General features: G+C 41.3%; 3 protein-coding genes across 14 annotated transcripts in view; 2 read left to right on the top strand and 1 right to left on the bottom strand.

The window, feature by feature from the left end:
- LOC144583658 (uncharacterized) overlaps positions 1-217,497 on the top strand; it is a 230,645-nt gene extending 13,148 nt beyond the window's left edge. Inside the window, exon 2 of the mRNA XM_078377950.1 lies at positions 213,445-217,497. Coding sequence (XP_078234076.1) covers positions 213,748-216,804 — 3,057 coding nt within the window. The 5' untranslated portion in view covers positions 213,445-213,747 and the 3' untranslated portion in view covers positions 216,805-217,497. The remainder of the gene's footprint in view (positions 1-213,444) is intronic.
- CLIC5 (chloride intracellular channel 5) lies at positions 32,311-97,674 on the top strand. 2 transcript variants are annotated; one of them, XM_020801501.3, is made up of 6 exons: positions 32,311-34,231; positions 57,800-57,909; positions 58,203-58,328; positions 59,095-59,201; positions 85,365-85,546; positions 95,104-97,674. In XM_020801501.3, the coding sequence occupies exons 1-6, from the start codon at positions 34,169-34,171 to the stop codon at positions 95,269-95,271; spliced, it is 756 nt and encodes a 251-aa protein (XP_020657160.1). In that variant the 5' UTR covers positions 32,311-34,168; the 3' UTR covers positions 95,272-97,674. The 2 variants fall into 2 exon arrangements, with proteins under 2 accessions (XP_020657160.1, XP_078234169.1); XM_078378043.1 differs by having other exon boundaries at positions 85,365-85,635.
- Positions 217,498-251,957: 34,460 nt separating the features above from the next.
- On the bottom strand, positions 251,958-576,149 carry RUNX2 (RUNX family transcription factor 2). Of its 11 annotated transcripts, none has more exons than XM_073004363.2 (6): positions 574,038-576,149; positions 562,471-562,627; positions 549,389-549,493; positions 479,446-479,619; positions 442,159-442,320; positions 251,958-257,456 (listed from the first exon to the last, which is right to left on the bottom strand). In XM_073004363.2, exons 1-6 carry the CDS (start codon positions 574,389-574,391, stop codon positions 256,744-256,746), a joined length of 1,665 nt encoding a protein of 554 aa, XP_072860464.2. In that variant the 5' UTR covers positions 574,392-576,149; the 3' UTR covers positions 251,958-256,743. The 11 variants fall into 11 exon arrangements, with proteins under 11 accessions (XP_072860464.2, XP_072860470.2, XP_072860474.2 ...); XM_078377962.1 differs by lacking the exon at positions 251,958-257,456 and adding an exon at positions 372,075-372,149; XM_020801514.3 differs by lacking the exon at positions 251,958-257,456 and adding an exon at positions 378,114-383,400.
- Positions 576,150-576,716: the final 567 nt, after the last annotated feature.

The following is a 576,716-nucleotide window of genomic DNA, read 5'->3' as shown; positions in this document are numbered from 1 at the left end:
AAAACTACCAGATAAATAGGTACCACCTCGGTGGGAAGGTAACGGCATTCCATGTCTAGTCGCAATGGCCACGTGACCATGGAAACTGTCTTTGGACAAACCCTGGCTTTACGGTTTGGAAACGGGGATGAGCACTGCGCCCTAGAGTCAGACATGACTGGACTAAATGTCAAGGGGAACCTTCACCTTAAATGCTTTTTCATTCCGCCACTGATTGGCTGTTGAAGAAAAAGCTTTTATTATCTGCTGTTTTTTAAGGCAGTGGCCCCCAACCTTGGGCCTCCAGATGTTCTTGGACTTCAACTCCCAGAAATTCTGGCCAGCAGAGGGGGGGGTGAAGGCTTCTGGGAGTCGTAGTCCAATAACATCTGGAGGCCCAAGGTTGGGACCACTGTTTTAAGGGATGTGTTTTCAAATGGCTTTTTAATTCAATAGATTTGAAATACTATTCCATGTTTAATTGTGTTTAAACATGATGCTCTTTTGTATTTTTTCACCAGTACTGCTTTTAATCTCCTTTCCTTCCATTCTTCCTTGGGCCCCCATTTTTGGAATAAAAGAAAAAATGAATCACATAAATGTTAGCTAAAATTATCTTTGTCACTTATCCCAAGCACGAGCATCCACACACTTCCTGCAAGGTTAATGTGGATGACTATGAGAGAAACACACAAACTCTCTACTTTCTGTTACTGCATATTTAATGTTATATGGTTGTTTCATCTTGTATTAATGATAGATTAAATTGAAGTCATTAAAGCTGTAATGATTTAACTTATCAGCTGACTCAGGGAAGGACACTGGAACAGAAAACAAAGTTTCTTTATGGTTTCAAGAGCTGATTGATGTTTTACTCTACATTTGATTACAACTTTAAATAGCAGTAGTGTAAAATCTGCACGCATAGAGAAATAGTGGAAGTATCCTATCACTAGAAGCAACCACATCAGGCTGTATTAAAGAGTGATTTCTTGTTAAAGGGAGTGCAGTTAGTTAACATAAGGGTGTGGCGTGCATTTGATCAGCTGCTTGATTGCTTGTCACACTTTATCAGTGAAACACAAACAAGGCTTTGGGCTAACTTTATATACTCTGGCGGGCCACTGAATTCCCACTAGCCAAGAAGAAGTATGAAAGTGTTTTCAGGTCAGGTTCATCCTTTCCTCTGCTGAGTTCTGGGTGTTTTTAAATTGTATTGTATTGTATTTATATATCACCCACTTAGTGAATTCACACTACTCTGGGTAGTGTACAAACAAGCAAAGTCCCACAACCCCCACCCACTTCATTCCCATAATAACATAATCAAAATGGCAATATAACCTACTTGAGTGTGGTAATCTACAGAAACCTGAGGGTTAAACATTAAAATTGTAAGCTTGGTTATTCCTCAGTTCTAACTTGGTCACTGATGGCTCCTTTTGATTTGTTCTGCAGTTTGCTCTTCTATCCTACTTTTGGCTGTCTTCTTGATCTACATCCTGGTTTGCATGCTGGTTCTGACCTAAAGTAAACAGTTGAGCCCTGATTACTGGTACAATGCCTGATTGAAAGGAATCAGGAATGCCATGTCTTGATATTGGACGGCCTGTAGGCTGTTCTACAGTAAGCTTGTTTAAAAACATCCTTTCTAGAGGAATGGAGGAAAAACAATACACATTAAATGCTAAAGCAAAAGAAGTAAATAAATAAATAACCAAGTTCTTGTAAAATGTAAGTTCATGTGTCCCTAATAAGAGCACAAGTTCAAATGTTTTGCATTTAAAAAGTCAGCTGCCTGGGCATCAAAAAAGATGTTATGAGTCAAATGCAGGTGGATTATTCTTTTCAAAGTATTTCGAAATGCTCTCTAAAGAGAACAATGAATTAATTAGACTGGCAAACTTTGTGGAAACTTTAGCTTTGTGACATTAAAATTAATGAGGACAGATCTCTAAGAAAAGCAAGATACACCTCACTGGGTCAGCAGGTAGGATATTATTCCTTTAGAGAAAGTAGGGAGTACAATGCCAACAAAACCACAACAAGTAAGAATGTAATAGTTAGCAACTTAAAAGAACATTTCAACACAAATGCATAATGTTCCACAAATATTCAGGTATTCTTATTGTGTGTTAAAGTTCAGAGACACAGATACTGACTTGAAGAAGAAGTCTACTTGGAACAGGATGCAATGGTTTATGGAAAAGCATTGCTTGGTGGTAATGGAGTGAGGCTGATGCTCTGCTAATATTTAGTATTTTTCCAAAGGGTGGGGTGGGCATATATATTAGCATACAGCCTACACTGAATGTTAGATCCTACACATAGAGAATGCAAAAAACTTATATTTTAATTCATATCAGAGTGTTGCACAATTTGAAATTATGGATGTATATGAAATATAGGTAAAATTAAAAACAAATTAAAATGTTAAAATGATAAACTATTGTTGACCAGAAATGGGCTACTTCAATAGTATTATCTTGATCATTTGCTAGATCTTCTTTTGTACATATGGTGGAGCATACATTGCATGCACATAAGTAATTTCTCCACAGTCACAGAAAATTTGTCCAGTATCCAAGTAGCCTCATTTTACCTGATTATTCTTTGATCTTCCTGCATTGCTTCAAACTCTATTAAGTGACTTCCATATGGTCCAGTTAGAGTGTTCTCCTGGTGGGAGACACTCTTCAGCATTCATACATTCAGCAAGGTGTATTGTTTTTGTTCTCCATAGGTTTAGCCTAGCCTCTTCTGGTTTAATATTTAGAGCTTGAGATGTATGCAGAAAACTTTTCCTCTATTTTAACTGCTATCTAGGGGTTGGTGTCCATGAAGTAGATGGGTTTTGTGCTGTATTACCGTATTTCATTATTTGCTAGCACCTCTCAACATACCTCTGGAGGAAGTAATGCCAGCCAAATAATAGACATTTTCAATGTGAGTAAGTTTCAGGCAGCCAGTAATAATCCTGCATGGTTCGTTAACAGCTACATCCACTTGTTTGACATGTGCTGATTCACACCATGAGACACTAGCATATTCTGCTGTAGGGACAAAACTGTTCTAATTGTTTGTGGGTGTGCACCCCTGTCTGACCCAGCCAGTTTCTTAAGTATGTTATTTCTGGTGACAACTTTCTGTCTGGGTTCAATCCAGAGCGACACCCAAATACTTTGTGGTAGGGAAATGTTACAAATCTTGCCTTCTCAGCTAATCTGGAGCTTCCTCTCTGTGTCTCTGTACTTTACGTGGAAGGCTCAGATAAGTGTTTTTAAAGGGATTGGTTTCAGCCGGTTGTTTTTATAATAAAAGGAAATATCTTCTAATACAGAGATTAGATGGTGTATGAAGGCCTAATATGTTTCCCTGTGGACTATCAAGGCAAGATAATCAGCATACCTGAAACTCCTGGAGTATGGGGAGATTGGTTGATCATTTGTATACATGTTAATAAATAATGGTGCCAGGATGCTACCCTGTGGGTGACTGTTCCTTTGATTTCTCCAATAACTATGCCCTACCTTGAAATTCTACAATGAATCTTTGGCTTTGAAGCAGAATGGCAAGCAAGAATGAAGTAGAATTACAGTAAATATCATAATCTTTAGTAAGGAGGTTGAGGTTTTTGCATGTATATATGTGTTCATATGGCAAGGACTAACTGTGATATTTGCATAGGGAAGCATTTTGGCCAATCACAATGTACTTGGCATCAGCCAGATAGATATATAAAGCAAATGTCAGTCAGCAGTCTCTCAGATAGGGCTTATAGGGATGACAGGGCTGGATAGGGCAAATATCTAGTACAATACAGTCTGTCAGATATCTGTTAGATACATTATAGGATGTGAGTTAGTTGCTTATTAAAGAAACTATGTCAAGCTTTAAGAATGATGTGACAAGTTCAATGCCTGATCTAGGATCTTCAATGGAATATCTTACCTCCAATTGACAATCTAGGAGCCAGAGTGAGCAATGTCTAAAATGTATTTCATGGAATGTGTCTGGCTGGTCTAACAAAATTCAAAATCCATTATTTCTACAATTTATGGAAAGCTTTGATATAATCTTTATCCAACAGACATGGTCGTTAACTACGCTGATATTAAATGGGTTCACTTCATATATTCTTACTGCCACTCCCGCCACAACTAGAGGCCACCCAATGAAGGGCTGGCTTGCATGATATCTACCTCAGTGGTCTGTACACTTCTATTGTTACCACCTTTAAGACCTATTGCAATTGCTCTTCTTCTGACTTTTAAAGATTGGGAAACCTTGATTGTGGATGTCTATATTCTCCCCTACTCATCCCATTTCTATTATGAACATTGTTGGTATGACTTGGAAATGTATATATATGATCTTGAAACAAAATTTCCCCAAGCCCAAACAATATTACTTGGAGATTTTAATGCACATTTGGGCAATGGTTATTTTAGATCTATTTATGCTGACCACATTGGTGATTTTTATAATCAGCTAAGAAATACAAAAGACCTTCTCCTGAATAATTCTGGAAAAAAAACTCTGGCAGTTGATCAATAAGTTTAATTTGGCTATATTAAATGGAAATTTTCAAGGTGATGAATGGTGGGAGTTCACATATTTCAGTCAAAATGGAGCCAGTTTAATTGATTACTTAGCCATTAACCCTTCCTTATTAGATAACATTTTATATTTCACAGTAGGTACGCAGTCAGAAAGCGACCATCAGCCTCTTATATTTTATGTGTATACTCCTAAATCCCCATTAAAAAAGTGGGGTAGATAACCCTCTGCCGATAGATCAAGTGCTTGTGTAAGTGGACCTTAGACTGAAGTGGTCACCTACTCTGTGGAAAGAAATGCAACAAATTCTGTATAGTATCTCTATACTTCAACTGAAAGGAGAAATTGGAACAGCCCAAAATATTAAGTGTGCTTTGATAGGATATGGCAAACTAATTGATATTCTGAGACCCCCTCCTGACTAAAAATGTAAAAATTCCATCTAGAAGCTGCCCAACAAATAATACCTAGTTTGATAAAGAGTGTGAAACTATAAAGCATCGATTAAACAGAGCCCTCAGGTTGCATAAACATAATTGGTCTAAGATTTTATCCAGAGCCTTTTTTGACCTACATAATAATTATAAAGAACTCCTTAAAAAGAAAAAAACAAGCCTCAGTTAAAGATTCCTATTAAGAACTTGCCCTGGCCTTGTCTCAGAAATATATAATGAAATTCTGGCAATTCCTGGCATCAGCAGAAGGAAGGCTTCGTCATGACTTTGACTCTTATGCTCCTGCTGAATGCTGGGAAGAGCAGCATATATTTTAAACTTGTCATTGATATAACCCCTACTAGCGAAACTGTTTTACCTTTAATATCATTTCCCTGTGATTTAACTAGTTGGCCACCAGTTACAACTAAAGAAATAATATCGCTGATTTCATGAATCAAGAGCAACAAAGCTCCTGGGGAAAATTACATCCCTCCTGATTTACTTAAATCTTTTCAGGACTGGTGGGCCTCGATTTTAGCCACATTCTTTACCTATATAGATATGGAGAGTAGTATCCTGAAGGAATGGACCTCCTCAATTGTTGTGCCCATTTTCAAGAAAGGAGAGCGAAAGGACCCAGTTAATTATACACCTATACGTTTACTTGATGTCATAGGCAAACTTTATGCATGACATCTTCTCCTTCAACTGGAAGTCTGGGTAATAGAAAATAATCTTCTATCTCCCAAATAGATTGGTTTCAGGGAGGGTCACTCCACGTCGGATCTTTTTGTTTTGTTTTGTTTTGTTAAATCATCTAATTAACAAATATACTATAGTACCCTCTGGACAATTATATGTGGCCTTCATCGACCTCAAAGCTGCTTTTGAATCCATTCCAAGAGGACAACTATGGGAAAAACTTATAAACCTTGGAATAGATCCTAGATTGCTAGCAAGAATTAAGGACCTGCATACTGACTCTTCTCTAAAGGTCAGAGTCGGCGTTTCTGGCCAACTATCCAATACAGTTAAAACATCTAAGGGTGTCTGCCAAGGCTGAGTCCTGACTCCATTGCTCTTTAACTTATATGCCAACAACATATAAGATAGGTTAGGTTAATGGATAGGTTAATGGGAGTACATTTCTTTCCCACAAGAGTAGGTGGAAAGGCTATTTCAATACAGTATTACTTTACGCAGATGATACCCTGTTAATATTTCATACTCAAATAGGACTTAGAAGATTGTTGAAACAATTTAGTAACTATTGTAAGGAAAATTCCCTTAATATCAACTATGAGAAAACCAAAATTATGATTTTCAGCAGAAGACCTCAGGCTCCTAAATGGTCAATGGATGGGAGAATATTAGAACAGGTAACTCATTATAAATATTTGGGCATGATGTTCTGTCAGTCAGGTTCCTGGGTGGCTCAAATTGACTTTGCAAATAGAAATTTGAAAAAAGCTATGTTTGATATACTTAGATTCTATGGAACTAAAGGAGGGCATTTGGTCACACCCATCCGGGAAATTTACAAGCTACTTCCCCAGATCCTCTACGGCGCTGAAATATGGGGAACTGAAACCTAACCTCCTTAGAAGTAATCCAAAATAAATTTGCTTGATTCCTCCTGACAGTCCCCCCTTCAACTCCCTGACTGTTTCTTAGATTAGAACTGGTACAATAATGACATTAGTCATTCAGTCAGAATTTTTAATAGCATCATATGGGGAGATGAATTCTGGATCATGGAAAATTTTTGTACTGCACCTACTTGCTAAACTTCGATTCTCCGAAGAGTATGTGAGACACCTTGGACTACCTGCTGCAAAACATTTACTGAAACAGAGATTGTCCGACCACTGGGTTCAAATTGATTTAGGTTTGTTAGACACCCGAAAAACGTCCCCTTTATATAAGAACATTTTACTCTCGCCTTTAAACCTTCTATCTTATTTTGCTGATTTAATGAGTTTTGATTATAGAAAAGCTTTTACTGAGGCACGTTTTGATATGTTACCACTAGCCAGTTTATTAGGAAGCTATACACAAATTCCATATCACGAGATAGTTTGCTTTTGTGATCAAAAATCAGTGGAGAATTTGGCACATGTAGTGCTCTATTGCCCACTATTAGAGACATGTCACAAAAGACTTCACAACTCTGTTTTACAAAAACATTCTAGTAATTCTGAACAAGAAAAGTTAAGATCCTACTTTCCGACAGAGACAAATTTGTCACTTTCCGAATGGCTCAGTTTGTCTCTACATTAAAATGAAATCTGTATCCCCCACTTCTACCAAATAAGTCAATATTTAAGTAACTGTATTTTTGGGGTTATTTCCCTCGCTATAATTGGTTAATGTCTTCCATCTGCCTTGTCTTCTCCTTAGATGTTAAAATTTTGTGCTATAGTAGAAATCAACATTATTTGATTCCAAATGGCTTTTAATTTTTTATTGTACTATATTGTAATTTATTTAATATTTTACTGTACTATATTGTACTATATTGTAATTTATAATAAAACAATATTATATTGTTTTATCTGATATATGTTGCAGTGGCCTGTGTGCCGTGCAATAAACCTATTTTGCTTGATTAAGGATGATATACAAATATAACTAAGTCACATACTGTACAAGTTTATATAACAAATACCAAATTTCCAAGCACTGTGAGTTTAGTTGTTGTAGGTTTTTCGAGCTGTTTGGCCATGTTCTGGAGGTTTTTCTTCCTAACATTTTGCCAGTCTCTGTGGCCAGCATCTTCAGAGGGCAGGAGTTAGAACTCTGTGTTCTGGTGTAATTTGTGGGATAGTTGAGTACAGTGGACCCTTGACTTACAGACGGCTTGACTTACAGACTTTTTGAGTTACAGACTTCTCTGGCCGCAAAATTTAGGTTTGACTTGCAGACTGAGATTTGACTTACAGACCAGAAAAAAACCAAAATGGAACAAAAACGGCCTGTTACGGGATTAATCGGTTTTCAATGCACTGTAGGTCAATGGAGACTTGACTTACAGACTTTTTGACTTGAGAACCGCCTTCCAATACGGATTAAGTTCTCAAGTCAAGACCCCACTGTATTAGTAGCTGTGGGGTCAGCTTTTTGTCCTTTTCAGGAGACTGGGTGATTATGATGATCAGGGTGTTTTTTGTTATGGGCTATTTTTGTGATGAGGGGGAGTTGATCTGTCACTGTGATTGATTAGTGTCATTAGCTAGTGTTTTATGTGCAGTGGTCACCGATCCTTGTGGCTAGGTAGAGTTCGTTGACCTTTTTGTAGGCTGTATTTTTCAGTTCTGGGAGCCAGGCTTTGTTAAGGTTTAGACTTTCTTCTTTTTTGTTTAAGCTGTGAAAGAACACAACTCCTGTCTGTGAAAATAGTGTATCTTAAAAGATTTTTTGTAGGAGATAATATTCAGCACCTAACTCATTTAACCTGTAAAATTACTGGTTGTTGTTGTTTTGCTTTGTGGCTTGGGATGAGCAAGTTTTACCTGGTTTACTCATGAATAAGTTTACCCAGTTTACTCATGAGTAAGTTTAGCCAGTTTACTCACAAGTATTTAAAAAGGATTTTTAAAAAATATAGAGTAATATTCAGAAGTTGAGTCATTTAAGCTGTGAAAATGCTGCTTTTTTGCTTTGTGGCTGGTGATGAGCTCAAAGTAAATTTTTAAGTAAGTTTACCTGGTTTACTTGCAAGTAAAGAGACAGCAGCAACAGTAGTAAATGACAGCTGCAATGTGAGGGGAGAACATTGGGGTGAAGTTTAGGAATACAGAAGGGAGGTAAAAAGAAACCCTGTCCCCCCAAACTTTCTTGTTCTGTTTGAGTAATTAACCAGTATGACCTGTCTTTAAGAGCTCAGGTCAAATATTGCAAACTAACAACTCACATTAGCTTGTTTTTTCTTCCTGCTGCCCCCCTTCCTAGCAATACATTTTGCTCAGATTTTGCAAACTAATAGCTGTTCCTTTTTTTCTTGAGTCAACCCATTTCATGTTAGATCTTCTTTGTCTACTGGTCCATCCCATTTTCCTAGCAATATTTCCCAGCCTTGATTACTCAGCCCAGAGAAACTAAATTTAAATTGCATTTACCGTACCTTCAAAGCAATCAACATTTTAAAAGAGTGTCTCCATTATGCAAATACAAGCCTGGATTCTTTGCCAGGGAATCATGTTTTATAGGTGTAACATGAGCTAAGATACTGTTCTGCTCGAGGGTTGACATACATATTGTTTAAAATAATATGTATGTGAAACTTGACTTATATTATTCATTTCTACATATGTACACCACTGTTGCTGCAAATTGCACCTTGGAATAACCTGCAGAGGCAGTGGGAAAGGTGATGAGAAGGAAGGGAAGGTGTGCTTGCAAAATTGTTTGTAAAAAGCATGGCTGCTTCTCTTAAGAATGCTTTTTCTGCTCTCTGGGAGGCAGAGAGAAGAGGCAGACTCCAATCAGCAGGCAGCAGTGATGGGTAATGAATAGAGATTGGGACAAATATAAAAAAAATTGTGACTTTCAACAAATATTGCCAATTTGCCACATATTCGTCGCGCCATACTTATCAGTTTATTTGTTGATTCATCATCCCTTTTTTGGGCTTCCATGCCATCGCTGCAGCCTGCTGGTCCCAATCAGGGGCTCTGGGAGACCAGGAAATCCTGGATTGGCATGGCAGACAGCCAGTGGAGCTGCTGAAAGGGCTGTGGGGGTGTACCTTTTTCGAAGGCTTTATAACAGTGGTGTCAAACTGTGGCCCTCCAGATGTTCTTGGCCTTCAACTCCCAGAAATCCCGGCCAGCAGAGGTGGTGGTGAAGGCTTCTGGGAGTTGAAGTCCAAGAACATCTGGAGGGCCACAGTTCGACACCACTGCTTTATAAGCCTTTTCCCTGCAGCCATCTCCCACATCTGCTCTGAGTCTTTGGCTGAGGGCAGTTCAATTGGTGCTGGCTGGCCGAGCTTTCATTTTTGTGGCAGCAAAGTAAACACACTCCTGAAGTTAAAACTGTTTTGCTGCCTTTAAGACGTTGCCATATCTATTGGTCATGTTCTTAAGAGCAGCCAAATTTTGTGCCGACTGGTCCTTCCTCCACTTGCTCTCCTGCTGTCTCCTTGTTAACTGTATAGCCACAAGGCTCTCAGTATACAAAAGGACAGATCAAGCTCTGAAGCATAGAGGGCATGGCGGGAGGGGAAAATGTCAACCACCCAGGTTGTCTCTGAATAAGATTGGTAAACCTGGGCTTTGACAGGATCATTCACCAGGTCAGCCAGATACCTTGAAAAGTCCTCCTGAAACCTTTCTGGGTCAAGAACCCTCAAGGGCAGACCAATTTCACAGGTCCATTCTCCCTGCAGAGAGGGGTTGCAAGGGACAGGTTAAATCTCAACAGGAAGTGATCTGTCCATGACTACAGGCAGGAAATCATGTTCCACACCCTCAGGTCATCTTCAGTCAAGAACACCAGGTCCGAATGTGGCCCACTTCATGACATGCTGGGGTACGTTCAGGCATTGCAGTGTGTCAGCCATAGGTCATCACTGACCACTGCAAAATGATCCCACAGGGACCCTCTGCCCTGTTTGGCAAAACAATGACCCACTGCCTGCCCCTGAGTGTTGCTGGCCTGGGAAGAGTGTGTGTCAGTGGTGCTGGTCTGGGATGAGGGAAGAGATTACTCTGGGAAGAGGAGTGTGGTTGGGTTGTGAACACCCCCTGCTGTTACTGGTTCTGAAGACTGAGAGGTTTCTGGATCCTCTGGAACCAGCAATGCTTCAGATTTGTGCAAGAAAAGGAGTGGCAGTTCTTTGAGCTCCACTAGAAGTTCTGCTTCCACACTCGCCTGTAAGGCCACTGGAAGAGGAATGGTGGTGGTGGTGCCTGGCTTCTTCCCCTTGGATATATTTAAAGGGGGAGTTCTGTAGCATTCACCCTTATTATGCTAAATAAGTCATGCATTATTCATGTTTTATGCTGATGTGGTGGAGAGGCGGAGCTGAGAGAGGGGTTAAAAAGGCGAAGCCTGAGAGGAGAAAGGGGAGAGAAGAGTTCAGTCAGAGTTAGGGAGGGAGAGAGAGAGAGAGTTGGGAGATCTGAGGAGTGATTAGTCTGTGGAGTGAATAGTAACCTGTGAGATTTAAATAGAAGATTGATGCTTGATGAACCTGAAGTAAATACTTATGAATTATTAAAGAAGCATCTGAAATTAATAAACCTGTTTTTTTAAAAAGTGAAAACTGAATGAACCTTCATTTTTCCTAAGTAAAGAACACTGATTTACTGATCAGCTGGTGGCAGCGTGGAAAAAGGTGTTTGGTTTCCCTTCGTGTGCTCTGGGTTTGGAAGACAAACAGGGGCCACGAGGGGCAAATGTCACAACCATGTTTCCCAGAAAATAAGACAGGTTCTTATATTAATTTTTACTCCAATAAATTTATTAGGGCTTATTTTAAGGGAATGTTTTATTTTTTTCATGTACAAGAATCTACATTTATTCAAATACAGTCATGTTATCTTCTTCTGGATGCTGCACAATGGTGGAGGGCGGGGTTTCACTTAACTGGGGGTTATTTTTTGGGGTAGGGCTTTGTGACGGATGCCCCACGTCACGCCTGTCACTCATAGGTGGAGCTCATTTGCATAGTCTATGGGAGGACAGGAGGGGGCGGAGGCAGAGAGTCAGTTAAGGCAGTTAGGGAGTGTGAGTGAGTGAGAAGAGAAGGAGAGAGGCCTGCACAGAGAGAGAGAGAGAGAGAGAGAGAGAGAGAGAGAGAGAGAAAGCCTGAGAATTGTAACTAACAAAGATAAACTGGCTAAAGTGAATAAATAAAACAGGAGGTGATTGAATGTATGGCAGACTATATGATGATTCAATGACTGTGATTCCATGAAATGAATAAAGAACATCTGTGATTCTGAATTACCCTAATACCCTTTAATAAACAAGTTCTGTTGTGGGCAGCCAGTGTCAGACTAAAGTCCTTCACAGCGTAGATAAAGAAATCCATTGGTGGCAGTGAAAGAAAGAGGGAACGTCACCAGCGTGAACCCTTGGTTTGGGAGAAAAAGAAACAGGGGCACGGGTGAACGTAACAGGCTTATATTCCAAGCATCTTGAAAAATCATACTAGGGCTTATTTTCAGGTTAGGTCTTATTTTCAGGAAAACAGGATATTAAGTAATAGACAATGGTTCTGAGTCCTTTATCCAGTTCCTTCAATATTCTTAGATACAATTTATTGGGCCCAGAAGATCTGAACTTCTTCATAGTCATGAGTTATTTATTCCCTGAACATTTGTCTCAAGTTGCAATTCTGTCCTCTCCACTTGTGCTTCACATTTGCCAGAAGGATCACAGATTGTCTTTTGGGGAAAAACTGCTAAAGAAAGAATTTAGCACTTCTGCCTTTTCTTTGTTGTTTATAATCACCTTGCCATCCCCTCTGTGTAGCTGAACTACTACTGTATTTCTTTTCTGTCTTTTGCTACATATATACCTAAACATGCTTTTTTGTTGTTTTTGTTTTGCTAACCTCAGCTCATTTTCAGCTTTTACCTTCCTAACAGCATCCATGCAATTCTTTGCCAACTATCTGTGCTGTTCTTTAGAGACCTGGCCTTCCTTCCACTTCCTATCTGTGCCCCCTTTGTATGTTTTCATGTCCTCTCTGAGCTTTCTGGTCTTTTGTTTCTTCACCTTTTTTTATTTGTTGGAACTGTTTGTAATTGTGCTTTTAGAATTTCCATTTTAAGAAACTTTCACCCATCTTGGACTCTTTTTCTTGTTAGGCTCTTCTGCCATGGGACCTTACTTATCCTTGTTCTGAGTTTATTAAAAACAGCTTTCCTAAAATCCAGCATACACATATGTCTAAACTCTACTTCCTTTGAAATCAAGTACTCAAGTAAAACATGGTCATTTCCCCCCAGAGTTCCCATTTTTGCTACTTTATCTACCAAGGCATCTTTATTGATTAGAAATAAGTCAAGGCTAACTAATTCTTTTCTTTCTTCTCCCACTTTTAAAGGAAAAAATATCAGCAACGTAAGCCAGGAATTTCTTGGAAGGCCCACATTTGGTAGAATTTTCCTCCAAACAGATAACAGCACAATCAGTCCCCCATTACTACTACATTACACCTCTTTGAAATTCTTGCAGTTTGTTTTTCAAAGTTTCATGCACATCTTTTTGTTGTTTGGGCAGTCAGTAGTAGATTCTAACTACAGTGTTCCCTTTTTGTTTGTTTGTTTGTTTGTTTTTGGACCAATTATTTTAATCAGATGCTCCTGATGGGACAACCAAGGTCACTCCTGCTGTATTTTTTGTGCAGAAATTTGTATTTTTTACATATACAGTGGTGCCTCGCATAACGTTTGCATCGTTTAACGTTTTTTTCGCTTAACGTTTATTTTTTCAGAGTCAGATTGTGCTTCGTATAACGTTTTTCCCTATGGGCGATTTTCACATAGCGATTTTGGGACCATGCTTCGCTTAACGTTTTTGGTTTTAGGTCCCCTGCTTCACTTAACGATGTTCATTTTTTCAATTACAAAAGTGTCTTAACATGTTGAAAAACGGTTTTAAATGCTTGGAATCGTTAGTACACCTTCTAAAATGTGTGCATACTTAATTTGGCGTTGATCTGACTTTTCGTTAATTTTTTGTGAATTTTTTCCTCCCCCATAGGAAACAATGGAGCTGTCAGATTTTGACAGCTGTCAAAAGTTGGGGGGAAAAAATTCACCATAAATTAACGAAAAGTCAGATCAAAGCCAAATTAACTTTTGCATCCGTTTTAGAGGGTGCAGAAGCTAATCCAAGCATTTAAAACCATTTTTGACCCTTTTATGACACACTTAAATTTGCAAAAATTGACTTCGCAAAGCCATTGAAATGTATTGAGTCGGCTTCAATACACTCCAATAGAGGAAATATTGTATCGTTTAACAATGTTTCCTATGGGATTTTTCGCTTAAGGACGCCAATCCGTGCCTATTGGAACGGATTAACCGGTTTCCAATGCATTCCTATGGGAAATGGTGTTTCGCATAAAGTTTTTTTCGCATAAGGTTTTTTTTTTGGAACCAATTAAAAACGTTATGCGAGGCACCACTGTAGTTCTACTCCACCTCCCTTTCTATTCTTTCTGTTATCTTTAAACAATTTACAGTGGGGCCTTGACTTACAAATGGCCCTGCCTACAAACATTCCGACTTACGAACAGCTCCACTTGCAAAATCTTGCTTTGACTTCTGAGCAGAGCTTCGACATAAGAACAGAAAAAGGCAGGGGGAAAAGGGGGGAAATTCAAACTATTGGTGGCAAAGAGGCTGCTTCTTTGTGGCTTTTTCACCCCAATGGTTAGAGCAGGGGGGTCAGGGAACTTTTTTATTCCTGTGGGGCAGGAAGAGGAAGGCGAGGCAGGGGCAGCTCCGGATCACTGCCAGGCGCAGGAAGCTGGTGCGCTCCCTGCCTATCGCTGGTGTGGGTCTGTTCATGAGTAAGGGCCCCCAAAGGCCCTGGGCTGGGGCGCACAGGTCGCAGGGGCTCCTCCATGGATGGGGCGTGCAACGGCAGCGCAGGAAGAGGAAGTTCGCTGCTGGGCTCGGGAAGCTGGTGCACTCCCTGCCCATCCCTGGTGCAGGGCTACTCATGAGTAAGGGCCTGCGCCAGCTGTGGCATGTCACTGGCCACCATTTATTTATTTATTTATTTATTTATTTATTTATTTATTTATTTATTTATTTATTTATTTATTTATTTGATGTATATCCCGCTCATCTGGTAAATCTATACCACTCTGAGCGGCTAAAAGGAACATATATACAATTATCATAAAATAAATTAAAAATATCAATTAACAGAAAATGACAAAAATCATAAATAATCGTAAATAATAAATAGATAAAGAAGAGAAAAATAAATTAAGTTAGATTAGGTGCTGGCAGGAGGGAAGGCCTTGACATAGAGCCATGTTTTTAGTTGAGTTTTGAATGTACCCAGCGTAGGGGCCGCGCGAATCTCAGGAGGGAGATTGTTCCAAAGGCGAGGAGCCACCGCCGAGAAGGCCCGGTTTCGAGAGAGAGCCAACCAAGCCACCAACCACGGGGGGGCCCACCCTCAGGACTTCCATCTTGTCCGGGATCAGCCGCAGGCCATTTTCCTGCATCCATTCCAGTACAGTCCCCAGGCAGCGCTGAAGGGACAGGACGGCATCACCTGCAGTTGGTAAAAAGGAGATGTAGAGCTGGGTGTCATCAGCATACTGATGACACAGCGCTCCACACCCCCTGATGACCCCCGCTAGCGGCCTCATATAGATGTTAAATAGCATTGGGGAGATAATCGACCCCTGTGGAACCCCACAGTTGGAGTTCCACGGGGCCGAGACACTCTCTCCAAGCTGAACTCTCTGGGGATGGTCCTCCAAGAAGGAACGGAGCCAGGCTAACGCCAGGCCACCAATTCCCAACTCAGAGAGCCTCCCCAGGAGGATACCGTGGTCGACGGTATCGAAGGCCGCCGAAATATCGAGGAGGACCAGCAGAGACGTTTTGCCCCTGTCGGCCTCCCTCAGCAGGTCATCATACAGGGCGACCAATGCCGTCTCTGTACCGTGACGCGGCCTGAAGCCCGACTGGAATGGATCCAAGGTATCTGTTTCATCCAGGAGTGCCTGAAGCTGGTCTGCCACCACCCTCTCCACCACTTTGCTCATGAAAGAAATATTGGTGACGGGCCTATAGTTGCCAATTTCGTCCGCCGCCAAACTAGGTTTCTTTCGTATGGGCCTAATGAGTGTCTCCTTGAGGGCAGGCGGGAACCTGCCCTCCAGGAAAGACCCATTTATTATTGCTGTGGCCCATTCAGTTGTTTTCGGCCTGGCTGCTTTGATTAGCCAGGCCGGGCAAGGGTCCAAGGAGGAGGTGGTGGCCCGACAGCGGTCAAGCACCCTGGCCACAGAATCAGGCATTACTGGCTGGAAAGAGTCGAGAATAACCGGGCAAGACGGAGCGCTGGACATCTCAGCTCGATTCACTGCGTTCAAAAAAGGAGAGAGCTCCCGGCGGATGGCCTCAAAAATGCCGAGAATTGGTCAGGTGAAAAACTAGGGGGAGGCCCATAACCCGGACCAACTCCGGATAGGTCACGCACTATATGGAAAAGCTCCGCCTGCTGGTTGGACGCTTCGCTTATCCGGTTAGCGAAGAATGATCTACATGCAGCCTTCACCTTATTCAGGTAAAGGTTAGTTGCGACCTTGACAGCTATCCAGTTGTTATCCGTCGGATTCTTCCTCCATCTACGCTCTAGCCTTCTCCTAATTCGCTTCATCGCCCGGAGCTCCAGGTTGAACCAGGGCGCCGGACGAGTTCTGCGCCGGAGAGGGGCGTTTGGGCGCGATCGTGTCGACTGCCCAGGTGGCAGCGGTGGACCAGCTGTCCACCAGGACGTCAACAGGAGCGCTAGCCAGGTCAGCCGTAATCCCTCTCATGGCCTCCTGGAAACCGATCGGATCCAGTAGTCTTCGAGGGCGGACCATGGAAATAGGCCCCTGCTCCCTGCAGGGGGAGAGAGCCACTGTGAGGTTAGATTTTATCAGGTGGTGATCTGACCATGACAAGGGAATAGACACAAGGTCTGTCACCATCAGACCACTCTCGCCCCAATTGGAGGAAAAAACCAGGTCTAGCGTGTGGCCACCCACGTGGGTGGGGCCGTTGACATGTTGGGACATGTTCAAGGAAGCCATGGTTTCCAAGAACTCAAGAGCTGGCCCAGTAACCTCTGCCTCCGCATGCACGTTGAAATCACCCAAGACCAGAAGCCTCGGGGATCCCAACAATGCCGCGGAGACAAAGTCAGCCAGCTCCGGAAGGGAAGTGGCTGGGCTGCAGGGAGCACGGTAGCCCAGCAAAATCCCAATTCCATCCCTGGCCCCTATCGACACGTGGAGTGCCTCTAGACCCGGCCTTACCACTGAGGAGCGCCTGGTAACCTCCAAGTTGGATTTATAGACAATGGCTACTCCCCCTCCCCGTCCTTCCAGTCTACCCTGGTGCTGGACATCATAACCGGGCGGGCAGATGAGAGCCAGGGGGGGCCACCCTCCCCATTGAGCCACGTCTCAGTTATGCATGCCAGGTCTGCATTCTCCTCCAGGATAAGATCTTGAATCACCTGGAGCTTGTTAGATACAGACCTGGCATTCACCGGGAGTGCTGCCTTTTGCTTTTTAGAAACTTCTGGGTGGGTTTTGCAGGGTGGGTTTCAGCTGAGGGGGGTTATGTTTCTCTTCTGTGTTGTTTGTTTTTGGTGTGGGGTTTTTTTTGCAGCCTTTGGGCTTGCTCTGTTTATTTTTGGTTTTTCTTTTCTTTTTTTTTAAAGCCCCAGCACCTTCTGATGGGGCTTTCTGTGTGCTTTTTTTTGGGTATTTCTTTGAAATGATGGAACTGATTAATTTCATAAGTCAAGGCACCACTGTATATCCTTCAATTGCTGCATTCCAGTCATCGGAGTCATTCTATCAAGTATGAGTTATCCCCATGAAGTCATATTATTCCTCTTGAACTAAGATTTCTAGTTTTTCTTTTTTCTTTTCCATACTCCTGGCATTTGTATATAGTAGATAGAGTGATGAGTTCATACATTTTTATGAAGACTCTCAATGGGCCCCAGTGGAGCTGCTTGCTCTGTTCCTCTTATTGTACTTAAGACTTCTTTATGGCCTTTATGGTCCTCCTGGGAAATGTTGTTGTTGTTGTTTAGTCATTAAGTCATGTCCGACTCTTTGTGACCCCAAGGACCAGAGCATGCCAGGACCTCCTGTTTCCCCTGCCTCCCAAAGTTGGGTCAACTTCATGTTGGTAGCTTCAGTGACACGGTCAACCATTTCATCCTCTGTTGTCTCCTTCTCCTCATGCCTTCACACTTTCCCAACATCAGGGTCTTTTCCAGGGAGTTTTCTCCAAGTATTGGAGCCTCAGCTTGAGGATCTATCCTTCCAGTGACCACTCAGGGTGGATTTCCTTCAAAATGGATAGGTTTGTTCGCTTTGCAGTCCTGGGGACTCTCAAGAGTCTCCTCCAGCACCACAATTCAAAAGCATCAATTCTTCGGCGGTCTGCCTTCTTTATGGACCAGCTCTCACTTCCAAACATCTCTACTGGAAAAACCAAAGCTTTGACTATGCAGACTTTTGTTGGCAAGGTGATGTCTCTGCTTTTTAAGATGCTATCAAGGAGGTTTCTCTGGTTTCTCTTCAGATCGTATAAATCTTTCACCTTTTACCTTCATTAAGAGGTTCTCTAATTCCTCCTCACTTTTTGCTATCAGAGTGGTATCATCTGCATATCTGAGGTTGTTGATATTTCTTAATCTTAATTCTGGCTTGGTATTCATCCAGTCCTGCCTTTCGCATGATGTATTCTGGATATAAGTTAAATAACCAGGGAGACAATATACAACCTTCTTGTAATCCTTTCCCAATTTTGAACCAATGAATTGTTCCATATCCAGTTCTAACTGTTGCTTCCTGTCCCACATATAGATTTCTCAGGCGACAGATAAGGGGGTCAGGCACTCCCATTTCTTTAAGAACTTGCCATAGTTTGTTGTGGTCCACACAGTCAAAGGCTTTTGCATAGTCAATGAAGCAGAAGTAGATGTTTTTCTGGAACTCTTTGGTTTTCTCCATAATCCAGCTCATGATAGCTATTTGGTCTCTAGTTCCTCTCCTCCTTTGAAATCCAAGTTGTACTTCTGGGATTTCTCGGTCCACATACTGCTGAAGCCTACCTTGTAGGATTTTTAGCATAACCTTGATAGCATGTGAAATGAGTGCAATTGTACGGTAGTTGGAGCATTCTTTGGCACTGCCCTTCTTTGGGACTGGGATATAGATGTCGCAAACACGGGTTCGAAAACACACGTGTAAGCTTGGACAGAGAGCAATCAGGAGTTTGCACATGCTAAAATGAGCTGAAAGAGTCCAATTCAGCTAGCCATGATACAACACTCCTTCTCACAGGTCTGCCCACATAAGAACACCCTGGTACTCTCAGATATTATTGTGAAAAGGTCAAGTGGGCTTTGTAGTCCTTAGACTTAACTTGCACCACTGACAGGACTCTAAGTAAGCTAGGCCGAGGCAGCACTCTCAGATGACCCTATGGCAAGTGTACTGTTCAGGAAACCAAATGAGTTTTGTAATCTTTATTTTATTAAAGAAAAAGCATGTTACTAGGTATCAAAGCCAAATTAAACCAAAACAAATAAACTAGCATTGTGCTGTTTAGTTACACAGATGTAGTGAGGCAAAGAAAACATGAAAAATATAAAAGAATTCAAAAACCTTATAAAAACCAAAAAGACATTAAAAAGAATAAAAACAGTTCCAGTCTAGGAAATCATTAGTAAAAACAAAATAATCCAAGTTGGTTATAAAAAGGCCATAGTCCTCAGTGATACTATAGAATAAAAACCCCTAAACAAAAGTAAAAATCCATTATATGTCCCATAGTCCTTAGAAAAGAAAAATCCAGTAAATATACTATAGTCCTTACAAAATTACAAGAGCATAGTCCATATGGAGTATTCCAAGAAAAGAAGTCCATAAAGAATATCCCATAGAACAGTCCATAGAAAATAGTCCATGCACAGTCCTTAGGAAAAATCCCATAAGTCCAAAAGTAATCCAGCAAAGCCTAGGAACTAGTCCATGTAGGTAGGCCACCAGTCCCAAATGGCTGAAGAGTAGGTCACAAATAACTGAAAGGTCGGTCTTGGAAAGACAAAGTCCATAGAGAAAAAGTTCCTTTTTCAAGAGTAACTGGCAAGGGCTCATCGCACCTTCCCACGATGTCATCCAATCAGAGTTCGTTACTAGGCAAACAGTCCTGTTACATCACATGACTTCCTTCCTGTCGCGAACACGGGTTCGAAAACACACGTGTAAGCTTGGACAGAGAGCAATCAAGAGTTTGCACATGCTAAAATGAGCTGAAAGAGTCCAAATTCAGCCAGCCATGATACAACACTCCTTCTCGCAAGTCTGCCCACATAAGAACACCCTGGTACTCTCAGATATTATTGTGAAAAGGTCAAGTGGGCTTTGTAGTCCTTAGACTTAACTTGCACCACTGACAGGACTCTAAGTAAGCTAGGCCGAGGCAGCACTCTCAGATGACCCTATGGCAAGTGTACTGTTCAGGAAACCAAATGAGTTTTATAATCTTTATTTTATTAAAGAAAAAGCATGTTACTAAGCCAAATTAAACCAAAACAAATAAGCTAGCATTGTGCTGTTTAGTTACACAGATGTAGTGAGCCAAAGAAAACATGAAAAATAGAAAAATATTCAAAAACCTTATTAAAAATACAAAATGACATTAAAAAGAATCAAAACAGTACCAGTCCAGGAAATCATTAGTAAAAACAACATAATCCATGTTGGTTATAAAAAGGCTATAGTCCTCAGTGATACTATAGAATAAAAATCCCTAAACAAAAGTAAAAATCCATTATATGTCCCATAGTCCTTAGAAAAGAAAAATCCAGTAAATGTACCATAGTCCTTACAAAATTACAAGAGCATAGTCCATATGGAGTATTCCAAGAAAAGAAGTCCATAAAGAATATTCCATAGAACAGTCCATAGAAAATAGTCCATGCACAGTCCTTAGGTAAAATCCCATAAGTCCAAAAGTAATCCAGCAAAGCATAGAAACCAGTCCATGTAGGTAGGCTACCAAACTCTCTCTAAAGACATCAGGGTAAGTCCCAAATGGCTGAAGTGTAGGTCACGAATCACTGAAAGGTCGGTCTTGGAAAGACAATGTCCATAGGTAAAAAGTTCCTTTTTCAAGAGTAACTGGCAAAGGCCTAATGCACCTTCCCACGATGTCATCCAATCAGAGTTCGTTACTAGGCAAACAGTCCTGTTACATCACATGAATTCTTTCTCATACACAGCAGATGTTATTTGGGTTACGGTGGTTTATCAAAGAGTCACAACAATTCCCATCTATCTAATCACACAGAGTCCTTCTCAGGCCTTCAGAATAACATTCTCTCTGCTCGCCTAGAAAACAATTTGTCAGCATAGCACAGATACTATATACAAAGAAACAAAATGGAACCTCTCTGGCTTATTTCTTAATTACAAAACCCATATGCCTTAAAAGATTTTAACTTAAAAACCCATCTCATCACACTTCCCATACGCACCAGATGTTATTTGGGTTTTCTGTGGTTTATCAAAGAGTCACAACAATTCCCATCTATCTAATCACACAGAGTCCTTTCTCAGGCTTTCAGAATAACATTCTCTCTGCTCGCCTAGAAAACAATTTGTCAGCATAGCAAAGATACTTTATACAAAGAAACAAGATGGAACCTCTCTGGCTCATTTCTTAATTACAAAACCCATATGCCTTAAAAAATTTTAACTCAAAAACCCATCTCATCACAATAGACTGATCTTTTCTAATCCTCTGGCCACTGTAGAGTTTTCCAAACTTGCTGGCATATTGAGTGTAGCACCTTAACAGCATAATCGTTTAAGATTTTAAATAGTTCCACTGGAATGCCATCACCTCCACTGGTTTTGTTGTTAGCCATGCTTTCTAAGGCCCACTTGACTTCACTCTCCAGGATGCCTGGCTCAAGGTCAGCAACCACACTATCGGGGTTGTCCAGGACATCCAGATCTTTCTGGTATAGTTCCTCTGTGTACTCTTGCCACCTCTTCTTGATGTCTTCTGCTTCTGTGAGGGCCCTACCATTTTTGTCCTTTATCATGTTCATCTTTGCACAAAATGTTCCTTTAATATCTCCGATTTTCCTGAGCAGATCTCTGGTTTTTCCTTTTCTATTATTTTCCTCTATTTCTTTGCATTGTTCATTTAAGAAGGCCCTATTGTCTCTCCTTGCTATTCTTTGGAAGTCTGCATTCCATTTTCTGTAACTTTCCCTATCTCCCTTGCATTTTGTTTCCCTTCTCTTCTCTGCTGTTTGTAAGGCCTCTTTGGACAGCCACTTTGCTTTCTTGCATTGCCTTTTCTTTGGGATGGTTTCTATTGCTGCCTCCTTTACAGTGTTACGAGCCTCCATCCATAGTTCTTCAGGCACTCTGTCCACCAAATCGAGTTCCTTAAATCTGTTCTTCACTTCCACTGTGTATTCATAAGGGATTTGGTTTAGATTACACCTGACTAGCCCAGTGGTTTTTCCTACTTTCTTCAGTTTAAGCTTGAGTTTTGCTATAAGAAACTGATGATCAGAGCCACAATCAGCTCCAGGTTTTTGCTGACTGTATAGAGCTTCTCCATCTTTCGCTGCAGAGAACATAATCAATCTGATTACGGTATTGCCAGTCTGGTGATGTCCATGTGTAGAGTCGCCTCTTGTGTTCCTGGAAAAGAGTGTTTGTGACGACCAGCTTGTTCTCTTGACAAAACTCTATTAGCCTTTGCCCTGTTTCCTTTTGAACTCCAAGGCCAAACTTACCTGCTTGCTTCTGAGTGCCTGCGGTGGACGCTTCAGAGCAACACCCGGGGAAGCGTCCACCACAGGTGCTCGGAACCCTCGGAACCTTCTCCCCTCAGCTGGGCGGCGCTTGCTTCTGAGCGCCTGCGGTGGACGCTTCCCCGAGGCTTGCTCTGAAGCATCCACCGCAGGCGCTCGGAACCTTTTCCCCCCAGCTGGGCGGCGCTTGCTTCCGAGCGCCTGCGGTGGACGCTTCAGAGCAACCCCCGGGGAAGTGTCCACCACGGGCACTCTGAACGCTCTGAACCTTCTCCCCCCAGCTGGGCGGCGCTTGCTTCCGAGCGCCTGCGGTGGACGCTTCCCCGGGGGTTGCTCTGGAGCGTCCACTGCAGGCGCTCGGAACCTTCTTCCCCCAGCTGGGCGGCGCTTGCTTCCGAGCACCTGCAGTGGACGCTTCAGAGCAATGCCCAGGGAAGCTTCCACCACGGGCGCTCGGAAGCAAGCGCCGTCCAGCTGAGGGGACAAGGTTCCGAGCGCCTGCGGTGGACACTTAAGAGCAACCTCTCCACTATGAACTGTCTGTATTGGGTGTCCCTGCACGGCATTGCCTATAGCTTCTCTGAATTACTCAAGCTCCTTTGCCAAGGCAGCAATCTGTGAAGGGGTCCTGGGAAATAACAGTCTCTAAACTCTCCAGCTCTCCCTCTCAACTGAAGTTCTGAATCATAGGGTAAACAATGGCAGTCCAAAGTCAGAGGAAAAAAAAGGGTTCTGCTTCTTCTTCACATCATTTCTGATATCTCTAGTCCAGAGGATGTGCTAATCTTCGAAGAGCTGCTTGTAAGTCCTCTAGGCCCCAGGGTCTCCCAAAATGAACAACATCATAATCGGTTTACTACTTGGGGCTGTCCCCCCTCCCCATGAAAGTCTTCCCCTGAAGACTTCAGTTATATGACTCCCATACCTGCAGGCTGAAATACCACAGCTAATCCATTCAGTTGAGGAATAAGTGATAATGTCTGGGTTTTGGGTTACACTTTCTTTTCCTTTGCCTTCCCTCAGCTTTTCAGACTAATAGCACAACATAGAAAAATAGTGCCCTCTGGAAACTACATAATAAACAACAGAAAAGAAAAGAGGATTTCAGTATAGAATCTTGCTACTACAGAATTTAGGTAGTTGTGTTTTATTTGTATCTTAAACAATTATGTGCTTGGCTTCACATTTACCTATTCAGAATTAATCTCTGCTGCAAAATACTGCTTAACACATGACAATGAAACCAGAGGGCACTATAAAGAGAAGGAACAATAAAGGTTTCCTGCACTGAATATGATGACTCCATTTCTTTAGCTGCCCTCTTGTTTTATTAATAGGCTTACATGATCACTTTCTATTGTATATTTCCTAAAAAGAAAGCCATAATTACTGTCCTTTGGAAACTATTATAACTGCCATTTTGAAATTTTGTAGAAATGATCTTACTATTCCTCTATATTCTGTAATTCTAAGCCTTTAGTTCTAGACTGGTAAATATTTTATTTATTTATTTATTTATTTATTTATTTATTTATTTATTTATTTATTTATTGATTGATTGATTGATTGATTGATTGATTGATTGATTGATTGATTGATTGATTGATTGATTGATTGATTGATTGATTGATTAATTAATTAATTAATTAATTAATTAATTAATTAATTAACTTATATGCCGCCCACACTACCCAAAGGTCTCTGGGCGGCTTACAGTATCCAACATACAACAAAGATATGCAACAATTAAAATACAATTAAAATATATATAAAATTGCCATCGGACCCACAGCTAATATTATTTCAGTTAAAAGCCTTCTGGAACAGGAAGGTTTTGACCTGGCGCCGAAATGTCATCAGTGTCGGCGCCAGATGAATCTCAGTCGGGAGGGCATTCCATAGTCTGGGGGCAGCTGCCGAAAAGGCCCTTTGTCTACAAGCCGTCCCTCTTACCTCCTTGAGGGACGGCTCTTTCAAAAGGGCCCCCTGGCTAGATCTTAACTGCCAGGTAGGCTCATATGGAAGGAGGCGGTCCTTCAGGTATCCAGGGCCCAAGCCGTTTAGGGCTTTATATGTCAAAACAAGCACTTTGAATTGGGCCCGGGCAGCAACTGGTAGCCAATGTAACTTATACAGAATCGGCTTGATATGTTCCCTGGTGGCCACACCACTCACCAGCCGCGCCGCTCGATTCTGGACCAGTTGCAGTCGCCGGACCGTCTTCAAAGGTAGCCCCACGTAAAGCGCATTGCAGTAATCTATACGGGATGTTACCAGTGCATGTGTAACTGTCATGAGACTCCGCTCGTCCAGGTAGGGCCGTAGCTGGTATAGTTTCCGCAGCTGGAGGAAGGCGCCCCTGGCCACCGAGTCCAGCTGGGCTTCCAGTGTTATGCTAAGCAGGATTGCTGTTATAGTAAACTCTCAGAAGTGTTTCTAGTTGTTGTGAGTTTTTCAGGCTCTTTGGCCGTGTTCTGAAGGTTGTTCTTCCTAATGTTTCTCCAGTCTCTGTGGCCGGCTTCTTCAGAGGACAGGAGTCAGAACTCTGCTCAGAGCACAGGAGTCAGAACTCTGTCTGTGCTCAGAGCCCAGAGCACAGTTCTGACTCCTGTCCTCTGAAAATGCCAGCCACAGAGACTGGTGAAACATTAGGAAGAACAACCTTCAGAACATGGCCAAAGAGGACTTCCGGCTTGACGCCACGACGAGACAGTAGCAGGAGGACAGAGCTCTGTTCCCTGGGCTGAATTCTGACCTGTTTGGGACACCCTATGGTGTTGAAACCACCCCGGAGAGGTGGTGAACTGGGGGGGATGCCTGTTGATCACGGGGAGGATGGCGGTCACCCCTGTTTGATCCAGGAAACTCCCTAATCAGCCAACGGGTAGAAACAAGCAGTTCTCTGCTTGCAAGTTGTCAGCAGCCGGCAAATAAGAGAAGCAACAATCAGCTAGTCAGCATCACTGTTACTATCGGGTGAGATATATTTTTTTACAACTAATTGCTTATGATTACCCCTGGAGAAGACAATTCCTATATACAGAAAAAAGAATCTCCTATCAATCTCATCAATCTTACAGCGGCAGGAAATCTGGAGAGAGGGATAGTTGATGCAAAGAAAATAATTTAAAGATTAATGGGACATTAACTACTCATTTAAATGCATTCAAAATATACTTTAAGAATATTATAATTTGGCATTATAAATCTTAAGAAATTTTCTCATAAATTATAACTAGATAAGTCTGGACTCATGTTTTGACTATCTGAAGTCTTTTGGCATAATCCCCAGAACAGTGACCTTGAGTACTCTACTGTTGTTTAAAACTTGGAAACCTTTTTTTCTATTTCTTTTTGATTTCTTCATGCCTGATTGGAACATAAATTAACCCTAAAGTGGATCTTTTTAAGCTGTACCTTGGAAATTACTATATTGGCCCAAAGTGAACTTATTGGAACCACCTCCAGGGACTTGGAATCACAGTTTTGGCCATGCAGGACTGCGGGAACTAGGCCACCAGGATATGGATACAAACACTGAACTGGATTGTGATATTTGGGGCTTTTGAACATCGGTCCAGGCCTATTTGGCCAAAGTAGATCTTTTGAAACTGCCCCGGGAGCTGAAAGTGCTTATGTTTGATAAGCCGGCGTAAACCTGTGGAAATTAGGCCATCTGGCAGCGGATACAACCATTGCACTGTACTTTGGCACCTTGGGGGTTTAAATTTTGGTTCAGGCCTATTTAGTCAAAGCGGACTCTTGGAACTGACTCTGGAGACTTGGAATATCTGTTTAGCTGGTATCAATTTGCCAGGGATCAATCAGGACACAGATACAATCATTCGAACTGGATTGTGAGTTGGCCTAAGCTCTTGGGCAGCTGGAACAGAATGGCACAACAAGGACAATTTTGGGATGAAACAAAATCTACTCATCAAACAATACTAGAAATAGTGAGATCCCACTACCAAGAGGCAAAATTATTCAATGAACATTTTAAGAATTATAGTCAACAAGCGACAGGGAATAATGAAGAAGGAAACGAGAGTGTGCCAGATGATCTATGCCAATCAAAAGAGGAGCTGGAGGAAATTAATGGGGGAAACCTAAGAGAAACAACATCAATATTGGACCAGAGGAAAGTATTAAGAGAAGTCAAGGGGAGAAAATTAGCAAAGTTAATTTTAAAAAGCCTGGAAGATGTATTGAAGATAGACCAAGTGTATAAAGATCTAGGGGAGATAAATCAGATGCACAAAACAGTTTCAGAGGGCATGAAAGATGACAGAATGCTTAGAGAGACAGAAACACAGAATGAAAAAAGAGAAATAAGAGAGGGAATTTCTTAGAAAGATGGAAAATAAGAAGGGGGCCCTTAAGGTTGAAAAACATATATATATTTGGGAATTATAAAGAGGTATATCCTTAATATTAAAAAGGAGAATTAAATTGAAATAAGGGAACCCTAACCAGGGTAAAGATGTAATATGGGTTTTTTTGTTTTAGGTAAATTAAACTAGATATAAAGCTGGGGCATGGATCTGGAACCATTTTATTAAGAATGTTATTAGGAAATCTTGAGACTATTATATACTATGAAAGTAATATTATGATAGTAGTCATATTATATGCTAAAATATGTATATGAATGGTTTGAATGTTTGAAAGATGTCTGGAATTTGGGGGGACTACTGGGAAGACACTGAGTTGTAAAAAACAAATAATTGTAAAAAACAAATAATTGTAAGCAAACCATGTAACATGATGTTTGACAAGCACAAACCAATGTAGATAGAGTGAAAAACTAACACTGTAAAATGTTTTTTTTTAAAGAACACGGCCAAAGAGCCTGAAATCTCACAACAATCATCAGATCCCAGCCGTGAAAGCCTTTGAGAATACAATTGTTTCTGTTTGGATCCACAAGACAGAGACTCCAAACTCAAGGATTTACAAAATGCATTCCTCAGACTACCATACCCACCCAATATGATTTAGGAACAAATTAATAAAGCAAGAGATATACCCAAAAGCAACCTACTACAGGATAGACCCAGAAGGGAAAATAATCAAACACCACTTAGTTGTTACTTTCAGTCCACAGCTGAGACCACCCACATACATCATAAGTGATCTCCAACCTATCTTCTACAAGAATGCTTTAGTCTCCCAAGCCCTTGGTGGCAGACCCATACTGGCTTATAGACAACCCTCCAACCTCAGACAACTACTGATACACAATGAATTACACACCACTGACACAGAGATGGGAACAAAACACTGCCACAAACCCAGATGCCAGCTCTGTCCCCCCATTTATTCTGGCAACACAATTACTGGACCAAACAATGTCACACACTACATCAAAGGCACTTTTACCTGTTATTTATGCCATTTTTTTTGCCAACAATGCACATCTGCACTCTGCATAGGACAAACGGGACAATCTCTTTGCAATAGACATAATTTAGGCATCAAGAATTAAATTAAAATGATGTGAAAGAGAAACCCATTTCACATCATTTTAATTTATCAGAACATTCAACAGATTATTTGAACGTGGCAATACTAGGGAAAAAAAGAAAATACAAGAAAATACAAGAAAAGAATCCAGAGAGAAACAGCTGGGATAAAATATATGCACATGCTAGGCACACGTATTGGTTCAAAATTGGGAAAGGAGTACAACAAGACTGTATATTGTCCCCCAGCTTATTTAACTTCTATGCAGAATACATCATGTGGAAGGCTGGACTGGAGGAATCCCAAGCTGGAATTAAGATTGCCGGAAGAAATATCAAGAACCTCCGATATGCAGATGATACCACTCTGATGGCAGAAAGTGAGGAGGAATTAAAGAACCTTGTAATGAGGGTGAAAGAGGAGACTGCAAAAAAAAAAAAAAACAAACAAACAAAAAAAACGGCCTGAAACTCAACATAAAAAAACCTAAGATCATGGCCACTGGTCCCATCACCTCCTGGCAAATAGAAGGGGAAGGTATGGAGGCAGTGACACATTTTACTTTCTTGGGCTCCATGATCACTGCAGACGGAGACAGCAACCATGAAATTAAAAGACACCTGCTTCTTGGGAGAAAAGCGATGAAAAACCTTGACAGCATCTTAAAAAGCAGAGACATCACCTTGCCAACAAAAGTCCGAATAGTCAAAGCTATGGTTTTTCCGGTCGTGATGTATGGAAGTGAGAGCTGGACCATAAAGAAAGCAGACCGCCGAAGAATTGATGCCTTTGAATTGTGGTACTGGAGGAGGCTCTTGAGAGTCCCCTGGACTGCAAGGAGAACAAACCTATCAATTCTAAAGGAAATCAAGCCTGAGTGCTCACTGGAAGGGCAGATCCTGAAGCTGAGGCCCCAATACTTTGGCCATCTCATGAGAAGAGAAGACTGCTTGGAAAAGACCTTGATGTTAGGAAAGTGTGATGGCAAGAGGAGAAGGGGACGACAGAGGATGAGATGGCTGGACAGTGTCTGCGAAGTAACCAACAGAACTCCAGGAGGCAGTGGAAGATAGGAGGGCCTGGCGTGCTCTGGTCCATGGGGTCACGAAGAGTCAGATACGACTAAACAACTAAACAACCGATGAGGCACACGTATCAAAGGACTTAATTTAAGCCAAGGCTTTTTGAGGTACTACTATAAATACTACAAATATTGTACTTTACTGCATCTCCCACATGTCTTTCTTCCCTTCTCTAAGGTGCAACAGATTTCACTTTGCTCTTCTGGTAATCCATTGTCTGAGTTAATTCACACACTTTGCAACTGATTACAAAGAAAAGTTTGTGGGGAAAAGTTAATCAACAACTATAAATAGCCTAACTGATTAACATCATTGTTGCTCTACCATTGTTATTTGACTATTATTAATCTATGACAGAGGTTCTCACATTCTTTACAACATAAGCTTCTACTAAGACCTGCATATCAAAGACACTATCATCACAATGTTCAACACCCATTGACTTTCTCACCAACCAACCACAACCTTGATGCCATGTATAAAAATTTGCCATGTTAGATCCCCTTCTCTGATGTCTGATGAAGTGGACTTGCCTATGAAAGCTCACATTTAAAAATATATAAGTTAGTCTTTAATGTGCCACCATGTTGGGTTGTTTCTTTTTTGCTTTTTACTTTTACTTTGCTTTCACCTATAATGCTTACACAGACCAACATGGCTATCCCTTCTGCAACTATGACATTAACATCTGTCTCCTACTGGATTATTATTAATGCATTATCAGAAGAAAATTTGGTCATCATAATATAGATGAGACTGAAGATGTTTCAGTGAAATTATGGTATTATAAAAGGCCATCCCACAAGGCTATCTCGCAATCACTGATGGTCAGCCCATAAGTACAGCACCCATGAGAGCAAGTGGTTATTTTCAAAAGACAAATTAAAAAGTTTTCCAGGAAAAATAGCTGACAAATTTCTAAGGTAAGCTTAAATTGTTTCTGTATGAGTAAAAATGTTTTTGGGTGGCTTAGAACATCATGCTTAAAAATGAAGAGAAGGGGAATTAGAAATCAATATGGAGTATTTTTGCATAGTGTCTCAGTAAATAATGAGCATTTTTCCTAAAATTCAGTGAAATGGCATGCCAACATTTCCATTGTAGGCCTAGTTTGCCATTTGGGATGCCCTTTTCCAACTTACAAATGTGCAGAAATCTCAAGGACTAAAATCGGTTATCAGAAGTTTGTCCCTTTCATTCCAAGATGCTGAATTTTTCCTACCGAGCACAGAAAAACATTTCATTTCATGGTATCTGAAGTATTCAATATTTTATTTTATAGGGATAGATTTGGTAGCTCCTCAGATTAAATGAATACTGAAAGAGGAATTTGGAAACTGCAAACACTTAATTTTCTGGTTGTTGCAAGCAGCCTCCTACTAGCATTTTTAAAAATCTTCTCAGTCAGCAGTACTGTTTAATTAAAATCTTCTATCCAAGATAAACTTGACAGTTTAACATAATACAGCTCCCTGCAAGCATCTTGCCATGTGCATTTCTCTCAATGGGTATATATTTAGAAACAGTATTAGTAGAGTTTTTATAGGACTGTACAATTGTACAAATTGTACAACATACTTTGGATTAAGTCATCTAGGATTTAAATGTGTATGTTGATCATGTGACTGTAAAGCAAAATGTAGCGAAACATCATCTTATGTTTATTACAGCAAATACATGCAGTTTAATTTTTTTTTGGCAGAACTGCACTTTACAGCAATAATAGGTAAGCTTATAATTGGCAATTCAACATTGTTTGTTACCATACAAACTGGAATACATCTTAATTTCAAAACCCTTACACTCCACTTTTCTTCATGGGAACTCCAGGGGAGGTTGCCCAAAAATAATAATAACTAAAAACTTTATTATTAAATGCAGAAACATTAAACATGGGAAAATAAAACCTTTAGTAAAGAATAGAAATGCGAGAAAGTTTTTAAAATATTGGAAAAGATGAAAAGGAGAAAATTTGGTGTCATACAAAATAAAATATTTAGCAATACCAAACCCCCAAAAATGCTTTCTCACAGTTTGAGGAAGATGTTGAATAGCATGTGAGACAAGAGAACAATCTCACGGATGCTGTAAACCTATGAACAGATCATTGATCAGCAGCCCCTCAGTCGGTCTGTTCTCCATTGATCTGTAAAACCATAGCAGAACTAAATGCTTATTTTCCTTCCAAAACAAAGTTATAAATGCCAAGCTACAATGGAAGGATACATCTTATGGTCCATGTCATGGAGCCTATTCAGATCCACCAGCAATCTTTCCCCCATTCATCGTAAGTCTTTGGTTTAATTTCGGAGTTCAGAAGAAGCTGAGATTTAACTCAGAAACTGAATGTGTTGGCTGCAATGTGTTCCTGCACTCTGGGTTTAGTGCGGAATTGCCACACTTCTTTTAATGTATTCGCAAATTCTTTCACAGCATGGGCAGAGTTCCTCTGACCTCTGAAGATGCCGGCCACAGAGACTGGCGAAACGTCAGGAAGAACAACCTTCAGAACACGGCCAAAGAGGCCGAAAAAGCCACAACAACACTTCTTTTATTTGCATTTTACAAGATATTTACATATAAGCAGAACACTTTGCTTTCCTTATTGTCTTAAGTTTTTAAAAATCATTTTTAAAAGTAACACTATTGCAATATTATGGTATTCGAACCTATAATTACAGTGGTGCCCCGTATAGCGAGGTTAATCCGTTCCGGATTAACCTTCGCTATACAAAAACATCGCTGTGCGGGTAAGCAAAGCCTATTGGAACGCATTAAACTTAGTTTAATGCATTCCAATAAGCATGGAAACTGAACCCTCCAGCGATGTTTTCGCTCCGGCGGCCATTTTGGAGCCGCCGATCAGCTGATCGGCGGCTCCAAAATGGCCGCCGGATGACCCGAAATGGCCCCTATCAGTGTTTTCGCGCCCTCCCCTTGCTTATGGAGGTCGCGAAAACACTGATAGGGGCCATTTCGGGTCATCCGGCAGCCATTTTGGAGCCGCCGATCAGCTGATCGGCGGCTCCAAAATGGCCACCGGAGGCCCCAATCGTCGCAAAGTGAGTGCGGCGATTGGGGCTGATCCGTATAGCGATCCCCAAAAAGGGATCGCTATACAGATTCTTCGTTAAACGGTGCGCTCGTTAAGCGAGGCACCACTGTATATGGGTTAAATTCAATTGTTAGTCCCAACTAGAATAGACCCACTGAATTACTGGGTATTGTTCAGTCACACTTATACAAGTCCCACAGGTACAATAGAAATAAAGGGTAACTGTGTGGTCTAAACAAAATAAAATACAAATACAAAAATAAGTGATCTCTTATAGGCCACTAAAAAATTATCATACAATACACAAGCTTTTGTGGAGCAGAACACCACTTCATCAAGTTTGTACCAGAGTGAAGAACTTAAAGTCCAAATGTTTATGGCAATAGGAATTAGCCCCATAAAATTAACATAGAATTGTGCCACTGTAGTGCTGCAGTTCTTTTACAGGGGAAAAAAGGGAGTTACAGTGCTCTCTTTTATATACCATGTTATGTCTGTGATAGTAAGTTGTTACATATTCATAATATTTATATTTACCAATTTCTCTCTCTTACATGCTGCATTTGGGTTGTTTAGGTGCTATCGGAAAGGAAGCAACTGAATATTTTCAGAATGGAGAAACAGAAAATTTCCTAAATATGTGGTGAAGCATAAGGAAGGAAGCATATTTAAATGGGTTACGAGTTATTTTTTCTTTTGGTATCTATTTTTTAGTATCAGTTTGAGAGCAAAGGCCCCAGAGTGGATATTGTACAAATACAGTTGTTATTACGTGCTGAATAAGCTTGAAATGAGACAGACGGTACTCTCAAGACATTTCTGGACTCTGCATGAGTATCTGGGACTGAAAATTTGCAGCTCCAATAAGAGGCAAGCTGAAGGAGGATCTCTTCCTTATCTCTTTTTCATGCAGTAAAAAACTCAGCCCTCTTGTCCTGAATCCACAAATCCTCCAAGCTCCTTCATCCTTACCCACAACATATACCTTGCTGGACGGGTGGCAACTGATAAGGAGATGGAAGAAATGGATGAAGGCCTTCCCCACTTCCCCGAGTATCTGGCTCATTGCACAATAATAGATCAGGCCAGGCTGGAATGACCCCTTGGAAATGTAATTTCTTTTGTTTTAGATAGAAATGATAAACCAAATGATACAGAGTGGCATGGATAGTGTTTTTCCTTCAGATCCTTAGTTATGTGAATATGGGGCAGGAAGAGCAGTTGGCCACCTCCCCACTGTCATGTAAATCACTGGACATTCCCCACTGCCCAGCCAGTGGTGTTTGCCTATTCACACATTCGGCGCGCGCGCGCACACACACACACACACACACACACACACACACACACACACACACACACACACACACACACACACACACACACAGAGTTGCTGTCATATGGAATGCAAGCAATGTTTTTTTTTTATTTTAGCTTTCTAAGCCAGTACAAAACTCATATTTGCATGAATGTAAGCATTAAAATTCTTCTCACCTCACCCTAGTATGTTTTTAACAGGATATGGCTTTTTGAGAATACAATTTTGCAAAAGATCTGGGTACAGAAGAGAGAAAGACAGGATTGATTGAGAAGTTTCCATATCAGGCTATTTTTTCCCCTGAGGTACCAAGAGCGATCTCCTCCCCCTTGAGTTAGCACCACCTCCCTCTCTTGCTCTGGGCTATTTTGGGCTGGCAGTGTTAGCCAGAGCTCTGACAGATGAGCATGCTGAAACTCAACACAGCTCATCCCGGCGGCGGCACTTGTTGCTCTTATAAACTGTTACAAACTAGGATGGTTTCTCCTTCCCTGGTTTTTTTTATTTCCCTTTAAAATAAACATCTTGGTTTTTTAAATTAGAAAATTGCTTTTCATGTGTGTGCCAGTGGAAGTTTGAAAAAGAGCAACATGATGGTTTAGAGGGGGGGAAAGAAAGCATTAGAAGTATCCTTGGCAGAAGGAGGAATAACGGGACCCTGTCATTACTTTGTGCTGTGAGGAGGACAACTCCTTGCTGGTGAAGGTCAAAAATGACAGATTCATCTCCTGCTAATGGAGAAGAGAAGGACCCTGAAATTGAGCTCTTTGTAAAGGTAGGTGAGATGTTGAAATAGCTTAACCTTTGCTAGGCAGCCAGGCTTTTATTTAAAGCAATTCTGCTGCCTGGCAATGCTAATTTAACAGCCGTGCTACTCTTTTGTAGGAATTTCAGTTCTGCACTTTTGTTTTTCAGCTTATAATAGAAATGTGTTCTTTTAATACTCTTGTTTCCTCTCCATTCTGCTGTGTGCTTGACTCTTGACTCTGTGTGTTGTTACTCTTGAGGGCCAGACATGCCACAGAAAAATCCTTGCCTTCCTTTTATGAATTGTGCATTGATGAGAAAGGCACAGCCCAGAGGAAAAAAGAGAGGGAAAAGGGAGGGTCATGCCCCATAAGCCCCTAGCATCACACAGGTCTGCACATGAAAATTTTGAAGCATGCTATAAGGTGGGCCCTTCTCTACCTTTTATTTAACAAAATTGGCAAAGTAATGTAATCAGATAGAATTTTTTCCTCCTTAACTGCAGACTCCAAAAAGGGCAGTTGAATGTGTGAACAGAGTATCGAAAAGGTGGGAAGTGAAACACAGTGAAATATCCTTTTTTAAAGTAGATGTAGTATTTCTTTGGTAGCCTAATCACACATGAAGTCCTCACTTGCTCTTGGATATGCAAGCTGCTAGATGTATATGTACTGTACATATCATTCCAAGCAACCTGGAAGTGTCTGTCAAGAGTTTCTATCTCACTCTTCAGCTAAAATGCCCTCCTACAGGAACACAATCAAAGAACAAATCTTGAAAGATGATGCTGTTAAGGTGCTACATTCAATATGCCAGCAAGTTTGGAAAACCCAACAGTGGCCAGAGGATTGGAAAAGATCAGTCTACATCCCAATCCCAAAGAAAGGCAGTGCCAAAGAATGCTCCAACTACCGCACAATTGGACTCATTTCACACGCTAGCAAGGTTATGCTCAAAATCCTCCAAGGTAGGCTTCAGCAGTATGTGGACCGAGAACTCCCAGAAGTACAAGCTGGATTCCGAAGAGGCAGAGGAACTCGAGACCAAATTGCTAACTTGCGCTGGATTATGGAGAAAGCCAGAGGGTTCCAGAAAAATATCTACTTCTGCTTCATTGACTATGCAAAAGCCTTTGACTGTGTGGACCACAACAAACTATGGCAAGTCCTTAAAGAAATGGGAGTGCCTGACCACCTTATCTATCTACTGAGAAACATATATGTGGGACAGGAAGCAACAGTTAGAACTGGATATGGAACAACTGATTGGTTCAAAATTGGGAAAGGAGTACGACAAGGCTGTATATTGTCCCCCAGCTTATTCAATTTATATGCAGAATACGTCATGCGGAAGGCTGGACTGGAGGAATCCCAAGCCGGAATTAAGATTGCTGGAAGAAATATCAACAACCTCCGATATGCAGATGACACCACTCTGATGGCAGAAAGTGAGGAGGAATTAAAGAACCTTGTAATGAGGGTGAAAGAGGAGAGTGCAAAAAACGGTCTGAAACTCAACATCAAAAAAACTAAGATCATGGCCACTGGTCCCATCACCTCCTGGGAAATAGAAGGGGAAGATATGGAGGCAGTGACAGATTTTATTTTCCTCGGCTCCATGATCACTGCAGATGGAGACAGCAGCCACGAAATTAAAAGACGCCTGCTTCTTGGGAGGAAAGCGATGACAAATCTTGACAGCATCTTAAAAAGCAGAGACATCACCTTGCCAACAAAAGTCCAAATAGTCAAAGCTATGTTTTTTCCGGTCGTGATGTATGGAAGTGAGAGCTGGACCATAAAGAAAGCAGACTGCCGAAGAATTGATGCCTTTGAATTGTGGTGCTGGAGGAGACTCTTGAGAATCCCCTGGACTGCAAGGAGAACAAACCTATCAATTCTAAAGGAAATCAAGCCTGAGTGCTCACTGGAAGGACAGATCCTGAAGCTGAGGCTCCAGTACTTTGGCCATCTAATGAGAAGAAAAGACTCCCTGGAAAAGACCCTGATGTTGGGAAAGTGTGAAGGCAAGAGGAGAAGGGGACGACTGAGGATGAGATGGCTGGACAGTGTCTGCGAAGCAACCAACATGAATTTGACACAACTCCGGGAGGCAGTAGAAGATAGGAGGGCCTGGCGTGCTCTGGTCCATGGGGTCACGAAGAGTCAGACACGACTAAACGACTAAACGACGAAATAACAAATAATAAAATGTTACGTGGGAAAATATGATCATTCATAACATTAGCAAGATGCATAAAATGCATACTATCAATTCATAGTATACATATTCAATCCTTCAAAAACCTCTGGTTTATGAATATGGGATTTCGTGCTTCTGTAGCCATGATTCAAAATGCCAGAAAATGGTGCAATACTGGTGTAAAATATTGTGTCCACATTGCCAGCAGGAAAAAGAGTGCCAAACCTTACATAGCAAAAGGTATCCTGAATATTGACAGCACCAAGAACTGTTGCTTTATCTATAATTTTAACCATTATATCTGAATTTAACTTGTACAGTCATGTGTCATATTATAAATACAAAAGGCACCTTTAGGATCAGAAGGAGACGGACGTCTCACCCTCAGTAAGGAAGGACCAGGAGTACTGGTGGGACTCAACAGCAGACTCAGGGCAATTGTAGTGGGAACCAACTTGCCTCACTGTTTTTGAAGTTGAAAATCAGAGAGAGGCAGCAGCAGCAGGAGTACCATGGCAGATGGTAGACAGGTAGGCAGTGAGTCTTAGGAAATACAAAGTATTGTTTGGGACCATTTGTGGAGGGAGTAGATTGCAGGCCTCAGATGAACAGTGTTGCTGCCAAGGTACTCCGGCACAAGCAACTTGCTCTTACACTTTAAGAGATATCATCAAGCAGCTTTGCTTAGGACAGCGGCAGTGAAGTCACAGCAGCCAGGCAGCTATAGTAAAATCCATGGAGCAGGAGCGAAGCATGATGAAACCCTGGCTGCAGCTCTTGGCCTCTGTCAAGATGGTTAGACAGTAACACTGGAAAAGGTGGACTGAGGGAGGGTATGCGACAATAAGATGTATGTTCCTGATAACACCATAGATCACCAAATGCTTGGGTGAAATTGCATTGAATGAGTCAGGTGATCCTTCCTGCGTCTGTTAGTGCAGTACCTCATCTCTGAACCTTGGGGCTGCATGGTACTCTCAGCACTAAGGGAGTAGGCCTGTGTGGAAAGAGTGTTTTATCTTGATTTAGCTGCCTGCTGCTCTGTCCTTCTGTCTGCCTACCTGTCAGCCTCTGTTGATACACAGTCCCCATCTAGCCATCTCAGTGGAGAATTTCACATTGTTGTACAATTCAGTGCAGCAGGACTTGTACTCTGAACATTTGAGGTGCTCCCAACTAAGATGGCTGTGTCCACCTTCCTGTGATTTAACTGCTCTCATCCACCTCTTAGCCTGCCCACCTATCTGTGCTAAACATTGCTGAGAGCTTAGTACGCTGCCTTTCAGTGCAGTACTTTAACCCACCCTAACAGTTGCTTTTAAACTGATTCTTCTGTAGTGGAGTTCCTGAATAAGAAAGCTTAGGAATGCTCAAAGGACTCTAGGAATATTTCCCCATGACTAGTGGGAGAGCACCAGAACAAAAGAGCATGAATTGGCAAGACTGAGCACTCAACTGACTATACAGTACATGCTTTTAAGTTATTTTGGAGGGAGCAGGAAAGCAAACTTTAAAGGTGTTTGGCAGAAAAGCCACACAGTTTTCCAGAGTTAACTTCGGGTCTACTGTGATTACAAGTGTCATGTGCACTTGTGAGACATACACACATCTCACCACGCCAAGTTGCAGCCATTTTGGTTTCAATGGATGAAGAAAAGACTTGAATTTCTAATCCCAATTCAGATTTGGTGTTCCTATTAGGTCTGGATCTAAAATAAACTCTGAATCAGTTTTGGGGGTGGGGTGGGGTGGGGGTTGCACAGTCATCACTTTTGTTTTCAAATCTATGGAAACAGTGATGAGAAAATGGTTCTGTTTTAAAAAGAGAAGGAACTACTTTCTCTTTCTATGGAGGCCCATTCAGTCATGTGAAGCTTTACGGCTAGCTCAATGGTTTAGATATCTGGCTGTGAAGCCAGAGGTTCAATTCCCCCACTGTGCCTCCTTGACATAGGATGGAATCGATGATCCGTAGGGTCCTTTCCAGCTTTGCAGTTCTGAAATGATGATGATTGATGATACACTTGCTGTCTGAAGTGGTATAGCTGAAATATTGCTTTACCATGTCTGTGAAAAGGTTAGATGTCAAGAATGTGTTTGTTTGTTTGTTCGTTCATTTATTTATTTATTTATTTATTTAATAGATTTCTATACTGCCCATCTAGAACGTGTCTACTCTGGGCAGTTTACATAAAACATATGTTTTGTTGGTGATTATACCCAAACACGAAAGGGGAATATCAAGAGTTGTTCCTAAAATCCATATCTGCCTGGCGTAAAGGGATGGACTTGAGTGTCAGGGAGTATAGCGCAGAGGCAAATTCATTTGTGCCGTTCCTCCCATTAAAGATTCATAAGATGGCTCGCAAGTATAACAAAATATTCTGCCATTTTAAATGACACATAATGGAGCTTGACTATTGGTATCCATGTAATCAACCTTTTATCAAAGTAAAAGCCAGTTTCAAGACATACCACTCCAACCAACAGTTGCAGCATTCCAGTAGATGCTTTTATCAGAGCTCTCCATTCACCATAAATTCTCCTCATGCCTTGTGGCAGAAATGGTATTGCAAGACTATTTCAGTGTGCAAAACTCTTTGGTAGATTTTTCCCCCATTAAAAGGAGTGTTAAAAGAGTTTCTCTGCAGTCTGCAGGACCTGGGAGAGTGATACAATGATTGCTTTCTTGAAAAACAGTGGATGTTGACTTTTTCTGCCAATATGTGCCCACACCTACTCCTGTCCAGTAGAATGATTTCCTGCTGTTACTTTTAAGAAAGACAAACATCAAGGATATGGTGTATATTTTTTTCTGTTTTGTGTGTTTGAATATGGCTGGAATAGCAATTCAGTAGAAGAAGCAAAGACATTTTGCATAAATGAAAATGTCATATTGGTGCATTTACTCTTCCCTAGGAAACACTGACACGTGACATTTTAATGATGTATGAAAACAAAATTGCTGCTATTAAAATGTAAGAAATTGCTGGCCTACTGATCTCTGGCACCAGAGCAAAAGTCAGCAATAATGTTCTTAATCCTTGGTTTCTGAACAGAAACAAGTAGCCCAGAGCAACCTGCCATCCTAAATACAGCCCAGCAAATATGTACAACTGGCAACTCAGTGGGATTTCTTTTTGCTATATGCTTCAAAAGGACAAAAGAGATTGCATGCTTGTGTGTGTAACACATACAGTGGTACCTTGCAAGACGAAAGTAATTCATTCCGCGAGTAGCACCATTTTGTGAAATTTTCGTCTTGTGAAAAGCGGTTTCCCATAGGAATGCATTGCAATGCATTCCTAAGCGAAACCTCGCAAGACGAATGAATTGTTTTCATCTTACGAGGCATCAGTCTTGCAAAAAAAACCCAATCATCTTGCGAAGCACAGCCACAGGAGAAGCCATCTTGTGAGTCACCAACACAATCGCAAAACCGTTTCGTCTTGCGGGTTTTTCGTCCGTCGAGGTGTTCGTCTTGCGAGGCACCACTGTATACTGAACTGTCTTTGCCTTGGAGTATCACACACTGACAGAGCTCTGTGGCAAAGCAGTTAAACTGCATCACTGCAGTCAAGCCTCCGCTCATGACCTGAGTTTGATCCCGACAGGTTCGGGTAGTCAGTACTATTGGTAGCAAACCTGGAGGAATTGATTAGAGAATTAATATCCACAACTGAAAACTTTGGTGCAGTATCAGGACTTAAACTGAATCATGAAAAAAACTAAATTTTTGACAAAAAAGATACAAGAAGAAGCAAAAAAATTAGAATTAGAAACTGTCTTTGAACATAGGTCAAAAATTAAATATTTGGGAGTGTATATTTAAAAACAACAACAACAACAAAAGTACCCTGATGAAAGATAATTATCTTCCAATACCTAAAGAAAAACAGGAAAATTTGGAAATTTGGGGTAAACTGCAACTCTCAATGTTGGGCAAAATTGCTACTATAAAGCTGAACAATTTACCAAAGCTCTTGTTCCTGTTCCAAAAGTTGCCAATACTGTCGAATTATAAATATTTTAAGGAGGTAGACACTGTGTTCTTTAAGTTTATATGGCAAGCTAAAAAACCAATAATAAAACTCAAAGCTCTACCGGGCTTAAAAGAAAGAGAAGGAATGTGCTTACCAAATTGTTTACTGTATTACAAAGTTTGTGCTCTGAACTGGATAGAGAAATGCATTACTTTGGAGGACCAAAGACTTTTAAAATTGGAAGGACATGATTTGAGATTAGGATGGCATGCATGTATATGATATGGCAAGGGCAAAGACCAAACACTTTTTTCTGATCACATTGTAAGGAAAGCGTTATACCAGGTCTGGCAAAAATATCAGGAGCAAATGTATAAAAAATGTCCAATATGAGTAGCGCCTTTGGAAGCTTTTATACAACTTTAATTTCAAAAGAATGGAGATATACGTATAAAGAGCTCTTAACTAACGAGGAACAATAACAAAATATACAGGAGCTGAAGGAAATGGGTCCATCGATGGATTGGTGGGAAATGTTAAAATTAAAATCAAGGTTTTAAAAAGACAAAATAATGGGTTTTTATGAGGGGAAGGTTCAGGTATATTTTAGATAAGTTATGGATTTATACTAGTGATAAGATAACCACAGCTGTGAGTTACCTGCTATCAGCAAACAGCAGCAGGCCTACCCAGATGGAGTGCTGGTGGTAGCAGGTGATTTCAATCAAGCCAATTTAAAGACTGTCCTCGCTAAGTTTTATGAGTACGTAGACTCTGTCCCACTAGAGGGAAAATACCTTGGATCAGGTATATAGTAACATTATGCATAGATATAAGATGAAGCCATTGCTTAGTTTGGGACAGTCAGATCATATATCTCTGTTTTTGATTCAATCATACAGACCTCTTGTTAACAGAATCAGAACATCAACTAGAGAAATACAAATGTGGCCAGTGGGTGCATCTGAGCAACTTCAAGATTGCTTTAGGAGCACTGAATGGGCACTGTTTGAGGAGGACAATGTTGATACTTATGCCTCGACAGTACTGTTTTATATCAAAAACTGTATCGATGTTGTTACTACCACCAGACAAGTACGAATGGTTTCTAATAACAAGCCTTGGCTAAATAGAGAAGTGCACCTTTTACTAAAGGCCAGAAATGCTGCTTTTCATTCTGGTGATGTGCTACAACACGTATAGAGAGGCCAGAGTTAAATTGAAAAAGGGTATTAGGGACGCCAAAGCTATGTACAGTCAGAGGACTGAGCAACATCTTGAGAGCTCTGACACTCGTCAGGTATGGCATGGCCTGTGACAAATATCGGAGCAAAGAAACAAAAACAGTCTGTTTAGCAGCAGTGATTGTTTTGGCTAAGCAGTTAAATCAATTCCTCAGCCGTTTTGAGGTGGAAACAGGAACAACCATTATTCCAGCACCTACTATCTATAGCAGAGGTCGTCAACCCCCAGTCCACGGCCCAGTGCCAGTCCATGGCCTGAGCTGGACTGGGCTACGAAGACAAACCTCCTGCCCCCCCACACATACTCCCCTACCCACAGCTGCTTTGCACACATGCGTGCATGCCAGTGTGAGCACTCCCCCACTGCTTCACACATGCACCTGAGTGCCCAAGCGCCTGCGCAAAGGGGTGGGCAGGCGCGCGGGCAGGCATGCAGGCGCCCATGCACATGTGTGAAGGGGTGGGGAGTGCTCACACTGGTACTAGCGGGCAGGCGCTCTCTCACCTCTTTGTGCATGTGCCCGAGAGCATGCGCTCACCCCTAGGCACCTGCGAGGGGCCCCGCCTTCCTCGGAGGCTCAGCTGGTCCACAGTCCCAAAAAGGTTGGGTTCCGCCAATCTATAGTACATCACTAGACTCTACCATCAACAGACAACCATTACTACTGCAGATTTTAGATGTGAAACACACTTTCCAGAATATTAATGTTCGAAAAGCAGCTGGACCAGATGGAAACATGGGACGAGTTGTTAGGGGCTGCACGGAAAAATTAGCTGGAGTTTTTGTGAATATTTCCAATCTATCCTTGTTGCAGTGTTCTGTCCCCACTTGCCTGAAGACATCTATTATAATGCCAGTCCCCAAGCAGTCAAATGTAGTATCTCTCGATTTTTTATAGACCAGTAGCTTTAACATTTGTTATTATGAAATGTTTTGAGAGATTGGTGCTGGATTACATTAGGGCTAGTCTTCCACCTTCTTTGGACCCATGGCAATTTGCATACAGGAGAAGTAGATCTACTGATGATGCTGTGGTCCATTGTTCTCCATACTGTATTGAGTCACTTAGAACAACAGGGAATTTATGCAAGGTTGTTGTTTGTGGATTATAGCTCTGCTTTTAATACCATTCTAACCAATAGGTTGTTTTTAAAAAGATCAACCTGGGATTACCTCAGAAGATTTGTGTGTAGGTAAAGGACTTTCTGACAGATAGGCCACAGTCAGTAAGGATGGGATCTCACCATTCTTCTACCTTGGTACTAAGTACAGGAGCTCCCCAAGGCTGTGTGCTACATCCCTTCCTCTATTCCCTGTACACACATGATTGTACCCCACTGTATAACATCAACACAATTATTAAATTTGCGGACGATACGACAGTGGTGGAGCTCATAAATAAGACCAAGAGCCTCGTGGCGCAGTGGTTAAAACGCTGTACTGCAGCTAAAACTGTGCTCACGACCTGGGGTTCAAATCCCAGGTAGCCGGCTCAAGGTTGACTCAGCCTTCTATCCTTCCGAGGTCGGTAAAATGAGTACCCAGCTTGCTGGGGGGGGGCAATGTGTAGCCTGTATAATTAAACTGTAAACCGCCCGGAGAGTGCTTGTAGCACTATGGGGCGGTATATAAGTCCAAAAAACAAAAACAAAAAACCAATGAGCCTGCTTATAGAAAGGAAGTACAAGGGCTGATACTCTGGTGTAAAGAAAATAATCTTATAATTAACATCAAAACAACTAAAGAACTCAGAATTGATTTTAGAAGGAAGAGAAATGTACATTTACCACTGTACATAAATGGCGAGGAAGTGGAGAGGGTTGGTAGTTTTAAACTTCGGGGCACTTACATCTCAGAGGACCTCTCATGGACTATAAATGTCAACATGCTAGTGAAGAAGGCACAGAGGAGGCTGTATTTCCTGAGAATGCTCAGGAAGGTAAATTTATCTCAGCATTTACTTCTGTCCTACTATCGTAGCACCATTGAGAGTGTCCTAACCTATGGCATTCTGGCATGGCTTGGGAGTAGCTCTGTAGCGGACAAAAAAGCTCTACAGAGAACCATTAAAATTGCCCAGAATATCATCGGGCTCCAGCTATTAACCCTGAATGACATCTTCACATCCCGCTGTCTGAGGAAGTCACACAACATCCTTAGAGACTTTCCTCATCCTACTCACAATTTTTTGAACTGTTGCCGTCTGGCAGAAGATACAGAGCAATTAAGACTTGGACCACACATTTTCTGAATAGTTTTAATCCCAGAGCTATAATTGCACTTAATAATGAATTTAAAGACCACCAGCAGTGAACAGTTGGACATTATTACTTAGCCTGCGATGTAGATGTTTGTATTCTTAGTGGTGGATTTTTAGTGGGTGGGGAGTGTGTGGGGATTTTTTATGTTTGTTCATGTGGCTCTGGTCTCTTGGTGTCTGTGTGAATTTCATTGTATGTGTGTACTATGTATATACTTGCAATGACAATATATTTGTTGTTTGTATAAGATTATACAAAAATGTATACTTTTTGTTAGAATATAATTTAGAGGATGAAAGGGTGAAAGCAGTGGTGATTAAATTGGACACAAAATTTTGGTTATAATATACATATAAATGATTGGACTTGAATGCGGAATGATAATTATAGATGGATTAAACCAGTAATCTTGAGAGAAAATGTGTTAAAGATGTTTTATGAATGGCATTTCACACCTGTAAAACTGGCAAAAATGACAGCAGAGGTTAGCAACTCATGTTGGAAGTGTTCTCAGCAACCTGGAGATTTTTTCATATGTAGTAGTCATGCGATAGAGTAAAAAGATTTTGGAGACAGATAAAAGATGTTGCATAAGAAATTATACAACAAAAATAACTTTTAAATCAGAAATGGTTTTGCTGAATATAATGCCAGAAATCATTGATTAAAAAAATTAAATATATGTTGCTGCACGTATTTACAACTGCAAGGTTGATCTGGGCCCAAAAACTGAAAAATCAGGAAAATCCAAAAATGGAGGAGCTGTTAAAAAAATTATTAGATATTGAAGAAATTGATAGCTTGTCAGAGGCATTATGTGGGAACCGAAGAATATATGTTAAAGAAAGCTGGAAAATGTTTTATGATTGGACCCAGAAACAAACATAGGTAGAGAATATAATATATGTTATAGATTTTAGTATTCAAACAGCCGTGGAGTCAAGATTATACAAGATATTGTATTCCCTGTGTTTCTGTTCTATTTTGTTTTGTTCTTCCTTCTTCCCCCCTTTTTTGTATTCCTTTGATTGTGGTTTGTTTGTTTGTTATATAATAATAATAATAATAATAATAATAATAATAATAATAATAATAATAATAATAATAATAATAATAATAATAATAATAATAATAATAATAATAATAATAATAATAATAATAATAATAATAATAATAATAATAATAATAATAAGGGGCAGGATAGATCAATCTAAGTAGAAACATGCGTGGATGCCATCAAATCGCATCAAAAATGATCCAAACAGTGATTTATATACTCATCTGAAGAGGCCCTTAGTCTTATTAACATAACAGTTGTACATTTATGGCAGGTTTGTTCTTGACAAACTTGAGATTTGAGCAACTGATAAAATCTTCAAGGAGGAATGAACCAGAGTCAGAAATGGGTAAGAATGGGATAGTTGGCTATAAATCTCATAGTTCTCCATTCTGGGATACATCTTACAGCAATGTAAATGTGGTTCACCTAGGAGAAAACTCTCAGCTAGCAATGGAGCAGGAACAGGAAACCTCTGCAGAGCTAGGCCTAACCAGGCCTCAAAACCTTTCATTTTAGGCCTTTCTCTCAGGTGAGCCACCATTAGGTATCTGTCTGCCAAGTAGTACTCTCAGAATAGAGAATGTTGAGATATGTAGTCCAAAAATCCAATACCTAGGAGCGGGTTCAAACTTTAGAAATACAGTCATGGTTTTTTTTTTAAGTAAATTGAATTCTATGGTTTTATGTATTAAAAAAAGGTAAAGGTTCCCCTTGACAATTTTTTTTTGTCCAGTCGTGTCCGACTCTAGGGGGCGGCGCTCATCCCGCTCTTCAAGCCATAGAGCCAGCGTTTTTTGTCCGAAGACAATCTTTCCGTGGTCACATGGCCAGTGTGATTTAGACACGGAACGCTGTTTACCTTCCCACCGAGGTGGTCCCTATTTATCTACTCGCATTTGCATGTTTTCGAACCGCTAGGTTGGTGGGAGCTGGGACAAGCGACGGGTGCTCATTCTGTTGCGTGGATTCGATCTTACGACTGCCGGATCTTCTGACCCTGCAGCACAGGCTTCTGCGGTTTAGCCCACAGCGCCACCACATAATAAAAATCATCTGGTCCTTAGTAAGTCTGCAAATTAGGTTAATACAACTTCATATGAACAACAACACAACACATTACACCATAGCATGATTTATTTTACAAAAATAATGCCAAAATGCAGAAGCCATGTGTGAAAAACTAAGTACACCTTATGATTCAATAGCTTGTAGAACCACCTTTAGTAGAAATGACTTAAAATAATCATTCTCTGTATGACTTTATCAGTCTATCACATCATTGTGGAGTAATTTTAACCCACTCTTCTTTACAATGTTGCTTCAGTTAATTGAGTTGTGTCAGCATTTGTTTATGCACAGGTCCCTTAAAGACCTCACCACAGCATTCTAGTGGGTTGAGGTCTGGACTTTGACTGGGCCATTGCAACACCTTGATTTTTTTTTCTTTTTCAGTCATTCTGTTGTAGATTTGCTGGTATGCTTGGGATCATATTCGTGTTGCATGACCCAATTTTGGCCAAGATTTAGCTGTCGGACAGATGGCCTCACATTTGCCTCTAGAATATTTTGGTATACAGAGGAGTTCATGGTTGATTCAATGACTGCAAGGTGTCCAGGTCCAAATCATCACCCCTCCACCACTGTGCTTGACACTTGGCATGTGCTGATGTGCTGTGTTTGGGTTTCACCAAACATGGCACTGTGCATTATAGTCAAACATCTCCACTTTGGTCTTGTCTGTCCAAAAACATTGTTTGAGAAGTCTTGTGGTTTGTCCAGATGAAATTTTGCAAACCAAAGTTGTGCTACCATGTTCTTTTTAGAGAAAAGAGATTTTATCCTGGCAGTCCTTCCAAACAAACCATACTTGTTTAGTCTTTTTCCAGTTGTACTGTCATGAACTTTAACAAACTGAGGTCTGTAGAGCCTGAGATGCAACTCTTGGATTTTTGGCAATTTCTCTAAGCATTGCACAGTCTGACCTGTACACTCACTCTTGGGAAGATTGGCAACTGTCTTATTTATTTGTTTTATATACCACCCATCTAGAACGTGTCTAGTCTAGGCGGTTTACATATAATATAAATGGTTTCCCCTTGTGAATCATCTTCCTCACTGTAGAATGATGAACTTTAAATTGTTTGGAAATGGTCTTATAACCCTTCCTAGATTAATGGGCAGCAACAATTGCTTCTCCACAATCACTAATGTTGTGTTTCCTCTTTGGGATTGTGTTGAATGCTCTAGAACACAAACTGCTAAAACTTTGGCTTTTAATAGAGGTGATCACCGTTGCTGATGATCAATTTACTCAAGGGTATTTGGTGAGCAGCACCTGGCTGCTACTTAGCCTCTTAATTCCTATGGAAACAGTAAGGGTGTACTTAGTTTATTACATATGGCTTCTCCATTTTGGCTTTATTGTTGTAAAATAAATCATGCCATGGTGAAATATGCCATGTGTTGTTGTTCCTCTGAGGTTGTATTTACCTGATTTCCAGACCTTCTAAGGACCAGATAATTTTTATTATGTCTTAATACATAAAATCATAGCATTCAAGAGGGTGTACTTCCTTTTTCACATGACTATAAGTAATGAGTTATCTGCAGTGAGTTGCTTTGCTCATGATTACTAACTTCATCATTTTCTACATTTGGAGGGCCAGCTTCTGTAGCAAAGAGCCTTTTCCACTTGAGTAAGCTTCCTATGAAATTGAGACAGTTCTCATCTGCACTCCCCCCACTATGTGTGGTCATTGAAAAGGTCTTCTAACATAAATAACAAAGTCATTTTTGTATCTTTGGGCTGTTGTTAGCCTGCTGGTATCATGACATATGAATTCAATCCAGTAATGTAACTGGCAGCTTTAGGCTATACTCTTCTACTCACTTACTTAGGAGCTGTCCTACTGAATTTAATAAGACTGACTTATGAATGGATGCATATAAAATGGATTGCAAATTAACTGAACTATGAGAGGGTGTGACTACACAACATGTAAAATATGCTTCTGCATCTGTGATCCACAGCTTTTACAATTGATTTTCCAAGGGTGAAATTGCAGTAACTGACTGGACAACAAACAATTTGCATGAGTGAGCAGGGGCAGAAGCAGAGATTTGTATTACAGTATTTGTACTCCAAGAACAGAAACTGCTTTTGACAAGGTGCTAATTGACAATTTCCACCTCTTTTTTAAAAAATATTTTTCAGAAGTCTCTGACTGATACGTTCCAAAGGTGACTTGAAAGCCTTTTTTTTTTTAAAGGAAACTGCCTGGAGACAAGGAGTGCTCACTTGAGGAGAAATAACATCCCTGTGAGTGTCCTTTGACTTTGGATTGTGTAATTACACAGAACAGAAAGCAGAGGAGAGTTGTGCCAACCAATCACAACAAATTTAAATCACTCCTGCCAGCTGAACAAAAAGAAAAAAGATGGTTTCCCGCTGAAAAGAGAAGGTTCTACCGTGGGCTTCTTCTCATTGAGCTTTATTCACTGAGTTTTAATTTGAATTCATTTGTGACTAATCCAATGCAAATGACAAAGTAAATGTCCAGTGTAATCACCCCAAAATTGTTTAACCAAAAGAAGCAACCTTCCCAACGTGCTTATAGGATTGGATGCATGTTTTTAAAAATTCAAAATACTACACATTTGAAATTCAAATTGAAGTTGCCAATGAAAGGCAATGGTCTGATGTTTCAGATGTTTGAAGTGTTGAATGGGTATGAAGACCATTGTAATGCACTCTACGTGGAGCTGCCTTTGTGGCTGATGCGGAAACTTCAGGTGGTCCAGAATGCGGCAGCCAGGCTTCTTAGTGGGGTGAAAATATATCTGCATATCTCCCCCACTCTGGCTGCCTTCCACTTCCGTTTCCGCGTTGACTTTAAAGTGCTTATCATTACTTATAAAGCCCTAAACGGTTTGGGACCTCAATATTTGGCAGATTGTCTTCTTCCACCTAGCCAGTGGTGGGATTCAAATAAATTAACAACAGGTTCTATGCCCGAATGGCAAATAAATAAATAAATAAATAAATAAATAAATAAATGAATGAATGAATGAATGAATGAATGAATGAATAAATAAATAAATAAATAAATAAATAAATAAATAAATAAATAAATAAATAAATAAATAAATAAATGCCCAGGACAGTGGGATCCGATGAGAGTTTCTTCTACAGTGGTCTCCCTACTGCCTATCATCACAATTACTTCTCACATGATTAAGATATCTGGATAAGTGTATCTGTTTGGGCATACCGCTGCTGTTAACCTCACCATGGACATGTGCCAAACACACACACACAAACAAACACACACCTCACAGTGGGTGCTTATGACCAGGTTTGACAGAGAACTGACACATCTCTCCTTCCCTTTACCTCCTATTTCACCCTATAGCTCACCAGTAAAAATTGCTTCCATCCCCTTTCCTGCTCCTGAAATGACTGATAGCCCTGCTTGTTGTTATCTGGTGGCTGCCTTTGCACACCTGTTGAGGAGTTCTTCTCCCCTCCCCCCTGCTTCCTTCTGGCTTGAAAGGTATGGTCTCTTTTCAATCTGTTGCCACTCCACCTCAACTCCACCACCTCAATCGGTCCAGAACACTGCCAAAGAGCCCGAAAAACCCACAACAGCCAATATCAACAAATGCTTGATTAGTATGCTCTCATGTATGTCTTTTCTGGAGAATGCTGCCTTCTCATGATGGTCCCTCCCCCTCGGAGTCCCTCCGGCCCCCACCCCCCCATGTTGACCTGTGGTCAAGATGCGTCTGAATGTCTGGAGAGAAGAGTTTCAATTCCCCTTATCTATTGATATGTTTATGTGTTTTCCTTTCTTGGCCCTGGATATATGGCCTTCAAGAATAGTAAGTCTTACTAGTGTTAAAATACTGATAGCTGTCTTCCTCCTTCTAACAGAGTGGGCCATCTCTGTGTGCCATTTGTCTCCCGAAATTGTCAGTTTTGGGACAGGATGAAGAGTTCTTTGTTATTCTAAATGAGGCTTGGAGGTTTCATCTCTTTGTGGTGTGAGTGACTTTTCTATTGCATACCTTGCTTGCGTGGATCAGTGAGACTGTCACTGGTTCATGCACTGGATATTCTCTGGGATTTAAAAAAACTGTTTCTAGGCAGAGCAACAGTCTTATGTGGTACCTTTAACTTGAAAAAAATCATAGTAAAACGAGGACGGTTGTTTGTTTGACTGAAGTGGTCTCACCCCAAAACTTTTTCTCTCTGTGTCCTGCCCTCATGCCTTGTCAATCACCCCCCCTGCCTCAAGGCAATGGGCTTTCCTCCAGTGACATCAAGGACTCATCCTCCCCCTTCTTTCCGCCAGTGACACCTCTGCTCTTTCCTGGGCTTTATCTCTCTCACCCATATCCCACCTCATACGGCTCAGTGTGGAGTGGGAAGGGAGGCAGTTAATTGTGCCCCCTCCCCCTTGCTCATCGCTGGTCACCTGGCCCCTCCTCCTTCATTCATCTCAGGCCAACAAACGGTTCTAAGAACCAATAGTACATTTAGGAAGCGGTTCTATAGAATAGGTGAGAACCTGCTGAATCCCACCTCTGCACCTAGCTCTACCTGAATCACCCATCATAGCCAGCAGGAACGGCTGAGGGGCCTGACGCCGAGGGAGGCCCGGAAGGAAAAAACAAGAAACCGGGCTTTCTCGGTGGTGGCCCTCGGCTGTGGAACACTCTCCCAACCGAAATTCAGCTGGCACCCTCGCTGGGTGTCTTCAAAAGCCAGCTAAAAACTTGGCTATTCAAGCAGGCCTTCCCTCCAGTCAATTAAGTTTTTTTTTTTTTTTGCCATCTTGATAATGTATTGTTTTGGAATGAATCGTTATAATTGTAACTATATTTTTAAAATGATTTTATACATGTTATATTGATGTGTTTTTATCTATGTAAGCTGCCCCGAGTAGACACTGTCTATAGGAGCGGGGTAAAAATCTAATAAATAACTAAATAAAATAAATATGAAGTACTGTGCTGAGCACTTGTAAAGAAATTAAACTTTATATCATCTTGAAAACTGTAGGTAAAAGTTTTGCTTGTGTATGGAAGCAAGTACAGTAATCCTGCCTGTGATTTTTGTGGTACAGAAGCATTTTCTGTCTTGGCAAATTTGGTGATGTTGGGGTGGGGTGTTCTCTAACTCTACCTGTGTGTATTAAGTACAGTTGCAATTGTTAGAGCTCAGTCACTCACAGATCATTGCTATTGTTCCCGGTGGTTTTCTGGATCTCTGTTCCCTTTGTGATGCTCAACAGCATGTGGCGTTTCTGTTTTTCTTTTTGCTGCTGAATAGGCAAATGACTTCAAACAGATGTGGATGAATATCAGAAGAGGAAAATGATTTCCTGTGACTGTTGTAGTGAGCCATTGTTACAGATTATGCAAGCAGAGTTTGTTCTGTGTTTTAGTTGATGGAGGGTTGTGCTGTAGAAAGTTCTCACAGCTTGTAGGAGGCCCAGGAAAGAGCTATTCAGTATTTATATTATCAATATCCTTTTCAGAGCATCATCCCATGATCATTACACAGTCAGTCTTTTGTTTTTCACGGTATTTCTGGCTTTTCTGTTTTCTGCTGGTTCTTCCTCTACAGTCAACACCAGCTAAGATACATTCGATCCACTGCACCTATGCCAAATCCCATTTGTGGAATAGGGAGGAGGATTGCATTATGCCCCCCCCCCGCAAGTCTCTAAACATTTCTTTATGCCTCACTGGTGGTGTCATTAAAACCTGAAAGACTGAAGGGTTTGGCATACATTTGCTCTTCCATTGTCTTGCCCACATCTTCACCCTACTGGGAGATTTGTGCCAGAATGTATCAGCACAAGGTCATGCCAGAGCCACAGCTCAAGTTGTACTGGGAATAGTGGGGCTTCGGACTTTAAACATAATGACATACAATAAGAGTGGATTCCACCACAATCACTAGGGCTTAATTCCAAGCAAATGTTTAGGACTCAGATGCCACATTGTCTACTTGTTTCACCATAAACGTAGTGCTCCTCTTCAGTATTTACAATAGCTGCAGCATCACTGGGCTTGATCATGCATGTCGAGTCATGGAATTTCCATGAATAATTCATCCTCGTCTCTTGTTACATTTTGTGGCTCTACTTTCAGCACTTGGCTGCTATAAATTTTTGTGGGCTCAATATTGTGCTCAACAGAGATGGAAATGTGGCTGTGGCTCATCAGTCTTCACAAGGCTATAGACATTGCCAGATCACTGCCCCAGATCCAGAGATGTTAAACACTTACTTGGATTCCAGATTTGCATAGGTCTTCTTCTTACAGTTAAACTGCTCAGTTTGAAAGGTGCTTTGTCAGAGAAAAAGTTTCAGCATTATTATCATGAATACTGTATATTGTTTCCAGAACTCTCCTATATTTATTGTTTTATCTCTGTGGGAAATAGTAACCATCTTAGTATGATTTTCATTACCCATGTCTTTTTTATCAGCAGTGTGTGATGTTTATGCCTTCAAGTTACTCCGTGCCTTCAATTTCAACATATGTTAATCTGAACCATTTTGATTCCTAAGTATTGTGTGCAGATGATTACAAAGTCCTGCAGAACACTTCTTGGTTGGTTTGTTTTTTAGAGCAAGTGAGGATATAGAAAAATTTGGCACTGTGCCATTGCTGATGAGAGCACACCCGTGCAATGTTTTGTTCTATTTCTTTTAATAGAAAGCACAATTTGTCTCCATGCTATGATATCCATAAACAGAGTATTCCTTGCCCCTACTTCAAATCCTTGGCTGCCACTAGCAGAAAGTTTCTCTCTTGCTATGGGAGGCTGTGTCTAATTATACTTTGGTGAGCTCCACTGACAGTGAACTACAGGTGACCATTAGACACATCCGTGGCACTACACTGTAGCTTACCATTTCTTTGCTAAACATTTGCTTGCTTGCTTAGCTGGCTCATTTGCTTTGAGGGAGAAAGCTACTGGGCACTTTAACTACAGTATATCTATGACTAGACAGTGAGACTGTCTAGTCATAGATATAGTTAAAATGCCCAGTTGCTTTCTCCCTCAAAGCAAGCTTTATATGATAACTTTGCCATCGGTACATAATTAAATTATCTAGTTTATAGTACAATCCTGTTCCTGAATTGTACTAGTGGGATGAATCTCTTAACAGTGCTGCCAACTTGTTTATAGGGACATGTCCTGTGTCAACATAGCAACAGTGGCTTCTTAAACCCACAGGATTGAGGAGGGAAGCTGTAGTGGAGCAATAATCATAGAATCATGAAGTTGGAAGGGGCCTATAAAGCCATCAAGGTCAACCCCCTGCTCTGCGCAGGAATCTAAATCAAAGCATACCTCACAGATGGTTGTCTGGTTTTTTTTTTTTCTCTTGACTATCTCTTGATATCTTACACTGTTCTGACAAATAACCTAGTGAAAAACCCACAACATGATGGGGAAGTAATGGTCCATCAAGGATGCGGTATGTGAACAATGGAGGAATGGTCATCTTAGCTCAGATTCTTAGGAGGATATGAAAGGGCCATGGGGATCCTGTTTGCCAGAATGAGTTGCTTCTGACTGTTTATAATACATTTGTATTTCAAGGTGGTCTCTTGCTCCCCATGTTGTCCTCACAACAACAATCCTGTGAGGCAGGTCAGTTTGAGAAAGTGTGTCTGGACTCATTGAGTTTCATATCCAAGAGAAAACATGGATGCAGGTCTCTTTAGTTGAATGCTCCAGCCACTACTCATGCTGACTCTCCCTTCTTACCCAAATCAATAAATTACAGCATTTGCTTTGCCATGGGAAGCACTGCGGATTTCTCCTGGCAAACCGTTGTCTTGTTTATCCAGACATTCCCACTGTTGCTGCTTGTACTATTGCAACAGGTTGGTGTTGATGATTTTCCTACATAAGGCATTCTGTGGAAATGGCTAGTACTGTCCTGTTAACCTTTTTTTTTCCTGCTACTAAGATTGAGCTAGAAAACCCTATATGAAAGGTGCCATGAAGCTAAGAAGTAGTTTTCCAGCGCCATCTTGTGGAATCAACTGTCTTAAGTAGGGAATTGAGCTATGGAGGATGCCTGCCTAACCACATAGCTGGTCAGAAGGATACCGAACAAAGGGTCAGATCACAAGTTAAGGCAGATACGTATTCTTGCCTCTTACACTTTCATCTGTCCAGACAAATTAATTTTTCAGTTTTAGAATGCCAAAGACATCAAACATTGAAGCAAAGCCATTGTATCCCCTGATGGAGCCGTTACCAAGAAGAAGAAGAAGAAGAAGAAGAAGAAGAAGAAGAAGAAGAAGAAGAAGAAGAAGAAGAAGAAGAAGAAGATTAATTTGTCAGAGGGAGGCAAGCCCTTGTCTGAAGGGCTCCCTCTGTCAGAAGAAGAGGGAGGCAAGCCCTTTTTCTTCTTCTTCTAAAGGAACCTTCCTTCTGATGACATGTTAAATGCATTCTTGAGTCCGGCCTTTTAGCTACTGAGAGCCAAGAGAATGAGCAACATTTCTGAATAATTTTGCACACGTCTCCAAGTTCTTTGCACTTTGATGGCAGCTCCTTCTGAGCTGCTGCCAAGCTTCTCTCACCCTTTCTTTCACAAAGCAGAAATTTCTTTTGTGCCATTTTATTTTCACAGATATGACTGGTATTAGTTGTCTGTCTCTTCTGATAGTCCTATTTCACAAATATAGCTGCTTATCCGTAAATGTTGGACATTTATCCATGAATAGTAATGTATTATATTTCTGCCAGGTGTCTTGCAGTCATTATAAAACATATTGCATGCCATGTGTCTGAGGATGCAGATTGGAACCCATGAAAGCTCAGACTAAAATAAGCCGGTTACTCTTTTACAACAGTTTTGTCTTCGTTTTTTTGTTTGTATTTCATATACGTGCCCTAAATGAAGTTCAGTCTGTATCAGAAAGGGAGAACACGAGGTTTACAACACAGAATAAGCCGTTCTGTTATGCCTCCTTTAAAAAGCAGATTATTTTTCTTTTTTTTTAATAAGCTCCACAACCTTAATCCCTAGAAACTACACTTCTTAATCTCCCAGATTTCTGCTATGACTAATTTTGCAACAAAGATTAGGTTTGTCATAAAAAGCATGTTTTCCCCCCACTGTAGGGCTGCATGAGGTGTAATGTGCAAATAATGAGCTGAATTTTGTATTGCAGTAGCTGCATTGGTGCAGCTTGCATTTTGTATTTTATTTTGTGTTATTTGAAATGTTACTAATATTTTATTGTTGTTCTGTGCAACGGCATTCTTCTCAGTGTGTCCAGAGAACTTGTGAGACTACTGCTACTTGCTTTTAGTTCTGATTAATATTGGTCGATCATTACAGTAGATGATGCTACTCCAGCTGGCTGGAGATGGTTTTCTCAGTATCATGTACAGAAGACAGTACTGAAATCCCCCAGAAACCCCTACTACTGATCTCTGGGAAGTAAATGTACTTTGTTTCCAGACTGCTATGTTCAGTGGACAGAAATACACAGTTTAAAAAGGTAGAAAGGTCCCAATCATTGGCTCCCATCAGCAAATCCTATTAGCCTGCAAGCTGTGTTAAGAAAGGAGTAGTTAATAATTGTCCAGTGGCTTGCTATGAGTGGTGTCATGGAACCAGGGCTTGCAAGATCCAAGTCTCATGATCTTTTGAGTAGCAGAAACAATGACACAATGTGGTTCCTTGTTCCCTCGGAGTTTAGCTGCAATCCTCAGGGTTGCTGGAAAAGAAAGGATTCCCCCCCCCAAGAACTGGATATTGTTGGCACCCATTCCTGTAGTAGCCTAAAACATCTGAGGGTGATTTGGTCTTGAAGGGTCAACAGGGCTGTAATTAAAGCAGGATAACTGGGCTTTGCCCCTGGGGCACCAAAATAGAGAGGCCACCAAAAATTTAGCAGTACATCTACTGTTGGGTGTTAGGAAAATAAATGGTAATCCTCCCCAACCCTATTAAATTTGCTTCCTCTTCTTCCTCCCTCTTCTTTTTGAAAGTAGGAACTTTTTCTTTCATTGTGCTGCTCCTGTTTTCTTGGTGGGGGTTCATGCTAATATCTGTGGGCTGAGTGGGTGGGAGACGAAGTTATTTGCCCTGGTTGCCAAAATTTTTAGTTATAGCTCTGATAGGCAGTTAAAGCTCTTAACCTTTCCAAAATACTTAATTGTTGATATGTGCTGACCCAGCAGCCTTATGAGGTGAGAATTTCCTTATGGGTGCTGTCCCAGTCAGTCCCTGCAATTCCAGGTTTAGCACCACAGCATTGCATACCAGTAAACAGTCATCTTTCTGCAAGCATAAGTGGTGCAACAAGATTTCAGCCATTATGTATCACAGAATTGTCTCTTCAGCTCCACCAAGGGAAAAATCCATTCTCTGCTTTGCTGTTTAGTGGTTCTGCAAAACATCTTGCCAGTTTTTATAACTGGAGCAAATGAAATAAGAGGTAATGCAGATAAACACACTGGCCAGAGAGGGACTAGGAAGAGGCTGTCGTTAGACTCCAAAGCATGCTAATGTTGCAGTGGAGTGATTGAGTCAGTCTTTCCATGATTGTGACCAAAGGAATCCTATGTTTAAATCTAATCACACACAAAAAAGCAAGCTAATTTGCCTATTTCCAGAGGTGAGAGGAGCTTGTGCTTTGAGAATGAGGTGCTCACACTAGTTAAGAATTTCCCTGTTCCAATCACGGGCTGTCTTTAAAATCCCTTTCTGGCCTCATCTTCAAGGAAACTTCATTACTTGGGCAGCATTATCTCATTCATTTATGTCTGTAATTCCCTACAGTACTGATATGTGCTATTCTGTGTAGTACAATCACTAATATTCACACGTATCAACATAAGCACCACGTACCCCTGACTCACGAACCAAATATTTGTGGCTTGCTCAGAAGTTTGGTTAGGGATCCTACATCCCCTGTGGATTCTGAGAGCTCCAAGAGCAAAACTCCCTTCTTTTATAAAATCACAGCACTACCTTAACTTAAAATTTAATCATTGAAAAGAAGAAGAAGCATGTCCGTATTATCAAAAGCATCTACATTAGTTCCTTACCACAACTGCTTCTATATGGGCACCTTCTAATGCTACTAAGCTTTGCTTTTCTGCTTTGATTTATAAGAGTGATGGAAATTTAGGGCTCTACAATGGGCTCATAATTTGATTCAGCATCCAATTCAGGAATTTGGATTTGCCTTCAATTCAGTTCAGGCTGGTTCACAGTGGATCTGATCTCATTCAGATGGAAACTGAATTACTATTTAGAAATTAAAACAAATGAAGTGTTTTTCCCCCACACATGCATGAAATTTGGGGACTTGATACCTAATTGGGAGGGATCAGACCCACCAGATCTTCTGCAAATAGGTCCTGGGATATTTGTGCTATCATAGCTCAAGGTTCATCTTTATGCAGGACATAACCTTTTGGGTTGTTCATGTAGATTAGTGGTTTCTAACCTTGGGTAACCCAGGTGTCCTTGGAGTGCAATTCCCAGAAACCCCAGCCAGCCCAGCTGGTCGCGAAGGTTTTGGGGAATTGCAGCCCAAGAACACTTGGGTTACCCAAGGTTGTGAACCACTGATGTACTTTAAGTACATAAAAATTTAGAAATACTAGACCCTTCTGAAAGCATTCACCTTGCCGTATTTTAGAAAGGTATGTTTGGAAATAGAATTAATCTGAGACTGAGAAATCATTCTCATTAATTTGACATTCAACATTAGAAGACACTCTGAATTTTCTTATGGCATCATCCTATCTGTCCATTCTGTTATCCATGCTCTCTTTCTTTCAGGCTGGTGTAGATGGAGAAAGCATTGGGAACTGTCCTTTCTCACAGCGTCTCTTCATGATACTTTGGCTCAAAGGAGTTGTATTCAATGTTACCACAGTGGACCTGAAAAGGTAAAGAATAAAATTATTTGATCAGTCATAATGATGTCCATAATTTTGATCTCTCATTGGGAAGAACACAGCTGTACCAAACAGTGATCAAGTACTTCCCTTCAAATTCTGTTGGTAATCTTGGTTTTCTTATGCTGATATGAAAATCTTACTTGGCTGATTAAGATTATTCTGAGTGCAGTAACAGGAGTAAAGGGCTGATTTTTTTAAGTACTACAAAACCAAAAGGGAATGTGCTTAGTAATCACATATATGATTAACGATACCCTGCATTTTTTTTCTTCCTTCTACAGAAAGCCAGCTGATCTACATAACTTAGCTCCTGGGACCCACCCGCCATTCCTGACGTTTAATGGGGAAGTAAAGACAGATATCAATAAAATTGAAGAATTTCTGGAGGAAACCCTTTCGCCTCCCAAGTAACAAATTATAACATTTATAAGATTTTCATAGGATTATGATACAACTTCCAATCAAAATATATAGAAGTAAAGGATATAACTGCCACCCCAGTACCTAGTTTGTGTTATAATTAGATGGTTTGCTTCACAGCTCCATCAAATGGGGTGAAATTTTTAAAGTCTTCCAACTCTTCATTTCTTTTCCTCCCTCTGCCACCCTGACAGACACCTGATCTGGTACTAATTTGATTGTGGGCTTCTGGCCAAAACTCCTTGCTATGGGACTTCCTTTTTCATATGTTTCCAGCTCAAGCATTCCTGTTTCAAACAAAGCCCAAACACGGGACCTCAACCTCTTAGCAGGCTGCCAAGTTGTTTCACCTAGTCAGCTGTTTGATTTGTTTGCCCGTCCATGTGCCCCAGAAGTCGAAGCTCTCAATTAAATGACATAAGAACTGCAACTTAAGCATATATAAACATTATTTGTGTGAATCTGGATGTTTCCATTGTTGATATATATAGTGTAAGAACAGGCAAATATTGTGGGGTGCCTTTCATTTCCATAACAGGCCTGCCAAAGAGTGTCTGTTGTCTGCTGGATTTCTTTTTTAGTGGTCTAATAAAGGCATCACCTGTTCCTGCATTTGTTTTGAAAAATCATTCGTTGATCAACAAGAATGTTTCTCTGCATGACAAACAGTGCCTGCAGTGTAGGTGTGTGTATAGGTGTCTTATAATACAGTACAGAGAATACTCTTGTGAAACAACCTTTTCTTTTTTGCAGGTATCCCAAGCTTGCGGCTAAGCACCGTGAATCAAACACTGCAGGCATCGATATATTCTCTAAATTCTCTGCATACATCAAAAACACAAAGCAGCAGGACAATGCCAGTAAGTTTGACAGTGCCAGTCACTTCTGGCCTCCCTTCTCATTTTCAGTTATTTCTTTCCCTTTCACTGATTACAACTGTCTATTGCCCATGTATCACCTGAAGAAAATATCCAACTCCAGGTGTCAAAACCCTGCCCACAGAGACATATTTCAGACCTTTTGCTTGTGGAATGTCCTCTCCCATTGACAAAATCCTGTCCCTTCTTTTCCCTCCCGAATACTTGTTCAAACTCTGGCAATTTGCTTGCCAGAAGGCAGGAGGAGCAAGAAGTCCCATAAGCAGCAGCCCTGGGCCTCACTTTAGTAAGCACAGGAAATCTCTGTGTGAGTGAAACAAATGATTCAGAAATTGTCACTGGATTAGCACTGGGGGGGGGGGGCGGGAGAGACTTCATGGATGCAGCTCATTTTGGGGAGATGTGAATCCCACGTGGTAAATCTGAGCTGCTTGTAGATTCTTTCCCCCCCCCTTAAACTCATGTCAGGCCCCAGTCTCTCTTCCTGTGCAATAGCTTCTGCCAGCCCTCTATGCAGCAAGTGTATTTCTAAGATCATTCTTCCTGTTCTTAAAGGCTTGATTCCATAGCTCCGTGGAGTTGGATGGGATTTTGGAAGTTTTGATTTCTTTCCCCTAGAAATATTGTGTTTCTCCTATATCAGAACAGGATATGTACAGATATACTTTTAGTGAATCAAAACAGAAGGGATGTTTCTTCACTTTTTAAATTGCATTTTTAATGAATGAAGAGGAGATTAAAGTTAGAGGAAATTTCTTTATAGGTCTGCTTATCTTCTGTGTAGATGATTAAAGCTAAAATTCTATATTCCCCTTCTCAACAGATATACAATAATAGCTTTAATTGATTATAGTTACTAAACATGGGTGGGAGGGAGCTGTAGTGCAGCCTAATGCAGCTGTTTACCTGAAAGACTCAGGGTGTGACTACATGGAAATTTGATCATACAAACTGCAATTTGATTTGCAGCCTTCATTACATCTGGGCATTCACTTCATACATGATGTGATGTGAGACACATTCCAGCCTATAAGCCCCCTTCTTTCCTTCCTTCCTCTGGTCCCACCTCTGCCAAGCCTTTCTTCTCTGGTCACAGCTCCACTGATTGTTTTATGAGGTGTAAATGTGGGAAATGGTAATAATGAGGACCAAAGTGATAAGATGATAGGGTGAACTACCACTAATCTCATATATGTAAGAATGTAATTATTTTTTTAATTGGAGGACTATAGGGGGAGAGGAAAGAAGGTGGAGGCATGTCTCCCTGGGCCTGAACTGCCTACATCACCAAAACTGCCTATTAAAACTACATCACCTGAACTGCTTACATCACTCAATTGCCTACATCACCGAACACCACTTAGAGAATAGCCCCCATCTTTATACAAACATATCACAATTAACCACACAGGAAAAAAGGCCATTCAGATTGCTCTAACTTCAAAAGGTAGAACCATCCCTCCCAGTGGCAGAGAAAAAAAAATCCACTTCTGCAGCAAAAAGGGCTGGACCAATTCAAACCAGCCATTGCATCACACAGTCAGTAAAAACACATCAAACTCACCCATTTTATAAGTGGGGCAAATCCATTGGTAGTTGCACTCTCAGCGAAAAAACAAACAAAACTAAACTAAACTAAAAATACATCCCTGTTATGTCTACTTAAAACAAAGTCCCACTTTAGCCAGGAATGTTTAGTCCCATGTATGTGGATACAGGATTGCAGCGTACGTGTCTTCTAATTGGAAATAAACCTGTACCCACCCACCTGTAAACAAACAGTAGTATTTATTTCTGAGTACATCTGCATTGGTTTGCATTGCATGCAAGAAGAACCCCTGAACATTTTGCTTGGGAGTATGCCTTAGTGAACACTGAAAGTAATGCCTGGGTGCATGTGCAGAGTGCATAAAATGGAACAAAGGAGTGAAAAACACACGCATTTCTTACCCTTACAGTGGAAGGTTAACAGATTTTAAACCTATAGATATGGACAGCTTGAAATGAAATTGTAGTTCTTCTTTGCATCAAGATGATGGTCCTCTTTTCTTCCTCACTGACTCATATATCCCAGAATACCGAATGTGCACTTCTTGTGTGCGATCCACTTGGCAATCAATAAAAGTCAAAGACTGCCTCTCTAGTTTACCTACATTGGTCTTAAGGGAACAGCATTCTCCTTGAGGGCTAGAAACTCAGCTTCTCTGATATATCCACACACTGAGCGAACACCTACATAGTAGGTAGATAGTCATACAGATGGAACTCAGTGCAGCACATGGATAGCCTTCACCCTCCTGCTGGCTTTCTGTTTTCACAGCCTTGTTCGGTTGGGAGTGGGGAACCTCTATTACGTTTGAGTAGAAGAGGATGAGTGACCTACTTTCTGCAACCTGTTACAAAATGCCCATGGTTGCTTAAATAATTCCACCCGTCACACTTTAATTGGGGCAGAGATATCTCACTGTGGTCTTCCTCATGATGTCCAGACCATTATATTGGCCAGACCTCCAGAAATAATCACTCTATTCTACTCCTTGCTGCTCAGACCTGTATCTGATTCTGGCTGCTGAATTTTTGGAAGCCAAACAAACTTCAGCATGTCAAAAGCAGGATAATATAAAACAAAAATGGGGTTTTGGTTCATGGTTTGTCAAGATAGGTGAATCATGAATTTATGAATGTTTTACCAATGAACTGTGAATCAGTTTGTCAGTTTGTTGGTGCTTGGTTTTTTTTTAAGACAGCTAGTGGCTATCTTAAAAAAAAAAGTTGAGCTCTCCGCCCCCACAGCTTGTCCCCTGCCATCCTCCCACTGCCCCCATCGCCTCCTTACCTTGTACTGCTGCTTCCGCCACTGTCTCCATCTTTGCATATGGCAGCAGCGGCTTCTATTCTGGCAGTCTAGTCTTCCCTCTCTGCCAATGTGCCTGAGGAACAGCTGATCCATGGGGGCATAGGCAGAGAGGGAAGCCACTGTCCTGGAAGCCTAGCCTTCCTTCTCTGCCTATGCTCTTGAGAAATAGCTGATCTGCAAAGGTGGCTTATCCCTTGGGGCATAGGTCTTCTAGACTCGGAGCTTAAAATACATGTTGTTTGGATCTCCCTCATATTGTGCTTGGCCACGCCCATGGCACTGCCTACCTCGGTTCCTTTTTTGCTGCCGCTGCAGCAGCACATCAGCTTTGGAGTTTCTGATTCCTCTCAGAATGGCGCAGTCATATAACACCCAACAATACCAGCCACATAACACCTGGCATTGCCCCTACATTTACCAGCAATATAGCCCCCCCCCGGATTGCCAGCGACCACAAGTCTCTAATGTACAGTACTTCCTGCCTTATTCCATCAGCAAGCAGTGAGACAGCATCGGTATCAGTCCACCTGCTGACCTGACCAGAAGACAAGACAGAATCTTTGGCTTCTTCCAGACAGCAATACTGGACAATTACATGACTCAACTAGCCCCATTTTTCCGTACCTGGCAACACATCAGCTTAGACACCTCGGTTCTTACCATGATTGCCACAGGCTATGCCACTGAATTCGATACTAGGATCTTCAAAACTACCAACCCCTCTCCTGTTGGAGGAGGAGATATGCTCCCCACTACAAAAGGAAGCCATCTCAAGAGTTCATCATGCAGATGTTGCCCTTGGGTTCTATTTCCAATACTTTTCAGTCCCAAAGAAAGATGGTGGTCTTTGTCCCATCTTAGATCTCTGCCACCTCAACTCTTACATCTCCCCAAGGCGGTTCTGCATGGTCACCTTGGACAACACTATCCAGTTACTCCAACATGGTGATTGGTTCACTGTCATAGATTTAAAGGACACTTTCTTCCACATAAACATATGTCTGGACCATCACAGATATCTCAGGTTTTCCTTCCAAGGGTCAACATATGAGTTCAAACCCTTCCATTCAGTTCATCAACAGTGTCACAGGTATTTACAAAATGTCTTGCACCTGTAGCTGCATATCTCCGCCTCCAAGCATCACTGTCTTCCCATACTGGGACGACTGGCTTCTGGTATCTTTGTCCTGTACCAAAGCAGAACAAGACATCGAGCACTCTCTGTCCCTTCTATCAGACTTGGGGCTCCAAGTCAGTTTCACTAAATCTACTCTCGAACCATCCCAGCGAGTCACCTATATAGGAGCAGCTCTTGACTCTATTCGAGGCCGTGCCTTTCCACCAAGAGACAGACAGGAGAATTTTCGCTCCCTCCTATGATTTTTCTGCCTTCTTTGTTAAGATCACATCAGATCTTAGAGCCAGTGAACTCTCTACCCTTCTTCTTGATCCACCCTTTCTCCACTTTCACTCGGACAACGTCACACTTTATCCTGACCTCACATTCCTGCCTAAGGTGGTTTCTAATTTTCACCTGAAGCACCCAGTTGTTCCATCTACATTCTTCCCTTCATCTACGTCTGACCTAGAATGATCCTTGCATTCTTTAGATGTAAGATGTTCCACCTCCTTTCGTAAGTCTGAAATGCTTTTCATCAGCTATCATAGTCACTCTAGAGCAGCGATGGAGAACCTATGGCATGCGTGCCACAGCTGGCATGCAGCACCCTTTCTGCAGGCATGTGAGCCATAAGTTGCTGGATCACTACCCCCCCCCCACAGCCAAACCTCAGGAGGTGGCTACAGGTGGCAGTCCAGGATCCAGAACAACTGGCACTGGCGGCAGATCCGGAGTGGGGTCTCGAGGCACCTCTGTGCTTTGGATTCCCCCTTCCACCACCACTTCCATTTCCACCACCACCGCAATCTGCCACCCACTGGTGTTTTTTTTTTCCACTTTGGGCACTCAGTCCCAAAAAGGTTCGCTGCCACTGTTCAAGGGGTTCCTCAGTCACCTCTCAGATGATCTCTAAATGGATTGTATTGTATCCCAGAGCCGTAGCAACATCTACGACATTTCTTAGAGGGGGTGCACTAACTGACATTTGCAAAGCAGCCACTTGGGCTACTCCATCTACCTTTGCTACCCATTATCGGCTGGGTGTCTGTGCCAAGGCTGATGCCTCATTTGACTGTGCTGTTCTAGCCTCTGCATTATTGTGACATCCCACCTCCTGGCAAGTCAACTGGCTAGTTACCCATTTGTCTGCATTCAGAGACCATGAAGAAGAATGAGAGGTTACTTACCTGTAACTCTTAGTTCATTGAGTGGTCCTCTGTGAATCCACACTTCCTGCCCACCCTCCCCTCTGTCCGTCACGTATGCTTATTGCATGCTGGGCAGCGGCGGACTGTTCTCCGGAACTGAGGCACTCCCATGCCACGAGCAGGGCCAAGTGTGACAGGAGAGAGGTCCTAACAACGTATGTTTAAGATTCTGAGGTTCTCTGCACAAGGCCACTAAGACCCATTAGTGTGAATTCACAGATGACCAATTGCAGAAGCAGAGTTGCAGGTAAGTAACTTCTCTTTTTTCTAGGTAGCGAATTCTCAGAAGTAGTTCACCACTCCCTTCTTCTGGAGGGCACTCTGGGACTGTGCAGCTTGGCCAAAGCCTCACAAACTGGCTCTACTCACAGGAGGCACATTGGGGAATCAAATTCCTAACATCTAAATACCCTACACCACTGAGCTATCTAGGGAGCAGTTTGTTCCTCAATGATATTGCAAAACCTCCCTACAGTGGGAGTCAATTCTCAGAACCTGAAATATGACAAGAGGGGTTCAGAGCACGAGATGCATGATATCGGATAGCTTGAATGCACAAAGGCATCTTACTTCCAACAAAACTGTATAGAGTTCAGAATATTTCAGAGGAAGCAAGCCAGCAAGCCAGCAGTAAGCTGTCACTAGAGTAGGCCTACTGAATCAGTGGGGAATTGGTGACTCAGCATCTATATAAGTTCCACTGATTTAATGGGCCTGTTCTAATGTCAACTTACTATTGGATTTTAGCCAGTAATTAAGCATTAAGAATTTACTGGGTATGTTCTAGTCTCCTAAGTTGGCTGCCTCACTCTGCGTAAAAGTAGGGCTGGCCCTGTTACAGCCAACGTCTTTCCTCTGTACTCCATGCTGGTGCCAAACTTATGGACTAGCTGCCCATAGCTAAAATTCTATGGTAATTTATCTAACAGTCCCCTGGATTTTCAGTTTCTTTTGTTTGTCTAGGTTTGTTGCCTTGAGATAAAGAGAATGAAAGGTTTGGAATAGGCTTGCTAAGGCTGTAAGCCCAGAAGCAAACACATTTCTGCAGTAACAAATTTCAACAACTTCTAAGCATCTTGAAAGAAAAAGAATTGGTTCCAGATTCTCAGGAAGTGGCAAGCTGTGTTTGGAGAAAGTGTGCATATTTATTATTTCAGGCCTGTTCAGTTATAGAAAACTTGGTTCCTTCTTCCTCCAGAATCCCCTCAATTATTTTAATAACAGGTTTTCCCGAAAGCACAATCTTTGCTATGTACCATCCTATTATATAGCATGACTCTGTGTTGTGACTTGTTCTGTGAAGTCCTAATACTGTGGTTGATGTAGTGTGAATTTAATATCTTCCTATCTAATATAACAACGAAGAATTTTGAGAAAATAAATGAACAGGCGCTGGATGTCTGCTTCTTAAGTCTGTTCTTAGAATGTTAGTTCCGTGAATTCCTGGTCTGTTTGTTTGTTTGTTTGTTTGTTTATTATTAGCTTGTTTGTTTAATGTACTTATATGCTGTTTTACTCCCAGAATTGGGACTAAGGCATATCTGCACCACAAATTTAAATTTGATTCCCAGGGAACCATATGAATGGTTGTTATATTAAATGCATACGAAAACAATAGGAAAATGATCAGTAGCCGATGCCGAATAGAGTAGAATAGAATAAAAAGGCTGGGATTGTTTGAGGGAAGCGACAGTAATTAGCATAAAATGGTTCAGTACAGAGGTCTCCATTTTACAGTAAAATCTAGGCCTCTCTAAACTCAGAGCCAGGTTCAAAGCCAGGGCTAGGAATCCATGCACATGTGTGCACACGCATGCAGACACACATCTAGGTATAGAACACAGCATGAGCAGGGCCTTTTGTAGTGTTTCAGAGCCCGGCTTGTGGAGCATCCCTCCAACTGAACTTAGGCCTGTGCCAGCACCGGTCTGCTTTTTTCCCCCTAAAACATGCATCTCTTGACTAATAAATAGCTTTCACAGTTTTATTCATGCATTTGCTTTTATTCTTTTTGTGTTCACTTGATCGGAATTTAAATTTTATATTTTCATATTTTAATGAAATCTCTGATGAGAGTGGTTTAGAAGTTTATACAGTTGTGTTCAAAATTATTCAACCCCCACTGAAATTGAATGTTTTGGCCATTTTGACATTGATTTTGATCATTCAGTCATCTTGCTTACATTTACATGAAAGAGGCACTTGTAGGTCAGAGAAATATAACCTTAAGTTTATAATGTCTTTTCTGTGCTCACATCATTATTAGTTTTTATTCAACCCCCAAGTGACATTCAATCTTAGTACTTAGTACAACATCCTTTTACAGTTATAACAGCTTTTAAACGTGAAGCATAGCTTGACACAAGTGTCTTGCAGCGATCTACGGGTATCTTCGCCCATTCTTCATGGGCAAAAGCCTCCAGTTCAGTCAAATTCTTAGGCTTGCGCACTGCAACTGCTTTCTTTAAGTCTCACCAGAGTTTCTCAATCGGATTTAAGTCTGGTGACTGCGATGGCCACTCCAAAATGTTCCAGCCTTTCCTCTGCAACCATGCTCTAGTGGACTTGGAGGTATGCTTGGGATCATTGTCCTGTTGAAAGGTCCAACGTCTCCCAAGCCTCAGGTGTATGACGGACTGCATCACATTTTCATCCAATATCTCCTGGTACTGAAGAGAATTCATGGTACCTTGTACACGCTGAAGCTTCCCTGTACCTGCAGAAGCAAAACAGCCCCAAAGCATTATTGACCCTCCGCCATGCTTCACAGTAGGCAAGGTGTTCTTTTCGTCATATGCCTTGTTCTTCCTCCTCCAAACATAGCGTTGATCCATGGGCCCAAACAGTTCTAATTTTGTTTCATCAGTCCACAGAACACTATCCCACAACTTTTGTGGTTTGCCCACATGACTTTTGGCATACTGCAGTCGACTCTTCTTATTCTTGGGAGACAGCAAGGGGGTGCGCCTGGGGGTTCTGGCATGGAGACCTTCATTACGCAGTGTGCGCCTTATTGTCTGAGCTGAAACTTCTATACCCACATCTGACAAATCTTTTTTCAGTTCCTCAGCAGTCACACGGGGACTTTTCACCACTCTACGCTTTAGGTAGCGCACAGCAGTCGAAGTCAGCATCTTCTTTCTTCCACGACCAGGTAGCATTTCAACAGTGCCCTTTGCCTTGAATTTGCGAATGATGCTTCCTATGGTGTCTCTTGGTATGTTTAACTTCTTTGCAATCTTCTTATAGCCATTGCCCTTCCTGTGAAGACAAATCACCTCTTCTCTTGTCTTCCTGGACCATTCTCTTGACTTCACCATGTTTGTAACCACACCAGTAAATGTCTAGAAGGAGCTGAGTATCACAGTCATTTTAAAGCTGCCTAATTGGTGCTTATTATGCTTGATTGGTGCTCGGTGACATCCACAGGTGTTTTCAATACCTGATCGAAAACACCTGAATGAACCTCTCTTCTTCAGAGTGGTAGTCTTTAAGGGGTTGAATAATTGTGGCAATGAAGAAACCACAAAAGAAACATTTACTACTGTATTACATAAACAATTGATGTTATTTTAGTTGCATTTGGTTCTTTAAAACGTCCTTGTAGGATTTCATTCTGAATACAATTCCAAATGTACACTATAGTCCCTAAACCCCTTTACAGCATTGGGGGTTGAATAATTTTGAACACAACTGTAAATGCTGGACTTTGTAATCCAGCAGCATCTGGAAGACCACCTCTTCCCACTTGTGCACCATGCTCCACTAGAGGAATTGCTTTATTTTAGGACTCATGAATACAGATGTCACACCTGGCCAGCTAGCAATTGCAAACCCACAGTGGAAAGAAAAGAAATTTTTTTAAAAAAAAAGGATGGTGGGGGGGCAACTATGACTCCACTGTGGGTGGAGGGGCAGTGTCCTTGGCCAGTGTGTCCTTTCCTTTCACACCAAAACTACTTGTGCAGATCTTTTAGCGATGTTTGATGTATGCCTAATTTTCCATTCTCACTGAACTAATGCAAAAAATTCCACTTTTTTTAAGGGTCACATTGTAAACCTCAATAAATCAGCAATTTATCTGCTCTTCAAAGATAAATGGATAAATCAAACAATGAAAATACTTTGTACTCATTAGGCATTTATGCAGTTGTTCATTTGCTGCAGAAGCGGATGGGGAGAAGTAACTCGTCATTTGCAGCTGACTAATCCTTCCTAATGGTGTACTTACCTTGGCTTGGAGAATGAGCCTTTTGATTTCATTTCAGGGTGTTCTTTTTTAAAAAAAATTGTTACTGAAATGAATATTTAAAGGGACTCAGTGTGGGTGGCCACATTCATTAAGGTGTTCCACTGAGCTGCTCTTTACTTGAAACTGAGCTAAGAGAGACCACCAACATGATTTCATTCAGTGGAATTTCCAGCCGTCTGACCAGAGGAATCCACTGGTCTGGCTTGGATTCAAATCAAGCACCCCAAAATAAAAGAACATTAATAGTTAATTTACATCTGATTAAATTTGTTCCTCCTCTCCATGTTGCTACATCAAATTTTGTGGTTAAGAAAGTGAAGTGAGAAATGTTTGCCTTCTATATATAGAGAAGTCAGATGCTGGCAAAAGTGTTTGGTGGACATGATTGCCCGCATATTTACATCAGTTTTTCTCTGACTTAGAATCAGATCCCTCCAGGCAGGAAAAGCTTTCAGTGCTTTGTGCCTGAAACATCAAGCATACAGATGAAGTTGTGCTATTTCTCAACTGATAAATTATAAGACAAATTTAGGTTTATTTGCCAAAGGTGGGTTCAGGCAAATTCAAGTCAGTCTCCAGGCAACTTATGGTATAGTAACTGTTAGCCTTTAGTTCTGTTGTCTTTGGTATATTTAAAGGAAGATAAGAGAAGTGGCTCCACTGTGTTTATTGTATGTTTTCTACTTGTTACTTAAGGAAGAACCTGAATTGTGCTTTTCAAAGGACTTCAGGTTCCGATTAATGGATTTCATTTGCAGTCTTTACAAAGCAGAAGTAGTTTCATTTTTCAAAATGAAGGAAGAACTTAAATGCAGTGTTCCTCCTCAAAATATTGGGTTCATATGTTTAACTTAGTTTGTGTTATATTTCTGAGTAGAGCAGAAGAAAAATGTGATGATTTGTCCAAATGGAAAAGATTTCAGTGTAAGATTTGCTTTGTGTCTGGCAGATACAAATCACAAATACTGTAATATGGCAATCTTTATAGGGATCCTGTTAAAAAGTATAGGGGACGAGCTCCGTAGGTTCTTAGCTGAAAATTATGTTTTTGAAAATATTGAATTAAACTGGGAAACAGAAACTACAAATCCCATGATCTTCAACAAAAATAAATGACATCCCTTTGCATGGCCAGGGACATCACGAGGCCACACAAAATCTCTCCTGGATTGAAGTAATGGTTGAAAATAGAGTAATAGAAATAAATCACACCATCTGCTTAATTTGTGTGGTTCGGGCTACTGTTGAAACCATAAAAGCCAAGCTAATACAAATGTGATAGGACAGTCCTCATTTCCCGAGAAGTGGACTTAACAACAAAACTATTATAGAGTAGGACAGCGATATCCACGGGGGATCTGCTCAAAGTCTCAATAGCCCATAGATGCTGGAAAGTACCTATATAGAAACCCTGTATATAGCATAGTCTCAGGTTCCCTCTACTAGCCAGCTCTGGTAATGTACCTTGGAAATGTGCATTTCTGAGAGGTTTTGTTTAATATTTTCAGGCAGCAGATAAGTGAAACTTCTGGTATTGATCCTAAGGATATGGTGGTCTTACTGTATTTAATTCTGTTTTCTGTATCCTATACTTTTTGCAACTACACAAATTATGATACTGTAGGGGGGGTTTCGTCATCAGTGGTGATGGCATTTTCTTTCATACCATAGAACATGTGAAAACATACAGGACATGCAGACTTCATGCTCCCTTTATCCCTGATAAAGAATAACCCTGAATTTGTGATTCTTTCTTATTATACAATTACTTTGTGTGCAAATGTCATTGAGACAGTTAACTAAATGACAGGCATTATTTTACTTTCTATTCTCTCTTTTGTCTCCCCCCCCCCCCCCGTCTAAGCTTTTTTGTCCCAGTCTGTTCCTCAACTCTATGGGAGTTCACAGTCCACTCTCCAAAATAGGTATAGTTCAATAAGTACCTGCCTTAAAGAGAGGGCTAAGGCACTTATAGCGACCTAGTGGTTAGGGTTTAATAAATTCCAAAGACTGCAGTATTAATTACTTCCATATTAGAAAATGGTCCTAACAAATGTTTCCATTCAGCTTTCTAGTTCCTAGTTTTTCTATGCTGCAAGAAGCTTTGTCCCTCCTTATTCTTTCTGGTAGACCTTATCACATAGCAGTTACAGAAGGTCCAGCCTGCTGTTTCCCATCTTTCATGGCGGCATTGAACTTTGCAAAGCAAGCATATGACTCCTTCCCTTTATCAGAGGGAATCTTCGAGTATTAACTTCCCATCCAACCAGTGCCCTTTTTGCTTGTTATAACTGGTTGCCAGGTTTCCTGTGATTTTAGAGCCAAACCTGAGGATGGACCCCAAAACCTGAGTCTGAGGGCCAAAAACTGAGACTTAGCAGTCTCATCTGTATGTCTGTAGAGTGATTTATAGGAGGTGTGTATATGTTTTTAGAAAAACTGGGATGGAGAGATCAGAGTACTAAAAAAGTGTGCAAACAAAAAGGAACAGTCACCCACTCCTAATTTTGTTTCCTTAGCAAAAGCCATATTTGCCCCTTCCTTAAATTGTGCATTTTTCAGGTACAGTGACAGAACCTTTATGACATTTGTGTTAAGTCTCCACGAGCCATGAGGGCTGAGTAAAAATTAAATGAAAATGGTTTTTCTCCAAGTTGAAAAAAAGGAAAAGTTCCATGCATTATCAGTAAGAAATTTGCCTAAAACTCAATACAAAGGCACATTTAAAACAGTGCTGCCAGTTTCGGAAATTCTGTACGCCTCTGAACATATCCTCTATTTTACTTCCTGTGAGGTATTTTAATTTAATATTAAATCTGTAACTCTCACATTGCACCATATGAAAACTATATAAACCAGATACTGTACAAGATGCTGCCTTAAAGCAGGTTAGCTCCTTGTTCCCTCTAGCTCTTTACACTCACTGGCTGTGGTTGTCCCAGGTTTTCAACAGGAATCTTTCCCAACCCCACCTGTCAATACCAGAAACTAACTTTTTGCACACAAACTATGTGCTTTGCTGTCCTTTATCTTTTCCAGACATAATGGCTGAAATCCCGTAGTAAAGTGCAACTAGAGCAGGTCCATTTAATCAGCAGCGATTCAGCGAGTCAACAGCTATGCTGAGCTCCATTGATTCTGTGGAGCTATTCGAGTTGTGATTCTAGACGTCGGCCACCGAGTTACTGGTGTGCCTAGGAAGGACAGAGCAGCATCCCTTTATGTGGCTAGAGGGGATGGGGGGTGGTGGTAGTATTTCCCCTTCCACAAGTAATATTTTTACATGTTGTGGTGGCTATTATGGGAGGTCAGAGTATTACTGTATTCCAGTGTGCCTGTGGTTTACAAGTGGGAAAGGGGGGGTTGCCCTTCTATTTTTCGCGTAAAGCAAGCCTCTTCACAGAGAGTACAGGACTCTTGTCTCTGACTGCAATGCTCTGTTTTAAAAAAAACTTTTTGTGCTCATCTCTCCCTTCTCTAGAAGGGCAGCAGAGAGCTGAGATGAGGCATTGCTGCATAGAAAGCTGCTGCACTTCCATGAGAGCAAGGCAGAGAAGCAAGAGACTATTAAAGCCTTGAAGGACTGTGCCCTAGACAGCCCTGCAGCAGGAGGGAGAGCAGTCCAGGCACTGCTTGCTCTGAGCAGTCTGGAGCCATCAGTTGCATTGGTCGCAGGATCAAATCTGTCTTTCTCCTTTAACAGGACAGATTTTTCGTCCTTCTTATCCAACAAATTCCTTTCTTCATAAAACAGAATAAAATGAATTTTAAGCTTTTCTTTTTAAAAAGTTGTCAACTTCTGTTAGAACTCAAGGGGGCGCTCTAGTCAAGGACAAGCGTTCTAAGCAGCAATTTCATTTCCCCTTGGCTGTTGCCTAATTTAATGTTTAACAAAAAATCTGAAGTTTCTTTCAGTGCCTGCTTTTCAAAGTATCTTCTGTTGCTCTTCAGTCAGTTAAATTACATTGCACACTCTTTTGTAAAAGATACAGCAGCTTAATTTGGGATGCTGTAATGATAATCTTTCATTTATGAATTGCAGTGGCTTTGTGTTTACGGCCTTGATTTATCTCTTACTGCCTTGCTTCTTGGCATGTGGAGTATATACATTGCAAAAGAGGCAAGCAAAGAGCTCAGTTTACTAGTTTCTTGAAATATATAAATAATACTATTAAAGCATTCTTGTCTGGGACACTGTCTGTTGGGAAGGGTGTGCCTGCCAGAATAACAAGGACAAGGTTTGCCCAAGATGCCTTAATCACCATCATGTTCTTCTCTATTCTTGACCCATTTGATGGTCAGGGACTCCTAAATGAATTCTTCCAGACAAACTACAAGCTTTGGGAGGCCCTGTCCCAAAGTCCTCCATGAGGGAACTGCACTTTTAGTAGTTGCCACTGGTGCGTTGCAGCAAGCTTGACAGAACAACTGTGACAGAAAGCTGCAGAAAATAAAAGGCACAGGGCATTTCGCTATGCCTTATTTAGTTACACTTCTCCTTGAATTACATAGGTCCGAGCAGCATGGTTTTGTTTATGCATGGATTTTTTTTCTAATCAATCAATCAATCTTTCAATAAATAAATAAATAAATATTCAATAAATAAATATTCAATAAATACTGTGCTGCTATTCATCTCCAGGAAGTGGACTGAGTAAAGTGGGTCTCTGACTTACCAAGGATCCTGTTCTTGGCAGGGCAGTGGCCCCCAGTCTAATAGCAGCAGCCCGGCTGGCCCCCTCTTCTGGCATAGCATGGCAGCCAGGGAGGGTGCTGGAGCATGCCAGGAGGTTAATCAACCATTTATGCTTTGTAGTTACATATTTGGGGGAATAGGATTTATACATAGATTTGAGCTATATGGGGGTCTAGTGCCCCTAACTTCAGCACTGTTTGAACCACAAGAGACGGAATATCTTTAACTGAACGCTTACTATCTTCAGGAGGGCATGGGTATACAACAACTTCAGCAGGTCCAACAGGACCGTTAAACATTGGTGAACCAGCCCACATCATAGGCAGTCCCGTCTGTATTGTTCTCTCCTTTAGCGTGGTGACATCCCAAATCTCTCCTGATCTGTCGCCTTCCTCAAAGGGGTGCACCTTACCGTGCATATGGTCCCACAGCATGGGTGACGTGCCCAATCTCCTTCACGTGGTGTCTGCCCAGTGGGGATAGGGTCTGGATGCACCACCTTCTTCCAAAGACCCTTCCCTCTCTGGTAGACATACACTGGCCATTCTAGCAGGTCTAACTCCTCCCACCGAACTTCTGTAACAGTTGTTCCACATCCGTGTGTGGGTCTACCCCCTCTCTCACTGTCTCTTTCCTCTCTCTTCAGGAATGAGAACATATGTGGTCCCTATTCCTTTTCTTTTCCCAACTACCTTTTTCTTTCTCCTCTTCTCCTGTTACTATCCATTCCTCCGAACCCCAACTCCTCTCCCTTCCCGCCTTTTTTTTCTAACTCTGTTCACATCAAGAAATCTTCCACTACTGGCTGTTCTTCTCCCGCTTTTTTCTCTCCCACCCCTTCAGCTGCTTGACCTCCTTCTAGAGTTATATCTTGAACTATCACGGGTAAGTTATATAACACAGTGTTGAATCCTTCCACCCAAGACAATTGAGGGGACAGCTCACTTCCAGGTTTGACTGCTTTAATCAGTTCCTCTTCACACATTCTCACAACCCTTCTCCAACAATATGCACGTTTCCCACTTCAGATCTAAGCCCAAAGAATAACTAGTGGAAAGCAGGAGGATGAAGAGCTTCAAGAAGATAGATGGAGAAAAGAAAGAGATCAGCTTCCCTCATCCATGATAGCCTAGCCATAGTAGTCCATGCTCTTGGTTATATTACTCCAGTGCACTCTACTGTATATGGTGCATTGACTTAAACATCACGAAGTGAATGTCCTTGAACTCTCACATCACAAATAAATGATTTACCTCTTTTTTAAAACAAAATAACCCCCTCCCGGTTAGACTGCTGCAATGCATTCTACTCATGGGCACAATATTGCAAGCCGATGTCAGGTTATTTCCTGGAGTTTTGAATCATGGATGCAGAAGCAATATCCCACTTTCATAAACCAGAGGTTTTTGGAAGGATCAAAATTCCTGGTTTATTAAAATGAAAGTTCAAGTATATACACCCTACATATAAATTCCAAGCAGCAACTTCCCTTACATGGAAGTACCAGTGCTGGAGCTCCCTATAAGATGTTCACCTGATCTGTACTATGGTTGTGGGGGAACCACGAACACCTGAGATGTGGCTGCAGTCCCATGGTGCCAAAATACTTTGGAGAGTTCTTTCGGACGTAATGAAATGGTGAAAGAAAGGCGTGAGAGGGTGCAGCATGTACAAGGGGAGAAACATACACAGTCTTTAGCCTCTCTGGTATACTGTTTGCACAGATATTTGTCCAGGTGTGTAAACAACATTCTGTAAGCCGAACCTAAAAAAGGAGGGCAGTCCAAACAATTATTTCTTTGAATGGGGTTTCAGATGAGCATCACATTTGCTCACGGTAGTAGTAGACAGTCTGGTCTTGTTTTTTTGCCACATTTGGGGAGATCTGGTCAACTATTTTTTAAGTGTATTTTTTTTAAAAAAAATAATTCCTTTGTTTCCCAGTTCACATCTTAATTGAAGAGCAACAGGCAGCAAATTCCTAAAATAAATTTAAAATACTAGCCTTCCTTATCTTTAAAAAATATTGTTGTCCCTATACACTTTTTTCTTTGGAGCCAGTTTGTCTTGTGCCACTTGAAATATCTGTTTATTAGGATGGCACTTTTAAACAGCAAGAAGAAACCCCTATTACTTTTGAGCATGCTCAGTAAAAGCTTGCCAGGAAAAAGAGTGGATTCGTAAGCATTCCTTTGCCTTACGTCTGCCAATACATCATCAAATGAATGACGAGAGCAAAGAAGATCTTGGCATTTAAGTCTTTTTCCCTTCAAAGAGCCAGGTTCAATTTGTAAAAGAACTTGAAGTGTCTTCTGAAAAGCCAGCTGGACACCCAGTTTGACAGTTGTGGCAGAAGGGGTGCTTGACAGTGGCAGAGTGGGGTGGGGTGAGGGATTGATTATTCAACTACCTATCTGGAACATGCTTGGCAGAAGGGGAGCAGCAGAGGAAAGAATAAAGAAAGGGGGGATTTTAAAAGGAACCCAGATGAAACAAGAAACACAATATTTTGGAAGGAGGAGAAAGCCGAAGGAAGGGGAGGCAGGAGAATGGAAAGCAAAAGAGCGTGCAAGAAAAGAGAGAAAAGGGGGGGGGGAGAGGGAAGTTTGCATTTCCTTCTCTTTGATTAAGGGAGGTCTTTCCATTTCCCTACCTACTTTATTTATAGCCTTTACATACTCCCCACCCTCATACGCTCCAGATTTGAGGGAACTGTATGGTCTGAGCAGTCCTCAACACTACCCCTGCAAGGCAGACCAACATTTTAACCACTATATTGCAAAAGTTGACAGTTTTCCTGTTTTTTCAAATTCACATACACTGTAAAAAAAAAACCTTTCAGTAATAGCCACATTCCCTCAGTGGGATTAAAACTGGGAAGAAGGGGGCTAAGTGGAGGAGAAAAACAAAAGAAAAATCTTCACTTGCTAAAATACAATCCTGGGAAATGACTGAAGTGCCCCAGTACAAAAGCCAGCCTCTTTCTCACAAAGGTGACAGAACACAGGGGTTTGACTCCCCTATGCAAAAGGGGAGACATGTCCCCAAAACACAGTGGAGCTTACCTTCAAAAGAAGGTACCAACCCTGTGGTTTATCATTCCCACCTTCCCTAGTAGGTTTCCACGGTGAAGCAGAAATTTAAGCTGAGGGCTTTGGAGTCCTAGTCTGTCACTCCATCCATTACACCACAGTGGCCCACAAACCCAGTTTACCAGATTCAATGGGACTGATTTCTGTGTAGAAATGTATAAGATGGAGTGCTCTCTCTCTCTCTCTCTCTCTCTGTGTGTGTATGTGTGTGTGTGTGTGTGTGTGTGTGTGTGTGTGTGTGTGTGTGTGTGTGTTAATTTAGGCATCTACCTAACAATAGTTACTTGGGAAGTAAGCCCCATAGCACATAGTCTACAATTTATATTTATGCTTCCTCCAGTGAGCTCAAAATGGCATACATATCTCTCCCTCCTCCATTTTCTCTTCACAACAACCCTGTGATGTAGGTCAGGTTGTGAATGAGTGACAGAAGGACTGTGTTTCTTCCTCTTCTCTTACCATATTCCACAGATACAGCTGAATATGAAATCACATACATCCACTGTTGGAGGGGTGTGAAAAACAGGACAAATCTAGACAGAGTTTGCCTAGCCTTTTAAGGGCACAAATACCTAAAAGCAGAGATTTCCTTTACTGTCCTCATTCAGTCAATTATGTACTAATGGAAGTAAAGGCCAAGGAACACTTCACTAGAGATGAGCACAAACTGCTGGTTCATATTTTGGCTGAACAGGTATTCTGTGCTTCCCAGCCCTGCCTCCACCCACTCAGAGGCAGCGCCCCTGGCTTCCCTGCCCCACCTCCTCCAGGCACAGCCTCTGAATGGGTGCCTGACAGAGGAGGCAGGGTTGGGAAAGGTTCAGCAAAAAAAAAAAGAAAAAAGAAAAAGAAAAAAAGAACTGGCACAAGCCACTGGTTTGGCTGTTCATGCCCATTTCTATTTAACACACATTCTCTCTGTAGTTCCTCAATTCGCCCCTCTGTTTCTCTTTCTGTAGCACCTCTTTCTCTCCGTGTGTATGTTTCTGTTGTTTTCTCTTACACACACACTCTACTCTTGCCTTCTCTCTCTTTCCATCACTTGTCTCTCCCTCTCCCCACCCCATGGCTACTCTGTCGCTGTGGTAAAGCCCAGAAGGAACCCCATTCATCTCAGTGACACACTTTCCTTTCCTGAAGTACTGGCAAGAACTTCAGGCAATGCCTGTGGACTGTTTATGAACTATTTCAGTAAGTACCAGGAGAGATACGTACGAAAACTCCCCTGTGCAAAATAAATATCTTTAAGGTCCTGTATCTTCTAAACAACAAGATGGATCAAGTTCAAATAAATAAAAGGTTGTAGTGAGGACACAATGGTTGGCATTTGAAAAATAGCCACCAGATTCACTATGTGTTGACAAAAAAAAAAGGGTCACTTCATTCTCAACTAAGGGAGGAGGTAAGAATGGTTTTTAAAGTCAGAAATCAGGTCTTTAAAAGCACCCATCCTACTTTCTCCAAATTTGGCACAGAACAAGTCCAGGCTGTTTTTTGAAATCACTTTTCATTCAAGAACCCATTCAAAAGTTAAGAGTGTTTTATCTGGACTCCCCCTTCCTATCAGAAATAGCTCACAGGATGTTGATCTGTCTGGTCACCCAATATTAGAGATGTGTTCCCATTCACCTCTCATCTGCTGTGTATGTCAGAACTGTTCTATGGCAAGTTTTCTTGCCTATAAAGTGGCATCAGTTGTGTTAACTGACCGTGATTTAACGATAACCATAACACTGAATAATGAATGGCTCTAAGCTAGGGGTGTTCAAGCTGCTAGCAGATAGCAAAAATGATAGGAGCCTTTCAAGCAACTTTGCCTACCCTGGGAAGCTCCTACCAAAATTGTTTGTAAGTTATATAAATATGTTTCTACCCTTTAATGTCATGCCTTGTTGGATTTTGTATGTAACACACAGGTATCCACATTTTTTATTTTATTTTATTTCTCTACTGCTGATAGCAAGAGCCAGAAGCTAAAATCATAAAATATAAGAACATAATAAAAGATAATATAATATAAACACTTGGAACTATGAAAAACAGATATTATTGAAAAAAAATAATATGCTATCAGTGCTCTATTAGGACTAGAAAGAAGTCTCGAAAGGAATAATGCCTTACCTGTTCTCTATAAAAGCAACCCATTCTGCTAGGTGGCGCCAAATGTCTTATGAAGTTGAGATGCCATTATCTTCCTGTCTGCTATCTGACAAGCTTTGTTACTATAAAACAGGTGTGGGCAGCCAGTGAAGGTGCAAGGGCCACACCCAGGTCATGTCACTTAACCCTGGTGGTCTGGCCGTTTTTGTTTCCAAACCAGATGAAACTTTGGGGGGGGGGGAAGAGAATACTGTTTCAGGCCAAAAACAAGTTAGGGGAAGGATAATTGGGGGCATAATCACTTTCTACAGAAGTTTCCATGGTTGGCCATTTCTACTCCCAAAATGATGGACAGCATTGGGCTCCTTGGGGTCTGCAGCGGCGTCTACCTGGGGGCTGAAGTCTGCACCTTTTCCACCCCTGCTAAAGGCACTGGATTTCCACAAGCAGACAGGCCTACCATGAGAAACCTATCCAAGGCACCAGCCTCTGTGACAAGGCCAGCATTTTCTGTGTGTATAACTGTGAATTTTAAAGGGAAATCACAGAGGTGCAAATTTGAAATAAGGTATTAATTGGCCAAATTATCCCAGCTTTCACAGTGTGTCTATGACTGATGAAGCAGTTGTTTTATACTTGTATCTTACGTTTCTTTTCCAAAGTTGTTATTCTTTGCATACCAGAAAATGAGACTAGGCTTCGTACAATATCAACTGCAGTGAATCTGGAAGCGATCAGGGAAGGTGGTTTGGTGATGTTTTTTAAAAGGAAAATAAATCTTAGGTTGTTTGTGTGAGAGCGTGAATATTTATGTACAGTTTCCCCTTTTCATTCATCACACATTTCATCCAGTTCATTTGTGTGTGTTGTGGGATAAATCTTGTGTGGGTGAGAAAGAGCAGTAAAAAGAAAAAGCATTAATCAGGAGGCAAAGGTGGCAGCAGTCACGATTCATTCTGTGCACAGGTCATTGTTTATTAAACATCCCCATGCATGACAATTAAACTACCTGCAGGTTTACAGAGGTTGAGGGGCACCTTCATACTGCAGATTAAAAGGAAATCCAATTGAGCCTCCTCCCTCCCCATAATACTGCATCCTTGCTCTCAGTGGGGTAAATAATCTTTTTCTGTGGATAATGTCTACTTATCATCTACCACCACACAAACTGGCTATGGAAATAATTCTTGAAGGTAGAAGTAATTTTAGAATACAGTGGTGCCTCGCTTGACGATGTTAATTCGTTCCAGCAAAATCACTATAGAGCGAAAATTTCATAAAGCGAAATAAAAAAGCCCATTGAAATGCATTGAAAACCGTTCAATGCATTCCAATCGGCTGAATAACTCACCGTCCAGCGAAGATCCTCCATAGGGGTGGCCATTTTCGGTGCCTGTAAAGCGAGAAATCTGTCCAGAAACGCAGCAGGGAACCATTTTGAGCAGCCGGCGGCCATTTTGAAAACCCATCGATCAGCTGTTTTGATCGTCGTAATGCAAAAAATGGGTTTCCGAAGCAGGAAACCGATTGTCACAAAGTGAAAAAACCCCATTAAAATATCGTTTTGCAATTGCAATTGCGATCGCAAAAACATAGTCGTGAAGCGGATTCATCATTATACGGGGTAACCGTTAAGAGGGGCATGACTGTACAGCCAAAACACTGACTCTCATTTGAATTCTTTAGAAAACTGACTATGTTTTGTTACTTAAATTGGCATGCAACTTCTCAGTTAAATATGTCACAGCCTGTTAAAGATACTGTTTTAGACAAGAACTTTCTGAATTCTGCCAGTCAGCATACTAACTGTGGGATTCAGGGAATTACTGTAGTTGGAGTTTAAAAAATATAACTTTTTCAAACTATGGTGCAATCCATGTATTTTCAGCTGTTCTTGTGAGGGCGTATGGTAGGATGGGAAACTTGGGTGGTTCTGGGGTCTAACCTATCTCACCTTAGGCCCACTGAAGGCTATCAACATTTGCCACTGAAAACCTCATTTAAAATAAGCATGTTTCCTTCTTTTTTTAAAAAAATTCTGATTTGCTGCCAAAACCAAGTCCTCTGAAAGATGCTAAATATGCATTCGTCCAAAAGGATAGAGTTATACTTTAAAACTGGGCAAACCCCACAGTTTGTTTTTAAACTGCCAGTACAATACCACTATAGGGACGTGGTGGTGCTGCGGGTTAAACCGCTGAAGCCTCCGTGCTGCAAGGTCAGAAGACCAGCAGTTGTAAGATTGAATCCATGCAACAGAGTAGCTCCCATCTCTTGTTCCAGCTCCTGCCAACTTAGCAGTTTGAAAGCATGCAAATGCAAGTAAATAAATAGGTACTACCATGGTGGGAAGGTAACGGTGTTCCGTGTCTAGTCGCTCTGGCCACGTGACCACAGAAACTGTCTACAGACAAACGCTGGCTCTACAGCTTGGAGACGGGAATGAGCACCGCACCCTAGAGGTGGACACAACTGGACTAAATGTCAACGGGAACCTTCACCTTTACAATATCACTGTTTTAGCAACAGCACGGTATGCTCCCCAGTGTACTTCAGTGTACTAAGGGGATCACCCTTCAAACTTGGATAGTTCCCCATCCATGCCCTAAAATGTATACAGAGGAGAAGCGAAATCAGTAGTAGTCCCTTACTTACAAGTATAGTTAGAAGATCATCCATTGAGTTCTAGATTACTTCTATATAAATATCCTTAGGATTGTAGCCTTAGTTATAGTTTCACTCACAAATATCCTAAATGCCTCATGGCTTTCAACATTTTATGAACAGTTTTCAAGGAAAAATTAATAGTTTTTTTAGTTTGCCATATAATTTACCTGATTCTGTTGCTCTCACTGACTTTTCCTAGTGTATTCTAACATGAAAATAGCCAGTGGTGTGTATCTACAGTAGGATATGGCATCCAAATAATTTTTTTCCTTCATATCCCCTGTTGTTGTTTAATTGTTAGGTTGTGTCCAACTCTTCATGACCCCTTGGACCAGAGCACGCCAGGCCCTCCTGTCTTCCATTGCCTCCCGTAGTTGGGTCAAATTCATGTTGGTACTTTCGGTGACACTGTCCATCCATCTCGTCCTCTGTCGCCCCCTTCTCCTCTTCCCTTCACACTTTCCCAACATCAGGGTCTTTTCCAGGGAGTCTTCTCTTCTCATGAGATGGCCAGAGTATTGGAGCCTCAGCTTCAGGATCTGTCCTTCCAGTGAGCACTCAGGGTTGATTTCCTTCAAAATGGATAGGTTTGTTCTCCTTGCAGTCCAGGGGACTCTCAAGAGTCTCCTCCAGCACCACAATTCAAAAGCATCAATTCTTTGGCAGTCAGCCTTCTTTATGGTCCAGCTCTCACTTCTGTACATTGCTGCTGGAAAAACCATATCTTTCACGATGTGGACCTTTGGCAAGGTGATGTCTCTGCTTCTTAGGATGCGGTCTAGGCTTGTCATCGCTTTCCTCCCAAGAAGCAGGCGTCTTTTAATTTTGTGGCTGCTGTCCCCATCTGCAGTGATTATGGAGGCCAAGACAGTAAAATCTGTCACTACCTCCATTTCTTCCCCTTCTATTTGCCAGGAGGTGATGGGACCAGTGGCCATGATCTTAGGTTTTTTTATGTTGAGCTTCAGACCATTTTTGCACTCTCCTTTTTCACACTCATTACAAAGTTCTTTAATTCCTCCTCACTTTCTACCATCAAAATTGTGTCATCTGCATATCTCAGGTTGTTGATAATTCTTCCAGCAGTCTTAATTCCGGCTTGGGATTCATCCAGTCCAGCCTGCATATAAGTTATGCCAGGGGACAATACACAGCCTTGTTGTACAGCCTTGTTGTACTCCTTTACTAATTTTGAACCAATCAGTTGTTCCATATCCAGTTCTAACTGTTGCTTCCTGTCCCACATATAGATTTCTCAGGAGACAGATAAGGTGGTGAGGCACTCCCATTTCTTTAAGGACTTACCATAGTTTGCTGTGTTCCACACAGTCAAAGGCTTTTGCGAAGTCAATAAAGCAGAAGTAGATGTTTTTCCGGAATGCTCTGGCTTTCTCCATAATTCAGCACATGTTAGCAATTTGGTCTCTAGGTCCTCTGCCCCTAGAAAGCGAGAAAGGCTTTTGCCTGCTGTGCTGTATGCTGCTGGATAGGGTTCACTTTTTTATAGCCTGTAATGGGGTAGATATAGGTGGCACAAACTGCAATATGAGGGGCTGTACCCTTTTTCCTTCAACTAGGCACTGTTAAAAGTACGTGGGTTATTCTGACTTACATTTCCCACTGTTAGGCTTCACTGGATAACCTAGGTTTCTATGGTGCTATGATATACAGATAAAGTCCTCTCTCAATTTCCTGTATAAGATGAGTAGCTCTAAAACAGTTGTTGGCAGGTTCTGAAGGTCCAGGGGCCAGTCTTTTAGGGGTACTCATATGTTTGAGGGGCCACACATATTTCTGCAAATGAAATAGGAGGTAATTAGAATATTACTTTTAATTAAAAATCAAACACAAAGACCTGATATTAGAAAATTAAGAAAAAAGTCAAAGGTGTTTGATGTTTGTTTATTTGTTTGTTTGTTGTTGTTTTGTTTTGTTTTTTACTGGCAGGCTACTTGTCGCCCATAACCAACATTGTATCCCAAGCCGAAAATGGCCTTTTGGGTGCTACTGTATGACTAGGACTGTATTCAGTACTCATAAGTTTGGTTGCAGCATGGATATGTATGAAGACAGCATGATATTATCAGTCTTACCCTCTGTTCTTTTCCTAATGACTTCTTATATGGATTCTGGTGTTTTTAAAACCTCCAGCAGCAACTTCGAAAAACCAAAATTCCATATGGGCAATCATTATGCTATCCCTATTGAGCTTATCCACCACAATCTTTAACATCCCTTTCTTACTCAGCTATCACTGTCACTGAAGTGTATATCAATTTATATACATAAGTGTATATGTAAATTTGTGGAATTTTGTGCCTTGTAGTTCCATAGATTGAACACCATTTGTATTTCGATGTCCACTCCCCCAGTTGGGAGTGATTCTTTTGGTGCTCATTAGCTTTTGTTTATAAAAAATTGATGTTACTGGCAAACTTGATTGCCTCAATTTTCACCACAACTCTAGAATATTTATGAATATATTAAAATGCTGGGCCCGATATAGCTTCTACTGATGTCAGTGTTTATATCTCCCATTGTAAGGACTGACTAATCATTTCTACTCTGTTCTTTGTATGCATTAACTAATGGCCAAAGTTGCCCATGGGAGGTACAAAAGCTATATACAGTATGTGCTTAGGATGTGAAAGGGACCCCTGATTCAAGCTGGAACCTGATTTGGTGATTTTGATTCAGCCCTCTTTGGAGACTAACTGATTTGGACAGGGTCCAGTCCAATTCATATCGAGGTCAAACAGGAAAATCTGGGTATCTGAATCTTTGTATGCTCCATTGGCTTGCACTGTAAAGCAAAGACAGCCATATATTTCTATTTTCTGAGACATATGAATAAATGTTTGGGGCATGGTAGCACCTTCCGAGGGGATAAACCCTGCCAGATTTCAAACAGATGGGTCCAGGAATTTTTAGGCTTATAAGTTATTAAGGCTTTCATATATGTTAAAGAACCTGTAGGGCTACATTTCTGGGGCAGGACACTGGCTAAGGGGAATGGAATCACTATAAACTACTGGGACCTGACCATACAGTGAGTGCCAGCAACCTTTTAAATTTTCTCTTATACTTTCTACCAGTAATATCTACTACAAAACAAGTTGGTAGGTCACAGAATCATAGCATCATAGAAAAGTGAAGTTGGAAGGGGCTTGCAAGGCCATCAAGTCCAACCCCCTGCTCAATGCAGGAATACAATCAAAGCATATCTGCCAGGTGATTATCCGAGTTTTTCTTGAATGCCTCCAGTGTTGGAGCACTCACCAACTTCCAATGTAACTGGTTCCACTGTCGTGCTGCTCCAATAGTTAGGAAATTTTTCCTGATATTCAACTGAAATCTGGCTTCCTTTAACTTGAGCCCATTGTTGCGTATCCTGCACTCTGGGATGACTGAGAACAGATCTAGCCTCTCCTCTGTATGACAGCCTTTCAAATATTTGAAAAGTGCTATCGTAAGTGCTCAGTCTTCTTTTCTCAAGACTAAACATGCCCAGTTCTTTCAGTCTTTCCTCACAGAGTTTGGTTTCCTATGGTCATCCTTGTCGCCCTCCTCTGAACTTGTTTCAATTTGATAGCATCCTTCTTGAAGTGTGGTGTCCAGAATTGGACACAATATTCAAGGTGAGGCCTAACCAGTGCTGTATAGAGGGGGGCTAGCTCCTATCTCTTACCTATGCCCTACCTCCACAAGTCCCCAGCAGTGGAATGGAACAAGGGGGAGGCAAAGGGCAGCATAATGGCATTCTGAAGTCCATGGAGGCAAGGTAAACACAAAGTATGCCACCCTCAGTCCGTAAGTGATGCCATAAGCAGGCTGCATGTATATTACAGGAATTGCCAAATTTACTGGTCCAAAATTTCTTCACATGGTACAGAGTTCTTCACTAAAGCTGTCCTAATTTTGGTTGTTGTGGGTTTTTTGGGCTCTTTGGCTGTGTTCTGAAGTAGCAGAATGCTACTCCTGTCCTTTGAAGATGCTGGCCACAGAGACTGGCAAAACATTAGGAAGAACAACCTTCAGAACATGGCCAAAGAGCCCGAAAAAACCCACAACAACCATTAGATCCCGGCCGTGAAAGCCTGCGCGAATACACTGTCCTAATTTTCTTCCTCTCTTTATCTGTTTCTTGTTGAAGGTCTGGAGAGAGGTTTAACAAAAGCTCTAAAGAAGCTGGATGACTATCTGAGAAACCCTTTGCCAGAAGAGATTGATGCAGGTAGCACAGAGGAGGAGAAAGTGTCAAAGCGCAGGTTTCTGGATGGGGATGACCTGACCCTTGCTGACTGCAACCTTCTGCCCAAGCTCCATGTTGTCAAGGTGAAAAGATCTCAAAATCATGGAACCCAACCTGATCTGAAGGTGAAAGCCAAATTAATATTTGGCCCAAGGATTGCAATCCAAACTAGGTTTATGGAAAGCTTATGCCAAGTGAAGAAAATTGGTTTAATTCATTCATGTTTTCTGACTGAAGAGGTTTTCACAGCATGAAGACAGGGATGGTCACTGTTTGTTAAGTTTTGGTTAGATGGCTATGGGAGTTGTCCAGAGCAACTCAAACCCCTTTATCTGGGTAGATTATTTTACCCCACTTGCCTTTTTCAAAATGAATTGCTGCTTCTGTTGATTTAATGAAACAACTTGCAGATTTGCAAAAAATGACACTGAAATTCTCATCCATCTCTAGCTTAAGACAAGAATTAAAACTATTTCATGTCCGCTGAAGCTTCAGAAAGCCAGGGAGTCAGAAGGTAAAGCTACTGTCTTAACAGATGTGCCCTGTGATCAGTAACAATGGTGTAGTATCACATACTGCTTGCTTATAACTCCATGGACCTACACCTTTTCTTCCTGTTGACCTTGATTATATAAAGTAAGAACCCAATTGAATAAAACATACTTTTCTCTCAAGTATACCAGGATGAATGTTATACAAACTGATACAAATAAAACATAATAATGCTGGTGAATGTCCATTTTCATAAATGATGTTCACTGAAACAGACTAGACTTACCTGGGCACCCCCAGTGGCTGCCAAGAGGGGCTCATGTGGGTTCGGGGCACCAGGACAGGCATGGTAGTGGCAATGCAGTCTGATGGACTGAAAAAGTGGTGGCTGCCAGAGACTCCTGTACAGGCAGGGAATGGGGTTCCCCTGCTGGCCTGGCATTGTATTCCTTTGTGTGTATTGATTTCCTTTGTAGCTTATAGATCTGGTGTGTATGTGTGCGTGGAGCCCGCTTAAACAGAACAGAACAAGCTTTATTGCTTAAAATCATAGATTGCCACAATATATCAACACAAAAGTGCTCTGATCACTTAGCAATAGCCCAGCAACTGCTGATTATCTTTCTCTAAAATGTTGATGTTAAAATAGTAACTCCTGCACTGGGTAATAGGTTTCAGACTGTAACAGCAATGTTAATTTATCCAGGCCAAATAGGTTTTATTCACCATAAGGCAGGAAGAAGATAATATAAGGCTAGTTATAAATCAGATTACTTTTAATATTAAAAGACTTGGCCAACTGCCTTTATTTCACTTGGTACCAAAGTGCATTTGACAAAATTAATTGGTAGCTCATTTTTATAACTTTGAAGGAATTTGTCTTCCCAACTAGAATTTTTGAAATTGATTTGGAGATTCTATATTTTTTCTAGGTCAATAGCAATTATGATTTGGTAGTTTTCAGAGAGGTAGCCATGTTAGTCTGTTTTAGCAACAACAACAATAGCAAAATGGGGGGTGGTGGAAAGATTAAACATATTGTGGCACTTTTAAAACTAACAAGTTTGTTGCACTGTGAGTTTTTAGGGACTACACTACACTTTTTCAGACATGTGTTTGAGGGCCCCTTGTTAATGCTATCAATTGGGCAATGCTGTTAGTGCCTTGAAGTTGCTAGATACCCAGTATATTAGTTCTTTGGGATATTTATTTATTTCAGAGACTTGTATATGGCCCCGCTTAATGACAAGCACTACTTTGGGCAGCTGAAATAACGAGGAGCATAACCCAACAGAACAAAGGCAACATGAATGGATTCAAATTAAAATGACTATCATTTTAATATCCATCAATCAAAACCTGTCTAAACCTAAATGATGCATAGATCACAGCTCAGGGAGGATATCTTTAAAAGTTTATTTGTAAAGCACAGTCTTTATGGCTTAAATGATTACATGGAATTCTCTGCTTTGTTGGATGAAATATCTCTGTTCAAATATGTTGATGGCCCTGAAACTAGGTCTTTGGGGTGAGGTTAATATAAGGTGAATGTTTTATCATGCATATTGTGTATTCCGTGAACTATCTCATTATATAGTCATCAAACTTATTTCCAAAACAAAGCATGCTGTATTTATTTTTGATATTAATTCATTGATAGGGGTATGTTTGCTGCCATGTTTTTTTCTTTTAAGAATGTCTTATTATTTTCTAAAGGTGAATTCAAGTTTTCAAGATTTGAGTTTGCATCATAAGGCATACCATTTGCCTCTTACAAACAACTGTCCATGCTCTTTGATTTAAAGATTGTTCCATGCATATTTTTGGAATCAAGCTGTTTTACTCTGATTTTTCATTAGATCGCATTAAGATCCACTCCTAGAGGGAACAAGAAATTGTGTCCTTTGCAATTTCTGTGACTAAAATGTAACATTTCACATTCAAGTTGATCAAAATATGAGTCGTTTAGTCGTTTCCGACTCTTTGTGACCCCATGGACGCCAGGCCCTCCTATCTTCCACTGCCTCCCAGAGATGTGTTAAATTCATGTTGGTAGCTTCAGTGACACTGTCCAACCATCTCATCTTCTGTCGTCCCCTTCTCCTCTTGCCTTCACACTTTCCTAACATCAAGGTCTTTTTCAAGGAGTCTTCTCTTCTCATGAGATGGCCAAAGTATTGGAACCTCAGCTTCAGGATCTGTCCTTCCAGTGAGCACTCAGGCTTGATTTCCTTTAGAATGGATACGTTTGTTCTCCTTGCAGTCCAGGGGACTCTCAAGAGCCTCCTCCAGCACCACAATTCAAAAGCATCAATTCTTGGGCAGTCAGCTTTCTTTATGGTCCAGCTCTCACTTCCATACATCACTACAGGGAAAACCATAGCTTTGACTCTGCGGACTTTTGTTGGCAAGGTGATGTCTCTGCTTTTTAGGATGCTGTCAAGGTTTGTCATCATTTTCCTCCCAAGAAGCAGGCGTCTTTTAATTTCGTGGCTCCTGTCACCATCTGCAGTGATCATGGAGCCCAAGAAAGTAAAATCTGTCATTGCCTCCATATCTTCCCCTTCTATTTGCCAGGAGGTGATGGGACCAGTGGCCATGATCTTAGTTTTTTTGATGTTCAGCTTCAGACCGGTTTTTGCACTCTCCTCTTTATCCCTCATTACAAGGTTCCTTAATTCCTCCTCACTTTCTGCCATCAGAGTGGTATCATCTGCATATCGGAGGTTGTTGATAATTCTTCCGGCAATCTTAATTCCGGCTTTGGATTCCTCCAGTCCAGCCTTTCGCATGATGTATTCTGCATGTAAGTTGAATAAGCAGGGGGAGAATATACAGCCTTGTCGTACTCCTTTCCCAATTTTGAACCAAGAAGTTGTTCCATATCCAGTTCTAACTGTTGCTTCCTGTCCCACGTATAGGTTTCTCAGGAGATAGATAAGGTGGTCAGGCACTCCCATTTCTTCAAGGACTTGCCATAGTTTGCTGTGGTCCACACAGTTAAAGGCTTTTGCATAGTCAATGAAGCAGAAGTAGATGTTTTTCTGGAACTCTCTGGCTTTCTCTATAATCCAGCGCATGTTAGCAATTTGGTCTCTAGTTCCTCTGCCCCTTCGGAATCCAGCTTGTACTTCTGGGAGTTCTTGGTCCACATATTGCTGAAGCCTACCTTAGAGGATTTTGAGCATAACCTTGATAGCATGTGAAATGAGTGCAATTGTACGGTAGTTGGAGCATTCTTTGGCATTGCCCTTCTTTGGGATTGGGATGTAGACTGATCTTTTCCAATCCTCTGGCCACTGTTGAGTTTTCCAAACTTGCTGGCATATTGAATGTAGCACATTAACAGCGTCATCTTTTAAGATTTTAAATAGTTCAACTGGAATGCCATCACCTCCACTGGCCTTGTTGTTAGACAAGCTTTCTAAGGCCCACTTGACTTCACTCTCCAGGATGTCTGGCTCCAGGTCAGCAACCACATTATCTGGATTGTCCGGGATATCCAAATCTTTCTGGTATAATTCCTCTGTGTATTCTTGCCACCTGTTCTTGATGTCTTCTGCTTCTGTGAGGTCCCTACCATTTTTGTCTTTTATCATGTCCATCTTTGCACAAAATGTTCCTTTAGCATCTCCAATTTTCCTGAACAGATCTGTTTTTTCCTTTTCTATTATTTTCCTCTGTATCTTTCCACTGTTCATTTAAGAAGGCCCTCTTGTCTCTTCTTGCTATTCTTTGGAAGTCTGCATTCAATTTTCTATAACTTTCCCTATCTCCCTTGCATTTTGTTTCCCTTCTCCTCTCTGCTATTTGTAAGGCCTCGTTGGACAGCCACTTTGCTTTCTTGCATTTCCTTTTCTTTGGGATGGTATTTGTTGCTGCCTCCTGTACAATGTTACGAGCCTCTATCCAAAGTTCTTCAGGCACTCTGTCCATCAAATCTAGTTCCTTAAATCTGTTCTTCACTTCCACTGTGTATTCATAAGGGATGTGGTTTAGATTATATCTGACTAGCCCAGTGGTTTTTCCTACTTTCTTCAGTTTAAGCTTGAATTTTGCTATGAGAAGCTGACAATCAGAGCCACAATCAGCTCCAGGTCTTGTTTTTGCTGACTGTATTGAGCTTCTCCATCTTTGGCTGCAGAAAATATAATGAATCTGATTTCGGTATTGCCCATCTGGTGATTTCCATGTGTAGAGTCACCTCTTGTGTTGCTGGAAGAGAGTGTTTGTGATGACCAGCTTGTTCTCTTGACAAAACTCTATTAGCCTTTGCCCTGCTTCATTCTGAACTCCAAGGCCAAACTTCCCTGTTGTTCCTTTTATCTTTTGACTCCCTACCTTAGCATTCCAATCCCCTAGAATGAGAAGAACATCTTTCGTTGGTGTCAGTTCTAGAAGGTGTTGTAAATCTTCATAAAATTGGCCAATTTCAGTCTCCTCAGCATTGGTGGTTGGTGCATAAACTTGGATTACTGTGATGTTGAAAGTTCTGCCTTGGATTTGTATTGACATCATTCTATCATTTTTGAGATTATATCCCATTACAGCTTTCCCCACTCTTTTGTTGACTATGAGGGCTACTCCATTCCTTCTGTGAGATTCTTGCCCACAATAGTAGATATGATAATCATCTGAATTGAATTTGCCCATTCCTGTCCATTTTAGTTCACTGATGCCCAGGATATCAATGTTTATTCCTGTCATCTCCTGTTTGACCACCTCCAGCTTCCCAAGGTTCATAGATCTTACATTCCAGATTCCTATGCAGTATTTTTCTTTTCAGCATCGGACTTTCCTTTCACTTCCAGGCACGTCCACAGCTGAGTGTCCTTTCAGCTTTGGCCCAACCACTTCATTAGCTCTGGAGCTACTTGTACTTGTCCTCCGCTCTTCCTCAGTAGTATGTTGGACGCCTTTTGACCTGAGGGGCTCATCTTCCAGCGTCATATCTTTTAGCCTTTTGTTTTTGTCCATGGAGTTTTCTTGTCAAAGATACTGGAGTGGCATTGCCAGTTCCTGCTCCAGGTGGATTGCATTTAGTCTCCACTCTGACCTGCCCGTCTTGGGTGTCCCTGCACGGCATAGCCCATAGCTTCTCTGAATTACTCAAGCCCCTTCACCACAAGGCAGCAATCCATGAAGGGGCAGCAATCCGTGAAATATGAGTACTGATGGGCAACTCCCAAATATTTAAAACAATTTGCCTATCATCAGTTGAATAATATGAGTAATCCCTTGTTTTCGTTTTAAAAGACATGCAGTATTTCTCCATACAACTTGTAAGACAGGAGAAAACTTCGCGCAAAATATTATTGAAATCAGATTATTTGAAACTAAATGGTATTTTAATCAGTTCTACAACAAAACTGAAATAATATCAACCGTTGGTCCTGATGGCAATTTTTAGAGCACTGTATTTTTAATTGCTTTATCTTTTTACTGTATTTAAATTGTTGTAAGCCAACTAAATAAATAAATAAATAAATAAATAAATAAATAAATAAATAAATAAATAAATAAATAAATAAATAAATTTGGTGGACATAGACACTTTGAACTCTCGCAGTAGAGAAAGCTGTCTGCTCATCTCTCCAAAAGGACAATTACCGTAGTAAAAAGAAAAGAAAAGAAAAACCTAGGTGGGTGATAAAAGAAACACTTAAAATTACGAAGGATAGATGAGAAGCATATTGACAGAAATAGAATCTTGAATGCAAGTTTTCTGCAACTGTCACAAAGAGAACTATTATAACAACCAGTGCAAAGAAACAGAGGAAGACAACAAAAGGAGGTAAACAAGGAACCTCTTCCAAAAATTAAGTAAATCAAAGAGAACTTCAGTGCTAGATTAGGAATGCTGAATGACCAACAAGAGAACTTCAAGGCAAATTCTAACAAGAATATGTCAGCAAATTTGGAAAACTAAACAATGGCCCACAGACTAGAAATGCTGAATAGAAATTCCAGTCCCTAAGAAAGGAGAAGCCAAGGAGTGCAGTAACTATAGGACCACTGCTTTAATTTCTCATGCAAGCAAAGGGATGTTCAAAGTCCAAAAAAGGCTTTTTACCTTCTATGGAGTAAGAAATGCCTGATATTCAAACTGGTTTCCACAAAGGAAGAGATGGGCACACAAGATCATATTTCACATATCTGCTGGCTACAAAGAACTCAGAAAAAGATCAGTCTGTGCTTTATAGGCTACAGCAGTGGTAGTGAACCTTTTTGGGCTTGTGTGCCCAAGCTGGGGGGAAAAAAACAGTGGTGGTGGAACCGGAAGTGGCAGTGGAAGGGGGAATCCCGGTCATGGAGGTGCCTCAAGTCCCCACTCCGGATCCGCCGCCAGCATCAGCTGCTCCGGATCCTGACCAGCTGCCTGTCTGGACACCAGCACCTTGGTTGCTGTTGCAGCTGCCTGCTCAGGTTTGACTTTGGGGGGGGGGAAGCGATTTGGTGACTTATGGCTCATGTGCTGGCAGAAAGGGCTCTGCGTGCCAGCTGTGGCACACATGCCATAGGTTTGCCATCGCTGGACTACAGCAATGTCTTTGACTGTGCAGATCATGAGAAACTATGGATTGTTCTGAAGAAAATGGATGTGCCTCAGCACTTGATAGAATTGATGCATAACTTGTATTGTGCATGAAGCTACAGTTAGGACAGAATATATAGAGACAGAATGGTTTCCTACAGGAAAAGGTATCTGACAATGGTGCATTTTATCCCCTTATCTGTTCAAACTGTACACAGAACAATGCCAGACTAGATTCAGAAGCATCAATAATCTAAAATATTCAGATTATACCATCTGATTGTCAGAAAGCAGTAATGACTTGAAATGACTTTTAGTGAATGTGAAATAAGAACGTGCCAAAGCAGGACTGTAGTTAAACATTAGAAATGTAAAGATTGTGACTATAAAAGAACTACACAACTTTAATGTTGAAAATGAAGAAATTGAAATAGTTAGAGATTTTGTATACCTTGGTCCAGTCATCTATCTAAATGGAGACTGCAGAAGAAGACTGAGACTAGGAAGGGCAGCAATGAAGGAGTTAGAAAATGTCAAGTGTAAAGACATCAAATGTAAGGGTCGGATGGGTGTGAAAGTTGGACAGTTAAGAAAGCTGACAGGAAAAAATTGATTCATTGGAAAGGTGATGCTGGAGGAGAGCTTTCAAGGTAGTAGCTGATCTGTTAACATTTTAATAAGGAATAGACTCTTGAGGTTTATAATCGCATAGACATCTGCCTGTATAACTCACCTTTGCTAAAGGTGCACTCTAATGGCCCCTTAATGGCCCCTTAAAAGGGGGGTTAAGGGGTTTGTATGTTAACAGTGTTAACAATTCTCCATGTCTTCCTTTTGGGCCATGGGCAAGTATACTTCGGCTATCTATATGTTTTGGATTACATCTCCCATCCTTCTTTATAGCTGCAAGATTGAAAGTCCAAAAATTCTCCAATCGTGCTATAGATTTTATCCTGTATCCATTTCAAGTATTATGGGTGCCCAAACATTTCTGCATTGTATAACTATAACTTTACACAAGGGGGTATCTAATTCTTCCTTGAACAATCAGTTTTTACATTTGTACAGTTGTGAATAATGATATTCTTCCCAGCACTCAGTATGAGTTACCTATTTCTGAGAGGACTTTGCAGTATGGAAGGGAGGCATTTATCAACGTACAGTAGGGGCACCCCCACATCTTCTGAGAGATGCACTTTCTTCCTGGGAGGAGGAATGGAGAGGTTAAGAGCCCACATGCTAGACAAGGCAATTCTGTTTTGCAGAATGACTCTGTTGCTTTGCATATGTTTAGGGAGGAAGCGTTCTTGAAAGCAACCCATACCTTGTCTGTATGATGAGCCTTGTATGTGTGGTGATATGTGCCTGCCTCTCCATGAGCCCTTTGATTCTCTCTTCCCACATCTCCGCCTCACTCACTCTCTTTCCATAAACACATGTAACCCCCCACCATACACACCTCACCATCATGTTGCAGAGAATCTCCCACTCAGGCCCTGGTCACACAAGGGAAATGTTATGCAGGTACCCACCAGTTATGTCAGCATTTTTCCCTGGTCACACGATGCAGAGTCAAGACTGAGACATTTTCCGAGCTAGGGGCATAACTGCAGAACATTTCCCCATCTCCGCGAGTTGTGTTCTTTTGTACCTTTGTTGTACTGGTGCATTCCGTGTTGGGATTGCCTGCGTGCATGACCTGCCCTGCTACTTTTCAGAATTGAAGCCAGGAAGATGGCCACCATTACTGCAGTGTACACATTATTTTTTTAACCAAAAAAAAAAATTGTGGCTGACACATCAATATATTAGTAAAAGTATGTCGCCGGGTGGGGGCCAGGGCCATTACATCACTAGCACGTAATGTTTTTTATTCTATGGAAAGATACATTAAAGTGTTGGTATGCCAATGTCACAGGGAGTGGGTGATCACCAGTACATCTGCGCAGATATCCCAAGTCCATTGTGTGCAATGCATTTTTGCAGGAGCAGCCGGTGCAAGAGTGGGACACTTTCCTAAACGGACACCCCTTCCCAATCAATGTTCCCTCTAACCTCCATCCCCCGTGTGTAAGCCCATCCCCACCCCCCACCCCCACGTAGGGTTCTGTTGCAACCAGAATGAAAGGGGCTGGAAATGGTCACTGAGGGTGAACGGGGGAGGAGGAAAGCTGTGTGGAGGGGGGTGAAGTCAAGCCTGCTCGCACATTTGCACACCTTAGACTAGACTGAGGGAGACTTGTTTCTGATACATTGATGTATCGATAAATCTCTCTCTCTCTCGGGGCTGAATTGCCCCGAAAATAAACTGGTACCATGGTGTAGACGGCCATAATGATTCAAATAGGAGGAAATAAATCAGTACTGCTAAAAGTTCTTGGCATGTTAGTCCTGGAATAGAAACCACGTGACCACAATTCAGTACAACAGAGGAATGGAAAGTATCGGAAGAACCAAAAGACAGTACTGCAATGTTGGCAGGGAGTTTTCACTCCTTTAGTGTTCAGTTGGATAGAGATCCATGTCTCTTTTTTGTTGTTGTGTGTCACAATATCTGTTTATCATAATGTGTGTACAAAGTATTAAAATTACATGTTTTGGTCTTCATTTTAGATTGTATCAAAGAAGTATCGGAACTATGAGTTCCCACTGGAGATGACAGGACTTTGGCGATATCTGAAAAATGCTTATGCTCGGGATGAATTTATCAACACCTGTGCGGCAGACAAAGAAATTGAACTAGCTTATGCAGATGTAGCAAAGCGGCTTAACAAATCCTAATCAAAACCTTCTCAAATATCCTTTTCAATGATGCCTTCAAGTGTGTATGCACACACACAGAAACATATGGGTGTTATATATCATTATATATCATTCTATATCACTGTGTTCTCTGGGTAACATTTTAGAGTGGTTTCTAATAATCTCCCCAAATTGAGAGAATGGCTTCAATTCCCACTGTACTCCTGCAGTTTTCAAAACCTGCTCTGTGGGACTGGAGGATCCTCCTGAGCAGATTTTTTGTTTTGTTTTGGTTTTTTTGAGAAGGGAAAAAAGAAGATAGTGACATAAAGGAGAAACCATTTCTCAAATCTTTACCAGTACACTGGAATAAGTATAGTTTATTCTCAATTTCTGAAACAGTTTTCTTCTATTTCTTCTATTAACAGTAGAACATAAATGTAAAGTGCTTTTTGAGTTTGATTTCTTTAATTTATTCAAGGACTCTTGTGATATGTTTGACAACCCACTGTGAATAGGATTGAGGACCTTAAATCTGGAGGAAACATAGGACTGAGTATAAGAAGGAAATACCCAGTTAGGAGTGCAAATTTAAACCCGACATGATGAGCAAGTGCCTGTCCAAATGCTTTTGGATTCCCATCAGGTCTGAGAGGCAAGCATGCCCAGTGGTCAGAGACGGTTGGTGTTGTATCTAATATGGGAAAGGCCAGAGGTTGCCCATACCTGCAAACTTAGCAGATAAATTTAAAACTCATCTCATTCTCACAGAGCATAATTGCTACTGGGAAAAACTAAGGGGATGGTGCAATTCCACATGCTGGGTCACATTCTTTTGCTAATGTGTAGAAAATTGTGTATGTTCATGTTTGAAGGTGCAAAGTTAAAGACAAAAGGATATTCAGATGCTTTATTGAGGAATTCCCCTAAGTATTGAAAGCGTCCTTATGGTTAACAGAATCCTAAACTTTCCAACATACGTCCCATTCATCAGTATGGAGAAGGGGCTCACAACAGAAGTCAGATGTGTCACATGAACTCCAGGATGAGAGGATGAGTTCATTTTCTATTCCTAAATTGTCCTTCCGCCTTGGGGGGGGGGGAACAGCAGTACAGTATTCTAAAATCAAATCCGCACAACCATCACTAAAGCCCCATTAAGTGGTTGTCTTGCTGTTTACTCCCCAGAGTGGATGCCTTGTCCCTGCCTTTCTTACTATAATGAGTTCCTTGTCCTGAAGGACAAGGGTTTCCAATACTGATTGTTTTGTGTTACACCCAGGCTTTGTGTGAAGAGTTCTGCTTGAAGCCAATGAGTACTTTGTTTGATCAGCAGTTTAAAAAAAACTAATTTTCTTTTTCAGACATGTAGAGGTTTTAGCTCGTATATTCTGGCATTTCACAAGGCAAAATTTTCAGTCTGAATCACAGGGCCATAAGAGGGCTGTGAGTAGGCTGGAACATGTTCTACCTTTTTAATATTTACTCTAAGTCACCAAATGAGTATCTAGTGTAGAACAGCAAAGAAAGAGAAATTGCTATATATTATACCATGCAGCCTATTAAAAAAACAAAAATATATTTTTAAATGGTGTCTATAAAGTGAAAGCAAATCTTACATTTCTGATTAGAATTATATGAATGTCTGTTTCCCAACAAACCAGATGTGACAAACTCAGGGAATTGAAGCATCAGACTAGACAGTAAAGAGAGTCTGTATTCCTTGAGATTACCCATTTCCTTTCTCACAATAGGTTTTTTTCCAGCAGTTAAATTTAGAAATAAGGCCTGTGTATTCCTCTCAGAGACAGATGACAAAATATGGCAGAGTAAATACAAGGCACACAGGTGAGAAAAATAATGTGTTCTGACAAGCACATCTCTTTAGCTACTGGAAAGAGCACCACTTCTAAAAACAGGCTGAAACACCTTTTAGTTTGATCCTTTCCTTAAAGATCATAATCAGCTGTGGGTAGCTGTAAGCAGCAAGTCACGTGCACCTAAGCTAATTTAATTCACAAGACTACAACATGTTTTTCCTTCCTTGGTTGCTGCTTAAAGACCCTGGGGGCTTAAGTGGCACATGAATATGATGGATACATATCATTCCAAAGAGCAAAGTGTTCAGGAATCACAACTGTGTTTTCTGATATGGTATCTTCAGAGCCAGTCTTTTCAAAAGTAGTTTCAGCCGTTGCTTTGAGAGACTCTAGAGTTGTGAAAACAAGATGTTTACCTATTTAAAATATTTTTACCTCAGTTTTCTCCTTTAAAAAATATTTTGCTCTGCACTAAGACTTTTTCACCTGTCAAGAAACTTGTTGATGGATTATGGGTAGCTATAAATTACTCTGCCCTTTTTGATTTTGTTGCATTTTAAAAAGATATATATTTGTTGTTGTTTTTTAAGTGGGAGGTTGGTGTACTGTCAAGTGCCATCCCTGTTTCAGAGTATGTCTCTGGGTAGCCAAGACATTCGTAGAAAAATGAACAGGTAAGCTGGGATGGATAGAGAGTGGCCCTGAGGGACAGGTGTGGGTGATGGGAATTGTGCCATGTATGTTTCAATGTGTGTATGTGTCCATGTGAAAGAGGGAATGAGAGAGAGAGAGAGAGAGAGAGAGAGATGGTTTCTTTATTTTGAAATAGGGTGTTTTGTATGTATATTGCCCAGGGGTGAGTTAATATGTATATATGGTATCGACACATGTTGTCCCCTCTATATATATTTCTTTGAGCATTGTCAGTTTGCTTTCTGTAAAACTAGTGGTGTTTGGTTGTTCCCTCTGGGGACAAATGTGTGATTTGGCATTTGAAAGGCAGATTTCTCCCTCTGCTTGTATTTCTTGTCAAAGTACTTGTCTCTCATCAGCTTGTCATCTGGGAATTAGGCTGGAACAGAAACCAGTGGATTCAAAACAGTGATTTGGGTTTTGGAGTGTGACAAACCCCAGACCTACTGGGATATGCCACAGTTTCACTAAGCTGCCACCAACCATTCCCTATAAGAAGTCACACAGACCAGGGATGGATTTTTAACAAATAAAGGAATAAGGTTTATTTAAATAACACACAGGGAAAATAAACTGATCAAGTGAATAAGATACAGTAACGTGGCTTAGTCTCAATCATACATACACCAGTTTGGTTCACACAGAACACCTTTAAATAAAGCACAGACCCTGAACCTATCAGTTCTGGCTAACCATACAGACACCTGAACCTATCAGGTAGGTACTGACTGACACACAGTAGTACCCTGTCTGACACACAGACTCCCACACCAGCTTCTTCACTCAGCTCTCCTTCTTCAGCTTCTTCTAAACTTCTCCACACAGGATCCCCATATATATACAGTACAGCCCCTCCTCCTGATGTCCCGCCTTCCACTCCCCATAGGATGGAACTTTCCCTCCAACCCATGACAGACAGGTAACATCAGTGCTGTATGTAACACCTCCCCTCTTTATAAGTTGTTTTGCAGGGGGAAAGCTAAAGTGCTTTTCACCAAAAAACAACCTGGATCCAAAACATACAAAAACAGTTATACAATAACATACAATACCATACTTACTCTAGGATAAACATATCAATTAGGCATTTAAACATTTACCATTTACAATACATCAAGTTACCTTTATTCATACAAACCAAGTATGTTTAATAAACAGATACATTTAACCTTTGGTCACCAAAATATACATATAGTCCATGTTTCTTTCGCCGTCTTCATTCTTCGGGTCTTCTTGACAAGGCGTCAGCAACACAGTTCACTGACCCTCTGACCACCTTCACTTCAAAGTCATAGTCTTGCAGGTTTAAAGCCCACCTCATAAGTTTACTATTGTGGGTTTTCATTGTCTTTAACCATTGCAGTGGTGAATGGTCAGTGCACAGAATAAAATGTCTTCCCCAGATGTAAGGCTTGGCCTTCTGGATCGCGTAGACTATGGCCAGGCACTCCTTTTCCACGGTTGCCAAATGTCTCTCACCTTTCTGGAGTTTCCTACTCAGGTAGGACACTGGATGCTGGTCACCATTTTCATCCTCCTGGCAAAGAACTGCTCCTACCCCGCTGTTAGACGCATCGGTGTAGATGATGAACTCCCGGTCGAAGTCTGGAGCACGCAGCACTGGATAGTTGATGAGGGCCTCCTTCAACCTCTGGAACGCCTCCTCACAGTCGCTGGTCCACGGGATGCGGTCATTAGTCTTCTTCCTCGTCAGATCGGTCAGCGGAGCCGCAATCTCGCTAAACCTCGGGATGAACTTTCTGTAGTAGCCCACCAACCCAAGAAATGATTTGACTTTTTTCTTGGTGTTGGGTCTAGGCCAATCACGAACTGCTTCTATCTTGGCCTCTAGGGGTTTGATCACTCCTCCCCCTACCATGTGACCCAAATATTTTATTTCTGGGCTACCCAGCTGACACTTGCTCGCCTTTACTGTTAGCCCTGCTGCACTTAACCTCTGCAGCACTAACTCCAGGTGTTTCAGGTGATCTTCCCAGGTATTGCTGAAGATCCCTATGTCGTCAATGTAGGCCACAGTAAAGTCAATGAGCCCTGCTAAGGTCTGGTCCATCAGCCTTTGGAATGTGGCTGGTGCATTTCTGAGACCAAAGCTCAGGACTCTAAACTCATAGAGACCAAAAGGGCTGCAAAAGGCGGTCTTTTCTTGATCCCTGGGATCAATTCTTAATTGCCAATATCCCTTTACTAGGTCCAATGATGAAATGAACCGACAACCCCCTATGGTTTCAATCAGGTTGTCTAGCCTGGGCATTGGGTAGGCATCAGGAGTGGTTACGCGGTTTAATTTCCTGTAATCTACACAAAACCTAATGCTCCCATCAGGCTTGTCCACCAGGACTATCGGAGAGGACCAAGGACTAGAAGAGGGGACGATTATGTTCTCCCTAAGCATCTCGTCCAGCTCCTTCCGCACCTTGTCCCTATAGGGTCCCGTTACTCGGTATGGGGATACTGCTTGCGGGGGTGCATCCCCTGTGTGGATCCGATGCATCACTCCCTTCACTGTCCCCGGCTTATTGGAAAACACCTTTTGATATTTGATGAGCAGCATTTTTAGTTCTTGCTGCTGGTCTTGGGTGAGTGCAGGACTGATCTTTACCTCCTCTGGGTTGTATTTTACTTCCCCTCTACCCTCCCAGAAGGGTAATTCAGCTTCCTCACTCTCAGCTGCTTTTATTGCAAATAAAACCCTCTGTTCCCCTCTGTAGTAGGGTTTTAGGGCATTCACATGTACCACCCTCCTTGCTTGGTTCTCCTCCTGCTCTATAAGGTAGTTCAGGTCTGACATCTTGGAAATGACCCTATATGGTCCTGCCCATTTGAGCTGCAGTTTGTTCTCTCTGCAGGGCCTAAGCCAAAGCACTTCCTCCCCTGGGTCAAAGTGCCTCTCCCTGGCTTTGTGGTCATACCATGTTTTCTGTCTGACCTTCTGAGCTTGCAGGTTTTCTGCTGCTAGCTCTAGGTTTCTCTTTAGGTCATTCATCAAGGTGTCTATATATGTCACAACGTCTTGTGGGTCATCCTGGGTGATCTGCTCCCAATTTAGTTTGATTAAATCAAGTGGCCCTTTCACCCTTCTCCCAAACAAAAGTTCAAACGGACTGAACCCGGTACTGGCTTGTGGCACTGATCGATAAGCAAACAAAAGGGATTGCAGCTTCTGGTCCCAATTGTTTGGATTCTCTGCCAAGTAAGCCCTAATCATGCGCATCAGAGTCCCATTGAACTTCTCCGTTAACCCATTACTTTCAGGGTGATAGGCAGTGGTTTCCTTGTGTTTAATTCCACAGATTTGCCATAACCGTTTCATGAGCTTCGATGTAAACGATGCGCCCAAATCTGTGATTATTTCTGAGGCGAATCCCATCCTGGACATATACCCCACCAAGGCATCTGCCACTGTGTTAGTTTCAATGTTAGTCAAGGGTATGGCTTCAGGGTACCTCGTGGCATGGTCCACAATGGTGAGAATGAACCTGTTCCCCCTCTTTGTGGCCTTGGGCAAAGGTCCCACAATATCCACCCCTATACATTTGAACGGAGTGTCAATCACAGGCAAAGGGCACAACTTTGCTTTGGTCCTGTCACGGTTATTCCCCTGCCTCTGACACACATCACATTGTTTACAGAACTCCTTGATCTGCTTCCCTATTTCAGGCCAGTAAAAATTCTGTGTGATTCTCTGCTGGGTTTTGTTCACCCCTAAGTGTGCAGCAAACATGTCAGAGTGCCCCCTTTGTAAGATCATGGGGCGATACTTTTCAGGTACCACCAGCTGACTTCTGATCCCATCTCCCCCTTTTGAGATATTCCTCAGGGTCTCTCTATATAAAATTCCCTTTTTCTCTCGAAATCTCACTGGGGTTTCAGGTGTTAGCTGAGCGTCTGTCACCTGTTCAAAACACTTTTGGAGAGTGGCGTCTGCCTTTTGCTCTTGGCCAAATCTGATGTCCGTGGTCAAGGTTTCCACCACAGCCTCGGAACTCCCTTCTGCTTCCGTCTCGGGCTCATCAGTACCCCCCTGAACTGTCCCCGTGGTGGCTTGTGAACGTGTAATCACTAGCACCCGTTTCACATGTTCAGCCAGGTCATTTCCCACGAGCACGGCTGCTGGCAGAGTCGATGAAATCGCTAGCCGCCAAACTCCCCTCCAGCCTTGAAAGTTCACAGGTACCTCAGCTACTGGCAGCGAGATCACCTGTCCCTCAATCCCTGCCACCTTTAAGCTCTCATTCGGGATTATATACTCCCTAGGAATAATATCTGGATGGCACAGGGTCACCTGGGAACAAGTATCCCTTAGCCCCCTATACTGATGGTCAAGTATTCCTACGTCCACCCCTGCGGTTTCAAACAACTGCGAATCTGTTCTCACTAGCAAGCAGCGCTTGACCTCCACAAGAGGACCATTTTCCCCAGCCTGATCAGCAGATGTATCTGTTCCAGATTGAGTAGCCATGGCAACAGGCTCCCTCAGTGACAAGGAGCTTTGCTCTTTCTGGACACAGAACACAGCTTTTGGCTTGGTTCCACTCAAATCATGAGGCACATTTCCTTTTAGCTGCTTTAATTTCTCACACTCTGAGATTAGATGGCCCTTTCCTTGACAGAAATAACATTTTCTGCTGTATTTGGAGTCTTTCTCATCTTGTTTTGGTTTTCCCTCCAAAATCTGAGGTCTTGGTTTCGTGTCTGAGGGCTTCCCTTCACCATGGGCCCCTCCCACTTGCTGGTTTCTCCCTGGTCCCTGAGAGTACTTGCTGTAGGTTTCTTTGGGTTTACCTACAGATTTCCCCTCACCTAAGGGCTTTCTTATTTGGGAAATAAAATCTGCGATCTCTGCCGCTTCGGCCACAGATTTCGGTTTCCTTTCCCTCACCTGGAACTTCAGTTCCCCATGCAGGACTGAATAAAACTGTTCCAGCGCTATCAGGTCTTTGAGCTGCTGGAAGGTCTCTGTCCCCTCCTGCGACAGCCATTTCTCTAGCAACCTCACCAGTTGGGCCCCCACTTGGGTAAAAGTCTGCTCTGGTTTCTTGGTGAGTGACCTGAATCTTTGCCTCAGCTGTTCCGCATTTATTCCATGTCTGGCAAACACCAGTTTCTTAAACTCAGCGAAGTCTTTCATCAGTTCCACTGGCATCTCTGCATAGACTTCTGCCAGGCTGCCACTGATTAAAGATCGCATAATGGTCATCTTCTCAGTTTCCCTTACTGAGAAGTCCACAAACGCTCTTTCCACTAGGGAAAAGAACACCTCAGGGCAATCCCCCTTGTGGTACACAGGGAATTTCTTCAGGTCAGTTTTAGACAATTGGCCCCCCTCAGAATCCCTATTGTTATTATTGTTCTGGTTCATCAATTCCAATTTTCTTAACTCAAACACCATTTTCTCTCTCTCCAATTCCAATTCAAATTGTCTCTGTTTCTCCCTTTCCCTTTGCTCCATTTCAAATTGCCTCTGTTTCTCTTCCCTTTCTATTTCCCTCATCCTCAGTTCATGCTGTTGGGCTATGAGCATTTTTCTGAGTTCTGGGTTCTGTTCTCCCGTGCTGTCATCCTGCACTGAGCCAAATTCCTCCTCAGAACCTTGGTCCACCTGTGGGTCTTTCACTTCACCCATTTCTGCCATTTGGCTTCGAGTCAAGGGCATAATCCCCCCCCAGAACAGGCTGCTTTCAAAAGTCAAGCCTCAAAATAAAGCGACCACTTTTTTCCTTTGCCTCAGGAACAGCCTTCTATAGATTGCTGCTGTTCTTTCAGCACTAACTTGCAACTGTTGCCAGCCAGAGTCCACCCCCCTCTGCTAGGCCTCTCAGCAGACAGGCTAGATCACTGCTACTTCACTCAGCTTTGCCTCAGCTTTTTTCCCGCCAAAACAGGTTGCCTCAGAGCTCCCTAATCTAGTCCCACCAATCTGAGGTTACACGTTCTTCCACTAGCCTACCTCCCCGTGAGGTAAGCCTAGAAGATTACCTACGCGCTCTCAGATTGTCCCTGACTAGACCCCCCCTTGCTCTGGGCACACTTTGCCAAGGCTTTGCTGGACCACTGGACAACTGGACCAGTCGTATCCCACACGCTGGACACCAATCAATGTGACAAACCCCAGACCTACTGGGATATGCCACAGTTTCACTAAGCTGCCACCAACCATTCCCTATAAGAAGTCACACAGACCAGGGATGGATTTTTAACAAATAAAGGAATAAGGTTTATTTAAATAACACACAGGGAAAATAAACTGATCAAGTGAATAAGATACAGTAACGTGGCTTAGTCTCAATCATACATACACCAGTTTGGTTCACACAGAACACCTTTAAATAAAGCACAGACCCTGAACCTATCAGTTCTGGCTAACCATACAGACACCTGAACCTATCAGGTAGGTACTGACTGACACACAGTAGTACCCTGTCTGACACACAGACTCCCACACCAGCTTCTTCACTCAGCTCTCCTTCTTCAGCTTCTTCTAAACTTCTCCACACAGGATCCCCATATATATACAGTACAGCCCCTCCTCCTGATGTCCCGCCTTCCACTCTCCATAGGATGGAACTTTCCCTCCAACCCATAACAGACAGGTAACATCAGTGCTGTATGTAACATGGAGCTCATCCATCACCTCTGCCCTGTACATAAGAGCTTTGGGCAAGGTTTTTATTATCTGTTGTTTGGGAGGAAAGGGGTATCTATGACTGAAAACATCCACTGTGGAAACACCCCATGGCAGCTATTTTGTAAGAGCGCCCACAATAATCTTTGATAGTTGCAAAAGTTACAAAGATGCCCACTGGCTAAAACAGTTGGGAATCCCTGAACTAGGTTTTCTGTGACTATATTTAGCGCTAGCTCACTGTCATTTTGATTGCCAGAGCCAATTCAATATATTTTGCTGCTGGTGGCAGAGTGGCATGTAACATCTTAATCCTCAAATTCATGGGGCAGAGTTCCGAAGGCCAATCATAATATCAAGGCTGAAAGTTCTGCAAGCACCACCACCCCCATCCCTTCTAGCTTAAACCACGAACCTTAATGTTACCCAAATACGGCAATGTCACAATCATACCTCAGCTTGACCATTATTTTTAAAATCCTGCACCATACAGACAATGGGCTGTTTCAGAGAGTCAGCATTCATTATAGAAGTAAAAACGTGGGGTTCTCTAAGTGTGGAATTTTAGAGGAAAGAGAGTAAGGACATGTACACGGGGAATGTATAAAGATTAGTTCTTGGTCCCTGAGAGTAAAAGGTGAAATAAATGAGATTAATGTGATGAGATTATTACAGACAGAAATGTGAAGTATGTTTTAATTTCCATGCCAAAATGAATGTCTCCATCTTATTCAAAAGACTGGGAAACTAAGACAGAGTTTATTAAAGGCCAGTAGTCTCTATAGCTAAAGTGGGATTTAGGTTCTGCTACCCCATACCTCAGGTCCAGAACTAAGTTCTAGACCATATTGTTTTTAGTGTCTATTTTATGCCATCACTGCAGTTAAGGGAGTCACGGCCCCATGTAATTCAAGGGTAGTATGCTGTGTTAAATGTTTAGGGCTTAGTATTTCATCGTGCTTCTGTCTGTACACTAGAACAAGGGTTTTGTTGTATTTGCATTTTCAAAGGAGCTAAAGCTAATCTTGATGGGGAATAAGATTTCTTTAAAATGTCCTGTCTAATTCAGTATGCCTATGGGGATGTGGTGGCACTGCGGGCTAAACCGCGAAGCCTGTGCTGCAGGGTCAGAAGACCAAGCAGTCGTAAGATCGAATCCATGTGACGGAGTGAGCGCCCGTCGCTTGTCCCAGCTCCCGCCAACCTAGCGGTTCGAAAGCATGTAAATGCAAGTAGATAAATAGGGACCACCTCAGTGGGAAGGTAACAGCGTTCTGTGTCTAAGTCGCACTGGCCATGTGACCACGGAAGATTGTCTTCAGACAAAACGCTGGCTCTATGGCTTGGAAATGGGCATGAGCACCGCCCCCTAGAGTAGAACATGATTGGACAAAAATTGTCAAGGGGAACCTTTACCTTTATACAGTTTAGGTAATTCAGAAAAGTCTACACATTTCTATTATTTGTCCAGTATTGGCTCCTGAGGGGTTTCAATCAGAGAACTTCAGCTTTTTGCTGTTTTGCTTCATTTCCATTTTTTTAGGTATAAAAGTATGGGTTAATCCCATACTTAATATTTCTTAGCTACACTGGCAAAGCAAGATTACTGAAAAAGAATATAAATGACAAGACATACAGTATGGATTAACAATAACTTTGTTCATAAATTTTTCACAAGATGTAAAGAAAGATGCAGATCAGAGGAGAAAGTAGCCAACAATATGGATTTAATCACTGATGTTTCAGAAAATGCAGACCAAATGTCTGTAAAAATGTCAGTTGTAGCCAAACATTTCTTAGATATTTGTTTCAAAGACACCAATGCTTTACACAATAATTCATCCCTATCCAGGATCTGTGTTGATCCCTCTTTTAATATTAATTTTAAAAACTCTAAAGGGCACACTTTTTTTCAATTGAATGGAGTGCTGAAATGGCTGATAGTCTAACCAGATCTGCAAAGGCAGGCTGATTCCAAGGAGTTTTAAAGAGGAACTGTGGCAAACACTTTACTCAAAGATTTCCATGGGGTACTTGTGTCAGGCAAAACCAAGAAATAGTCCTGTGGTAGGTGAAAGACTCAAGGGTTTATTGTGGCACAAGCTTTTGTGGGCTGTACTCCATTTCACTAAATTCATTTGATGGGATAGGCCATAGTTTGTCAAATCTGTGTCAGCACAACACACAGTGTAGACACCTTTGTGCTGGGCCAATGAGCCCTGGCACCAGCTGGGCACACACAGGCTTTGAACCCCCCCTCAAAACACAAAACTCAACTCTTCTCCTCTAGTGCTGCTGGATTTATTTCCCTGCTTGGAGACTCAGAGGAGCATAGCAAGGTCCTGAGGCTTCAGCTTAAGTCCTATCAATCCTAATTGTGGGAGTCATTGTCCAAAAATGTAGCTTCTCCAACCTCACTGTAAGGCAGAAGTACATATATGAAGCTCCATTTGCCTTTTAATATCCACAGTTATTCCCATTGTCACACAAACCCCTGGCCTTGTTTAACTAGGACTGTGGTCACAGCAGCAAAATGTTTCCAAATTACTCCTTGTGAATTTTGACTTCCCTTTTTTTGTTTTTTGTTTTGGTTCAGACAATGTACCGCCATTATCGATTCTTTGCTACCCCTCCATGCTATCACCACATTAAATCTTGCTTGCCAGGAGGCTTCTACTTTTGTTGTTGCGGGATTCATGGTGCAACAATTACACTGGTTTCTTGTGTGGATGGATGTACTGATACTTTTTTCTGGCAATCCGCCTTGTGTTGCTTCTGCAAGTGATGTCATTTGCCTGCATGTCCCTTTATTTATTTATTCATTTATTTTTAGCGAGTGGAATGTCAGTGCGTTGGAAAACGTATATCATCATACTTCACTTACTTGCAGATCCTTCCACCAGGTGGTGTTTCTTCCCTTGAGCCCTTTCATGTTTTCCTCTTGGGGCCCTCATGATAGGGCTGCCATGAAAACAAAGCCTCTGACTACAAGGAAATCTTGCCAAAACATCAGTGTAACAACATTTATTTATTTATTTATTTATTTTGGGGGGGGGGGAACATAAACAACCCAGAGGGAAATATTCCAGTACTGAATAGTAGCTGATCATAGCATATCAAATTTAGGGAAATGAGGTAATTCAAAAACACATCAGAATGCATACGCCGGAATATATATCATGTAACTGCTCAGGGAGTAAAAGGAATGAGAAAATAGGGGGACATTTTGTTGGTGTGACCATGGCCTAGGTCAGCTGCCTTAAACCTTTAACAGTAGAAAGTGCTGGAACGAAAATAGCAAGTTGTTGTATGCACGGTTCTCCCTTCCCCACACTTCCTCTAAATCTCCACAAAGATCTTGTTGATGTAGAATATGTTCATCTCCATATCAAAGAAATACTAATTTTTAGTGAAGGTATGCTTGGGATATGACAAGAGTTGGCTTTCGCTAAAAGATTTTAATATTTTTCAGCTACAACCTAAACACAGTGGCCGATATAACATAATACGTTGCAGCTAGAGTAGGGTAATTGAATCAGTGAAATGTATAGAGGAGTTGGCTCAGCACAACTGCCCCGATTCCAATGGGCCTAACTCTAGTGGTGACTTACTACTAGATTTTAGCCACTGAGAGAGTAAACACACTTACTGTACTGATGTAGTAAAACTAGCCTACAACCCTAAAAACAGTGTGACCTACTCTTTTACTACAATCCTGTACACATTTCCTCAGAAGGAAGGCCTTTTGAGCACTTCTGACTTCATGCATCCTACTGCTCAGTAAGTGTGTATATTACAATTGTACAGGCTCACTGTCTTATTCCTCCTTTGCTGAAAAGAATATCAGCTAAAATATAGAGAAATGATCCATGAAATGTTAACATTAAAGCAATGAACGGAACCAAAGTATAGGTTTGCTCCATCTAAAGTCTTAGATAGCGGAAGTACTGCCTTGTTAATCTGTTGGACTTATAAACATTCTACTTTTTGCTATAGAATATTATAGTCAATAATATTTTTTGTGTAGTGATTAAAAAATGTAAATAACATTTTATGATCAAATGTAGCCCAATGATCCAATGTGTTGTTTTTATAGACATAAAGCGAAAACAAGGGAACATGGACTTATTTGGAGTGAATTTACAGTGTTTTCATTCATTTGAATATTTTCCAAAGATCTGGAACATTTTTAGATGTCTGCATGACTTGGACTACAGTCTTTGTAAGGGTCTAAAGAAATATCTGATGAATCTAAATAATTAGGAATCCTTGAAAGACATACTTTAGTTTACTATAATTAAAACCTTATTTGTATTAGTAGCCTGCATTTTAATTCACAGGATTCATATGTGCAGGCATTGCAGATACAAGAAGAAAATTCCCGAAGCTTTTTTTTTTTTAGTTTAAAAGACTTTTTAAAAAATTCTCCACCACAAAGAAAAAAGTTTGTGGATCCTAACATACATTTTAAAGAGGTTTTAAAAATGTATCTTGATAATTATGAAAGCGATTAGGGGTAGAAGCAACCTTTTTAAAGCAGACATTTTGCTCTTCGGACAAAAAATGTCAGTATTCAGTAAATTATTACAAGCTGTGTTTTAATTACAAAACAGTGTAAGAAGCCACAAAGATCTACTGTGTGGATGATTGGTTTCACAGTGTTTGGAAAACTCTGGTAATAATAATAATTCATTATGAAAGTCTTGGGGGAAGACTATTAGAAGTCATACTCTTCAATCAAAGTTGAATCATGTGAAGGAATATTGCTACAGAATATTAATATTGCATAAATAGATTTTCTAGCTTTGGAAAGTATTTTAAACACAGTATTATCTAACTGGCAGTTTGGTGCACATCCATGAAGGGGTGGTAGAACATGGAACTGAGGGAAGTCTATTGAAATTCCACAGCTCTTTTCAGAGGGGTCTGGATTTTTAAAAGATTGTTTAGCAGCCCTATTTTCCTTCTTAATAGGCACTTAAGCACAGGAGTATTTTCTTTATTTGGTACCTGTGGGCACAGCTCTGATGTAGCCTGTTAAGCAGTGCCAAGCAGGTTGCCCCAGGTAAATTTCCATCCCTGCTTATTGCCTACACATGTGAAATGTGTGCTACTGTGGAACACTGTAAAGCATTATTTGAAAACAAAAATGCTGCAGATTGGCTACCAGTGAGTCAGACGCCATGTGCATCCCAGCATAGCCTTTAGATTGGCCTGCCATCAGAAACCACAGGGTGAGAATACCAACTCTGAAGTGATGTTTTTGTCACTAGTCATGTTCTATTTATAACAACAGCACAACTCTGTTTTATAACAACACAATAAAGCACAAGAGTAGGCATTGTTCTGCCTAAAATTGCTTTTCTCATATGGGTACACTTTAAACAGTCACTCATTGGCCTCTTGCCACCTCCCCTCCACACTTACCGATCAAGGAACTATAATGCACACCTTGTTGTGTCAGAATGCACGAAGCCCCTTGCACCTGAGCAGCATCTTTGGCAAGACATACTACTGTCTTCGTCTCTGCCTGTGGTGTTCCAACCTTACGCCTTTAGGACAAAAGCATTGCTTAGTGCTCTCTTCAGATGAAGGAGTGGAGGATCTGTTTTTAGTATGTTGGAGGTAAATTAGCTGCTATTGCACAAGTCTTTCTACAACCTGGTCTCAGAGACTGGCATGTGTTTATAAAACCTAAAAGTGAGTATACTCAGGCGTGGGAATATATTTTTATATTTGGTCTCATATAATTAATGTCTTGGGGAAACAGATTGGTCACAAACTACTTTAAGTTGGGAATTGAAAAAGGTGTCCTGTTTGAACTGGGAAAGAGAACCTTCTGAAACAAAAAGAATTTCTTTCCAGGCCCTGTTTTTAGGCATCAGAATTTTATTTACGTTTTCAGGCAAAGTAGGCTCTGTTCTTAACTGGGCAGTATACTTTAGCTACAGTGATCTGTACATGTTTCTGCTACTGTTTGTAATTATTGTCCTTAGTGATTATACTCCAATCCAAATATTGATATCTTAATCATATTGTATTATAAAAGTGAACAAAAGTAGGGTTTCCAGGTTTTGATTTAGAAGGATGGGAATTGTGAAAAGTCCTGTTTGGTAGCTCCTAGGAAGCACAACGAAAGCCATGAGCGCAGTCTGGACTGCTGTGTTCTTTCTCAGCCTGGAGCTGACTGACAGCAGGCCTGCCCCTTGGCAGTAGCTGAGAGATCCTGCTGCCACCGTAGGATTTGGGGAGGGAGAAGTGGTAAATTTTATGGAGAGCCCAGCAATTCCATGAAATAACAACAAAAATTCTAAAATGCTGTGGGCCCCCTAAAAAACTGTACTGTGTAAAGGAGTACAAGACTACATTATTTCAGGGCTGAATGATGGCAAAGATAATATAGTGGCAAAAGGAAAGTAGATATTGTAGCCTTGAAACTGGCCTCTAAGGTGGGTAGACGTTTGATCTGGAGCAGCTGTTCAACAAAAGAGATTGCTAAACAAGGGCAGGGTGTGAATTTGTTGGCTGAGTTAATTTGTGTGCTGTGATTTAGCTGAAGATGTGCAGAATCTGGTTTTGCCACAGACCTACCTTGATTTCTTTCCCTCCTGAATAACATCAAGGAAGGAGGTTTAGTGAGTGAGATTTTGCTGGTGAGCAATCTGGTCTGGCCCGCAGAGTAAAATCTTAAGGTTTTTAAAGAGCTCTAGAGTTGTCCTTAAAATAAATGCTACAGATTTATGTCCATCAACTATGAGCTTGACAAAGTTGCTGTTTTACATCCACCTTCTGTGAAATAACCTCAGTGGAACTTAACTTCAGAGTAGCCCTGTGCTGAATAGCACTGCAGTGTAATTAATAATAGCGAGTAGAACAATGTATTATTTTTACATTTACAGTGGAACCTCTACTTAAGAACTTAATCCGTTTTGGAATGGTGTTCTTAAGTTGAAACGTTCTTAAGTTGAAGCAAAATTTCCCATAGGAATGGACTGAAAACCAATTAATCCGTTCTGGCTGTTTTTTTTGTTATGTAGAGGTGCGTTCGTACATTGAAGCATTAGTTCCCATAGGAACTAATGCAAAGCTGGTTAATACGTACTCTACCACTAGGGGGAGAATTTTTTTTAACCTAAGATGACCTAAGGTTAAAAAAAGAGCAGGAAAGGTTTTTTTCCTGTTCTTATCTTGGATTTCTGTTCTCAAGTAGAAGCAAAATTTAGCAAATGGAGCTGTTCTTAAGTTGGATTGTTCTTAAGTAGAGACGTTCTTAAGTAGAGACCCCACTGTAATTTAATTCTGAAATATGAAATGAAACCTGTTGTTTTGACTAACTGTGGATAAAAAATGGGGGTTCATTTTGGTATTAATATTTGTATGTGTTAAAAAACACAACTTTCCAAAACTAAGATGTTTATAATATTTTATCCTGTTCTTGATTAGCACCTAATGATTTTAATAAAAAGGCTTTATTTTCTCATATGAACTAAGTGGCTATCTGTCTTCTTTACGCTGTTCCTGGCTTTTTTTTTTATCCAATCAGGTTTAGCTCTTCTATATATGATGTTAATTTTGTGCGTCTTGTCAAAATATTTTTTTAAATGTAAACTAATCTATAAAAGTCATACTGAATTATCTGAAATCTTTAAAATAGACCTTTCTTTTAAAAACACACAAACACATCTCTCATACACACAATTGTCTTTCACACAGTAGGGCATCTAATTGTGCCTTTTTGGATGCTCCAGCAACATAGTTAGCTTAGCTTGTCTTCCAGACTTAAACAGCTGCTTGGAAATCTGAGGGAGAACAAGGATTCATTATAATGGGCTGAAGTATGGTCAGAGATATAGATTACCACTTCCCCATCTAGTTACAGATACAGCATAGCAAAATTATATGCTTTGAGCAGGTGTCTTTCACTTACTCCTATCCACCCTTAAAATGTAAATGGACAAAATATGATAATTCAGTATTAGCAGTGTATTTGAAGCAAGGTTTTTGGGTATCCTCCATCCTTCATATCTGATGCATGCTTTCACTCAGCAGATGCCTTTAATTGTAGCTATTACTGTTTTTTTTTTAAAGGTAGCCAAGGAACTTTGGAGTCCCTTTGGCACAGGATGAATCAAAGGGGCCCAACCACTGTTATGACATTTCTTGGCAGTGAGTGTAGTTCTGAGAAGAACACAGTCTTACCTCCCTTTAGATAAGCACAGATATTTTAAGCAGATGCTTGAGGAAGAGATGGATCTAGTCACAAAAGTGAACTTCTTGCTGAAGTTGTAAGAAGCTCAGTGTACAGTCATTCCCTCAGACATGTTTTCTACACAATGCCTGGTGTTAAAGGGGGAAAATGTCCTTTTTTTCTACTTTACCTTCATATTTCAGACAGTGGATCTTATTAATACCCATCAGGATGCTAAACTGTTGGTGCTTTTCTTGACTCCCATAGAGCTTTTACTAGGGTGGACCAAATGCCCATGGTAATTATTGGCATGCAAGGTCAGCAGCTACACTACAACATTTCCTTGCCTAACAAATGGAAAAAACTCTGCTGGTATTTCAGACATATGCAACGTGTTGTTGCCATCAATGCATATACATGTTTAGCAAGAATCATACATTAATATTGCTTGCTGCCACATATAGACTGTGAAAGAATTGTCTATGGAGGTGGCTTTTTTCTTGTTTCCTTGTGGCAGACTTCAGCCAAACAACTGATTATCAAATGTTATGGTGAATGTAAGGAAAAGTAAATCTCTCACACAAATATATATAACTGTCAATAAACTATTAGAGAGAAGTCAGTATTAATAGTAAACTTCACCTCTAAGAATGTTGCTAACTGAAAACACTCCAAATGAGGATTCTAAATCTTTTTCTAATTTCAGAAGCTTAGCAAGCAAAACATCCATAGGCGTTTAGCCCAGTGGTTCTTAACGTCAGCAATAATGCCCCCCAGGGGGTGATTCCATTTTTCAGGGGGGCGGTAGAACAAAAAGGGGTGGCGTGGGGGGCGGCGGAAAAGGGGACGGTAGGGGGCGCTGGAGCAAGCCAAACCTGTGAAGGCGGCTGCAGCCGTGGTGCTGGCAGTGGATCCGGTGCCGCCACCGCCAGACAATCCAGCTCTTTCTGCTTGCCACGTCTCACCTTCCTCCCTTAGGGGAGCACCGAGTGTGGACTGGGTGGAAGGAAAGGGTCTCTCAGGTCCCCATCCTCACCCGGTGAAGCACTGCCTTGCCCCTGGGCGGGGAGGGAGAGACAAGCCCTGTTTGTCCATCCTGCCTTCCTGCCCACCTTCCCGCCTGTTGCAAGGGAAGTGCGGAGAGAAATGGGTCAGTTTGGGGTGGCGTGGCAGGATTTCTATGGAAAGGGTGGCTCAAGTCATCCTGGGTGGGTGGGAATTTGGCAGCTTTTCTGGCTTTTCTTGTTGTCCTGTTGTGGCTGGCTGGCTGGCTGTCGGGGGGGGGGGGGGAGAGAAAGTTCACCTGGCCAACTATAAATGGCTTTGAGGGACGTCGAACTTGAGATCTTCCCCTGTCTTCTGTGTACACGGGTGTGATGTACTTCTATGTGTAAATACTCTGGGGGAGAGAGCTCTCAAATTGAATTGAGAGCCCTGAGGGCAAAATCCACGGGGCTGTCATGGAGAGACAAGCAAACGCACTGTGGAAAGTCAGCCGCTCCTCTTTCTCCCTGAATCCTGAGGATCCATTCAGTGAAGGCGAAAAGGGCAGCATGTCAGTGGCTTGAGTGTAACAGTTTGCTTCAAGAAGGGGTGGGGTGGGGGCACTCCACAAGGTTTAGACTACAACTCCCACAATCCCCTGCCCTTGGCCCACATTCCCGCCCATTGCAACAGAAGCACGGAAAGAAACAGGTTGGTTTGTGGTGGCGCACCATCTCTTATTAAGCTATTCAGCAGTTCAGTTGTTTATTGTTCTGTTGGGTACTTGGAAAGTTGTTTTTAAGGTAATTTGTTATGGATGTTGTTGTAACCCTCCTCCCCCAAAGTAATTTGTATGAGTAAATGTTGCAAAGAGTGTTAGTTACTCATTACTTTCTGACTACTGTAAAACCCTTAGGACTGTGAAGTGATTGGCATAAAAGTTGAAAATTCTTCTCAAAATCTTCTGTGAAAATGTTACATTAAACAAGTTTCATGTGTAGAAGGTTGCTTTGGTCAACAGACTTTTGCATTATTCTAACAATGCTCCTTGAATTAAAAAAAAAACACAATTTAAAACTGCTACAAGGCAATATACACCCCTAATTTGCTTCTCTATTTCCTTAATACAAAGTCTACTATCTACAGAATTTCTCTCTAACTCTCTAGCTCTGCTTTTTCAAAAAAATTATTTTGAGACCCAAGTGGGTTGCTATCTTGAATTTAGGGTTCAGACAGCAGCAAACTCAATATTCCTTTCAAACAAATACTCTGTTATTCGAAGATTCTCTGATTCTTAAAATTCTGTTAGGACTTGCAGCTGAAGTGACAAAACCAATTGCTAGCATAGTGTCTCTTTGTATTGTACTTTTTAAACGTGCACTCCAGTTTGATACTATACTGTATTTTGGTTTCTCAGTTTTATGGTTTCAATTTTTTTGTGCTCTTTGTGTAAACTTTTTGTGTGTATATGTATATAATTTTTCGCTCTGATTTTTGTTGCTTTCCATCTGTAAAATTTTTCTTTGTGTCTTTTTAACCCTTTTTATAGTGTGCATGAATAAGTATTTTCCTCTAATTTTAATTTAATTTCAGAGTTTTTGCCTTGAAATTTTTACTTCCTGCATTGTGGTTTGTTTTTATGCCCTTTTTATATTTCTTTTTGCATCTTAAAATTCACTTGTAACTAAATCATTAAATGTTCCTGGTTTTTTTCCGGGCATTTCATTTTCTTGCAATTGAATTTTATTTTCAGGGGTCATTGGATTTAAGTGTCTTGAATAAATAAGTAAATAAGTAAGTAAGTAAGTAAGTAAGTAAGTAAGTAAGTAAGTAAGTAAGTAAGTAAATAAATAAATAAATAAATAAATAAATAAATAAGATATTTCCGTGGAGGGCAATGATAACATCCTCAATGGCTCAAGGGGGCGTTTCTTTCAAAAAGGTTAAGAACCACTGGTTTAGCCAATTTATGTTCAAATGAGCCATGCTTGAAAAAAGCTGTTAGCTTAAGCACAGCAAACATTCTGTTGTTCCAGTGTTGTTATTATGATAACTCATGGAGAGGCACAGACAAAAAATCCTGCAGAGGTCTTCCAGGTTCAGTTCCGGGCATCCCCAGGAAAGACCCTTGCCTGAAACCTCATAGAGCCAAGGCCAAACATGTAGAGACATGGTTGGACTTGGTCGGCACTATTCTGTTGCAGTGTAAGGCTTTGTTCACCACTAGGTTTCACCAAGCTAGTGTCTGTGCATGTGCATGTCGAACTGGTGAAAACATTCCTTAAATGTTTCATTTAAATTGAAAGTTCTGTTTGGATTGCTATAAGTCAGTTCCAACTTGATACCAGACAACACACACATATCATGCGAATACTTGGTCAAAATTTTTTCAGTGAAAAGAAGTAACAGGGACAGTGATACCACCAGCAGAGGGGGAAACAGCAAGACACCAGTCCTGGCTGTTGACAGCTGATGGACCACATTATCTTCAGGAACCAGACCTATTTGCCTTGCTTTTGTAAATGCATTTTAGCTTTTAAAAGAGAGTACATAATGTGCAGGTGGCAGAAAACAATAGGCTCTTCTGCAAGGTAGCATATTTGCTGCCTCCCATCAAATCACCAGAAGGAGGGTCTGCGATCCAAGGTATCACCTTCAAAGCTTAGTTACTTTTGATCATCTTTCCCATGCTCTACTCCAAACAGACACAGACACAGACACAGACACAGACACAGACACAGACAGACAGACAGACAGACAGACACACACACACACACACACACACACACACAAGGCAGAGAAGACAATCTCATAATAAGCTACAATGCTATCCTGGCAAAAATGACTCTGAGAACAGCTTTCATATTAAAGTGGAAAGCTTTGCCCTTAGACAGAAAAGTATTTGAATTTGAGGTGTGTGTGTGTGGAGGGGGGGGGAGAATCCATGTTTGAAAAAGGTGCGTGACACAATGAGGACTGTTTGATTTCTAAGATGTGTGAAGTGCTTTTGGAATATGATACAGACGAAGAGCAGGTGAAAGAGTGTATGGTTAAATGGGCAAAAAACTTAACATCCAGATGGAAGAATGTGGAGGGATGGACTGAAATTTACAAGGATAACTCCTTAAATACATTTTCTATAAAATGAGGTATTTGATGATATTTGTTGCTAGAAAGGTTGTCCTCAATGTACAGAGGGATCTCCAATAAATGTTGAAAATGTCAACGTAAAGAGGGTTCATTGTATCATATGTGGTGGACATGTGGAGTGGCTGTAAAGTTCTGGAAGCAAATATACTCAGTAGTGCATGAGATATTGAAAAGTAACTTGCAATTAAAACCAGAACTATTTATTTGAGTTTAGTAGACAACCATGTAGAAAGGAATAAAGCTGTTCTCATTAGATACTTGAAAATAGCTGCAAGACTCCTCTATGCTCAATACTGGAAAATGAATAAAGTACCCTCACTGGAAGATTGGTGCTGGAAATGCTGTCAGCTTTAATTAACAGCAGATCATTAATGAACTTTAAAACAATTTAGAAACCCTTATTGGACATTTTGTCAAATAAGGGAAAAATGAACTGATTGTATGTGGCTTCCGCTTCTAGAGATTTGGTTATTAAGGAAGACACACCTGACTTTGAACTAATTTTGATGCAGCAGATACTGACTTGGAAGTACTCACTATAAATAAGTGAGGGAATATTTTTTAAAGGAATATTTTTTTGAAGGAAGGTAAATTACATAACAAACAATGGGAAGTCCTATAAGATCTTTGTTTTGGAGAATTTGTTAGACCCTTTTTCTCCTATTTGAGCCCCTTCCCCCTAGTGTATCATTTGTATGACAAACTTAATTAAAATTATTTAAAAAAAAGAAAAGGAAGGTTTTGCCCTCCATTATCAGTGCCTAAAAGTAAGACATAGAAGAATACAGATGAGAAGAGAAGGTTATGTGGGGAACTTACAATCGTACATACCAATACACACGCACACACCAGTATACATATGCACCGCTAAAAAAAATAACACTCACTACTTGCTGTCAGTTAAAGTAAAGTAAAAGTCTTAGCTGACAACAAGTAGTGAGTTATTTTTAGTTACCTTTACAATTATGGATTCTTTTTAAGATTCAGACTTCAACATACATAACTTTAAATCACTAACATCCTTCATGGCATGATGATTTGCTAGTTCCATATGTAGCCTTTTGGCCCTCTCAGCTGGCACAGATTCAAACTTTCTTCTGACTTTGCTTTAGGATTTTCTTTCTCAGATGGGGGAAAGAAAGTAAATAAGTAAGTTGACAAAACCTTTCCACTAGGTCATCAAAGGAACTCAGCGGCATGTGTGCACACACGCGCGCACACACATGCACACACACACACATGCACACCACAAAAATTGCACCCTTCCATTGCAATCATGGGTTTGAGTCCATTCAGCAATACTGAAGTCCCAGGTTTAAGATGCACCAGATCACCCAAATGAATTGTGCTGGACCACTGAGGCAGTCCAGGCTGCATCCACCTCCTGGTTTGTCACTTTCATGCTATTTCCCCCCCTCTCTTTTTCTTTTCTTTTCCTTGGCTGACCTCTGTCCTCCATCTGTACCACTTTAACCATCACAGTACATTTGTGTAGAGGCAGGTTTGGCAGCTGTCTTAAATTTGCCTTTCCTTTGTGATTTATCAGGGCTGCTGATGTGCACTCAGATGATTTAATGCTGCAAAAATATCAAGGAATGTGATGCAAGGCAATCTCTGCATTATTAATAACGATAATAATAGAACTCAATGTTCCGTCTTAGAGCTTTTGATGGCCATGCCACTTAATTTTGCATTTTAACAGTGGCATGTGGCCTCTACATGGCACCTGGTTAGAGCTGATGGATTTGAGCAGGCAAAGAAAAGGTTATTTGTCAAGCATTCCACTGTAACTGTGTGCTGTTTGGAAAGCTCCAGGTCAGAGTAGCTCCAGCTGCCTTCCTGTCCATGACACTGAACGAGACTGAACTTTGTCACATTATTAAGCTGTCAGCGAGGCCTGGGTGTTAGTCAGATTTCTTGTGGGAACTCCATGCACATGCTCAGAGTGCTTCAGTGGAATTATATCAACGCTATTGTAAAACATGCAGAAAAGAGTTGTGCCATAATTACTGCCTGAAAATCTGGCGCCACCAGGAAGGCCAATGGAAGTGCTTCGATAATCACCAAGGTAAGGAATCTCCATGGTCTCCATCTCAGGCAATGCAGTGATTGAGTGTGGAAGGGAAACTTCCCCTCCTTCCATGATTTTTAATGGATGTTTGTATATTGAATGCTTTGGAAGTTCATCACCTGTGTTAATAATACTACGGTTGGTTTGCAAGTTCACTATCTGTGCCTGTTTCCGCTGTCACTTGGTCATCATCAGAACAACCCATCATCCCAACAACAGTGTCCATAAATACATTTGTGGCTAAATATTGAACTCCTGTCAAGGAAGTGAACTGGAAATCACAAAAGCTCCCACTGAAATACATCTGTTAGTCATTAAGGTGCCACAGTATGTTTCTTTTCTTTTTTTTCTCATACTCGCTTGGTGACTTCACTGCTTAGGCCAGCCATTCTGAGGGGGGCAACCAAGTCCCCTAGTTATTCATTTCTTACAGGTAATTTGTATTTGTGCAAATATAAAACAATAAGCAAGCCTCTGTTTATGTAATTTTTTATGACTATACTCTGTTTTTCCCTCTAAACAGTTCATAAATTTGTGATCCCTGATTCATCTACTTTGATGAATTATGAATTGGAATAAATTGCCACTTTTTTTGATTCATGGCCATCTCTACTTTAGACATGAACTTAGACGTGTGATGCAATAATTACTAAAAGCCAACACGGATCTGTCAAGAACAAATCTTGTCAGACTAATCTAATCTCATTTCTTGATCAGGTAACCTCCTTGATAGACAGAGGGAATGTTGTGGACACAGCGCTCCTGACAAAGTGCCCCCTGATATCCTGATTAGCAAGTTAATTAGGTGTGGGCTGGATAGAACAGCTGTCAGGTGGATATCCAGTTGGCTACAGAATTGTAATCAGAGGGTGATGATTAATGGCTCCTTCTCCAACTGGGAGGAGGTTACAAGTGGGGTACCCCAGGGCTTAGTCCTAGGTCCAGTGCTCTTCAACATTTTTATTGACCTGGATCAGGGGGTGCAGGGAATGCTAATCAAATTTGCAGATGACACAAAATTGGGAGGAATAGCTAATGCCCTGAAGGACAGAAACAAAAATTCAAAATGATATGGATAGGATGGAGCACTGGGCTGAAAACAACAGAATGAAATTTAACAAGGCATTGCACCTAGGAAAAGGAAACCAATTAAACATACAAGATGGGGAATACCTGGGTCACTAATACTACAAGCGAGAGGAATCTCGGAATTGTCATAGATCACAAGCTGAATATGAACCAACAGTGTGATGTGGCTGCAAAAAAAGGCAAATGCTATTTTAGGTTGCATTCACAGATGTATAGCCTCCAAATTTCATGACGTAATCATTCCCCTCTACTTGACACTGATGGGCCTCAACTGAGTGCTGTGTCGAGTTCTGGACACTGCACTTCAACAAGGATGCCAACGAATTGGAACAAGTTCTGAGGAGGACAACAAGGATGATCAGGGGACTGGAAACCATTCCCTATGAGGAAAGACTGAAAGAAATGGGCCTATTTAGCCTTGAGAAACGAAAACAGAGGGTAGATATGAAAGCACTTTTCAAATACTTGACAGATATTTGAGAGCAGGATCTGTTCTCGATCATCCCAGAGTGCAGGACACACAACAATTGGCTCAGGTTATAGGAAGCCAGATTTCAGTTGAATACTGGAAAAAACATTCTAACTGTTAGAGTAGTACAGCAATGGAATCAAATTACCTTGGGAGATGGTAAGTGCTCCAACCCTGGAGGCATTCAAGAGAAAATTGACAACCACCTGGCAGACATCCTTTGATTTGTATTCCTGCATTGAGCAAGGGGGTTGAACTTGATGGCCCTTTCAACTTCATTATCCTATGCTTCTATGATAAACTCACTGTCTGAAATCCTGTTGCACAGACACATAACTGGTGTAGATAAGTAGATCGAGTTGAGACATCCAGTGCACTGTCTTGCCCAGTGAGATGGTGACGTCACTTGAGGTTGAAAAGGCACTTGATCGCTGTCGTGCCACCTCCTCCTCCCTTGACCCTTGCCCGGCCTGGCTAATCAAAGCAGCCAGGCCTGTGACAACCGAATGGGCCATGGCAATAATTAATGGGTCTCTCCAGGGAGGCAGGGTTCCCCTTGCCCTCAACGAGACACTCATTAGGCCCAGTAGGAAGAAACTGAGCTTGGTGGCAGACAATACTGGCAATTATAGGCCCATCTCCAATGTTTCTTTCCTTAGCAAGGTTGTAGAGAGGTTGGTGGCCGATCAGCTTCAGGCTCTCTTGGATGAAACCAGTGCCCTGGATCCATGGCAGTAAGGCTTCAGGCTGCATCACAGTAAGGAAATGGGATTGGTCACCCTGCTTGATGACCTATTGAGGGAAGCCAATAGGGGCAAAATGTCTTTGTTGGTTCTCCTTGACATCACATCTGCCTTTGATACCATCGACCATGGTATCCTCCTGGGACGGCTTTCTGAGTTGGGGATTGGTGGCCTGGCTCTTGCCTGGCCCCAGTCCTTCTTGGAGGACCATTCCCAGAGAGTTCAGCTTGAAGAGAGTGTATTGGCCCCATGGCTCCTCAATTGCGGGGTGCCACAGGGCTCAATCATCTCTCCAATGCTGTTTAATATCTATATGAGACAGTGGGTGGGGTCATCCGGGTTGGATGTCACGTTCCTGGGGGTTACAATAGTCCAATAAGTCAGTCCTATGTCAGAAATTAAGAGAATGCAGAGCCGATATCCAAATACGAAAGCCAATTCACACAACGTAGTCCAGGGTCAGAGTCCAAAGCCACAACACACAACGTAGTCCAGGGTCAGAGTCCAAAGCCAAAACACACAACATAGTCCAGGGTCAGAGTCCAAAGCCAAGGGTCCAGAGAGCAAGGTTCAAGGTTGTCAGGAGCATGGATGCAAGCCAGAGGTTTGACTTGTTGCTTCCACAGATTTTCAGCTGTCTGAGAGCTGTTTATATAGTAAAACAGTTCTTGATCTGCTGGAAGCCTTTTCATCCTGTCAGAACTCAGGGCTAGTGGGGAGGGGCGGAGCTAGAAACAGCGAGGCAGCAAGAAATCTGGGCTCTCCAGAATTCTGCTGCATGCCGTGAATCCAGGCTCCCCCCAAGAAATTGGGGGTCAGGGAGGGCCAGGAGGAGCCACCCTGAGTTGTAGGAGAGCTGAGATTTGTTTGGGGGGGTGGAAGGGAACCACTCCTCAGGTCATCCTTTCTCCAGATAGAGGATTCCTCCGACGCCATTTTCTAATGTCGTCTTAGCTGTGAAGCTCCGCAGGCAGGAGGGAAGCATGAAGATTTACGAATGACTGCATGAACAGGGACTAATTAATCTCAACATGGCTTCAGTAAGTACAAAATAAACTTAAGTGGCTGATTTTAAAGAAGATAATGTAATCTTGGAAGCAGCAAATAAGCTTTAAACCCAGACATATCGGTAATTTATTACTGTAACATAACAGCTCTGCTCTCACCTGTCCATCACAGCTGGGCAGGGGAACATTAGCCAATGAGAAGACGGAGGGTGGTGCAGAAGGGGGAGGAGCTGGATTATATAAGGGGTGTGTGTGATGTGTGAGGGAGAGAGTTTGGGAGTTTGGGAGATGAGAGAAATTGGTTGAGAGAGTGAGATAGATTTGTGAGAGATAGTCAGTGAGGGAAAAGTCTGTGTGAGGTACATTAAATGAGAAACTTGATTTACAGCTTGATTTACTACCTGTGATTCACTCCTTTTTATTTTGTCAAATCAATAAATAACGTTTTGTTTTAGAAGAAACACTTGTCCTTTGTGATTACTGAATAAAGTTGGTGGCAGCAGTTTGAAGAAGAGTAGTGAGCACTCTGGGAGGCCTGAGTTGACAGAGGCTACAATTACTACGTCATGTCACGCCTGAAAAAGAAACTGGAAACTGATAAAGACACAGACACAGACAGACTTTTTCCTCTTATCCCCTGTCCTCGGATGGATGAAATAACTTTCATAATAGAATATAAGATGTTTAAGGAGGTGAGATGCTGCTAGAGGTGGATTTTAACCTAATGGAAGTTTTATTATGACTGAATCTACAATTGAAACTATCTGGTGAAAGCTGAAGTCTGGGCTAGCATAATAAATCATCAGCTCTACCGAGGATCTGACTTTTATTACTTAAGTACTTTATGGCTCCCGGCTGGAAGAAGTAAACAAGCTGTTTTGGTGGCTATTCTCTTCACGATAGGGAATGTTTCTGTATGTGAGACGTATATTTTGAAACCAGAAAGCATCTTTTGCCCCTCAACTTCTCAACGATGGATTTAACAGAAGACTTGATAGACGCTTTACAGAATATGCAAATTAATATTTTGAACCATCTTACAATCCAGTTCTCTGAACTTCAGACACTGATTTCAGACATAAGGGGGATGGTAGAGCTTTGGGAGATGCCAGACCAGCGCATCGGAATGGAAGCAGCACAAGAGAGAGAGACTTTATTTGTTTCTAGAAAGGAGGGGGAAACCCTCAAAAAGGGGGTTAGAAAAATTAATTTGTATTGTGTGAGAGAGGAGCAGGTGGATGAAAAAGAGATGTGTTCTAATCTGATGGGTGCATATTTAAAACAGGGAAGTGGAAAGGCGAGGCTGAAAGGGAAACAAAATACTGATTACAGACCAGACACTGATTGGCTTAAAAGGCAGAACATGACTGATGGAAAAAATCCACCAAACCAGAGAGAAAATAGTCTAAACGAGTTCTACAGATGGCATTTTAAAACTAGTAAAAAAGATGCAATTTAACTTTAGGTTGATAATGCTATAAGAGATCTGGAATCCTTGGTCTGTGCATAGAGTTAAGATTTATAAACTAAAAAAGAGGGAATGTTACTCGATGAATATAACAATAGAAATTATGGAATTGAGAATTTTTAACTATATAATCTGAAATGTCTATGATGAACACAACATTAGAAGTTGTTGACTGTAAAGCTTTTACTTAGAGAAAGATAATATGAATTATAAGAATGTAACTTTAGATTTATAATGTTATAAGTGATTTGGAATTCCTGGCCCATGCAATGGAGTTAAGATTTATAAAATATAAAAGGGGGAATGTGTCAGAGTATAGAAATTTTATAAGCCTGAACCTGTATATGTGTTTCATTAATGAGCTGCCATTGTGCACAGATGTGAGAGTGCTGAATCACTCTGGACATGATGTAATGACTTGAAACCAGGAGAAGACCAGGTGCAAAGCATGAAGTCATCTGTTTTCTGATTGGACAAAATATGCCATGTACATGTATATAAGTGGACTGTGTCTTTGTATCTTTCTCTTCCTCCACTATCACTTGCTGCCATGCATGCTGCCAGATTGTATAAAGAGTTCCTGCTGTGCTGTTAAGATACCTGCCTCTATATAACTGTAAATACGTGTAAATACAACTGTCTTGCAACACAAGAAGAACTGGTAAAGTATCTTCAATAACTCTGCGTATTCTACTGTAGCCAAAACCCTAACAGAATGTTATTTGATGAATATAACAACAAAAATTATAGATTTAGGGGAACACATATATACATAAAATTGATGTGATTTATATACTGCAAGTAATTTCAACTATGTTTGGAGTCAAATGGAAATTAAGAATTTCCAACTATGCAATCTGAAATGTTTATGATGAATATAACATTAGAAACTGTTAATTCTAAGGCATATATTTAGAGAAAAAAATATATGAATTGTAACATGATTAAATATATACGGTGAGATATATTTAATATCCCCATTTTCTGAAATACTGATGGCATGTGAAATACTTATATGAAATACATGTATATATAGATGTATACTAGAGTTAACATAGTACTGGAGATTATTCAATTATAAGGCACTTACATAGAGATACTAAGCACATATGAATTATAATATGATTAAGTAGCCAATGTCAGATAAATATATTTTGTGGTTTGTTTGTTTTTTGTGTTTGTGTTGTTTTTTTTTTTTGCTGAAATGTGGATTTCTCATGATGGTAAAGCATTGATATTCTGAGATATAATTGGTTAGCCAAGGATGTAAGAGAGATAATCTTTTTTTTAAAAAAAAAAATCAATCGCTAGAATTACTATAACCTTAGGATGGTTTATATTTGAATTAAATTTTTAAGAGCAATAAGGTTGATGCAGTCAGATTTATATAATGGATAATACTGTGTGGAAATGCCTCCACCCTGCCTATATGTGGGGTTCTGTTTTGTTTTTGTTTTTTATTTTGTTTTTTATTGCTTTTGCTTGTTTTGTGTGTTCTTTGTTAGTTTGGTATGTCTATATGTGTGATAAAATAAAAATATTTTTAAAAAAAGAACTCAGGGCTAGTTGATTGGATGTTTCTGTGGGCAGCCTTCAAGTGATCCTCTGACCTTTTTGTCATATGTCTTCCCCTCAGCCTGGCCCTCAGCCTATCTACTGGGGGAGGAGAATCTGGAGGCGATTCACCTGTTTGTATTTCTAATCGCTCAGCATTCTCCTCAGCTACAGTTAACCCCTCAGGTTCCGGATCTTCAGCTGCACTCATGATACCGGGAATGTGGGGCTTCGTGTCATCAGTATGCTGATGACACACTGCTCTACATCTCCTTTTTTCCCCACAGCAGTAGACACTGTTGCGTCCCTTGAGTGCTACCTGGGTGCTATACTGCAATGGATGCAGGAGGATGGACTGAGGCTGAACCTGGACAAGATGGAGGTTTTGAGGGTGGGTGCCCTTCCTCTATCAGTGGTTTGGAAAGTGTGTTCTCATTTGGGGGGTGGCAACTCTCACCACAAAGAGTGTGGTCTGTAGCATCTTTATCTATCTATCTATCTATCTATCTATCTATCTATCTATCTATCTATCTATCTATCTATCTATCTATCTATCTATCTATCTATCTATCTATCTATCTATCTATCTATCTATCTATCTATCTATCTATCTATCTATCTATCTATCTATCTATCTATCTATCTATTTGATTTTTACCCCGCCCCTCTAGACAACGTCTACTCGGGGCGGCTTACATAATTTAAAACACATTAAAACAGCATACAGTATAAGTAATATATATAATACAAAATGGCAAAAGTCAAAAAACAAGAGGAAAAAAAAGGAAAAGAAAAAATTACTTGACTGGGGGGAAGGCCTGTTTGAATAACCAGGTTTTTAGTTGAGTTTTGAAAACACCCAGCGCAGGTGCCAGCCGAATTTCAGTGGGGAATGTGTTCCACAGCCGAGGGGCAACCGCCGAGAAGGCCCGGTTTCTTGTTTTCTCCTTCCAGTCCTTCCTTGGCATCAGTCCCCTCAGCCGCCCCTGCTGGCTTTGTCGGGTGATTCGAGTAGACCTGGGCGGAAGGAGGCGATCTGCCAAATATTGAGGTCCCAAACTGTTTAGGGCTTTATATGTGATCATTAACACTTTGAAGTCGATGCGGAAACGAATAGGTAACCAGTGCAGTGCAGCCAGAGTGGGGGAGATATGCTGATATTTTCTCACCCCACTAATAAGCCTAGCTGCTGCATTCTGGACCATCTGAAGCTTCCGCATCAGCCTCAAAGGCAGCCCCACGTAGAGTGCGTTACAATGGTCTAATCTCGAGATTACGAGCGAATGGACTAGAGTAGTGAGGGCCCCCGATCAAGATATGGCCGCAGCTGGGCAATCTGCCATAGATGAAAATAGGCGGAACGGACCACGGACGCCACCTGGGTTTCCATGGTGAGCTCCGGGTCCAGATGTATCCCCAAGCTGCGAACCTCGGCGCTTACCATGGAATCCCAAGTAGCATCTGTGGTACGCACCACCCATCTACATCTTCGGTGGATTGCCAAGCTACACTCCTATCTTGATGTTGGGACGCTCACCACTCTGGTCCATGTGCTGATAATCTCAAGATTAGACTACTGTAATACACTCTACATTGGGCTGCCCTTGAGATTGATGCGGAAACTACGAAAGGTCCAGAATATGGCTGCCAGATTATTAATTGAGGTGAAAAAATACCATCACATTTCCCCCACTCTGGCGGCCTTACACTGGTTACCCATTCATTTCCGTATAGACTTCAAGGTGTTAATACTTACATATAAAGCCCTAAATGGTTTAGAACCTCAATACCTGTCAGAGCGCCTGTTCTCACCTAATTCTACTCATGTCACTCGATCTAGCCAGGCTGGGTGGCTGAGGGGCTTGACCCCAAGAGAGACCTGGAAGGGGAGATTTAGAAACCAGGCCTTCTTGGCGGTGGCCCCTCGCCTCTGGAACACCTTGCCCCTGGAGATTCGCCTGGCATCCTCGCTGGGAGTTTTTAAGAACAAGCTGAAGACTTGGTTCTTATAGGCCTTCCCCCTTCCATTTCTTAGTTTCCTAAGTCTTACCATCTTGGTCTTTGCTTATCTCTATGTTGTCTGATATTGTTTGTTTTAAATTTTGCTTTATATTTTGAATGTAAGTCGCCCAGAGTAGATTAATTGAATCTAGATGGGTGGGGTAAAAGCCAGAAAAATAAATAAAATAAATAAATAAACTGGTGTAACTTTTTAAAGTGCTAAAAGTTAAGTAATCTCTGTAGACATTATCTGTTGCATGCTGAGTCTCATGACTAGGTATGCAACAGAGAAGGTCTACAGAGATTTCTAACGTTATGGCAGATCACCTCTAAAAATTACACTATTTGCATAACTGCACAGCAGGATCTCAATCACTGTGCTCTAGCAAATGTAAATATATCTTACATATATTTTCAGTTAGTGCCATTTCACTCAACTCAGGGTGCAACAACACAGTGAGAGAAATAACTGTGAAATCACATTATGGAATTCAGGTTTCCCTTGGTGCGTTCGTGTAAACTGGCAATACAGGAAAAAGAGGAAATTGGCTTAATAGCCTTGTTTGCAGCTTGTTAAAATAAGTTGCTGTCCTGTAGTCCTGCAGGAGGCGTGGATACAGGAGAACTATCTTAATAAACTGTACAGAAGAGCTAAGTGGCCCTTCCTTCCTTCCTTCCTTCCTTCCTTCCTTCCTTCCTTCCTTCCTTCCTTCCTTCCTTCCTTCCTTCTTTCTTCCATCTCTGTATCCTAGCACAAGAGCTCTGGCACCAAGCTGTATTTTAAAAAAAAAAGAAAAAAGAAATGACCTTATTTCCAAAGATCCATCCCTCCTTGATCTTTGTCTCCCAGCCTGTGGGGAAAAAAGTAGAAATCCCAATGGTGGAGGGAAAAAATATGGGCTCCAGACTGATTCACATTTGCTTTTACATCATGCTGTCAACTGGGGGGGGGGGGACTAAATCAGCCTGTTTCAGTCATTTCCCGCATTTTTTGCCAATGTGGTCACACACATTCTGGCTTACACAGCTAATATTTCCAGGGAAAACATTTTTTTTGTATATGTGCAGATTGAATTTAGAGATTCAGAATCTGTATGAGTGTTTTCATCAGGAATGGTGTGTTTTTTGGAAAATTTACTGCTGCTGTCCTGTTTCATTTCTATCCTAATCATTAGATAATCAAGCATGCTGACAAGCTTTTTCTTATAGTTGAACTAATTCATTATGTTTATTTTCCACTATTTAAAAAAGACTCAGCAGTCTTGGACTTTTCAGGAGCTAACCATGTTCATATATTTTTTAAGATATGCCTGTGAGATTATTTTTGGCGAACAAAGTGTAACTCTTTTCATTGTATTGTGAACATTTTGGGCTGAGACTGCATTACTTGGAACACCTCAAGTATGATGAGCAAAGTAAAAAAAAAAAAAAACAACTCCAGGAAGATGCTCTGGGAAGCAGACAGTTCACTTCTTCATTGTCTGTTCTGACATACTTTTGGAACACACACTATGAAAAAAGACACATGTAACTAATTGTATATTTGTACATATGATTTTTCCTGTCTGAATGTCGAATTAGATATTTGTTCCCATTGACAGTCCCTCCCCTTCTACGGTTGACAATTTGATGGGAGGAGGGAGCTAAGTATGAGATAGCCCATCCTATAGTAGGTAGTGCAAGGAGAAGGTGACAGCCATGAGTCCCCCAGGGCACCATTGGGTGACTGGGTCCCTTGAATGGGTACTGCAAATAATGAGATTGAGGTACACAAGCAGGGATGCCTTCAGAGGCAGCCTTGGGGTAAAACTAACCTCAATTCATGAGAATTAGGAGAATAATCCAAGGATCCCTCCCCAATTTTTGAAACCCACTGCTTGTATATTACCTCTTTATTAATCCTTCAAGCTGTGTGGTTTAGGGCACAAATAGAGGTGATAGATCAGGTAGCAAATATATACCTGCAACAAAATCTCTAGCTCTTCTTCCTTTTCTCAGTCCAGCTTGAGTATCTGGCAGAAAATCATCTCACACTTAACATCAAAAAAACTAAAGAACTCATAATTGATTTTAGGAGGAAGAGAAATGTACATTTACCACTGTACATAAACGGTGAGGAAGTGGAGAGAGTTGGTAGTTTTAAATTTCTGGGTACTTACATCTCAGAGGACCTCTCATGGACTATAAATGCCAACATGCTAATGAAGAAGGCACAGAAGAGGCTGTATTTCCTGAGAATGCTCGGGAAGTTAAATTTATCACAGCATTTACTTCTGTCCTACTACCGTAGCACCATTGAGAGTGTCCTAACTTATGGCATTCTGGCATGGTTTGGGAGTAGCTCTGTAGCGGACAAAAAAAGCTCTACAGAGAACCATTAAAATTGCCCAGAATATCATCGGGCTCCAGCTACCAACCCTGGATGACATCTTCACATCCCGCTGTCTGAGGAAGTCACACAGCATCCTGAGAGACTCTTCCCATCCTGCTTATAACTTTTTTGAACTGTTACCGTCTGGCAGAAGATATAGAACAATTAAGACTCGGACCACACGTTTTCTAAATAGTTTTTATCCTAGAGCTATAATTGCAATTAATAATGAGCTTAAAGACCACCAGTAGTGAATAATTAGTTGGACTGTGTTACTTGGCCTGAGGTGTAGATGTTTGTATTTTTAGTGGGGGACTTCTAGTGGGTGGGGAGTGTTTGGGGAATGTTATGTGTGTGCATGTGTCTGGTCTCTGGGTGTCTGTGAATTTCGTTGTATGGTATACTGTGTATATACTTACAATGACAATAAATTTTATTATTATTATTATTATTATTATTATTATTATTATTATTATTATTATTATTATTATTATTATTATTATTATTATTATTATTATTATTATTATTATTATTATTATTATTTCTTGCACCATATGTGATAGAAGTCATTGCTGCAAAATCTTGAGTATCACTTTTCTTCCAGGGAGTATTAAGGCAATCATCCTATAGTTAATGCATTCTACAGTGCTTCCTTTGTTTGGGACTCAAATGTATATTAAATGTTTCCAGTCTGTGAGCCATGCTTTTATTTTCCATATTTGTTGACACATTCTTGGTGGATTTTGATAGTCTCTATAGTTTGAAATAATTCCATTGGTATCTCATCTACTCCTGATTATTTACTTCTTCCAATTGTTTTGAGAGTAGCTTTCAGTTTGCTTTCTAAAGTAGTTCTTCATCACAGAAAGCTGTCATTCTTACTCTTCTGTACCATTCTTTGGTATATTTTTCCCCTCTTCCCTTTATCTTATCCTGATCAGATAATAGTTTTCTCTGTTCATCTTTAAATATCCCTAATCTTGGTTTAAAATTCCCTTTGATTTCCTGGGTATTACAAAAAAATCTATTTTGTGCTTATCTCCTTTTTTTTTTTTTTTGTACTTATTAGAAGTCTGAGTGATATTGGCCAAAACCTTGCATGGACAGTTGTATTTGTATTCTGAGCAGATGTTTTCAATCTTTACTTTTGTTTTTTGTCTTTTGTTCATCATATCGTCATCACCATCACCAAAATCATTGTTTCTTCAGCCAGCCACCTAGATCTATCTTTTGACTACAGGAATATTCTTTTTAACTTTTTCCCAGGTTTCAATCTAAAGTTCTTGTTCACTTTGGTTAAATATAGCAATGGTAATCTGTTCTTTAAATTAACTTGAAATTCATCAGAAATTTTATTTAAATTATATTTTGGTACTATGATTCTTTCAGTATTCTTCAGCTTCACTCTAATTTTTTTATAGTAACAGCTCATCATGGTCTCTTCTGGCACAAGGATTCTCTTCTGGGACAGGGATCACAGCTTTTCAATCTCATTTTTCTGATTCTTTGGCTATTTGATTTCTGTATTAGCCCTCTGGCGATATCCACATCTGTTCAGATTTCAGAAGTATGTATTTGCAATAAACAAATTCTTGGCTTCACAGAATTGCACGAGTCATTCTCATTTCTGACTCCTAAACCAAATTCTGTAGCTATGTTTGGTTCTGCCTTGTATCCTACTTTTGCATTCCAATCACATATGATATCAGCATTGCCTGCTTTATTGCGTGATTAATTTTCACCTAGAAGATTACATTAAAATTCTATATTTTCTTCTCAAGCATTTGTGGTTGGAGCTTAAACTTGAATGATTCTAATACTGATAGGTTTTCCAAGTAGCATGACTGATATTGATCAAAATCGTGTTATGTACATTACCCTGGCAGAAAGGTGATGGTGTCACTAGCAAGGGCAATTGCTCATAAAGAGTTTATGCTTCTAATCCTGGAGTCTGTCAAACTTGTTGTGTATCCAAGAGGATAGCCCATAGCTTTGCAGAAATTCAGTTCCAAAGATTGTTCTCCAAGTACAGTGTTGCCTTAACTTACGAACACCCTGACCTATGAACAATTTGACTTACGAACAACTCTGGCCGCAAAATTTGCTCTGACTTGTGACCAGAGCTTTGAATTACGAACAGAAACAGGCAGGGGAAAGGGGCGGGAAATTCAAAAAAACCTAACCATTGGTGGCGAAGAGGCTGCTTCTTTGTAGCTCTTTCGCCCCAACAGTTAGGGAAAGGGAGGCTCAGCCTCCCAGGCTTCTGGTGCCGCTGCCATCATCGCCTTCAGAGACCTCCAGGGCTTCTCCTCTGCCGCCGCTTCTTTGGGAGCTCACCCACCAATGGTGTCTTTGGTAGTGGCGGGGCCCGCACGGCTGCAGAGGAGGCCAGGTGAGCTCCCGGAGGGCTCCCTGCCAATGGTGTCTTCGGTTGCGGCAGGGCCCAGGCAGCTGACCATGGGCCTTGAGAGAAGGCTTTGTGGGGAGGTAAATGTGATGCTTTTTACTGTTTTGGGTGGCTTTTGCAGGGTGGGATTGGGCTGGTGGGGTTATTTTTGGGGTTATTTTTGCATTTTGTTTTGGGTTTTTTTTGCAGCCCCAGGGGCTTGCAGATTTTTATTTTTATTTTGGGGGTGGTGGCATTTTTTTTCTTCGGCAGGAACGGATTAATGGGTTTTCAGTGCATTCCTATGGGAAATGGTGCTTCGATTTACGAACATTTTGACTTAAAAACGCCATTCCAATACGGATTAAGTTCGTAAGTCAAGGCGCCACTGTAGATACAGCAAGTGTTCAAGAGATTAGTACAACTCACAGAAGGAAGGAGTTCCCTTGAATTAAAATTGGTAAGACACTGGGAAACAGAGGAAGTGGGGGGGGGGGAATGAGACATAGTGTCCATTGTACTCATGGCAAACAGTGCTCAGTTTGCATGCCTTGAATGATTTAGGTCTCTGGCTGCAATGCCAGAGATTAGGAGTTCGATTCCCCACGGTGCCTCCTTGATAAGGCCTGGACTCAGTGATCCAAAGCGTCCCTTCCAGCTCTGCAGTTTATCGGCAGGTACCTTTCATGGGATGCAGCTCTTTTCTGCTTGTGGAACAATGTAATGTGCAGTGTATCAACTGACTGAATGTGATGGCAGGCATGGGTATGTTTCCACCTTTGTTAGGCAGATAGTATTTTGGACAGGTTCCTATATGACCCTAGGACACAGGTGTGAATATCCATTGTATAAGTAAACGTCTGGGAGCTTTACATTGCTGCACATATTCCATATAATTTTTTAAACAGTACAAAATGCACTGAGAAGCAGGAGACAAACTACTCCAGGTAACTTATAAACCAGTTTGGATGTTGTTCCTCTCTCTGTGGGAGCATGAGAATGGCTTTGTGGTGTCTAAGGCTGACTTAGTAGAGAGCCCCTGTTATCATCAGAAGTGTGCTACTCAAACAACTCCTAAGAGACCTAGGCAGAAAATCCTAATTAGAGATGCCAAGCAAAATTCACCCACTTCTTGAAGCACTACAGAGGGAAAGCCACAAACTCACAGTGTCCTGTGTCAAATTCTTTAGAGTAAGAGGTTGTGGCTAATCTGGCTCCATTGGTTTTGTAAACTATTCAGTCTCAAGTCACTGGCTACTGTTCTGTGCATCGGATTTTATTATTGTGATATCAATAAACAGCTGCAAAGTCAAATTAGTACTGTTTACTGTCAAATTAATGTGGAAAGTGATATGTTCTGCTTTGTGTTTATAGCTTCTGCACAGCCTTCTCCAGCAGCGAAGTGACTAAATGAGAATGGACAACTTCCAGTGGTTGATGCTCTTACAGATCAAACAGAAGGCAAATGTTGTTTGTCTTACAGAATAAACAGTATCTTTTCAGGTTCATGTGTTCAGAATAACAGCTATTCTATTTCACCAGCTGTTTTTTATTTTGCATCTAAGTGTATGTCTTGTTCTCCAGTTGATTTGCAGGCCATTGTTTCCATTCCGGTGCTGGTGAGGAGAAAAGGAGATGCAATGGACTCTAAGAGGAATGTGTGCATATGGTGTGAGGGGGGAAATTAGTGGTATGCACTCATCAGTCTGTGGTGTGCCTAGCTAATGAAGACATACCCCAGCTTTTCATCGATACTCTCTTTGGGGGGGGGGTGTATGTGTGTGCAGGTCTTCTAAAAGAAATTGCCTGCTGATAGATTCCAAACACATACTTAAGATTGTAAAACACAATTTCTCAATTTTTATGGTTACACTTAGAACGTATTTTGTAATACAGAGGGAAAATTTCCCAACTCATATTTTCCATTTCTTGATAATTAAAGTTCAATTTTAATGTAACAAATGGTCAATATGGTCTGAATTATCACTACAGCAGTTGTGGGCATTCTAGGATGCTTACAAAAGGATTGTCATTGAATATGGCGCATGTCTTCTGAATAGGCATCATCTTCATTGGGCTATTTTGGGCCCTCTCAGTGCTTAAGTATTTGCTCCCACCCCACCCAAGATTTTGGGTTCTCTTATAAACCTCAAAATTACCTCTGGCCAACTGTGAAAAGGTAAGAACTGTGTAAGATCCAGCATACAGAGAAGTGAATCCCCTGTGCTTTTTTTAAAACTCCGTTGTTTTATGTGCCATCAAGTTGGAGCTGACTTATAGTAACCCTAATGGGGTTTAGTGAGGTTAGTGAGATATTTGAGGAGTGATTTTACAAATTCTACACACCCAGTGAGTTTTCATGGCCAGGCCTCCCAAGTCTTAGTCCATCACTCTCTCCACTATACTGTGTGTCGTTATCTCTAAGATCCCCTATTACATGAAGCTCTGCTTTCCAAAAATGTTTTTACTATTATCCATGTATAGAGAGTCCCAAGTAACATGCTAAAAACTCAAATCATTTTTGTTATTTTAACTTTAATCTAAAATTTTGTGAATGCAATCATGATGCTGCCAAAATTGAATCATGACATATTATATCCGTATTGAGTTGTAAATTGCACTTATGGTGCAGCACTATGGTAATTTTAGATATATAAAATACCTCCTCGCAGGAAAGTTTGCTTGTAATTTGCACAGCATGCCTGAGTCATTTGGCAAAGTGTTTAAAATAGTTTGAATTTTTTAAAAATGGTGGAAATTTTTGGAAAATTATTGGCATTGAAAACTTGGGGCTTTCCAGTTGCTATCCTCAAAAATTCAAGTGAAGTGAAGCAAATATTGGTTGGTGGAGAGATAGATGAACAGGACTTATGAGAGCCTTTGATTCTCTTAGGTTGAGTTGTAGTCTTTCTTGAGGCTGTCAGACAAACTCTAAAGCTACATTCCTTTCTCCCAAAGCACAAGGGTGTTGTTGGCCTTCTCATCATAACATCTTTTAAGAACTTTCGTTTGAATGTCTCTAACGTCCGATTGGCAACCAGAACTAGAAATAGATGATCTGCTATGTCACATTAAGTTTGTGTGTTGCTTTAATATTGTCTGAAACAGCACCAGTTTTCCTATCTCTACAAATTCAGCTAAAAATGAAATGCATGATCGCTTTAAGAATGGAAATAAATAAGGTAACTGTTACATTTACCCTGTGGCCCCTGCTTGTTTCACCAAACACAGAGCTCACAAAGGTATCTCAACATGCTCTTTAACACGATGCCACCAGTTGATCTCTTTACCAACCTATATTTCCTATGAAAGACTGAGGTCCATTCAGTACTTAACTTTTAAACAGAAACAGGTTTATTGATTACAACTTGCTTTAGGAATAGTTCTTAAGCACATTCTTAAAGTTACACAGAGCTTCAGTATTTTACTTTAACCTCTTCTATCGTAATACTGGTCCCACTCTGACTAATCACTCCTTAAACACTCTCTCTCTGCCTCAAAACCCAAACTCTTTCTCTCTTCTCTGTCTCTCACTGAACTGACTACACTCTGACTCACCCCTCCCTTTTAGTTTCTCTGGCTCCACCTCCCAACAGCTCTCATTGGTACATGCCAATGCATTGGTACATACAAGGAGAGAAAAGAGGACCTTCTTAAATGAACAATGCAAAGAAATAGAGGAAAATAACAGAAAAGGAAAAACCAGAGATTTGTTCAGGAAAATTGGAGATATTAAAGGAACATTTTGTGCAAAGATGAACATGATAAAGGACAAAAATGGTAGCGATCTTACAGAAGCAGAAGTCATCAAGAAGAGGTGGCAAGAATACAGAGAGCAATTATACCAGAAAGATTTGGATATCCCAGACAACCCAGATAGTGTGTTTGCTGTCTTTGAGCCAGGCATCCTGGAGAGTGAAGTCAAGTAGGCCTTAGAAAGCTTATCTAACAACAAGGCCAGTGGAGGTGATGGCATTCCAGTGGAACTATTTAAAATATTAAAAGATGACGCTGCTAAGGTGCTACATTCAATATGCCAGCAAGTTTGGAAAACTCTACAGTGGCCAGAGGATTGGAAGAGATCAGTCTACATCCCAATCCCAAAGAAGGGCAGTGCCAAAAAATCCTCCAACTACCGTACAATTGCATTCATTTCACATGCTATCAAGGTTATGCTCAAAATCCTACAAGGTAGACAGTATGTGGACCAAGAACTTCCAGAAGTACAAGCTGGATTTCCAAGGGGCAGAGGAACTAGAGACCAAATTGCAAACATGCGCTGGATTATGGAGAAAGCCAGAGAGTTCCAGAGAAACATCTTCTTCAGCTTCATTGACTATGCAAAAGCCTTTGACTGTGTGGACCACAGCAAACTATGGCAAGTCCTTAAAGAAACGGTAGTGCCTGATCACCTTATCTGTCTTCTCAGAAACCTATATGTGGGACAGGAAGCAACAGTTAGAACTGGATATGGAACAACTGCTTGGTTCAAAATTGGGAAAGGAGTACGACAAGGCTGTATATTGTCCCCCTGCTTATTTAACTTATATGCAGAATACACCATGGGAAAGGCCGGACTGGAGGAATCCCAAGCCAGAATTAAGATTGCCGGAAGAAATATCAACAACCTCCGATATGCTGATGATACCACTCTGATGGCAGAAAGTGAGGAGGAATTAAGGAACCTTGTAATTAGTGTGAAAGAGGAGAGTGCAAAAAATGGTCTGAAGCTCAACATCAAAAAAACTAAGATCATGGCCACTGGTCCCATCACCTCCTGGCAAATAGAAGGGGAAGATATGGAGGCAGTGACAGATTTCACTTTCTTGGGCTCCATGATCACTGCAGATGGTGACAGCAGCCATGAAATTAAAAGACACCTGCTTCTTGGGAGGAAAGCGATGACAAACCTCGACAGCATCTTAAAAAGCAGAGACATCGCCTTGCCAACAAAAGTCCAAATAGTCAAAGCTATGGCTTTTCCTGTAGTGATGTACGGAAGTGAGAGCTGGACCATAAAAAAAGCTGACTGGTGAAGAATTGATGCTTTTGCATTGTGGTGCTGAAGGAGAGTCCCCTGGACTGCGAGGAGAACAAACCTATCCATTCTAAAGGAAATCAACCATGAGTGCTCACTGGAAGGACATCTCCTGAAGCTGAGGCTCCAGTACTTTGGCCATCTCATGAGACGAGAAATCTCCCTGGAAAAGACGCTGATGTTAGGAAAGTGTGAAGGCAGGAGGAAAAGGGGACCACAGAGGATGAGATGGTTGGACATTGTCATTGAAGTGACCAACATGAATTTGACCCAACTCTGGGAGGCAGTGGAAGACAGGAGGGCCTGGCATGCTCTGGTCCATGGGGCCACGAAGAGTTGGACACGACTAAACAACAACAACTATAATCTTCTACCTGAGCCAAAGCAGGGTGACTGCTTCATACCTCCCCCCTTAATAAGTTTGTTTTATGAGGAGAAACCTAGCAGTTTGCCCTCATAAACAAGCACTTAAGTACATGCAAATATAACAATAACTTACTAATACTTATGCATACCTTATAATACCATTTTCTCTCTATTATTTTGTTTACCACCTCAAACTTACCACTTTAAACATCCAAGACAATTAATACAGTGAAAACATTTGCATTAATCACATTAATACAAATTACATTGCATCACCTTCACATCAATAAGGCTAGTCACCATTATTTTTACCATCATTCTAGACCTCTCAGTTCATCAGCATCCAAACAAACTTTGCACTTTAATCATATTTCATAACTCTTACATTTAATACACGATCAGAAACTTGGTTTTTCCACCCATTCGTCATTTGGCATTCGAGACAAGGCATCAGCATCCACGCTCTGAGTCCCTTTTATGCTGCCGATTACAAAGTCAAAGTCTTGCAGGTTCTGTGTCCATCTTGCAAGCTTACTGTTAGTGGATTTCATAGTCTGTAGCCACACCAGAGGGGAATGGTCGGTGCAAAGGATGAATTTCTTTCCCCAAATGTAGGTCTTCCGTCTTTGCAGCGCACAAACAATTGATAGGCACACCTTCTTGATGGCAGACCAACGTCTCTCACCAGGTTGGAATCTCCTGTTGATCAGAGTCACTGCGTGTAGACTCCCACTGTCATCTGTTTGGCACAGCACGGCTCCCAGACCCACACTTGACACATCAATGTACACAATGAACTCCCGGTTGGAGTCCGGTGCAACAAAGGCAGATCTTGAAGTCCACACTCTCTTCTGATGATTGACAGTCATGGGGTACTCTGATGTCCACTGGATGTCTTCAGCTCGCCTCTTCCGTGTTAAACTTGTTCTCTTTCTGAATAGTGGCTTAATTTTCTCAGCTGTGGGAAGGTTAGGCAGTTTCTTCCATTCCTCCAGCACAGCTATGACTGTGTTCTTCCTTGAAATCTTTTTGCTTATGCCTTCCTCCTCAACAACAAATTCACCCACAGGTACTTTTGTTGCAAAGTTCTCTCTGTGTAGGGAACCACTATCATGGGTCACCTCCAAATTCACAGGCAGGTTTCTTTTAAGTTCAATCTCAAACACTTGATTTATTTTAGATGCATTGAGATTTTCATCTGGTTATATTTATTTAATCTTTGGCTTGTTAGGTAGGGGTTTGCCTTGCAAGGTTTTAAGTGTTTTTGCAGCTACTGAGCAACTAGACCCCTAGCCCTCCAGTGGTGCAGCAACAAATCCACAGGTTCTGACCCTGCCAACAGCAATTTACTCCCTTCTATGGGTCTCAGCCCCACTACTTCGTCCTCAGGACAGAATGCTCTTTCCTTGGCCTTTTCATCACACCAGCCCCCTTCTTTTCTTGAGCACTCCCCAAGCTTTGCTCTGGTATTACTAAGGACTTTTGCAGACCCATGTGTTGGGTTGAGATCCCTCGCAATGAGCATAGTTTAGCCTTAGTCTTGTCATCCCCACTACCATTCATTTGGCATGTAACTTGCTGACCCATTCATGGCCAGTTAAAGTTCCTTGCAACCTTTTGTTTGGTATGCAATATTCCCATGTGAGCTCCAAAAGCATGACTATGTGCCTTGCTTAAGATCTTGCCTCTATATTTTTCAGATACAATACGTTGTTTGATGATTCCCTCTCCACCCCTCTGAGGGGCTAACAAAACTTCTCTATATAACAAATTGTTTTCTATTATAAATCTCTCTGGGCATCAGGCATTAATGAAATGGGTGGTCCCTTAGCTTTCTCAAAGCACTGCGTAAGGGTGCTATCCTCCTTCTGTTCCTTAACAAAAGACGAATTATTAGGGTTTTCATAAATATAACTTCTGCCAGAAGTTAGGGATTCCATTTTTCCCTCAGGGATTGTTAACTGCTCTCCCTGGGAATGTGTTACTACAAAAGCACTCTGCACATGCTTAGTGAGATCTAATCCAATCAAACAAGCTGCTGGAATTTGATCAGAAATTGCTACATCCCAAATTCCAACCCAGTCTTGATAGTTTATCTTTACTTTAGCCATAGGTAAAATCACTAGCATAGAACTTATTCCCTTGAGGGTAACAGCTTGGTTTGGAAGCATTTATTCTTTAGGAACCATATCAGGGAGACACAGGGTTATGTGGGAACAGTATCTCCAATTCCAACATAAGGTGTCTCATTAATACAAATTTTCTCTCCAGAGTTCTGTAGTAAAATATTATCTACCTTTATAAGAAAGCACTGAACAGCTCTGGCTTGTGGCAGATCAGAATTTTCTGCCGTGCTAGTTGCCATGGAGACAGATCCATTGTTACAGCCTCCTTCAGTGGCTTCCACTGTTTTATACAGTAAACTTTTTGGTCTGACTGTCATCTTTTCCATTCTGCATGAATGTTGAAGTCACCCAAAACCAAGAGCTTCGGGGACCCCAACACCACTGCGGAGACAAAGTCAGCCAGCTCTGGAAGGGAAGTGGCTGGGTCACGGGAAGCACGGTAACCCAGCAAAATCCCAATACCATCTCTGGCCCCAATTGACACATAGAGTGCCTCAAGACCTGACTTTACCACTGAGGAGCACCTAATAACCTCCAAGATGGATTTATAAACAATGGCTACTCCGCCCCCCACCCTCCAGTCTACCCTGGTGCTGGACTGCGTAACCGGCCGGACAGGCCAGCGCTAGGGGGGGACCACATCTCGGTTATGCATGCCAGGTCTGCATCCTCCTCCAGAATAAGATCGTGAATCACCTGGAGCTTATTGGATACAGACCTGGCATTCAACAGCACCAATTTTAGAGTGGAGGGCTGGCTGGTCTGGCTACCTTGATACTTGTGGCTGATCACAGCCCCAGAACAATGGACAGCCTTCAGACATCTGTTCATCATTCTTCTGACACGAGTAGGAGCTATGTCAACGCCATATCTGCCTCTACCCATGACCACCGAAATGTTCATGGGCCCCTCGCTGAAGATGCCGGCCACAGAGACTGGTGAAACGTTAGGAAGAACAACCTTCAGAACACGGCCAAACAGCCCGAAAAACCCACAACAACCAATATTCACCAGCTCATTCATTTAAGTTGTGAAATCACTGGGGTTTTTTGCTTTGTGATTGGGGATGATCTCAAAGCAACTTTTACCCAATTTATTCATGAGTACGTTTACTCAGTTTTAAAAGATATTTTACAAACTGGAGAATAATATTCAGAATCTCAGTCATTAAACTGTGAAAATATTTTGGTTTTCTGTTTTGTGGCTGGGGATGACCTCAAAACAAGTTTTACCCAGATTAACCATGAATACGTTTACCCAGTTTACTCATAAGTAAAGAGACAGTAGTAACAACAGCCAAGAACAGGTGCAGTATGAGGGGAGAACATTGGGGTAAAGGTTAAGGTGTGACAGCAGGGAGGTAAAAACCTGTTTCCTCCAACCTTTCTTGCTCTCTATGAGTTAATGAGCTCCAGAATATCCTATTATTAACAACTCTGCTCAGATCTTGCAAACCGACAACTCATATTAAGTTGTTCTCTCTTTCTGTTCTCCACCATTCCTAGCAATATGTCCTTTTGATGAAGTTCTGCTCTGATCTTGCATACAAACAGCTGAGGCTTCCTTAATTGAGTCAACTCATCTTGTATTAGATATTCCTCTTTGTCTATTGGTCCACTCCATTTTTCAAGCAGTATGGTTTATTCTGATCACTTCTGTACTTCCAGTATATGTGCCTCGTAGGATAGGCTCAGGTTACTCATTTTTGCTCAAGTGAGAGTTCAGGCTTGATTTGATTGAGCACCCACTTTTCAGACTTTCTGGCTGTCTTCAGTATCTACCAACACCACATTTCAAATGAGTTGATTTTTGTCCTCGCCTTCTTTCTGTTACATACAATGATTTTGAGCTTGGTTTCCACTGACATTCTTTGCTAACTCCAACTTCATCCTTTTTTTTAATTTCAAAAAAGAAAGGGACATCTTTTAAAACACATGCATACAACAAATTTGTAGAGGTTTTGGTTCAATATAACTTTTATTCCTCAGCTTGCATAATTGAAAGAAAGGTTTTGGAAATTGGAACATAGCTTTCCAGTCTGCATTTTGCAGAGAGAGCATGGCAACATTAGTTTAACTAAGAGGTTAAAGGGTGTGTATGTTTCTCCATTGTATGTGTTGTATCTACGCATATCTTTGCTTCACCATTTCATTAACTCCAAAATAGCTCTTAAAAATATTTTGGCACAGAGGGACTATCACCACATCCAAGCTGTTCTCCGTTCTTTCTTTTCTCAGTAACCATAGTACATATGCTCTTCCTCTGGATTCTTCTACCACTGGGTAATCTTATATGAGGGAAATTTCTGATTGAATTTGTATGTAGCAAATGTATATTTAAACTCCTGTTTTAAAAAGCCAGGAAACTGAATTCTTCCGAAAACCTCAGGCTTATGAATATGGAACATTGTGCTTCTGTACCCACAATTCGAAAACCAGGAAATGGCCCAATATTGCTGCACAACATCATGCCCACACTACCAGCAGGAAAAAAGATGCCAAGCTTTATATACTAAAGGGCAGCCTGAATGTTGACAATGCCAAGATCATCTACAGGATACCCTCTTGTGTTCACTTCCATTCACACTTGTGGAAGAACAGCCGACATGTGCTTTGTGTTTGGGTGAAAAGTAGTTAACTGCTTTAAAAATGAGCCAGCTTCTGGGATTTTCACTTGCGCGGTTTCACTTTGTCAATGGTGGTGAGCAGAAGAGGGTATCCTATAGACCATCTTGATTGCTGCCACATTTTGCATATGTGTTGGTTCTTCTCTCTGATGCTGCGTAACTACACAAGATATCACTCATGCAACAAAGGAAACAGTGATCAAACAGGGAAATATCTCAAACTCTTGACTGCTTGCAGCACTGTTTGGTATGAACTCTTTCCAGGTGATCACACAGCATATGGCCAAAAGCACTCCAGCCTAAAGCAGATCTTTGCTTGAGCTGTAATTTATTTTTTTGGGGGGGTGGGGTGCAGATTGCAGTGATTCTCTGAGGGATAGAGGGTTGCTTTAAGAGAGACCACTCCCAGCAAAGCAATCCTTTCTGGTTTGATCAGATACAATCCTTTCTTGCCATTTGACCATACCTAGATTCATTATACAATTTGGGGTAAGGGGCCCTTTGTATATTTTTAAGAAGTAGGTATTGCAAGATGAATCCTGATTGAATAGTCTGAAATGGATTATTCTTTCTCAATTTAATTTGCTTCTGTGTGAGGTAGAACATAGCTGCTACCTAGACAGTAAGGAATGTCTAAAATATCTGCCTGCAAGTAATTGCTGGACATCATGGTAATTACTCTTTATTAGTCTGTAATCTGCAGCAAGATAGTATGGGCAGGCTAAGAAGCAGGGCAGAAGTTCCAACCCAGTTTTACAGAAGGCAAGAGGGTTAGCATAGGCTGGAAAAAGCATAACTTGCTTCTGACCACACAAAAGTCACCACAGACACCAAACTAGGGATGAGCAAGAAAATGCTTGGGTGAAGACTCTCAGTGCTGGGGGGAAAATGAGAATTTATGAACTTCATGGATTATTTTCTTTCAAAAAAAAACCACCAATAGATTCCACTACTTAACCCTATGTGTATCATGCTCCACTGTCTTTAAATCGTATAATCGTTTAATAAGGTAAAGCCTTTGAATTATTATGGCACAATTGGTATGGTTTGTTTTTAATTAAAAAAACACACACATGGTTTTGAACCTAGTACCAGTACCAGCTCTCCTGCTGCTCCACAACATTTACCACTGCTGCCAGCATCTCCATCCATACCCTGGCCACTTCTTGGCTGACAATATGAATGTCCCCAAGACAGGGGACCAAAAATAAAATATAAAGAAAAAGGGAAGAAAAGAAAACTTCAAAAACTAAAGCAAAACAATCTCCCTAATGTCTTTGGTTCAAGTACTCTTATGGCCAGTACTCTTATGTATGCCATCAAGGGATGGACGTTGTCAACACCAGGGGATGGACGTTGTCAACACCAGGGTCTTCTAAAAGATCACCTGATAGTTGAACAGAGAGATTCTGGGTGTAAGCGTTCTCCTAAAACAGCTTAGCAGAGTCCGGTTAACCCAGCCAGGCAGTACCTCTTACCCTTTTCCCAAGTCTGTTCTAATGAGCAATTAAAAGAGAAAAAACAAAGATAGAAATCATAAGTTTTGGAGTCTACCAAGACAAACAAAACTCAGATCAAAAAGGACTCAAGTAGCTTCTCTGTGGCCTGTCACTATAATACTTTCAGATTTGCTGTTCAAGAGACCAAACTTAGGATTTTAAGAATTATTGTTTTATTAGAAAAATAAAGAATTTAGAGATATTCAGTTTGTTGCAAAAGTATAGCATCAAGTACATTTCCATAAATCATAGCAGTTAGAATATTAACAAATTCCAGCTACAAAAATAAAATAAAAAACTCTAAAATTAGCTTAGAAGGTAGGCTAGGCACAGCCCCCTTCTCTCTATCCTTTCTCTGAACTACATCCTAGCATAACAGTGAAAACTAGCATTTGGAACTCAAAACTCCATCCTAAAATCAATGCTAAAAATCAAGCTGTCTCTCTGACTCCATTCTCCATTTTTCTTCCCTGCTGGGACCACCCTTCTTCTCCACTCTTCTGTGATGTTAACCAATCAGCGTAAAGGGCTATCTCTTCACACTCCACCTCCATTTCCCACGGGATGTGCAGATGTTGTTGTCCTCTTCTCAGTGTTGTGTCTTGGCTCCTTATCGTCTCTGGCCAAGGCAGCTACATGGAAAATTCCATCCAGCTCGAGAAGTAAAAGCTTCTTGAAGCATCCAGTCATACTACACAGAACCAATATGGATTCCTTCTACAACATGACTACAAATCCCATTCATAAATCACATTTTAGCCTTAATAACCTATACAATGACAGATGTGGTCTGCACAGGGAGGCAGCAATGGGGAATAGAGGCCAGTGATGATAGGGTCTAGCTCAGGCAGCAGGGAGTCTGTGGTGGCAGCAGCCCCAGCGTTCTTCCACCTGAGGCAACTGCCTCAGTCTGCCTGATGGCCAGTCCAGTCCTGTTTGCATCCTTATTTTCGACACACAAAGGTGGGTGGGTGAGAGACCCAGTTCTTTAAAATAAAACCCTATCCCTTGCTATCACAAGATTAAGTGCTAAAGTCACAGTTGCTTTTAATATACTGATAATATTACATTCCTTGGACAGGTGGAGGGGCATCTGTCCAATCAAAACACAGTAAGGTCCTGACCTGTTAGTGGGTAAAGGCTGACATTGCTGTGATGGGGAGAATGGTGATTCTGCCAAATACCCAGATGTTGAAATGAAAATAATTCCACCTGCATCTACATATGTAATTCAATTTAAAAAAAAAACACCACCCTGGTTTATGAACATGAGATATTGTGTTTCTGTATCCACAGTTCGAAACACCAGTAAATGGCCTGATATTGCTGCACAATATCATACCCTTGCTGTTAGTAGGAATAGGGGTGCCAAGCTTTAAAGAACAAAAGATAGCCTGAATGTTGACAACACCAATGACATTAGTCAAAATGGTCTATAGCAGCCATTCTCAACTTAGGCCATATGGTCCCCTGGAGGGGCTGGCCCATTTGAAGAGGGTGTCAAGACTAGGGCTGTGCCGGAACCATGCAACCTCAGTGCTTGCAGGATCGGCCCCATCCCTCTGGGGAAGACTGCTCTAGAGATTGCAGGCCTGGGCCCTTTCCCTGCAGCTGCTGCCCAGCTCCTCAGGAGTGCCACCTGTGGAACCTGAGGACTGGGCTATATGAGAACAGGCTTTCCCTACAGAACTTCAGGGATGTGGTGGCGCTGCAGGCTAAACTGCAGAAGCCTTTGTGTGCTGCAGGGTCAGAAGACCAGCAGTTGTAAGATCAAATCCACACGACGGAGTGAGCTCCCGTCACTTGTCCCAGCTCCTCGCCAACCTAGCAGTTCAAAAGCATGTAAATGCAAATAGATAAATCTCGGTGGAAAGGTAAACAGCGTTCCGTGTATAGCCGCACTGGCCCCGTGTGACCACGGAAACTCTCTACGGATAAACGCTGGCTCTATGGCTTGGAAATGGGGATGAGCACCGCCCCCTAGACTCGAACACGACTGACTAAAATGTCAAGGGGAACCTTTACCTTACAGAACTTTGCCTCAGCAATGAAGGTCTTCAAACGTGCTGTTATTCCTGCCTTGCCTGGCCACCTCCTTGTTCCTTGCCTGCTTGTTCCTGCTGTGTCTGCTTACCCAGTTGTTCCTGCCTTGCCTCTCCTTGTGTCCCTGGACTGCGCTGCCTTAATACTGTTCCTTCTGACTAGACTATCTGGCTATGATTTGCATCATTCTCCCACCCGACTGCTGTTTGGACTCAAAACCTTAGCTGGTTGGTCTCTGCTTGGGCTGTGCGGTTGTTTCTAACTTGTTCCTGTGGTCTTGCTCTGGATTGGGTCCTGGTGCCTTTTCTACTGAACCCTGACAGAGGGCTATAGACTAGAAACTGTTCTTCACACACCATCCTATAAGGTTCATTATATGACTTATACTATTGTAATTTGGCCTACATTTCTTTCATAATGTTTTTATGGCCATTGTGTAAAAAAAAAAAAAAAAAGGTTTGGTAATGGCTGGTCTACAGCACTGGTTCTTAACCTTGGGTTACTCAGGAGTTTTGGACTGCAACTCCCAGAAGCCTTCACCACCAACTGTGCTGGCTGGGGTTTCTGGGAGTTGCAGTTCAAAAACATCCGAGTAACAAAGGTTAAGAACCACTGGTCTACAGGATACCCTCTTCTGCTCACTACCATTCACAAAGTGACTAGAAGCTAGGGAAAATATCAAAAGCTGACTCCTTTTTCCATCGGTTAACCACGTCTTACCCGAGCACAAAGCAATTGTCAGGGCTATTTTTCAACATGTGTGAATGGTATTAAGCACAAGAGGGTATCATGAAGACCATCTTGACTGCTGCCATTGGTGTTGTCAACATTGAGGATACCCTTTGCTATGAGTTTCCATGGAAAAGTTGGGTATAGAACCAATGTCTCCTTAGCTCTAGTCCGTTACACCACACTAGATACCCATGAACTGCTACAGCATTACCTTTTGCAACTTGCTGGGTTCAGCTGTGCTTAATTATGGAATATGTTGCCATTGTCTCTCTCTCTCTCAGCAGATTATTTTGTCTCTATGTGGAAGTTTTTAAATGGGTATACAAATCAAAAATAGGGTGAGGAAAGAAAGAGTGAATAAACACTGAACCTGTTCTTAAATGCAAACAGTTATGTGCACTAGGGTTTCTCCAGTTCTGTAGTGTGTTCCTTCTTCAAGTATCTCTCTTCTTCAGACTTATCACTTCCCACATGAGGAAAGCAACAAGAAAGAGGACAGGCTAGCATGTTCTCCTCATCACATATTGGACTAAGACTGTAAGCAAAGTTGGTTGACATGAATAGCCAGGTATGGGGCATAGGTGGCCCTCCAGACATCAATGAACGTCCACCCTCAATACACCTTGCCTGACCAAAATTACTATGCCTGATGGACATTTGTGTTCAGCAGTGATAACTTACAAGATTTATGTGCAAAACAAAACAAAACAAACACATGGATTTTTCAGTTTCTGATAATGATGGAGAAAAAAGTGCTTTTTTCACTGTCATGCAAAAAAAAAATATCTCTACTTGACCATTTTTTCTGATGAGGTACTGAGGGAGAGGCGAACATTTGTGAATATCCTAATATCCATTCTGTATAACAATCCAAATGAATGTGGCTCTCATATCTCTTTTGGTATCTTCACCCCACCCCCTTAGAGTCCTGATTCCTGCAACGTGCAGAGGAGGAGTGGTACAAAAAGACTAAGAGAAAGTGTTTGTACCTTGAGGATGAATCTTAAGTGAGCTAAATTTACAAAGATGTTGACTGAGTTTACTTCTCACATAGCCTGAAATTAAGGCAGATGCCGTGCCTTGCAGTTTTGTAGTACACAAGAAAGTTTGTAAGCACCATCAACTCTTTTATTAAATGGAATACTTTGTATTCTAGGATTTCCTGTTTTGCACAGAGACAGCTTCAATTATTCAGGTGGTTCTTTGGTGCCTTAAATAGTCAGCCTAGTCCTTGGAGACTACAGACTATGGCTACATCTCCTACTTCCACATTAATTTGAAGCTATTAAATTTAGAGCAAATTTCAATGTTTCCATCATCCCAAATCACACAATGCTCAATTTTATGTATTTATTTTTAAGCAGTAAACCCACTATACAACATTCTGGGGCAGCGGTGTGTATGCGTGCATCATATATTATTGAACTATTTTCATTCATAGTATTTGTTAGCTCTTTGGCCAAATTACAGATACATATATCTTAGAAGCAAGATGCCTCTTAGATATATCTGGTTTACTAATAGAAGAAAATTCTGACAATTTTATTTCTTAAATATTTTATTATTTACACCACATTTTTATTTTCTGTGTTGTGTTCATCTGAGGATGTGTTTGAGTTTTTTGGTCATTACTTTTTGTGAGGTACAAATTTCAGTGAGCCAGTCCTGTTAAGATCCTTCAATCTGAAACTAATTGGAGCCATATTCTGCTATTCGTGCTTACTTCAAACAGGATATAATGATATCAGCCAGAACTGTTTGCTCAGTGTCGGTCTGAATTTAGCTCTGTACTATTTTGTTTTGCTTTAATTTGACATTATTTTCATGTTTATTTTACCTAATAAGTGAATCATTTAACTGCAAAAGGCTCGTTCTGGAAGGTTAAGGATGGAATTTAGGAATGGGTGAAGCCTGGAATAACCACTGACCTGCTCAATTATATTGCAGTATTTTATGAACAGTAATATCACAATGGCAGACTGGCAGCAAACCTATACAGTGGTGCCTCGCAAGACGATTGCTTTGCATGACAACAAATTCGCTTTACGATGAGGTTTTCGGAGTGATCTTGCACTTCGTTTAACGATGTTTCCTATGGACGATTTTCGCTTTACGATGTTAGGGACCTTGCCTCGCAAGATGGTTAAATTTTAGGTCCCTGTTTTTCGCTTTATGATGTTTTTGACAGCTTGGTCTTGCTTCGCTATACGAGTCTTTTAATGGTCTCTGTTTCGTTAGATGGCTGTCTTTGCTTGGGAACTGCATTTCACTTAACGATGTTTCCTATGACAATTTTTGGTTTACGATGACAATCCGTTCCCATTGGAATGGATTATCAGGTTTTCAATGCATTTCAATGGGAAAACGTGTTTTGCAAGACAATGTTTTCACTTAACAGCGATTTTCGTGGAACGAATTAACATCGTCTTGCGAGGCACCACTGTAGTAGTAAACAGACCTGCCATTCTCTTTCTGGTGAAATGTAATGTACTTCTTGAGTTCTTGCATGCCCATTAGGAATAAAGGAAAAAGAAATGCATATTGGAATAAAATGAGGCCGCAGCTTTATTCATCTTCTAAGGCAAGACATAAACTTCTCCACTACAAGCAGCCTGGTGCCTCCGAGAGGGGCTGCAAAGGAACTGTGGGAGGAAGGAACAATATTACAAAGGTGGATGCAATGGCCATAAGCACACAGTTTTTGGAATGAGATAACAGATATTGTATCTGATATTACACCTCAAAAAGTAAAGAAATGTGGGGCTTTACTACTACGTATTGTTTGTATTCATTTGTAAAAACAAAGGTAAGACCGCCACTACTATATTGACCAGTATTTTGGGATTTGCTCTACAGTTAGCAGAGGTGAACTTGAAGTCTTTTCAAATGATCACACGACACAACAGCCAATGCAAATCAGCCCAGCCCTTTTTGCTTCCAATTTGCACGTTTTCCCTCGACCACTGGGGGCTTCTACTTTCTAAAGTTGAAATAATTCAAACAGTGTTTTTCTATGTGTGTTTGTTTATTTTGTTCTACAGAAGAATGGGGGGGCATGAATCTGGGGTGATGTATTAAGCTGGGATGTGATGTTTTTGGACCACAGTAACACTCAGTCCTGTGATCCTTCTCACTGGTCATCCCAACGTGTGTTTTAAAAATGATCAAATTTAGTGTTAGATCATTGTATTAATACATTAGTTTAGCTCCGTAGATCATCTCTGCACAGAAGGAAAAAGATAAGGGGTGCCAGGGATTTCCATGTGGGTATGACCAAAGGACCAAAGGAAGGGAGGCTGTAGGCATGCAACAAATCCAAATGGATTGAGGGCCAGTTGTGGACACTGGCAGCAAAACAATTTGTGATCACCTAAACCAAACACAGTATAACTGTAAAAGAGACCACAAATCAAGCCGGAGGAAAACCGAATTTCTCCTATTCATCTTGCCAGTGACATTTTTCTTTTACTTTTTATTTCTATTTTGCTTTTACCTATAATTCTTGCACAGACTAACACAGCTGCCCGTTCTATGACTACAACTAAGAATCTAATTGCTCTTCTCTGTTAAAGTAGCTTTGGGTCAAAACAGGCCTGTTGCTTGCCCTTATAAGTCATGTTGTCTCTCACTTGTGGTAAATTTATGAATTAATGCCCTCCAAAAGGATCTGCCCTGCTATGATCTTACAGACTATAGACTAAAGGCTCTGGCTTTATTGAACTAATTCAACTCATGCTTTCCTACTGTCTTCAACTTTTCCTAACATTTTTATATTTTCCAGTGAGATCACTGTAGATAAGATTACTGGGGAAATCAAAGGTCATGTATACAGGCAACCTTTAGTCAGCAAAGGAGATTTATCTTTCATATATTGATATTATCTTATGTTTATTTTAAAACTGGCAGTTGTTCTGACAATGAGTCTTGTGGTTCATTTGGATGAGCTAGTAAAAATATATCTTTAGTGGTTCTACATTACTATAATGAATTTACATAATGATGTTTAAAGGGATGCATTGCTATGGAGAGGCTGCCTGTGGCTGTGTGGTGAACTCATCAGCTTTTTTTTAAACTTCAGGGTCTGACAAGCTAGCAAGCAAATAATAATACCCACTTCCTTGTGCTGTGCTAAATTTACTCACTGGACTGTTTGGAGATTGTATTTTCTGCCATGAGTGGCCCAGCAGACAAAGTCTTTTACTGGAAGAATGCTACAGGCATGCCATGAAATTAGAAATGCCAATATTTATACTGGCTCCTTGAGTTTATAAACTCTTCATTTTCCAGTTATAACAAGAATTGTTCATAAGTACTTCTTGGATATTTTAGAAGTTAATTGAATGTTCACTTTAAACTTCAAACATGAATGAGTCTGCAGTAATTGAAAAGTACATGCTCATCTTCCCTAGCCAACAGGAAACAAGAAATTTGTCAGTACCATAGACTGATTCATCACCATTTGACTGTCCAGCTAGCATAGGTCAGGAGAACGTCTGAATCATATTTTGAGTATAGCATTTCCTTCGTATATGACAACCTCTCCCGCCACCATTTTTGCTTGATTGCAGTCCCAGGGGGAATTTAAAATAAGTTTGAGTGAACCTGGCTTGACACTGGCTTGCAGAGAGAAAGGCACTGCAGCTGGGGAGTGGACACAGCCCAGGCCAAAGAACAACCAAAGATGGGCAAGAGGCTGGCAACAAAACCCCATGAATGTATGTGTGCTTAAGAAAGGGGAGGGGAAGTGAGAGAGACCATCAGGAGGTACCAGGTCCTGAACAAAAAGTCCTTGAGTTTATGCAAGTTTATCCTGTGTGCACAGTACACAGATAGCAGCATCAGCAGTAAATGTACTACGAGTACAGCAACTCCATATTGTCACCTGAGCCTATGCAGTTTGCAGACAATTGACTGACTGACTCACACAAACTGGCCGTTGGATCCTCCTAGACAAAGGGCTTCTTGCTCCAGTAGCACTGAAAGCCATTATTCAAATTAACCAAGCAGGTAGGGGCCACATTCCTGAGAGGACATGGCCTAAGTAGGGAAAGGCATAGCCAAAGTAGCGGATTAGTTTTTCAGATGATATATTTATTTAAAATAAACATTACTAAACAGTGATTTATTTATTTATTTATGAAATAATTTGCTTGGTACCAAAAACAAAGAAATCTGCACCATAAATATAGGCATACACATGTAATTAAGAAATGAAAAATGTAAGTTTCAAATTTGTGTATTTTTAAAATTCATACAGTATTGCTCATTTTCTGAAAATTAAAATGGTTCCTTCAGAATAATTCCTTAAATAAAACTGCATGTATTTGTCTAATGCTATTAACAAGAACAGTAATACTAATCAGAACACTGGTATTTGATCTGGAAGATAACTTTGAAAAGTTTTCTGCACTCATTAAATTTGCTGCAAAATTTCATTCAGTTCATTTGGGATGATTAACGCTGATGCAGATTTGATTCAGATGCAATGGATGACTCAATTACAGTCTTTAAAACTAAAATCAAATTCTATGAAGAGTTAACCAAGGCCATGGTGGCCAAACTAGGCCACTCCCCTAGTTCTGTTTGACAAGGATTGCAAGGCTCTAAAACATCACATGAGGGAGAGTTGTTGACCTTATAGAGAGTCTAACTCAAGTGTGACCCTGTTTCAGCTTTCCATTCTGAAACAACAGTTTAAAGACCTTACCAATGTAAAAAGGAACAGTTACATTCAGGAACAATGAAATTGACTGTTACAATCTATATCCCTATAAAATACTAAAAAAATTTCTGGAATAGGGTTAGGCTCGCTTTACAGGCCTGAAGGAGATCCCTCGATGATTCCACCACATGTTTGGATACAGCATTTCTTCTCTCTTTTCTTTGAGCAGAATAGATCTGTAATGTTCTCTACTGATTTTGCTTTTCTTAATCTTCTCAAACGGCCACCAATCCTCATTGAAGTGACTAGAGAACTCATTAGGCAACTAAGAGAGCAAGGCACCAGGCTTTGATGTGATCCCAGCTAACCTGCTAAAAGACAAATTGGACTGGTAGGCCTCAGTGTTGGCCCACCTCTTCACAGCAGTTGATAGAAATGGCATAATGCCCAGAGACTGGGCAAAAGCCATAATTATTCCACTTTTCAAAAAGGATGACCGTAGTTCACCGGACAACTACAGACCGATAAGTTTACTGTCTGTTAGCGTCAAGCTATATGCAAAATACTTATTAAATAAACTTGTGAAGTGTATTAACGATAAGGCCATTCTTGGAAGTGAACAAAACAGATTCAGACAGGGGAAATCTACATTAGATCACTGCACCTTATTGTTGCACTTTGTGAAACAGGTCAATAGAGCTAACTCCAGATTGTTCCAGCCTTCTTGGATTTGAAGGCTGCATTTGATTCAGTGGATAGGATTATCCTCAGGAACAAACTCTTACATTTAAATATAGATGGAAGTCTACTCCTATTAATCAGGAATCTGTATGTGAATACCAGCTGCCACGTTAGGGTAAAACCAAGAGGGGAACTGTCAGAACCCTATTTGTGGGGTTAAACAGGGGTGTATTTCATGGCCTGCTCTATTTCATCTTTTTAAAAATGATTGTCATTCTAGCAGAGGTCAATGGTCACAGTCCTAAACTGGGGTCTCTCTTTGTCTCTCTTCTGCTTTATGCAGATGAGCCAGTTGTTCTATCATGCACTTGTACTGGTTTGAAACATTTGCTGAAGAGATGTGTGGAATACCTAGAAAATAACAACCTCCAACTTAATTACAATAAGATCCTGGTCTTTAGCAGATCAAAGAAAATATTTAATTCGATCATCAATACAAACAACACCGACAAAGTGAAACAATTCAAGTATTTAGGAGTTCTGTTTCAAACTATATCCAACTACCGTACAATTGCACTCATTTCACATGCTAGCAAGGTTATGCTCAAAATCCTACAAGGTAGGCTTCAGCAGGATGTGGACTGAGAACTCCCAGAAGTACAAGCTGGATTCTGAAGGGGCAGAGGAACTAGAGACCAAATTGCTAACTTGCGCTGGATTATAGAGAAAGCCAGAGAGTTCCAGAAAAAAATCTTCATCTTCATTGACTATGCAAAAGCCTTTGACTGTGTCAACCACAGCAAACTATGGCAAGTCCTTAAAGAAACGGGAGTGCCTGATCACCTTATCTGTCTTCTCAGAAACCTATACGTGGGACAGGAAGCAACAGTTAGAACTGGATATGGAACAACTGATTGGTTCAAAATTGGGAAAGGAGTATGACAAGGCTGTATATTGTCCCCCTGCTTATTTAACTTCTATGCAGAATACACCATGGGAAAGGCCGGACTGGAGGAATCCCAAGCCAGAATTAAGATTGCCGGAAGAAATATCAACAACCTCCGATATGCTGATGACACCACTCTGATGGCAGAAAGTGAGGAGGAATTAAGGAACCTTGTAATGAGGGTGAAAGAGGAGAGTGCAAAAAATGGTCTGAAGCTCAACATCAAAAATACTAAGATCATGGCCATTGGTCCCATCACCTCCTGGCAAATAGAAGGGGAAGATATGGAGGCAGTGACAGATTTCACTTTCTTGGGCTCCATGATCACTACAAATGGTGATAGCAGCCCCAAAATTAAAAGACGCTTGCTTCTTGGGAGGAAAGTGATGACAAACCAGCATCTTAAAAAGCAGAGACATCACCTTGGCAACAAAAGTCCGCATAATCAAAGCTATGGTTTTCCCTGTAGTAATGTATGGAAGTGAGAGCTGGACCATAAAGAAAGCTGACCACTGAAGAATTGATGCTTTTGAATTGTGGTGCTGGAGGAGGATTTTGAGAGTCCCCTGGACTGCGAGGAGAACAAACCTATCAATTCTGCAGGAAATCAACCCTGAGTGCTCACTGAAAGGACAGATCCTGAAGCTGAGGCTCCAATACTTTGGCCATCTCATGAGAAGAGAAGACTCCTTGGAAAAGACCTTGATGTTGGGAAAGTGTGGGGCAAGAGGAGAAGGGGAAGACAGAGGATGAGATGGACAGTGTCATCGAGCAACCAACATGAATTTGACTCAACTCCGGGAGGCAGTCGAAGACAGGAGGGCCTGGCATGCTCTGGTCCATGGGGTCACAAAGAGTCGGACATGACTAAATGACTAAACGACGATGATTTCAAACTTGTCTTTCTTGGACTGTGCAGTGGAGGGCTATCAGGAATAATACTGAGATCACACCCCAAGCCATATACATTTTTTTCTACAGCAGAGGTAATTCATATGTCCCAGCACCTCCTGAGGTTTATACAGTAGAGCTAAAATCATCCCCCAAGTCCTATCTATATGGGGTTCTTATCTGGCTGAGTGCACGGGGTCATTCCTTGGAATAGATCCAGGGCTCTTTTCTACCTAAAATTATTGGATTGGCAGGTTGTGTAGCATATCTGGTGCTTTGTTTAGTGACAGGGTTACTCAGGCTGGAGACAGTGGCCTGGTTAAGATTCTTCAGGCATTGACTCAGAATTTTCTATACATCCAATCACAATAGCCTGATTTATCACCTTCTACAAGAAGCAGAGGTCGCTAGGGAGATGCGTATCTTTGAAAGCAATATTAAAGCCATCGGTCTGGACTTGGACATTTTCAATTCACTTAAACTAGAGCATGCATACTATTTTATTAAACACAGACTTTTAGATACTGAACACCAAGACCTGTTGAGCACTGCCAATAATATCTGTTTGCCTCTACATATGCAGCTTCTGGTCAGGTGCAGACATATACCTGATTACTTTTATTTCTTAAAAAGCCCTAAGGTCCAGAGAGCCTTTTCATTAGCCAGAAGCAATGCTATGCCCTCCAAGTTGTTACATGGAATATTTAGAGGAATTCCTGCTGAGGAGAGAGATCGACTAGGTGGGGAGGAATCCCTCCAACATATGAATTTTTTTGCCCCTTCTATAAGGACCTTCACTCTTGTTTCTTGGAGAGGTTTCTCAAGAAGAGGGATGACTGGGCAGATCTGGAGAAAATAAGATAGATTATTTCAGGCGTTAATGCTGATGTATCAGAGAAAGTGGCTTTTAAAAAAATTGATGATCCAAAGGATGCTACCCAAATTTAGTTAACTGAGTCTTATTTGATTGTTGATTTTACATTTGTTTATGTATACTTTGATTAGCTGGGTAGTGTGGGCGGCATATAAAATAAATAAATAAATAAATAAATAAATAAATAAATAAATAAATAAATTTGTTCATTGGCTCTCATTTTACCATTTTGTTTCATTTCATTTTGTTACACCAATAAAGCTATGATGGTGATAAAACTAAAATATCAATTTCTTTTCCTTCAGATCTTTAAAAAGAAAAAAAATCATGTAAAATGACAAATAAAATAACATGGCATCTACAACTGCGACACAGATACCAGAGGAAATTCTGGGGAAGGAATTACATCAGAGAAGTGGGACCGTTTATTTATTTGATTTATATACCACCCATCTGGCAGCCAAGTTTCTGGTGATTATTATGCAAAATCAGAAGCTGATGTCTTGGCCAGGATTTTATATTCAGTTGTCTTATGACGCAAGCAATAAGTGATCATTTTTATCTGCCCTTCAGTGGATTCCTTTCTTCATGTGTGTGTGTGTGTGTTTGTTTGTTTAAAGCAATAACTTTAACCCATTTTTCTTCATCAGAATGGGATGTCACATTATTCCCATGAATGGCCCTTCACTGTAGTATTTTCTTTCACATATAACCAATGCAGTGGGTCCAGGCTGGACGCAGTCTTGGGTTGTTGGGTATGGGATCTATGATGGAACCCTCACCTAGTCTACCCAACAATATCAAGAATCAAGAAGAACATGGTTGGCTGGAAAAAGAACCAATCCAAAGAAGACAACACAAATATTTAAAACAAGAGAGAGAGTGAAAGGGTTAAGAGACGGGGAGGTCAACAGACAGAGAGGAAAGAGGGAGGTGGTTACTTTGTATGTTAAGACAACAGTGTGGGTTTCCAAATGGAATAGTTATATTGTATAAAAGAGAGAAATTGTTATCTTTGGAATCAAAACACATGAAACATCAAGTCTAAGAACTGTGTCATGTAACCATTACACTTTATAACTAAATTACAGTACTTTGTTTCAAAATTAAAACAGGGAAAGAAAAAGGCAATTTAAAAGTGATTAGTTAGGTTGGACTGGTCATAGGGTCTTTAACTCTTTCTCCTTTATCAGTCCCACCAAATCAGCTATTAGCATTGGGACAAAAAGTCTCCAATTAGCTTTAGCCAAGCTGCCAAGCAGAGTGAGGCTGCCCCACCTCAGGAAGCAAGATTCAGGAATGTGTGGGAAGGCTGTATGGATGGCTCCATTCGCTGCTCTTCTTGAACTACCCAGTCAGTGAAGAATGGTGGCTCCTTGTCAGTGGAGTTCTAGCTTTTATTCTAAACTTTAAAGGAGCTATTGAAGGTCCTGAACCTATTTAGGATTCAGCATCTTGAATAACTCCTATAAGGTTCATACTAAAACCTGGAATAAATTCACCACCTTCTTGACACTATGGGACCACCCAGCTGTTATCTTTTGTTAGAAGAGGCTGTTCTATATGTAATATGCAGCCTGTTCCCTAAAAGATGTCGCATCTTCCCTAACTTTGCTGGCCTGCTGTCTAGTGAAGGATGCTGTCCTGTCCTCCAGTGTTGAAAAAAAAGATTCAGCTACAGTACAAGTCTAGGTGGAAGGAGGCGTGCTTCACCTTGGGAAATAAGTAGAGATGGGATGAATATAAAAACGGATCTTTTTTTCAATGAATATAGCCGATTCTTCAAATATTTGTTGATCCATATTCATTAAAATATAAATCTAGACGAATATGCTGGATGAATATTTCCTCAGTTTTATTCGTCACTCCATTAATATTTGTATACAGTGGTGCCTCGCATAGCGAACGCTTCGCTATGCGATGAAACCGCACAACCAGGGGTCCCGGGCCATCGCTGGAGCGTTCGCTCAGCGATGGCCCCTATGGGCTTTTTTCGCTATGCGATGATCGCGCAGACGCGATCAAAGCATAGCGAACAGCTGATCGGCGGTTCCAAAATGGCCGCCGCTAAAACAAAATGGCGACCGCTGTTTTGCCTCGCTAACGAGGCATCCAAAATGGCCGCCGCAATGGAGGAAACTCGCAGAACGGTGAGTTTTAAGTCCATAGGAACGTATTAAATCAATTTTAATACGTTCCTATGGGCTTTTTTATTTCACTTAACGATGGATTCGCTGAGCGAGGGTTAATCCGGAACAGATTAACCTCGCTAAGCGAGGCACCACTGTATATTCGTTACCTTTTGGGGGGTCACTCTGAGCTTGCTCGTGCCAATTAGAAGCTTTGGCGAATCAGGACAGAGATCGTGGCTTGGCATGTCAGGCAGCCAATAGTGCTGCTGAAAGGTGCTTAGAGGCTGTATATAAGCTTTTCCCCTCCAGGCGTTGAGCACTTGTATGTTGGTGTAAGTTAGCAGAGTTTTTGTCTCAGTCCAGGCAGTCCAGCTGAATGACACAAAGGGAGCTTTTTCTGACACCAAGGCTGAAGAGAATGTTGAGAGATCAGAAACACCTGAACCGCCTCCAGATTCTCCTTCCCCAACAGACAAGCTTCGGGTCAGGCTTCAGGAAAGACTTAGGACAAAAAGGTCAGAGGATTGATCAAAGGCTGTCCACAGAAATATCCATTCAACTAGCCCTGAGTATTAACAGGATGGAAAGGTTTCCAGCAGCTCAAGGAGCTGTTTTACTATAAAACAGCTCCTAGCCAGCCAGAATTTCTGTGGAAGCAATGAGTCAAAACCTCTGGCTTGCATCCACGCTTCTTGAACCGTGTTCCTGACTCTGGACTCTGACCCTGGACTACGCTGTGTATTGGATTCTGGACTCTGACCTTGGACTGCATTCTGTGAGTTGGCTTATGGACACTGGCTTTGCATTCTTGGTATTCCTGACCCTGGACTGGTTTGTTGGACTTTGGCTGTTGTAACCCCTGGGAACGTGACAGTATCTAAATATTATTTTCACCTCCAACCAGTGTTTTTGTGTGGGCTTTGCAATATGCCTACTCAGAATATCAACTCCTCTGGCTTTCTCCATTTTGTTAGATATTGTGAACTTCCAATTGCTGATTGGTACACTTCTTGTTCTTCAAACTCTTTGTTTTTATCTTCTGACTTTTGAAAATCTACTGTTACGGTTGTCTGTACACTTTTGCAGTCCTGCATGTTGTATTTTATTAGCATTTCCTCTGTCTTTAATCTCTGATTTAGGACATAACCATTGTCTTTTTTCTGAATTTGAATCCCCAAATAATTCTGTATCTGGACTAGGTTCTTTAGTTTGAACTCTTTTTTTCAATTGTTTTTCAAACAGATCAATTTGAGCTTTTTCTTTTGACATAAAGCATATGTAATCGACATATGCTAGCAAAATATATTGCTCTTTTCTGTTTTCTTGGACTTCCAGGCTACTCTTAAACTTTAGTCTTTTCATTGCTAAATCTAGACACTGGTTCCAATATTGTGCAGACTGTTTAAGCCCATAAATTGCCTTGTTTAACCTGTACACCATTTCTGATTGAGAACTCTCAAACCCAGGTGCCTGAGCCATATGGCTTGGAAATGGGGCTGAGCATTCCGCCCTAGAATCTGACACGACTGGACTAAATGTCAAGGGGACCCTTTACCTTACTGTGGAGAGACTGTCATTCATCAAGGTAAACCTTCCCTTTTTGGGCTTCACCTCACCGAACCCAAAGAGGTCGGGTTCCAATGACAGTCTCTCCCTTAACACACTGCCTGCCTCACTGCACCCGCCTCTCTGTCTGCCCACCCACCTGCCCGCCCGCCCGCCTGCCTGCCTGCCTGCCCACCCTCCAGTCCTCCTGAAAAAAAAATACCTGCTTACTTCCCCGCCGGTCTGTAAACCTGCCCCTTAGAAGTCCAGCTGCGAATTCCAGTCACCTTCTCAGGCCACATTCCAACCAAGTTGTGTCTGCCTGCCTGCCTGCTGGGTCACGTTGGCCCAGCGGGCCAAGCTTAGTCCTAGTATCTTCTTCCTGCCCACTAGGTTAAGCCCCAGTACACCAAGTTTATATTAATGCCTGCCTGCTTGCCTGCTAGGTCACATCGGCCCAGCGGGCCGATGATGGGATGATGTGCCGACAATCTTTGGGTGGGGCAGAGCCCAGCTGACCCTCCTGGCACAGGTTAAACCATATCAGATCAGCAATCTGAACCCAGGCAATTTGGTGATGGGGTGATGTGCAGATAAGCTGTGGGTGGGGCTGGCCCTCCTGGCATGGGTTAAAGTAGGTCAACTCAGCAATCTGAAGCCAGGCAATTTGGTGATCGGAAAGAAAGGCTTTGGGTGGGGCACAGCCCGGCTGGCCCTCTTGGCATGGGTTAAACCAGACCAGCATGCCTGCCTCAGACAAACATCTCATAAATCCCTCACATCTGAACGAGCCAAGAGGGCCAGCCAGGCCTCTTGGCAGTTGGCACACCCAAGCCCAGTCCCGGCATCCCGAATGTGGCAAGAGGGCTGGCCTGTCTCAGCCCCCCAAAGCCTCCGAGGGATATCTTATCATATCCGGGCGGTCTCAGTAGCCAGGTTGCAAGTAATCCCCAGCTTTCCAGTTCTAAATGAGTATCTTTGTCGCCCCATCACCTCTGCCAAAGGGACCTCTCATTCTGCTGAGGGGCCAAATATAACTCCCTCAATGCCATGGGCTTCTGTGCCATGTGGTAAACTCTCCTGGGGGGACCCAATTTGTGGGTGATTAACTCGGAGTTCCGATATCCAATCTTCACCAAAGTTGGCAGGAGTGTTGGGGAAAGACATGGGAAGTTCCTTTGTGATTCTGGATTCTCTAGTACCTGGGAAGAGCTTTCCTTGGGGTCCTCTTTGTGACTATATAACTTGGGGTCCATGATCCAATGTTTACCAAACTTCCAGTAGTTGTGGAAAAGTGTCTGAGGAAGCTTCCCTGCAAATCTGGTGTCTCTAGGTCATCAGGGGCCAGTGTTATAGCCATTTAAAGTGCAGACAAATCGACAGATCGCTCCATCGATTCGTTGAAGAATATTCGTATATTCGTATTCATTGATCCATTAACCTTGACCAATAATGGATTGAAACAAATTGCCATTTTAAAAAAATTATTGTCCCCATCTCTAGAAATAAGATTTCTTGAGTCAGCTCTGGTTTATGTGGAAACCTTTCTCCCATTCTCTCAGAGGGAACACGTTTCCCCCACCAATCCAGATTGGAGGGTGGGGAGCTTTAGTCCCATCCTGGATCATCCAGGGACTATGTGCCTGATATTTTCCAAGGGAAGAATGGCCAATTGTATCACTGAAGAACAATCCATGCTCTCCATATCACACCTAGTTTGGCACATATTACCAGAAACAACAACAACAACAACAACAACAACAACAACAACAACAACAACAACAACAACAACAACAACAACAACAACAACAACAACAACAACAACAACAACAACAACAACAACAACAACAACAACAACAACAACAACAACAACAACAACAACAACAACAACAACAACAACAACAACAACAACAACAACAACAACAACAACAACAACACTTCCTTTAGCATATGAAGTGCTGGTAATAAGGAGGAAAGGCTGTTTTAAAGGTCCCAGGTCCATCTTGTGAGGTCATCAAAGCAAGTTTTGCCACTGTGTGCTCAACCTGATCTCAGCTCCACAGAAGCCAAAGCATTCTTAAGTTATATGGGAATATCAGACTTTCAGGCTGCAGATCTGCATTGCTGCCAACACAACTATGTATTTTGGTAAGCATGATAATGACAGGGTGTCAATATGGAGTGACCATGGTTAAAAGCAACTCCTACTTTTATGAGAATAGAAGACATATGCTTGGGGATCTTTTTATGTGAAATGAAGGGCAAAAATGATGATGCTTTTGCAAGCCACACTGCCTTTGTGTTGTTTTTTTAGTGCCAGGAAAGATTTATTTCTTGTAATCCATTTTATTCATACAGGGCATCCAATTACTACAAAATTATGTTTGGTATAAAAAAATAACTATACTGAAAGATGTATTGCCTTAGCAAGGTTTTATGAGTTGTCAGCTCAAGCATGTGGCCAAATATGCATGCTGCTGCTCAAAATACCCTCAAGATGCTTAACAACCTCATAAGGTCAAGAAAAGATTATAGTCATCACTTCCAGTGAGCCATAACTTGGAGGCAGTGTAAGGCAAGGGGACATTTCCAGCAAAAGCACCATGTGGAAACCAAAATGTAGCAAGAAAGAGGGACTGTGGAAACTCTGTCTCTTAGAAGGAAACATTTGGCTTTTTCTAGAAACACCAGAAAAAAACACTTTTTTAATCAATGTGTCTCTCCTCCCAATATATTCCACAGAGCACATTTCATCACCTGCTCAATCCACGGCTTTTTATTAAGCAAACAATATATAAATGTGTTGTGTGTGTTTTTAATGGGGATTTTCAAGAACGTTAAAAATGTAAAGTGGTTTTACATGCATTGCACAAAGATTATTCTTAACATACCTCAGATATTTTTGAAAATATGGAAACATTTAGCAACTGTAGAATGAGGAGAATTGGCTCCACTGAAAAGTGTAGCAAATGAAACCTACAGAAACTAATGATGTTGCAGTCTCCATGTTTAATCCTTCCCCATAATGCTTGCTATAAAAGGCATTATCTGAAGCTAAGTGGTTAACATAGAGGCACTGGCATTATATAACATGTGCTCGAAAGTATCCATTGATAAGCTTCATTTCTGTGTTCCTCTAATTTTATGGAATTTTTATAAAGCTACACAATGTCATACAAGACCTTAAAGAAGAGGGCATTTGGATGACATTTTCATGCAGTAGACTCAAGAATGTCCTCCTGTCATTTCCGCAAGAGAGTCTTGCTCTCCAACAACCAATATACATTGGGAGTATTTAAAAGTCTGGATGTAGAAAGATAGTGATAGGAGTATTTTATCTCGTATCAAACTGGTATTTTATCTCGTATCAAACAGCATTTGCTGCATTTGTCCACTGCTCCTTAAACAGTTCAGCGACTGGTTTTAGAAGCGGTAGCTGTATTAGTCTGTGCTAGCACATCAGCAAAAACATTCTGGCAAGTGAGCTCCATTAGGGATTAGAGATACTCATCACCATATTGTTCCCGCTATCTATAGCCTGGGATTAATTTTGTCACCTTTTATTGCCACTGTTTACAGAACAATGCTTCCTGGGAGGACAAATGAATATCCACAAGGTTTTTAAAAGTCATTGCCAGGTCAACCAATACAATCTCTATTTGGGACCATGTGTAAATGTATAAATATTTGCTATGTAATGCCACTCTTATGTCTGAGGAAGTGGACTTGTAGACACATTAAAATACAGCATTGGTCTTTAAGGTGCCATGTTTTTGTCTTCTATATTTCTCTCTCTCTTTTTTGCCTAATTCACCAAGTATTTGTTTTTATTCTTTTATTTTCTTTTATTACAGTACATTTACTTTCTGTTCCTCAGAAGGTTCAAAGCAGAGGAACACAGCTTGAAAAAGGCCTGTTCCTTCCTACTCAAGTGAGATAATGTCTGTGTCTAGAACCTCTGGGTATTCCAAAGCAATGATATTCCTCTTGCAACCTCTCTCTCTGCGACAGAAACTAAGCAGGGTATGGATATTACAATTTCGCCTTGCCCAAGAATTCCTTTTTCCAAGTCCTACCCCCAACAAACTCTAATGGGAAATCTGTGTTCATTTTCTCGGAAGGTTTGTGGTTATTTTTTTTCAGGAAGGAATGTAAGATTATTGTCATTCCAGCAAAAAAAAATAAAAAAAAAAAATGGAATCTTTTCTGCACAGGACTCACCAAAAGACAGTAAGCTGGGCAAAACTGGGCAGTTACCTCCAGAGAAACAAAGGTTAAAAAAGAAAAGGGCAGGGGAGAAAATGACCTCATTTGCACTCTCTGAAACAGTGAGGCAGTAGTGTCATTACATCAGAAAGCAAGGCTAGCCAGTATCTGGGCCTCAGCCTCATGCCAATTATCCACTGCTCTGAGAGGCTCTTTATAAAGATTGCAATACCCTCTTGTCTGTTCCAGAGGTCTTTGTACAGCCTCTTCACGTGTTAAGATCTTTGAGCCCATCATTCGTCAAAAGTGCAGATGGTGTTGACCATGAGACCATTCTATCTCAGTAGTGGTACTGAGGAGGTGGAACTTCTATTTGGAGGTTTGTATGGGCCCCATATTACAGGTCTTTCAAAGCATTATTTGTTTATTTTTTTACAGATTTTTCCAGTACATATTTGCTGTAGTTATACTTTCGTAGAGAGGACAGGGTGTGTCTTTTGTCCGTACATTTGTTTGGTTCTTTTGCACATTTCACTATTGTATTTTTCTGTTTTTTAATCATACTTACTAGTGAGCCACTTTGAAGGCCTATGGGCAGAGCAGCGATCTCGAACTATAAGTACCTTAAATAATCTTGAAAATGTTGTTCCTTTGTCCCAAAAGATTTCAGGGGTGGTCAGAGTAAAAAGCATGATGTTTTGTACTGATATAACTGATTGGCTAACTTAAACAACTGAGTTTTATTTCAGGAGCATTTTCTCTTGCACCTTTTATTGTTCCTGAAAGATCCTTGAAATGATAAGAGCTAGAGATGCAACTTTTAGCAATGATGCTACTCATTTCGTGACTTAGAGAACTGGATTGGTTATACCTTGAAAGCAGCTCCCTTAAAGCTTTGTTTGTTTGTTTCTGAAAGAGCTCTGAAATATTAAGTGCTAAAAACACATGATTTCCTAATTATGTCCCAAAATTGGTTCCCCTACAACTCTGTTTGTTTGTCCCAAATTATCTCTTAAGCAGTATGAGCTAAAAATGGAACACTATGAGCCGCCCAGAGTGGTAGAATATTCCAGATGGGTGGGATATAAACAAACAAACAAACAAACAAACAAACAAACAAAATAAATAAATAAATAAATAAATAAATAAATAATACAAATATCTTAGTTTCAAGAGCTGAATTTTTTCTTCAGCTGATACAAAGGGTATGACTAAAAGGGTGGAAATTGGGGGTGGGCAGAGTAAAAGAAGAAATTTGAGGGGAGGAAGAGAGAACTCCTGGGATTTTAACCTGGCCAAAGTGCATGTGTTTGTAAAGAAATAAAATTAAGTGTAAAAATTGTGTGAATCCAGATGTCCTGAAACCATCTGGATAATTCTTTCAAATGTTTAGGTTCATCACTGAGTTGATGGTAACTGAAGCAATTTTAAAATCAAGGAAATATAAATTGGCATCAGCTCTCCTGTACATCTCCTGGCTAACCATTTACTTCAAAAGATAGCTTTTCCAAACTGGATTAAGGGCACCAACCGAACAACAGTCTTGGGAAACAGCACTGTTGGTGTTTACATTTCGAAGTTATATTATATTTTACTAGGGAGTGCTATGACAACATTTACTTCAGTGCAGTTGTTTCCAAATATTTTTGACTTGCAGCTCCCTTGACTTACTGGCCACGGCTCCCCAATATGATACTTTGGGTGAGGGAGGGGCGAAGGGAGGGAGGAGTTCAGCCTGAATAGTACTTCCTACTAAAGATGGGCATGAACCATGCTTTGGCATGGGTCAGCGGATTGGGCCCATATGTGTTGTGTGGGTGCCTTTGATTCCATGTCTCACCTTCTCCTGTGGGCACCCACTCAAAGGACGAAGTGGGGCAGGGAAGACCACAGCACTGCTTCTGACGGAAGGAGGCAGGGCACGTAATTTGGAGTGCCTACCTGTGGGCCCAATCCACTGAACTGCGCCGAACCACTGAACCAGAATTCTGTGGTGGCTCTGAATGGGTTTGGCCGCATCCCGGGGCTGCCAAGGCATACAGTTTGGGAACCACTGACTTCAGTGAATTGAAGGTCATATTTATCCCCAAGGAATCATTTCAAATGGATTCTTGGGAAGTGAACATCATGGTATGAAACTTCAATTAACTGTTTTGTGCTTTCTCATCGGATGCATCTCTGTGAAGAAATAAGCAAACAATAAATAACAACAATAATAACAATAATAATAACAATAATAATCTTACCATTGCAAAGTTGGAAGGGACCCTAAATACCCCACTGTAAAAAAAAAAGAGTTTACTTGTAATTTGTGTCAATGAGTTAATGCTTTTTTAAAGTAATAAAATACCTTTTAGTTTTCCTAGGATTTGTAATTAGCTGTATATATGGCCGTAAATGCATCAAGTATTTGCTAATGTGTGCACTAATGCACTAGGTTGCTTTACAGGAATTAAGTTCCTCTGTTGAAACACACAGAACTTTTAGAAAGATGAAGTTAGGAGGGGAGTTTATTGTACGCAGAAGTTACAACACCATGTTGAAGTCCCTGCTTTTATCTCCTGAGCCTTCTAATTTATAGCAAACACTGCCAGCAAATGACCTTATTAGGAGTATGGTTATCTCTGTTTTTGAATGCACAGGGCCACAATCCCTAATTCACATGGCCTGGAGTTCAGTTGCATACAATACCACTCAGTACATCATTTCATTTTATTAACTTCCTGAGAACATCATCTTGTGCTCAAACTACCAAACCTGGATCATGTGCAGGTGTCCATGTGACATTAGACAATTCATCTCCATCTTTATGTGGGACCAATAAGGGCAGCTTCTGGGGAGAAATGGGTTTAAGAAAGTAATGGTGGCAAACAAGCTGGTGTTAAGGCACCATCACTGAAGTCAAGTCCCTTGCTGCCCTGAGCTCCTTCCAACAGAGCATAGTATTTCCATTAAGTGTATCTAATCCTAGCAGACTAGCATCTGTGTATAAAGTTACCAAGAGGAAGACCACAGCTGGCATGCTAGAATATGGATTTTTTTTTTAAAAAAAATCCTTGTTCTATAGAGAAGCATTCGTACTTTATATTCCTTATAGGCGAAGTCAAAGGGGGCAACAGCAGTCAGGGTTTACCTTCATTCTGGTCAAACCCTTTCTCTTCCCCACCAGCAGACCTTGGGGAGAGCAGAGGCAGGTATCACAGAGGCTTTTAAAAGTCTTCGGCAGGAACATGGGAGTCCATATTCATTTCAGTGCTATTGCCTGTTCCTGCCCTGAAGCTAACACAAAAATCTTTCCAAGGTTTTTACCTCTTAGCTTGTTAAACTGTAAGTAAAGATACACTGGGACCATACAAATCTACACTGTGATAGTTCTCATGTACCACTGTGTTAATTACCTATAAATACCATGTAGCATATCAGTCTGTAGGGGGACCTGTGGTTCCTCACCCTGGCAGCTACCCTCTTGCTCCCATCAATCGTTGGTTGGGCACCCCATCCTGGAGGGGAGGGTTGCTGCTGTCCAGCTGGTTCCTCAGTTTAGTTCTCATCTCTTCATCTCTGCCATTTTCTTTTTCCTGTCCTGGGAAACCCATGGGCAGACATGTTGTTCTTCTCTGCTTTAGTCCTAGCACTGGCATTATGACTGGGAAGCCATCTTCCCTGAGTGCTTTTCTGCCTGGTTCAAAGGCAGTTCAACGGATCACACATGGTCCCAGGAGGCCTCATGTTCTTTTGCAAGCCTTCAGGTCATGGTGGAAGTACAGCTGCATCTTAGTTACTATGGCAACACATAGGTGGATGAACCTGTCGCTATGAGTTCCCACAAGCTTTGAACAAGATTATTCCCATTTTATGTCCCTTTTGCATGATTATTTAAAAGATATGGTTAAAAATACACATGAAAATTCACCTGCAAATCTTTTTGTGTACCCAGTAATTTATGCACATTTGTATTCATTTCTTAACTAAAAGATCTTTGGAAAATGATTATATTACTCATATTATTTGCCCTTCTGTGCTTCCTGTGCCAGCCCACTTTTGGCACAAGCTAGCTTGTTCCCAGCCAGGGTACCTGTAACACATCCTGGACTTGGTGTAACATTGCTGTACTCCCAAATCTCTCCAGTTTTCTTGTACGAAAAAAGAACAAGCAAAAAAAGATAAACCAAATACTACTGTGAGATGCAGGGGGAAGGTGCCTCCTGGTCTTTTATCAGATGCATCCATCGCGAGGTTTATATCTCGTCATCATAGCTTCAGCTGAATCATTTGGTTCCCCTTCCCCTGAAACACCCAGTGTGTGGAAATTATGGACTAGTTTGGCTGCACCTTCATATAGCCGCTCTCTTTGGAGTTAGGGAAGCATTACCACACTTACCTTAATATTATTATGTTAAAGGAATAGAGTGTAGCACAGAACATTATTGGGCCCTGTCTGTGGAAAAACAGCCAAACAATGTTCTAAATTTAAATATTAGAATTCAGCCCATCATCCAAGAGATTCCTCACACACACTGTGATTAAAAACTAAGCGAGATGCTGCCATAGCACCTCACAGTCAAATCCCCTTGTGTATTATTGCTGCCCAAGAGTGCAGCAATAAATACTCTTCAAGAGAGCAAATCAGTATCCCATAAGGCTACTAAAAAACTAGGGTGACCTAAAAGAAAATCTGTAACTTTGAAACTGGACCTTGGATCTGCTCCAAATCTGGCATAGTTGTAGCAGACAATCTGCCCTTGCTTTGTGCCAAATTTGGGGGTGTTTAATCAAATGGTTTTCATGTTATATGTTTTTAAACATAAAACTGTTCAAACGAAGGTGACATTTTCTGTCTGTAGATTTAAAACAGATCGAATACACTGAAAGGACCAAACTTGCTTATCTTGAAAGAGAAAGGTTAGTCCCAGCCACTTGTTTGTATTTATTGCAGCTAAATAACAAAATGCTAGTCCCACAGCTGTATGCATGCCTAGGTGTGCGTTGGTAACAGCCAAATATATGGCCAGCATCTTGGTAATTAGCTGCAATTCATCTCCACAATTTATGCAATGTCACTTACTCTTACACTGGAGTAAAATCTCAACAGAATGCTTGCCTAGGGTTTAAGAACTGCACAATGATTTACAGAAAATGTCTCTCCCATGAAAATGGTTTTCTCACACCATACAGAAAGGTGTAAAACACATGGTATAAACTGCACGGTGACTGTCAAATGTTGGGAGTGAAATGAACAAAGCATGGGGGGGGGGAGACTGTCTTTTCACAAGTAACTTGTGTAATAAGAAACAAAAGTCCTCTTATGTTTCTGCCACCAAACCGTATTCATTCCACTCTAACATGCTTTGTCATATTCAGCTTCATGAAGTAAGAGGAAATTGTAGACATTTATCATGTCTGGGCTCACAGGACTGATTATGGCTCACTGCTTTTATCTTCCAAACAGTCACTAAATCTAATTGCCTTGTTGTAATGGATTAACCTTTCCAGTCCTCGGTAGCATTCATATTATCTTCAAAGAAAATGCTAGAGACTGGGAGGACTTTGCACAATGTTTTCTTTTTATGGCAGTGATTGCTGTTACGGTACAATTCATTCTATTACAGAAAGCAAGTATTTCATTTAACCCAAACTTACTTTCAAGTAAAGGTGTCTCATTCATGGGAGACAGTTGTTTTCTGCCGATCTTTTAAGGCAGCTCTCTCTGTTCAGGAATCACACAGACGCTTAAAGTTTCCCATTCAAGGCAATTACAGCCAGAAAACCAGAATCCTGGTTTGGATGGTAATACAACGGCCCAGTGAGCTTCTAGCTTGTGGTCGGCTCTGGAAGAAGTAAAATCTTGTGTCTTGAGAGGCCAGCTTCCTACAGGTTCAACCAGGGTCGAAGGGAAAAATCGTTGTGACTGAAGCTTCTGAAGGCTTCTACCGATGCGCATTCTGGAATGGGCCACCTGCATGGGAACTATGGAACAGTATAGCACTCCATGTACCACACCTCAAATTTGGGCAGATTCTTTTGCATAATGATCTGGAGGAATCTTGTTTCTGAGGTGAGGTAATATCAAATGGAAGAGATATGTCTGAAAGTTTATGTGTGCATCTGACTCGTTAACATAATTCTTCCGTGTTTTTGTGACTTTGTTACAACCTCTGAGATCCCCCAGCTTGTTTCTGTTGTTGCATATTATTATTATTCTTAAAACATAAACTTAAACTTGTAAGCATCGCTACTCAACTCACATAACTATGGAAATCTCATTAGTGTTGACCTTGGCATTTATTCCAATGAAAAAATTAAATAATAATAAAATCATTCTCTATTTTTTCTTCTATCTGCAAATAGAAAAGTGATATGCGTTGATGTTATTTATAAAAGTTGTGTTAGACTTTCTAATTATTGCCATAATTTTATGGCAATCTTCATTTGGTGCCATGTTTAAAGAGAGGCTATAGCTTTTTTTCCTGCAAATATTTTTGCATTGGGCAAACATGTACAGGAAAAGGCAGGGAAAAAAGGTGCTGAATTCAAACTGCTAACTGCTGGTGGCGAAAAGGCCCTTGTAACTCTTTCGCCCTAGCGGTTAGAGAGTGTGCGATCGAAGGAGGCTTCAGACTGCCTGATAAGATAAGGTGCTGCTTTCTACTTCTTAAAAACTGTTCTGGGTGGGTTTTGCAGCATAGTTTTGGGCTGGGTGGTGGGATTATGTTTCTATGCTGTGATGGGTCTTGCAGGGCTTCTTTACTTTTTGGTTTTTTTCCCCATTTCCCATGGGTCTTGAGGGGTTTGTTTGCTTTGGGGGGGTTCTCCCCATTTCTGATCGTCTTGCAGGGTTTGTTTGCCTTCGGGGTTTTTCCCCCATTTCCGATGGGTCTTGCAGGATTTTTTTTATTTTTGCTCTCTTTTTTTGCATTTCCAAAAGGTCTTGCACGGTTTGTTTGCTTTTTTTTTTTTTTTTTTTGCATTTCCGAAGGGTCTTGCATGGTTCCAATGGGTCTTGCAGTGTGTGTGTGTGTGTGTGTGTGTGTGTGTGTGTGTGTGTGTGTGTGTGTGTGTGTGTGTGTGTGTTGTTTTTTTTTGGTGATTTTTTTCTTCGGCTGGAATGGATTAATTGCATTTCAATGCATTCCAGAGTTCCAGAACCAATTAAGTTCATAAGTCAAGGCACCACTGTACTTTATTATTACTGATTCTGTGGTAGTAATTTGTTATTGACAGGGGGGGCTAAAATCACTAGGTACTGTACAGAAATTTAAAAGATCCCTGTCACCAAGTTCACTTTCTAAGATTAAAGACAAGACAAGTTAGGAAAGAAAGGGGGCGGGGGAAGCAATGTAAATTGCAAGAAGCCAAGGGGAATAGATGTGCCTTAAGGTAGCTCTTGAATGTAATAAATAAAAGAGGAAGGCTGCAGAAGCCCAGCTGAGAGGCTTGGCAGAATAGTAGAGATCTTGGGGAGGGGGACTGCAAGTTGGACATACAACTTTAGGTTTAAATATAATAGTAGTGAAAGAATACCAGGTGAATATTGGCATTCAAACAAATATTAGTTACATAGAATATTGGACATACATTTGTTCAGGATTTTGATTAGATTTGTGGAGATTTGTGGTCAACCCCCCAAAATACAAAAGGGAGAAATGAAACAATTGGGTTACTAATTTCTAATCTATTAATTTCTTATCTGCCCCTCCCTGCCACTGCCATTTGCTAATTTAGCCTTTTAAATGTTGCCTGTTTTCTTTTTTGTTAATAGTTGCTGGGATTGTAGAGGCAGAAGCTTCCCTCTGCCCTCCTGCTCTTCTGTTGAGCCTCCAGCAAAGCCTAAGATTTCTTTTAAAATAAAACACCCAAAACATGATGGGCAGAGAAAAGTAAAATAGGGCCTTCTGTGCATGGGAATATTATGCATTTTAAAGTTATTTTCCTATACATGTTTCTCTTTCAGGATTCGCATTATTCCTTTGGGGGAGTTTTTGTTCATAAATTCTCAATATGAGCACCTGAAAAGATAAAATTAAAGACATCATCTTTGAGATGTCCTCATTTCTTTCAAGTGTGTCCTCAGATGGCTGAGCAGAGCCATTGTCATGTAATTCAGAAGCATTATCTTTATTTCAAGATTGGATGGCACATTGGCTAGTTAGGCTAGGTAAAGTAGATTTACCACACCTGCCTTCTACTGAGCAGTCATAAGACAAAGCATGCTGAATGTAAAACACAGAGTTGTGGACAACTGAACTCTTTGACAAGCAGATATCTTTCACCACTTGGGGGAGCACCTCTGCAACAAAACATACTAAACTTACTGTCTAGTTTAATCTGGAAAGGAGGACAAAGAGTTGTTGAGTGGGAATATCTAGACCATGATTCTAGGATTATTGCTTGAGGCCTTAGCTTCAGTATACTAAGAAAGGAATAGATATTAGCTTTTAAAATCACATAGAACTCAATAGAGCATATTTGGGAGGTGGCTAGAGAAAAGAGAAGCAAAGAGAGGAACAGAGCAAAGAAGAGTGGAGGGCAACGCAGAGGCAAATAAAAGCCTGGGGTAGTATATTACATTGTCTAGATAAAGTATTTTCTAGAGCAGGAGCAGAGGTTCCCTACAGAAATCAATGGAGAAATTCAAGATTTTTTTATGATGTTTGAGTCTATCTGCCTACTGCAAACAAACAAATGGTAGTACTTGGAATAAGTTCCTTCTCTTTAAAACTCAGGAGTTAAGTGACAAGCATGTTTCTTCTCCCAAGAAAAGTTATTATCCCATATTGTAATCAGAAAGTGCTATGGCTGTGAAGGAGTGGGTTGTGACGGCCTTGCAGGATAGTTCACATTAGATCCTGCAAGTTGGAGTCCACAGTGCCATTTGGAGACAGTCAGGAACTGGGCTGACTTAAAAATAAGCCCAGAGTATTTTCTACAGCACCTAAAATTGTGCAGTTACACAAAATAAATCAGATGAGGGATTGGGGGGTAGTTGAACTCAGTTTGAAATCTCATAATAGTCACATGGTTTTGGGTCAATGTATGCATCCTCTTGGGAAAAAATTTAATCCATTTTTAAGCTGTGTTATATATCAGTTGAGGGGGCCAGAGGGGCTTTCAGAATTGTTGTATTTGAGGCTTTGTCCTGTGCCCACTGACTCTGAAGCTGGTTGCCTCTCATGGCAGTTAATCACTGATGCTGTTGTGTTATTTTTAGTTTTTAATTCTTTTAAAGTTTCTTGCAATCTGAAATAGTGCTAGAAGAGAATGACACATAGAAAAAATGAATTAAAACAGCTTTCCCTGCAGCCCAGCATGCATGGAAACAAACAGACACCCAAACATGGAGCCTGGGCAGAAACTGAACCTAGGCTGGCTCACATTGGCTGATTCTTCAGCCAGCCCACTCGGCCCACAGCTTTACCTGCTCCAGCTGCCTCCACCGTCAACAAGGACAGGACATCCCTTGTGTCTTGCTGTCCATTGGCAACAGTGCTGCACAACCCTCCAATGGGATCTGGGTTTCCTCACTCAACTGCTGGGCAAGAACTGCTCCATAGTTTTATAGGGTGTATTGGTCAGCAGTTGGTTGGTGTGCTGCATGCATGTCTATTCTCTGTAGAAGTGGGACTTGCTCCTCATTCCCTTGTGGCACACCAATCAGCTTTTTAGCACGGCCTGCCCAGCGGCTCCGTGATGCGATGCACTGACCAGTTGTTCAGTAAACTTGCTGCCTGCCTGTCAATCAGCTGTCTGGTGGGCTTGGCTGCCTGTTCATCTACTCTCTGCCACAGCCAGCCAACCCACATCTCACCCACTCATACGTCCTTATCAAAAGGATAAGGTGAGGGTGCCAGCAAGCTGTGGACTTGGGAAGGAGGGCGACATCCAGCTGGGGCTGGAACAGAGCAGACTAGATTGGCACCCCTAAGCTCATGAAGCAGGAACACACACACACACACACACACACACACACACACACACACACACACACACACACACACACACACACACACACACACACACACACACACACACACACACACACACACACACAGAGCGGGGGGGGGTAAAGACGGAGAGGGACCATGAAAGGCACATCAGTGAATGGCAAACACCACAGACAAAATTTAAATCAACAGGCTTTCACTCATGGCAAAACAATTCTAAATAAATCAATTTGACGTCTGAGTAAAAATAAATGACTCTCTAGTAGAAGAGTAAAATACTCTGCATCAAATAAAAATAACACAACTCCCTGTCAAAACAATCCACATTTCCATGTGAACCATGTAGTTACCTTAAAAAAAATCAATTTAAAACATGTGAAACCTGTTAAAATACATTTTCCCTAGTGTAACCGTGCTCATAGTCTGTTGAATTCATGCTTTCTCCCAGCAACATTCAATTCTCTATTGTATGCATAAACCCTGATTGGCATACATCCTGGTACTGCTTTTCAAAAACAAAAGAGAGAAAATATTTTGCACATTATGTAATACTAATAACCTGTTCAGAAAGAGCTAATTTTCTGCTACAGTCCACTCATAGCTACAGTAAAAATTTTGGTTTCTGCTGTGATTTTTGTGACCAGTGTCCTGATACTGGCCAACACAGAGAAAATCCACTGATCGCTCAGCTACATTACCCTTGTTTCTTCTGGCATGCGAAATGTTCCTGCATTGCCAGCAGGAAAAAGGTTGCCAAGCTTCACATAGCAGAGGGAAGCCTAAATGTTGACAACACCAATGGCAGCAGTCAAGATGGGCCATGGCCATGGCAGGACCCAGCCACAGAGACAGATCTCCCACCCCCGCACACACTCCCCCACCCCCACCTGCACACATGGCCTGCCACCTGCACCCTTCCACCCATGAGTGTAACCCTCCCTCCACGAGCACACCTCACCTCTTTGCTCATGCGCGCAAGTGCACCCCACCTACCCACAAGCACAGGGGTTGCCCTGCCCCCCCACAGACCCCACCCCCCAACCAGTCCATGAGTCAGAAAATGTTGGGGACCGCTGGTCTACAGGATACCCTCTACTGCTCACCAACATTTACACTTGTTGAAAAATAGTCCTGGCAATTCCTTTGTGTTTTGGGTGAGAAATGGTTAACTGACGAAAAAAGAAGTCAGCTTCTGGGATTTTCCCTTGTGTGGGGGTCACTTTGTGAATGGTAGTGGTGCTGGAGGGACTCCTGTTCAACACCTTATCCTGTGGAGTGTCTCATGGTTCCATGATTCCCCATACTATTTCACATGTACATGAAAAACCTGAAAGAGGCTGTCCACTGTCTTTTCTGGGTAGGCGGGGCTCGTTAGCCTTGGAAGGCAGCCCATCTAGGAGAAGGAAAACTCCGATTTCAAACCTCCACTGCCCTGTGGCTATATCCACTGATGGAAAAGGCTTCAGGAGTAAACCTTGAGGCAAAATCCAGAGCCCCGGAGGCAGTTAGTGTCATTCTGGCAACTCCTGCGACGTCTCTAGAACCAGTTGTATTGGCTCTTGCCTTTCCTTTGGACTACTGTGTTTCAGTGACGTGGAGAGGAGGGATTTGCTGGTTGGGTAACAGCCTATCCTCCATATCATTTTACCCAGGCTTCGCGCTCTGGAGAGGACACTCATACAGAGCACATTACCATAGTCTCTCGAGACTGAAGCATGCCTCACTAACTAACTGTCCAGAAATTTGTGATCTGGTGTGGTGATGCCACCAAACTCAATTTAGATTTTAGGATCTTCCAGGAGGCCCATTTCTCAGTGTCTCAGGCCCCAGGCTGTAATTACCCAGCCTCCCATCACCCCCTGCTAATTTCACCCTTGAATCTACCTTATTCTTTTAGACAGTTGAAATTCTACTTGTAAAAATAACTTTATAGTCATCATGTTTCCTGTTTCATCAATTTAAATACAGGTACTTAGTGTTAAAAGCAACAGTATTCTTGAATGAACATCAAATTAAGGAGTTAAAATTTTTCCTTGACCTTGAACAACTGATTTATCAATTCGGAAGACTGAACAATCACCACTCCTTTTGATGAGATCAGTGCAGAAGGTTGGGAAAATGTTGTGTTTTGCACTTACAGAGTAATGTTATCCACCTTCTAGGAATGTCAGAAAGAATCCAGTGTTGTAAATCTCGATGTATCCACAAGACTGCAGATGGTTACTTTTAAGGAATGGCACATGGCCACTACCATGGCTGTTAGATCAGTGAACAGAATCTCATAAATTCTTGATACTTAGCACTTCTAAGGATGTTTCAAGGCACATGATCACTGCGAAGAAGTTGTAGATGGATAAGCCAAAGAAAGATGAATGGTATCTGCTTATAAGTATTCTCAAGAAACACAAAATTTCAGATTATTTGAAGGTGTTTTATTACAGGCAAACTCTGAGGGACTGGCAGACCTTGGTTCCCACCCCTGGATGTTTGATGGGCTGCAGCATAGTCTCTCAATTTTTCACCCCTCCCAGAAAGTTTGGACAACACATTTGCCATTTAATTGCAACACATGCACTGTGAATAGTGAGAAATAGGTAGTGAAAAGCTGGATACTTCCAGTTTCTAAAGAAAGCTAACTCTGGATTAAATGAGGCCTGTAGGTAAAATTATACTTAAATGGCATATTTCATCCCTTGTAGATGTTATGGTGAATTGGGGGTAACCACACACTGGGGACTGAGAGAAGGGCCTCTTGGAAGATCTTAAAAAGCAGATGGAGTTGGGTGTCATCAGTACACCGGTGGTACCAGACCACAAAATTCTGGACAGCCTCTTTCAGGTTTTTCATGTATATGTGAAATATTATGGAGGAATCATGGAACCCTGAGGCACTCTGCAGGCTAATGGTCAAGGTGTTGAACAGGAGTCCCTCCAGCACCACTACCATTCAAAAAGTGACTCCAAGCAAAGGAGAATCTCAGAAACCTGACTCCTTTTTCAACAGTTAACCACTTCTCACCCAAACACAAAGTTCAAACATACATTGCATTACACTCCTTAGCTTCACTATTCCTATATAATCTCACTCTTTATATTTTCCTTCCATTTGGTGCCACCACCACCCCTTTTGGGGGGCAAGGTTCAAACATTTTTAATTTTACAATTCATGCCACTCCATGTCCCTCCAGTAATACATTGATTCTTCTTTTGGCATACACCCCTTTCCTTTTAGTCAGGACATGTTCTAGAAATGGATTCCATATTTCCCTTAAATCATTATTTTTTAGCATCCCACTTCTGATTTTCATACCAATGATTCATTTCCTTTAAAATATTGTATTAAGCACTCTTCTCATTAAATCAGCCATCCGTCTCCCTTTCAAAAACAAAAACAAAAACACACACCACTTTGATCTTTCTCTATATAAGTCTGATAAAATCATTTTGTCTGTTTGCCAGGATCACAGTAAATATCTCTGCACCTTGATTTAGCAATGAGACTAGTCTATACACTTCCATATCCAAAGGATTTTTTACCAGGTTTTAATATTAACACTACTACAGTTGATTCCATCCAAGACTGAGGGATTTCATCCCCTTTTAGAATGCTATTATACAGTGGTGCCTCGCATAACGAGCGCACCGTTTAATGACGAATTCGCATAGCTATCCATTTTTGGGATCGCTAATGCGATCGCATACCGATGGTTTCTATGGCCGAAAATCGCTTTGCGATGATCGGTAAGCGTTTTGCTTACCGATTTTCGCATAGCGATTTTTAAAATCAGCTGATCGGCGGTTCCAAAATGGCCGCCCGATGCCCAAAATGGCCATGTGCAGCATTTTCGCGCCCTGCCCTCGCTTACCGAGGTCGCGAAAATGGCAGCCAGATGGGAAAACATCGCAGAACTGTGCGTTTTGGGCCCCATTGGAACGCATTAAATGAAGTTTAATGCGTTCCAATGGGTTTTTCGGTTCCTTATAGCGATGTTTCCCCATAGCGACGGTTAATCCGGAACGGATTAACCTCGCTATGTGGGGCACCACTGTATAATATTTTTAATTTGGGTGTTAGGGTCTTTTTTTAAAAAAAAACCTTACAGTATTCTGGGCCTAGTCCATCTGTTCCTGGAGTTTTCCCTGGTTCCAGTTTGTTTATAAACTCCTTTATTTCTTCTTCAGTAATTAATTGCTCCATTCTTTCTCTATCGGCTTCTGATTTTTAAAAAAATTGAAATTAGTCTCTACCTATTTTTTTTATTTTTTTTCCTAATGGGGTGTGTGTGTCTGTGTGTTCTGCTAATATATAATTTAGTATAAAACTCCTGGAAAGGCTCCATCTTGTTTTTCATTTTATTGCACTTCTCCCCTTTCTGATTCCGTGTTACCCCTATACCTCCCTTATTCCTTTTCATTTGTGTAGCTCTTGCAAGCAATTTTGAGTTTTTATTACTAAATTCAAAGTTTTCCCTGTATAGGTTATTATAAGAAGAATTAAGTGGGTATAATATAGGGCTAAAAAGGTAATAATATAGATTTATAATTAATAATACAAGTAGAACAATTTGATTGAAGAAATTCATAAGTTCCTATAGTCTTTCTTTCCTTTGTTCTCTTTATTCAGAAAAGTTTAATTAAAGGAAATGTATTAGTTTGGGAAATGTAACCCAGAAGTTAAAGTATATATGCCTAGAAATATCTATTTATAGGGTGAGAGGGATAGGAGAGGCCTGGCATTCAGTCTGGAACTGTTCCCCTCTCCTCCTGGTTGAATGACTGTGCATCTGGAAGATTGCCAAAGGAAGCAATAGGAGAGAAGGGAATGTAAGTGTGGTGTAGGGAATAGTGGTAGGGGGGATTTTGTTAGTCTGCTTTTTTGGTTCATTTTTCACATGGAAAATTGGACTAGGAGAAAGAAAGGTAATGATTAAACAATTAAAGATTATGACATGGAATGTTAAAGGTCTGGGTTCTAATATTAAGAGAACTCAGTTTCAAAATGTATTACATAAGTGTAATGTGGTTATGATGTTTTTACAAAAGCCACAAAAAGGAATAAATGAACTGAGATGCAAATGGATTTAGTATTATGAAAAATCATTTGGTACATTGAAATCTAAGTGGGTTGCGATTCTAATATCGAAAAAATGTGAGTTTAAAATTGAAAATATAGAAAAGGATAAACAAGGCAGATATCTGATATTACAAGATAAATTAAGAGGAGAAACGCTTACATTAGTAAATGTGTATGCACCAATGTGAGGCAAGGAGTCACCTCAGCCATGATCAGAAGATTGTACTGTCCGACTCTCAAACAAAGACAGGAGAGGAAGAAAGGGAATTAAGGAAATAAGAAATAAAGTGACCTAATCAGGTGGGAAAAGAGGAGGATAAAAGAGTAGAAGGAGAGGGAGAGGCAGAAGCATGTTGGGGGAGAGGGGAGACTGAGGAGAGAAAGCAAAGAGTACAGAGCATGGATAAAGAGGGAAGAACAGAGAAGAGAAAGGCAGAGATGTATAGTGAACCCATAGAGATCCCATGGGGCCAGCCCCTTCAGATCCCAATGGAGAATAGTTCATGGCTCGATAAAGGGGGAACACCAAGAAGGTTCGACTTGCAATCCTCAAAATTGAAGTGGGCAGACAACACGCCAGAGATGCTGGATGCTAAACTGAAGTGGTCTGAAGATGTTACCAGTTATTCCCTATTGTCATATCATGGCGAATTTCCCAGTTTTAATAACGTTAAGACTTATGACTTATTGTTGAATTTGGAAGAAGATAAACAAGACTTAAAAGATGATGAAGACATGTTAAACAATTAACCAGTTTTATTAGAAGAATTTGGTGTAGTGTCTGCTTCTTTGGGCACAGTTATGAAAAAGGAGGCAGAAGACAAGATCACAAGATCATAACAAAATGAGAAGCAGGAGACATTCTTGACTGTGTAGATTAGATAAATTAGAAAACTTAGAAAAAGTTTATGTTATAGTGGTGGGGACTTTAATATGAGAATGGATATAACTGGACAGATCAAAAATAGAAAAATAAGTAATAAGGGGAAATGCCACAATACAGAATAGATTAATTAATAAAACAGATCTTAAGGAGAGAATTGTGGAGGAAATTAAAGGGTGAAAATTCTCCTATTACTCACCAGTACATAAGTCATTTTCAAGAATAGATTATATCTTTGTATCCAAAGAGTTATTATCAAAGATAAATTCCACAGTAATTGATGCAGTACAAATATCTGACCATGCCAGAGTGCATATAGAACTTTGGATAAAATATGATTACAATGACATCTTTAGATGGAAAACTGATTCAAACATTTTCCAACATAATTTTTCCGTTTGTAACAAAACCCCATTTATAAGATTCCCCCCCCAATTTTCTAACCTCCAAATTAAAAAAAAAATAGCTTTGAGGATTTAGCCTGTAGCTCAGAACATTGGACATTTTGTCTCTGTTCAATCTTGAGCCTACAGGGTCCACCTCCAAGGAGGTGTGTTCCAATGGGTTTGTTCAGGGTCAGCTGACGTCAGTTTCATAAGGCTCGTGATTGGAGGAAGCTAAGTTTCCTGACTGGAGGAAACTAAGCCTCATGGCTGAGGGAAGCCTGTTTACAGAGGCAAGGTATGTGCCATTTTGTTCTCTCCTCAGCTATCTCAGCTTACTTCTGTGTAAAAGATGCCCCTCAATTTTTAGGGTAATGATTTTAGGAAAAAGTAGCATCTTATAGATGGAAATACATGGTAATTGATGAGTTTCAAAGGAATTTGGAGGACATGGGTAACAAAAGAGTAGAAATGTTGTTAATGGCAGACAAATTCTATTGATTAATATATATAGAAGCTTTGGTGTTTATGCAAGAGAATATTTTTGTTGAGGCTCAATTAATAGCATTTTTAATAAAAGGATAACTGAGATTAAAATGTGGGGTATTAGTATTAATGACAGAACATATTAGGTTTAGGTTGCATTCGTATAATTTGTTCACTGCAACTGGTTGTAACAATGGAAACGCAGTGAAGGCCTTGCTTGAAATTTCTCAACTAATAGCAAAACCCAGAAAACAGCATACAATAGCTGAAGAACTTATATTACCTGCTGCAATAATGATGGTTTCTGATTTGATCAACAAAAAAGCTGCCAAGAAATTTTCTTTAATACCTTTGTCAAATTCACAGTTAAGAAGTGAATTGACAGTTTGGCAGCCAGTATTCAAGTAACAATTATTTGAAAGAATTCACATATCCCTCTAATATGCACTGCAATTGGATGAAAACACAGCCATAACAAGGAAAGCAATCTTATTCTGCTATGCTACATATGAGCACAAGAGAAATGTTTTCAAAGACATACTGTTCATCTCCTCATTGGTACACACTCAGCTGAAGAAGTATTTAAGAGCTTAAGCAAGTTTATAAAACCTCATGACATGGATTGGTTGAAATGTGTTGGAATTAGCACAGTCAAGGCACAAGCATACTGGACATGTTGCATGGTTTAAGGAAATCATACCATGAGTGACTTGGTATCATTGCCACATACACAGGGAAGCTCTAGTTGCTAAGAAGATACTGGAACAGATCTTAAATTAGTCAAAATGGTTAATTTTATAAAAACAAAGAAATCACTGGATTCAATATTTTTAACAGCTTTGCAAAGATATGATCAGTGAACACCACCAACTTTTGCTACACTGTGAAGTTTGTTGACTATCATGAGGTGAAGTTTTGTCTTGTTTTAGGAGTTGAGGGATGAGATAAGATTATTCCTCATGGAGAAGGAATTTCACCTCAGCAATCATTTTATAGATTTTTCCTAGTTAGTCAAATTAGCAAATTATATTCATGTCATTTTCTAGCTTTCCTTGCTCACAATTTCAGTTTCTCCAGCAAGAATAAAAGAGGAACTGCTGCTGTTGTTGATGATGAATATAATTATGATGATTTGTATGGAATATTTTCAATAAAAATATTATAATAGGGGTGTGTGCATTAATAGATTAACTTGTTTCTCCCTTGTCTCCAAATCTGAAGAACCTTAATGAGAAACTTTAAATAAATACAGTGGTGTCTCGCTTAGTGATGTTAATTCGTTCTGAAAAAATCGTTGCTAAACAAAAACATCGCTAAGCGATATAAAAAAGCCCATAGAAATGCATTAAAACGCGATTAATGCGTTCCTATGGGCTTAAAACTCACAGTTCAGCAAGGATCCTCCATAGCACCACCATTTCTGGTGCCTCTAAAGCGAGGAATCCGTCTCAAAAAACAGTGGGCGGTCATTTTTTTTCCCGGCGGCCATTTTGAAACCACGGTCAGCTGTGCAAAAAGGGTTGCTTTGTGATGATCGCTTCCCTGTGATCATCACAAAGTGAAAATACCCCATAGGGACCATTGCAAAGCGATCGCTTTTGCGATCGCAAAAAATGTGTCGCTAAATGATTTCTTCACTAAACGGAGCGATCGCTAAGCAAGGCACCACTGTAGTTGATGCTCTTTAGGGTTTTAAATCTTGAGTTAAGTCTTGGTGGTCTGCAGCAAAAGAAGATATTTAAAGGGGGACTGCGGTAGAAAAAAGATGAAGAACCACTATTGACTGCTGCCATTGGTACTGTGAACATTCAGGCTGCCCTTAGTTATGCAAATGCTTGGCATCCTTTTTGCTGCTGGCAATGCTGGCATGATATTGTGCAGCAATATTGGGTCATTCCCTGGTTTTCTGAATCATGGATACAGAAGTGCAGTATCCCACATTCACAAACCAGAGGGTTTTTTTCTTTGAAGAATTTGATTTCCTGTCCTTTTAAAATGGGAATTTAAATATACACATGCTTCACACTAATTCAATCATAAATTTCCCTCATATACTGTAGAATTACCCAGCGGTAGAGAATTCCAGAAGATCGTATCGTCTGTACTATGGTTACTGAGAGAAAACAAAAGCGAGAACTGCTTAGATGTGGCTATAGTCACTGTGTGTCAAAATATTTTGAAGGCCTGTTTTGGACTTAATGAAATGGTGAAGCAAAGTGTAAGTAGGTACAAAACATACAATAGACAAGCATACACACCCTTTAAACTCTTGGTTAATCTAATGTTGTCATGCCTGCTCCGCCAAATGCAAACAGAAAAGCTATGTTCCAATTTCATCCCTTTTTTGAGTTAGGCAAGCTGAGATAGAAAAGTTGCATTGAACCAAAACCTCTACATATTTGTTGTGTACGTATATTTCAAAAGATGTCCCTTTGGTTTTTTAAATTAAAAAAGGATGAGGCTGGGGTAAGCAAAGAATGGCACTGGAAACCAAGCTAAAAATCACCCATATTATGTTAAAAAAATAGTGAAGGAAGACAAGGACAAAAATCAAGTTATTCGAAATGTGGTGGTAGAGATACTGAAGACAGCCAAAAAAGTGGGTGCTCAGTCAAGTCAAGTCTGAACTCCCACTTGAACAAAACAATTAACCAGAACCTATCCTATCAGGGACATATAATCACCTGGCAGATGTGCTTTGATGGTATTCCTACAATGAACAGCGGGTTGAACTTGATGGCCTTGTAGGCCCCTTCCAACTTCACTTTTCTATGATTCTATAATAATAGGAATAAAGAAGTGACCAGAATAGACCATATTGCTTGGGGAGGACCAGTAAACAAATAGGAATACAGTGATGCCTCGCAAGATGAAAATAATTCGTTCCGCGAGTTGTTTCATATTGCGAAAATTTAATCTTGTGAAGCACGGTTTCCCATAGGAATACACTGAAATTTAATTAATGTGTTCCTATTCGTCTTGCGAGCACGACCATAGAAAAATTTGTCTTGTCAGTCACCAAAAAAATCGCAAAACGCTTTTGTCTTGCTTTTTTTGTGTGTGAGGCATTCATCTTGCGAGGCATCACTGTATCTAATATGAGAAATATTGAATAAATAAAGGAAGCCACAGCTCTTAGTTTGCAATATCTGAGCAGAACTTAATATCAAAGTCAACATTGCTGGGTATGGGGGCAACAGGAAGAGAGAACACCCTAACGTAAGATGTTGTTGGTGTGCAAGATCTGAGAAGAGCTCTTAATGATAGGACATTTTGGAAGCCAGTAACTCATACAGACCGAGAAAGTGAGGGGGGGGGAGGAGGTTTCTGTCTCCCTTTTCTTCACCCCAATGTTCTCTCCCCACACTGCAGCTGTGAGTGAACCAGGTAAACTTACTCAGGAATAAATTGGGTAAAACGTGTTTTCAGACCATCCCACCAATAAAGCAAAAAACCCACAAAATTTCACAGCTTAAATGAGTGCGCTGCTGAATATTATTCTCTATTTTTAAAAATTTATTTAAAATAATTTCACCAGCTGGAGATATAATTCTTCACATTGCTTTGTCGCTAAACTGATAGTTATGGCTTATTCCAGGAGGCCCAATGTGCTCTCTGGCTCTTGTTTCTACAGGACAGTTTTTCTCATGAGTGAAATGAGGCAATGGGACCTGGGAATACCAGGCTTAAGTACATGTGAATCTATACTATATTCATCAGTAATTTCACACACAGAGACACACACACACACAAGGAGCAGAGACAACTGCTGGGGAGCTCATATTAGGAATGTGAGTAAAACCAAACCGTTCCTGCAATCAGCAAAGCTTTCTTATCTGGAATTGGCTTAACTGTACTCTTCATAATCAGCATCTCAGAATAGTTTATGGATGCTGAGCAGAATCCCTGTGGACAGAAAGAAAGAAAACAACATTTTTATAGCTATATACCAGGAAGGCCTGCAGCACGCACTGTTTGGGTTAAATAAGTTCACTACCCTCTAAGGAACATTTCCCAGTAGTCTACAATACTGTTTTTCTCAGAACTTAAAGGAATTACAGATGCTGCATATATTTATGGTTCAAAAAGTATGTTTCTCTGTACTTTTGTAAAAACAACAAATGCCACCACATCCAATTCCCCATCCATCCATTCAATTCTCTCTCGCTGTCTCTCTCTCTCTCACACACACACACAAAGAGAGAGAGAGCCAGCCAGCCAGCCAGCCAGCCAGCCAGCCAGCCAGCCAGCCAGACACACACACACACACACACACACACACATAAACACACACACTTTTTCTTTCTTCTTTCTCTGCTTTCCTTACCAGAAGAAACCAGGTTTGGCAGCAGACAACACAGGCAATTATTGGCCCCTTGCCAATGTTTCTTTCCTTAGTAAAGTGGTGGAGAGGGTAGTGGCTGACCAGGTCCAGGCTCTTTTGGATGAAACCAATACCCTGGATCCATTCCAGTCGGGCTTCAGGTCGTGGCCACGGTACGGAAACAGCATTGGTCGCCCTGTTTGATGACCTGCTGAGGGAGGCCGACACAGGCCAAATGTCTTTGTTGGTCCTCCTCGATATCTCAGCCGCCTTTATACTGTCGGCCACGGTATTGTCCTGGGCAGGCTCTCTGAGTTGGGAATCGGTGGTCTGGTGCTTTCCTGGCTCCGATCCTTCTTGGAGGACCATCCTCAGAGAGTACAGCTTGAGGAGTGTGTTTCGGCCCTGTGGGATTTCAATTGTGGGGTTCCGCAGGGCTCGATTATCTCCCCAATGCTGTTTAACATCTACATGGGTGGGGCTTTGTACCATTAGTACACTGATGACACCCAGCTCTACATCTCCTTTTCTCTGACCACAGTGGATGCCATTCTGTCCCTTCAGCACTGCCTGTAGGCTGTACTACAATGGATGCAGGAGAATGGACTGAGGCGGGACACAGACAAGACGGAGGTCCTGAGGGTGGGTGGACCCTCCATTGGTGGTTTGGAAACTCCCTGTCTTTTGGAAGAGTGACTCTCACCGCAAAGAGTGAGGTTCACAGCTTGGGGGTCCATCTGGATCTGGCGCTCACCATGGAAATCCAGGTGGCATCAGTGGTCCGCTCTGCCTATTTCCATCTCTGGCGGATTGCCCAGCTGCATCCCTATCTTGATGTTGGGGCACTCACCACTCTGGTCCAAACCCTTGTAGTCTTGAGATTAGACTACTGTAATGCACTCTATGTGGGGCTACCTTTGAGATTGATGCAGAAGCTTCAAATGGTGCAGAATGTGGCGGCCAGACTTCTCAGTGGGAGGAGAAAATATCAGCATATTTCCCACACTCTGGCTGCCTTGCATTGGCTGCCTGTTCGTTTCCGCATTGATTTCAAAGTGTTAATGATGACATATAAAGCCCTAAAGGTTTTAGGACCTTGATATCTAGAGGAACACCTCCTCCCAGCTAGATCTACCCGAACCACTCATTCTAGCCAGGAAGGGCGGCTGAGGGGCCTAGTGCCGAAGGAGGACCGGAGAGAAAGAACAAGAAACCGGGCCTTCTTAGCAGTGGCAGCTCGCCTTTGGAACAGTCTGCCCTCAGACATCTGCCTGGCTCCCTCGCTGGGTGTTTTAAAGAGCAAACTTAAGACCTGGCTCTTTAGGAAGTCTTTCCCTCCTGTCATTACTTTTCCTTATCTTGTGTCACATTACTATTGCTGTTTTTTAGACTTTGGTCTAGATGGGCGGGGTATAAATCTAATAAATAAATAAATAATAAAATAAATCAAGAGAACATGATGAGGAGAACCCCCAAATCATCTACAGTGCTCTTTGTGCATAGTTTTGGACCTGAGTACTTCTCCCCACTCAGTGCAGGGAGGTCTGGAATTGAGGGGCTTGAGCCAACCTGTGCACCCCTATCCTCATGCTTTTTTCCAGATGAGTGATAAGGGTGTACTGTATCTCTCTCATATCACCCCCACATGGGATTCATGCTATGTGGAATTTACCCTACATGGATTATTGAGCTGCAGGGTTGGGGTTGCTACTAGAAGCAGAATACCCTGGAAGCAGACTGCCCTACCAGAATATCTTGCTGCTGATGCCAGGAGGACTGTATGGCTATTTGTGGCAATGATTGTTCTTCTTAGGTCTCCGGCTGAGGAACCAGAGGTTGGGAGCTCACTTCCTAGTTAGCCGCCCAGAGTAGACTGGTCTAGATGTGTGTGTGTGTGTGTGTGTATTATATATGCTTAATACATATATAATACATACAATCTAATGCTAGTGCTGACAAAGTATGTGCCATTTTGTTAGCTTATATGTTAGGAAAAAATGTTGTAGTGCCTGACCATTGGCTGCATGTAGAGAACCATGAACCACTGGTTTGGCTCAGTTTGTTTACCAGCTGAACAGCTGATCCACAGATTGGTGCCCTGCCATCTCTGGTGGTTGCCCCCTTGGTGGCAGCACACTTCCAGGCATTGGGGGGGCAGGATGCTATATCGCAAATCCGCTGTTTGGCGACTGAACTGCCAAACCAGCGGTTTACTCCCATCTCTATTTGGGTGTCCTCATGAGTCAAGACATGGTTTTTGGTCAGGGATGAAAAAATGTGCAAGCATTCATTACTTAGTTAAGATAACCTAATCAAAGAGAGTGAAGAATTTAGCAAATATTCTCCATATTCTTGGTCTGTGCTGGGTATTGTCCCCTCAAAGCACCTCAAGCCAGCCCAAAATGGAGGGAAGTAGTTGTGCATCTGAAAGGAGCAAACTGTAGTGTAACCAAGAGAAAAAACAAAGAGGACAACACCAGGAGCAGGAGTGATGCTATCATCTGCTGGTGCACTGCATTAGGAAATTGGGTTCAGACAAAAGAATGTTGAAAATGAAGAAAATGGCAAAGGAGATGATGACTGCTTCTTTTCTTTTCTTTAACACAGTATGTACTTTACACTGAGTTTGAACAGCAACTGTCTGCAACCTTGCTTGCATTTTTAATCACCATAGAAAGGTACATTTCAACTGACAAGATGTTTTGTCCATGCTGAATGGGTTTTAAGCAGTAAGCACCACTGAGTTCATTGAAGCACAGGTTCTTAGGGTGTGACCATATTGTGATAAAATGTGGGAGAGGGACAGCCTGGTTTACATTTTTTTTCCATTGACTGCATCATAAAAAAGTCAATGTGAATCAGAAAGAAACAAACAACAGAAAGGGAAGAAGGAAACAAGCAGACCTAAGGCACCAAGTGTGGGAAGAAGAGGATTTAAAAAGTTAACAAGTAGCAAACAAAGCTTATTTTCTCTTCTCTCTGTGCTGACTCCTGGGCTGAAACAAATTAACCCAGGGAAATACCAACTTTCCACGTGTGAATTCACAGCAGGTGTATTTGCATTTTTTTTTTTGCTGTGTAGTCATACCCTGTATGCCAGTGCATTTGATTTTTCTCACCTTTAAGCAGCTGGACATTAATATTTCTGATTCATTAGCAATTTCAGCCCTTCCTAATTGCTTCTGATAATACTCCCCTTTCCTCATTTCATGCTAACATTTATAGAATAGAAAGATGCTGTTAGACTATCTGGTTCTGAAGAATGTGGCTGCTTTGATTCATACTACGCAACAGTGGGCCATGTGATGAAAGGAACTGTAATTTCTTCTCATCTCCACAAATTCTCATAGATGACTAGATGCTCTTTAGAATTTTTTTTTTTTAAGTTGGTGTTGCTCAAAGAGAGCAATGTGAATCCAAATGGGGGAAAATTAGATTAAAAAAAATTAAAAGGGGGAGAGATTCTCCTGACTAAAGTCCACCATCTGGGGTCAGCAATTTGAAGACACAAATCATCTGGATATTATACGGAAACTTTCATGAACTGCACAAACAAATATTGATATTGAGAGTTATTGCAGTTGGAACTTTGATGCAGTTACCCTGATGTGTAATTGCACGATGTTTATAAGATCAGATGAATCGGATAGCCATAAGGAATCAATACATTTCTCAGATTTCTAGAGATTTCATGGACAGTTTTACGGGTTTAAATGTAATTTTGCTCTTTAGCATTGATGCTTCAAGCTTTTGTTTCCTTTCCAAAACAGAGATATTTCCCAAATGCTTTCATCATTATTTTCAGCTGCCTTGGGTTTGTTTTTTTTTTAAGGCTTAGACTATGCTTATTATCAAAAAAGCTGCTACTTAGGGAAAGTCTCAAATGCAGACTTTTCACTCAGTTTTCTTTTTCAAAGCAGCTTTCATAATCAGTTTGTTTCCCAACTGTCATAATCAGGAGTAGAACCTTTCGGCCTTTTCTTCATAAATGGCTTTTAAAGAAAGGTGTTTATTCTAGGGCTGGCTTAAAGAACAAGGGCTAATTCCCCACCTCTGCCCACAAGTTCGAAATGGGCTGTTTGATTCTGCTGCACTTCAAAAGGTGAGGGAAGAATCAGTACCCAAAAAAACAAGAGAAACATGGTATACTGAAAGCCTAACAATATAAGCAAAACCCATGTAAATTTACCAAGCCACACTATCCTACAAGAATTTTCTAACATACTCTTATAATCTACTTGTGCATATTATAAAAATAACATTCATGTATACTGTATAAAACTTTATAATATCCAAACCATATTGAGATATATATAGCCACAGAGAAGCCAGGAAAATTTCTCAAGACTAATATATGTTTATGATGAATACAATTTCTATATTGATAAATACATATTAGCTGGGAAAAACAAACATGTAAAGTCCATATAGCATTTAGGCTATTAGGCATAAGTAATTTTAACCTGAAAATCCATACAATTTCCTGCTGTAGGAGATCTCTAGCCCTCGTTTCTTCATTTTTCTTTTCACTTACATATGAGACAAAAAATGGTTTGCCTTATAATCCATTTCTGTAAAGTGACTAACTAATTGCCCTTCACTTGTTTTACTCCTTATGCCTGACTGATGCTATTGTATTCTATTTTTTTACTAGCCTACTGCTACTGCTCATGTATATTTTTAAACAGTCACAGATTATTAAGTAGACCACATTAGGTGTTGGGCACGTTGAAAACACTTTAGACCTAAATTCAAAATTCACCCCTGCGATAATTAATCATAAGCCTTCAAACAGTTGACAGCACACATTACATTTTCCACATTTGTAGTGTCCTATGGGTAAGGTAAGAGGGACGTGGTGGCGCTGCGGGCTAAACTGCAGAAGCCTTTGGGTGCTGCAGGATCAGAAGACCAGCAGTCGTAAGATCGAATCCACACCACAGAGTGAGCTCCCGCCGCTTTGTCCGAGCTCCTCGCCAACCTAGCAGTTCGAAAGCATGCAAATGTGAGTAGATAAATAGGTACCATCTCAGTGGGAAGGTAAAACAGCATTCCCTAGTCATGCTGGCCACGTGGCAACAGAAACTGTCTTCGGACAAGCGCTGCTCTACGTCTTGAAAATGGGATGAGCACCGCCCCCTAGAGTCGGACACAACTAGTACTCTAGTTTCTTTTATTGGTAGAAATGTCAATATGAATTAGAATGTCCCTTATATTCTTTGTTCTCCTGAACCCAAACTTAAGTGTTTCTTTGCATCCTGGAATATCACCTAAGATGTGCCAATTTCTAAAAACAATTCTCCTGAGTTGATTGGCCATGGGTATATAATCCAAAGATCAGACCAATCTATCATGTGGGGTTCTTGTTCTATTTTCCAATAATGTTCTCTTATCCATTGCTTCTGCTCTTTTTCTGGCACTTTAAATCATTTCTTTTGGGTAGCCTCTGTTGTAAAACTCACCTCCTCCTCAGTTGAACATCTTTATCCCCAGGAGCTGACTGAAGGCAAATTTCCATTCAGGAAATACACATCCTCAAGTGTAAGGGATGGAATGACCTGTGACATAAAAATGTGTTACGGTCCTTCTCTTTTCTAAATGGACATACAAACAGGCTATTAGTTGTTGAGCGGAATACTATTGTATCTAGATATAGATAGATAGATAGATATATCTATTGTGTTGCCAGGTGAATTTGATGTTGTGATCTATCATATTTAAGTCGCTCACAAAAGCTATTTAGATTTATCTCTGAATAGAATAAAAAGGTCATCAATATTATGCTAGAAGACTATTATATCATCAAAAAAGGATGATATAATAGAAATCACCTTTATAATAGAAATCATTTTAATTGTATTTTGTTTAAATTTTCTGCCATATACAGACAAGCAATACTCAGGGCAGCAGTGCACCCCATGGCTACTTCTTTGATTTGTAATAAAATAAAATAAATGTTAAATGTTAAATGTTTTGTTTTTATATTGGGAGCAAATATGCCTCCCTCTGCATGGCTTTCTTCCTCCGTGGTGCAGTGATCATTTTCAACCCCTTTGGTTCTGATCCCTGAGTTTGTTGAGGGGGGGAACTCTCTCACACACACAGGGGTGAAATTGTGCATGAGAGAAGTGATCCCCACCCCACTGGGCTAAAAATTGGAGGGTACATTGATTGTGAGGGAAGAATCAGAGCAGCCTTCAAAGTCAAAAAGAATGTTCCTTCTAGCCAGCCAACTAGTCAGCCATTTTGAACTATTAACAAATCATTAATAGCCTTCAGGATGCTAGAAGCCTTGTCATATGAAGAAGGATGAGAGAGTAGGAAAGAGAGCTCTGCTCATCAGTAATGTAAGAAGGATAACTAGCTACCATTGATTTCTACATTTCAGTTGTGAAAATATCAGATCAAATACTATTATACATTAGATAACTTGCATAGGCTGTTGCACATCTAAAGAGAGCTTATTGTGGGCCAGGAGAGAGTGCTCTCCTAAGCTCCAGCACCATAACCCTTGCAGCTATAGTGTTTCCTATTCACATTGGCTAAAATCCTGTTGTGCAGCTCTACATACACCACTAGATGCACAGTGACAATAATGTCATCAGTAGTGGCAAATATACTTTGTTGCATTGTGTGTAAGTCACATGCACACAGAAATCACCTTTAATCAGTAGCTATTTGCTTTAATAACTAGTGATTTGCTGCTGCTGCCACCACCACCAATGATGACATCAACAGTGTTGCACACATGGAGCTGTACAACAGGAATTCAGCATTATCTACCTTTTATTTAATGTACCGAGCAGACATGCAATTTGTTTACTGCACTTTGGAATCTGAAATAGTGAACATAGCAATGACAGGCAGGGAGGACCATGATTCAATAGAGTAGAAATCAGTTCTATGGGCATCATTCAGGGATAGATGAACCTTCAGACAGAACTGAATTGCACATGCGCACACCTCTGTGCTGTTCTGCTACTTATCAAGGGCCAACTTACAATTAGAAGTGGGCAAAACAAGCTTGTCTTACATTAACCCAGAAAATATCCAAGTTCTTCCTTCTCATGGAAGGAAGAAACGGATTATTTTCCTGGCTAATCCATCTTGAAAATAAGATTCTCTCACCTGCAACACCCAGCCCATAGCAAGCTGCCACTCTTAAAATAGCCTTCCCTGCCTGGCAAGTGGTGGCTGAAGCATCACGACACGGAGGCCAATGGCCAAAGGGAAACACAGGAGACATAGCTCTTGGGTGAACTCTACCTCATGCTTGGAGATATTCTCTGTCACCTTGGCCTGTATCTTGGAAAACATTTACCAAGTAATATTTCAACATAATGATGGTGAGTAACGATAAGGATGGTCGTGGCCATAATTGTGGTCATGATGACAATGACAGCTATAATGATTACATTAGTATTGCTTTAAAAGAAGCTTTGAAGGAATCCACAAAGCTGTGAATCAATGCAGCACAATGTCTTGTGTCTCAGATTATGATCCAATTTGTGTGCACCACCACCTACAATGGGACCAATGGCTAGCCACGATGTACCTGTCATTTTTCATTTTGCTTTTAAAAAGTTAAAAAAAAGAGTAACTGCAGCAGTAACTGTACTGCTGCATATTTGAACACTTGGACCCTCTATTGTGGCATGGTCCACCAGCCCTTTCCCTTGATGGCTGAGGCTGTTCAGTGTCACTCAGTGGCATCAGGGATTATGTGGGGCAATGGGCATATCCTTTGATCACCAGGTTTGCTGTTCCCATGTCCCATGGGCACATTTACACTAATAAAAACCACAGTAATGAATCATTAATGCGGATGGGAATCACAAGTGAACACAACAATGCCAAATGCTTAATAAACAGCAACGTGGATCAAACCATTGAAGCGTGTTCCCCTGTTATGGCCTTCCATGATGCTTTGCAGGTAATGACTCAGAGGGTGATTACATCATCAAATATCACAAGATTTTGTCCACTTATAAAATAGTTGAATTTGAAATATGTCTGATGTACGAGGCTGATTCAACTCTTTCCAGCTTTTTTGCTGGCAAAGTGGCTTTTCTTCTCTGCCTCTAGAGGGCCTCCATTTTTTCATTCTGGATGGATTTGATAGGGCTTTTCCCCCTGCAGGCACTGTTGTAAAGATGAGGATGTGTCTCTAGCCTCTCAAGAGAGGGCAACCATGAATGTGTGCACGCAGACACTCACTCACTCACTCACTCACTCACTCACTCACTCACTCACTCACTCACTCACTCACTCACTCACTCACTCTCACCCTCACCCTCACCCTCTCTCTCTCTCTCTCTCTCTCTCTCTCTCTCACACACACACACACACACACACACACACACACACACACACAAACACACACACACACACACATATATAGTACCAGCACTCACCTCTCTCCACAAAGTATTTCCTATCCCAGTCACTTCTCTTTAAAAAAAAAAACACAGCTTCCCACCCAGGTAGGTATGATGACCAGGACAGGGTGGGATGGGGCATGAAAAAGCAAAGCCCTATCAGTATGGTTTGCTGCGAAGCTGTTTTCTCACTGAAAGCTTCTGACAGCTATATTTCTGAAAAACGTTTCTATAGAAAAATAACATAGAAAAGGTACTTCATAGTCACAGAATACAGAACAACAAAATATATCATGATTCACAACTCAGAAAGATTCCATTCAGGTTCACCACTATTAGCCCCCTTAAACTAGTTTATGTCACCAGAGATTAGTAACCCCAAGACAATGTGTGTGTCATAGGAACCAGTGTAGAACAGCCCTTCTGGATTTTACTATTTCAAATTTTCCTGAGATGACACTGTAAACTGAAGAAGCAACCGATCTTGATTCTCAGTTTACACTAATAACTTAGGGTAGGAGAACCAAAAATGACCATTTTAATTTGTTCTTTATTCAGCACCGCTGGATAGCTCAGTGTTCCAGGTCTTTGGTTAGGGAGCCAAAGGTTGCAAGTGCAATTCCTCTCTGTGCCTCATTGACAGGAGCTGCACTTGATAACCCATGGAGTCCCTCCCAGCTCTGTACAGTGGTGCCTCGACTTACGAACGTAATTGGTTCCAGAACTCCGTAACTCAAAATGGTCATAAATCGAAGTACCATTTCCCACAGGAATGCATTGAATGCAATTAATCTGTTCCAGCTGAAGAAAAAAAATCACAAAAAACCCACAAACACTGCAAAACCCATCAGAAACACAATTAATCCATTCCAGCTGAAGGGGGGGAGAAAAGCAAACAAACTGTGCAAGACCCTTCAGAAATGTGAAAAAAGCAAAGCAGAAAGCAAACAAACCATGCAAGACCCATCGGAAATGGGGGGGAAAGCAAAGCAAAAAGCAAACAAATCATGCAAACCCATTGGAAATGCAAAAAAGCAAAGCAGAAAGCAAACAAAGGGTTCAAGACCCTTTGGAAATGCAAAAAAGCAAACAAACCATGCAAGAACCTTCGGAAATGCAAAAAAAGCAAAATAGAAAGCAAACAAACCCGGCAAAACCCATCACAGCACAGAAACATAATCCCACCACCCCGCCCAAAACCACGCTGCAAAACCCACCCAGAACTGTTTTTTATAAAGCAGAAAGCAACACCTTGCCTTACCAGGCAGTCCGAAGCCTCCTCTGATCACACACTCTCTAAACGCTGGAGCAAAAGAGCTACAAAGAAGCAGCCTCTTCGCCACCAGTGGTTAGCAACTTGAATTCCCTGCCTTTTTCTGGTTGTAACTCAAAGCTCCAGCCGCACGTCAAAGCAAAATTGCGCAGCCGGAGCTGGCTGTAACTCGAAATGGTCATATGGTGGGACGTTTGTAAGTTGAGGCACCACTGTAGTTCTAAGGTGATGATGATATGAATCAAATTCAAACAATTGATTCAGTGCAGGTGTGTCAACAGAATTCTCGAGGCAGCTAACAAAACTAGGTAAGCATATCTTACTGTTTCACTATTTTAAGGCTTGATATAGACAACACTCAGATGGAACAGGAGAAAACAGTTAACCATGTGAGTCACACCTGAAGTGAAATAACACATGAAAGCCGATTCTTCTTCACAACAGTACATATCCTGCAGGCTTTTACAGAGATTGCTCCCAACAACTGTCAGTTTAGCAGATCCACACAGCCAGGGCAGAGCTGTGAATTCCTGAGGTCCTGATAAGTTCTGGGCTTGTCAGGATCTCTTGGTTAATAAAAGTATCCCCATGAAGAAGTCCTTGGAGCCTTCTCTCCTACTATCCCAACATGTTTCATTCATTTGAAGTCAGAGCCCTCTGCCAAACAAGCCTGTGTTTGTGGAAGGGAAGCAAAGGGGATGCCTGTCAAAATTACAACCGACTCTCTGTTCTATTTAATTCAGTTTGGTAGAATTTCAGTTTGTCAAATGACAAGATTCTGTATTTTGACAGTTGCCTATTTATGCTAAAGTGGAGGCATAATAAAATCAGCTTGGCGTCTGGCTTGCTCTGTCTGTAGCTTTTACTGAAATATGTGATGCTCCTCTTAAAGACTTGACTGACATTGGCATTTAGGTTCTGCATTTCATTTTTAACAGAACTCAGAGACTGGTAGTCATTCTGAACTGCTCATTTCCAGCTGCATATATGGAGAACGAACATAAACATATATGACAGTCTTCCTCCATTTTCTTCCTGTTTTATGTTTAAAGTTTCATTGAATGGAGAATGAATGCCTGAAAATATGAAAAGCATATTCGGATTTGATATTTAATATTTGTAATTTATATATAAAAGTTGCAGCAACAGCAACATCTCATTGCCTACATTTTGTCAAACCCTAGAATTCCCAGGAATGGAAAAGATGGAGGGTCTATGCCAGTGAAGGTGTGGGTCTAGGGCCAACTCTGTGCTCATCCCAGTGAAGCCTGATTTCAGCATATGTTGCCTGGAAGTGGGGAGATGCCTTGTTGTTGTTGTTCAGTTGTTAAGTCGTGGCCAACTCTTTGTGACCCCATGAAGCAGAGCACGCCAGGCCTTCCTGTCTTCCACCGCCTCCTGGAAGCATGTTGGACGCCTTTCGACCTGAGGGGCCCATCTTCCAGAGTCATATCTTTTAGCCTTTTGTTTCTGGTCATGGGGCTTTCTTGGCAAAGATACTGGAGTGGCTTGCCAGTTCCTACTCCAGGTGGATTGTGTTTAGTCGGAACACTCCACTATGACCTGTCCGTCTTGGGTGTCCCTGCACGGCGTAGCCCATAGCTTCTCTGAATTACTCAAGCCCCTTCGCCACGACAAGGCAGCAATGGGGAGAGACGCCTTACCCAGGTAGAATTACATATGAGCTTGACGTAAACAAATCTCTTTTTGGTTACTATCACATTTTAAAACATAAATTTGTTCCATTCCATTTCTGCATTAAACTCGATTTTTTGAAACCAACGTTTCTCTAGAGACAGTTATTGTCTGTCAAACTAAGATTTAATAATATTTATTATTAATAATAAAAAATAATTAAGCATATTTAAATGTATATTTTGATACTTTTTAACAAATATTTTATAACTTGATACTGTTGACACCATTGTTACTTTCAATACTTCAAGAATGATGCACAGAATGCAGAGAAGGAAAAAAAAGTGGCTAAAGACCACTATTCTCAGTGCTTATGCAAGGAAACAAGTATTTTGTTGTGGAAGTAGAAGTCAGGCATTCCATACGCACATGACTGCATGTGCCATGACAAATGCTTACAATCCCCTTCTTCAGACACTTGGTTGGAGGTTGCAAATATATCTGCCCAGTGTGCCATCATTATGAGTGTAGGAGCAGTGTAAAAAGGGGTGCAAAAATGGCGGTCAAATTTTTTTTTACTAGCAATAAACTTTCAGAATGTTGGTTCAGATAAACATTCAGGCAATGGCTAAATAATATATATATATAGTCTACACATGTGAGCCAAAATTGGGGGTGGGGCCAGGGGGTGGGTTCATATGGAAATGGCAAACTTCCCCTGTTCAGACTATCTCTTCTGTGCCAGCATGTTTGCCCCTACGTATGTGGCCTCCATATGCCAACTTCTGCAGCCTAATTATTGCACACCATTTCTTTGGAGGAGTGAGTTGTAATCCACAAAAAATAATAATAATAAAATAAAATAAAATAAAATAAAATAAAATAAAATAAAATTCAGCCTCCTGACACATTCACACCTCTTTCCCATTTAGAGAAGTGCAATTCTTAATGGTTTTCCTTTTCTTGCTTAATGTTGTTACATGTTGTTACATGTGCAGAAACACAACTACTTCTTTGAAATTTGTTTGTGTTTTATGTACATGGTTTAAATTGTAACAGTATGACTGTGAGTAACTTTCTCCAATTTTTACAGATACAAAGTTGAGAATCAAAGGCAGTCATTTGCTTAGGACAATTACAGGCGTACCTCGGTTTACAAACGCCTCAGTTAACGTAATTTTCGGTTTACGAACTGAAATCTGTTGAAAACAAAAAAAATCCCACATTTTTCCGTTTTGTTTTTTTCAGTTTGTGAAGAAAGTTTTTCCAGAATGCATTGTGCCTGGAGGTTTGTAGTGGCACCCCCATTCCTATGGCAATCCGTGTTTTGGTTTACGAAATTTCTGCATTACGTAACATTCCAGAGAACGCATTCATTTCGTAAACAAAGGTACTACTGTAACCTCAGAACTAAGCTAGTATTTGAATCAAGGCTTCCAGATCTGTATTCATGAGTAAGTGATCTGGCCAAGAGATTAGCAACCAAAATTTCATCATTCTAATTTACCCTGGATTGTGTCTATATGAGGAACGTGGAAAGTGTTATAAAGCTGCATGTGGAAAGAGGATCATCTGAACTAAATGCTACACTTCTGTTGCAGTTGTTCCCGAGCAAGCAAGCATTTTAAGTATTTGGAAGATAAAGGTCAAAAATGTAACCATCTATTCCTAAATCTCAAAGTGGTGAATTTGTTGTGGACTAGGCTCCAGACATTCCTCCAGCACCTCTTCCTTCCCCAAATGATTTTTTCTATACCTGTGTAATTGAAAGCTTGGATAAAGATTTACAGCAAAAAGTACAAAATACAGTAGAAATGCCATAATAAAATAACCTGAGGGCTGAGAGGCATGGTGTGATCCATACTTGATATTGCTGTATGAAAGGCAGAACAAAAAGAAACAATTAAAGAATGCAGGCTGACCTAATTAATTTCCCTCTGCTAGTTCATGATTTTAAAGTTAACATTTAAGTACTATAGAAGCCAGAAGAACAAGGGAAACTGACTTAAGTATCAACAATTTTCTTATCAGTCCCAAAGAAAATTAGACATGAGGATCTGCTCACCATAGTGTAAGGAGCTTGGAATTCTGAGGATTAAATGCACACTGAGTTATAACTAAAAACGTAAGGCTTGCAACCTCCATATTTAATGTACTAAGCTGGCTTTTCAAAGTTGTTTAAAAGCAGCGGCAGCTACTGATAAAAGCCAGACTTTAGATAATGAAATGTCAGAGGGGGAGAAACAACTTAGAATGACAACTTTCTTGAGCTCTATTGTCTCAGAAGGATTCTGTCACTATCTGGGACTCTTTTCTGCCTTGCATTCTTATGTTCATTAGTGAGATGAAAAGGAAGCCCACCTCCCAAACAAAGTCCCCAGCTCTACATGGTGACAGATGTGACGATAATGAGGCTTCTGTTTTGATGGGGGGCCCTTTGCCTCCACACAGAAAGAAGCAGGGCTTGTGCCACACTGGCCAGCATTTAAGCAAGGAAAACGCTGGCCTCTTTGGATCTGCAGGGTCTCAGGGCTGTGTGGGCAACCAGATGCTGGCAGGAAGCTAAGCTTGGGCTGCCTCCTCATTGTGGCAGGAAGTACGGAAAAGAACGAAGGTTGCGCTCTGGGGGGGGGAGGCTGCTTTTGGTGACTGGAGGACTACACTAGGATAATGGGATCTGGGTGCCTGGATGTGGGTCATTCTCTAAGTCCGAATTGGGTCATGAACTGGAGCATGGGTGGAAAAGGACCCTCAATGACCTCTGAAATTTAGGGTAGCTGGGACAAGGCTGTAACTTGCAGAAGAGCCGGGGGCTGACTCTTATAGGCTAGGAGAGGGGGCCAGGAGAGATCCCTGCCCATAGGCCCAGTATTGCCACTACTGGAGGTCCCACTGCAAGCTAGGGGTTTAAACTGAAGTTGTGGCCCTTTTCACCCCATCTCTTGCGTCTCAACTTTTCAGTTAGAATCCCAAGTTCTTTCCTTCCCAATTATGAAGGCATGGGGGTGGGGGGAGAGAGAGATATATCCAAATTCCTTCATAGTTGGGAAGGAAAGAACTTGGGGTTTTTTTTTAAAAAAAAGCAATTGAAATATATATATATGGATATTTCCCTTACTTTTCCTTTCTTATTTTTTCTTGTTCTTTCTTTTCCTTTCCTTTCCTGTCCTATCCTTTCTTACTGTGGTCCATAGCAGAAAAAGCTGGGTCAGATAGCATGAATCTTTTCAATCAATATGAGGCACCAATTCTCTAGTGTCTTCAGTTCTCCCATGTGTGTAATGTATGGATATATGTATCCTACTAATATAATATAATATAATATAATATAATATAATATAATATAATAATATTTATATACACACACAGAAAGAAAAATTCACATTATCTCTGAAATGATGTTTCTTGTGCTTATGCATCTTATTTATTAGGGACCACTCAAGAAAGACATTCACCAAACCCTTAGAAATTCTGTCTACAGAATCAGATGGAATCACCAGGGCTGAACAGGCCAGCAACAACTACAACATTTGCTAAACGTTGATGACATTTCGGTGCCAGGTCAAAAGCTTCCTGTTCCAGAAGGCTTTTAATTGAAATAACATCAACTGTGGGTCCTGATGGCAATTTTAATTGTATTTTAATCATTTTATCTTTTATTGTATTTTAATTGAATTTTACTGGTTGTAAGCTGCCCAGAGACCTTTGGGTAGAGTGGGCGGCATATAAGTTAAACAAACAAACAAACAAACAAACAAACAAACAAACAAACAAACAAACATGGCTGACAACAAAATTAAATATGCTTTGCTCAAGTGTGCTTAAACTTAAGGCAACTTACAGTCATGTGAAAAAGAAAGCACATCCTTTTTTAATTATATGGTTTTATGTATCAGGACATAATAAAAAAATCATCTGGTCCTTAGCAGGTCTGAAAGTTAGGTAAATTATGGTTAAATGAATGAAATGACTGCATAACTACCAAAGAGCACCTCCATAACATTTTCAGCATTGTAGACACGTAGCCCTGGTTCTTCTTTGATAGTTTCCACAGTGATCTTGAGTCCATCCTTGTCAACTTCAGTTAGTAGAGTAAATCTTTACAATATCTGCAATCTGCCCTTCCTATGCTTTCCTGAATGTGTCTCTCCTTCACTGTTCTTGCAGCTAAAAATACCCATCTTTAAAGGGCTGCCTTTGCGTGGGCCCTCATTCTAGATTGGGGGCCTGAAGACATTTAGCATTCAAAATATACAGTCATCTGAAAAAGGAAGTACAACCTCTTTGAATTCTATAGGTTAATGTATCAGGACATAAGAAAAATAATCTTATCCTTAGAAGGTCCAAAAATTAGGTAAATACAACTTCAGATGAACAACAACACATGACATATCCTGCTCTGCCTTAACCTATTACGTTATATTTGTCCACCTTGGTTGTACATCAGGATCATGCTCATGTATATGTCTTGGGGTGTCCATTTTTAAAACAGAAAGTTGGCAAGAGGATAACAAGTTACAATTGCCACTCCTTATGACATGAACCATGTGGATGTCACAAAGCAGAGAGTTCATCTTGCATTTGATGTGTAAATGTATTAATCATGTAACTGATTGATGATTGATTGATTGATTGATTGATTGATTGATTGATTGATTGATTGATTGATTGATTGATTGATTGATTGATTGATTGATTGATTGATGTCCTATTGGTGAGAAGGCCTGAATCTTGTGTGAAAGAAAAAGAGTTCTTTCAAATAGAGCTTAATTGTTGTCCTCCTCACTGCAACCCAATCCAGTTCTTTCTGCTAGGCTTGAGCCTGAAGTATTTGGAGAAAGAAAATATGCACCGTAGGTTCTCCTGAGTGTGACTGAATGTAACTGCCCCCACCCGCATTGCTACTAAGGAAGTGCAACTAGCTTTCAACATCAGCTCAGAAGATTTTTATTTTCATCGGGGAGGGGGTGTTTTCCAGCAAAATCTAGAAATTAGGTACTTATCCCAAAGCCCAGTATGAGTTGGCAGTTATTAATATCTCTATAAATAAATGAGGAGCCTGATGCCAAGAAAGGCCCGGGAGGAGAAGACACGAAGTCGGGCCTTCTCGGCAGTGGCCCCTTGCCTCCAGAACAACCTCCCTCCGGGGATTCACGCAGCCCCCACACTGGGTACCTTGAAATGCTAATTAAAAACATGGATGTATATTCAGGCCTTCCCTCATATCAGTACTTGAACTTTCTTTATTCCTTTTATTTATTTCTTAGTTTATATTGTTTTATAATTTATTATTGGGTGTTTTAAGTAGTAGTCTTGGGTTTTATTATTTCTATGTTATGTTGTAAGCCGCCTAGAGTTGTCATATAGACCAGATGGGCAGGGTATAAATCAAATAATAAATAAATAAATAAATAAATAAATAAATAAATAAATAAATAAATAAATAAATAAATAAATAAATAAAATTTAATGGGGTGATTTGTGTCTTTATCATTTTAAAGTGTTAGGAAAATATTCATTTTCATCAAACAATTAACACAGCACTAACACAGTTATTACACAGAAAAGACAATGTCAGACTTTACTTCTGACATTCTGATCATTTAATGGCATAGATTTTCATTAAATTGTTCCTTGCTGTTAGAAAAATTAACAGTTTTCCATGTTGCCAACTCCTTTTGTTACTAAAAAATAGAGCCACACGATCATATCTTCCAACACCCAATAGGAAGCAGATGGAAAGCATCTTGATTTTGACATTCTTTCAAATGCTTCCAAGCTTTAGCAAGTGTGTCAACATGAGTCAATATGTTGTTTTTAGTGACTGGTTAGTTTGGTTTGAGCATTGATTGAAATGCTGTAAATCTGTTTGGTCATACAACATTGAATTCTCACCTTCCCCCACCCTCAAAATGGTTCTGAGAAAGCTCAGGTGAAATTTTTCAGTCTGCTTTCTGTGTCTTCTCCCAATCTCAAAACTGCAGTGAAAAGGAACGTGGTGATCAAAGTGAATGTGACTGGCAGAGCATGGATCAAGACTAAGAGGCAAGGATCCTAATTTTAGACTGCTTTGATTAAATCCATAAATTGACACTACCCACCACATTTTTCCATATATAAGACAATACTTTTGTCTAAAATCTTTAGACTAAAAACTGAGGGTCGTCTTATACATGGAAGTAAGCTGAGGAGAGAACAAAAGCAAGTGGAGGGGAAAGCAGGGATCAAAGCAACCCTGCAGCACTGTGATCCCTGCTTTCCTCTCCTTTTGCTAAGGGCTTAACAAGTGGAGGGGGAAAACACTGATCAAAGCAATCATGCAGTGCTTTGATCCCTGCTTTCCTCTCCACTTGCTAAGCTTTAGCAAAAGGTGGGGAAAGCAGTGATCAAAGCGATCCTGCAGCGCTTTGTTCCCTGCTTTCCTTTTGCTAAGATTTTCCAAGTGGAGGGGAAAGCAGGGATCAAAGTGCTGCAGGATCACTTTGATCCCTGCTTTCCCCTCCACTTCCTAAGCCCTGTGGGACTTAGCAAAAGGAGGGGGATCAAAGCAATCCCACGGCTGCACAAGGGAGAAAGGAATCAAAGCAATCCTGCAGCTGCAGGATTGCTTTGATCCCTTTCTCCCTCCTTTTGCTATGCCCCACAGGGTTTAGCACAAAGTGAGAAAGTAGGGATCAAAGCAATCCTGCAGCATATTGATCCCTTCCCACTCCACTTGCTAAGCCCAGGTTAGATTTCTTAATTTTGCGTTAGAAAAGTGAGGGGTGTCTTATACATCGGGACATCTTATACATGGAAAATACGGTACATTTTCTGTGTGCAAAAGCTCCATGTATCATTTCCCTTTTCCCTGCTACACACCTACAAGTAATGCTAGTGGGTCAGCACAAATTGTAATAATACAACCAGTTGGTTCTTCCTTGGCCTCCAGGCCCTGAAGCCCATCATACTTGCATGGCAAAATTATGTGAAGTTATGCTCAATGAGTTTAGTGGGGCTGAATTGCTTTTAAGTGGATGGAAGGTGTTTTATGTAATGCAGCACTGTGGCAAATTCAAGTGGCTTTTCTGAAACGTGTATTTCTGATACAGAGACAATGTCACTGTGTTCTGTCAAGGGGACTTCTGCTCACAGGTGATGAAGAACAAAACTGAGGTGAATGGGTGCTGCAGGTGTAGTTGCTTTCCACTCCTCATTGAAGTGCAGGGACTATGCAGGCAGAGTCCTGGTCAGAAGAACAGAAATCATTCAGTCTAATCAGCTTCTAGCACAACAGGAACCCAGGGAAGGTGCTGGATTCAATCTTCTCCTTTCCTTTGTCATCAGATAGTTAATGGGTTCAGTTACTGGTCTCGTTACTTGTGTAACTACAGCTGCTGATCATACTTCCCACTGCACTGCAACAGAGAACCCAGTCATGTTCTCTCATATTTGAAATGGGATCTTTACATCCTGGAAAGGCCAAAAATGCAGCTGGAGGCAAGTTTTGACTGACTGCCTTGATAAACCCTAAAATGCTTTCACTGACATTCTGTTAAGGCAAGCATTCAACTTTAACAACGAGAAGCCAAATGTAATTCTCTTGCTTTTCTTTAAATAATTTATAGGGAGCCAGAGTTAATTAACTTCAAAAGATATAACCCTAGTTTGAAGGCATCTACTATGAAAAGTGTCCATGCAGAATTTCTGCAGAACAAAGATCTGCAAATCACTCCCTTTCCCGGAAATATTCTTAGCAAGTAGGAAGAAATCAGCTTGCAGGAACATAAGATATTCAGGGACATCCATATTGCAGAATTTAGCCATGTTACTTTATGCAGATGTATCTATAGAGATGCTAATTATCATAATACATTGCTCCTTTGCATGATAGCCTTTTCAGGCACACCAAAGAGAAGTTTACTTGGGCAAAAATAGTCAGATGCATCCATACTAGTAAGCATACAAAAAAAAATATGATGTCAACATCTAAACTATGATAAATTCAGCTGAAGGCTGATTTAAAGTCCCTGATAACTGCACAACAAGGGTGAAGGCCATGTCAACTGGAGTTCCTCAGTGCTGGAGCTACCATGAAGAAATTCAGCATCCGTACACCATATTTGTGTCACAGAAATCTTGGCCATAGCTATTGACTACAGCTTACCAGATAAACATTGGTTGAAATCCTGTTGCATTGCTGCAGAATGTTTGATAGCGAATTGCCTGAAGTTAAGAAATTGGCATAAAGTGACACAGCATCAACAATATCTGGAAGTTGAGTCATGGTGACCGGACTTCTTTCTTATTAGGTTGAAATGTTTCGCTACTCATCCAAGTAGCTTACAGTATTTCAGTCTGAGTTGGTAGGAGACCCCCTGGTATGTTTGTTCCACTTCCCCCTGGTCTGAATAAGCTCATTAGATGGGGATGGGTGAGTGAAAATCCCACTTTTGCAGTCCTTCTCCACCCATTCTCATGGGTTGTTAATTGTCATTAACAGTGGTCTTTGCAGTCCTGATCTTTCTGCGGACAGATGAAAGGGCAGCATGATAAATAGGAGATAGATTGTATCTAAGGCCTCCACCCCTGTTGAGTGAGGGATTTTCTATATGTACATGTGTGGCCTCCTTACCACACAAGCATTTGTCAGTTGAGTGCAAAGGCCTATAGAGGTCAATTGATAAAACCACATCCTTTCTCCCATGAGCTCTGTAGAGGCATTCAGACAAATGTGGCTACAGACCCCTATATACACGTGGTGCTTAATATGCAAAAGTGTATAGTGGTGATAGGAATGCACCAACCTTTGTGGGCTAGGCTTGTATATATGCCCCCAACCTTTACAAAATTTGCCCTGTATATGAGGCAATGAGTGTCTGTGTATGCCTGAGCTGAACCTAAAAGCAAAAACAAAGCAGGGGTTTTGGAAAATGTGCACATTCAAACATGCGTGCTAGAAAATGTGTATTTTTTGGAGGAAAACATACAAACATGCTTTTGTCAATGAAGAAAATATGTAATGGAAAATGCATTTTGAAACATGCATCCTTTTGAATTATTTGAAACATACACATCTCTGTGCATCGAAACCAGAAAGGCTTTCAACCCCACCATTTGGACTGTGCTGGCCGTGGATGAGACCGAGCTTGACAGACTTGTCCATTCTGGGTAACAGAAGGGGCCAAAGTTGTCTGGTCACTTGTGCCTTCTTGGGAGTTACTCTCTTCTTCACTCAGTGGCTCAGGCTGAGAAGTTGTATTTTTGCCTCACTCTATTAACCAATGTGTATAAAAACTGGTTCCAATTATCTAGAATGGATTTACAGTTTAAAAGCACACACACTTGAGTGAGGCAAAGGCATATAGTAGGAGATATATTCTGTAATATTAACGTGTGGAATGTCTGTATATGTGTGTGAGAAAATGAGTGATCACATGCAAAGACAGCTTTGCTCGCATAGATAAAATAAAGTTATGAATTGAATTCAGAAAGTACAGCATACAGATAGGAACAGACTGATATTTGAAAGAGTTAAAATGGATGGTATGTGTGGTTTTAATCACAAAAATCTACACTAACATAAAGTGCCTCAAGTTACTATTGTAGAGTAGCTTAGAATAGTTTGAACTGATAAAGAGCCCTTAAATGTGTGTTGGGTTGCCTTTAAATGTTTCTTCCCCTATTATTTTCAAGGTCACTGTGGTTCAGGTAATTGAGACATAATTTCTCAAAAGCAGCAGACACGTTCCCCCATGACCTTGGTTGCAGACTGCTCGGGGTCTTTTTGTGTGTATGACTAAATGAATGGATTTCATTGCTCGGTCATGTGCCAAATTGAACGAATCCCTTGCACAGGTTGTGTTTGGAGCCTCCAATGTGGCCAGACATTGAGGAAACAGAAAATTCATGGCCGCACTCCTTGAGCTGGCACAAAAATAATTGTTCCTGGCTGGAAATGGCAGGATATTAAGATGAGGAGCCTTACATAGGAGCTTAGAATGATGACCCTCAACAGAAGGCTGAGGCAAGAATACCAGGGTCAGATGGAAACAATACAGCCAAGGTGGGAGGAAATAAAGATTAAACTTTTTAATGTTTCTAACCTGGGCATGCATTATGAAGGGGGAAAAACCCAGACACAGAAAAGTCAAGCAGTAAAAATTAATAGATGTAGGCTGTAAAAGTGGTCGAATAAGTTTTCAGCGATAGCCTAGAACAGTTACAATGCATAGGCTCTTGGTGGGCCTTTGTACACGTTTCACAGAGGTTTCAGTTTTGACATTCATTGGAAATACACGTACTGTACTGTATGACTTATACAGCACCATTGGGGGGCATGGAAAGAGCCTCCTGAAGAATGTGAGGATTGTGAACACATTCAGGCATCCTCTGGGCAACAACAGCCACTCTGTCATCTGATCCTCCTGTTCCATTACTGTATATTGCTTCTGCACATGAAAAAAGAAAACAGGACCATCACACTGTAAGGAGCAGCAGCTGTAGTCTCGTCCAGCAGTTCTTAGCTCCACCAACTGCTCTGTCAAAGAACCTGAGTCCAACCGGATTATGAACAGAAAAGACCCTTTTTCCAAGAAGGACGTTCCAAGGGGAACAAGGGATCAGCAGAAACATGGCATCTAAAGTCACTCCTAGTCTTCTTGAATCATCTGTAGCAGAAAAAATCAATAAACAGAACACATCACACTTGCAGGAGGATGTGGGGAGCGAATTCTTGACCATTGTTATGCCAAACCTGCGCCCAATTCTGCATCCTACCAGTGGTCGCTGAGAATCACTAATCAAGCCCAGCAATGACATATACAATGAAGTTTGCCTAATGTTTTACATCCAGTTGTTAAAAGCACATTTTCTAGTGCTCCAGTGATACCTGCTATTGGATTTATCCAAAATACCGTGCAGAAAGATAATCCCTGCAGGACATTAGGGGAATTTAGAATGGAAGCCATCAGGTTGTCACTACAGCTGGCATCACAAACACCATCCTCCCTTTGTTCTTTTTTTGTTATTTTTGATGCTGTTGCTACCACTCAGCCTGCCTTTCAATTTAAGCAAAACAGGAGGAGGGCGACCGAGTGGTCACTGACATGGAGAGCCCACCAGCATGCAGAGGGCCCAAGTTGTGGGTGCCCTGAAATCTGCCCTGAAACCGCCTCTGGGTAGAAGCCATTATTAACCCATTACCCCTTCTAACTTAATGTAGACATTTCAGAAGCATCCATGAGGAGAGACAGGTAGGGCATCAAGATATTTATTACAACCCTAATGGCATCATTGCTATAATTAAATGCAGTGTTGGAATGCAATTTGGGAATGTCTAAAGCTGGGCATTTTAAATCATATTCAAAGCTGAGCAGGAGAATATGACGATATATGACATGGCTGAAATTAAAAGCAAGAAACTCACAACCAGCATTCTGAAGCATCACCTAAAACCAGCCTGTAATGAATCCCCATTGTTACATACAGCTATGACATCACCTGCCCGTCACTGCTGAAGCTGTGTGTCATCTGCCAATGGCATGACGGAGGGTGGGACATAAGGGGTGGAGCTGTTGTATATAAGGGGAGTGAATGGTGTGAGAGATTTAGATAGGGCCAGTTAGGGCTTTGAGATAGGGTTGAGATAGGGAGATAGGGCTTGGAGATACTGTGAGATAAGAACTGTGCTATATAGTGAGGGTCTGTGAGAGTGTGTGTGTGATGGTTATATTATTATAGTGATTGCTTTATTATTTATATTCAAGTGATTTACCATTCCTTTTGTTTGTATACAATAAACCTAAGTTTTATTTTGAAATCATACTTTGGCCTGAAGCTTCATTTGAGGGAATGGTTGGTGGCAGTGGAAACAAAGAGTGATTGAGTGTGACGTAACGGCCCCTTTGTGAGGTATAAGGTGGCTGTTACAATAAAATTGGTGTCCAGCGGCGGGAACAGCAGAGGGAACTAAAGATGTTGATTTCTAAGTATCAATAGGTCTTCTCAAGCAAGCCTGGTTTAGCCAAGGGAGTGATGCATAGAATAGATACTGGAAATGCACCCCCGCAGGCAGTAACCCCATACAGAGTAACCGTGAACAAGGTGCGCAAGGAACTAGATGAGATGCTAAAAGAAAATATTATTGTGCCATCATCTAGCCCTTGGTCAGCTCCAATAGTTTTGGTGGACAAACTGGATGGAAGCATTAGGTTCTGTGTGGATTACAGAAAATTAAATCTAGTAACCAAACCAGATGCTTACCCCATGCCCAGACTTGACAGCCTGATTGAAACCATTGGGGGTTGTCGATACATTTCCTGTTTAGACTTGACTAAAGGGTTCTGGCAAATACGGGTAGACCCTAGAGACCAAGAAAAAACCGCTTTTTGTAGCCCTTTCGGCTTATTTGAGCTTCGTGTCCTCAGTTTTGGCCTTAGGGATTCCCCAGCTACATTCCAAAGGCTGATGGACAAAACTCTGCAAGGGCTCAGTGCATTTACAGTTGCCTGTAAGTGAAAGGAAAGTCCAATGCTGCAAAGAAAAATACTGCATAGGAACCTGGAATGTAAGATCTATGAATCTTGGGAAGCTGGAGGTGGTCAAACAGGAGATGGCAAGAATAAACATCGACATCCTGGGCATCAGTGAACTAAAATGGGCAGGAATGGGCGAATTCAGCTCAGATGATTATCATATCTACTACTGTGGCCAAGAATCCCATAGAAGGAATGGAGTAGCCCTCATAGTCAACAGAAGAGTGGGAAAAGCTGTAATGGGATACAATCTCAAAAATGATAGAATGATGTCAATACGAATCCAAGGCAGACCTTTCAACATCACAATAATCCAAGTTTATGCACCAACCACCATTGCTGAGGAGACTGAAATTGAACAATTTTATGAAGATTTACAACACCTTCTAGAACTGACACCAAAGAAAGATGTTCTTCTCATTCTAGGGGACTGGAATGCTAAAGTAGGGAGCCAAGAGATAAAAGGAACAACAGGGAAGTTTGGCCTTGGAGTTCAGAACGAAGCAGGACAAAGGCTAATAGAGTTTTGTAAAGAGAACAAGCTGGTCATCACAAACACTCTTTTCCAACAACACAAGAGGCGACTCTATACATGGAAATCACCAGATGGGCAATATTGAAATCAGATTGATTATATTCTCTGCAGCCAAAGATGGAGAAGCTCTATACAGTCAGCAAAAAAAGACCTGGAGCTGACTGTGGCTCTGATCATCAGCTCCTCATAGCAAAATTCAATTTTAGACTAAAGAGAGTAGGAAAAACCACTGGGCCACTTAGGTATAATCTAAACCAAATCCCTTATGAATACACAGTGGAAATAAAGAACAGATTTAAGGAACTAGATTTGGTGGACAGAGTGCCTGAAGAACTTTGGATAGAGGCTCGTAACATTGTACAGGAGGCAACAACAAAAACCATCACAAAGAAAAGGAAATGCAAGAAAGCAAAGTGGCTGTCCAATGAGGCCTTAGAAATAGCAGAGAGGAGAAGGGAAGCAAAATGCAAGGGAGACAGGGAAAGTTACAGAAAATTGAATGCAGACTTCCAAAGAATAGCAAAGAGAGACAAGAGGGCCTTCTTAAATGAACAATGCAAAGAAATAGAGGAAAATAACAGAAAAGGAAAAACCGGAGATCTGTTCAGGAAAATTGGAGATATTAGAGGAACATTTTACGCAAGGTTGGACATGATAAAGGACAAAAATGATAGGGACCTAACAGAAGCAGAAGACATCAAGAAGAGGTGGCAAGAATACACAGAGAAATTATATCAGAAAGATTTGGATATCCCGGACTACCCAGACAATGTAGTTGCTGACCTTGAGCCAGACATCCTGGAGAGTGAAGTCAAGTGGGCCTTTGAAAGCCTGGCTAACAACAAGGCCAGTGGAGGTGATGGCATTCCAGTTGAACTACTTAAAATCTTGAAAGATGATGCTGTTAAGCTGCTACATGCAATATGCCAGCAAGTTTGGAAAACCCAACAGTGGCCAGAGGATTGGAAAAGATCAGTCTACATCCCAATCCCAAAGAAAGGCAGTGCCAAAGAATGCTCCAACTACCGCACAATTGCACTCATTTCACACGCTAGCAAGGTTATGCTCAAAATCCTCCAAGGTAGGCTTCAGCAGTATGTGGACCGAGAACTCCCAGAAGTACAAGCTGGATTCCAAAGAGGCAGAGGAACTAGAGACCAAATTGCTAACTTGCGCTGGATTATGGAAAAAGCCAGAGAGCTCCAGAAAAATATCTACTTCTGCTTCATTGACTATGCAAAAGCCTTTGACTGTGTGGACCACAGCAAACTATGGCAAGTCCTTAAACAAATGGGAGTGCCTGACCACCTTATCCATCTCCTGAGAAACCTATATGTGGGACAGGAAGCAACAGTTAGAACTGGATATGGAACAACTGATTGGTTCAAAATTGGGAAAGGAGTATGACAAGGCTGTATATTGTCCCCCAGCTTATTTAATTTATATGCAGAATACATCCTGCGGAAGGCTAGACTGGAGGAATCCCAAACCGGAATTAAGATTGCTGGAAGAAATATCAACAACCTCCGATATGCAGATGATACCACTCTGATGGCACAAAGTGAGGAGGAATTAAAGAACCTTGTAATGAGAGTGAAAGAGGAGAGTGCAAAAATGGTCTGAAACTCAACATCAAAAAAACTAAGATCATGGCCACTGGTCCCATCACCTCCTGGGAAATAGAAGGGGAAGATATGGAGGCAGTGACAGATTTTATTTTCCTGGGCTCCATGATCACTGCAGATGGAGACAGCAGCCCCGAAATTAAAAGACGCCTGCTTCTTGGGAGGAAAGCGATGACAAACCAGCATCTTAAAAAGCAGAGACATCACCTTGCCAACAAAAGTCCCAATAGTCAAAGCTATGGTTTTTTCCTGTCTGATGTATGGAAGTGAGAGCTGGACCATAAAGAAAGCAGACCGCCGAAGAATTGATGCCTTCGAATTATGGTGCTGGAGGAGGCTCTTGAGAATCCCCTGGACTGCAAGGAGAACAAACCTATCAATTCTGCAGGAAATCAACCCTGAGTGCTCACTGGAAGGACAGATCCTGAAGCTGAGCTCCAGTACTTTGGCCATCTGATGAGAAGACTCCTTGGAAAAGACCTTGATGTTAGGAAAGTGTGACGGCAAGAGGAGAAGGGGACGACCGAGGATGAGATGGCTGGACAGTGTCTGCGAAGCAACCAACATGAATTTGACACAACTCAGGGAGGCAGTGGAAGATAGGAGGGCCTGGTGTGCTCTGGTCCATGGGGTCATGAAGAGTCGGACATGACTAAACGACGATGACGACATTGACGATATAGGGATCTTTAGCAACACCTGGCAGGATCACCTGTATCACCTAGAGTTAGTACTGCAGCGATTGAAAGCAGTGGGGTTAACAGTAAAAGCAAGTAAATGTCAGCTGGGTAGCCCCGAGATGAAATATTTGGGTCATATAGTAGGGGGAGGTGTAATCAAACCACTAGAAGGAAAGGTAGAGGCAATACGTAATTGGCCTAGACCCAATACCAAGAAAAAAATTAGATCCTTTCTTGTTTTAGTGGGATACTATAGAAAATTTATCCCCAGGTTCAGCAAAATTGCAGCACCGTTGACCGAGCTGACGAGGAAAAGGAGTGATGACTGCATCCCATGGTCCAGTGACTGCGAGGAGGCGTTCGGGAAGCTGAAGGAGGCGTTAACCAACCACCCTGTGTTGCGTGCTCCAAACTTTGATAGAGAGTTCATCATGTACACCGATGCATCCAACGCCGGGGTAGGAGCCATGCTGTGCCAGTGTGATGACAACGGAGACCAGCATCCTGTGTCCTACCTGAGCAAGAAACTTCAGAAAGGTGAGAAACACCTGTTGACCATAGAGAAAGAATGTTGGGCCATCGTGTATGTAGTCCAGAAGTTGAAGCCTTACATCTGGGGGAGACACTTCATTCTGTTTACAGACCACTCACCTCTGATGTGGTTAAAGACTATGAAGGCCCAAAACAGCAAGCTAATGAGGTGGGCTTTAATTTTACAGGACTATGACTTCGAGGTTAAGGTAGTCAAAGGGACTATGAACTGTGTTGCTGATGCCTTATCCTGAAGACCAGACGACGACAGATGGAAAAAAAATTGGACTCTTGAAATTAATAACTGTGTTTAATAAGTTAGAAAAATATGTGGTTATTGGAATATTGTTCTATATATATATATATATATCTGCAATTGATTATAGAAGTGTAAGTATATTTTGAATCATATAGTTATATAAGAATGTGCCTAATATATTAATGGTAAGTGTTGAAATGTGGGGAAAATGTAATTTTTGATTTTGTTTCCAGTTGTTTTGGGTGAAAAGCACCTTAGCTTTCCCCCACAAAACAACTTTTAAAGGTGGGAGGTATTGTTACATACAGCTATGACATCACCTGCCTGTCACTGCTGAAGCTGTGTGTCATCTGCCAATGGCGTGACGGAGGGTGGGACATAAGGGGTGGAGCTGTTGTATATAAGGGGAGTGAATGGTGTGAGAGATTTAGATAGGGCCAGTTAGGGCTTTGAGATAGGGTTGAGATAGGGAGATAGGGCTTGGAGATACTGTGAGATAAGAACTGTGCTATATAGTGAGGGTCTGTGAGAGTGTGTGTGTGATTGTTATATTATTATAGTGATTGCTTTATTATTTATATTCAAGTGATTTACCATTCCTTTTGAATATGTTGGGCCATCGTGTACGCAGTCCAGAAGTTGAAGCCTTACAATAAACCTAAGTTTTTATTTTGAAATCATACTTTGGCCTGAAGCTTCATTTGAGGGAATGGTTGGTGGCAATGGAAACAAAGAGTGATTGAGTGTGACGTAACGGCCCCTTTGTGAGGTATAAGGTGGCTGTTACACCCATCTGTTACATACAGCACTGATGTTACCTGTCTGTCATGGGTTGGAGGGAAAGTTCCATCCTATGGGGAGTGGAAGGCGGGACATCAGGAGGAGGGGCTGTACTGTATATATATGTGGAGTTTGTGTGGAGAAGTTAGGAGAGCTGAGAGAGAAGCTGAGAGAAGAAGCTGGTGTGGGAGTCTGTGTGTCAGACAGGGTACTACTGTGTGTCAGTCAGTACCAACCTGATAGGTTCAGGTGTCTTTATGGGTAGCCAGAACTGATAGGTTCAGGGTCTGTGCTTTATTTAAAGGTGTTCTGTGTGAACCAAACTGGTGTATGTATGAGTGAGACTAGCCACGTTACTGTATCTTATTCACTTGATCATTTTATTTTCCCTGTGTGTTATTTAAATAAACCTTATTCCTTTATTTGTTAAAAATCCATTCCTGGTCTGTGTGACTCCTTACAGGGAATGGTTGGTGGCAGCTTAGTGAAACTGTGGCATATCCCAGTAGGTCTGGGGTTGTCACATTGATTGGTGTCCAGCGTGTGGGATACGACTGGTCCAGTTGTCCAGTGGTCCAGCAAAGCCTTGGCAAGTGTGCCCAGAGCAAGGGGGGTCTAGTCAGGGACAATCTGAGAGCGCGTAGGTAATCTTCTAGGCTTACCTCACGGGGAGGTATGCTAGTGGAAGAACGTGTAACCTCAGATTGGTGGGACTAGATTAGGGAGCTCTGAGGCAACCTGTTTTGGCGGGAAAAAGCTGAGGCAAAGCTGAGTGAAGTAGCAGTGATCTAGCCTGTCTGCTGAGAGGCCTAGCAGAGGGGGGTGGACTCTGGCTGGCAACAGTTGCAAGTTAGTGCTGAAGAACAGCAGCAATCTATAGAAGGCTGGTTCTGAGGCAAAAGAGAGAAAAAAAAGTGGTCGCTTTATTTTGAGGCTTGACTTTTGAAAGCAGCCTGTTCTGGGGGGGGGATTATGCCCTTGACTCGAAGCCAAATGGCAGAAATGGGTGAAGTGAGGGAACCCCAGGTGGACCAAGGTTCTGAGGAAGAATTTGGCTCAGTGCAGGATGAGAGCACGGGAGAACTGACCTCAGAACTTAGAAAAATGCTCCTAGCCCAACAGCATGAATTTAGAATGAGACAATTGGAAAGGGAGGCCAGAGAAAGAGCTGAAATCAGTTAGGCAGAGGCAGATGCCAAGAAAAGGGGAATGGCCATGAAGATGAAAGAGATGGAACTGAAACACCAAATTAGAATGGTACAATTGGAATTGGATTTCCTAAATAAGTTTATTAACAATTTATCAGTTGAAGAAATGTCAAAGAAAGAAAAGTATGAGGCTCAGGTCAGACAAAGTGAGCAAGATCTTGAAAAATATAATCAGCAAAAAGACATTAAATTAAAAGAAATCAGAGATAAGACTGAAGAAAAAGTAAAATATATAAAAGCTAGGGCTGAGGAAGAACTTTTACAGATCAGGGCTGAGTTTGAGGCTAAGCAAAAGGAGCTGGATTTGAGAATAAAAGAGAAGGAATTGCAGCTAGAAAACAAACCAAAAGAAGGCACACAGGTTAAGGCACAACATCAAAACCTGAATTATTCTGAAGAAAACATGAGGGAAACATGGGACCCTAAGTACTCCAAAGGGTTAGTTCAGAGCCCGCCAAAAATGGGCGGCCATTTTGTTGATAAAACTTCTGGGCAGAGCCAGTCCAGGAACCAGATTTTGGAGGGAAAACCAAAACCAGAGGAGAAAGACTCCAAGTACAGCAGAAAATGTTATTTCTGTCAGGGAAAGGGCCATCTAATCTCAGGGTGTGAGAAATGGAAGCAGATAAAGGGAAATGTGCCTCATGATTTGAGTGGAACCAAGCCAAAAGCTGTGTTCTGTGTCCAGAAAGAGCAAAGCTCCTTGTCACTGAGGGAGCCTGTTGCCATGGCTACTCAATCTGGAACAGTTACATCTGCTGATCAGGCTGAGGAAAATGGTCCTCTTGTGGAGGTCAAGCGCTGCTTGCTAGTGAGAACAGATTCGCAGTTGTTTGAAACCGCAGGGGTGGACGTAGGAATACTTGACCATCAGTATAGGGGGCTAAGGGATACTTGTTCCCAGGTGACCCTGTGCCATCCAGGTATTATTCCTAGGGAGTATATAATCCCAAATGAGAGCATGAAGGTGGCAGGGATTGAGGGACAGGTGATCTCGCTGCCAGTAGCTGAGGTACCTGTGAACTTCCAAGGCTGGAGGGGAGTTTGGCGGCTAGCGATTTCATCGACTCTGCCAGCAGCCGTGCTCGTGGGAAATGACCTGGCTGAACATGTGAAACGGGTGCTAGTGATTACACGCTCACAAGCCACCACGGGGACAGTTCAGGGGGGTACTGATGAGCCCGAGACGGAAGCAGAGGGGAGTTCTGAAGCTGTGGTGGAAACCTTAACCACAGACAGCCGATTTGGCCAAGAGCAAAAGGCAGACGCCACTCTCCAAAAGTGTTTTGAACAGGTGACAGACGCCCAGCTAACACCTGAAACCCCAGTGAGATTTCGAGAGGAAAAGGGAATTTTATATAGAGAGACCCTGAGGAATATCTCAAAAGGGGGAGATGGGATCAGAAGTCAGCTGGTGGTACCTGAAAAGTATCGCCCCATGATCTTACAAAGGGGGCACTCTGACATGTTTGCTGCGCACTTAGGGGTGAACAAAACACAACAGAGAATTACACAGAATTTTTACTGGCCTGAAATAGGGAAGCAGATCAAGGAGTTCTGTAAACAATGTGATGTGTGTCAGAGGCAGGGGAATAACCGTGACAGGACCAAAGCAAAGTTGTGCCCTTTGCCTGTGATTGACACTCCGTTCAAATGCATAGGGGTGGATATTGTGGGACCTTTGCCCAAGGCCACAAAGAGGGGGAACAGGTTCATTCTCACCATTGTGGACCATGCCACGAGGTACCCTGAAGCCATTCCCTTGACTAACATTGAAACTAACACAGTGGCAGATGCCTTGGTGGGGTATATGTCCAGGATGGGATTTGCCTCAGAAATAATCACAGATTTGGGCGCATCGTTCACATCGAAGCTCATGAAACGGTTATGGCAAATCTGTGGAATTAAACACAAGGAAACCACTGCCTATCACCCTGAAAGTAATGGGTTAACGGAGAAGTTCAATGGGACTCTGATGCGCATGATTAGGGCTTACTTGGCAGAGAATCCAAACAATTGGGACCAGAAGCTGCAATCCCTTTTGTTTGCTTATCGATCAGTGCCACAAGCCAGTACCGGGTTCAGTCCGTTTGAACTCTTGTTTGGGAGAAGGGTGAAAGGGCCCCTTGATTTAATCAAACAAAATTGGGAGCAGATCACCCAGGATGACCCACAAGACGTTGTGACATATATAGACACCTTAAGGAATGACCTAAAGAGAAACCTAGAGCTAGCAGCAGAGACCCTGCAAGCTCAAAAGGTCAGAAAGAAAGCTTGGGATGACCAGGAAGGCAGGGAGAGGCACTTTAACCCAGGGGAGGAAGTGCTGTGGCCTAGGCCCTGCAAAGAGAGCAAGTGTCAGCTGGGTATCCCAGAAATAAAATATTTGGGTCACATGGTAGGGGGAGGAGTGATAAAACCCCTAGAGGCCAAGATAGAAGCAGTTCGTGATTGGCCCAGACCCAACACCAAGAAAAAAGTCAAATCATTTCTTGGGTTGGTGGGCTACTACAGAAAGTTCATCCCGAGGTTTAGCGAGATTGCGGCTCCGCTGACCGATCTGATGAGGAAGAAGACTGATGACCGCATCCCGTGGACCAGCGACTGTGAGGAGGCATTCCAGAGGTTGAAGGAGGCCCTCATCAACTATCCAGTGCTGCGTGCTCCAGACTTCGACCGGGAGTTCATCATCTACACCGATGCGTCTAACAGCGGGGTAGGAGCAGTTCTTTGCCAGGAGGATGAAAATGGTGACCAGCATCCAGTGTCCTACCTGAGTAGGAAACTCCAGAAAGGTGAGAGACATTTGGCAACCGTGGAAAAGGAGTGCCTGGCCATAGTCTACGCGATCCAGAAGGCCAAGCCTTACATCTGGGGAAGACATTTTATTCTGTGCACTGACCATTCACCACTGCAATGGTTAAAGACAATGAAAACCCACAATAGTAAACTTATGAGGTGGGCTTTAAACCTGCAAGACTATGACTTTGAAGTGAAGGTGGTCAGAGGGTCAGTGAACTGTGTTGCTGACGCCTTGTCAAGAAGACCTGAAGATTGAAGACGGCGAAGAAACATGGACTATGTATATATTTTGGTGACCAAAGGTTAAATGTACTTGTTTATTAAACATGCTTGGTTTGTATGAATAAAGGTAACTTGATGTATTGTAAATGGTAAATGTTTAAATGCTTAATTGATATGTTTATCCTAAAGTAAGTATGGTATTGTATGTTATTGTATAACTGTTTTTGTATGTTTTGGATCCAGGTTGTTTTTTGGAGAAAAGCACTTTAGCTTTCCCCCTACAAAACAACTTATAAAGAGGGGAGGTGTTACATACAGCACTGATGTTACCTGTCTGTCATGGGTTGGAGGGAAAGTTCCATCCTATGGGGAGTGGAAGGCGGGACATCAGGAGGAGGGGCTGTACTGTATATATATGTGGAGTTTGTGTGGAGAAGTTAGGAGAGCTGAGAGAGAAGCTGAGAGAAGAAGCTGGTGTGGGAGTCTGTGTGTCAGACAGGGTACTACTGTGTGTCAGTCAGTACCAACCTGATAGGTTCAGGTGTCTTTATGGGTAGCCAGAACTGATAGGTTCAGGGTCTGTGCTTTATTTAAAGGTGTTCTGTGTGAACCAAACTGGTGTATGTATGAGTGAGACTAGCCACGTTACTGTATCTTATTCACTTGATCATTTTATTTTCCCTGTGTGTTATTTAAATAAACCTTATTCCTTTATTTGTTAAAAATCCATTCCTGGTCTGTGTGACTCCTTACAGGGAATGGTTGGTGGCAGCTTAGTGAAACTGTGGCATATCCCAGTAGGTCTGGGGTTGTCACACCATCTTCAAATGTTCTTCAATAATTGTGAACAAACTTCCGTTCTGGGAGGCTTTTTCCTACAAATGCTGGTCTCCTCCTTCAATAACCAAGAAAGAGGTCTAACCCTTGGAGTATTTGTCACACATTGTATAAACTTCCATGCTGCTTCTTTTCTGATGTTGAGAATCTGATATTGGGAAGTGTGGAAATGAGATTTGCAAGGGCCAAAAAGGAAAGACCCACAGTTGCCCTGGCCTCTGCCACACTGCAGGCCAACTGCTGGTCTATGCTAGCTCTGGAAATTTTTGTTGTTGTTTAGTTGTTATGTCGTGTCTGACTCTTTGTGACCCCATGGACCAGAGCATGCCAGACCAGAGCACGCCTCCTGGAGTTTGGTCCAATTCATGTTGGTCACTACAGTGACACTGTCTAACCATCTCATCCTCTGTCGTCCCACTTCTCTTGCCTTCACACTGTCCCAGCATCACAGTCTTTTCCAGGGAGTCTTCTCTTCTCATGAGATGGCCAAAGTATTGGCGCCTCAGCTTCAGGATCTGTCCTTCCAGAGAGCACTCTGGGTTGATTTCCTCCAGAACGGAAAGGTTTGATCTCCTTTCAGTCCAGGAGATTCTCAAGAGTCTCCTCCAGCACCACAGTTCAAAAGCATAAATTCTTCGGCAGTCAGCCTTCTTTGTGGTCCAGCTCTCACTTCCATACATCATTACTGGAAAAACCATAGCTTTGACTATGCAGACCTTTGTTGGTAAGGTGATTTCTCTGCTTTTTAAGATGCTGTCTAGGTTTGTCATTGCTTTCCTCCCAAGAAGCAGGCGTCTTTTAATTTCGGGGCTGCTGTCACCATCTGCAGTGATCATGGAGCCCAAGAAAGTAAAATCTGTCACTGCTTCCATATCTTCCCCTTCTATTTGCCAAGAGGTGATGGGACCAGTGGCCATGATCTTATTTTTTTTTTATGTTGAGCTTCAGACCATTTTTTGCACTCTCCTCTTTTACCCTCATTAAGAGGTTCTTTAATTCCTCCTCACTTTCTACCATCAGAGTGGTATCATCTGCATATCTGAAGTAGTTGATATTTCCTCTGGCAATCTTAATTCCAGTTTGGGATTCATCCAGTCCAGCCTTTTGCATGATGTATTCTGCATATAAGTTAAATAAGCAGGGAGAAAATATACAACTTTGTCGTACTCCTTTCCCCATTTTGAACCAATCAGTTGTTCCATATCCAGTTCTAACTGTTGCTTCCTGTCCCGCATATAGGTTTCTCAGGATAAGGTGGTCAGGCACTCCCATTTGTTTAAGGACTTGCCATAGTTTGCTGTGGTCCACACAGTCAAAGGCTTTTGCATAGTCAATGAAACAGATGTTTTTCTGGAACTCTCTGGCTTTCTCTATAATCCAGCACATGTTAGCAATTTGGTCTCTAGTTCCTCTGCCCCTTCCAAATCCAGCTTGTACTTCTGGGAGTTCTTGGTCCACATACTGCTTTGACCATAACCTTGCTAATGTGTGAAATGAGTGCAATTGTACAGTAGGCTCTGGAAATAGCACAGATCTATTCACTTCAATTAACAGAAGAAAGGAACTCTTAAAATAAAAATAAAAAACAGCTTAGGGGAGGGGGAAAATCAGACCACTGCTCTTCCAGCCTCACTTCTTCCCTGTCCGGTTTATACTAACAGGCTTTGGATTTGCCAGACTGGGTCTTTGGCTCAGTCTTCTGCTAAGAGATGCAAGATGGCTCTATCTTTGTGGTGCTTAATTGATGTGTTACCATTTTTGGAACAGATGGTTTTATATCATATTTGGGTTTTAAATGGTTGTGAGCCACTCTGATTGGCAGAACAGCACACATTATGCTCACTCATTTTGCTATGTAGTGAGTAAACTGGCTCCTAAGCATCCCTTTCTCAGCATGGTTGCACATGGAAACCCTAGAGTTCAGCATTTTCCGCATCAGTATTAGAACGGCGCACCAAGGCATGTAGGAAGTGATCTGGAGTGCATACTATGGGGTGCTTTTCTAGAATGCTGTTCTTAGGGTTTCTTCCTTCTTCTTTGATATTCCTTCCTGCTTCTTCTTGTCCCACCATCTTAGAGATATAGGCCTGCAGACATGGAAGCTAGCTTCCCCGGCTTCTACAATACACTACCTTTTATAACTTTTCTCCTGTGCTATCTCTCAATGGATTTTCTAAAATCTAAGATATAGGAAAGGAAGCTTATGGTTAGTATTATCCATATTGAATATCCTACAGACTAAACGCAAACCACGAAGACGATCACCCAAGTTTCCCCTTGCTCTGTCATTCACCAAACCCCTGCCATATGCCCACTCTCACACTCTTTGCACAACTGGCTTCGCAATGGGAAGCTGCTAGGGCAAAGAGCTGGCCATGGTTCATTATACAGGGCCCAGATAAGGAACGTTAGTGCCTGCTCCTTTTTCCCCGCTTAGTATCACTTGCCAGAGTGATAACTTCTCCCAATAGCCCCAAGGTTAGATCTAGGCTGCTGCACTTTGCCAGTAAATACAAAACGACCGTTAACCGTTCCAGACGCAACATGCATGTGGGAGGGCCTCGCCATAAGTTGTGTCCATGGTATAAACTACTGAGCTGAAATCTGAGAACAATTTAGATGTTAAAGCTAGATGTCCCAACAAAGGTTTCCCGCCTGGAGCCAATTCATCAATTCATAATTAGCCCTTAATTCCAGGGGCATTGTCACATGGTTAATATAAAAAGCCTTGGTTTCCCTCCCCCCCTCTCCCCAGCTTCCCCTCCTGTCACCCTTTGCCCTAGTCGGGCTTTTTCCTTTTTAAAGGTATTCCTGTCCAGGCATTCAAAAATGCTGGGTGCCTGGAGCAAATGAGTGGAGTAAGCATGTTTCTCTACTATTCCCTGGCAGGCCTTCCAGCCTGAGCCCTGCTTTAAATTAAAGCACATGTGGCTTGAGTTTAGCATTATCATGAAAATGAAATTACCACTTTAGAAAAGTCAAGTTATTTTGGAAGTGAAAACTGCAGGTCAGAGCCCACCAAAATCCCCCCCAAACTTGTTTGAGAAACATCTTGTCGAATGTCCAGGGCTGCAGGAGCAGATGCTCTGCCCCTTTCTCTGTGCTTTATGATTTATGACCAGTTCCCCCACATAGTTTCCTACATTTGTTACATCTTTCAAGCTTGGAAGGAAGGAAGAGTAAAGAAGGCTCTCTTTGAAAATCTCTGTTGCCACTCCAGCGCTGGTGGCAGATGAACTCATACAAACAAAGGAATTCTATAAATGGACGGAGGATCGTCCTGTTGTTTTCAAATCTCCTAGACAGTGGTCAGGCACCAATAGCTAAAACGAAACCAGTGGCTTGCCTAATTTAAGTGTGTGACTGGACCGACCTTGGTCCTGCTCCTTGTACTACTGCAATTCTCACTGCTAATTTCAGTGTTGCTGGCTATGTTGTTGGGAGTTTTTTGGTAGCATTTCTGCCCACGTTGTTTTGTCTCCTTTCCTGGTATATGTGATCACCTTTGGGACAGTGGCACGGTGTGTCCTAATCACATTGAGAATAATGTCCTTAGTGGGGCAGAGTGTGATCGTTCAGGATTAATTATTTCAGGCTTACAACCCTAGGAATACTTCTTTAAAAAGATGTTTTTTTAAAAAAAAATAGAAAATGTGACTAGTTGTACATTATGGCAAGTAACTAGCATACTGGGTAGGAATGGGACTTTTGTGTCCTTTCGTTGGTTCTCAAAACAGAGCCTCTGACACACACATGATTAGTTTAAGCAATCTTGAAAATTATGGGCCACAAGAAAATTCTATGTTCTTTTGTGCTTTTTCATTTAATCTTTCTTTCACTCTTTATATGTCAAATAGCCTTGTAAATTGTTCACCGAACAGCCTTGTAAGGGCCGTCATCAATCAATCAGAACGTCTGTGCAGTGTGGGGCAGGAGTGCTGAACCTGTACATGAGCCTGGGAATCAATCGGGACTTTCCCTTCAGTCCTTTCCCTTGTAGGATGATGGCATTGCTAAGGCCCTGTGCTCCTTCTTGTTGGATTACTGTCTGCTTCTCTGCCTCTGCCTTGGATCCTGCCCTTTTTAATTGACGGGGGGGATTTTTCCCTATTTCCAGTTATTTTTGCCACCACCATTACCTACTGGATACAAAAAGAGAAGACACCAAGTGGTTGGAGGGGAGAAATCTCCCCATATTCTAGTAGTTTTGCTTTGAGGGGGCTTTGATTGTTTTGTTTGTTTGTTTGTTTGTTCTTCATCTTTATTTGCTTGCTTGTTTTTCTTGGGAGATGGGGCTTGTTTTCTTTATTTTACTATTTTTTTCCTGGATGAGTTCCCTGTTTGACTGATCTTTTAACACTCTTATTTACTTAATTTGCTGCATATTTAAAAGCTATATAGTTTGGTGAGGTTTGCAGGAGGACTGTTTTGTGCTGTGCTGGGTGGGTGCCCTGAACTCATACAGTTGTTTTTCTAAATCTTAGGTGTTTTACTGCTCTCTGAATTGGTTTGATGGTGAATGAGTTTTTCCTGTGTGTATAGAACTGGGGGTGATGGGGTGTCTTGCCCGGAGAAGCATCTTTTGTGGCCTCTGGTAGTGGACTGGTGTGAGCTGGAGGGTGGGTACTGTAAAAGGCTTCCTCTGCTTCTTCTTGTGTGTGGAGATTTGGCTTTGTTATGGGAGTTGGATACAATCTGATGCTGTAGTGGGCCGGGTGGCACTGTAGCTTATCTGAGAGAGAGAGAGAGAGAGAGAGAGAACCTAGGTGGGCAGGGGTAGGCCTGGCCTGGCGTATGTGCATGGTTGTTGTCAGAGACAGGGGATTCATATTCTTCTCCCCCCATCTCTAGTTGTTGTCCATCTCTGGTTGGATTTCTTAGTTACTTTTTTTTTTCAGACAATGAGTACCTGGCAGGCAACTGCTGCACTGCCTGACAAAGTAGGTGGGGCAAGCAAATGGGTGAGCCAAGGCCAGCCAACCTGCATGGGCATAATCCTTGTTTAATCTTCATCCCTGCCCCCCAGTGGCTGCGGGGAAGGCACATATCACACTGCCTAAGTGAGTGGATGCTGCTAGCCAGGTGACTACCAAATAGGCATGGGCATTTCGTATTCATATCCCTGGGGATATGAATACAAAGTGCAGCGCCACAGTTGCTGTGGAGGTCCATTCCCTCCCTCCAGAACTGGCTGGTCCACTCACTGGTTGCCATGCGGCACACATGTCCATCGTCATTGACATTGCTCCAACTGCATAAGTGACCTGGCTGGTGCTTCCCCGCCTCCCTGCACTACTGACCACTCAACAGCTGAAACTTTTCATCATGCCTTCTCGCTGGAGTGGTTGGTTGCGTGGGGAGGTGGGGAAGCACTAGTCGGGGAACTTCCACAATAGGCATCATATTGATGATGACAGATGTGCATACCACATGGTGACCAGTGAGTGGACTGGCTGGTTCTGGGAGGATGGAGCAGACCTCCATGGCATCTGTGGTACCACACTTCGTGAAGGAGGAGGACTCTGGCAGGGGTACTCCTGTACCTGCCAAGAGTTCTAGAAGGCTAAGGTTCATTCGCTAACTGGTCCTGGGGAACCCCTGACAGAGCGTTAGGACTCTGCCATTGGCAGTGGGATGGCAGTGATAGATCCCAGTTGTGCCCCCCTGCTCACCCTGTTCTGAAGGTAGTGAACCCTCCTGCTCTGGCCTCACCTTCTGCTTCCCTAAAAGAGCAATCATAAGATAGGTTTGGTCTCACTGAGGCTTGGGGACAATGGACTTTCCTGGGGTTGAGCAAGTTGACACTTGGGCTGTTGATTCGTGAGCCTGTACAGGAGATCTCTGTCCTGGAGGTGGACCAACCATCAGTGCCTGGTCTCTCATCTGCTCTTGGGAATCCCACTGTAGTTGAGGAGGTGGGTGAGGAGGAGGAAGAGAGGAAGAAGAGGTTGCTGAAGGAATAGCTTTCTTCTCTACTTGGCACAACTCACTGGAGCATCTCCATTCAGTGGAGCTCAGGCCTCCAGTATCTCATGTGGAGGACATTCCACCAGTATCTGCTCCTAACACTTGCAATAATTCCACCAATCTGCATGTGTTAGAAATAACTATGGGTGAAACAGAACTACTGACATCTGGAATCACTTCAAGATAGATGATGCCAATGGTTTGTTATGTGCAAGCTCTGTAAGGACTAAGTTAGCAGAAGGATCAGATGCACTTCACCTATGCAGGTTTGAACAAGCACCGCAAAACATGTATGCCCTGCTGGTCTGCAAGTGCAGGCCTGGACAGTATTGGAGTTGTTCTGTGGCTACATGCACAAATGTAGAGGAACAGGATTGGACAAAGTCACTGCTCTAAAGTTGTAGGCATCCTTCAGTCTCGAGAGACTATGGTAACATGCTCTGAATAGAGGTCTTGGAACAATGTCTAGTGTGGCTGAGGCCAATTCGAGAATAATAATCCCTTCCACACTGAAGACAAATACAATCTGTCCCCTGTCCAACTCCCTGATTTTGCTGGTTTTGGGACTGCCTCTTTGCTCAGCCTGCTGATCAAGTGTCTCTTCAAATTGGGAGAGACCATGCTGCACCGCCTGCCTCCAGGCTGAACACTCAGATGTCAAAGTTTCCCATCTGTTGAGGTCTGTTCCTAAGGCCTTCACATCCCGCTTGCAGATGTACTTGGATCACAGTTGTGGTCTCCCTCTGGGGCATCTTCCCTGCACTAATTCTCCAAACAGGATATCTTTTGGAATCTGACCATCAGCCATTCTCATGGCATGCCCAAGCCAATGTAGACATTGCTGTTTCAGTAATGTATACATGCTAAAAATTCCAGCTGTTCTAGAACCATTCTATTTGGAACTTTGTCCTGCCAGGCGATACAAAAAATGCATCCGAGACAACGCATATGTAACGTGTTCAGCTTCCTCTCCTGCCACGCACAAAAGGTCCAGGACTCACTGCAGTACAACAGTGTAGTCAGGACACAGGCTCTATAGATCTGGATCTTGGTATATGCCATCAGTTTCTTATTAAGCCATACTCTCTTTGAGAATCTAGAGAACATGGTAGCTGCTTTGCCAATGTGTTTATCCAGCTTGACATCTAGACAGAGAGTGTCAAAGATCGTTGAACTAAGGTACACGAAGCCGTGAACAACTTCCAATTCTTGTTTGGAGATGGTAATAGAGGGAGGTGAGTCCACACCCTGGCCCATGATATGTGTTTTCTTCAGGGCCAAAGTCTTGGCAGGCCTTACTAAAATGTTTCATAAGTTGTTGGAGGTCTTCAGCAGAGTAGGCAACAACATTGGTGAAGAGGATGTCCCACATGCATTTCAACTGGACTTTGGTCAAAGGCCTTTGTAAGATCTATGAAGACCCCAAAGAGTGGCTGTCATTGTTCCCTACATTTCTCCTGCAACTGTGTGAGAGAGAATACCACGTCAGTGGTGGAACTATTAGCTCGAAATCCACACAGTGATTCTGGATAGACTCTGTCTGCAAGCACCTGGAGTCTCTTCAGCACAACATGGGCAAGCAGCTTCCCTACAATGCTGAGAAGAGAGATGCCACAGTAGTTATTGCAGTCGCCCTTGTCTCCTTTGCTCTTATACAATGTGACAATGTTTGCATCCTTTATGTCCTGTGGTACTCCACCTTCCCTCCAGCAAAGACAAAAGATTTCATACAGCTCAGTAGTGATTATCTCTTTACAGCACTTCAGCACTTCAACAGGGATGTTATCTTTCTCAGGTGCCTTGCCAGAGGTGAGGGCATCCAAGGCTGCTTTTATTTTATTTTATTTCTGCTAAAATTGGTTCGCTGTCCAACTCTTCCAAGACAATGTTATTTAATGCCTATTTACTGCATTCTCTCTGGAATATAGCTCAGAGTATTGCTTCACCCAGGATTCCATCTGTTCTAATCAGCAAGATGATTACCACTGACGGTATTCCTCTCTCATTGTTTGAGTAGGTGGCTTTTCACAGGCTCTTGAAGTTTGCCTTCTACTCTTCTACCAGGTACTCTCCTCGATACTGGATGAGTCAACACATTATGCCCACCCTGTATAAGGCAGCCTATGATCTGTTGAAGATGAACAAAGCCCATGGAGCTATGCACTTCACATAATATATGTGGACTAGTTTGAGTGGGCAACATGGTGTCCTCACCACACATTGGTGGGTGCAAGAGGAGGCTGTTTCCCTATCTGGCCAGGGTCAGGCTGGGAAGGAGATCTGGCCAAGGTTCATGCTCAGATCATGGATAGCAGCCACATGGTGAACATCCTTCAGGCTTTCTGAGACATGTTACCCCTTTGGCTTGGTGAAGTGAATCCCACGGGGGCTTTGGGGTCACAGCCCATGAAGCCAACATGTTTGCTGCTCTGAAGGAAAAGGGTTTTATGGGCATACAATGCACCGCCCCTCCCCTTCATGTTGTAGTTGAGCAAGTTGTGACTCTGGGATCAAAGAAGCTACCCATTACCATGAGACAAAGGAGATTTGTTCCCTTCAGGAGAGCTGTAGGAAAATTGTGATTCACTTTTTTACCCATTATTGGGCAAAAGATAGATTTATTAATTGATAGATTTATTAATTGTGTCATGGGGCTAAAGAAAGAAAGAAAGAAAGAAAGAAAGAAAGAAAGAAAGAAAGAAAGAAAGAAAGAAAGAAAGAAAGAAAGAAAGAAAGAAAGAAAGAAAGAAAGAAAGAAAGAAAGAAAGAAAGAAAGAAAGAAGTACTGTGAAGGGCAACTGCCTGCTGTATAAGAAAACAGAAGTAGATGCCTTGGAACACTACCTGGTCTGCAGTGTTGACACCAGGTAGAACTCAACTTGGTAGAACATCAGGCCATGCTTCACCAGGTCACTGCAGAGGAAGGTATAGGGATCCTGGCCCCACTGGGCATTGTTCAGTGGAACCCTTTACCTCAGATCATAGAGTCAGTGAAGTTGTGAGTGGAGCCATGTCTTGCCCCTCCTCAGTGTCATCAAGACTTTACTCAACAAGCCTGAGGAAAATGGGTGGGGGCTATGCCACTGGCAGAAGACTTTCTTGTGCCACTGCATATCAAGTTCAGGAAACAACTGACACAATTGTGGAGAAACACATTTATTGGCCTGGCCATGACCTCCCTGGTTAATAAAGCAGGGGGGCTTGAGGGCTTGTATGATGCCAGGTTTGCTTTTCAGAGACCATGTGTGCACTCACACATGCTCAGATACACACCCATAAGGGATCTTTGAACCTTGGCAATAGTGTGTCTTGACATAGATTGGGCTGAGAAACACTCACACAGAGCTATGTGTAAGGGGAATTTTATTAAAAATGAATATATATCATAGATTCACACTGAAGTATAACAAATATGGGGAAACACAAGCTCAAAATAAGCAAACATGCTTGGCTGAGAGGGTACAAAGGAAAGACATTTCCTTCAAACACACATTCACTTACACACACAAGAAAGTGGAGTTAAATTGGGCAACCACCAATGTGTGGGGAAAATACTTCCACTTCTCCTCAGACTGTCTTGGAGTTATGGAGGATTGGAACTCCAGCTGGCAGGAGTATCTGGAGGGTTCAGGCAGGGATAGATGCAAAACCCTTAGTCTGGATCCTGAACAACTAGTAATGGCTGCTGTATGTATTTTTATAGGGCTTCTTTACCAGGCTGGCTAGCAATCTGGCCCCTTGTTGTCATGTGTTTGTTCTGTCCTAATCTTTTCACCTAGGTGAAGGTGAAGGTAAAGGTTCCCCTTGACATTTAGTCCAGTCATGTCCAACTCTAGGGGGGGTGCTCATCCCTGTTTCCAAGCCATAGATCCAGCATTTGTCCATAGACAGCTTCTGTGGTCACGTGGCCAGCGTGACTAGACATGGAATGCCGTTACCTTCCCACCGTGGTGGTACCTATTTATTACTTACGTTTGCATACTTTCAAACTGCTAGGTTGGCGGGAGCTGGGACAAGCGACGGGAGCTCACTCCATCGCGTGGATTTGATCTTACAACTGCTTGGTCTTCTGACCTTGCAGCACAGAGGCTTCTGTGGTTTAATCCGCAGTGTCACCACGTCCCAATAATCTTCTCAACTAGCTAATCCCAAAGACAATGAACCTAAAACAGGCCATGTACTAAATAGGAAAAAGGGGATAGGCAGACCACTGTAGAATATTTGCTTTTCCAGACTGCCAGACAATCCTTTTAGCACAGAAACAAAAGAAGCTGATTATATTTGTGATAACTCTTTGGCTGGATATTCATGTCCTATGTACTTCTGATGGAGTCCTTTCTGAGTGATAGAGCTGTATTTCCTCTTGGGGCCACAGCTTGCCTTTAGACCTTTGAGGCATTTCTTCTCTGCCACTGTTTTAACCTATACTTGTCCTTGACAAGTTTTCAAGTTAAAAACAGTCTGTGGCATGCATATTGCAGAGGTGTTTTTTAAACCTTGCTAGTCTGGTAACAGCTCTCTGCCGCTGAGTGACAGAGCATGAATGGCGTACTTGTGCAGCTGGGGCTGATAAGGGGAGGGGGGACAAGCCAGACACAGCCAGCCATCTTTCTTGGTGGCACTTACTAGTGGAGTGGAGCATTCTTCTCATCTTGCAAGGACATCTGGTGTTGTCCAGGGCAACATCAGAATAGCAGTGCATTTCCCTGTAAGCAGGGCAGAGAGGGGTGAATGTTGGCAGGTTACCTGGATGCTGACCTTTAGAATATTTGGCACAAGAGATGGCAGTGTGGATAGCCCTGCCCCACGCTACCCTTGAGCTGCTCTCTTACTCCCACCCCCAGCACAGAGAGCAAATGCATCTTCTTCACTGCTGGGAATGCCCTGAGTCCACATCATTATTGGGTGGTGACAGAAACGGTAGAAGAACTGGTTTTCTTTAAGGTCAACCTGATCTGGGCTACTCTGACCTGTCCATAGAGCTGGAGGACTCAGAGTAGGACAATGGTCACCAGTGCCAGTGGCCCCTGACAAAACAAGGAGGATCAGCTCCCTCTCAGTCTCGAAACCTCCCTGCTCCCACCCTGACTCTAGGAAGAAATAAAAACCCTTCTAGGTTTGCAGAAAAATGAAATGAAACATTTTGCCCAAGCTGAGGATGAGAAGGCCAAAAAAACCCCAAACCTATTAGTCTCCCAAGATAGGTGCACAAAGGGAAAAAATGGCCAGGGCCAATGTACTCAAATAATAAGAAAGAAAAGTTTTCTTTAAAAGGATCTCTCCCTTGTTGTAGGAAATGGAATTAGGTGAGCCTCTCAGTCTCTATGTAGGGAATAAAAATAAAACGAAAAGATTTCCTAGCTGTAACTGGGGAGGAAAGGGTTAGTCTTTTCCCTGTCTTTTAACAGAAAACAAAACAGAAAAAGTCTTCCCCCTGCAGTAATAACACTGCACTGCTCCCGGTCTCTGTGGCATTTACAAAGGAAAATCCCCCGACCCCACTGTAGATGGGAAAGGTGTTTTTTTAAGTCTGCCTTCTGACTCCAAGGATGTACGTCCTATAGCTGTGTGCCTGGGTTGGATGGCTGAGATACAGAAAAAATGTTGCTGGTCGATAGTGGCAGTGGCATTGGCAAGCCAAAAGTGTGAGTTTGAAATTGTTAGAGGAGGGACATGGGAATTAGGAACTTGAAGAAGGAGGAGGAGGAGCTAGGAAGGAAGTATCCGCTATGTGATGCTGCCTGCTTGCCTTTGTGATGCTATTTCATTGTGAAGTAAAAGGGAAAGATTTATATGATCTGAAGAGAAACCAGAGTTAACTGGACTGTTACTTTATGCCTGAGACTGGATTCAAATTTAACCCTAAAGATGATCAATCTATTAAAGAGGACTTATTGAAGCAATTATTGATGGAATTGGACTGATTAAGCAACTGGACATCTTTCACTTGGAATGCAATTATTTGACATCTTGGGACATAATGCTATAACAAGGAAAATTTTGGGATGAAACAAAATCAAGCAATTCTAGAAATAGTGAGAGCCCACAAAGAGGTGAAATTATTCAAAGAGCAGTTAAGGAAGGACTATATTCACCAGGAGACAGGGAATAATGAACAAGGAAATGTGAGTGTGGTGGATGATGTATGCCAACCAAAGAAGGGCCTGGAGGAAATCAAAGGAGAAAATGTAGGAGATCTAATTTTAACCCTGGAGCCGAGGAGATTACTAGGTGTGCTAAGGGAAGATAAAGGGAAAGAACCAGCAGGTTTAATTCAAAATAGTCTGGAAGATCTATTGGAGATAGATCAAGTGCATAAAATGATATCAGAAGATACAAGGGACAGCATAATTTTTAGAGAGATAGGAATAAGAATTGGGAAAAGACAAACAAGAGAAGGAGTTACTTAGAGAGATGTAAAGGGAAAAAAATTAAGGTGGCCCTCTACATTGAAAGTATGTATACACCTAACTTCTGGAATTGTAAGGGGACATATCTTATATATTAGAAAAGGGAATTAAACTGAAATAAGAGCTACTAATCAGGGTAAAGGCATAACATGGGGATTCTTAAGGTGAGGTAAAACAAACAGTACTTAATTAACATATATTAGATATGATATTGATATAGACATGACAAAAAATGTGGAGATAGAAATGGCCAAACAATTATATAAAGAAAATCTATATAAAATGCTTTAGATAACATTTACTAGGTGTTAGGAATCTATTTAGTTATTATTGGTATAAAATACATACAAAGTCAGTCAGTTAAATTGCCTCAAAATTATATAGATTTGAAACTAGAATTGCTTTAATTAGATATTTTACTAGAGGATTTTGAGAACATTGTATACTATGAGAGCAATATTATGATAGCAGCCAGTATTGTACACTAAAATATGTATACAATTGGTTCAAATGCTTTAAAAAGTATAGATTTTGAAGAGACAGCTAAGAAGACACTAAGACGCAAAAACAAATAATTCTAAGCTACCCATGTAACACAATGTTTAACAAGCACGAACTGAATGTAGATACAGTGGTGCCTCACTTAGTGACATTAATCCGTGCAGGAAGGGATTTCGTCGCTAAGCGATTTTTAAAAGCCCATAGAAATGCATTAAAACTTGTTTAATGCATTCCTATGGGCTTTAAAACTAACCTTATGCGAAGATCCGCCATTTTCGGTGCCTCTAAAGCAAGGCAACACAGCGGGCGGCCATTTTGTTTTCCGGTGGTCATTTTGGAACCACCGATCAGCTGGCTGAAAATGGGGGCTTTGTGATCATCGCTTACCCGCGATCATCGCAAAGCGATTTTTCCCCATAGGGAAAATCACTAAGCGAGGCACCACTGTATATTATTTGTAGTGGTTGATCTGTGATGATGATGATGATGATGATGATGATGATGATGAGGATGATTTGTAGTGGTTGATCTGTGATTAATAATAATAATAATAATAATAATAATAATAATAATAATAATAATAATAATAATAATAATAATAATAATAATAATAATAATAAAAACCCGCATAAGATGAGCATTGTTTGGATGTCAAGGAAAAACTCGGGAACAAACAGCAACGAAATGGTTTAGGTGCCCATAAATGTTAGTTCTGTAAGAGAGAACCCCCAAGGTGGCCTGTTACAATTCACATTCATGAACACTAGAATAATATTGTGACCCACCTTCAGGCTACCATCACATCTGTTGTTGGGCAATTATTTAAGAATCTCAGTGTAGTTAGCAATCAGTGGTTTGGCAAAATAGTATAATATAAAATATTGTGCAGTGGGCTTTGCTTTATTAAAGTCTTTAATGCATATTACGTTGGATTTATGTCTTCATTGTAATATGCAGGGAGAAACAGACATCTATATATGCACTGAAATTCCTGATACTTGACTAATGTCCTGTAAGCACTTAAATGAGCCATTTGGTGGCTCTCCACTTTGAGATTGGTTAAGCTGTTTAACACACTTTATTGCCTGTCTGATTTATTGCCTGATGAGGACACTCAAACAAGTCCGAGAGCCTCTTTGGGACTGAGTAGAGCTGGTACACATTTTATGCTATTTTCAAATAAATCAATGTCTGTGACAGCCCAAAAACTGGGAGCATTGGAAAGAGCATTGTGGAGAACTACAGTATTTCCGGAGTTTTGTATTCTGCTTCATGCATAAAGCAAGGAACTTCATTAGTAGAGAAGTCTATGCATGTGAACATTTAAGCTCCTTATTAATCATTTCTGTGACCAAAGCATGGATTCCCATAGGCTTTATGAAAGAAGCCGTAATGCTGGTGTGATATTCCCACAGAGGAACATCAAGGTTTGGTTTAACAAACTGGCTTCATTGCTGAATGCATGCTCAGGAGCAATTGTGTGCAAGTAATATAATATTTAGAGACCTTAAAGATCTACAACACTCTTGTGAAATGTGGGTACTTTTGCTGAAATCTGTCTGACTTCTCAAAAAATTCCTTACTACTTCTGCGCAAGAAGGAACCTTCAATTCTAACATGGCTCTTTAAAAAATGTAGGCAAAGTTTAATAGAAATCAACATAGGCATTTAGGGTATATTTTGTGAGACATGTATGAGAAATGGCAAGAAAGAGAAAAATTCTTTGGACAAGTAAGAAAACAAGGGAACAGCTGCAAAATTCAATGGAGTGTAAGGTGTTTGCAAAGCCTTCTGAGTCACCGTACTACATTTCTCCAAAATGTCCCTCATAACTAATGATAAAACATGTATTTTAAGAGAGTTAGATCCAGAGTTATATTGCTAGCCTATACATGTCTACTCAGAAACAATTCCCACTGGATTCAGTCAATCTTCTTTATAATCACAGATCAACCGCTACAAATAATTACAATAATTAATTATTGTAAGCCGCCCAGAGACCTCTGGGTAGAGTGGGCGGCATATAAATAAATAAATAAATAAATAAATAAATAAATAAATAAATAAATAAATAAATAAATAAATAAATAAATAAATAAATACAGGTAAAACAAATGTAGTTTATTGGCATGGAGCAGACTACAATATATACATATTACAGCAATTTCATAGTCCCACTACAAGCTGAGGGTCTAATGTTAGCAATCAGATTAATATGGGGATTTGACCAGCTGCTTCCTTGCAAAGCATGCTGACACACAGAACATTGCCACCTTATGGGTAATTTCATTAATGGATTACGGAAGAAGAGAAATTTAGAATTTATCACATCTGTTTGGTAAATTTGTTTAAATCTGAGCAATTTATTGAGAATGAATGTCCTTGTAAGATGAATGGCAGAATAATACACCCTCATGTGTTTCAACCATGCCTGATTAACAAGGGCAAGATACAGTTTAAGGAGTTCATTAAAGATTTTTCAGATGCCAAGTGCAGAAAGGAAGATTTTTTTGTAGATATTGCAGTATGATGCATATAGCTGTAAGTTAATAAAATGTTCTGTACTTAGTTTACATAAAACTTTTGCATTGAGAGGTTCAGAGTTTCATTTGGTTGTGTAAATTGTAGAGTCAGCCATTGTTATCCATGGAAACTAAAGAATACATAAGCACAGCAATGTTCCTTGTAATTTGTCTTAACTAAAAATCTACTTGGAATTTTGCTGGCATGAATTTAAATGTATATATGTATTTACTTCAGATATATAATTCATTTAAACTAAGTTAAATAAATTCCAATGACATGCAGTAAATGGACTTTGATGTGTAAATTTGATGATTTGCCATGCATTGTAATTCCTGTCTTGGAGGGGCTCTCTGAACTTGAAATGCCTGGGTCTACCAAGGCCTAAATCTGGCCCTGGGCACAATGGACCTTTTCTAGTTTAAAACCTCCATTTCTGCAGGGGGAAAAATAGTATAAGGGAGTCATGGGAGTGGATTCAGCCTTCCAAGGGGATATATGGTTGCCAGATCCCTGAAGACTGCTTCTTGCTTCTTTAGAGTGATTCATTGGCATTTTGGGACTTCAGGTTGATTATAAATAACTATGCCATCCCACTGATTTTGGAGGATTAATCTTAAATTAACCTCGATCCAACCCAAAGAGCACCTATTTGGTGCCAGTTTCTTCTGTACAGAAGATTAAGATCCGTTATCATAGGCATCCTTTAGTCTCGAGAGACTATGGTAACATGCTCTGTATGGAGGACTTGGAACAGCGTCTAGTGTTTTGATGCTGTACGTGAAGCTGGAGTGTCCTCTACAGGGCACAAAGCCTGGGTAAAATAGTATGGAGGATAGGCTGTTACCCAAGCAGCAAATCCCCCCTCTCCGCATCACTGAAATAGTCCAATGGAAAGGCAAGATGAAAGGTGGAAAACAAAATGCCTCAAGTAGCTATTTTACCGATGTGCTCCACACAGCACAAAGAATTGGCAATACCTTAGCCATGTGGATGTGTTATGGGGCTTCCAGCTGTGCTGAGAACCCTTGAAATTGGACTGAAAGACACCTATGCAACTGTTCTTCATAATAAGGATTCTATGACCACATTTGGAAGGGAAAGTGTTACACTCCGTCAGATGTGCTAAAGCCAAAATGGGGAAACCTTTATTTACGCTCATAATATTTACTTGTATGTTTAAGGCAATTTTGGATGAAAAATGGCAGCATGGGTGTTCACCTCCATGATCTATGGTCATGAGTCTTAGTCCTAAACACATTTCCTTGGAAATGCATTTAATAGATTTTTTATTATATTTGTAATAAAACTCTTGTGTATGGGAGAGTTTACAATCTCAGTCTAAAATTGTCGTCTTCTTTCTTCTCTGCTAATGCTCTTTCTAAGCTCTGTGCTTTGGGGTACACAATAACACAATAAAGCTACTGCATCTTTTGAGCTAGAGTGTAAAGTTATTTAGGTTTAGGAAGTCACATTGCTAAATGAAAACGCTTGCTTTTTGCCTCTCTATGCTGGACCAGTTAACGGAGTGTGGATTAGAATTCATGTCACCATAAAATGCCTGATACCATTTTTCAGGGCTTAGTTGGTCTTTTGATACAACAGTACAAACCTGAGATTTCATGTCGTACTGGTTTCCTGACTTATGCTTCAGTGATAATATATTGCTCTCTTTCTGGAAGAACTATCTTTGTTTCATTGGAACAATTTTTTCCAAATGCAATTAAGATAATTTTCCATCGCAACATTTGGAATATCTTGGTACCTGAGAGTCACCTCAAGATAAAGCCAAATGGTAAATAAAGCCGAAATGCTGTGCTCCCAGAACAAATATTTTTGTTTTGTAGAAGATACAGAGATGAAATCTGAGCAATATTTGAGGCTAAGCAAACAGCAACCCACTTCAGAAATTTTGAATTGCCCTGGGCCTCATCTTCTAGAGAGCACTGGAAACCCTATGCCAACAAAAGATTCCTCTAATATGTAGAAATAGGCATTTGTGCTTCTGTTTTGTTTTCTCAAAAAAGCTGTTATAGGAACACAATGTTCCCATGTAGAGTCAGGAGCCTTGTTATGAATTGTGAAAGCGCAGGAGGACTGACAAGCAACAGAGATGTGAACAAAATGAATATCACAATGGAACTGCAATATTTAATCAACTTCACAGTGATCACAAATCTTGAAACATATTCCAAAATGATGAAAAAGCATACTACACTGAAATGGACCGAGCCAATATTTGAAGCCTTTTTAATTTAACAGGGCCCATTTTTACAGAATTCAGGATATGTTGTTGGCTTAACTGCTTGTCACATGATCTCCCATCCAGATGTGCTGGTATATATTGAGGAACAGACAAGCCAAACCGCAGCACTTTCCTGTTGCTTGTAGCTTGTTGCTGTAATTCAGTCCTACACCTCTTCGCTACAGAAGCACCAGACTAATACACAGTATAACAATAACAAAGAACAGAGATTAAGTTAACCATAACATGTAAAAAAAAAATTATTAAACTACCTAGTTCAAATTAATTTGTAGGCTCAGAAAACCCAGAAAATACAAAAAAGCTCCAAGTATGCATCCCCCCCAAGTGTCCACGTTTCTCCTCATTTGCAATATAATCCCCAAACTAAAAAAAGGTTTCCTCTTAGCTTTTCCTCAGCAAAGCAGCCAGACTCTTTGTTGATCCCTCAAGGTCTTCGTGTACAGTCAACTCAGCCCAGCTTGCTGCTTATATGAATTAAAAGGGTCACCACGCATCTATTCCTATGGATTAGAAGGCTGAGGGGTGTTACTTTGATCAATAATGTTTGAGCCTATCCATACGGGCATATAATTATGATATATAGTTCTTTCAAGGCACTGTTTGGCACAGGAAAAAAAAAGACCTCATCTGCTTGTATTTCTACTTAGAAGGACCCACCCTGCCTCTTTAAGAGCTGTAAAACTCACTCCTCTGGAACGGGGCTCGGGCATGCAATCAATTTTGCACAATTCATTCAGATGCTAAAGAGCTCTTTAGCCTTCCAGGATGGGTACTTCCACGCTGAGGGTGGCGTTAGATGAGGAGACAACCCTGTGATGTATTAGGTGGGTTGTGGCATTGAAAGGGAGGGTTGGAGAAACCGCCTCCTCTATTTTCATCTTCTTTTGTTTTTAATAGTTTCCTAACTGATGAAATGAAATTCTAAAACCATGCCAGGTTGATGCATTGCCATTTCAATATGCCACTTAACGTTTTCTAACAAACAAGAAAGGGAAGGGGGTTATGTTGACTCTTTGGGCTCTGTCCCCCGCCCCAAAGACACCACAAGCCCAGCAGAAGCCCAGCTGAGGAAAAAGATGGGGGGAAATGGGGAGGTTGCCTCCCTTCTGCCTCCCCAACCTTCAGCCCAATGTTCTCCCCTCACACTGCAGCTGTCCTTGACTGCTCGTGCTGGTGTCTCCTTACTCACTGGGTAACCTTTGCTTTGAATGGATCTGTAGCATGAGAGAAGAGGACCCACTTTGCCTGTCCCTCTGTGGAAGATCAGGGGAAGCAATTAACTGATAGCTGATTTGGCTAGAAGGGGATGTTTGCTGCGGGGATGGGAGGAGTGCACTAAAAGGCACATGGCTGCTCCCTCCCCCCCTCAACAGACCCTTTGTAGCCCAATTCGTCCCACACCCAAAATGGCCAGTCTGGTTGGAGACTAGAGTCCAGGTGTTGCTCTTTTTTTTTTTTTAAAGAGAGCATAATCATACCACTTCCAGTTCCCCACGTGCAGGGGACACACTGTCCTCTGACTCGAACCTTTGTTTTCTCTCAGGCGTGACTGCATCGATAAATACTTCAGAATTTGTTCCACAATTAGCATGTATTTTTCACTGATCACATGGCATAAAGACCAACACAAATGAGTCTGGCCCATTTTTATTCCAATGTGAAGTGTTTTCAACCCTGCCACTGTGGGCTAGAACACTTTGAATGGCATTTCCCTTGTGTGTTCATTTGTTTCATTCTACAAAAGAACTGTAGGGGCATGACTCTGAATTGTATTATGGTGACATATCAAGCTGGGACAGTGGGAACTCCCACCTGCAGGATATTTTCTCTACATATACCAAGGATTTTTAAATTCTTGGTCACTGTATTGATACATCAGTTTAGCACCTGATCACTTCTGCACAGAAGGAAAAAAAATAAGAAAGGAACGCTGGGGATTGCCAAATCGGCAGTATCAGAGGAAGAGGGGCCATGAGCATGTATCAAATAATCTGAGATCTTTGTGTGATCACTTAAGATGAATAAAATCATGAAAGAGATTGTGAATCAAGCCACAGCAAAGTTGAATTGGAGCCAATTCAAATGGAGCCAAGCCTCAGTTCTGTCATTACAGTGACCTGGGCTGCTTCAGGCTACCTAGCATTTCAAACAATTGTGCTCCATTAGGTTGCATAGGGAGAGAATAAACAAAAACCAGGTGATGAGACAGAACTCCTTCTCCCATAAACATGCTGAAGATCCTAAAGGGAAGAACATCCTCCAGAGTGAGTGGGCCTATTTTCTCCATTAGAGTTTTTTTGCCTCTGCATCTGTCTGGAATGCAGAACATGGAATTCTGGGACCTGTAGTCCAAAACCACAGATCTGCACACCTCTAGTGCTGACCTTCCTGGTCTCACTGTTGAGAAACCTTGTTCCTGACCCATTTACATTTAGGGTTGAAGAAGGGCACACGTGATGATAAAAGGAGATTACATTAAAATAAATTGTAGAGTTGGCTCAGTGCTCATCAGGGATTATTACTGTATTTGGCAAACATAAATTTATCCTACAGTGCTTCTGTGCTTACAGTATTCATCCAATTCTGGCAATGGGACAAAAAGGATGGCCATTTTTATCTTCAGCAGATGCCAATGGGAATCACTGGAGTCTATTGTAGTTCAATCCTACACGTGCAATGTTTTGTACTTCTTTGTTTTTCATGATTTATGCTTTTTGAGTACCAGTTCCCAAATCTCCTTCTGCTTGCCTGTCCAAGGTTAGTTTGACAGGTGATAATGAAAGATTTATGCCTCTAATTTCCTGTGGGAAATGATTCAGAGGAAAGTATTGTTCCTAGACAAGATTGACATCAAAGTGCCACCTCCCCCATTACCAAAATTAAAACTGCATTAATCCCTAGCTGCATGTTTTTCAATGAAACCAGTGGGCAACTGGAGGAATGAGTAGCCTATTCTATAACACAGACAGGAGGCCTCTGGACACAATATATGCCATCTGGTTGCAGGATAACCTGACCCCTGCGCCCAACTGTAGATATGGAGCAAGCCTAACAGTGATAGTAGAATTTTTTTTGTAGTCACAAAGGATTTCTGATTTTCTTCCAAATGCACTTAGAGTCTTCATTAGAAGTTTTAATCCATTGTTTTCAAGCATTCAAGTATACGAAAAATCACAGTGCCAAAGGCAGACTAAGAAATATTTTAATCAGTAAAGAGTAATTAGGCGTGCTTGGACAATGATGGATGTTTATACTAATGACTGTATCGCATTGAAAGTTTATGTAAAGATGATGTCTGAAGACAACTGGAGTCTATATGCTATTAGGCACAGCAGACAAAACTGTTGCATGCCCTCAGTTAAAATTGTCCCAGTCAAATCCTTGGCACAAGAACCTCACATCCAGGCAGGTCCCTGCGTTACTCATTACTCTGCCTGTTGAATTCAGGCTCCACACAGATTTTGGTATAAACTAAATTCATAGCCTACTACTGCCCAGAAATATATTTGTGAAGATAGGTGGTTTGAGAGAGGTGTCGGAGGGCCATACATGTGCTTATAGAAAATCCCTCACTCAACAGGGATGGAGGCCTTAGATAAATGTATCTACCACATATTTATCATGCTGTCCTTTCACACTCCCCAGAAAGATTAGGACCACACCCACCAGAAAGACCACTGTTAACGATGGTTAATGACCCATGACAATTGGTGGATTTTCACTCACACCCCCATCCTTTGTCCATCTAATGAGCCTATTCAGTCCAGAGGGAGGTGAGACCAACATGGAGGACATATCAGGACTCTCCTATCAACTCTCCTCAGATTGAAGAAGCTACTCGGATGAGTAGTGAAATGTTTCAACCTAATAAGAAAGAAGTCCAGTTGCCATGATTCAACTTCCAGATACTGTCCAGCAATATTTTTTCTAAAGGAGCGTAGCAGGATCTCTCCTACTAAAAGTGAAGAGGGGAAAGGAGGGAGAAGGGGAGAGTCTGGTTGTGATTTGCATTCATTTTGCCTGCATGCGAAACCTTCTAGGATGTCAAAGAGGCTTCTGCCAACTTAACAATAATAAATTAATTCTAGTTCTGCACTACTGTATAGTGAGAACTTGAACATTACTAGTAGGCCAACCCAAAACATTTAGTTGCCCGAGACAAGGGGAAGATGGTTCCCTATTGTGCCCCATAGACAAAAGCCAACTCAACTGGCACCTGAATCTCTATGAAGTACTAACTGTGGGACGATACAAATTGACATGATTTACTGCACCAAACTAGTTTAGGGGACACAAGGCAGCCTGCATGGTACATAGCTTCTCCTCTGGTCCCATACTGATTCTCTCACTTCTTTTTCCTGAGATAATTACAATGCTACCTCGACTTGCAAAACATCTCCACTTACAAACATTTGGAGTTACGAATGGCTCCATTCACAAAATGTTGCTTCGACTTGCGAACGGAGCCTCGACTTGCGAATGAAAACAACAACATTTCCTGCCCGTTTTTTGACCTAAGTTCATCTTAGGTCAAAAGAAGAAAAAATAAAAATAAAAATCCTTCCCCTAGTGGTAGAGTACAGATTAACCGGCTTTGCATTAATTCTTATGGGAACTAATGCTTCTACTTGCGAACAGCGCTTCAAAATAAGAATGAAAAACAGCCAGTACGGATTAAACGGTTTTCAATGCATTCCTATGGGAAATGGTGCTTCGACTTAAGAACTTTTCGATGTACAAACACCGTTCCAATACAGATTAGGTTTGTAAATCGAGGTACCACTGTACCTCACTCTGTCGAATGATAGGGCCAACTCCACTCCTTTCTTTCTCTAACTCAAGTATCTGTTTCTTTTACACATAATGATGTATGTCATTTCAATCTCAAATTTAAGTTTGAGTTGAGCCACATAGCTTCCCTTGGGGCCTTGAGAGCCAGGAAGTGAGAAATACTGTGTTATGAATGCATAAAGACTTAATAGAAACCCTTGGAAGGCTGAGGAAATGCAAAAGCAGCAGCAGGAGGTGTGGCCTGTTGCATCAGGTGCAGCAGAGGACAGGATCACCAGAGGCACAGGCAAGGAGACAGCAGAGATAAGGCTGACTTTTGAATCCCTAGCAGCCCACAGCATAAAAAGGGGATGCAGGAACTATAATTAACAGTATGAGTGCAAAGGTAGGATGAAATCCCATAGCCATACAAGAGCACTCATTGAGACTGTTATTCTCATGCAAGAATTCCTGTTGTACGAAGAACTGTGTCTTACAGCTCATAGGTGCACAATGTGGTGAGGCAGAATAGCAACCTCCTCCTTCATTGCAACTACAGATTGGGAATCGGCAAAATGGCCATTTGTCCTGCTTCGTGATCCATCACAGTTGACGAATCATGAAGCACAAAGATTCCCCCCCCCATGAATTGGCGAAGCATGAATTTATTTGTCGATTTTGGGGGGATGGATAGACAGCCAGAGGCTGTCTAAAAATTAAACCTAACCCCCCCTGCTACTGCCCTCACCACACTGCCACTCCAAGGTTGCAGAAGTACTTAGTCACCATGAGTACAATTTCTTTAAAATATCTCTCTCTCCCTTCTTCTTTGTTAAAGTAAGGACAGTAACCTGTTGGCTGAAATCCTGCTGCTTTGTGTAGTAAGTTGCAACTAAAGAAGGCTTATTTGACTCAATGGAACTTACAGAGGGGTTGGCTGATCGCCATTGATTCAGTAGGCCTGCTCTAGTTGCAACTTAGTACACTAAGCAACAGAATTTCAGCCATTGAGTTTCTAATAAGCAGAAATTCCCGCCACTATAGTAACGTGGGATTTGCATTATTTGTGCAGGCATTATTATACAAGATGATGATGAGTTTTTCTTCATGGAGATTACCACATGCTGCAGCAACATTTGTAAAAGCAGCCTGATCCCATGTTACTGTGCTAGCAGGACTTTCTACACAGCAACAGCTCAATAGCACACTGGTCTGAAATACTTTATTTGGTTGCTATTATTTTTAATACACCACATCCATGTGGCATAGTCATTATAGTGTTGAACCAGTGCTCAGAAAACTCTATTGGATGACCCTGGACCAGTCACACAGACCTACCTCACACAGCTGAAGATAAAATGGAGAGACAGAAAGCTCTGTGTACACGCGTTGCTTTCAGTTCAGATGCAAGCTAGATTAATAATAAATGATAAAAAACACACCTAAGTAGTCTGAGAAAACATTCACGAAATGCCTAAGCTCATGAATACAAATGGTGGAGAGCTTCTTATTCAGAACCCCATTCTGGTTGCATAAAAAAGGAAAGAGGAATACATGGCTCAAGTCATGAGTACATCTCAGATCTTCCTTTGTATGTAGTGGTGGAAAAGCAGCCATTATTATCATCCCCAGCAGCAACAGTTGCACAGCAGGGCAAGAACTATCCTTTGCATGTACCAGTATACCTAGTTCAATATAATAATAATAATAATAATAATAATAATAATAATAATAATAATAATAATAATAATAATAATAATAATAATAATAATAATAATAACAACAACAACAACCACCACCACCACCACCACCACCACCACCACCACCACCACCATCATCATCATCATCATCATCATCATCATCATCATCATCAATAATAATAATAATAATAATAATAATAATAATAATAATAATAATAATAATAATAATAATAATAATAATATTTATATTTATATTAAAAAATCCACTCACAAAAAGAGACTATCTCTTCTTTGGCCTTTTTGCACTGGCCTGTTGCCAGCTCTCATTTTCCCAAAGGAGTGCCAGCTGATACAACTTTAATTCTCTTCATTGTCCTCTCAGTCTGGACTCCTCTTTCAGCCCTTGTCCCTTGACCTTGACCTTTTTCTGCCTCTACTTTCACCTTCCCCCCACCATCCTTCCTTCCACTCATCTTTTGCCTCTTCATCTGCTCCAAAGCATGAGGCAGAACACAAAGCAAAGTTTGAACCATTGACATCCCTCCCTCTGCCATTTGTTGATAATTATTTAAAAAGTAATACAAATGCTAACATTCTACTGCAAAAGGAGGGCTGTTACCCCACATCCAGTTACAATCATAATGCAATCTAGTCATATCTTCATTTGTGGGAAAAGAAATTAATTTCAAGGGGGTCATTATTTGTAGCTATTCATGCCCAATGGTTCTAATGATAAGATAGCCCACTCTTTCTTCAGGAGATTTTTACCACTTTTTCCAGAATTTGTGCTCCTTTGTTCCCCCTGTTTGCAAGGATAGGCAAGTCACCTGCTTGTGATTTCCAGGTTCCACAGTTGTCTCCAAGGTCAGTGCAAGATTTCAAGTATTTCCCACCCCACTGATGCTATCACCTTTCCTTCATCTGGTGGCTAGCCAGTGAGAGGCAGAAGATGCTCTCAGTTGGGTAGGGTGATCTGATCCTGTGTTCCATTATGGAGCTGCTCCTACATGCCTTGGTACAAGGATAATGAAGAGAGGTGAGTCACTGCCAGAACATCCAACTCTGGAAATGCTGGGGCTTGCTTCCTGCTGAACCATCTCCTCCTGCTGATAGAAGCAAGGCAGAGCTGGTATCCATTGGGAAATATGCTCACTTCCCATATGACAGAAAGCTGACAGGATCTTATTTATTTTTTATTAATTTGAAATGTTGTGCTTTGAGGAGAGCTTGACGGATACCCTGGACAGCCAGAAAGGCAAACCAGTATCAACTAAGTGGATCAACTAAAGCCTGAAACGAAAAAAATGTTGAAATGGAGGCTATCCTACTTTGGGTACATCATAAGAAAGCAGGATTCTCTGGAGAAGACAATAATGCTAGGAAAGGTGGAAGGCAACAGGAAAAGAGGAAGACTAAATACAAGATGGCCTGACTCCCTAAAGGAAGTCACAGGCTTGAGTTAGCAAGAGCTGATGAGGGCTGTTGCGGACAGGACATATTGGAGATTGCTCATTCATAGGATCTCCATGTGTTGTGGATGATTTTATGTCACATAATAATAACAACAGCAGCAACGACATATGACAGAAAAGAAGGAAATAAGTGGTTAGGAAGTGTAAGGGTAAGGAAGGATGAGGGAAAAGGATAACGTGAACAGGCATCTTGAGATGACTGGAGATTTTGTTCAGTACTAACTCTTGGGACTAAATTAAGGGGGAGCAGAGGTCTCAAATACTATGTGCTTATAAAATACATTTCTGAAGTGAAATGTGCAGGAAAAGCACAACTTTTGGGGAGGACCCTTTTATAGGACTTACCTGGAAAAAGTGGTGTGTGCATTGGAGACATTAGTTAAATGTGCCTTCCACCTTTCCTGATAGCAACCTGCATTAAGTAGGCACATTGAATCAGAAGGGATTAGGCGAGTCAACTCCTCAGTATGTTCCATTGATTCAATGGGCCAATTTTAGGTGTGACCTACTACTGATTTTCAGCCACTAAATGGTATTTTTTAAAGAATTCTTATTCCCTGTAACAGTTTTAGAGAGGCATTCCAGCCTTCTAGAATGGGGGGGGGGAGCCTATATCACTACATAGTAGTGTCATTGAGAAAGAGGCAGTGTTGCCTGGAGAAAGATTTCACACACACCCTCCATGTGTAAGATTCCCTAAGATTCTCCACCCATTGGTTAGGCTGTCCACCCATTCAACTATGACTTCTGACTCATGAGAAGGAAGACATTGGGTGCAGATACAATTCATATCTGACTTCACCCTGCACACGTTTAGAGGTTTCTTTTGTTCCAGAAATGTCCAAGCTGGAAAGTTATTTTAACTTCTGAAGTTACAGAGTAGGTTGCCTGCATTTGGCATGAAATGTCTAAAAATGTGTTAGTTACACTGCATTGCTGACATCAATGCGTATGATGTTTCCTCAGAGAGGTCTTGAGATAACATGCGGTGTTCGCATTCAAAATAGTCACTTTGCAGTATTAGAAACATATTCTAGACAACTGAAGGCTGTATAAAATGAAAGCACATGAATCCAGTAGGGGGAAGCATTACACAAATATGTCAGCCAAAGACAGAATCTGAGCAGAGTCCATAAACAAATATCTATTTTACTATTATAGCATCTGGTCTGAAGAGCTAGATTTCTTAAATGAGAACTGGCTTTGAAACTCTCTCACTCACTCTCTCTCTCTCTCTCTCTCTCTCTCTCTCTCACACACACACACACACACACACACACACACACACACACACACAAACACACACACAGAGAGAGAGAGAGAGAGAGAGAGAGAGACAGAAACTCTTGTATTACTTGATGTTTATCCTAGAATATAAATCTGAGAAAAAGATTTTTATAGGAAAATTCTTCTTGTATATTTAGCACTTATAAAGGCATTGTATTATTCTGTTTTTGTTCTTGAAGATGTCCATGATAGACCTCTGCTAAATCAGACCAAAGGCCCATCTAGCTCATCATTCTATTTCCTACAGTGGCCAATCAAATGCCTCTGAGGAATCCACCAGCAGAATTTGAATTACGTAGGATCAAGTCCCTTTGTCAGGGTTTCCTAGTTATAAAGTACTCAGAAGTGGTTTATTGGTTTCCTATGGTCAACCTGCACATTTGGTGCCCAGTTGCATGTTTAATGAAAAAAAAACTGCTCAACAAATGACAGCCAAGTATAAATGTATAAATATTTGCCATGTCATCACAATCTTATGTCTGAGGAAGTGGACTTGTCCACGAAAGCTCACATTAAAGTACAGCAGTTAATCTTTAAGGTGCCACAACATTTTTGTCTTCTTTATTTTTTATTTTTGTTCTAATAGGCTGCTATAGTTTTGTATTTTTTCTGGTACTTTTTTCTTTTTTTAATTATAATATACAAACTTAAAAACACTAACAATCTAACATATAATTAACGAGACAAAAAGACAAAAAGAAAAACTACCAGCTAAACATTCTTCCTTCCCCCATGAATCAGAGATTTCACCGTCTTCTGGGGCTCGAATGTCTTCAAGAGGATTCCGGTGAGCACTGAATTCACTATATACTAGGTTTCACCCTAAACCATAGTTTTGTATTTTGAAGGAGTGAAAAAAAATATGTTTTTGGTGATAATGGAGGTAATCCACTCAGATAACAATCTCTTGTGCTTAGGGAGGGCCCATATAGATATCCTACTGGATGAGACATAATTACAGAGTCACTACTTGCAGAAAGGCTGTTTCTTGAAACTACACTCAGATACAGTCAGAGCAGGCCAGATCGGCTGTCTCAGGACAGGATCCTAAGGCATTAGTAAATAATGTAAAGAGTGCTGCTTATTTAATGAAGTGTTTAATGGGAAATGAAAGGCTCCTCCATGAATTTCTTAAAAGGGAAACTGTATGCCCTGAAGATGTAGTGGAGTCAAGGACAAATGTGATAACATCAGAAGGTAATGCTTGCTTCTCCTTCACCTTCAATGGTTCTGGATTGTCCTAACACCTCATTTGCTCACACTCTCTGCTCCATTAGGTCCGTTGCTTCGCACTACTGAATTTTATCCTCCTGTTAATTTTTATACAATTTCCTCTGCTAAATCTTGGCATTTTTAGATACTACCCATAATCCAGGTTTTCCCTTGGTTCTAATTATAAAGCTGATGGAATGAGCTGGAATTTAAACAGGAACATAATATGAAGCCCTTCCCCCCCTTCCCAAATGTTCTTGGTTTGGAATTACCATAAACTGAGCTATAGGCTGGGGATAATAACCTTCCAACACAGTTTTGCATATATATGCAAAATCTTGGAACACCTCCTTAATGTGAACACATTCTATAATTCTTTCTCCCCCTCCTTCTCACTTTCCAACCCCTAATAATTCTGGCAAGGGAAACTTTAATTCATGAAACTGAAACATCCAGAGCTCTCTAAAAAGGAAGCGCTTCCAAACGGATCAGATGCCAAAATATTATTGCAGGACTTGCCACCCATTAAAAAGAAACTTGCTTCTCACTTCTTGGCTCAAAGTCAAAAGCCTCCTTCTTTCAAGAGGTGCTGAAAATGTTTTGGTATTAATTTGGATTTGTGAGATTTTAGGACTGCCATAAATCACAAACTGGGCTTTAAACAGGACGACCCTTAAAATTGTCCCTTTCCTGTATACGGTGGCAGTCAAAAGTTGAAATTTGTGGGCGTGGAGTAGCCCTTTGAATTGTGAGTGGACCCTGGCAGAATCTGGAGTTTCAAGATCTTATTACTGCTTATTAGACAGAATGTGATTGAACATGTACTAAATTACTAGATTGGTAGATCCAATGAGTGTGGATGTTCAGCTTACTCCCTGGTATTAACTTCAGGAGATCCTTGCTTTGCCTTGGGAAGTACCCAAGTGGCTCAAATTTGTCTGAGCTTCATCTGAATCCAATGCACATCCCTGATAGGATTAGAACCTGTTTTTATTGCAGAAAGCCCAAAGAAGACATTAAGGGAGATCCTCTTTTGCTTGAGAAATAGTAACAAAAAGGGCTTGTCTATGCATATGCTTGTGTGCATGCACATATGTGAGGACTGCAGCAATAGGAGAGACACAGTGGGCACAACAACAGTTGTTTTCCCACCACCACAGATGCTCTTAGCCTCAACTGAAAAGTTATTAATGACCCACAGTATCCAGAATCTCCCTTCACACTGGGCATGAGTTGCTTCTTTTCGTTATATCTGGAGATCATACAGGAATATGAGTTACTTTTTTCACTGGAAACTCTGACCACTTGTCACAATTCGTGGGAGATTTCAAAAGGTCTCAGTGATTGTGCTAAGTAAAGAAAACTGAAAAGTGTTTATATGATTAAAAAAAACCTAAAATAATGTGCAGTTTTCTCCTTTTTTAGACAGAGATCTGGTTTTGTTTAATAACTTGCTAGTTTTAGCTGTTTGGCAAGAAGACCAAAAAGACGGCAGACTGGTTTGAAGCCCATTCAAAGGAGCTGATGCCAGCCATCAAGGAAAAGAGGAGAGCTCTAGCAGCATACAAAGGCTGTCCTAGTGAGTACAACTTGCAGGCTCTTCGAGTTGCTTATAGTAAAGTTCAACAGACTGCCAGGAGATGTTCTAATGATTATTGGCTCCAGCTCTGCTCTCAGATACAGACAGCAGCCGACTCAGGTAACATCAAGGGAATGTATGACGGTATCAAGCAGCCTTTAGGTCCAATACAAAAGAAATCCCTTGAAGTCTGCTACAGGCGTGATCATCCAGGACCGAGCACAGCAGATGGAATGCTGGATGCAGCACTACTCTGAGCTATATTCTAGAGAGAATGTAGTAATCAAAGAGGCATTAAATAACATTGAGTGCCTGCCTGTCTTGGAAGAGTTGGACAGCAAACCAACTTTGGCAGAAATAAAAGGAGCCTTGGATTCCCTCGCCTCCGGCAAGGCACCTGGGAAGGATAACATCCCCATTGAGGTTTTGAAGTGAGCTGTATGAAGTCTTTTGTCTTTGCTGGAGAGAAGGTGAAGTACCACAGGACATGAAGGATGCAAACATCGTCACATTGTATAAGGACAAAGGCGACAGGGGCGACTGCAATAACTACCGTGGTACAGTATCTCTCTTCTCAGCGTTGTAGGGAAGCTGCTTGCCTGTGTTGTACTGAAGAGGCTTCAGGTGCTTGCATAGACTATCCAGAATCACCGTGTGGATTTCGAGCTAATAGATCCACCATTGACATGGTATTCTCCCTCAGACAGTTGCAGGAGAAATGTAAGGAACGACAACAGCCACTCTTTGGGGCCTTCATAGATCTTACAAAGGCCTTTGATTTGGTTAGCAGGGATGGCCTTTTTAAAATACTTCCCAAGACTGGATGTCCACCTTGACTCCTTGACATCATCAGGTCCTTCCATGAGGGAATGAAAGGCACTGTAGTTTTTGATGGCTCAACATCAGATCCCTTTGACGTCCGAAGCAGAGTGAAACAGGGCTGTGTCCTCGCACCAACACTTTTTGGGATCTTTTTTGCTGTCATGCTGAAGCATGCCTTTGGAACTGCACCAGAAGGTGTCTATCTCCGGACTAGATCAGATGGAAAGCTCTTTAATCTCACTAGATTGAGAGCAAGGACCATAGTCCAACTGAAATGCATATGGGACTTCCTCTTCGCAGATGATGCAGCCATTGTTGCCCATTCTGCTGAAGACCTCCAACAACTCATGAATCGTTTTAGCAAGGCCTGCCAAGACTTTGGATTAACAATCAGCCTGAAGAAAACACAAATCATGGGCCAGGGTGTGGACTCACCTCCCTCTATTACCATCTCCACACAAGAATTGGAGGTTGTTCATGGCTTCATTTACCTTGGTTCAACGATCTTTGACACACTCTCTCTAGATGTAGAGCTGGATAAACACATTGGCAAAGCAGCTACCATGTTCTCTAGACTCACAAAGAGAGTATGGCTCAATAAGAAGCTGACGACACATACCAAGATCCAGGTCTATGGAGCCTGTGTCCTGAGCACACTCCTGTACTGCAGTGAGTCCTGGACCCTTTGTGCACAGCAGGAGAGGAAGCTGAACACGTTCCATATGCGTTGTCTCCGATGCATTTTTTGTGTAACTGATGGGACAAAGCTCCAAATAGAGTAGTCCTAGAACGAGCTGGAATTTTTAGCATGTATACATTACTGAAACAGGGCCGTCTATGTTGGCTTGGGCATGTTGTGAGAATGGCTGATGGTCAGATTCCAAAAGATCTCCTGTATATAGAATTAGTGCTGGGAAATCGCCCTGGAGGGAGACCACAGCTGCGATACAAGGATAGCAACAAGTGGGATCTGAAGGCCTTAGGAATGGACCTCAACAGATGGGAAACCTTGACATCTGAGCATTCAGCCTAGAGGCAGGCGGTGTATCATGGCCTCTCCCAATTTGAAGGGGCACTCGTTCAGCAGGCCGAGGCAAAGAGGCAGTCCCAAAACCAGCAAAATCAGGGAGCTGGACAGGGGACAGATTGTATTTGTCTTCAGTGTAGAAGGGATTGTCACTCTCATATTGGCCTTCTCAGCCACACTAGACACTGTTGCAAGAACTTTATTTGGAGCATGTTACCATAGTCTCTCGAGACTGAAGGATGCCTACTAGGTTAGCTGTATGTTACAAGGCCAGCTGATACAAAAATCTGAACATGTACTACTCAAAGGATGCTTACCTGCAATTATGCTCCACTGAAAAGAGTAATAGGAAATATATGTCTTAAGTCCTGTGCGGAACAGTCAAAAGAACTACAGAGAGATGTGAGAGTTGCTTTCAGATGTCTTAAGATTGCAGTCACAGAAAGGTGCTCCAGAGAGAAAGAGACAACCAGCAAGTGGAAATTACAGGGAATATGATTTTTTTACTAAGCAGTTTTTTTTTCAAAACTAAGAACTAAGCGTTTCAGGCAACACAACCAAGTGTGTGGGCTACCCGTTGAAGGCATCTGCACAGAGGCTGGGCTGCCCTTCGCCAGTTGATGTTGTCGTTGAAAGGTAAAACCCTGCAATGGGTGGGAGTTTGGACAAGATGATCTCCAAGGTCCTTTTGAAGCCCGTGATTCAGATCTTGGGAATATGAATTTAATTTTCTTTTTTTCCTAATCAGTTACATTGGTTGGCCTATGAAGCTCTCTTTTGGTTAAAAGGTCAGTGAGCCACAAGGGCAGAGCTTAATGTACAGGTAAATGAGCACGCAACATAATACTTACTGCTCACATTTCTTAAATGCTTTTAGTAGCAAATTCTACTGAATATCCCAGACTTCATTCCTATAACCTGTGGTTCCCTTCCTATGTTGTTTGGAGAGATTGATGAATGTTCAATATTTCATAGCTGAAGTTTCATAGATGTAGTTCAAATGTCACTCTATTCTCTAGAGAAACTCCTTTTTCAAGATTCAGCAGGTTATCATTTTCTTTTGCTTGCTCAGTGGTTGTTTTTGTACAGCAGCTTTTAAGAAATAAGCTCTAGATGAGAAGAATAGTTTAGGTAATATTAACAAAACTAAACACAATCTCTTAAATACAAATAAGCCTATTTTTGATTTGTTTTCCATTCAGGTTACATTTGAAAAACCCTATCATGCTCTGACCCCTTTCATTCCAATCTCCTCTTGTCTGAAAGTCCAGAGTCAAAGATTTGCAGACAAATTATACAGGTCTAGTATTTGCACCCATATACAAAACATGGTCCTTTGAAACGTTCCCCTTTCCAAGCATCTGGTCTCTGGGAAGAAAGTCAAAGGAGGGCAAATGACAGGTGAGGATGAGGGCATGTTAAGTATTCAAAGCTCACCCATGCATTATCTTGCTATAATGCTTATAGCAATGCATTAAGGTAAACCAATATAAATATTTCTAATACTTCATATACAGTGGGGTCTCCACTTAAGAACTTAATCTGTATTGGAAGGTGGTTCTCAAATTGAAAAGTTCTTATGTTGAATCTGCATTTCCCATAGGAATGCATTGAAAACCATTTAATCTGTATCTGCTCTTTTCCATCCATAGAAACTACAGTGGAACCTCTACTTAAGAACTTAATCCGTTTTGGAATGGTGTTCTTAAGTTGAAACGTTCTTAAGTTGAAGCAAAATTTCCCATAGGAATGGACTGAAAACCAATTAATCCGTTCTGGCTGTTTTTTTGTTATGTAGAGGTGCGTTCGTACATTGAAGCATTAGTTCCCATAGGAACTAATGCAAAGCTGGTTAATACGTACTCTACCACTAGGGGGAGAATTTTTTTTTTAACCTAAGATGACCTAAGGTTAAAAAAAGAGCAGGAAAGGTTTTTTTTCCTGTTCTTATCTTGGATTTCTGTTCTCAAGTAGAAGCAAAATTTAGCAAATGGAGCTGTTCTTAAGTTGGATTGTTCTTAAGTAGGGACGTTCTTAAGTAGAGACCCCACTGTAGCAGGGATGACTTTAAGGATCAAATTAGCCATTAAAGGCAATATGTGATGCCTCCAATTAAGCCATTTTCCATCTGATAATGGAGTTTTCTCTGAAGTAGGTGCCTCAGCAATAACCCCAATAAATTAAATCTGTGCTTACCTCCAATGACCAAAAAAAGTAAAACATGATGAATGTAAAATAGATATGTGAGGGAAATGATGTGCACTGAGATACAAACATATTTCACCTCTTGAAAAAGCACTTCTTCAAAATATATGCTAAACATATCATCTAATTTGATCCCAAAGTGTCCTCCAGCTGGACCAAGACTATGTGATGAATTCATGAAACAAGCAAGATTGAAACTAGGGATTTCAGAGGGACAAACTGATCTCCATATAATGACTGCTGAAACTGTACATTCTTACACTGTTATTAATGCAGTGGCTGCTGAGATAAGACTGGGAAGTGATGGTTTTTAATGCTGCATTACACTAGCACAAAAGAATTTTGGTAGGCAGTAGATGCGGGGTGATATTGTGATATCCTTTTGAAATCAATCAACATTATCATTTCTTCTGTGTCAAATAACAGTGCTTCTCTTTTCCTGGGAATTTGATTAGTTTAATGGCTTGTCTTTGGTTTGTTTGATATTTTGGTTATTTTTATTGTTCACTTCTGGGATGGATATGTGTTTCTTTTACTCTCTCTAGAACTTAATTATGCATATTCAACACACTGGGCATACATTTGTACATGTAATGTCATTCACATGGCACATGGGATTCCAAAGCCCAGTCCTGCCCCATTCAAAAGAAACTGCCTGAGTTACCCAGTTTCAGAACTAGATATATTCCAGTAATAGCACCAGATATATGACCTGTACATTGGGCATAGGAAATGGCATCCAAAATCCTGAAAATATACTGTGTCCAACTGAAAGAAGACACCAAGAGGACTTTGAGGGTTGGGGGTGGAGACAATACACTTTATTTTCCTTTACTTCCTCGGGAAAAACTTCAGAGAGACATACATTACATGCCTGTTCTATTATTGAATGATGACTGTCTAGCATTTGACCCTCTGAATGCAGGATGCTGCTATTATCACATGGATAGTCTAACCAACTTTTCAGAGCCTTGACATGAATGAAACTGAAGCTCAGCTAAACCTTTGAGATACTGTGACACTGTTTCTGGTAGGAGTTTAAAGGTACGCAATCCATTTTTGTACCTTGCTTGTTCCATTTTCGTGGGCTGAGGGTGGGCTTGACAAGGACATCTACAGACCACATCTACAGTGTCCTTCACAGAGAAAAAACTTTCTTTATTATTTTTGAAATTAAATTATTATTTTATTTTAAAAAACCGATTCAAAATAGTATAACAGAACAATACGTACTGTGTTACAATCGTCGTCGTTGTTTAGTCGTGTCCGACTCTTCGTGACAATAATAACTTTCTTTTTTTATAAACTCTTGTTTACATTTTTATGTCTAGCTAATATTGCTTAGAATAACAAGCAGCCCATCCTGAATCCACAATTGTTCTTGTTAATTTTCAGAGTCTTACCTTCAAACCCTAGACCCCTCACCAAGACCTTTCTCTTCACCAGTGAGATTTCCCAGCTTTCTGGCTTCATATCATCATAAAATAACATAAAATAAAATAGCAGAGTTGAAGGGGCCTATAAGGCCGTTGAATCCAGCCCCCTGCTCAAAACAGGAATACAAATCAAAGTATCTTGAATGCCTCCAGTGTAGGACTGATCACCACCTCCTGAGATAATTGGTCCCATTGTCACACTGCTCTAAATGTTAGGACGTTTTCACTGATACTAACTGAAATCTGTTTTCCTGTAACTTGAGCCTATTATTATGTGCCATTCACTATGGGCTGATAAAGAACAGTCCTTGCCTTTCCTCTGTATGACAATCTTTAAAATATGTTGTGCTGGGGAAAAAAATGACAAACTCAAGTGTACACCCAAGGCACATGCATGAGCGGACTACTCTGCCAGGGAAGTGAGTTTTTCTGCTTTCTGCCAGAGGTTTTGAGGCAGATTTCAATGAATTGTTTCTGCGTATGTGAATACCCTGCTCTGTGTTTCTTTGTGTGTGTTTTGCCAGCTGTCGGTCAGCCCAGCCAAGCCTTTCTTCCCTCTGCTTTCAGCCCCCATCTCCTTCCTCCCCTTCTACCCCTCCCTCAACCAGCCTCTTCTCCTCACCCCTTCCCTGTTTTCTATTCCCTTCAGTGACCTGCTACCACCCTCATCCCTTGCCCCCCTTTCCATTTCCACCACTTTCATGATTTCATAAGATTTTTATATGAGAGCCTCATCAAGCCACTCATTTGTGCCCAGAGGCTACTGATCCAAGGCACGCCTGGGTCTCATGTTTTATGTGCTTTGTGAGGACTCTTGTCTGTGACCCATGTTTCTCTGGTTTGAGCTGATCCTACATATAAAAATCATGGGGATCCATGGGGAGAGTTTCTCCAGGAATTGGAGCCCAAAGGGAAAGGTGGTTCCTCCTCCTCCTCCTCCGTGGGCTTGTTCTCTAGCTGGAAGGTTTGGGTTTCTTGCATCTAGGGGGAGAGATACCACCCTTGCGCCTCCCTCACTGTAACTCTCTCTTTTCTGTGTGTGCATGTGTGTATGTGCATTTGTGTGTGTGCTTATGCACCAGGTTTGCCAGAAAAATATCCTTGCCCCTCTTCCATTCATCCTTCTCCCCCTCCCTTTCCGTTCTCCCCCCCTGCCCCCCATCAGATTCACCTGACAGGAGAGGAAGGTGGCTGCAATGATGGTATTGGTGGTGGCAGGATGAGGACACACACGACACCACAAAAGCTTGGGACTTGGGCTAAAATCCATGTGACTCGACCACAAATCCAAAAAATACATTTGCTCTGGCAGTTTATTCTGGCAGTGGGAACAGGCCCTTAGTCTTCTTTTCTCAAGGCTAAACATGCCCAGTTCTTTCAGTCTTTCCTCCTAGGGCTTGGTTTCCTGCCCCCTGATCATCCTTGTTGCCCTCCTCTGAACTCACTCCAGCATCCTTCTTAAAGTGCAGTATCTAGAACTGGACCTGTTACTCAAGACAAGGCCTAACCAGTGCCAAGTACAGGGGAATTAGTACTATGTTCCCCTACTTTTTTAAAAAAGTTATTTTGACCAAGAAACTGCTAAATTCTGTGCTGTTCAATGCCTTTTTGAGGAATTTTAACAAAGTAGTTATAGCATTTTACATAGGAATAAAAAAATCTGGACACATTGGTGTTTCTTCCAGGAAAAAAAGATCGAAGAAATCTCATGACATTTCTTGGGGTGGGGTGAACAAATCTCTTACACAGAAAAATATTGCTGCAAGGAGAAAGGGTTTTTCCCCCTCCATTTCTCACCAAAAGTGAGAGGGGCAAGCTTCTCATCTCTAGATAGAGCCAAGTACTATAGTAGATGGCCTGGTATGAGGAAATTCCTTTCTTGTCACTTGAACCTATTACTTCAGGCCCTACCCTCTGGAGCTACAAAAATGAGACTGCTCCACCCCTTCAAATATTCAAAGGTGATGTGCTCTGAAAGCTCACTTGGAGCAGCAATGAATCCACCTTATGTTCATGACGTTGTGCTGGTCCCATTTTCTGGACTAGACCACGAAAGGCTTGAGGTGAGTAGAAAAAAATGGGACAATTTGTGACAACATGAAAGGGATGGCTGATCCACCATTTACCCTGAGAGTTCTTTTAGCTTGGGTTTACATTCTTATTTGGATGGGGGACTTTATCAAAACTGGAGACAAAATACCTAACTCCACAGTATATAGAACTTCTATCAATTTTAGCTGCAGCACTTCCAGGAGGAAATTGGGGGGGGGGGGGAGGGAGAACTATCCACCTTTCCTGGAAATTTGGGCATGTGTACCCATCTCCTTCCCTTTCATTCAAGAGGCTGTTCTTGGGAGAACTTGGGGTGAAGGCCTTCAGATGGTGCTTGGTTCACTTGCCATTGAAAAAGAGGCTACACAGTGGTGCACATCATGCCCTCCCATGGATTCACACAGCAGAGAAGCTGGAGTTGGTGGTGCTTTGGTTGGCCTGGATCAATTGCCCAGTGGAGGGTGAGGCTAGTCAGTTGTAGCCATTAATGTTGTGACTATTTTCATTCCATCAAGATGTCTGTATGGACTAGTGGTTAACCATCACAATCAGTTCTTCCTTCTTTGCCATTCAGACCATGACTCTTCCCAACGTCAATTTTGTCATTTCTCTGGTTTTGGGAATTAACCTTGGCCCTATTCATTTGTTGGCAATGCTAGTCTCCATTAAGCAGTTATGCTGTCTTAAAATTATTTTTCACAACATGAAGTTTACCACTCATTCATAACATTCCCTATTACGAATCCTGTGTATTTATATTCATTTATGGCAGAACATCAAGTATATCTTGGTGATCACACAGATTATCCAGATTTATGGTGGCAACCTTTTTCAGCCGCATGTCACTATAACTTTCAGCAAATATGTAGCCCTATGTAAACAGCATCCAATTTATTTAGGACACTCACTAAGTCATTTCAATAAACAAAATGATGTTGTAATTTAGGGTTAGACGATACTGTAAAAATACTTTCAATCTAACCTGCAAAATTCAGCCAATTAAATTGCGGCCAGTATCTCCAGACTCCCAAATGCATTTTATTGGATTTATTTACAGACAGAGCTTGCACTCATTCAGTGCAGATAGTCTGTGTAACTCAGTATCTAGGCCTGCAGCCTGTTCTGGACCCCAAAGTATGTGGTGTTTGATTGATGGGGCCCCTGCAGGGCAGAAAAAGTCAGGTGATCTTTACAACCTTGTTCACAGTGTTGCTGGACCGATTATCCTGCAAGAAATGAGCAGCAGCCTTTTAAGAGCTTTCTTGCATTTCTGGTGAAGTCCTAAACTCTTGGAAAGAAAGTTTGCTTCAAGCATATATGAAGTTATGGTATGGATGCATTCTGATCTCAATAAAACCATACAACTCACAGATGAATCCTATGAGTGGAGGCATTGTATATAATCATCAGATTTGCATCCAGACTGAATTTAGATCATTAAATTATCCAGGCAGCAAATAAATCAGTGTCGTTATTGATTGACTGTATTTATGTACTACAGTATCTCTGAATATGCCACACTTCCCTGGAACTCAAGACTGCTCATAACATAATTAAGTAAAAGAATACTACAAAAATACAGTGTTTTCCAGGGCATGTTTAATTAATACAAACCCTTCACAGTGAATTAAATAACTTTGCCACTTCAAATATTGTACAGATGGAAAGAACAGAAACTACCAAATGCACAAGTAAAAGCAGCTTTATAGATACCGATAAAGGTTTCACATCTGAATTAAAACAAAGGCAATAGGTTGGGAAGTTTTTTTGCTTTCTGAAATCACCCAAACTATTGCACCTGCAACTTTATGTCTTCCAGCTCTCCAGTGCCCCTCTATATTTGCTTTTCCCAATAAAAATATGTAGAAGACATATCACCGAATCAGAGGCCTGGAAAAATTCCTCTCTTACAGGTCCAGAGTGTTTGTGGTGTCCTGCTGGGGTGCTAGCGTCGAAGAAAGGTGATTAAGAGCCCTAGCTATGATGGAGAGGTGGTTGTTCATCATCTTCAACTCTGCCAGTATGTCAGAGAGAGTTGCAGGTGCCTGCTCAGATTGCATCTGAGTGTCCTGAAATGCTGCTGATGAGCAAACAGATTCAGGAGGCTGCTGCTTAATGAATCCTGCTTGAATGTTTTCCCCTTCACTGAGGATAGGCAGGTATGTGCTTCCACATCTCTTCAGGTGATCTACCTGGCCAGTCCCCATGGATGTCTGTTCTTCCTCCTTTCCCCGCTTTGTGGTGGACATTACTGACGCAAGGTATGGAAACCAATCAATGAGGTGGGAGGCCTGGCTAGGAGAAATTGCTACACCTGCTGGTGAATACATGCTAGGTTGGGTAGCTGAAGCAGAGGTGGATGGTGGTACAGTGGAAGGAAGCCCAGGATGCAAGGAGGAGATGGAAGTAGACGATGTGTTCACTTTTGCAGAAGCTGATGTTTGTGGTGGCACTTCAGGGTTCAAGGCTATGGTGCAGGTGGGCAGTGGTGCTGAAAACATGGAAGCTTCACAGCCATATGGAGGAGATGGTGAAGGAGGAGCTGTGAGGGTGGCTGGATCTTCAGAAGAGGATGGTGAGGCAGTGGCAGAGGGAGTCTCTGGAGTGCAAGGTTCTGAGTCTGCAAAAGTCATAACAATAACCATAACCATACAAGTAACATGAGTAACTAGAGACACAGGTGCCATTGGTTGGATGAAAACAGACCTTATGAAAATACATGTTATCCTGGACTAATTATTCCTTTTAAAAGAAGAGACTCTGGCTGGCGGGGCACCCAATGCCTGGATCCATTACAGTCCTTTATGCTCAGGACTGCATCATTTAGTCTCCTTCTAACTCCAATTTAGGCATGCCTCGCCTCTCTTCTGTCTCCTCCTTCGTTTGAGCCAAAGGGAAGTGTGTGTGGCCCAGAGACATTCCTTCTTACTAAAAGAACTGAAACAGCTCACCAGGACACAATTCAGCTAGCAGGAGGCTTGCTTTGTCAGCATCTCTTCACAGAAGGATTAGAGCCCAGGACACTGGAAACATGATGGTGCACCATATGGGAACGTAATTGTTTGTATTACTTCTCAAATGTCTTGCTGTTGGCCTCCTCCACTGGAAATGGTGGCAGAGAGCAGAATATAGAGAAGGTGGTTCCAAGCAAGAGTATGTAGACATCCTTTGCCAAAATTTCCTGATCTCCCCCAACAGACAGTATGCAAAGCCCTACTCATTTAATATCCTGATACACTGATGTACCCCTATTTTGGGAGGCACTGCCTCATATATGGCTCCCTGTGCAATTTGCAATCTGGTGGCTTAAGTGTATAAATCATGCTTTTGCGCTTCTTCCCCAGGAATGACAGGGACCCCATTAGTCTGTAGTGCAAGGAAGGAAGACAAGCTGGACTACTGTTACTAGGATCAGAACAATTCCTGAAAGCATAGGACCTCCATACAGGATCTCCAATGCCATTTTTAAAGTGTCTTAAAATGTTTGAAACCTGTTTTAAATGCTTGGAATCGTTAGTGCACCTTGTAAAACCTTTGCAGAATTAATTTGGCTTTGTTCTGACTCTTTGTTAATTTTTGGTGAATTTTTCCCCCCATTGGAATGCATTGAATAGGTTTGACAGCTGTAGGGTTGACAGCTGTCAAACCTACAGTTTGCTAAGCGAGGCACCACTGTACTAAGAAGTGCCTTATACAAACTGACACTGCACAGACTAACACAAGGCAACTGAAGAGAAGTGTGGGAAGAACACAAAAACCAAAGGTGAATAACAGACCAGAAGAACAGTACCTGTTGTGATGAAGGGCAGACATCATAAGAAAACAAGAACAGGATGTTTGGGAAGAAGAGGCTGAACACACTGCTTTAAAAAATAAGGCACATAGAAAGGTGTGATCAGAATGCTAATAGAAATTTCAACAAGACCATTGATCTGCTGTTCTGAAATTATCCTCAGTTGCAAAGTTGGTCTTCTGATGAAGCACAGAAATCATCACAGATCCAGCAAGTGCAAAGCCAGTAGGCTACAAGAAGTTGTGATGGCAAATTCAGACTTCCAGAGTTTTCAGTGTGTTCTATGTTTCCTCCAGCAAACATCACAGGCTATTTGATTTAGCTTATCTATCACTAAAAGCTGATGTTGGCTTGTATTTGCCTGTAGATCTGTGAAGATTTCATTTTTTGGTCAGGCCACTTTTGTTGTCTCATTGAATTATACCTAGCCTGAAATCCAATAGTTTATAGTGGTGCCACCTTTCTATACATATGCAGCTTTGGAGAAAAATGTGGGGAATAGACTTCAAGATATGCATACAGAGTATTTTTAAAAAACTAAAACTTTTTAAAAACATGTTACTAATTTGGAATAAGTATAGGAAAAAATATTCCATTAACGTAACCTGTTGTAGTATTGGAAAAACTTCCAGGAACTGTGGAATAGAATATTGAGAATTTATTAAGGAAGAAATAAGTTAAAAGGCTGTTTGCAAAGGATGGGTAATAGAGAGTAAATAATAGCATTATTAGCATTGTCTTTGTCTTATTCAATTAGAGCAATGGACTAAAGAATGGGGGAAATGGTAAATGTAGGGATCTTAGAAGATCTGAAGAACTGATAGTACAGAAGTAAAATGTAGATGAAAAGAAGATGATTGAAGAAGAGATAACAAGTAAAATTTATAAGATTTTAATAGAAGCAGAGGACCAACAAGATGTTCTTAAGGCAATATGCAAATATGATTTTGGAGAAGAAATAAGCACCAAAATGTGGAAGAATACAAGGGATAAAAGAATATTAAAGTGTATGTCCTTAAGTATAAAGGATTTTTTAAATAAATGAGTTTGCTATTTAAGTCCAGTGAAATTAAATCACGTAGATACTAAATATTATAATTTATGCTGGACACCATGTTAGGAAGAGGGTCCTTGCTTCCATATGTGGTGGTAAAGTGAGTATATATTGCAATTCTGGAAGTTGGTCTTTAAGGAAATAAATGAAAAAATTAAGTTAAATATGGACATCTGCCCCAATACTTGATAAGGATCAACAGAGTTGGGCAACAAATAATTGCCTTGATGATCCCAGGCCTGGAGGCCCTCCATGTATCAGTGAGAGCCAGGGACAGATTTGGGATGGTGCTGGTTTACCGTGCTCCCTGCGATCCAGTTCTCTCCTTTCTGGAGCTGGTGGGCTTCGTCTCAGCAGCAGCATTGAGATCTCCCTGGGGGATTTCAATGTCCATGCAGGGAGCCATAGGTCCAGCTCTTGAGTTCTTGGATACCATGGCTTCCTTCTCTTTGCACTGTACATGATTTATCTGGGATTGGTCATATGGACAGGTCTCCCAGTAGTATCTCTTGTGACCAATTTGCGTCCTCCTTTAAACATAAAGTGGAGGCCATCCACCAGGACCTGGATTTCTCCTCTTTACCAGCAGATCGAGCCAAGATGTCTTCTGCACCAACTTGCCCAGTGAGTTTAACACACTTTCAGCCTGTGACGTCAGTTGAGGTCGACAGTTGAGTGCTTGATCCTTGTAGGGCCATCATTTCTTCACTAGACCCTTGCCCAGCCTGGCTGCTGAAAGTGGCCAGACCTATAACAACAGAGTGGGCCACTGCCATTATATCAATGGGTCTCTACTTGAGGGCAGGTTGCCCCTTGCCCCTAAGGAGAAACTCATAAGACTGATTTGGAAAAAGCCCAATTTGGTGGTGGACGACATAAACAACTACAGACCTGTTGGCAATGCCCCTTTTATGAGCAAGCTAGTGGAGAGAGTGGTGGCCTACCAACTTTGGGCACTTCTGGAGGAAATCAATGCTTTCAATCCATTCTAGTCTGGGTTCAGGCCGCATCATGGCACAGAGACAGCATTGGTCTGCCTGCAAGATAACTTGTTAAGGGAGGCCAATAAGGGCAAAATGTCCTTGTTGGTCTTCCTTGACCTGTCAGTGGCCTTTGATACCATCGACCACAGTATCCTCCTGGGAAGCCACTCTGGGTTGTGGATTGGCGATCTGGCCTTGGCCTGGCTCTGGCCCTTCCTGGAGGACCGCCCTCAGAGAGTGCAGCTTGGGGAGATGCTGTCTGCTCTGTGGATTCTCAACTGTGGAGTCCCTCTGGGGTCAATCATCTCCCCAAAGCTAATATCTATGTGGAACCACTGGGGAAGGTCATCAGGAGGTTCATGTCACCAATACACAGATGACACCCAGCTCTATCTCTCCTTCCATCCCTCTGCAGACGATGTTGTTCCATCCCTTGAGCACTGCCTGGATGCCATGCTGTGGTGGATGAGGGATAACAGACTGAAGCTGAACCAGGACAAGACAGAAATCCTGTGGGTTGGGGCCCCTAGTGTTTGCAGTCTGGGTGATTACCTTTCTATGGGGGGGGCTACTCTTTCTGCAAAGGATGAGGTATGCAGCTTGGGCGTATTGCTAGACCCAGTGCTATCTATGGAATCTCAGGTTGTGTATGTGCTCTGTGCCACCTACTTCCATCTAAGGTGGATTGCCCAGCTGTGTCCCTACCTTGACACCAGGTCCCTCACCAAGCTGGTCCATGCATTGGTAGTCTCAAGATTAGACTATTGTAATGCTCTCTATGTGGGGCTGTCCTTGGTGCTGTTAGAGAGACTCAGCAGGTCCAGAACCTGGCCACCAGATTGTTGAGTGGGGTAAGGAGATACCAACATATTTCCCCTACCCTGGCTGCCCTGCACTGGTTACCTGTCCACTTCTGTACCAGCTTCAAGGTGATGATACTAACCTATAGGGGCCTAAACAGTTTGTGACTTCGATATCTGGCAGCATGCCTCCTTCCAACTAGATTTACCCATTCTATAAGAACTTCCGAGGCCAGGCAGATGAGAATCCTGTCCCGAAGAGAGGCCCAGAAAATGACAACCAGAAACTGGGTCTTCTTGGCAGTAACCCCAAAAATGTGGAATAGCCCCCTACCTGAAATTCACCTGGCCCCTTCATTGGAAATGTTCAAAAGATCACAAAAAACATGGCTATTCAGACTAGCCTTCCCAGACTTTAGACCACCTTGATACAGTGGTACTCTTATTAATTATATGCTCAACGTTTCACCATGCTCTCTTTGTTTTAATTTTTTACTGTATTTTATTTATCGTCTGTACATTGTTTCAGTTGCTGTTGATCATTTGTGTATTATTGTTTTATACTTTGTAATTGCAAATTGCCCAGAGTGACCTGGGTCGCCAGATGGGCGGTAAATAAATAAATAAATAAATAAATAAATAAATAAATAAATAAATAAATAAATAAATAAATAAATAAATAAATAAATAAATAAATAAAAAAAATTAATTAATTTCAGATTTATTAACAGCAGCACAATTAATGATAGCAAGGAAATGTTAAGCATGATTTTCAGTTAGATGAATGGCATAAAGAAATGAATATGCAATATTAAAGAATATAATACTATTTTACTGGTATTTGGAGATATTCAACTGACTTTGTGTTAATAAAGGGGAAGGATTGTGCGCCATCCCAAAAATCAATGCTTAAAAAAAGAAATGACAACCCACTAAAAGCTACTGTAAGAATCTGATTCTTTCAGTATATTCCGTCATTGATCCCAAAGTGACTATCACAGAAAGTGGAAATTTCAAAAAAGATGTAAGAGTGAAACAGCTGATGTGCAATACATCTATAAATTCCAACATGCAACTACATGTTTAAACAGAGATCAGGGCTTCTTAGCACATTAGTACAAGGTGTTTTCCATCGCAAAACATTGTCCTCAGCAGAACCGACATTTTCCTGATACAAGAACACATTCTTCCAACACCCCCCTCCCAAAGACAAAAGCCTACCCATTGTGTACTAGGTGTTTTCTTTTAGCAAATTACCTATTGCCAAGATGTTTTTGTAATCAACAATTTGAAAGTTCATTGTTCTGCTAATAATGCAGTTGTCATATTCTGTATCATATTTAAGTTGTTCTCAAGCCCCAACAATCATGTGCACTGTAGTTGAAATCCTATTGCAGGGCTCGGCATATGCAAGGGGAATGATGTCATCATCAGTGGGAAATCACTGTTAAGATTTCCTTTGGTGATTCTGAGGTGCACATGGCTTCACGGCATTGTGTACAAATCACATGCATCCAAAACCACCAAAGGAAACTTTTAACTAGCAGTGATTTGCCACTGATGGTGACATCATTTCCCCTGCACACATGGAGCTGAGCAACATGATTTCAGCCTGAGTATATTAGCCTATTGCCTAAATATTGTACACTATATGAAGATGTAGATTCTAATCCACTGAAAATCATACTGAAATAAATGGATTATTCTTAAGCGTGCCAAAAGAGTACATTTTGTTGTGTTTTGTTGGGTTGTTTCTATGAAAATTGTGTAGACCAAGGAGTCTGGTTGCACCATTAGGCAGAATGAGGTGGCTCTCTCAGATAGCAGATGGAAGGGAGCAATGGCAGTAATCCTCCTCCTGATGCTCTTGAGTTTCCTTGGCCATTTCCATTGTGGAGGATATAGCTGTCTGTTACCTGGTGCACTCTGCAGCTGCTGTGCGGCACATACCAAGGCATGGCATTGTTCCAACTCTTGTCATATGACAGAGGTAGCTCATTGTGGTTGTTTGTGGAATCTGTGAGATGTGAATAATTCCTCTTTGCAAGCTTTGTGTATTATTAGAATGCACTTCATCTTTTAAAAATCAAGTTTCTGTCAAGTTGATTCCATCATATGATTTACTTAAGCACCATGAAAACAATGCAGTAATAACTAAAAGCAAACATTGATTTGCTGAGGACAAATCCTGCCTGACTAATCTTATCTCATTTTTTGATTGGGTAAATGGTGGGAATGCTGTAGACATAACATGTTTTAACTTCAACAGAACCTTCAATAAAGTGCTCTATGATATTCTGATCAGCAAGCTAATTAGGTCTGGGCTGGATAGAACAACTATCAAGTGAATACACACTTGGTTACAGAATCATACTCAGACAGTGCTATCAATGAGTCCTTTTCAAACTGAGGGGAGATAACAAGTGATGTACCTGTGACAGGCAGTCTCACTAAGCGTCAGCGAGGAGAAGCTGATTGGCTGGGGTGGAGCCAATGACAACTTGCCAGGTGAGTTGAAGTAAAGTAAAAATGAGTCTGATGGGAAGTTAATAGTCAGAGAGGGCTGGAGGGAGGTTAATACATAGTTTACCAGTATAGTACTGTGGTTTTCAAAAAAAAAAAAGAATTGTCTATCATAGGTACACTGTTACGAAAGAACTTGTTATAGTTTAAAAGTTGGTTCTTTAAAACACAAAAAACTGCACGAAAGAATTGTGCCAGGTAACCATTATGCTTCATAAAATAAAATACATTATTGTTTCTTTTATAATTGAATCAGTTTGGCTCTTATGTTTTGGGGTTTAGAATAGCCCAGGAAAGGGACTAGAATAGTTGGAAAACTGATTAGCCAGGTGGGCTGGTCACAGTACCACAAGGCTCAATCCTGGGCCCAGTGGCCTTCAACTTCTTTATTAATGATGTGGATCAGTGGGTGCAGGGAATGCTTATCAAATTTGAGGATAACACAAAATTTGGCAGAATAGCTACCACCTTGAAAGACAGGAAGAAAATTCAAAATATCTTGCTAGATTTTAGGACTGGGATGAAAACAACAGAATGAAATGTAACAGGGTTAAGTGCAAAGTTCTACACCTGGGGGTGGGATCCCAGTATAAGAGGAGAGGCTACTTGGCTCAGCAAGAAGGATCTTGGAATTATGGCAAATCACAAGCTAAATATGAGCCAATAGTGCAATGTGGCTGCAAAAAAGGCAAATGCAATTTTAGAGTGCATTAACAGAAGTACAGTCTCCAAATCCCATGAAGTACAAGTCCCCCTCTATTCAGCACTGGTTAGGCTTCACCTTGAGTACTGTGACCAGTTCTGGACACCACACTTTAAGAAGGTCACCAACAAACTAGAAAGACTTCAGAGGAGGGCAACAAGGATGATAAATGGACTGGAAACCAAGCCTCCGGAGGAAAGACTGATAGAAATGGACATGTTTAGCATTGAGAAAAGAAGACTAAGGGGTGATATGATAACACTTTTCAAATATTTGAAAGGTTGTCATACAGAGAAGCGGCCAAATCTGTTCTTGATCATCCTAGAGTACAGGACACGTAATAATGGACCCAAGTTACAGGAAGCCAAATTTCAGCTGAACATCAAGAAAAACTCTCTGATATTCTATGACCAGTGCAAAAATGTAACCGATTACCTTGGGAGATGGTGAGCATTACAACTGGGTCATTCAAAGGAAAATTGGACAACTATCTGTCAGATCTACTTTGTTTTGGATTCCGGCACTGAGCAGGGATTGAACTAGATAGCTTTATAGGCCCTTCAAACTCAATTATTTTATGATTCAATGATTCTATGACTTTTTTCAGGGTTTTCTAGGTATAAAGTACTCAGACGTGGTTTGCTATTCCTTCTTCTGGGAGCACCCTGGAATCATACTGCTTGGTTATACAGGTTGACTATTCTCCCATGAGGTACATTGGGGAATCAAGCTCTTAGCCTCTGGCTCCAGTTCAGTAAGCTATCCAGCCAGCCACTTAAGCTATCACATGAAACATTATAGATGTTACATGGAATGCAGAAACACTGCTCAATATCTAAAAAGAAAATACCTGAATGATGTATGTGAATTGTTATTTTTCAGAGTTTATTCTAATTCTTTTTCTTTTTAAATTTAAATCCTGTCCCATAGCTACCTCAACATGAAAGAGAAATGACATAACTTATATGCTTAGTCATGTGATTTAAGTGATTAATTAACTAGTCTCCAATTGGATTCTTGGCTGCATGCCAAAATTTCAGACCGGTGCATAATGGGGAAACCAAGCAAGGACTAATTAATTAGCGTAAATTAGCTGCTGCAAGTTTCAACACGTCCTGTGTGCTGATATAACTATGGAACATGATTTCGGCCCTTGTTTGCTTGCACTAAACATGTGTTTGTATTTTAACAGAGTATCCTCAGGTGCATAAAAATTGTACTCGAAATAATGCTCTTTCAGGGTATGTTTTCCAGTGGAGGTTTTGTGACAGCACAGCAGAAAGGATTCTACAAGCAAAATCAAAAGATGGGGTGTCCCAAACAAAAATTCATAACTATGAAACTGGGCCTCGGATCAGCACCAAATTCAGCATAGATACAATAGAAATACTGCTCTTGCTCTGTGCCAAATTTGGAGAAGTTTCAGCAAAAGGTTTTTGTGATTTTAAAAAAAGCAACAATGTTTTATTCCTGTAAAGACACAAGTGACCAGAAATCTACAACTAATTGAGAGATGAAAAATGTATGACAAAATTTGCATTGTTGTTGCTGTTTACTCATTAAGTCATGCCTGACTCTTCATGACCAGAGCACATCAGGACTTCCTGTTTTCCACTGCCTCCCGGAGTTTGCTCAAATTCATGTTGGTAGCTTCAATGACACTGTCCAACCATCTCATCCTTTGTTGTCCCCTTCTCCTCTTGCCTTCACACTTTCCCAATATCAGGGCCTTTTCCAGAGAGTCTTCTCTTCTCATGGCCAAAGTATTGGAGACTCAGCTTCAGGATCTGTCCTCCCAGTGAGCACTCAGGGTTGATTTCCTTTAGAATGGATAGGTTTGTTCGACTTGCAGTCCAGGGGACTCTCAAGAATTTCTTCCAGCACCACAATTCAAAAGCATCAATTCTTCGGCAGTCAGCCTTCTTTATGATCCAGCTCTCACTTCCATACATTGCTGCTGGAAAAACCATAGCTTTAACTGTGCAGACCTTTGTCAGCAAGGTGATGTCTTTTAAAAGATGCTGTCTAGGTTTCTCATCGCTTTCCTCCCAAGAAGCAGGCATCCTTTAATTTTGTGGCTGCTGTCACCATCTGCAGTGATCATGTAGCCCAAGAAAATAAAATCCGTCACTGCCTCCATATCTTCTCCTTCTATTTGCCAGGAGGTGATGGGACCAGTGGCTATGATCTTAGTTTTTTTGATGTTGAGCTTCCGACCATTTTTTGCGCTCTCCTCTTTTACCCTCCGTAAGAGGTTCCTTAATTCCTCCTTACTTTCTGCCATCAGAGTGGTATCATCTGCATATCTGAGGTTGTTGATATTTCTTCCGGCAATCTTAATTCCGGTTTGGGATTCCTCCGTTGCTGCCTTTCACATGATGTATTCCACATATAAATTAAATAAGCAGGGAGAAAATATACAGCCTCGTCGTACTTCTTTCCCAATTTTGAAGCAATCAGTTCTTCCATATCCAGTTCTAACTGTTGCTTCCTGTCCCACATATAGATTTCTCAGGAGATAGATAAGGTGATCGGGCTCTCCCATTTCTTTTAGAATGTGCCATAGTTTGCTGTGGTCAATACAGTCAAAGGCTTTTGTGTAGTCAATGAAGCAGAAGTAGATGTTTTTCTGGAACTCTCTGGCTTTCTCCATAATTCAGCGCATGTTAGCAAATTCATCTCTAGTTCTTCTGCCCCTTTGAAATCCAGTTTGTACTTCTGGGAATTCGTGGTCCACATACTGCTGAAGCCTGCCTTGTAGGATTTTGAGCATAACCTTGCTAGCATGTGAAATGAGTGCAATTGTATGGTAGTTGGAGCATTCTTTGGCACTGCCTTTGTTTGGGATTGGGATGTAAATCGATCTTTTCCAATCCCCTGGCCACTGCTGAGTTTTCCAAACTTGCTAACATATTGAGTGTACAGTGGGGTCTTGACTTAAGAACGGCTTGAGTTAAGAACATTTTGACTTAAGAACCACTCTCATAGGAAAATATTGACTTGATTTACATACTTAGATTTGAGTTAAGAACTGAAAAAAACCACGTGGGAGGCAGGGAAAGTGCAAAATTTGAACTTTCAGTTAACTGTTGGCCAGTGAAAAGGGTGCCTGTCTGCTTCCTCACTCCTCCCAGCATTTAGAGAGTGGATTGGGAGACAGTCTTCAGACTGCCTGGTACTGTACTGCCTGGACTGTATTTTCCCTGCCTTCCCTGAACCTTTCTTGACCTAAGAAAAAAAGAAACAAAATATCCCCCTCTAGTGGTCGAAGGCAGAATAGCAGCTTCCCATTAGTTTCTATGGATGGAAAAGAGCAGATACGGATCAAATGGTTTTCAATGCATTCCTATGGGAAATGCAGATTTGACCTGAGAACTTTTTGACTTGAGAACCGCCTTCCAATACGGATTAAGTTCTCAAGTCAAGACCCCACTGTAGCACCTTAACAGCGTCATCTTTTAAGATTTTAAGTAGTTCCACTGGAATGCCATCCCCTCCACTGGCCTTGTTGTTACCCATGCTTTCTAAGGCCCACTTGACTTCACTCTCTAGGATGTCTGGCTGAAGGTCAGCAACCACACTATCTGGGTTATCCGGGATATCCAAATCTTTCTGGTATAGTTCCTCTGTGTATTCTTGCCACCTCTTCTTGATGTCTTCTGCTTCTGTGAGGTCCCTACCATTATTGCCCTTTATCATGTACATCTTTGCACAAAATGTTCCTTTAAATTTGCATATCTGGGTAGAAAAACCTCCCTTTTAACCTCTTTTTTTTCCATCCACAGGAATTGGACCATTCATGACCCTTTAATTACTGCTTTTTAACCCATAAAACTTCTGAAGCCACTACTTTTTTATAACTTCTGAGAATTCTAAAGAAACTATTTGCATAGTATAGCATTCTGACTAATCGGAATGTATCCCCAGTCAGCCCACAGGGAAGGTTTCTGTCACTTTTAACCCTGCCATGGCCTTCAGTGTGAAAAAAAAAAATCATTTAACTCCTTCCTGGCCACACATTCTTAGCTCCTGCCTGTGGAACCATTGTAAAAGCTATTTCTAAAATAGATAAGAATATACAGCAGCTCATTCATTTAAGCTGTGAAATTACTAGTTTTTTTCCATTTATGGCTATGAATGATCTCAAAAGACATTTTACTCAAGTTTACTCATGAGTAATCTTACCCTGTTTATGCCTATATTTATGGATGCACATGATTTTATATGATTTTTAAAATGTTATCCTCCCTAAAAGAATGTCATATCATAGATGATATTTGACCCCAAAGACTTCACCACAGAAATCATGGGTCCTTCAATGTGTGGCTTTGCAGTGGTGCATAAACATGGAGATGGTGCACGGATTCACATGGATCCACATGATTTTTCTGCAGAACCATCCCAAAAATCACTGTCTACTCGTAGGCTCCATTTCTGCCCATAGACAACACCACAAAAATCATGGGCCCTTCAGTGCATGGTTTTGCAGTGATGCAAAAACATGGATCTGATGCATGGATCTCCGTGAATCTGCATAAGGGAATAGGGGCAAAGAAGAAGAAAAGCCCGCACAGGTTGTGTGCTGTGAATGCAGCTTGCCAGTGGGTGTGCGGCAGCAAGTGCTGTCTTTGCAATTGGGTAAAGTGCAGCCGGTTATTTACAAGATAAAATTATTTAGTTTTCTTGTTACATTTGTATTGTCATAAAGAGGAACGATATGGGGAACTGGGCTTTTTAAGAGGATTGCCTGAGCTATATCTAATGGCAATCTGCCAAAGACTCAATAAACTACTTTCCCTATCTATCTATTTATTCATGCATGAATGCATGCATGGATTGAACACCTGGCAAGCTCCATTATGTGTCTGGTTGCCTGAATTCAGCTTGTTGGGTAGCAGATTGCATATGCCTGTTCAGGAATGTAATGGAAATATCAATTGTGTCCTAATTTTACCTTGGGTCTGGAGCTGATTATCTAGCCCCCTAAATTCTTAATCTGTGATTTGCAGAACCCCCCCCCCATGGGCCGTGATGTCCTTACAGGGGGTCTGTGAAGGCTTGAAGAAATGTTATGATCTTTTGCAAGAAAGAAAGAAAGAAAGAAAGAAAGAAAGAAAGAAAGAAAGAAAGAAAGAAAGAAAGAAAGAAAGAAAGAAAGAAAGAAAGAAAGAAAGAAAGAAAGAAAGAAAGAAAGAAAGAAAGAAAGAAAATGGTAATTTATCTTGCTTCTTTATGTAAAACCTGGCTTTTCTAACCTACTGCCTCCATTAAAAACAAACAAAAGTTAAAAATGGTTATGAAAATAAATGTTTGATATCAAATATCTGTTTGATGTTTCTGCACTTGATGAGAACATGCAGGTGAATGGTGCTGAGTGGCTGAGAGACAGCACGTGACAGTCAGAAGCCATGGAAAAAGATATTCAGAGTCAGTCAGTGTCAGTGTGAGTGTGTGTTTGGTTGAATTTTGTGATTGTGTTCCTTATGTTAATAAAACTGGTTATTATCAGGTAAGGTGAATTTTCAATATTGCAGTTAATTTTGTAACAATTCATTTTGATTGAACCACAGAATGGAACACTGGCTGAATTTGAAATGTAAAAGAACTGATGATGTTGATGAGAGTGCATCCTGTTCAAAGCAGAATGAAGCTTCTTCCAGTCATCTTTAAAAGTGTCACTGTTATAGCAAGGAACATCTGTCAATTAGCTTCACATGCATAGAAACTTTGTGGTGCAGTGGTAGAGCAGCCAAAACTGTGATCACGACCCGGGGTTCAGTCCCAGGTAGCTGGCTCAAGGTTGACTCAGCCTTCTGTCCTTCCAAAGTTGGTAAAATCAGTACCCAGCTCACGGGGGCGGGGCAATGTGTAGCTTCCATAATTAACTTGTAAATCACCCAGAGAGTGCTTGAAGCACTATGGGGTGGTATATAAGCATCGTGCTTTGCTTTGCTTTGCTTTGTATAGCTCGCAAAGACAAGCAACTACCACAGTGTGTGTTGTGTTATGAGACATTGTTCAACGAGGTCATGAAAACATCAAAATTCTGAAGACATCTCAATATGAAACATAAAGAACATGCCACAAAGAGCATTAATTTTTTTCAAAAATAAGGAGTATGAGCTTCGTGAAAGTAAGAAAACGGTTAAAAAAAAAGACTGCAACTGGTTGTAATAATGAAAATGCAGCATGTATGTTGTTCCGAAGGGACATGGTGGCCCTGCGGGTTAAACGGCAGAAGCCTCTGTGCTGTAAGGTCTGTAGATCTTCAGCTGTAAGATCAAATCCACGTGATGGAGTGAACCCCCATCGCTTGTCTCAGCTCCCACCAACCTAGCAGTTCGAAAGGACGCAAATGCGAGTAAATAAATAGGGACCATCTTGGTGGGAAGGTAACAGCATTCCGTGTCTAAGTCGCACTGGCCATGTGACCACGGAAGATTGTCTTTGGACAAATGCTGGCTCTATGGCTTGGAAATGGGGATAAGCCCTGCCCCTTAGAGTCGAACACGACTGGACAAAAATTGCCAAATTTTTTGTAACTCTGATGGTGTTATTTCAGAGATCTGCAACTGTTTATAATACTGTGTGAAATTTCTTGATATTATTCCCAAAGCCCCAAAGACTATGGGGACCCCTGAAGTGTGTTTCATCCACAAGTGACATGTGTCAATCGCCAGACCTCTGTCTTCATTAGTTTTTCCAATTCTTTAGTTTCAACTCTGGCATCCTCTGAAATTGCAATACAATGATCCAGACACTTCTTCATTCTATTACTACTACGTCTGGTGTGTTATGTTCAAGGTGTCTATCAATTTGGATCTGGAAATCACAGAAGACCTTAACTTCATCATTTTCTTACACCTTCTCTACCTGATGTTCCCATGGGTTTCTGCAGATTGGCAAGTTATATTTTTTGCATAATGACCAGTGCACTAATTTTCCCACTCTATCATGTCTATTTTTTAATCATCATTATCACCATCATCCCCTCCATTGGTACAGGTTTTGTTGAGGTGGAGGGGTTTGCATGCTTCAGTGAAGTTGAGAGCTATGCTGGAAGGGTCTCCCAAGCCAGACAGGTCTCAGCTGAGAAGCCAGACCAACTGTGACCACCAACCATCAATTATGATGAGAGGAAATAAACAGAAAGCCATACCAGATTAGACGTTGCCCAAGACAACAAAGACCGTGTCAGAAGCTATAGCCCCTGGGTATCTGGTGACAAATAGGTTACAGGGCTCAGTAGACCCTGTGGAGGAACCAGGACAGGCTGCTGCAAAGCCACTGGAATAATGTAAACTCAAAACTTGGACTCTTGCCAAAAAACCAGAGAAATTATGAAATGTTACTTATGAGGCAAACCGAACAGCCCATGGTTTTCCAAAAAAGAATGATGGAAATCTGGAAAAAGAAACACTCACATAGTAACTGAGCAATGATTAATGGACCAGATAAGGTTTATCATACGGACTAAAGTGTTTTCAGAAAAGCAATTGCAAGAACTAGAAAAGGTGGCAAAAGAAAAATCAACATAGAACAATGGCCACAGTATGGAAGACAACTGGAGGGCAGAGGTAGACAAAATAGTGGAAGAAAACGTATCAACAGAGGAATAACTTATGGAACAACCCAGAAATTAAGAGTTTTTTTGCAGTTTGTAAACAGATGCCATGGCTATTATGGTAGCTGTACTATACATGAGCTGGCTTGTTTCCTTTAGCGTGTTGGTTCTGATGGTTCTGATTATTACATTTGCATCATTCAATATATCTTTTACTGGTTTACTTTGTAATTAGAGCAAAGTGGGGAGCCTCTGTCTTTCTATGTTCTGGCTAACATGGATTACTATTTTCCCCCTCAGTGATGTCTACTGTTCTGTCAACTCATAATTTCTAAGTTGTTCCATAAGTATCCATTGATACGTTTTCTTCCATTATTTTGTCTACCTCTATCCTCCATTTGTCTTCCATACTACGGTTATTGTTCTGTGTTCATTTTTCTTTTCTAGTTCTTGCAATTCCTGTTCTGAAAACACTTTACTCCAGATGATAAAACTTCTCTGGTCCATTAATTGTTGTTCAGTTATGGTACTGTGTAGGTGTTTCCTTTTCCAAATTCCCATCATTTTTTTGAAAACCATGGGCTGTTGGGTTTGTGCAGCACAGCAAACATTTCATAATTTCTTGATTTTTAGCGGGAGTCCAAGTTTTGTGTTTATGCTGTTCCAGTAGCTTTGCTGCAGTCTGTCCTGGTCCTTCAACAGGGTCTGCTGAGCCCTGTAGCCCATTTGTCTTCAGATGTCCAGAGGCTATAGCATCTGATGCAGTCCTTGTTGACCCGGGTTGACTGATTCGATATGGATTCCTGTTTATTTTCTTTCGTCATAATTGATGATTGGTGGTCACAGTTGGTCTGGTTTCTCAGCTGAGACCTGTCTGGCTTGGGAGACCCTTAAGCATAACTCTCAACCTCACTGAAGTGCAAAAAACCCTCTGCCTCAACAAGGCCTATGCTGATGGAGAGGATGATTATGATAATTTTTATGGAATCATTCCAATAAAATATTGTAACTGGAGTGTGTGCATTAACAGATTAAATTATTTCCCCCCTCTTTCCAAATCTGAAGACCCTTCATGAAAAACTTTAAATAAATACTTGATGCACTTTAGAGTTTTTAATCTTGAGTTAAGTCTTGGACGTCAGTGGCAACAAAAAATATTTAAACGAAGTACATGGTAAAGAAAAGGTTAAGAACCACTGATCTCATCCACAGGCCTTCACCAAAGGAATTCCTTGCACATAGTAACCCACTATAATAACAATTTCACTAATATCATATTTATATTTATATAATTATATTTTTCATCAGTATATTTCTCACTGTTCTGTGCCACAAGTAACACAGGAAGGTGAAAGAAGGGAAGTTGAGCATACAGATTATCCAGGAAAAATACAAGACAGTTGGGCCTTGCCCTCTTGTTAATATAAACAACATGACTGAGGAACAATGAAGAGTTGAATGAGATACCTTCAGAGTCCCAAAAGATAGCGAGCAAAGCCTGCCTATCAGCTTAGAGAGTGCTCCTCTATTCACTATTCTGCCTGGAGTTATTTTTATTAGCTGCTCACTGGAAGGACAGATCCTGAAGCTGAGGCTCCAATACTTTGGCCATCTCATGAGAAGACTCCTTGGAAAAGCCCCTAGTGTTTGGAAAGTGTGAAGGCAAGAGGAGAAGGGGACAACAGAGGACGAGATGGTTGGACAGTGTCATCGAAGCTACCAGAATGAATGTGACCGAACTCCGGAAGGCAGTGGAACAGGAGGGCCTGGCGTGCTCTGGTCCATGGGGTCACGAAGAGTTGGACACGACTTAATGTCTAAACAACAACAACAAAACTCAATCTTTTCTCCATTATTCTGAACAAGGTGAGCCACTGTTGCTTTATGGAAAGAGTACTGTAGCTCACAAGACAACATATCACCTTCTAATCATGTCTGAATTGTACCACAGAGGCCACTATAGAGCATTGCTGTATGATCCTAGGAAATCTTACAAGAACAGAGTGAAATTCAAGTTGCTTTTGGAAAGGTGAAATGTAAGTCCAAGGAATGTTTTGACTCAGCATGGGGAGGAATAATGAAAAGTCACCCTATTTCCATTTCTTGAGTTCCCACCATTATTGTACCTACTTAAAACAGCAGTGGGAACTGTGACTCCAATCAGAAAGAAAAAGCAATGATTCAACCTGGAAATGTTTCCGATATAGTTTCTGTTCCTTAAGGCAATGGAAAGTCTGACTAAAAAGTCTATAAAGTGAGACATAAGAGAGGTCCACAGAACTGAGGTCAAACCCAAGGGATTTTTTTTTCAAATAGGAGGAAGAGAAGGAGAAGGATGTGGAGGACTGGGTTTTGTGTCTCTCCAAATTTTAAACAAGACAGAACCATATAGCTGTTGAAAAAGGAAAGAGTGTCCTGTGGAACATGGGGTGAGACTATATTTGCTCATAAAGTCTAGTTCTGAGTTTGCCTTTAGGTTTGTGGGAAGCCTTTTACTGTCTGCCACTTGGAGTCTTAGTCACATATTTACTGATGAACCACTAACTGGTTAATCAGCGGGGCAGTGCTATTCATATCACACTACACAAAGACTATAGGATTGGAATTAAGATTGTCAGATCAATGTATGTGTCAGCAGTTGATCTACAATATGCAAACTGAATGGAGATCTGGGTGTCTCTTTAAAGTTAGTGTTTATTCTCTGTGTTTATTATCTTGCAGTTTTTAAAAAGAGAACTAAATGAAATACTTTTCTTACAGTGCAAGAAAGACTATAGATAAGGATGTTTTACAGAAGTATTCTGCCCATACCCCCCTCTACGTCTTGCTCCAATACAAGTGGTTTCTGCTTCTTATTGCTTTACCATATTGCATGAAGAGAAATGGGTGAAAGTCATTTTGGAAGCAACAAAAATATTCAGCACAGCAGAAGGAAAAATACCAAAGGGTCACCTCTCTTGAAAAAGGAAAATGACCTGTTTAGTTCTGTGGAATGAAACAGGACAGTAATATAGCAGCATCTTGCTCTTAACAAGCCATGAGAGCGAGGAACTTAGCCAGTTCAATACTCTTCACACACCCACAGATATTAGAAGTCCCAGGGTTAAAAAGAGTCAGGACACCACTAGGAATGTGAGGAGAGACAGACAGTGGGGGAGTACTGAGGTCCAACTTGCCAAGGTCAATAAGTGAGCCAATGAATGAGCTCAGCATTTGATTTTCAAAGAATGGGGAGTTGCCTTCAAAAGGAAAAAGAATGGATTTTGCCCCACTTTTGATGAGGAATTCAAGAAGACAAATGGAACAATATGGGGCATTATCACTGCACATGAGTGCAGTGATGTTATTGTGCAGCACAGCAAATCAACAGTCTACAAGGCAATTCTGAAAATACAGGCAACAAAAAAACAACTTGGAAACTGGACTTCAGATTAGCACTAAATTTGGCACAGATGTAATATACAGTCTGCTTTTGCTCTGTACCAAATTTGGGGAGGTTTGAGCAAAAGGTTATTGAGTTGTGATTTTTTTTGAATAAAACTCTTTACAGAAATAAATATCCCTAAATGTCCCCAGATTTAAAGCAGATCAAATAAATTGAAAAGACCAATGTTATATTCAAACTGAATGGTTGGCCCCAATCACTTTTAAAATCTGAATAGAATCCAGACGGCAGGGGCTGAAATACTGATCCTTTAAAAAAATGGTATTTCAGAAGGCAAAAACAGTGATTTTGTTATATCCTGAGTATGCATAGAACCGGCTTACCAGCAAGACTTTACCATAGTAGATATATTGCTGCAGCTTTCCGTGGAGAAAACTATAGGGCAATGAAAGTTTAAGAAATCCAACCTGCTACTGTTAAAAGTGCCGGTCATGATTTAATCATAGCCAAAGAGGTTGGCTATCAATTCCCTCTAGCTCTCTCTGATTCTCTAGCTGTTTAGAGAAAAAAGACCTTCACATAGCTCCAGAAAAGATACAAACCACACCTCAATTTCCTTTATCTAGGATACAAACTGATGAACTATTTCAAAAGCTGACCATGATCATTTAATGTCTATGTCATTAATTTATCAGACTGCTTTTTCAGACTATGTTGGTGACATATACATTTTAATCATCCTTAAGACCATCGCTTAACATTCATTCAGCAAGTACTCTTTCACTTTCCCTCTCTTTTCTCTGCTACTCCTCTCCCTGATGCTCTAACTGTTTTTACCAATGGTGCGCCTACCAGAGGCGTGGTTACCTTTCAGCAACCTCCTGGAACCTGGAAAACCTTCACTTGCACTCAAATCGCCAGTCAACATGCAGAGATGGCAGCTGTCATCCTTACCTTTCAACTGTTTCAGGATCAACCTTTAAATCTCATTGTAGACACTCAATATGTATTTAACCTTCTCACTCAACTCTCACATGCCTATCTTTCTCCTACTCTTTACTTCTCCTTACTTTCCGTTTCTGACCTTTAAAAACCTCCTTGCTGCCAAATCACAACCTTTTTTGCACCTCACATTTAATCTCATGCTGGATTCCAAGATGCTATCTCGGACATCATCATGCAGACTCTGCTCTTCGTTCCTTCTCTCCTTGTTTTTCCAATCCTATTGATAGCCATTCCTTTTTTCACCAGAGTGCTAAACAACTCCATAAGCAATTTTCTATTCCGCTTTCTCAAGCTCAACATTGTCTCCTCCTGCTCTTCCTGTTCCATGTCGCCTATTTCCTTCATTTTTGACGCTGTTAACCCACAAGGAACAGATGCTAATCAGCTTTGATGAATGGATGTCACTCATGTTCCTACCCTTGCTCCTCTTTCTTACGTTCATTTAATTATTGACGCTTATTCAGGATACACCTGGGCTACCCCTCTTCATGGCAAGACCTCTCGCCATGTCATACAACATTGTTTACGTACATTTGCAGTTATTGGCCAGCCTCAAGCCTTAAAAACAGACAATGCCCCTGCCTATACTTCTCGTGCCTTTACCACCTTTTGTAATGAATGGGACATTTGACTTTCCCAGGGTATTCTTTATAACTGCACAGGACAGGCTATAGTGGAAAGAGCACATTGTTCTTTTCAATTTCTCCTTGCAAAACAAACAGAAAAACAGAGGAATCGAGCCCCAATATTGTTTCAGATGTAGAATCAATAGCATTGTTCACATTAAATCATTTAACTGTACCTGCAGGTCGGCATAAGTTGTTACCAGTAGAGAAACACTTTCATAAAGAAATCCCCATGGAACAGTCGCTGGTGACTTATAAGCAACCTCTGGAACCTCAGTGGGAGGGTCCAGCCCCTTCACTAACATGGGGGTGCGGCTATGCTGCTGTGCTTACTCCCACAGGGCCTTTGTGGATTCTGGCTCAGTGTGTGAGGCCGTATCGTGGAAAGAATGAGTTGGCATTGCAACCTGCAGGACCCAATTCTGGAATTCAATCCAGTGATGACCCTGGAGTGGGACCAGATGATTGTGCATGATTGGAAGTGCCCAACTAGACCTGAAGGCACTCAGGCCAAAGTTACCTGGGGGATATTAAAGATGCTGAATGCTGATGCAAAAAGAACTCTAAATTAACAGCCATTATCTTGCAGCTGAATGCTAGCTCTGTGACTCTGTTGTGTTGTGTTCTCATGTATGCAATTATGCTCTTCATACTCCTTATAAGTTGCTGTTGTTTTATTCAATGTATACCAACCTTCTTTTCTATAATAACTACCTGCTTCAAAGCTTCTCCTTCTGACCTTCGCCGAAAAGATTTATATGTAGTTTGCAAATATATGAAAGAATATATGCCTCTGCTTGGAAAAAAAATGGGGAATGTGGGAAAACTCTGCCCAAGGTTGTTAGCTGCATTCCATTTCAGTGAGTGCAAAGACTCCCGGCAGGAGCGGCAGCTCCCAGTGGGTGGGGTGACTCCTCATTCTGCTCTTTGGCTTAGAGTTAGATTAAAGGGTTTCTCTGGCCAATCCTGGTGGTGATTAGGTAACTAGTATCCTATCTGAATTCTCACAACATTATATGCAATTGTGCTAAGTTAATAAAAAGAGTTCTCAAGGCGTTGCCTCAGGCTCCGCTGGCTCAGACATCTGAACTAGTATCCTATCTGAATTCTCACAACATTATATGCAATTGTGCTAAGTTAATAAAAAGAGTTCTCAAGGTGTTGCCTCAGGCTCCGCTGGCTGAGACATCTGCTTGTCGACCTCTTTGCTTTTCTCTAAGGCTAATTGCCTTCCCTTTGTTCCGTGATCACCCAGAGAAGCACTCACCAATTCTCAAGGTAACTGGTTCCACTGCCATACTGCTCTAACAGTTAGGAAGTTTTTCCTGATATACAATCAATATCTGTTTTCCTGTTACTTCAGCCCTTTGTTGCATGTGCTGCACTCTGGGATGATCGAGAACAGATCTTGTCCCTCCTCTGTATGACAGCCTTTCAAGTATTTTAAAAGAGTTATCATATCACCTCTCTGTCTTCTTTTCTCAAGGCTAAACATTCTTTTAATTCTTTTAAACATTCAATTCTTTCAAGGTTTCCGCATAGGGTTTGGTTTCCAGCCCCCTGATTATACTTGTTGCCCTTCTCTGAACTTGTTCCAACTTGCTAGCATCCTTCTTGAAGTGCAGTGTCAGGAACTCGACACAGTATTCAAGATGAGGCCTAACCAGTGCTGAATGGAGGGGAACTAGCACCTCGAGGGATTAGAAACTATATTTCTATTAAGGCAGCCTAAAACAGCTTTTTCTTTTTTGTAGCCATATCACACTGTTGGCTCATTTTCACCTTGCTATCTATGACTCCAAGATCCTTGTCACTGTACTTTGCACTTATCCCTGTTAAATTTCATTCTGCTCTTTTCAGACCAGTGCTCAAGCTGATCTAGATCATTTTGAATTTTGTTTCTGTTCCAAATATTGAATAGCACTGGGCCCAGGACTGATACCTGGGGTACCCCACTTTTTCCTCCTCCTAGTTTGAGAAGGAGCCATTTCTCATCACCCTCCGACTACGATTCTGTAGCCAACAACATATCCACCTGACAGTTGTTCTATCCAGCCCATAACTTGCTAATCAGGATATCAGGAGGCACTTTGTCAAAAGCTTCACTGAAGTCATAATATACTATGTCTACAACATTCCCTCTGTCTATCAGTGAGGTTACTCAATCAAAAAAATGAGATCAGATTAGTCTGGCAGTATTTATTCTTTCCTGGGCACAGTTCTCTCTTTGAAAAGGAACCATGATCATTCTTCTTTTTAAGAAAATAAGAAAGCTTGTGATTATTACACTTGGAATACAAAGAGTGACAGAAGTCCTAGATCTAGCTAACTATGTTGGAGATGTCAGGAGCCATGGCTGCCCTTTACATCTCTTAAAAACAAAAGCAAGATGTCTCCTACTTGGAGGGAAAGAAATGTTGGGAGAAGGAAAGGACAGCAAAAAAAAAAAAAAACCATAAGAAAGCAATCTAAGATCAAATGAAGGTTAGCAAAGGTCAGCACAGGTAAAGGGCAGTCCCTAGAATAAAATGCTTATTCTTTCAAACTAGAGATGGGCATGGAAAATGGTGTTTTGTGATAATGGTTTGTGGCTACCCATGAACCACAAACTTTCTGAATTTTTTTAAAACAACAAACCATTAACTAGCTCATTTTTTAAAAGAAAGTTTCTGCCTGGGGGGAGAAGAAACTAAACCCCTCACCCCCTCTACCACCTGCTTGCCCTCTTCCCAGTGCCCCATCACCTCCCTACCTTGCGCTGCTGCTGCCTCCTCCACTCCTTCCTCCACCATCCAATGTTCCCTCTAATGCTGCCCCATGCATGCAGGGTTCAAGCTGCAACTGGAAGCAAATACAGTGGTGCCTCGCTTAGCGATCACTCCGTTGAGCGATGAAATCACTTAGCGATGGGGTTTTGGCCATCGCCAGAGCGATTGCTTAGTGATGGCCCCTATGGGGAAAAATCGCGGGGAAACGATCATCGCAAAGCCCCCATTTTTGGCCAGCTGATCGGCGGTTCAAAAATGGCCGCCGGAAAAGCAAAATGGCTGTCCGCTGTTTTGCCTCACTTTAGAGGCACCGGAAATGGCCGCCCCTATGGAGGATCTTCGCATAAAGTCAGTTTCCAAGCCCATAGGAACGCATTAAACACATTTTTATGCGTTTCTATGGGCTTTTTAATTCCGTTTAGCGATGAAATCGCTTAGCAACGTTTTTCCTGGAACGGATTAACGTCACTAAGCAAGGCACCACTGTAGGCAGTTCTGATCCAGAGCCATGCTGCTGCACAGCCACACAGCTTAGAGGGAGTATTGCCTCCGCCAGTGCCATCTTCATAGACAGTGTCCTGACTTCCACAAGCCGGTCCTGTTATCTCTGTGTTGTGCATGCTCTGCACATGCACAAGGGTCCCAGTTTATCAGGGAGATCAGCTGGAAGCCTGGCACATGCGCAGAAGGCAGAACCTGGGCTCCTGGAAGGCCACACTGCCCCCACCAGGACAATGATGGAGGAGGAGCAGAAGGTGGCAGGACCAGGTAGGGGTTGGGGGGCAGGGAGCAGGGGAATGAAGGAAGGGGAGGGTGAGATTAGTTGGGGACAGGCTATGGGTGTGAGGAGGGGAGAAAATGGGCAAAACCAAACCAGCAAACCAGAAATTGCTTTAAAAGTTAATTGGTTTGGTTCATTTTGGTTCTTTGGTTTTGAAGAATCTGAACCAACCCGAACCAACATGTGGTGTCAGCCTGTTTATTAAACAATTTCTAATTGGTTGGATTACATGACGAGGGAGAAGGAAGATGCTCTGCTGAAGTTTTTATTCTAATGATGCTGAAGGAACAGAAGATCAGAGAAACAAACAATAGCTATGGATAGTTGTGAAAAACAATGCATAAAGATCTAACATGAAGATGTATTAAGCTGCTTTTTTGCTTCACAAATTTGTTCAAAGGAAAATCCAGTCACAGTAAGTTATGGGATGATGCCTGTGAAAACAAATGCAGTCACACTGCCTTCATTCTGAAACCTCACTCAAGATTTCCTATTTTAATTATCAAAGATATAAAATGTCAACCATTATATATTAAGACACAGAGAAAATCTAATTCCATGTCAGATTTAGATGGGATGAAAGGAAGTGTCTGTCACTTACCTTTAAGTACTTTGTTGGGAAATTGCAGCTATGTGGGAGTGTACTTTCCAGGCGGAGGGGTATTGCTGGCGAGAGTAATTCCATCAGATTCTTAAATCCATGTAACAAGCCCAATCGAAAAGCCACAAACTGTGCAAGCTTTCATCAGTACCAGATTGTAACAAAGATATAAATGACTTGATTGTAGATATCACTGGATCAGTAAAGCCATGCTGCTTGCACGTGTATTGAGAAGTTAGAGGAGGAAAGCTTTGCAGGCGATGTGTGTCACCAAATATTATATTTTATCCTGAGTGAATATCCATACGGAAAATACATACAATCCCTTTTGAAACTCCAAATAGTGACCTTGCAGACCCTCTGTAACTAACTGGAAATATGAGTTACTCATTCCCCTCACATGGATACTGTATGGTGAAGCACCGATTTCAAGCTCAGCCAATTGATTCAAAGAGAAGGGAGAACGAGACTCTATTAGCTGTCCCCTCTCATAAGAGGGTGCCTTGCCTCTGACTTCCATGTTTTGACAGCAACATTTGTAAATAGGAGACTATGCACTTTATACCCTATTGCCCTTAGCCAACATTGTTCGGACCAGAACACAGAGATGCTGGGTACAGGAATGGCCTTGTGCATGATATCAAGAGTTGGGCAGCAGGCTGACTCCTCCACATTACATGCACAGAGGGGGATGTTTGAATATAGATATAAGGGTTAGGGTTAACACAACCTGAGACAAAATTGAAACAAGGCTATTGTTACTCTGAATCAATTGAGGGGAAAACTGGTGCCTTGGATGTCAGGAGATAATATGTCAGTATGAAAGGGGGGAAATGGAAATTTATTTTTTTAACAACTGGACAATCACAGGCATCTTAAAAAACAGCTAACATTTCCACACAAAAGGGAGAGGGCACACAGGGAAAAAAGCAGACTGTATCAGGCTGCTGAAGACAGCAGGGATTGGCAAAGTGACGCCCTGAAGCCCAAATGTGGCGCTGCAGCACTTGTGTCCCCACACACTGTCTATAATTAAAATGTTTAAAAGATGGGTCAGAAAATCCCTTTAAGAAGAGTGGAAAGCAGTTTTGCTCAGATTCTCCAGCACAGCCCATACAGGTTGAATGTTGTTGTTGCTTTAATAGAAATAGGGGTCTTTTTCATTTTGTTAATGAAAAATGCTTTGGTATGAGGGAGTTGTAGGACAGCCCCACCCCCCCCCCAAAGCTCCAAGTAAAGATGGATGCAACTCTCAGACCTCTGGAGGCTGGCCAGTCCTGATTTAAGCAAATAGGTGGCAGAGCACTTTGTGCTACGTAGTTGCTGCAGCCCAGTTTGCACTTCCACCCGAGGAAAAATGGATAGAAAAGTTTCTATGGCCATTGGCTTATCAAAATATAGCAAAACAGACCCTCTGATGTACAAACACCTGTTCATGGGGCTGAGGTTTCCAAACACATCTTCTTTAGGCTTCTTGACAGCCTTTCCACTGCTGTTGATCTGAGGTGGACCCAGACTGTTGACATAGAGTCTGAAGGAACTTTTGGTTTTTTAAAACATGTTATCCTATGTGTCATATAAATAAGTAACCAAATATGGAAGCATAATTGCTTCTCGCTATTGGGAGAAGCAACTTACATAAAACATCTTGCTTGTTATTTCTCAGCTTCTTCCAGATGGGCAACAACATTTGCCCTGGGTTGTGCTGGCCACAATGGCGACCGCATGCTGCCTCTCTAAGAGGCGGCTGTTTGTCAGTAGATATACATCAGTGAGGCGGATCAGAATTTGTGAAGTGCTTTTATATCCTGAGATGAAAAGGCCATGTATAAATGCTGTCATTCATTAAGATGACTGCCCACAGATTCAGAAAGCAGAATTCTTAATTAAATTGAAGACCACATAAAGAATTCTTGGTTAAAATGTTCCATCCTGTACAGACAGGTCAACCTATTCTCAATCAACAAATGCACGTCTATAGGTTTTCCCCCCTTCTTTTTGTGACGGATTTTGAATGCAAATCACACCCACCTTTTGATTACACAAGTCCCTCAATATGAACATTGGGATCTTGCCTGTTCCCCTGAACCTAAATGCTTCCTTGTAACTTTAAGAAACAGGGAGGATCCCATCCCTGAGATAATTTTAGGACCTAAAATTGTTTAGTTGGAAATTACGATACCAGATGGCTGATTTCAGCAATTCTGAAATCAGATGATGTAAATGTAATTCAACTAACTGGCTGCTAGCACCTTATAATCTAATATAAAATGTTGATGCTGTGTGCATACTATTTATTTTGAGGAAACTTTGGGCAACATGGCAAAATGTAGCACACTCCGTATGCGCATATTAGATCAGACCTCTAGAGTATCTTGTCCAGCAATGCATCTTGGGCTATAGTCAAGAATTTGTTGTAATCATAAGGTGTGGTGGGGTAGATGTGAAATCTACAGGGATCAGCCGTTAATTAGTTACAGCCTAATGACTTCTCAACAAATGTCACAACTAATAATCCACATACTGTTTTGAAACAGATCACTGCTATAAACACAGCACACGAGAGATAATTATCCCAGGATACATTAAAAGTGAGGGATCCTTTTGTTACATAGTCCCACTGGAAACAATAGCATCAGTTTTTGCTTCAGACAAAAAGCACAGAGCATCAGTTTTATAGAGAGACTTTAAAATAATCAGCAACTAAAAAATAAATCAAGAGCACAATCCACCCTAGCAGGTAAAAACCGATAGCTTCTGCTGAACTAATGCTGCAAATTATATGCATATTTTTCCTAGGAGTAGTTGGGAATATGAGTCATGCATGAGAGACGTCATTTGCAATGCTTAGGGCCCTATTGGAAGGTATTCAGTTCCTACAAAGGACTGTGAAGGACTTGATCAGCCACAGGATAGCTGCTCTAGTTCATTTGCAAAGATACACTGTATGAATACCTAAAGGATTTAGGTGGGTGTCCATTTTGAACACAGAAAGCATGCAATGTTTTTCAGAGATCATAATCATAATCATCTAAGTGAAATGGATAACCTTTTCAGAAATTATTAAAACAAACTGGCTATTTTCCTAATGTACAGGCAACCAAAATACACAACCATCATTGATAATCATTAACAGCTATGCATGTTATTTCAAAACAGAAGGTAGATAGAGACAGACTAAACTTCCATGAATCTAGCAGAGGAAATCCAACCTATGATAATTAAAGGCAAATAAAGCCTAGAGCAAAAATTCCTACTCTGTCTAAGATAAGAGAAAATGTATTTCCATCCTCTATACTCCATTTATTTCTCTTGAAGATTTTAATTTGTTTTTCAGCTAATAGATCAAACATTCTTCACACAACTTTCTTAAATATGTGAGAAGAACCCACCAAGCGAGGACCACCAGCAATTTTTTATGATTTCTTTACACTACAAATATTTGGCAGAACTCAAGTCACCCAATAAAATAAACCTGTGGATTCATCTACAGTTTTAGCGTCTCTCTCAAGTATTTTTTTTGGCATTTTTCCAAAATAACTGATGTTAATCATATCCTAATATCAAAAGAAAATATGTCCCTGTGTTCATGTTTCATCACCATCTGTTTTTTAAAGAGATAGTAGGCATCTTCACAGCCATCATGGTGAATGTGTGAAAGCAGCTTATGCTGAGCCAACTGCAGTACGCAGCAGCTCTCTGCGGTCTCCAAACAAAAAGAACTCTTTCTTTTAACTAGAAATGCCAAAGATTCTTATCTAGGTAGAGCATGGCTTGCTGTGTCACTGGACTATAGGACGTATCCAGGAGACAGGGACTGTCTGCAAGAAAGAACTGGCCTACGAATCTGGGTCTGAAACAGAGCTTTAAAAGACTATATTAAATTTAACACGTTATGTGTTAATGATGTTAACTAAAAAGCAACCTACAATTGTAATACTATCAAAGCATATCTGCCAGGTGATTTACGTAAGTTTTTCTTGAATACCTCCAGTGCTGGAGCACTCACCAACTCCCAAGGTAACTGGTTCCACTGTCGTACTGCTCTAACAGGAAGTTTTTCCTGATATTCAACCGAAATCTGGCTTCCTTTAACTTTAGCCCATTGTTACATGTCCTGCACTAAGAGATGATCGAGAACAGATCCTGCCCTTCCTCTCTATGACACTATTTCAAATATTCGAAAAGTGCTGTCATATCACCCCTCAGTCTTCTTTTCTCAAGGCTAAATATGCCCAGTTCTTTCAGCCTTTCCTCATAAGGCTTGATTTCTAGCCCCTTAATCATCCTTGTCGCCCTCCTCTGAACTTATTCCAATTTGTTAGCATCCTTCTTGAAGTGTGGTGTCCAGAACTGGACACAATACTCAAGGTGAGGCCTAACCAGTGCTGAATAGAGGGGGACTAGCACCTCACGGGATTTGAAAACTCTACTTCTAATAATACAGCCTAAAATAGCATTTGCCTTTTTTATAGCCACATCAGTATTGGCTCATATCCAGTTTGTGATCTTCAACGACTCAAAAATCCATCTCCTTCATAGTTTTGCTGAGCCAGGTATCCCCAGTCTTGTAACAGTGCATTTGGTTTCTTTTTTTCTAGGTGTAGTACTTTGCACTTATCCTTGTTGAATTTCATTCTGTTGTTTTCAGCCCAGTGCTCCAGCCTACTCAGATAATTTTGAATTTGTTTCTCTATCCTAGGGTATTAGCTCTATCACCCAATTTTGTGTCATCCACAAATTTGATAAATATTCCCTGCATTCCTTCATCAAAGTCATTAATTACAATGTTCAAGAGTACTGGATCCAGAACTGAGCCTTGGCGTACCCCACTTGTTACCTCTTCCCAGTTTGAGAAAGAGCCATTAATCATCACCCTCTGACTATGATTTTGTAGCCAATTATGTATCCACCTGACATTGATTCAGCCCATACCTAGTTAGATTACTAATCAGAGTACCATGGGGCACTTTGTGAAAAGCTTTGCTGAAGTCAAGATATCATATGTCTACAGCATTCTCTCTATCAGAGAGGTTACCTGATCAGAAAATCAGATCAGATTAGACTGGCAGGATTTGTTCTTGACGAATCCATGTTGGCTTTTAGTTAGTTGATTTGAACTCATTCAAGGTGGTAAGGTATTCCTTGACCATTGTTTATTAATCTCAAAGTCTAATCCTGTCCTCTCCACTTGCACTTCACATTTGTCTGGATGTTTATAGTCTGTCCTGTGGGAAAATAGGAATTAAGCACCCCTATATTTTCTTTATCCTCTGTTATAATTTTTCCATCTTCATTTCGTAGCTGTCCCACTATGTGTTTTGTTTGTCTTTTGCTAATCACATACCTGAAGAATCCTTTTTTATTGCTTTTAGTGTCTCTAGCTAACCTCAGCTCATTCTCAGCTTTTGACCTCCTAATGCCTTCCCTGCATTTTCTTGCTACTTGTCTGTACTCCTCCTTATTTATTTATTTATTTATTTGTTTGTTTGTTTGTTTGTTTGTTTGTTTGTTTATTTATTTATTTATTTATTTATTTATTTATTGGATTTTTAACCCCATCTCTCTAGACCATGTCTACTTGGTGGCTTGGCCTTCTTTCTATCTCATGTACATCAGTGGTTTTTGTTTTGTTTTTTTTATTTTAGGTCTTCCCTAAATGTTTTGTGAAGTCACACTGGCCTTTTTTTCTGCCTCCCACCTTTTTCCCCTCCTTCACAGATTGTTGCCTTGTCGTGGCGAAGGGGCTTGAGTAATTCAGAGAAGCTATGGGCTATGCTGTGCAGGGACACCCAAGATGGACAGGTCAGAGTGGAGAGTTCTGTCTGAATGCAATCTACCTGGAGCAGGAACTGGCAAGCCACTCCAGTATCTTTGACAAGAAAACTCCATGGACAGAAACAAAACGCTAAAATATATGACGCTGGAAGATGAGCCCCTCAGGTCGGAAGGCGTCCAACATGCTACTGAGGAAGAGCAGAGGACAAGTACAAGTAGCTCCAGTGCTAATAAGTGGTCGAGCCAAAGCCAAAAGGGCGCTCAGCTGTAGACGCGCCTGGAAGTGAAAGGAAAGTCTGATACTGCAAAGAAAAATACTGCATAGGAACCTGGAATGTAAGATCTATGAACCTTGGGAAGCTTGATGTGGTCAAACAGGAGATGGAAAGAATAAACATTGACATTCTGGGCATCAGTGAACTAAAATGGACAGGAATGGGTGAATTCAATTCAGATGATTACCATATTTACTATTGTGGGCAGGAAGCCCATAGAAGAAATTGAGTAGCCCTCATAGTAAACAAAAGAATGGGAAAAGCTGTACTAGGATACAATCTCAAAAATGATAGAATGATTTCAGTATGAATCCAAGGCAGACCTTTCAACTTCACATTAATCACATTTATGCACCAATCACTGATGCTGAAGAGGCTGAAATTGAACTAGCTAACTAGCTAACTTACAATGCCTTCTAGAACTGACACCAAAGAAAGATGTTCTTCTCATTCTAGGGGATTGGAATGCTAAAGTAGGGAGTCAAGAGATAAAAGGAAAAACAGGTAAGTTTTGCCTTGGAGTTCAAAAAGAAGTAGGGCAAAGGCTAATAGATTTTTGTCAAGAGAACAAACTGGTCATCATAAACACTCTTTTCCAACAACACAAGAGACGACTTGTGTCGAAATCAGATTGATTATGTTCTCTGCAGCCAAAGATGGAGAAGCTCTATACAGTTAGCAAAAACAAAACCTGGAGCTGATTGTGGCTCTGATCATCAGCTGTGTATAGCAAAATGCAAACTTAAACTGAAGAAAGTAGGAAAAACCACTGGACTAGTCAGGTATGATCTAAACCAAATCCCTTATGAAAACACAGTGAAAGTGAAGAACAGATTTAAGGAACTAGATTTGGTGGACAGAGTGCCTGAAGAACTATGGATGGAGGCTCGTCACATTGTACAGGAAGCAGCAACAAAAACCATCCCAAAGAAAAGGAAATGCAAGAAAGCAAGTAGCAGAGAAGAGGCCTTGCAAATAGCAGAGAAGAGAAAGGAAACAAAATGCAAGGGAGATAGGGAAAGTTACAGAAGATTGAATACAGACTTCCAAAGAATGGCAAGGAGAGACAAGAGGGCCTTCTTAAATGAACAGTGCAAAGAAATAGAGGAAAATAATAGAAAAGGAAAAACCAGAGATCTGTTCAAGAAAATTGGAGATATTAAAGGAATATTTTGTGCAAAGATGAACATGATAAAAGACAAAAATGGCAGGGACCTCACAGAAGCAGAAGACATCAAGAAGAGGTGGCAAGAATACACAGAGGAATTATACCCGAAAGATCTGGATGTCCCGGACAACCCAGATAGTGTTGTTGTTGACCTTGAGCCAGACATCCTGGAGAGTGAAGTCAAGTGGGTCTTAGAAAGCATGGGTAACAACAAGGCCAGTGGAGGGGATGGCATTCCAGTCAAACTATTTGAAACATTAAAATATGATGCTGTTAAGGTGCTACACTCAATATGTCAGCAAGTTTGGAAAACCCAGCAGGGGCCAGAGGATTGGAAAAGATCAGTCCCAATCCTCAAGAAGGGCAGTGCCAAAGAATGCTCCAACTACCGTACAATTGCACTCATTTCACACGCTAGCAAGGTTATGCTCAAAATCCTCCAAGGTAGGCTTCAGCAGTATGTGGACCGAGAACTCCCAGAAGTACAAGCTGGATTCCAAAGGGCAGAGGAGCTCGAGAACAAATTGCTAACATGCACTGGATTATCGAGAAAGCCAGAGAGTTCCAGAAAAACATCTACTTCTGCTTCATTGACTACGCAAAAACCTTTGACTGTGTGGACCACAACAAACTATGGCAAGTTCTTTAAAAAATGGGAGTGCTTGGCCACCTTATCTATCTCCTGAGAAATATATACGTGGGACAGGAAGCAACAGTTAGAACTGGATATAGAACAACTGATTGGTTCAAAATTGGATAGGGAGTACGACAAGGCTGTCGTACTCCTTATTGCCTCCCTGCTTATTTAACTTATATGCAGAGTACATCTGGTGAAAGGCTGGACTAGAGGGATTCCAAGCCGGAATTAAGATTGCTGGAAGAAATGTCAACAACCTCAGATATGCAGATGATACCACTCTGATGGCAGAAAGTGAGGAGGAATTAAAGAACCTCGTAATGAGGGTGAAAGAGGAGAGCGCAAAAATGGTCGGAAGCTCAACATCAAAAAAAAACTAAGATCATGGCCACTGGTCCCATCACCTCCTGGCAAATAGAAGGAGAAGATATGGGGGCAGTGACAGACTTTACTTCCTTGGGCTCCATGATCATTGCAGATGGTGACAGCAGCCAGAAAATTAAAGGATGCCTGCTTCTTGGGAAGAAAGCTACGAGAAACCTAGACAGCATCTTTTAAAAGACATCACCTTGCCGACAAAGGTTCGCACAGTCAAAGCTATGGTTTTTCCAGCAGCAATGTATGGAAGTGAGAGCTGGATCATAAAGAAGGCTGACTGCCAAAGAATTGATGCTTTTGCATTGTGGTGCTGGAGGAGAGTCCCCTGGACTGCGAGGAGAACAAACCTATCCATTCTAAAGGAAATCAACCCTGAGTGTTCACTGGAAGGACAGATCCTGAAGCTGAGGTTCCAATACTTTGGCCATCTCATGAGAAGAGAAGACTCCTTGGAAAAGACGCTGATGTTAAGATAGTGTGAAGGCAAGAGGAGAAGGGGACGACAGAGAATGAGATGATTGGACAGTGTCATTGAAGCTACCAACATGAATTTGATCCAACTCCAGGAGGCAGTGGAAAACAGGAGGGCCTGGCATGCTCTGGTCCATAGGGTCACGAAGAGTTGGACACAACTTAGCAACTAAACAACAACAATCTTTTTTTTCTTTTTGGAATTATTTGTACGGGTTATTATGCTTTTAGAATTTTTTTTAAAAGAAACTTCCACCCTTCTTGAATTACTTTTCTTGTTAGGATCTTCTGCCATGGGACCTTACTCATCCTTGTTCTGAGATTATTAAAATCAGCTTTATATGTGTCATGTATTGCAAATTAAATTATCTTTGGACTTCAAATATGACTTAAATGCTGTTAAAATACTTTTAAAAAGTCTAATTTTATTTTGGAAAGTCAGTATTGTTGGTGCTGCATATGTTAGAACTTGGAAGCTAAAATCCCATGTTTAAGTCATACAGTATAACCTTCCCCAACCTCATATTTTTCAGATATATCAGATCTCTAACATAATGGAATGTAGTCTGTGGTTGGCTTTTTTAAAAAGTGACAGATTAAGACAGGCCATTTTAAAGCAACAACAAAAGCATGATTTTTGAAGGAATCAATAGCTATTGTGCCACTAGGGTTCAACAGTGAAGAAGCCATGTTACTCCCCCCCTCCCATTTATTTTGGAGCTTAACTAGCAAAATAGTAATATTAATTCAACATTAACTAAAATTGTTAGTAATCTAGTGGTGAATTTGATTATTAAAGGCTCTCCCTCATTCAGACTTGGTCCTATGTCTGAAGGAAAAAGCTTCATTTAGGTTATATACTGTACTCCCCTCTAAGATTTCTCAGTGGGATCAGAAGATATGGACATCTACAATCAGTCACAGTACAGCAGTAATGACAATTAATGTCTTCACAATAGTCACTGAACTCCTATCTGCCAATGCTTCTGGTCCAGGATTGGGCAAGTTAATAGAACAGTGAAAAGTATAGACTTCTGAAGATATTTTCAAACAGCCTCTTTTGGTATATTGTAAGAGCATTCAGTAAACTGAATGGTACACTAACTGCCTTTAAGTCTCTGAATGCATTGCTAAACTGTCCAGACTTGGATGAAACATCATCACAGAAGAATCATCTGGGTCCTTATCCAGCACTCACTAAAACCAAAGGAATTTTTCCATTTATTTCAATGAGCTGTCTCTGAGCTTTAGCTTCATGGCTACATAGCTCTTTCCAGCATGAAAAGCCACAAAAGGGACAAGAGTAAAACTGTTCCTTCTGCCCTACTGTCTTTATTTTTAAAACGAGTGAAGTCTGGGGGTGGGGTGGGGGTGGGAGGCACTCATAACTTTACCTCTGACTGTCAGAACAGGATTTTCTTCCTTTCATTTGCCAGTCAAAGCCGATTAGAGAGTTCCCCATGAAAAGGATGAAATCAAGCCCAGAGTTCCAGGATTCATGAAAGCCTTTCCATACCAAAACATTAAAACATTTTGACTTTTTAAAAGGTTTACTTACAGTAGGCCATACAAATCCTATAAAACGCCAGAACATCCACAGAAGTCATATCAATTTTGCAAGTTGTTCAACAGACACGAGTGTGACGCTTGTTTCCATTGAAAATCACAGATTCACGACTGCCTTGTTTGCTTGTGTTACAGCTTTGAATTCCCTCTGTGCCTCCCAGGGGAGCGGCCAAGAAGATCACACGGAGCTTGTGTGGCTGATGGGGTGCAGCTTGGGGCCAGTTACTCAGTCATAGGGAGCTACTCAGAGGAGGGACTGTTAAACCACTTCTGAGTATTTTATGTACAGAAAACCCTGGCGGAGGGGTCTACTATCAGTTGGAAACAACTTGATGGAACATAATTATCATATACAAGGTGTAATCAACACTAAGAGTTCCAGTAGACCTAAAGATGTATCACTTTTTGCTTCTATAAGGTGGTGGTGGGTGTCATAATCCCCGCGTAGCCCCTTAACCATTCACCAAACTAGGAGCTCACGCTACATGCCTCTCAGTTGCTACCAGTTGATTATATCAACATTACCTATTATTATTAATCGAGGTCCAGGCCATATGTTATTTTAAAAGAACCAAATAGAAATTGTTTATTGTTACAGATGTAGATAATTCAAACAATGTTGTTAACTCTTAACAAACATCCCCCTTCATCCCCTCTCAACCACCACTTTCTCGCCCAAACTCTTCAACTCTCTCAAAACTTTCTAACTCCCCCTACTCCTGCTGAGTCTCTTATATCTCATGACTCCGCCCCCCAGCACTTCCATTGGTCTATGCAGATAGCATATGAATATTCAAGACCCAGGCAGACACCACATTGGGGTATCTGCCCTTCTTCACAATCAAGAAGATGTTGTGGTGAAGCAATTGGTGTCTGAGTTTGAACTATGGATGTGGATGGGTGTTTCTTGCCTTACAGCCTCTATCATAGGCACTCCGTGCTGATCGTTTCTGTCCAGGTCAATTTCCTTCTCCATCCCACCACCACACCTTCATAGTTGGCAATGGCACTTGCCAACAAACATCTATGCCACATGTTAGAAGCAGAGTTGGCATATTATTTTTAATGAAGCAGCCAGTATCAGTTCAGCAGTATCAGAATTCTTTTCTTTATGAGATGACATCCTGGCATTACTAAGCCAATCCTTTGAGTGACAGCCTCATAAATTCACATTTTGGAACTGAGCATGTATTGCTGATTTTTCTTTTTTAACAAAAAAAACCCTCACTATTTGAAGTATGGCTTAACCATATGTTAGTCTTTTTTTTGTAACTGTGAAGTGTAGAATATACATGTTACAGGCCACACCTTAAAACTAGTCTTCTGTACTGGCATAGATTTCCATGACCTGGGTGTGAAAGAACTTTCTGTAGTTCCACTGTGGCGGACAGAACATTATCTGTTGTCATTTGGACTCACTGGAACTCAGAGTTTGCAGGGATGATGGGCAGATTAAGCCAATCCACCCGAGGAGACTGATGGATCCAAATGGTTTCCTGGTTGCCCTTGGGGTAATTCCCTGTCTCATCAGCAGGTAATTCTGTTGAATCCCTGGTTGATCTCTAGAATGCTCTTAAATGTCCCTGACAAAGTTCAGCCAAACTAGCCACCTGGTTTACTGGGGAGTTGGTGGCGATGAAACAAACGAGACATAGATTTGAGTGAAGATGGTGGAAAACTCAGAGTAAATCTGATCAAACACAAGCTAAGGCCCATCGGAAGGCCTATTCCAGGCTTGTCCAACCTGCAGCCCGAGGGCCGCATGTGGCCCAGGTCGGCTCGTAATGTGGCCCAGTGCAATTTTTTATTTTTAAAGAAATTTCAAAGTTTCAAGTTACACTACCGGTACTTGTGGCCGGAATGCGGCTGGGGCACGTCACAACGGTGGGGGGGGGAGAGAGGAAGGAGCGGGAAGGGAGAGGAGAGGGGGCCTGCGTGTCTGCATTGTGCCGTCCCCGTCAATAGGTGGACCCCCTCCCGGCCCCATAAAGCCGCCGGAGTCAAAGCTGGCAGCCTCTGCTGTCTGAGATCGCAGCTGCCGGCAAGCGCGCTTGGAGCGGGGCTGCGGAGGACGGCTAGGGTTGCCCCCCCATGCAGCCCAAACCAAATGGTTCATCTTTTAATGTGGTCCAGGGAAGGTGAAAGGTTGGACACCCCTGGCCTATTCCATGGGGTATTCCTGCTTAACACCATTGCCATTCATCTGTGGGATTCTTCAGGGTTCTGTTTTGTCTCCTACATGAAATCACTGGGAGAGATCATTCACAGTTTTGGGGTTTGGTGTCACCAGTATGCCAGTGACAAGGGATGCAGAGAAGAGCAACAAAGATGATAAGGGATCTGGAGGCTAAATCCTATAAAGAACAACTACAAGAACCAGGTACATTTAGCTTAATGAAGAGAAGACTGAGGGAAGACATAATAGCAGTCTTCCAATATCTGAAGGGTTGCACAGGGAAAAGGGCATCAATTTATTCTCCATTGCACCTGAGGGTAGTACAAGAACCAATGGGTGGAAGCTCACTGGAATTTCCTGACAGTGAGAACCATTAAGCAGTGGAACCATTAAGCTTGTTGCCCAATGTTGTGGGCACCCCATCGCTGGAGGTTTTCAAGAAAAGATTGGACAGCCATCTGTCCAGAATGGTATGAGGTCCAGGATGGTAAGAGGTCTCCTGCCTCGGGCAGGGAGTTGGACTAGAAGACCTCCAAGGTTCCTTCCAACCATACAATGATTCTATGATGTGACACCCAACTCTACCTCTCCTTGCCACCTAAATCCAAAGAAGCTGTTTCAGCTCTAAATCAGTAATTGGTATCAGTAATGCATGAACCAAGCCAAAGTGTGTGCGCACCCCCAAGAATTGCAGCAAGCATGCTTTGTTTCCCATGGAGGAATAAACCCAAACTTCCCATTTGGCTTATGCTACAAACAGGATTTCAGTGATTGTTTAATAGTTATAGCTTCATACAAAATACAAAAATGCCTGCAACTCCCAAACAAACCCGCACAAAAATATGTTTTGGGAATAAGAAGTAAATGTTACTCATTAAATTGCCAATGATTGTACCAATATTTACATTTTTCTGTAAGATAAATGTCTTTATGCCATCTTCCAAGCTCTGATGTTGCCTACCCAATTTGCCCATCACCTGCTGACTTCACTAAATCTATCCATTATCTGTGCGTTTGAATCCTGTACTCCTTAACCTTGCAGCGTCTATGATTTCAGAGCAACAGAACATGGGAGGTAATGGACCAAATCCCATTGTATCACAAAAGACAGTGGCAGAGAAAAAGGCAATTCAAAGGGTGATTAAGACGGCCCAAAACATCATTGGCTGTTCACTCCCCTCTTTGGAAGAATTGTATAAGAACAGATGTAAGAGGAAGATATCTAACATACTGAAAGACTCCTCTCATCCGGGATATCAGCTCTTTAAACTATTACCATCAGGAAGGAGATTCAGGGTATTGAAAGCAAGGACAAGCAGATTCAAGAACAGTTTTTACCCAAGTGCAGTATTGAGTTTAAATGTGGGGCCATAGGTTTTTGGTGGATTTTAATTGCTGAGAGAAAACGGGGTATCTATATTTGGATGGTGAAAGTTGTGTATATTTTAACTTTTTTTTGTAGTGTTGTCCAGTTTTACCTTGGGGAAGAGCACCTCATTTCGTTGCACCCACTTGTGAGCGCAATGACAAATAAATTTCTTATGTCTTATGTCTTATGTCTTATGTATATTAGTGTTGCTGGTGGGACGTGGTGGTGCTGCGGGTTAATCCGCAGAAGCTTCTGTGCTGCAAGGTCAGAAGATCAAGCAGTCGTTAGATCGAATCCATGCGACTGAGTGAGCTACCGTCGCTTGTCCCAGCTCCTGCCAATCTAGCAGTTCGAAAGCATGTAAAAATGCAAGTAGACAAATAGGTATCACCACGGCGGGAAGGTAATGGCGTTCCGTGTGTAGTCGCGCTGGCCACGTGACCATGGAAAACTGTCTATGGACAAACGCTGGCTCTATGGCTTGGAGATGGGGATGAGCACTGCACCCTAGAGTCAGACACGACTGGACTAAATGTCAAGCGGAACCTTTACCTATATTAGTGTTACTGTAAAATAAATGATGATGAGGAGTATGCTACAAAATTTTAATGACCAGAGAGCTATTTTCCACTTACTAAAAAATAGTAAGTTTTGAAACAGTTGAGAGTTGATTGACACATTTTGTCTCTGGAAACAACTACAAGGGTTACTTTTAATAATTCCAGTAGAACGAACACAGACATCATGGACAAGGACAAATGTTTACGTGCTCTGCAGAGCACAGAAAGGAATGTCGCCAGCCACTCTGTAGGTCAAGATGTTACAGAGTTAAGCATATTGTCTGAGGCCACACAGGGAGTGAGTAGCCAGGACAGAAACTCACATATTCCTGGCTCATGGTTATAATTCGGCTGCCACTCCTAAAAATACAGCAGCCTGGAATCTTTTCATCAGAATCAGGGCTCCTTTGGAAGAAAACTATGCTTCCATCTCCTCCACATAAAACAACTGGGACAACATTAGAGGATTCTACATGCAAATCAATTTTCCTTAGTTATGTTTATGTTTTTTTTTTATATACGAAAATTTTAAAAAGAAAAAGAACTTCCTACTAGAACATTAAATATAAATGCCAAGTTTCAGTATATAAGCCTTTCCTTTTTCTTCCCCCTACTCACCCCCCCCCCACTTTTTCTGGCAATATTTTAACCCCCTGAAAATAGAGGTTTATTATGGAAATGCTGACAGCTTGTTAAGCAGAGCATCACATTTGCAACACTAATTATGTCTCCTAACAACCAGTCCAAAGAAAACATGAGATTCTTGTTCAAACAAATCTTTGAATGGTTTTAGCCCCAGATTTAAATCATTTGGACCAAAAAGACAACCTCATTGTGTATTCTAAACCCGCTCTACTATAGGGCAGCTATGCAAGAAGATAAATGGAGAGTGACTTGGCCATTTTTTATGTAACTGGAGACATGTTTCCCTGCTGATCGCAAATGAATACGTAAAAGGCAGATTAATATCGTAATAATGATTATCACATATATTTTAAAATAAACTAGAAGTTCCTCATGAAACTCCATGTCCTCTTCCTGCTTATGGACAGACTGCTTACATACACAGGTCCACTCCACTCCTTTAAATATTTATTTATTTATTGACAGTTCATCTGTGGAACACTGCAGTATTGGTGGCAAATATGGTGGAATGTAGGCCTTCAATGATTTTCTAAGAAGAAAAGTTTCCATATATATTTCTGTAGAGACTTTTCTTTACAAAAAAATCCATTCCCTTGTCAAATTTTCCACAACCTCACCAATGTTTACAGATCAGTTTAGGCATGACAAATACACAATATTCTACTTGCATAATAATTATAATTACAGGGCATATTTCCTGAAATCATTTTTAACTGAAAATAAATATGGGATATTGTGCTTCTGCACCCATGATTCAGAAAGCCAGGAAATGGCCCAATATTGCTGCACAATGTCATTGCTACATTGCCAAGAGAAAAAAAGGATGCCAAGCTTTACATAGCAAAGAGCAACCTGAATATTGACAACACCAATGGCAGCAGTGAGGATGGTCTACAGCAATGGTCCCCAACCTTGGGCCTCCAGATGTTCTTGGACTTCAACTCCCAGAAATCCTGGCCAGCAGAGATGGTGGTGAAGGCTTCTGGGAGTTGCAGTTCAAGAACATCTGGAGGCCCAAGGTTGGGAACCACTGGTCTACAGGATACCCTCTTGGGCTCACTCCCATTTACAAAGAAACACCAGGTAGGGGAAAAGCCTGACTCATCAGTTAATCACTTCTTACCCAAACACAAAGCAATTGTCAGGGCTGCTTTTCAAGAAGTGTGGATATGAAATGACATTTTGAAGGTCATTAACTTCCATGACTATTCAAGGCTGATTTTGTTATCCTTGTTTTAAGTCAGTCTTAGAGGTGTTCAGTGTGGATCTTTCATTCCAAAATGATGCTTCTGGTGGAATGCCCATGTCCCACCTGTCCATCATGTGGAGTTCTAGAGCTGGAGCCTATGAGAGGACAGGAGGGCGGAGTAAAAAAACAGTTAGAGGGCAGTTGGGAGACCGAGAGTGAATGAGAGAGGAGGTTTTGAGAGTTTCAGGAGAGAGAAGGGAAAGTTGAAGTGGTATAGTTGGTTTATGGATTAAAGAATAGTTAAAAGAAAAAAAGTATAATAGATAGTCATCTGATAGTATTCCAGTGATTAACAGTTATTACTATGAAATGTGATGCCCACAAAGAAACTTGTTTAATACCCAAGCAATGAGTGCAACATAATAAAACATCTATCAATAATACTTATGTGATTTAACAACAAAATAATCAATAATCAATTATAGATGAATACATGTGTCTTCGCAACATCTATGGTAAATAGTGGATCAAGATCCACTGGGGGCAATGGGTGTAAGAAGAAATAAGCAAGTCTTTACTTTTTTAAAACTTTTATTAGACTTTTACCCCGCCCCCCTAGACAAAGTCTACTCAGGGCGGCTTACATAAATAATGAAACACAACAATATATTAAACATAATAAAATCCTTCAAAGCTCAAATACTTAACACTTGTTTCTAAATACATTGCTAAGATGGAATAGTTAAAGAAACAGAAAAGACAGTAAATTGACTGGAGGGAAGGCCTGCCTAAAGAGCCAGGTTTTTAAATGGCTTTTAAAAACATCCAGTGAGGGAGCCAGACGGATTTCAGTTGGGAGAACTATTCCATATTCTGGCTCTGTTTCTACAACCTTTCATTTCCATGGAGCAGTGGCAGCGAACCTTCCTGATGAATCAATTAATGATTTGTTGATTCGTTTTTGAATCTTAAATACTATAAAACGGCCTCCCAAGCACCTAAAGACAACAAAACTGCAGAAAAGCTTTCTCTGTCTCTCTTCTACAAGCTCTGCAAATTTTGTAAAGTTTGGGTTTGGGATGTCTGAATTATACACCCAGGAAAGTCTCCCCCAGGCACATAGAGACAGCAAAATCACAGAGAAGCTTCCTCTGACTCTCCTCTACAATTCTTCTAAGCATGCTGAGGATTGGGTTTCATACATAAAAGTTATACGCCCACAAATTAGGTCCCCCCCAGGCAACTGCCTTTTAGCAACTGGCTTGGAGAAACCCAATCTTCCCCAAACTTGGAGGGATAGTAGAGGAAAGTCAGGGGAAGCTTCTCTGTAATTTTGGTGTTTCTGGGTCTCCAAGGAAGACCAACAAATTGACAAATCAAAAATCACTCCAAACACATTGATTCGCATTCATCAGGGGGATTGATTCAGATGAATACAAATTAACAAATTAGCAATTTTTGATGGATTTTGCAATTTGTTTTTAATTCATGCCCATCTCTAGTCACCCTATGTAAAGGGAAGGCAGTGGTGAAAAAAGAGAGGGATAAAAATCAACTCATTTGAAATGTAGTATTGGAGGAGAGTTTACAGATACCACAGACAGAGAGACAATTGCCTCAAACATGGAACTGATTTGCCCTGTGAAGACTTGTGTCAGAAGCCTTATCTCAGAAATCCTGAGTGAATGTTCACTGAAAGTACTCAAGGCTGAGATAAACACAACTGCTCTGTGCATCTTTAATGGAAAAATACTTCGACTATGCCTTACAAAACTGTATGCTAATTTTCTGGGGATACATGGCAGTATATCTCCCTTTCTGGAGGACTCTCGCTCCATTATTTTATTTATAGCAAACTTTTTTCTTTTTCTTTTCTTTTTTACTCTTTAAAGAAAACCTGTCTTCTGGCTCTGTTTCTACAACCTTTCATTTCCATAGAGCAGTGGCAGCGAACCTTTTTGAGACCAAGTGCCCAAAGTGAAAAAAAAAAACAAAACCAGCAGGCGGCAGGCTGCGGCAGCAGTGGACTCGGAAGTGGTGGTGACGGAACTAGAAGTGAGGTGGAAGGGGGAATCCTGGGCACAGAGGTGCCTCAAGACCCCACTCTGGATCCGCCGCCAGCTGCTCCACATCCTGGCCCGCTGCCTGTCGAAGTGCTAGCACCGTGGCTGCAGCCGCCTCCTGAAGATTGGCTGCAAGGGCAATAGCGATCCGGCGACTTATGGCTCATATGCCTGCAGAAAGGGCCCTGCATGCCAGCTGTGGCATGTGTGCCATAGGTTCGCCATCTCTGCCCTAGAGCCTTCCCCACTCACAAAGCTAGAACAATGTATCCACTTTGCGATGATCTTGTAAAACAGTTGTTCCACACATGCTCAGTTTATAACAAAATCAGTGTTTTTCACCTTTGAAAGGCTATTTTTGAGGATCAATATTTCAGTCCCTCCAGCTTGGATTCTTTCTAAATAAAAAGGGGGGTAGGGCCAATCATTTTCTTTCAAGATAAGCAAGATTATTTGTTTGTTTGTTTGTTTTCCCAATTTATATGAGCTGTTTTAAATTTGGAGATGCTTAGGGTTGCCTCTTTCTGAACAGGGGAGTAAACAGTTTTACTTTTTAAAAAATGATAACTTGAAAGCTCTTTGCACAAACTCCCCCAGATTTGGCACAGAGCAAGAGCATAATGTCTGCTACATCTGTGCCAAACTTGCTGCGGATCCCAAGTCTAATTTTAAAGTTATTTTTAAAAATTGGGCTTCCCCCATTTTTAGAATGTTGATTTGCTTGGCTACACTATATACAATATATAATATATGATTTCCATTCTGTGAAGACTTATGTGCACAGAAAAGAGCATAGGAGAAAGGAAAATTATTGCATTAGCTTTACATTTTATTTTCATTCCCCATCTCTTGCTTGTGAATTCAATATTGGGGCTATCCCTGCAAGACATGGGCACCACAATAATTATGAATCACATCTTTTTCAGAATTATAGTTGTTGATTTAATTATTTTACATGTTAATATGCAGTTGTGTTAAGTTAGCTCATTATTCTGTGCAACAAAAATATTGAGAAAATGGCAATTAAAAAACCATGACTGTTGTAGACAGCACTGGTGTCTGCCTCTCAGTCTCAGTCACTCGCAGCTTTCAGAAGGGAAATTAAGATCAGTTAGTTGGCATCACTTGGGATCAGAGGTATAGAGAAAGAGTGAGAGCAAGAGGGAAGACAAAGAGAATGCAGGCTTCAGGAAAGAGTTTTTAGTTTTTGAGGGGGTGTGGAGTAGAGGGAGCATTGCTATAGGATTAAGGAAAAGGTTAAAAAAGATGCAAGGATGCAGTTAGCCAATCAGATTGGCATGATTTATTGCTGTGTTCCAGCCTTATAAATAAAGTGTTACAATAAAGGGACAGTGAGATCATCTGCCTGTTAGTGCTAAGCCATTGCAATGGGTGGGAACTGACAAAGTAGTCCCAAGACCTACAGCTTCTCAAAGGAGAAATTAATATTTACAGTTTTGGTGGATTATGCCAGCACATTTGTTATGCTAATCAGCATAGAAACAAATGTCATGGTAGAAGCAAATTAATATATGTCATGATTGTGAGTTATGTGGTTTAAATCATGTAATTTGAATGGTTTATGTAGTCAGGAGAAATGTAACATGGAGTCAAAAAGATTCTTTGTAAGCGTAATTTGAAGGACCTGGGAATGTTTTCTTGAAGAAGCTGTGAGAATGTTTCCCTGCAGACTGGTACAGCAAGGATGAGATAAGGAAAGAAGATGCAACATTCCAGCCTAATTGGGAAAAGAAAACAACACCTGGACTATCTCCAGGGATAAATACCTGGAAGTTCTCTAACTGAAGGAGCAGCGTTCCCCAGTGAGAAGGTGTTCCTGATGATATAAATGACCAGCAGATGGCTGTTTATTTTAGCACACAGTTTTCTTAGATCTTGCCTTATATTTCTCAAAAAAACACCCCAAAACTCAAACCCCACAATATGTAGTGTTTTAATTTTAGCCAACTCAAAATTGAGTCATTTTCTGCATTCCTACTGAATAACTGAAATGCTCCCTTTTAAAAGTGACTGTAATATTCACAAAGGGCTTAAGTCGATTAAGAAAACAATGTCCTGGAGGGGGGCATCGTTGAGGTGAAGTTTGGATGTACCCAGACTTTGCTCCTGGGATCTACCAATCCCTACCCAGATAGAAGGGCCCCAAGAGGGATCTGAAGATGTCTTTCAGGAAAAGAAGATGTTGAGCAGTGGTAACAGCGTTATGACCCAGGGTAATTGGTGAAGAGCCATGATATCCAGCTCAGAAGTCTGCATTGTGAGCACTAGTTAGGACAGGGCCGTTTTGGCACAAAGCCTGGAATGCCCCAAGGCAGAATGTGAGTGAGAATGAAAGAATTCTGGAACTATACAATTAAAATTGACATAGAAGAACCAGAAACAGTCTGATCAGTTATTGGATACATGGGGATATTGAGATTAAAAGAAACCTGAACATTGGAGAAAGGGAGGAGGTGGAGAGGTGCACGAATACTGGTTGAGACTAAAAGTGAGGCAGCTGGAAGCAGGCCATCTGCTCCCTTAATTACATAAGGGGGGAAGGTGATTTGTCAAAATCAATCTATAGAGAAATAGCACTGTGTCAATAGCACTCTCCAAGAAAGATTTCAAAGCGGGGGGAATTCTTTGTCTACCCTCTCCCCACCTCCACGTCCCACCTCTGTCCTACCTTGTGTGCTGATGCCAGACTATGACTGAAACCAAGGAAGAAGGGGAAGAAGATTCAAGGCTGGAATATACAGACATCTCTGTGAACTGTTGATGGAAAGAGAGAAAGACTACTGATAGTGGATATTGTTGGGCCATGGGTTGGAATCTTTAACTAGTACATTGCATTTGAAGAACTTGTGGACTATTTTACATAGACCATGGGAGGCAGGAGAACATCTAAAACAATAATCTTGGAGGCTGGTGGAAAATTAACAGAGGGAAGGAAGAGAGAACAAACCACATGGAGGAAAGATATGTGAACACGGGACATAGAAAATAGACTAACAGTGACATCTACTGGATTTTTTAAGGGAAGGCAGAAGAAAGAAGAAAGAAGACAAAGAAGAGAGAAAGAAAATCTATTAATGGTTGTTCTGGGTTTTTCGGGCTCTTTGGCCGTGTTCTGAAGGTTGTTCTTCCTGATGTTTCACCAGTCTCTGTGGCCGGCATCTTCAGAGGACAGCAACCTGTACGGTAACTGTGTATCAGAAGCGCTTGCACCAATATTAGAAATTCAACAGGAAGAGGTGGAACAGAATATAGATAGAGCATGGAGAGTTTCTTCAGCTTATACAAAAATAAATAATTTGCAAAGAGAAATTCATGTTGAATTTACCAAATCTGTTTTTAGAAATAGAATTTTGAAATCTATTCAAGGAAAGGAACTGATGGTAAATGGAAATGAATTTAAGGTTTTGAAGCATAATCCATGGAAAATACCACAAAACAGGAAAAGAATATGAACACTTGGCAAGTTATCTTAGACAAAACGTGACAATAACTCCAAAAGGGCTTACTTTCCAGTTCTAGACACAAATATATTACAGTGGAACCTCTACTTACAAACATCCCTAGCTATGAACGATCCACCTTACGAACAGCTCCTTTCGCAAAATATTGCTTGTACTTGTGAACAGAGCTTCAAAATATGAACGGAAAAAAAACATGGGGGGCACGGGGAAAGCATGAAATTTGAACTTTCAGTTGACCGTTGGCCAGCAAAGAGGCTGTTTGTCTGCAACATTGCTCATCCAAGTGGTTAGAAAGTAGATAGGGAGAGAGTCTTCAGATTACCTGGTACTGCCTGGTATTGCCTGGTACTGTACTGTACGGACTGTAATTTTTAATTTTTGGATTTTTGACTTTTTTTAAAACAGAGAGACTGCCTGTTCTGGGTGAGTACATACACTGTACAGTATTTACTGTACTGTACAGGGTTTTTTGCAGCTTGGTGGGAGGTAGGGCTAGGTGGGGGGTATGTTTCTATGCCCTGATGGGTCTTGCAGTGTGGATTTAAGATGTGAAAAGTAGACTGTAATATTAAATTAAAATTAAACGTGAAAATTAGACTGTAATTTTAAAATGTAAAATTTATTTATTTATTTTTGCATTCTTTGGCTTCTAGGGTTTGTGTACTATAACCTCTCTGTTGTTTTAAAATGTGTGGGTTTAAAATGTGGCTCCAAAGTCTTTTTTTTTCCTTTGGGGATTTATTTGCTGTAATAATGGTTGCTTGTTGTTGATGCCGGCAGGCTGTAAATTCAGTTTAGACTCACAGACTTTTTTTCTTAAAATCAGAAAATATTCTGTGAGGGGCTATGCTGGCTGTTGATGCAGGCAGTCTGTAAAATGCAGTTTAGACTCTCTTTTTGTGATGAGGAGTTCTGTGCTGGAATAATGCTTGCAGGATTTTGCGGCTTCTAGGGTTTGTGTACTGTGACCTGTCCTTTGTTTTAAAATGTGTGTTTAAAATGGTCTGTCTCTTTTAAAATCAGAAAATTGTGGTGCTTGTTGATGCAGGCAGGCAGGCTTTAAAATGGAGTTTAAAATGGAGTTTTAAAATGGAGTCTACTGTAGACTTAAGGCTCTCTCCCCATTGTCTTCTCTCTCTCTCTCTCTCTTCTCTTTTTGTTCTTAATAGCACAAACCTTTGTCTGAGGGGTCTGAGTGATCCAGTGATGACCTACTTTCATTCCTCTTTTTCTCATTGTTCCTTTCCCCCTCCCTCCTTTCCTGCCCCTTTTTACGCTAAAAGGTGCTTGGCTTGGCTTGGTTTTGTTTAAAAGCTGCTTGTTTTTAAAGGTGTTCTGTTTAGAAGGTGTTCCTCCCCCCCTCCTTTCCTGCCCTTTTTTGGACCTAAGTTCATCTTAGGCCAAAAGAAGAAAAATACTACCTAGTGGTAGAGGACAGATTAACCAGTTTTGCATTAGTTCCTATGGGAACTAATGCTTCTACTTGCGAATGGTGCCTCTAGATAAGAACGAAAAATAGCCGGAATGGATTAAATGGTTTTCAATGCATTCCTATGGGAAATTTTGCTTCTACTTATGAATGTTTCAACTAATGAACATTTTCTGGGATGGATTAAGTTTGTAAGTAGAGGTTCCACTGTATATAAACTCTTTAAAGAAGGGAAGGAATTACTGGGAAAAAAGAGGGACAGAACCGGGGAAGGAAGGGGAAAGAAAAGGGGGGAAAAGAGAGAGAGAAATAGCCAGAGGAGGAAAGAAAAAAGGAAAGTTCTGAGACAGAAGTGTCAGAATCAGATGAAGGAATAGATTCAGAAGAAGGAGAAGATGACGACAATGAAGAACAAGAAATAGAAGATAGTAAAACCAAATCCAATTAATAGGAAGCAATGAAAATTCCTTTCGGTCAATGTTAATGAATTAAACTCTCCACAAAAAAGAAAAAGAGTCTTCTTACTATTACAAATTTAAAACTGGATGTGATTTGCCTCCTTCTTGGAGGACCGTCCCCAGAGAGTACAGCTTGGGGAGAATGTTTCGGCCCCGTGGTGCCTTAATTGTGGGGTCCCACAGGGGTCGATCATCTCCCCAATGCTGTTTAATATCTACATGAGGCCGCTGGGAGGGGTCATCAGGAGGTGTGGAGCGCAGTGCCATCAATATGCAGATGACACACAGCTCTACATCTCCTTTTTTCCAACTGCAGGAGATGCCGTTCTGTCCCTTCAGCGTTGCCTGGAGGCTGTACAGGAATGGATGCAGGAGAACGGGCTGAGGCTGAACCCGGACAAGACAGAGGTACTGAGGGTGGGCGCCCCCACACCTGGGGACATGGGAAACTCCCTCATTTTTGGGGGGGTGACCCTGCCCGCCAGGGATGGGGTCCGTAGCTTGGGTGTCCATCTTGACCCGGCGCTCACCATGGAGACCCAGGTGGCGTCCGTGGTCCGTTCCGCTTTTTTCCATCTCAGGCGGATAGCCCAGCTGCGGCCCTACCTTGATGTGGGGTCTCTCACCACTCTGGTGCATGCGCTTGTAGTCTCGAGATTAGACCACTGTAATGCGCTCTACGTGGGGCTACCTTTGAGATTGCTGCGGAAACTACAGGTGGTGCAGAATGCGGCGGCCAGACTACTCAGTGGGCTGAGAAGATACCAACATATCTCCCCCACTCTGGCTGCATTGCATTGGCTGCCAATCCGATTCCGCATTGATTTCAAAGTGTTAACGCTTACTTACAAAGCCCTAAACGGTTTAGGACCTCGATACTTGGCGGAACGCCTTCTCCCATCTAGATCTACCCGTGTCACTCGCGCGAGCCAGGAGATAAGGCTGAGGAGCCTAACGCCGAGAGAGGCCCGAAAGGAAAAGACCAGAATCCGGGCCTTCTCGGCGGTGGCTCCTCGCCTTTGGAACAACTTGCCCCCTGAGATTCGCGCGGCTCCCTCGCTGGGCATTTTTAAGAAACAACTAAAAACATTGATGTATAGGCGGGCCTTCCCAACAGAAAACCCTTGACGATCTTTTTTCTTATTCTGTTCTTTATTATTATTATTATTTTATTTAAGTTTCTGCTGTAAAGTTTTAAAATTACATTGTTGTTTTTACTGTAAGCCGCCTAGAGTGGTCTAATATGATCAGATAGGCGGGATAGAAATAAAATAAATAAATAAATAAATAAATAATAAATACAAGAAACATATATAAGGATAACAGACAATGAGCTATTGCAAAACAAAAAATTAGGAGAAATGTTTGCAGCATCAGATTTGAAGAAGAGGAAGAGGACTGGCTATTTATATAAGGAAAGAAATGAATCCTAAATTGATTCATGCATTGCAAGATGGAATAATATTGATGGTGGAAATACAAAAAGAATCTGAAAAACTACTAATTGTAAATTTATGTGCACCAAATGAAAACCAGGAGATATTTTATAAAAATTTACAAAATGAACTCTCTATTAGAGATTGTCAGGAATATTGTATAATGGGGAATTTCAATGCAGTGTTTGACCTAGATACACAGGACAAGGAAAAAATAGGGGGGAAAGAAGAAATTTTATCCCAAAATTATTTCTACACTTAGCAGAATCACAGAAATAGAATCGTAGAAAAGTGAAGTTGGAAGGGGCCTACAAGGCCATCAAGTCCAATTCCCTGCTCAGTGCAGGAATACACATTGTAGATGTATCGAGAACGAAGTATCTAACGCAAACAGATTATACACATTTCTCAAATAGACATAAAAGCTGGTCAAGAATTGATGCTTGTTGGATTTTCAAAAATTTGATTAAAGAAATGAACGAAATAGAAATTCTTGCAAATACTTTTGCAGACCATAGTCCAATATTACTGCAAGTACAGAGATCTCCCAAAGTTCCACAATGGAGATTAAATACAAATCTTTTTAAAGAATGAAGACTTTCAGAAGCAAATAAAAGAAGAAATGGAAAATTTATTCAAAATAAATATGCGAGAAACACCTATAACTACAGTATGTGAGGTCAGGAAACACTTTTAGAGGATTAGCATTAGGTTTGCCACAAGATTAAAAAGAGGGGGGATTAGGAATTAGAGGGAAAATTGGAACCATATGAACTTCAATTTAAACAAAATCTGTCAACAATACATTTGAAAATGAAGACTAAGCTAATACAACATCAATTAAACACGTTTGACTGAAAAATGGCAAAGATTAAATTCACTAAACAAAACTTTTTTGAAAATGCAAATAAACCAGGAAGGTGGCTAACATATCAATTAAGGAAAGAAAGAAGTAAAACGCAAATGCAAGCCTTTAAAAATGAAAAAGGATAGATAATCATGAAACAGGAAATCATGAAACAGGAAGAATCAAAAAGAATAACAGAACAATTCTCTCAAAACTTGTATTCAGAAAAAGGAACATTAAAGGAGAAACAAAAACAATATTTGGAAAAACACATCAAGAGGAAATTCTCTGAACATCAGACAGAGATATTGAATTCACCAATTTCAATAAGAAGAAGTGGCAGAAGCCATAAAGAAGCAAAAGAATGGGAAATCACCAGGTTCAGATGGAATACCGGCAGAATATTATAAAACTTTTTAAGATTTTTTAATAAATTCATATAAGAAGCTATTGGAGTTTATTTAAGTGAAAGAGAGATTCCACCTACTTGGAAAGAAGCAATAATATCAATAATCCATAAAGAAGGAACTGAATCAGAAGAAATAAAAAACTACAGGCCAATCTCTCTATTGAATGTAGACTATAAGATATATGCTTCAATACTAGCAGACAGATTGAAAAAAAAGTTCTTTGACAGATAATTCATGAAGATCAATTAGGCTTTCTGCCAAGGAGACAAATGAGAAATAATATTAGGACAATATTAAATGTGTTAGAATATCATGAGACACAACCCAGAAGAGCGATGACTACGATTTTTCCTGATGCAGAGAAGGCCTTCGACAACGTCAATTGGGATTTTAAGTTAAAGCAATTCAAAATTATGGATGCAGGAAATAGTTTTGTTGAGGCAATAAGGACTATTTATAGCCAACAGAAAGTGAAGATCAGAATAAATGGCGAATTCACACAGGATATAAGAATACAAAAAGGAACAAGACAAAGATATCCATTATCCCCTTTACTGGTTGTATTATTCACTGAAATACTATTACAAGAAGTTAGACAGAATACAGATATAAAAGGACTCAAAACAAGGAGGGAAGAATATAAAACGCAGGCGTTTGCGGATGACATGTTCTTTATCTTAGAAGACCCGACAAATTCAATAAGAATATTAACAAAGACAATAAAAAATTTTGGAGAAGTATCTGAACTGCAGGTAAATAAACAAAACCTCCCAAATTTTAACCAAAAATATGACAAAAGAAGAGATCCAAAATTTAGTAGATATGGCAGGCTTTTAAAGGGGGAAAATTAAATAACTAGGAATTCAGATTACAAAATTAAAAAGCACTATGATAAAAGACAATTACATTAAATTAATTGGGACAATCAAAAAAGATTTGGAAAAATGGTCAAAATTTCAGGGGAGGATTGCAGCTGTGAAGACTAATGTATTACCTAAAATGATATTCCTTTTTCAGACAATACCAGTTCTTACAATACAGCTAATACTTCAAGAATTTACCAAAAAAAAAAAGATGTTTGTATGGCAAGGGGAAAAAAACTAGAATAAAAATCAAAGCACTTCAAGATACAAAACAAAGAGCAGGTTTTGGACTTCCAGACTGGTTTTTATATTATAAAGCCTGTGCTCTAGTTTGGATAAAGGAGTGGATAGTTTTAGAAAATGGCAATTATTAAAACTAGAAGGACATGGTTTAAATCTAGGGTGGCATGCTTTCCTTTGGTATCAAAAAGCAAAAGACAAAAAACAATTTAAGAATCATGTGATAAGGAATGCTTTGAACTGGGTATGGACTAAGATTCGGGAGGAAAATTACCAGAAAGTTCCCTAATGGGTCTCACCAATGGAAACATTTTCACCACCAACATTAATGGGAAAGAGATATAGGAATGAGATATAGGAATTTGTTAAAAGAGGACTTAAGTATGAAATCAAGGAAAGAATTAGAAGAAGGTATAATACTCGACTGATGGACAAAATACAAATAGATTCAAGCTGCACAAAAGATAACAGGCTTCAGTAAGAAACAGACACCACTAGATAAAGTACTTTTGAATGTAAAGGAAAAACTGATTAAAGTGCTGTACAATTATTGAAATAGTTAAAGAATGTATGATAAAATGGTCCCAAAATGTGGGTCACAGTATTAATCTGGAGTCATGGGCACAAGTATGGGAAAACAAAGTTAACAAAATCAGTTAATCATAAAAAAAATATGTATAAGATGTTCTACAGATGGTATATGAGACCTGAAAAATTATTGAAAGTATATCAGAATACCTCTAACAAATGTTGGAAATGTAAATCACAATAAGGTTGTTTTTATCATATGTGGGGTACTTGCAGGGAAATTAAAAGTTTTTGGAAACTAGTCCATGAGATCTTACAATGTTATCTTGTAGAATTCCATATAAACCTTGACTGTTTTTGTTGAATATAGTACCAGACACAATAGAAAAAGAAAAAAGATACTTGATCATGCATGTAAGTATGGCAGCAAGAATTTTTATATGCAAAATACTGGAAAAATGAGGAGACACCAGCAATCCAGGAGTTAATACAAAACATTTTTGAGGCAGCAGAGATGGATATTTTAACTGAAGTATTAAAGGACAAAGAAATTGTTGAGGCAAAAAAATGGGAACCTTTGTATAGAATCACAGAATTACAGAAAAGTCAAGTTGGAAGGGGACTACGAGGCCATGAAGTCCAACCCCTGCTCAATACAGGAATACAATCAAAGCATATCTTCCAGGTGATTATTTACAGTGTATCAAAGGAGTACACCCCCTCACATTTCATAAATATTTTAGCATATTTTTTCATGTGACAACACTGAAGAAATGACACTTGGCTACAATGTAAAGCAGTGGGTATAAAGCTTGTATAACAGGGTAAATGTGCTGCCCCCTGAAAATAATGCAGCACACAGCCATTAATGACTAAATCGCTGGCAACAAAAGTGAGTACACCCCTAAGTGACAATGTCCAAATTGGGCCCAAGTAGACATTTTCCCTCCCTGGTGTCATGGGACCTGTTAGTGCCACAAGTCTCAGGTGTGAAGGGGGAGCAGGTGTTATCACTCTCTCTTTCTCAGACTGGTCACTGGAAGTTCCACATGGTACCTCATAGTAATGAACTATCTGAGGATCTGAAAATACGAATTGTAGCTCTACATAAAGATGACCTAGGCTATAAGAAGATTGCCAAAACCCTGAAATTGAGCTGCAGCACGATGGCCAAGACCATACAGCAGTTTAACAGGACAGGTTCCACTCAGAACAGGCTTTGCCATGGTCAACCAAAGAAGCTGAGTGCCCGTGCTCAGTGTCATATCCAGAGGTTGGCTTTGGGAAATAGACATATCAGTGCTGCCAGCTTTGCTGCAGAGGTTGAAGGGGTGGGGTGGGGTCAGCCTGTCAGTACTCAGACCATACGCCACACTGTGCATCAAATTGGTTTCCAGGGCTGTCGTCCCAGAAGGAAGCTTCTTCTAAAGATGATGCACAAGAAAGCCCACATATGGTTTGCTGCAGACAAGCAGGCTAAGGACATGGGTTTCTGGAACCATGTCCTGTGGTCTGATGAGACCAAGATAAACTTATTTGGTTCAGATGGTGTCAAGCGTCTCTGGCTGCAACCAGGTGAGGAGTACAAAGACAAGTGTGTCATGCCTACAGTCAAGCGTGGGAGTGTCATGGTCTGGGGTTGCATGAGTGCTGTCAACACTGAGGAGCTACAGTTCATTGAGGGAACCATGAATGCCAACATGTACTGTGACATACTGAAGCAGAGCACGATCCCCTCCCTTCGTAGACTGGGCCGCAGGGCAGTATTCCAACATGATAACGACCCCAAACACACCTCCCAAAGGACCACTGCCTTGCTAAAGAAGCTGAGGGTAAAGGTGATGGACTGGCCAAGCATGTCTCCAGACCTAAGCCCTATTGAGCATCTGTGAGGCACCCTGAAATGAAAGGTGGTGGTGCGCAAGGTCTCGTATCATCCACCATCTCTGTGATGTCATGGAGGAGTGGAAGAGGACTCCAGTGGCAACCTGTGAAGCTCTGGTGAACTCTGTGCCCAAGAGGGTTAAGGCAGTGCTGGAAAATAATGGTGGCCACACAAAATATTGACACTTTGTGCCCAATTTGGACGTTGTCACTTAGGGGTGCATTATTTTGAGGGGACAGCACATTTACACTGTTCTACAGGCTATATACTCACCGCTTTACATTGCAGTCAAGTGTCATTTCTTCAGTGTTGTCACATGAAAAGATATACTAAATTATTTATGAAATGTGAGGAGGTGTACTCACTTCTGTGATATACTGAAATTTCTCTTGAATGCCTCCAGTGTTGGAGCACTCACCAACTCCCGAGGTAACTATTTCTACTGTCATACCGGTCTAACAGTTAGGAAGTTTTTCCTGATATTCAACCACTATCTGCTTTCCTTTAACTTGAGCCCATTATTGCATGTCCTGCACTAAGGGACGGTCGAGAACAGATCCTGCCCCTCCTCTGTATGACAGCCTTTCAAATATTTGTCTTATTTTTTCAAGGCTAGGCATGCCCAGTTCTTTCAGTCTTTCCTCATAAGGCTTGGTTTCCAGCCCCCTGATCATCCTTGTTGCCCTCCTCTGAACTTGCTCCAGTTTGTTAGCCTCCTTATTGAAGCATGGTCTCTAGAACTGGCATGGTGTGTGACAGGAATATCAAACTCATATAATGTAATGGGTAAATACCATGCATGGTTGTTAAGGTAATTAATCCCTGAAAGTGTCCTAAATCTTGCATGATGTAATTTTGTAGTTTTATAATTATACATAGAAGGGGGAAATCTTATCGTGCAACACTTGTAAAAAGAGATGAGAAATATTTATGATGTGAATGAGATTTGGTCAAATGCCTTACTTAAAAGCTTCTTGAGGGTTGTTTGAGATCTTAACTAGAGCAATGGCTTCATTGTGTGATGGATAACACTGGTAACCTCCCTCTCTTTGACTCAGCTAATTACTGCTTTCAGAATGCTACGAAAGAAGTTTAGGGAAGAGAGAGGGAGTTAGATGGAGTCACTTGGGAAAAGAGATTATCAGGCAAGAGGCAAAGTGTAGAGTTAGGGAGAGGGTGCTTAATTCCTGAGTAGACAATGTGATACAGTACGGTGTAATATGTACAGAGGCAGTTGATTCAAAGTTTAGGGAAAAGTTAAAGAAGTTACAAGTGTAACTTTTTTTTTAAAAAAAGTCAGTCAACCAGCTTAGTAAGCATTATTATTATGTTCCTGCCTTATTAAATAAAGTGGGGGTTTCCCCCTTGTTTAACCACTGCTTGAATCTATTTGGGTAAGAGGAAGGTGGCTGAATCAAGCCCTAAATCTATAAAGGTGAATAAATACACATACAATCTTACCTTTTGGTGGGGTTCCTTTATGCACTTTTGAAACCCATGGTTTGTGTGTGGGGAAAAATTTGGGGCCATAGGAGCCCAAGGGAATAAACCTTGTCTGCCAAAGATGTGCTTGGTCATGTTTGTTATCACAATTTGGTGGCAAGTATTAGGAGTTCTGTTTGGCTGCCAAACCTCACATTTGGTCACAATTACTGAATGTTCTTCATTGCTTAATGTGTTTTGCAACCATAAAAGCACAACTGGAGTTTGATTCAAACGTAATTGGGGATCAAGATTTCTCTTGTGTGCCCTTCCTTTAACTCACCTATGACAGTATTCCTTGTAAACAGTGCCTAAATATGCACAAACCGTAGGTAGGTACACTAGTCTGTGCAGCTAAGTCCAGCTCTTGAAGGATTTGAGGTTATTCATACAGTTACCGTGTGTGTACAGTTTATATTAGCATTCTCTTGATGACAGAGATCTCCATTGCTCAGGTGGAGATTGAAGTGTACCTGTTGACAACTATAGGCACAGGTATTCCATATTGTCTTGTGCAAAATCCTTCATAGTTGTTCCTCTGTCACAACTATCTTTTATGTGCATGGATAACTGGAGAGGATTCTGTCCTTGTCGGAAGAAAGCTTGAGTGATTCATTGTTTATTTACACCTTCCATGGCCTATAACAGGAAATGTGTTTACCTAAGAACTGTTTAGTTTGACATGTAAGTTTTAAACACAAAATAAATTAATTCAGTTGAATGTTTATTGCTATATTTATCTTATATAGGTTCAGTTACACCAATAGAATCTGTGGCCACAGGAAAATATTGCCACGGGAAAATACTGTATTCAATAAATTAGGATTTCATTAGCCAATGGATGGACCCTATGTTTCAGGCACTTCTTACACTGATACTTCCTGATTATTTTATCTGCAGGTCAATATCACTGATATTATACTGACTAATAGGCATCAGGAGATTTGATAGGGGATAATGGTTCCTGTGTTACTGCCATAAAGATCTGCTCCTTTGTTTCAACTCTCCTGTTTTGATGTTAGCAGAAAAATGTGACGTTAGGTACTTTACAGTGTGCTGCTGACTTTGAGCCATTCAAGTAACTAGTAAAAGTTATACACACACTTTAGTGCATATGTAGAAAACATGCTTCCCATTCAAAAGGTCTAAGATTCAATCCCTAGTATGTCCACTGGTGCCTGAAACTAGAAAATCCACAAACATTTATTTTCAGTAGTAAAAATACAACAACAAAAACTAAGCAAACATTTCCTGCTCCTTCATGACACTCAAAACCAGCTGCCCAAAGTAACCGCATCCCTGCACTGGATGGCAGGGCCAGTCTCAAAATCTCTAGCTGCAAATAGCCGTGACTCCATGAACTCATTTGGAGGCCTGAGGGGCTTCCACTTGGCTGTTTGGAGATGACTCTTGCAACAATGGACATCTGGATAGGTTGCAAATTCCATACTGGAAACCGAGATGGCATGGAGAGGATAAAGCAGAACTAATTCAAAGCAAATTTCTTACTTTTCTGTAATTTCTACTGAGTACTCTAGAAAGAGGTTATTATATTTTCCAGGAGCATGAATGGGGCACGCCCAGGTGACCTTGATTCAGGTAATACTCAGGGCTGTAACTAGGGTGAAACAACCAGGGCTTTGCTCCATATGGCAAACTTAAAGGGCACGCCCCTGTTTTGCCCATAGAAAAGACAATGGGAGGCCAGAGTTCTAGAACACAATGCCAGCTGCTTGGGTGATATACAAAGTGACCTGCCCTCCAATTGATTAAGCCATCCAGACCAGAAACCTGCTTTACTGAGTTATGAGTAGACCCTGACTCTTGCCTAGAGGCAGTGGAGGCAAGGTCTACCCAGAGCTCAGTAAAACAGGCTTCAGGCCTGGACGGCTTGATCAAGTGGAGGGCAAGTCTACTCCAGTAGACCAGGCCTCCACACTGAACCCAGAAAATGGTTGCACTGTATAGTATTTACATGTTACCTTATGCTCGCCAAGACACTAAATACTCTCTTGGGGCCAATTCTGAATTCACTCGCTACTTATGACTGGTAACAGGATGGCATAAAACTGAAAAATCCCTCTAAATGTTTTGAAATGCCCTTGAAAAGTAATTTTTGAAAGTAAACAGAAGACATTACCCATCCCAGCTAAAAAATAAAATCAGGGTTGGGAAACTCCTCATTCTTTTTTTCCCCCAGCTCATTTGGCATGCAGAACTTGGAAAGTTCTTGAAAAGTAACTTGGTCCAGTAACTCATGGTTTGGAATGATGCTTGTTCTGTTCAAATCCTCACTCAGTCATGGAATTGCAGTGAGGTGTGGATAGAACTAGTGAAACCATTCCTTGAATATCTCACCTTGAATGCTGTATTAGGGTTCCAAGTTGATAGCACCTAACACGTTTCCTTAAGCACCCACCAACATGATATACCATGCCTCTCCCCCCCCCCCATGGCAGCCTGGGGGGGTGTCATAGCCTGGTCCGTGTCTCCCTGGATCTCCAGGCCTCAGTGAAGTGTCTCCCTACACTTTCTGCCCCTTCCCTAGTTTGTCCTTGCCTGCAGAACAGCAGTGGAACTTGCATCATTTTTCTATAAAGCTCTTTACGTTTTCTTTTATTGATAGGAAATAATGGGTAAGATGTGATTCCATAAACATCGGGAAGTGGTTTATGTGAAGCTGCTTCAAGGATGTGTCAATTATGCCCACCCTGCAAGGGGCTTAATCAGCTTACATTTCTGGCTGACAGCTAAGCACATTATTTCACTGTTAATTCTTTTCCCCTTTCAGGCTTAAATTTCTGCTTTTGAGGAACAACAGCACTTCGAGTACTACACAATATATATTAGTTTTAAAAAGTGAAATATAGAGTATGGGTGGTTTTGAGGTGTTAAAATGTTACAGCAATGGAGATTGTGAAATGGAATGTGTCAGTAACAATAATAACTGTGTGGCAGTGGACTGAAGCAGTTTTCAAACTTTCCACAGAAAGGAAAAGGACCAATTGTGAATTCTTTCTAAAGAAATGGATAGAATATGCATGATCAAAATTAACAAATGGTAGGTGAATAATGGTTGCTGATGTTTCCACAAAGCCTGCTATAGGATTGGAGCAAGAGATTTCATACCAGAAATAAAACTATTCATTCAGATATTATTTCATCGTGTGATCAAATGGGTATATTGATTCAAAGGGAGATCTAATTCATATGGTTTCCATATTCCTTTAAATAGATGCTGATTTAAATTTGTTTGCATGGACCAGCCCTGTGAGTGAGGAGCAAAGAATGCCAGCTCTGCTCATTTAATAATTGAAATACAGTCAAAATGTATTTATCCCAAATTTGTTTATAAAATCTATATGGGTTTTCATTCCACTATATCTAAGTGTGTTGTATTATAACAGATTAAAACAACAAAATTATTTAAATAACACGAAGGATCAGTGAAACAAATGTATACAGCATAAACTTAGACTGGCTGCTTGTAATGTAGGCAGCACTCGTTCCTGTCATGTCCATTCATCCCGCCTGCTGCAAATGGAATGTTATTCCATCCAACAGCACAATCAAGTGTGTTTTCTTAAATTCATCAGCCAAAATCCTGTTCATAATTTACACGTGGCATACATTAAATCGCATAATTCACCACCACAAATTGCCACTAACTAACAAGGTGATAGTTATGTTATGAGCCATGCACTACTGTAGATTGCACAACAGCCACATGCCCTAGTATTGCTACTAGTGCCTTTTTAGATAGCAGCAATTTACAGTACCATGGCGAGTTACAGCATTTACACACACATAAATCACCAACAAGATTCTGGCCACTTCATTCTTGGCTTGGTTCAAACTGAGTCAGGACACCAGCCGGAACCAATTGGGGTGTAACCAATAAATGCAATAAGAAAGATCTGCAGCAAACTATCAATGTTCAGTGACAGTCTACTCTCATTATTACTCTGTCCGAGATGTGAATGTGCTATGTGCTACTAACTACGTGCTTTTCTTTTCTTTGTTTTCCCTTTACAGCAGATGGGTTTTATTAAAAATCTTGCTCACAGTGCTCAAATTTAACATATTACCACATAATAGCTGAAATCCTGTTAGGTAAAATGCATAAATTTAGTGTCAAACTACTGTAAATTAAGAAGCTTCTACAAGCATTAATGAGCCACACAACACAGCACTGCAACACATAATGCCTACAGAGATTTCTTAGCCTATAGCAATTAGGTTAATTATGTCCTTTGTGTAACTACATAGGATTTGCTAGCATACCTTCTTTGTTTTATGGCAGTATTATTATTTTTTCTTGGTCAACATCCTTTCTGTAAAGGTGGGCAGTAGCAGGATTAACTGAAGGACAGAAACCTGGATTTACCCGTGTTTCCCACATTGCTGCCAAGCGGTGGCTGAATCCTGGAAGTGGTGTTTGGGAGTCACAAAATGGTGGCAGTCATATGGCTCTGTGCTTGCTTGGCACCCCACCCACAGGCAGATCACACTGGCTAGCTCAAATTGGCCACTGCTGAAAGGGGGGACAGGGCGGCAGGCTGGCAGACCAGAGGGGTAGGGTTTCCAGCCTGCTCTCCCAGCAACACTTAAAAAGAGAGAGGAGGCATAAGAGGAGGCAGTTTGTTCCGGGAATGTTTCCCCTTCCTTCCCTCGCACCTGCTTTAAATAGACTACTGTGCACTATACTATGGAGGTTCTATGGTGGCACTATTGGGTGTCATTTCATTTTTGGCGGTTTGCAGCATTGGGAAGGATCCCAGTGGTCATGGATGGCAGGTTATTTTTGCCTCATAAATTGGTGATTGTTCAGTTACACCAATCATATTTTAGATACAAGGGCAGAAACATTAGGGGAAAAGTGAGCCAAGACAGGCACCTCAAAGAGGCTGGGAAAACTGTTTTCATAGTTTTCCAGGTTGAGAGTACTCAGAAGTGGTCTACCCTTCCCTTCTTCTGGGGGCTCCCTGAGATTGAACAGCTTGCGCAAGGCTGTTCAAGCTGGCTCTACTCACAGGAGGCACCACCGGGAATCAAAATTCCAACATCTGGATATGTAAACAATTGAGCTATCCAGCCAGCCCTTGTCTGACGTAAGCTGTATCCAAATATCTGGTGTAAAGATCAGGACCAAACTGTCCTGAGATGATCTGGAGGTGGCCTGAGCCTATTCTCAAGTTCATGCAGCTATCTGTGTGTCCAAATCATGGGGTTGGGAAATACTGGAAACGAGGGGAAACAAAGGGTGGTAACCTGTGATGGGTGGACGGAGAGCACCATCATTGTTTGGGAGTGGGGAGATGGTCTCTACAGTAATGTGGCCTGCACAGTCAGCCCAGCCATCTCACATTTACATATATGTACACAGTCCTAAGTGTAAAAGGGTCTCTGCAGTTAGCTACAGTGGGGTCTTGACTTGAGAACTTAATCCGTATTGGAAGGTGGTTCTCAAGTCAAAAAGTCTGTAAGTCAAGTCTCCATTGACCTACAGTGCATTGAAAACCGATTAATCCCGTAACAGGCCGTTTTTGTTCCATTTTGGGTTTTTTCTGGTCTGTAAGTCAAATCTCAGTCTGCAAGTCAAACCTAAATTTCGTGGCCAGAGAAGTCTGGAACTCAAAAAGTCTGTAACTCAAAAAGTCTGTAAATGAAAATGGAAGAAAATTCCAGAACATAATCACTCTAGTAGAAGTGATGCAGCACCCTCCTTTTGTCCTACCTAAATATAAAATGGCTGCTCAGTGGGATGGACAGAAATACAGAGTCTGGCATGGTCAATCTGAGCTCTTCCCAGGAGCTTAGCAACTGAAGGTTTCAGGGTAGGATTTGGCTTTCACTGGGGCTTCAGATGTCAGTCTCTATCTACTTCGATACTCCTTCCATTTCCTACTGTATTAGTTTCATTTTCACCTGAGTTGCAGCATACACCAAATTCCCCATCCTATGTCAGTGTTTTTAACACCAAAAATGCTGGATTCAACTTTAATGATTTTAGGGGTGTTTGAACCAACCACGAAGGGTGACTGGGGGCTTCATCAGCTGCCATGCAACTAATCCAAAAACACACAAATATACCTTCTACACCCTATTTGGACACTTCTGCCTAAAGATAGTGCACTTAATTCCTGTAAAGCAGGTTATATACATGTTCTAAGAACTCTTGTTATTGGGAATCAGGATTGAAAAATTATTATATACATCGTTATGGTAATGTCATATACAGGTAATGTGATATTCAAAGATCACTGGCAAACTGGAGTGTTTTGACTTTGCTACAGCTTGATTCAAAGCCTATTTTATGCAGGAACAGGTGATATCTTTATTGGACCATTAAGAAAATAAATTTAAAAAAAACCACAAAAAAATAAAGCGAGCTTTCAATGATAATTTATCTTCCTCAGACTATACACCAAGTTCTTGTGGGTAGCTCTAAAATTATAAGTATATATTAAAGCCCCCAAAGTTTCATGGCTGCCATTCCTTTCAGTAAAGGAAAGAGGGGTGTCAAAGTGCCAGCCACCTTTTGTTTAGAGAGATGGGCCATAAATTCCAAACCACTGGCTGAAGAAGGGACTGAAACCCTAACCCTTCCCCCAACAAGTGTCTTGCAGACTGCAGCTCTCTCCATCTAAGAAGCTAGACCTGGTCGCCAACAGCATCCATGAAACTCTTGGGACTTTATTATAAACATATAATTTTGGATCTACCCACAAGAACTTGGTGCACAGCCTGATGAAGGAGAAATATCATCTATGCTTGCTTTAATTTTATTTGTTTTGTTTTGTTTTGTTTTCTTAATAACCCAATAAAGGTATCACCTGTTCCTGCATTTGTAAAGGGAAAACACTGTTCAAACGGCTGTGGCTTTAAAAAAAAAGTAGAACCCTGCAGCTGATTCACATTGGCCTTTGCATCATGTGATCAGTGAAAAATAATTCAAATGTATCCATTGTACTTACATAGCACATCCTGTATTATTTACCAATGTAGTTGCAGCCTAATCAATGTAGTGTGGTGGCCGGGTGGTCTTGCATGGGCCACTCTCCCTTCCCAGATGATTCTCTTACTAAAGGGAAAATATAAGTAAAAGGCCTTAGGGTTTTTTCTTTCTTCCTTTCTTTAAAGTAACCCCCAAAATTATACAACTGGACAAACCATTGTTCTCATATTATAGTGATTTGGTTTAGTGCTATATTTTTAATTACTGGTTTATAAACCACCCTTGGATGAATGTTGTGATGGAAAATTTATTTTTCAATATCTAAATAAATTGTACAAAGTACAGTGGTGCCTCGCTTAGCGAGCGCACCGTACAACGACGAATCCGTATAGCGATCCCCTTTTTCGGGATCGCTATACGGAGCACCCAATCGCCGCACCTCGCTATGCGACGATTGGGGCGTCCGGCGGCCATTTTGGAGCCGCCGATCAGTTGATCGGCGGCTCCAAAATGGGCGCCGGAGGACCCGAAATGGCCCCGCGCTGTTTTCGCGCCCTCGGCAAGCGAGGGGAGGGCGCGAAAACGCGGCGCGGGGCCATTTCGGGTCCGTTTTGAAGCCGCAAAACAGCTGTTTTGCGGCTTCAAAACGGCCGCGGACGACCCGAAATGGCCCCGCGCCGCGTTTTCGCGCCCTCCCCTCGGCAAGCGAGGGGAGGGCGCGAAAATGGCTGCCCGGGGCCAGGAAACTTCTCTAAGTGGGAAGTTTAGGGCCGATTTGGAACACATTAAATGAAGTTTAATGCGTTCCAATGGCTTTTTACTTCCCGCTTAGCGAAGATTTCGTATAGCGAAGGTTAATCCGGAACGGATTAACCTCGCTATACGGGGCACCACTGTAATACTATTTCATAGGACTATAGAGCCCTACCAAAGGGATTATATCCAGTGATTAGAACATTGTGGTTTTAATGCATAGATACAAAGAGACGTCCAACAAAAGAAAGAAAGAAAGAAAGAAAGAAAGAAAGAAAGAAAGAAAGAAAGAAAGAAAGAAAGAAAGAAAGAAAGCAAGCAAGCAAGCAAGCAAGCAAGCAAGCAAGCTTGAATTCCCTCTGTAAATTAGCTTCTCCTTTCCTTTTGCCCTACTTCAAGTTCAGCATCTGGGTTTTCAAAGATACTTCTAGGACACATGCAAGTGACCAGCGGAATAACGACTTGCAATCATTGACTATTTTATACTCCTTAAATATAAGTCTTTTAAAAAGTTTGTTGAACAGTATGCTGCTATTAGTGTTGATAGTGAAGGCACCTTGAGAATCCTCAATACTCTGTATCCACAGCTGAATATATGCCACTGATTCCCCAACAGGTTTCCATTATGCTTACAATATATCTGTTCTTCCTTGCGAATAATCATTCAAAGGCTTCTAGCATTAGCACAGAACACAAATACATAGTGATCATCTCCACATGTCTAGCCAGTGCATTTTCTACTTTGACACCTAAACCCATTTGACTGACTATCAGATATTAATATATGATCATGGTTTATCTCCACTCCACCTCCATTTTCACCTTCATCTTCCAGGGCAGAGATCCCCAGCCTTGAGTCCCAAGGTGTCCTTGTATTAAAACTCCCAGAAGCCTTCACCACTATTTGTGTTGGCCAGGATTTCTGGGAGTTGTAGTCCAAGAACATCTAGGGGGCAACAGTTGGGAACCAGTGTTCTAGAATTTAGTCAGTCTTAACCAGATTATTCCCACTATCTGTCCATTTTCTTCCAGAGTTCATTTTAAAAACTGTTCTGCCAATTTTTCTATAAATATCAGCATTTTCGGTATATCCTGGTTCAGGTGGAACTCATCTCTTTGTCTGGGTCAGACTTGTGCAATAAATTCTCCCAGACCTATCTCAGTTTTATTATGACAAGCAGGGGAAAATCGAAAACACAATACAGATTTGAAAAATCTTGCTTCTACTGTGTGTCTAGTAAATGTGTCAAGTATCTAGATTGAGCCGCTGCTCAATCACGAAAAAGGGTCTTGGTTAGAGATGGACAAGAAACAAAACCATGAAGAATCCTCCCCAAATCAGGCCATTTTTTGTTCATTTTGGGGTGGTTTGGGAAAACACCCCTGCCCAGAATGAAATGAAACACTGACCTATTATCAGCATTGGTGATTCAAAGCAGATCCAAATCCAATCTTCACCAAAAGTGGACTGACTCTTGGGAAGTCTCTCCTCCACATCTCGTCCAAGTTTGACAAAGATTGGATTTGTGACATCCAAGATATAGCCCACCAAAGGAGGTCCCCCAGGAAAATATTCTTCAGCCAGCTGCTAAAGAGCACTTTCCTGGGGGGACCTGCTTTGGGTAGCTATAACTCAGCCATCCCAAATCCAGTCTTCACCAGTCTTAGATGGGATGGGGAGGAGAGTCAACTGAAGACTCTTGGCTGGTTTAGTATCTCTAACTTGTGTGAGGGGCCATTGCACAGCTCCTGAAAGTCCAAAATCATACAAACCATGAAAGAGTTCATTTTGTCAGAAAGTTCATGAAATTCATGGTTCACAGTTCATGAATAGTGACAAACCTCAAACGATGAATCATCATTAACTGTCATTACCCCAGTTCATGCCGATCTTTAGTCTTGATCTCATTGAAAGCAATCCAGCAGCTTCTTCTGACTCCTAATTCCACTGCCCCTCCCCAGGGCCAAAGGAAAGCCTAGGGAGCCTGGAACCTGAAATGTGGGAACTGGATGCTTTCTACTATTTGAATCAATTATTTCCAGCACCTGGATCCAGTTTACAGTGGCATAACTGCACCAACAGGATTCTGTCCAGTATTTTAAGACTATGTAATTGAACTATTTATATTTGTAGTAACTTTTCTAGACAGTACATTCAAAGGACTGAACACACTGGGCTAAATTAAACTATTAATCACAACTAAAGCAAATGAGACTTGTTAAGTAAATACTTTTACTTTACTTTATTGCTTCATAGCCAGTCAGTCTGTACGCATAAACAGAAATTACACAATTCTTAGAAGGTGATAGTTGACATCTAACATAAATACATCTAAATTGACACAATGTGCACAGTGGTTAAACTGTAGTCCTGCAGTCAAGCCTCTGCTCACTACCTGAGTACAATCCTGACAGATTCAGGCAGCCAACTCAAGGTTGATGCAGCTTTCCATTCTGCCAAGCTTGGTAAAATGAGATCCCAGCAAAATGTTTCTTGTACAAGTATGTTGTAAACCATTCAGAGAGTGCTCTAGCACTACAGAGCAGTATATAAGTTGAAACAGCAACAACAAGAAACAATCAGAAAAGCATAAAATAATAAAATAAGCATTCTCAAGCAAGTATCAAGTGGTAAAATTAACTTGTACAGATTGTGTAACAGGCACCTTTCCATGGCTCATTTGACAAATATAGTGATCCTACAGGATATACAGTGGTGCCTCCCAAGACGATTGCCTCATGGGACAAAAAACCTGCAAGACGATTGTTTTTTGCGATTGCTATGGTGTTTTGCAAGACGGTTTCTTCTATGGCCATGCTTCGCAAGACAGTCCCCCCCCCCCCCCGAGATCGATGCCTCACAAGACAAATAAATTTCATTCGTCTTGCGAGGTTCCCATAGGGAACCTCACAAGACAATTTTTTCGCAAGACAGTGATTCTCGCGGAATGAATTACATTAGTCTTGCGAGGCACTACTGTATAATAATCTGTGCTGACTAGCAGAAATAAAACTGTAATTAAAGGGGAGTTGCTTTTGGTCCATTTGTTAAGGTTTTAAGACATTGAATCATACTTTTGAAAGTACCTGCTCTAAGGAAGACCCCTGATCCTAAAGAGTCTAACCACACTTGAGGAGTCCTCCTCTGCAGCCAGGCAATTTACTAATATACTTTGTATTTGTGACATGCCCATTTCTTGGGCTCAGAAGATGGCCTACCTTATTTTGTAACTCTGCATCTGGGCTCCTTGCCCCTTCAGGAAAAGATTGCGCCCTCCTGTCCCCCAAACATCCAGCCACAATTTGCTGCTCCATGTCATATAGCTGTGGAGGCTTAGAAGAGGTACCCCTGTTAGTCTGTGCTAGCTTGTCTTCTATGTCTGAGGAAGGGACTTCTCCATGAAAACTCACATTAAAATACTGCAGTTCAAGCAGCACTTGAATCAGGTGATCATCCCACCAATGCAACCATCATAATACTTTATTTATACAAAGGTTACAAGTAGTCACTGCCGAGCTCCAGTACCATACCAGAAATCCACATTTAGATGTAGCTGAACTTCACAGTCTGAATTTAATCAGTATAAGGGGCACATACAGACTGAATGGCATTGAACTGCTGGTGGGCCCGCGTTGACCATCAATGCAGTTTCTTTGAATCTACCAACGTTTGGAAAAGTTTTTTTTTTTTTTTCTGAACTACAACTCCTAGAATCTCTAGCCAACTTGGCTGGTCTCTCTGAGTCTTTCCTTCAGAAAGATGGTAGCTCATTGTAACAATTGTGCTTCTGATCACAACAGCAGCTCTGGTCTTGAGTGTTATACTTCAAGTGTACAGCCATATCATCATTATTATGCATCTTTGCTCCTGCATAAGGAAGTGCTATTTTCCTTTTTTATTTTCCATTTTTATAATATTTTCCAGATGGGAATATTCACTAGCCTGCATTGCAGATTACTAGCACAACAAAGACTTAGACCCTTTTCCTCTTTGCCAATCTGAGCATAACTGAGAGTCAGAGTTTTGGTTTCATGGAATACAGTTTACATCTATCCAGGGCAGAAATGTAAAACACACCCAACTGTTCAAGGAGTTGCACATTTGTGTATATATATAAAAGCACGAATAATCTTTAACATGTGTTAACTATTGACTGTGCAGGATTGCTGACAAATTATAAATTGCTCCGGTATATTTTAAACTCATGAATTAGTGTGGGAAGTAATATTCCATCTAGAAGTGAAAAAAGACTATAACTAATGCTCTACACACATGCTGGAGATGAATATTAATTTCCCTTAAAGGAAACGAAAACCAAAGTAGCTACGTGTTTCACCTGCCAAACATTTTGGTGGTAGGGTTTTTTTCCCCCAAAAACACACTGAAAAATCCTTGCTTCCCTTCTTCACCTCTAGGAAATTCCCTTTTCACGGAAATGAAAATCTCAGCTTCCCTGCCCACAGCTTTCAAGACCTTGGCACTGTAGAGAGGCAGCCTGGAACAAGCCGTGGCCTCTTGCAATCAGAAGCAGTGAATGTTGTAAAGAAAAAGAAAAAAGAAAGGAAAAAAAGCAACCTTTCTTTTCTTTACAGGGATCATATTGTTCAATCAGGTATTTTTTTTTAAAAAATGAGGGATTTTAGCCCACTTTCTTCTGTTAACACTTTTAATGTCTCCCTTTCATTTTGAGTGAAAGGGCTGGGAGTAAAATCATAAGAGGAAAAAGAGGAAGAGAGGGACGGAAGGAGATGGAGAGGGGAGAGAGAGAGAGAGAGGAGAAAGAAATAATAATAAAAATGCTTTTCCTCTCGATGTAACGAATGGATGGAATGGTTTAAGTTGCCACAATATTTTAACACAGCATAGAGTACTGCCCCTCCCCATATTCCTTTGAGGTTCATCTTTCAGACCACAGCTCTGTTCTGCTGCCAACTCATTGGAAGTGTTTAGTGACTGGAGAACTGTTGCCTGCTCTCTTCAGAACTTCACACTTCATTTTTTCAGGTTCCTGCAAGCGGCAGCAAATATTTCACCATCCTGGTTTGCTGGCTACTGCCGTAAATCAGACTTAGAACCCAAAAAATACACAGTTTTGACAGGGCATTAAACTTTTCTTTTTGGGCTGTACCCATGCTAAATGAGGACTGGATTCCCCCTCCCCTCTTCTGAAATGGTAAAAAGGGGTTTAAAGGATTGGCAGCATCAAAATGATACACTGCAAAATGTAACTAGATAAAGGGATTTTTGAAGACGTCTTCAGTGTGAGCAGCAGCTTTTCTTGCAGTTGCTCTACAGTGGAATGAGAAACTGTAACTTCATGTCTGCAAAGAACTGCTGCTGTTGTATGGGCCCTAAAGACTTAGCCAGCAGGAAATGTGATATGATAAAAAGCCTGGTGCTCTCCTCTTACCTCAGGGACACAGATAGGCTCTCATTTCATCCTATACAAGGACACAGTGACCTAAGAAAGCGTAGGTTTAATCCGTTCCATTTATGGCAAAAGGTTACCATTACATATCTGTCACCACACCCACTTTAATTGTCTTGCAAAGATTTGGGGAGATCCAATTTCTGAGGTGAGCCAGAAGTGAAATATTGGAAGAGATTTTTGGCATTTCTTCAGGCCACGTTTGAATTCTAATTATCCATCATTCCTCCAAAAATACCTGAAACTATATAGATACAGACAGTTCTCACTCTAAGAGACAGGTAGAATTGTGAGTTGAATTATGTTTCTTGTGTTGGTTTTTGTTGGTTTCATAAATTAATCCCTGTCACCACATGGATTCTCAGAAATGTCTGCCTGGCTAAGTGAAATTTAATTCTTCAAAAACCCTTTAGATTATGGATGTAAGATATTGTGCTTCTCTATCTACAATTCAAAACATCAGGAAACAGCCCAATATTGCTGTGTTGCCAGCAGGAAAAAGGATGTCAAGTTTTAGGTAGCAAATGCAGCCTGAATGTTGACCAAACCAATGGTCAGTCTTCATTATTGTTTTCATCAGTTAGTCACTTCTCACCTGTTTTTCAATGAGTGTGAATGCTAGTGAACACAAGAGGGTATCCTGTAGACCAGTGGTCCCCAACCTTGGTCCTCCAGATGTTCTTGGACTTTAACTCCCAGAAATCTTGGCCAGCAGAGGTGGTTGTGAAAGCTTCTGGTTTGTAGTCCAAGAACATCTGGAGGCCCAAGGTTGGGGACCATTGCTGTAGGCCAGTGGTCCCCAACCTTGGTCCTCCAGATGTTCTTGGACTTCAACTCCCAGAAATCTTGGCCAGCAGAGGTGGTTGTGAAGGCTTCTGGTAGTTGTAGTCCAAGAACATCTGGAGGACCAAGGTTGGGGACCCCTGCTGTAGACCATCTTGACTGCTGCCACTAGTACTGTCAACATTTAGACTGCCCTTTGCTGTGAAAAGCTTGGCATCCTTTTTCTTCTCTGGCAATGCAGGCTCAATGTTGTGCAGCAATATTGGGCCATTGCCTGGCTTTTGGAATCATGGGTACAGAAGCACAATATCCCACATCCATAATCTGGAGGGCTTCTTTAATAATAGAATTTCCTGGCTTTTAAAAACAGAAATTTAAATATACATCCACTACACACAAATTCGAACATGTTACTTATGTAAAATTATGCAGTGCTAGGAGATCCCAGCAGATGAGCACATGATCAGTACTGTGGTTGCTGGGGGAGGACAGAAGCAAGAACAGACAAGTGGTGAATCAGTGGCAGAGACATCATGTCACTTCTACTGAAAAGAGCCTTTCATTCTCCCTTGCTGCATGCTTCAAATTACAGATGCTGGGTCAGGTCCCATTTAGCACACCTTGCTCAATCCATGAATGGTACCAACTGAGATAAGATGAAATAAAATAAGCATGAAACAAAATCAAATGACATTTGCTTTTTGGCTCATTTCCTATTCCAATTTTCCTCAATGTTGCTGAAGGCAGCATCCAAGGTGTCATGGTTGTGAATATTAAGGTTAAAACCTGAACTGAATATGGGATATGTAGTTGTGGAGAATTATAGAATGAATCCATATTGGTTCTGTGTTAGAATGATTTTGCATGATGGGATTGTTTTTTCCAAGAGGCGATGGGAAAGTTCCAGGTAAACAGCCATGTTATGAGACGATAAGGAGTAAAGACACAACACCATTGTCTGGATATAGACCTGAGATGAGGAGTTGGAAAACAATACCTGGACTTCTCATGGGAAAAGGAGGCGTGATGTGAATGGACTGTCCTTTACACCCATTGGTCAACACCTCGAATGGACGAAGAAGATGGGTGGTGCCAAGGAGATAGAAAATGGAGGATGGTGCCACATGGACTGAGCTTAGAGACTTTGAAAGCTTCGAGAGCCACCAGGGCTTCTAGACTCCAGAGACCTGATTCATTTCTGGGGAGCCATTTTGTATGCTTTATGCTAAGATGTAATATAGAGTGAGAGATGGGGGGGGGGATAACCCTTGCCTATCCCTAAAGAAGCTTTTTAGCATTTTATTTTAGCTAGTTGAATTTTGTTATGATTTTAACAGCAATATCTTTTGGAAATGTAACTTATGCTTTGCTTATGCAACAAACTGAATATCTTTAAAGACTTTGTTTTTCAATAAAAAATTATTCTTAAAATCCTTAAGAATGGTCTTTTGAACAGCAAGACTGCTGAGCCTGCTTCTAGAAGAATTGTTAGGCCACAGAATGCTACAGAGTCCTTTTTGCCTGAGCTTTGATCGTTCTTGCAGACTTCAAAGCTCATGTGTTTTCTCTTTTGTTTTTCTTGCTTAACTTAAGTACAAGCAAGTATCTTTTTAGGGCAGACTTGTAAAAAGAACTCACCAGGACTCAATCCAGCTGAGTAGGGGTACTTAGACTTCCAATTACTCTCTGTCCAACCAACCAAGTTCTCTCACACAGGAAGCAGGCTACGTGATGAGACCTCCCATTTACAATTTTGAGGGAAATCGTCTAGCTCTCCTTTGAGGATGGAGAAGACAAATCCTAAGCCAAAGGCCAGCCAGTGAATCAGTGGCACCAGCATGATGCCACTTCTGTTGAAAAGAGTGTTCCTTTTTTCCTTGCTCCATGTTGCATGGCTCCCACCACAGATTGCACTTAAGCCCTCACCCTCGGCACCCTTCTGCCCCTTCAAACCACTCCATGGGACACTGCTAGGTGAGAGGGCCATTTGTTTAAGAGGCTCTTGGACATCGCCAGCTGGTAGGATGACCACTTGTTGACACTTTGCCACTCCAATGATGAGGTGAAGGATTTGTTGTTGTTTTTATTACGTGCCAATTAGACAGTAATTAGGAAAAGGCAAATCCAATTTCAAGCTATTGTGCTGTGATTTCTTTCTTTGAAGGGCATGCATGAATGTCCATTGCCAGAGTTCATTTAATTTCATAGCTTCGACTTTCCTCAGATTGACCCTTTCACTTTCATTGCCATCCACTCGCATCACATTGCCATCCTCTCACATTTGAGGAAACCCATCCAGAAATATGGAATCATTAATTCTAATATGTTGAAATGCCATTGATAATCAAACAGTCCCAAATTATATGATTCTAGATGTAATCATCAATGGGTGGGGTAAGAAGGAAGAAAAGAAAAGGGGGAATTTTCCAAAAGAAATAAATAATTTTTAAGTGAAAAGCCAGCCAGAGGAGATAATGTATGAGGAAAACCCAGCCTTCATGTTGGGTGAAGCAAGACCTGATCTGATTGAATTTTTGCCTGTTCAAAGTGAGGAGAGAGCAGACTTTGGAGACTGCTAAACAGTGTCTGGCCTTTTAAGATGACAAAATCTCTACTGAGCATGCTTCAGTGTTATGAAATGGTTGATATTTTTTTTTGTTAAAAGAGAGTGTTTTGAACAGTTCTACAACTACTAGATGGGTTTGCTGCAAATAAAATAGGCTAAAGTAATTACTCCTCAGAGAAAATGTTAGATGTTTGAAAATATATTTTAGTAGTTTCTTAACTGCTGACAAAAAAAAGGTTTCCTTTGTCTGTGTGGGGTGGCAGGGAATCACAGCTATACTTTTAAAAAATGGTAACTTCAAGGCTGTTAGACCAAACATCACCATTTTTGGCACAGATTAACACCAGACTGTCTGCTCCTACTGTGCCAAGATTGGTGCTGATCTGGCACCTGGTTATAAGTTTTTTGTTTGGGGTGCCTCCATTTTTATAATTGTTTTATACAGTAGAATGTTGCTTTGGTTGCTGCACAAAAACATCACTGCAAAATGTGACAGACAGCTGGGGGGGGCACCGCATGCTCCCTCTAACCCCACTCCATCTGTTCTACTAGGGTCTTTCTTCTCCCTCCACCCCACCCATTTCTGTCTTTCCCTTTCCATGGGAGATCTCAGAAGAGCCATGAGGTGTGTGGCCATCTCACAGCTGAGAGGTGATGCTCTTTCTTCCTAGAGCCCAGCCCCTCTGATCTTCTAGGGTCTTTCTCATCCACTCCTGTCTTCCCCACTTCATGGGAGATCTCAGAGGATGCCTGGCCAAGTTGGACTCCCTCCCTCACACCTGACATGTACCTTTGTTTTGGGATGTGAAACAAAAAGGCAAAGATACTTGGTTAAGTAATGATGAAACATGATCCTGAGGCCACATTCTACTCATGAGATCACCAAATAGTCTTGGAGATCCATTGGATTCCAATGACATCATAAAGGTAGAATAAAGAAGCGAGCTGATGCATCTTCCTCTCTCCGCCCGTTGCCTTTTCTTCCATAAAAGGGGACAATACTAGAAAGGGAGGGAGGATGGAAATCTCATCAACATATTGGAAGGCTCTTAGGTAAAGAAGAGTTAATTCCGGAAAGTCACCATGACTTTCCATCCACAGGAAAACTAAACCCAACACCTTCCTCTCTGCAATTATCAATCATTCTTTGACCTGTATCCCTCATGAGGGAATCACCTGATGTTTTCCTCTAGACCAGAGAGACACGCTTCCACATCCAGGTAACTTTGTCAATAACTGATCTTTCTTTACCTATCTCTAATCAATGCATCCTAGAAAAGTCAAGGAGTTTTTTTTTTAAAAAAATGCTGTTTGCTAGCTACAGTTTACTTCTCCATTGTCAGTCCCAGCAACCTTGATTGCTTAAAAAATTTTTAAAAAGTTTTGCGTAAAACAAATTCCATAATATTTTCCATTTTAAAAAAATCAGCAGTAGGAGACTTAAAATAGAAGAAAACAAAAACAGGCTTAAAGAGATAAATTCCCCTAAATACTTTTCAGCTCTCATTTGGAGCTGTGAGGTGATATATAGTCATGTGAAAAAGAAAAAACATCCTCACTGAATTCTATGGTTTTATCTATCAGGACATAATAAAAAGCATCTGGTCCTTAGCAGGTCTGAAAATTCGGTAAATACACGAACAACAGCACATGACATATTACAACATGTCGTGATTTAATTTACAAGAATAAAGCCAGAATGGAAAAGCCATGTGTGAAAAACTAAGTACACCTTATGATTCAATACCTCGTAGAACCTTTAGCAGCAATAACTTGAAATAATGGTTTTCTGTATGACTTTATCAGTCTCTCACGTTGTTGTGGAGGAATTTTGGCCCATTCTTTTTTATGCCATTGTTTCAGTTCATTGACATTTGCTGACGTTTCTGTATGCACAGGTCTCTTAAAATCCCTTCACAGCATTTCAATCAGGTTCAGGTCTGGACTTTGACTGGGCTGTTGCAACACCTTGATTATTTTCTTTTTCAGCCATTCTGTTGTAGACTTGTTGATATGCTTGGGATCATTGTCCTGTTGCATGACCCAATACTGACCAGGCTTTAGCTGTCAGACAGATAGCCTCACATTCCACTCTAGAATATTTTGGTATACAGAGGGGTTCATGGTCAATGGGTGAACAGTTCTAAATTAGGAAATTCTAAAGACACAACTACAAACAATTCCAACAAGAAAAGAAAAGGTGGAAGACTGTGGGAAGTTTTAGTCTAAAGTTCCATCTTGTGGCTATTAAGGGATACATCACTGGTGTTTAGCATAATCAAGCTATTGTAGTATAAAGATGCATTGTTCTATGATTCTCTCTCTGCGCATGTGTGGAATGTGTGGAAAAGATAGGTTTCTCGACCCTCTTTGGCTAAATCTTCTCTTTATGTAAATGATAGTACTTAATAAAAAAAAGACATGCCTCTGGAGAAGAAGGTAGACATTTTAGAGACATTTTAGAGACATTTTGGAGACATTTTACAGGCAGACATCTTCTTCACTGGTGACATGCATCATAACTAAAGACTGTAGTCTGTCTTCCTTTATCAGAGATCTCTCCCTGGTTTTCATGCAACTGCTGCTTGGGCTGGCTTCCAAGCAGGGTTCCCTGGGGATTTCCCCACATCTGGCGGCCCGTGTGAGGCCAGAAGCACGGGACAAGCTGAGCAACGCAACAGCGTGACAATTCACACTGCCCTCGCTCTGCAAGGGTTCCAGACGTCACACATCCGCAAGGATCCCGGGTGAGTGTTGAATTTGTCAAGTTAGACACCTAGACTCCTAGCAACATGGGGAGCTTTGTATCAAGTCTTCAGGAACAATATGTACAGGACCTCCACTTCTTATTAAAAAGGAATGGTCACATGACCACACACAAAGAAGTGGAAGATTTAGTTCATACTCTTGAGAATGTATGCCCTTGGGTACCCGAAGAAGGGATGCTGGACCTCAAGGAATGGTCTAAAATAGGCAGCTGTTTTCAGGGAGACCCAAGAGTTACAGCAAAAGTGCTTTCTACATGCTGCAAAGTGCGTACTTGCCTTCAAGGCTCACAGAACATTCTTTTCGATCAAGAATTTGAGAATAATCTGTTCAAACAACTCCCTCAAATTCTGCCTCCCCTTTCTCTCACACCACCCCCCTCGGTTCCACTGCTGGACTCTCTGTCTCATTCTGCCCAGCCAACCGAGCCTCAGCCTGGGAACACCTCCTGGAAAACCCAGGATGAATCAAAAGCATTGTCTCCCAGTCCTGCCGTTCATCAGGCAGCTGAGAACAAGATTTTTAACAGTCCTTTAATGGATACGATTGGTGCTGCTTTAGAAACTGGCTGTGTGATTTATGCTTCTCCTATCCTTCAGAGAACAGCACAAGCGGCAGTTTCTCATAGTTGTGAACTGCTCCCATATCAAGGCGTCCGTGAACTGCAACTCAGTATCAAGGACAAAGGGACAGAGGCTCTCCTGGAATTCTCATCCGCCCACCGGCCGGTCTCTAGTGACTGGAGAGGTCTCCTTCCACCAGGAGAAGGACTCATTTGCCTTCAAGGATGGCAAGATTTAGCAACTAAGCAAGCAGAAATTAATGCTGTTGTTTCTGTACGTCAGCCAATGTTTATGGGAGAAGGTGTATTCGCTTCTGCTGTTCAAATCCGTCTCAATGACACAGTTCTCAGTCAGCCAAGGTCACATGGGAAATGGGACCCAGGGAAATGGGACCCAGGGCCGCCCCCAGGCTGAGAGAAAATAATAGGGGATTTGCAGGATTCATGTGATGTCATGGGCTGGTATACAAAAGAAGCTTTACAAGCATGCCATGTGTCTTGTGAGAAATCAGAAGGGGAGGAGGAAGAAAATGTAAGGGGGCAGCCCAACAGGAGGCCTGTTTTGAACTGCCACAATGGGTCTATGTTTCTAAAGCTAAACTTGCCGCTATTCCTCAAGGCTACACTGTTCTGGTTTTTACATGCGCTGATTTTGTTTGTCTCAGCTTGAATCTTGTGCCAGGACTGATAACTCGCATGGCAAACATTCAGGTTTGGGTGAAAAATCCTACTCAGCCGGACAGTCATAGCTGAGAAAGATTGCCCCCCCCACCTGGCCAGTAAGAGAGAAAAATGCATATGGGGTGGGAGGAGGTGAGCCAACTCCTTAAAGCGCTTCCCCCATCACCTTCTAATCTGGAAAAAGCATTGTTACTCTCAGGCAAACATCATGGACACTATGTTCCATGTTCTTTCTAGAACTACAACTTCTATCACACCTTGCATTGCTTGGCAGTTTCCTGAATATTAGGCATGATGGGATTTCATAAAGTCTGCATTGTCTTCTATGCCTCTGTGCTTTTTTGAAGTAACAAACTCAAGGTCCATACCTGGTGCAATGCCCAGACTTCTTATCAGTGATTCTGGGCGTTCTGCCAAGAGAATGCCATTGTGTTTGGACAGTCTAAATGGAGAATCATTTGGCAACTGACAGCTCTTGTAGAATGGTTTTTGTGCAGCCCCAGAGAAAAATCAACAGACTGGGCATAAACTTTTGCATCTATACCTTTGAGATATCAATTGGGCACGTCAGTTTTGGTATTGTCTACAAATGATCTCTCACCGTTGTTCTCTGCACTTCCTGGTTGTTCATGTTATGCTGGTAACTTCATCGATGAAGGCTTCTTACAGCTGGTCATCCAACAACTTTATCTGCAAGCTGTGAATCGTCTGCCAATCTTAGTGACACCACGGCTGTCAATTGCAGTTCTCTACACCCCTGACAAGGATAGGATCACAATTGTTGAATGGATGCACTTGCCACACACTCCCTTGAACTTGTACTCCTGCATTAAAGCAGTTGCAGATTTGTTTTGCCAAGGCATCGTTCCAGATGTTGTCACAATTGTCAGGGACGTATTAACTCTATTTTTCTTCTCTGCAGGGTGATGTTGAACTCTCCAAAAGACAAGTGACTGCTTTCCTGTATTTTTTTATCAATTAACCACTTGTTTTTCAACAGATGCTTTTTTTCAGACGGTTCGCCTTTCCAAGGTGTTGTCACGTGGCAGCTTTTGAACTTTTTTCTAATGATGAGTTTAATTTTGTTGTAGACGCACGTTTATAAGCTTTTTAGGCATTTGTTTTTTTTAATATCTGTCTCCTTCCATAGATAAGGATTTGTTTTCACTGTTTTCCTGACTTTGTTACTTTAAAGCAGAACAGCATTCTGTTTCATCGCCCATATATGTTCCCACCCTCAACTTCCAGGATTTATTACTGAAGGGAATGCTGCTGCTGATTCAGCTTTCAAGCAGAATTCATGTGCTTTAGTCTTTTTTCTGATCCTATTTGTTTCTCATGAAATGTTTCATTAGTCTGCAAAAACTCTTCACAGAATGTTTTGTATCCCAATGACACAGGCAAGAGACATGGTAGTTGGCAAGGGATGTCACACGTGCAGGTTTTTGTCTAAATTACATTTGAATATTTTCTGGGTTTTATTTGGCATCTCCTCTTCATGGAGAGACTGCAAGACATGTCATTCAACATTACATTTGGAACAATTGCTGTAATGGGCCGTCTTAAGACTGGACAATGGACCTGCCTGTTTATCATCTGCCTTTCAAGAATTTTGTGTTCAATGAGGACTCTCACTGAAGCATGGGATTCCTTTTAATTCCACAGGGCAAGCAATTGTGGAAAGAGCACACTTAACCCTTAAATTTCTTTTGCAGTAGCAAACCTCAGGCAGAGGGGTTTCTGGGTCAGATGTTCCTATGGGTGTTGCAAAAGTTCTGTATACTTTAAATTTTCTGCTTTTTCCTCATTAACAGGGTTCACAACCCAAGTTAAAGTTCATTTCAGGGCAGAAGAGCAACTTCCTCGACCACCTGAGTGGTAAGGGTCCAGTTCCATTGATCACCTGGGGACAAGGATATGCTGCAGTCGCACTGGACAAAGGCGCTGTTTGGATCCTGGCAAGATGCCGTGGATCTCTGCCATCCGACTCCTAGGACTGCTTGAACTGTTCTTGGTTCCACGTATTTCTGCTCCAGACAATCAGGGCAATTCTTGGGTGCAACATGCTCAGTATATTTTTGATGTTCAAGGACAGAATGTTTCTCTTTTATATGAATCATGAGCTCACTGCCTGGTCTTATTGATGATCCAACCTTAATTCTTGCCTCTTTGCAAAGTATTTCAGAACCTAGTCAATCTGAACTTCTTTTCCATGCTGTTCCTCCTACTTCTAATATTTCAAAGGTTCCATTTACGCACCACACTCATGGTCTGTGTTTCTGTTGTACTCATGCAGGGAACTGGAATGCCAAGGTTCCAGGTTTCACTCGATCTGAACAACGTTTTAAAAGATTAATTTAATCCCAATGGCCTAGAACATTCCACATTGGGATGAAAATATAGTGGGCACCCAAATCTTATTACAGGTGTGCTCACACTAGGGTCATATCCAGGCATTATTGCACAAGAACAGGCATAACATTTTGGGTCTGACTTGTCGCCTGGAAAAAACAGTTAATGCTACTACAAGAATCATGGTAGCTCTGCAGAGGCTTTTATGCTGTAATAGATACTCAAAGTATTATTTGCTTCCATAACTTGCAGCATTCAATTGAGCATATATTAGTTGAATTGAGTGATACCATTATTACCAATAATATTAACACTTCCCTATGGGATGGCTTTGCATACTACTAATGTATGGTATTAGTTTACTGATAATTTGTATTGTCTTATACTATGTTTTATACAATGTATTCCTTCATTGATTATTGTTTTCACTAAGTGATGTCAAACATCTGTACAATCAGTGTCTTTATCTGCTAAGCAATTGTATCAATTCTAATATCATGTGTTACTTTCTAGAGTAGGTGAGGATTTTTATGATGAGGCTGATGCACAACATACGGGTTGGATGACATGGTTGTTGCCCTCCATCAATGAAGAGGTTCCATGGACTCAGAAACCATCAGGAGTCTTACTGGCAGCAACTTGCTCATCCAAAATGAAATAAAAACTGAGGGAATGTGGGAAGTTTTAGTGTAAAGTTCCATCTTGTGGCTATTAAGGGATACATCACTGGTGTTTAGCATAATCAAGCTATTGTAGTATAAAGATGCATTGTTCTATGATTCTCTCTCTGCGCATGTGTGGAATGTGTAGAAAAGATAGGTTTCTCGACCCTCTTTGGCTAAATCTTCTCTTTATGTAAATGATAGTACTTAATAAAAAAAGACATGCCTCCGGAGAAGAAGGTAGACATTTTAGAGACATTTTAGAGACATTTTGGAGACATTTTACAGGCAGACATCTTCTTCACCGGTGACATGCATCATAACTAAAGACTGTAGTCTGTCTTCATTTATCAGAGATCTCTCCCTGGTTTTCATGCAACTGCTGCTTGGACTGGCTTCCAAGCAGGGTTCCCTGGGGATTTCCCCACAGAAGACAGCAAAAAAGGCCAGTGTGGCTTCACAAAAACCTCAGAGAGGACCTGAAAAGAAAAAAAGGACACCTATAGAAAGTGCAAAGAAGTCCAGGCTACAAAGGAAGAGTATAGAAAAGTAGCAAGGAATTGCAGGGATGGCATTAGGAGAGCAAAAGGTGAGAATGAGATGAGGTTAGCTACAGACACAAAAAGCAACAAAAAGCATTCTTCAGGTATGTGCGCAGCAAAAGACAAAGAAAAGAAACAGTGGCTCAGCTACTCAATAGAAAAACTATAACAAAAGACAAAGAAACGGCAGAAGTACTAAATTCCTATTTTAGCTCAGTTTTTTCCCCAAAGGGCAGACTGTGACCTTCCAGACAAATGTGAAGTGCAGGTACAGGGGACAAGATTGCAGCTGGAGACTGATAAACAAATGCTCGACAAATACCTTATTTTCAATGAGTTCAAATCTCCAGGGCCGGATGAACTGTATCCAAGAGTAGTGAAGGAACTGGCTGGAGAACTCTCAGAATCACTGTCCATTATTTTCTTTAAATCATGGGAAATGGGTGAGGTGCCAGACAACAGGAGGAGGGCTAATGTTGTCCCTATCTACAAAAAGGGCAAAAAAAAGAGGAAACTAGGAACTACAGACCTGAATTCAATCCCAGGGAAAACTCTAGAACAGATTATAAAGTAGTCACTATGCAAACACCTAGAAAACAATGCAGTTATAACACAGATTGGTCAAGAACAGATCCTGCCAGAGTAATCTGATGTCATTTTTTTCATTGAGTAACCTCCTTGATAGAGGGAATGCTGTAGACATCATATACCTTGACTTTAGCAAAGCTTTTGACAAAGTGCCCCATGATATTCTGATTAGCAGGTTAACTGATAGAACAACTGTCTGGTAGATACACAATTGGCTACAGAATCATAGTCAGAGGGTGATGATTAATGGCTCCTTCTAAAATTGATAACAAGTGGGGTACTCCAGGGCTCAGTCCTGGGTCCAGCACTCTTTAATATTTTTAATTAATAACCTGGATCAGGGGATACAGGAAATGCTAATCAAATCTGCGGATGACACAAAATTGGGTGAAAAAACTAAAACTCTGAAAGACAGAAACAAAATTCAAAATGATCTGGATGATCAAAATGATCACACACTTGAATGCTATAGACCAACAAACTGCTAAAATTCTGACTTTTATAGAGGTGATCACAATTATGTTCAATTACTCAAGGGCATTTGGTTAGCAGTAGCTGGTGGCTATTTAGGCTCTTAATTCCTATGAAAGCAGTAAAGGTGTACTTAGTTTTCAACACATGCCCTCTCCATTTTGGCTTTATTTTTGTAAAGTAAATCATGACTCTGTGTAATATGTCATGTGTTGCAAAAATGAGGATATATTGGTATGAAGAGTTTGGAACTCATTCTGCAATTCAGCTCAGTTATATCAGGCAGGAACTAACACATCCAACTTGGGCTGCCAAGATCTTGGAATTTATACTTTTATAATACAGTGGTACCTCGCTGTGTGAAACATCGCTGAGCGGGGCAGAAAAGCCCATTGGAGCGCATTAAACCTTCGCTCTGCAATATTCGCCCATTGGGGGCATCGCTCTGCGATCGCATTAGCGATTGCAAAAGCGTCACCATAGAGCGAATTCATCGCTCTACGGGGCACTCGTTGTGCGAGGCACCACTGTATTTATTATTTAATGTTATTATTTTATTTATACTTAGTGCTTGGTGCCTCCTTGTGAATTATACTGAGCACAAGAGGGTATCTTGTCTAGACCATCTTGACTGCTGCCATCGGTGTTGTCAACATTCTGGCTGCCCTTTGCAGCCAGAATGTAAAGTTTGGCATCTTTTTTCCCTGTTGGCAACACAGGCATGATAGTGTGCAGCAATATCTGGTCAATCCCTAACATTTGGAATCTTGGATGGAGAAACACAATATCCCACATTCGTAAAGCAGAATTCTTTTCTGAAGAATTTAATCTATTCTGATTGTCAGCATACACATCCAGCTAGAGGTACCAAGTTATGCCAGCGACAACACAGTATTTCTCATGCTCAGCTCAAGAAGTTATGGAGAAATAAACCACAGTTGGAAGTGTGAAAGTAATCGAAAATGCTAGTTAATATGGACAGAAAATCCAGTCACTAACAGAATGAAAAAGGAGATGTATGGTAGAAAGTAATCATATGTCTTCTAAGCTTTAACCAGTTGGTTCTCAAAAGAAAGTTTATATCCAAAACAAGCTAAGTTTGGAAGAAGCTCAGTTACATATACTATATGGAGTGTGCTTTCTCCCCAGGAAATTTTCTCTTGCTTTAGCCTTCCTGCAGCACTTAATACTTAACAACTGGATACCATGCTGTGTTTGGCTTCTCAGGAAGCATTCTTAATGGTAAGTAGCATCAGAGTCATTAACTAGGTGGGGAAATTGGGGGTCTGCCCCAGAGCCAAATTTACAGACTTGCAGTGGGAGCCCTGTTCCGCCCTCTGCTCTCACCAGCTCCTCCTGGGTTCTTTCTTGTCCTGGCTTGTCCCCAGCCCCAATCCCAGTCCCCTCTTGGTCACACCTCATTTATATCCTTTCTAATGCTTCCCTTCTGACTACAGAGATTGCCTTATAAATCCTTTCTTCATGTTCTTTTAATTCTTTTCCTTACTCACTTCTTCCTTCTCTTCCAGCACACTATTGTTCTCTATCCGGCTTATTGCTGTATGCTATCAAGCGAACTCCTTCATGGATTGCTGCCTTGTCGTGGCGAAGGGGCTTGAGTAACTCAGAGAAGCTATGGGCTATGCCGTGCAGGGACACCCAAGACGGACAGGACATAGTGGAGAGTTCCGACTAAACGCAATCCATCTGGAGTAGGAAATGGCAAGCCACTCCAGTATCTTTGCCAAGAACGCCCCATGATCAGAAACAAAAGGCTAAAAGATATGACGCTGGAAGATGGGCCCCTCAGGTCGGAAGGCGTCCAACATGCTACTGGGGAAGAGTGGAGGACAAGTACAAGTAGCTCCAGAGCTAATGAAGTGGTTGGGCCAAAGCCGAAAGGACGCTCAGCTGTAGACGTGCCTGGAAGTGAAAGGAAAGTCCAATGCTGTAAAGAAAAATACTGCATAGGAACCTGGAATGTAAGATCTATGAACCTTGGGAAGCTGGAGGTGCTCAAACAGGAGATGGCAAGAATAAACATCGACATCCTGGGCATCAGTGAATTAAAATGGACAGGAATGGGCGAATTCAGCTCAGATGATTATCATATCTACTACTGTGGGCAAGAATCCCGTAGAAGGAATGGAGTGGCCCTCATAGTCAACAAAAGAGTGGGAAAAGCTGTAATGGGATACAATCTCAAAAATGATAGAATGATGTCAATACGAATCCAAGGCAGACCATTCAACATCACAATAATCCAAGTTTATGCACCAACCAGCATTGCTGAGGAGACTGAAATTGAACAATTCTATGAAGATTTACAACACCTTCTAGAACTGACACCAAAGAAAGATGTTCTTCTCATTCTAGGGGACTGGAATGCTAAAGTAGGGAGCCAAGAGATAAAAGGAACAACAGGGAAGTTTGGCCTTGGAGTTCAGAACGAAGCAGGACAAAGGCTAATAGAGTTTTGTCAAGAGAATAAGCTGGTCATCACAAACACTCTTTTCCAACAACACAAGAGGCGACTCTACACATGGAAATCACCAGATGGGCAATATCGAAATCAGATTGATTATATTCTCTGCAGCCAAAGATGGAGAAGCTCTATGCAGTCAGCAAAAACAAGACCTGGAGCTGACTGTAGTTCTGATCATCAGCTTCTCATAGCAAAATTCAAGCTTAGACTGAAGAGAGTAGGAAAAACCACTGGGCCACTCAGGTATAATCTAAACCAAATCCCTTATGAATACACAGTGGAAGTAAAGAACAGATTTAAGGAACTAGATTTGGTGGACAGAGTGCCTGAAGAACTTTGGATAGAGGCTCGTAACATTGTCCAGGAGGCAGCAATGAAAACCATCCCAAAGAAAAGGAAATGCAAGAAAGCAAAGTGGCTGTCCAACGAGGCCTTAGAAATAGCAGAGAGGAGAAGGGAAGCAAAATGCAAGGAAGATAGGGAAAGTTACAGAAAATTGAATGCAGACTTCCAGAGAATAGCAAGGAGAGACAAGAGGGCCTTCTTAAATGAACAATGCAAAGAAATAGAGGAAGATAACAGAAAAGGAAAGACCAGAGATCTCTTCAGGAAAATTGGAGATATTAGAGGAACATTTTGCGCAAAGATGAACATGATAAAAGACAAAAATGGGAGGGACCTAACAGAAGCAGAAGATGTCAAGAAGAGGTGGCAAGAATACACAGAGGAATTATATCAGAAAGATTTGGATATCCCGGACAACCCAGACAATGTAGTTGCTGACCTTGAGCCAGACATCCTGGAGAGCGAAGTCAAGTGGGCTTTAGAAAGCATGGCTAACAACAAGGCCAGTGGAGGTGATGGCATTCCTGTTGAACTATTTAAAATCTTGAAAGATGATGCTGTTAAGGTGCTGCATTCAATATGCCAGCAAGTTTGGAAAACTCAACAGTGGCCAGAGGATTGGAAAAGATCAGTCTACATCCCAATCCCAAAGAAAGGCAGTGCCAAAGAATGCTCCAACTACCGTACAATTGCACTCTTTTCGCACGCTAGCAAGGTTATGCTCAAAATCCTGCAAGGTAGGCTTCAGCAGTATGTGGACCGAGAACTCCCAGAAGTACAAGCTGGATTCCGAAGAGGTAGAGGAACTCGAGACCAAATTGCTAACTTGCGCTGGATTATGGAGAAAGCCAGAGAGTTCCAGAAAAATATCTACTTCTGCTTCATTGACTATGCAAAAGCCTTTGACTGTGTGGACCACAGCAAACTATGGCAAGTTCTTAAAGAAATGGGAGTGCCTGATCACTTTATCTGTCTCCTGAGAAACCTATATGTGGGACAGGAAGCAACAGTTAGAACTGGTCATGGAACAACTGAGTGGTTCAAAATTGGGAAAGGAGTACGGCAAGGCTGTATATTGTCCCCCAGCTTATTTAACTTATATGCAGAATACATCATCCGGAAGGCTGGACTGGAAGAAACCCAAGCCGGAATTAAGATTGCCGGAAGAAATATCAACAACCTCCGATATGCAGATGATACCACTCTGATGGCAGAAAGTGAGGAGGAATTAAAGAACCTTGTAATGAGAGTGAAAGAGGAGAGTGCAAAAAACGGTCTGAAACTCAACATCAAAAAAACTAAGATCATGGCCACTGGTCCCATCACCTCCTGGGAAATAGAAGGGGAAGATATGGAGGCAGTGTCAAATTTTATCTTCCTGGGCTCCATGATCACTGCAGATGGAGACAGCAGCCCTGAAATTAAAAGACGCCTTCTTCTTGGGAGGAAAGCGATGACAAATCTTGACAGCATCTTGAAAAGCAGAGACATCACCTTGCCGACAAAAGTCCGAATAGTCAAAGCTATGGTTTTTCCTGTCGTGATGTATGGAAGTGAGAGCTGGACCATAAAGAAAGCAGACCGCCGAAGAATTGATGCCTTTGAATTGTGGTGCTGGAGGAGGCTCTTGAGAATCCCCTGGACTGCAAGGAGAACAAACCTATCAGTTCTAAAGGAAATCAACCCTGAGTGCTCACTGGAAGGACAGATCCTGAAGCTGAGGCTCCAGTACTTTGGCCATCTCATGAGAAGAAAAGAGTCCTTGGAAAAAACCTTGATGTTAGGAAGGTGTGATGGCAAGAGGAGAAGGGGACGACCGAGGATGAGATGGCTGGACAGTGTCTGCGAAGCAACCAACATGAACCTGACACAACTCCGGGAGGCAGTAGAAGACAGAAGGGCCTGGCGTGCTCTGGTCCATGGGGTCACGAAGAGTCGGACACGACTAAACGACTAAACACACACACACACATCAAGCGAACTGACAACAATCACTGAGAAAGCAAAACAAGTTATGGATCCACATATCCAGCACCAGATATTGTTAAAATTACTGATGCAGTCCATAGTGCATTTATAAATGCATCCTGAATAAGTAAGTGCTGAGTAACAAGAGCTGAAGAGAGGACACAAGGGGTAATTAGGGGAGGCTAGCTAGCCCTGGGGTAATGTGATCAAGTTTGCTTACACCACCCACCCACCTGGTCACTGCAGTCTGAACCCACTGTATTCTCCGGATCAGTCTCAAGGGAAGCCCCACATAGAGAGCATTGCAGTAGTTGGTCTGGGAGATGACCAGTGCCGGCACCAAAGTCCCGAAGGAGCCGTCTTCTAGGTAGGGATGGAGATGGGCATAGAGTAGTCTACAGAGAAATGTATTACCTTGACTAACAGCTTTCTTCTACTGATGAAAGGCAGAATGGAACTGATTTTATGACATTCATGCAACTTTATAAAGTATGGTATTGATGATGTGCTGTGGACTTCATGAATTTTTTTAAAAAAACTTTCCAATAGCAATAATAGTAGTGGTCGGGGAGCATAGAAGTACTAAATCCATTATTGCCACTCTTCAGGTACTATCTACTAGTATCTTGCACTGCAACACTACACAACCTCTCCTTTCAGCCAAGCTGTTCCTTTCACTAGCTAAATCAATGGTTGCTTTGGAACCACGTTTAGTTCCGCTCTGTGAAGAAAGGTTTTGATTGATAGTCTGCTGTGAGGTAGTTCCAGAGTCTTTAAATCAAAGCTTCTTAAACTATGAGTCGCAACTCCATATGGGGTTGCCTAAGTGAATGTGGGGGTCATGAAAAATTCCCCAGATCCTGCCGTCTTCTTGCAAGCAGCAGCGGCAGTCACCGCACTACCATCCAGGAGTTCGCTCTTCTGTAGCATCCACCTCCAAGGCCGGGCCCACTATTTGAGGGGGGGGCCGGGAGCGGAGGAGGAGGGGGAAAGGGGGCCAAGGGGGGGAGACTGGATTCCCTTGGCTTGACGGCGGTCCCTCTGTTGCTGTCTGTTCCTGTCTCTTCAAGGCAGGGGAGAGAGAGAGAGAGAACAGAGAGGGAAGGGGAGACTTGGTCAGCATCTGCCACCCTCAGAGGGTGCTGCCTTCACAGAGGCTGTTGCCTCTCCTTCTCCCTCAAGAACAGCTTATCCACTTTGTCCACCTAGCCAAGCATTGGCTTTCAGTGGAACTGTCCAGGGTTGGGTTTGTTTGTTTGTTTGTTTTTTGGAAAGAGAGTGTTTCATGAGCCTGCTGAGGAGTCCCCCTCCCACCTGCAGCCCAACCTCCTGGTTGCCTTTGCTTTCTCCTCCCTTCCCCTCCCTCCTCCCTCCCGCTCTCCCATGGGGCTATGCAGCTGTCCTTAGCTGGGTTGGGGGCCCGAAGTGGCCAACTTTTTCTGAGGGAGCTGGCTAGACCTGGTGAAGGCAGCACGGCCCACGTGGCTGGGCGCTCCTCTCTCTGTTCAGGCTTGCCACTTGCACACCCACCGCAAGGCCCAGCACTTCCCTGGGGCCAGGGGTTTGCATGGCTAGCCATCGCCACCTCCCTTGCCCTCTTCTCCCCACTCATCGGGGCACTAGACCTGTCCTTGGGTCACCCATATACCCTGGGGTTGTGCAAAATGTCTTGGGTGAAAAGGGTTCATGAGTGGAAAAAGTTTAAGAAGCCCTGCTCTAAACCACTCATGAAGTTGACTTTCAAATACTATTTTCTGATCTCCAGGAACTTTCTTTCCTTCTTTTCTCACTTTCAGAAACAGTTTATTCATGTTGCCATTTGGAAGTCACTCTACTGCTTTCTCCTACTCCAAACATTGGGGAGGGGAGGCAATATCATTTTAAATGGCCTGGCTTCCAACCAAGATAGCATTTGGTATTTCATTTGTCTTCAGTAGATACAGAGAAGGATTCTCCCATCCCCCCTCACATCCTGTTCCCTGTACTACTCTCTTATTTTTCTTTTGTATATAGCTTTTTAAAAGACCAGTTTCCAGTACCAGCTTGACCTTCAGTGGCATTTCTCGGAACACAAAATAATTCTGGCAGTGTAAAGCACTGGGGACCAAGATGGGTGGCATATCACCCTAGAATTTCATAAAATACCCCCCCCCCATTCACGAAACATCACTGGGTCCAATTCAAAGTGCTGGTTTAAACCTATAGAGCCTTAAACGGCTTAGGCGTAAACTCTCTCAGAGACCGTATCTCCGTTTATGAGCCTGCCCAGGTGTTAAGATCATCAGGGAAGCCTTTTTTTCTCTCTGTCTCATCATCCTCACATGCATGTTTGATATGGACATGGGAGAGGATCTTCTCTGTTGCTACTCCCAGACTCTGGAACCCTCTCACGGGAAGCCAGGCTGGCCCCATCTTTGATGGCCTTCCACAAGCAAAGACCTTCCTCTTCAGACAGCCTAGGGGAGGTTTTTAAATGGGATGGTTTGCGTTCTGTTGCTTCTAAATGTTTCAGAATGTTTTACTTAACATTCTTAATATATTATTATTAATTCATTTAATATTTGAATAATTAACTGTTTTTAGATTTAATATTGTCTATTAATGATGGAAGTTGCCTTGGGTTCTTTCCTAGGAGAAAGTGTGGCAAAAATGTATTAAATAAAAATAAAATAATAAAAATTAAATCTATAACAGCATTTCCTGCTACATCATGACCCATCCCAAAAATATCAGCAATCAGTCCAAGGATGCAAAGTGTGTGTGTGTGTTCTGCCTTCACGACACTTGGTTGTGTCCAACTTTTTTAGCAAATCAATCTTGTCTTCTCATGCAAATCATGTAATGTATGTATCTTTTCTCCAGTTCCAGCTGACTGGCTTATTTTCTGAAGGTCATTCCTCTTGGAAAACTTTGAAATGACCATCCTTGGTCAACAGCATTTCCATCTTAAACTCCCAAACCTGATCACCAAGATCCAGCTCAATAAATGCTCGTTTCTCCATGCTGAAAGAAACCATTGTTTGTCCTTTCTTGTTCATATTGTTCTTTCAGAATGACCTAAACTGCTTATCTTCGGCTGAGCCCATAATATGCTTATATTAAAAAAAGCCTCGTGGCGCAGTGGTTAAAACGCTGTACTGCAGCTAAAACTGTGCTCACGACCTGGGGTTCAAATCCCAGGTAGCCAGCTCAAGGTTGACTCAGCCTTCCATCCTTCCGAGGTCGGTAAAATGAGTACCCAGCTTGCTGGGGGGGCAATGTGTAGCCTGTATAATTAAATTGTAAACCGCCCGGAGAGTGCTTGTAGCGCTATGGGGCGGTATATAAGTCCAATAAATAAATAAATAAATAAATAAATAAATAAATATTGAATCTAGTGTCTGTTGCTAGTAACACAAAACTATCTGGGGGGGGAGGTTAAAAGGAACTACCTATTTGGCAGAGATAAAGGATGGAATCTGCTACCACTGGCTATGTGAATAAAAGAGAAAGGAAGGAAAGGAGGAGGGAGGAAGAAATGTAAGAGAGAAAGTTAAATCTGAGATTTTATGGCTCATCCAAACAAGGAAGTTGTACTATGTTGGATCCGGCTCTGTTGGATTGCTTCCTACAGAGATAAAATGTGCTGTGCTTTTTCAAATTGATCCTTCATTGTGTAATACACAATCACACAATGAAGATCGCAAACTAAAATGGCGCACTCCCATTCATGCAAGAAAAAAGCAGCTGCTGCAAGTGAACTAAAAACATACGAATGGAGACCAGAAAAGAGTGGTCTGGTTTGGGACTTGCTTTGCATTGTTTGGTCACTTAAAACGAATGTTACTTTGCTGCCAGTGGACCAGATGGGATAAAATTGCTCTGCAGCCACCTCACAGTACATAATGGAAGGAAATAATGAAATGAAAAAACACACTAGGGGCTCTTAATTACCTATCTCTATTGCCTTCTTGGCACACTGTCGCTTGTACAAGCCTGCTTGTGCATTTTATTATTATTTTTTACTTCCAATGTCATCCACACACACTTTCTATTATTTTGTATTGGCTTATTTGTGACCCGTCAGGTTTTCTTCTTATTCTGTCTGCTTGACTCTTTTTCACAATTGTGTGCACTCCTGTTACAGAATGATACAACAAATTTTGCATATATTTAGAGAAAGCTTCCTCTTGCTCGGGCCTCTGCCTCCAAGGCCCAACACAGTGGGCGATGCTCCCACCCAGTTTCTCTTTCCTCCCAGGAAGCACAACCTGTTCTGTATGGATCTGGTGTCTCTTTTCATATTGGTGCCACCTTTTAGGCTGAGCAGGACAGCTGTTCTGAAATGAGAAGTTAGGCAGTTACGTGGATGAACTGAAATAACCAGAAACTGGATTCAAATGCTGTGGCTCCTTTGCAAGATTTCACAAACCTTCCTTAGGATTACAAGGCTTGTTTAAGTCTTATAAAGGTGTTTGCCTGCAAGAATGTAAGGCTACAATGGAGAAGGGGATATGGGTACATACATAAACCCTGACACCTCAAACATCCCTGAAGATCCAATGCAGTTCTTTGGGAGTTCAGGGCAAAGATCTCACGAAGGCTCTGCATTCAGCTAACAGACGTGGCATACAGTTGTTGTTGTTGTTTAGTCGTTAAGTCATGTCCGACTCTTCGTGACCCCATGGACCAGAGCACACCAGGCCCTCCTGTCTTCCAATGCCTCCCAGAGTTGGGTCAAATTCATGTTGGTAGCTTCGATTACACTGCCCAACCATCTTGTTCTCTGTCATCCCCTTCTCCTCCTGCCTTCACACTTTCCCAACATCAGGGTCTGTTCCAGGGAGTCTTCTTGTGAGATGGCCACTTCCACAGCTTTGACTATGCGGACCTTTGTCGGCAAGGTGATGTCTCTGCTTTTTAAGATGCTATCTAGGATTGTAATCACTTTCCTCCCAAGAAGCAGGGGTCTTTTAATTTTCTGGCTGCTGTCACCATCTGCAGTGATCATGGAGCCCAAGAAAGTAAAATCTGTCCCTGCCTCCATATTTTCCCCTTCTATTTGCCAGGGGATGATGGGACCACTGGCTATGAGCTTGGTTTTTTTGATGTTGAGCTTCAAACCATTTTTGTGCCCTCCTCTTTCACCTCATTAAGAGGTTCTTTAATTCTTCCTCAATTTCTGCCATCAGAGTGGTTTCATCTGCATATTGGAGGTTGTTGATATTTCTTCTGGCAATCTTAATTCTGGCTTGCGATTCCTCCAGTCCAGCTTTCCGCATGATGTATTCTGCATATAAGTTAAATAAGCAGGGGGACAATATACAGCCTTGTCGTACTCCTTTCCCAATTTTTTTTTACCAATCAGTTGTTCCATATCCAGTTCTAACTGTTGCTTCCTGTCCTACATATAGGTTTCTCAGGAGACAGATAAAGTGGTCAGGCACTCCCATTTCTTTAAGAACTTGCCATAGTTTGTTGTGGTCGACACAGTCAAGGGCTTTTGCATAGTCAATGAAGCAGAAGTAGATGTTTTTCTGGAACTCTCTGGCTTTCTCCACAATCCAGCACGTTAGCTATTTGGTTTTGAGTTCCTCTGCCCCTTCGAAATCCAGCTTGTACTTCTGGGAATTCTCGGTTCACATACTGCTGAAGCATAACCTTCAGTATAACCTTGCTAGCATGTGAAAGGAGTGCAATTGTACGGTAGTTGGAGCATTCTTTGGCACTGCCCTTCTTTGGGATTGGGATGTAGACTGATCTTTTCCAATCCTCTGGACACTGCTGGGTTTTCCAAACTTGCTGGCATATTGAGTGTAGCACCTTAACAGTGTCATCTTTTAAGATTTTAAATAGTTCAACAGGAATGCCATCACCTCCACTGGCCTTGTTGTTACCCAAGCTTTCTAAGGCCCACTTGACTTTGCTCTCCAGAATGTATGGCTCAAGGTCAGCAACCACACTATCTGGGTTGTCCGGGCCATCCAGATTTTTCGGGTATAATTCCTCTGTGTATTCTTGCCACCTCATCTTGATGTCTTCTGCTTCTATAAAGTCCACACCATTTTTGTCCTTTATCATGTCCATCTTTGCACAAAATGTTCCTTTAATATCTCCAATTTTCCCTTTCTATTGGAACCTCGTGGCGCAGTGGTTAAAACGCTGTACTGCAGCTAAAACTGTGCTCACGACCTGGGGTTCAAATCCCAGGTAGCCAGCTCAAGGTTGACTCAGCCTTCTATCCTTCCGAGGTTGGTAAAATGAGGACCCAGCTCGCTGGGGGGGGGGGGGCGGCAATGTGTAGCCTGCATAATTAAAATTGTAAACCGCCCAGAGAGTGCTTGAAGCGCTATGGGGCAGTATATAAGCAGCACACTTTTGCTACTGTTTTCCTCTATATCTTTGCACTGTTTATTTAAAAATGCCCTCTTGTCTCTCCTTGCTATTCTTTGGAAGTCTGCATTGAATTTTCTGTAACTTTCCCTATCTCCCTTGCATTTTGTTTCCCTTCTCTTCTCTGCTATTTGCATGGCATTTTTGGACAGCCCCTTTGCTTTCTTGCACTTCCTTTTCTTTGGGATGTTTTTTGTTGCTGCCTCTGTACAATGTGACGAGCCTCCATCCATAGTTCTCTAGGCACTCTGTCCACCAAATGTAGTTCCTTAAATCTGTTCTTCACTTCCACTGTGTATTCATAAGGGATTTGATTTCAATTATACCTGACTATCTCAGTGGTTTTTCCTACTTTCTTCGGTTTAAGCTTGAATTTTGCTATAAGAAGCTGGTGATCAGAGCTACAGTCACCTCCAGGTCTTGTTTTTGCTGACTATCTTCATAGAATTGGTCAATTTCTGCCTCTATGGCATCGGTTGTTGGTGCATAAACTTGGATTACTGTGATGTTGAAAGGTCTGCCTTGGATTTGTATTGAAATCATTCTATTATTTTTGAGATTGTATCCCAGTACAGCTTTCCCCACTCTTTTGTTGACTATGAGGGCTGCTCCATTTCTTCTATGGGATTCTTGCCCACAATGCTAGATATGATAATCGTCTGAATTGAATTCACCCATTCCCATCTGTTTTAGTTCACTGACGCCCAGGATGTCAAAGTTTATTCTTGTCATCTCCTGCTTGAACACATCCACCTTACCAAGGTTCATAGATCTTACATTCCAGGTTCCTATGCAGTATTTTTCTTTGCAGCATCAGACTTTCCTTTCACTTCCAGGCGCGTCCGCAGCTGAATGTCCTTTCAGCTTTGGCCCGGCCACTTCATTAGCTCTGCAGCTACTAGTCCTTGTCCTCCGCTGTTCCTCAGTGACATGTTGGATGCCTTCTGACCTGAGGGACTCATCTTCCAGCATCATATCTTTTAGCCTTTTGTTTCTGTTCATGGGGTTTTCTTGGCAAAGATACTGGAGAGGCTTGCCAGTTCCTGCTCCAGGTGGATCGCGTTTAGTCAGAAGTCTCCACTCTGACCTGTCCATCTTGGGTGTCCCTGCACGGGATAGCCCATAGCTCCTCTGAATTACTCAATTCCCTTCGCCATGACAAGGCAGCAATCCATGAAGGGGAGATACATGTATCTCCCTTTCATGGATCCCCTTCATGGTTCTATATATCTCTATCTTTCTCTACCTCTCTATCTATCGTCTGTCTGTCTGTCTAATACTACTAAGAAATATATTGATACACCATTGGAACAAAATAACAGAAGCCTCCAGGTGAGTGGGAAATAAACTACAGTTCCACCACTGGCCAGGTAAATGATTTTATAATGGTTGTCCATTGTTTGCCCAGAAATTTCTACAACAATTTAACAGGGGTATAACCAGGGAACATTTGCCTCTTGTGTTCAGGCTCTCACTTAGTAAAGTACTACTGGGAGGAAAGAATCAATTAATAAACAAAGATTTAAACAGAAAATTCCACTAATTCTGTTTTGTTGTTCTTAAATTACCCATTTTTATTTTTATTTTTTGCTTATTGGAAATATAAAGAATTAGCGTCTGATGTGATTACGGAAACAAGAACATATGCTTTAAAAATAGAGGTCATTAATAACACAAAGGATGAAAAGATGTGAGAATTTGCTGTTACATATATTATGTGTATGAGAACATTGTGTCATTGTTTTTAATGTTTTTAAGTACTGCTTTTATTTACAAATTGTAAATATATTTCATACTTTTTAATTACTTTAATAGTGAATTGTTTTTAGCTTTTTTACTCTGTCTTTTTTAGTACTGTAAACCACCTTGACTCCTTTTAGGAGAAAGGCAGAGTAAAATATTTTAAATCAATCAATCAATCAAAATTAAAAAAAAACACAGGACAAACTGAAAATAAATCTGCTCCCCTTCATTGAATATTATTAGGAAATTTTCTTGTTTACAAGAAAACTACAATATGGTTTTTGTCTTTTAAACACAATGGCTGTTTTATTTGTTTTTAATTTTATAATCTCTGGGGTTTTAATTGTTTTTCATTAAGTATACATTAAATTAAATATACCATGTGTTTGTCCAGTATTTGGATATGTAAAGAACTCTTAAGGAATTTGAATCAATAAAATAGCATATAAATAAAGAGAAACAGTAAGAGAGCAGGACTTGAGGTTGTGGGCAGAAACAGGAGGGAAGCAGGTTAAAGTTACGACTCAGGAGGAACCCCTCCTAGTGGTGGAAGGCATGTGGCAGCAGGTTGTTCTTCCTAACTGTTAGAGCAGTACGTACAATAATGGAACCAATTACCTCAGGAGGTGGTTAAGTGCTTCAATGCTAGAGGCATTCAAGAGAAAATTGGGCAACCATCCGTCAGACTGGTTTCCTGCACTGAACAGGGGGTTGGGCTCCATGACCTTCCAACCCAGTTGTTCTATGATTCAATGGTTCTGTCCTGAGAGGGCCCTCCGTTATTGCCCACTTGTCTGTTAGGTACCACCCTTCCCTTCCCCACGGTCTCTCTCACACACATGGGCAATATGGTGTAATAATGTTATATGAATATAACAATGCTGGGATATGTATGGAACACCGATATTCTACATGGGGAAGAATCTGGAACCCATAAAATATGCTATATAAACTCACCTCTTTCCTTTTAGTCTGTCGGTAGGAATTTGATCTGCATTGATATCCCTTATTAAAACAAGAAGTAACATTCAACCAAGCAATCTGTAAGTCAGAGCTTTTTTTAAAAATGACATTTATGCTGCATTACTTCCCTTTTCCTATATCTCAACCATGCAGGTATCATCACTCAATAACCATACTGTGACCGTAATGCTGCTCACATGGATTTCATTGGCTTTTATTGATGTCAAATGCTGTTTAATGTGTTTTCATGACAAGAAGAAAATCAGAAAATAAGCTGGTTGGGGGGGGGCACACTGTATGAAAGCCTTTGCGCTATTTAATGCTTACACATGTATGAAGCAGGGCCAAGATTTTTCTGGGTCAGGAACGACAGGCACCAAGGAGTCTCTTACTTCTCTAATTTGGATAACAGACCGTGATAACTCTTGGGGAAAGCAAAAGAGTTCACCATAGTTTTCTACCTGGAAAGTAACTGTCTGACAGAAGAACAGGTAGTTTGGTGAAGCCCTAGTTTATTAAAAAAAATTAGTTGACGCATGAATTGGCCTCATAGATCTGCCCTAGGCACCCATGTATACAGCACAGGCATCCACAGGGAGGAACAACTGATGCACACATGCATTCGATGAAAAGAGTTAACAGTTTGGTTAACTTAGTGAGCTACAAATTGTGATGTAGTTACATTTAACTCAGAGGAGCCAAATACTCAATTTAACACTAGTTTTCAACTGCCATTTAAGTTTTAGTTTAGTGACTACAATAAAGTCTTGTCAGAAAAAAAAAGTAGAAAAAGCCCTCATTTATTTTCGTTATCTCTCCCTTATCTCTGAAGATATGAGAGATATCTTGTGTAAACACAAAAAACAAATCCCACTGAAATCAGTGGAATTTATTTGTTTGTTTGTTTAAAATATTTTTACCCCATCTTTCTCTCAAAAGGTCCCTGAGTAGAGACACACAAAGGATTGTGTTCTAAATTACCATAATCTCCCCTTCTTCTAGAAAGAGGCAGTGGGAACACCTCTCATTTCCAACCACCCAGATATGAACAGTGGGTCAAAGTCTCTGTACAAATCTTCTTCTCAGACAGGAAAAATGTTACATTTCTGACAAAAGGGGATTAAAATCTCCCAAGTCCATCCCACCCCTACAAGCTATGGGGTCACACCTGCAAGATCAAGTGAACTGATAGTAAAAAGAGATTTTAAAAAGAGATGAAAGAAGCCTTTGCATGGGAAGGAATGGCTGGTACTTGATGTGACTGCAAAAAGAAATCCACATACACCTCTCATCTTCCTGGCATGGGCTACACTCATATGCAAAGCCTTCAACCGTCCTCGTTTCAGCCCTGATCCACTGACAAAATCAGAGCCACCACTCTCAATTACTGAAAACATTTCCATATGTATAAAAGTCAGGTCCACAGCTTACACATGGGGCCTCCTTTTCCTCCTCTCCCTCCTCTGGCAGGCAAGCTGTTTAGGAAGAAGAGAGGAGCAAGTCTACCTGCAATCCTTGTTTACCAGACTCTGATATGTTTGGTAGAGGGATGCGATGGATTGGGGAGCCAGCAGAGACTGCATCAAGAGAAAAACTCCAGTTGCCATTGCTGCTTATGTTTTCCTGCAGTGTGGTAAGGTAAATTCCAGTACAGTGGGGTCTTGACTTGAGAACTTAATCCGTATTGGAAGGCAGTTCTCAAGTCAAAAAGTTCTCAGGTCAAATCTGCATTTCCCATAGGAATGCGTTGAAAACCATTTGATCCGTATCTGCTCTTTTCCGTCCATAGAAACTAATGGGAAGCTGCTATTCTGCCTTCGACCACTAGAGGGGGGTATTTTGTTTCTTTTTTTCTTAGGTCAAGAAAGGTTCAGGGAAGGCAGGGAAAATACAGTCCAGGCAGTACAGTACCAGGCAGTCCGAAGACTGTCTCCCAATCCACTCTCTAAACGCTGGGAGGAGTGAGGAAGCAGACAGGCACCCTTTTCACTGGCCAACAGTTAACTGAAAGTTCAAATTTTGCACTTTCCCTGCCTCCCACGTGGTTTTTTTTCAGTTCTTAACTCAAATCTAAGTATGTAAGTCAAGTCAATATTTTCCTATGAGAGTGGTTCTTAAGTCAAAATGTTCTTAACTCAAGCCGTTCTTAAGTCAAGACCCCACTGTATAAACTCCAATTTATTTATAACTTATAAATTTATTTATAACTTAATCTTAAGACATAGCTTAAGCTTCAACAGTATTTAAACTGAGTAATCCTCCCGTTACCCTCAAAAATCAACTCAGTTAGCGAATGGTTGTTGCAGGTTTTTCGGGCTGTCTGGCCTAAGGTTTTTCTTCCTAACGTTTCGCCAGTCTTTGTGGCCAGCATCTTCAGAGGACTGTGCTCTGGTGCAGTTTGTGGGATAGTGAGCTAAGTCTAGCTGTTTCTAACAGTTAACTGTTGAACTTTGTGTATTCCATTGCCTGTAGCGTTGACTTGGATTTGAGCTAACTTGCCAGTTATGAGGGCAATGCTGACTCAGATCAGTGGGCATCCATCAAGGTATCAAGGTGGAATCTTTTCCAGTTATCCTGTAGTAATTGTGATGAACTTGCTTATGAAAGTTAAATAGATTTACTTTATAGTGACAAAGTTAGTCTAGAAATCCATTTGATTTCTGTGTGTAAGTTAGAGAGATGTCCAAGGTCAGTTTGCAAAAGCTCTGTGGAGACCAAGGTGACCTTTATCTCATCGCTAAGCAACTATCTTAGCCCAGACGGAGCAAGGACATAATTCTTTATTTAAGATTTATGGGACGAGAGAAGAAAGAAGAGCCGGAGGGGAACAGAAAGAGAATTCCAGCACGGACCGATGAACGTCTGAAGAAAGGCTCAGAAACTTTATTTTTGGAATGGACAGTAAAATTAAACTCTACCTAATAGTTTTATTGAAAATGTAGTTAGTTGTTTGTTATTTTAGTTTTTTGAAAAGGAATTATATCTTTTGGTGATGGCTGGGGTTTGGAAATGATTGATTACGTAAAGATGTCTTGTTTTGCTTGTTTAAACTAATTTCTCTCTAAATTCTATTTTTCTAATAAAATAAGAAAATGCTAAATGTCTGGAAGTTGGCTTCTTGGATAGACCATAAGCTACTATAGTTAATTGGCTACTTTAAATTGATGTTTTAATCAGGTCACGTTCATGCTACCAATTTGGGGTCCAAATATTAAAGCGTACTAGGATGATTAGATCTCCTAGAACTCCTGTAAGTGTTTTGTTCTTTGTTAAATCGGATCAGACTTGGGAGAAAGAATGATTCAGCTGCCTTAGGGTAAAATTAAAGGATCCAATTTTGCCTGCTAAGGAGCTGATCTTTCCGGACCCCTCTCTGTTCCATGGAAAAGCAGTTTCTTAGGAAACCTGCCTTTTCTGACATGGTGGCAGTGTTGGATCGTAAACACGCGCCTTGCTTAAGGTGCTAGTTAATTGTTTTATGACATGGTGGCCGTGTCGGATCGTAAACACGCGCTTGGCTTAAGGGCTTAATAGCGCTGTTAATTGTTTTATGGAGGTAGACGGTGTTTGCATGTCTGCAGAGAGAAATCTGGCTCTTGTGCCTAGGAATTGGTTTATGACTTGAGAAATTTCCCTTGCGTAAGGTTTACGCCAAGGCAGGGAAAGATTCTTTCAGTTGTTGGTAATTGTTTTATGACCAGGGAAACTCCTATGCGAAAGGTTCAGGCCGATGCTAGGAGAGATTCTTCCAGTGGTTTAGTAGGAACAGTTATTTGCTGTTCTAAAGAGCACTAGTCATCAAGGTGACAGAGTGGCAAGATTTTGTTGTTTGCTTTAAGTAGCTGGAGTCTATAAGAAGCCAAACAGGATAGAACAAGAAATTAAATATAGTTTCTTAAAAAATTTCCAACCCTAAGCCAGAATCTAAAAGACAGATTCCTGAGGGAATTGGTAGTCTTTGTCAAGCTGACAGATTTATTGTTTTACAGCTTCTACTCTAAGCTAAGTGCTTCGGCAACAGCTGCAGGGAGAGAGAAAAAAATGGCTTTTAGCAGGCGTTCCTCACTGCCTGAGCTAACTGTAGACAAAGAGATTTTGGAAGCAATGGAGCAAAGTACTATGACGGAGTCAGTTAGAGGCAGAGGGCTCTTGAAACGCCCAGATGCCCGATTTGTGTCTGAAAGAGTAAAAGGACATTTGCCCAAAGAAACTAGAAATGCTTCTTTCCAATTACCTAGTGGATTACAAACTGGCAAATTATTGCCTCACCAAAAAGAAAACACTGTCCAGAGGATTCTGGCAAATGATCCAAATGCCACATGGTCCAAGTTACGGGAAGTAGATGATTCAGAGGATGAAGAGGATATAGGTGAGGCAGTTCAAACGGGCCTGCCTACCAAAGAAATTCCTGGTGAAGGAATACAGGCACAGATGAGAACGGCAGTGGTTGACATCAGTGGCAGTGCTGCAGACAGGTCAATTCTGAAGAATAAGTTAGCAGAAATGATGGCTGATTTATTGGGTTGCCAGAAACAATGGGTGAACGCGCATATAGCTATTGAGCTCCAAGCAAGAAAATACCACGAGATGAAATTGAATCTTTTGCAGAGGGAAATTGCTGAGAAACAGCAGGCCAAAGGCTCTGTAGGGAATATTGATAGGAGAAACGTGCCTTATTATCAGGAAGGGGATGATTTATTTTCATTTTTGTCACTTTTTGAACTTTCCTGTGAAGATCTGGATGTGCCAAAACATTTGTATTTAAAGGTTCTACAATCTCAAGTCTCTGGAGAATTAGCCACCCTTTTAGCCTGAGTTTCCAGTCAAGACTTAACTTGGGAACAGCTTAAACTCCTGGTTTACTAAAGAGGGGGTTTTACTCCGGAACTGCTATGTCAACAATTCAGAAAATTAAGAAAGACCCCTCAAATGAGTTATTCTGCTTTGGCAGATCAGATAGAGTTGTTAGGCGACCATTGGTTAGAAGCTGCCAAGGTCAACACATTCAAGGACTTGAGAATGCTGCTGTACATGGAACATTTTTTAAATTTGGTACCCCCAGAGCTGAAAAGTAGTTTGTTGGAGAAAAATTGTACTGATATACAGACATTGGCTCTAAAAACTGATGAAATAATTTCCTTTAAGAGGAGTGAAACTACCACCAGAGTCAAGCCTATTCCAGAAGTGCCTAGGAGGCACAGCCAATATGATGCTAAGAAGCCAGTTGTTCAGGAACCGAGACAGTCCTTAGCTGGGGAGCGCAGAAGCATGGCCCCTAGCCAGATTAAGTCACCCCTTGCTTGTTTCCAATGCGGAGGAGCCCATTTAAGAAAAGATTGCCCAAGACTGTCAGTATCAGCTAGCCAAGATAAGAAGCCAGTTGGCAAGACACCCATACCTGCACCACGGAAATTCAAGCAAACGACCCCAAAAGTGAATTATATTAGTGCTATGCCACAAGAGAATCAATGGGTACCAGCAGAACAGCAAGTAATAAATCAACCAATCATTTTTCCTATCCAGAGACAGGAAGAAGTCAACCTAAATTCTACTTCTTCTCAAGCCAGTGGAATGCAAGCGATGGTACCAAAGATTGTGCCAAGGATAATGGGTTTACGGGTAGCCCAGATTTCAACTATGGTAAATCAGAACACACCCTCAGGGGAAAAGTTTTCTGTGATGGACCCGAGTTGTATTCTACCGGAGGAACAATTTTCCTGGACATTGCAAAATTTTTCTGAGCCCGTGACTTTACATTTTTCTTTGGGAGATTTGAGTATAAATGCCTCTCGCGACACAGCTGCAGATATTTCTTCAGTTAATAAACGTTTTGTAGATCTGGAACTGATTTTGAATAACCTGCGATGTCCTGTGAGAACCCTTGGGTCTGGTGACGTAATCGAGAGATTTGTACCACTTGTCTATGTACAAATAAGTTACAAGAATTGGAAAGGTCCCAAATATGTGTTAGTCCATGAAGGCAAACCTGATTTTTTGTTAGGAAATGATTTGGCATTTTTAAACCACCAACACACTTTAAAATCAGCTACAGTACAAGTAGTAACACGTTCTCAAAGCAAAACAATGCAGCAAGTTCCACCTGATGATTTCTCTGAGGAGCATTCAGATGGACAAGTAATGCAACAGCAGCCTCTTGTGGACGAACCTGATAGTACGGCCAAGTCAAAGATTGAGCCAGAAGATTTACCTATACCAATGGGTTCAGCTGAGTTTAAACTAAAACAGTTGAATGATCCTACCTTAGATTCTTTGAGGGCACAGGCCGACAGTTACGCAGTGCAACCTGTGCATCAACAAGTGAACTTCTTGTGGGGACAAAATGGTCTTTTGTACCGAGAATATTTTCCTAAAGCTAATGAACAGGCGGAACCAGTTCAACAGCTAGTGATTCCAAAGGAGTACCGAGAGAAAATTCTACAGATTGCCCATGATAGTCCAAGCAGTGGCCATCTTGGAATACAAAACACTTTGAGCAGAATTTCTCAGCATTTTTACTGGCTCGGTGTTACCAAAACGGTCAAGGATTATGTTAGTTCCTGTGATTATTGTCAGCGAACAGGGGGCCAGACTGACAGCACGAAGGCGGAAATGCAGCTCATGGAAATTCCAGACCAGGTGTTCCAATATCTACAAATGGACGTATTAGGACCTTTTGTGCCAACTAAGTCTAAAAAGAAATACATAATCTCATTCATCTGTCAAGCTAGTAGATGGATTGAGGCCTACACAATCAGCAACCTTTCAGCACAAACTACCACTCGAATTTTGGTGGACTTATGTTCTCGCATAGGTGTATCTACACAAATTATCTGTGATCAAGCTGGTGCTTTCAAAAGTGAATTGATGAACAAAATTTGTGAAATAAGTGGAATTAAACTTAATTATAGTGTCTCTTATCACCCAGAATCCCATGGAATGGTGGAAAGAGGTCAACAAACTTTGCTGAGGATGATTAAAACCTTAGTTCAAGAATACGGGAACATTTGGGATGAACTGTTGCCTTTTGTTTTGTTTGCCTACCGCAGTGCACCCCATGTTTCTCTTGGAGGTTTTTCTCCGAGTGAGGTAGTCTTTGGAAGAAACCTACAAGGACCTTTGGATTTACTGAGATTGGATTGGGAAGGTGTTGTAAGAAGCAGTACAATTCCAGTCGCTGATTTTGTAAGGAACCTGCAAGAAAAACTCTTAACTGTCCAAGAATTGGCTAGAGACAATTTGTTAGCGGCTCAAACAAAACAGAAGTTCTACCATGATAAGAAAGCCGGTTGTCAGTAATTGGTCTCATAAATGAGATCAAAAACCACGAAACAGGAAAATCCAGGCTTCCCTCACTCCCGATTGAAGTGAACTGCTTGAGTCAACACAGTTCCGGGACATGAACTCTTGGACAACCTGTATTTAAGTCTGTTTCGATTTTACTAAAAAGAAACCACTTAATACTGTATCTTTACTGTTCAGTGACTCAATCTTGGTAACGTAAGGCCAAATTCATTATCTATAGGGAAACTGTTCTGTTCAAAGGACTAGAAAGGCCAATTATTAAACAACATGAGTTTATTTAAGTGAACAAAGAAAACCTTTCTCTACAATTTCATTTCTAAACATCAGCATAACGTTCAGCACCTTCTATAAAACTTAACTATTGAAACAAAACAAAATCTAAACTATAAACTAAGGAAAATAAACTATATTCTTACAGAGTCCGTATTGTTAAATCAGGTCCCTTCATCTGGATCAAAGATATTCAGTGCCATGTTTTCAGATACCCAAAACTCTCTTCTTCTCCTGTCCCTCTCACAAGAGTCCCTTTTTCCAACCTCTTGTAAATTTCTCCAACCTGCCCCTTCCTGACATACTCGACCAATCACGAAGGAAGGAATTAACATAGGGTACGCCCTACTTTCTCACCAACCACAAAGAATTGTTTATAATTCAGGTTAGAAATATTTTGACTCTGCTGTGTTTTTCTCTCCAGCTGCAGCGATAAGCTTGGCGACATGAAGCTGAAAATAACTACTAGTAATTTTCCAGAACTTAGCCTGTGTCAGACTCAAAATGGATTCCTCTATGGTTAAAACATGACTACATAACCCATCTCTAATTAGAAAAATACATTTCATCACACCGGTCACCGAGAATTTGCAGTGGGTGATTTAGTACTTGTGCTAAACCCGCTCAGACCTTCTAAGTTGGAAGTTGTCTGGGAAGGTCCAGGTGAAATTGTACAAAAAGTGGGAAATGTCAATTATTTGGTCAAAATGTTGAATTCTACCAAGAAACCTGTAATGTATCATGTCAATAGTTTAAAGTTGTATAGAGACCGATCAGAAAGAAAAGCTTTATCAAATTCTAAAGAAGTACCAAGAAGTTTTTTCCAGACAAGTTTAATAGTTCCAATTTGGTGAGAGTCATTGAACATGATGTAACTGATAGTTGAAAAAATGCATTCGGACATTATATTGTTATCCTGGGTTAATGGCTAATACTAACTAACTTGTTCTTTTCTGTATTCCAATAGAGATGTATTTAATCATAAGAAGATATGTATTGCTGTTATTAGTATATTTCTTACTTTGATACTTTGTTAAGATAAGTGTAAGTTGACATGTATTCAGATTAATCATGAATGCACCTTTCAGAACCAAGGTTAAAGTAGTGTCAAAATAAGAATTTTAAACGTTCTATATTTTGTGACTTCTAGGGGTGACATGTGATGAACTTTTCTGACAGTGATCATTTGGGATCTAGTTCTCCATGCATGCTTGGCTCTCTAATGAATGTAACTATATGATATCTATGTTCTGAACATTTACATTATATTTTTGCACATTGTTACATTAAAACATCCCACAAATTGGAACACGCCAGGTGTCTCTAAGAGACTTTTTTATTACAACCATGCAAAGATGGATTTTAAGCCAGGATTGAACAGACTGAGATCTTACACTTCCACACTTTTGTACAAGAATCCTATGTCTATTCTGAAAGGCAGGGTAGAAATACTGTATGTACATTGTGAAAACAGTTGCTCCATTCTCTGTTTTCTGGCTCTTGCAAAAGGGCCATCTGTTGGCCATTCCATTTAATTTCATTTATTCTATCAAGAGCCATCTTTACTCCTCTCCCCCCTCAATATGCTAAAGTTAAGTAAGGGTTGATACACACACACATGCCCACACATAGTGATTTGATCCCAGATCTTACTCTGGCAAATAGCTATGACTTGCACACTTGATGTTTGAATGACCTGCACTGAATAGTCATTGCATGATTACTGAATAATGTAGCCATGGATATCATGTATGCAAGTACAGGTGGCACACTCATGCAACAAGACCATGCTTTATCAGAAGTGGCACAGGACAGAGACTTCCGGCTTGATGTCGCGACGAGACAGCAGCAGGAGGACAGAGCTCTGTCCCCCGGGCTGAATTCTGACCTTGTCTGGGACACCATAGGGTGTCGGAACCACCCTGGAGGGGTGGTGAACTGGGGGGGAAGCCTGTTGATCAAGGGCGGGGCGGCGGCCACCCCCGTTCGATCCAAGAAACTCCCTAATAAGCCAACGGGCAGAAACAAGCAGCCTCAGCTTGCTTGCAAGTCATCGGCAGCCGGCTAAAAGAAGCAAGAATATCAGCTTTCTGGCATCGTTGTTTACCGGGTGAGATTTTTACAACTAATTGCTTATACCCCTGGAGGAAATAATTCCTATATATGGAAAAAAAAATTGCTATCTAGTCTCAGAAACTATAAAGTGGCAAAAAAATCTGGTGAGAGGGATAGCTGATGGAAAAGAAATAACTTTTAAAAATACACTTGAAGAATATTATAGTTTGGCGTTGTGAAGCTTGAGAAATTTTCCTGTGAGTTATACTTGATAAATCTGGACTCTGTTTTGACTACCTGAAATCTTTGGCATGGAGGCCAGGAGCGGTGACCTTGAATACTCTGCTGTTATCTCCCTTTGACTTTCTTTGAGCCTGGCTGGAAAATTAACCCTAAAGTGGACCTTTAAGGCCATCAGGCCGCGGATACAAATATTGCACCCTACCCTGGTATTTTGAGGGTTCAAATTTGGTTCAGGCCTATTTAGCCAAAGCGGACTTTTTGAAATGACTCTGGAAACTTTGAATATCTATTTATAACCATTTGGGCAGCTGAAACAGAATGGCACAACAAGGACAATTTTAGAATGAAATAAAATCTACCCTTCAAACAATATTAGATACAGTGAGATCTCATTATCAAGAGACCAAATTATCCAATCAACATCAGAAGAACTATAGTCCGCAAGCAACAGGGAATAACAAAGAAGGAAATGGGAGTATCTCAGATGATGTATGCCAATCAAAGCAGCAGCAGCTGGAGGAAGTTAATCTAAGAGAAACATCAGTCTTGGACCAGAGGAGAGTACCGGGGAAGACAAAGGGAAAATACAGCAAAATTAACCAAAAAAAGCCTGGAAGACTTACTGAAGATGGACCAAGTACATAAAGAGTTAGTGGACATAAATCAGATCTACAAAATGGTTTCAGAGGACATGAAAGATGACAGAACACTTAGAGACACAGAGATATTAAATGAGAAAAGGGAAATTAGAGAGGCAATTACCTAGAAAGATGAAAAAAGGGAAAACATGGAAGGGCCCCTTAATATTGAAAACATGTTTATAATTAACATCTGGAACTGTAAAAGGGTGTATTCGGTATATTAAAAAGGAGAACTAAACTGAAATAAGGGAGCCCTAATCAGGGTAAAGATGTAATATGGTGGTTTTTTATTTTAGGTAAACTAAACTAGATATAAAGCTGCGTCATGGATCCGGAACCATCCGGAAGACTTTGAGAATTTTATATAATATGAGAGTAATATTATGATAGTAGTCATATTATACACTAAAATTTGTATATGAATGGTTTGAATGTTTGAAAGATGTTTGGAATTTGGGGGGATAACCGGGAAGACACTGAGATGTAAAAAACAAATAATTGTAAGCAAAACATGTAACACAATGTTTGATAAGCACAAAACAATGTAGATAGATTGAAAAACTAATAAAACCTTTATAAAAAAAAGAAGTGGCACAGGACAGTGAAGTCCATGTAAAGATAATGAAATACTTATATATGTGTTTATCATTTTTGCTTCACAGCAAAAGGCAGTGCAAATCTTCTGCTTTGGTTCAAGGCATGAGACCTTTGTTGTTGTTACATGCCTTCATGCTATTTCTGATTAATGGGAACCCAATGAATTAATGACCTCCAAATATTGTGTCATTAATCACTCTGCTTAAATCTTGCAAACAAAAGACTGAAGCTTTCTTTATTGAGTCCATCTATACAGTGGGGTCTTGACTTGCGAACTTAATCCGTATTGGAAGGCGGTTCGCAAGTCAAAAAGTTCACAGGTCAATTCTGCATTTCCCATAGAAATGCACTGAAAACCATTTGATCCGTATCTGCTCTTTTCCGTCCATAGAAACTAATGGGAAGCGGTGCGGGACCCTGAGGAAGGGAAGGGAAGGGGTGCTGTCAGTCGGAGCATTCATTACATACCTGCAAGGCCCTCCGCTCAGCCCAGAAGGGGCCCACAGGTCCCGGCGGCAGCGGTGGCCTTGGTGGGAGAAGGGGAGGCACCGGAGAGCAACCTCGCATGGGGGAGCCGAGCTGCTCCCGTGGCCCTTGGCAGCCCCGAAGGAAGGTGGGAAGGGGGCAGGGACAGCGCCCGCGCTGCCTCCTGGCCTTCCCAGAGCCTCTTCATGTGCCCCAGACGCTCCTCGGCAGCCCCAGCCGGGCAGCAGGCTCTCGTCTTCGCTCCCGCCTCCTTGCTCCAGGGCAGCAGATCCCGATCCCGCACCTCTCAGGGCAAAGGAGGAGGAGGAACAGAGCTTGGCTGGCGGAGGCGCCCGAAGGCCCCGGGGGCTGGGCGGATGCTGCGGTTACCCTTCCTCGCCGCTCCTGGGAGGGCAAGGGCCGGCTCCTCCGGGCACCCTTTCGCCAGGCAGGATTGCCGCCCTTCCTCGCGTGGGCCAAGCGGCGACCTCCCGCCTCGCTCCCGGCTCCTCCCCAGTGGCCAGCTGGCTGGCCAACAGCACCCACGGCGCTACCCCCATAGCCGCCCCGTTGCCTTGGAAGTGGAGGCTCCGCAGGGGTTTTTCTTCAAAGGGCAACTCCCGCTCCGTCTCTGGCTTCCTAGGAGGCGGCGGCCCTGCGCTGCGAACGCCTGCCCCGCAGCTTGGAGAGAGTCCTCCGGAGCGGGTCAGCCATGTCTTGTCTCCCAACATGCCTCCTTCCTTCCTTCAACGAGTGGCCCGGGACCCCGGCAAGCCGGAGGGTCTGGCGGCAGGGTGGCCCTCGGAAGAAGGCGGCGGCAGGGGCAGGAGCGGCAGCAGTGGCAAGGGCAGCACCCAGCAGTACTGTAGCCCGCCCGGTAGGAGGAGCGCCCCATGGTCTCTCTATAGCCGGCGGTCGGTGCGAGCGCCTGGCTCTCTCAGCTTTTGCTGTAGACGAACGACAGCAGTTTGAATTTCCCGCTTTCCCTGCCTCTCCGGCCCCTTCCCCCCCCCACTTTTTGGTTCGTATGTGAATTCTCCATTCGCAAATCAAAATGGATTTTTGCGGACGGAGAAGTACACAACTCAAAAAGTACGCAACTCAGGCCGTTTGCAAGTCAAGACCCCACTGTACTATCTTAGGTCTTCTTCTTTTCCTACTGCCTTCAACTTTTCCTTATTGTCTTTCCCAGTGAATGTTGTCTTCTCACAAGATGTCCAGATACAATTATAAAGAGACAAGTAGGGCAAGGAGCCACAAAGTCCTAGTCAAACCCTGTATATGGTTTATACAGCTGAGCCACTGGAGTCCTATGCAGAGTTCCAATGCAGGCAGTTGGCCAGCAGGGGAAGGGTCTGAGCTGTAAGACTTGGCCTGCTGGTCTCCCTGGTAGAAGAGCTTACCATCAAGGAGACCTGTACTCTTGAAGGAGGCCTTTTTTCCCGCAAGGAGTCTTTCCTTGCTGCCAAGCACTTTCCTTGGGTGCTTCTAGGCAAGCTCCTGCTTTTATCCTGTGTTCTAATAGGCTGGGATGCATTCCACCCTGCTCCTTGGGCTCAGGCACAGAGCCACCGCCTTTCATGATTCTGAATCTTTGCTGAAGGATTTTCCAGCAGGACCGTGATACTGAGACTCATCTGTTTGTTTTCTTCTGATGGTCCATGCTCTGCAGGGATGGAAAAACTGTGAAAAACCATATTTGCAGCTTTGCGCTATTGAGAAGATTCTTGCACCCAGTCATTGTGTTTGAAGTTGGTATTTTATGGTAACATGATACGTGAGTGATCTGTGCCTGGCCACAAGCACACAATCAACAAAGTTCCTGGCTTAACTTGGATACTCTGTAAAAAAATATATTTCACAAAAATATTGCTTTAAAAACTGAATGTACCATGTTAGCTCATCTTGGAAAATGTGCTAATAATTTGAAACATATGTAAATGTTCATGTTTGGACTGAAGGGAACCTTTATAAACTTCCAGGCTAAAAATATAAAATAAAAATGTACTTGCACTGTGTTGTGTGAATACTTATATAATTCTTTTCCTGAATATAAATTGCCATATGTAACAAGTTCAAAGGTTCTACCATGCTGTCTTCTGCAGAGCCTCAGCATCTTTATTTCAGACTCCTTTGTCTAATCAAAAAAAGAGGGGGTCAAATTAGATGAGACATTGCCTCCTGTCAGGGGCAGCTGGTGTGAGACTTTCCAGTTACTAAACAATCATTCACCAACAACCCTTGTAGGAGTTTGGATCAGACTAGCCCCGGTTCAGACTATCTGTACAGTGTGCACAGGGAGAGGAAAGGCACTGAGCAAAGGAGTGCTTAACCCTTCTCCCCTTAAGCTGATTTCCTTATCTCTCCCTGCACACACTAACAAAGAAAACAAACAACTCCTCTAGACACCAACACCATTGCCTTCCCTAGCCCACAATAGGACCTCCTTCCTTACCCCTATATTCTATACTACACTACTCAGGTACTGAATCCTGTGCAATAAGATGAACCATCAAAGAACAGCCAAACCTGAATGACAACCAACAACATCCCCTCCAGTTTGCAAGTTATCTGAAAATATCAAAAAATGAAAAAAAAATGTAATGTAAATACCTCTCTTTTAACACACTGAACTCCAACAAAAGCTAATACACAATCACTGCCAAAAATATTGGCACCCTTGCAATTGTGTCAGAAACTAGAACCCTTCTCTCAGAAAATTGTTGCAGTTACAAATGTTTTGGTACTCATATGTTCATGTCTTTGGTTTTTTTGTTGGAACAACACAAAAAAACAGAGAAGAAAAGTCAAATCCGATACAGTCTCATACAGAAACACAAAAATGCACTGGCCAAAGTTATTGGCACCCTGTCTAAATTGTAAGAAATCATTGCTTTTCAAGCATGTGATGCTCCTTTAATTTGTATTTAGACACACCTGTGGCAAGTAAGAGGTGTGGGCAATATAGTAATCACACTTGCAACCAGTTAAGATGGAGAAAAGCTGACTCAGCCTTTGTGTTGTGTGTGACACTGAGCATGGAGGAAAGAATGAAGTGTAAAGAGTTGTCTGTGGATTTGAGAGAAAAAACTGTGGAAAAACATCGACAATCTCAAGGCTACAAGTCCATCTCCAGAGATCTTAATGTTCCTGTGTCCACTGTGCGCAATATCATCAAGAGGTTTACAGCCTATGGCACTGTAGCTAACTGCCCCGGACGTGGATGGAAGAGCAAAATTTCTGAAAAATTACAATGAAGGGTTGTTCGAATGGTGGATACAGAACCATGATTAACTTCCAAACAAATTCAAGCTGATCTGCAGACAGAGGGTACAACAATATCAGCTCGTACTATCCGTCATCATCTGAATGAAAAGGGACACTATGGTAGGAGACCCAGAAGGACACCACTGCTGACACAAAGGGATAAAAAAGCAAGACTGGAGTATGCCAAAACTTATGTGACAAAACCACAATCCTTCTGGGAGAACGTATTGGGGACAGATTAGATGAAAGTAGACCTTTTTGGTCAAGGACATCATGGCACTGTTTACAGAAACAGAAATGAGGCCTTCAAAGAAAAGAACAAGTCCCTACAGTCAAACATGGTGGAGGCTCAAAGATGTTTTGGGGGTTGCTTTGCTGCTTCTGGCACTGGATGCCTTGACTGTGTGAACAATATCATGAAATCTCATGATTACCAAAGAATTTTGGGGTGCAACATAGTGCCCAGTGTCTCCACCAGAGGACAAGACCCGAAACACACTTCAAAAGGCACTCAGAAATGGTTACAAACAAAGCACTGGAGAGTTCTGAAATGGGCAGCAATGAGTCCAGATCTGAATCCCATGGAACACCTGTGGGGAGATCTCAAAACAGCACTTGGGAGAAGGCATCCTTCAAATCTGAAGGCCTTTGGAGCAGTTTGCAAAAGAAGAGTGGTCCAAAATTGCAGTAGAGAGGGGTAAGGAACTCATCCATGGTTACAGGAAGCGATTGATTTCAGTTATTTTTTTCCAAAGGGTGTGCTACCAAATATTAAGTTAAGGGTGCCAATAATTTTGGCTAGTGTGTTTTGGGGGTTTCTGTGTGTGGATTGTATCAGATTTTGACTTTTCCTCTCAGTTTTTTTTTCTTTTTGTGGTGTTTCAACACAAATCAAAGAAATGAACATGTGAATCCCAAAACATTTGCAACTGCAACAATTTCTGAGAGAAGGGCTGTGTTTTCTAACAGAATTGCAAGGGTGCCAATATTTTTATTTATTTACAAGATTTTTTAGCCGCACCATTACCAATGGTCTCTGACCGGGGTATAACAATATTAAAACTTTAGAACCATTTTTGGCCATGACTGTATTACAGATCAGGATTTAAAATCTGATAGACAATCCACCCACTTCAAATATTAGATAGTGCCACTGCTGATATTGGAATAAAATGTTTGCTTCAGAAACAATGTCATGGTATGCAGATATTGGGAGCAAAAGTATCTGTTGAAATGTAACACTGTTCTACTGTAGTCCTTCCTTCCTTCCTTCCTTCCTTCCTTCCTTCCTTCCTTCCTTCCTTCCTTCCTTCCTTCCTTCCTTCCTTCCTGTTTTAGCATCAGCATGTCTGCTGAAGAATATATGGAAAAACACCAACAGAAAGCAGAAAATATTGGTCTGTTTTCTTTGGTCTCCATCGATTCAAGTGTCCTAGAAACAGTGAGCTTCAGTTACGTATTTGACGAAAAGATTGTTAATTGTGGGCCAACTTGTTTTTAATGATACTTTGCTGTTATCATATGCTGATTGATAGGCTTCTGAAAGGTACAAGAGTTCCCCATAACAAAGTTCGAAAACCATTTAAAACATTTACAGTACTTTTTTGTTTCCTGATGGAGCTGCACACAGTTTCAACTAACTTCGAGGCTGCGGGAAGTGAAGCAACACCTCTTTATCTGATCAAGAGAAACACAACAAACATTCAGTTCCTTGAAAGTGCATGCCCAGACCATATATTCAAAAGTATGTAAATTATGTTTGTTATGTAATCTATATTCAAGCACTACATATTGCATGTAATACAGTGGTGCCTTGACTTATGAACGTCTTGACCTACGAACATTTTGAGTTACAAACAGCTCCATTCACATAATGCTGCTTTGACTTGTGAACGGAGCTTTGACTTAAGAACAGAAAAAAGGCAGGGGAAAAGGGCGGGAAATTCAAATAGCTGAAGACTGTAGGTGGCAATGAAGCTGCTTCTTTGCAGCTCTTTCGCCCTGGCAGTTAGAGAGTGTGCGATCCAAGGAGGCTGCCTGCTAAGGTAAGGTGCTGCTTTATACTTTTAAAAAACTGTTCTGGGTATTTTTGCAGTGTGGTTTTTGGCTGGAGGGTTATGTTTCTGTGCTGTGATCGGTCTTGGGGGTTGTTTGTTTTTTAATTGCTTTTTTGGAGTGTTTTTTCCCCATTTCTGATGGGTATTTGGGGGGTTTGCTTGATTTTGGGGGTTTTCCCCCCATTTTCAATGTGTCTTGCATGCTTCCCTTGCTTTTTTTGCTTCATTCTCTTTGCATTTCTGATCTGCTCCATTTGTTTTCTGTGCTTTTGCAATGGTTCCTGCATGCTTCCCTTGCTTTCTTGCTTCGTTCTCTTTGCATTTCTGAACAAAAACATCTGGAATGAATTAATTGGTTTTCAATGCATTCCTATGGGAAATGCTGATTTGACTTATGAACGTTTTGATTTACGAACACCATTCCAGAATGGATTAAGTTAGTAAGTCAAGGCACCACTATATATTTATTTCTAGTACTTCCTTTCAGCGCTACACATCCTTTTAATGAAAATTTTAAATAATGTTAATAAAATAAAGTGACATTGGATTGATAATTAATGAGTGAGTTTAAATTATACTGTTCCACTGAATCAAAGGTGAATAAAAAAATCTTTATATCTAATAAATTTTACAGCTGTTTCTTTTACCTAATCATATATTAACCTTTTTTAAATTTTTATGGAAATCTTCTATAGCCATTGTCAAGCAATTATATAAAAAAATCAGTTCTGGTAGAAATAGCGCATTTACACAAACCTGTGGAAATGTCTGGAAAAAGCACTTGCTTCTCAAAATTCTACTTTCCTCCATAACCACAGGAATATTGTTTAGAAGTTCCACTGTAAGTTCAGAGGAGGGCAACAAGGATGATCAGGGGCCTGGAAACTAAGCCCTATGAGGAAAGACTGAAAGAATTGGGCATGTTTAGCCTTGAGAAACGAAGACTGAGGGGAGATATGATAGCCCTTGAAATACTTGAAAGGCTGTTGTCATACAGAGGAGAGGCAGGATCTGTTCCAGATCATCCCTGAGTGCAGGACATGTAATAAGTTACAGGAAGCCAGATTTTGTTTGAATATCAGGAAAAGCTTCCTAACAATTGAACCAAAAAGCCCCAGATTAACCATTAAACAAAGCAAGCACATGCTTAGGGCATCAACACGGAAAGGAGGTACCACAAAGTATTTTTCAGTTCTGGATTTACCGTGGTGAAAATAGTATAGCCTCCTTAACATTATTATTATTATTATTATTATTATTATTATTAATTTTATTTATATCCCGCCTATCTGGTCACACAAGGACCACTCTAGGCGGCTAACAAACTTAAAATAGTACAATGAAAATGTCAATAACAGTTCTAAATCATAAAACACTACAATACAGTGCGGGGACACAAAACATAAAACAGTAAGGGAGAAAGAAAAAGGTCATGAATTATGTGATGGGAAGGCCTGCCGAAACATCCAAGTTTTTAATTGCTTCTTAAAGGTACCCAGTGAGGGAGCCCCGCGAATCTCAGGAGGTAAGTTGTTCCAAAGGCGAGGAGCCACCGCCGAGAAGGCCCGATTTCTTGTCTTTTCCTTCCGGGCCTCCCTCGGCGTTAGGCTCCTCAGCCTCACCTCCTGGCTCGCACAAGTGACATGGGTAGATCTTGGTGGGAGTAGGCGTTCCGCCAAGTATCGAGGCCCTAAACCGTTTAGGCTTTGTACGTAAGCATCAACACTTTGAAGTCGATGCGGAATCGGATGGGCAGCCAATGCAATGCGGCCAGAGTGGGTGAAATATGTTGGTATTTTTTCACACCATTAAGTAATCTGGCTGCCGCATTCTGCACCACCTGTAATTTCCGCAGCAGCCTCAAAGGTAGCCCCACGTAGAGCGCATTGCAGTGGTCTAATCTCGAGATTACGAGCGCATGCACCAAGGTAGTGAGCGCCTCCACATCAAGGTAGGACCGCAGCTGGGCTATCCGCCTGAGATGAAAAAAGGCGGTACGGACCACCGACGTCACCTGGGATTCCATAGTGAGCGCCGGGTCCAGATGGATCCCCAAGCTGCGGACCCCATCCCTGGTGGGGAGAGTCACCCCCAAAAAAGTGAGGGGGTTTCCCAAACCCCCAACTGTGGGGGCGCCCACCCTCAGTACCTCCGTCTTGTCCGGGTTCAGCCTCAGCCTGTTCTCCTGCATCCATTGCAGTACAGTCCCCAGGCAGCGCTGGAGGGACAGGACGGCATCTCCTGCGATAGGTGGAAAAGAGATGTAGAGCTGAGTGTCATCAGCGTACTGGTGACACCGGGCTCCACACCCCCTGATGACCCCCCCCCGCGGCCTCATATAGATGTTAAACAGCATTGGGGAGATAATCGACCCCTGTGGAACCCCGCAATTGAGATTCCACGGGGCCGAGACCCTCTCCCCAAGCTGTACTCTCTGGGGGCGGTCCTCCAAGAAGGAACGGAGCCAGGCCAATGCCAAGCCACCTATTCCCAACTCGGAGAGCCTCCCCAGGAGGATACCGTGGTCAATGGTATCAAAGGCCGCTGAGATGTCGAGGAGGACCAGCAGAGACACTTTGCCCCTGTCGGCCTCCCTCAGTAGGTCATCACACAGGGCGACCAATGCCGTCTCTGTCCCGTGGCGCGGCCTGAAGCCCGACTGGAATGGATCCAGGGCATCTGTTTCATCCAGGAGCGCCTGAAGCTGATCGGCCATCACCCTCTCGACCACCTTGCTAAGGAAAGAAACGTTGGCGACGGGCCTGTAATTGCCAATTTCGTCTGCCGCCAAACTGGGTTTCTTCCTAATGGGCCTAATGAGTGTGTCCTTGAGGGCGGATGGAAATCTGCCCTTAAGGAAAGACCCATTAATGATAGCCGTGGCCCATTCCGTTGTTAAAGGCCTGGCTGATTTGATTAGCCAGGCCGGGCAAGGGTCCAAGGAGGAGGTGGTGGCACGACAGAGATCAAGCACCCTGGCCACAGAGTCAGGCGTGACAGGCTGAAAGGAGTCAAAAATCACCGGGCAAGACGGAGCGCTGGACATCTCTGCTCGACTCACTGTATTCAAAAAAGGAGAGAGGTCCCGGCGGATGGCCTCCACTTTTGATTTAAAAAATGCTGCAAATTGGTCCGGCGAGAAACTAGAGGGCGGCCCATTGCTGAAACCAACTCTGGATAGGTCGCGTACTATACGGAATAACTCCGGCTGCTGGTTGGACGCTTCGCTTATCCGGTTAGCGAAGTATGCTCGACTGGCAGCCTTTACCTTGGCCAGGTAAAGGTTAGTAGCGACCTTAACAGCTATCCAACATCACTTGACTCTTTCCCTCCCTCTCTCAAGAGCCCCAAGAAAATCATTTCCCTACCTAAAGTAACTGAGAATGAACCAGTAAAAAACTAAAATGTAAAACTCACCTAGCAGGAAAACTTTGAGTGAAATGATCAGTCATCATCATCACTTGGTGTTTCTTTTTAGAAAACATTTACTTCTGTATTTTGGGAGGCTGTGTGGGGTAAGGATAAAAAGAGTTGCTGGTCATTTAGACCTATGGCCTCTGCAGTATACTGTATATGAAAGCCAAAGAAATAACAGGCACTGTTAAAAACACCCCAAAAAGGGGTTTAAAGCTCTTGTTTGAGCTTTTCAGTTTACAGATTCTGACAAAATTGACATTAATTGAAGAGTGAATGTGCAATATTTGGCTGGGAGTCGGTAATTTGATTGTACATACAGTATTATTTTGCCTATGAAATGTGGTTCCCCCCCCCAATACTATACAATTAAATTAGCATATTTTCATGCATATGTGTGCATTCTGGATTTTTTTTCAAGCTGTGGGGCCTACTGTGTGTTCTATTTGTAGGGGGCACCATAATCTTTTCAGTGCTTAGGGCCTCTAAAGGTTTTAATCTGGACCTGGAATCACTTATGTCAGGAGGTGGTGTGCGCTCCAACACAGGAGGCATTAAAGAGAAAATTGGACAATCATCTGTTAGATCTGCTATGATTTGGATCCCTGCACTGAACAAGAGGTTGGACTCAATGGCTTTATAAACCTCTTCCAACTCCATTATTCTATAATTTATCCACACAGGAGGCAAATAAAGGGCAAGAGGGAAAAGAATTTAAAATAACTTGTTAAAATTCCTGGATTAAAATCTAAGAAGTCTTTTTCCTCGTGAAAAGTTTATTGTTTGTTTCCTCCACTGAGCTCAGAGTGGCATATGTGGCTCTCCCCACCACCTAAATGTTCACAACAACCCTGTGAGGTTAGAACAAGAATGTGTGCCTGACCTAAGATGGGCTTTGAAACCAGGCTGGATCATAATTCATTTTAACCATTACAACCTACAGGGGTTCACTATTACATTGTCTGACTTAGGGTGTGATCACACGAGGCAAACATTCCCCGTTATACCCGTTAGATCATTGCAGAAATTTCTGGTCACGCAACACAGTCATTATTGAAGCATTTACCTGGCCAGCGCAGGCACTGTGGTTTATTTCCCCCTCACTGGGACGCTGCTGTTATTTTGTTCTGATGGATTTCAATATATTCCTTAGTGGTGTGACTGTGTGCACGACCCTATTGATTCTTTTCCAAAGCTATGCCATCAGGAAAGGTAACCACCATTACTGCCACACAGCTGCCCAGCTATAATTTGTTTTTTTGTTTTTTAATTCACAGCCAGTATGTCAATACATAGATAAATGTATGTCAACAGCCAGGTATTTGGGGGCATTGGTAGGTGTTACATTACTCCACCTACTGTGTGACAAGTGACACAGCCCCGGATGGGTGTACTGGGTCCATTGAGAGTACTGCAGCTCTTCCAGAGGCACCAGCACAACTGCAGAAATTTTACAAAACAGGAGGCCATACCTGACATATTGATGTATCTTTAAAAAAAAAAAAAGTAAGGTGTTGCAATGTCCCAGAAAACAAGAGAGAAAACATATCAGTACCATTCTGCAGCTGGCCACAATGATTCAAACAGGAGAAAATGCATAGGTAACATTAGAACACATTGGGACATTTGTCCATGTATATATACCACGTGGTCATGGTTCAGTACAACGAAGGTATGGAAAATATTGTTAGGACAGGGAACATTTCCCTAGTATGACCACAGACTTAGATTAATTTTTTGTTATCTGTGTAAGTGCCTGCACCACCCCTTGTGTAAGCAGACATATGGACACTATTATAGAAATTGCTCTGTGAGCAACGTGCAAGCGCTCTGCTTGCTCTTGAAAAAGGATCTGTGAGGCTACTACAGGCTATTTTGGTTCTGATCGGCATTTGGGATTTAAGCCACAGCTCCCTATTCAGTTTTACAGTGTTGCTTGCTGTGATGTGCTTTAAAAAAAATATTCAGATTCATAAAAGATGGGTGTCAAAAGTATAAAATGTTTAATTGCGAAATAAAATCCTAAAGCCGTGAAATATATGTCCTGTGGGGTTGGGATGGGGGAACAGACACAGAAAACCCGTGGACTAAGTTACGAACCAGGTCAAATAGGGATAAGAGCAGAAGTGCCATGTGGTAAGTTTTCAGCTCATTTTCAAGCTGTGATCTTGCTGCCAAACAGGGGTTTGCAAAACAAAGGCCTCTGGAGATTTCTCATACTTTCTGGCTTACTCTCTTGGTGTTCATCTTAACAGAAGTCAGCTGTTCTCATTTCTCATTTATCCAGGATTTAACAGTGAAGTGTTTAGCATCTGCCCGGGCTATTATTCTAAAACCAGAACATTCTGCTCCATTGGGAGAACATAAATCATCACCAAGGAAAGAAGATAGACCTCCTGAATCAGCCAGGATCCCCAAGACCTGCCTTTACTTCTCTTTTGGTAGAAGATTCCCCCAGCAGGACAAACAAGCATGCCAGTCTGCTCTCCACTTGCTGACTTGCATTCATGTCCTTGAATCTGGACAAAATCTTCTTTTGTGGAACAATTTGCACACAAGTGAGGATCCTTGATTTGTTTGGTGCAAACAAAACCCCGGACAGTAGTTTTTGTTCGTGACAGTTGAGGAAATGGAAAAAGTAAACAAAGCCCAAAGCTACACCAGAATCCATTCAGTAGTCGTAGACATATCCAAACGTTAAAACACTCCCTTTTAACACACAATCAGACATTTTATTACTCTGGAGCATGTTCAGTAGAAACATTTTGTTCTTAAAGGGCCAGGCACTGTTTAACAGTCTCCAAAGTCTGCTCTCTCCTCACTTTGAACACATAGAAATACAATCTGAGCAGCTCTTCAAAAAAAAAGTTTCTATCAAGAATAGATGTGCAGTTCATATCTGTATCTAGAGGATACAAATACAAAGTGGAGCAGCACAGCTGCCATCATCCAGTTCCGCCTCCCCAGAACCAGCCTGGTTCACTTACCAGGCTCTGTGGTGCATGTGTGTCTAGCGATGGTGACATGCGCCAATTGTGGACATAGTCCTGCCGGCGCTTCCCTGCCTTTCCCCATAGCAGCTGAGCATGGAGACTCGTCTTCCCGACTTCTCGCTGGAGTGGCATGACATCTCTAATCAAGACTAGTTTACGGCTGAGGACCATCCGAGCAAGTGCAAAGAGAAACAGTAATAATCTGCATAGAGATCCCTATTCAAGGAGTTTCACAGGCTCTCAAAGCTTAACATTGTGGTCCTTTCACTGAATTCCTTTATTTCTCAGTCAATACCAAGACATAAATAACAAATGCTCACCATTCTTTTTCGCCATTAATTTCAGTTTTTTTTTCTGTTACATTTCTTAAAATCTCATGTATTTGACACGGATTCTGTTCTCTTTAGAGAAATGTGATGTGATATCCTTAACATATTTTTAAATATGTGCAGAAAGACAGCTGATTCTGATAGCACTACTTTATTTATATATTACAGCTTTAACCCAAGACATCCTCATTTGCTGTGATGAACACAACGTTAGCAGGTTTATGCACAATCAAGTATTCCCAGGGTTTTCAGCTAAGCAGTAGCATGCTCATTGAAGAAACTACTAAGGGCACAGCCCTAGTTCTCCTACAATGTACTGAATGTAATGCATGTAACTGTGAGGGATAACAGTGCTGTAGATGGTAATCCTTGAATTCTCTCCAGTGATGTCACTAAGTGCCTGTCCACCCTGGAAAATTTGGTGTTGTGTGATCTGTCTTTAGAAGGTTCTTATCTAAAATTGTGATCTATTTTAACTCTCACGTGAGTTATCATTCTGTCCAGATTAGAGATTGTGCTACAGGTCCTTTTCTTCTGAGCTGCAGAGCAGAGTTTACCTGATTCACTTGCAAGTATATTTACCCAGTTTACTGGTGAATAAGGAGGAAGCAGCAACAGCAGTTGGGGACAGCTGCAGTGCAAGGGGAAAGCATTGGGGAGAAGGAAGGTACCACCCATTCCCTCTCTTTCTCCTCAACCTGGCCTCTGCTGGAGCTGAGCTGCCTTGTAGGGGGCAGAGCCATGGATTCAGTGTAACCTCCTTTCCTGCTTTTTCTTTCAACAGTCATTCAGGGGGCTGGGATGATTTTTTTTCCTTTTTTCTTTTTGGTTATATAACGTAAGTGGCATATTGAAAGAGCAATGCATCCATCCATTTAAGTGGTGTATTAGAATTTCTCTGCAATGGTTAGGAAGATATTTTTAAAAGGAGATGAAAACAGAGGAGGGTTCCCCCCCCCCCGCCGCCCTCCATTTTAATGTCACAACCCACCTAATATGTCACAAGGTTGTCTCCTCAGTTAAGGCCACCCACAGCTCCATTTGGGTGTGAACTAGCTATCTGCACAGGCTACACAATGTGTCAGAAAGAGGTGCCACAAGAGACGGATGGATCTAAGTGGAAACAAGTATGGACACTGTCATTTGGTTTGAACCAAATTACACCAACAGCAATCTGTATAGCAGTCTATATGCCGGTGTGGACAGCCTCTTGCTACTGCACAATTGGTTGTGCTAGTGACTTTGCATTTTCTAAACTAGTACAAAGATGGTGTCTAATGCAGTTTTGTGTAAACATTCATTCACACACTCTGCAATTGCTTGCACAGTGATACAATACTACTACACTAGAAGGGATTTTCACATGCACACATAGCTCTATATTGGAATCAGATCATAATATTGTCATAGATATAAATACAACTGAAGTTTAGGCAACTAAGCAATTTCTCCAGCTCAACAATCTAGATGCATTTAGCTGCCATACTAAAACATCTACATCTATTAAGTGGCCATACTAAAACATCTAAAACAGCAAATAGACTGACCAACTGTTGCCTTAAGGTGGGGAGGAAAATGCCCAGAGATCGAGACTACTGAAATTAGTGCCCAGCCTGGACAAGGTTGACTGCTGACAGGTGTACAAGAGCATAGATAGTACATGGATCATATTTTACTGGATGTTCTTTCCTTCCACTCTTTGACACACACAGGAGAGATCCAGCGCAATCTGCACGTATACATTTATTTTTGTTTGTGAAATAATCACCCATCCCAGAACTGGAGCTATTGGTTGTTTGTATGAATTGTGTGATTTAACATATGACAAGGATGATTAATTAACTAGTGCAATTTGTGGGTGTTATTTTTGCCACTGTACATTCACTGGCATAAATAACCAATATGATTTTGGCTAATAAATTTAGGGTTTTACTTTGAAAAAACAAGAAAATCGCACAGGCTTTGCACTTTTATTGTTCTCAGTGAAGGTGCACTAAAATAGTTCTGCTTGCCATTTTACTTTTAATAATTAGAGAATTCTCGTCCGTTCCCCAGCAGATAATAAACAATGCTATTTCCTGTGTTCAACAATTTATGCAATATTTTTGAGGTGAACTCTTAAATGTAGCTCAGATTTTTCATGAAGAGCAGTCTTCAGGAAGAGTAATTTTTCTGTGTCTCAGATACCCAGGTACAAAATGTGCCATGGATGATGCAATGTCATTTCCCCTACTCCCATTCCTTAAAGTTCTAAATACAGAGATGACAAGATCAGCATACAATTTGCCAAAAATTCTTGTTGCTTTATTTTATAAAAAGAGAGTTCCTTTTAAACCAGGTTATGCAATGTGCCATCCTCCAGATATCATAAGATAGGCAATGGTGGGGAATGCTGGAAGTTGCAATCCAGCAATATCTGGGGTTTTCCACTTCACCCACCAATTCCACACAGAGACCATGAAGTTACTTTGATGGTAAAGAACAAATCAGGATTACTATGAATTCTATTTTCCATATCAGGGTGATATATTGATATTTGCCCTGTGTTCTACATTATGAATTCCATGTAATTCTACCTAAGATTATGGAAGTCTTCTTTCAAAATAATAACTTTCTAATATGCAAAGAATGGTATGATATTCAAGTACACACTGGCTCCAGACAGCTCTAGTTTATATACAAATACAAACTAGATAAATATGGAGATGCAAAACCAAAGAAACAAACAACATCATTAACAAAAAGAAAAGCCATTTTATTTAAAATGAGATTCAAACCTCAAAATTAATATTACAATCATGAGAGAATGCCAAACAAATTCAATTTACAGTTGCAACATACAATACAAATAGTCCCTTTGAAAACAAAGTAACTCTTTCCACAATCGCTGTCTGCAGCACAAAGAACACATTTGTACAAATATGTGCACATGAGAAGCAAATCTTGGGCAACAGCAACTGGGTAAAAAAAATGAAAGAACTTAAAGCTTGTATTTACAGGAAATGTTACAAATATTTTGTTCCAGCAGAAATTCAGGACTGGTAAAGCATATTTTAAGTAAAAAGAATGTGGAATATTGTTTAGTGTACCGGTGAAACAAAATTATTTTTGAAATATTATTTTTGGGTGATCTACTTAGAAGCACTGCAACAACAATAAAAACATAAGAATGTCAGGTTGAACATGCCGAAATTAAATGTATTACCAAACATAAGAGTTTACAAAACCTGGTTTTGTTTTATCTTTGCTCATGACTTAACAAAGGTTTAATTTTTGGGTTTTGTTCATGGCTTCTCTGTGACTCCTGGTAGATTAGATCATCAAGATTCGAATGGCAGGATCCAACAATAAAGAGGAACATTATAAATGTTACAGTGCAAAACATGGCATGGAGAGGTTGGAAGAAGCGATGAGCATGCTTAGGAGACTGCCAGCTGGAGCTCAGAATTAAATGGAATATTTTTAGAAAGGGCTCTCAAAGGGCTCTGCAGAAAGTGGTTCCTAGCTGACCATCTATAAACCCAATCCCTTGCTAATCTCGCTCAAGATTGGGTTTAAATTGTGTACTTTATCCAAGGAAATTTATTCTTATCCTCTGTAAATAGATCTTTGGTACATATTTTTAAAACAGGTTTGCACATGCAATTTTATATAAATTTCACAAACCAGACCAGAATTCTTCTTGCCAAATAATTCTGATCCTTAAGGTACTAATAACAGCCCATATAATTTTATTGTAGGAACAATGTCATATACTGCCTTCCTAAAGGAGAGATGAAGTGATGATGGTCTCAAAACAAGTGATATACTTGAGTAATTTTATACTAATTATGAGTTTACACCAGATGCAGACTTAGAAGCATAACATATTTATTATATTTATGCATGTATTTCTAAGAATCAGGAACCATTCAAGACTGAATAAAGAAGTCCCTGCTGAAAACAACTTACATTAAACAAAAGACAAGAAAGATGGGCCTTGTGCTTATCAAAGGTGCTTATCAATGTTCTTTCTTGCCAGCCCTTCAATTATTATGGGCTACTTCTAACTTGCACAATGAACTTTTTAATTTGTGCAATCACATTAGAAGGGGATGAATTTGGGGCAAACAAAACTGCACACCTGAGTGATTCAGAGTTTTAATTTCAAATGATCCAGTTTTAAAATGTGACAATAAAGAAAATTACTATAGGTATAGGAGAAAACAGAGAAATGATCTATGCTGGATTAAATCCAAGAATATAAAGCTGTACTTGAATTGTACAAGAACACATTTCTTGTTTGCTTATTTTTAAAATGTATTTGGGTTGCTGCCTGCAGCCTCTGTTACAACACAAAAATATCCCTACAAAATTACTTAAGATCCGTACAGCATATTTTTAAAAGCCCTTTTCAGCAATAAAAATAATGTACAAATATAGTACCTTTTATTAAATATACATCAGCTTTTGCACTGGAAGCTCATTTTCCTTTTTTTTCTTGCTTATTAATCAGCAACAAAAATCCCACAAACCTTGAAATGTGTAACCAGACACTAGCTCTTTTAAGGGCTGCTGAAATGAACACACTTATCTTACAGATACAAATAAATGGACAAGGGTATGCTTCAAGCTACCACAAACAATAAATAGGATCAGTATCAGCTTCCATCTTTGAAGGAAAACTTACACATCAGAAAAGTGTCTCTTACTTGCAAGAAAGGACTTGATGTATAAGAATTAGAAGGCAAAGATTTTTTAAAGAGCAAGTTAATCACATTAAATAGGCAGGAAATGTGGAATCTTTCTGGTGGGCTGCCTTAGTAACCAACGTGCCATTTTCCAATTAAATTATTATGCAGGGGTGACCCACAATTCTAGTGGCAGAGATGTCCCATCCTGAAATGCTGAGGTGAGCCCCACCCCTTGAGGGTAAATATGTGTCACCATTTCTTATTGTCTAGGTGGCCAAAATATAGCCCATAGACACCATCTATTCCAGCAGCACTACAGTCCAAAGAAAACAGTGGTTACTGCAGGCAGCTGAGGAGAAAAGCAGTGCAAAGAGAATATGGCAAAGACGAGAATATGGCAATTCCTTCCAAGAAGCTGGTGCCTCCTTTTAAAGGAGTCAAAGTATGACCTGCTCTATTTTGCCCACAGCCCCCATCTTGTTTAAACTGAGCACACACACAAGTCTGTTGAACAGAGGCAGGTTACTAGACTTCGTCTAAAGTGCCAAATGAACTTGGTGCCCAATAAATTTTAAAGAAAAAGCCTGAAAGAATTCTGAAAGCTTTGGATCGCAGGCCCTTGACACACAGCTAATCCTGCTCATCATCCTGGCAATATGGAGTTCGGAAGTGACAGAGGGTGGATTAAGAGTCCCAGGTATATAATGTATCACAATTAGCAACTAAATGTGTAGCCTTGAGGGGTCTTTCATGTTCAGTATTCAAGCATGAACATTTAAATATTCCTGAATGCCAGGCCAGCAGAATATAACTCTGTACCGCAGTGGTTCTCTTGTGCTTATTCTTGGCTAACATCTCCTGAAAATATTTTTTTTAAAAAAATAAATCAGAAAGCATTATTATTTTAGTATTTCACACTAAATAAGACCTGTATGATCAGTGAACATAACCCTTGAATGGGTTTGTTGATACTTTATTTGAAAACTCTTGGCACTGTTTAACACCCTCCCTTAAGGCCTTGCCCCTTTTCTCGGCCTTACAAAGCTGCTTTTCAAATGTTGATCAAAATCTAAGAAATTTTGGAATTTCACCAGCATGGACTGAATCCTACTACTTATACACATCGGTTTAAGTGCACCAGCATAAATCTGAGCAGACAATTGTCACTACTTAAAGAGTCACTGCTTGTTATTCCTTTTCACACACAAGTGACATTACTTGGCATGTGATGAGGGATACAAGCTGCAACGTTTTAAGCAGAGGCAAATCACCACAGCGATTTGTGGCATTGCTCTTATGCCAGTCTATGCAAAAAATAGGATTCTAGCCACTGGCTGGATTCTAATCATACACTTCTACTCATGAACAAGTAGAGAAAACATATGTCTGTCTATATGAAGGAGAAGCAATGTTTCTTTCAGGTTAGCAGTCCCTTACTCCTTTTGCTCTCCTACCATTTCATATTCTCTTTCACCCATCTTGAGGGGAAAGGGCTTCGGGTGGGCAGAAGGGCTGCACCTCTGTGAGGCAGAGTCTGAGCAGAACACTATAAAACTTGTGAGTCCTGCCAATTAAACTCAAAAGAGCTACAATGAAGTGTATCCAAAATGTTTTCCCTCTCATTTTATTGATCTTTCCAGTTCATTTTTGAGTGATTAAAAAAGGCAACCAAATATATCCAATAACATGTAGGCGGTATCTCCTTCATAAATAAAAACAACATGCTATACCAAAATTCCTTTGAGATGGAAGCATTTTTTTAAAAAATTGCATCACAGCTAGTTTATACCAGGACATAGCCTTGAGATTTTATACCATTCAAAGGCTGCCATGATTTAAAAACAACAAACATTTTTAGAGACCGAAGTCAGCACATCATTACATTAAGAAAACTTTAAAGGGACCAAATATCGTTAAATAATTATAAATATTTCTTTAAAATTATACAAATCATTTTTTTGCAAATAACCTCAATTTTACATGTTTATAAGTTAATAAAATAAAACAAGATAGCCAAACACACATATTTACTGACACTGTTTTGGTTTGAGTAAGATATATTGCCATTATCTTTTGTTTCTTGCATAAGAAATAAAGTTTTGAGGTTTCTTTTTTTGTTTATTTCTTTGTTTTAGGGGGTTTGCCCCCAAGATTTTTTTAATTAACTTGATTAAGGCAAAATTAATAACACAAATGCGTAAGACAAAACAAAGCTTGTCTTGGTATGTTCTGGGATGCTCTTTCAGCAGAAAATAAGCCATGCATCTTAAAAGTTTTTGCTGCAAGGCTCTGGTAAGATGGTTGAAGAGTTACTGTAAGCTGGATATACTTTGCTATAAACTGAAGTGTTTCTTCTGAAAGCAGAAACAGATGAATTGCACTGAGCATGCATAGGGGGGGCTCCAGTATATTGTATGGCTGCAACTGTACCTGATGTTCAAGGTGTTTGTTGTTGTTCCTGCTTTATTTTGAACAACAAGTAATGCATAGGCTTGATAATTAGTCGAAGTCCTTTTCTTGTTTCTTGGCAAAAACACACACAAAAGAAACCCTTGCTTTTCCCCCCTTTTCACGTCTGGACAGAATAGGCCTTTTTTGTTGTTGTTTTGGAATCATTACATTTATCTATATAAAACCCAGACAAATGTTCCCAAGAGGAAAAGGAGATGTGCTTTAATCCACATAGACCAAACTACAATGTGGAAGATCATTCTCATGTTGTATGTTTATAATTAGCTGTTAATATCCCAGCTATATAAGTGCACGTATCAACAGAATCTATTTAAAAACAAACCAAAACAAGAAACAGGCACTTTATAATTAGCTGTTTGTTTTTGGCTCATAGACTTTAGGCCATGCAGATGAAATTTCAGTATGGCCTCCAAACAGACTCATCCATTCTGCCACTAGAATTCAACACTGTTGGGGAGCTGCTGTGGCTTCCATCAGCCTCCACACCATCATTCTGGTTAGGCAAGTTAGGGTTTAATAATGTGCTGCCGTTGGATGTGGTGGTACAGGGAGAAAGCATTCTGGAAGGGGAGCGGTCTCCCCCTGGCACCATGGGGAACTGGTATGATCCTGATGATGTGCCATAGTAGAGATATGGAGTGCTGCTGGTCTGGAATGGTCCACTTTGGTTTTGGGAAGAGCCTGGGTAAGGTGGTGGTAAGTAGGTGTGGTAATGAGTGGTGGCTGACATACCCAATGACATGCCTGAGGTGACTGGCGGTGTATAAGTAAAGGTGGCTGGATAGTGCATTCGTGGGTTGGAGAAGCGGCTCTCAGTGAGGGATGAAATGCTTGTAAACTGCCTGGGATCTGAAAATGGGCCCAGCTCTGAAGCACCTAAAAAATTATAACAAAAAATGGGGGAAAAATTCTGTAAATATATAGATATATCTTTCTTTAAAGTGATGATATAACTTAAGTTTGCTTAAAAGTAACCCACTTTTTTGTCACCCCCAAGGAATAGCAAGCAATTCTATATTCACACCATATAAGCAGTGGTCATGCATAACCTGTGAGGGTCTACTATGATAAAACATGTGGTTTGCAAATATCATAGATATATACTGTATTTTCTATAATCTATAGTACTCTTACTTCTGGTTCTAATTTACACAAACCTCAAATCAATGGATTAAATATCCTACAAGTTTTGATATCTATGTAACAATGCCCATTTGACGCCCAGTGTTTCACCAGTCCATGCACTCAGCTTTCTTCTTTTACCTCACAGTATTTCCCCCCCCCCCAATGATATTCTATAGAAGAGAAGGGCAGGCACCATACATCCATGCACAAATGGTATACCTAGCAATGTGTTTGGTATCCCCACAATTGGGTGCTCTTTATGGAGGATGCACAGTACATGCAGTCATGTTTATTGGTTGGCAACTGAGCATGGATGGGCAGAATAAATTGGTTTCCTTTAAAAGAAATGGCTGGAAGACAAAACACCATGGATATTGATTCTATTTAAAAATATAAGACAGTGGCCATGAGGAGGACATGTATTTGGTGAAAATCCAGTTGATGCAGCTATGCTGGGCGTAATATAATGGTCATAATAGGATCATCTGGTGCCATTAATCTTTATTTTTATTTTCATTTAAAACTTTCTGTCTCTCCACCTTCAGGTCCTGAGGCTCCCTAAGAATCCATTTTGCCCCAGGATAGCCTATGGGAGCTTCAGGACAGCTGGAGCCTTTAATATTGGAAAACCGCCACGGGAGGCCCCACCACCGATCAGGACCACTATCAGCAATCCAGCTATTTTAAATTAAATTAAGATAGAGATGACCACAGCCACAGGATGACATTATCACCATTTATGTTTATTTATTTATCACCAGCATAGTTGCACAACAGGATAGCAGTCATTGAAACAACGTGCAAATGCTTTAAAGGGTCAAGAGTGAGCCACAAATGGATGTGGTCCCCCACTTTTATGCACATTTTCCCTCCATTCTTAACAATCTCTTGTCACTGCATCCTAGTTTTAACAACCCACTGTATAGGTGGTTGAAAGTAGGATTGTCAAACATATTTTGATTCAGATTATAAAGCCAGGAATACTGTGTTTTAATCTTTGCCAATACTAGGTAAATATAGTGACAATCCTATGCTGGAAAGTTCACAAGATGAAAAACTCTAGGAGAGGAAAGTGCACAGTTAGTGGTCCAATCCTTTTAGCATGATGGCTCTGTTCTGGCACTACATCTGAAAACACAGATGGCTCAGTGGCTGTTGAGGATGTTATTTAAGCCCTGTGCCCTATGACATTTGGGTGAAGTCCCTATTCATCAGTGTTTCAGACTGTAGGAGCTCTGTGAGTGCCTTCAGCTGAACATGCTTCCAGCCTCTTTTGCAGAGCTTTGCAATAAATACTTAAAGGTCTGAATGACTTGTGAGAGGTGGGGCTTACAGCATTTCTACATCTCCACAACACATTTAACCCTCCACAGTTTCAGGCATAATGCCTATACAGGGCTGGCTGCACTATGAGAAGTGTTACCTCTGTCCTGGGACTAAAATCAAGGCAGAAAGACAGAAGAGGACGAAAAATCCTCAACAAAAAGAATCTGAATATAGACACTGAAATGCATACAATAACTGAATTGTATTTGAATGCAAAAACCAGAAGATGGGCCACAGGTTATCTTTTAAAGATATAATTTGGATTAAGTTATGTGGTTATATTAAGTTATCCCAATAAGAGCAGACCGACTGGATCAGTGGGATTTGCATAAATATTAACCTACATAATTGGTTGATTCAATAGGTCTGTTTTGGTTGGGATATAACCATTATCCTTACATTAAAGCTGAGCAAATCTATAGTTACTTAGGTTCATTTACATATTTTCTCACTACCACAATCAAACACTCAGAATTCTATTGTATCTTTCTGTCAGTGTAATGGTGTAACTTTTAGTGGCAAATTGCTGTCACTTAAGAAGTAGGCATGTTCTATCACACACAGAGTGATGTGATAGATATGCAGTAGGAAATGCTTCTTAACTTGCAGTGATTTACACCTGAATGGTATGCCATTGGTCTTATTCTAGTGATATTCATAGGATTCACGTCCTTGTATTCTAAAACATGATGTAGTTTTCTACTGTGTTAGATTTACTGTCTTGAATGCAGAACAGCAGGGATGAGTTTCTGATTTGTTGAAAAAAAATTGTTGCTGTATATGTCAGACTATGGTCAAACGATCAATCCTTTATTCACAACTTAAAAATACTATAATTAATTTTTTGAAATTTAAATACATTTATGTAGCATACCAACAGCTACATAAATGTATTCTTGGCTTCAAGGAATGTATGTCTGTAGCCAAATTAAAAATATCATTCAATCAAGTATTTTACAAGCTAATAGGTAAGTGTCCCAACCCTTGAACGATTCCCTCCTCACAGAAACTGTGGGTGTTTCTCTCTCACACTCACTCACTCTCTCTCTCACACACTCTCTCACACTCACTCACTCATTCTCTCTCACACACACACACGCACACACACACACACACACACACACACACACACACACACAAACCCCATATACAAATAAATTGGCTGAAATCCCATTCATGCAGTTATACTGTGTAAATTTAAGGAGATCATCAGCTGTGGAGATTTTTCAGAAATAAAACACTTCTGATTCCCCCCACTGCCAATGTCCAAAGGCTCCCATGGGATCCCTTTCCCTATGAAGAAACAATTGGGGGTTGTGAGGTGGGGAACAAGGGGATGTTTAACTTATGACATTCACCACAACCAGGTGACTTTACTGGTAGTAGCTTTTTTTTTTAAAAAAAGAAAGACTCTTCTCATCCTCTGGCTTTCAATGGTTTCTCCTGAGTGATGGACTCCATGGAACCTCCAAATTTTTGAGGGAAATCAAAAAGGTTTTAATTACAAAAAAATCCCACATCTGATTATTTTACCAGGCTTATGGCATGAAATATATGGAACAGAATTTCAACCTACAGTGATGCCTCGCTTAACGATTGCCTCGTTTAGCGATGAATTCGCATAACGATGGTTTTTTAAAGAAAATAATATGCACCATTTAACAATGTTTCCTATGGGCGATTTTTGCTTAGCGAAGTTTGGGACCATGCTTCACATAGCGAATGAGTTTTTAGGTCCCCTGCTTCACATAACGATGTTTGTTTTTTCATTTTAAAAAGTGTCTTAAAATGGTCAAAAACGGTTCTAAATGCTTGGATTCATTAGAGCACCTTCTAAAACAGGTGCAAATTTAATTTGGCTTTGATCTGACTTTTTGTTAATTTTTGCTGAATTTTTTTCTCCCCCATAGGAAACAATGGAGCTGTCAAAATTTGACAGCTCCATTGTTTCCTATGGGGGAGAAAAAAATTCACAAAGAATTAACAAAAAGTCAGCAACTGTTTTAAATGCTTGGGTTCGTTAGAGGACCTTCTAAATCGTGTGCAAGGTAAGTTTGGCTTTGTTTTGAGTCTTCATTAATTTTTTGTGAATTTTTTCCTCCCCCATAGGAAATAATGGAGCTGTCAAATTTTGACAGCTGTCAAAAGTTGGTGGGGGAGAAAAAAAATCAGCAATAATTAACGAAAAGTCAGATCAAAGCCAAATTAAGTTTGCACTCATTTTAGAAGGCGCAGAAGCTATTCCAAGCATTTAAAAACGTTTTTGACCCTTTTATGACACACTTAAATTTGCAAAAATTGACTTCGCTAAACCATTGAAATGCATTGAATAGGCTTCAATGCATTTCAATTGGGGAACCACGTTTCACTCAACGATGTTTCCTATGGCGATTTTCGCTTAAGGACGGCAATCCGTTCCAATTGGAACGGATTAACCAGTTTTCAATGCATTCCTATGGGAAATGGTGTTTCGCAGAATGATGGTTTCACACAGCGATGAATTTTTGGAACCAATTAACATCATTGTGCGAGCCACCACTGTATATCTCAAATCACTCTATTAAGGGATAAATTAAGCCAACTCCCTTTGTGGCATTAAAAGGAAAATTAGTATTGTGTGAAATGAGGGAATCATTTGAGAGATCCAGGGGATAAATATATTTTGGTGGTGAAATTAACTGAATTTTACAATTTTACAAAACGATTTTATCACAGTCTGATGAGAATGTGAATGATAAATTAATTTGAACTGGAAAAATGATGCTGGAGTAAATTAACTAAAAGTGCACACTGCACTCTACTGTGCTCAGTGTTTACCTTGGGAAAGTAATTTATCTCTTTTCTAAAAAGGCAGACCAACAGTCTTTACTAATTTGCCAGCTTCTATAGAATGGATATTGCAAGAATAATCATGACACCAAGGAAGAAAAACGATATTCAAAGCTAAAGAACTCCACTTCTTCTCTGTGCTAAGTGTGCAGTTTAGAAAAGTCACTTCATCGTCTGCTCTGTTTCCCACAACAGCCAGTGAAAAGCCCCCAGAAAACTGCCAGCATGACATGAGAGCAACCCTTGTTTGTCAACATTTTCTGGTATTAAAAAGTAATTTGATGGAGGTTCTGTTTCGCTATTTTGACTAAGAGAAAGGGCTTTCCTAAGCAATACTGGAGGAGCCTCAGGTGGATGGTCCCCAAGGAGAGAGATCTAAACTGGGAAAGAGGTGGTACCTACCAGCACTTCTTCTTTGAAAACCTGTGCCAGCCTTGCTAGCAGGCAGCACTGAGGGAGGAGCCCCCAGGTCCCAAAACAAGTGTGCTAGTAGACCAGTGGTCTGAGAGGGGACTGTTGTGCTCTGCTGTTTTAAATACGCTTTAGTATTATTTTATTTAATATTTTAATATAAAACTTGTTTGATTCTTTTTAAATATTTGTATATTTATTATTTTTAGCTTTTAAATATTGTCTTTTTAATGATGAAAGCCACCTTGGGTCCTTTTTAAGGAGAAAGGCAGGAAATAAACAAACAAACAAACAAACAAACAAACAAACAAACAGCGCGAACAACTGCATTTGCCCAAGAGCCACTATACTGCAAGCCTGCAAGGTTTTCTCAGTGTCACTCCCAAAGGCCTTACTGGTGGTATGGTAGTAACTTGTGTAACTATTGTTCTTTCAATGGTGATCCATGTATCCACACAAAATGGGTGTGCAAGCCTGTGCGACACTGCTTCAGAAAGTTCCAGGGCCTCAGCCTATACTGTGCAAGGGTAGCACTGCTTTCCTCAGTCCCAGTTGTCTGCCACAAGTCAACAAAATGAAGAAGGGCAGAACAAGAGGGGAGGAGGGCAGGACTGTGTGGATACGTGGATCCCCAATCAAAGAAACAGATTTTCCCTGTTTTTCCACCTCCCTCCCGGAAAAAATAGAAATGTTCAGAAATTTTACATCTCTAGTTCTGAGAAATGCTGCCATATGTGCCATGCACTTGGTGAAAACCTCTGGGGCAGTGGATATCCTGGCAACAAAGAAGCTTAGGAAATGACAGACTTGTGGATGAACTGAGATATGAAAGTTCATGTCGTGGAGATCTATGGACATGAATCAGTCTCCCTGGTGAAGCAGCAGGAGGAGAATGGGTTGTAACACTGCTATCTGGAAATGTTTTGGGATAATAAACCTGTTGAGGGCATATAGGTCCAAGACGGGGTGGAGCCCTCTGTCTTTTTTGGATACCGTAAAGTACCAGGAGAAAAAAACCACCTAAGGTGCAGTGGAGCGGTACTCTTGAGATGGCTTCCTTTGCCAGGAGCTATGGGTTTCTTTCTGGACGACAGGAGAGGGTGGAGTGCACCGGATACAGCGCCGTGACTGGTAGGGTGGAAAATTCTACTACATATCTGTGGGTTATGGTGTTGAGAACCCAGGCATTGGAGGTAATAGTGTCCTAAGCATGGATGAACGGCACCAAGCATATGTCTGTAGCTGTTGTAACATGAGGTGATGGTGGTAGAGGGATGTATTGGGCTGGAGCGCATCAAAACTGCTGATGAGGTTTCCTGCCTTTTTGGAGCAGGCTGTTTGCTTGTGCTTGGCAGAGGAGGAGGCTGGGGTAAGGCATTGGTGATTAGGCCATTGCATGTAGATATGGGAAAAATTGTAAAAACTTATATGGTGCATCCCTCCTATGTTGTTTCTACCAGCAAAATATGAATGTACACCAAATTTCAGGTCATTTGGTCATGTTTTAACCCCCGCCCAACACGATTAACTGATTTAGTTCATAAATCATCATTTTCCTACACTAAAATCATGCCAAAAATACTTGTAACATAAGACACTTTATTATATAGAGAAGACAAAGTACTTACGTAGTAATTAGCAAGTTTGTTAATAGTGCACACACAATCATATCTAGTAACTTTACTGGATTTAAGGTTTTGTGGAGGAGAATGTTAATTTCTTTAACGTCTTCTTTTTTTGAAAGTTAGGAATTTGTTTGCGGCGATATTGAAATAAAAACTGTTTTTGTGCTTCATCATTGGTAACACTAGTTGAGAAGTCTTGGATTAGTTTCACAGCCCATTCCGACAGATCATTCACCACTTTGACATGCCGCACATATGTCTCAGCTTCTTGGTAATTGGGATCATTATGCCATTCACTAACAGGTTTTCCTAGCCAGTCGGTGCCAATTCCCATGCTGTGAAACAAGAACCAGGATTTAGGCCCAATAAGGGATGGTCGTTTTGTACTGTGGCTCAGAATAGGAAAAGTTGGATGGCCCCTTTCAAACTCTTTTAGTCCAGGAATTCGGAGCAATGTTCGAGCAATCTGCTGCCATTCTGAAGAGGAAAGTCTGTTTGAAAATAGAGAGAACACAGCACATTCTTCGGTTAAGTACTAGAAGTGCCTTTCCATGGCTTTTATGGCTGCATTTGCAACTTGTGGATTATGCTTGCAATACTTGTTGAAGTCATGCCATAGCTTGAGATCATTATACGCTACATTGGCCCCAATGGATGAAGAGAGCCAGTTTTCTATGTAGAATAGTGCATTAAATTTGCATAGTGTTTCCACTTTACTGATCATGGCTTTGTCATATCCTGCTTGAGCACAGAAAGCCAACATCTTTGCAGGATAGAAAATGGACGGCATCCATCAAGCATGATGTGCTGCTCCTGGTTTCAGCCAGTGTATTCCTCTTTCAGGTGTATCAACATCAATTCAGCACACTCCCAATAGTCAGCACGAGGTAGCAAGTTCTTTCTGTCTGGAGTAGAAAGTATTCTCTTCAGTGATTGTATAGAATTTTCCTTAGTGAGTTTCAAAGACCTGTCTTTGATTTCTAGGATCTTAACATCAGCTTCTGTGTTAATAGTTGACCAGAGTCCCTAAATTGAATGAAATTGGTGTTTTGAGGACCTGATGTTGCACCAAACAATTATTTGTGAATTGAACTCAGGATTCTTTCGAATATGTGATGCTGACAAGCCAGCATAAACAACTTCTTGTCAAAGTGGTTTTCCAGCAGAACACAAGCTCCATTTTTCCATCCTGAGTTTGAAGCTGTACTATCAAAAACAAGGGATCTCACATTACCTAAAATCTCCCACTTGTTTGCAAGGGCAAATGTAGCTCTTGCTTGTTCTTCTCCTGTTATGTTTGTAATTACTGGGATAGCAAGAACTTTGCCTTCTTCAAAGTCTGGCATACCAGATACCAGAATCCCTAGTCTTTCTTTGTTTTCTTTTTTTGAAGTCTGGAACCAGTTTACCATCCCAATGGAGTGTTAAGTGCTTTGGTGCTGTGAATGTAACCTTAACTGCTTGCACTGATTATTTCCTAACTTCTTTATCTGCTGTCCATGTGCTTTTAATTGAAAAAGTTGCTTTTTCCAGTGGAACTCCACCTTCTATAAGAATTGCTCTCATGAATGCTATTTGTTGACCGGCTGATAGATTAAGCCTGTCTCCCATGGTTGATATGGTTTTGCTTGTAAATGGATTTCTGGGTAGGGTTAAAGCAATTGATGAACTTTTTCTACAAAGTGTTGTACAGTGGTGCCCCACATGACAACAACCCCGCAGAACGACGAAATCACACGACGATGACTTTTTTGCTATCTTTATAGTGATCGCAAAACGATGTTTCCTATGGGGGAGTTTTGTTTGACAACGATTAGGCCCTTGCTTCGTGAACCGTTTGTTCGCAAAATGACAATTTTTTCAGCTCCGCAAAATGGCTGCCCTGTCTTTTCTGGACCCATGCTTCACAGGACAGCCATTTTAACAACTGATTGGCGCTCGGAAAATGGCTTCCCCTATGGGCAATCTTCGCTGGACAACGAGGTAATTTCCCCACTGGAATGCATTAAATGGGTTTCAATGCATTACAATAGGGAATTGTTTTTCACATGACAACAATTTCGCTTAACAGCGATTTTCCTGGAACAAATTATCGTTGTCATGTGGGGCACCACTGTATCTGTACCTGTTACATCACTGCTAGTTGAAGGAAATACAAACTCTGGATCTTCAATTGAATCAGGTTGAACATTCAAGCCATCCAAATCACTTGAATCAAGGTAACCAACTAAACCAAATTTATCAAGTTCTAGGCTACTACTTGTGTTTATCTTGGTTGAAGCTGCTTCTTAGCGATGCTTCTCCCTCGCAGCACACTCAATTTATTTTTCATTATATAATGTCCCCATAACGTTTGCAAAGTGTGTCTTATCAAGATCATCTAACTCCATTTTTCGACATGATCTTTGATCTTCTAAGAATTGCACATCTTCCAGAATCATTTATACAGTCCTGTATCTGTCATGTTCTATAATAGCAATGGCATTGCCATGTGCTAGGTCAAAGAGTAGAAGAAGAGATTTGAGAAAACTTTCACTCTCAGCTGGGAAGTACTTCCTTGTTTTATGTTTCCAAAGATTTTCATATTCCACAATTAAATTATTGAGTTTTGCTTTGGAATGTGCCACTCTGATAGGTGTCACAGGAATGCCAGATTGTTCCCAAAACTGTTCTGCCTTCAGGATAACAAATTTTATAACATCATCCCTTTTATCTTTCTACATGGGCGCACAACTGAGAAAAACAATGTAGTGAAGCACATCCCAATTGGTGGGCAGTTGAGATCCTATTTTGGGGGTCAAATCTTGCAGTAAATTACCTATGAACCATGTTTCAGACACTTGGCTATCATCCTTTCTAAGTACCGGTTGTTACATACAGCACTGATGTTACCTGTCTGTCATGGGTTTGGAGGGAAAGTTCCATCCTATGGGGAGTGGAAGGCGGGACATCAGGAGGAGGGGCTGTACTGTATATATATGTGGAGCGTGGATGATGCTGGGAGACACTGGGTTGTGACGAAGCAGCAGCTGGGAAGAAGAAGCTGTTGTGGGAGTCTGTGTGTCAGACAGGGTACTACTGTGTGTCAGAGTACCAACCTGATAGGTTCAGGTGTCTGTTGGTTAGCCAGAACTGATAGGTTCAGGGTCTGTGCTTCAAGTTAAGGGTTCTGGGTGAACCAAACTGTATGCTTGTATGAGTGAAACTAAGCCACGTTACTTTATGTTATTCACCTGATCGTTTTATTTTTCCCTGTGTGTATTTAAATAAACCTTATTCTTTTTATTGTTTAAAAATCCATCCCTGGTCTGTGTGACTTCTTACAGGGAATGGTTGGTGGCAGCTTAGTGTAACTGTGTGACATATCCCAGTAGGTCTGGGTTTGTCACATTGATTGGTGGCCAGCGTGTGGGATACGACTGGTCCAGTTGTCCAGCGGTCCAGCAAAGCCTTGGCAAGTGTGCCCAGAGCAAGGGGGGTCTAGTCAGGGACAGTCTGAGGCGCGTAGGTAATCTTCTAGGTGTACCTCACGGGGAGGTGCGCTAGTAGAAGAACGTGCCAACTGGGGAGACTTAGATTAAGGTGCTCTGAGGCAGCCTGGTTTTGGCGGGAAAAAGCTGAGGCAAAACTGCGTAGTAACAGTGATCTAGCTTGCCAGCTGAGAGGCCCAGCAGAGGGGGGTAGGCTCTGACTCGATACTGTTGCAAGTAGTGCTGAAGAACAGCAGCAATCTCTATAGGAGAGCTGGTTCTGAGGCAAGAAGGGAAAAAGTGGTCGTTTTATTTTGAGGCTTGACTTTTTAAAGCAGCCTGTTCTGAGGGGGGATTATGCCCTTGACTCGAAGCCAGATGGCCGAAATGAGTGAAGTGAAAGACCCCCAGATTGACCAAGGTTCTGAGGATGAATTTGGCTCAGTGCAGGGTGACAGCACAGGAGAGCAGAACCCAGAACTTAGAAAATTGCTCATAGCCCAACAGCATGAACTGAGGATGAGGCAATTTGAAATGGAGGAAAGGGAAAGAGAAGAAAGGGAAAGGGAGAAACAGCGGCAATTTGAACTGGCATTGGAGAGAGAGAAAATGGCGTTTGAATTAAGAAAACTGGAACTGATGAACCAGAACAATAATAATAATAGGGATTCTGAGGGAGGCCAATTGTCTAAGGCTGACCTGAAGAAATTCCCTGTGTACCACAAGGGAGATTGTCCTGAGGTGTTCTTTTCCTTAGTGGAAAGAGCGTTTGTGGACTTCTCAGTGAGGGAAACTGAGAAGATGACCATCATGCGATCTTTAATCAGTGGTAGCCTGGCTGAGGTCTATGCCGAGATGCCTGAGGAACTGATGAAAGATTTTGCAGAGTTTAAAAAGCTGGTGTTTGCCAGACATGGGATAAATGCAGAGCAGCTGAGACAAAGATTCAGGTCCCTCACCAAGAAACCAGAACAAACTTTTACCCAAGTGGGGGCCCAATTGGTGAGGCTGCTTGAGAAATGGCTATCGCAGGAAGGGACAGAGACCTATGAGCAGCTTAAAGACTTGATAGCACTGGAACAGTTCTATTCAGTCCTGCATGGGGAATTGAAATTCCAGGTGAGGGAGAGGAAACCGAAATCTGTGGCAGCAGCCGCAGAGATCGCAGATTTTATTTCCCAAATAAGAAAGCCCTTGGGTGAGGGGAAATCTGTAGGTAAACCCAAAGAAACCTACAGCAAGTACTCTCAGGGACCAGGGAAAAACCAGCAAGGGGGAGGGGCCCATGGTGAAGGGAAGCCCTCAGACATGAAACTAAGACCTCAGATTTTGGAGGGAAAACCAAAACAAGATGAGAGAGAATCAAAATACACCAGAAAATGTTATTTCTGTCAGGGAAAGGGTCATCTAATCTCAGAGTGTGAGAAATTAAAGCAGCTAAAAGGAATGGTGCCTCAGGAGTCTAGTGGAACCAAGCCAAAAGCTGTGTTCTGTGTCCAGAAAGAGCAAGGCTCAGTCTCACTGAGGGAGCCTGTTGCCATGGCTACTCAGTCTGGAACAGCTGCCGCTGCTGATCAGGCTGAGGAAAATGGTCCTCTTGTGGAGGTAAAGCGCTGCTTGCTGATAAAAACAGATTCTCAGTTGTTTGAGACAGCAGGGGTGGACGTAGGAATACTTGACCGTCAGTATAGGGGGCTACGGGACACTTGTTCCCAGGTAACCCTGTGCCATCCAGATATCATCCCTAGGGAGTTTATAATCCCAAATGAGAGCATGAAGGTGGCAGGGATTGAGGGGCAGGTAATCTCTCTGCCAGTAGCAGAGGTGCCTGTCAACTTTCAAGGCTGGAGGGGAGATTGGCGGATAGCGATTTCATCGACTCTGCCAGCAGCCGTGCTCGTGGGAAATGACCTGGCTGAACATGTGAAACGGGTGCTAGTGATTACACGCTCACAAGCCACCACAGGGACAGTTCAGGGGGGTAATGATGAGCCAGAGACGGAAGCAGGAGAGGGGAGTTCAGAAGCTGTGGTGGAAACCTTAACCACAGACAGCAGATTTGGACAGGAGCAAAAGGCAGACGCCACTCTCCAAAAGTGTTTTGAACAGGTGACTGACGCCCAGCTAACACCTGAAACCCCAGTGAGATTTCTGGAGGAAAAGGGGATTTTATATAGAGAAACCCTGAGGAATATCTCAAAAGGGGGAGATGGGATCAGAAGTCAGCTGGTGGTACCTGAAAAGTATCGCCCCATGATCTTACAAAGGGGTCACTCTGACATGTTTGCTGCACACTTAGGGGTGAAAGGGCCCCTTGATTTGATCAAGCAAGATTGGGAGCAGATCACCCAGGATGACCCACAAGACGTTGTGACATACATAGACACCTTGGTGAATGACCTAAGGAGAAATCTAGAGCTGGCAGCAGAAAACCTGCAAGCTCAGAAGGTCAGACAGAAAGCATGGTATGACCACAAAGCTAGAGAAAGACACTTTGACCCAGGGGAGGAAGTGCTTTGGCTTAGGCCCTGCAGAGAGAACAAACTGCAGCTCAAATGGGCAGGACCATATAGGGTCATTTCCAAGATGTCAGACCTGAACTACCTTATAGAGCAGGAGGAGAACCAAGCAAGGAGGGTGGTTCATGTGAATGCCCTAAAACCCTACTACAGAGGGGAACAGAGGGTTCTATTTGCTATAAAAGCAGCTGAGAGTGAGGAAGCTGAATTACCCTTCTGGGAGGGTAGAGGGGAAGTAAAATACAACCCAGAGGAGGTAAAGATCAGTCCAGCACTCACCCAAGACCAGCAGCGAGAACTAAAAATGCTGCTTAGTAAATATCAACAGGTGTTTTCCAACAAGCCGGGGATAGTGAAGGGAGTGATGCATCGGATCCACACAGGGGATGCACCCCCGCAGGCAGTATCCCCATACCGAGTAACGGGACCCTATAGGGACAAGGTGCGGAAGGAGCTGGACGAGATGCTGAGGGAGAACATAATCGTCCCCTCTTCTAGTCCTTGGTCCTCTCCGATAGTCCTTGTGGACAAGCCTGATGGGAGCATTAGGTTTTGTGTTGATTACAGGAAATTAAACCGTGTAACCACTCCTGATGCCTACCCAATGCCCAGGCTAGACAACCTGATTGAAACCATAGGGGGTTGTCGGTTCATCTCATCATTGGACCTGGTAAAGGGATATTGGCAATTAAGAATTGATCCCAGGGATCAAGAAAAAACTGCCTTTTGCAGCCCTTTTGGTCTCTATGAGTTTCGAGTCCTGAGCTTTGGTCTCAGAAATGCACCAGCCACATTCCAAAGGCTGATGGACCAGACCTTGGCAGGGCTCAGTGACTTTACAGTGGCCTATATTGACGACATAGGGATCTTCAGTAATACCTGGGAAGATCACCTAATACACCTGGAGTTAGTGCTGCAGAGGTTAAGTGCAGCAGGGCTAACAGTAAAGGCCAGCAAGTGTCAGCTGGGTAGCCCAGAAATAAAATACTTGGGTCACATGGTAGGGGGAGGAGTGATAAAACCCCTGGAGGCCAAAATAGAAGCTGTTCGTGATTGGCCTAGACCCAACACCAAGAAAAAAGTCAAATCATTTCTTGGGTTGGTGGGCTACTACAGAAAGTTCATCCCGAGGTTTAGCGAGATTGCGGCTCCGCTGACCGATCTGACGAGGAAGAAGGCTGATGACCGCATCCCGTGGACCAGCGACTGTGAGGCGGCGTTCCAGAGGTTGAAGGAGGCGTTAATCAACTATCCTGTCCTGCGTGCTCCAGACTTCGACCGGGAGTTCATCATCTACACCGACGCGTCTAACAGCGGGGTAGGAGCAGTTCTGTGCCAGGAGGATGAGAATGGTGACCAGCATCCAGTGTCCTACCTGAGTAGGAAACTTCAAAAAGGTGAGAGACATTTGGCAACCGTGGAGAAGGAGTGTTTGGCCATAGTCTACGCGATCCAGAAGGCCAAGCCTTACATCTGGGGAAGACATTTTATTCTGTGTACTGACCATTCACCATTGCAATGGTTAAAGACAATGAAAACCCACAATAGCAAACTTATGAGGTGGGCTTTAAACCTACAGGACTATGACTTTGAAGTGAAGGTGGTCAGAGGGTCAGTGAACTGTGTTGCTGACGCCTTGTCAAGAAGACCTGAAGAATGAAGACGGCGAAAAAACATGGACTATATGTATATATATTGATGATAAAAAGTAAATGTACCTGGTTTTGAATTTGGTTTGTATGAATAAAGGTAAATTGATGTAATGTATATGGTAAATGTTTAAATGCATAATTGCTATGGTTAACTTAGAGTGTAAGGATAAGTAAGTATTATATGGTATGTATAACTGTTGTTGTGTGTTTTATCAAGGTTGTTTTTTGGTGAAAAGCACCTTAGCTTTCCCCCTACAAAACAACTTATAAAGAGGGGAGGTGTTACATACAGCACTGATGTTACCTGTCTGTCATGGGTTTGGAGGGAAAGTTCCATCCTATGGGGAGTGGAAGGCGGGACATCAGGAGGAGGGGCTGTACTGTATATATATGTGGAGCGTGGATGATGCTGGGAGACACTGGGTTGTGACGAAGCAGCAGCTGGGAAGAAGAAGCTGTTGTGGGAGTCTGTGTGTCAGACAGGGTACTACTGTGTGTCAGAGTACCAACCTGATAGGTTCAGGTGTCTGTTGGTTAGCCAGAACTGATAGGTTCAGGGTCTGTGCTTCAAGTTAAGGGTTCTGGGTGAACCAAACTGTATGCTTGTATGAGTGAAACTAAGCCACGTTACTTTATGTTATTCACCTGATCGTTTTATTTTTCCCTGTGTGTATTTAAATAAACCTTATTCTTTTTATTGTTTAAAAATCCATCCCTGGTCTGTGTGACTTCTTACAGGGAATGGTTGGTGGCAGCTTAGTTAACGTGTGGCAGATCCCAGTAGGTCTGGGTTTGCCACACCGGTATGTTTAGTGTGGATGAAACTGGAGGAACTACTTCCTGAGGTGTTTTTTCCCCATATTTTCACTCGTTGCTACCTTGGTTACAATGTATAAAAGATAAAGCAAAAAGTTTACAACTTGCTACCATGTTGTCAATATCTGTTTTGAACAGAAATATATTTTTTGAGGTGAGTGGGGGTCAAAACATGGCCTACAGACCTGTAAATTTGCAGGCGATTATGTTTCAGTAATGGTAAAAATATGGCAGGGGTGCACAAGGAACATTTGAAAAAAAAATTTTTTTTTACAATGGCCTATTGGTGATTAGCAATATTGGTGAAAGCAGGGACATCACCTTGCTGACAAAGGACCGCACAATCAAAGCTATGGTTTTTCCAGTAGCGATGTATGAAAGTGAGAGCTGGACCATAAAGAAGGCTGACCACTGAAGAATTGATGCTTTTCTATTGTGCTGGAGGAGACTCTTGAGAGTCCCCTGGACTGCAAAGAGAACAAACCTATCCATTCTGAAAGAAATCCACCCTGAGTGCTCACTGGAAGGACAGATCCTGAAGATCCTGAAGGCTCCAATACTTTGGCCATCTCATGAGAAGACAAGACTCCCTGGAAAGGACCCTGATGTTGGGAAAATGTGAAGGCAAGAGGAGAAGGGGACGACAGAGGATGAGATGGTTGGACAGTGTCATCGAAGCGACCAACAAGAATTTGACCAAAGGAAAGACGGAAACTGAGACGGATGATTCTTAAGTGTAAAGGTGGCAAAACTCTTATAAATTTTTTGCAGAACTGAACCAAATGGGCTTCCCCAGGGCAAAATAAGCAGGTATCATGCCTGTCAGACTGGTGGATTTTCTTTCCACTTGTGGTACACTTTTTCATTAAGGCAGAGGCCATAAATCACTAGAAAAAAGGGAATAGCAGAGCTGTGGGGGTCATAAACCCTCTCTAAATCTCTCTCTTTTTTAAAGGCAGAGAAGAAGGAAAGAGAAGGAAAGAAAGCAGAAGACTTCTCGGTAAGAAGAAAGGTAAGAGAAGTGAGGCTCCGGAGCAGCCCTTCGCATGTTGCTGCAGCGGTGGACAAAAAAAACCAAAACAAAACACTGAGGAAAACAGAGCTGTGCTTGCATGGTATAGGCTGAGGCACCTTCATTTCTGAAACTTTCCAAAGCAATGTCGCACAGGTGTGCACACACATTTTATGTGAATACATGGATACCATGAAAAAAACTGACATGACAGTGGCAGTAGGAGGCAAAGTCCAAGAGGGGATATTGCAGGAGTACATGAGAAGAACTGAAACTCAGCCAAGCAGAGGCACTGAACCTACACCCTACAAAAACAAGATGCGAAGAGCAGTTGTAATAGGAAACTCTCTACTAATAGGAAACTGCATCTGTGTGGGATGGCTACGCTGTGAAGATTCATGGACCCACCCTAGTATGTTATCTTCCTGGAGCACAGATTATGGATGTGACGGAGGAATTGACAGCATTCATAAAATCCATGGATACATATCCCTTTCTTCTTATCCATGTGGGAACAAACAACACAGCCAAGAGTAACTTCAAGGAGATCACATCAGACTTTGAAACTCTGGGAAGGGAACTTAAAGACTGTGGAGCCCAGATAGTTTTTTTATCCATCCAACCAGTACTCAGAAGAGGAATAGAAAGTGAAGGAAAATACTCTTGTTGAATGTGAGGGATTTGGTTTCTGGGATAATGGGCTAACTTTCCTAGAAGATGGACTGCTAGCAAGACATGGCTTGCACCTCACAAGGAATGGGAAGAATGTGGTTGACCACAGCACGAAGAGGGCTTTAAACTGAACTGGAAGGCAAAGGGAGACACAAACACAGAGTAAAGATGGATGAAGCCTTACACACAATAAGAGGAGCAAACTGAACAGTTCTAATGGGAGTCAATAATAACATTAAGATTAATAAACATATTAATAAAAATGTACAAAGAAAAGCAGGCCACAAATCAATCAATCTCCAGTGTCTATATACAAACAAAAAGAACTGGGAATCTTAGCCCAGGAGAGTAAATATGACTTGACAGGAATAACTGAAACTTGGAGGGACAACTGCAATGACTGGAATACAGCAATTGAAGGATATAAATTGTTCAAAAAGAACAAAAAGAATAGAAAGAGAGGTAGACTTGCAGTACATGTCAAAAATATACATTCCTGCAAATATAGAAGGAGATTGGCTGTTCTATTGAGAGCACTGATGTAGTTGGGGTGAAACACAATGTGGTAGTTAGTCTACTAATGACCACCCAATAAAGGAGAGGATGTGAATGAAACTTTTGAAAAACAAATTGGAGACATTTCAAAGAGATACAATATAGTAGTGATGGGAGATTTCAATTATCCTGATATTTGTTGGGAGGTAAATTCTGCCAAGTATGGCCCTTCCAAGAAATTCCTGGCTTGTGTGGCTGATAATTTTCTCCAATAATAACTGGAGAAAGAAACTAGATTTGCTATCCTTGACTTGATTCTGACCAACAAAGATGACTTGGTGGGGAAAGTGGCAAAAAGGAGAACTCTCAATGAGAGCGACCACGTCTTTCTAGAATTCTTGATTTCAAAGGAAATGAAAGCAGAGTGTAGCCACACACATCTGCTGGATTTTAAAAAAAGGCAATTTTAATAATCTCAGAACAAGGATAAGGAAGGTCCCATAGCAGAAGATCCTAAGAAGAAAAGGAGTCCAAGAACGGTGGGAGCTTCTTAAAAAAGAAATTCTAAAGGCAGAACTATAAATAGTTCCAACAAGAAAAAAAAGGTGGGAGGTGACAAAACAGGCCAGTGTAGCTTCACAAAAAGCTCAGGGAGGACATAAAAACCAAAAAAGACATGTACAGGAAATGGAGAGAAGGCGGAGGAGTACAGACAAATAGCAAGGAAATGCAGGGATGGCATTAGGAGGGCAAAAGCTGAGAATGAGCTGAGGTTAGCTAGAGACACTAAAAGCAATTAAAACAAGCATTCTTCAGGTATATGAGTAGCAAAAGACAAACAAAAGACATTGTGGCACAGCTCTGCAATGGAGCTGAAAAAAGGATAACAGATGACAAAGAAAAGGCAGAGGTGCTCAATTTCTATTTCAGTTCAATCTTTTCCCATAAGACAGACTATGAACTTCCAAACAAATTGGAAGTGCAAGTGGAGGGTGCAGGATTGCAGCTGGTGATAGATAAATAAATAAATAGTCAAGGAATACTTTACCACCTTGAATGAGTTCAAATCTCCAGAGCCAAATGAACTGCATCTAAGAATATTGAAGGAACTGACTGAAGAACTTTCAGAACAACTGTCCATTATTTTCTTGAAATCATGGGAAATGGGTGAGGTGCCAGAGTATTGGAGGAGGACTAATGTTGTCCCTATCTTCAAAAATGGCAAAAAAGGAGGAACTTGGGGAGTACAGATCAGTCATCAATCCCAGGAACAATTCTGGAAGAGATTATTAGGTGGTCACTATGCAAGCACCTAGAAGGGACGTGGTGGCACTGTGGACTAAACCGCAGAAGCCTGTGCTGCAGAGTCAGAAGACCAAGCAGTCGTAAGATTGAATTCACGCGATGGAATGAGCTCCCGCCACTTGTCCCAGCTCCCGCCAACCTAGCGGTTCGAAAGCATGCAAATGCAAGTAGATAAATAGGGACCACCTCGGTGGGAAGGTAACAGCGTTCCGTGTCTAAGTCGCACTGGCCATGTGACCACGGAAGACTGTCTTCGGACAAACGCTGGCTCTATGGCTTGGAAACAGGGATCAGCACCGCCCCCTAGAGTCGAACACGACTGGACAAAAATTGTCAAGGGGAACCTTTACCTTACCTTTACCTAACCATTAAATGAACTGTTAACTTTTCCCTACTAAGTTTCCCATCTCTGGCCTTTGGGTTTGAATTAGGAAGTGAGAGCCTGTACTCAACCTTATTCAGATATGAAAATTGTGGCCATAATTTTGAAACAGGAATCATATTTCACAGACTTTGATCAATGGCTTTAATGAGCAATTCCACTGCAGGAAGACAGTCTTTACTGATTTTCTGCTCATCCATGTCAAGGTGCTATAATGCCTAGGTGGAACTCCATATTAGGCAAAATATGGATACATTATATTAACAAAATAATGATTTCTAAGACTCTATACAGTGGTGCCTCGCTTAACGAGTGCCTCGTTTAGCGATGAATTCGCATAACGATGTGGTTTTTAAAGAAAATAACACGACTGGACAAAAATTGTCAAGGGGAACCTTTACCTTATGCAAGCACCTGGAAAACAAACTAATAACTAGAATAAATCCTGCCAGACCAATCTAAACTCATTTTCTGATGAAGTAATGTCCTTGATGGACGAAGGAAATGCTGTAGGCATTGTAGATAACAAGGAGAAGACAAGTCAACAGATGTAGCTACAAAAAAGGCAAATACTATTTCTGCTTCATTAACAGAAGTATAGCCTCTAAATCCTGTGAGATTCTTGTTCCTCTCTATTCAGCACTTGTTAGGCCTCATCTTGAGCATGGTGTCCAGGTCTGAACTCTGCACTCCAAGAAAGTTGCTGATAAATTCAGAGGAGGCCAACAAGGATGATCAGGGGGCTGGAAATCAAGTCCTATGAGGAAAGACTGAAATAATTGAGCATGTTTAGCCTTGAGAAAAGAAGAGTGAGAGGAGATATGATAGCACTTTTCAAATACTGGAAAGGTTGTCCTACAGAGGAGGGGCAGGATCTATTCTCAATCATCCCAGAGTGCAGGACAAGCAACAATGGGCTCAAGTTAAAGGAAGCCAGATTTTGGTTGAATGTCAGGAAAAACTTCCTAACTGTTAGAGCAGTAAGACAATGGAACCAATTATCTTGAGAGTAGGTGAGTGCTCCAACACAGGAGGCATTCAAGAAAAATTTAGACAACCACCTGACAGATATACTTTGAGCTGCATTCCTGCATTGAACAGAGGGTTGGACTCGATGGCCTTACAGGCCCCTTCCAGCTTCAAGATTCAATAATTCTACAGTACTTTCATTCTTTATAAAACATTCTGGAAAAGTGCCAGATGATAAATGAAGCTATGGCAAGAAAATCGCAGATTTAGAATGCATCTCAGCCACACCCGGACTCAGAATACCAGTTATTTTCACATGTGAGGCTTTGGTGAGATTTGGCTTGCACCACCTTCTAATGTGAATACAAAATATATACAGGCCCACAGTGTGTCCTCTCAAAATGCTCTCTCCCATCAAAAAGTGGGAAAAGAGCTGTTCATATGTTGACCACAGTTTCATGCATGAAGGCACACTGTTGGCTTCCAAAATACACGCCAAGTAATGTTTGGGACTTGCACAATCTCTTAGTAGGCAAGAAGTCACATTCCAATGGACAAAAAGCAATAAATAAATATATTGCTTAGTTCTCTACTGTGTAGTCTTAATAGTTCAGCGCATGTTGGCATATGGCACTGGGCATCATCTTTCCAGAACCTAAAAATGAAAAGTCTGACAAATAATATCAAAATAGATGTTATTATGTAGCATATGGATCCCCTACTTTTCGTTTCCTCCAAAGTTAGTTTGCAGGATTTGGACCTCTATGTGCTGATTACAGAGGTTCACTTTTTCCTTCCCCAGTTGCTTCCCTCACAAAATTCATGCTCTAAACAAACACCCAGCCTTTTTTAAAGTCTCTTTGTTTTGTTTAAATGCTGCAAGGTGGCAGTGAGCTGCAGAATAACTGAATCTCCCCCGTCTGTACAAACTGGTCCAGCTCTGGATTTGGAAGTCACATGATAACCCTAAAGTACAAACAATGGAGAAGGGGAGGTGAACTCTACATAGTTAATGAAACATGTAGTTTGACACTAAGACCTAAACCAGCTTGTTCTGAAATTTCAGTAGAAATCTATATAAGATTATAGTTTCCTCACTCTTGTAGCTGGGCTGGTGTTAATCCTCTGTGCATCATTTGCAGAAAATAATTTATTCCAAGCAGAAACATTTTTTAAACAAATTTCAGTCATGCCTACTGAACAATAGCCAGAGGAAAACCACGCAGAAAAAAAATGCTATTTTAAAATCCTGGTGTGTTCTTTTCCTCTTCATACTGTGAAAAGGAACTAACACTGAGAAATAGAAGACTAGGAAATTTCCACAGAAGGAAAGACTGACACCCTTTCTGTTTATACTACAAGTAATAACACAGGCAGAAAGAAGAACCACAATTGCTCTTTTCTGTACCTGTAGAAATTTATAGGAATGATAATTTTCCTTGGTTTTCCAGTTAAAAAGATGTGGCACTAGGTGAGGGGACAGACCTGTGCTTGAGAGCTGCTCCCAATCAGAACAGGCAGCAGGAATGAGAGGGCTGGAATGAGAGCTTCATACGATTGTAACTTTCTATTTCCCAATAATTTCCTTTATAGTTGATATTCAGGGGTGAATGCCAATCATCATGTAGCCAAAACATCAGAGACTGCAATTTCATGCACCAGAAGGAAATATCATCAGATTTCAGAGATGCCAGGTTCACAGCAGTACAAATATTTGCCAATGAGGACAACTAATAGTGGGTTCTTGGGGGTGTTTTTTTTTTGGGGGGGGGGGTTGGCAGTACAAGAGAGAGAAAGGATATATCTTCCCCTTTGCACACTGAGATTCCCTCAAGTAGTCCCCATGCCTGTAATTAATTAACGGATAAGAATATACATCGTGCATGGCTATGTACTATGTAACATGCAATTTAGTTCTGAAAAAACGGGAGTAGGATAAAAGAAGAGGTAGATACAAAAGGGGCAAAAACAAGCAATTTCCTGTCTGGAAATTATCTCGGAAATTCAAGTTTTAAATGTAGCAACTTTGTACACTGGCATAGACTCAACAGGAAAGAGGAGCATTCCTGCTCGTTCTCACTCAGTTCTTATTTAGTGTGAAACAGTTTTAAACAAATAGCCCTAAACTAAATTCCAAAGCAAATGCAATTGACTATCCCCCATATTGAAGGTTGGAAGGCAATCTCCTGGCAAAACTTAGCTTGTGACTAGTTTGCAGTGCAGTTCATGCTGTATGCTGTACATCAGGGGCTGTAAAGTGTGCTGCTTATATACCACCCCGTTGCACTTAAAGCACTCTCTGGGTGGTTTACAATTTAATTATACAGGCTACACATTGCCCCCACCCTCACATTCAGGGTTCTGTTTTGGCCCTCAAACTATTTAACATCTACATGAAATTGTTGGGAAAGTTATCCAGAGTTTTGAGGTTTGGTGTCATCAGTATGAAGATGACATCCAACTATGTCTCTCCTTTCCCCTTCCTCTTCGTTAAATGAAACATTCAATATGTCCCCCTCTGTTCTCTTTTTTGTCTTTCTATGTCCTCCTTTTGGTACCCATGTATCTGGCAACCCTATATTAGGGGCTTTATTAGGGGCTTTCAATCTGAGCAAAAAGGTTTTTTAAAAAGCTAGGAGTGGTTATAAGTGTGCAATGTTTTTCTTCCAGCTAGGATCATGACAATTACTCAGAGTCAGCAATGTTAGTGTGCTGGTAAGATGGCCCTTATTTTACATGGAGGCAGTACTAGAGCACCTGAATATATAACCGTGATTCCAAATTTAGGGGTTCTCCTTCCACACATCTTGGAAGAGCCATGGCCTTACTTAACAACAAAACAAAAAACTGTCTCTAATTTCTTATCCAGCCAGTCACTAAAACATTATCTCTCTTCAAAGCAGGATCTGAGTAACCTTCATATAGTTTTGGCTGGGAGGGACCTTTCTGGACTGGGGTGGACGTAAATCAATTCAAATTCACTTGATTGTTCCTTAACTCAGATTCTTTGTCCTGCCTTTGTCCAGACAGGGTTCAGTTAAGATTAGTGATAGTTATGTAGTCTGAAGACATTAAGTGTTCTGCTAGATATGTAATCAGTCAGTTAGTCAGTAATGAGGCTAGGTAACCAATTAAGCTAAGTGATGTAACAAGTTAATATTTTTACAAAATGTGATATTAGCTTCTATCTATGAAGAACTGTAACTAAATGGAAACATTTTATTATTTCTCATTGTCAGATTTGCTGCGTAAATGTGTTGAGACAATAAGTACCCGGTGAGAAATATTAATAGAGGGTAGTCTTATTGAGGGAGACCTGTAGCTCAATCTTGATGGAACCATTTTATCCATCGCTTAATAAGTTAATTTTTTTTAAATTTAAGCTCAACTCATTATCCTCTCATACATTCCACCCCAAAATTTTCTCATTCGGTGTAACAAAAATGAATGTTTGCACTCAAAATATTTTTGGCTCTAATTACTGCATATTCCCTGCAGGCAGACTATTTGATGAAGATTGGACATGCAGACCCAAATATTCACATGACTACACTGGTTCAGTATCTTGACCTTTAGTTGCCATATATATTTTGGTCTCTCCTTGGAAAATACAGTATCATTATCTTTGTTTTCCTATAATTTACACCTAGTTCATTAATTCTATAGTATTCTATGAATTTAAACATGTTTAACCTAGCCTAGAACAGAAAGACTGATAACCTCTGAGCTATCAGGTTAAAAGAATAAGATTCTAATCATCATCATCTTGGAACTGTGGAGCTAGAAGGGACCAAATGGATCATTGAGTCCAGCCCCTGTCAAAGAGACTCAATGAGGAATTGAACTCCCAACTGGATCTGCAACCAGATACCTAAACCACTGACCTATCCAGCAATTAATGATGTAAGAAATCAAGGAAGAAGTATAGTTTGAATAATAAAGGAAAATAATGTGTCCCTCTCTAATTCCTTTATTTGTTAGAATTGCACTGGACAAGTCACTTGCCTTAGTGCAACATATCTGTGTTGATTATCGCTAGTAAAATGTTTATAGACACAGAGGTCATATGTTCATTTGTAGATTCTATAATTTATAATGTTTCAATTGAGATAGTAGGCTGTTTTTTTCTTCACAAAGTCATGATCAAAATGTTTTGTTAAGGAAGGGTTAATAGGTAATAATCTTGCTACAGGCAATGATTACTGTGCTATGAGGCTGAGAGATTTTGTCTATGAGACTAAAATCCTGTTGCTGTAAGTTATGCTATGTAAGGTTAATGATGTCATCAGCCATGGAGATTTTTCAGAAATAAAATATTCCTGTCCCTCCCCTCCCCCCAAAGGAGGAATCCTGGATTTCATGGAAACCTTTTCATCATGGAGAAACTGTTGAGGGCTGCAGGATGTGACTATAGCTCTTTAATTTCTAAAAATGATTATAAGACATGGAGATAAACCACCAAAATGGCAGTTCGCCATGGTTCGTGGGTCTTCAAGGTTGAATTTTCCCAGAGATTTCCAACAAACCATGAATCGGTTCATTGGTTCATCAGTGTTTTTAAAGAAAGCCTGTGGCTGTCTTAAAAAAAACATTAAAAGCTGAGCACCCCACCCCACCCCCCTGCCTCCCTTTGCCTCCTTACCTTGGCCTGCTGGCGGCAGTGGCAGTAGTGGCACTGGAACAGAAGCCGCAGTTCCAGCCGGCAAGCCTGCTCCGTCTGCCTCTGCAGGTGCCGATCTGCTGATCAGCAACAGCAGAGGAAAAGAGATCAGGCTAGCCAACCAGCAGAGAGAGCAGATGACTTGACAGATACTGTGACGGCAGGCTAGCCTGATCTCTCTGCCTCTGTGGGTGCTGATCCACTGAGACAGAGAGAACCTGCTGGCACAGTTCTGCCTTGCTAGCCTGCTCTCTATGCCTATAGACCCGGCCCATGGGCAGAGAGAGCAAGCTAGCTGGGCAGAACTGTGCCAGCAGGCTCTCTCTGCCTCTACGGGCATCAATCGGCTACTTGGTGCCTACAGAGGCAAAGAGATCAGGCTAGCATGGTTCAGGGCAGCTAGCCTGGTCTCTCTGCCATGCTGGCAGACTCTCTCCGCCTCTGTGGGTGCTGATCAGCTGATTGGCACCCACAGAGGCAGAGGGATCAGGCTAGCCTGCTGGCACAGTATCCATGAAGTAGCCTGCTCTCTCTGCCTATAGGTCCGGCTGTGTAATCTTTAAAGTAAGAAACGTTTTCTATTCCATAGTTAATATTCTTGATAAGTAGGCTGTAGTGGCTAAGCTTAACGTAGGCTGGCTGCATGGGTCCAGTCTGATGACTGTTGCCTAAAACGTTGTAATGCCTCTTTCCTTAAAGGTTCTGTTCACAGTAAACTGCAATTTTGGGGCTCTCTGAGCTTTGATTTGGATTCCTTCATTGAGCAGGGGGTTGGACTCAATGGCTTTAGAGGTCCCTTTCAACTCAGTTGTTGTATGATTCTGTGAAACCAGAGGAGGAAAAAGTGAACAGCCCTCTCTTGTGCAACATTTTCCTCCTCTAAATCAGAGTGTTCCAAACAAAATTTTCAATAAAAAGTATTAGTTTACCTCCCATTACTATTTTCTCAACAGGGGTTTCATCAATCTTTTATTAAGCTAGCTAAAAAGTTGAGTTTTCATAATTTCATATATTCTTGTATTTACTACAAAATTATTATAAGCTCTGTTTATTTGCTTGGCTGCTATGACCACTGTTTTGACTTTTACTGAGCATTTCTATAAAAAACAGAAGCAGGTGACTCCCATCTGCCTGTCTGCCTAATTTCAAACTTCTGGTGTATATGTGGGTGTTCCAATCTGTCTTCAGTAGTTTGCTGGGTGGGGAGAGAGAAGTAAAGAAATGGAGGGGAGCAAGAAAAGGGGTTGAACTTTGCCCAATTTGTCACTAGCCCTATCCTCTTCTAGTTCCAGTCCCATCCACCACCAGCGTGGTGACAGTTTATCTTGGACAGGGTTACTCACCGCCTGGCACACTGACAGCTTATCCCAACAGAAGTACTGTACAGTACTGTAGTACAGCAGGAGGGAGCTTGCCTTATTTTCAAATCATGCAGTCCCTTTTTTGCAGCCCATAAAGACAATTATTTTTTTCAGGCAGTCTTTTCCCTTCAAAAACAGAAGAACTGCCCCTCCAATGATGTCAAAAAGTAAGTTTTGCATACTAATTTAAGCAACTCGATTGTAAGGAAAGCTCTAGGTTGGAAATTTTTACTTGTCTGGTCATATGAGGCTCAAGGTTAGGTCTGAACATAACAGTTTCACATAATATAATTCATACATGCAAGATAAGATGTGTTCTTAGTATGTTTTAGAACTGCATGCATTCCTTTAAAACTAAATCTGGGGAAGCAGATTACAGGAGCTGTGAGTTTAGGTACCATGTTTTTCCGTTTACAAGACGACCCAATGTATAAGACGAACCACCCTTTTCTAACCCCAAATTAGAAAATTTGACCCCTGTGTTTCCCTTCCTTTTGCTAAGCCACAGGGCTTAGCAAAATGAAAGGGGAAAGGGGCAGTCAAAGGGTTCCAGTGGCGGAGGCAGCAGCAGGAGGAGGTGGAGACTGAGGCAAAGAAGCAGCCTGGTTCGGTTGCCTCTCACTGCTGCCCACTGACTGATGCCGCTGCTGCCCAATCGCAAGGAGACGATTGCTGGAGGGGGTGATCCGCCGGCAGCAGCAGTCAATGGGTAGCAGTAAGAGGCAACCAAGCCAGGCTGCTTCTTTGCCTCAATTTCTGCCTCCTCCTGCTGCCTTCTCTGTATAAAAAGACCGTTAATTTTTCCTCTAATTATTTTAGGAAAAAGTGTCATTTTATACACAGAAAAATGCGATATTTGGTTGAACAACCAAAAGCTGGGCATCCATTTCTTGTTGTGCCTGCTATAAAATCATGAAAAGGATTGCTGTAATTCAAAAGCTATTTGAAAGCATGTAATTACTGTTATTGAAGAAAGTAATACTATAAGTTCTACTACCAATAATAGTATAACGTCACAGATAGGCCCATGGGAATTGTTAACATTGTCCCATTTCTTCTATTATTTACTCTATTTTGCAAAAAAGGAGCCAAGACTCGGCCACTGCCAAATACAAGGCATGCAGAAGCAAATTTGGGGGAGGGAAAAATGTTTGCAGAAGTCCAGGAATCACATAATCCCATCTCAGAGCCTAACAGTTGCACAGCAGTAGCCATATAATGTTGGGGAGTGGGGGAAGAAAAATGGAGAATGGGAGGGGTAAAAGTACTGGAGTATTTACCTGGAGGGAACACAATCGGCTGAACAAAGCCACTCCTGTTAGAAAGTGAGGCTACCTTGCAACATGGTGCTGCAGCTGTCACAGGTGCAGATACAAAATGATATTTCATAGCTGTGTATCATAGCAGAGCAATCATCTACTAGTGGTGAATTATTCTGGGGAGTGAACATTCGTGGCTCAAGAGTGTACTGACTTTAGACTTAGCATCAGCAGATAGATTTTGTCCTTGTTATGCTCATCACCAAAATATTTCAGCATTCCAGAAGCATAATAACCAGTGGCAACAGGATTCCTGGCTTCTGAAGTGTCTCACCGCTTTTAAGGCCAGACCAGAAACCAGAAACATTATCCAAAGATGAAAAGTTCAAAGGGATTTTGCTTCAAAGTAAACATAGAAAATGGTCACTTCAGTTAATCAGGCCAGGGAGATAACACAAAGAGGATAGCAATTTTTCTGTGGCCAGAGTATCAATGCATTGGTAAACTTCTGTCAACAGGTTTAAAGCAGAAGCACTCCACCTACTAGTTGGCAAGTGGCACAGCGCTGGTGGGAGGGGTGTTGGGTTCACTGAGAGCAATGCATTGCTTCGAGAGGTGCCTGTGCACCCGAATGGATCCTGAGAGCTTTTGGTGACCTGAGTGGGGGGAGGAGGGCAAGAATCAAGCTACTGTTCTCACCTACTTACAGTATTCTGCTAAACCCCACAGAAACAAGCACCTTTACTGTGGGAGAATTTTTTCAGGACACCTATCACTTTTGCCTCTGTGCATTTTTAAGCAGCATACACATGTACGATAGATACCGGAAACAAAATTTAAGGCATGTCTTTGGTTATTTATTTTTATTAAAGTATTTCTAACTGTCCTGTATCAGCAGATCTCATGGCAGGCACAATACATGAAATCAACTTAAAACAATCTAAAACAATCCAAACACTTCAGAACAATAAAAGAATAGGAAGTACTATCGCAGAGCTGTTTTGGTTTTTTTGGAACTATGGATCCTAGAAAAATATGCAAGAACATTATTGAATAAAAACCTCTTTAGAATTTTATTAGAATTTAAGTAGCACATAGTGAACACATATTGACCCTGTTGCAAACATAGAGTAGAGAGACGCAGACAGAAGTCTTACACACGGGCACAATATGAGAAACAACATACAGTATGCTGTAGTATAAGGCTATTCTATTTAAGTTTTGGAAGAAAGTCCGCTCTGCCAATTTCTGTCCTGGTTTCTCATACTGTGATATTCGCCAGTGAAATCAAATACTATCCAATCCTCACTAACAAGGGAATGTACTATGTACGCCATTAGAATTTGATTCAAACATTACACTTCACTTTTTCCACCCTCTTCCTTTTTTGGAAAGAAAGAAATTTCCTTGGTGTTTAAGAAGCTGATTAAAAACATTTAAGCAAAGGGAAGGAAGATAATCTTTGAAATGGAATCTACTATAGGACAGAAGCCAACACGCAGGGCACCGAGTCTTTTAAAAAAAAAAAGGCCACCCACAGTGCCATTGTGTTCATAGGATTTCTCTGTCACATCCTGAAGCCATTTCCAGGCTATGCATGAGTTTTGTACTTCCATTTAGAAGAGGCCGGGATATATTGGGAACACACATATGGAAACACTTTCAGAGAATCCGTTTCCATGAAATCCATAATGAGCCAAGTGGCTTCAGATGTGATTGTGTGCCTCAGATTAGCCAAAAGGGGGTTGGAAGAAGGTACAAATCCACCCTAGCAGCCCTTATTTCAATTTCATTAATCGTTCTCTTTCTTTGTCGCACACACATGCACGCACGGACACAAAACAAGCACACACAATATTTGACTACCAATATACTGGAGCCAACAACACATAAATCAAGCCATACAGAGAAATCAATCCCTGCCTTTCTTTTTCCTGAAATAACAACATTATCACAATATTCTTATCATAAATCAGAAAGAGTTGTAAATATTACAGGAACTGTCTCCAGTGTTTTAATTACCTTTTCCTCTCCCAGTATGGTATGAGGTAGGGATAAATTGTACCATGTGCATAGTAGTTAGGAAGTTTATTATAAATGTCTATTTATTTACCATGAATGGTCATTTCCCCAAATTTCACATAAATTGAGAAACTGATTATGATGTGGAGTTGGCAAAAACAGTCTACAGGTGGGATACTAGCAGCATATGTATGGCAGGTGAGGGCTGTTAGGATGGACATATGAAAATAAAATAATCCAACTAGGACAGTATGAAGCACATTTGTATTGCATATGGGTTTGGAGAAGCTTTTAGAGCCATACTGTGCTCTGGGGCCAGAAACCTTCAGGATCAAACCCAAACAATGCTTCAAAATTTCTCTCACTCTTTTAAAAACCAAAAGTGATCCAGAAGGCTGCAACAATGCAGATTATCTCTTTACTCGGGAGAAAAACAGCTCAGAGAGAGTGATTTTGATAAGAAAATGACAACACTGTGTTGTACATTTGTCTCCTCCCGTCTCTTTACATTGTGTTTTTAAAACAGGGTTTCTTTCCTACTAATGCTTAGCAAGAATAAATCAGCTTTAAAAGCCTATCTTCTGGAAAAGCATTTCCTTTACAGTGTTTTTTGTTTTTGTTTTGCACAATTTTGCCTTCTGCATAATTTGGTATTTTACTCTCTTTCAAATTCTTTTCCCCCCCTGGACACGTGATGCTGGGTAATTAAAAGAAAGATTCTTCATTTCAACAAAATTTCCTCTCCTAAGTTCAAAAAGAGAAGTGAAAGCTGCTCTAAAAGCACTAGGGGAAAACAAATCACCTGGGATAGATGGAATACCAACAGAACTGTCAAAGCACAGAAACTGTATCTGTCAAAATCCTAACAACAAAATGACAGTAAATATGGAAAACAAAACAATAGCCCACAGACTGTTCAATATGCATTCCAGTCCCCAAGAAAGAGGATGCCGTGCTTTAATTTCTCATGCAAGCAAATTAATGTTCAAGGTGTTGTAACAGATGTTTTTACCTTACATGGAGTGAGAACTGCTTGACACTTAAGCAAGATTCTGGAAAGGAATAGGCACTCATTTTGCAAATATCTACTGGCTACTGGAGCACACAAAAACATTTCAGAAGATCAGTTTATGCTACAGCAAAGCCTTTGACTGTGTAGATTATGAAAAGCTATAGATTATTCTGAAAGAAATTGGTGTGGTTCAAGCCCCTGGTTGTCCTGATGCACAACTTATAGTGAAGACAAAAAACTATGAATAGGACAGAATATGAAGAGACAGAATGGTTTCCTACAACTGATGACAATGAAGACACGGAAACAGTTAGAGATTTTCTATACCTTGGTTGCAATTATCAATCCAAATGGAAACTGCAGCCAAGAAATCAGAAGACTGAGACTGAGAAGGGCAGCAATGAAGGAATTAGAAAATATCATCAAGTGTAAGGATGTATCATTGGAGAAAAAGACTAAGATTGTCCATACTCCCCCCCCCCAGTTCACTGTGTAAGCTGGACAGTAAAGAAAGTTGACAAGGAAAAAAACATTTTTCCTAAAATGTGGTGATAAAGGAGAGCTTTTCACATACTCTGGACTGCCAGAAAGATGAACAAGTCGGTCAAATTAATCCTGAACTATTTTTGGAGGCAAAAATGTTGAAATGGAGGCTATCCTACTTTGGGTACACCATGGGAAGGCAAGATTTTCTGGAAAAGACAATAATATTGGGAAAGTCTGAAGGCAGCAGTAAAGAGGAAGACCAAACTGGAGATGGACTGACTTTCTAAAGGAAACCATGGGCTTGAGTTTGCATGAACTGAGCAGGGCTGTTGAGGACAGGACATTTTGGAGATTGCAACTTGATGGCACATAACAATAATGAAGTTTAGATATTGCTGTCATATACTCATAAATTCATTTTAAATTTTCATTGCTAATTAAGACTTTCCCCTCACTTCACAAAGCAGTATGCTACAACATAATAACTTTTAAATAAACAAACACATCAATTTTATGAAAATAGTTGCTTCTTTTAGGGACAGAAGTGGAAGACACAGGTTAGTAGTAGTCTGACTCATAACATGAGCACTTCTGAATTCTGCGGGGGGAAACCCCACCATTCTGAGCCTTCCAAGCAATTCCTGTACACAGGAAGAAAGCCACAGCTATTTTCAGTTCATGTCCAACATCCAGACACCTTCCTTTCAACGCTGCATTCCCACCTCAGCTGCTGCCAGAGGGTACACCCAATGCTATTCCTAACATTACGGGGAATTCGGTGATATGTGTACACAGCTCTTGTGATATAAGCACTGAGGGGCAAAAACACTTCTTTTCTTTCACACCCAATGCTATTTTGTGACCTTTGAAAGTTAAAATATATCTTTTATTACTGGTTTTAAAAGTCCTTTGAAGTCTGTGCAAATGTCACCAGACATCTAAGCGTTCTCCCAGCCTCCAGCAATAACAGCTCACCACATGCAAATGTTTTGTGCTTTGGATATTAGACAGGAAGCACAAGTAGAGAAGGCACATAAGCTGCTTGTGTTCCTTCCGCCCATGCTTCTTTCAAAATATGGAGACACAGCCAAACCATGATTAACAGGCATATCCCTTTGCAATGCCACAGTGTCAAAGTGAAGGCACTGGAACAATGCAGCACGACATGCCACGAGCCAAACACGGTTGCGACAAAGCCAGACAGTTACTGCACGCTGTACAGACTCTTTGCTACTGCAAATGCACTGCCCCAAAGCTAACAGTTGGTAGAGAATGGGTTGAAACGCGGAGAACTAGAGGAGTGCCCACGTTAATCACAATCCCATCTACCATTCCAGGATTACAACTGGACAAACATTTTGAGTCATCCTTCATATACAGGCAACATTCACCCCCTGACCACGGCTCCTGCCATCATTAGCTAGTCATGTTCCATAAGATCCAGACAAAGGCAGCAGCCAATTGGGGTACAGTGGCAGCATATACAAGCTACAGTGGTATTCATTTCCATATATCAAAATATGTAACATGGAGCTGTATCAATCAGCTCCCACACTGACGAGTACACATAAGGCCAGGTGAGAAAAGGGAAGACATGGAGGAACAACAGTGAAAAGATGCTGCAAACCCTTTGCATGCTGGCTGGGCAGTCAAGTGAGATGGAACGCCTGGCTGCAGCTTGTTTTTTTTTAAATACAGTACTACTATTTTCTTTCTGGTTACATTTTATTATTTATGTTGTGCATTTATTAGCAATTATCCTGAGATTCTGTGACAAATAGCAATTTATAAAATATATTTAAAAGTATGTGCCATCACTTCCAACTTACAGTGACCCTAACAGGGCTTGCAAGATATGTGGTATGTTCAAGGACTCATTGCCATTTTCATTGCTCAGTGCAGTTCTATGGCTGCGTCAGGATTTGAACACATAGCCAAACAGTGGTACCTCGACTTGAGAACGTCCCTACATACGAACAATTCGAATTAAGAACGGCTCTGTTCGCAAAAAGTTGCTTCGACTTGAGAACGGAGCCTTGACTTGAGAACCAAAGAAAGAAAGAAAGAAACACATTTCCTGCCCTTTTTTGACCTAAGGAAAAAAAATCACCCCCTAGTGGTAGATACAGATTAACCAGCTCTGCATTAGTTCCTATGGGAACGAATGCTTCAACTTAAGAACAGTGCCTCGATTTAAGAATGAAAAACAGCAGACATGGTTTTCAATGCATTCCTATGGGAAATTGTGCTAAGAATGTTTCAACTTAAGAATGCAGTCCCAATAAGGATTAAGTTCTTAAGTCAACATACCACTGTACAGTATATACATATATACATATGTATAATTTCTATCTGTGTATACAGAGAGAGAGAGAGAGAGAGACAGACAGACAGAGAGAGAGAAATTCACAACAGAATTCACAGTCATGATTCATTATTATGTGAATAACTCCCATTGCCATGGCAAGTATATAGTGGTGGGTCACTACAGTTCTGCACACTAATATTTGTGTATGTGTTGGGGTGCAAACTTTACCTCTGTATTATCATTTTATCATTTGATTTTTGACCATACAGGTCACCGCTTGAACATGTAAAGAGGCATATTATTTCAGGCATCTCAGACAGGACACCTACCATAAGAGAAAACTGGCTACAAAGCTTAACAACCTATTTTTCCCCTAGGTGTCCTCAGAATACCCTCTGCAAAACTATGGACCTTTGTACAGTATTTCCAAGCACTATAGAAATGTGGCCAAAATTTTGAGTGGGTCCATGATGAGAACCACAAGTATATTTTGCTACCAAGGCCAACCAGAAGAAGCGGACCTTCACTGTAGAGCAGGAGTGGCCAAAGTGCACCTTGCAGGCTACATGCTGTCCCCAGGGACTCCAAGGTGCTCTTCATTATACCAAACATATATTTCTGGAACAGAAAAAGGACCTAAATTAGCCAATAGTATGTTCCAGGGGACTCAATTGGTCATTTCAGGGCATTTTCTTACCACCAGCATATGGTAAGGGCCATCGGGTCCTAAATTTAGATAACTCCAGCATTGAAATATAAGCCAAGGAGTAATCAGCTGGCCAACTGGAAAATAGTCCAAACTAAAGCTTGTGAGACTGTCACTAACAACAACAGAAAGAGACCAACTAGAAAGAGAGAAATCTAAGTGCACGGTATTTTTACAGGTCTTGGGGAGATGAACTATCAGTAAAAAGTGGGGGGTTGGAATATAATTATCCTGCATGAATATCCCCAGAAATCACTGTGTCTGGCAAAATGCCATCATTTGTTTGTTTGTATACATATATTTTATGTCTCGTACTTCCATACGTTGACTGTTAATGTATGTCTGCTGTCAAATCTTGTTAAATATCTGTCATCACTTGTCCACTGCTGTTAAATATCAACTGCTATTACATGTTGGACAGCAAATATTCACATATTTGCCATGCCATCCAATATAAATGGCTACTAAATTAACTAAAAAAACCTGCCGAACCCTAACTCCTACTCAAGAATTGTGAGAGGGATACCATTATTATTGTGGCTAAGCAATCTATGAATGCCAAAAACCGATGTTCTCTATCAAATGATTGCCAAACATTCAGGAAGTATTCATAAGCCTCCCAGATATTTTGAGAATGTATATCATAAAAATCTGCATTAAAGAAATGCTAGAGATGCATTTAATCTCTAACATCAGTATATAATCATTTCTGCCTCATCTTTCTAGGCAGAAGTCAAAAAAGAAAGCGGAAGCTTCTCAACTCCCCTTTTCACCGCACTGCAGAAAGAGGATGGACAAGCACGCAAAGATAACAGCAGAGGCCACACTCTTGCTTGTACTGCTTTAAAACACACACATTTACATTTCATAATAAAAATTTATGAGTTCTCAAACTGATTCAAAATGATGGGAGACCTGCCTCAGGGTTGTCTAGGTATAAAAGGACTCAGCAGCAGTTTAGCAATCCCTTCATCTGAGAGTATCCTCGCCTTGCCCAAGCCTGGCTGTTCTCCCAAGAGGCAAAGGAGGAATAAAACTCCTGGCCTCTGGTTCAGCAACCAGGTATTAAACTCACTGAGGCATTCTCCTTAAGGTAGTCAAAGTTAGCTTTGATCCTGCATTCCATCATATGGCTAAAGAAATACAGCCAAGTAAAATGTGCTGGACTTTGGTCTACTTATCACTTAGAAAGGCTTGATATTCTTAAATTCGGACCCATCCCATTGATTCTCCTAAGTGAAGAAACAAACTCCAGTTAAAATGTTTAGGATACAATCTTGTAGCCCTCCCATGTTGAACATCCCACTGATTTTGGTTTTTGAAACTAGGCTGGAAAGATATGTTCTCTTTAAACGTCTGTTTTCAGATACTGTGTTGTCCCCATTAAGAATTAGCATATTGTTTATACCAAAGCCAAAAGGGCCAGTTTGGAATAAATCATTACCAAAGTAGTTCAGGCTGTGAGGCCTTATTCCAGTTTAAGTTAATATAATTTTAATGAGCACTTCAGAAAAGGGATATGGTGCTTATGGAAAATGTCCCTAATTAATATCAGACCTCAAATTAGGAATAACAAAAAAGGCAGTATCATTTGGTCTCAAGCTGGAACTCAAGTATATTTTGGCATCATTACTAACTGTTAGCAGCAAGTTCTGAAAACAGATGCAAACCCTGATATGTGCCCTAAATATAAAACACATTGCACAAAAAAGCCCAGATAAAGCATATATCTGTGCACTCTTACATTGATTGCAGTGTGCTATTTCCTGTACCAGCAACAAATATATTCCATATAAGAAGGTCCCACCAGTTTTCTTTTCTTCAGCTAATAATTTTTAAACCCAAACTGCTAAAGGTTTGTCTCTTCTCTTTTTCTATAGTACTGTATATTCTTCCACTGGAAAGAAGAAACTAAAACCATTCTAAGATCAAAACTGTCAGCATTTTAAATATCTTTGTTGCCTGTCTCAGAGATCAAGAGTAGTAACTGAGTAAAAGGCAGTAACTCAGTTAAAATTTTCTTTAAATTTAAAACAATGCACTATTAGAAATAAGACGGCATTTAAACTGTTGTTTTTGCTTAACCATATTGAAAAAAGACCTTAGAAGAAGCAACACTGATGGCTAGAATTTCCTACTTCAGTCTCCGCTGGCTCTCCATGGTACCTCATCCCATCCACCCTTCCTCATCTGTCTACCAAAGGCAGCAGAGCACGAGAAGCAAAAGGGGTCAGGCAAAATCATTTGTCTCCTCCTCCTGAACAGTTTGCTTCCCAGAGGAGGAAATCATGCGTCTTTCAGCCCCACACCTAACTTTGGTGCACACAGAAAAAGATGGAATTTGTCACTCGATCGGGGCTGAGTAGGTTGAAGGATTTGCTCACAGGTGCAGCTGTGCTGTGGAGATTGGATCCCCCAAAGTATTTTCCAAGCTGCTTGAAGATTCTCCATTTGGACTCTTGTTTAACATTAACCAACACTTCTTCTGCAATGCCTTCTGCCATCTCTCCCTACAGCAAACCTGTTTCTATGATCATTCCACCAGATCTTACAGGAATGATGCCGTAATCTTTGGCCCCCCACAGCTATTGCCTTTCTCCTGTTTAAGAATATGATAGATTCAGATATATGTTCAGTAACTGTTCTGCTCATATCTGTGTGATTAAACTTAGGGGGTTGTTTTGGCACTTTTGAAATTACATTCTTACAGATGAAATGGGGATTAATCAGATCCATTACAGTACAATCCTTTGTATGTCTATTCAGAAAGTAGATTGTAATTTGTTCAGTGGGGCTTATCCCAGGTAAGTGCATGTAGCATGAATTAATTAATAATGAGGACTTAGCAATGGTAGGAGGAAGTCACACTGCAGTCTAATGCAGACGTTTATGTAACAGATTCAGTTCCTATGGTTAATCACGTCATTTAGTCGTTTAGTTGTGCCCGACTCTTCGTGACCCCATGGGCCAGAGCACGCCAGGCCCTCCTGTCTTCCACTGCCTCCCGGAGTTGGGTCAAATTCATGTTGGTTGCTTCGATGACACTGTCCAACCATCTCATCCTCTGTCGTCCCCTTCTCCTCTTGCCTTCACACTATCCTAACATCAGCGTCTTTTCCAAGGAGTCTTCTCTTCTCATGAGATGGCCAAAGTATTGGAGCCTCAGCTTCAGGATCTGTCCTTCCAGTGAGCACTCCTTTGGAATTGATAGGTTTGTTCTCCTTGCAGTCCAGGGGACTCTCAAGAGCCTCCTCCAGCACCACAATTCAAAAGCATCAATTTTTCAGCGGTCAGCTTTCTTTATGGTCCAGCTCACACTTCCATACATCACTACAGGAAAAACCATTGTGGGGAAAATATATGCTTTTGTCAGATATGTGTCTGTGGTGTCAGCAGCCATTGTGAGGAACCGTACAAGTCACGTATGGCAAAGGTGGATGATTAACCTGTTTGCTGGTGTATTCAAAAATTATCAGTCTCTGAGTTGATTAGCTTGCATGGGTATTTAGGAATTTCCTGTTTCTGGGTAAATTGTATTAACTTACTCGTTTACTTAAGGTTTTAACTGTATATGTTTACCCTGCTCTGTGTTCAGGAATGTTTACCAGCCTGTCTGTCGATTCTGGCTGTGTATTCAGGAAATTAAATGCTTCTGGTTAAAATAGTATTGATTAACTAGGACAAATGGAGTAGAAGAACAATAAAAGAGGAGGAGGGGGGAGATCGAGAGGTCCCCTCCCTCAGAGCAGCTGCCCTACGCCTGTGTGTCTTGTCTTTTCTTTTTCCTCTTGCTGGTCAAGAGGGAGGCTTCATCTACAATTTTCTGCACTGAGACTCCATCTGCAAGATCCCTACCTCTCCTCATCTTGCAGATCCCAAGAAGTGGTGCCCTCTCTGAGGTGATTCACCTGTCGTCCTACTCATCTCGCCCGGTGTGGAAGGGCTGCAGCGCGCACGCATCTACAAAGATCCCGGTGAGTAGGACTGAGAAAACGCCAAGTTATCATGGGAGCAATTTTATCCCCTGCCCAGAAGGCTTATGTTGATGAACTGTACTTTCTTGTTACATCTAATGGACATGCAACTTCAAAGTCAGAAATCCAGGAACTAGTTTCCACTATTGACCAATGCTGTCCATGGGTTCCCGAAACTGGAACTCTGGATCTTGAAAAATGGATGAAAATTGGCTCAGTTTTTCAAAACAATCCCAGGGTCTCTTCAAGAGTACTGCTTGCCTGGTGTAAAGTCAGGGCTAGTCTGAAAAATCTTACGCCGAACAATATATTGTTCAGTCAGCAACTAGAAAATCCTAATGCCCAGTTATATCCGCCTCTACCTCAGCTGCTTCCACCTGCGCCGTCATGCTCGGTGGTCCCCACCGCACCGCCTCTGTACGAAGGCTCGCAAATTAAACACAAGCCTCCTGACATAAGGGACAATGATGAATTGGGCGGCCCCGATCCTTCCCCCCCTGGCAGTCCCGATACTCCTGGCTTGTTACCAGTGGGTATGTCAGAAACGCCTGCAGTCCCGGGAGGGAGAGTGGTTACTCCAATCGCTGCCTCTCTGACCGCTGTTTTGCTGGACTCTGGTAATGCTGCAAACCCTATGATTTCTGCCTTTCCTGTCATACGTGGCACACCCGCCGTCCCGGCAGTTGCAGCGCAAGGAAATAATCCAGGGCACCCAGGGGCTCCCGCCATTCCAGATAAGTATGAGCCGATCTCCATGAAAATAATTAAGGAACTAATTGAATCTGTAAAAAACTATGGCCCTCATGCTCATTACACTAAGGCTTTGCTCGAGAATCTCGCGGAACAGAAGCTGATACCTAAAGATTGGCAGCTGGTGATCCGTTCCTTGCTTCCCCCGGCTCAGGCGCTTTTGATTTTAGATGAAATGCGCCATCTAGCCACGGAGCGAGCGGAAGAGAACGCTCAGTCTAACAATGCTGCAATGAATGTAATAACGAGGGATCAACTACTTGGGGATGGGCAATGGCAAACCACCGCCCAACAGCTCAGGTTGTCTGATCTAGCCCTGGAGCAGACAGCTAAAATTGTAAAAAAGGCTTGGGTGAAGCTCCCTGTTCCTTCTGATGGGCACTCCCCAGGGTTCGCTTCCATTCGCCAGGGCGCCACTGAGTCTTATTCTGACTTTGTAAGCAGACTTCTAGTGGCAGTGGAAAGGCAAATTGATAATCACAAAGCCCGAGCCATGCTTCAGAAGCAACTTGCCTATGAGAATGCAAATGAGGATTGCAGAACTGCTTTAACTCCAATATACAGCAATCCTGGAACTACCATTCAAGACATGTTGCGTGTCTGCCAGAATATTGGCACCATTTCTCACAAAGCAGCACTGTTTGCAGCCGCACAGCAAGCAGCACGACAATCATATAATCCGGCCCAAGGCAAAAAATGTTTTGGATGCGGGGGGGAGGGGCATTTCCGTAGTCAATGTCAGTCTACACCCAGGCAACAGGCACGCCCCTCGAAGAAATGTCCGATTTGTTTGAAAGGATTTCATTGGGCTAATCAATGGAGATCACGATCTTCCCAAGACGCCTCTCAGCAACCTCCCATGCTTCAGCCTAAAAATCAGGGAAACGGGTGGCGGGGCCGACCCCAGGCCCCGTAAAAACAACAGGGGCTAGCTCATCAGAGGAGAGAAGGGAAGGTATCAAGGTCCAAACAGTTGGATACACAGATTTCCCTGTGATGGGAGTTTCAGTTCCAGTCCTTGTCAGTTTACAATCTCCCATCCCTCCAGGGTATCTTGGCCTTGTACTCCCTTCCACACAATTTCCAACATTGAGTGTTTCTTCTGGACTAGTTTTTCACACCGAAGATCACAGTTCCATGAACTTTTACCTCTCAGTAAGACCTTTCAGGGTGCCATTCACATTGGCCGGACAGACGGAAATCGCCCGGGTGTTTCTCCTCCCTTTGTCAACCACGCCAGCTACACCTCCAACAACTCACCCGTCTGCGTTTGCTGTCATCTCTCTGTGTGACCGCCCTACAATGACTGTACATATGGGAGGTAAGGCCTTAACTGGCATTATTGATTCAGGGGCAGACGTCACTGTGATAGCAAAGAAGGATTGGCCTACCCCATACCCTCTACAAGATACATCTGCAGTATATGGGGTGGGTGGCTTTCAGCCAGCACAACAAAGTGCCCAGCCTCTTTTGTTTCAACATAATAATAAGACAACTTCTCTGCGTCCCTTAGTAATGGATGTTCCTATTACACTTTTTGGCCGTGACCTATTGCATGACTTAGGAATTGTCATAGAGACTTGTTCAAATTTATCCTAAGGGCCTCCCCTTATGCTCCTCGCCATGCTTTTCCTATTACATGGGTAGATGAGACCCCTGTTTGGATTTCTCAGTGGCCTTTATCGAAAGAGAAACTGTTGGCTGTGGAGGCCCTTGTAGAGGAGCAATTACGACTTGGTCATATTGTCCCCAGTTTTAGTCCATGGAACAGTCCTATTTTTGTCATCAAGAAAAAGTCTGGTAAATGGCGTCTTTTACAAGACCTCAGGAAAGTAAATGAACGGATGGTCCTTATGGGTCCACTCCAATGTGGCATGCCTAACCCTAACCTTATCCCAGCTACACGCCAGCTAAGAGTCTTCGATTTAAAGGACTGCTATTTCTCCATTCCACTTGCGCCTCAGGACCAGCCTAAATTTGCCTTTTCTGTGCCTACATACAACAATGATCGTCCAGTGTCTAGGTATCAGTGGGTGACTCTCCCACAAGGCATGTGCAACAGTGCCGCCTTGTGTCAATACTATGTAAATGCAGCCTTGAAACCTTTCCGCACTGCCTTCCCACAATTGCTGGTCTATCACTATATGGACGATATTTTAGTGGCAGGTGCTGAAATCAACAATACTCACATTGACTTCCTTACTCAGACACTGGCAGCATATGGTTTGGATATTGCTCCTGAAAAGGTGCAAACTGTATCTCCATACACTTACCTAGGACACAAACTTACACTTACTTCCTCAGTTCCTGAGCTGCCACAAATGAAGATACCTACATCCTTCACCTTATCTGAATTACAAAGCCTCCTTGGTAACATTAATTGGGCTCGCCCTTTCCTCAATGTGTCTACTGCAGAACTGAGCCCATTATTTTCTGCTCTCTCTGGACATTCATCTCCAGCCGATGTCATTCCTGTTACCCCTGAAATGCGTTCTGCTCTTCAACTAGTCTCCACTCGACTTCGTACAGCCGCAGTGGATCGTCGCCCTTCCGAAACTTCTCCACTCGCCTGTGCCATTTTTCAACAAAAATCTTCATACTCTTCACGTTCCGTCAACCTTCCAACTGGCATCATTTACTCTCCTCTCAGCCCCTCACAAATTGCAATCATCGAATGGCTTCATTTATCGCACACTCCGCCGAAGAAAGTCTACTCCTTTGTGGAAGCTGTCGCTGACCTATTCTCCAAGCTTCGTCTCCGAACACTTCAACTTGCTGGCACAGACCCTGCGTCTGTGTATTTCCCTTTTTCTCCTGTAGAAGTGGATTCTTTGTTGCAAACTTATATTCCTTTTCAGGTCGCTTTTGCAGGGTACTATGGAGTCGTCCTTGCAAATCCTCCCAAAGACAAACGGTTGACTCTTTTCTCTTCTCTCCCATATACATTAACCTCTTGCTTTACAGATAGGCCGATACCTGCAGCCGTCACCGCCTTTACTGATGGCTCTCCCCGTCGTGGAGTGGTCACTTGGAAAAATGAAAATGGACAATGGGACTCGCGTTTCACCGAGACACATTCCTCAGCTCAACGGTCTGAATTAGCTGCAGTAATTTTAGCCTTCCAGGTTTTTTGTAATAATTCTTTTAATCTTGTTGTTGACACTCAATATGTCTATCGTTTGCTCCTCCATCTTCCCTTTTCATATCTCTCCCCTACAATGGATAAAGAGCTTTACTGTATGTTCTCCCTTCTCCAAGAGCTTCTTCAGACTCGCTCTCATTTCGTTTTTGTTACTCATCTCCGCTCTCACTCTGGTCTGCCTGGACCTCTTACACAGGGCAATAAAATTGCTGACAATCTTCTCCGCTCACCCTCTGTTGCTTTCTCCCTTTTTACTGATCCTGTAGTTGCTCATCAATTCTTTCATCATTCTGCTAAAGCTCTTCACAAGCAATTTCACATTCCTATGTCACAAGCTAGAAATATTGTTTCTGCATGTTCTACATGTGTTACTTCACCGTTAAATTTGCCTTTTGATGCTGTCAATCCTAGAGGAACTCACTCTAATGAACTTTGGCAAATGGATGTCACAAATGTTCCACAATTAGCTCCTTTGTCTAAATTACACCTTACAGTGGACACTTATTCTGGATTCATCTGGGCTACACCACTTAAAGGAGAGACTGCTCGTCATGTTATCCAACACTGCATTCGATCTTTCGCCGTCATGGGTAAACCTAAATCCTTAAAGACTGACAATGGACCTGCCTACGTTTCTGCAACCTTTGCGGAGTTTTGCAGCCTATGGGACATTAAACTTTCTCATGGTATTCCTTTTAATTCCACAGGTCAAGCAATTGTTGAACGCGCTCATTTGACTTTCAAGACCCTCCTGTCCAAACAACTTGATCGTTCCCGCGTTCTCTCATCTGACATTCCACGTGTGGTTGCCCAAGTTTTGTATACTCTTAACTTTCTGTTTTATCCCCATAATAGGAATCACAATCCTGTTGAGCTTCATTTCAGATCTCCTGAAGACCTCCCTCGCCCTCTCGTCTCCTATCGCCAACCACCTGACCCAGAGTGGAAAGGTCCTGCGCCGCTTCTTACTTGGGGACGGGGATACGCTGCGGTTTCTCTGGATAAGGGAGCAGTTTGGATTCCAGCAAAATGCGTCCGCCCCTGGCGTTCCACCCCTACATCATTGGACTCCTAGGATTTTCCACACTATTTCGTCTTCCTCCAGTTTATGCTCCAGGAACTACAGGGAACTCGTGGGTTCAACACGCCACATATATGTTTGATGTTCATGGAAAGAATGTATCTCTTCTGTATGAATCTCCTGTTTCAGTAGCCTCTATGAGCTTACTTCCTGCGCTTATTGATGATCCTGCTTTAATTCTTGCTTCCCTCCATGCTGTCTCTGAACAGCGGACAGAACTGCTTTTCCATAATGTTCCCCCCCAGTCTGATATGTCTCCTGTCCGTTGGTTTCAATACACCCGTCGCACTCGTGGGTTATGCTTTTGCTGCACTCATAAAGGATACTGGAATTCCAGAGTCCCTGGCTATAACAAATATGCTCCCCGTTTCGAAAGGCTCAGGAACTACACCTCATGCTCCAACAACTTCTGGCTTTCTGCCAAAGATGGGGGAAAATTTGGGTATTCTAATGCCTCTCTCACTCCTACTGGGCTTGTAAATGTTTCAACTGCAAATTCCACCTTGTCTGATATCTATCCTAACTTTCCTTTCATGCAGGCTAGCTTTACTGCCTCTGGCTCTATCTGTGGTCATATGTTTCTTAAGGACCCTAACCTATGGTTCTTTTTCGATCAATACGCCACTAATTACCACCCTGGTCACTCCGCCGGGGCTTGTGTTGGTATTGGCTTTCTCACCTTCCCTGTTCAGGTCATTGACTCGTCTCATTCTTCTGTTTTTCCTTCTCCTACTTCTTCTACCTCCGCTACCTCCCCTTCTATCTCTTTCAGCTTAAACAGGAGGGAACGCTCACTTAATACTGGTAAAGGTCGTTCTCTCGGATCCAATCTCGGACCATTAGGTCCCCAATGTAATGATGAAGTTATTGTGGGAAAACAGATGTCCTCCTCAGAAGGAAGTAGAGTAGGAGGGGGATTAATCACTGGCATGCTCACGCTGGGGTCTTACCCCGGCGTCATCGCACAAGAAAATAGGCATAGCATTATAGGTTTAACTTGTCGCTTGGAGAAAACTGTTAATGCTACCACCAAAATTATCAGAGATTTACAAAACGAAATTGAACAGCTACAGCAGATTCAATTACAACATCGTTTAGCTTTAGATTATTTGCTTGCTCGGTCACATACGGGTTTTTGTAAAATAGTTGGTTCACAGTGCATTGTACGCTTTCATAATTTGAATCGATCCATTGAACATGAGTTAGTTGATTTGCATGACACTATTACCAATAATGTTAATCCTGCTCCATGGACTGGGTTTTGGGATTTTCTGTGGTCCTGGCTACCAGACCTTGGATGGCTTAGACAACTTTTTATTATTCTTATTTCTATTATTGTTTTACTTGTAATTGCTTGCTGTTTTATTCAGTGTATTCCAAATTTAGTTACTATGTGTTCTGCATTTTTCCGTAAGTCTGTACCACAAATATCTTTAACTAATAAGCAATTGTATCAGGTAAAATATCATGTTCTGGACACAGTACCACCATTCGCCGAAGATGAACCAGACTTTCTGCCATCGTCTTCAATGAAAGAAATAAAAAACGGATGAGATGTGGGGAAAATATATGCTTTTGTCAGATATGTGTCTGTGGTGTCAGCAGCCATTGCGAGGAACCGTACAAGTCACGTATGGCAAAGGTGGATGATTAACCTGTTTGCTGGTGTATTCAAAAATTATCAGTCTCTGAGTTGATTAGCTTGCATGTGTATTTAGGAATTTCCTGTTTCTGGGTAAATTGTATTAACTTACTCGTTTACTTAAGGTTTTAACTGTATATGTTTACCCTGCTCTGTGTTCAGGAATGTTTACCAGCCTGTCTGTCGATTCTGGCTGTGTATTCAGGAAATTAAATGCTTCTGGTTAAAATAGTATTGATTAACTAGGACAAATGGAGTAGAAGAACAATAAAAGAGGAGGAGGGGGGAGATCGAGAGGTCCCCTCCCTCAGAGCAGCTGCCCTACGCCTGTGTGTCTTGTCTTTTCTTTTTCCCCTTGCTGGTCAAGAGGGAGGCTTCATCTACAATTTTCTGCACTGAGACTCCATCTGCAAGATCCCTACCTCTCCTCATCTTGCAGATCCCAAGAAACCATAGCTTTAATTATGCAGACATTTGTTGGCAAGGTGATGTCTCTGCATTTTAAGATGATGGCTTGTCATCGCTTTCCTCCCAAGAAACAGGCGTTTTTTAATTTTGTGGGTGCTGTCTCCATCTGCAGTGATCATGGAGCCCAAGAAAGTAAAATCTGTCCCTGCCTCCACTTCTATTTCCCAGGAGGTGATGGGACCAGTGGCCATGATCTTAGTTTTTTGATGTTGAGTTTCAGACCATTTTTTGCACTCTCCTCTTTCACCCTCATTACAAGGTTCTTTAATTCCTCCTCACTTTCTGCCATCAGAGTGGTATCATTTGCATATTGGAGGTTGTTGATATTTCTTCCGGCAATCTTAATTCCGGTTTGGGATTCCTCCAGTCCAGCCTTCCGCATGATGTATTCTGCATATAAGTTAAATAAGCTGGGGGACAATATACAGCCTTGTCGTACTCCTTTCCCAATTTTGAACCAATCAGTGTTTCCATATCCAGTTCTAACTGTTGCTTCCTGTCCCACATACAGGTTTCTCAGGAGATGGATAAGGTGGTCAGGCACTCCCATTTCTTTAAGGACTTGCCATAGTTTGCTGTGGTCGACACAGTCAAAGGCTTTTGTGTAGTCAATGAAGCAGAAGTAGATATTTTTCTGGAACTCTCTGGCTTTCTCCATAATCCAGCGCATGTTAGCAATTTGGTCTCGAGTTCCTCTGCCTCTTCGGAATCCAGCTTGTACTTCTGGGAGTTCTCGGTCCACATACTGCTGAAGCCTACCTTGTAGGATTTTGAGCATAACCTTGCTAGCGTGCGAAATGAGTGCAATTGTACGGTAGTTGGAGCATTCTTTGGCACTGCCTTTCTTTGGGATTGGGATGTAGACTGATCTTTTCCAATCCTCTGGCCACTGTTGAGTTTTCCAAACTTGCTGGCATATTGAATGTAGCACCTTAACAGCATCATCTTTCAAGATTTTAAATAGTTCAACTGGAATGCCATCACCTCCACTGGCCTTGTTGTTAGCCAGGCTTTCTAAGGCCCACTTGACTTCACTCTCCAGGATGTCTGGCTCAAGGTCAGCAACTACATTGTCTGGGTTGTCTGGGATATCCAAATCTTTCTGATATAATTCCTCTGTGTATTCTTGCCACCTCTTCTTGATGTCTTCTGCTTCTGTTAGGTCCCTACCATTTTTGTCCTTTATCGTGTCCATCTTTGCACAGAATGTTCCTCTAATATCTCCAATTTTCCTGAACAGATCTCTGGTTTTTCTTTTTCTATTGTTTTCCTCTATTTCTTTGCATTGTTCATTTAAGAAGGCCTTTTTGGTTAATCACAGAATGACTGAATACTGGAGTTGGAAGGTATTTATAAGGCCATTGAGTCCAACACCCTGCTCAATGCAGAAGTCCAAGTTATAGTCTATCTGAGAGACGGATGCCTAACTTCCTTTTGAATGCTCACCACCTCGAGAGGTAACCGGTTCCACTGCCATAGTGCTCTAACAGTTAGGAAGGTTTTTTTTTTTCTTGATATTTACCTGAACACTGGCTTTCTGTTAAAAAAATAAGTTTAGCCATGCAGTCCTATGTATGCCTACAAGTAAGTCCCACTGTATATAACAGGGTTTACTCCATGTATGTGGGTGCAGAACTCCTGTTTGAGAGCCTTCTAACCACATCCACAGTCCCTCCCGCCCTCCCTCAATACAAAATATCTCCAGCAAGTATGAATAAATAGGGATAAATAAAACAAGTATGTTTTTTTAAAAAAAAGATATTTGGAGAAATGACATATGACATATGTACTAAATAAACAAACCTCTATACAAAATGTATCGGATTTATTTCTGAGCAAATCTGTATGAGTTTGCATAGCTAAGCAACTGTGATCCTGTTGTCATCCCCCCCCCCCCGAGGATAATGGCAGTGATTACTCTCTGTGTGTAGAACTTTAAAAGAATGAGGGAAACTGACAGGCTTTGTTATTTAATTGCATTTGTAGTGCAAAGTTAAAGGACTTTAAGTCTACAAAGGGTTATTTTCTTTCTTTCTTTTTTGCAAGGGTCCTTTTGTGTTCTACCTTAGACACCATGAGAGAGAGTACTTTAACCTGTCCCATGAAACTGAATTTGATTCCCTGGAACTATTGCTGGAATCCACTTGGGCATATATTACAAGACGGGAGGGTAAAGAGATGAGACTATAAGGGATGGAGAGTGGGAAAGCAAGAAGGGCAAGCAGAGGGTGATATAAATGGCAAACGGTTTTTCCAAAAATCCATGTAGCTGCTTCTTTCTGTTCAGACATAAAAATAATGAGTGGGTGGAGGTGTATGAGTAAAATAGCAGCAGGATGCCTGCCCTCATGAGACCTTATTTTCATTACTAACTAAAATGGCAATGCACCATCAAGTTAGCTGTGAAAATTTGCCCTCTCCAGCTTCAGTTTAACTGAACTAGATTTTTGAGCTCACTAACCATTAAATGAAAGGGGCGTGGTGGTACTGTGGGCTAAACTGCAGAAGCCTGTGCTGCAGGGTCAGAATAACAACAGTTGAAAGATCGAATCTACGCGACAGAGTGAGCGCCCGTCGCTTGTCCCAGCTCCCGCCAACCTAACGGTTCGAAAGCATGCAAATGTGAGTAGATCAATAGCGACCACCTCGGTGGGACGGTAACAGCGTTCCGTGTCTAAGTCGCACTGGCTATGTGACCATGGAAGATTGTCTTCGGACAAAACGCTGGCTCTATGGCTTGGAAACGGGGATCAGCACCGCCCCCTAGAGTCGAACACGACTGGACAAAAATTGTCAAGGGGAACCTTTACCTTACCTTTACCTAACCATTAAATGAACTATTAACTTTTCCCTACTAAGTTTCCCATCTCTGGCCTTTGGGCTTGAATTGGGAAGTGAGAGCCTGTACTCAACCTTATTCAGATCTGAAAATTGTGGCCAAAATTTTGAAACAGGAATCATATTTCACAGACTTTGATCAATGGCTTTAATGAACAATTCCACTGCAGGAAGACAGACTTTACTGATTTTCTGCTCATCCATGTCAAGGTGCTATAATGCCTAGGTGGAACTCCATATTAGGCAAAATATGGGTACATTACATTAAAAAAATAATGATTTCTAAGACTCTATATATGTAATACAGGGCCCATCAAAAGATGTTACTGATTGACTACTTCACACATCACATTTCACATTACACTAGGAACAAATGCCAGAAAAGGTTCTTGAAATTTAGCATTCTAAAAATAACATGTTAATGGAAGAAAAAAGAATAAAACAAAACTTTTCTTATTGCAGAAGGTATGCACCCCTGTATTGAACTGGCCAACATATACGGCTCAGCTGTTATATTCTGAATCCAGTTCTTTTTTGCTAGTTCAACAGTACAACTTCTGCAATAAGAAAAAGAGATCTTATCCATGCCAAAAAAAGGATGTAGCTCTCCAAGGAAGCTTAGGGAGCTCTTGGGGTAAAAGTGCACAACACATATTAAAAGCTGACATTTGTTTAATCTTGTCTAACATTGGCATTTTGAAATCTTCATGGAAGGCCCTTCTTTGGGTCCTGCTACCTTAAAGATGTATCTAGTGGGAATGAGAGGGGGACCCGGATTTTTAATAGGATTTCCAGTATTGAGTTGTATGCCATTAGACAAGAATTACATAGTTGTATTTAACAGCAAAACTGTGATTAGCGCATTATTGACTACTAAGGACTGGCTTGGGGTGACAATTTGGCTCCACTGAAATCAACTGCAGAACTCGCATTGATTTTAGTGTAACCAAAATTCCACTCTTTGTTTTAGTTTCTGGTGGGGTGGATTCCATTACCTTTCCTAAACTTCCTCCCTGACACATGTACGCGGGTTCTAATTATCCATATGCACTTGCAAGTTCATAGTTTGTTTTCTCTCTCTCTCACACACACACACCGAGTGAGAGAGCACACACAGCATATAAAAAGTATATGAAGTACACACTGTGGTTGCCATATGTCATTTTAAAGCTCATTCAGAAACATCACAGAACAAGATGGTTTATTCTATGCTGTTCTACAGATCGCTGAAGCTCTAAAATAATATTCACATTTTTCACCGAATCTGAAAAACAAGAACATATGACTTAATGCTGTGTACTTGTCTGCAAACAAGTATATTTCATTTGCTACAATTCTATTATAGGTGTATCTAAAGAGCTGCCACCCATGCTAAGAGCAAAAATGTTAGCCTGGATTTTTCTGGAGTCTGTAAATAAATCCTCTCAGTATAGCTTTCGACTGCTTCAGGAATACCTGAGATTAAACAAAGGCCAATAGGAAAACAAGCAACATAAGCAATGGCATGGGTAAATAGCAAGTGTAAGTGCCATGCTTATGAGTAAATGTGAGGAAACTGAGCACTATGCTGCTGGATAACACAGCACCAGTAAGGGAAGAAACGGACATACCATAGCAAGATATATGTATTTCCCCTTCCCCTTCTACGAAGGGGTGGGTAGGCTCTGGCTTGTCCAGGATTCTAAGCATTGGCTACAACCTAAACTCTTTAAGTAAACTTGTAAATTAAGATCTCATACACAGTTCTAGATGCTGACATGAATACACTTAATTCTATTTAACCAATAAATACTGTAGTTTTAGAAGAGGTGGCCAGGTTAGTCTATACTAGCAAAATCGAAAGAAAAATAATAAAAAATAAAGTGTGGCACCTGAAAGACTTATTGCTATATTGTAGTGTTTAGTCTGAATATCTGTCCATGTAAGTTTATTACAATACAGCAGCCAGTCTTTAAGGTGCTATGATGTTTTCGTGGTTTTTTTCTTTTTCTTTTGGTTTTGCTGAACAAATATTGTATTCACTGCCAAGAATGGAAGTAGACTTGAAATGTACATGAGTTCATTTGAGTGCTTGAAAAGTACATGAAAAGCCTCCTATGGCTTTCTTCCAACATTTCCTTCCTAGTAACTAACTGCTAGTGTTCACCTTCCATAACGAAAGCTGACCTTGGCACGGTGATGATGAAGGCACATAAAAGCTGTTATAATTAAAGTAATACCAAAAAGGATCATTGGAATGTCTGATTAGGTAAACAGTACCTTAATGCCTTCCTCTTCTGTTTCACAGAAGTGCAAAAGTCCATGATCAGTAGCCAGTCCCAACCTGTGGAATTACCTTCCAAGGGGAGCCTTGCCTGGCTCCCTGCCTCCCTTTGGACCTTCTGCCAGCAGCCAAAGACTGCTCAGAAAGGGGGTTCTAACATGTGGCTGCTCTTCGCACTGCTGTGCTTTTAACTGAATTGTGCTTTAACAACAGTTTCAGCTGGGTAATATTATATCTCTCGTGCTTTTACCTATACTTAAAAAAAAATCCTTCTAGTGATCTGCCTTGAGAAAGGACAGTGTCAGAGGGGACAAACATCTCCCCTACCCTGAGCACAAGAAGCGTGCCCGGGTTTTGGGCATGCATTGTCGTGTGTGTAGCCCTTCAACTGCTGCAGAGTCAAGAAGAGCTATGCATTCTGCAGCTACTGATCAGCCTCAGGCTGCCTGTGCACCACTGGCAATCCATTGCAGAGAGGGGAAGCATCTGACATGTAGGAAAGGGAAGTAACTGCAGGGGCTTGGGCTAGTGCAGGGGTTCTCAACTGCAAATCACAGAAACCCTGGCCATCGCATCAAGTGGTGAAGGTTTCTGGGAGTTGCAGTCCAAGAACAGCTGGGCTACCCAAAGGTTGGGAGCCACTGGACTATTGGTGCAAGTGAATAGTAACTAGAGTCCCTGCAGATTTTTCATGAGTTCCCCCAAGTGTCTGCCAGGCGGAGAATTCTTTGCTCTTTTGTTATGTTATTGCAGCCACTCTCCATACATTATGATTTTGCATGCACACACAGGGTACGATAGGAAAGATTTCAGACTGCAGCAGCAGGTGGTTAATCACAGAATCATGAAGTTGGGCCTATAAGGCCATTGAGCCCAACTCCCTGCTTTAATACAAATCAAAGCGGATCTGCAAGGTGGTTGTCTAAATTCCTCTTGAATGCCTCCAGTGTTGGAGCACTCACCACCTCTCAAGTAATTGCTGTACTGCTTTGGCAATTAGGAAGTTTTCCTGATATTCAATCAAAATCTGGCTTCCTGTAACTTGAGCCCATTGTGACGTGTCTTGCAAGCAGGGATGATTTAGAACAGATCCTGCCCCTCCTCTGGATGACAGCCTTTCAAGTATTTCAAAAGTGCTATCACACCTCCCTTCAGTCTTCTTTTCTCAAGGCTAAACATGCCCAATTCTTTCAGTCTCTCCTGATAGGACTTGGTTTCCAATCTCTTGATCATCCGTGTTACCCTGCTCTGAACTTGTTCCAATTTGTTAGCATCTGTCTTGAATTGCAGTGTCCAGAACTGGACACGGTATTCAAGATGAGGCCTAACCAGTGCCAAATAAAGGGGAACTAGTACTTTGTGGGATTTGTAGAGTATACTTCATGTTAATGCAGCCTAAAACAGCATTTGCCTTTTTTTTAGCCACATCACACTGTTGGCTCATTTTCACCTTATTATCTACAGAGATTCCAACATCCTTCTTGCTTGTAGTATATTGCTGAGGCAGGTATCCCTCATCTTTTAATTGTGTGTTTGGTTTCTTTTTCCTAGGTGCCATACTTGCATCATTGTTCAGTTTCTTCTATTGTTTTCAGACCAGTGCTTCAGCCTATCTAGATCATTCTGAATTTTTTTTCTGTCTTCCAGAGCATTAGCTATCTCATCCAATTTTGCGTCATCCACAAATTTGATCAGCATTCCCAGCACTCCCTATTTCAAATCATTAATAAAAATGTTGAAAATCACTGGACCCAGGACTGAGCCTTGGGGTACCCCACTTCTTACCTCTGCCCAGTTGGAGAATAAGCCATTAATCATCACCCTCTGGGTACGATTCTCTAGCCAACTATCTATCCACCTGACACTTATCTATCCAGTCTACACCTAGTTAGCTTGCTAACCAGGATATCATGCGGCACTTTGTCAAAAGCTTCTCTAAAGGCAAGATATACAATGTCTACAGCATTCTCTCTGACTATGTGGTAGGCTACCTGATCAAAAAAATTAGATCAAATTAGTCTGGCAGGATTTGTTCTTGACAAATCCATGTTGGGTTCTAGTTATTATTGCTTTGTTTTCTAGGTGGTTGCAGAATGACAGCTTTAAAATTAGTTCTAGAATTTTATCTGGGATTGATGTGAGGCTGACTGGCCTGTAGTTCCCAGGTTCCTCCTCTGTGTCATCTTTTTGTAGATAGGGACAACACTGGCCCTCTTCCAATTGTCTGGCACCTCACCCATTTCCCATGATTTCAAGAAAATAATGGACAGTGGTTCTGAGAGTCCTTCAGCCATTTCCAAGTATTCTCTTGAATACAGTTTATTCAGCCCTGGAGATTTGAACTCATTCAAGGTAATAAGGTATTCCTTGACTAATTGTTCATCAATCTCCAGCTGCAACCTTGTCCCCTTCACCTGTACTTTACATTTGTATGGAGGGTCACAGTCTGTCCTTTGAGAGAAGACTGAGCTGAGATAGGAATTGAGGGCTTCTGCCTTTCTTCCCCCCTCCCCATCTCCATTGAGTAGCTGAGTCACTGTGTTTTTTGTTTGTCTTTTGCTATGCTTGTTCTTGAAGGATGCTTTTTATCGCTTTTACTGTCTCTAGCTAACCTCAGATCATTCTCACCTTTTACCCTCCTAATGCCATCCCTGCAATTCCTTGATACTTGGCTGTATTCTTCTTTTGTGCCCTGACCTTCCTTCCACTTCTTATATGTGCCATTTTTATTATTATTTCAGGCCCTCTTTTTGTGAAGTCACACAGGCTTTTTTTTTTGCTTCTTCCAACTTTTTTTCTTGTTGAAATTGTTTTTAGTTGTGCCTTTAGAATTTCCTTTTTTATAAGTCTCCATCTTTCTTGGACTCCTTTTCTCATTAACATCTCCCACCATGAGACCTTACTCATCCTTGTTCTGAGTTCACTAAAATTTGCTTTTTAAAAATCCAGCATATGAATGTAGCTACACTCTGCTTTGGTTTCCTTTGAAATCAAGAATTCTAGAAGGACATGGTCACTCTTGCCCAGAGTTCCCTTTACTGCCACTTCCTCCACCAAGTCATCTTTGCTGGTTAGAATCAAGTCAAGGATAGCTAGTCCTCTATTTTTCCCCTCTACCTTTTGTAAGATAAAATGATCCCAAGGCAGGAATTTCTTAGAAGGGCCATACTTGGCAGAATTTGACTCCCAACAGATATCAGTATAACTGAATTCTCCCATCACTATATATTGTGTCTCTTTGAAATCCTTGTAATTTGTTTTTAAAAAGTTTCATCCACATCCCCTTCTTGATTGGGTGGATAGTAGTAGACTCCAACTACCATGTTCCTTTTGTTTTTCACCCTAATTACATTGATTCAGATGCTGTCAAAGGGACAGCCAATCTCATCCCCCTGTATTTTTGTGCAGGAATGTGTATTTTTCCTGTACTGCAACTCCACCTCCCTTTCTATTCTCTCTCTTTTTGAACAATTTATATCCTTCAATTGTTGTATTCGAGTCATTGGAATTATCCCACCAAGTTTCAGTTATTCGTATCAAGTCATATTTACCCTCCTGATCTAATCTTTCCAGTTCTTCTTCTTTGTTTGTTGAGAACACTGGCATTTGTATAAAGACACCAGAGATTCTGTGATCTGTGACCTGCTTTTCTTTGTACCTTTTTATGAATATTATTATTAATGGTTATTCACCTCCATTAGCACTGTTTGATCCGTTCCTCTTATTGTGCGTAAGGCTTCATCTATCTTTACTCTGTGCTTGTGTCTCCCTTCCCCTTCCAATTCAGTTTAAAGCCCTCCTGATGAAGTTTTTCATGCTGTGGCCAAACACATTCTTCTCAGTCCTTGTGAGCTGCAAGCCATCTCTTGCTAGCAGTCCGTCTTCTAGGAAGCTTAGACTGTGATCCCCAAAACCAAATCCATCATTTCGACACCATCATCACAGTAAGTCATTCAACAAGAGTATTTTCCTTTCCCTATCTATTCCTCTCCCAAGTACTGGTAGGATCGACCAGAAAACTATCTGGGCTCCAAAGTCCTTAAGTTTCCTTCCTTCCCAGAGCGTCAAAGTTGCTTTTGGCTATGTCATAAGTTCCCACATGAATGAGAAGGAAAGGATACATTTTTATGAGTGATGGCAATCCTTCTGTCACATCCCTAGTCTGTCCTCCAGTGAGACAGGATACCTTGCGGGTCCATGGATCTTCCTGGCATATTTCAGTTTCAATTCCACGCTGTAGAGAGTCTCCTACTAACTACTACTCTTCTTTTTGTAGGGTGTGAGTTCAGTGCCTGAGCTTAGCTGAGTTTCAGTCCCTCTCATGTGCTCCTGCAAGGCCTCCTCTTTGACTTTGTCTGCTTGCTGTCTGCCAGACTCCAAATCAAGAACTTGGAAGCGGTTTCGCAGTTCCGCCAGTGAAGAGAGTCTTCTCCTTCTTTTGTACCTTACTGTGACTCTTTTCCACGGTGCTTTCTCCACTATGTTTGCTCCCTCCACAGCGTTGCCCTACTCTTCCTTCTCAGATTGCTCTTTCACCTCCAGTGCATCCACCGACTGCTGCTCACGAGTTCTGTCAATGTATACTTCGCCTTCCCTTATAGCTTTAAGTGTGGCTACTCACTGGTCCAATTCTCTCACTTTTTCTTCTAACAGTGCCACCAGTTTAGACTTGCTGCATGTGTACACTGTGTTACATTCAGGCACAAAGATAAATATTGCACAGACTTTGCAGGTCACCACAAGTGAAGTGTAGCTCCCCTCCATCATCCCTGTTATCTTTTTGCTTCGATCTGTTTGTCTATGAAATGCCCTTTTGTTTATTTTGTTAGCCTGAATGTGCTAGGGAAGTCCCCTATTATATGTCTCCTTGGTCTCCTCCTTTTCTGTTGTCCCTTCCTCCAGTAGATCTTTTCACCTTTCCCTCCTGTCTCTTGGACATCAAACTCCTGTTAGCTGCCCCTGGTCGCAAGCTCCCTGGGTCTGCCTCAGCTTTATTCCTCAGCTGTGCTCTGTTAGGAGCTAGCAATCAGGACACACACACCCCCGTTTTCCTACTGAGCTGAGCACATAGCCCTTGCTGTTAAGGACACATCTCCTTTCTGTTAAGCTGAGCACGTGCTGAATTCTGCCCTCAGGCTCAATGAGCCGGGAAACAGTTTCACTGTTGAAGAGTTAGGTTCACTAAGCCAAAGGCTGGTTGATTCCTTGGGGACAGGAGAACAAGGGTGGGGAAAACAGCTTGCAGCAGACAGTTGTACTCAAAAAGAAAGGTTTGTACAATGTTGTGTATCAGAGGCATCTTTCAGTGAGTAGCAATGCACAAAATATGTTATTATTAATATAATTTTTTAAAATACTCTGGAGCCAGTTTCTCTGAAACCTGTTGTGATCTTGTGCATTGATGGCCCAAGTGACCTTGTGCATAAAGTCTAGGCAGAGGAAGACTACATTTGTATATCATTGTCATGCATAAGCCCTTAATGTCTCTACAACATAAAATGAAAGTTTTGTTTAGCTGTCAAAGAGATAGTATGATCAATCACCAAAGAAATAGTATTAAGTACTGTTTTTAGGGGGGTCGCTAAAGTGATTCACACACAGATGGAAGGGTTGCTTCAAAGGACAATCACTTCCAGCAAAGCGACCCTTTCCAGCACAAACAAAAGCAGGCCTTTCTCGCCCTCTTATCACAACTTTACAGAAGCTCTATATTGAAAAGGAACCAAAATATGGGGATGCTTGTTCTTCCTTCTGGTATGTTTTCTATTCTTGATGAGTTTTGTCAGTACATATTGTAACTGAAATTTTGCTTCTTCAATTATGGACTGACTTGCACCCATACTGTTTATCTACGCTTCAAGCCTGGTCAATTATATTCATGTTTTACATTTTCTGTTGAGACTATTTGGTCTGCAGACCCAATTATGCTTAATTCTGGGTAAACTCATGTAGGACCGATCTGAAAGTGACTGGAGAAATGTAAACTATAGTGCTTTAAAAACTAGGCAAGAATGGGCTGGCTCCTCTTGCTCCTGTACCCATAGTTTCCAATCTGTAGATACATTTAATAATATTAGCTGTTTCAGTTAATATCCCACTTATTTCATAAACTGTCTAACCCTACTCTATTCCCTGGCATTGTATTGGTATGTTTACACAGCTTTCATGCCTCCAGTGGTGTTTGAGGAAGGCTGTTGTTAGGAGACGTTCAACTATCATTGCAGTCACTTGGCTAATTCAGTGAGAAGCAGATGCACCTGACTACCAGCAGGGAGGCAAAATTCATAATGATCTGTTTTGGCACATACACCCTTCCCATTCCAGGGTCTTTGCTTAGAGGGTTGAATCAGGAAAGGGTAAAGGGAAGATTTCCGTACGTAAGCATGCCTATTAATGTTTACTCATCGATTCACCCACTGCATTCAATGCCTCTCATCCTCATAAACCCAATAAAAATGTGAAGCTTGGTCTTTAGATAATTACCTCAAAAATGTAAGATGTGCAGGTTCCGGGTATATCAAGTTATAGCAAGTTGATACACCTAGATGCTACACAACTTGAGAGTGCTGTCCCTGCACTTCTTCAAAAATAGTTATTTTCTTTCAAAAAAATGCTACATACCATGAAAATTATGGAAATATTTGTGTGCTGATTCTGCCTTATTCATTAAACAAATTTGCCATTACTATAGTGCAGTTTATTTCAGAAATGCTACACAGAAAGAAAATTATCTTAGTTAATAAATGTGACTTTCTTCAGAGAAACCATGTTTATATAGCGTTTTTACTATGAAATGTGCCACTATTTTTGTTTTTCAAAGATCTTAACGTTTCTGGCTTTTAGTCCCTGTTCTGGGAGAAAGATAGGATCTAGGCCAAATAAGTCTCTTCCTGGTCCCTCTATACATTTTATTGCTTTTGCTCTTTTGTCCTCTTCAGCCACATTTTTCAACAACCACAATCTGCTTTTTGAACCTTGTGCTATTTCTTGTTCTCATACTTTCTTTCTTGTGGGGTTTTCTGTGCTGAATGTTTTTTCTTTAATATATGAAGTTGTGTATTTTCTTTGCCTCAGTGTGAAGAATTATCAAATTCACTTTTCCCCCCTCCCTCTTTATTTTTGATGCAGCATTTGGCTTTACCATATTATTCTTATTCCTTGGTTAATTGCCGCCACTGCTCCCGTGACTCTAAAAATGGGAACAGAGTAAAATGCTATGACATTTTTACTTACCCTGATGTATTATTTATTCAAGGGTTTTTATTACTTTAGGTTTTAGAAACATCTAACCTCTATTTTAAACCAATAATCCTAGGCCCTTTTTTGCTATGTTCTTTGCTGTAACATAGCCTAATGCTTTACAAAACTCAAACACATAGTTCCTTAATTACCAAGTAAGTTTCCCTCTGTGAAACAAAAGAAATATACAAAGGAAAGGCTAATCAGAGAAATCAGCTTTTTATTGAAAGCTAGAGGACAAGAGACAGTTTCCTTGTTTACTTTACTGTGATGGTGGGACCTCTAAAGGCTTTGGGCTCTTCCACTTCTTAGACAGTCATGTCAAAATGTGTACTGACAAGCGAGGCTTCAGGGCAAGAAACCTCCACAGCTGCTGCAGTCCCACCTTAGCCATTTCCCTCTGGTACTGCCAGGGGCAAAGCTGCAAAAATAACTGAATTGACATCTCAAAGATACATAGGCTATCAGGAGACGGGCTAAGTGAATATAGCTGAACACTAAAACTAGCCATTTGGGATCCATTCAAAACAAAACCAAAGTACGTACACGACTAGAAGCCAGAGATGGGTGACCAGTAGTTTCAGAAGCCATGAGTTTCAATCTATGCAAAGTGGGCATGCTGACTCTGAACATATGAGGGTAAACCGAAAGCCAAAGAGCAACTGCTGCTCTTTCTTTTACAAAAATAAGAAATTGCCAGCTTCCATAAAATAAATTGCAAAGAATTAAAACAATCAAATCTTGCATGCCTCCTGGCAGAGATGCAGGAAGGCAACAAACATTTATATGGTGTGTAACAAGTGACTCGGTCTGAGTCAGGGGAGCGTTTCATCCTGCTTCCGATAAGGAATCCTTCTACCTGCCCCCCCCCAATTCTGATCATCGGCCACCACAATAAAGAGCTAGTTCTAGGGAAGAAAAAAAAAGTAAGACAGTCACTCAGCTGGGACTGAAGCAGCTGTACTGTATGTGTGAGGGTATCTGAGCCAATAACAATGCTTTGCAAATGTCGTGTGGGGATCAAGACTGCTGATGGTATAGAAAAGGTTCTTTACGGTGTTTCATTGGGGATGGCACTTGTCATTTAGGTTCTCTCTAACCAGCCCTCCACCATTACAAAATAGTGAAAACAACAACTTTACCCTCTATATACCACAATGGATTATTTAAGCTAGACATGGTTCACTCTATACATAAAAGTGTACGTATATACACATACAGCATACTTTTTAAATATAACTAATATTAGTTTCAGAGCTAGTTAAGTGTGCAATGTTTATAAATACCTTCTTTTTACTTCCCTCCTACAACAGAGTGGCAGGAGGAGAGAGAAAAAGAAGATCTTTCAATTCATTCTAGTTCTGCATTTAACCCTAAAGTGACTTTGGCTGTGATAGGGATTCTTAAGGATACAATAGCACCTTTCTCATTCTATTGATTTTAGAAGAATAATGATCAGCCTTATACCATAATATTATAGGCAAAGACTTTGACAGTAATGGATAAACTAATTTATGAATGAAACAAAATTTTAGGAGAGGCTGTTAAAAAGAAAATGTTTAACTATATAGATAGAATAGAAAGAACAAAGCACCTCCTGCTGACAACAATGTGCAGCAAAGCCGACTGCTCAAGGGGTCTTCAGACATCTAAGCAACAGGATCAAAGCAAGGTGAGTATGGGACCGGTTGCTGAGAATCTCAGCTGCTAATGCCCAACCCGCAGGTGAGACTAAGTACACCTGTAAGTACGCCCTGCGTTGGCTTTCCCTGCTTCTCTCTAAAATAGCTAGCTCAATTCAAACACAGTCTTTACCTGAGAGCCGTCTGGGCACATCGGTGATGGCAGGAAGCCCTGTGCCTCGTGTGGAGGACAGGGGAGTTGTGGAATGAATGGATGGTGAAGTCATCTGGCTCAAGTAGGATGGGTAAGACTGGTCATAGGACCATGGAGGGGATGACTGTGCTTGTCTGGGGTCTAAAAATAAAACAAAAGAGAAAATAATTGAAAATGAAAAACTTACAAAAGGAACAGCTGGCGGAATTAAGAGTGTCCAGGTATCGGTTTCCTCATGAAAATAGGAATGTATGAAAAGCAAGAACTCCAAACACTGGCCCTTCTGCTGACTGGAACTGAAAGAATCAGAGGGGCTCCCAAAAGATGAAATTAAAAGCACAATTTGATAGCTCTTTACTCAGAAGCAGGTCCCCAAAAGGAAGACTTGCCCCCAGGTAAGTGTGAATAGGATTGTACCTCTAAGACATACGAATTATTAAATGCCCCTATCGAGACCAGACCTTGGTGAAACAAGGGAAATAACAGAAGCTTCTTATGAAAGTTCACTTAATTAAGATTTTAGCTAATTTTTATTAAGAGAAAATGTATAAAGCACAGAAAGAAAGTGAAACAAAGTGCTGTCAGTTGGGAAAGCAGACAAATTCTCTGAGGTCATTGGAAGTTGTAGGAAGAAAACTAGAATAAGTCTGCAATGAGTGAAGGTATTTGCAAGCTACAGTGAATCTCTACTCTGGAAGTGCTTAGAGGCTCTTGAACCTTAAAAGAGACTTAACAATCTCTCTTGCAAGCCCTGCCATCAATGCAGCATATCCGCAAAAAGGAATACTGCCTGCATCTGAGAGAATGGACTTTGACTATTCAAAAGATTTTATATTAGAAGAACCGCAGATGCCAGGGACAATGCCTTCCGTACTCCCCTTTGAGACAGCACTTGAGAGCAAATATAAAAATAATATGTGGCAGATACTTCTTGGAATCCCAGTATCTTTAGCTAGCATTAACAAATCATAGCTGGAGGAAACTATGCTGAAATTCAGAACAGTAGCAATATCCATTTCTGTCACAGACATCTGGTGTAAAAGCTGTTAGAGGACCCATCTACCACGTGGCACCATAATATGCTGAAAACTAAGAAGTCCCAATAAAGTCTGCAAAGTAAATCTGCAAATTTAGAGCAAGCAAAAGTGTAACGTATCTTGCATTGTTTGTGAGTCAAAGGAAATGCTGACCTACTGTACACTTGCTTTAAAGTTCTCTACCATATGCTCTCAACATTGCAGAAGAGGTAACAACTTTAGCCAGTATCCTATTCAATATTTACACAGAAGCAGAGCTCCAACTGCAGAAGGTGCCACACAAGCAGACAAAGTGGTGATCACTCCTAACCACATATATGAGTGGCGTTTTGTCAGATCTCTGTGGCAGCTTCCACTGTTGGAGTTCCTTGCCAGAAAATATTGAACAGGATACCGGCCTATGCGTTTAGCAGAAGTGTTTATGGTAAGAGTGTCACAATGTTGGTTATTATTTACTGCCTCTGTATCTAATTTAAAGGTCTTACTGTTTCCTTTTGTTTTTTTAGGAGATGAGGAACTTGACTGCCTTTCTGAAAATGAAGCTGAATCTAAAACCTAAAGTCTATAGAAAAATGAAAACTTTACCCAGAGCATGGAAATAATGCTTTAGAACTAAGCATGTCACTTGTAATATGTTATGGAAGTGCATAACAATATAATTTTTGCAAAATACTGTAACAATCCGAGACATTATTTCAGGGAGGATTGCAGCAGGTAATGTTTAATCATTAATTCCAAACTGTTGGGTGGGGCAGGGATTTGGCATCACTATTCTATTTTTAAACTATATGTTATAAAAATTAAAAAAAAATTAAAAACGGAACATGTAGCGAAGGCATTATTCTTAAAATAACCCCAAAGCAGCTACTTTTTAAATAGGCTTTCAAGTTTTTATTTTTAGAAATGGTCAGGCTATAATCTTGTCTCAACAGAAAAAAAAAATAGCTTTCTTGCATTCTAGATATAGGAAACTCCCTTGAACTCAAGACAGATCATTCAACATGGCGTTGACTCTTCTGAACTCTACCCAGAGGTTCTAGTGATTGAATTTGAAACATCTGGCACATACTGTACAACATGCACTTTTGCATTGAGCTACAGTTACTCCTGCAAAATGAGCCAAGAAGAAAAGTCCTATAAATTACTCTTCCTGTCATTGTTATTTGTTATATTTATATCCTGCTTTTCCTTCAAAGATGTTTTGGAAAAAGTGGCATCTGGATACTTACTTACACATGATAGCATAAAAATGCATAGTGATTTTCAACAATACTGTCAAGTAATTTGCTAAAGAAAACAGAAGTTCTTCACCATTCGTTTTTTTTTTTAAATTTATAAATCAAAAGTATATCCTATATAGGAGAATTCACTTCCTGGTAACTATGGTTCTTGCTGCTAGGAAGTTATATTTTGTGTAGTGAGTGGAGACATGTCCAGATTCTTTCATCTACTGACAAAGCAGCAAATCAATTCCTCTTTCTATTCAAGATACATTGTAGCAGAGCTTCTGTTTGAACAGAAATATGATAACTAAATAGTAGAGAACAAATGCCCCCTTTCCAGGAAATTCATCTAATCATAGGAAGCCTTCTTTTTCTCTTCCCATAAAGAAAAAAAAATCATAATTGTAGTCCTTTCTTTTCTTTCTGCTCAGACTTTATTTGTTTGAAGAGATGTCTGGAAACCAGATAGTTCCTTGAAACAAAAATAACTATATCAGATGTGCCCTGGAGTAAAGATATTCCAAGGGGTTTTAGGGGCTCATAGAGCCCTTCGGCCTAATTGTATGTTCCCAGGTTTTGCAAACAAATGATTTCATTCTGAGCCCAGAATGTCTCCATTTCGATATTAACTAACTCATTATGGTTTCCAAGCAGAGGACATATTCTATCTATCAGGGATTCAAACACAGTAAATTTCTTGCTGTGGCACAAGATTGGACTGGACACTCTCTGAAGTTGATTCTAGCTCCCAGATTCTACATGCTCATCCACTGAGATGCTTCTTTGAGAAGCCTCACCTTAAAATTAACCCCTCCTTGATAACAGCAGGAGGTACAAGTTTAGTTGTGAAGAATGTGTATGTGAATAACAGGGTGACAAAGGCAGGCATTTTTCTAAAGTTGACTTCCAACATACAAAATCTCATCCTCCTATCTGCAATCTGCCTCCATGATTGAAGATATACTAAGAAAAATGGCATTAGATTGAAGTTGTGCCCGTTTAGAGAGAGTTAACTTCACCATTCAGCCAACTGATTAATTTTAGTACATCCCGACACATTTGCCAAATCTGCTATCAATGTGATATATGTGATACATGTCAAATGTCTGCTTGGCTGTTGATTCTGTTCTGATTTTGTTGATTTAATTTGTTTTCTTTTGTTGAAATTATACCTGTTTCAATGACACTTCATTAATGATACCTGGATGGGTTTTTTGTTTTGTTATAGCATTTCCAACTGTTCAGAGTGCTTCACATGCAGTAATTTTAATCTTTACAACAGTCCTGTAAAGTCTGAATACTGCTTATCTCCATATATCTGGGGAGTTTACATCAGAGAAAAGAGTTTACCTGGGAAATTCTTGCTTAGTAGCCCCATTCATAGAATGAAAGCCCCACTCCTGGTCATATCCCTGAGATTTTTGTATTTTTAATTATTCTGAGCAAGGTATACTAGAAAAATCTATTCCTACACTTAAAGAAAAAGATTGGCAGCAGCAAGAGTTCCCCATTTTGCAAATCTGCCCAAATATTTATAACGTGCACAAATAAGCAAGTCTCTTATTCTATCTCAGAGACCATTATGCTGGCAAGCTGGTGTCCTGCCTATGTTTTGGACTACAATCCCAGTGAGTCCTAGGCAGCACTGCAAATGGCTCTAGACCAGTGATCCCCAACCTTGGGCCTCCAGAAGTTCTTGGACCACAACTCCCAGAAGCCTTCACACCACATCTGCTGGCCAGGATTTCTGGGAATTGAAGTCCAAGAACATCTGGAGGCCCAAGGTTGGGGACCACTGCTCTAGACTGTGGGAGTTGTAGTCTAAAGCAACTTTCGTGAACTTGCTTGCTTCTCTGTTTCATAGTAAGACACAGGGGCTGAAATACAGTACCAAGTCACAGCTAAAGTAGACCTACTGAATCAGTGTGGATTTGGTGAGTCAACATTGCAAGGTTCACTGCAAAATCCTTCAGGTGGCCTTTCGTTATCCTATTGTGAGCCGCACAAACTGTCTTGTGACTGCTTGTGATGGGGCCTATGAGATTTTCCCGGTGATGAGATATTTATGTTTGGGTCTCTATGGGTTAGAAGCTCCAAGATGACACATAAATCATCATTGGTTCTGACAAGCACAGCATGCTTTTTCAATTGTTAAAGGCAAAGAACATATGAGAAAGCCCAAAGCTGTTTAATCAGAAGGAACTTGGGTTTGCCCAGAGGACTGCTTAGCACACTGTGGTGGCTGAGATGGAGGAGGGGGCAATCATACACAGAAGCAGGAGATTAAATAGCCTACTTGGCAATGAACTGGTAGAGAGAATTATTAGCTCCTAAACAGAAAAAAAGCACTGATGAAAAAGTATTTCTGACTGATGCCTAAGAATCAGCCCTCATTCGGTACATGCCTGCATTTATCCCCGCATGAGTAAGGAAGGTGCTGCCTTCACTGCACGTAACAGACAAGCCCGCCATGCACTATGTTTCTCATACAGAGTTTGGTTGTAGCAAGTCAAGATCCAGCAACTGCAGATGATGTCAGCCTCTACTAACCAGGAAATATCAAATATTGTTTGTATCTTTCTTCCAAAGTTAAGTGGTACTCTTGATTAGTACAGCAGGATTAAACATTCAGTTATCTTCATCTACTTTGTTCTATTCAAAGACACTCTTCTTTATAAATTACCAAGGTACTTCTCATGAAGGTGGTGAGAAGAGAGTCCTGTGTAGAGATGAAAAAAAGGGGGGGGGGCAGAGGGCCTGAATGGAATATATTGATCTGAATACACTTTGCCTACCTTTTTGGTCTGTTGTTTAAAGAAATACATTAAGCACCACTAACAGAATACTGGCCATGGGTGAGATTTTATTGCTCTTGAAGGGTGATGCTGGCATCTTCCCTTGAAGAAAAGCAGTCTTTGGAAACTGTTGATGACACTGAATTCTAAATTCAGTTCTTAACGTCTAATGTTTTGATAATAGATTAAGACACTCTACAACCAACATAATTCATCAATGAGAACCATGGCAAAATAAATGTGACGGAACACACGGAGAGACGGGTGCATATCGTCAGTTTCTGTTCCTCACATCAGTTTGTCACTTTGCATTAGGGCCAAGAAATGCACCTAAGTGTGGCATGGAAAACAGATTGCCCCTGCTACCTCTAGAAATTAAGATCACCAACTAGCAGGAGATATCAAAAAATATCCTCTACTATTTACTGAGGGATTTTTACAAGTTGTCTGCTTTGGTTCCTCTGATGTGTGCTTCCTCCCTCAACAGGTTCTACAATCAGTTGTGCTGTCCCCCTAACCCTTGCTTGTCCTATCCTTCGCACATCACAAAAGCCTACTTTCTGGCCTCAAGTTTTGTCCCAGAGTGCTCAGGAACCAGATGCAGTTGGCCTGGCGATGCTGCCTCTAGGCTAGCTGCCCAGATGCACAAGGTGACAACCTATACTCTTGGGTTCAAAAAAAAGAGAGATGTTCACAGAGCATCCTGGGCTCCTCTCCACCATACCACAGAATCTTTATTTCCAAACAATGAGAAAAGAAGGAATGAAATAAAATACTACCAAAAGACCACTAACCTTATTCCTCATGCATAAGGAGCACTAACTCTTCATGCCAAAGGCAAAACCAAAAATCTGAAATAACATACCCTCATTGTCAGTATGTTGTTCCAATTGGGGAGGGGGGAGCAATGGAATACTCTGTAGGTTGAGGGAAAACAAGATATATATTTTAAAACCCAATCGTAACCACAATCTGAATTTAATATACTGGTATTCTCATGTGATCAGAAATCACTCCACAGCTCACTCAATGCAAGTTTTTCTTTTATTCTGGTGGGTGATGGTTAGAAATAAAACAAAAAGAGAGAGAGAGTCTCTTTTACATAAATATTCCTCCATCCCAAATGTGTTATCAGGGATTCACAATGGAAGACTGTCAACAATCTAAGGCAATTTAGAAAACAGCACTTTGAAGTTTTGTTTTCAGTCTTAGGGAGACCACAGACTTTGAGAATGTGCTTCTGTCTGTTAATCTACCTTTTCTGGGTATTCTCGAATCTAATGATTTATAAGCAACTCTGCTGTCTTCCAGAACATCAAAACTACTGACCATAGACAAATGTTGAAATCCATGAAAAGCATGGTTTGAGAAATGAGGTAGCACTACCACCCCATGTTATATACCCATTAACGTTGCTGAAACATGACCATCGTCTTGAAGTAACAGTGGGAGAAGGAAGAAGGGCATCCACAGGATACCATGAAGCTGTGTTGAAGAACTTTTCTTATCCCTAAGAGAGCTATCTCCTTGCTTCTCTTCAAGGTATTTTAAGCGACCAGGAAACCTCAGAAGAATCAGAGGGTCTTCTAAGGGCTGAAGAGAAATGACCATAAGGATACTGACCAATTGCTATTAACCAAACTGAATAGCAACTGCAACACATACACACTCACCCCTTCAGTTTGAGACTGTGGCAGATGATTTAACTCTTTACTCCCACCATGACTTCAATCTGGATGTCAATTATGTGATTCCTTTTGTGTCTGGTTTGGCACTAAGATGCTGGAGCACTCTCACCAAGGCACAAGATATTTTATACTCTCTATTTTAGCTGAGTCAGCACGGAGTATTTAATGTCACTTCCTATCCATGTCTCTGTTGACTTTCTTGAACCACAAATGTTGGCTGAAAAGCATAGGCAGCTCATGACCATGGAAGGGGTCATACCCCCAAATTTTGGGGATGAGGTACTTTCCTGAACCTGCTCCAGGACATTAAAATCTGTGAATATGAGATATATACTTACTGCTGAGTAGTAGATTCCAGGAGCAGACACATGTTTAATGATATACACTGGCTACTGATACAGGGGTTAGCTACACTGCAGAGACCTTTGGGCAGTATGCATGGCATATAAGTTAAATAAACAAACAAACAAACAAATAAACTTAGTACCAAGAAAGTACTAATTCTCATAATACCCTACTTCAGAAAATGAATACGCTTAATGCATAACGCTGGAGCACAATATACATCTGCCCAGAGTACTGCTGGGTGTGTGCAGCATATTCCTCAAATTGTGTAACTGGCGTGCATGGCCATTCTAACTGTCTGTCAGATATAGCAGGTTGTTCATGCTCAGTTGCCCATTGGAACACGCAGCACACAGACAGAAAACTGCAGAAACTGCTTGGGCAATTTCCTTTAATGAATGTGATATTCTGCAGTAGCATTCTGACAACCCTTTCCCTCAATTCTTCCATATCTCATTGTGTCATGACTGTATATTCAGACAGACTTAGAGCTTTTTTTTTTACTTGTGCTCTTTTCCTTTCCCTTCCTTTTTTAAAAGTCTATATCCTGCTGGGGGGTGAGGGGGCATGTCTATATTTTGTCTATACTACGGCCATCAACCAGAGTGCTCAGATGCCTAACTGGACAAGCTCACCAATTTTTAACACAGATCTTCTGCTCCAGGTCTGAGAGACTCTTTGCCAAATGCTTTATAGTGGCCCCTTCCTTCATCAATGGACTGCTTCTTGCATCGGTAAGCCTGCTATGCACTTGCACTGAGAACAGCAGTCAGCAGGTCTCTGTGGCTGGGAGCCACCACACACAGTAGCTCCCTGTAGCGCTCTGACACAACATTGCTCTGAGGTACTGTGGGAAATTAAAACTGCAGTTTATATTTATATTTATTTATATTTTAATAAAAATAATTGACTGATTTCTATCCTGCTTTCACATTTGGCATACTAAATTTTAAAACCTATACCTGCTAACTAGTGATAACAAGAGTGCAGGAAATGAAGACTTAATTGGGGACCTGCCAGAGCCCTTGGGGCTGACGGCTGTCCAAGGGTGTAAAGTGTTAATGCCTGGCCTGTATTCTCTTTTGAAAACAGCCAATCTTTTCTTGTTCCTGTCAGCAGACTGTGAGGTCAAAAGAGAGCACAATGTCACAAGTAAAAATTGTAATATTTGCATTCAATATACAGTACTAGACCTCTGGGATGAATTGCCTCCACCCTCCTTTTTATTCACTGCTCTGTAGCTACTGTCATGGAACCACTTTTTTCAATGTACCCACAGAGATGGAAATAGTGTTAAATTCTCAGAGTGCTATGTAGTAATAAAGTCCAGTAATAAAGAGGCAACACAGCACAGAAGATTGCATGAGCATACAGAAGTGTACTGGCCTATTCTGCTGCCAATAGTTATAATATAACCACTAAGTGAGGCATCTGAGAGTACCAGCTAAATTTATAGACTCCATAGTTCGCTTAAGACAGAGAACATAACCAGAATTAATAATCAGCAGCCGATTATCCACATCACAAAGCACAATACAGCAATGAAGGCCTCCAAAGACTTGGCTAAGAGTATCCATACAGGTCAAACCCTAAGCAAGGTGGATTAAATCAATTATTTATTTATTTATTTTTAAAAAATAATAATCAGATGTTTGTTATTTAAATCAGATTCTTAAGATTTATATTGAATTTATTTTAATGAAATGCTTTTGAAGAAAAAAATCTATCTAAAGATAGTTTTCTATTTAAGATACATTATAGTTCAAAGGTTATTCACAATGAAATAGAGCTTAGTTATGTAGCATGAGGCTGTATATTCATGCAATATTTACCTTTTTTGTAAAACTAATTCAGTTACAGGCATATCTTGGTTTATGAAATTAATGCATCCTCCGGGACATTATGTAATGCAGACATTTCGTAAACCAGGGCATAATTTTCTATGGATTTCAGTTCGAAAACCAAAAATTACATAAACCAAGGCTTTCGTAAACTGAGGTATCGCTGTAATCCTAGTTATCCAAACTGAGATGGCATGTACTTTTTCACAGTAAAAATTGTGTAAAATGAACAAAGTTCAGGAAAAGACCTTAATCCCATTGCTGTTCTACAAATCTATGTACAATGAACACATCACAGTATGTTTGTGGTATTCACAGGGGATCAGTTCAAAGTGCCCCCATGGATGCTGAAAAACACAGATGTAGCAAACACTAAACATCACACAGTCTCTGGATCCCTCTAGTGGCCTGTTCTGGCAAATACACTCTGGAAATACGTATAAATATATATTTCGGGGGGTTAGTATTTTCAGTCAGCGAATAAGTCAATCAGTGGATTTTGATGCAGGGCTCCTAATGTACCTTAAATGTTAAGTTTGAAGACTGTTTGGAAGACAGTTTGCTTTTTAAAAATATATTTTGTTTAACCACTTCAGTTAATAAACATTGATGTTTAAGGCAATACAAGAATATGCATGTATGTATGATCGCGATGTATGGAATGAGAGCTGGACCATAAAGAAGGCTGACCGCCAAATAATTGATGCTTTTGAATTGTGGTGCTGGAAGAGACCCTTGAGAGTCCCCTGGACTGCAAGGAGAACAGACCTATCCATTCTGAAGGAAAGGACAGGAAGGACAGATCCTGAAGCTGAGGCTCCAGTACTTTGGCCATCTCATGAGAAGAGAAGACTCCTTGGAAAAGACCCTGATGTTAGGAAAGTGTGAAGGCAAGAGGAGAAGGGGACGACAGAGGATGAGACAGAAGACAGTGCCATCAAAGCTACTAACATGAATTTGACCCAACTCTGGGAGGCAGTGGAAGACAGGAGGGCCTGGCGTGCCCTGGTCCATGGGGTCACAAAGAGTCGGACACGACTTAACGACTAAACAACAACAAAATTATTTAAATCAAGTTTTACTGACTAGTGATTTAAATCATAATTTAAACTGTGATATAAATCAACTTAATTTAAATCAAATCCACCCTGGTCCCAAGCATCTTTTTAAATCAACTTAAAAAAAAGAAGAAACATAGGAAGTTCACACATCTTAGAAATGAAAACTGTGTGCTTTTGAGGTTAAAAAAAGTTCCTCATGATTCAGACCACTTGATTCTGCACACTGTTAATTCAGTTCCTGAAATCACAAATTTCCTATAGATCAGCTGTTGCCATACTGGTGATGGAGCATGAAACCTCACTTAACCCCCACTTACAATTTCTACAACTTGTCCACAGAGATTCCACTATGCATTCTGAACGCATGCTTGCCTTTGGCTTTTCCTGGTTCATATATAATAATCTTTGCCAGTTTTATTTTTAAAACAATTTCTTAAAATAAAGCAGCTGTTTTTGCTACAACTATTTCCAGAACAGAAATGTTACATACACAGACATGTTCTATAAGTTACTGGGTGGGAAGGGAGCTAACAAACACAGCAGCATGAAAACCTGAATTGACACAAACCTTTATTTATGAGTCATGTATTGGGTTCCATTTGGATCTGCACTTCCTCAAGGAATTTATCTGCTTCTTGGGTGATTTGTATCTTACAAAGTTTCTTTTGCAGCACACTTGTCAAAATGCCATGTTGAATAAGAACAACTCTCTTCCAATGTACTCCTTATGCTGCTACATTCTGCCATGTACTGGTCTGGCTTCCAAATTATGTATGTACAATATAAGCTTGGGGAGGGGGAAACATGCTAGAGTATGTGCAGACATTCATAAACATTACAGAAAATAATGAATAACAACTAAAACACAGTACATGGAAAGGGAAATTAATACTTAGAGTACGATTACTTTGTTATTTGTACAAGATTTACGTCAGCTACCAAATACTTCTTAATGTTAATTATCCAAAATTACATCTGCAATAAAATAAACTATTTCACTGTATAGTTCTTAGAAAGGAAAGAGCTAGTTTCCAGCCTTCTACCCTGTTTCCCCAAAAATAAGACCTAACCTGAAAATAAGCCCTAGTATGATTTTTCAGGATGCTTGTAATATAAGCCCTACTCCAAAAATAAACCCCAGTTAAGTGAAACCCCGCCCTCCAACATTGTGCAGCAACTAGAAGATGACATGACTATATTTGAAAAAAATGTAGATTGTTGTTCATGAAAAAAATAAAAATAAAACATGCCCTGGAAATAAGCCCTAATGCATTTTGGAGCAAAAATCAATATAAGACCCAGTCTTATTTTTAGGGAAACACGGTATTGCTGAAGAATGTCTTCTGGAAGATACCCTAACCCCCTCCTGCCAGTACATTCCTCAGTTTGTGGTTCCAGCTATTCCCTCAGTTCTAAGACCAATGCAGTGATGAAGCCACATGCAGCACATGGCAATTGATGGGTTGTGTGAGTTCACAGATGATTGACTACCTGAAGAACGACAGGTTACCCACCTGTGATTGTAGTTCTTCGAGTGGACTTATGTGAATCACACTCTAAGTGATCCGCGCCTGCACAGAGCCTCATCGGATGATTCTAGAGCTTCTCAGGTAGCAATGAACGCATTCGAATATGCCCCTCCCCACTCGTATAAGTACCTTGGAGCCGAGAGTCCCCTTTCAGTTGTGTCAACCGCTGTTTAATAGTAAGCAAACAATGGCGTGACAGAGGGGAGGACGGGGGGGGGATGTGTGAATCACAGAGGTCCACTTGAAGAACTACAATTTCAGGTGGGTAACCTGTCGTTCTTCTTCGTGGCCTCTGTGAATCACACCCTGGGTGACTAATAAGCGGTCTTACCCGGAGGCAGGATGTCACACCAAGGTAGAGGCTAGAAAAGCACGTCCAAATGCTGTGTCAGACTTCTGCCAGAGGTCGAGTTTATAATGATGGATAAACGTGGACGGCTGCGCCCAAGTGACAGAGGCGCAGATGTCCAGAAGAGGTATGCCTCAGAGAAAGGCTATAGAGACTGCCACTGCCCTGGTGGAGTGAGGGCAAACCACTCTAGGGGCTGGCTGTAGAGCAAGTTGATAAGCCAAATGAATGGTAGAAGAGATAGATTGGGAAGTCACTTGACGGCCTTTTGTACATAGTTGATGGTTTTTGAAGAGACGAGATGACTGTCTAAAAGGCTGGGTACGTTAGGGATAAAATGCAAGAGGTCTCCTGACATCCAACGTATGGAGTATTTTTTCTTGGTAGGCAAGAAAAGAAGGCAACGGAAAAAATGAAGGAAGGACAATCAGCTGGGAAAGATGAAATGGAGAGACAGTTTTGAGGAGGAAGGAAATGTCCATGAATAACTTCACCTTATTGGGAAAAAATTGTAGATAGCGTAAAGCTGCCAATTCACTAGCTTGTCGAGCTGAGGTGATGGCTACGAGAAAAGCTGTTTTAAAGGTGAGGAGTCTTAAATCAGCTGTAGCTAAAGGCTCAAAAGGAGTTTTGGTAAGCTGTTTCAAAACAAGAGTTAGTGCCCATTGTGGAGAGGGAGGTCGAGTATTGGGGTAGATATGAGAGAGACCTTTCAGAAAATGTTTTGTTGTTGAATGTTTGAAGAAGTTTGCTGCTGGAGAATTTGGAGACTGGTATGATATTATTGCTGAAAGGTAGACTCTCAAGGATGAGATGGAGAGGCCCTTGGATTTGAGATGTAGGAGGAAGCGGAGAACAGTGGAAAGTGATGGATTGATGGAGGATGATGGGGAAGATTTGGTAAAGAATTGAAATTTCTTCCATTTGTACAGGTAGGCTTTCCTTGTGGATGGTTTTTTGGTATGATAAAGAATGTTCATTAATGAGGGAGAATCCTCCATGCTGCCAGGTGCAGAATAGGTAAGTCCGGGTGTAGGACTTGGGAGTTATTCTGTGTGAGAAGGTGTGGCAGGTGGGGGAGATGGTGGCTGTCTGATGAGAGACTGTGGAGAACGGAACCAAGTCTGTCTCGGCCACCAAGGGGCCATAACGATGGCATTGATTTTGTCTTGTTCTAGATGGACGACAACTTTGTGGAGGAGAGGAAACAGCAGAAAAAGGTAGGTAAGAGTCTTGGGCCGATGGCCGACAAACACGTCTCCCTGGAAATGTTTTCCTATTCCTGCTCGGGAGCAATACAGTTGGCATTTCCTATTTGCTCGGGAGGTAAAGAGATTGAGAGTCGGTGTGCCCCATTTCCGGCATAGTTGGCGGAATACTGATTGATCTACTTCCCACTTGTGAGCTTGGGCATCTGTATGGCTGAGCGAGTCTGCTAGGTCGTTGTCTTGACCAGCAATGTGTAAGACTGTGAGACAGATATGATGTTGCAGACACCACTCCCAGAGATTGACTGCTAGGTAGAGGAGACCTGGGGAGTAGGTGCCACCTTGTTTTATGATGTAGTACATTGACGTGCTGCTGTCGGTGGCAATCTGTACCATTTTTCCTACAAGAAGGTTTTTTGCAGGCCTTTATGACGGGTAGTAGCTCCAACTCGTTTATGTGGAACAGTTTTTCTCTGTGAAGCCATTTGGTGTGGACTTGCAATGAGCCCCCCAGCCAGTACCACTGGCATTGGTAGTGACTTGTATTCCAATTGTTGGAACGGTCGCCCAATAGAAAGGTTGGTATGGGAATGCCACCATTGAAGTTGAGAGGCCAGTTCTGGACTGACTCTTAGGAGAGCGTGGGGAGAGTCTGCAATGGGTACAGGAGGAAGTTTGATGTGTTCTCCCAAGCAGAAAAGGCACTTAGCGTGTCCGTTGGAAAGTGGGATCTTATTGGCACAGACAACGCAGTGCTTAAATGGACCCAAAGGGGCCATAAATAGGAGAAAATCATTGAGGAGAAAAACCGATGATTGGAGGGGGGGTGCTGTGGCCGGAGGCTGAGCGAGGGAAAGGAAACATCTCTGATGATAAAGAGTCTGATCTAATAATTTAAAAGAAAAAGACTGATAACAGGAAGGAATCAAGAATAAGCTCTCTTTCTCTTTTACTCACAGAAGCAGAATTATGAGGCTCTCAATGCGGCGGTTGAAACTGAAAGGGGAAGCTTGGCGCCAAGGTAGTTATATTGGTGGGGAGACGCATATTCTAATTTGTTCACTGCTACTGCGGAAGCTCTAGAATCTTCCGATGAGGCTCCGCGCAGGCGCGAACCACCCAGGGTGTGATTCACAGAGGCCATAAAGAAGAAACGCAGTTACAAGTAAACAAACTGTTCTTTTTTGTGCTTTCTGTGTCTTGTCAAATAGCAAGCCAACTTGCTAGTAGGATCAGGATGTTATACCATCAGCCTTAAATATATATATACTTAAACATATATAGTATGCCAAGGGCCAAAACCACCCACCAAAATTTTTTTAAAAAATCCACTCTCGCTTTTGTCTCCATACAGTAGTGACAAATCATTGTTGATAGCTGAGACCAGGGGGTTTCACATTTTTTTCCATTTATTTTTCATTTATTTAAGACATTCACATCCCATTTTTCTCCACATGAGGACATCAGCTAACGGCACTCACTTTATGAAGGCAGAAGAAGCAGACATGACATTTCGCATGGGGACAGAACCTTTTGCAAGTCTTCAGAATGAGACATGTGCTCCCTATTTAGGTCCAGAGTATTAGACAGAATATATTTCAGGAACAGAATCTTTTAGTATGTCAAACATCAAAAACTAGTGCTGAACAGATGTTTAAAGAATGAATCCTGCATAAAAAGGCATAACAATGTTGTGAGTGACTTGAAAGGTCAAGGTTACTTTAGCCACAAACAAAATGTCTGTACTTAGAATGAACTGAAGGTAGACCAGATCACACCTGAAGTCACAGATCTTGCTTGATTTCCTGCCAAAGTAACAGCTGTTAAGAAACAAGATTTTTAGACGTAACAAAGATAGATAACATGTAGTAAACAGTTCAAGGAGTTTATGGATCAACTGGGAAAGAACTAGGGAAAAGGCTCCAGAATGGCACTGGTCCACGTATAGCACAGAGTAAACTTTTAACACTTTTTTTTAACCTTGAGGCATGTAAACCAAAAACTTTTCAATTCAGATCTCAAATTAGCCTGAGCCTACTATTTTTAAAATAAGTGAAAGATGGAGAACCTGTCCAGTGTTCTAAAAACCTCCACTATTGTCACACCCCTATGAACTGGTAGCTGGCAATCCTATTTGACAACACAGTTGTCCGATAAAATCTTCTTGCTCATTGCATTCAGCTTCCTACATTCTTCTGCCTCGTATTCCTCAGCTTTTCAATACTATAGAGTTGAGAAATACACAGTTAAACAACACAGAAGCACTATCTTTATGTGACAGACAAATATTTCCAACTTTTGTGCAACCTAATGGTGGCACCCTCCACAACCACACCTGAAACAGCAAGGGGGAGCACTGGCCTTTCACTGGGATACAGCAACTGAATACTTTCTTGACACGGTACCCTTTTGGAAACCAGATTGATAACTTCCTGTTGAGGCTGCTTAATTTGAAACGTCAGGGATGTCACCCTGAGGAGCACCTGGCCTACATGGGGTTGGATATCATCTCAAGGTGAAAGGTGACTGCTGGCATCCCAGTACCACACAAACGAAGAACAGGCGGGTGGCAGTCAATGAATGGGGTGGTCGCCTGCATAGCCACAGGCAAGGTTTTCACAGTGGAGTGTTCAGTCAGAGGTAGGTCTACGGAGGTGCCAAGAGGAACTGAGGCATTGTTGCCAACAGTATATATTGTTCTCTGAGTACCCAGATTGTTGAGACTGATAGCAGCTGTGTGACAGCTGTTAAAGTTGATCAAACAGTCAAGTTATGTTGTATTTCCCCCATCTGAACCGAATGAGGCACTGGTCCCACAGTTGATACTGACAGCATCTGAACTACATAATTAGGTCTGCTGTCAATATTGAGGCTACAATAAGTTAGGTAGCACAAGGTGAAAAAGCACCTGATATGGAGCTTGCGATGTGAGTTCTGCTGTGTATGCCTTTGCCAAGGGCAGCAGTATTTACGAGTTCAGTAAGTGAATTCTCACGGGAGATGCCATCCTGTCTCTCACGATAACTATTTGGGCAAAGGAGAATGATGTGCACATTTGTATGAAAAGCAGTGCCAGTGTCACATTCAGTAGGTATACCGCAAAATATCTTCCTCTGGCCCTTAAGCTTAGCAGTACCATGGATCCCTCTTGACTCTGTGACTTATGGCCACAATGAGGCATAAGAAATCTAACACAGCAAATACTAGCAGGCGTTTCCATGCACATTCCTAGTTATGATGGCATAAAATTCTGGAGTAAATTGAGTCTGGAAACAATTCCTGCGAAAACAATCAGTGGGACTGTTTAGAAGAAAGTGAATGATGGTGAGCATAGATTGCAGAGATGATGTGACAACTGTGGAGACTGACTCCAAGAATGTGGCTGATGCTCCCAAGGGCTATTTGCAATGACAGATAGCCTGGAATAAGAGTATAAAGAAGAGACATCTGACATATGCCAATAACTTGTATTGTCATCCTTGGTTGCCAAGTAGTTGCCAAGGTGATTCACTTACTGATCACCATGTTTAAAAGCCTTGGTAGCGACATAACAGAAAACACTGACTCATCCATATCTCAATAGACAGGTATTACCAGCGGGGAAGTTACTTTCAGGTCAGATATACTGGGTACCAATGAGTTCAGTTCAACTGAAGCTCATGTCCTGTTTGGATCAGGTGTATGAACCTTCTCCTTTCACTTCTTTTTTATTTTAACTGTTTTATCCAATCAATGTAGAGAAGACCACATAGTTTCTATATCTCCAATTTCTGAAGCTTCAGAGACCTAGCAAGTGTAAGAAGAACTTCTTGAACCCAGTACTGATGCCTGCGTGGCACACAGACAGTGACAGTATCAGATACAGGGGTATTGGAGACCAGTAAATGAACTCTGGACAGAGCAGTTTTTAACAAAGTAGACCATCAGACTCTTAATTTCAGCGTCATGGTTGAGCGCTGGTTCTTTTTTGTGGACCCAGAGGCTGGGAGTCCAATTTTCCACTGTCAAGTTCTGTCCGACTCTTTGTGACCCCGTGGACCAGAGCATGCCAGGCCCTCCTGTCTTCCGCTGCCTCCCAGAGTTGGGTCAAATTCATGTTGGTGGCTTCGATGACACTGTCCAGCCATCTCGTCCTCTGTCGTCCCCTTCTCCTCTTGCCTTCACACTTTCCTAACATCAGGGGCTTTTCCAGGGAGTCTTCTCTTCTCATGAGATGGCCAAAGTATTGGAGCCTCAGCTTCTGGATCTGTCATTCCAGTGAGCACTCAGGGTTGATTTCCTTCAGAATGGATAGGTTTGTTCTCTCTGCAGTCCAGGGGACTCTCAAAAGTCTTCTCCAGCACCATAATTGAAAGCATCAATTCTAGATTAATACCTGATCCCAAAGGACATTCTTGTTAGTTTACTCTTCTGCTAAATGACTTCCATTTTAGGGGGGGAGAGGTGATTAGATTAATCTAATACTTATCAACCATTCAGTATTTTCTTCCCCCTCTAAATTAATTTTATTTCTATTTCTAGTAATCATTCTATCAGATATTAAACTGGCTGTATATAATTATTTTATTGACTTAAAAAATTGTAAACATGTTAATTTTTATCTACCCATTCTATCCTGGATTTTAATTATAGCCTATTCTTCTTTGTACTTCTTGCTCAATTAATCAATAGTACTTAATAGTCACTTCGTACTTTACATTCACTGCACTTTATATCCAGGAGACGGAAGGCCTGCCTCGCAGTGAAGGGGATATGAACAATATTCAAATGATTATGGGCCGATGAAGGTATGGCATTGGCACTGTAGCTGTCAAAACCAGCAGTGGGGATAGATGCTTGAAGGCTATTCCCTATTCTAGCTGTGCCACCAGCTGCAGGCTCCAGATAACCTGCTCAGCCAACCTTCCACTCTATCCTTGATGTTGTTTAAATGCCAAATCTCCCCTAAATACAGTGGTGCCTTGACTTACAAACATCCCTACTTATGACCATTTCGAGTTATGACCAGCTCCAGCTGCAAAATTTTGCTTCGACTTGCAGCCGGAGCTTCCACTTACGAACAGAAAAAGGCAGGAGGAAAAGGCGGGAAATTCAAATTTCTAACTGTAGGTGGCGACAAGGATGCTTCTTTGTAGCTCTTTCACCCCAGCAGTTAGAGAGTGTGTGTTGGAGGAGGCTTGGGACTACCACCTTCTGCTTCTGAGTGAGCGTGTGTGTGTGTTTGCAGGAAGGCTCTGGGCTGCCTGGTAAGGTAAGGTGTTTTGTGCTTTAAAAAAAACTGTTCTGGGCTATTTTGCAACGTGGTTTTCAGCTGGGGGGTTATGTTTCTGTGCTGTGATGGGTCTTGGGGGGGTTGGAATTTTTCCCCATTTCCAATGGGTCTTGGAGTTTTCTGTTGCTTTTTGGAGTGTTTTTTTCCCATTTCCAATGGGTCTTGGGTTTGTTTGTTTGTTGGCTTTTTTTCTCCCATTTCCAATGTGATCTGGGGGGTTTGGTTGCTTTTGGGGGTTTCCCCATTTCCGATGGGTCTTGAGGAGTTTGTTTTTTGCTCCCCCCATTTCTGATGGGTATTGGGGGGTTGGTTGCTTTTTTGGTTTATTTCCCCATTTCAGATGGGTCCTGCATGCTTCCCTTGCTTTTTCCTGTTTTCTTTGCAGTTCTGACCTGCCCCCTTTGTTCTCTATGCATTTTCCATCTGCTCCGTTTGTTTTCTGTACATTTTCAATGGGTCTTGCATGCTTGATTGCTTTTCTCCCCCCTCCTTCGAACCAGCTTATTCAAGACCTGATCTTGGATAAAGGGGCAGATCTGGCCTGTGTTACTGAGACCTGGGTGGCGCAGAAGGCACTGTAGCTCCCTCTCTAATTTCCCCACCTAGATTTTCCATCTAACACCAAGGTAGACTAGATGGTCAGGAAGGGGGATTTGCCATTGTCTACTAAAACACTTTTGAGGTTGTCAGGCTCTCTGTCTTGGTGGTCCCATGCCTAGAGACCCTCCACTTGTTGGTGGGGACCAGGGATGGATTTGGGATAGTGCTGGTTTATTGTGCTCCTTGGAACCCAGCACTCTCCCTTCCGGAGCTAGTGGGCTTTGTCTCGGCAGCGATGTTGAGGTCCCCCAGGCTCCTGGATCTGAGTGATTTCAACCTCTATACTGAGATGGAAACCACTGGTCTAGCTGTTGAGTTCTTGGAAACCATTGCTTCCTTGGACAAGTCCCAGTATGTCAACGGCCCCACCCACGTGGCGGGCCACATGCTAGACCTGGTATTTTCTACAGGACAGGTGGAGAGTGACTGAGCTTCTCTCGGTCCCCTTGTCATGGTCAGATCACCAACTGATAAAATGCAGCCTCTCAGTGGCACTCCCTCCCTGCAGGGAGAAGGAACCCATTACGATGGTTCACCCTTGCTGGCTATTGGATCCAGCTAGTTTCCAAGACACAATGTGACAGATACTGGCTGATCTGGCTGGCACTCCTGTTGAGGCTCTGGTGGAAGGATAGTACGCTGCAACAATTGCACCTAAATGCCCACTCCACTGCTGAGCCCACCCATCCCCCTGGTATAACCAACATCTGCAGGCAATGAAGCAGAATAGGAGGGGGCTGGAGAGCATCTAGAGATGGGCCCCAATGGAATTTAATCTAAAAGTGCAAAAACCATGACAAACATCTATTTAAGCTAAGGTGAAAGCCACTAGGAGAACATAGTTTGCTACCTGGACAAGCAAAGCTCAAAACCATCAAGCCAAATTCTTTCGTACAGGACGCAATTTATGCAGGCTGGATCATAGTGACAGGCCTCCCTGTAATGTCTCCTATGACCAATTTGTGGCCTTTTAAAAAACATAAAATGGAGGTCTTCCACCAGGACCTTGATTACCCTTCTTCTCCAGTAGATCAAGTTGCGACGTCCACTGCACGGCCGTGCCCGATGAGTTTCACATGTTTTCAGCCTCTGACATTGGCAGAGATGGCCAGGGTGCTTGAGTGCTGCAGGCCAGTGGTCCCCAACCTTTTTCGGTCCGCGGACCGACTGAGGAAGGCGGGGCACCCCCTGCGCTCATGAGCGAACAAGCAAGTGCTCTTGCACGAGCATGCCCACATGAGTGCACATTCATGTGCAAACATTGGGATGGCGCTCACAGAGGTGCCACACACTCATGCATATGCGCAAATGGCCGTACAGTGCTTGTCTGGGCGCGCACGTGCTCATGTGCATGCACAAACAGTGGCATGGCACTCGCACAGGCGTGCTGGAGTGCAGGCGCAAATGGGCTGTGCGGGGGCAAGAGGTCTGCCTCAGTGGCCCGGTCCAGCTCAGACCATGGACTGGCACCGGGCCGCAGACCGGGGGTTGAGGGCCTCTGCTGTAGGGCCACTGCTACCTCCCTAGATCCTTGCACAGCCTGGTTCATAAAAGCAGCTAGGCCGGTAACAATGGAGATACTTATCAAGCCTATTCATAAAAAGACTAACTTGCCAGCAGACGATATAAATAGCTATCATCACCAATTTAGCAAGCTAATGGAGAGAGTGGCGGCTGATCAGCTTCAGGCACTCCTGGAGGAAACCGATGTCCTCGACCCATTCCAGTCTGACTTGAGAGACCTTTTGAGGAAGACTGAAAGGGCAAAATGTCCTTGTTGGTCCTCCTCAACCTGTCAGTGGCCTTTGATTCTGTCGACCATGGTATCCTCCTGAGTTGGGGATTGGCGGTCTGGCCTTGGCCTGACTCCAGTCATTCCTCAAGGACTGTCCTCAGAGAGTACAGCTTAGTGAGATTGTGTCCACCCTTGGACCCTTGACTGTGGAGCCCCTCAAGGGTCGATTATCTCCCCAATGCTATTTAATCTCTGTATGAGGCCCCTGGGGGAGGTCATCAGGAGCTTTAGAGCTTCACGTTACCAATACGTGGATGACACCCAGCTCTATCTCTCCTTCCACCCTTCAGCAGAGGATGTTGTCCCATCCCTTGAGCACTGCCTGGATGCTTTGCTGTGGTTGATGCGGGATAATAGACTAAAGCTGAACCTCAGCAAGATGGAGATCCTATGGGTGGGTGCCCCTAGTGTTTGTGGATTGGGTGCCTCCCTCTCCTTTGGGGGGCTACTCTCTCCGCTAAGGATGAGGGGCGCAGCTAGAGTGTACTACTGGACCCAGCGCTGTCAATCAAACCTCAGATGGCACCTGTGGTCCATTCCGCCTACTTCCACCTAAGGTGGATTGCCCAGCTGTGTCCCTACCTTGACACCGGGTCCCTCAACACACTAGTTCATTCACTGGAAGTCTCAAGAATAGACTACTGTAATGCTCTCTATGTGGGGCTGCCCATAAGGCTGTTACGGAAACTTCAGCAGGTCTAGAGCACAGCGGCCAGATTACTGAGTGGTGTTAAGAAACATCAACACATTTCTCCCACCCTGGCCATCCTGCACTGGTTACCCATCCGTTTCCGTGCCAACTTCAAGGTGATGGTGTTAACTTATAAAGTCCTAAATGGTTTATGGCCTCAGTATCTGACAGAACGTTGCCTCCTGACGAGATCTGCCCATCCAATTCGATCTTCTCAGACCAGACAGTTGAGAGTTTTGACCCCAAGAGAGGCCTGGTAAGAGAGAACCAGAAATCGGGCCTTCTCCACAGTTGCTCCTCAGCTCTGGAACAAGCTCCCACCTGAAATCTGCCTGGCCCCTTCACCAGGAATTTTTAAGCCACTGTTACTAACATGGCTTCTCCAACAGGCCTTCCCGGACCTCACAACATCTTAATTACAACACCTAATTACAGTGAGTGGTCTCAACATTAATTCTATCAATCCTCCTGTCTTGCTCAAAGTTATATTATTTTATATTATTTTAACTATTGTATTTAAATTGTTGGTTGTTTTATTTTTATTTTATATTATTATGTTCACTCTTGGCATAGTGTATGTTTTATTTGTTTAACGTGTAAACTGCCCAGAGTGGCCTAATAGCCTGATGGGCAGTATAGAAGCTGAATAAACAAACAAACAAACAGTATATGCCACTTAGTCTACATAGTGAGTGCCAGACAAAACTGGCAAGTGTCAATTGACATGGAGGGCATTACACAGAAGAGGAGCATCTGTATCAAATAGGGGTTTTTATCCCTGCAGCTGAGGTAAGCATTTGGTTTCTGAAACTATATTCCAAACGTGTAAAGAAAAACAACTCATCCTCAACAGGAACAAAGGAAATACAAAATACAAAATATCAAACAATAAAAAGAAAAAATATCAAGCAAAAGAAACTTAGAAGAAATACTCAATAATCTAGAACATTGGCAGACAATTTCCAGAGGTCTCAAGGCTGCACATACCCATCCCTGGACTGTAGAGGACTCATTCCAGCAACTTCCACCTAATAATTTCGTAATTATTAAAATGCAGGGGTGGAATCATGTACACTCCAGAGCAGTGGTTCCCCACCTTTTCTGAACTGTGGATTGGATAGGGGTCAGGGTCCATGCGTGGGGGTGGGGCACCCCCGCTCACAGGTGGTCATGATGCGCTTGTGGGTGGGCGTGGCACAATTGTGTGCATGGGCATGGCACTCGCGGGTCACGTGTGCGATCGCACATATGGGATGTGGCATGGTCGCTGGGTCTTGTATGGGTGGGCGGGCCATACATGCTTGTGGGTGTGCGTGAGGGGGGGAGTGAGTGAGGTGGGGTGGGAGATCTGCCTCCGCGGCCTGTGAAGGACCAACAGTGGGCCACAGACCTGGGGTTGGGGACCTCTGCTCTAGAGGGCAAAATGTTTTTATTTTTTTAAAATTGATTTTCTTTTATAATTTTTTTATTTTTACCTATACAAAAAACCCCAAAAACATAAAAAACCTAATAAACAAATTTCTAAATAGGCAGTGCTTCTTCCCATGAGAACCATTTTTGAGTAACAACCTATACCATTTACCCTTGTGGAGTCCCACTTCCAGAATTGTACTGACTCTTGCAATGGGCTCTGCCCCTTCCCCTTTGTTAATACAAAACTGATAAGATCTCCTATATATCTTTAAATTCATCTTTGGTTTTTCCCCACTCTTAATTTTCATATTACATGTAAGTTTATCATTAATAGCTATATCCAAACTTCCCTGTAGCAATAACCTAATTGAAAACTGTATGCTGTTTCCCAGTTCCTAGCAATAATCAATCTCACAGCTGTTAACAAATTGGAAATTAATTCCTTAGTTGTCCAATTACCTTCTTCCTTTTCAAATATTGATAGAACTGCTATTTTAAGACATAAAGCTAATTTTAGCTTGCTTGTTTCATTTATTTCCTTGAAAACCAATTGCCAAAATTTCAATATATTCTCACATTTCCACTTAGTATGAAAAAAAAGTACCAACTTTCTGGCACTCTCTCCAGCATCTCTTAGAATAACTGTAATCTAACTGATTCAATTTCATTGGAGTCAAGTACTAGACATGGGATATTCATATTTGTATCCCAGGGGAGATGAATATGAATATCGGCACCACAGGTGCCTGGGCCATTTGGACCCTCTCCCCAGAACTGGCCTGTCAATTTACTGCTTGCCACACATAGCCATTGTCATTCATGATGCGCTGGTGCTTCCACGCCTCCCTGTACAGCTGACCATTCTGGAGAGGGGTCGAGATGACAAGTGTCCCCACTCCGTTGCTGAGTGGTCAGCTGTGCAGGGAGGCAGGGAAGTGCCGGTTGGGCTACCTCCACAACTGGCACATCACAAATGACAGGCTCTGCATGCCACACAGCGAGCAATAAGTGGACTGGCCAGTTCTGGAGGGGGAATCTGAACAGCCCAGGCACCTGTGGTGCTGATATTTGTATTTGTCTCCCCGGGAGACGAATATGAATATTCCATGTTTTTAAGTGCCATCTCCAAACTAACTTATAAAAGGTTTTCTTTTCTCCTTAGTGACATATATTTCAATATTCTAATGTCTCATATATTTTTCCAAGCACTAGTACTTATTTTGTCTCCCATACTGAATTCCCATAAAAATTAAGAGTCCTCCTGATCTTCTGCTCCCAATAATACAATATAAATTTTACTTACTATCCCCTTCATTATCCTGTTTTCACCATCACTTTCCCTTTGCAACAGAATTCCTTCATATTTTGTAAATTCCCTACATGTACCATTTCTGCACCAGATTAAAGTCAGTTTCATCAGATCCATGTGATAAAGTGGGTTCTGGTCCAGAAAAGAAAATATATCCATCTTTAAGACACCAAAAGGCTATCTGCTATTTTGCTAGAACAGCTTAACATGGATATCCACCAAATTTTTGATACTCCAGTGTGACAAAGCCAAAACATAATTAAATAAAATAACTGTGCATCCTTCTGTTTCTACTCCAGTGCTTCCAAAAGCCTTCTCTGCTGTTGCTTCCTTTTGACAGTAACCCTCTTGGGGGTTGGAATCTGCACACTTTGTAAATTAATAAAACAAGAACAGCAGCAACAACAAAGCATACCTAAGAGCACAGTCTTAAACATTTACCAATCCTCGCAGGATTTTCTAGTTATAAAGCAGTCAGAAGTGGTTTATCAGTCCCTCCTTTTGAGGGCACTCTGAGACCAGGCAGCTTGCCCAAAGCTGCACAGAAGCAGGACATATAAACCCATTGGCCACACTTACTCCAGCAGATCTCAGCTGGCCCATCTCCTAAGAGACTCTGTGAAGATCTGAATTCCCAGCCCTGACTCTGCAGCCACGTGCTCCAGCTAACTCAGATCCAACCAGGTTCAGCTGTACCCTAAACATTTATACTTATCTGTTTTCTTCTAATGGAGGAGTACAGGATATGCTCTGTCAGTGCAGTGACAAAAAAATTGCTCTACATAATGCAGGAAGCAGCTTTTGAGACTAAGGCTAGGAGACAGTTGCAGGAAAAGATGATGCTTGATAAATTGTATGGGGTGTGAGACGGGCATAAATACATGGAACTCCCAGCTTGCCTCAGTTCGTTTTCATTGGCTGCCTTGCCAGGAATCTCAAAATATTTATTCTAATTAGATTATTCTAGTAAAGAATCTTGGGCTCCTCTACCATTTTTCCATTCATCCTGGTGGGTCTATCTGCATCTTATCTTGGTATCAACCATGGCTTTCCTTTGATAACCTTGATCTTCACTCTGTCTGACCTACATGATGGCCTCTAGAACCTTCCTCAAGAGGTGCAGCACTCAGAGCAGACGTAGAGTACCGCACACGACAGCCACTCCAAATGCCTCCTCTATCTATCATTTTTTATATAGCCATATATTAGAGAAATGCCAGTGCTGTGAAAATCTCTCCAAGCCAGCCCTTGGGAATCAACAACTATGCTTCAGGGCTTCTTAGCAAAAAAAGCCCTCCAGAACTCACAGCAGGCAGCCCATCATTGGCTTCCGCAGCCTCCATCCAGATGCTCAAAACTGCTACATTCAGCCGGATAACTATGTGCCTGTTCACCAGCGCTACAGCCTCCTACATTGTCATCCTTCTTGTCACTGTCAACCCCAGTGGAATACTAGGAGGCCCACAAGAGAGCAGAATCCTGTTCTCCAGGTAGCAAGAAGGAAAAGCATAAGAAGGACAAGCATGACTCCTCAGGTCCAGCATCCCCATCCTGCCAACAGCTGCTTCCTCTAGATTCTTCTGGACCTAATTTTTTTAATTCACTAGTCCTGCAACCTATTTTGACAGGGATTTTCCTTATGATGCAAGAATGGCTACCATATCAACTCTCACCTCCATTCCTTCCCCCTGTCCTACACCTTCGTCCAGACCTCCTTGGTGCAGAGTCTGCACCAGACATCCCAGTAGTAGTCCCCTGCTCTAAGGATGAGCTGACTGATTCACCCATTGTTTGTTGGGCGATCCCAATGACTAGTCTCCAGACCCTTATGGTCTTGTTCTTGCAAATAAATAATAAATTGTATTCCACATCAGCCTCAATTCTGCTCATCTACATGTCCATGTTCTTCGAACAGAAAGCTTCACTTACTATTCTATCAACTCCCATGCATTCTATTCATGATATATGATAACCATCATCCTGTTATCCACTGTTATACCCATCCATACCATAATGGCAAAGACACCCTCAGTCTCACTCAGGTTCCTCTGTTCAGCAACAATCTCATCTCATCCGCTGGTTTGGAGGCACTGATCTCAATTGTAATCCTGGTTGCCCAGATACCATCTTCAACACCATTCTCCAGCCCTGCCTTACTCTCTGCCTCACCCCTTTTGCATCACTATCCTCCCTGTTCATCTCCATTTGAAGACCTATATAGCTGGTAGAGACACAAAAATGCTTATGGACTATGTCTATCGTTTTCCTTTGTCTTGAATTTGAATTCTCTCACCATATTCTTCAACTAACTCTGCATTTATCATAATAAAAAACAAATTTTAATCTCCTGACTTGGTCCAGCCACATTCAATTCTGACATACCTCCCTGCTAGTTTCTCCACTAAGTGAATGGTTTAACTCTGGGTTCAGGATCTTTGAAACACAGTAAACTAGTTTCTCTGTGTACATTTTTTATCTAATAACCTTTTCTGGGCAGGTATCCTGAAAGTTCCCTTCTTTACCACATCCATAACAGACTATATTTCTATTTTTCCTTAGCAAACTGTTTTTTTCTGGCCACGCCTTCATTATGCTGATACTTCTTTTCCTTTCCAGTCTGCTGCTTTTACTTTCCAGCTTTCAGACACCTTGTTTATACCACCTTGCCACTTTTTATCATTTCTCATAAAAATGAGGTTTTGGTGCCTCTCTTAAAGTCACTAATTGGCCAGTTAACTGGGCTGCCTCAAGAATTGTTCTTGGTTGTTTTTCTTTTATATGCTATCTATACTCCTGTGGCACAGTACTATAGAATTGTTCTAACCCAATTTACCATATCTTCTTTAGTTTGGACCTCTGGCCTTTCAATCTAGTCAGTAAGTAAACAATCTAGTTGACAGTCTTAATTGCGTGCAAGTTTCATCATGTCTCTTCCTTTCAGTTCCCTTCTATGATGTTCAGCAGTTAATTCAAACTTTTGTTTTACCCTGTTCTTATATAACTCACGAGCCTTTTCCAGTCTAATTTCTCCATAAATTTCTGCTGAGTCCCCACAAATCTGAGGTCTAAAATAACCCATTCTTTCCTCAGGTTTAACTCCTAATTCCACACATTTTCATTCAAATTTGTAAGGAAAGAGCCCATATTATCCCCTTTATAGGATCTGGGGAATCTTTTCATGTCTATCTGAGGAGATCTATTTGTTCCATTTTCATTTCTTGAGATGGATGCCAATTCCAGGTCCTTCACATTTAGCTGAAAGTCCATTTCTTTCTCAATCTTATCTGTTCTCTTTTCATTTCTCAGATTTCCAAACTCTCTGGAACATCAGCAGGGCTTGTGGGCATGGCTTCCATAGCTTTCTCAATACCAGCTGGTTCTGTTTCAGGAATCTGGGCCTCCATTCCTGATTTAATTTTTTTAGGAGACATGTCTTTGTATGTCCTTACAATTCCCAAAACTATTACTTCAGGAAATACATTTAAAATCTTTGTGACACTTGTTTCTGTGTCTAAGCCAAGTTTTATTAGCGACTCCTTACTCTACCAAGACTTTTAACTCATGAGGTCACTGCATCAATATACTCTTCTTCAGCTTACCAGCAATCTTCTTACTAAATTACTTCAAACCTATACCCCAGAGAATCGCTCTAACTGAAAGGTCAACAGACACCTTTCTCTAAAATTCTAAATTCATCAATGAGTTAGCTTTACAGCTACTAGGTCTCTAAATCGCACCACTCAGAATCTTCCAAGACCTCTTCTGGATCTTCAAACTCCCCACTGGATTTTCGGATCCCATCTCTGCTAACAATTTGTGACCAACCCCGATCCAGGCTTGTCACTTTTAAAAAGAGCTTTCCAGTAATGTGTTTGACACCAGCCATTAACCAGATCAGACCAGGCGGCTAAAGAATGAAAATAGTATATTTTTATTACATAGGAACATCAACCTGGGAACAGATCTAAGCTTCAGTTCTTCAGTTACAACAACCCAGCAACAACGCTCTTCAGTTACACTCCCCTTCTCATCACCCTCCAGCTCCTTCAGGGTCCAGGATAAGCTGGCTACATGCACCACCCAGTCAATCATCTTGCTTCCCTGTTAACAAGCAGATTGGTCAGGGTTCCCATTACAGCCAGAAAGAGGGTGGACATGTTTCCCACCAAAAGCACTCTTGCTTTAGCTTTGCAAAGGTTCAAGATGGCTATGTAGGCACAGAACAAACCCATACACCAATCAGTCACAACATTAAAACCACTGACAGGTTAAATGAACAGCCTCAGCACCTTTGAAGGGGTAGGATGTGTTAAGCAACAAGTGAACAGTAAATGTTTGAGTTTCCTATATTGGAAGCAGGAAATATGGGCAACCAAAACTTCTGAGTGACTTTAACAAAGGCCAAGTAGTGATTGCTAGATGACTGGGTCTGAGCATCCCTAGAAAAGCAAGTCTTCTATGCAGTAGTTAGTCTCTACCAAAAGTGGTGCAAGAAAGCAAAACCAGTGAATCGGCAACAAGGTTGTAGGCACCCAAGACTCACTGATGCACATAGAGAGCAAAGGCTAGCCCATCTCCTCCAATCACACGGAAGAACTATTATAGCTCAAATTGCTGAAAAACACAATGCTGACCATGACAGAAAGGTGCCAGAATGCACAGTGCATTGCACTACGTAGCCACTGACCAGACAGAGTGCCCATGATGACCCCTGTCCACTGCCAAAAGTGAGGACATGAGCATCAAAACTGGACCATGGAGGAATGGAAGAAGATCTGATGAATCACATTTTCTTTTAGATCAGATAGAGTGCCAAATGTGTGTGCCATCATTTACCTGGGGAAAGAGATTGCAGCATGATACAGTATGGGAAGAAGGCAGGCTGGCAGAAGCAGTGTTCTGCTTGAAAACCTTGGGTGCTGGCATTCATGTGGATGCTATTTTGACAGGTACAGGTACCACCGACCTAGAGATTATTGCAGACCACATACACCCCTTCATAGTAATGGCGTTCCCTGATGGCAGTGGCCTCTTTCAGCAGGACAATGCACCCACTCACACTGTAAAAATGTTTCAGGAATTGCTTGAGGAACATGACAAAGAGTTCAAGTTATTGCCCTGGCCTCCAAATTCCCCAGACCTCAATCCCATGGATTGTCTATGGGATGCACTGGAACACCAAATCCATTCCATGGAGGCCCCTCCTCGCAACCTGCAGGACTTAAAGGATCTACTGATAATGTCTTGGTGCCAGATACCGTAGGACATGTTCAGAGATAAGTTTTGTGGAGTCCATCTCTCAATGCCACAGGGCTGTTTTGGCACTACAAGGGGGACCTACAAGATATTAGGCAGGTGGTTTTAATGTGGCTGATGCAAAGAGACCATGATGAAGAATGCAAAATTACTTCCAGGGCCACACCAAGCTTTTTCAGAAACATTCTTCCTGCTAACACAGAACTAGCAAAACAATGACTACTGAAAAGGAAAAGAACTTCTGCTGCTGCCTTCCACAACTGCTACGGGGAGTTTTGCTGAGATTTTTATTCCATATTAGAAACTAGACCAGTCCAACTTCCATCATTCTCTCTACACCCTGGCATTTTCCTTTTGTGAAGCTGTTGGCAACATTTTGGAAACATACTGTCTGACTTTCCTATGCTGTCACAATCAAAGACTCTGTCCAAATTGCCTTCGTCTTATTTACTCTGGAGCAATCCAATCTGATCTGAACTGGATCTTAACTGATTTTAAATTAATTAACCAGCAAAGATTGAGGATTGGATGAATGAATCGCACAGCCCTGTCTTTATGAGACTGAAGCATCTCCTATCCTTAGTGTAAATAAATAGTGGTAGATGTTTTGTACAGTGATTTACTTTCTATGAGCAAAGCCCATGTGTTCCTTCCTTCCTACCTTGCCTGGTGATTCTTCAACATAGGATGCCTCATTACACAGTTGATGACAAAAGAACACTGACTCTAGCAATTTATACCACCGGAAAGGGGGGAAAAACAGAACTCAGCAATTAGAAGAAAACTTTCAAGCAAAGCAGAAATTGCAAAGCCAAACAGTATTTCTCATGTCTGGTAGAGAGCATGTACTACCCTTTGCAGTACAAATTGTTCTGTTTTACCAAACAGCCCTGCTGCTTTTCGAGAAGAGAAGACTGAGGGGAGACATGATAGCAGTCTTCCAATATCTGAAGGGTTGCCACAGAGAAGAGGGGATCAATTTATTCTCCACTGCGCCTGAGGGTAGGACAAGAACCTGAGAGTAGGACAAGAAACTCTTCAGAGGGAGATCCAACCTGGAAATAAGGAGGAATTTCCTGATGGTGAGAACCATTAAGCAGTGGAACAGCTTGCCTCCCGATCTTGTGGGTGCCCCATCGCTGGAGGTTTTCAAGAAAAGATCAGACAGCCATCTTTCCAGGATGGTATGAGGTCTCCTGCCCTGGCCAGGGGGTTAGGCTAGAAGACCTCCAAGTTCCCTTCCAACCCTATGATGATTCTATGATTCTTCATTTGGGGGAGACTCTGTAGTATTTCCATGATTGCCTTTTAGATACCTGGAGCTGTGCTGTTAGTGATTTGGAAGGTGACAAGAAATGGTAGATTCTTAATCACCGCTGAGCAACTTTTCTTTAAAAGAAAGTACTTGCATGCACAAGACAATTTTGAAGGTGATACTGTACAGTCTATGTATATGATCATTATATGCAGGACAGGACAATAACTAGTTTGCAGTTACTGATACCATAAAATAATGAAATTGGAAGGGGCCTATAAGGCCATTGAGTCAAACTCCCTGCTCAATGCAGCAATCCAAACCAAAGGATATCTGCCAGGTGGTTGTCTAAATTTCTCCTGAATGCCTCCAGTGTTTGAGCACTTACCACCTCTCAAGGTAACTGGTACTGCTGTATTGCTCTAAGAGTTAGGATTTTTTTCCCTGATATTCAACCAGAATCTGGCTTCCTGTAACTTAAGCTCATTGTTATGTGTCCTGCCCTCAGGGATGATCAAGAAGTCCTGCCCCTTCTCTACATGATAGTCTTTCAAGTATATGAAAAGCGCTATCCTCTCTCTCCCCAGTCTTCTTTTCTCAAGGCTAAACATGCCCAGTTCTTTCAGTCTTTCCTCATAGGGCTTGGTTTCCAGCCCTCTGATCATCATTGTTGCCGTCCTCTGAACTTGTTCCAATTTGTCAGCATCCTTCTTAAAGTGTGCTGTCCAGAGCTGGACACAGTACTGAAGATGAGGCCATTGCCGAATAGAGGGAAACAAGTACCTCATGGGATTAAGAGACTATAGTTCTGTTAATGCATCCAGTCCTTCCTGGAGGGGAGAACACAGAAGGTGGTTCTGGGGGAATCTCTCTTCGACACCCTGGCTGCTGACCTACGGGGTCCCTTGGGGCTCTGTTTTGTCTTCTGTGTTATTTAACATCTACATGAAATCGTTGGGAGAGATTGTCTGGGGTTTTGGGGTTCAATGTCACCAATATGCAGATGACACCCAACTCTATCTCTCCTTGCCACATAAACTGAATTGGAAGGGGGAGGGAGATGCAAGCACAGAGTTAAAGACAGATGAAGTCTTGCTCACAATACGAGGAACAGATCAAACTGTTCAAATGGGGGGGGGGTATAATAACATTTACATAAATAGTAATATTAATAAAAATAGACAAAGGCCACAAATCACACAATCATCAGTGTATATACAGTATACGAATGCCAGGAGCATGGAAAATAAACAAGAACTGGAAATCTTTGCTCAAGAGGGTAAACATGACTTGACAGGAATAACTGTAACTTGTTGAGATGACTCCCATGACTGGAATACAGCAATTGAAGGATATAAATTGTTTAAAAAGAGAGAAAATAGAAAGGGAGGTGGAGTTGCAGTATATGTAAAAATATGCATTTCTGCACAGAAATACAGGAGAAGGAGATTGGATATCCCATTGAGAGCATTTGGATCCATCTAGTGGGGGGGGGGGAGCATGGTAGCAAAATGAACATGTTAGCTGGAGTCTACCATCGGTCTCCCAATCAGGGAGAGGAAGCAGATGAAACTTTTGAAAAACAAATTGCAAGGATTTTGAAGAGACCCAATGTAGTAGTGATGGGAGCTTTCAATGATCATGATATCTGTTGGGAGGCAAATTCTGCAAATTATGGTCCTTCCAAGAAATTCCTGGCTTGTGTGGCTGATAATTTGATCCTACAAAAAGTGGAGAAAGAAACTAGAGGATTATCTATCCTTTACTTGATTATTCATTTACTTGGTGGAGGAAGTGGCAATAATGGGAACTATAGCAAGAATGACCATGTTTTCCCTGAGGTATCCCCACTTGTTCCCTCCACCCTGTTTGAAAAGGAGCCATTTAATCATCATTGTACAATTATGTAGCCAACTGTGTATCCACCTGACAGCTGTTCTATCCACTCATAGTTAGCTTGCTAATCAGGATATCATGGGGCACTGTGTCAAAAGCTTTGCTGAAGTCAAGATATACTACATCTACAGCATTCCCTCCATCTATCAGGAATGTTACTCAATCAAGAATTAAGATCAGATTAGTCTGGCAGGATTTGTTCTTGACAAATCCATGTTGGCTTTTTGTTATTACTGCATTGTTTTCTAAGTGCTTGCATAGTGACTGCTATATACTTTATTCCAGAATTTTCCCTTTTTGCTTTTTTTTAAAAGACAGCTACAATATTAGTCCTCCTCCAATCATCTGGCACCTCATCCATTTCCTATGATTTTAAGAAAAGAATGGACAATTATTCTGAGAGTTTTTCAGCCAGTTCTTTCAATACTTTTGGATGTGGTTCATCCAGCCCTGGAGATTTGAACTCCTTCAAGATAATAGGGTATTCCCTGACTATTTTGTTTATCAATCTCCAGTTGCAATCCTTGCAGTTCACATTTGTCTGGAGAGTTACAGTTTGTCTTTTGGGAAAAGACTGAGCTAAAACAGGAACTGAACACTTCTGCATCATCATTATTATTATTTTGTCTTCTATTATAAATAAATAAATATTGTCATTTTGTTATCCCCACTGACTATGTGTACCACGGTTTCTTGTCTTTGTCGTTTGCTATGCAAATACCTGAAGAATGCTTTTTTGTCTCTTGCTAACCACAGCTCAAGTTTTTGCCCTCCTAATGCCATCCTTGAAATTCCTTGCTACTTGTCTTTACTCTTCGTCTGTGGCCTGGCCTTCTTTCCCTTTTCTATATGTTTCCTTTTCATTGTTTCCAAGTTCTCCCTGAGCTTTTTGTGAAGCCACGCTGGCCTTTTTTGCTGTCTTTTTTTCTTGTTGGACTGGTTGGCAGTTGTCCCTTTAGAACTTCCATTTTTAGAAGCTCCCACCCTTCTTGGACTCATTTTCTCATTACGATCTCCTGCCATGGGACCTTACTTATCCTTATTCTTAGTTTATTGAAACTGGCTTTTAAAAATCCAGCATATGTCTGTAGCTACACTCTGCTTTGGTTTCCTTTGAAATCAAGAATTGTAGTAGAACACGGACACTCTCACCCAGAGTTACTGCCACTTCTTCCACCAAGCCATCTCTATTGGTTAGAATCAAGTCAATGAGAGCTAGTTCTCTCTTTCCACACTTTATAACATTATGCAACACATAAAGAGCACAGTGTTGTGCAAGTCTATTACAATGTAAACAGGAATTACTCACAGGTACATCTGTATAGGCTGTGGCTTGAGAAGGTCTAAGTTAGGAGAATTACAAACTTATGTGTACACACAACAGAAGCTCATTTTCTGCCTCCAAAGAACATCAGTATTCTCAGTAAAGGAAAAACTGCACAGAAAAAGAGATGTCTAAAGACACGTATCTTGAACATAGAGGAGGAGCCACTTTGCAAGGCCCAAATCCCGCAATTCTGTTATGGGCTTCAACACCAATCACATAGGCAAGGGCAAGCATACGTATGTATGTTCTCTTTCTGATCCATCAACAAGCCTTCAGTTGGGCAATAGTCAAGTGGGAAAGAACCACAAGGCAAGCTCCAACTATACCAGTTCCTCAAGTGTTCCTTGAAACAGTTTAGGATCTCATTAAAGAAAAGTGGAGCTCATGCTGCTACAGGTAAAAGAGGGGCTAAGTTAAAACCAAGTTTGTAAGACATTAAATCTTATACATAACTGTGCAGCATTAAATTTTTATCCCTTGAAAAATTAGGTAGCATCTTTTTTGCTACAATTCATTAAAATTAATGTTACTGAATAATCTGAATTCTGACTTCAGAAAGATTCACACATTCATTAAATACACACACAAAAACTGAACCTTCATTTTAAACCACAAAATACTTAATCTGGATCACTATTTTGCCTCCTGGTGTTTCAAAATGAGAAAAATGCTGCATATTGTTAACCCTTTCTTTAAAAAACCACCCACTGCTGTTTCTATATTGCCCCATAGGGCTTAAAGCACTCTCTAGGCTGTTTACAATTTAATTATGCAGGATACACATTGCCTGCCCCAATCCCAGGAAGGTGGGTACTCAATTTACCAACTTCCAGAGGATGGAAAACTGAGTGAACCTTGAGCTGACTACCTTGGATTGAACCCAGGCAGCAAGCAGAGTTTTGGCTGCACTACAACAATTTAACCGCTATGCCATGAGGCTCCTCAAAAAAGGCAAGTGGCCACTGGCATCTCAAGAAAAATGTACTGACAGACAGACAGGCAGACATATCAATAAATGGTGTTGTTATGTACCATCAAGTTGGAAGTGATTTATACCAACCCTGAGAGGGCTTTCAAGATAAGTGAGATATTTAAGGAGGGGTTTTACCAGTTCCACACAGCCAGTGAGTTTTCATGGCTGAGTTGGATTTGAACTCAGGTTATACGAGTCCTAGTCCATCAATCTGTCCACTACATCACACAAGGTATTTACATAATGTGTCCCCTTTTTTCACTGAGGCCCTTCTTATTTTTTACTGCATGTGAAAGGAGATGCAGAAGGAAGATACAGTTCAAACACAGATTCTCTCACACATTTAGGCATGCTAAGAGCACTGTACTGAGAGCCATTATCCAGCCATGACGAGTTGTGGCATCAGAGTTATTTTTGTTTGATATTAGGACAGTCTTTATCCTATTAATAATGGCATCTTCACACAACCAGATTTAGCAATCTGACAATACTAAATGAGAACAAAGTTCTGAATTAGATTCATTTGTCTACAGTAATACTGCCACACAGCCAAATCTGATTTTCTAAAAACAGATGTTTTGCACAAACATTAAAGCTGACAATAACTGCAAAAGGTAAGCTTCCCCCTCTTCTTTTCTCTTTTGTTATAAACTTTTAAAAGCCACTCATTTACGTGTGAAATGTTCTCATTTGGTTTGTACATATACAATATCAACACACACGACACACACAAATATTGATGCTTTGGTTAGTCAAAAGGTACAAAAGAGATTGGGAATTCTGCCTATGGAATTATACTCTCCCTTGAAAACACAAGTTACAGTTGTGTGCACTCCTGGATTCAAGATTGAGAGGTCTAGGAGTGAAGGTTTGTAGCTACAGTGGTGAGCTGACTGCTTCCATTGCTAGAGATGTTGGACCAGCTCACAGTGACCCTTGTCTTATTGCCTTTGAAAAATGTACAGACATTTCGAGCTGGTCCAAAACACTGTAGTTAGACTACTGACGAGGGCTGGTGTTAGAGCGAATGCCCACTCTCTTCTAAAGAAACACTTCATCGTCGTCGTTGTTTAGTCGTGTTTCTTTCTGGCACAATTCTAAGTGCTGGTTATGATTTACTAAGTCCTAACCAATTTGAAATCAGGCTGTCTGAAATACCCCATTTTCTTTTCTTTTTAAAAAATTTTTTACCAAGGTTCCAAGATGTTCAGTGAAGGCTCTTTCTTCTTTGGTCCCCACCATCATCAGATATGTATTTGGGCAGGAATATGAGAACAGCCTCTTTAAGGGGCTATTCCCAAGCTCTGGAATTCCTTACGAAGGAAGCCAGGCTGTCTTCCTCCCTGTTATCCTTTACGGCACATTAAAAACATTTTTGGTTGGCACTTAACTTGGATTGCTTTGAGAGGGAGTAACTGGATCTCTGCTGTAATTCCTTTTGATTCATGTTCCTAATTGTGTTTTTATCCTATTTTCATGTATTAATTGTATTTCTGTTTTTATTGGCATTATTACTGCTAGCTGCCTTAAGTGGCAGGATGCCTATTTAATGAGAAACTAATATATGCAAAATGAAGAAAAACATACAAATTTGTGGAAATGTGTGAGCCTATATAACTGTTGATTTATATTTTAGTGTTTTTTTAAACAATGAGCTCATTAGGTGTTCAGTAGTTTCTCTATACACATTATGTTTTGAATAATATAATCAAACTCTTGGCTTGCAAACATTATATGTACAACTCTCAACATAAGCCAGGTTCAAATTTATTGAGATAGCAATAAATAAATGTAGGCCAGGAGCCTACTGTGGATTCACACCACTCTTAAGTGTAATGGCACAAGTGAATTGTTGTGAATTAACAAGCTGCTTCTTGCATTCCTAGCTGCCAGACAGCACATGAATGGGAACTGACAATTCTAGATTAGCAGCAGGTTGCCCACTGTGACTGGCACCCTTACACTCAAACTTAAATCCAGAATTTTAGTCGTACATGCTAAAGAGAAGCCACAATATGAATTAATAAATATGATCAAGAGGTAGGGGAATCAGAATACTGTTAGCCATCCAAAAAGAAACTTACACAAATAGTCACATATTTACATAAAATTTATCAATTCATGAGCCTGATGGCAATAAAGCCACCCTAAAGATGAACCATTTTCCAGTCTCATCTTCAGTTTTCTTTCTTTAATTTTGACTTAAAAAATGAAGAATAATAATCATAAAGATTCCAGTCATGAATGCTACAGAAGAATCTACCTCCAGCTAGCTTACATTTACTTATTTTATAACCTTTCACTTGGCAACAGTTGCAGTCTCCCACATTTTGAAACAATATAAGGCCTATAATCAATTATTTACTACCATGGCCCATACAAGCCCATGGCTCTGTCTCTTACCTGTAATCTGACTCTGTCCTTGTGGATTAAAAGGGCTTGGTGCAGAGTTCAGAGGGGGCCGTGGGCTCTGAGTCGGGACCCCTACTCTCATACTGGGATGAGGGATGCGCCCTAAATCACTGAGACGCTCAGAGAACAAACTAGGTTTAGATTCATCAAGCTTCTGTCTGTGCCCTGGAAACAGTAAATCATAAAATAAAAGTGTTGTTAGCATGACTGAACAATGTATTATTATATAGCTTCTTATTATTACTGTAAGGAACAAATAAAACTGTTGATTTAAACTGGGCCTGGTGGAGGGAATGCACAGACGACAATATTCCTAAACAGATGATACTTGGACCGTTATCCTTTAAAATGCGTACATTGGTGCACAATCTCCACAGCAATTTATATGATTTTTATTGATAAATGCAAGGTTGTTATACATGGTTGTGGGCAACTGTGCCCCTGCCCCGAAGTTTTTGGATTGCAGCTCCCGGAAGACTTCATCACTAACGGTGCTAACGTGGGCTGTTGAGAGTTGGAGGCCCCATATACCTGGAGGACTACAGTTGTCTACCAATTAGAAATAATCATCTACAAGTGGGAATTTTGTAACTTGTTGGAATCTGCCCTCACAAGCTGTAACTATAGAATGACTGACTGTGGGCAATTGGCTGGAAGTGTGGACGTAGCAAAAGTAGGGGAAACTACTCTAAAGCAATTCTGATCATTAAAAAAAGAAAAGAAAACTAGGCAGACACACGTACACACACTCTCCTCTCAACTCACTGTTGCTGTTTAGAGAAAACAAAAGAGATGTATCATAAGAAAACGACAAGACTTCTTCAAGAAGGAAGGAGACAGCTGATTGTTGACAGAATGCAAAAAACATGGTTAGAAATAGGAATGTCGGCCTCTCTCCACTGCCGCCAATGTTTCAGGCTTCCCTAGCGCTGTGAGATCACTTCTCTAGTTCAAGGGACTGGACCACTTTCTTTAATTCCTGTTTCATCCTGATATGGATGCTGAGATTTACGATGTGTGTCATTCACTTATCCCAGACCACTGTGTTTAAGACTGAAGCCTTAACCAGTTTGTCTCTTAATATAACTGGTAAGAACCAACCATTCTCAACAGGGGGTCATATGGCACCCTGCGGGGGCCCTGGCCTATCTGAAGGGGGCCACAGACTGCAAGCAATTCTTCACACACCACCTTATAAGGCCCATTATGCATATTATACAACTCTGAATTGGCTTATATTTCTTTCATATTATGGTTGTGGCCAAAAAAAAGAGAGGTGAAAATGGTTGATTTAAACTTTGCAAATTTAGAATGCATCACCCTACCATTAATGCCGCTGTTTTATCATACATCTGGTACAAAACGCACACAATTAAAGAAATGCAGTTGGTGGCTGCAGGAGCCTTTCTGTTCAAGCTATAAGTAGCTCAACCAAATCATTACGTCCCCTTCCTCTTTCTCAATTTTACATCTCTAGCAGAAACATAATATTCTACTGAGTATGTTCAATCCTTAACCATGATTATAGCAAACACTCTATCTATCTATCTATCTATCTATCTATCTATTGTTGTAAAAGGAAAAAAGAAAGAGAAAAATATTTTCACATGCATTAGCATCTAGAACTGGGCACTACAATATGCTATGTATTCTCTGCTAACAAATATTCATAGCACGGTCTCTGGCTCCCTCTAATGGCTGGTTCTGGTAATACATATGAAAATAGTTTTCTGTAATTTTTTTCTTTTAATATTTTTAATATTTTCAGACTGTAGATAAGCGAATCAGTGAATGCTGATCTCATGGATAAGGGGGTCCTACTGTACTACAGTTCTGCAAATCTCAGTAGTTTCCTCTTATTTCTTAATGGCCCTGCTTTGGGCCCACCTCTGCTGGTACTCAGCACTTGCACTTGCTGTTAGAGATAGTAATAGACAATTGGTCATCCAAGACCTTAAAAGGGCCACAAAACCTTTTTGTCAGTCTCCCAGCACACTCCCAAACTAAAGTGCATGTGCTGTATAGGCACTAACTCCTGTCTGCTAAGTTCTCCATGTGAACTACGTTGCTAGCATTGAAGTACAAGCAATTTCTTTTTATGATATTTTGTATTAATCTTTGAAGAGAACCTTAGATTCTTTAAAGAACAGGACTGTGTGTCCCTCACACTCACTATACTCAACTGCAGCTCTCCCAATCATGCTTCCATCTCTTGTCAATGGGCTCAGCCATCCAGCAGAAGAGGTGCTTGACATCTGAATATCTGTACACAATTCAGGACATGTAGCCTTATTTGCAAGATCCAGGAAACTCTGCTGGTTCATACAATAGGTTCATCTAATCTAACATCTTGCTTTATGCATGGCATCAGAACTTCTCTGTGAATCCTAGCATGTGGTATTCAGAGCTATATTGTCTTTGAGATGGTGATTCCATAGGGCTATCAACTATTGATACCTAATGCCACTCACAGACCCAAAATTGCTGAATTTGTCTAAATATATCTGGGAAGCCTTCTAAGCTGTTACCTATCACATCTTGTGGCACTAAATTCCAAATGGTGTGCTTGCCCTGAATCTTTTATACAGTACTTCAATTTCACAAGATGACTGTGACTTTTAGTATTTTGAGAAAACCTTCACTTTATCCAGTCTTTCTGCCTCATATAATCTTATGAGCTTCCATTATGTCTGGTTATTGCACACTCTCTCCAGCTCATTTTGCATTGGCTCAGGAAAACAAACAAACACAAGCAAGATGAAAACCTTATCTTCTTTCTTAGCCCCCTGAAATTCCCTCAGTCCCTTTCCTATTGCCACCTATTAGCTGATTCATCCCTAAAATCATCCTGTTCATTTCCCTTAAAACAAACAAAAACAGGAAGGTAGAGGATTTTTTTTCCCCACCAGTTCTGAATGGTGCAGCATAACATCACATTAGGTTGAAACCCCTATGTTATGGGGTCCCTCAGAGTTCAATCACCTCTCCTATGCTGTTTTAACATCTATGTAAAGCTGCTGGGAGAGGTCATCTGGATATCTGGAGTACATTGTCATCAATATGCTTACAATACACAGCTGTATTTCTCATTCACTATGTCTACAGCGGATGCCATTCAGCTTCTGGAACACCACCCATGCTCGATGGACTGGACAAGGGCAAACAAGTTGAAATTGAACCCTGACAGATTAGGGAATAATTTACCTAGTCCAGATGAGGTTACACTTACACTCCCTCTAAAAGACCAGGTTCGCAATCTGGGCATTATTCTGGATCCAGCATAGTCCCTTGGACACCAAATTGCAGAAGTGACCAAGACCGCCTTCTTTCATCTGAGCCTACCATGTCAGATTTAATGTGTTAGTTATGACTTATAAAGCTCTCAACAGTTTGGGACCTTGTTACCCATCGGAGCATCACTCCCCAAAGGAGATATTTGAGCAAGCATCTGCCCACTCTTCTCCGGCTGACTTACTGAGAGTGACTACCTTGAATCAAATACTGTAAGGAAAAATAATACTAGGAACTGGGCTTTTTTATTAGTGGCATGAATAAACTTCCACCAGAAACTAGGCAAGCCCCCTCCATATAGATCTTTAGAAAATTAGTACAGAAAAATTAGTAAAGATATTTAAGGAGGTATTTGGCAACATCCTAGGCTAATTTTTGAGACCACATGCGACTGTTGCTATTGATTATTTTTATTATACTACTGGATATTTTGTTTATTATGTTATGCTTTATGTAATTTGGTTCATTTAAGCTACCGGCTGTCAATCTTAGGTCACCTTTTCTGTTTTAGTTTGTGGTATCATGTACTTTGCTTTTTTATTATTATTTTAGAAGTTACATGTTTTGCTTAGATATGTAAACTGCTGAGAATAGTGTTTTACTAAACTGGGCAGTCTAAAATCTCAATAAACAAACAAACAAATAAAGCAAGTTGCTGTTCCAGCTTTGGAAAACTCAGTTTTCTAAGGGGTCGTACTGCCAAAGCAGCCTACCCATCATCACAGCCAGTGTCAACAACAGAAGAAGAATTTTGGCTCAGACTTGAGCCAACCATCACAATTCAAAAATATAGACCACTAAATGGTCCCCACCAACTTCAGCTTTCCCTGAAAGGGAAAGAGAGGGTGATGCATCCCAATGATCACTTTACTTGTTCCTTCCATCCCCTTTTCCAGTTCCATTACATCCTTTTTTAGATGAAACAACCACAATTGTACACATAGTTTTGTCAATGCCAATATATCATACAAGGATTTTCACATTCATCAGAATGGAAATTTCAAGGTGACAGAAGTATGTGGCTAATTTGTTGGTAAAATCCTAGCTGGACCACATTTGAGACTTTGCACTATTTGAAAAGTTGACTTGCAAACTTAAAAAACTGAGAGGGCTTGCAAAAGAAAGACAGGGACCTAGGCAACTAGCTCTCATTTGTTTGGCCTACAACTTCATTCCACGTTTCCCCACCCTGCCTTGGACAATTAGAATTCCAGAAAGAACTACAGTGGGGTCTCTACTTAAGAACATCCCTACTTAAGAACAATCCAACTTAAGAACAGCTCCATTTGCTAAATTTTGCTTCTACTTGAGAACAGAAATCCAAGATAAGAACAGGAAAAAAATCCTCTCCTGCTCTTTTTTAAACCTTAGGTCATCTTAAGTTAAAAAAAAATTCTCCCCCTAGTGGTAGAGTACGTATTAACCAGCTTTGCATTAGTTCCTATGGGAACTAATGCTTCAATGTACGAACGCACCTCTACATAACAAAAAAACAGCCAGAACGGATTAACTGGTTTTCAGTCCATTCCTATGGGAAATTTTGCTTCAACTTAAGAACGTTTCAACTTAAGAACACCATTCCAAAACAGATTAAGTTCTTAAGTAGAGGTTCCACTGTAGTTTCTATGGACGGAAAAGAGCAGATACGGATTAAATGGTTTTCAATGCATTCCTATGGGAAATGCAGATTCAACATAAGAACTTTTCAACTTGAGAACCACCTTCCAATACGGATTAAGTTCTTAAGTAGAGACCCCACTTGTATGGCAATATGATGCCGGTCAGAAATGGACACTTAAGTACGGACTAAAGATGGCACAGACCAAACTATGAACCACCACCCCTCCCCAAACCAGGTTGGTTTGTAGTTTGGTCTGCGAACGCTATTTTACCAAAATGAAACGCCAACCTTTTTTTCACTTGGCACTTCCGTCTGTTTTGACAGAACAGATCCCCCCCCACTTCCTTCTGCCCCATTGTCTCCCTACCTGCTTCTGCTGCTGTGACCTCTTCCTCCTCCTCCTCCTCCTCCTCCTCCTCCTCCACTGCAATCTTCAGACACAGCTGCCTGGCTTGCCTTTCAGGAGCCTGGCCTGATGTACCTGAGCATGCTCTCAGCAGCTGGACATGGCGGCAGATGAGGAGGGAGAGGAGGATGTGGAAGGACCAGGTAGAGAGGCAATGGGAGCAGCAGGAAGGGGGCAGGCAGGAAGCAGAGGGAGTGGAAGCATTAAGTTCCCTTCCCACTTCAAAGCAGAAAAACAAACTATGAACAAGTTCATTTTTCTAGGGTGGTTATTGAGTAGCCATGAACCATCCCAAGTCATTGTTTTTCTGGTTTGTGCCCACCTTGAGTTAGGACTCCTGAGCAACAAATGTCCCTTTTTTTTCTTTCCCTGCTCCTTATAGACCACAGCTTCATCTCTGTATGGTTAGCTGTTGATTTTTTTTTTTGACTGCTTGTGATTTTTGTCTTACCTCTTCCCTTTCCCCCTCATTGCCCCTTTGAAAGCAGCTAGAAAAGAACCGAGGAGAGGGACTCTCGAGCCAGGAACCCCTAGCAGTGCTTCCCCTGAGTGAGAAGAAAGGTATGGAAGCAAGAGAAGTTAGCTGTTGTTCTTCCCTTTTCTCTCTGTTTCTCTCCTCTTTTCCAGCTATCACAAGAGGAAAGCCTGGACACACAATGCTACCTACTGGGAACATGTTGGCTTCTGGCTCTTCAGAAGGCTTGCTGTCCTCTTCTGGACAGTGCAGAAAAGATTTTTCAAACAGTTATGGAGTTCTGCAAAATTAATATATTGAGCATCTTTATTCTAGTGATTTTATCTGGTCTCCAAAGCAAATAGAACAGCAAATAATCAAGATTTTATTTTTCCTCCTTTAAAAGAAACAGGAGGAAAATACACAGAACAAAAAGAAGTGGCTGCTCTAAAAGTTAAACATAGTAAGTAGTCAGAATTTAGAATTAGGTTGATATAATAATGATGATTCCTCAGACCCCTGTATGAGCAAAAATGTACAGCAGATCTATGTTTCCTGGCTGCTTTTCTATACGGAGTTCCTTTAGCAGCTATATTGCACATCACTGAAGTTACATCTATGCCTTAAATGCATTCCGTGTTCTCAAACCTCACATCCTAATGCAGCTTGACTTATACTGCGTCAATCTCTCTTTGCACCACAGCAAAAATCTGTACCAAAAACAATGCTGAGAATTTATAGTTATGCATTTCTCTATTGGTTTACAAATAAATATTTTTAAAGATGACCTGTGAGGGTGGCAGCCAAGGAGGGAAAAAAACATTCCAATGAGGATGAAAACCACACTCACAAACCCTGGGGCAGCTTTAGTTTTTTTTTAGCAAAGGATAATACTGCTGTGTAATACACATGCTAAACACATGGTTCAAACCTAATTTGGCAACAGTTATAGGACCACAAAGGTGTAACTTTCAGTAGCAAACCTACTGGATTATCATACTACAAGTTTAAAAAGCTGCATGGTGCAATGAAGACAAGCCTAGGTTACATTTTTATCAGGCAAATACTGCAGATGGTAGATTCATAATGGCTTAAACAGAGTTCACCTCAAATGAGGAAGACATTTTATAAAACACAATTGAAGAAATACCATTAATCCAATAGTATGGAGGCTCTTTTTTTCATCTTAAGTGTCCAATAGGTAACCAGTCAATCTAAATGAAATGTGCAAAAGTAGAAACATCTTCTGGTATATTAGAAATTAAAACTTTTTGCAGACATTCTACAAAAATTCCAGTCTACTTTCATCACCAGTGTGATCTGATTACTCCTCTATCACACCACCTAGCAAAGATACTCCACGGAGTGTTTCTGTTTTCTTTTAAAAGAATTAGGAGTACCCAGAACTTGCAGTGTAGTTACATGTATTTCTCAGTTTCTAGGTTGCTTTCTGTTTCAGATTATGTGTATTAAGCCACAACAAAACATGCTCTGAGTAAACACAGGCAGGATCAGTCTACATAGTCCACCTATACAGGCATTACTCAAGTCATCAGCTTCCTTCATATGGAATGTGAGACATTGGGAAAGGGGAACCTTCTTCGTGTGTAGGCTTTACACATGTGCCCTGATTTTACACACAGGCAAGAACCCTAGTTTTCCACATGAACTACCCCATTTTTCTTTTGATGGATTGTGCTCTTGGACTACAGAAGATCTATAGAGACGCAGACTTCAGGTAATTGCAACAACTTGTTATGGTGCCACTGAGTTATTTTATTTTTTGCTAGATCAGGGTCAGGCAATTCATCTTCCTGTTCTAAATTTAAGGCAATACATCATATCAGTAGGATTAAGCTCCAAAGCAACCATGCAGCTTGATTCTGAAGGGTAAATGAGAGTATCATAAATCAACTGCAAAGAACAACAATTAAGTTAGAACCTCCCTAACAGTTTTTAAAATAAGCCAGGAAAAAGGGCAGCTACTGTTTACTAAACCCATATTAATATATATATATGTTTATTTGTAACAAGCTCCTGCTCTCCTTGTTGGCTTCCTTGCACAACTCTAGCCACACCGTACAATTCAAGCCTGTTTTTATTTTAAAGGCAACAAAACACAGCCAAACTGTTTTTATCCCAGAAAACGGAAATCTTGGAGTCCTTCCAGTCTGTTGGGCAGACATAATTATGAGAAAAAGTATATAATCTACCCATGAGACATAATTACATAATTAAGCCTTAGGCGCTGTGTAAGAAGAGTGCTTAGAATTCTCCAAACAAGGTGCTGCACAGTCTTCATAACTTTTACTGATTTAATACAATGAGTAGAAAAATGCTTGTTTTTCAGTAGCTCACGGCACTATTAGTTTCTCAACCATTCTGGTAACACAGACATTTTAGGAGGAAAGGCATCTGGTAGGAAGGGAATTCCAGTCAAAGCAAGGGTGCACTGACAAAATATCTCACACACTTTTACCAGGGAAGAGGAAAATCAGAGAACTTGCTCCTTGTTTTAGAGGCCCAATTTTATGCCAGCGCTCATGGAAAAATTTTCTCCCAGCTTTCACTGCTGCTGCAATTCCTTACAGTCACAGTAAGAAAGCCTGAACAGCAATGGTGAGAGCTTCTTCTACATAGACTCTTTCTTCTTCATGACACTTGGTGTAGTAAATCGCACTGTTGTAAGCCCATTGAATCAATGGAGATTTGGTGAGTCGACTTCTCTGCAAGTTCCATGGACTCAAATGGGCTTATGTTAATTGCAACTTATTTGAGCATAGTAAGTCTTAATTAAAGTAGGCCCATTTCAAAAAAAAGGAAGAGTTGAGTTACTAAATCATCACTGATTCAATGGGCCTATCTAGTGCAGTTTACAATGCTAAACAACAGGATTTTGGCCATAAACTGTTGGGTTTGGGATCTACCATGTTGATCTATACACAGAATCTACTTGGATCTGTGTTTAAACCAGAGGGCCTTCTCTTTAGCCTACTGGTACTAAAATCCTGATCCTGAAACAAAGCAGGCTGGCAATGCTACTCGCCTTCACATAGTTCATTTTGCCAAGCTTTACATCGTATATGGTTCAAACAGTAATCTTAAACACTATTTAAACAGAATTAAATTAAAACCACCATTTAAAGTAATTATAAAGTCCAGCTTACTGGAGAAATTGTGCCAGTTACATACCTTACAACTCTGTTCCCTAACCACAACAGTTCATTGCTTCTCTGCTCCTTGGCACTCTTGATTTGCTTGCTTTGGCTTTCTTTGCCACACTCTCTTTTGCCCCCTGGCACTCTCTGCTTTGCTGTAACCACCTCCCAACCCAGGCAGCTGCTCCCACAGAAGGGGCTTGCTGTCACCCCAGGTTTGATCTGCCTAGTAGTGGACAAATATGAGTCAAACACCATCTAAAATCTCCCATAATGCTCTGGAGTGCTGCTAGATGGACACTGCAAGAAATTCGACAGGCAGATTGCAGCCTCTAGCTGCAAGTTGCAGCAATTTAATCTGCTGCTGCTGTTGGCACGCCTGGTGATGGTAAGGATGTCAAGGGGGTTCTGCTGATGTTAGGGAATCAACCAGATAGCCTTTTGGAAATAAGGGCTGGAAAAAGAAGAGGAGAAGAATGAAAAGTGAGAGGGTTACAGTAAGGAAGTGATGCTACTCCTTCCACTGCAGGCCCTGGACTTTTGAATTACCCTTGCTGTCCTGCATACTAAAAGTTTTGGAGACAGATTGCTTTCTGTAAGAGGCAGTGCCTTCTAGTTTTATGCCACGACAACTGTCACTCTCTCTTTAGTGGGAGGTTCACTTGGTCCAGCCTTTGGTTTTGTTCCCTTTCCCCTCTTTTAGGAAGTATTTGGTATGCCCTGCTCTTCATTTATAAACTGTGTTGCTTTAATGGCCTAAATCCTCTTCCCTAGTTATGCTGGCACAGCACAAACAGTGTACTTTCAGAGGTAAATTGTCCCAAATTAAGAAATCACCACAGACATGATCAGTTGCATACTGAGATGTTTGACTTGGCATGAAAGTGATAATGTCTATGATGATTTCTTAAACTGAGTCAATTTACCTCACTCTCTTTGCATACCTGGCTGAAGGCAATTTCACAATTCTTTGATTATGTTTAGAGATGGGGGTATTTGTATACAAATACAAATATCCCTGTGCAGCTGGACTTATTGTCCACTTATGCATCCGCCGGCGGCAGCCTCACTCATCCTTCCAATCACTCCCAAGAGCGCTGCTCTCTTCCCGCTTGACTAGCCACTCCATGCAGAGGGAGGGAGGACGAGTCTCTCTGCATGGCTGCCGAGTGGCCAGACAAGTGGGAAGAGAGTTGTGCTCTGGGAGTGATTGGAAGGAGGAGTGAAGATGCCACCCCAGGGGCCAGACCCTCGTTAAGTCCAGCTGCGCAGGGATATTCATATTCATATACAAATACCCTCCCCTCTAATTATATTATGTGTTTAAATTTATTAATCTGCTAAAAGCACAAGTCCTAGAAAAACAAGTGGGACCGCGGATGTGTGTATGTCTCTCTCACATGCAATTCCATGTTTTTCTCCACTTAATTCCTCTAACATGCTAATTAAAGGCATTTGATTCCGTAAGCCTTCCCACTATCATTTCCATCCTCAGGCAAAGAAATGATGGAAGTTACAAAATAATGTTAAAGATCTACAACCACCTTATTCTGGCTACCAGTTTTTTATTATCATACAATCAATCTACAGAAGGAGGAAACCTAAAAAAATACAAGTAGAAATCGCTGTGGTTTTTTTTTTTTAAAAAAAGTTCTGCATAAATACTGTCAACTGCTTTCTGCAGTGTGTTGCAATACAGAAGAGGGGAGGGAGATAGGCAAGGGAAGGAAAATCTCTTGCTTGAACTGGAAAGCCTCCAACTCCTGGCAGAATGAGACAGTGTTCTTAAGGCTTGCGAAACCTGATATGTTTGAAGAAACGAAGAGAGAAAGAAATGTAAACACAACCATTATAACAGATTTAAGGTTCTTATTTTTAATCTAGTCTAAGACCTCTTCAATTGTATACTGCTTTGGAATCTTCTTGCTTGTCAAACATCAATAAGGTGTGTTTTTAATTCCCCCACCCAAAAAACCCCAAAAAACTATGGCTAAACTGTGGGGCCAAACTAGAGTCTGATCACATAAGGAACAACAGTTAAGTAATAAGGAATTGATAGATGTGTTTGTGTGTTGTGTATCTATTAGCAAGCAGCTTTCTTTAATTAAAAGACCACTGTGTTCCTATCCATGAAAATGGTTTTAAGCAGATTATTTCAACTCTCTTAAACAAGAGATATTTCTAACCACTAATAAATACCACTAATAAAATTCAGATAGCTAAAAGGAGTTGGAAATAAAAAGACACCCTTTCTATCTCTGTAGCTGTACATAAATATGTTACAGACTTGAAGAGAAAATGATCTTTTTAATCAAAATGAACTTGAATTGTCGGGAACTGGGACTTCTGCAGAACAACAACACTTTATCCCCATAATCACACAGGTTAAAGCAGTTGCACAACTTTCTGCAGGCTTTATAGACAGATAATTGCCCTATCCATCCATGTGTAATACATGGTGTCTACTAAGTTAATCCTTGCATTTCTATTGTTTGTAAATACCACAAAAGGGAGAGACACGCACTAAGAACCCTTTCCTTTCATTCCAAGAAGGAATTGATTTGCTCACCAACAGACCTGCAAAAGCCAATATGTTCCAGCTATATGCCAGACAAGAACTATGAATGCCAACTAATATGAACAATAATGAAGTATTGCTACATACAGGGCAGCTAAGATCAGACTAAGAGCCACTGGCTCATACCTCACCCCCAAATTTTGAGGAGCACCACCAACTCTGATCACAATCCAGTATATAAACTCGGTGGGTTTCACTCCCAGGAATACTGGATAAGACTGCAATCTAAATGTAAGTGCTAGGCAGGCAGCAGCCACAGCATGTGAGGTGAAAAGAAGAAAATAAAAAAAAAGAAGCAAAGCAAAATGGAATTTTTTGAAGGACTGAATCCATAGGCCATTTGTTCTCAGTCACAAGTCAGAAGCTAATTAACTCGACTGGATCTCTAGCAAGCTAGAAGAATAAAACATTTTAAGCCATTGGCCCATTGGTATTTTCTATAAAAATCTATAAAAATCTTTTTTAAATCCTTATAAGAACCAGGCATAACTTTCAAAAGGTTCACAGATTCCTGGCAGCTCCATAGTGTTACGTTTGTGGCATCTAATCTTTAATGACAGTTTGATGGATGTCTCTCTTTCTTCCTCCTGAAAGGTATAAGGAATTGGTGGTTTCCCCAGTAAAAACTATGCTTAACAACTTCTTGCTTTTACATTTCCCAAAATCTGGTTAAAAAGCTAGAATACGATGAATGTCCTACGGTCGTGGTAATATATGGGCATCAGAGGGCAGCAGGTATGCCAGCGATTCCTCTTAAAAATTGTTCAGGATAAAATTTACTCTTCTAGAGAAGAAACCCAATAGATCAATGAATGAAGGAGCTTTCACTCTGCCACAAAGCCTCTGATACCTCCCAAGCAAGGTTCCCTTCTAAGGTGTGCGCCTGCACGCGCCTGCACGACCCCCCCCCATGCAGCTGTCCTCCTCTGCGCACTGACAGCGATAGTTGTCAGCCCCTTTGGTTCCGGTCACAACAGAACTCCACGCAAGAGGGGAATCATGCATGAGGGCAAAGTGACACGCACAGGGGGTACAGCTCTGCCCAGCAGGGCTGAAAATTAGAGGGAACCTTGCTCCCAAGTAAGGCCAAGTGTTCATTCTTTTCCTTTAGACATCTTCTTTTCTTATCTTGCCATGCATCACAAATTTGGGTCTGCACTAGAGACAGGGGCATTAGTATATGAATATCCCCCGCACAGCTGGACTTAACAAGGTGCCTGCCCTTGGGGCCAAACCGTCCACCTATGTGTCTGGCAGTGGTGGCCCCTCTCTTCCTTCCAATCACTCCCGAAGCACTGCTCGGCTAGCGACTCAGCAGCACTGCTCGGCTAGCGACTCAGACTCGTCCTCCCTCCCATTCCCAGGAGTGGCTAGCCGAGCGGGAACTCCAGGAGTGATTGGAAGGAAAAGAGGGGCTGCCAGCAGCGGATGCTTAAGTGGGCAGTCTAGTCCCAGGGGGCTGGCCCCTCAAGTCCAGTTGTGCTGGGGCATTCGTATTTGTATACAAATTAGAAATTTGAAATTAGAAAATGTGATTACTGCTTTCCCCGCCACTTCCTAAGCCTGGGGCTTGGGGAAAGCAGGGATCAAAGGGCTGCAGGATCACTTTGCTTGCTGCTTTCCCCACCAATTCCTAAGCCCCATGGGTCTTAGCAAAAGGAGGGCAACAGGGATGAAATGGCTGCAGGATCACTTTGCTCGCTGCTTTCCCTGCCACTTCCTAAGCCCCACAGGAAAGCAGTGAGCAAAGGGCTGCAGGATCCACTTGTCATGAGTGCATCCGAAGACCTGGAACCAGAAGGGTTAACTGAGGCTGAAGAGAATGCTGAGAGATCAGAAACACCTGAACTGCCTCCAGATTCTCCTTCCACATCAGACAAGCTTCGGGCCAGGCTTCAGGAAAGACTTAGGACAAGGAGATCAGAGGATCGCTCGAAGGCTGTCCACAGAAACCTACGTTCATCTAGTCCTGAGTATTAACAGGATAGAAAGCTTTCCAGCAGTTCAAGGAGCTGTTTTACTATAAAACAGCTCCCAGTGAAGCCAGAAATTCTGTGAAAGCAAAGAGTCAAAACCTTGGCTTGTATCCACGCTTCTTGAACCGTGTTCCTAACTCTGAACTCTGACCCTGGACTATGCTGTGTATCGGACTCTGGACTTTGATGCTGGACTTCATTCTGTGAATTGATTTATGGACATTGGCTTTGCATTCTTGGTATTCTTGACCCTGGACTGGTTTATCAGACTTCGGCTGTTGTAACCCCCGGGAACGTGACACCACTCTCCTGCATCCATTGCAGTACAGCCTCCAGGCAGCGCTGAAGGGACGGGATGGCATCCACTGCAGTTGGAGAAAAGGAGATGTAGAGCTGGGTGTCCTCAGCGTACTGGTGACACAAAGCCTACACCCCCTTGTTACATAACAGCACTGATGTTACCTGTCTGTCATGGGTTTGGAGGGAAAGTTCCATCCTATGGGGAGTGGAAGGCGGGACATCAGGAGGAGGGGCTGTACTGTATAAATATGTGATGCCTGTGTGGTGAAGAGGAGATGCTGAGACAGACTGTGAGACACTGGGAGGGACGAAGCAGCAGCTGGGGAAGAAGAAGCTGTTGTGGGAGTCTGTGTGTCTGACAGGGTACTACTGTGTGTCAGAGTACCAACCTGAAAGGTTCAGGGGTCTGTTGGTTAGCCAGAACTGATGGGTTCAGGGTCTGTGCTTTAAGTTAAAGGTTCTAGGTGAACCAAACTGTATGCTTGTGTGTGTGAGAATAAGCCACGTTACTTTATTTTATTCACCTGATTGTTTTATTTACCCTGTTTGTATTTAAAATAAACCTTATTCTTTTATTGTTTAAAAATCCATCCCTGGTCTGTGTGACTTATTATAGGGAATGGTTGGTGGCAGCTTAGTGTAACTGTGTGACATATCCCAGTAGGTCTGGGTTTGTCACATTGATTGGTGTCCAGCGTGTGGGATACGACTGGTCCAGTTGTCCAGCGGTCCAGCAAAGCCTTGGCAGGTGTGCCCAGAGCAAGGGGGGTCTAGTCAGGGACAGTCTGAGGCGCGTAGGTAATCTTCTAGGTGTACCTCACGGGGAGGTGCGCTAGTAGAAGAACGTGCCAACTGGGGAGACTTAGATTAAGGTGCTCTGAGGCAGCCTAGTTTTGGCGGGAAAACGCTGAGGCAAAACTGCGTAGCAACAGCGAGCTGGCTTGCCAGCTGAGAGGCCCAGCAGAGGGGGGTAGGCTCTGACTCGATACTGTTGCAAGTAGTGCTGAAGAACAGCAGCAGTCTCTAGGGAGAGCTGGTTCTGAGGCAAGAAGGAAAAAAAGTGGTCGTTTTATTTTGAGGCTTGACTTTTTAAAGCAGCCTGTTCTGAGGGGGGGTATGCCCTTGACTCGAAGCCAAGTAGCAGACATGAGTGAAGTGAAAGACCCCCAGATTGACCAAGGTTCTGAGGATGAATTTGGCTCAGTGCAAGGTGACAGCACAGGAGAGCAGAACCCAGAACTTAGAAAATTGATCCTAGCCCAACAGCATGAACTGAGGGTGAGGGAAATGGAGGAAAGATTAGAGAGAGAGAAAATGGCATTTGAATTAGAGCGAGAGAGAGAGAGAATGGAGAGGGAAGAAAGAATGGAGAGAGAGAAAATTGCTCTGGAAAAAGAAAGGATGGCGTATGAGTTAAGAAAACTGGAAATGATGAACCAGAACAATAATAATAATAGGGATTCTGAGGGAGGCCAACTGTCTAAGGCTGACCTGAAGAAATTCCCTGTGTACCACAAGGGAGATTGTCCTGAGGTGTTCTTTTCCTTAGTGGAAAGAGCGTTTGTGGACTTCTCAGTGAGGGAAACTGAGAAGATGACCATCATGCGGTCTTTAATCAGTGGTAGCCTGGCTGAGGTTTATGCCGAGATGCCTGAGGAATTGATGAAAGATTTTGCAGAGTTTAAAAAACTGGTGTTTGCAAGACATGGGATAAATGCAGAGCAGCTGAGACAAAGATTCAGGTCCCTTACCAAGAAGCCAGAACAGACTTTTACCCAAGTGGGGGCCCAATTGGTGAGGCTGCTTGAGAAATGGCTATCGCAGGAGGGAATAGAGACCTATGAGCAGCTTAAAGACTTGATAGCCCTGGAACAGTTCTATTCAGTCCTGCAGGGGGAATTGAAATTCCAGGTGAGGGAAAGGAAACCGAAATCTGTGGCAGCAGCCGCTGAGATCGCAGATTTTATTTCCCAAATAAGAAAGCCCTTGGGTGAGGGGAAATCTGTAGGTAAACCCAAAGAAACCTACAGCAAGTACTCTCAGGGACCAGGGAAAAGCCAGCAAGGGGGAGGGGCCCATGGTGAAGGGAAGCCCTCAGACATGAAACCAAGACCTCAGATTTTGGAGGGAAAACCAAAACAAGATGAGAGAGAATCAAAATATACCAGAAAATGCTATTTCTGTCAGGGAAAGGGTCATCTAATCTCAGAGTGTGAGAAATTAAAGCAGCTAAAAGGAATGGTGCCTCAGAATTCTAGTGGGACCAAGCCAAAAGCTGTGTTCTGTGTCCAGAAAGAGCAAAGCTCATTGTCACAGAGGGAGCCTGTTGCCATGACTACTCAGTCTGGAACAGCTACCTCTGCTGATCAGGCTGAGGAAAATGGTCCTCTTGGGGAGGTAAAGCGCTGCTTGCTGGTAAAAACAGATTCTCAGTTGTTTGAGACAGCCGGGGTGGACGTAGGAATACTTGACCGTCAGTATAGGGGGCTGCGGGACACTTGTTCCCAAGTAACCCTATGCCATCCAGATATCATCCCTAGGGAGTTTATAATCCCAAATGAGAGCATAAAGGTAGCAGGGATTGAGGGGCAGATAATCTCTCTGCCAGTAGCAGAGGTACCTGTCAACTTTCAAGGCTGGAGGGGAGATTGGCGGATAGCGATTTCATCGACTCTGCCAGCAGCCGTGCTCGTGGGAAATGACCTGGCTGAACATGTGAAACGGGTGCTAGTGATTACACGCTCACAAGCCACCACAGGGACAGTTCAGGGGGGTAATGATGAGCCAGAGACGGAAGCAGGTGGGGGAAGTTCAGAAGCTGTGGTGGAAACCTTAACCACAGACAGCAGATTTGGACAGGAGCAAAAGGCAGACGCCACTCTCCAAAAGTGTTTTGAACAGGTGACTGACGCCCAGCTAACACCTGAAACCCCAGTGAGATTTCTGGAGAAAAAGGGGATTTTATATAGAGAAACCCTGAGGAACATCTCAAAAGGGGGAGATGGGATCAGAAGTCAACTGGTGGTACCTGAAAAGTATCGCCCCATGATCTTACAAAGGGGGCACTCTGACATGTTTGCTGCACACTTAGGGGTCAACAAAACACAGCAGAGAATCACACAGAATTTCTACTGGCCTGACATAGGGAAGCAGATCAGGGAGTTCTGTAAACAATGCGATGTGTGTCAAAGGCAGGGGAATAACCGCGACAGGACCAAAGCAAAGTTGTGCCCTTTGCCTGTGATTGACACTCCGTTTAAATGCATAGGGGTGGATATTGTGGGACCTTTGCCCAAGGCCACAAAGAGGGGGAACAGGTTCATCCTAACAATTGTGGACCATGCCACAAGGTATCCTGAAGCCATACCCCTGACTAACATTGAAACTAACACAGTGGCCGATGCTTTGGTGGGGTATATGTCCAGGATGGGATTTGCCTCAGAGATAATCACAGATTTGGGCGCATCGTTCACATCAAAGCTCATGAAACGCTTATGGCAGATCTGTGGAATAAAGCACAAGGAAACCACTGCTTATCATCCTGAAAGCAATGGGTTAACTGAGAAGTTCAATGGGACTCTAATGCGCATGATTAGGGCTTACTTGGCAGAGAATCCAAACAATTGGGACCAGAAGCTGCAATCCCTTTTGTTTGCTTATCGATCAGTGCCACAAGCCAGTACCGGGTTTAGTCCATTTGAACTTCTATTTGGGAGACGGGTGAAAGGGCCCCTTGATTTGATCAAACAAAATTGGGAGCAGATCACCCAGGATGACCCACAAGACGTTGTGACTTACATAGACACCTTGATGAATGACCTAAAGCGAAATCTAGAGCTGGCAGCAGAAAACCTGCAAGCGCAGAAGGTCAAACAGAAAACATGGTATGACCGCAAAGCTAGAGAGAGGCACTTTGACCCAGGGGAGGAAGTGCTCTGGCTTAGGCCCTGCAGAGAGAATAAACTGCAGCTCAAATGGGCAGGACCATATAGGGTCATTTCCAAGATGTCAGACCTGAACTACCTAATAGAGCAGGAGGAGAACCAAGCAAGGAGGGTGGTTCATGTGAATGCCCTAAAACCCTACTACAGAGGGGAACAGAGGGTTCTATTTGCTATAAAAGCAGCTGAGAGTGAGGAAGCTGAATTACCCTTCTGGGAGGGTAGAGGGGAAGTAAAATACAACCCAGAGGAGGTCAAGATCAGTCCTGCACTCACCCAAGACCAGCAGCAAGAACTAAAAATGCTGCTTAGCAAATATCAACAGGTGTTTTCCAACAAGCCGGGGATAGTGAAGGGAGTGATGCATCGGATCCACACAGGGGATGCACCCCCGCAGGCAGTATCCCCATACCGAGTAACGGGACCCTATAGGGACAAGGTGCGGAAGGAGCTGGACGAGATGCTTAGGGAGAACATAATCGTCCCCTCTTCTAGTCCTTGGTCCTCTCCGATAGTCCTTGTGGACAAGCCTGATGGGAGCATTAGGTTTTGTGTTGATTACAGGAAATTAAACCGTGTAACCACTCCTGATGCCTACCCAATGCCCAGGCTAGACAACCTGATTGAAACCATAGGGGGTTGTCGGTTCATCTCATCATTGGACCTGGTAAAGGGATATTGGCAATTAAGAATTGATCCCAGGGATCAAGAAAAGACTGCCTTTTGCAGCCCTTTTGGTCTCTATGAGTTTCGAGTCCTGAGCTTTGGTCTCAGAAATGCACCAGCCACATTCCAAAGGCTGATGGACCAGACCTTGGCAGGGCTCAGTGACTTTACAGTGGCCTACATTGACGACATAGGGATCTTCAGTAATACCTGGGAAGATCACCTGATACACCTGGAGTTAGTGCTGCAGAGGTTAAGTGCAGCAGGGCTAACAGTAAAGGCCAGCAAGTGTCAGCTGGGTAGCCCAGAAATAAAATACTTAGGTCACATGGTAGGGGGAGGAATGATAAAACCCCTGGAGGCCAAAATAGAAGCTGTTCGAGATTGGCCTAGACCCACCACCAAGAAAAAAGTCAAATCATTTCTTGGGTTGGTGGGCTACTACAGAAAGTTCATCCCGAGGTTTAGCGAGTTTGCGGCTCCGCTGACCGATCTGACGAGGAAGAAGGCTGATGACCGCATCCCGTGGACCAGCGACTGTGAGGCGGCGTTCCAGAGGTTGAAGGAGGCGTTAATCAACTATCCTGTCCTGCGTGCTCCAGACTTCGACCGGGAGTTCATCATCTACACCGATGCGTCTAACAGCGGGGTAGGAGCAGTTCTGTGCCAAGAGGATGAGAATGGTGACCAGCATCCAGTGTCCTACCTGAGTAGGAAACTTCAAAAAGGTGAGAGACATTTGGCAACCGTGGAGAAGGAGTGTTTGGCCATAGTCTACGCGATCCAGAAGGCCAAGCCTTACATCTGGGGAAGACATTTTATTCTGTGCACTGACCATTCACCATTGCAATGGTTAAAGACAATGAAAACCCACAATAGCAAACTTATGAGGTGGGCTTTGAACTTACAGGACTATGACTTTGAAGTGAAGGTGGTCAGAGGGTCAGTGAACTGTGTTGCTGACGCCTTATCAAGAAGACCTGAAGACTGAAGACGGCGAAAGAACATGGACTATATGTATATAATGAAAACAAAAAGTTAAAATGTACCTGGTTTTAAATTGGTTTGTATTAATAAAGGTAAAATTGAGGTACTGTATATGGTAAAATGTTTAAATGCATATTTGCTATGGTTAACTTTGTATGTAAGTATTATATGGTATGTATAAATGTTGTTGTGTATTTTATGCAGGTTGTTTTTTTGGTGAAAAGCACTTTTAGCTTTCCCCCTACAAAACAACTTTTAAAGAGGGGAGGTGTTACATAACAGCACTGATGTTACCTGTCTGTCATGGGTTTGGAGGGAAAGTTCCATCCTATGGGGAGTGGAAGGCGGGACATCAGGAGGAGGGGCTGTACTGTATAAATATGTGATGCCTGTGTGGTGAAGAGGAGATGCTGAGACAGACTGTGAGACACTGGGAGGGACGAAGCAGCAGCTGGGGAAGAAGAAGCTGTTGTGGGAGTCTGTGTGTCTGACAGGGTACTACTGTGTGTCAGAGTACCAACCTGAAAGGTTCAGGGGTCTGTTGGTTAGCCAGAACTGATGGGTTCAGGGTCTGTGCTTTAAGTTAAAGGTTCTAGGTGAACCAAACTGTATGCTTGTGTGTGTGAGAATAAGCCACGTTACTTTATTTTATTCACCTGATTGTTTTATTTACCCTGTTTGTATTTAAAATAAACCTTATTCTTTTATTGTTTAAAAATCCATCCCTGGTCTGTGTGACTTATTATAGGGAATGGTTGGTGGCAGCTTAGTGTAACTGTGTGACATATCCCAGTAGGTCTGGGTTTGTCACACCCCTGATGACCCCACCCAGCAGCCTTATATAGATATTAAACAGCATTGGGGAGATAATCAAACCTTGCGGAACCCCACAAATGAGACTCCACGGGGCCAATATACTCTCCCCAAGCTGAACTCTATGAGGATGGTCCTCCAAGAAGGATTGGAGCCAGGCAAGTGCCAGACCACCAATTTCCAACTTGGAGAGCCTCCCCAGGAGGATACCATGGTTGACGGTATTGAAGGCGGCTGAGATATCGAGGAGGACCAAGCGAGACATTTTGCCCCTGTCTGCCTCCTGCAAGCAAAGGGCTGCAGGATCACTTTGCTTGCTGCTTTCCCCCTCCTTTTGCTAAGCCCCGTGGGGCTCAGGAAGTGCTGGGGAAAGCAGCGAGCAAAGTGATCCTGCAGCCCCTTGATAGCTGCTTTCCCCCTCCTTTTGCTAAGCTCTGTGGGGCTTAGCAAGTGGAGGGGGAAAGCAGTGATCAAATCACAGCAGGATCGTTTTGATCCATTCCCCCCCTCCGCTTGTTTTTGTTCTCTCCTCAACTTACTTCCATAGATGGCCCTCAATTTTTAGTCTAAAGATTTTAGACAAAAGTATTGTCTGATACACAGAAAAATACAGTACTTGCTACTTGTCCATACTCTTCCTTTGTGGGCTCCCCTTCCTTCCACTTCCTATATGTGGCCATTTTTGTTTTCAGGTCCTCTCTGAGCTTTTTATGAAGCCACATTGGCCTTTTTTGTGGTCTCCCACATTTTTTTCTTGTTGGACTTGTTTGTAGTTGTGTATTTAGAATTTCCTTTTTTAGATCCTCCCACCCTTCTTGGACTCCTTTTTTGTTAGGATCTTCTGCCATGGGACCTTATTTATCCTTGTTCTGGGTTTATTAAAATTGACTTCTTAAACATCCATCATATATGTGTGGCTACACTCTGCTTTGGTTTCCTTTGAAATCAAGAATTCTAGTAGAACACAGTCATTATTGTCCCGAGTTCCCTTTACTGCCACTTCCTCCACCAAGTCTTCTCTACTGGTTTAATCAAGTTAAGGATAGCTAGCCCTCTAGTTTCTTTCTCCACTTTTTAAGGAGAAAATTATCAGCCACACAAGCCAGGAATTTCTTGGAAGGATCGTACTTAGCAGAATTTGCCTCCCAAAAGATAACAGGATTAGTGAATTCTCCCATCACTACTACACTGTGTCTCTTTGAAATCCTTCCTCCCTTCTCTGGTCCCACTTTTGTTGATCCTTTTATGGGATATAAATGTGAGAAATAATAATAATGAGGACCCTGCAATAAGATGATAGAGTGATCTAGCCTAATGTCATATATGTAAGAAATTTAATTTAATAATAATTGGAGGGCAATCAGGGAGAGAAAAGAATGTGAGGTCATGTTTCCCTGTACACCACCTGTAGACATCTTCCTGTATCACAACTAACCAGATGGGGGAAAGCCTCTTTAAATTATTCCAGCTGAAAAACAGAAGCCCGCCCCCTGGCAAAGGAAAAGAAAAGCTGCTTTGGTTGCAAAAGAGGTGGACCAATTTAAATCAGCTTTTATGACATGTGGTTAGTAAAATATACTTCAAATTCACCTCTTTTATAAGCAGAGCAAATCCAACAGTATTTGACCATGTACAGTGGTGCCTCGCTAGACGATGATAATCCATTCCACTGAAATCGCTGTTTAGCGAAATCATTGTCTAGCGAAAAGCATTTCCCTATTGGGATGCATTGAAACCTGTTTAATGCTTTCCAATGGGGAAGAATCGTCGTTGTCTAGCGAAGATTGGCCATAGGAAAGCCACTTGCAAACCACTGATCAGCTGTTTAAATAGTTATCTTGCAAAGCTTAGGTCCCGAAAACAGCTGTTTTGCCAGCACGGAGGGAGCTGTCAAAATAGTTGTCTTTTGAAAATTGGTTTGTGAAGCAGGGACCAAACATTGTCCAGCGAAATTCCCCCATAGGAATCACTGTTTTGCGAATCACTATAGCGATCGCAAAAAGTCAATGTCTAGCGGAAAAACTGTCATGCGGGGTAACTGTCTAGCGAGGCACCACTGTAGTTGCAGCCTTTGATGAGACAAATCTGTACTGATAACTCTTAAATAAAACATACTCTTTTAATAGGGTATGTTTCTGCTAAACAATCATACCTTCCTGGGAGAGAATATTGTATGCCATCCCCAAATGTCACTGTGTTTGGGAGTAGTCTTCTCATGTAAGGTAGCTGCCTCTATTGAGTGGTGATTGCAGGAGTGTGAGAGGCCCTGTGCTTTTAGCTGCATATGCTTGGCAGCAGTGATGGCGGAAGACAATTACACCCTATGGGCCTGTAGCTGCTAACTGACCAGGCCTACATCCCCAAGCCCCGCTTGTCCCAGCTCCTGCCAACCTAGCAGTTCAAAAGCATGTAAATGCGAGTAGATAAATTGGTACCACCTCGGTGGAAGGTAACGACATTCCACGTCTAGTTGCGCTGGCGATGTGATCATGGAAACTGTCTATGGACAAATGCCTTGGAGATGGGGATGAGCACCACGCCCTAGAATCAGACACGACTGGACTAAATGTCAAGGGGAACCTTCATTTTTACTATACTAAACTATACTACCCTTGCAGATGCAGGTGTCTTGAAGAATTTTGAATGTTCATGGGCCAATATAAGGTAAGCAGAGTCAGCCCAGTTCTGTGCCAGTTGCAGTCACCAGACCGTCTTCAAAGGCTGCCCCACGTATAGCACATTGCAGTAGTCCAGTCTGGTTGTTACCAGTGCATGTGTGACTGTTCAGAGGCGCTGCTCATCCAAGTAAGGGCGAAGTTGATATATTTTCCACAGCTGTAAGAAGGCACCCCTGGATACCTAGTCCACCTGGGCTTCCAAGTTCAGACCTGGGTCAAGGAGCAATCCCAAGCTGCGGACCCTGTCCTTGAGGGGGAGTGTAGCTCCATCTAAGGCAGGGAAATGGCTCTTTAACTTATCTGGTAGAACACCTACCAGAATGTCACGTTCCTAGGGGTTTCAGAAGGCAAAAGTCCAACAAGCCAATCCAATATATGTCCAGAAGATACAAACAGATGCCAAACTGCCAAAGCTAAAAACACAAACTGTTGTCAGAAGCCAGAGTCCAAAACCAAGGGTCAAGAAAGCAAGGTCCAAGATAAGCAGGAGCGTGGATGCAAGCCAGAGTATTGACTTGTTGCTTCCATAAGCTTCCAAGCCTTCTCGGTGCAGATTATATAGCAAGAGCAGTCATCAAACTCCTGGAAGCCTTTCATCCTGTTAAAATTCATGACTGGTTGACCTGATGTTCCTGTGGGAAACATTCATGCGAGCCTCAGACCTTTGTGTCATGAGTCTTTGCCGAAGCTTAGCCCTCACTCTGGCTAGTTGGGGGGGGAGAATCTGGTGATGATTCAGCTGTCTGTGCTTCTAATTGCCCAGCATTTTCCTCAGCTGTAATTAACCGATCAGATTCCAGATCTTCCTCAGCTGAACTCATGACACAGAAGCCCTTCCGACTTGAGCCTCAGTTTATTGACCCTCATCCAGTCTATTATCGAGTCCAGGCATGAGCTCAAAACGGCAACTGCCACACCTGGATTGGTAGAGAATGAAAGGTAGAGTTGGGTATTGTCAGCATATTGCTGACACCTCCGCCCAAACCTCCTAACGACCTCCCCCAGCAGTTTCATGTAGACACTGAATAACATGGGGGCAGTATAGAGTCCTGAGGAACCCTATGATACAACAGCCATGGATCAGAGCTACTGTCCCCCAGCACCAGCTTCTGGAACTGATTAGCCAGGTAGGAGCGGAACCATCATAAAATGGTGCCTCCCATCCCAGCCAATCTGTCCAGAAGGACACCATGGCTGAAGGTGTCGAAAGCCGCTGAGAGGTCCAGGAGAACCAACAGGGTCACACTCCCCCGTCTCTCTCCCAGCAAAGGTTGTCAAACAAGGCGACCAAGGCAGTCTCCATCCTATAACCCGGCCTGAAACATGATTGAAATTGATTTAGATAATCCGTTTCATCCAGGAGAGCGTGGAGCTGCTCAGCCACCACACGTTCCAACACCTTGCCCAGAAAAGGGAGGTTCGCCACTGGTTGGTAGTTGATCACTAGACCTGGGTCCAGATTAGGCTTTTTTAGGAGTGGGTGAATCACTGCCTCCTTTAATGGGGTGGGGACCACTCCCTCTCTTAATGAGGAGTTGATGACTTCCAGGATCCAGGTGTGAACCCCCCTGGCAGAACATGGCAGCTAGATTAGTGAGGGGAGTTAATAAATGCCAACATATCTCTCTGATCCTGGCTGCCTTATACTGGTTGCCCATCAATTTCTGCATCAGATTCTGTATCACTTTTAGATGGTTTGGGACCTCAAAACATGGCGGAACACCTCTGTGACAGGCAGTCTCACTCAGCATTAGCAAAGAGAAGCTGATTGGCCAGGGCAGACCTAATTGCGACTTGCCAGGTGAGTTGAAATAAAGTAAAAAGGAGTCTGAGGACGAGTTAACAGTCAGAGGGGGCTGGAAGGAGACTGATACATAGTTTACCAGCACTATTGCATAGGTTTCCAAAAGATAACTATCTTTCATAATTACATTGTTAAGAAAGAACTTGTTATAATTAGAAAGTCGGTTCTTTAAAACTCAAGAAACGGAATAACTAAGAACTGTGCCATGCAAACATTATATTTCATAAAATAAAATACAATATTGTTTCTTTCAGAATTGAATCAGATTGGCTCTTTTGTTTTGGGCAGAAGAAAATAGCTCAGGAACGGGACCCAGAGAGTTGGAAAAGTGATTACCCAAGTGGGCTGGTCATATATTTTGCTAGCAGCAATGGGGTAAAAGGATCTAGTAGATGGTGTGTGTTTTTGGTTGTGTGTGTGCTGTTTTTTCTAAAGCTAGGAGAGGTCTCAGAAAAATCCTAGCATGGAGGAGTACAGTCCAAAGATTTAAGAATGATTTTGAAGCTCCTGAAGTGGTCTTGGGCAATCCTGTGAAGTAGGATTTATAGGCCTAGTGGCTGGAAATTCTCAGGAAAGAGTTAAGAATTTATTGTAAAGGGTTGCCCTATAACACCATTATCTGAGGTATAAATTTATGGTATTTGTAGGAGAACCCGTGGAAGCTGTGGGAAAGCAAAGTTAATTAGGCAGTGTTCTCCTGAGGTAAATGTTTGGGTAACATAATGAGATGCTGGAGAAAGAACCTAAGTCTCCAAGGTCAAAAGCCTGAGGTAATAGTGGTAGGAGAATTGCTGATAGGCTGACTGAGCTACTATTAGTACAGTAAACTCCTGAGGTAAAAATTTTGGGTAAAGTAAGAAGTTACTGTGAAAGCTTAGCCTGGACACAGAACCAAGTTTCAGGATCAGTTTGAGTATTTCCTGAGGTAAACGTTTTAAGGTAATAGAAAGGAAATATTTACTCCCACAAGGACAAAAAAGTCTAAAATGGAAACCCAGATTCAGGAAATAGACCAATCTGATGTTGAGAGAATGGATGGGGTTGCACACCAAAATGTCCTGTGGTTAGTGAGAGCCCACAGGATTTAGAAATGTGGGAACTGAAAAGAAATTGGAACAGAGAAAGAAATAAAGTTAAGGTAGCTAGAACAAGAAAAAGAAATTAAATTGAGAAAGAAAGAAATGGAATTTCAAATAAGGATGAGGGAATTGGTAATGAAGCCTTGTCCCCAAATAATACAGTGTTTTCCCCAAAATAAAACAGGGTCAGAAATGCACTGGGGTAATTTTCATGGTTTTTTTTTCATGTACAACAATCTACATGTATTCAAATACAGTCATGTCATCTTCTTCTGGTTGTTGCACAATGCTCACAAAGAGGGGTTTCACTTAACTGGGGCTTATTTTACGAGCATCCTGAAAAATCATACTAGGGCTTATTTTCATGTTAGGTCTTATTTTCAGGGAAACTGGGTAATAAATAATAACACAAATAATTCTCCTCAGATTGACTTAAAGAGATTCACTAGATATTACAAAGAAGATAACGATGAATCTTTCCTCAAAAGCTTTGAGAGAACTTGAATTTTGTACTAAGGCTGGAAACAGAATGGGATACCCTAGATCGCAAATAAGTAGTGGACTAGCAGAAAAGTTTGAGGAAATGAGAGTAGGAGCAGCTCAGGATTATGAATTGTTCAAAACCAGAGTAAAACAAAGGTTTAGTCTAACACAGGGGTCCTCAAACTGTGGCCCGCAGGCCACATCCAGCCTGCTGGCTCCTCCTCCACCTGTCGGAGCTGGGGGATTGCTTTGGTCCATTTCCCCCTCCCTCTGTGCCCCCACCCAGCATAGAGAGAGGGGGAAAGCCTGATGCAAAGCATTACCCACCCCCGTAGCCTTTGCAAAGGCATCGGAACTGGACATTCACTTTCGTGCCTTTCCCCCTCTATGCTTAAACAAGATTAGTGTTCCTTCTATAGACACTGCGCTGTAGGGTGTGTGTAAATGGAAATTTCTCGTAGGAAATTCCCAATCTTAATTATAAGATCTCCTTTCAATATCGGTTGTCTGTGATTAGGCTTTGCCATCAAGAGAAACAACAAAGTTGTTAAATCTGTTGGGGATGTCAACTCAATGGCTGCCATAGAAACGGGAGTGATGCTGTTGCTTCTTAGAATCCCTCCCAGATCAAAATCTTCCTTACAAAAAGCCTGGGCATTGTGGTGGGATTTCTAGGAGTGAATTTGTGAGAGAAACTCAATCAAGAAATTTTCCACATATCTTACACTAATGAAATTGGGGGGGGGGGGGGGGCATTTAGATAAGTTAGCATGTTCCACGAAAGCTCACATTAAGATAGCAGTGAGTGTTTAAGATGCCACAACATTTTCTTATGATGCTGCTGCTTCGGTTTTGTTTTGTGTTTGTTGTTAAAATGCTTGCACAGACTAAGATAGCTACAATTTCGAAAACTACGAATTAGCAAGTTTTTCTTTGTGTAGACTGGAAATAAGCACATTTTCAGCTTGGGTTGGCTCACACTGTTGATACAGAGCTCAGATCTTTACATTTTAAAAATAACCTTGCCTCATTCATTACTTTAGAGTAGTCAAGTTATTGTTATTGGTATAAGTACTCTGACCATTTAGGTAATTTGTTGGGTTGACTGCTTTTAACAAAATCTGGTGTTGTTACCAACGGAGAAGAAAGGAAAATAATTTTTAGAGTGCCATTTAAATACTGGACCTTGGAAATATTTTTAAAAGTCAAAAGACTACCTCCTTTCCCACTTACTAAAAGAACAAAATACAGGCTGAAAATTTTTTATCAAATGTGTCAAAAATGCTTTTAAATGTCCTTCACAAGTAATTTCTGAAAGCAGCTCAGTCATTCATTGCACCTAAGAATAATCATAGAATCACAGAAGCTTCAGTGCTGTTCATTACATTTAAAAATCAGCTTTGTAATTACTGCTCACCACCCTCAAAAATAACTGGTTACAGATAGTGATGTATGGATGTAAATAATTAGTATTTGTTCCATTCCAAGCATCTGAAGCACATGGAATGGGATGAGGATTTGCCTGCAGGACTGTGTGGAAGGAAGGATTTTTAAAAATGGCCATGGTCTGGGGTCAAATTAGACAACTTGCACAAATCAGGAGGTTAAACAATGCTACAGCATGGCCGTTCCCTCACATCTGTATTTGACATTCTGTCTTGCTTTGCTCTGTGTTTACTTATTAGAAGGTAACCATGGCCTTCATTTGCAAGACTGCAGGCCCACTTTGTATTTCTGATGAAACTGGTGGGTGGGAGGAAAAAGCAAGTGGGTTCCAGAGAAGGTGCATGACCAGCAACTAAAAAATGCCATTGTGGCTCAAGAAAGGATGCCTTTAAAAACTTCTTTAGACAGTGTTTCTTATTTACAGTACTTCATTTATTTATGATATTTTTATCCCACCTTTCTCCTTCAAACCCAGGGTGGCTTACATCATTAAGGAGAAAAAAACCCCAATATTTAAAAGCTGAAAAAAGTAAGTATACCAATGCTAAAAAAGAACTAAACAAGTATCATCTTAAAATGATAAATAAAATCAATGTTACATCACATTTCAAACAACAGAGCACAACACTCCACTATAAAACCCCTCTCAGACCACCAGCCATGAAGGGAAAGCCTGCCTGAAGAGAAAGAGCTCTCTTGAGTACCTTCTTAAAGGCTGGGAGGGAGAGGGCCTGGTGAAGTTCTAACGGGAGCCCATTCCCATTAGGATGGTGGCATAACTAAGAGAAACACAAAGAGAACATATTTGAGAAACATCATTTGCTAGTCTTATGGGAACAGGCGAGAGAGTTGAAAAGCTTTGTGGATGGTTCATGTGACATAGAGGAGCCAGTGGCTTGCCTTTCCTCTCTTAGAATCATAGAAAAGTGAAGATGGAATGGGCCTACAAGGCCATCAAGTCCAACCCCCTGCTCAATGCAGGAATACAGTCAAAGCATATCTGCCAGGTGACTATCCAAGTTTTTCTTGAATGCCTCTAGTGTTGGAGTATTCACCAACTCCTAAAGTAACTGGTTCCACGGTTATACTGCTCTAATTAAATATACTGTATGCTGTACTAACAGTTAGAATGTTTTTCCTGATATTCAACCATAATTTGGCTTCCTTTAACTTGAGCCCATTATTGGGTGTCCTGCACTCTGAGATGATCAAGAAAAGATCTTGTCCCTCCTCTGTATGACAGCCCTTCAAATATTTGAAAAGTGCTATCATATCACCCCTCAGTCTTCTTTTCTCGAGGCTAAACATGCCTAATTCTTTCAGTCTTTCCTCATAAGGCTTGGCTTCCAGCCTCCTGTACATCCTTGTTGCCCTCCTCTGATCTTGTTCAAATTTGTCAACATCCTTCTTGAAGTTCAGTGACCAGAATTGGACATAGTTCTCAAGGTGAGGCCCAACCAGTACTGAATAGAGGGGGTCTAGCACCTCGAGGGATTTGGAAACTATACTTCTATTAATGCAGCCTAAAATAGCATTTACCTTTTTTGTAGCCACATCACACTGTTGGCTCATATTTAACTTGCGATCTACAACAATTCCAAGATCCTTCTCACTTGTGGTTTTGCTGAGCCAGGTGTCGTTCCCCCCCCCCCCCGATCTTGCAACTGTGCAATTGGTTTCTTTCTTTTTCTGGGGTGCACTTATCATAGTGCACTTCGCACTTATCTCTGTTGAATTTCATTCTGTTGCTTTTGGCCAGTGCTCCATCCTATCTGAACTCTTATTTAGTAGAAGGTTGATTTATTTAGTATACTAAGTCTTGCTTTTCCGCTTTCAAAAAACAAAGTAGTACCAGAGTTCAAAGATGCTGAATATAAATGGCATTTTGCCTTTTTGACAGATTTAACAGAGCTACTAAACAGTTTCAATGTGCAACTTCAAGGAAAGGGGAAACTCATCTGTGATATGTATTCACATGTGAAAGCATTTGAAGTAAAATTAGACACCCTCATTAAACAAGTGAAGGAGGAAAACTCCTGCCATTTCATCACAACTCAAAAACTTGGTGGAAAACCCAGTAGTTGCATTCCCAAACAAAACATGTGTGGATTCAAAGGAAATGTTGCAAAAGCAGATTCAAAGTAGATTTAAAGAGCTTCATCTCCATGAACAGGACATACAGCTTTTCCGGAACCCATTTCCTGTTGACATTGAAATTGTTGATTCAATTTAGCAAATGGAACTGGCCAAACTACAGAATTGTGACTCTCTGAAAGACACATTCAAGTCAAGCAGCCTTACTAATTTCTATGCATCTCTCCCCTCTAAGACATATCTTAATCTCAGGAACCATGCGCTCAAAATGCATTCACTTATGTCTGTGAACAGACTTTTTCTCGAATGAAACATCTGAAATCTCCAACCAGATACAGCCTAACTGATGCACAGTTGCATCACTTGTTACGACTAGCAGTGACAAATATGGAATCGGACATTGACCATCTTATTAGCCAAAAGCAGGTCCATACTTCCCACTGAAATAGTAATGAGCTTATGCTGATTAAAATTGTTCTTCATTTTAGATATTGTATTGTTTTTTCCTGTTTTTTTGCACTACAAATAATATATATCCAGTGTGCATAGGAATTTGTTCGGATCAAGTAAAAAAAATGGACCCAGAAGAAATTATTCAAATATAGACAAATAATTAGCTAAAGTAGATTTTTTATTAATAAAAACTTAAAAATACATTCCAATTCCCTTTTACAAATTTTAAAAAGTATCCTCTTGTATATTTTGTTAACTTTAAAACTCATTCAAATAGTTAATTCACCCCTATCAAGTAAAAAAAATGACCCAGGTCCTTTTTAAAAACTTGATCAATTTATTCATATTTTTTTCAAACTATATTCCAGCCCTCCAACAGTCTGAGGGACAATGCACTGGCCCCCTGTTAAAAAGTTTGAGGACACCTGGTCTAACAGCTGAACACCATAGAAGGGAGCTAAGAAAAATTCAGAAAAAAAACCTGAAGAAACTTATACTCATGTTGGGTGCAGACTGGATTATTTATTAAACAATTGGATAAAAGGTTCAAAAGTGAAAACAAATGAAGACCTAATTAATTTAATAGGGTTGGAACAATTTTATAGAACAATTCCTTATGAATATAGATGGCACATACAAGAAAAAAATGCACCAAAATATCACTCAAGCCATGGAAATGACCGACAGGCTAGTGACCCTGAGTAAATTTAGACCTCCCCGGTTCAGTGAGAGAAATTCTGGGGAAAATAGGTCAGAAAACAAGATCAAGGAAACCTCTGAAGAAGGGAAAGTTGGACATAGAGAGAAATCACCTCAGCATAGTGAGGGAGGAACAAGACAAAAACAGTTGGCTAAAGAGAAATGGGGGAAAAAGTAAAAATTGCTTTTTCTGTCAAAAATCTTGGCACATCAGTTATAACTGTCCAGAGAAAAATGGCAAAGAGAAACCTCTCTCAGGAAAAGCTGTTCATTATGTTTCAATGTTTGAATCTTTAGAAAGTAACCAGATACAAAATGGCAAAGCTAGAAGGCAGAGATTGCCATGAAAACAGTACTAGCAAGGGCGATAGAAACTAGGCTTCTAGGCTTGAGGCAAAATACTGCCTATTTATTACAGTGGCATAATTAGCACAGGAGTGTGGTCAAAAGATTAAGGTTGGGAACAAAGAAACAGTATGTTGGGTTTAAGGGACATATGTTCACAAGTTTGTGTGTGCCACCCTCATGTGATCCCAAAAGAGAACATATTCCCTAACAAAACAATTTTGCTGGAAGGATTAGGATCTCTACCATTTAGAGTGCCCCTGGCTAGAGAGAATATTCAATATAAGAACTGGTCAGGTCTTTGGATAGTTGTCATTACACAGGATATTCCAGCATTGTGCTTGATAAGAAAAGACCTGTGTGAAGTGTGTATGTCACCACTCACACTCAAAACCCAGATGAGACTTTAATACCACCAGAGGCGGAAACTGAAGCAGAGCAGTGTGAAGAGATCATTCCAGAGAATGCTGAGCCATTGTCAACTCAAGCAGCAACAGAAAGCAGGCTGTATGCCTTCAAAAATCAAACAGAGATAGGAAAGGAACAGAAAAAAGATGAAATTCTTCAATCCCTGCTCAAGTTAGTGCAGCCATAGCCAGATGAACTGACACCAGAGGATCCTGAGAGATTTATCCGAGTGCAACAAAGATTATACAGTCGTACCCCGCTTAACAATTACCCCGTATAACGACGAATCCGCTTCATGATGATGTTTTGCGATTACAATTGCGACCGCAAAAGGATGTTTTCATGGGGTTTTTTCGCTTTGCGATGATACGTTCCCTGCTTCGGGAACCGATTCTTCACATTACGACGATCAAAACAGCTGATCATCGGGTTTTCAAAATGGCCACCGGCTGCTCAAAAAGGCTCCCCGCTGTTTTTAGGAGTCATTTTTCGCTTTACAGGCACCCAAAAATGGCCGCCGAATGGAGGATCTTTGCTGGACGAGCAGGTATTCAGCCCATTGGAACACATTGAATGGTTTTCAATGCATTTCAATGGGCTTTTTTATTTCGCTTGACGAAGTTTTCACTCTACAGCGATTTCGCTGGAATGAATTAATGTCGTCAAGCGAGGCACCACTGTATGGGGAGACTCTAAAGCACCTCCATAACAGACAGGGAGGAAACCACCACAGATAATAGTCCCAACAGAGAAGTCAGAGGAGATTAAACCTCATACAAAACAGTTATAAAACCAACAGAGCTCATAAAAAGTGAAGGAGTTTCTGCTTATTTGTTGAAAAGGACTTATTTGTTGAAAAGCTGGTGTGTTCATAAGTTAGCGAAAATTAAATATTTTAATTTTGGACAAACAAGGGTAAGATTAGATATAAACAAAAACAGAAATAAAATAAAAGATAAAAGCTATGCTCCTTAGATGTTTAAATTGTCTGTGGCAGTGGGGAATAATAGATTTAAGAGAAAACCAAACGCAAAATCAACAAACAGTAGTGGTGAATCTAATGCACAGAAAAGGAAAAACTGTGATAAAAAGCAAGGAATGTTACAAAGGGAATCAGATTTTTATTCTCATGAACAGAAAAATAAGGTCTGCAAAGTAAGAAATTTAGAGTGTGGAAAAATCAGTAATAAACCTGTAATTGATGGTGACAAGATAGAGGAAACAGATAAAGGACAAATGTTAATGAAGAAGTCTAAAGGAAAAGATAGTACAGCACACTTACCTCTCTTAGACATAAAAACATCATAGCATTCATAATCAGATTCAAACAGAAGTGGACAATAATATAAAATCCAATACAGTGGTTAATGCCTTAGTAAACACCTATGGTAAATTAGGATTCCCAGCTGAGTTAATTCCAGAATTAAGTACAAACTTTACATCAAAATTATTACAAAATATAAACAGTACCCGGATCAAAAGGGAAAGAGATAGAGATGTCAGCTATGTGACAGTTCTGGAAAAGGCTCTCAAGCCACGAGAGTTACCAGAATCAACTGTCAGATGCTAATCTCAGTCTAGTACAGTGGTGCCTCAACTTACAAACATCCCAACTTACAACCATTTTGAGTTACAACCAGCTCCGGCTGCAAAATTTTGCTTCGACTTGCGACCGGAGCTTCGACTTGGTGACAGGAAAAAGGCAGGGAAAAAAGGTGGGGAATTCAAATTTGCTAACCATTGGTAGGCAAAGAGGCTCCTTCTTTGTAGCTCTTTCACCTCAATGGTTAGAGAGTGTGCATCAGACGAGGTTTCAGACTGCCTGGAGCTGCTTTCTGCTCCTTTGTTATGCAGGGTGGGTTTGGGTTTTTGGGGGGTTATGTTTCTGTGCTGTGATTTTTTTGTGTTTTGGTGGGGTTTTTTCCCCAGCCCCATCATGTCCGGGCTGGCTGTATGTGTGTGTGGAAGTGTTTTTGTATTTTTTTCCCCAGCCCATGGTGTTCTGCTGGGACTGGCTGTGTGTGGGGGAGGGGTGTGGTTTTTTCCCCAGCCCCATGATGTTCCACTGGGGCTGTGGGGGGTTGTGTTTTTCTCCCCAGCCCCATGGCGTTCCGCTGAGTCTCTCTCTCTCTCTCTCTCTCTCTCTCTCTCTCTCTCTCTCTGTGTTGGTTTGTTTGTTTTTCGGCCCTAGCGCATTCCTATGGGGCTTGCAGTGTTTTATTTTTATTTTATTGGGGGGGTATTTCCAACTGGCTGGAACGGATCAATGTGGTTTCAATGTATTCCTATGGGAAATGATGCTTTGACATAAGACCATTACAAAATCTGAAGCTATTGAAAAGTAAGAGAGAGAGCTTCAAAAGGAAAAAAATAACTATGCCACTTGCTGTGGTCAAAATGGTAGAGTGTACAACTCCAGTGTCGACAAATCCTAAATTTACGTTGTCATCAGGAAAAAGCTCACAGTAACAAAGAGAATGATTGTGAAATCACAGTCAAAAACCTGTTTCTCACAAAACAAACTGACAAAAAAAGGTGTGGGCTCATTTTGACTTATACTTGCAGTGCTGTAAAATCTAGAAATTTAAAGCTTGGACCTTGGGCCAGATGATGATCTCTAAATGGACACTGGATAGCACGCCTAAAGTCCAAGTAAACAGGCAAAATGGAAAATATGGTAACTGTGATATTCTGTCAAAAATGGCAGAACAACTTAGATTAACTGAATCAAAACATGTTGGTGTGCTCCCATATATAAATATCTTGTCTCTATTGTCCTCAATACAGCTCTTCACAAAAAGTTTTACTTTGTTACTTTCTTTTTTTTTTTTAGCAAATCAAACTTTATTAATGTTATACTCTGTGCATTTACTCAGAAGGAACCTTGACTGTGTTAAACTTAGCTTACTTCCAGTTAAAAGGATTCAGGATTACAGCCTGTTTTTGAGTTATACAATGGTAAACTTCATTGTGGTGCTGGAGGAGACTCTTGAGATTCCCCTGGACTGCAAAGGGAACAAACCCTTTGTAGGGTTTTGAAGGAAATCAACTCTGAGTGCTCACTGGAAGGACAGATCCTGAAGGTGAGGCTCCAATACTTTGGCCATCTCATGAGAAGAGAAGACTCCTTGGAAAAGACCTTGATGCTGGGAAAGTGTGAAGGCAAGAGGAGAAGGGGACGACAGAGGATGAGATGGTTGGACAGTGTCATCGAAGCTACCAACATGACTTTGACCCAACTCCGGGAGTCAGTGGAAGACAGGAGGGCCTGGCATGCTCTGTTCCATGGGGTAACAAAGAGTCAGACATGACTTAACAACTAAACAACAATAACAAACTCCAACAGCCTCTGAAAAAAAGCCAAAGAAGTGTATTTTGACCTGAAATAGAAAACTTAAAGAAACAGGCTTCTGTTTCTCCACAGAAAACTACTGATTAAAACAATCTGAGAAATTGTTTTATGATATTCCTATTGTAAGCCACCCAGAGTAGACGTGGTCCAAATTGGCAGGATATAAATTTAATAAATAAATAAAAATAAATAAACTAATTTCATACAATCTGTACTTGCAAATATCTACTGAAGACACAAAACTGCTTTAAATATGTTTTTAAAAGTGCACCAGAGCATATCCTGGTTTCTGTATTTTGCATTTACTATGATTTACAAACATATTTTTCAAAGGCAACCACATACAGAGGATGTGGCAGAAATCTAATGTGGAAGTGGTAAATGTGAATCACTTTGGCCTTTTTCATGGGATTTTTAAAAAATCAATAAGCAGACTAGTTATAGGGCAAACTTATTACACTATGGCATAAGACACTGCATGTAATGATGAATAGTAAGAAAGCATAAACGTGTCTCTCATTTTCCATCATTTTATTATTCCGTGTGTGAGTTTTTCAGATAGAGTTCTGGACATTCATCCAAGCCTTTATATTCAGACTCACCAAGGTTTTCCAGCACTTTGTTATCTCCAAATGAGCTGCCTCTTAAAGCATGTTAGCCAAATCCTCAGGCAATTATTTAATTCAACAATTTCATTGTCCCTACAAACAATGACAACCTAGCAGTTCGAAAGCATGTAAATGCAAGTAGATAAATAGATACCATCTCGGTGGGAAGGTAAAACAGCGTTCCCTAGTCACGCTGGCCACGTGACAATGGAAAACTGTCTTCGGACAGGCACTGGCTCTACGGCTTGAAAAGCGGGATGAGCACCGCCCCCTAAAGTCGGACACGACTGGACTGAAAACGTCAAGGGGAACCTTTACCTTTACCTTGCAAACAATGACAATAGTAGTTGCTCAGAGTATTTAATCTCTTGTCTAGCAATCAATGTGAGAATTTGCTTCTGAGGAAGAACAAAACCTGAGGGTAACTCACCACTTTTGAACCAGGCTTCTAACAATGAGATTCTGCAGAAAACCGGCTCAAGAAAGAAAAAAGGAACACTGTGTATGCGTTCTGTGCTGTCAAGTTGGAACCAACAGCAATCCTAATAGGGTAACATTACATAAAACAAAACCAACAAATCAGTTTTCTTGCACACCTCACATTTGTCTGTTTTCCTGTTTCTTCTATCTTTCTAACCTGAGAAAACTCAATTTCGTTTTACAGGAACGTGTCTTGTCCACAGATGGCATTCCAGTTTCAGTCTGAAGGGAATCCTGTCTTTGCCACAATACAATGGTGTACAGACAAATCTGGAAGGTAATTTGTTCACTATAACAGTCCCTATAGCCCTCTAAGAGTCCAAAAATACATGTAGCTAAATCACTCCATATCAACAAATGAGAAGATCTTTAGTAAAGTGGATAGCTTTTAATTTCCCATTTAAGATCAAATCACATGCTTGCATTAAATCTGGAATAGCATGCAACAATACAATGCTCCTGAAAAAATACTTCCCACTCCCAACAACTCTGAAGACTACAGCTAAACTCAGAGAGAAAAAGAAGGCCTAAGGGTGTGGTAGATGATGTCATTTCTTGTTCAGTCGTTTAGTCGTGTCCGACTCTTTGTGACCCCATGGACCAGAGCACGCCAGGCCCTCCTGTCTTCAGATGATGTCATAGTCTCTACTAATCAGAAAGTCCCTGATGAACCCCTTCCCCAAACCACAACTACCATCTTTCTGTCACAGTTCTCATTCATGCCCTAGAGGAACAGAAAGGAAGCAGACCAAAATGAAGCAGAGGCTTGGCACACTACATGGGTATACCAATTTTGTTCATGGTTGACATTAGGAAATACGTGCAATGCTAAGGTGTCATGGGAGTGATTGTTGGCAGGTAGGCAAAGCAAAATTACCCACTTGAGCTCATGACAGATTACAAGGAATATCCTAGAAGTGCAAATGAATGTACAGTAGTGCCTCCACTTATGACCATAATCCGTTCCAGAAGATGGACGTAATTCGAAATGGTCATAAGTCGAAGCACCATTTCCCACAGGAATGCATTGAATGCAATTAATCTGTTCCAGCAGCAGGAAAAAAATCACTAAAAAGAAAAAATCACTGCAAGACTCATTGGAAACACAATTAATCCCTTCTGGCCGAAAGGGGAGGGCAGAAAAGAAATCAAGCATGCAAGACCCATTGGAAATGCATAGAAAACAAATTGAGCAGATTGGAAATGCACAGAGAGCCAAAGCCCCCAAGACCCATCACAGCACAGAAACATAACCCCCCTGCTGAAAACCATGTTGCAAAAACACCCAGAACGGTTTTTAAAAAGCAGAAAACAGCACCTTGCCTTACAAGGCCGCCCGAAGTCCCCTGCAAACACACACAGACACACACACACTCAGAAGCAGAAGGAGGAAGTCCCAAGCCTCCTCTGATGACGCACACTCTCTATCTGCTGGGGTGAAAGAGCTACAAAGAAGCCTCGTCGCCACCTACAGTTAGCAATCTGAATTTCCTGCCTTTTTTCCTTGCCTTTTTCTGTTCGTAAGTGGAAACTCCGGTCACAAGTAGAAGCAAAATTTTGCTGCTGGAGCTGGTTATAACTCGAAATGGTCTTAAGTAGGGATGTTCTAAGTCGAGGCACCACCCTATGCAGGAATATATCCTCTGGAGCTACAGGAGACAATTCCTCTGCCCCTAATTGAGCCCTTCCACCCCTGTTACAATTTTCCTTTTCCAAGCTGGCTGAGTCTTGAATTAACTCTGGGATATATTGCAACAAAGTGCTTCACATTTCATTCGTTTTTATAATTCTTGAACCAGAATTCAAGAATTAGACAAGCAAAGCAAGGAAACTGAATTGGAGTAACTTTTGGAGTTGTAGCTATAGTAGTCTGTGCAAGCATTTAAACAAAACAAAACACAAGCGAAAATGAAAGATTTTGTGGCACTTTAAAGACTAAATGCTATATTATAATATAAGCTTTCATGGAATATAGTCCACTTCTTCAGACATATGAATAGAAGGCAGAGTTTTACCATGTAGTCTCTGTATGCTTACTGATAGGACTGAAAAAGTGGCCAATGTTCCATGAAAACGTATGTTAAAATATAGCAGTTAGTCTTTAAAGTGCCACAATGCCTTTTTATTTTGCTTTTGAATAGAAGCAATGCCTTTATTAAAAGCAAAGTTTTTTAAAGCCGTCCACCACTTTTCAAAAGAAAGATAATATTTATGGACTTTCCACGTTGTGGTTAGGAAATGCAATTAATTTTGTCTCTATCTCTAAAATTCTTATTGCTTGGTTTGGTGACCTACGTATCGCAACACATTCTTTTTTGACAACTGAATGTTTGCAATTGCTTTTTCACCCATTGTAACTTCTATAGTACATAAAGGAAGTAAACATTTTTGGCATGTACGCATATAAAAACTGAAAGATGCAGTTTCAAAAGAAGGAAAACTGATTGCCTAGATAAAAGAAAAGGAAGTTGATCTGTAATCACATCCCTTCTGAGAATAATGCCATATGTTTTAATAGCCATTGCTTTCCTGAAGCAAGGAAAAAAAATTTCAACCCAATCAAAACAGTCACACAAACCATTTCACTATTCGTTCCAGTGGAACCCAATCTGTGTGTCCTTCCGTATTTGAAGACACCTATGTGGAGACTTAAATACATTGTTACTGAAATTCCTTAATGTGTGTGTGATCCGCTGAATTTCCTGGAAGATTAATACTAGAGATGGGGGTATTCATATTTGAATATCCCCCCACAGGTGGAAATAACGAGGGACTGTCCACTCACTATTCCGCCATTGATGCGAGCTCAACGGAGCCTTCCCATCGCGCTGTTGTTCACTATGGATTAGCCACTCTGCGACCTGGCAGAGAGGCTTGTCATCCCACCTCCTACCAGAAGTGGCTTATCTATTGCGGACAACGGCACAATAGGAAGAGTCCCTTGAGCTCGCATCAGTGGCAGAATGGTGAGTGGACAGTCCGGCCCTATGAGGCCGGCCCCTTGTTATTTCCACCTATGTGGGGATATTCGTATTTGAATACCCCCATCTCTAATTAACATTTGCCACAAGGTATAAGGCAGGCCTTTAACTGTTCCTGCTAATCCCCCAGCAAGCAGGGAGCAAAAGCTAAGAATACTTATTCGGAATGTATACTAAAACCATCTCCCTCCTCAATAGCACAGTGTCTTGTGGTACCTTCTAGACCGGGTGTCTCCAAACTACGGCCCATGGGCCACATCTGGCCTGCCTTGCCTTTTTATCCACCCCAACAGAAGGGCAGGCTGCTATGTGTGGGTGTGGGTGTGTGAGGGTGTGAGTGTGGGCAGGAGTGCAGATGTACGCATCAGCCCTCAAAAATGTGGAGCATATATGATGTGGCCATCCCAGTGAAAAGTTTGGAGACCCCTGTTCTAGACTAACATATTTATTTTAGAATGAGCTAGATAGTAATTTTAAAAAGCTCATGATAAAAAAAGATTTAAGTTGCAAAGGTGCCAAAATACAGTATTTTTATTGTTGCTGCTGCACTTGTTTTTAAGTGCTCTGCTTCCCATTTCTTTCTGGTCGAAAACAAAAACCATGCCTTGATGAATAGCACTGGAGGTCACCCAAAGGCTGGGAAGGGGGCAACGGCTTTTGGTGCACTCCTGTTCATTGTACCTTTCAGGGCATAGGGCCTTCTGCCTGGAGAAATTGTGTTTTCTTGTTGTTGTTGTTTAGTCGTTAAGTCGTGTCCGACTCTTCGTGACCCCATGGACCAGAGCATGCCAGGCCCTCCTGTCTTCCACTACCTCCCAGAGTTTGGTCAAATTCATGTTGGTAGCTTTGATGACACTGTCCAACCATCTCGTCCTCTGTCGTCCCCTTCTCCTCTTGCCTTCACTCTTTCCCAACATCAGAGTCTTTTCTCATGAGATGGCCAAAGTATTGGAGCCTCACCAAAATGGTGTTTAGGGCACACCTAATGAAATTAAGATTCCTCTTCTAAAACTCAGGAAAAATCTAAGCACTCAAATGCAGTTGTTTAAAGGATTGTATCACTTTAAGGGAAAGACCCGCCATTTCCACATGTAAATATAATTAATACAGCAAAAAAAATTTGCTGCATCTTTGAAGCTGACATTTTACAATAAAAATAATGGGGAAAAATCAGGAGAAAAGTAAAGCAGATTATAAACATGCTGTTCCTGTACCTTGTTTATGAAATTAGTGAACACTGCTAATTTCACAATAACCAAAACATACTCGGGCAGAAAGAAGCTACAATTACTTTCTGTAACGTTCTGCCAATGAGTCACCAGATTTTTAGACAGCTACTTCTCCCCAACATTCACATTGCAAGTCAAAATATAAAATAAAAAATCACTGGGCTTCCGCACTGCTTAACTGAATTTAACTTTAAAATATATTTTTCAAGACACTTAAAAAAGAAAAAGAACAAGACCATAAATGAGAAGAAAACAATACTCAGAGTGCCAGATTAAATAGCAGGTAGAAGCCCATAGCAGCGATAACATAATCACTCACTAGACACAAACTATGACTAGTCTGAACAATTTTACCAACAGATACTACTAATGAGGATCTTTTACAGCAAAACACCTGAACTTCAAGGTGCTCTGCCTTTTATATCTTTTGTATAAAGTCACATTCTCCACCACAGAAGTATAGTTTAATAAGAAACAAGGATGATGCAGCTAGTAATTTGCTTGTTTGTTTGCTTGCTTCCCAGTATTCATGCACTGTATCTTCAATTTTAAAACAATACAGACATAGTATGCAGTAAAAATGCTAAGACTTTTTAAAAATCATCTATAAACTGAGTTCTACAAACAAGTCCCATAAAATTAAAGCTTGACTTGGTCACATTTATTTTTTTGACAAGAAAAAAAATTCAAACTACTGCCAGTGTCTTGTGAAGAGTTAAAATACTGTTGACCAAAAACAATAGCTTGAAATATTTTCTAAAATTGCAGTTTTACTTTGATCGGGGGGGGGGGGAGTAGCAGATCATACAGTACCCATGTTTTGACAGATTTAATTTAATATGCAAGCAAATTAAAATTTTGTAGGCACAAATTACATTTTTCCATTTTATTTAGCTTTTTAAATATATGTATAAACCAGTTTTGAAAGAAATAGTAATTTTAGCTATGACTTCAGAAATCAACAGTTTTCTAGTTGTTTATGTATAATTTAAGGTTTATAATCCCTACATCATCTACCTTGGCTTTCTCCAACACTGTGGGTCTTACAGACTTCCTGCACTCCATTGGCCCAAATTTAAGGCCAATTTAAATTGCCACAGGCAAGAAATAATTGGAAATGACATCTATGTTCCAGTTTTCAAAAATCTGTGCAGCCGAACTTGCTTATTCTGCAAATTAGGTAGCCTTTTGTGCACACTATGCAAATTGTTACAATATGCTAACTTTGTGCATTAATTGTTGCACATTTTTCTCATAATATGCTTCAGCTATATAGAGCTCTGCAGGTTTTCTGTTTGTTTGTTTTTGGACTGCAACTCCCAGAATTCTTCCAGGCTCTTCCAATGTCTCAGGCTTGTCTTCCTCTCTTTACAAACCACTGGCTCTCAAACACAGAGGCTACTTACCTGTAACCATGGTTCTTCAAGTGGTCCTCTGTGAATCCACACAAATGGATTATTCTGCGCCTGTGCTGGACCTCTCAGAAGTTTCTAGAACTTAAAAGCGTGATTAGTAGGACGTTCCCCGGTGGCGTGCATGCTCCACCCGCCTGAAGTCCCCTCAGTTCCCAAAAAAACTGCTGCAGTCAGAAAGGAACATAGAGACAACAATGTGATGGACAGAGGGGAGGATGGGCGGGAAGTGTGAAATCACATATGACCACTCGAAGAACCAGAGTTACAGGTAAGTAACCTCTCTTTCTTCTTCATGGTCTCTGTGAATGCACACGAATGGGTGACTAGGAAGCTCACTAGTTGGTGGGACGTCACGTTAAAAAGGAGGTAAGAACAGCTCTGCCAAAGCTAGCATCATTCTTCGCTCTGATGTACAAGTGATAGTGAGTCACAAACGTCGACGGAATAGACCAGGTAGCTGCTCGACAGATACTGAAGACATCTATACCGCGAAGAAACATGGTAGAAGTAGAGACTGCTCTAGTAGAGTGGGCTTTGACAGTTTCTGGTGGTGGTTTTCCCGTCAGTTCATAGGACAAGGTGATTGCCTGAACTATCCATCTTGATAAAGTTTGTGCAGAAGCTGGAGAACCGTTGCGAGGACCATGATGGCAGATGAACAGACAAGAAGATTTTCTAAAGGATTTAGTCCTATCATCATAAAAAGTGAGGGGGAAAAAGAAGGGAGGACCAAAGATTGGTTGAGATGGAATTCTGACAGGCCTTTAGGTAGAAAAGAGACATCCGGATAAAGGGCAACTTTGTCGGGGTGAAATTGGAGATATGGTGCATCCGCTCTCAGAGCTGCTAACTCGCTAGCTCACCTGGCCGATGTGATGGGAACGAGAAACAAAGTCTTAAGGGAAGGAAGTTTGAAATTGGTAGTGGCTAGTGTTTTGAAAGGAGGATTAGTAAAAGCATTGAGGACCATCTGAAAAGACCATTGCGGAAGTGGTGGTCGCTGAGGAAGACAAATGTTTTGGAGGCCTTTAAGAAATTTCTTCAAAGTAGGGTGAGAGAAAAGCTGAGCAGCATCTGAATCCAGTGGTTGATGCACTACAATAGCCGAAATGTATACCTTCGAAGTGGAATATGATTGACCAAGATGAAAAAGATGGAGAAGGAATGTAAGGAGTGTCTCAAGGGAGACAGGTGTTGTTGAGAGTCCCTTTGGAAGCAGCAAAAGTAGAGAACGTTTTCTACTTATAGATTAGAGAAACTGAATAGAAGGCTTTCTAGCTTTGTCTAGAACAGCTGCTATGGACAGTGAATCCTCCATGCAATAAGATTGAGGGACTCCAGGTCTGGGCGATAGATCTTTCTGTTGTCTTGAGTTAGCGGGTGTGGGAGGCGAGGAAGATGAAAGAGGTCTCAAGCCATAATTCGCAGATGGGTGAACCAGGGTCAGCGCGGCCACCAAGGGGCTACGAGAATAGCATTGGAGCAAAACTGATGGAGCTTGACCATGTCCTTTGAAACAGAGGATTGAGAGGAAGGAGATATAGAAGACCGGTTCCTCAGCTGCCCATGAAGGCATCTCCTAGGAAGTCCACGCCTTTTCCTGCTCTGGAACAGTATTGGATGCATTTGGCATTTTCTTGTGTGGCAAAAACATCAATGATAGGAGCATCCCAACATTGTGAGATCTGGGCAAAAACGGTGTCATCCAACACTCATTCGTGGGTTTTAGTAGTGAGGCAGCTGAGGTAGTCCGCTATGAAGTTGTTGTAAGTGGCCACATGGACTGCAATAGGAAAAACGTGGTGGGTGTAACACCACTCCCAGAGGTGGATTGTGAGGTACAAGAGACGGAGTGTGGACCTCCCTGCCTGTTTACACAGTATAGTGCGGTCCTATTGTCTGTGGTCAATTGAATGGCCCAACCAACTATGAGAGGATGGAAGGTACAAAAGGCTTTGATGATGGTAAGCAGCTCAAGATCATTGATATGTAAAGTTTGTTCTCTTTTTGTCCACAGGCCATGGATTCTATGGCCCTGACAATGAGTGCCCCACCCTGTGGGGCTGGTGTTGGTGGTGACCTGAATCATGAGCTGGGGAGGAGTGAATGGACGGCCAACTGTGAGATGTAGGAGGAAGGTCCACCAGGTAAATTAGTGAGCTAATTCCCTGGAAACTGTCAACAGTTTGGAGTGGTGGGATCAATCATTGAGTCAAATAGGGAAAGGTACCAGGCTTGAAGGGATCTCATTTTGATCCTGGCATGGTGGATAACTGATGTAGTCAGGGCCATGAGGCCAAGAAGATGCTGAGCTCAAAGTGCTGAGACCGGAGCAAGGGGACTAAAAGGCCTTATTGCAGATTTTAGTTTGGTTATTCGCTCCTGGGGCAGAAAGGCCCTAGCCCGAGATGAGTTGAGGCAGGCCCCTATATAGTCCACAGTTTGAGAGGGCTGTAGTCGAGATTTGGTGAAATTGACCTTGAGCCTGAGGTCCGCAAGTGTGGAGAGAGTGAAACGAGTGCCTCTTAAGGTGCCTTGGTAAGAGTTTGATACGATCAGACAATCATTGATATAGAGGGAAACAGTTGTGCCATGCAGCCGGAGATGTGCAGCGACTGGTGCAAGGCACTTTGTGAAGGCTCATGGATGGAAGAGAACAAAACTGGTACGCAGTGCCTTCGAAGCAGAAGCAGAGGTGCCTGTGGTGGCGTGGATGGATGGAAATGTGAAAGTAAGCGTCCTGGAGCTTGATCACAACAAACCAGTCTCCCTGAGAAAGGAGAGGGATAACAGTATTGAGTGTAACTATCCTGAAGTGTCTGGGCTGGGTGTATCATGCGGGAGTGCATGTCATGCTCGCAGGGGTCATGTCACGCTCACAGGGGCATGTTGCTCTGTGGGGGGTTGTGTAAGCGCACATGCGCGACACGCCCCCCACTACAACACGCCCATCACGCGAGTGTGACGTGCCCTTGCTCCCCGCACATGGAGCTTGCTCCCCCTAGCTGGTCCGCGGCCCCAAAACGGTTGGGGACCGCTGGATTAAGGGATTTATCCCAGAGAAATGAGTGGAGATGTTGAAGATGGCACTTAAGAGCCAGTTTGGTGAGTTTTTTTACACTCCAGGCAGGAATGGGTTTGATGTTGCTCCCCCTGGCAAAAAGGATAGCGGTCATGGCCGTCTCAAAGCAGAATCTTGTTCGCACACAACACATACTTCTTAAATGGGCTGGGGGGCCATAAAAAGAGCAGGAAGATAGGGAAGGGGGAAATATGGGGGGGGGACAAAAGTAAAAGGAAAGGAAAGGGAAGAAATTGTTTTAGAACAAAAAGAACTCACGAGGAAACATCAAACAAATAGATGAAAAAGCCTTTGAAGGCACAAAGAAGAAATAGCAATCGTGATCAAAAGTTGCTCTAGTCGTCAAGATAGGTTTTATGTAATCAGTGGCTAGAAGGAACTGAGGGGACTTCAGGTGGGCAGAGCATGCGTGCCATGAGGGAATGTCCTACTAATCACATTTTTAAACTCTAGAAACTTCCAAGAGGTCCTGTGCAGGTGCAGAATAACCCATTCATGTGCATTCACAGAGACCATGAAGAAGATAGTATAGTGTAATGGTAACAGGAATGGACTTCAAACAAGATCACTACTCAATCTAACAATTTACCATTCTACTCCAGTGTGAAGCAAATAAACAGGTGATACATCACTTCCGTGCATTTTATTAGCAGATCAAAGAATTAGCTTAGAAGGAAAAACCCTGCATTTCATTCATACATCTTTCCCAACCTCTGGAATCCTCATTAGAAACAAAATATATTAGCTGCCAAACTTTAATCGTGACAATGCATCATTTGAAAATTTATTATGCCTCCAAAGAGGCACATGTGTAACTATCAACAGAAAAGGAAGTGAGACAATAACAAATTATTTGTGCAATTCAAAGCATAAAGCACATTTTGTATACTTTAGTACCTTTACCTAGTCATACTGAAGATAAAAGGTCTATGTAAATCTGTGGTAGGATTCTAATACAATCAGGTTGCAAATTAAGGGATTGTGTGACTGCACAAGAGTACAGTGATATTATTGTGCTGGCAGTGCGAATCAAGGCAATTATAAAAATAAGGGTAGCCCAAACAAAGCATTGTAACCTTGAAAGTGGACTTTGGATCAGCAATAAATTTGGCATGGATATAGAAGACAGCTTGTTCTTGCTCTGTGCAAAAATTTGGCCAGGAATTCTGAGTTACAATTTTTAAAAAGTAAAACTAATCTCATGCATGCAGAAACAAGCAAACTTAAACATCCCCAGATTTAAAACAGACAAACTGAAAAAAATCAATCTTGCTTATCTTGAAAAAGAAAGGTTGGCCCCATCCATTTTTCTAATTTGGAAGGAATCCTGACAGCAGGGGCTGAAATATTGATTATTTAAAAAGGCATTTCAGAAGGGAAAAACCGACTTTTTTCAAAAACCGAGGATGCATGGACAAGCTTACTCCCAAGATGGTTCCAAAGTTGCAGATTCATGTCCCAGAAGAGGGATGTTTGGATTGCAATGAAAAGCCAGTCAAAAGACTGGTTTCATTTGGAGAGTAAAGAAAAAGAAAAACAACATTGCTTTAAACAAAGTAATGGAGAGTCCTCCAGAAAGTGACATTTGCCATGTATTTCCAGGAAACTAGCATACAATTTTGTAAGGTATATTCAAAATATTTCTGCATTGTGAAAGCACAAAGTGTTTGTGTTTGTTGCTAACCCTGAGTCCTTTCAGTAAACAATCTCAGGATTTCTGAGAACAGGCCCCTGATTCAAGTCTTCAAAGGGGAAACCAGCTCCAGGTCTGGGGCAATCTGAACTTTTAACACTGTCAGTCAGGTCTCAATAAGCTAACTCAGGACAACTTTTCACCTGATTCCTGGCCAAACAGACCCAGGGAGCTCGCGACCAGGAGAGCAAACAGGGAGTTTGCCATGGGAGAGATCGGAAGGAGACCAAGGGAGAGGCCCCTAACAATTATTTTTGGTTCCTTTGGGTATAGATACAACTACATTTAAACCAACAAAACAAGAGGGACAGGTATCCTACACAAACAGTTGAAAGTAAAAAAGCTAGAGGGGATTATGAAGGGTGGAGAGAATTCAGTTGTGGTTACCTACAAAGTTTGTGCTATGTTTGTCTTTGTTCCTGAGTGCAAAATGCTGTATACAGTATATGTAACAAGTGTAAACTGGTGGCACTGTTAGAAGAGACAGCCAGAAACCTGGAGCAGTGAGTAGCCACATTCAAGGCTACAGTGGACCCTCTACTTAAGGAATTAATCCGTATTGGAATGGTGGCTGCAAGTCGAAAAGTCTGTAAGTCGAATCTCCATTGACCTACAATGCACTGAAAACCGATTAATCCCATAACCAGTGGTTTTTATTCTATTTTTATTCCATTTTGGTTTTTTTCTGGTCTGTAAGTCGATTCTCTGGCTGCAAGTCGAATCTAAATTTTGCAGCCAGAGAAGTCTGTAAGTCGAGCCGTCTGTAAGTCGAGCCATCTGTAAGTCGAGGGTCCACTGTATAAGGGAAGATGAAGCCTACATTGATAGAACTCTTGAGCAGCAGCAGCTGTCAGAGGGGGCACTGCTGATGGAAGAAAACCAAAACATTGCAGTGGAGGAAAATGCTGTAGAGGCTGCAAACATAGTGGAGGAACCACAATGAAAAAGAGTCACCATTAGGAGCCAAAGAAGGAGAAGACACTCTTTCCCAGTAGAACTACAAAACCGCTTTCAGTTACTTGAGAGTCTATTGGACAGCATGCAGAGGAGACCCCACAGGAGGACATGAGTAGAGCTGAAGAGCAACAGAATACAGTCACTGAACCCACACCCTACAAAAACAAGAAGAGGAGGGGAGTTGTAGTAGGGGACTCCCTGCTACGTGGAATTGAAACCAAAATATGCTGGGAGGATCCATGGACTCGCCAGGTATGCTGTCTCCCTGGAGGACAGATAAGATATGTGATGGAAGGATAGCCATCACTCATAAAACCGACAGATACATATCCCTTTCTTCTTGTCCACGTGGGAACAAATGACACAGCCAAGAGAAGCTAATGAGAAATCAAGTCTGACTTTGAAGCTCTGGAAGGAAATTCAAGGACTTTGGAGCCCAGATAGTTTTTTCTTCCATCCCACTGGTGCTTGGAAGAGGAATTGAAAGAGAAAGGAAGATCCTTTGGATGAATAACTGGCTACAAAGGTGCTGTTGACGAGAGGGATTTAGTTTTTGGGACCACGGCTAAGCTCCCTGGAAGAAGGACTGCTAGCAAGAGACAGCTTGCATCTAACAAGGACTAGGAAGAATGTGTTTGGCCACAGCATGAAGAACTTCATCAGGAGGACTTTAAACTGAATTGGAAGGGGGACGGAGACATAAACACAGAGTTAAGGGTAGATGAAGCCTTACACACAATAAGAGGAGTGGGCCAAACTGATCAAAAGGGCAACTATAACATTAACAATAATAATCACAATAATAATCATAACAATAATCATAATAATATTCATAAAAATGTACAAACAGTCCACAAATCACACAACCTCCCGTGTCTGTACACGAATGGCAGGAGTATGGGAAACAAGAAGAACTGGAAATTTTAATTCAGGAGGGTAACTATGGTTTGATAGGAATAAATGAAACTTGGTGGGATGATTCTCATGACCGGAATACAGGCATTGAGGGATATAAACTTATCAAAATTAACAGAGAGAATAAAAAGAGATGTGAAGTTGCAGGATATGTGAAAAATACGCACTCCTACACAGAAATACCGGAGGAGGAGATTGGCTGTCTCATCGAGAGCATCTGGATCAATCTATTTGGGGCAAAAAACAAAAGGAACTTAGTAGATGAGTCTACTACTGACCGCCGAATCGAAGAGAGGAAGCGGACAAAACTTTTGGAAAACAATTGCAGGGTTTTCAAAGAGACAAAACATAGTAGTCATGTGAGACTTCAATTATCCATATGTTCCTCAATATTTTTGTTAATGACTGGGGGTGCAGGGAATGCTTGTCAAATTTGCAGGTGATACCAAATTGGGTGGAATAGCTAATAACCTAGAAGACAGAAACAAAATTCAAAATCAATCAATCAATCAATCAATCAATCAATCAATCAATCAATCAATCTACCTACCTACCTACCTACCTACCTACCTACCTACCTACCTACCTACCTACCTACCTACCTACCTATTTAATTCTTTAGTTATTTGATTTATACCCCACCCATCTGGCCTATAAGACCAATGACCTTGATAGGATGGAGCACTGGGCCGAAAGCAACAGAATGAAATTCAACAGGGATAAGTGCAAAGCAGTATGCCTCGGAAAAAGAAACCAATTGCACAATTACAAGATGGGGGATACCTGGCTCAGCAAAACTACAAGCGAGAAGGATCCTGGAATTGTGGTAGATCACAAGCTAAATATGAGCCAACAGTGTGATGTGGCTAAAAAAAAAAAGGCAAATTCTATTTTAGGCTGCATTAATAGAAGTACAGTTTCCAAATCTCTCGTGCTGCTTCTTCTTGTTGTTGTTTAGTTGTTTAGTTGTGTCCGACTCTTCGTGACCCCATGGACCAGAGCACGCCAGGCCCTCCTATCTTCCACTGCCTCCTGGATTTGGGTCAAATTCATCTTGGTCGCTTCAATGACACTGTCCAACCATCTCATCCTCTGCCTTGAGGTGCTAGTCCCCCTCTATTCACCACTGGTTAGGCCTCACCTTGAGGATTGTGTCCAGTTCTTGACACCACACTTCAAGAAGGATGGTAACAAATTGGAACAAGTTCAGAGGAGAGCGACAAGGATGATCAGGGGGCTGGAAACCAAGCCTTATGAAGAAAGGCTGAACAAATTGGGCATGTTTAGCCTTGAGAAAAGAAAACTGAGGGGTGATAGGATAGCACTTTTGAAATATTTGAAAAATTGTCATACAGAGGAGGGGCAGGATCTGTTCTTGATCACCCCAGAGTGCAGGACACATAACAATGGGCTCAAGTTAAAGGAAGCCAGATTTCAGCTGAATATCAGGAATAACTTCCTGTTAGAGCAGTTAGGAAGTTGAACCAGTTACCTCAGGAGTTGGTGAGTGCTCCAACACTGGAGGCATTCAAGAAAAACTTAGATAATCACCTGGCAGATATGTTTAGATTTTATTCCTGCACTGAGCAGGGGGTTGGACTTGATGGCCTTGTAGGCCCCTTCCAACTTCACTTTTCTATGATTAGCTCTTTCTCTCTTCCTACTCCCTACCTATTTTTCACAGCAATGTTGTATTTTCTTGTCAGTTCTGTATTCTCATATATGCATGGGAAGGATAACCCGTTTACTCATGTTTGCTGTAGTGAGAATCCAGGCTTGACTTGATTTAGCACTCACATTTTTCTTTCACATAGTATTAATGATTTTGACACTGGCTTCCACTGACAATCTTAGCTAATTCCCAGACCCCCCCCCCTTTAAAAAAATCAACAAGTGAGGGAGCATCTTTTCGAAAAACATGCACACATCATGCCCATTAAGCTTTTGGTCTGATACAGCTTTTCTTCCTCCAGTTGCCTTCCCAAGGAAAGGGTTTGGAAACTGGGATACAGCTTTCAAGTCTGTGTTGTGTGGAGTAGGCATGGCACTATTAGTTTATCTGAGCAGTTGAAGTTTCTCTATTGTATTGTGTTGCACTCATTCACACATTTGTTTCACTATTTCATTAAGCCCCAAACAGCCCTTCAAAATATTTTTTGCACAAAGAGATTACAACCACATTCAAGCTGTACTTGTCCTTGTCTTCTCCCAGCAACCACAGTACAGATCACGAGCAACCAGGAGATGACATGACTGTAATTTGAATATTGCCACATAATATTGTGCCTGTGTTGCCCATAGTAAAAAAAAATGCCAAGTTTTACATGCCAAAGGGAGGACTGAATGTTGACAACACCAATGGCAGCAGTCAAGATGGTTTATAGTTACCAGTCTCAACGGGAGCCATAAAGCCCCATGTGGGATACAGGCACATTTGAAGTGGGCCACAGGCTGGAAACAAATCTTCACACACCACCTCTTAAGGTTCATTACATAGTTTATATAATCCTGATTTGACCTATATTTCCTTCATATTGTGTTTATGGCTGTGGCCAAAAATGGTTGAGAATGGCTAGTCTACAGGATGTCCTCTTGTGCTCACTACCATTCACATCTGTCAGGGGAAAAACAGTTTTGACAATTGCTTTGTGTTTGACTGAGAGATGGTTAACAGATTAAAAAAAGCAATTAGCTTCTGGGATTTCCCCTGCTTGGTATCTCTTTGTGAAAGGCAGCAAGCACAAGAGGGGATCCTGCAAACCATGTTGACTGCTATCATTGATGTTATCAACATTCAGACTGTCCTTTGCTATGTAAAGCCTGATATCCTTCTTCCTAGTGGCAAAGAGGACATGATACTGTGCAGCGATATTGGGTCATTTCATGGCCATTTGAATCATGGATAAAGAAGCACAATATCACAGGTTCATAAATCGGATTTTTTAAAAGAACTGAGTTATTTAAATAACTCCCTCCACATAGAAAGCTGGCATGCCAAAGATCAGACGAAAACACTTCATCTGTCATTTGATTTCCTATATATATTTACAGCTACTTTTGAAGAAAGTGAAATATAGGAGGAGTGTAATAGAGAAATTGAGCTATTTATTACAAGATTCCAACCCACATGTGATACAAAGAGTTGTGCTATTTGCTGTCAAGCCCACTGTATATACAGCAATGTATCTGGATACTATTTGATTTGTTATAAAGATTTCAGAGACATGAATGTAAGCCTACTACTCTTATGCTAAAAGTTCCCAAATGTTATATTACTGTCTCCTGAGTATTTTAGTTTAACTGGATCAGATATGTATTTTATGATTTTGTTATTACAGATCTGTATTATATTAGCATATAGTACAGTGATTTGTGGATACCTTTGGTGTGATGTGCTAGAAAATGTAGAAGTATGATGCTAGGTGAGTTTTGATGTAACAATTTTGTATATCAGCTTACATTATTTTAATATTTTAGTGCAATGATATTTTATTCAGCAATAGCCAATTTATATATACCCTGTTTCCTTGAAAATAAGACCTAACTTGAAAATAAGTCCCAGTATGATTCTTCATGATGCTTGCAATATAAGCCCTACCCCAAAAATAAGCTCCAGTTAGGTGAAACCCCACGTCTCCACTATTGTGCAGCAACCAGAAGAAGATAACATGACTGTATTTGAATAAATGTAGATTGTTGTAAATGAAAAAAAAAAAAAACATCCCCTAAAAATAAACCCTAATGCGTTTTCTGGAGCAAAAATTAATATAAGACCTTGTCTTATTTTCGGGGAAGCAGGGTACATAAAGGGTTTAATTTTTGATGGCCAGAACCTCTTGCAAGGCAGCCCAAGAATAATGCTGTGCTCATGTTTCGCAATCTCCAGTGCGCCACTTCAGACACCAGAGAGTGCCTTCTGTTGTTTTCTCATCTAGGCTTACGTTTACACAGGGCAGTACTGGATAGGCCTTAGTGCAAGTTCCAAGACAGCTCCACTGCTTATGCAACACAACAGATGGGGCCACACTGCTCTGGTCAGTGCCTATATACCGTGTTTCCCCAAAAATAAGACAGGCTCTTATATTAATTTTTGCTCCAAAAACGCATTAGGGTTTATTTTCAGGGGATATTTTATTTTACAGTCATGTCATCTTCTTCTGGTTGCTGCACAATGGTGGAGGGCAGGGTTTCACTTAACTAGGGCTTATTTTTGGGGTAGGGTCTATGATTGCAGGGTATTGTCCTGCTTAGAGGGTGTGCCCACTTATATTACTAACAGGGTGTCAAAAATTTTGTTGATTCCTGTGAGAACTAGAGAGGAAATGTTGCAATTATCCTGAAATAAAGTTTCAAATACTACATACAGGAGTTTTTTTCTGTATGTTATGTATGTTTTTATGTGACCAAAATAAAGAATGATGATGATGAAAAATACGATTATACGTAAATGTTCTTCAAATTTTCAGAATTAGTCCCAACATAAAATTAGACACTTAGATCTCGCCTGCTGCTTACCTCTCAGTATTTGTTACTACCTCCCTCTCCTTTTATTTCCCTCTCCCTTCTTTCAGGCAGGAGTCTTATTATTCCATCAATGTCCAAGTAGCCCAATACGTGTGTGAACTAGCCCTGCCTCATCCAACATTGACATTAACCCCAGCTCTGTACTGTGGTATTTTGCACACAGCGTGAATGTTTGAATGAAGGGACTCTGCACTCAAGCAGTGCGTGCAGAAAGATTTCCATACCATCTTGCGGGATTCTAGGTTTCATGGGAACTCTGATATCGAATGTTGTGTGCACAAAGACCCCTTGCCTGCAAGAGTTTACACTGTAACTGCAGACAGCAGGATGTAAGTGCTGGGACAGGGATAACTGTTTTGTTCTTGCTCATATATGAATTTCGTGGACTAACCACACTTCTGAAGAGTGTGTGAGTGTGTGACTTTAAGAGGAAAGTAAAGGATGCAGAAAGCTTAATGTTCACCTAAAATCCTGAATTTTAGGGGCCTAAGATGTTGCATTTTCTTTCCTTTTTTTCCTTTTAAAATATTATGTGCCCTCTCCTTTTTCCAGCACATTAATAAGCTTTCTCATTAGGTTATGAGGCTTGGTACTTCCTTTTCTCTGGAATACATGCCACCAGAACTATTTTAATAACAATTCATCTGTTTCTCTCCTAATGTTTATTCTTATATCTTAGCTGGGTAGCTCAGAGAGTTACCCAGTTATTAAAAGCAGTTTTAATAAGGCTCAAGAATCTTGCTGGGTTGTGATACTTACTATATCTGAGGTCCATATGGCTTCCTTCAAGCACTCTTTGGGCTACAAAGGCAGTCCAGCTGATGTTTGCATGCCATTTAAAAAGTTACAAAATAATATTATCCACAAATACTTTTACATGAAGGAGAAAAGGATTGTGGTGGTAGTGAATGAGGAAAAGGAAAAGGAAAAAGATAAGAAGAGACAGGATTATTACAAAATTAAACCAAATAATGTATTTTTCTTTTTAATGTTAAAAAAATGGAATTATCCTGGCCTAGATTTCCTATATGCCTTAAAATCTAAACACTCCCATATGAACATAAAGTGAAGCCCACTAATGTCTTTGAATTATTTTGTAGAGAAAGAAGGAAGTGAATTTGATAGACAGGTTCCCTTAATTTTTTAAAAAAAAGTTTTTTGGGGGGTAGGCCTTGAATTCTGAAATTAACTACAGGTGACATATTGCAGAGAGAATGTAAATGCTTTTCAGAACACAAGTCCTTCCTGCACAGTTCAAACAATGTAGCTATTATAGCTCAAGAATTTTTGGCAGAGTAAAAACAATAAAATGCATAAATGTAATCATTACAGCAAAGCTACTGTATCTGCAACATAGCATTAGTTCAATCACACAAGGAAGCTAATGAAACTTGGCTCCTAGCTACCTTAGTCTCTATTATATTAGCTCCTACGTCAACATTTCTCTCCAGCCACCACTCACATTCTGATTGCTATGATCCACTAAAAAGACAGCAGAAAGGTGTGAATGGTCTGTATCAGAAGTGATTTCAGCTAGGCATAAGCAATGCCCTTTTCCTGGGTGACAGAGCTATTCAGCTCAATGGGATTTTGTGTAGGTATGGTTAGAATTCTCCTGTAAACCTTGAAAATTGCACCACAAAATCTCCATGTTTTGTAAAGATAAGTACATGTGCATCTCACAAACAATTTACTCTTGTTAAGGAAAATACCTCTAAGACCATGATATTACATTATACTAGGAAATGTAATATTTATATGGCACAAGAACACAACATGACCTTAAGTAATTTAGATAATGCCCATGGAAAATTTCACTTTGTCCCACCCATTCATTTTTATAAAGAAACTTACTTTACAGTGGTGCCTCGCTAGACGATTGCCTCACGGGACGAAAAACCCATAAGATGATTGGTTTTTGCGATCACTATGGTGCCTCGCAAGATGTTTTTTCTATGACTGTGCTTCGCAAGATTTTTTCTGAGACGGATGCTTCACAAGACTTTTTTTTAGACCGATGCTTCACAAGACTTTTTTTTTTTGAGAACGATGCATAGGGAACTTCGAAAGACGATTTTTTCACAAGACGACGATTTTCGTAGAATGAATTAAAATCGTCTTGCAAGGCACCACTGTATTTAGTTTTAGAAGAGGTAGCCGTATTAGTCTGTGCAACTGTATCAGGCAAGATCCAAAGGAAAAAAAGATTCAGGGTTGCTTCTTTCACTCACATCTTCCACTTCTTTGAAGCCTGAGATTATTGAACACAAGCTCTAAACTACAGTGGAGAGCACAGGTAGAAAGGAATTTTTTTAAGGACCAGGACAAGCTCAATTAACAGGGTAAGTACCAGTGGTGTTTTTTTTAAAAAAAGAATTTCATCCTGGAAGAGCAATTGAGGCACTGCTGTAGGGAAGCTGAAGACGAAAACATATAACAACTTAAGGCTATCAAAGCTTTCAATAAGGAAAAGGAATGTAAAATCACTAACACAATGGCACACTTGATCCAACAATTGTCTGCCATACACACACACACCCCTCAAAAGTTCATGCACATTATACAAAACTCAGCTCATGCCTAGGTGAAACCAAAAATGACACCAATTGTTTCTTAAATCTTTCTGGAAGTTTTGCTACTACATGGTTACAAAGGAATTAGGCACTGCTGGACTAAAACCAAGAACTTTCTCAGAAGTCTTCATTCAAGCTTCTAGTCTTACTTTAATCTTATTGAGGACCAGCTTCAGCATTCTCAGCAACATTCCAGCCTCCCTCACCATTTGAACTGCCAGTATTCTTCTGCATACACAATTTATGCCTGCTAAAGGTTAGTTACAATGTAAGTAAACACAAGAGGAGTTGAATTGTAGTGGCCCTGCCTCCTTCCTCCATACTACTACCGTCTTCAGGTGGAGAATGATGGAGGAAAGCTTCCTATATCTGCATGAGGTCTTCATGAAAAATAGTACCCTGATTTTCCAAGATTTTGTGTGAAGAGCTCCAAAAATTCAGAAAGCTCCTCTCTTCAAATGTGTCACCTTCCATGCGTACATGGCAACCAAAGTTATAATGGAGGAGATTACAATGCAAGATTGGCATGCTAAAAACCTGCACACACTCATTTGAACATTTGACTGGGGACAGCCTATGCCAACTGTTTAGTGTTGCAAAAAAAATCATAACTTGCCCAATGTATTTTTATAGTGTTTGTGGTCATATAAAGGTAAGACAGATTAATTACATTCTACCATTAAAAATAAAAAAGAGAGAGGAGCAGGTACTAGCGCTATACAGCGGTGCCTCGACTTATGAACGTCCCGAATACGACCATTTCAAGTCACGACATGCTCTGGCCGCAAAATTTTGCTTTGACTTGTGACCGGAGATTCAAGTTACAACAATAACAAACAAACAAACAAACAAAAAAAGACAGGAAATTCAAATTGCTAATCATTGGTGGCGAACAGGCTGCTTCTTTGTAGCTCTTTCGCCCCAGCAATTAGAGAATGTGCGATCGGAGGAGGCTTCAGACTGCCTGGTAAGGTAAGGTGCTACTTTCTGCTTTTTAAAAACTATTTTTCTGGGTGGGTTTTGCAGTGTGGTTTTGGGATGGAGGGGTTATGTTTCTGTGCTGTGATGGGTCTTGGAGGATTTGTTTGTTTTTTGCCCCCCCCATTTCCGGCGGGTCCTGCAGGGTTTGTTTCCTTCCCCCCCCCTTTGGCCGGAACGGATTAATTGCGTTTCCAAAGGGTCTTGCAGAGGTTTTTTTCTTTTGATCATGTTTTTCTTTGGCCAGAATGGATTAATTGCATTCAATGCATTCCTATGGGAAATGGTGCTTCAACTTACAACCATTTTGAGTTACGACCATCTTCTGGAACGGATTATAGACGTAAGTCGAGGCACCACTGCATTTAGAAAAAGACACATCCTACAATTTTGTGAAGTATGACAGGCAGCTTTAATAGTGGTCCATCCTGTTCTTGAGATGGAAAAGTTAAAAAATAACATACTTATAGGTTTTAAATATTGATAAATCACAGCAGTCTGACAGATATTGCTAGACTATTATTTTTCCCTGATTTTTGATTTAAAATGTTTTTGCACATACTTATTACAACCACATGTGGCCTACATGCAGAAATGTGTGTGCATGCACACACACAATAGCTGTGAAATCTGACACCCAACTCCTACTTCCACAGCACTATTTTCACTAGAAACCAGATGTGTGGGATATGGATGCCTTGTATTTTGGAGATCCATCAGCCTTGGGAATAAGATGTCAGAAATCCATGCTCCTAATTTTAGCAAAAATATCCACATTTCTCACAATTTCCTGTCATAGCAAATTCAGCAGCAATGTGTGGGAAGGGAATTCTTGGAGACAGAAAAAAAATCTAAAAGGATGTGTTTTGCTTCCTTTTGTCTCAGATCCTTCTCATATGCTTCTTTTTACATCACTACTGTTATCTATCAGTGTGACTTGTAAGTTTTAATACCACCAATCTTGTTTCTTTTCACATTTCCTGAGTTCCTGAGAAAGGACTGAAAACTCTCTAGCACAATGTATGACAGAAATTTAGTGGACATAAGACATAAGACATAAGAAATTTATTTGTCATTGCACTAGCAAGTGTGTGCAACGAAATGAGGTGCTCTTCCCCAAGGTAAAACTGGACAACACCACTACAAAAAAGTTAAAATATACACAACACTCACCATACAAATATAGATACCGTTTCTCCCAGCAACAACCCCATTTTGAACTGGAGTACCCTGCTTCAATGGCATTGGCTCCACATGTCTCTTCCAGTGACCAAGCAAACCTGGGATTTTAGGTTCACCACTACCACTGACATCCATTCAGCTCCAAAGCAGTGGTCAAGTCAGAACCAACTTGTAGCAAAACTAATAGGGCTCTCACAGTAAGTGAGATGGATATTTAAGGAGTGGCTTTACTAGTTCCACTCCCCCAGTGAATTTTCATTAACGAGCATGGATTTTGAACCCAGATCTCAATCAGTTTATCTACTACATCATACCCATATTACCTAAATAATACATTTATTAAGAGCTGAAAACCCCTGGCCATTTCGATCTTGAGCAAACAGGAAAAGCTATCACTACATTAAAGCCAAAATGAGTTATTAAAATTAGACATATGTTTTGTTTGTGCAGTTTTACCAAGTTTGCAGTCAAGTCCATGCAACCTCTACCAATATGATTTCACATACAACTTAAAAAGTTCTGCATATATTGTCTTGATTGTATAATCAGGTCACAATGGGAAATGTATTTAAATAAATATCCATTGGAAGAAAAAGGGAACTAAGGGCAAAACAACGAGAACACAGCCTAGTTTCAACTTCTGTGATCATTTTTGCATAAGTGATGTTAAGATTTAGCTCTCTGGCATGTCATCCCGTGTGTCTGTGAGTAGAGTTACTGCCATGCAGTCTGTTAGGCAAGGAATGTTTAAATAGGCAGTGTATCTCCTTTCATCAGTCCCACAAAATGTTGCACAACACAAATGCCTCTTGATGTGTCATTTCCTGCTTGGCCCCCAGCCCAGTTCCTGACAGACAGGCATAAAAAAAAATTAAAGAAGAGATTTAAAGCTTGTGCATTCAAAAGCACATTCCACAAACCATCAGACAGTACCCCTCCACCTCCCTGAAACAGAGGAATTCAGTGCAAAAAGAGAGAGGGGAGAAGGAGCTTCCTGAAAGCTGTTTCAGTTGGACCACAGCAAAGAATCTGACAAATCCCAGTCATTATGCAGACTAGCCAAACTCTTCCTGCTTGTCATTCATAGCACACAAAATGAACGTTTGCCTGCATCTTCCGTATCTGACTTTTTTTTTAAAAAAGTAAATAACATTTTTGAGTGTTGTTCTTTGGCACCTCAGTGGGTTGCTGTTAAGAAGGACCTTGACAGATTGAATGATGCCATTTCTATTTATTTTCACATGTTTTAATTGCACACATGTTTATCTTTTTTTACCATATTTAATCATCTCAAATGTATTTTCGGCAGAAAGGCTGGATGTAAATTTAATAAATGAAAACATTCCCCGGGCAACAGAAATGTTGAACACAAAAGCAAAACATCAATAAAAACAAAGGTATTGTGGCATTTTGAAGGACTATAAGATTAATTTCAGTGTGTACTTTCATGGATACAGTCCACTTCCTCAGACACATTCTCATTTATCCCTCAAGTGTTTTGTTTATTCTGGGTGCGTTTTTTTAAAACCCTACCTTGTAGAACATGGAGTCAATGGTCAGCATTCCCATAGAATAGGTATCCTGTTAGAAATCAGTATCATAAGTCCCAGTGTCCCTGTAGGAAACTGATGCTCTGCACATTATTTTTACTCAACCAATTAAATTCTCAACTAGATTTCTGCTAATCACAGCTCCCAAAATTTATCAATATGTGCTCACTGCATTCCCACGTTACATCGTTAGATGAATATGCACAAACACATTGTCAGGCAAAACCAAAACGAAACAAAACTAAGCTAAACTAAACTAAACTAGAATAAACTAAATAAAAACATTATGGCACTTTAAAGACTAATTGCTATATTTTAATGTGAACCTTTGTGGAGAAGTCCAGTTCCTCAGATATTATGTGATTTATGTGCTCCTTAGGTATTATGCATTTTTAAGGTATAATGTATGGAATGGTCATAGTCACCCTACATTGGCACCCATACAATACATCAATTAATAAACCAACTACAAATGAAACAGCAGTTTTAAATGACCCAAAATTTAAAGAGTTTTGCCTTTCTAAAAATGAAACCAAGCCACGGACACCCAGGGCTGCTTCTTGCTATCGAAATTATGTAGCATTTGCTCTTTCAGCTCCACTTACCAAGAGCAGGTCAAAGTGCCTTTCCTATAAACAAGCCTTACAAATTCAGGATCTTCAGCATGATGTCATGTCTTAAAACGATAAGCTAGCAGCCCAAGTAACTGACATTTTGTAAAGATGTGGACAATTTTATGTTTATGCTACTTAGGATGAAGGTTCTAATAAGTCATAGTCTGTGTTCCTTTAAAGAGGAGTTTTATAACTGAGATGAATCACAACGGCAAAAGATCAAAGTTTAAAAACATCAATGATGCCATGGGGTATTTTTTAATCTTGTAATGAATGATGATCATGTGCTCTTATGAAGTTGGTCCAACTGCCAACGCCAGATGTGTATATTAGGAAGTTGTTTGTGATATGACAGGCCCTGTTTTAGCTGCCAGAGAGAAAGGGAGAGCGAGAATGAGGAACAGGACGACATGCTTCAGACAGCCAAGTGAAAATAAATGCACGGCAGAGAGGGAAACTGTCTGTTTCACATAACTTGTTTTAAAAAATGCACGTGTTACCAGAACTTCATGTTGCAGAAGCATCATAATTAGCCCCAGCCACCCTTGCTTTCTTTGTGTTATGCTGCTGTCAGCTTTGCTAATTTATTGCTACAATGAATTATTGACTAGCTCACATAAAAATTAGCCCTGAATGCCACTTCTTCATATACTACATAGATAATTCTATTTGAGATGGCTACTATGTCTTCTGGAATGTTGAGTCACCATCAAATTAGAAAATCCCCAGTCAATCTTCAATGTGCCATTACAGGGCATGGTTGCAGAGCATGTGGTAGTCTCATGGTTCTTGGATAAAACATTATCTACATCTATCTGGTTTTAGGCCTAGTTATGGAACTGGGATGACTTAGGTCACCATGACAGAAAATTTACATCAATTACTGCAGCTATATTTGATACCACTGACAATGGTAACCTTCTGGACTGCCTCTTCTATATAGGAATTGAATATCCTGTTGTACGGGGGCTTTTATTGGTCAGTTTAAAATTGAATTCTTAATCATTTATGTTTGCACACATTTTATGTTTCAGTTGTATTTATATTGCCTTGAGCTTCACTTTGGGGACAAACGCAGGCCATAAGCTCAATAAATATACATTGAAGGGCCATTCATTTTATATGTTCTTGTACAGTGTTCACAGTTGAAGAAAATGGAGCTTCAATCTTTCCCACTCCCATGCCAAGCTTATAGTAACTCATAACTGCCATTGTCTTTCCCCCCCCCAGTGAAAATGTTGTTACATACTGTTACAACAGCTCTACTGACAGCCAATGTAGCTCCAGGCACAATTCAAAGTCCTAGTTTTAGCCTGTAAAACCCTAAACAACTTGGATCCAAGCTATTTCAAGAACCGCATCTCCTTTCATGAGCCTGTCCACTGTTAGAATCATCAGGGGAGGCCTTTCCTTTAGTCCTGCTACCTTCACAGGTTCATTTGGTAGGGACGCGGGAAAGGGCCTTCCTTGCCACTTCACCAATTCTGGAACTTCCTTCTACAGGAGGCCAAACTGGCTCCCATCTTTGCAGACGAAGACCTTTCTCTTTAGACAACCTTTCCCTGATTGGCTCTCTGAGAGGGGGTTTAAATGCAGTGTTGCACCTTGCTGCTTTGAAGCTATTTTTGGTATTGATTTTGCTTACCATTTTTGGTGTGGCATTTGTCTGGTTCTTTTTAAATATTTATATATGTACTATTTTTAAGCTTTCAAATAATTCCTTTTAATGATATAAACCAGGTGGGGCCCTTTCTAAGGAGAAAGGTGAGGTAAAATATTTTAAATAAATAAATATGAAAGCAACAACAATAAATATATCTAATTCAGTTACATCTCTCTGATCATGTCAGTCCGGGATTAAAATAAATGGAAATTAGCCAGTCCAGCAACACCTTAATTTTTTTTTCTGTTGCTATTGAGTGCACACAATGGCCATTAACACTGCTGAAAACTGTGAGAACAATACCTTTCTGATAGTTATCTGAACACATCAGAGATTCTCCTTAGCTGGTTCTGTCCTGATCTACTCAAAAAGTTATTGTCAATTCCTTCTAGTCATTCAGATTTTGTTCTAAAGCCTGAACGTAGTCTGAGATTTGACCAGCCCAGTCTTCATATATGGCCAGTCTGTACAAAATGTCTGTTGATATGTTAAGGTGGGCAATATATACAGAACCACTGGAGACCAAAACATCCCTCTGGTTCATGGTTATCAATTATAGAGTTTGGATGGTCAACTCTTAGGGATGTTTTACCCACAGATTTCCTGCATCAGCGAGGGGCCGGCCTAGATGGGGTCCCTCCCAATGCTACAATTCCATGATTTTATGATTCACAAGGAAAAGGTGACTTTTCCCTTGCCATTTTGGTTGCCCTGTTAAGTGAAAGTGTAAATGTTTTTAATGGTGTTGGGTTCCATAGACTCACTACCATTAACTTAGGTAAATGATGATGTAAAAACTTTTAATTTTGGTTCCATTGTTTTGCATACCCTTTGATGCAAAAAGTACACCAAATAAACTACTTGATCATTTGCTACTTACAAAGAAATATTAAATTTTGGTGTCTTAATGCAGCAGATCTCCAGTCACAACCAGTTTAATGAGAAGAATAAACTAGTTTTTCTACATAACAATTGATTATTGGAAAATGTGTAACACCCTTAGGCAGCTGCAATTATTCATTTTATCCTATCTAAAACTGCAATCTGAAAGAAAATTAGAAATATCAAAGACTTTAGTTTGATGTAGATGAGTTAATTTACAAGAATAAGTTGAACATTATATTTCGCTTGACGAGGATAATCCGTTTCAGCAAAATCGCTGTAGAACGAAATCATTGTCAAATGAAAGTAAAAATCCCATTGAAATGCACTGAAAACCAGTTCAATGCGTTCCAATGGGCAAAATACCTCAGCGTCCAGCAAACATCCTCCATAGGGCAGCCATTTTCCAGTGCCTGTAATGCGAGGAATCCGTCCTAAAACACAGCGGGGAGCCATTTTGCACAGCGGGCAGCCATTTTGAAGACCCGATGATAAGCTGTAAAGATTGTTGTTAAGTGAAAAATCGGTTCCCGAAGCAGGGAACCAATCGTCATTAAAACATTGTTTTGCGATCGCAAAAGCAATCACAAAAACTTCATTGTAAAGCGATTTCCTCGTCTAACGAGGTAATCGTCAAGTGGGGCACCACTGTATAGTGGTGCCTCAACTTATGAACTTAATTGGTTCTGGAACTCTGGTCGTAACTCGAAATGGTCGTAAGTCGAAGCACCATTTTCCATAGAAATGCATTGAAATGCAATTAATCCATTCCGGAAATCACAAAAAAAAAAAAAAAACACACACACACACACACACAAACACTACAAGACTCATCGGAAATGCAATTAATCCGTTCTAGCTGAAGGGGGGGAAGAAAACAAACCATGCAAGACCCTTTGGAAATACACAAAAAGCAAAGCAGAAAGCGAACAAACTGTTCAAGACCCTTTGGAAATGCAAAAAAAGCAAAGCAGAAAGCAAACAAACCCCGCAAGACCCATTGGAAATGGAGGGAAAAAAACCCAAATGCAAACCCTGCAAGACCCATCACAGCATAGAAACATAATCTCACCACCCAGCCGAAAACCACGCTGCAAAACCCACCCAGAACAGCTTTTTAAAAGTAGAAAGCAGCACCTTACCTTACCAAGCAGTCCAAAACCTCCTCCAATCACACACTCTCTAACCGTTGGGGCAAAAGAGCTACAAAGAAGCAGCCTCTTAGCCACCAATGGTTCGCAATTTGAATTCCCTGCCTTTTTTTCTCTGCCTTTTTTGGTTGTAACTTGAAGCTCCGGCCCCAAGTTGAAGCAAAATTTTGCGGCCGGAGCTGGTCGTAACTCAAAACGGTCGTATGTTGGGACCTTCGTAAGTTGAGGCACCTCTGTACTTAATTTTCATTCTAACCTTACAGAAGAAGGACTTCTGCTTCTTGGCTTGTACTACTAGTAGTAAATATTTACACATAATTTTTTTTGTTATTTTGCACATTGAGGAATTATCATTTGTTATGCTGATGCCCGTAATAGGAACAAGCCCTTCCTCCCCCAGCATTTAATACTATTTGTTCTGTGTGGAAATGCCCTTTTTTCAAAGGTCCATCAGCACAATGATGCAGAGTTCCAAGTAGGAAGGACCAAATTCATCCCAGATGTAGAAACTTGTTAGTGTTTCACAAGGGACAACATTCTTTTGAAGTCCCTAAATCTTAGCAGTTGCATATGAGAGAAGAGTCTTTTTCAGCAATAGCAAACTTAGTAAAAACTAAGGGAACAAACACGTAACTCTCTAAGATACCAGATGAAAACAGCCTCTCTTTAACATGGGGCAGCAAATTACACATACATCAAGATCGACAGAGGTCTGGATAATTCCTTCCATTGTCAATTAGAGGGAAACAGTATGAAGGGAGGTAATGGAACACCATCGCAACAGGGTGTCTACTTCTGCAGTACTTCAGGTAAATAGTCTGGTAGTCTGAAAAAGTTTGTTCATTGTTCACTCATCAAAGGTTGGCAAATAATCTAGATCCTTTTTTTAAGAAGGGTTGGTATCCTTATTAATGTGGTTACTCTTCAAACAATCCATAATTACTAAATATAGTTACTTCTCAAATAATCCTTAATCTTGAAATAGAATTTAAATGCAGGCATTCTTCATTAATTCCATTCAGCTTCTAATTAAAACCGTGGTATCTTGTTTCATCACTGATACTTGCCTAATACAGGACACTGATTCCTAGTTAAATCTGCCCAAGAGACAGACAGACAGAGAAACCAAGGTGGATTAGCCACGTCTGACAACACACATCAAAAAGTATTAACTACAATTGTCATTTAAAAAACTAGCAGTCACTATAAATAGGCTTGTGGTAAGCAATGGATGTCCATGTATGCTACTGAACCTGAACAGAAATAAGCCTTCAGTTCAGTTGCAGAGTATCTGTCCAAACAGGAAAGCAATAAGATACTAGGTGTAGCAAGCAAATGCTGACATGTAAATGGGCCCTGGCTGACAGCAAGTAACTCAGTTTTATAAGATCATTCGAAGTATTGGCTATCTTGGCACTCCGGTGACAAACAAGACAGGATCAGCTACTCTCTACAGCCTTACCCTTCCCAGCCAGCCAATTTCCACCCCATAAATAGTGTTTCAAGCTACAATACTAAGTCACTGAAAATACTGAGGACAGTGTGAGCAAGATGGAGAAGTTAGCAAAAGCCCTTCCCTCTTAGCCATCATTTGTTTTAACTTTAGCTGATCCTTAGGAATCCATAATTTCATCACATTTGGGATTCTTGTAGACATTTAAAAAAAACTATGAGTGGGGGAGAAGGAGACCAGAGCCAAACTGAAGACACTTCCCTAGGACTAAAGAACATCTAGAAAATCTAGATTCACATCTATGGCAAATCTATGGCACGCATGCCACAGCTGGCACGTGGAGCCCTTTCTGCAGTCACGTGAGCCATAAGTCACCAGATTGCTATCTCCCCTGCAGCCAAACCTGAGAAGGCGGCTACAGCCACAGTGCTGGAGCTTCGGCACATGGATCTGGAGCAGCTGGCACTGGATCTGGAGTGGGGTCTCGTGGCACCTCCATGTCCTGGATTCCCCCTTCCACTGCCACTTCTGGTTCCACCGTCACAGCACACCACCCACTGGTTGTTCTGTTTTTTTCCCAGTTTGGCCACGCGAGCCCAAAAATGTTCGCCACCACTGATCTAGAGCATCATACAAAGTCTACATGAAGAATTACACTTCCTTGTTTCAATGATATAAAGGATGCACAGAAATTTACATGGCCTCCAAAGACACTGGTCAGACCCACTGACAATCTTTCTGGAAGTGTTATGATGCTAGAAACTTCTGCTAAAATCAAGCACTTCTTCCCTTCCCTTTCCCCTCCCTTCTCCACATCAGATTATGCGCATGATCCTAGTATATTTACTGACATTAAATGCCAAATAGGAAAAACTTGCCTCTACTGTGGATGAAGCATTCAGCTGCTTGGCCCAACTTCCTTACCTTAAAAGACCTCTGTGGGGTTCTTGATGAGCAACTGCTAAATGAGAACAAGGGAAGTCCAACTTACATCACAGAAAGACTGAGATACAGTATTTTCTAGTTTATAGAAATAAACTAGAAATAAGAAAGCTGTATGAAAGACCATCACCTGCTCCTGGGATCCTTACTTCTTGTTGAAGTTTGTAAGGGCTGGGCTGGTTATGTGGGTTATCCAGATTGGTGAATGTCTCATTAAGGGATGGGGTAGTGCTGATTTTTTTAAAGAAAGGCAGCACTGAAATCAGTTCTGAAAAATAAATCTAGCTGTGGCTTTGGAAAATTCTCACCCAGTCTCCAGTGTTCCATATGATATGAGTATGAAGGTGCCATGGCAGTTGATGCTTTCCCCCCAGAACCAGCCCTGTTCACTCACACATGCACATCTGTCAGCATCATTGTGCCAATTGTGGAAGTTGTACAGCCAGTGCTTCCCTGCCTCTCCCTGCAGCTGACCACTCCAGCGAGGAGGCAGGAAGATGAGTCTCCCTGCTCAGCGGTTGGCTGTAGGGAGAGGCGGGGATGCGCCAGCAAGACTACTTCCGCAACTGGTGCAATAATGATTCTGATGGACGAGTGTGCCACACAGAGCCTGGTGAGCGGACTGGGCTGGTTGAGGGGGGAAAGGGAATGGACCGCCATGGCATCTGTGGTGTCACACTTCATAATCATATCCTCTAGATATGAATATGAAGCGTCCCTCTCTAATTTTAACCCATTCAACTTTGACTTTCAACTTGCATTTCTAAAAGAAACTGCTGTTGTCACTTTGATGGATGACATGCCAAGAAATGGATGGAGGAAGCGAGAGCTTGGTGGCTGTGCTGGATTATCCCTCTCCATTGGGACTTGGGGTATGACATTAAATGATTCTAGTTCTGTCTCAAAGGAATTATTCAGAAGCTGATGCTGGGAAAATTCTGTCCCACCCTAGGCTGCTAGCTTTTGCGGGCTCAAAGATCTATCTTATCCACCATGCAATTTAAAATCTATATGAAATGGCTGAGGGAGCCTACCTAGAGGTTTGGGCTAAAATGCTGTGAACATAAGGCAACATTCAGCTCTACCCCTTATTTTCATTTCACAATCCCAAGGAAGGGGTGGAAATCTTGAACACAAATCTCAAACTAATTTTGCGATAGATAGTAGAAACCAAGTTAAAGCTTAATCCATAGAAGATTCAAGACATTGATGGAGAAATCTACTGATTAGGATGGACTTTGCATGGGAAGGCACCGCCTCTAACTTGCCTGTTACACAGTTCTGGACATGGCACTTACAGGGACAGCACTGCTAGCTAGCAGTGCTTATCACTAAGCATGTGACAGTTCCCCACTGGAGCCTTACCCAACAAAAAGCTGGCCTTGCTTTAAAAAGACATAGGCCATACTAATATCTAGCCTTGACTGTTGCTGTGCATCTACATGATATTTCCCTTGAAGATGATCAGGAAACTGCAGATGTTGCAAAATGCAGTGGCTCTAACACTTGTGGATTCCATTATATTTATTCTGCATCAAGTACACTGGCTGCTTAGACCCTGCGAAATCTATCAGTGCTGGTATTAGCCTTTAGAGCACTGGTTCTTAACCTTGGGTTACTCAGGAGTTTTGGACTGCAACTCCCAGAAGCCTTCACCACCAGCTGTCCTGACTGGGGTTTCTGGGAGTTGCAGTTCAAAAGCATCCGAGTAACAAAGGTTAAGAACCACTGCTTTAGAGTTCTACACTATATAGGTCAGAAACCTGTTTTTTCCCCAGCACATATAACAATCTGTTGCGTGAATGGATCACCATTTTCTGAGCTTATATAAGTAGATAGCCAATACTTCATTGCACAAGTAAAAACCCCATTATTTCCTATGGGGCAGCTTCCATTTGTGCAATAGCCAGCTAGAGATAATGCAGAACTATAGGCAGAGCATAACACTCTGCCCACAGGATTTTGTCATTTAAGGACCAGGTTTTATAAAGAACTGCCTGCATACATACTATACAACCTGGCTTTCAAGAGCAACACCCATGCCTCTGCAAGAGCTGTCAGACTGGCAAGCAGAGAGAAAAGGCCTTCTCTCTGGTAGCTCTCCATCTTCAGAAACCCCTTCCATGGGAAAAAAAAAAAACCATATAGCCTCCTTTCAACTGGTCTTTAAGATAATTTAAAAGACTTTTACTCCAGGCTGCAGTTGATTGATTGGAGAACTTTAATTAAATATACAGTATATTATCATATATCCTAACTGTTAGCTTAACAATATATGTATTCGGTATTTATTGGCTAGAATTCTGTTGGTACTGTGTAACGATCTTGCCTAACCAAAAATTGCATAAGGGGTTATGCACAATCTTGCTGTCTCTCTGCTGCATGTTCAGACATGCTCTGATTGTGCAATTCTTTGTGCACAATTCTATGTGCCTGGGCATTTGACAGATGTGAAAACCTCTTCCACAATTTGTTTTGTGCACACAGTTTTTCACAATAGGATTTTGACCACTATTTTATATGACTTTCTAGTTTATATTTTAAAGGATGCTGTAATCTCCTTTATGAATGGTTTTACTTTGAAGAGCAGGCTAAACAAGTTAAATAAACAATAAACAAATAAATCCAGCTGCTTATTCCCAACCCCTTGCCTCAGAGGACTTATTGGCTAGCAGACAATATTTAATATTACATTGTTATCCTTGATACTAAACCTGGGTGCTATTTTATTCTGCAAATCTTTTCAGGAGACTTTGACAGCATCTTGACATTATAAAATGAAATATAAGAATTCTGAATTGACCATCCCCCTCCCCCCCCCCCCCCGAGTTCGAATGTGATCTTAGAACAAGCAAGGAACAGATCACTAAAACATACACCAGGGGAGGATAGGGAAGGTGAAGTGGGAGTTCTTGGCTCCATTACTCATTTTTAGTATCATAAACCACAGTACTAAACCATGAGGTGTATGAAACATCATTTGAACTTTAACAGTCACTTTCTAGGTGAACAAAAGGCAGATATATAACTAATCAATGTGAGCTTTTGTGAGGAAGTGCAGGATATATATTGACTGTAACAACAATAACAATTAAAAATAATTATACTAGTCATGCTGTTCTAGAATGTCTGCAGTATGTCACTACTGAAGCTAATTCTATAACAATTCCTGATTCCACTTTTGAAAATGGACTCCATGTTTTTTTAAAAAATCTAATTGTATACGCAACAGCAGCTACCAGTTGCCAGCAGACCATAAAAAACTATTTTAAAAAGAACAGGGGAACCCTTGGGAACAAGCAAGAATCTTCTGCTTTACATATTTAAATACTTCTTCTGTATAAAATCATAAACTCATTTACTCCGGTCATGGGAAGTGAAATACTGAAACAGATTGATATCACTAATGAATGCTCTTGACTAAAGCCCCAGCTATCAAATTTAGGCAGGTGTGAACATTGCCCTCTAATCCCCTGAAATTCACAGTTCATTAATAAAATGTAAAATAAAACACTTACTTCTTAATCTTAATGATTCAACAGGGAATTAATGTCTGTCTCTCAGTCCTCTGAAATCACAGGTCTGATATCATGGACAGCACACAGAGAACACAAATCTTGGGGTTTTAATTACTGACTGTTCTGACAGACCACGAAAATCAAATCCAATATACATCATTTGCAAAGTTAACCACTCTGTGAAGCAGGGTCCATGTATTCTAGGCAAATTTTACTCATGTTGATGAAACCCCTAAGAAGGAGAACTAGCAAGGATAAAACTGGCCTGAACAAAATAGGTACCACTTCACCTATGCAGAAAAATTATGTCAAAGCACACTTGCATAATCTGGAACTATTAATCACATACACAGAGAAGTCACTTTGAGGTGAGTTGAGAACTAGCAAAAATCAGAATTTGTGTATGAAGTGAAGAAATTAATCCATACATTAAAGACACACATTTTTGACATTTACTTCCACATCTTAATGGCACCAGACTCTAAATAACAAATGAAAAACCCAGTACTTACTCCTTGGTTCCCTTGGTCCATCCACTGTCACCTTTATTGCTCTGTGGTATGTAGCTACTTGAGGGGGATTTGTAAGGACTGTTATTGTCAAAGTAAAGCTCTTCCCTGTAAGGAAGGGGAAAGGAGAGTGAAGGAAAAAGAGAAAGAAAGTGTGTTAAAAATGATTGCATATATCTTCAAGGAGGGATCAAATTGCTGAGAGAACATAAAACTTTAAGACTGACTGAAACAAAAAAAACCCAATTAATTTGCTATAGTTTCAGTGTACTATACAGAATCCAGCCAACTGTCAAAAATTCACAAGTTTCTTATTTTAATATCAGATGGAGGGGAAAATAATGAAAGGCAACGTCTTTTATAATTCAATGGCCATTTCTGCTTTGAGGTTGGAAGTTCTTGAGAGCGCCTGCAGTTGCTTCCTCACAAGACATGTCCAGAGCTGAGGAAGCAGTTTTCACAACTGTATTGCACAACTGCCAGTGGGCAAGTCAAGTAGCAAAAGATAGAGGATTTACTTAAAGGAGCACTTTTGTGATGATTACAGGTCAGTCAAGTAGAGAATAAAGACGAAGCCAGTCAGTCCCTCCGCACTCTCTGTGGGCACTGGTAATAGTTGTGGACTGGCAGAGTGCTTGAGCGTATGGGTGGCGGGATTGTTAGAACAGTGTCCCCTGCTCCCTAAGAGCAGAGTTCTCTGGGTGTGCCCTCAGTGCAGGCTTGGTGACACTGGGTGCAAAACAATGGGAGCTATCTTTCAACACATGTATAGAACACCGGATTGGCAAAGCCTGCTGTAAAATCCATACAGTGGAACCTTGACTTGCAGATGGCTTGACTTACAGACTTTTTAAGTTACAGACTTCTCTGGCCACAAAATTTAGGTTTGACTTGCAGACTGAGATTTGACTTACAGACCAGAAAAAAACCAAAATGGAACAAAAACGGCCTGTTACGGGATTAATCGGTTTTCAATGCACTGTAGGTCAATGGAGACTTGACTTACAGACTTTTTGACTTGAGAACTGCCTTCCAATACGGATTAAGTTCTCAAGTCAAGACTCCACTGTATATATATATATGGGCATCGTGGTTCATCTAACAGGGCCTCATACAAAGCGAAGGAACATAGATGGCATAACAAACGTGCAGACGATTTCCCCTTCTTTAGAGAACATAGCACGCACCATATTTATGTGCTGTTTTAAAAAATATTATAATAGACTCCCTCTCCAGGTACCTAACAATGTGGAAAAATAATGGCACTCTTCTCTTAAAGAAAAAAAGCAGAGTCCATAGTAGGGTAAAAGATTTATTAGGACCAAACAAAATGTCATGAAACCACAATCAAATGTTTGAGTTCTCCAGAATTTGTCATCAGCCTAGGTGTGCAGCAAAGCAAGAGATGCAGAGCTGGTTTTTTTACAATGAGGCTGCAGACTCAGCTGACCTAGCAGGATTAGATTATAATAGAAAATGACTTTCCCTAGCCAGGACAGACATCAGGAAAACACAGCCAAAAAGAAGATGTCCAAGAGGGAAATCCCAGTGGGGAAAGATCATTAAAAACGTGGAACTACAACCAACAACCAGATCAATGTATAAAAAGGTATAGAAGCACTAAAACAGTTTAAATGCTTGGGAGAATAAAAAGGTTTTCTCCTGGCACTGAAAAGGCCACAGAATAGATGCCAAGTAACCTCCCTAGGAAGCACAATCCACAGAACGTAGGGGAGCCACTAAACAGACCCTCTCTCTCTCTCTCTCTCTCTCAGCTAGTACCTAATTTACCCTCTTTTGTAAGGATGCCCACGGGAGGGTCCTGGGTGACGGATAGATAAGAATAGTAGCTGATGGTCCTTCTTTGAGCCCCAGCTACTTAGAGATTTGAGGATGTACACTTTAAACTGGACTTAGAAATACCCTTTGTGATGTAATACGAACATATTAGCCAATACCAGTGGGCAATTTAGTCCTCCCCTCCACTTCAAAGGCAGCCCTATATATAACATTGTAATTGTCAAAACAGGAGGCTACCAGGACATGAAGGAAAGTGCCAAGATATCATCTTTGCCCAGGTAGGGTTAGGAGAGGTATATCAGCGTAAGTTGATACAAGATACTCTGAGACATGTCAGATCCAAGACACATTCCCACCTGAACCTAATCCCTCAAGTGCAGTGCATCCCTTTTGAGAACAGGCTGAGCACCTAAAATATTTATTTTTATATATTTAGATAATGAGAGAGAGAAAAACTGAAAGAGATTGAAAAAGAAACCATTTTAATGCATCAAACAGCATTTCAAAGAAGTCTGTTCTGGATTCCAGAAGGATGTAGGTAGCCACTTAAAACAAGTATTTAGTAAAATGTCCAAAAGAAGAGAGATATTGAAATATTATGCTAAGCAATTTCAGCTTCCTCTTTTTTCAACTGAATAAAAGCATTTGATACACAAGGTAGCAAAGACATGAGGACAGGGTACTCCAGAGCAGATGGATGATGTCAAGTGTTACTCTTTAGGCTCAGGCTATGGGGTACTTGAGTGCTTTATATATGTATTTCTGTCTATGGGCAATATATGATCTTAACAGCTCTGACTACCTCTTGGGAGATGCTGAATTGGGGAACTAGTGTCTCCTGGTACAGCCCAGAGAATTGCTCTCTTCTACACACGAACACGCCAATGCACACACATGCGCATGCACACACTCGCTCACACTCATACATGCAAACATAAACACATATCCTTTCATTCTACCTATTAAACCTCACTAATTCCTATTCAGTATATGTTTCACAGCTTAATCAGAATAGTAGCAATGCTTGGAATTCTACATTACAGATTTACGCCATGCACGCTAACCCCGCAAATACTGGGAGGGTTTCTTTAAACAGAAAGGGGAAAAGAAGGAGAAGAGAGGCAAGATTTTCATGTTCATTCACTCATGGAAGCTGTGGCCTCAGTTCTGCAGAGTCACTGACAGCTCTGATCTGTTAGACATGCAACCGTTAATCACTTCAGATAGTCAAAACTGCAAACTGTTTCAAGACAGGAAAAGGTGGGCGTGCAACAGTGACTCAATAAAACAGTCAGCAAACTCCTGCCTTATGGCTCATTTAAACTCCTACTGTATCAGAATTCGGGGGGAAAGGCAATTTTTTTAAACAAGGACTTTTTTAAAAAACAAGGACTTTTGCCCCCACTTCCAACTTATGGAGTCCTTGTGTGCATTAAATCTAAACTCAAATCTTGAATAATATGTAACAGCACGAAACTTAATGCAAACTTTTCAAAGCCCGATACAAAGCAGGATATGAATATATATGGGTGTGAGAATGACAGAGAGAATACAGAACACATCTGTTGCTGTCAAACCTAGTAAGCAGCCTTTCTTTTCAAATCCTGCTCTCAAACCCTGCCTGAGACCCACATCATTCATAATTAGGTGTGTGGCTTTAGAACATCTTGAAGACGTATAAATAGAACTGTAGATATAGAGATAGCTCTTTATTAATCATGCAGGGTTATTGCTGGCTGGCTGCACCTACCCCCACTGAAAAAGTCTATTATTTGGCTGGCATTGCCCCTCCAGAAGTGCATTGAGAGGTGCTCGAAAATAATGAACAAAATAAATACCGTAATACAGCACCAAACCCGTTCGCTTCATGGATAACAACACCCTAGACGATGGCTAAAATCAAGGAAAAGTTTTCTGTACTCATCTCAAGCTCTAAATATTAAACCAGAAGTGCACTAGACCAAACCTACAGTGGACAAAAACAACACACCTTGCTGAATGGATGGATGGATGCTAAAGAGTGTCTCCCACTGGGACAAGACACTAGGTAGACCAACTGGAAATCACTTGGAAGCAAAGTACTGTAGAAGATCAAGGAATAAACAAGTAAAATGGGGCTACTTAGATATAGGATAAACCAGTGGTTCTTAACCTTTGTTACTCAGGTGTTTTTGAACTGCAACTCTCAGAAACCCCAGCCAACACAGCTGATGGTGAAGGCTTCTGGGAGTTGCAGTCCAAAAACATCTGAGTAACAAAGTTTAAGAACCAGTGGAATAAACTTTATGTGAGTGTGAAGGAATTCAATCAATGCAGCACTTATGTCAATGCAATGACATATGCCCTACCATGAGCACAAAAGAAGATCTAATAAACGGCTGAGATAACGCTATTGAAGTAGACTGCTTATAGTAAAAAACAGTCTAAGCATTTTAACACTTCAAGTTTGTTTGAACTTTATATTTCATATATGTCCTTAATTTTAAACTGTGCAATGGTCTGATACGAATCTCCCTCTCTCCCTCCCTCCCTCCCTCTCTAATCAACAATGGATAATGTGACAGTAAACCTTTGAAGGACATGTAACATTAACTTTAAGACAAAATGCTTGCTTTGTGTGCAAGTACAGTTTTAACAATTGGGTCCACCCTACAACAAGGAGACAGTTCTTGCAGTTAAAAAAAGAAATAATTTCAAACACACAGTGTTGATCTTTTTCTGAAATTGGCTACAGATAGAGGTGGAAACACAGTGGAACAAATCAGCTGCTACTAAGATACATCCTCCAAAAACAAATGAGACCTGAGGCAGAATACTGTTTATTTTAGTATCTGCTACTCATATGTTTTAAATGATTGTCCTTGAACATGACATTCTTGATCATTGGTTTGATCACTGATACAATTTCTGAAACTTTAATAAGCATTATAAATTTTTTAATCATTATTTTTATTACTTTTCAATATATCTTTGGTTGATTCTACTGCAAAGAATTAACTGATCTATTTTAGAAATAATACCAATCTCAGAATCATAGAATAATGGAATTATAAGGGTCCCATAAGGCCATTGAATCCAACCCCCTGCTCAATGGAGGAGTCCAAATCAAAGCGATAGATTACTGTCTAATTTTATCTTGAATCTATTTAAGTGTTCGAGAAGTCACTACGTCCCAAGATAATTAGTTTCACTGTCGTACTGCTGTAATAGTTAGGAAGTTTTTCCTGATATTCAGTTGAAATCTGGCTTCCTGTAACTTGAGCCATTGTTGTGTGTCCTGGACTCTGGGATGATCGAGAACAGATCTTGCCCCTCCTCTGTATGGCAGCCTTTTAACTATTTGAAAAGTGTTATCATAAACAGTTAAGATCATATAGCAACAAGAAAAAATATTGAATTTGTCACTCTCATCTAGACAGCTTTTGAAGAGTTTGCTAATCTTGCAATATTTTTTTTCTTCCAATGCAAGAACAAGGCAGAGTGTCCCCCATTTCTGTTGTTGTTAAAGGTCTGCAACTTGTCAAGGTTATTACACAAAACTGGTCTTATTGCCCTTTGTGAAGCAACACCCCCATATCTACCTATCTACCTATCTACCTATCTACCTATCTACCTACCTACCTACCTACCTTATATTACGAGCATCCTGAAAAATCATACTAGGGCTTATTTTCAGGTTAGGTCTATATTTCGCGGAAACAGGGTATTTCCCTATCTATCTATCCACGGGAGCGTTGCTTCACAATATATGTATAAACTATACTATACTACTGTATGCTACAAAAAGAATGATTCATTTTTAAAAAAAACACCAACAAATTTAAAATTCTAATTTTAAAAGCCCATGAAACATGGCTGCAGCTATTGTAATTTAGTGCAATTATGCAATTTCTAAAAAAAGAGGTTTCCATAAAGAATTGCCAATACCTATAGAAAACACTTCAGAGGTAAGGATATAATGCTGCATTTTCTTATACTCTCATGAAAAGAATAAGCTAAGATTCAAATACCTAACAGCAAGAATGGCCTTAGAGTACAAATAAAATAAAATAAAAAACATGCTTCCAACAAATCTTGAAATATAAAGTACTAACCTGTTTGATATCCTTTTGATATATACTACCAAATAAAAACAAAATATTAAAAATAGTTTTACAAAGAAGGTAAATTTTGCTTCATGGGAAAGGAATTTTACATAGCTAAAACATAGTGGTCTTAATTGACTAGATAGGCGGGATATAAATAAAATGAATAAATAAATAAATATTTTTCCTTCTCTATTTAACATCTAGACAAAGAGTTATGCTTTATACACACTCTTAGAGCATATAAAACAGCTAGAAGACAAAGGGCTTGAACAGCCGAACAGAGAAACTATTCAGGGTTAAGTATGGGCGTCAAACCTTTGAACTCATTTACTCGGCGTAACCTCTGTGTATGCATGTACAAGTCTGTTCCTCCCGTCAGTTGTTTCCCCTACACTTTTTGCTGGTTTTTCTGTGCCCTAAAAATGTACTGCTGGTAGCTAATTACCAAATTTAGTATTCTCTTTATAGATATCAGTGGTTCAGATGTAATCTGGTCTACTGCATTAGTGTATCCCCATATTAATCCATCTCAGTGTAGTTGACACCATAACAAGCAGAAATGACACAGAAGTTACCCTGGCACCATCATAGCACTCTCCATATATTGCTGATTTTTCAGTTGGGCATTATTATAATAAATATCACATGCCAATGTAATGTACTTAAAATATGTGTAAAATCCACAACTCAAGTACAGGAAGTCTACAAAACTTCTAGGATGCCAGTTATTACAACAATAAGTATGGCAGTTCTATTGCTTATCCGCTGGTACTGTAAAAACTTAGTGTCCATAGCATTTAAGGAATTACAACTACGGAGTTAATAAGGTGAAGCAGTTTGAATGTTAGGCTTAAAATACAGAAGATCTGGGTTCAAATCTCCACTTGGCTGTGAAGCTCCTTGAGTGATCTCGGCCCATTCACACTCTCTTAACTTGATGAACCTTATTGGGCTGCTGTAAGGACAGTGGGGAGGAGGACAGCATGTACGCTGCTTCCAGCTTATTGGAGAAAATGTCATACAGTATATAAAAGAAATCTAAAAGCACTATGGGCATGGTAGTTTGGCACAGCAGACTAGGGACCTTGATTCACCATTGACAAGCAGTATGATGGATGGTTCTTGCTGCACAATCAAAACAATAAGCTCTGTTCTGTGGGTTTATTGACCACGTTCTCTGAAACCAATCACAGCTCCACCTCTGGGTTTTCTCTTTCCCACCAAAACAGTGACAGAAGCTTGACGTTTAGCTGTGGATTCCCTCTGCGCAATATGATAAACCTTCTACAAGGAGGATCAATCTAGCACTGTGCACCAATACACTGCCCACAGCTACTAAGCGAGGGTGCCCCGACGGATGATGTTCTGAAGACTAGGACCATAACGTAAATTGTCTTTAAATCAGTTTAAGTATTTTAAATTACTCAAAAAAAAAAACCCTTGGGAACTACCATTCGCAAAGGTCTGTAGGATTCCCTGTTGGGAAATATATCTTCTAAGGAGTGAAAATTACTCCGATGAAGCTCGTTTAAGGTTGCTGTATGGGGAACTGTTCAGCCTGGTAAGCCTCTTCAGTTTGTAAGGTTAGTTCCGCAAAGTCAAATGTCTTCTGACATCAGTGCTATGATGCCAGGGATAAGTGTTTCTTTCTGAAGTAATGGCAAACCAGGAGAATGTGGCAGACAACATAAAGCAACAGAAAGATAACATAGACATTACTATGGTGATTTAGAGGCAAAGAGCAAAAAAAAAAGTGTGTGTGGGGTAGGGGAACCAAAGCTATGGATATTCTGTTTTCATTCGGGGGAAAAAACCAAAGCACTTATCAAAACCTTTCCTTCTCTTAAGATATATGCCAGCTTCCAGAAACAGTCCCATCTATAAAAGCTTCACAGTGCAATTCTATGATTGCTGGGGCAAAATCCCAAGGCACATAGGAAACACATCATTTAGAAGCAGAACAACATCTTTGGAGGGATAGATCTGATCTCAGGTTCTACCTCCCTCAAACTTCTACAGCCTTCAGTTCTTCAGCGTCGGAGCCCTGACATATGGAGAAACAAAATGAAGGTTGAATTAGAGATAGGATGAGGGTGAACTGGCATGTCCTTGGAGACCTGGAGCTGGTCTAAATGACTTTTCTTCCATGAAGAACAATGAAAAAATAATAATGAAAAACAACAGGGAAGCACAGGTCTTTAGATATGTTGGCATCGAGACCTTTGAACACCTTCATTTCATTTTACAAAACGGGTATTACGATGTACATGCTTTAAATGCCGCCTCTTCTTTATGTCCTGTTGTAACTTCTTTAAGATTTACTTATTTTATTTATTTATAGCACCTTTATGCTGTGCTTCCCCTGGCAGCGGGACTCAAGGCAGCACGCAAATCAATAAAAAAGACAAGAATTAAAAAGCAATAAAAACTATTGAAAAAGAAAACTCTAGGTTCACCATATAAAACCAAATTAAAATATTAAGAAAATCATTTAAAAACACAAGAAAAAAGACATGTTGGCAGCAAACATAAGGCAACTATTAATCACTAAAGTTTCATCAGAATAAAAATATTTTTAATCGCCTCCAAAAAGAAGGGGGCAGCCTAGCCTCTCAGGGGGAGGGCATTCCATAATTTGGGGGGGGGGGCAACCACCAAGAAGGTCTGTTGTCGAGGTCCCTGTCAAATGTACCTGTGAAGGAGGCAGGACTGAGAGAAAGGTCTCCCCACGCAATCTTAAGACCCAAGAAAGTTTTACATCAAGTATAATGTTCTAGGTAATTTTTAAAAAATTCCTTGTTTGCTTTTATTTGCATATTTTTCACTAAGTCTTAATACTGCATTAGCACAACAGGACTTCTTCCTCACTTCCTCATTACCACAGTTCTGCTCCAAAAAGCTTCCTATATCTCCAGATAAAATGTTGAGAACTCCAGAGGGGAACACATTTCCGGTTCCAGCAAAAGAAGCCTTTCTGTCAGCAGAGTAACAGTACTACATCCAGGCCTACACGTGTGCCTCATGCTGTCCCCCGTCCCCAAGGAATATTTATTTGCTCAGGGATACAAAAAGCAAATAAATAAAATTGCCTTCTTAGCCAAGGAAACAGCTGAATACGAGCTCCTGTCTGTACTACTGCTTCTTCTCCTGCTATTTTAAGCAGTGTTATAAAAATCCGTCATTAATGATAACTCTTTTCTTGCCTGCTCCTCTACTCTGTGTCTGAAAGACAAGTCCGGGCCAATTTCTTCCTTCTGCCTCTGGCAGGAGAGTGGAGCTAGCATTTCAGATCCTCTACCAAATCCTGGCCGCTTCAAAGGGAAAACTGTACTTTCTTCCGCTAAGATCATAAGAAATATAGGAGGAGGGGGTCAGCTCTGTTTGGACATAATTACATTTCATCAAAAGAAGCTTTCTTCATCTTCCATGCGTGAAAAGTCTGCAAGCAGTTAAGTCTGTCTTTTCTCTCTCTTTCTTGCTTTCTTTTTTTAAACACAAAAATTGCTATTTGGGAAAGTAGCCAAAACTTGGAAAGCCAATATGGTAAAACTGTGCACACACCCTTTGTTTTCCTTTGAAGTTCCTTAAATAAATATGTTGGGAGTTTGTAAAGTACACTATCACTTTTCATAGATTTTACTTATATTGATCAGAGTAAGCCTCTTATCCATGGGAGGTAAGGTGGGGGAGAATCACAGTGATTCTTTAGCTACTTATTTCGTGTTCTACTGTATATGTACTCATGCACATACATATATGTGTATACCTCTATGAAATATGCTGTGCATGTCTGAGTATTCATACATAAATCATGTTTAAAATGAGATTTGGAGCACACAGGTGCGACATCATACTTCTTTTTTCAGCACTAGTCATGGGTTACAGCTACTGCACTTCTGCTGTAGACTGTCATGGAATAAATGTGAGAGAATTTTCAGGCTTAATCAACATAAAAGCAAAACAGAAATTGACTTTAAAGGAAGATATTAAAAAATAAATTTAAAAAGGATAGATTCACACCTTATCCTTGAGGGCTGGAACACCCATTATTTTGTTTCAAATCACCTCTGCACTGGAACTGTGTTTTATTGTGCATAATTAAAATACAGTAGAACCCCCTTATCTATGGGATCAGTATCCACTGTGGATAGCAGTCTGAAACTATAAAAAATATTAAAAGGAAAAAAATCAGAAAAACTATTTTCACATGTATTGCCAGAACTGGCCACTAGAGGGAATAAGAGACCAAGCCTGAATACTTGTTAGTGAAGGATACATAGCATGGTCTCTGATGCCATCTAGTAGCCAGTTCTGGTAATGCATGTGAAAATATTTTTTTTCTGGTTTTTCCCCCTTTTACCATGCTATCTTGCTCTCTCTCGTTCACTATTATCCACAGTTTTCTGTATCCATTGGTGGAGCTTGGAACCAATTACCAGCCAATATGGGTGGTGGTGGTTTCCTACTGTAACTTTAAATGTATTCATTATTGGCCATATTCCTAAAATTAAAACCATTAACTGGTGAATGAATCACTTTTAGCAAATGGTTAGGATAATATCAATGAGCACATCTGACTGAAATAATTAAGGCATCTGTCAGGATTCTGATTCTGGCTGTTCTCACAGCTCAGAGGTATTGCTTTTGGCTTTCAGATGCATTAATTAGACACCCCAGAGTGCTCTGGTTTCTATTTTTTCTATGCTGACACGAGGAAGTATGTTTAGCGCTTGCTCCTCTGCAAACCAAGGCACAGGATCCCGCCAGAGTTCCCTATTCTCTAGTATTGACCCCACGCTCTGTGATGAAGCAGCCACCTGCGCTAAAGCCTTCGTGAAGACCCGAAAGTATCTCCTTGGGAGAGACTGGAGTGAATCTACTACCAGGCCCTTCTGTCATTTCCCCAAGATGCATGGACCTTTTTACAATGGGCAGTTCCAGTACAAACTAGAAGCCATCGTTAGCAAGGAATTTTCTTCACCCTTGCCTTGAGAGATAACCTGAATACAACTCACTAGAATGTTACAAGGTTGCTTTACATAAACAGGAATAAATTAAAATATTTAGTTAATTGCACTTAACAGAGCCAGAAAAAACCTTTGATTTGAGGATCTCTATTTCTGTTCTATTTTGAGGCATCAGTTTAGTCATTAATTTCATTTCTAAACCAATTATAAAAAGTATAAATGGAAACTTGTTTCAGTTTTACTATTGCTATAGAAGACTCTTATGATTACACACTACATTTCAATTTATACAAGGGAAGCCAAGCCCACTGCCTCTGAAGATGGCACCAGCGGCAACAACAGGAGCAGGTAGGCGGAGGCACGGGGGCCGACAGGAATCCCCTTTCGTCAAAGCAGACAAAACACCAAAGGGAAAAAAGACTGGCATTTTGTTTTGCTTTGGCAAAATGGGAACCCCGAACCGAGTCACAAACCAAATTGAACTAGCCTGGTTTATCATTTTTCTCGTTTGCTATACAAGATCGCTGCTGATATACAGTATAAAGTCTGTAGCAGTGGACAATGGAGACAGGCAAGGCCTTGGATTATAAACTTTATTGCAAGAAAAGAGTGCTGCATGTGTGGTCCTATCTCCACTTGTGAGATGTTGGAGTATGTGGAATTTTCTCTGCTAACTTCCTGCCGTTTCCAGTCTCTATGTCACCACTGTCTTCTGCCTTTCTTGTCCCTTAAAATGTCCAGCAGTAATTATTCAGCAGAGTACAAAGAAAAAAAACAAACTTGCGTCTCCATTAGGCACAAAGAAACTATCCTACCAGAATGTCCCCAGCACAAGGGATCCCTTGAAACTGTTTGTTGACAAAGGGCTTGGAAGAAACAGCAAGTTGTAATTCCCAAGAATATTCCCACTGGTGGGATTTTTGAACTCTACAAAGATGCCCCTCTGCTACAGCTAACACAAAATTTCCAGGATTGAAAAGACAATGTCTTTGGACTTATCAAATCTAAGCTACAAACCAAGCCTAAATTCCAGATGGTTTTGACCAGGACCATTGAAATTTCATTATTTTCAAACTAAAAGGACTCATTTACAGATACACAGACACCAAACACAGAAACTAGCTAGTATCTTAATAATTTTTCCTCTTAGGCACTGAAAAGTTGTTTCATCTTGATGACTGGAATCCTATAATTATACTGATTTGTGAAAAGCTTTTACAAAACCCTGTGAAATTTGCTATGAAGTGATCATGTTTAGGATCTTTCTGCATAAGTAATATAAGTTTGTTTCTGTTTGCATCATAAGTGTACAGTACAAGGTTTAAAGACAGTTACGTTTCCATTTGTAACAACATAATAAGCCCTTCATACTTCTCTACCATGATCTCTTTGCTGGTATCAACAAAACCAGAAACAAGTAATTTTGTGAATATTTTCTCTTAAATTAGATCTCATAAAACCAAGAAAAATGTAAATGGTCAGAGAAGTATTGCGTCTCAGAAAAACATGAAATTTAGGGTTTGTCTACGTAGTAGAAGAGGAGCAGGATGGATTGAGCTAAATGAGGTCACTAGGAGGTCCAGATTGGTCAGGCTCTCAACTAGACTTTTAAACAAAAGGCAAAAAGCTTCCAGGAGGAAGTTTTCTATTTTCCTTTTATTTTCTTTTAAGTGGTGCAGCAAATATTCACTGCCCTAATACACATTTATTTTTCCCCACTTCGTCAGCCACTCCATGGAGCCAAATAAGTGATTAATTTGCCAGTACACTGAAGTGGCTATTTCATTAAGCCACTTCACAATGCTGGCAAACTAGAGGAATGTTTGTGTTTGGTCTGTTTCTAGTGAAAATATACACTGGAAATGAACCAAAACAGAGCTATCCTATCTGCACAAAAGAAAAAAGAAATAAAAAAAACCCTGACACAGTCCAGAAAGGTATGAGTAGGACCACTCTGGGGGGCTGTCTGGTTTGCTCCAACAAAGATGTTGTCTGGTCAATGTCTTTAGGAGTCAACCAGCCCCTACAGCAGAGCAAACAGCAGCTAAATGGCTACGTAGCCAACCTCGTACTTTGGACAAGAACAGAATTTTGCAACACCACATCTATCTTGCATATGAAACTCTGAGGAAGATTCATTTACACAGTAATCAATACCTCTGTGTGAAATCAAGTTTAGACCTAGACTTTGTATCCATTTTTTAAACAATCACATAATGTAATGATGTACCTCTTCCACTTCTCCCCACAAATCTCAGGTCATTAAACCGTGCCACTTGATTCTTCATTACAGCAGAGGCATTCCTCAGCTCTGCAGAATAATTTTCATCATTTCCAGCCATGACTGTAACCACGGTGCCATCAGGGACTTCTCCTAATGCCACTACCTGCAACAACAAAGACACAAAATTAATCTCTTAGAATTATGTGGCTTTCAATTTCAAGCCTATCACTGATTTTTTAATTACGTAAGCAACGATTAAATGAAAAGGAGAGTGAGGCCGTGCCATTTACTACACAATGGCACCCCTTGTTTGTTGTGTGGGAGCCATGTTTGTAGTGGAATTTCTTATACACCTATAAGACCTCCCTCCCCCAATTAGTGATGCAGGATTCTGGCAAATGGAGGTGAAGGTAAATGTAGATATGTTAAAAAAAAGGCTCTCCCCTATAGACATGGCCTCAAAGGGCTGGAAGGTGGAGCCAACAGGGAGACAGTGGCAGGCAAGAATGTTCATCCATTCCATAGCAGTGCTATCTGCATGATTTGCAAACAAAGCTACAGAAAAACTTTCTTTCTTATATTGCCTTGTTGCAGTATTGCAACATGGAACAGAAGCATAATCAGGTTATTTCTCATAACACTAGCACTTGGGGAGAGGAGATGCTTCCATGACAGCATTCCCTTCTACTTCTAAATCAGGATCACGAAATCTTAGCACTGCATCAGAATATCTATGTTTATTGTCTTAGACACCAGACTTTTAGCTTTAAAAACAAAATAAGACAACTAGTGGGTCTACTTCTCTTGATAATGAGGGGAAAAAATAAAAATGTATAATTATTTTATGTTAAAATTTTTGGGGACTGTGGCTTTAATAGTCAGAGATCTTTATTCATAGCAATTCTTGTTTTGGCCTAGAATCCCAGTACTATGTCAGGGTCTCCCTTCTTATGGAACAAAAGAAACAAAATTGAATTCATTTTGAAGAAACTTGTTAAATTATACGTATACATTAACTAACTATATATTCCATATGTTTTGAATATATACCATGGAGATCAATGAGTCTAGAACTGAAAATTGAGGCCAGAACTCTACTGGTGTTTGCTCAAGGAGTGCATAATGTGCCCCAGCTAATTGCAGCTAGTTGACAAGCTTCTGGGTCACACGCTTAATTCTGCAACAAAGATGTGCCACAGTACATGCTCAATTAGTCATGATAAATTATGCAACCTTATGCAAACACCAACAGGATTCTGGCCATTATAACTTATAATTTAATTAAAATCAAAATGCATGAATTACTAATTTTGAACTTATCTGCAGAAACTTCATTTTACATTACTGCTCATAAAGGTATGTTTTATTCAAAGTAAAATTCAAAATTAATCTGAGGCTGCCAATTAACCATCTCACATTAATGATCCCAATATTGGCTATTTTATCACATAACTGAATACTTCTGATTGCCCACAATCATCCTTTAACACTCTAGAATATATTGATCATCCTCCCCATTCTGACCTGTCAATGTAAAAATCAACCTCCTGCTTCTACATCAATAACAATTGTGTGCCACTAAATCAATACTGACTTATGATGATCCTTTCCAGGGTTTTCTACATAGAGAGTACTTTTACCATTTCCTTCTTCTGGGGAGCACTTCTGGGACTGTGCAGCTTGCCCAAGGCCACACAGGCTGGCTCTTTTCCCGGGAGGCAAAGTGGAGAATTGAACTCCCAACCTCCAGTTCTGCAGCCAGGTATCTAACTTACTGAGCTAACCAGACAGCCTACATTAGAAGTGAGAAATCTAATTCAATCAAATAGCAATTTGATTCACAACCAATCTTCCATTTTCATTCACTTTGGATCAGTAGAGGCGGTGGATAGATTTGGAGCCAGCATGGACACTGGCTTCTCACTTTGCGATCCACATTTTAGCTCATAGCCCCCCCCCTTCATTTGTTCCTGTCTCTGCTATTTCCCCCCCCCCCCCCCCCCGTGGAGGTGATCTAGCATTAAACTAGAATATTGATGCATGGCTCAGAGTGGAACTCATTTGTTTTTTAAAAAATAAAAAAAATTGAGCATGTTTGGAGGATAAATAGGAGGGATAGATAATCCTGCACACTCCAACTGTCTATTTCAGTACACCACCACCCACAGATACGACCCCCTGTTCTATTGCAGAACAAAATAACTGATCACACAGGGGAAAGTCTGTTTGAATTATTCTGGCTTGAAGAAAGTCAAAGCTTTCAGCGGCAGAGGAAACATTGAGTTGGGAGCCAAACGGGCTGGACTGATTTGAATTGGCCTTTGCATCATGTAATTTTTTTTTAATTGAATCCATCCATTTTATAACTGGAGCAAATCCCATGGTTTTTTACTCTGTAGTTGCAGCCTGAGAATGAATAATTCTGATGCAAAACTACCATTGTCATAAAAAATTTAAACATCAAGTGTTCAGCAACACACTCAGCTGATGTTCAACATTTCATTATCTATTGTTATTCAAAATCTGTACTTTACATACACAATATCAGTACTCCCGTAACTTTCATTAAACAACAAGCTATTTATTATAACATTCATCCAACAGGAGGCTAGTGTTTAAGAACACTCAGTTAAGAACTTGCAGAGCACGGGCAGCATACAAGTTGAATAAAGAAATAAATAAATAAAAGAAAATATGTCAAATCAGTTATAAATGTGAATATAACATTTCCACTGAAATTGGTAGTACTGAAAAGTGTTTCATGTTGGCTGGAATATACCTGTTACACCAACTGCATTTCCTGTCACCAAAAGGTCACAGAGTAAATGGAAATGGGACTATAAATGAGCCAAGGAGGAGGAGTGCATTCAGTGTTGGATTGGGACATAGGAGAGCCACATTATAGTGCACACTGAACCATGAAACCCACTGTGCGACTTTGGGTCACTCACTCTTTCTCCCTCTCCTCCATTCTCTCTCTCTCTCTTTGCATGACCACACTGCAGGATTGTTGTGGGGATAAAGTGGGCAGGAGGAGGCCAAGGTGCACTGCCTTGAACTCATCAAAGGAAAACCAGATATAAATGTACAATAAACAAAGAAAACAGAATGAATAACTGCAAAAAACCTCTGAAAGAGTAAAACTGTTCTAATCCTTGGAGCTGAAAAAAAATTAAGTCATAAAGAGAATGTATAACTAGAGACGGCCCGTTAACAAGAAAGATGAGATGGGAGAGATGATGATGTGGTTTTGTGATGAGCTGTTGGAAGATGGAAGGTAGGGAGAAATCCTGGAATGGAAGGAAGAAAACCATGTGCTGTCATGCTGCTACACACCAGTACAGCCAATGCTTAATTTTTTAAGGAGATGGTTGTCTTTAGCCTGTTTGAGAGACACTTCTTCAACCACTCTGTAAGCCCTGCTTTTCTGTTATATTCTGTTTATATTCTATTCAATTGCACAGCAGTAGAATAGAAGAAGATGTTCTGAGGCACTGAGATATTTTTAAGAATTCTGTGGCATGGATGCACCAACAGATGTCAGACCAGCAAATTCTTGATGTGCCTCACTACTCTTCAACTGTGACATGGGGCTACTGTCTTATAAATCATATGAAGTGCATGCAGATTATATGTGTGACTTGCTATGTTGCCAGTGGCATGTGTGTGTGTTTGTGTCACTTTTTTAGTTAGCTACTGCTATTTGCATGCAGGTTAAGCTCCAGTTTCTGCTTGTGATGCATTTGAGCCTAGATTACTTTGGTCCCACTACTGTCCTCCTCACAATGCCACTAAGCAGTGGTGGGATTCAAATAAATTAACAACAGGTTCTATGTCCTAATGACCATACAATCAATCCATCAATCCATCAATCCATCAATCAATGCTCAGGACAGTGGGATCTGATGAGGGTTTCTTCCACAGTGGTCTCCCTACTGCCTATTATCACAACTACTTCTCACATGATTAAGACATCTGGATAAGCGTATCTGTTTGGGCATATCGCTGCCGTTACCCTCACCGTGAGCATGTGCCAAAAACACACACACAAACAAACACACTTCACTGTGGGCGCTTATGACCAAGTCTGACAGAGAACTGACACATCTCTCCTTCCCTTTACCTCTTATTTCGCCCTATAGCTCACCAGTAAAAATAGCTTCCCTCTCCTTTCCTGCTCCTGAAATGACTGATAGCCCTGTTTGTTGTTACCTGGAGGCCACCTTTGCGCACCTGTTGTGGAGTTATTCCCCCCCCCGCTTCCTTCTGGCTTGGAAGGTATAGTCTCTTTTCAGTCTGTCGCCACTCCACCTCAACCCCACCACCTCAATCGGTCCTTCAGTTACTGACTCTTCTGAGGTCTCCTCCTCCTCCATCTTTCCCCTCCACCCTGCGCCAACCGCTTCTCCTCGCCAGTCGCTTTGACGGGTGTTGGTGTTGGTGGCGGCACTGGTGGTGATGATGGTTTCCCTCAGAGCCCTGGCGGGCTCCCCCTCCCCTACTCATGCCTTGTCAATCACCCTCCTCTCTGCCTCGAGGCCACGGGCTTTCCTCCAGTGACGTCAAGGACTCATCCTCCCCCCTTTCCCCTAGTGACGCCTCTGCTCTTTCCAGGGCGTTATCTCTCTCACCCACACCCCACCTCCGACGGCTCAGTGTGGCACAGGAAAGGAGGCAGCTAATTGCGCCCCCTCCCCCTGCTCATTGCTGGTCACCTGGCGCCTCCTCCTTCATTCATCTCAGGCCAGCAAACGGTTCTATGAACCAATGCTACATTTAGGAATCGGTTCTATAGAACTGGTGCGAACTGGCTGAATCCCACCTCTGCCACTAAGCTACTCTCACATATGCACAAGACATCATCACTGATGCACAAGAGCGTCCCTAAACTGACCCTCAAAATCACAGAGGGCAACTATTATTGTAATGTAATGAATGAACCAGCTAGTGACTGAGCAAGCAAGGCTGTTCCCCTGCAACTCCTCTACACTTTCCTGGCTGCCCTTAACCCAGTTATCCTATATAACTCTGCATTGTTCACCTCAGACACAAATTTTAGGTGCATTAAACCTGCTGGAATAAACTGGGATTAACAATTACCCTGGTCCTGGGTCACATTTACAAATTAGGTTCTTAAATCAGAATTTTGGCCAAAACTGATCTAAATACAGTACTTTTATTCCAATGTAATGTTCAGCCCAGTTCAAAAGCCCAACAAGGGTCACCAAAGGTCAGAGGCAAATTTACAGTACATAAGAATAAGGTAATTCTATTACCTTATTGTAACCTTGGAACAGTTTACAGTCCAGAAAACAGCATTCATTTAATTCAGTGTGTTTTCCACACTTCAAAATGTCTTACACTAGTTTACCATCTAACCTGCCAAATGTAGGCAGGAGAAAGTGGGCTGCCAAAAGAAGAAGAAAACCAGCTGCTAATGATGCTGAAGTAAGCATCATCGCCCCTTTCTGTACCTGCCAAAAGACAGGCACCAGTGAGCAAGGAGATTTCAGGTAAACCGGTTGCTTTCTGGGGCTGAGAACAGGGGCAGAAAGTGGGGTCTGCAAGCTGATAACCACCTGCAAGAAGAAGAAGGACCACCACCTTTGAACTGCACAGCTGGAATGGACCTCCAGTCCAGCCCCTCCCAGGGAGGCACAGTGGGGAATTGAACTCCCAACCTCTGGCTCCACAGCCAGAGATCTAAGCCACTGAGCTATCCAGCAGTTAACTACCCTAGGATTCCAGAACATAAGATATACACTTCAGCAGCAGAGGAAGGTAACATGACAGAAATACTTCAATGTGTGTATTATTCCAGAATAGTATAAACATCTCAAGTAGGATACATTCTTTGATACAATCAGTCCCATTGATTTCAGTGGACTCAATCCCCTTGGAATAAATAGATCATAAATGCATTGTTTACAATGAAATAATTAGTAAGAGCTATAAATGTATACTGATTAGGCATTGAAGCTATATTATTCTTCAGTTTTTTTCTAAGTATCTAAGTTCCAAATATGTCATTTCTTTAGTAGCTGTGTTTTTCCACACAAAACATTAAGAAAGGTTTTACATTCCAGTTCAGAACAAATGGAGGACCAAACAGGGCATCTTCTTGGTTTTTGAAGCACAATTTTAGTTGGCCTAATAACAGATCTTCCCCTAGTTCAATCTGATTATTCATGAAGTAGCCAAATGATGTTGACACAAGGACAGGATTTACAGGTGTGAAATTAAAGTACTGTATTATGTTCTAATGTTGGGAAGCAGTATTCCATAGCACAGAGAGGTTACATAATATAAATAAGTACCTTAGATTTATGCTTAAAGTAACTCTTTTAAGGTATTATCTGTGACACTGTTGGAATATGCTTTCATAAAAAGCAACATCCGTATTCAGTCTAAATACCATAAAATCTTCTGCATTGAAAATATCTGCTCTTACTTAGCTACTGCCAAAAGTATTATTTCACATTTTCTGTTTAATATGTAATGTTTCCCTTCAACTTGAAAAAAGAAAGCTGATATGACCTACTCTTTGTCACATTTAAAGAAAGAAAGAAAAAAACCCTACTGTGGTTGCCATCTATAGTATACGCCATGTTTCAGCTTGAAGCTATTTAAACCAGCTGTGTTATAAACTTTGGAGACTGAGTTTATGTGGAAATGCTGACAGGCATTCTAACAACTGCATGCTCCTGAAGAACATCACTATTTCACAGTGAATTGTTAATAAATTTACCTATTTATTTTCATTAATGCTATTGGTAGGATTGGTGTTTGCACAGACAGCAAAAGCTCTGGAGGCCTCATTTACTAAATCTGTCAACATTCTTTCAAGCGCTTACTTTGGTACAGTCACGCTGACTACAATAAGGCTTTTCTGGAGCAAGTGATTTGGTGATTGGATGCAGTATCTTTGTGAAAACATTATTAGTATCCCTAAAAGAAACACTAATACATGACCAGTGGGTAAAATGCTAGATTCCTGCTCCAGCCCCACCATACAGAATGGTTTTGGGGAATCAGACAAAAGAAGTTAGTTTTAGGCTCATTGTGCCATATTAATTCCTTCAAAAATGTTATTAAACAGTTAAAATACTGTTAATAAATATACTGTATGTCTTAGTCAAACAATTCATAAATACTGTATATGTCTTAATCTAACAATTCATAGCTGAAGTGTGACACTCATCCCATTTGACTAGGATAAAGTTCCACAGTAGAACCTGCAATTTTTAAAAAGTCAAAGAGTATTAGTCTTGTTTTTCACTACACTTCATCAGATTTTCACCCATCACTGCCAAGTCTGGAGTAAAATATTCCATAGTGTCATCTCTAATATTTCACATCAAAAGCAGAACCATGTATATATAATTTTTATCTTTATACACATTGTGTATCTTTTTATGCATGATATGGAAGTAAAATGTTCAGTACATTATGGTTCTTCATGGACAGAAAAACCGAATAGTACAAACAGAATAGTTCACATGAGATAATTTTAAATAAATCTTGATGACTGCAAAGCAATCCATTTCTAAAGACATTTAGAGTCTTTTACCAATGGGAAAACTTCTACTAGCTTTTTTATTTAACACACCACTCCTATGGTTCTTTACTTGCAACACCACATGGTATAAGCAAAGTGCACTGTCTCATCACTTATGTAAGTGAAATCTGACTTTCATGCTATATATAGATCACAAAAAAAGCTCAGGGACACCTCAATAATTTCAGTCTGCATTATATAGGTAGGCACACACAAACTTTTTATAGTAATTTTTTGTTGATGTTAATAAAGTCAGCCAATGGAGCAGGTACAAATAAAAATACATGCACAGAGATGTATGTATGTGATTTCTGAGTAAAGCAATTGCCTCGTTTGTGAAATACGTTATTAAAAAATATCACTTCTGTATGTGCATTTTAATAATAAGTTCAGAGGCTACAGTACTTTGAAACCAAAAAAGAAGGCATACTGCATGTCAACTGTAATGGCACATAGGCTAAAATACTGCTGCTTAGCATAATAAGTAACAATTAGAGCAGGCCCACCTGAATCAATGGAACTTAAAGAGCAGGTAACTCATGAAATCATTGCTGATTCAGTGTAGCTACTTTAGTGCATTTGCTATACAAGCAACCAAATTTCAGCTGTAATGTATGTTTTTGTGTACTATGACTCTGAGACAAAGGTGGAAGTTTGTACTTGTTCTGAACTGCAACTCCAGGAATACCCAGCCAACATGGCCCCCGAGGCACCATATTCTGGGAGATATTGTCTGAAAAAATAAATTTCCCCATCTCTGATTATCACTGTAAAGTGAAAGTCCAACAAAAATGACCAGGAATATCACCTCCAGTTACTAGCACCCACTGTGATTCAAGTATTGTAAATGCTCCACACCTGAAAACTAACAGGGTTCTTGAGAACATCTGGCAGGTTTACAAGAAAAGGAACACACTGTATTTATGCGCACAAAGACCAGTCTTTGAAATAACTATCTCAATACCTGTATTATATAAGCAGATTGAAGGCACATACAGTATCTTTCACAGTTTTTCTAGAGGTGAGTGTAATTTACATTAGCAAATTATAAATGAATTCAAATAATCAGATTTCTTACTAACCCCAACTCCCAAAGAATATGTCCAGTAACTGCTAGAATTGTCATGTAACAGGTTCCCACTGAACATAGATTGCCTGAAAGTATTCAAAGCTTTTCAGCCTAGCTTTGAATAAATTACAACTCTTACTTCACTGAAGTTCTACTTTGCAAAACAGGACTGGAGTGCATGGCACCTTAGAGTAATGTTTTAACACTGGATTTCCAGGAATCTGCAACTGAAAAAAAAGTCATTGCTCATTTGTAAAAGCAAACAAACAAAAAGCCAGAAGCTTAAATTTACCTATGAAACTGTAAACCAGTGCTTACAATTTCCCTTAACTTAATAATGTTTTATAAGACTTCAAGTACTGAAGTTCAATAATATCTTGTTTTCTATTTACCAACATGCCTTTCAGCAAAAAAATCCATCCTTTAAAGAATACTGATTTCTACATTTTTCAGCATATCATCTCCAACTCAAAAATGGGTGTAACTCTGGCTATGGCTATTATAGTAGGTGGAAAGGCTAGTGTCTTGGGGGAAAAAGTGTGGCAGAATCAGTTTACATTTGGAGTTGCTGTTTTTTTTCCCCTATGTATTCACACACACACTCCCCACACACAACATTCAGATTTTTAAAGTCACCCACTGTCAGGTGATATCAGTCTTGCAACATCCCACTGTTGAAGATATCTGCAGTAGAAGTTTGGTGAGTACTATTAAAACATGCATGAGAGAGAAAGGAAGAAGGGGAAAGTACTCTCTTACCCCTCCTAACATAGGGTGTTAATAATAACTTTCCGGATTGAGATGTGGGTGGTATTTCACTGATGGGTGATCCTTCTAATAACGCAGTCTCTGTTTCCCCTGGCAAAACAACCATCTGCTTGGCAAACATTCCCTAATTTGTCCAGCAGGAGTCCAGAACAACATATCACTGGAAAAGGAAGTACTGTACACTACTTCCATCCCCTCCTTTAATTTTTTTTTAAAAGAGCCAATCTACAGCCCATCCTTCTGTCATTAGTTTTAAAAGATCTTTCATTCCTGCTGCTTGATGAGTCAACAGAACACCTGATGTGAACTATGCATGTCTTTGACAGTTTCCAAACAAAACTTTAACTCTATCACCTTGGAAGACACACCCAGTCACACAAACACAGCTTCCTACAAAGGCCCTGGAACCTCATACTGAGGTGTTTTTTTTTCCTTTTGATTAGCACTAGAATACCAAAGTAATGCCACAAAACAGCCATCTTTGTATGTTTATGACTACAGAAGGTCATTAGAATAGCTTTAGAAACTGTGGGGAAATGAAGTGTTGAAAGTTAGAAACATTGGGGCCAAAGGAAAGGTAACCAGTCTTTCATTCTGCAAAGGAGAGCTCCGAGGTCATTCCCCCCCCCCCACGGGTGCCCAATGTCATGGAGTTCTAACGGAACCTGCCATCAAGTAGGTTCAAGATACCTTTGTGATTAAACCAGGTGCTAGCTAAAGAACTTAAAAGATTACATTGCACATCACAGGGTTATTTTATTAAACAATGTATTTGTTGCATTGTCCTTACAGTCTGAGAAAATACACTATCAACTGAGCAGTGGGCTGCCTGCAGTGAGAAGATCCCCTGGATTATTTTGAAGAGCTAAGTCTCGCAAGTGGTAGTAAATTCTTATGGCTAATAATAGTTACAAAAGTGCTGTGGAGGAGCACGACTGATCGTATCAACCTTTAAATCTCATGTAGTGCCACTGACTTTAATGAAACTTTCTCGTCAACCAAATAGTTTGGGACACAGTTAGGACATATAATAACATCACAGCCATTGCATCCTCCAAGGGGTCTGTGGGATAACTATTAAATTGTACTATCTGCACAAATCCATAAGGATTTATAGATGCTAGACGAGGACTTACGGGAAAGAAAAAGGATGTACATCAATTAATAGATGTACCGTGAAGCCAGTTGTGTTGCCACAAAAGAAATGAGCTAGCCACGCGAAAGATTATAGTTGAAGTGAGGAAGGCTGAGTGCCCATGAGGGACAATATTTGAAATGAACAGTAGGAGACTCTTTAGGGGACTATGCAAAGGATCTTGGAATCAGAAGATACACAAGGGCTCATGCCTTAACCACTCTGGGAAAGGATCTATTTGCATTCCCAAGTCCTTGTAAAGGGCTTTTCAACAAGAAAGAAAACATGAAGGTGTTCTCCTATTAGAGGCAGAACACCTCTTGCCTCCGAGGAGAGGAAAGGAGCGGCCTACCCCAGGGACAAGCAGGAGATCCGTGTTCACCTCTTTAAATTTCTCACACTGAGACAAAGCATTTTAATCACAGTCTGGCTCCTCTCCAGAGGGAACATAAGGCAGGCGGCAAAAAATTCCTTATCCTGAAAGTTACACTGTCTACTTACTGGGGGGGTTGGGGCGGCGGCGGGAGGGAGGGAGGCTGCTTTTATCTGAGGTAGAGCGAGAGCGTGTGGCTGCAGATGAGGAACGCGCGCTCCGCCTCGAAAGAGCGGGTCTTCATGAGGGCTAGAACCCATCTTATGCATAAAGTACGAGCGACCCCGGAAACCCGAAGGGACCCATCTGGGAAAGCAACGTCTGTGGGGCAGAAGGGCCCGTCTCTGACAGGCGGATACGGGTGGGCGCGGGCTCGGCCGGGAGCTGGGAGGAAGGACCCTCTCGCGGGGGAGCGTCTGCGGAGCCGTAGGGAACCTTTTCACTCCCATGTAAACGGGGGAAGGCGCCCGCCGCGTGGGCGGGAAAAGGCCGGGAATGTAGGATGCGTGCGAGGGACCGAGCTCGCCGCCTCGCCCCCTTCCGCCGGCCAGGAAGAAGCCAAGAAAGTTAGTTGCCTGGGGTCACGGAGAAAGGCGTGTTTGGGGCTTTTTGGGGGGGGGGGGCGAAGAGACAGTCGGCGATTGCTAAAGGCGCGCCTGGCTTCTCTTACCTTGAATGCCACCGGGAGGGTCTTATTGCAGCGCCAGTGCGAGGGCAGCACGGAGCACAGGAAGTTGGGGCTGTCGGTGCGGACCAGCTCGGCCGGGTGGTCGGCGATGATCTCCACCATGGTGCGGTTATCGTGCGGGCGAAGCCGGGGCACGGCCGCTGCCACCGCCGCCACCTCCTGGTGCTGCTGCTGTTGCTGCTGCTGCTGCGGGTGGTGATGTTGGTGCTGTTGCTGCTGCTGCTGCTGGGCGGCTGCCACCACCACCGGGTTCACTTCGCTCATCTTTCCGGGCTGCAGGCTGCTGGAAGGGGGGCTGAACCTCCGGCTGGTGCTGGGATCTACGGGAATACGCATCACAACAGCCACAAGTTAGCGAGTTTGGCGGGGGGGAGTCGAGGGGGGGTCGTTCGAGGAGGCGTTGGAGCAGGACCCGGGAACTTTTTTGTTTTTTTAAAGGGAGGGAGCAAAAAAAAAAAGGAGAAAGAGCCCGGTCGAGGATGAAAAAGGCTGTGGGGAAGGCAAGGGAGAGCAAAGCCAGGGTCCGATTAAGAGCAGGAAAGAGGAGTGGGTGCGCGGGCGGGGGGGGGGAGAGAGTCGGAGTCACAAAAAGTGCGGGCGCAATTGGGGGAAAGCCTGCGAGGAAGACTCTGGAGAGAGAGGCTGGGCGGTTCCCCCCCGGCTGCTGCTGCTGCTGCCGCCGCCTCGGGCTTTCTGCCTTTTTTGCAACGCGCCGCGGCTGCCAAGGTCTCCCGGCTGCTGCCCCGCGGCGGAGCGCCTGCCTCGCTCGCTTCCTCGTTGCCTTCTTCGCTCAAAGTCTCTGCTCGCTCCTTCCACGCTTCTCTCCACACACTCACACAACCACCACCACCACCCCCCGCCGCCGCCGCCGCCCGCACTCCCGGCGTGTCCCTCTTCTTTCCACCAACGCGTCCTCCTTTCGAGTGCTACACGCCGGTTTGTTTTCTTCTTGTCCCTACGGGGGGGTTGGGGGGGGGTTATCGAGGCTCAGGAGGGCGAGGAGCAGAGACGGGCTTCCGGAGCGTTTCTGCTGCCGAGGCTTCATCCAGGGTGCGCGACAGGGTGGCCGGGACGGAGCAGGGGGGGGGGGACACCTAAAAGGCAAAAGTCTCTCGGTCGGATAAAAGGCAAGACGACAGCCTGCTCCTCGGCTTATTCCGGTTACTAGTCTCGTAAGATCGGGTAGAGAAGATGAGGAGAAGCGCGGGGGGGGGTGTATGTGTGGATGCCCGGGGGGGGGAAAGAGTTCTCGTACGAAAACGACTTCTCTGCGCACTCCTAAGTGGCCCTCTTCTTCCACGTTAGGAGCACAAGTTCTCTGGGGTGGGGGTTGAGGAAAGAAAAAGTAGACGGAGGAATAATAAAGTGGATAGCAACTTTAAGCAGCTGCTGAGGAAGTATCGCGAATTGTTAAAGTAGGAACTTCCGACTCTCCGGGAAATCAACGGATGAAAAGTCGGGGGGGGGAGGAATGGGCGAGCTGATTTTACTACCAAAAAAAAAAAACACCAAAAATCACAAAAACCCACACTCCAGAGGGCAACTGAAGGCAGCGGCCGTGCAATCCTGCTCCTTTTAATCAAGTGGATGCGGATTCGAGAATTGATTTTTTTAAAAAAGGGGGGACGAGGAAAAGCTTTACATTTTATCAAAGGAGATGGGGGGGGTGAACTCAACAGGAAGGAAAGCCCTATATATATATATATATATATTAATTGTCTCGAAACGTGCATGGGTGGGCGTCGGTTGGAGGCCGGAGTTTCTATGATTAGGTTTTTGTGGTTTATATATGTACTGTACTCTCCGTTTGGCGTATCATTATGCTGATGAGAGGCAGTAGCACGTGGTGTCTCCACCAGCCCTGAAGATCCCCGCAGCCTTCAAAATAAACACCACAACGTGCCACCCCTTCGCTTCCCTTTAGCCGCCAAAGGGCAGGCGCTCCACGCCGAGGCTCTTTCCCCAGAACCAAGCGCCCTCTGGGCAGTGAATTGAGGCAAAAATACGCAGTATCTGCCTGGATCTATGTGTGCTTTGGTTTTGTTTTTTTGAACCGGGGGGGGGGGAAGGTTTCTCCCAGCTCTCTCAAAGTTACAAAGTTTCGTAAGCCGAACATGTCATCGGACTCAGAACAGACGAGCCAACGATGCGTGGGCCAAAGGGTTTCTCCCAAACCGGTAGCGGGGCGCCCACAGTCTCTCAGCTCAAGGGGGGGCTTCCTCGCAGACGTCACTGAAAGGTAAATAACTCGTCCGGCTTGCTCTTTTTACAGACACACAGCCGCTCACACAAAAGGCAGCTCTTATTAAAAGCTATTTACATACCCAATAGTATAATAGGGTGAACGCCTCCCAGGGTAGATAACAACCTATCAGAGATCCCTTCCCTCGGCCCTTCTCGTGCCTTAAGGTTTGCGCTCGGCCGGGTCGGTCTGCCGCCCGTCCAAAGCCCGTTTGTCGGCGTGTTGGCGGGAGCGGTTCTGAGGGGAGCGGGAGACGCGTCGCTCTGCCCTTTTCTCCCTCTCCCAGCCCCAACTAGGGCCGCATCCTGAGCGGCTAAGGGCTCCTGCCCGCTCCTCCCTGGAGGATGTCGCCTCGGGAACGCTGCCTGCCCTCCAGAGAAGGGTTCGCCAAAGGAACGGGACGAAGGGCGTCTGCGAGG

The sequence above is a fragment of the Pogona vitticeps genome, chromosome 1 (assembly GCF_051106095.1).
Source record: "Pogona vitticeps strain Pit_001003342236 chromosome 1, PviZW2.1, whole genome shotgun sequence".
Lineage (NCBI taxonomy): Eukaryota > Metazoa > Chordata > Lepidosauria > Squamata > Agamidae > Pogona > Pogona vitticeps.
The sequence above is the reverse complement of the archived record's forward strand: the minus strand, read 5'-3'. Positions and strand labels throughout refer to the sequence as shown.

Bases quoted from the DNA above. Each gene is read 5' to 3' on its own strand.
- CLIC5 (XM_020801501.3), top strand. From the start codon at position 34,169: ATGACAGATTCATCTCCTGCTAATGGAGAAGAGAAGGACCCTGAAATT. The intron at 59,202-85,364 runs GTAAGTTTGACA...TTCTTGTTGAAG, and splicing joins AAAGCAGCAGGACAATGCCA to GTCTGGAGAGAGGTTTAACA. The intron at 85,547-95,103 runs GTGAAAAGATCT...TCTTCATTTTAG, and splicing joins CCAAGCTCCATGTTGTCAAG to ATTGTATCAAAGAAGTATCG.
- RUNX2 (XM_073004363.2), bottom strand. From the start codon at position 574,391: ATGCGTATTCCCGTAGATCCCAGCACCAGCCGGAGGTTCAGCCCCCCT. The intron at 549,494-562,470 runs GTACATCATTAC...CCTTCCTTACAG, and splicing joins TGTGGGGAGAAGTGGAAGAG to GGAAGAGCTTTACTTTGACA. The intron at 479,620-549,388 runs GTAAGTACTGGG...TACTGTTTCCAG, and splicing joins TGGACCAAGGGAACCAAGGA to GGCACAGACAGAAGCTTGAT.